The sequence below is a fragment of the Cydia amplana genome, chromosome 10 (assembly GCF_948474715.1).
Source record: "Cydia amplana chromosome 10, ilCydAmpl1.1, whole genome shotgun sequence".
Lineage (NCBI taxonomy): Eukaryota > Metazoa > Arthropoda > Insecta > Lepidoptera > Tortricidae > Cydia > Cydia amplana.
Genome location: NC_086078.1, coordinates 16,209,494 through 16,757,102, shown reverse-complemented (window position 1 = coordinate 16,757,102; position 547,609 = coordinate 16,209,494). Strand labels below are relative to the sequence as shown.

General features: G+C 36.7%; 5 protein-coding genes and 2 long non-coding RNA genes across 7 annotated transcripts; 3 read left to right on the top strand and 4 right to left on the bottom strand.

Annotated features, from left to right (window-relative positions):
• Positions 1–11,198: 11,198 nt before the first annotated feature.
• On the bottom strand, positions 11,199–13,045 carry LOC134651463 (uncharacterized). The gene is made up of 3 exons (XM_063506573.1): positions 12,913–13,045; positions 12,088–12,174; positions 11,199–11,334 (listed from the first exon to the last, which is right to left on the bottom strand). Exons 1-3 carry the CDS (start codon positions 12,994–12,996, stop codon positions 11,227–11,229), a joined length of 279 nt encoding a protein of 92 aa, XP_063362643.1. The 5' UTR covers positions 12,997–13,045; the 3' UTR covers positions 11,199–11,226.
• A 46,267-nt stretch (positions 13,046–59,312) lies between these two features.
• On the top strand, positions 59,313–65,936 carry LOC134651592 (uncharacterized). The gene is made up of 2 exons (XR_010097131.1): positions 59,313–59,409; positions 65,804–65,936. It is a non-coding gene; the product is annotated as an uncharacterized LOC134651592 (long non-coding RNA).
• Positions 65,937–165,812: 99,876 nt separating this feature from the next.
• Positions 165,813–176,688, bottom strand: LOC134651401 (uncharacterized). Its single transcript, XM_063506501.1, has 2 exons — positions 176,620–176,688; positions 165,813–167,720 (listed from the first exon to the last, which is right to left on the bottom strand). The coding sequence occupies exon 2, from the start codon at positions 167,146–167,148 to the stop codon at positions 166,183–166,185; it is 966 nt and encodes a 321-aa protein (XP_063362571.1). The 5' UTR covers positions 167,149–167,720; positions 176,620–176,688; the 3' UTR covers positions 165,813–166,182.
• Positions 168,642–478,846, top strand: LOC134651505 (uncharacterized). The gene is made up of 3 exons (XR_010097111.1): positions 168,642–168,787; positions 331,109–331,370; positions 478,414–478,846. It is a non-coding gene; the product is annotated as an uncharacterized LOC134651505 (long non-coding RNA).
• Positions 183,750–187,605, bottom strand: LOC134651866 (organic cation transporter protein-like). Its single transcript, XM_063506988.1, has 7 exons — positions 187,387–187,605; positions 186,992–187,223; positions 186,706–186,790; positions 186,341–186,511; positions 185,567–186,208; positions 185,089–185,270; positions 183,750–183,908 (listed from the first exon to the last, which is right to left on the bottom strand). Exons 1-7 carry the CDS (start codon positions 187,593–187,595, stop codon positions 183,750–183,752), a joined length of 1,680 nt encoding a protein of 559 aa, XP_063363058.1. The 5' UTR covers positions 187,596–187,605.
• LOC134651591 (organic cation transporter protein-like) lies at positions 189,814–194,869 on the bottom strand. Its single transcript, XM_063506695.1, has 7 exons — positions 194,625–194,869; positions 193,919–194,147; positions 192,877–192,961; positions 192,387–192,557; positions 191,318–191,959; positions 190,688–190,869; positions 189,814–190,002 (listed from the first exon to the last, which is right to left on the bottom strand). Exons 1-7 carry the CDS (start codon positions 194,831–194,833, stop codon positions 189,841–189,843), a joined length of 1,680 nt encoding a protein of 559 aa, XP_063362765.1. The 5' UTR covers positions 194,834–194,869; the 3' UTR covers positions 189,814–189,840.
• Positions 320,593–325,485, top strand: LOC134651865 (toll-like receptor 6). The gene has a single exon (XM_063506985.1). The coding sequence runs from the start codon at positions 320,795–320,797 to the stop codon at positions 324,821–324,823; it is 4,029 nt and encodes a 1,342-aa protein (XP_063363055.1). The 5' UTR covers positions 320,593–320,794; the 3' UTR covers positions 324,824–325,485.
• Positions 478,847–547,609: the final 68,763 nt, after the last annotated feature.

Here is a 547,609-nt window from a genome sequence, read left to right as displayed (position 1 = left end):
ATTAATAAATATTATAGGACATTCTTACACAGATTGACTAAGTCCCGCAGTAAGCTCAAGAAGGCTTGTGTTGCGGGACTCAGACAACGATATATGTATATAGGTAATATATACAAATATGTACCTACATAGAAAACACCCAAGACTCAGGAACAAATATCTCACCTCATCAAACAAATAAATGCCCGTACCGGGATTCGAACCCAGGACCGCGGCTTCACAGGCAGGGTCACTACCCTCTAGGCCAGACCAGTCGTCACAAGTCTTATAATTAATTGCTTTAAATGAAAAATTGTTATTTCTTTTACAAGGGGGCAAAGTTGTTGTTTAACCGCTGTTGCTAATATTGATACCAGAGCAAGCGAAAGATTCCAAAATTGAACCACGAGCGTAGCTACCCTACCGAGCGATCATCGTGACCCAGGCCAAATTTTTTAGTTATAAGTTTTTATTTTAAGTGTTTTTATTAAATAAACTTACTCTAAGATATCAAACAAAAAACCGGCCAAGTGCGAGTCGGACTCGCGCACGGAGGGTTCCGCACCATCAACAAAAAATAAAGCAAAACAAGCAAAAAAACGGTCACCCATCCAAGTACTGACCCCGCCCGACGTTGCTTAACTTCGGTCAAAAATCACGTTTGTTGTATGGGAGCCCCACTTATTTTATTCTGTTTTTAGTATTTGTTGTTATAGCGGCAACAGAAATACATCATCTGTGAAAATTTCAACTGTCTAGCTATCACGGTTCGTGAGATACAGCCTGGTGACAGACGGACGGACGGACGGACGGACGGACGGACGGACAGCGGAGTCTTAGTAATAGGGTCCCGTTTTTACCCTTTGGGTACGGAACCCTAAAAACGAGTCTTTTCACTAGCAATACTATATTTAAAAGCGGGAAATTTAAAACTAAATTTAAGAGGAAAGCGGAAATAACTGGTCTTCATATGTTGGACTCGATAAGCGGTGGGAATGAAGTCCCTGATGCCACCCGAGCGGAAACTTAATGGCCAATATTGAAAAAAATTGGATCTTCTATTATTGGGTAACATGTTTTTTGTTGGGTTTTTTGATCGTTAGTTACCCTTGCTTTTGTTTATAAAAAAGTGGATAATTATACGATCTTAATAAATAATGGTCAGTGGTTCTTCAGTACACCTATTTAACCCTAAATAAAAAAAATATCGGGAGATGGAATGGGACTAGAATTTTTGAACGTTTTCGGGACTAGATCCAACCTAAACGGCGACCTAGAAAAAGGCGGCAAATTTGAAAAATCTCGGGTTAGCAACACTACGTTCGAAAATCGCGCGTCATTTAGAACTGTTTTGTTTACATTTCGTCGTTGTTCGATGTGCATTGCTGCTTTTGGTTCGTTTTAGGAAACCCTAGGGGGATACCATACTTTATTTCGTTTTACATTGCTACTGACATATCCAGTTGCTTGACAGACTATAATAAATATTATTGATAGACATTGTTAGACATTTCTAACATGACATTAAAATCAATAAAATTTATTATAGGTAAAGCCATTGCTTTATCTACACCTAGTTATTAATATAATACCTATGTCAAAATTAAATACAATACGGATTAAATTAGAGGCTATAAAAATTTGATTTATTAGGGATCTCTAAAAAATACCTCGTTAGAAACCGTTTAATTTCACATATTTGACGAGGGAGAAAATTGAGATACATAACTATTCCAAATCGATCAACTCTCTAATTTGTTACTTTTTTTTTACAAGCGATCGACCCGCATGATGGGAAGACACCGTGGCATGCGCTTGCAACTCCAGCGGTCGCATTTTTATCGCCTGTCACCATGTCTGTCACGTTCTAACAAGTATGTAAGTGCGAAAGTGACGGGCATATTGACAGGCGATAAAAATGGAACCATGCTGCGCTCGCAGATATCATCATCATGTAATTCGTGTAGTATACTGTATACCTACTTATAGTATGGCTCTTCTGAGGTGAACTTTTCGCTTCGAACCATAATCTTTCAAACAAAGGCCATTGTCTCTATTATCGCAAACGCGCTAGCTCGAGCGTTAGCACGTGCCAGTACAACATTCATATTGAAAAACAACCGGTATCGTCATAGTATTAAGGTTCAAATTTAATGTCACTGATATTCTAGATATTACGTTTTGGTAGTGTAGGACCATAGACCGCCCCGAAGCGATACGGCACTCATATTATTTTGATACTTAGTGTGGTGTTAAAAATGAAACGTAGTTACATATTTATTATATTGTTTTATTTAAATTATTAGCTTGCGGTGGTAAATGTAATAATTTACAAAGGTGCAGCTGCAAGCATTGTTATTTTTTTCTTATCTTTAAAATAACGATACCTACTGTGAAATTAGCACCTCTGATGTGATGTCGACGCATAGTGACAATAAAAACACTGATAAGGATTTGCGACCTGACCACTATTGTTTTACATAGGTAAATACAATAGGTTTATGAGAAGAGCGGTGTGCAAGATCCGTGTGCATGAGTAGTGGGGCACATTATTTTATCATTTACCGACCCTACATCAGGCTTTAGTCGGTTTCTAATATCCTAACCGTGTGCTTCGTGTTATTTATATAAGTACTCTGCCCGATATTGTTAAAAACTTGACGACCTGCTTACGTAACCCTGGATTTTGATTGCAAGAAATTTATTATATCTGATTTTTTATGACACGATTTTATCTAGTGCTTAGTAAGTAACTGTTTATATACCTACACGGAAAAATGTTGATTATACCTATGTTAAACTTATTAATCTTAAATTTACATTGTTACCTTAGATTTTGTTATATAACAAATATACAACGCTTTATCATAAAATATCTGGGTGACCGAGCTTCGCTCGGAAAACATATAAAAACTCGAAAATGCGCGTTTTCCCAGAGATAAGACCTAGCTAGATCGATTTTTCGCCCCCGAAAACCCCCATATAGCATATTTCATCGAAATCGTTAGAGCCGTTTCCGAGATCCCCGAAATATATATATATATATAAATAAATAAATAAATAAACAAGAATTGCACGTTTAAAGGTATTAGATTAGATAACCACTTTTCATTTTGAACACCACACTAAGTATCAAAATAATATGAGTGCCGTATCGCTTCGGGGCGGTCTATGGTCTTACACTACCAAAACGTAATATCTAGAATATCAGTGACATTAAATTTGAACCTTAATACTATGACGATACCGGTTGTTTTTCAATATGAATGTTGTACTGGCACGTGCTAACGCTCGAGCTAGCGCGTTTGCGATAATAGAGACAATGGCCTTTGTTTGAAAGATTATGGTTCGAAGCGAAAAGTTCACCTCAGAAGAGCCATACTATAATTATAATGTCGACCATGTTAGAATACAAGAAATTGCGCGGCATCACAATGTTTGACGTTGTCAAGCGCGCAGTACAGCTCTAGCTGAGTCGCTCGCGGCACAATTCCCGTGGGGTCATTTTTAGCCACCGTACCCAAAGGGTAAAGGACCCTATTACTAAGACCACACTGTCCGTCTGACTGTCTGTCACCAGGCTGTATCTGATGAACTGTGACAGTTGAAATTTTCACAGATGATGTATTTCCGCTATAACAACAAATACTAAAAACAGAATAAAATAAATATTTAAGCGGGGCTCCCATACTTCAAACGTGATTTTTTTGGCGTTTTTGTGTAATGGTACGGAACCCTTCGTGCGCAAGTCCGACTCGCACATGGCCGGTTTTTGTGTAATGGTACGGAACCCTTCGTGCGCGTGTCCGACTCGCACTTGACCGGTTTTTGAGGTCTAGCCAGACTTATAGTTATTCTTGTTCGTTGTAAATACGTCATTGTCATTTTATTACTATTTCCGTAGATGGCGCTAGCTTTTATCTCCTCAATTTATACGATTGTCATCAATTAAACCTGGGACGAAGCACTAACGTTTGTTTGTTTGTTGACTGTCACTGTCAACGACACGAGTGGGCTGTCGTCAATGACTGGCTGACGGTCGGAAGATAAGTCTTAAGATATTTCGATCGAATTATTTTAACTTTGTCATCACTGATGTGATTTCTTAATATTACTGCCTTTATGTGATCAGCAGACGAGCCGCTTGGAAAGTAGTCACCCTAGCTCATGGACATAAGCAACTTCGGAGGAGCGAGGAGATGAGAGGACCATATTATTACTTATTAATACGAATGACGTCTTCTGAAGAATCTGAAGTACTCTAAATTGATTATTAACTAATTACGTTCACAGGTGACGTTTAGAAATATCACATTCGCCTGATAAGAGATTACAATGTACCCAAAATTATGCGCAACAAAATACTTTAGGTTTGTAGCTCATTAAACATGTTTAGCAAGGCCCTCCAGCGGTTGTAACATGGTCGCATTTTTATCGCCTGTCACTATGCCTGTCACGTTCTAACAAGTGCGAAAGCGACAGGCATAGACTAGTGACAGGCGATAAAAACCCTTCCACCGCCGCAGGTGCCTTTAGTGGATGAAAATTATGTACACTAAATAAGTTACTTCACACCTTTCACACCATAATAGCGCTAGTACTCTTTATTATACTGTGATAATAGTCCAGGCACAGTACAATAAAGAGTACTAGCGTACAATTATGGCCGCTCCCTGCCTCCCGTTGAAAGTGCCGCCCACCCGCTCTCAGTTACCTCACAGTTACCGGTTGGCAAGGACGCGACGACGCGGTGCGCAGAGCGGAGGCCACATAAAATATTAAACAAATATTTACAAATCCTTTTGTAATGGGCGTGTGTTGTGCTGTGTACGGTTGTTTAAGCTCTATAAACGACAAAACTAAAAGAAAGTTCTACAGATTCCCTTTGGATGAATCAAGGCAAGTACATACATACCCAATTTTTTTTTAAGTGTTTTATGTTTTAGTAGAAAACCAACTTACAATAGGTACTTATGTTTAGTATTTATTTTACCCTATCCGTTTTAGACCTAAACCTATCAGACCACACGGAAATCAACACAATATCTATATGAACAAAAAATCATGTTTCCAACTTACACGTAATATTTTGGAGGCCTGAATTTCCTTACAAATTTTTTGTTACTTCGTTTATACTGATTCAAAATAGGAAACTATTGTATAAATCGAGCTTAGATACCCACCTTACAGCATAATATATAATTATGATTCTTATTTCTTCCTAATTCGCGCAACTAGTTTTGAGTTATAGAGGTCATCGAACTTGAACGCGGGCGGCGCGGCGCGCGGCGGTTTCTGCGCGTGGTTATAACCAGGGATGTTGCGAACATCCGCATCCGCAACCGCGGAACTTCCGCATAAAATCGATGCGGAGCTTATGCGGATGCGGATGTCGAACAAGTCGGTACAGGAACGTCTTAGCGGCGGCGTAAGCGGCAAGCGCTAGGTAATTTCGTCATTACCTATAACGAATTCGTCTAGATCCAGAAAAGTCGGCGAAGTTACAGTTTATTAAATATAACGCACCTATATTCTTGCTCAAATACTAAACGTTTCGTTTTTTTAATAAAAAAAATACTAAAAATTTAATATTTGACATTCTCTAAGTACCTAATCTTGACATCCGCATCCGCATCCGCGGATGTCAAAAAATCTGCATTCGCAACATCCCTGGTTATAACCTTGTGCGAACGTTTCATTCGATTTTACTGAAACTTCAAATACAATTTGTTTTTTTATTATAATATATTTCAAGATTATACGGGTGCTAATACTGCTAATTAAACTGACTTCTTTATAACAGCATTAATTGCCTCTAAGAATCTACATTGCCTTATAAATTACTATAATTTCTCATATCTATAGGTATACCTACATAATAAAACAGTAGCGAAGCCGAATTTGTACATTTAATTTTTTTTAATTATTAGTGGGCTGAATGAACATTACTATCGATATAGATGTCAAATGGTTAACGTTTGGATTTTTTGTCTGTCTGTCTCCCTGTCTGCCTGTCTGTGTACGCAACACGTAAAATCTACTGGTCCGATTACATTACAATAAAGTATGAATACAAATAGTTTTTTTTGTTTTCTGCAGAAAATGTTAATGTGTACATTAGGCAATAACCCATTTTATTTGTTTTAGATGTCGACAATGGGTACGTGCAGCTGGTCGAACTGACTTAGAGAGCAAGGACATGAAAACACTTCACAACAGCTATCGCATCTGTGATCTTCATTTTGTTTCATCTGATCATTTAAAAAGAAATTTAAAACATAATGCAGTCCCTTCTTTAAATTTACCACAGCTAGAAAATGATGACAAATTGTCAAAATATACACAGACCGATGTGGAGTCTAAACTTTGCACTTTGGACATCAAAATAAATACTCCTTCAACGTCAAAGGATAATAATGTTGGTACACAGACTGTTCAAGAGTTGTCCTATAATACTCCTAGAAAAAGAAAATTACTTAAGCAACTGACTTACGAACATAAGCGGATAAAAATGTTAGAAGATCAGTTACAAATATCTGAAGACGACGAACCTGAACTTTCACCCATTGTTCAAAAAATTATAAAAAAATTCAAAAATATTGCAGAGGTAGTTTTAGAGGCGATCGATATGATCGAGAATACAAAATGTTCGCAATGAATATATATTTTGCAAGTCCATTAGTGTACAGAATATTGGCTAAAACTTTATATTTACCAAGGGAGAGAACTTTAAGAAGAACAAATATTGATATAGGCACAAGTTTTTCCGAAAATGTTATCCGATGCTTACAATCTAAAGTGAAGAAACTATCAGAATCTGAAAGAATATGTGTACTGTGCGCTGATGAAATGTCTTTGAAGAGACATCTGTATTATTAAATTGGCAAGGACCAAATTATTGGCTTCCATGAAATCGATGGAATACAAAAGAGAGAGCCAGATACTCAAGCATTTGTGGTTATGGCGAGAGGGTTGTTTTCTAAGTGGAAACAACCCTTGGCTTATTGCTTTCTAAGTCAAAGCAAAAAATACCCAGAGTTGAATGCATGGCTAGACAACATAATTATGAAAGTTTTGGATATAGGATTCAATGTTGTTGCATTTACTTCGGATACGGGGTCTAATTTCATTAGTATGGCTAAAGGCAAAAATGTAACAGCAGAAAAACCATTTTTCTATGTTAATGTTAAAAATATAAATAATAATTTTGAGAAAATTAAGGTCAAGTTTGCTGCACAAGTTCTGAGTAGGTGTCTGGCTACCGCGATACAGTGTAGTGTGGAATTAGGTAAACTGCCTAAAAAAGCATTAGGCACTGCAAAATTCATACAATTAATAAACGACATGTTTGATATTTTGAATTCTTCTTCATGCAATGAAACATACAAATACAAAAATTCATTTTCTCAGCAAGGGGATCAAATGGAAGTATTGCAAGAGGTATTACATTTTTTTAAAGATATATGTATTGTCAACAAATCAAACGGTCAATTTTTTACAAATAGTTTGAAATGCCTGAAAAGCCTTGAAATAACCATACAACTGTCAACTGATTTGAGAAGATTAAATTACACATTTATTTTTACTCGAAGACTAGATCAGGATGTTTTGGAAAACTTCTTTGGCACTATTAGACAACAAGGAGGTAACTGCCGTGAGCCAATAGCAGTTCAATTTGCAGCTGCTTTTAGAAAACTTTTTCTAACAAATATCATTAGACACTCGGAATTCGCAAATTGTGCAGAAGATATTGACCAACTGTTAGCCACTGTCGAAGATAGCCGTAAAATGGTTCAGTTACCAGAAAACGAAAGTGAGGACGTGAACGTTTTAGCTGTTGGAACTGTAGATTATCGTTTCGACCTTCCTGAAGAAAATGCATTTAGCTATGTATGTGGCTATTTGCTCAGAAAATGCAAGGAAGTTCACAAAAATTGCAAGCTTATGTATGAGTACGTAAACTACAAAGGCGAAGTCAATGTTACTAATACTTTGATAAATATGAGAGCATTTAATACTGCCCAACCGTTTGACTCATTATTTAATGCCCAAACTGACTTTAAAGATTATGTAAGGCAAATGGACGAAATTATCACGACAATATTTAAAGGAACTGATAAATTACCTCTTCATGTGGGCAATGAGATTTTGAAAAATATTGAGCAAATTACATTATTCAACATACCTTGCGAATGCTTTCCGATTGAATATTTAAAAAAGCTTTTTATTCGTTTTCGCATATTTAATATACTTAAACACAACAATCGAAATTTTAGAGACAAGTCATTTCGCAAAAAGTTTTTTAGTGTCTCTCATTTGTGATAATTTAGCGTTTCAAAATTATCCTATTTTGTTACACATTTTTATAAATTTTGTACGTGAATAATAAACAATAAAATTACAAGCATGAAATTTTATTTTCCTTCGACTATCCCTTTATTTAGTATAAGAGGCTATCGGCAAAGATTCAGTTTTCCGTTGGCTATTATACAACTCATAATACTTCCTGTTATTAAAACTGATTCATTTTTCTTTCTTTCTAGCTACTATTATGATAAGAGAAAGTTAAAGTCAATCTACAGGTTTTTTTTTGGCCACTTTATTAGTCTTTTAATTTTTTAAGCAACGGGAAAATGAGAAAGCCTATAATAAACGAATTCGTCTTTTTCTCACACATCCTCACGTACTCACAAACTTTTACGTTTATAACATTAGTAGGATAATTAGGTAAATAATGCTACCTATTAAAAATAAAATACTTTAATAAGCACCCTTATAACTAGTGGCTCTGTGATCTGTGAGCTGTACACCTCGCGTTAAGTTTATAAAATGTAAAAGTGAAAAATACTTAGTTCATTGAGTCGTTATCACAGTAAACTCACAATGTTCACCTACACGAGCTTAGACTGTGTGCGTAGGAACGCGTATGTTTCATACATTTGATCGCCATTGACCGAGGTGTGGTCCAGGAGTGAATACTATTATTATACTTACGCAACTGTGATTTCTATTTCCTTTGTTTTTTAATATGCCACTAACTTATATAAAGTTAAATCTCTACAGCATTTATATGAGATTTATCTTCAGACGAATCCCAAGACAAGCCTACAAAGTTGTTTCACGCGTATCACCTCAAAACTGCCACATCACGGCGCCTAGATCTTCACAACATTATGGCGGGCGTGGGTGGCGACATGTTGATTCTAAAGATACATCTTAAGCCTATTCAAACTCGATTTGTTTACTTGATTTGATACTGACTTGACATTATTCGCGGTTCATTTTACTCAAACGATATCATATCGCAACTTCGGAAAAATTTTGGCCCATGTTTCATTTGTCAAAACAATTATCTTTTCCAAACTTTTGAAAAAGGCTTCCTTAAATAGGTTAGGTTAAATTTGTTGGAAAATAAGCCGGTTTAAAAAAAAAACTAATTTGGTCCAATGACAGGGGAAAGAAATGTGACGTTGCAATGGGTAACCCAGGCCCCGTAGCCAACATGCCAATCGCTAATGCTACGTAGCGAACGAAACGCAACTGTCACTGTCACCCTAATATGGAAGAGTGATAGAGAGACACAAAGCGATTCGATGGCGAAGCGCAAGCGATCGTCACCTTGGCTAGGCCGCCAGAGAAGTTACAGGAGATCGAAGAGCTGGCACGTAACAGCTTCTTTGCTCAATGGATCAGCTTTAAGGGGCCCACATCAGTGTTAATTATAACAGTCCGCCGGGCGGTATCGGCCTGTCAGTTAGAACAAAAATTTGACAGTTCCGAACAACTGACAGGCCGATACCGTCCGGCGGACTGTTAATCAGTGGGCCCCTTAACAATCCAGCGAACAAATGATGCCATGCCATCATCTGCGCCTGTACCACTATGCCAATTTCGTTTTATTTTATTTTTTTAATCTATATCTCCATATCGAATCAAGTTCGCATTTTAAATGTTCAAATAGGTCCTTTTATCGCTGTTTTATTCTCTACAGCCTTTTGACAAGTCATTTATTCCTATCGACTATTTACATGATATTTATTCCTAGTTCCAAGTAGGTAATTTTGTAGCTTTGGAAATCTTATTCTTTACATAGGTTAGCTATAGTTGGTCAAACCAATTTGTCAGTAAATAAAAACAAAAAAAAAACTATACTCATCCTTTTCTTTTGGGTGCACCTACTATTTAGTTTAAGACAAAGATAGTATGATTCTCTATGTCTATATTTGAAATGAGACAGCCCTTTGACAAACTATAGTTAGTAAGTTTAGTAATATTTGTACGCCAGTCATGGCAAAACATGAAATCCTGTAATGAAATATTGAACACCTATGTATACAGGGTGCTTCCTGTAACAGGAGCAATAAATTAAACTAAATGCTGTACTCCTCAAACTGACCAACATTTGTTCAGCAACTTTAAAAAATTATGAATCCTTTAGACTTCCTCTTTTTTCATACAAAATAAATATTGCCTTCAATGTATGCTGACATCAGTGTGTTTGACGTTGCTTGCTTTAAACATAACAAAATTTGCCATACGTTGCGTCTTAATAAACCATAAAGTGTAATAAAAATCAAAACATGAGTTATTTTCAAAAGTTGCTGAACAAATGTTGGTCAGTTTGAGGAGTACATCCTACAGTTTAATTTATTGCTCCTGTTACAGGAAACATCCTGTATACACGCTTGTTTAATGCAAATGAACGATCATTCATTCATTCATTAAATAGCAAGTGTTTTTTTTGTGATTCAATATTCCTAAATAATAGGGCCACCTTGTACATCACCCCACCTTACTACGTTAGTTTTATTACATCTTGCAATTATCAACTTTGTTCTTCTTCAATTGGGGAGAATAGGGATGGCTGAGGTGAATAGAGACAAAACTTAAAATGTGATTTACCTGACAATTTATTAAAAAAATAGCTACACAGATTGTATCATACAAAATCTATTATTATTTATTTCTTAAAAAATAGCCACACAAATTGTATCATACAAAATATACGAGTATTATTATTTTCAATCGAATGTTATAATTTGTGTGGGTATTTTTTAAGAGTATGCCTGACATACTCTTTAAAAATAGTTACACAAATTATAAATTAAATTTTAATTTTTGTCCCCATTCACCCCAGCCATCCCTATTCACTTACTTATTGTTTGACTTAAATGTATTTTTTTATTATTTGATTGGAATTTAAATATTCAAGGTATTATTTTTATTGCTATGCATTAAACATTATTATTAATTGTTGATAAAGTACAAGAGTTTCGGCGATTTCTTTACAATCCTAGCGAGAAGATCATACAACTTGGTGCCCGGGACTAGCTTCGATGTGAAGGGCTGGATATCCTGCAACAAGAGTATTAGAAAATACATACGAGTAGTTAATAAATATTTTGCCACCTATTATAAAAAGCTCCACCGAGAAAAGATTTTTGGAAATTCAACCCCTAAAGGAGTGCCTTATGGCATTAAGTTCGCCTTACGTACAGTGTGTTTTCTTGCGTACAAAAGAGCTGGCAGCTTCCTCGCTCAACGAATAAGTGTTGCAATTCAGCGAGGAAATGCTGCCAGTATCTTTGGTACTATACCTGGTCAACCAAATCTTGTCAGTAAAAAAAGGCGCGAAATTCAAATTTTCTATGGGACGATATCCCTTCGCGCCTACATTTTTCAAATTTGCCCCCTTTTTCTACTGTCAAGATCTGGTTGACCAAGTATATGTCCCAGGGCACAGATTATATAATCCAGGGGTAGATATAGATTTTTAGTTTCCTTTTTTAAGTAGTAGTTTTAGTTTTGTAGGTAGTTTTAATTTTAGTTAGGTTACTTTTTATTGTTACTTTTATACTTATGTTGTTGATCAAATAGATAATTAAAATTAAATAAATATAGGGTTGGGGGAAAAGACTTGTTTGCGGACACAGTCGCGTGAGAAGATTAGTCTTATATTTACCCTTTGACCGCCAAGGACGTGAATTGTCGCGCGCGGTTTCAGCCCAATATCAACCTTCGTGCATTCTGATAAGGTTCACGATGATACAACGCACACGACAGGCGCAGCGATTTAAGGGTTATGTAAGATAATGTTTGAAAACTTACTAGTGTTTGTTTTTCATGTTTCTTTTTCTTCGTTCTTAGTATAGTATCTGGCTTCACATCTTCTTTCCACACGCCATCCCAATAGTCCTGTTTAATATGTAGGTAATATTGAGAAATGTTATCTTAAGTTAAATGTTAATTAAGATGTAATGTTTTGAAAAAAAATGTCCCGCCGAGTTTATTGCCGGTCCCATATTGGGATACCCTCCTCCAATTGAGGGGGGATTTAAATCTTCTCGAGGCAGAGGTGTAGGGGTTAGAGCCGGTGTAGCTTTATTTGACGTTCAAAGCGCATTGTAATATGCCTACTCGATTAATAAACTCTTTAAATCTTATCTTTAAGAGAATTGACTGGCAAAAAATCGATCCCATACAATCGAAGTTACTTCCTTTTTTTATTTATTTTTTATTCATTTAGAACACAAACAGTCACATAATATAAATGGATTTTTAATGCAATGTCATACCATCCCATCTCATACCATCGGATGTCGTGAGTGTTGTGTGTAGGCAAAGTGACAGTAGACAGTGAATAATCAAGCCCAAGTGCGGGTAGTTCGCAAAACCCGCGCAGCAAGAAGATGTTGATACAATTCCTCGCCAGTCTACTTGTGACCACGAACGTAACGTCACGTTCGAAACGTCAGGCCATAAATAAACGTAAGTCTTACGCGATTAAGTCCCGTGTTAGTTATAAAAGTATGCAATGTAGTAAACGCTTTAATTATAAAACGACATGCTGATATAACATAGCGTGTGGCATAAACATTAAAGTATTTCAGCATGTTGTTTCGAAATGCTGTGTACAATATTATGAGTACTTACACCACTCCTTAGCATATACTGTCTGATGACTTCTTCTGTAGGCTCGCTAGGCTTAGATGAATATTTATTTGTACCGTTTTTCATCACAGCTACGACAATATTAGCTGGTGCCTAAAAGATTACAATATTATTTTCACCACACCAGCTCGTAAGGGCTCTTTCATTAGCACTAGGGAGTTATCCAACACACAACAAAAACAACAAACAAAATATGGATCAAAATCCGAAATAAAGATTTTCGTCGGGTTGAGTTGCACAAATCTCTATTTTGACATTTTGCTGGGACATCAGTTAGCTGCGACCACGACCAGTGAAACCTGAATCGAAACGTCGGTAAATATAGGTAAGTAATATAATAAATTTCGCTATAAACCCGTCTATAAATGTCAGTTAATATACAACAATAATACATTTATTAAAATATGCTCTTTGTTACAATACAAATAACTATTTTTGCAAACCCAAAGGAGTTTTTAAGGAAAAATAACAGTGGTTATATTTAAGCTTGCTTACCATTATTGGCACTATATCTCCATCTTCGTTGTCTCTTAGAACTTTTTTTGACTGTAAAAAAATAAATACCTAAATACACTAAACAGTTACTATAAAATCGTTGTAGGCTTGTCTTGGTCTAACTCTAACAGAATGTTACCTTTGATTTCTTACATGATATACATACCATAATAAACTGAATGATTTGCTCAGGACTCGGTTTTCTATGTTTAACTTTCCTCTGAAAATATAAGTCAATTTATTTTATGTTGGTTCCATTTATTCATTAAATAGTGTACGAGTATTATTAGTATTTATTCATGAAAATATTTATTTTCCATTAGAGTGAGAGTTACTAGGCTATCGGTCCCATCTTCTCATAAATTGAATAAATAGAAAAATCAAAACCGCATTAAAACCGAACCAGTAGATTATATCATCAGATACCATATGAAATTGGAGAGAACCTGTACCTGTAAAAAAGATATTACTAACAGGGCTGATTTACCTCCCTATAAGTGTAGACAGGAACAAACCGGCGGCCGAGGTTCTTATAATACCTTGGTTCGTGATAATGATGATTGCCAAAGAATTCCGTCAAATCACCAGCTTTCAGCTCCCGTTCGTACTGTTTGAGCTCGTCACTGTCAAGTTTTAACTTATTGCCATAACTAGATGATAAAGTTGAAAGCTCATCGATTTCCTTGTTACCCTCATTACTATCATTGATAGCCGTATTTTCGTCATCAACAAACAAGCCTCCAGCTTTTTCTGATGAATGAGCTATCGCGGCGTTTTCGTCATCAAGAAACAAACCTCCAGCTTTTTCTGATGAATCGGCTATCGCGGCGTTTTCATCATCTCCAGCAAACTCATCATCGACTGCATCGTTTTTATCATTATCAGCAGAACCATTATCATCATCATCAACAGCGTCGTTTTCGTCATTGAATTCACTTAACTTCTTGTCTTCATTGCTATCTAGGTCATCGTCGTCAACTCCTTCGTTTCTGTCATTCTCTCCACTTAATGTCACATCCGCAGCATCATCGAAGCCAAGATCGTCGTTAATGGCATCGTCATCATCTCCTCCTGTTCTCTGTAAATTAATGTAATAAAAAATATTTCAATTAGATAATGTATTTGCAATTTGTATTAGTTATTGTATTGCATTTCTGATAGTAATACTAAGAGGAACAGAATCGTGATAGGTAGATAAATTTACTTTGTAGAAGAAAGTTTAATGTATAGAAGTGGCGCAACACTACCCGTCTTTTAATAGCAGTATTAAAGAGAGGGACACCCGTCTATCTCGCGGGCGAGATACTGTCCCGCCACTCCTATGCTAGGCCTAATGTCCGATCTTATACCTATGGCAATCTCTTAAAAAAAAACAAAGAAGAAACAAATAGACATTACAGACAGTGACAATGTGGACATTAAAGTTTTCCACCATGTTGAGTCACTACCATGATTAAAATTCTTAATGGTAATTAAGCACACGGTCTAATTATTCAATATAATCTCACCAAATTCTTAAAACGTAAAGAATATTTACTAGAGACTAAAGAAAAATAACATAAAACACAAAAGAAAACTAAATTAACACAGTGCATGATGGAATTGGTGAGCTGAACTAACTGCGTTTATTGATTGCGTGTTTTCAATTACGGAATTTAATTAAAAGACAATTCTGGTATGCACACGTCTACGTTTCGTATATCTGAACTGATAAGAATTATTGATTGATTTTAACTGTCTCGACGTCCAAATGAATGTTATGTTTTTATTAAAAGAAATGAGAAATAGACACATGTTCGTGAATTTTATCTACTTATCGAGCTAACTTTACCCTTATTAATGTTTTGGTGTCCAGTCTTACCTTGGAGATACAGTCTTGAAAAAAGTCACACATCATTTCACATCACATTTTTTCATGGCATTTGCATTTGATTAAATTTTTATTATTAAACATACCCGTCCCAAATTCTTAAGTGCCCGACAAGAAATTGTAAAAATTAAAAAGTGGCAATATTGTAGCCGTCCCGTTTTCTTAGATTGATTTAAAAGGGATGACACTACAGTGTTGCCACTTTTTAATTTCTACTATTTCTTGTTGGACTGTATGCAAATATGTAATGTATGTAGGTATGTAAATTAAATCTTTGAAAGGCTTTGTTTTTTAGCTTGCTCAAGATCTTTAACCAAAAATATAGGAAAAAAGTACAAAAAGGCTCGATTTTTTTAAACAGGCGTTAAAAAGCCCTTATCACCTAAATCAGTGACGCGCTCTTTTATCGACATTTTATTTCGTATGACTGAATTTAGGAACGCGCCTTCTATTTTTATTGCTGGTCTAATGGATTTCTGTAACACGATCCTCGATTTCTGTACGGTTTTTTACATACGCTCGCTTTTACGGTGTACCGCGAGGTTTACTTATCTTGTGGGGTGCGATAAATCTTTGATGGTTTCATTTGATCTTTGTTTTCGAGTTGCGGAAGTGTATTTTATTGTTTTACGGTTCTCACGTATACTTTATATTACTGTAGAACCACCCAACTATCCAATACAAGTTTAATATGTAATTAAGTATTAATACCAACGTTCTTTTTTTCTAGTTTTTTTCTTTTATTCATGATAATATTTTGCTTCAATGCTAAGCTATTCAAATAGTAACTAATTTACACCTAAAATAAAATATAAATACAAATTCAAGACAAATAGGTTGATGATCAAAAACCAGTTGAAAACCAAATCTTAAGCACCATTCATGAGAATATTTAGCTTCAACACAGAGCCATACAAATATTAGTAACTAATTAAATAATTACACCTAAACTTAATATAATCATTTATTTACAAACAAGATATATACAGTGGTATTACTAAAAGAAATTAAAAACTAGCTTAAATCTAAAATAGGCCCCTGAGGCATTGTACCAAGGATGCTGGCGACATTTCCTCGCTGCATCGCAATGCTGATACGTTGTGCGAGGTAGCTGCCAGCTCTTCGGTCACCAGTTACGTCAACCAGACACTTCGCGATTTCTGCGAACAACTTATGCACGCTAAATAAATATTACAAAATAAAAAAAAAATGTTTCATGATCAAAAACCAGTTGAAAACCAATCTATTCCGGAAATCTAAAAATTGTGGCAATATTTCAATAAAAATTCATTCTGCGTCACATCTGTTAGTAATTACATTAATATTGAGCGCCACAAATCATATTTAAATTCTGGAATCATCTCGCAAATCCAGCGCATAATACGCTCCAACGCCACCCCATATTTGTTTTAAAACAGATAGTGATGACCCCTAATAGAGACCCGTGCACAGAAAATGTAAACGCAGTAGTTTGACTGCCAAGCATCAAACGTGTGGTGTTAGAGACCCCACACTAGCGTCTTTTGAGCGTCGGCGTCTAGTCAGCGCTATGGAAGATGGTCGCTCCGCAGTTGCGCCAACGTTGCGTCGAGCAGCAGCCATAGAGTTGGGTAGTACGCCGCCACTTGGGAGACGCTAGTGTGGTCCTTAGAAACTTTATCTGTGTCATATTATAGTAATTTGCTAATTATTTTATGATTATTATAATATAAAACGTTTACCCAGACATTTGCTGTCGTATTTTATAAATGTTGAATTTATTGCCTCTGTTTTAAGTGGGTTATCGGAAAGCATTTTTGCCTGCAAACTATAAAGGATGGCTCACGTTAGACCGGGCTGTGTCCGAGCCGGAGCTTCCGGAGCTTCGTTTTCTATGGAAAGCATCACGTGATCACCGATCATCTGTCATAGAACAGTAAGCGCCGGAAGCTCCGGCCCGGACACGGCCCGGTCTAATGTGAGTTATCCTTAACGCTGTCGAGTCAGGGTTCTGAAATGACATTCTATATGTTAGCACTATGCAAATCGCAATTAGTCCAATAAAGACCCTGGACCCGGGATAACGACTCTAACAAATTTACTCGACACTCCTTCCTTCCTAACATCAAAATGCCCTATTAACACAATTCTAGGGGCGCTTACGACGTTTTGAAACAAAAGGTCGTTAGGGCCCAGATTTTTATCATTTGGGAAAACTTTTGAATGGGATAGCGGACGAAGGGTAACGGCAAATATATTCACGTTTTTATGAAGATTTCTAGCGATAGTTAAATTTGTGGTGACCCTAAACTATTTTAAACTGCCAACCTAAATTACGACGCGCCGCCATTTTTACTTCGCAGCGTAAATAAAAGAAGGCTGCTTTTTATTTTGCAGTCGATTTTTTTCTATTAGATTTGGATTATATATTGACTTATGAATAACTCCTCATTCTGGGTTCTTATAATGCGTAATCACAACTTGTCCCAAAAAATATTTAAATTTCCGGTGAGGTGCCAAAATATTTACCATAATTGTTTTCCATCGTATTTTCTCGTAATAAACGTTCGTATTTGTCATGCTACTTCAGTCAACCGCAGCACTTTTTTGTTGGTGGTGACGTGGCCCTTCCGGCCACGTCACCAATCTTCTCCCAACAAGAGCAGTCGCTGGTCACAAGGTCGACCAAACTGCATACTAATTAAAAAAAAAAAGCACTTTTTTGTACCAGGACTTACTGAAATGGCACGACACGTTCGTACGTTTCCGTGAAAAAACGATGGAAAAGAATTATGCACTACCTACATCGGCTACATCTGATAGTACCAAACAGGTGGAACTACTTGTTTGATAATACGCTTAAAGAAATTATTTTAGCGTAAAATGTATCTTTTATAAGTTTAACGGCGCGAATGACAGCTAACTGATATAATTCTAATATCGGTTTGATGTCAGTGCACGTTCGAAATGTTCGAATTGGCCTGTTAAACTTGTATAACTTAGATCTCACTTAGATCCATCTCTCTCCTATCGATCGGCATAATATATTCAGCAACAAGCACCCTTGTTAAACTCCGCTATCTGACGCCCCTCTGATGTACCCATTCCGTTCGCCATTTGATCTCGTTGGCCCCATCAAATATTTAGACCATTTAATCCCGAGTGATGTTTACTTCAAACAGTTCAGGTTGAGTGACGTGTAAGGAAAGTTGAAGGAAAATTAGTAGCTCCGTGTTAAATTCGGCATTTTCGGTGCTACCTAATAGGAAAAAGAGTGTGGTTGTGTCAATGACACGATCGATGCTAATATTCGAGTGTGCTCAGAGACCAAAAAAGTCAACGACGGCGTTGCATGAACAAGAGATTTCCTTAGGACCCAAGGACGGATTTAAGAAGTGGAGCCACCCAGATTTTTGATGTACCGTAAAATGGGGTGAGTAGGGTCAAACCTTCTCTCCCCATTCATAACCCACCTCGCCCCGCGAAACCTACTCACCCCGTTTTACGGTAGTAGTTTAGTTCCAAGATTATTGTTAAAATGAATAACCCACTTCTCGCTATTGCCAATAGGAAAAATCATTATACGTAGCCAACTCCGAAAGAGCATTCAATAAAAGCACCAATATCAGGCATCCGAATGCTAGTTAGTAAACAACCAGATATTAATAGTATTTTAATAACCGCCCAAGTGCGATTGGGACTCGCGGCCTTGGGATTCCGTACCTTTTATTTATTTATTTAAACTTTATTGCACAGTAAAAATATACAGTAACAAAAGGCGGACTTAATGTCACACGGCATTCTCTACCAGTCAATCTTTAGGGAAACAGAGAAGGAAAGTTGTAACGTATCGAACTTCAATTTTTCCTTTTTTTTCCCTTAAGTTAAACTCGTGCTTGGCTAGTTTTTATTATTTGCTTGTGAGGAAACCGGACTAATCCCAATACAAGGTCTAGTTTCCCCTCTGGGTCGTAAGGTCAGTTGGCGGTCGCTTTCGTAAAAACCAGAACGCCAATTCTTAGGATTAGTTGCCAAATTGACCTCAGGCTACCTCAAGAAGATGATCCTATTTTCCAATGGAAGAGCGGGGTCCGACGCAAGTATTTTAATACTTAATGAGTGATCACCGCCAATCAGTTTATTATAAAAAAAAAAGATTCCAGCCTCTTTCGTTTTTTAGGGTTAAATCATTAAATCATTTATTCATTTGCAAGAATGTAGTACACAAAACAAGTTCTTACAATAAAAAAATTCCAATACATTCTGCTTAACAAAGCATGCAAAGAATAAGGTTTGCTTAAACCGCGGCGCGCTCTTTCTTTCTTCCGTGGCTTAAACTAAACTTATCTAAATCACAAATATTTTAAAGTAAGGAGATACAAAATTATGTCAATTATCAGAATTCCAGAAACTTCCAAGGTTCCGTACCTCAAAAGGAAAAAACGGAACCCTAATAGGATCACTCGTCCGTCTGTCTGTCTGTCCGTCCGTCGGTCACAGCCTATTTTCTCCGAAACTACTGGACCAATTAAGTTGAAATTTGGTAACACATATGTAAGTTTATGACCCAAAGATGGACGTGTAACGTATATAAATGGATTTTAAATATGGAGGCCATTTTTTGGGGGTAAATGAGAAAATTAAAAAATAAAGTTTTTCTAACTATATTGTGTTACATATCAAATGAAAGAGCTCATTGTAAGAATCTCAAATGTATATTTTTTTATAATTTTAGGATAAATAGTTTAGCGGTTATTCAAGAAAATAGGCAAAAAATGACCATTCCCCCCCCCCCCCTTATCTCCGAAACTACTAGGTCTAAAATTTTGAAAAAAATACACAAAATAGTTCTTTACCTATAGATGACAGGAAAACCTATTAGAAATGTGCAGTCAAGCGTGAGTCGTACTTAATTACTTAGTCTTTAACCCTACCCCTACGGGTTTTTTTTAAATGTTTTCTACGATACTACTGGACCAATTAAGGTGAAAATTGGTACACATATGCAAGTTTGTGACTCAAAGACATGTAACGCAATCAAATGAATTTTAAACATGGGAGCCACTTTTGGGGGGTAAATGGGAAACTTAAAAAATAAAGTTTTTCAAACTATATCTTGTTACATATCAAATGAAAGAGCTCATTGTGAGTAACTCAATGTTTTTTTGGTAATTTTAGGATAAATAGTTAGGACAAAAAAACGACGAAGCGTTTCGACAAAAGGTAGGTAGTGCCCTTGCGCTTCGCTTTGCTTGTCTTGGCGGGGGCACTGCCGTGCCCCCAGATACGAGTATGTAGTGTATGGTATGAAGATGAACCTAACGTAGGGTTGCCATACGTCCCGGTACGCCGGCACATGTCTCGGTTTGAAGCATTTTGTCCTGGCGTCCCGGCCGATAAGAAATTTTGGAATCGACATGGGGTGCACGACCTCAATCATTATGTTAGTATGGATATGCCCCGGGAATCCGGGCTTTATGTTGTTAGAAAAGGCAAAAAAATACAATGTGTTTATTTTATTACACTTTAAAACATCTAAGTAGCTGATAGACGAATACTTAGTCACCGTTCTTTTGTCTAAATCGAACAAATGAGCACAAGTGTTTACACTGGCAGCTCATTTGCTGCCTCCAAAGCGGCACATTTTGTACCGTTTGGATAAAAGTTCGGCGAGTAAGTACGCGTGTCTATCAGCTAATATATGGTTACTACGGGTTAATTGTTTGAATAAATGAATTCGTTATCAAAAAGTGAATTACTTACACTTCTTTCAACTGAGAGGTAGTTTGAGAAAAACAATGTCCACAATGTCAAATGGTTTTATTGCTCACCAAAAATATAAAGCAACAACATTAACATTATAAGCTTAAACTAAAAATAGTACATAAACAGATGGCCTTACTAACATGCGATTTCATAACCACTATAAATCTCTCCAACAATTTAAAAAATGTGAACTCTTTAGCTTTGATATTCTTACAATAAAATTTAGAAAAACAATACCGATAAATTTAATGTTCGGTTTGTATAAAATTAAAATAAATAATCATTATTTTTTTAATATTCGGTTTGTTCGGTATCGCGGGAAACTGTCGTATCTATATTAATTTTTCTACTTGATATCCCGCGAGGGAGAATCCAAATAACCGATCACTCCTAATGTCCAATAATATCAGTTTCCCAGACACACAATCGTTAGATGGTTATGTAAATTATGTTATTTTATAGCTTTTAAAGTCTGTAATGTAGAGCTCGAATTTCAGGCTCCCGAGGGCCTAAAACCTCATCAATGGAACTTCGGCCCTCCGAGTAACTCTTGTACATATGACACATAAGTATTATTGTTGAGTACATTTGACGATTGGTTCGTGTTAGAGCGCTGCTTTCTTACAGCTCGACCTTCGGCGTCGCTTAATTTTTAACAAATATAATCATTTGTTTCAGAAGCTTGGCATTTGCCTCGCATGAAAACTCACCGCGCTGCTTATAAATACGCTTCGGGCTTATTAAGTAATGTGGAGATTTCTGAACTCGACCTTCAGCCTCACTTTTTACCTACATTTTTGGTTTGTCTTCCAAATCTCTTCTTCAGCTTAGCCTTTGACCTCGCTTCGCCAAGCTCGGCCTGCGGTCTCGCTTTTTAATACAATGGACATTGGTTGGCGTCTATGCTCTAGCTGAGCTTATCCTGAAGCACGGCTTCGACCGCGCATGAAAGCTCGCCTCACTAGGGAACTTCGGATTTTTAGGCCCAGCCCGGCCTTTTTAACACGCTTTCACAATTTTTTCACAAAAAATTTCGCGCTCGCTGCGCTGGCGTTTTTTGCTTGTTGACCCTGAATCTACATGGTAGCTTGACTGGTCAATGAATACTCATTTAGAGACATGGAAAATTTATCTCCGAAACTACTGTGCTAAAATATTAAAAAAAACACAAAATAGTTCTTTACCTATCGATGACAGGAAAACCTATTAGAAATGTGCAGTCAAGCGTGAGTCGGACTTAATTACTTAGTTTTTGATGCTACCCCTACGGGTTTTTCACATTTCACTCACGTTTCACATGAAAAAATACATTGTTAAAAATTGTGTAATGTACGGAACCCTTGGAGCGCGAGTCCGACTCGCACTTGGCCGGTTTTTGTATTATAAGTTAATTCAAATAAACTGTTAAATTGTTGCTTATGTCCATGGGCGGCGATGACTGCTTCCCATCAGGTGGCTCGTCTGCTTGTTTGCTTCCTATTACATTAAAAAAAATGTTTTTTTTCTGTGACGGAACCCTAAAAACTTGCGGAAACCAATAGGTTATCAATATTCATAAACCGTGTTGTTTCCGAGGCGAAGCCAAGCAATAAACAAAGACTTCAACTTCGCCAACCGCTTCCAAGAGCTCTTACTTATACACTAAGAGCTGGTCACCGAAAATGGTCTTCTTCCTTGTCGTAACCTCATGGCTGAGGGACGTGACGATTGTGGGCACTCTTCACCAGTGCTCTCCAGGCCGCTCTGTCCTGGGTCACCGAAAATAGTATATGATAATAACTAGCGACCCGCCCCGGCTTCGCACGGGTAGTGCAACGAATTTACAGAAAACCTTCACAAATTATACACCAAAACCTCAAAAATCATTCTATTAATATGTGAAAACCGCATGAAAATCCATACAGCAGTTTTTGAGTTTATCGGGAACATACAGACAGACGCGGAAGGGGACTTTGTTTTATAATATGTATTGATGATATTATGTTTACCGTTTTCCGGCTATATCTCTTAGACTACAAGGTCTCTTACTTAGCGCGCTCATAAATTTCAGTTTGCAACTTGCACTTGCATCGGCAACATTCGATCAATAACTTTTGTACGGCCTCTATATTTGCAAGCTAATATGCTACATTAAAACTTGCTGTATTAGCTACGCCATTTATACCTAAAAGTCGTAAGTCGTTTGATGATTGGATATATTGTACCTTAATGGTTTGGTTTAGGGATGAGTATTGAATGGAAACGTGATTGTTATGTATTGATAAAGGGATATGAAGTGTGGTTAAGTCACAGATTAAACTACTAGGTGGAGCATTTAATTACAAGAACCCGAGAACAGAATTAGTAATAATAGTACTACCGTACAGAAAGGACACTTCCTACAAAACCGAAGTTTGGCAGCGATTCAGGGTCGAATCATGATATCCCTTTCTAATTTATGGCACTATCCCTTTCGGCTATTTAGGGTTGTCAAAATTCAAGTCATTATCTTATCTGTGGCCGTGCACGCAAAGGGACGTCAAGTTGTGTCAACCCTAATAATTTCTCGGAGCAATGCTGACCCGAACGGACCCCAGTTTGCCCGTAGTCAGTGCCCCTAGTGTAAATTTCATTCAGTAGTTCAGATATTTTTGAGCGTCCAGACTGTAGCTTACAGCTAGGTAGCTATGCGTAGAGTAGAAATGTTTTATATTCCATCTAGTATAGGTGATCCATCATGAAGTCACGTGTCTTGTGTTACCGAGTAAGCTCATGTAGCTGTGAAAGCTTACAAACGAGGGAGCTTGATTGAATCTTGATATACAGAAGCCGATTCTGATTTATCAATATGTTACGGTGCTGATAATATACGGGCTGAATTTTTAACCACCGGTCATACTCTGCGTAGTGACTTTATAGGTCATACTGAACGAACTGTATAAACGACCAGTGGAAAAATATGCTGTCTAGGGCGAGACCTGAACCAGGGATGTTGCGTATGCGGATGCGGATGCGGATGCGGATGTCAAGATAGATACATAAAAAACGTCAAATATTACATGTTAGTAATTTTTATTTCAAAAAACCGGCCAAGTGCGAGTCGGACTCGCGTTCCACGGGTTCCATACATTAAGTCCCACTCACGCTTGACTGCTCATTTCTAATAGTTTTTTTTGGCTAATGACTAAATTGCCTAGCAGAGTCTAGCACTTACGCCGATGCTGAGACGTTCCTGTACCGACCTGTTCCACATCCGCATCCGCATTAAACTCCGCATCGATTTTATGCGGATGCGGAAGCAGATGCGGATGTTGAAAATAATGCGAAAGTTCCGCGGTTGCGGATGCGGATATTCGCAATATCCCTGACCTGAACTCGCGACTCTGGTACCTATATCTGCCTGCCGCTTGACCAACCGAGATTCACTCGTTGACAGCGAATATTTCCACAAAATATCTACGTCAAACGGTCTCTGAAAAAAAAAACGCATTTAACTTATTTGCAAGACCGATAGTTTTCCAATATACCATAAGTGTTCTGTGAAGTTTTATACGGAACACTAAAAATTTATAAGTACAAAGAAAATATCCTTGGTACAATGACTCAAGGGCCTATATTAGATTTAAGCTACTTATTAATTTAGTTTTGTAGAACCACGGCCTGTCTGTATTTTATGTACATATATGCTTTACACAAGCTTTAAAAAAGCAAAACTCGACCTAATAAAGCACTAAAAACTATTCGAAAGGATCTCACGAGAATATTGCATTATTATTATTACATTATCATGTTAAACAACAATAATTTTTTTATAGGATTAAAAACATATCATTCACTCTTCTATTTGTGGGCCACCCGCATTTTGATTCATTATGTCCGAACCATCGTGCACGCTAATTGACATAATGTAAACCCTATTTTAAACGGCATAAGATTCACCTATGTTAAGTTAGTGGGCTTGATCTTTGGACAAAATGACCCATAATTTCCTAGTTACGGCTCCAGGGAGATAACTCGAGTTAACGTATTAATCTGGAGTCATAAATATTGCTCAAAAAAGGCCACTTTTTACTAGTGTTGGTACGAACTCAAGTCTTATGAGTCTAAACTCCTTTAAGTCCTGAGACGAGTATTTTAGTGAGTATTTTTTTAGAGCTATACTGAAAAGGACTTGAGTCTCAGAATAAATACTTCGTTAGTAATTTTGTTTTCTATATATCGAAATCCTAGAAGCAATAAAGAAAATAATCCATGAATTTTACTTGAAAACAATCATTATGAATTTTGTTGTAAAAAAAAATAGTTCCCAGAAAAGGAATCTAATTTCTACATAAGACTCGAATAGAGACCCGCGAGTCTTTGTGCAGAGACTTGAAAATTCAGAAGAAGATAATTAAAATACAATAACAAATTGAAAATACCTAACTTACAAAATACTCGAATAAAAAAAGACCCCGAGTCTTTTGTAATTAATTAATTAATCATTCTGAATTATCATTCAGAAGTGAACTTAATACATTAACAAGTTGAAAATAAACTCGAGTTTCCAGTTCATTATACGAGTCTGAAAAACACAGTCGAGTCTTAAAGCAGCGGACTCAAAGGACTCTAGTCTTTACCAACCTGTTACCAACACTACTTTATACTAGCCACACTGACCATAGGAGAACCTTAATATCTTTGTAATAAGGTATATAATTGTCAGTGTGAAAGGTGGTAATAGATGGGTTCTCAAGCGATGTTGAACAAGCTAATTGGAGATGTCAACGATAGAGTTATTTATATTTTGATTAGGTATATAACTTGTGGCAGTTGTGGCCTAAGGGTATGTGAATAGGTTTGCGTTTTACAGAAGTTATAAATAAGGGCTCAAGGTCCATAGGCCTTAGAAGTAATTCTCTGACGACCAAGCAAAAGTTGGTTGACGATGGGGCCCCCTTTGGGGCAATGTCTCTAGAAGTACCTACCTACCTAAGAAATAGTTACCTAGTAGTTGAACATAATACATACATACTTCTCATAGGGACTATTCCGTCTACTAGCGTTTTTCTCGAACAATGAACAAAATTACCGATTGCTTTTAGTTTCAGCAATCAAAAGCACATGTTTTTTTTCCTACGCTCGTGGACGGAATAGTCCCTATGACGGAATTAGCCACATTTACCTTAGCTCATAAAAACTGTTCCTCATACGCTCTCGTTTGTTTTAAATGCCCACTATTTCATTGACCCGAAACGTGCAGTAAATATGCGGAATTCCGGCATTTTTGGGCCCGTCCAATGCTTTTAAAAGTTAATAAAAGGTGCAGCGCCATTCAGTTACCTCATTAAAAATATCACACGAGGAATAAAAATAAGGCAGCTCGGTATAAATAACCACGACCTCCATATAAATCTTGGTTTGCAGTTGCTAGGGCTGGCGATCGGAAATATTTTGAATTTTGGACGGTTCGTTTTTGTAGTAGGGTTATTACCTTTTAGGTAGTTATGTCGATTTTACTGCTTGAAAAAAAATAGTTTTTATACACCTATTCCATCGTACTCTACCGAATTTAGAAATATTTTGTAGCAGAGTAGATCTCTTGTGATTTTCAAAATCGGTAAACAAAGGTAGGTAGAGCGCTGGTGGCCTAGCGGTTAGAGCGTGCGACTTGCAATCCGGAGGACGCGGGTTCAAACCCCGGCTCGTACCAATGACTTTTTCGGAACTTATGTACGAAATATCATTTGATATTTACCAGTCGCTTTTCGGTGAAGGAAAACATCGTGAAGAAACCGGACTAATCCCAATAAGGTCTAGTTTACCCTCTGGGTTGGAAGGTCAGATGGCAGTCGCTTTCGTAAAAACTAATGCCTACGCCAATTCCTGGGATTAGTTGCCAAGCGGACCCCAGGCTCCCATGAGCCGTGGCCAAAATGCCGGGACCATTCCATCTTGATTCGATTAAAAATAAAACCAAAGGAGTTATCCTTTGATATGAACGATAAGGCAAGGCATATGTATTATTTTCTACATAATAATGTAAATAGGTAGGTTACGCAATCGACAAAGCATTGTTTAGGTGTGAGCAGAGAAATGTAATGAAGAAAAATACGACTAAACTGCTGTCGTAAATTCCATAATTTCGTAGCTCAAAACCGCAATTTCTGCCAAAACTGCCGGTCGACACCCCTAGCCAGCCTAGCGGCTACCCGCAATGAATACTCGAGTTTCCCCTCAACTCGGGTGTACGGGAATATGGGAATAAAATCCTGGATTTAATCTCAAAGTCACCGTTTAATCTTGGATATCGCGGTTAATAATAAATGTATGCAATCAGGTTAAATTGCATTGTGAGGGTTAGTTGGGTATAAATGTTATATGTGTTGCAAGTTGCATGGGTTTGTAGTGATGATGGTGTTGTGTTTTGGAATTAACTTAGGGTTAAAAAAATTGTTAGTGGGGTAATATGAAAATGCGGGTAATTGTGTAAAATTGGTCACAGTAATTAGACATTTATATACTTTTACAGCAAATTAAAAATGGGTCTGTGGCTCCGATGCCTAAACTGCCAAAACATGACAATATAGCGGACGAATGTTAGAAATGTCACCAACTTAGCGAATGATTTCGCTTAAAATTTAGTTTTTTCCTCGCAAATGTGATGAAAAACATTGTATGTTACGCCGGAGGTAAGAATTGTGTTACTCAAGTCTTTAATTAATATAATAGACTCTCGTACAACATTTCACTTAAGTATCCCCCATGTTGCACTATTGAAATAACTATGTAACTATAGCTGGTCAAACTAATTTGTCAGTAAGTGTTTTTGCTCTTAAAAAAAAACTACACTCATCCTTTTCTTTTGGGTGCTAGTACTAGTGTAAGACAAAGGTAGTATGATTCTCTCTGTCAATGTTTGATATGAGTCAGTCCTTTGACAAACTATATTAAAATTTCCGGATCGTAAGAAAAATACCAACAACCTTGGCTACCGTGGCTACCACGTAAAGATACAAGCGAAAACAAGAAAAACATCCCGAAAACAATGATTCCACTCCCATTTTTAGGGTTCCGTACCCAAAGGGTAAAAACGGGACCCTATTACTAAGACTCCGCTGTCCGTCCGTCCGTCCGTCCGTCCGTCTGTCACCAGGCTGTATCTCACGAACCGTGATAGCTAGACAGTTGAAATTTTCACAAATGATGTATCTCTGTTGCCGCTATAACAACAAATACTAAAAACAGAATAAAATAAAGATTTAAGTGGGGCTCCCATACAACAAACGTGATTTTTGACCGAAGTTGAGCAACGTCGGGCGGGGTCAGTACTTGGATGGGTGACCGTTTTTTTGCTTGTTTTGCTCTATTTTTTGTTGATGGTGCGGAACCCTCCGTGCGCGAGTTCGACTCGCACTTGGCCGGTTTTTTCCTATTTCTCCCGGAATTCCTTTAACAAACGGACAGAATTAAAGCGTATTTGTCGTTAGATCCGATGTTACTCATTAGGAATTCCTCAGTCGGTATTTGTGTCACTGCGTGACAGGGATCAGGCGATGGGATTTGGGCCATTAATTATCAATTTGTTAGGAGGAAAAATTTCTCATTACAGTACAGATAGACTGTTTGTAAAGCTGATTATAATGTGGTAAGATGTAATTGGTAATGTATTCCAATTAATTAAGTTTGACGTACGACTGACTGACTGAAATCTTCCAGGCAAAGATCTACAATCAAAATTGATTTACTCTCATAGGTATTTACTTTGATTTTATTTATCATTTTAGGTATTTGCTACTTACACTAAAATATTGAGTGAAACGGTACATAATTATGTCTTAAAATTCTCGTCTCGGGCCTGTCTTTACAAAACTCGTCTTCGTCTCGTCTTATAACTTCGGCCCTGAAGTTTAATAACCTGTATTATGTACCTGTTGCACAAAATGCTAAAGCAGCGTGTGTTTAACGTGCAATATGTAAAACAAGTAACGTGTTAACATCTATTTATACGAGCGGCCTGCATCGTCTCCGAGCGACATTACAACAAAATTGACGGAGTAATTAAGATTCACAGCGGGACATCTAATTCTGTACATTATGAGCACGTAGAGCGCTGGTAGCGGTAAGAGCGTTTTTAATCCGGAGGTTGCGGGTTCAAACCCCGGCTCCAATGAGTTTTATTTGACATTTACCATTTCGGCGAAGGAAAACATGGAAACAGGAAAACGGACTAGTCCAATCTTGGTTTCCCTGTGGGTTGAAAGGACAGATGGCAGTCGCTTAGTGCCTACAACGATTCATGAGATCAGGCGCCAAGCGGACCCCAGGCTCCCATGAGCCGTGGAAAAAAGTGACAACGCGAGGTGACGAGCACGTTATTGGAAACGGTATTCACATACATATTTAAAGTGTCACAGCCAGTATCGACAATCTTAATGAATTGCAAAGTGTTCAAATTGAAAGCCACGAGTTGATATCGAGTTTGAGCGATTTTAGAAATGTTTTATACAGTTTTTTTGGGATTTTTTCGCACAAAATCAGTTAGTACCTACTGTCGTTCCAAACAATTGAAAATGCCCGAACTGCCCTCTCTGAAGCTTCATGTTTTATAAGTTTCAGTGCAGATTAAGATGAAAACATCAAATATTTAGATCAGACACAAAAAGTCGTCTGCACAAACATTTTGGAAATCGCTCGTCGGCAGATAGGTAAAATATATGTATGTATGTAGGTATGTAGGTATGTCACTTTATTGCTCATAAAAAAGTTTACACAAAACAGAAACAACAGAGTAAAAGATGTAAGTGTATGTACAACAGCGAACTTATCCCTAATAGAGATCTCTTCCAGCTAACCTTTTAAATAATTATCTACATTAGCTTTAATAAGATACAGGCACAAAGAGATATTATTTATTATGCTAACTACGGTTTTATTAAATAAACCGATGTCTTTCAAAACATTTCATTTCCATCGTCGCTTCGGATACGAGTGTTTATTCAAAACCGCGCCAAGCCCAGGAACTTTCGCCAAGAAAAACACTCCAAAAGGGAAATAATAAAGCCAATTTCTAATTTCTCGCTGGCGGAATCAAATGTTTTTCCAAATCTCGCTTTCTTTGTTCCTTAGCCCTCTTCATATCAGCTTTGCACGTGAGTTAAAACAAACGTGTCTTACTGTCTACAGGAAAACGGACGTAAATATGTGGAGGATCTTAAATATCTGTTTAATGTAATGGAATAAGGTGCAAAATTGTATGCACTTCTTGGTTTTCGCCGAGAGTTAGGTGTATGAGTATTAAAATAACAGTAGACTGTGTAAGGCCTGTGTGGACGCTCGAAGCGGAGCGTTCGGCGGGGCGTGCAGCGTGGCGTCGGGCTCACGCGTGATGTGTGCAGCGTGCACTAAGGCCGCTCCTATACGCTTGCATTTGTTTAACATGCACGCCGCACGCCCCGCCCCGCTGCACGCCCAACTCGAGCGTCCACTCAGGCCTTATACTAACGGTGTAAGGTTTATTTGGAAGTTTTACCGGGGACTCTTATTTTTCAGTAGGAGTAGCAGCGAAAGCGCTATTATTGTTTGTCCTTGTCACAGTCTCACATTTTTTTTTATTCCTCACCATAAATTAGTATCGATTATGGTGGGCAACAAATAAATTCGACCAATCATAGCGTCGCATTGCGTATGTTTTGTCCCTCACGGAGGCAGGCGTAGACCACTTCTATAGGATGCTGCCTTCTATGGCCTGATTCTAACTTCAGATATGTCAAAAATTTGCTATAGGTACTTGCATACGATATTGATTAGATAATTATGTCGTGTCGAAAGTGACGTTTTTGTTTGAAGAATTTTTTTGACTTATCTTAAAGTTCGAATTAGGCCGTGTACTATAATTTTAAAGCAAAGTTAGTTGGTCAAACCAAATGGTCAGAAAATAAGAACAAAAAAAAAACTTTACTACTCATCCTTTTATTTTGGGTGCTAAATACTAGTGTAAGACAACGATAGCATATACCATATGATTCTCTCTGTCTATGTTGAAAATGAGACAGTCCTTTGATAAACTATAACTTACGCGTGTATATATTATTAGTTGTAGAGTTCCCAATTCCCAAAGGAAGGTAAATCCTTAGAAGATATCTAATTCTCTCTATCACACATTCTCAGTAATGGTCTTAGATCATTTTACAAGTACCAAGTACTTACACTTTGTGGAATTAATTGCTATGTTGATTATTCATGTTTTACAGTCTTTAGGTAAAACCTATCCAATAGGAACTATACCTAGTTGGTCAAACCAATTTGTCAGTCAGTAAGAACCAGGCAAACTATACTCATCCTTTTCTTTTGGGTGCTAGTACTAGTGTAAGACAAAGATAGTATCATTCTCTCTGTCTATGTTTGAAATAAGACAGTCTTTTGACAAACTATAGTTTCCTCTGTGAATCGGTTTAGGTTGTGCGAATGTTGCCACATTTTTGTACTTATTTGATAGTTTCCTTGACAAAATGAGTGATTATGTCGTTCATTCCGTCACTCGTTTTAACAAACAAATTGACAGATACAGCGGTGGCAACAACGACGTCGCAACAGTAATGCGGCTGCAGTTGTCATCCGAACGCCGTTTGATAACTTAGCTTTAAATTCAACGGTATATAATACAGATTTTTGCAGATTATTGTTAGCTAGTTAGTTAAGACAGGCTACGGATCCCTTTGTTTGACATAATGATTGAAAATCATAATGTAATGATTGTTAGATTATCATTAATCATAATTCTGAAACCGTTAACTTTTCAGGTTAGGTTTGTTTTATGGCAATCCTGAAAAGTTACGCGTTTCAGAGAAAAACCAAATTATGACTAACGAAAATGCGGACAAACAACACATTATGAGTTTAAACTTTATGGGAAACAATGGAGACCCGACAGGCTATGACTAGTGTAAAGGCCAGCATAAATTTAATACTGTTAATATTTTATTTCCATAATAAAACATTTGTATTTGTTAGCTACCATTCGCGTCACGTCCTATACAGAGTAAATACGAAGGAAGATATTTTAGCGGAATGGCCCCAAGCCCCAACGCAGTTTTTAATCGAATCGCAGCCAATATTTGAACATAAAAAGCAGAACTCCATTTATAATGAAATAAAATAAATAACATTATATTAATTGGCTGTTTATTGTCCGACATGTACAGTCAGCAGCAATAGTTGCTAAGCGGGCGAGGTGTTCACAATTATCTTGACGCGATTTTATTGTTAAGGAAATAAGAGCGCGTCAAGCTAATTTTTAACACCTCGCCCGCTTAGCAACTTCTGCTGCCGACTGTACCGTCGGCATGGTTTTTCGATACAGGTGGAGTATTGGAATGCTCATTTACATACGCGTTTGCGTTGTATGGAGCCGATTTTAATGGATATGAGGACTGGGAGCCATTTTTTAAATATACTATAACAGGTATTATTTTTCAAAATTTCATCGCTAAGTTGAGTATATCAACACACATATCAAAAATATGATGCATAGGGATCACCATTTTGTAAGAACATATTCTGTATTTTTGCATATTTAATAACGTCGATATCGATTTGATAATCACATTCAAATTTCAAACATCGCTGAAAATCTTTCTAGTTAGTATCAATAAGTAGAGATGATTTATTGAGTGTGTGATCAAATGCCGGAATGACGGTCGTAACATGTGGATCCTGAACGCATCATAGAGAGCTTATAATAATTGTGTAGGTAACAGTGGCGGCGCGTCAAACATATCCATAGGCAAGACGCCCAATTTGGCTTACATATTTCCTTTACAACTCTGCTCAAACGTTCAAAAACAAGCAAGCCGGCGGGAATCGGCTTTTATGGACGCGCCGCCACTGGTAGATAAACAGTTTATGTAACTGTAGATAATTAGGCATTAAAACACTCTTGTGGTGTTTAAACCCACACTCTTATTTTCATCTATGTTAGTTATATAAACTACTATTGTGGGAATTGATATACATATATTTAAAAGTATCAGGAATTGTTATTGTAGCAATAATTCTCGAAACAGATATTTTCACTCAACTACCTCCTGGACTACATGAAAAGTAGTACCAGCGTAGTTTCAATACACCTTAAATTATACATAACAGTACCGAGAAATATTTACAGACAGGCTTTTAGGCAATTTGACGTGAATGTTGCCCTTTCAACAAGTTAGTACACTATTCATGGATATGTATTTTTAACGAGAAGTTTTTTAATACTGTTTTCATGACTTTCGGCATTTTGCAGTAGTGAATTTTGGTGTAAACAGCTCCATTTTTAATTGATGAATATATATTTTGATTAAATTCAGGAAAAACATTTGTGACAAATAAAGGATGACTCACGTTTGAATGGCCCGGGTCCATGCCGAGGCGATCGACACTTTTTCTTCTTTTCTTTGATGAAAGCTGCCTTCATATTATTTTCTAAGACGCCCTCAAATCAATAGTGACACTTAAAAAGCAGTTATCCCGTATTTTTACTAAGATATTTCTGTCCCCCGTTGTTGTTCTAGCCCCATCGGCTGACGCCCTCTTAATTTCCAGTAAATCGAGCCACTCTTTAGCGATGGGCCGCATCTGAATAAACATTCCAAGACCGCTGCTTAAGGCCGAGCGCAGATGGTCGGGTTTCTTCACTAAATATTATGCAAAGGCGCGTCAAACATATAGGTGGGCCATTTTATTTAAAGTTGTACTCTACACTTTTTGTTCAAAATTGGGATTATTTATGTTATTTCTACTCAGAATCATGAGCTCTTTTGATCCTAATAGGAGAAAAAAAGTGTTCCGAAATTTCCATAGGTACATTTTTCGATCTTTCCATTCCGTGACCGCCATACAAAGTCTATGAAAAATGGTAACGGAATGGGGAGAAAACCACCGACCGGAAAGTCTTAATGTTGTTGAGCATTAGACTTTCCGGTCGGTGCTACATCTATTGTCAAGTAGCAGTACTGATAATTTCGCTACTCGATGCTACGAGAAGATTTCGACTGTGAAAATAATAGTCTTTTTGGTACCAAAACTTTACTGATGTATGGAGTGAGCAATCTATGTACCTATTTTTTTCTCTATATGCTACAGCAGTATGATAGGTATCACAAATAATAAGATATCGGTTGTCGTGACGATTTTTTACAAGTTCATTGTGTTCAAAAATAATCACCACATATGCGGCGAGCCTTACGGCTGTGTACGAGTATAATCTCATCAATGCACCTAAGTGTCTGTCCGCTCATAATTAACATTTAGCAGACGCGTTTGGCTAATATTTAGTGTTGAGGATGTTACTGCTAATAATTTCATTGTGGACGGCCATGCTGATTCATTTCAGATCTCAATTTATCCAAAATTGGTTATACTTTTTGGTATTTCTTCCAACTGCCTAAAGGATGACTCACGTTAGACCGGGCTGTGTCCGGGCCGGAGCTGCCGGAGCTTCGTTTTCTATGGAAAGCATCACGTGATCACCTGTCATCTGTCATAGAAAAGTAAGCGCCGGAAGCTCCGGCCCGGACACGGCCCGGTCGGCCCGGTCTAACGACTCACGTTATCCTCCTTCCTTCTTCCTTTATTTCTTGATATTATTATTAACTTGAAACATATATTTCAGTATCAAACTGTGGTGTTTTGATTGCCAATCAATGAGTGTTATCCCATCAATGAATTTTATCAAATTGTGATACTTTGTGTGTCTAAATGCCGTGCAGCCAAGTGAAAACAACAGGATTATAGTTTCTCAAAGTACTGTCTCATTTCAAACGTCTACAGAGAGAATCATACCATCTTTGTCTTACACTAGCACCCAAAACAAAACGATGAGTATGGTTTTTTTCGTTCTTATTTACTGACAATTTGGTTTGACCAACATTACATGACAATTGCACAACTTGTATTAGACGCCAAAATCATTGATGTTTAGCTTGGTAGGGTTGGCAACTTCATTCCGAAGACTTCCAAACTTCCGAAGACGAAGTCTAGACTATTCTAGTATGCATTGCGGATGGCTTAGAGATTGCACAATGTCAGTCAGTAATGTGCAAGTGCCTTTAACAATCAATTCCAATTATATATTTCTAATAGGTTATTAACTGAAACATTGATATTGATAACAAAAAATACCTTTTTTTTTGGCTAGAACGCTAGCTAGAACGTAATGAAATTGCTGTAAGTACACCTCAAACCGTTTTATGCTACAAATGAAGACAATGAAAAAAAAAAACATTTCAATCACATACTTTTCCTAACTTGTTTTTAGCCTACAAGTTGTGACTAAGGGTCGATAGTTAATAATAGTTAATAAATCTACAACAATAAACAAATACTAAAACAACCATTACTCTAATCCTTTTATAATGTGGTTTCTTCTAACGGTACAATAATCTAAACTACTGTGCGCTCACATTAGGAGCACCTACACGGATATGTTAGTTCCAAATGACTCACTAAAAGTTCTTGATAAGATGAGACAGCAAGGGTTAACACTTTAACAGAAGGTTTAGGGATAAAATATTTTAAAAGAGTTTGAAAGACTGGATTTTTGAAATGATCTTGCCATTACACAGAATACCAGTTTAGGATCAGTCCAGAGTCAGGAGAAAGCATTTTTCCGCAACTTCTAGAAAGCCAAGATGTTAAAGGTTGTCTGGAAAAGATCGCTTCTGAGCGATAAGACCGCCTGTTGTTACCTAACTTTCAATTGTAAGTATTTAATTTTCTGTGTATTTTGTAACTTGTAACTATAAATAATATTTACTTGATAAATATTTTTGTGGTCAAATAAATACTGGCATTAGGACCATTAGGTACTAGGTATAGCAGAAACTAGGCAAAGAGTATTCACTCTATTCTCTTTGGTATAGGAATATTATAACCAATACTTTTTTGTAAAATTCCTACAAGAATATTTTCTGAGTGGGAACTTCCATGAATTCTCGTGTAAGTTTCCAGAAACTTGCGAGAATGTTCCTACTACTTATGCCTACATTTTTGAGAATTTTCTGCAACTGCAATTATCTCGGCTTGGCCCGGCCCTCAGAAATATAAATTTATAAAACTACGAATATAACAAACTGTATACGTTACTGCTCTCTTTTACGTAAAATATGTACTGTGATGTAACTTATAGGATATTTTTAAGTAAATAAAGAGCCATCCCTAACTCGGAATCTCTACAAAAATGCCCTTCCTATTTTATCCATCGTGATAGCTTACGGGCACTTCACGTAATGACCGATTTCATTAAACGGCCGGTCACACAACTCTGTATGCCTCGATAATGATACCTATTGTAGTCCATGATGCAACTTGTAATAATAATTAACAAAACAATACCTAGAACCAACCAAAACACTTTTTTTTTACAAATAATTTTATAAACTCTTCGTCTACCAAATCGTTATGTTATTTTGGCCACTTGCACCATTCCACTAACCTGGGGTTAACCGGTTAAACCTGGAGTTACCATGGTTACCAGTAAGTGGCGCTTATTGTTTGGAACAACATTGGAAAAACGTCCTTAGGTGGAACGCAGTCGACGAAGATGTTTTATCGTCTGAAAAAATTAAAATCTGCTCAAATTTAAGAAAACATTCTTACGAAATCCGTTTCTAACGGTGAATTTGTATGATAATATTTCGCTGACCATAAAACAGAGTAATGGTGGCCCTTCGGACCCGGAGGCCGATTCTGTCCTTAATCATTTAGATGGCGCGCGAACTCGTATAGGTACGTAATGTAATGAAACTCGCATGCGTGTTTTCGCACCGTCTAAATGAGTCCTAACACTTTGTTCACACATATTTGTTTTATTTCTTTTAAATTATTTATTTATCAGGCCTTTTTTAATGACCTATCTAATTATACAAATATACATGTTGTTTTTTTAAGAAAGGTGGCAAACGAGCAAACGAATCGCATAATGGTAAGCTATTACCAGAGGGGTAGGGTTACATTTGGTTTTGTTTCTAGATTACTTAGAACTTCTGTAGGAAACCCATTCCCAGTGTATGGCAGGTAGCAAGACCACTGCCTCCGATCATAGATGTATGATAGTACCTAGTAGTAATCACTGCATATCCTAGTAGTAATATGTACAGAACACAGGTTTACCACCAATCTGATTGGCACAGCATGCAGCGGCGCAAGTTGTATCAAGGTCGTATCAAAATTATATACCTAACCACATAAAATAATCTAAACAGAATGGGCCCCATAACGGCTTTTTCCCGAGTGACATATTCTCATTAAAGTAAAAATTGCTAATGACTTTATCTCCATATTTTTGCATGAAAACGTCAGCACTTTACTTCTTTAAAAGTGAAATGAATTTGGGTTTTATTTGGGTACGTAGTTGATAATGCTAACTGCAAAAAAGTTGTGAAGGGTTCAGGCGAAAAGACATTCAATAATAGTCGGTCGATCTGAGCTCTGTTTCTTCGAGTATTTTGAAGGGGGGGATTACTGTGGTAGAAACTTTACTTCATGACTGAACTTCGTTTTAACATTACCTCAATTCACCATTTGGATTCTTTTTTTTTGGATTGGCTGTATTAAATGTCCATGTTGATCATGATATCAAAGTTTCATTTATCTAATAATCATCTCGTTACACGATGTTTCTTTCTTCGCCTGACTACGCGACTTTCCCATTAACACTAACGTTTTTAGCTCACAAAAAAAATTAAAAGCATCTTAAAAGTATAAAACTTTGCCCTTTAACATAACTTTGCCCACAGCGTCACGGTTCAATAAAAGCGAAATAACTTTTAAATAGTTACAGACACACTTTCTGACAAAAGAGAATAAAGAGTATAAAGTGTCATTCTATGGAACTTCACTAGTAAATTCATAATTCAGAGACAATTTCAATATGGCGGTTTGTTTACATAGTTACCAAGTTCCATAAAATGGCACTTAATGTAACTACTATTAAGACAAGTTATTTATTTTTACTGGACTGTGACGCGGTGGGCAAAGTTATGTTAAGGGCAAAGATTTATACCTTTACGGTAAGCCTAAGTTTTAAAAACAAAAGAAAATCACGAACTAAGCTCTCATAAACACATTTCCAGAGCAACAAGATAATTAAATCGCACCTGAAATGGCACGAACGACCCAATTTGGTCCAATCCCCTAAAAGTAAGCGGATGGAGCCGCGACGGCTATGTCGCCTTTTACGGGATACATTATGAGTATTATGTTTGTTTTATATGTATAAATAGTCTTAATTTCATTTAATATAGTCGTTATGTTGTATCTTCTTTCTGCGTAACTTTTATTTTAACTATTTGTCACTCTTTGTTATTTCATGTCTGTTACCCTCAGTGATTCTTCTCACTTGATGGTCTCATCGGAAGACCAGCGCTGGAAGCCACCAGCAACATGCTGAGATGCCATTTCGTGGCACTTTAATCTTATTTTGTGTTTTCTTTTATATTATGTATTGTCTCGTTTGTTTGTGCTTACGAAAAATTATATTCTATTCTATTTTATTCACGAATACGTCTGCTATTGTGTTGTCACAATAACTACATTCTAATTGATACAGCAATATCGATGTTTTTGGTTAAAACATTTCCTGCAGTAATGGCGTCGCAATTCGAAACCTTTAATGGGGACTAGACGGCAATTAATTTAATACACGTGGAGGTATATATCAATACTTATTTATACATATACATAGAAAACATCCATAACTCAGGAACAAAAATATCTGTGTTAACGACACAAATAAATGCCCTTACCAGGATTCGAACCCGGGACCCCCTGTTTCGTAGGCAGTTCACTATCGACTAGACCGTTAAAACTGTTAAAAGTGCAAATTCAAATTCAATATCTTTAATGTCAAAAAACACATGTCAAAATAATACAATACAAAATAAAATTAAAAATACATAATACTTCACTAAATTAAAAGTAATAATTATACACAAATGTCAAAATAGTGTAATACAAATGTCTAGAATATAAAAGAATCATTTTATATTAAATTTACATTTACTATCAAATTCTTTTACCGTTTACTTAGAGGTTTCTACCGTAAGTATAGCTGGTCAACCAAATCTTGTCAGGAAAAAAAAAGGCGCGAAATTCAAATTTTCTATGGGACGATATCCCTTCGCGCCTACATTTTTAAATTTGCCGCGTTTTTTCTACTGTCAAGACCTGGTTGACCAAATATAATTTTTACTTTTACACTTTGAATTTATCTAATCGACATCACAGGATCGAATGAAAAAGCATCAGATTCTAAAACACTTCTCTTTTTTACCCTGGACGTAATATTTTACAGCCATCTGCATCTTTTGACACTCTCACCCCATTTGACACTCGAATGGAGTTGTCCGATGTTTGTTTTAGGACTTTTTCACATTTTTACAGTTTGTCGACAGGTTTATTGGTATGGAAACTGTTGAGTAATTAATGATTGGTGAAACGATTTGTTATTACATTATTGCTTTTGACGGAGATTTTCATTTGTAGAGTCCACTGGTTCTATGCCTATTTTTGGAATCTGTGTATCTATCTAATACCTTTAAACGAGCAATTCTTGTTTATTTATTTATTTATATATATATATATATTTCGGAGATCTCGGAAACGGCTCTAACGATTTCGATGAAATTTGGTATATAGGGGCTTTCGGGGGCGAAAAATCGATCTAGCTAGGTCTTATCTCTGGGAAAACGCGCATTTTCGAGTTATTATATTTATGTTTTCCGAGCGAAGCTCGGTCACCCAGATATTTATATCTAACTAGGAAACATCATGTTAATATAGTGGTATCATGTTAATAGGGCTTAATATTAGTACATAGCTGTGGCTTAAGTCAGAAAAATGTAAGTAAGTAGGTCCTAAACATAAGGACTAGGTGTGTATTGACCATGTTGTGATGATAATGTAATGTAACGTGTCTAACGTAATATCTGTCATATTAATTCAACAATTAATTACTACTGGCCAGAAGTCATTTATTCTGGAAAAATCTTAATAGCGCGAAGTAGAATTAGTCACACACGGTACAGCGCCATCTATCGGATAGTTCACTAACTGATATTGATTAATTGCAAATAAAACCAGGAAATACATACAATGAAACGGAAATTTTAAATAGGTACATATAAAGATTTAGTTAGGTCTGTCTATCCAGTTGTATCAATTTAAAAAATAAAAAGAAAATACAAGAATAAACATGTTCTTTTTAAAGAACTAGTTAAAAACTCATCGATACTACGGGACCATAGAGCTGGCAGCTTTCTCTCGCAGCACATAAGTATTGCCATTCAGCGAGGATTCCCTCGCCAGCCAGCATATTTGACACAATGCCGCGGGGGCCGTATTTAGATGTATTTTTATTTAGATTAGTTTAGGCTTTAATTTTAATGTGTTTAATTTATATTGTATTTTTATAATGAATTAACATTTTATATTTTAAAATAAACATTACTATTTTGTGTCGCCCATGTAAAAGACAATTAAACTCACAACGAATGAACGTATCCATTACATTTTTTATTAAACTGTTACTGCAGCGGCGTTAAAAATTAAAATGAGCTCCATCTTCATACAATTTACTACTAGTTAATTTACTGGAACGCGAAATATAAATTAAAACGGAAGCATTCTTAGTAAAATAACCAATAAGCTGTTACTACATTTAAAAGCCGTACTCACTTACTACGTTTTTCTTTGGAGCAGTAGGATACTGTATTACAGCCAAAAGAACCTATATCTGCAGTTCTTCATATCGTCATCTAAAATTCGTATACCTCGTAACTACATTTCAAGCACATTCGATTTGTTACTTTAGCCTACAATACATAAAGTTGCAAACCGCTTATCTCCTTTCCGATTAGATATGAGGTTTACGAAGTTAGCCGGCAATGTGTAGTTACTGCGTTTTTCCATGGAGCGATAAAATTATTACTTTAAAACTAAAAGGACGGATGTAAGTATGATGATTGTGTGTTTTTATGGCACTTTCGTTGTGGTACAAAATGCTTGTGAATACACGAGGGTATCTCGTCTGTTAATTTGTTTACACTTCGCATGTTCCCTTGGAGTTCGGAAAAAATATGATAACAGTAGAACTTCAAATGTACGAGTGTATTTTTTGCAGTTTTTATTATAATTATAAATTACTCCGTCCGTAACTTTGTTTACGTAAATGTCGTCAATAATGTTTTTCTACTCCCATACTTTTATTTGTCATTTAAAGGGTCGTGCACACACCTTTAAAACCCTACCTTATAGTTGTCAAGACAAGTCTTTAGTCTATTCCCCAAAAAAGAATTTGTGCATACACGCAGTATCTTTTTGGCGATTTTACGGTACTTCGTTTAATGACCACTTAAACAATATTGAATGAAATACAGTGTTGCCAACCTTATTTTAAATGTCATCTCTGACAAATAAGTGAATCATAGACTTGTTTTTTTTTAATTTCATTCATTCATTCATTCTTTTCCCGCCCGTACCCTCCATTTTTGCTACTTCTTGAATTAAAAATATGTGTTAAATTTACAATTTTATTTCAAAGTAAGTGCTTGGTCGTAGAAAAAGTATTGTATGCAACGTTGTTTAACTGAGTCAAAAAATACTCGTGGCGTCTTTATTAACAATTTTCGGCTTCGCCTCAAATTGTTACTCACGCCACTCGCCTTTTTTGACATCTCTTAAACAACGGTTGCATAAAATACTATAATTTCATTTTCACTCCCTTTTTTCTATATAATATTATGGCAGGGGCCCCTTTTCTCAAAAGCTTGTGACTTGTAATACAAGCGGATGTCACTTTTTGACAGCTTTTATTAGAAAGGGACTTCCACTTGTATAACAAGCTACAAGCTTTTGATAAACGGCAGTTGTTTAAAATAGGTACTTAGTGTTAATACGTGTCACGGAAGTTTAGTAGGTTAAAATTTAACAAAATATATATCACCACCATCAAATATAATTCCCCTTTTATAGGGCGACCCGTGGAGTAAAAATTTTAACACGCATGCTTAGGCAGCCGATAAAATGTAATAATATGTGCTTAGTTTATTAGCTAGTAACCACCCGTACTAAAATTACGAGTTGAAATTATTGACACAATAACGCACGCTATGACCAAACTCGTAGTAGCTAGGGGCCCTATTTCAAACGTTTGAAATATACCTTGTGATATGGATATTTTGGTCATGTCTATCATGATTGGTAGATGTTTTTTATAGACGACAGACGTCTTTTTCTATACAATTATACAAGTTATGCTTGGAATTACTTGTAAGTATAAATAAATAAATATTATAGGACATTATTAGTTTATTACACAAATTGACTAAGTCCCACGGTAAGCTCATAAAGCTTGTGTTGTGGGTACTTAGACAACGATATTATATACATGGCTTTTAATATGTATATAAATACTTCAATACATAGAATCAGGAACAAATATCCGTGCTCATCACACGAATTAATGCCCTTACCAGGATTTGAACCCAGGACCATCGGCTTCACAGGCAGGGTCACTACCCACTAGGCCAGACAGGTCGACAAAAATAAATAAATACATATTGATATTGAAAGTCATAGTAATGAAATAAATGCATTAGTATTTATTTGTATAAGGCTGGCCGTATTTCCTCGCTGATTGATGATGCTAAACTTATTCGCTGTGCTAAACAGTGGCCAGGGGCCCATTTCTCGAACGGTATTTGTCTAATATTATTAGTGTGTTGCCATGATAACCCATAAGATTTGACAGTTTACGGACTAATAATATTAGTCTAATACCGTTCGAGAAATGGGGCCCTATGCCCTGTTTAATATCAAAAGCTTGTAACTTGTTATACAAGTGGAAGTCCCTTTTTGACAGCTTTTGTTAGAAAAGGACTTCCAGGCGCCTCTATTAGGAGCGCTAACAAATCTTTATACACTTAGCCCCCATGGCCCTAAAGTTTTCCACATCACACGCCGCAAACAAGTTATATTAGGCGTTTTGGTAGGTAATATTTCATTACTATAAAATAAAAGCCATGCTGTTAGCTCTCTTTATATCATGTTAAATTCCACCCAAACCCCCTTAAGCTGCTTAAAATACCACCATCCCTTTTCCCCCCACTAAAACAAGCAGGACATCATTAAATCCCATGCACAAGCATAATACCATTTTATTGCACCATAAACTTGCATTTTATCATGCAAGGCATACAATGTACGAGACATTCATATTAATAAATATTAATATAGGAACATTAATTTTATGAAGCCTAAGAGGTAAACACAAAGCAAAGTGAAAATTTACTGCGGCCAGTACTTCCGAAGTATGTTGTATGATGGACGGCCTGCCGTATGGCGGAAAGAATACTTATTATAAAGGGGGGTGTAAATTTTCATTAAGTTTTATCTTGACATGGGTAATTTAATACGCTTTGAAATAGAAGTTTCTACTTTCCTATACTTAGGTTTGGTACCTATCCACAGTTTGTTCCACACACATGCTAAGAGTGTTACGTCGTCGTTGTAGAAATATGCGATATCTGTGACGAGGAGAGAATCACTTATTTTATATAATAATATAATCTTGGAATTTTTATGTCAGAACTTATTTAAATGTACGGAGTGGGTCTCTATTGTTTCCCAAAAAGTTTTAAGTCATAATGTATAGTTTGCCCGCATTTTCGTTAGTCATAATTTATTTGGTTCAGAAACGCGTGACTTTTCAGGATTGCCATAAATCAAACCTAAGCTAACCTAAATATAGGTTTCAGTTTTAGGACTAATGATAATAATATGACAAACAATATATTATCATTTAAACTTTATGGGAACCAATGGACCCCTACGGAGTTTATTCGTCATCTTAGTTTCGTGGTTCCAATGACCTGCTGAAACTATATATAATGGTTTTGAGTAGGTAGGTATATAATTTAAGAACTCGACTTGCTCAGCGCTTAAAAACTTAAGTCTTTTAAGTCTCGAATCCAGTCCTTTATAAGCGCAACTCGAAAAGACTTTAGTCTCTGAATAAAGAATCCATCAAGAATTTGATAGGTCTTATACCTTAAACGAATAACGCATAGACAGATAGTCCCCATACGGCTGCATGACCTGTCAAAAGTGAAGCCGAAACTCGATCGATGTGTGCGTGCGAAGCTCCTGTTTTACGCTCAGCAACACACACATATATACAAAAACGTGTTGCCAGTATATAGATATTTCTCTCAAAGTGGGGTATTGTTACCACATCCTTAACACTTGGTTATTAATATTTTGTATGTGTGTAGATTTGATTTTGTAGCAAAAGCTTTTTATGTTCCTTTTAAGGATTTTTTGCATTTCTGTACTATGTGAAATAAGTTTACAAACGGATACATTTTGACTATTTTTATTTAAAATGTGCATAAAATAATAATAATAATACATACATTGAAATAAAATAATGCAACACTCAAAAATATATATTTTTTATGCATTTATACAAGGAACTTCAATTAAGCGTATTTATTTTAGAATTAAAACATCATGTCTCATTTTGAGGAAAAAAAATCCCTACACTGGCAACATTTATAAGAAATGGCGGCTGAAGAAACTTAGGATTTTTGTATTTACGATTACGTAAAAATATCACATACTTACCCGTGAAATGTAATGTCAGTCTGTTTGTTTTTATGATATGATGCGTTGTGACACCCATTCACTGCACAAACAACCATCTTTCTTGTGTTTTTGATTTTTAAACGGGAGGTGTACACAAACCAATTTGACCTTGAGAACTGCCAGGGCGGTTCGAATACGGTGACACGAGTGCGACGTGACGTCGCACTTGAAATGGCTTCACATGGTATGTACGAACACTCCATCTGTGCCTTATAAATCTATGTCTTATACGATTTCCAAAATCATGTTTGCAAAAACATGAAATCATCCAAGAAAATCTGTAATTTTTATTTAACATTTTAATCTTTTTATACTTAGGAGATTGGCTGTTTACTTACTAATAAATCATAATTAAATTCTTTACAAAAATCAAACGAATTAATTATAACAAATCTTCACCACGGCCGAGAGATTCACAAAATTAGATTTCCAAAAATCAAAAACGAATTTGTAACATGATAGAGCATCGTTATTTCTGGAACTTTTCTAATTATTACTTTACTCCGTTCAAAGGATTTTAGTTCGTATTATAAAGTGTTTATAGTTCACGGATTTGAGTTGATTATGGAGTTTATGAAGTTATGAACTGTCGGTTCATCCGGCCGGAAGATTGTTCTTTGATATGATTAAAGAGGTGAGGACTGGTTTATGTGGCAATTAAGAACTTTGAGTCTATAACTCTAGGTCTATGGGCCCGATTCGGATTTTGAAATAGACATCTGTTAGATATCTTTTAGACATCGCCAAGATACGATAACGATATGTTTAAGATCTAACCTGTCAAATTTGACATTTCCGCGATTCTGAAGATACTCTTGAACGATTTCCACAAGATATTACTTAGAGATCTAATTCACATCTAATAGATATCTAACACGATCTATCGTAAAAGTGACATTGGTTGCCTGAATTGCGCTGCAAAAGAGAACTAGTTGAAATCTAAACTATAACGTATCTAGAATGGATCTAGTACGTGTCGTCTCTTGTGAATATCTTGAAGTTCGAATACGGCAGTATGGCGTGGACAACATTATTTACGATATAAGTAGTTTCTTTTGTTAGGAATATATTGTGATGATGCTTTCAAAATATGACATAGATAGAAAATAGTTATTTGTTTTACAAGGGGAAAAGTTGTTGTTTAGCTAATATAGCAAGCGAAAGATACGAAAAAGGAAAACGTCGAGCGCAGCGAGTGATTAAAAGAATGGAATCTTGAGCGTTGCGAGGATTTCAACGAAGGAGGGTTAAACAAACTTTGCTACCGAGCGAAACACCTACTGACAAGTTTGAAACATCAAGGTGTGATACAAGACTATTTTTTTAATGTTTGATTTATCTTATTAATATAGCTTTTCTATAGATTTTGCCTATTTTAAATCATAATATCGGAAATGAACGACTTTTTACAAACAGTCGTTCACCCAGACGGTCTGCTATCGAAAAAAAGACCACTGAAAATACATTTGCAAAAAAGTTCCCGAATAAATAGAATTAAATATGGTTTCCACGTCGATGGGTGTTTTTTCGGCACCAACCGGTTAAAAGCGCAAACAGTGCAACTTTTCACTTACTGAGTTTGTTTGTCTGGCCGCCGCGGCGCGGCGCTAGCGGCGTTGTCGCTGGTAGGGCGACCAGACTGTAGAGTATTTTAAGGATATACTTATTTGTAAATAAAATAAATGTAGCCTGGTAAAACCCATTTTTCAGTCTTTGGACTAATGTTTGACAGGAAGATATATATGCTTTTAGTATTGATTCGCACTTTTGTCCATTGCTAAATTTGAAAGATTAAATAAATAAATGGGAATAATTCAGGAAACGTTCATTTATTACTTAGATACTCGTATGATACGGCAAAAATTACCATCTTCGTATTCCTATGCATAATTGTTAGGAATTTAATCGCGTATTTTTTTTGTACCTGCCACGACTGCCTTAGCAGTGTCATACTGACATAACGTCTGCGTAACTTGCTTTCTGTACATCTCGCTCGCACTAATATGCGAGTACAAGCGAGATGCATACAAAGTATGTTACGCACACGCTAGCGAATATGTCAGTGTTAAAGTGGTGGTAGCCGTATTGGCCCCGTAGGCAACATGTCAATCGGCTATTGCTCCGTAGCGACCGAAACGCAACTGTCACTGTCACACAAATAGGTATATATGGAAGAGTGATAGAGAGACACGAAGCGATTCAATAGCGAAGCGCAAGCGATTCTCACCTTGGCTAGGCCATCTGTACGGATATGATGGTCTTCGTGTCTACGAGACGGCGTAATAAATCGGTGTCCATCACTTTTTATCCCGCGGAGTTAAAAAGTGACAGTTGTTTTATTACGTGGATAAAGCCATCCATAATTCGCCCGCTGGACCGTTAAAGGGATAATATATGGTCACCCTCGTTACGAGAAGTCGAAAATTCAGCTCTCAAATGTATGGTGACGTGTTTTGCAGGCATGTTTGTGTTGGCGACTGTTTTAGTTAACGCCATTTTGTTTGTTTGTCTGTATGCGGATTCTGTTTTATTGAATCTAAGTTGAACCATGTGGGTCATTCGGGACATTTGAATTTTGCCTGTTTTTGGAATAAACCTTAGCTATGCATCCAGCGGCAGCACCCCTAGGAGAGATAGACTTCCCGTCTTTTTCTAACCATGTTAATAAAAGAGGGACGGGTATAGTCTATCACGCCGCGAGATACTGTCGCGCCAATCATGTGCTAGCCCGGCAGGTCCCGTTTTTATCGCCTGTCGTGTCATGCGTCACTTTCGCACTTAGGTTTAGGTTTAGACATTTTAAATTTGACGTTTCATGCAGTAATGCAGTCGCTAGCATTACTGCAGCAGTATACAGATTGACATTACTGTTTGTATTGCTGCCGCAAATGTAAATCAGGCAGTGACATCGATTTTGACATTTGCGGCAGCAATACAGTCGGCAGTAACGTCGGGCTGCAATACTGCAGCAGTGTTGGTGTAGTCTGAATCCGAATGGTACCTTAACGCTGCTGCATTCATCATCAGAATATCATCTTTTAAAGTAAATAAATAGGCATAATTCAACTGCAAAAATACACCTGCAGAGCTGAAGTAAGTACTCTTTTTATCAACTTATCAGTACATCTCCATACATTGACCACTCTCACCCCTATTCAAACGAAACTTCAAAACCTCAAAACAGATCTATATTAATGAACATTGAAAAGCCTTTTTTGCCCGCCATTATTTTGTTTTCGCGACAACCGGAAACGGATATAGAGGGAGACAGAATAATGGCCGTCGGAAATGGTCAGACATGGTGGATTCTTACTTTTTTCTCTCATACGCTGGACATTGCTAACTCAATACAGGCTACACACACCAAGCAAATTTCAACCTAGTACAGTAAGAATAGGGTTGGTTTTTGAATGGAAGGGAAGTAGTCTCAAAATTACGACTAGGTATAGATTCAGTGGAGCGTGATGCTAGCGCCATGGAGATATGGCTGATGTACGGAATTTTTGGAGGGGAGTTTGAAAATGCTTTAGATTTAGTTTTAGAAAGTTTGAAAACACGGGTAGAGATTGTGACGTACTTACTTAATATAGCAGTACAAAGATGGGATCGTATTTATAACGTTCCACATCTACCTATGTATTTATTTGCATATTTAATCTTTAGTGTACAAAATACAAAAAAAAAAAACAAATTCTCTACCAGTCAAAGAAACTTAAAAATGGTGCAAAAAGAAAAGTAAAAACATATAATTTGGAATTATGTTGCAAGCAAATGAAAAACATACTTCTGGATGAGATTATCTCAGGACCGGGACAAGTGGCGTACTAGAAGAGAGGCCTATGGAGGATGGTGATGATGATAAATTAAAATATTATAATAAATGTATATCATTAATATAGTACTACATACGTCCCACATACTTATTAGTATATCACGATGGATACTACGTGTATATTTTGCATCAAAATTACCGCATCAGACTATGCTTCAATGTAGCGGCAGCAACAACGACGCTGCAACAGTATTGCAGCTGCAGTCGACATCCGAACGTCTCCTTTATACATCATCATTGACTAGAGCTATATTTTCCACTTTAAAACACTCAAATAAGGTAACTTAATATGACTTAGTTACTAGACAAGCCTATAAAAAACTAGCTCGTAAATTAAATACACCGATGGCCCCGTTCTGTACGTTATCAGACAACACACGAAGGTACACTTAAAAGCAATCAACTCGGGTCTTTAGGTATTAAAATATCCATATAAGGTGACACATTTTCATGACCCTTGATTGTAGTTGACGTAATACTAACGGCTGAAGCAAAGAGGTCATATATCAGTATGCGACGTGCATGACTTGATGGGAAAATTCACGATATAGGCCTTTGGACTGCAAAATTTGAAGTTAGTTTTGGCCGGACATAATTTGTGTTTCAAAGATGAAAAGTGAAGTTAAGAAGAGTTAGGAAATGTCTATGTCTGCGAGTGATATTACAAATTTTAAAATTATTAAAGGTAAATTTAAAAATCACCGCTGCTGGCAACATTCACTAATAAGCCTCTATTTGCGCCAGCTTAAGGCGTGTAAACAAAAAGGAACAGAAAAAATTTCATGTGTCTGGTAAGCTTCAATACCTCAGTACGTTATAGGATTAGCGATCGGACCAGTGTTCCAAAAGGTTGAAGGTTCGAATCTTGCCCGAAGCAAAGAATTTTTTCCATTTTCTATAATTTAAAAATGTTGTGTCAACTTGTGAAAGAGCTCCTTGAATTTTTAAACTTTGGCTGTCATTTTCTAACATGTAAGTAGGTACGTAAGCCACAAAGATGATAAAAGTGCGTCCATTATATACCTTCTGGTATTTATCTGAAGCTCTACCCCCATGTCCTTTCCAACGAACACAACTACCTATACATATATCACTCAACACTGATTTAAACTTTCACGATTTTTACACATTATTAAACCGTCCTCGAAACGTCGGAGGTAAATCTTAAAACTTAGATACGCGATTAAGTCCCGTTGTATAATTTAATAACATATATCACTCACACAAGAAATTGTTCATTAACAATACAGATAACTCATAAGACAAAAGCAACAGGTAAAGATATCTCATGACTTCCCTAAAAGCTTAAGTTCCAAGTTTCTTTATCTAATATAAACTTTGTAGGCATTAAAACTGATAGTGAGGCCGATTCTGTTTTTACATCTTGTTTTGACACGACCTAGAGTAGCGTCATCAGCGCTATCTGTCTCTCTGTCACTCTTAATTAGTGCGATAGAGTGACAGCGTTTCGTTCGTTGGCTAGGCTCCCAGATATCTCACGCGCACAAATAAGTGCGAGACGACTGTCGATTGCGTTTTGTGAGAACCAATTAGAGTTACGGCCTGACCACGACATTGCGCGACTGGCTCCGGCTAAGGCGAAAACCATAGGTGGGAACGAAAGGTCCGATCGCTGTGTCTCGCTCCCAAAAGCTAGCCGAAGCCAGTCGCGCAATGTCGTGGCCAGGCCGTTAAGGTGACGTTCAGATGCCAACTGCAGCTGCATTATTGTTTCTGCGTCGTTGACAGATACTGCGGCGGCAATATCCTTGATAAAATGAGACACCTCACAACAAGCTCCTGTCTCTGTTTTGATGATGACATTCGCCGCCGCATTTCTGCCGCAATTATGACGTTCATTCATTTTATTGAAGACATTTGACAACAACAACGTCGCAACAGTTATGAAGCTGCAATTAACATCTAAACGTCACCTTTAGCCCTCTATATGTAGCACTGAATCACATAAATAATATTCTTCTCTTCGACCCCCAGACATATTCTCACAGAAGGAACCGAGACTTCTAGCCACTGCAACTCTGTAGGTATTTGGAGTCGATCTCGACACCCACGACTATATCGTCATAATTTAGTATTCATAGTCATGTAACATAGTATAGTATTATTTTTATAGTCTATCCGTTTCGTATAGTCTTGTTAAATTAAGTTCAATGTATTACCTATAACTTACATGTTTACCTGTATATACAGCTATAACTGTTAATGTAAGTTTGTTAATAAATAAATGATGATTGATAAAGCTGATGCGCACGCTGATTGAAAGTCGGAACAAAATAAAATCAAAACCATGTCAAAGTTTCAAAACAAAATCGGCTTCCAAGAACAACAGGGAACTGAGTTTCCGTACTTCCTTAGTTGGATTTGAGATGGTGGCTTTCTTTCGGTCTGGTTTAACATGATTTAAACTTTGGTAGTTGATAAATACACTGTTTTAGTTGTAGTTTTGAAATCTGAGGACCAGTGACGTACCTAATAAATACGTCGTGCTACAGATTTATTATTATTGAGAGAAGGGAAAATGACAAGTAAATACCACATATTCAAATTATTCAAGAAGGTAGACTTTTCATCAAAGGATCAAAATGTAACTCGATAGCGGCACCTCACATGACTGAATTTTAATATATAGACACAGGAATCACACATGGCTCAAATCCAATAAACTGTCACATGATGTTCAAAGGCTATGTACAAAGCCTTTTTTTTAACAAATTTCGAGTCCGATTCTGATTTAACAATTTATGACGGTTTTGATCGTATTATGGTACGAATATGACAAACGCTCACGCCTTCCTTGTACGCTCGAAATGTCATTAAACATTAAAGATTTTGCTCGCACCTATTGAGTGTTTAGCCAAGATGACAATTGTTGATAGAAAAGGTCAATCAAAACTCAAAAAATGTATGGTAATAGTCTCCTAGATCCATTTTAATTTTCATTAGACGTACCGTTCGTCAACGTACGCTTGTCATCTTTGCTAGCCTCAGACATCTCAAGATTCTCATGGTGTACGAAAAAGATTACAAATTAAACTATTCTGTCATATATATTATATACGTCATGCTGCATGCCCCATGCTACACATACAGGATGTTGCCTGTAACACGAGCAAATAATTAAAACATATATTATACTCCTCAAACTGTAAAACTTTTGTTAAACAACTATTAAAAATTATGAATCCTTTAGATTTCCTCTTTTCATACAAAATAAATATTGCCGTCAATGTACGCTGACATCAGTGTGTTTGACGTTGCTTGTCACGCTTTAAACATAACAAAATTTACAATACATTGAGTCTTACAATTAGAATAAAATTTAAAGTGTAATAAAAATCAAAATATAAGTTATTTTTAAAAGTTGTTTAACAAATGTTGGTCTGTTTGAGGAATACAGCCAACAGTTTAATTTATTGCTCCTGTTACAGGAAACACCCTGTATATGGTAAAGGGTTAAACTGAAATAATAACCATATACAATTATTAATACAGAATCAGTCCCATGTTGTTAAATAAGAATCGTCCACCATATTTGTTTAACCGGACACCGAAATAAAACGAAAAGCGAAAAGGAGCAATTTCCGGGCATCTTATTGTTCGAGTTAATCGAAATTAAGCGATCCATTACGAGATAGCAGTTGGGAAACTTTACACACGGTTATTTGTTAAGGTTGCATTTGAATTCCGACTGCATATGATGGTTGAAGCGTTAACTAATAGCTTTGACACTGATTTAAACTTTCACGATTTTTACACATTATTAAATTGTACAACGAGACTTAATCGCGTATCCAAGTTTTAAGATTTACCTCCGACGTTTCGAGGACGGCGTTGTCCCCGTGGCCTCGGAGAAGACTGGCTAAAGTTGACAGTTTTTTTTTGTATATCTTTCCCATCATGGAACATTGGTGTGCAGGACATTTGGAAAGCGTGCACGGAGCCAAAGCCAACACGTAGAGCCTTTTTGGTACACCGAGTGGATGCAGTCATTGCCCGTGTCATGGGACGCACGCAGAGGTAGCACCCACCAGTAAGGACTATTGAGAGATGATGGAATCTAAAATGAACTAGGCTATTTGGTGAAAATGATGGACTGAATACCTACTGGGCTATGGGATATAAAACAGGAAGCTAGCCTAATAAAATGCTATACGATTTTATTCTCGGCGGACGGTGACTTGCGCCCGCAAGATAGCCCCCACAAAAAGCGATATCTATGATGGCTCAAGGGCAACATGGGTCTGAGGGCTGAGGGTAGAGGCATCGCCGCTTCAACGTTGCCGCAATAACGTTGCAATATCATCTTTAAAGTAACATTCAGGTGCAGACTGCATTAGCGTTACTGCTGCAGTATTGCACCCGACTGCGTAGCAGCAGGAAATGTCAAAATCAATGTCCATGCCTGGATTTTTGACATTTGCGGCAGCAATGCAGTCGGCAGTGACGCTGATGCCGTCTGAATCCGAAAGTCACCTTTACACATGGCTATTGGTTATTGTATCGATATTGTACGCGTCGTTGGACGTCGATATTGTTTTGTTTTCTGATTCTTTATTACTTTCGCGTTCGGGGAACTTGAGATTGCGTTGATATTTATAAACGAAATTATTTGGTAAAAAAACCGGGCAAGTGCGAGTCGGACTCGCGCACAAGTGTTCCGTACCATTACGCAAAAAACGGCAAATAATCACGTTTGCTGTATGGGACTTAAATATTTATTATAATATATAAACTTGCCTCAAATGTAAAACAACTTGCCCGAAACGGGCTAAATGATCCCCACCAAAATTTAAAAAAAAATTGCTTCTATAAAAAAAAAACTGTTGAGTCGTTAGTAGAAAAGATTATACCAATACAAGGAGAAATAAATATGTCTTCATAATTTCGATATATTATAAATGAAATTCTTCATTTTTATATTAAAACATGTTATTTGAAAATCGGAACTTCTAACCCCGCTCTTCCCTACTTAACTATGCTTAATAACTTTTTTGTTTGTTTTAAGTTTTTTCATTCGTGTTCGTTTTTTGATTCGAAATTTATCAATAGCAATATTAAGACTTGTTTTCAAACAAGTCGAATACAACCGTTTCTATACATAATACATCCCCGTTGCGATGAAGCGCATCAGCATCGTTCAAGCTTGTACCCATTATTTTAACGGCCCATCGATATTGCCTTCCGGCTAATTGATCAATTTTCAGCCTTATTGCTAAGATATCAAGGTCTAACAATTATCAGTTAAAATGTATTGCTATTAGTTACCATCATCGACATCGATACACAGACTACTGACCAATCTACAACCTTAATGCTAAGAAAATAAGGGCGAATAATCGTCAATAATTGTGTGTTGCTTTTACATAACATCGTAGCAGAAGAAACAGATTGTGCTTAGACTTTATTTCAACGACTTAAGACCTATTAATGATCAATTTAGGGCCACCAATGATCAAAGTTTTTAGTTAAACAACGCATTACTCAATTTCCTTACTAATTTGTTTGGATATTTGCTTATGTTCTGTTCCCATGCGTTTTGTTTTGGCTGATTTAATAATAGGGTACTTTACATTCATTTTAAAAGGTAATAAGTATTGTCACTTTAGGTTGACTTAGGTTGTTTTTAGCTTTTTTTGTTTAATGATGTATCAATAACGGATATTAAGTTTTAGTTGAAGCGTGACTGATGTTTGAGTTTGAATATTATCATTAAGTCATTAAAATGCATTTAGGTTTGTCTATGGTGAAATATTATAAGTACGTTAATGTTACTGGTATTCAAAATAGTAGATACCTACACAGTTTTGTGTTTATTTAGGGGGAGACTAGCCGAGGTGGGAGACTTGAACCTTAACTAAAAAAGTGTCAAATTAAAGACTTAAGGTACCGTTTGGATTCAGACTACTGTTCAACTTTGCTGCCGACTGCATTGCTGTCGCCAATGTGAAAAATCCGAAATAAAGGAAAAATTGAAAAGTTCAACGGTACGATCACTCTTAAGCAACTGAGCTACCAATGCTTACCAGAAGCGTGCACATTTTTCCATTCCTTCGTATTTGTTTACACACCTTAGGGAGGTGCATATCGATATCAACCGTAAGAATGTTTTTTCTTAACGGCACTGGAGTCTCAAGTTATATTGAGAATTGACTAGTAGAGTCCGTGCGGAAAGAGAAGAGTCGTGGAATGTATGGGGCCCAATACATTCCACGACTCTTCTTTTTCCGAACATACTCTAACAATGCGGTAGCGTAGCTCGTACTATGATAAACGTAAAAAAATAGTTATGTTAAAACATGTCTCCAAAAAGGTAAGTCATGTACTTAATAAGTACAGTCAGCTGCAGAGAAAAGTTGCTCCCCTTGCAGTGTATACTTATTTTTATTTCGGTCACATTAACTAATTCGGGCTCGAAATTAATTCTATCTATGACAGCATCGCGATACATCCCCTTTATTTCACTTTTCTAATAATATAAATGGAGCCCAGTAATAATATTAGTTTTATCCCCCCGATTGAAATGTCACCCGCTGTCAACTGGCTAACTTTCCCTCTGTTTGTTTTCAACATTCTTATTTGTAAGAAAAATCAATTGGATTAATTTATCATGAGGAAATAATGTTGGAACAATTCTGTGCTTTATATTTCTTACTTACTCGAATATATTTTTTTTTATAAGAAATTTGTAAGCATTTGACCACAATCTCACCTGATGGTAAGTGCCGATGTAGTCTAGGATGGAACATGCTTACCTAAAAGATGTCTATTCACTCTCGATTTAAAAATATCCAAGTTATAGTGGATTGGGAATAGATTTGCAGGAAGTGAATTCCACTCCACACTGTGAATATGATAAAAAGTTATAATAACATTAGCGCTTATATTACTGATTGTAACTTTTGATCAATGAATGGTTACCTATGTCAGGTACTAGTTTTTGTTGCTAAAATTGTTATAGAGTAGAAGTTTCGTACTGTAAAACTATTTCTAGCTCTAATATGTTGTATTACAATTTCCAGCAACGAAAACACAGTACCAGATAAAGATATAATACCTATATCACTTGAATGTCAAATGTCAATCGGATTGTCGTTTTATGTATCGCGGTTCGTGTGACTATTTTTAGGTTCCCAGCACAATCTTATTACCAAAATTATTCACCAAACATTCTTATCGTGCGTGCTACGTAAAACATTGTCATTGGCAAAATCCTTCCTATCTAAACCCTCAAGAGGGGAAAGCCATATTAAAAAAAACTTAAAATACTCACCTTTATTTTAGTTTCAGCAAAGTATATTCAGCGAACACAAAACACAAGACAGTGTCAAACCAAAAGCTATATATTGCACAATTCCTTCGAGACTAATTACAGCGAAACATAACACTTTTTACCCTAAAGTTTAATAGTCCTGTTCTACTCCCAAGACCCTTTGAAGTCGCCATGAGTTAGGGGCAAATTTCTTATTTACACAATTTATTACCCACGCGTTTTGAGGCATGACTCCTATGTTCGTACTAAATCTTGATTTACGCCTCAACCGGCTTGTAGGTGAGACACTACGTTTTCAAATAATTTACGATTTACGATTCACCAATGGTTTAAAGTGGGATTTAAAAAACGGTTACGTACTTGAAACTAAGCGGTATTGATGGCGTTACAAAGGTGATATATGAATGTTAGATGTCTAAATCGAAAAGAAGATTATAATTAAAAAATTTGAAAGTTTGTATTTGGGAGTTTATGAAAACACAAAATAAGCTCTACTTATGTGAAATTTGGCGTTAGGTACCGGAAGCTTGTAATGTGGATTGGTAGAGGCTGAAAACATTCGGGAAAATCGACGTCTTTTTTGTGCATAATATTACACAAATTAACGATTTTGATAATTTTTTCTAAGACTTTCATCATAATAATTTAATATACCGTTTTAACGATCATAAGATTCATCTATCTAATCTAATACCTTTAAACGAGCAATTCTTGTTTATTTATATATTTATTTATATATATATTTCGGGGATCTCGGAAACGGCTCTAACGATTTCGATGAAATTTGCTATATAGGGGTTTTCGGGGGCGAAAAATCGATCTAGCTAGGTCTTATCTCTGGGAAAACGCGCATTTTCGAGTTTTTATGTTTTCCGAGCGAAGCTCGGTCACCCAGATATTAAGGATAAAGTACGAAAATTGGATTTTTAGTCACGTAACTTTAACTCATAATTATAAGTTTTGACTCAATACCTACTTTAATATTATACCTTATCCGTTATAGCGATACATAAGTTCGTCTTTGTACATTGAATACTTTCTATTTAATTATATCATAACCTGACTTATGTACAATAAAGTGTATACATACTTACATAATATAACTATTATAATTATATAATTGAAATTTTAATGAACCCAAAATATATTTCACTCTTTTCGGCAGTTTGAAAACAAATCTCACAACCGTGAAAATTCGAATAAAACCTAAAAAAACGGTTATTCAACTATGAAGCATTCAAACGATTACAGCAACAGGAATATAAAACAAACTGCAAAATACTCGTAGCAGTATTTTTAAAAACAAAATATGAACTGCACACCTAACGCATTTAGGATTCCGTAAAGTCTATTTTTTTATTCGGTAGACTAAAATGACATTTCATAGTATGAAATGACACATGATGTTCATACTATGAAATGTCATTTCAGTCTACCGAATAAAAAAATAGACTTTAGAATGAAATCTTATTAATACTTAAACTATTTATTTTTTAACAAGCAGATACGTCTGCGAACGATGCTATTAAGCTTAGAATAATTTTAAAAGTGGAAAAATTACTGCATTTGGTGAGACTTGAACTCACGGCCTCTGGACCGATACTCCAGCGCTCTGCCAACTGAGCCACCAAGACCTCATCCATAGCCAGCGAATTTTAACCCATGACCCATATGGTGGAAAGATACGATTAAATAAAAAGTTGTCACGCATTGAAACTTGTAAAAACACAATGCTTTACGTATTTATTCTATTATTTGAAAGAAATAGTCACTAATAAACCAGGAGGACTCGAGTCCGACTCACACTTGACGGAATTAATTTAAAACAAAACCCAAACGCGCTAACGCTTTTACCCCCAAAATAAGCCAAAAGTCCCAAACTTCAACTTCGCAGGTTCGAATTTCAAAATTTAAAACTCCTTCGGTTCATCAAAATTCCCCCATCGGAACACCAATTAATGGGGGCTATTGTAAACAGATTGCTTAATTAAGAACGAAATGAATAAGCGTTTAGCGAGTAGGTAACATGAAGTCAAATTAATTTTAATGATGAACGGGCATACAATCTTGAACGGCAAACTTAATTTTCTAGTCTATTATTCATTTGGCAGTGGAAATGGCGAATAGGGGCAAAGTTACAGGGTGTATTGTGTTCGGGAATTGTACAAGAAATTGTATGTAGGAAGTCATTAACATTGGATAGATGTTTTCAGTAGGCAGTGCTGTAATAACTATTGCTTTAATTCATTCAACAAAACAATTTTAATGAAATTGGAAAGAGAATTCATCACCTATAGAAATGTATTTTCAAACAGAATAAAATTGAATTAAAATTATTACATTAATTAGTTAAAATTACATTACAATTAAAATTATACTTAAACTAAATCATAATCGAAATTACAGAATTCAAGTTTATGACTAGACTACAATTATGGACGGACGTTGTCCAAAGTTTGACGACTTTGACTCATTTCTGACTTTTGTATTGCTTTAACATTCTGGGGCCCGTTTTTCAAAAGTTTGTAACTTGTAATACAAGCGGATGTCACTTTTTGACAGCTTTTGTTAGAAAGGTACATCCACTTGTATTACAAGTTACAAGCTTTTGATAAACGGGCCCCTGGTCCCATGCTAATGGGTCCCATATAGACATTTGATCCTCAAAATAAACCTGTAGGGCTAAGATGGCCGGCTCTTTATCATTTGTCACCATGGCTGTCACGTTCTAACAAATACGTAAGTGCGAAAGTGACGCATAGCGTGACAGGTGGTAAAAATGCGACCATGATGACGACCGGTCAGGCCTAGTGGGTAGTGACCCTGCCTGTGAAGCCGCGGTCCTGGGTTCGAATCCCAGTAAGGGCATTTATTTGTGTGATGAGCACAGATATTTGTTCCTGACTCATGGTTGTTTTCTATGTATTTAAGTATTTGTATATTATATCTATCGTTGTCTGAGTACCCACAACACAAGCCTTCTTGAGCTTACCGTGGGGCTTAGTAAATTTGTGTAAAAATGTCCATTAATTCTGTCTCATCGACTGATTCCAATTCTATAAACTTATCATCTAGCCTAGCTTATATATTCACGGTATCCGTCCAATTTTTCCAGCCAGGCTCGCATGCGACACGGCCGTTTATAAAGCACTGTGGCGGCCCTTAATAGTCCGCCGACAGCCAAATGTCACCAGCGCTTGTTTGGACACACTCGCCCTATTTTGTGGCGGTTTTATTTGTTTGGGCTAAGTTATCGCAACGTTTTGGGCGGTTTTTATGGTAATTCTCGAGTAGGCTAGCTTAGGCGGTCTTGTTTTTCAAGTATTACCACAGTTAAAGTACTAAGATGGGAAAGTATGTACCGCTTGTACAATGGGCTGTGCTCTGAAGAAGAAGAAACGGCCGCTTTCTATCACCGCACCGCTCGCCATCGGCAGGGTGTTCATCCACAGTATCACCCTAGAACCTAAATGGTCGCGTACTGTGCGGTTTAAGAGGAATATATTTCCTCCCGCGGACGCTCCTGCTGTGGAATGAGCTCCCTTCCGAGGTTTTCCCGAGGGTCTACAGTATGGGGTTCTTCAAAAAAGGAGTGTACAGGTTTTTAAAAAGGTCGGCAACGCGCATGTAACACCTCTGGAGTTGCAGGCGTCCATAGGCTACGGTGACTGCTTTCCATCAAGCGGCCCGTATGCTTATTTGCCACCGATGTGGAATAAAAAAGTATAGTTGAAGTACTAAGTCGGTTATTCATTACTGTAGAACTTTTCTGTTGACTACTAAGATAGTGTCTTATTTTGTGTCTAAATATGACTTAAAACTTCATGGGAAAAAAAGGGACCCCTAATAAAAGCATCTGCATTACTGCTGCGTCGTAATGTAAGTACTAGCTGTAGTTGACATCTGAATGTCAATATCACCTTTATTAATATATACCAAGATTTATTAATATTCGTTAAACCAACAATCACAACTTTCCACCACAATAAACTCTTAAAAAGGGTTGTAACGTCCATGTAGCTCGCGTGCTCGCCGCCAATCCGGCCAACCCACGCCAATTACGGTGATCTACGGCTTCAGCATTAAGTATTTATAATTTACTCCCTTTAATAAAAACGCCCGAAAGTGTTATTATTAATGAAGTGAAAACGAACGCGGTTAATCATTCACGCTGAGGGTTTGTCGCCGGAACGGTGATGTGTCGTGTGTTTATTGAGACGTCAACGTTTTAGGTGTATTTTTAATTCAAGGTTACAATATATAGGTACTTAACGGCTTATTCATAAACGTCTGCTAAGTTAATCAGCTGATGATCATCGTTTGTCCCACTCTATGGCACATAGACAAACGACGATCATCAAGTGATCATCAACTGATTAAGTTAGCAGCCGTTAATGAATAACTAAAGTAAAGTCTGGTTGTGACTTATTTTATTTAAAAGACATATACATAGAGATAGACATTTACTTGTGACGTTCCATGGAAAAAGGTACCTTATGGCCGCAATAATATTGGAGCGGCGTTAATAATAGCGTAAGCGCCCACCGCCATAGGGTACCTTTTTCCGTGGAACGTCACATATCGTTACTATTTCATATCTAGTGAATGTCTAATTCAGCGGTTCTCAATCTTTTTTTTGACGGAACCCTTTTGGAAAGCGAAATACTTGATGGAACCCTACAATAAAACAATAGTTTTTAGAAGTGTATTTTTTTATTATAAACATAATAATTATGCTTATTTTACTATTCTAAATTATTCTAAATTCTTGCGGAACCCCTGCAGGGGTGTCGCGGAACCCTAGGGTTCCGCGGAACACACTTTGAGAATGGCTGGTCTAATTCATTCCCCGAATCGCGCCGACAGTCCAATTCAGACGTACACTGACATCAAAATGTTATTTAAGTAGTTATCGTGCGTCTCGCCTGCGCTAATACATGCACGGACAAGTACAGGCACCACACGGGATCGTTACGACATGTAGGATCCTAGCTAAATTGGTTGTTCCATACTGACGCTATGGAATGTCCAATTTAGCTAGAACCCTAAATGGCGTAACAATCACGGAATGTGACCGTACCAGCGAAGTACACGATAGGTAATTGAATGACATCAGTTAGATGTCATTCTCATATCAGCGTACGTTCGAATTGGCCTGGTAGTTTAATGGTTTACTGTAAATCTTATTAGGCGTGGTTAGGCTTGAAAAAACAGTAATTATCTACCAAAAAGTTTATAACCAAGTTGCCGCCATACAATGTCAGAATCTCATTTTGAAATGAGAACGTGAAGATTCTAGGGCCCGATTCAGATTTTGAACTAGATATCCATTACATACCTATCTATTAGACATCACCAACATATGTCAGTGTCAAACAAGTGTCAAAAGTGACGTTTTTGTTTGAAGAAACGTCACTTTTGACACTTGTTTGACATTGACATATCTTGGTGATGTCTAATAGATATCTAATATTTGACGTATCTTAAAGTTCGAATATGGCTGTATGGCGGCGGCTAATATGTTTGAATGGCTCTTAATACAAGAACGATAAAACCCTAATGAAAACATAAGCATCCGCGTACGCATGTTAAATAAACAATTAAGACACAAATCAAATCAGGATTCAACAGTTATCCTGATTTATGCAGGATCAGGACTTCCTCAGTTATTTAACGATTGGCGTCAGCCCAACATGAGTGTTTTTCTAAACTGTTATTTTACTGAAGAACGTGTGGTGTAATTTATAGACGTGGGAACTTAAACAATGACAGTTTACGATGCAGTGGTTTAGGTTTTTGGTTTTATGTCTTGTAATGAGACTAATAAAGTGCTAAGAAGGTATGTATGTAGGAGCAAATAGACATTAAGATTTGACCAAATTCGTTCATGTATAGGTATTCGAGTAGTCCAGCGTCCTCAACCTTTTGTGAACCTTTTTTTAATGAATACACGGGAAACCCATACCTGTCTTCAGAACTTCAATATCGTAGGGAGGTACCAAACCAAGTAGCCCGAGGAAAAAAGAAATGAGAGGACCAATAAAGCAAATAATCGGATAAGGCACTCAATGCCAGGTGTTTTATAAGTCTTTGAAAAAGACGTACCCAAGGGGGTAAGTCTTATTAAGGATTTATAACACTTATTAGATGCTCCGTATTCCCTGGACAGCATTTTCGGACTAACGTCTCCATATTGCGAGAACTCAAGATCTCGTCGCGGCTGTCAGAATCTTAATGTCTACGCAGAGTCCTTGAATATTTCGGACATAATATATAGCAAGGAAAGACGGTCGCTAACGCTCGGTCAATGATGATGATTTCATAAACGCAAAAAATAATTGAAGAAAATCCGTCACATAACATTAATAATCATCATCATCATCATTGGCCTTAAAGTCTATTACAGACTATTGAAACAGTGTCAGGTAGGGCGACAACGTTTTTCGTGGCTATGTAAGCCAATACGGGAGCGGCAAACACGACCACAGGCCTGGCAGGTGTAATTTATTAATTTACATTAACAATAAGCTTTTAAAAATCGCCTCACTCGCTAATATCTGTCACTTAACGACATCAAAGTTACCGCTCTCATTAACTCTTACAAATTAATGTCAATCACTTTTATTGGCGGATAAATAAAAACAAGTAACACTTCCCGGTGGCCCCACTTTATATATAACATAACGCCATTCGACTAAATTATCTACCTAACCTTAATTTATAACTTTCGTGCCTCGGTCAGTGGTTTTATTGAAGTATTTTGATCTAATTAAAATATCTTTAAGTTTTTACCCAACTTCGCCTTATTAATGAAGTTTAGAGTCGAGGAAGATATTAATTTTATTAACTATTCGATCAATGTTCGGGGTCTGATACTTGCGAAGGAAATTAAAAAAATGTTTCTATGCCGATTCTGTTTACTATTTTATATGGAGGTTAATTCAAACTTACATTTGACATCAAAATTATATCAAACCGATGTTATTTTGTTCACAATCGCCTGTTCGTCTCACTCGCGCCAATCATGTATGGGTAAATACGAGCGAAATGAACATGTGATATGATAACTAAATTACATTATTTTAATGTCAAAGTGTACGTTCAAATAAGGCCTCATGGTTTTAACATTTTGATACAACCATGAGTCGTTCCATGAGTCTCACGTTTGCCAATATGTGCGAACGGAATGCTTTATGAGACGAGACGACTTCTGATTGCATTTCATCAGATAATTGTCTGGGGGATTAGTCAAGATTACAATCGTTTGCGCTCCCACGACGAGATGCTTTTTGTCTCTCTATCACTCTTGTATATAAGTGCGATAAAGAGACAGATAGCGTTTCGTTGTCGTAGCGAAAACGGACAACGTACGTACATTGCTGGTCAAACAAGTAAACATTGACGCTATGTACCGTTATTACTTACCGATCGAATACTGTACAGAAAATTGACAGTGATAATTATCAAGTTGGCGAAATAGGCGCCAATCAACGTGTTCAAGGTCGTATCAAAACCAGAGAAAAAACCATATCAAATTGATAAAAGCAAATTGGCTTCTATAATATAACTGTTTATAAACGTTTTGAATTCTCGACTTTCTTTTGTTCGTGACTGTTATACTTTTCTCGAAGATTAATAAAGGGTATTTTATGAGTTCAGGATAAATTTAATATTTCTGTAATAAATTTTATTGAAATAACCAGGTCGGAGTTTCATGGTGGGTTAAGTGCCGAGGTTTTCTTAAGAGCAAACGAATTTATTATTAATATATTTTCTTTTGTCCTTTTGATATACTGTCACCATGACAAAATATTAAACCTTGTAGTCTGAAAAGAGATTTTGTCTTCATACTATGTAGATATGTTTTATACCGCTTGTAAAATAGATTGTGCTGATTGTCATAAATCATAAATCATAAATTATTTATTCGCGTGAACAGGGTCAGATTACAGTTGTTATATATACATAAGTTTCTCCTGATTCAACCGTCCACAAACAGCATGCAAATATTTGTTGTATTTCTTAAGCTAAGTATTTATTACATTATGTACTACATTATATTACGAGTTATTCAAATAATCGTAAAGTGAATAAAATATTTTATTTAATAGCCATTCATGTAGGATTTTCTTAAATTTATTAATTGGCAAGCATTTAATGTCAGGTGGCAACTTATTAAATATTTCCACACACATAGCAGGGCAGTTTTTGTTAAAAATTGCAGTTTTTTTTGCATTCCAACTACAAGTCGTTCACCGTTTCTAGTATTTCTAGGGTATATGTCACTAGCTGTAATAAATAATTCAGGGTGTTGTTTTACAAATTTGGCTACTTCAAAAACATACAGGCAAGGAAATGGCAGAACTTTAAGGTTAAGAAACATTGGCTTACATGACTCGAGAGGGCTAATACCACAGATTGCACGAATACATTTTTTTTGGGATCGCAGTACTCTTATAATATCTATCCCATTACCCCAGACTGTGAGTCCATATCTGAGAATTGACTCGACTTGTGTTTAGTAACCAAGCTATTATATTTTACTCTATGATAAAAATCAGTTATTATGTATGAAATGCCTGATATTTTGGACTGTATTTTTAATACATGTGTCTCTGTATAAATATGAAAATGTTTTTAGGATTCCGTACCCAAAGGGTAAAAAACGGAACCCTATTACTAAGACTTCGCTGTCCGTCCGTCCGTCCGTCCGTCCGTCCGTCTGTCACCAGGCTGTATCTCATGAACCGCGATAGCTAGACAGTTAAAATTTTCACAAATGATGTATCTCTGTTGCCGCTATAACAACAAATACTAACTATAAAATAAAAAAAATATTTAAGGGGGGCTCCCATACAACAAACACGATTTTTTTTGCGCTATTTTTTGTTGATGGTGCGGAACCCTCCGTGCGCGAGTCCGACTCGCATTTGGCCGGTTTTTTATATTCAAATCCTAAGCAGATGTGAACACCGCTCATGTTATTTTCCAATTATGCTAAAAACACAGTAAACGGGATTTTACGTGTTTTTCAATGTAATCATGCGTACACTTTGGCGTGGGTATTTTTTTAATAATTTCATTACAGAGTAGGATACGGCAAAAACGCGATATTCTTTTTTACAGCACCATAATAACATTATATGTATTTGTTTAGGTTGCCCGAAACATAAAGGGTACATTTAAAAAGGGTTTCTAAAATATGGTAGCGTTTAGAAAAATGTATTTAATTTGTTATTTAATCCGTTTTTATTCTCATCATTCTACTCATGTGAAAAACATATAACTTGCGGGCCTAACATGTACCCAATGTAATAGTAGGTAAATAACTTAAATACCTTAGGTAAATACCAATAATCCTATAAAAAACATAGGTATTACATAAGAAGGTAACTTAAATGACGTTCTCAAGAAGTCTGTAAAATTAAATTTTATGATAAATTAATTCTTATTTCACAAAAAATTCAAAAACATTAATGATTTTTAGGGTTCCGTACCTCAAAAGGAAAAAGCTGTCTGTCTGTCCGACCATTCCCGTCCCTGTAAAACTTACATGTGTATCGTAGGCCTTACGTTACTATTTTTTAGCCTAGCGGAAACCGGGCTAAAGTTATGACTTTAAGTTAAGTTCGTATTATTACAACTTTACAAAGTAGCTATCACTTCCTGGAAACCATTCCCTGAATTAATTTCCAACATTGCAACCAGAAATAATAAACACAAAAAACGCTCTTTGTATCAAAAAGATGCCAGCATAAAAAAACATTTGCTTCGCAACTTCTATTGGTGTCTGGCGAATGAAAAGGGAATATAAAAAGGCGATGCCCCCGAGCCAACAGGTGTATGGAAGGGCTGTTAAACACATAAAGGAAGAAAGCTTAAAAAGGTTTAAATAAAGTCAGTTTCGGATCGCGAAATAATGTAGCGTTGCGTTTTGATTTGATGGCGAGCAAGGCAAAAGCTGAAGCGGTTTTCTGAAATCAGCCATGTACAGGTTTTTAAAAGGTCGGCAACGCGCATGTAACACCTCTGGAGTTGCAGGCGTCCATAGGCTACGGTGACTGCTTACCATCAGGCGGCCCTAATGGTTGTTTGCCACCGATGTGGTATAAAAAAATAAAATAAAAGTCTATAGGAATAACAATCTGTTGCAACATATTTGGCCCCTTTGGCAGCATATATCTATTTGATGCTGAATTGCTGATTTTACTATTCCCTTTCAGTAAAGGAAAAGCATTGTGATGAAACCGAACTAATAGGTACTCGTACCTACTAGGCCTAGGATTCCTTCTGGGTTAAAAGGTAGGATGGCATTTCGCCCTCGTTATCACTGACACCTGCGTCAATAATAATTATTTCACAAAAAATGGATGGACGGCTTAAGCCAAACCTTTATTCTCTCTATTCTACTTTTTAGGGTTCCGTAGCCAAATGGCAAAAAACGGAACCCTTATAGATTCGTCATGTCTGTCTGTCTGTCCGTCTGTCTGTCCGTCCGTATGTCACAGCCACTTTTCTCCGAAACTATAAGAACTATACTGTTGAAACTTGGTAAGTAGATGTATTCTGTAAACCGCATTAAGATTTTCACACAAAAATAGAAAAAAAAACAATAAATTTTTGGGGTTCCCCATACTTCGAACTGAAACTCAAAAAATTTTTTTTCATCAAACCCATACGTGTGGGGTATCTATGGATAGGTATTCAAAAATGATATTGAGGATTCTAATATAATTTTTTTGTAAACTGAATAGTTTGCGCGAGAGACACTTCCAAAGTGGTAAAATGTGTCCCCCCCCCCCCTGTAACTTCTAAAATAAGAAAATGATAAAACTAAAAAAAATATATGATGTACATTACCATGTAAACTTCCACCTAAAATTGGTTTGAACGAGATCTAGTAAGTAGTTTTTTTTTATACGTCATAAATCGCCTAAATACGGAACCCTTCATGGGCGAGTCCGACTCGCACTTGGCCGCTTTTTATTAATTACTGATGTGCAATCGGAATGTTTTCGAATTCGCGTAATTTGTACATGGAAATTTTTCGCATAAATTTCTTACACTGTTTTATTTTTGTATAAGGATAGAAATTTTCCATTTCCAAAATGAAAGTTTCCTTTATTTCCTGAAAATTTTCCGGTATTTCCAATTTTTTTTAAACTGTCCATTAGTTGCACATGTACTCTTTATGATACAATTTGGAAAGTACCTTCTGAGACAAGAATGACGTTTTGAAATAAACCAGTCGCTCGTGACTTGCGTCCACTAATCCCGCGCACAGAAGACAAACTTCCAGAGGTATAAAAAATTGTATCAAGACTGTTTGCTGCCCGGAGGCTATTGAAAATTAAAATGGCGGCCAAATTTCTTTGTTAAACTCACGGTAGGTTAAGCCCGTTCTGTTAGACAGTTTGTTTTTGTAACGTAACTGGATGAGCAGAAATTGCATTGTTTTTAGCCGTAGGGGTTTTTGGCGAGGTAACACTGTTTCTTGGTTTTAGGTCACTGTTAAATTTTACGAGTTTTATGAAGTTAAATGCGTGTGACGTTGATTTTAGCGCCACTGGCTAGTTTATGTTCTTTATTATTATGTTTATGCTTTGTCTTGATTTTTGTGGAAATGAAATGAAATGAAATGAAATTCTGCTTATTGTCTGTTTGGGCTATGTGTGCCATAAGTATTCTGTAGTTTTTATTTTATTATAATTATTTCATATTAAAGCAGGCATATTACAAATATTCTCTCCCATAAAAAATCACATCCAATGTATCAAATATTTTTTTTGACTATCAAGATTGCTTCTATATTCTATGGGGGTTTTTACACAAAAATGTACGTAAAACAACATTTGCCCCCATCGTCCATTTGCCTTTCTAAATCGATATTACTTTGATAATCTCTCGCTCTCGCCAAATATCCCGATGGCCTCGGTCTCATCAGCATAACTGATTTGGCTATTGTCGAAGGACAGCCCAGGGTCTCACGGGCTTTGGCGAGCGAAAAAATGTTATACTCAACTCTGGGTTAAATTGATATAAACTTCTGGTTTCTGGATTATTATTGGTGTCATGATAAAATTGTTTAGTATGTAATTTATAGTTGTAAAACGCCCACTAAAACACAGAAAAATCAAAATACGCACATTTATTGTTAGAAGAATAGATGAAAGAAGGTATATTCCAAAAAATAAATAAAAAAAGCAAGGAACTAGAAGCACTTTCTTCTGTGCAGTAACAAAGGTGCTTTGGTAAGCGTTGCCCAAAGTATGAAGCGCTTGTGGTTCAGTAGATATTCGTAATTTTCAAAATTAACCCGTTTTCCACTACCACAATGCACCATCCGTAGAACCCCATATTATCAGCCGTAAAACGTCCACTCTGCTGTACTACGTAGGTATAGGTATAGGTACTTGTGAGTGATCTCCGACAGACCTCCATGACAAGTAACTAAGAAGTGCGGCTCGCTACGAAGTAATTTTAGTGTAAGTAAACGAGTTGAAGCGGTGGTGGCCGAGTGGATATTACGTCCGACTTTCAATCCGGAGGTCGCGGGTTCAAACCCCGGCTCGTACCAATGAGTACGAAATATCATTTGATATTTACCACTAGCTTTTCGGTGAAGGAAAACATCGTGAGGAAACCTGCATACATCTGCGAAGAAATTCAAAGTTGTATGTGAAGTCCCCAATCCGCATTGGGCTAGCGTGGGACTTTAGGGGGTAGTTACTTGGGTCAAGGAGGTCGTATCCCCTAAGAAGAGATCTTGATTATGTTGAGTGTCGAGGGTTTATTTATGATAACTAAATAACTAGTTTGGCTAGGGGCCGTGGGGACTATAGCCCAAGCCCTCTCGCGCATGAGAAGAGGCCTGTGCCCAGCAGTGGGACGTATATAGGCTCAAATTATTAAACGAGCGTGTATTCATAAAGACAGTAAATCCCGGGACAATCACACTTGATACTTATGAAACTACGTCCTTTCATATTAATTCTTGCGTAACATTTATACTAATATTCAAATTATCAAACTCATTTCAACCCAATTTCCGTCAATTCATTCGCAAAGTGCGCGAAATAAAAGACCAAATTTCGTGCACCATTTGATTAAGTTGTTGTATTGCGGTGTAATTAGGTATTAATTGCATTTGATGTAAATTACAGCGAATTTACTGTCCAGTGGTTTGTTTAAAATGAAACGTGAATCGGGTATATTCGTGTTATCATTTTTCGACATGATCATAATGATCATACTCGTATTTCTGACCGAATTACTTATATATGACACCGTAAGATTGTGAACCCGTTAGTTTATAATCTAACGTAGGTTAGGTTAGGTTAGATTATAATCTCCCTGCCGTCAGTTTATACTTAATGTAACTAGCGAGATTATAATATGACGAGTGTTTACAATTTTACGGTAACATATACAAACTACAACAAGATTGCACAAGATTATGTTATTTTTATGCTTGTGATGTTACAAAGGCGTTGGGACTGTGTCAGACAGAAGACCCGCTCTTCAAAAAATTTACAAAATAATAAATATACCTACTTTTTTTTGTAGCGGTAAGAGCGTGCGACTTGCAATCCGGAGATCGCGGGTTCAAGTTCGAACCCCGGCTCGTACCAATGAGTTTTTCGGAACTTATGTACCAAATATCATTTAATATTTACCAGTCGCTTTTCGGTGAAGGAAAACATCGTGAGGAAATCGGACTAATCCCAATACATATAGTTTACCCTCTGGGTTGGAAGGTCAGATGGCAGTCGCTTTCGTAAAAACTAGTGCCCACGCCAATTACTGGGATTAGTTGCCAAGCGGACCCCAGGCTCTCATGAGCCGTGGCAAAATGCCGGGACAACGCGAGGAAAATAATGAATAAATATATTTTTTTTATTTTTCACTTTAGTTGTAGGTAAAATAGTTGCAAGTCTATTTTCTGATGATTGACTGAGCGAAGGCAAAGGTCGCCGTTTCAGCTTGGGCAAAAATGTTTTCGTATGTCGGGATGTTCAGCTCATAGCCAGTAGTAATACGTAGTTTAACATAGGTACGTAGTATGATATCAAATTGAATGGAATCCAGCACCGAATTTCAGTAAATGAACCTTTAAACATGAATAGGTTCAATTGCATTATGTTGTGTGATTTATTGGTGCTCATCAATATGGCTTCCGTCATTTCACGTCCGAATTATTGGTTATTAACTAGATTTATTATCTAGAAACCGAAGCGAATATAGCCCATTCAAATGCTACATTTAATCGTAAATACATATTTAAATAAGACCGCGGTATTCGGAAAACAAGATCCGTTCTAGACTAGAGAACGATACTATATTACTAGATACGTTGTAGTTTAGATTTCAACTAGTTCTCTTTTGCAGCTCAATTCGGGCAATAAATGTCACTTTTACGTTAAAATATCGTAATAATCTCTAGTGGAAATCGGTCAAGAGTATCTTCAGAATCGCGGAAATATCAAATTTGACAGGTTAGATCTTAAAAATATCGTTGTTGTATCTTGGTGATGTGTAATAGACATCTAATCGATGTCTAGTTCAAAATCCGAATCGAGCGCAGAGTCGCCTTAGGGTGGAATCACATCTGTCAGCATCGAGCCGCATTTTATATATGAGAAATCGCTCGTTAGTATGAAGATGCGTACGCATGCTTTCAGCTTTCCGATGCGTACCTACGCATCTTCATACTAACGAGCGATTTCTCATATATAAAATGCGGCTCGATGCTGACAGATGTGATTCCACCCTTATTTTTTCTATGCTATTTTTCAACTAAGTTAAAGGATGACTCACGTTAGACCGGGCGGGCCCGGGCCGAGGCGTCTGACATTCTATGACGGCTGATCGGTGATCACGTGGTGCTTTCCATAAAAAACAAAGCGCTGGAAACTCCGGCCCGGCCCCGGCCTGGGCTTTCAAGGTTATTAGCCTGGATATGACAAGTGATCTCTCCGAAAAATGCCGCGCGAGTAACTAAAAATACGAGAGTTAAACCGTAAAATTAGCTAAGTGCTAGTTTGACTCATGACAAATTTAAATACGAGTTCAATGGGCTATCAACCTATCATGTTTGTGGCTTAAGGTGGGATCAGACGGTTCACTCGGATGAATGTTCACTTGAGTGAATGTTTCATTTCACGTTCTCACGGCTGCTGGGAAGCTTATTCATTTTTTATTTTCTTTCACTATGGCGTCGAATGAAGTTGTGCGTCTTGATATAAGTTTAATTTGTGATAATTTAATAAAGTTTTTAACAAACAAGAAGCAAAAAAAGCGTCGTCGGTGGTGGGTGCGATCTTCACAAATTAGAGATTTCATAGAATTTGCCCAAATTGTTCTGTCTTTGTATAGTAGTAAACGATAAGTAAACGATTTATGGAGTAAACGATATGATCTGTTTACAAAAAAATAGATTTCATATCACAATCCTAGTGTACCTACGTAGTCTGTTCCCTAAAATAAGTATCCACTTTTCTATACAATTACTCTATGCCATTCTTCAACCTACTTAAGTTGGGTCACCGACCGTACATGCTACTTATCTTTTTGTATTTATCTAAAAATAAGCTGATTATTTAGGTATAATGCATTTCAAATATTATTTTGATAGTTAGAGCCGTATTTTATCTAACCAAACTAAAGAATTACTGGAAAACCCTTATATTATACCCTTATATTATACCTAAGAACTGATGTAAAAAGTAATGAAATAAATGCATTTGTATTTGTATTTGAAAACTAAGCTGGACTAAAATATGAAGACTAAAACACAAATAAAAGAAACATTTGGTTATAATAACATATAAAATTCACCGAATTTAATATTTAATCAGCTTACCCCATTGTGACAAAATTCTCTTCAAATAATGAATTTAAGTACATTCAAATATGCAGTTTTTGAAAACGTATGCGTTCAACATTGATAGTTAGATTAAACCTAAAAAAAAATATTATCTGTGTTACCTCTATACATACCTATATGAAATAGTTATACCTAGTATTTTTAAGCCAGTGGACGGTATATTTAATCGTGGCAGTCAGGCCGTTAATCAAGGAAATAGACAGATTCCGTGGCGGCATTAATGCCGCAGCAGTCATGTCGCAACAGTAGTGCAGCTGCAGTTGAAAATCGAATGTCATATTTACCTTACAATGTCTACATAGATTTAACTAGGCAAATCTTGTATAGGTATCCCCTTAAAATGTAAATTAGATAGCAGTGGCGGCGTGTCCATAAAAGCCGATTCCCACTGGCTTGCCTGTTTTTGGACGTTTGAGCAGAGTTGTAAAGGAAATGTGTAAGCCAATGCCTTGCCTATGGATATGTTTGACGCGCCGCCACTGTTAGATAGCATATTTCACGAAATTCGTGAATGCTTACTTGGTCACTCAGATAATACGAGGGGCGTTCAATATATAATGAGAATGAGATGCAAACTCTTTAAATATTAGGAAAGTAAATACTGGCCGGTAAAGCTAATCTACCTAGCTGATTGCCATGAAAAAAAAAAACTAACTGTTTTTTGTTTAAAAAAAAAATACGGCGATTTCTTTGCGATGCTGTTGAGTACGTTAGCGAAAATGGACAAAATTGAACTGCGCGCCGTTATTAAATACTTGTGTTTGAAAAATTTTTCTACGGACCAAGTCAATTTAGATTTACGGGACACTTTAAGGTCTAATGCTCCTCCGTATTCGACAGTTGCACGTTGGTGCGCCGAATTTAGACGTGGAAGAACATCGACCATGGATGACCCCCGCTCCGGACGCCCTACTACAGCAGTAACTGAAGAAATTGTGAAAAAAGTCGAAAACTTAGTTTTGGCGGATCGTCGTGTCACGGTTCGTTTTATTGCTGAAAATGTAAAGATTTCAACGGGGAGCGTGCATAATATTTTACATGAACGCTTGGGTATGAAAAAGGTATTAGCGCGTTGGGTACCCAGAATGCTTACTGACACGCAAAAACAAACTAGAGTCGAGATTTGTCAAGAAGCTTTGGACCTGATACAGCAAGACCGGGAACTTTTTTTGGCGCGATTTATAACATACAGCAAGACCGGGAACTTTTTTTGGCGCGATTTATAACAATGGACGAAACATGGCTCCATCATTACGACCCTGAAACGAAACTACAGTCTATGACATGGAAAAGGCCATCATCTCCAACTCCGAAGAAATTCAAGGTGGGCCCATCTGCCGATAAGGTCATGGGCTCTGTTTTTTGGGATGGTAAAGGGGTCGTAGTGATTGAGTATCTCGAGCATGGAGCCACTATTACGGGCTCTTTATATGCAAAACAAATAGCAACATTGCGCAATGAGATCCGTGAAAAACGGCGAGGTAAACTCTCGAAAATTGTGTTGTTCCATCAGGACAATGCACCGGCACACAAGTCCGCCGTTGCAATGGCTGCAATACGTGATGCTGGGTTCGATATCCTTAAGCATCCTCCGTATTCACCAGACCTCGCCCCTAGTGATTTCTACCTATTTCCGAGATTGAAGAAATACCTAAGAGGCAAGAAATTTGAAGACGACGACGCGGTAGTCGCTGCAGTACAAGATTTTTTAAGTACTCAAGATAAAACCTTTTTTAGAAATGGAATATTAAGTTTAGAAAAAAGATATACTAAGTGTATTATGCTAAAAGGTGAGTATGTCGAAAAATAAAATAACATTTAATAAAAGTTGTATATAACATACTCATTCTCACTTTTTATTGAACGCCCTTCGTATTGCTACATTTTAAAATAGAAATCCCTATTTATAAAATTGCCCTTTATCCATTTCAGAATGGTCATTCTTATCTCGATTCCTAAGAAATATAATATTCAAAGGCGAATAAAATTCAAAATTCAATTTGAATAACGAAACATGTCAGAAAGGTCTGAATACAGATCTAATACTTTAAAACCAGAAGGTAATATGTACTTTCAAGATTCATACAAATATCGCATTTTGTATTCTAGTTGAGAGTTCTGCGTCGTTACTTCATTGCTATGGATTCTTTTGTACTAAACCTACAAATGAAAAGGGCTTAAAAAGCGTTGATTTTCAATAGGAATAAGTCGTTTTTGTAGATAGGGAAATAAGCTTTGAGCTATATACCCTTTGCGTATGATACTCAACGCTGTTGAATCAAAATAAGTAAGATCTCTAGGTCAATTCGAAGTTACATTTTGGTGTCAAAAACATTACGATTTTGTTATGGTTTGCGCGTGCATTCACTCGTACTTGTTCGTACATGTATTGGCGCGAGCGAGACGCACGGGCGGATGATAAAATTTTATGACATCAAAATGAAAGTTCGAATTAGCCTTCTAATGAACTCGTGACTTGTAGGTAGTGCAGTGCACTACTGCAATTTATGTGTTATATGTAGTAATGCTTAGTTTTATAGTTGCCCAATATCACACTAGATGTCGCTGTTCTATTGGCTACTTCACGCTATTAAGATCTTTCTACAGCCACTTATAAGGTTTTGGTTTTCTGAATAAAGTTATCAAGTACCTAGGTAAATAAGTTTTGAAGTGTTTCAATACAAATACTTAGTAATGTATGTTGTAGTGAGTGAATATACGCCATTCACTTATTTTGGCTTATCGAGTTAAATACTCTCTAAGATATAGGAATAATAGGGCTGAGATCAAACGTGTATTCGTATCTTATTCACAAAAGATTCTCAAGTAATAATACTAATAATTCACAGACATTTGAAGCGTATCGGGAACAACCCTAAAATAATAGGGGGTGAAAACGGAGCCCTCGGAATTTGCATGCCTGCAACAGAGACAGGTAAATGATAAAGAATGTCATTGACACTGTCAATGTTTGACAATTGGTTGATTTCAGTGATCTTTATATGTGCTATATTAGGTACTCTAAGCGCCACTTGCACCATTCCACTAATCCGGGGTTAAGCGGTTAAACCGTTAACCCAGTGTCAAATTGTAGTGGTAACCATGGCAACTCTAGGTTTAACCGATTAACCCCAGGTTAGTGGGACGGTGCAAGCCCTTAAGGAACTAATCCTGGAGCACGATTCAGATTTAATAATGTGTTACGATATTGAATTGGTTTTGACACGTCCTTGACGACTGTCGTCTATATCACGTACGTACGACTTTCACTTCATTTCCTATTAGTTACCAATCAGCATGAGCGATTTTCAAGCTCGTATCAACATTTTTCAATAACTACAGCCTGTTTTTCAATAGGTAAGTACGGGGTGTTTTTTGTTTCACTTTTATTATATTCGGTTTACAGAGGAAATTTAAAATACCCAAAAATTTCAATATTTTTTTTTCTCAGTTACATAGATATTGGAAACCTTTTACATCGCCACAGAGGATATAAATTTATTTTGAACCTAGGTCAAAATTGTACTTATCCCGCCTGTAAAGGTGCAGCATAAAAAAATTGCTTTAAATTCCCCATCTTTGCGATGTTTGGAGGAAAGACGTGAACGAAATAAGCATACTATAAAACATGTATGACCCAGATATGGATAATTACTGGGTAAACATTAACAGTCCTTATCACTAACTGGTCTTCCTCTGCACCTATAAATTATACATGCCAAATATGTTAAGTGTCCCCCTCGAAGGCTCAAGTGTTATCAGAAGGGAAGATGGCGGTCAAATTGCAAGCTATAATTAGCCTTATAGGCTCAAATTGATTGGCTTAATTTGAGTGAAGTTTAAGCCTTCATTTCTAATTAACAGCCTTTAATTTTAGACACAGCTGATCAACAAATAGTTAATTACCTTTGAAGGTTTAAGGATGACTCACGTTAGACCGGGCCGTGTCCGGGCCGGAGCTTCCGGAGCTTCGCTTTCTATGGAAATCATCACGTGATCACCGGTCATCCGTCATAGAAAAGCTCCGGCCCGGACACGGCCCGGTCTAACGTGAGTCATCCTTTAAGCGGAGCAGGAGATCCCGGAGTAGCAATATGCAAGGCGCAGAAGATTTTCATACTTTTGGAGCATTTTATGAGAAATTTGTAATGTATTTCTGAGGTGTTGTTATTCACTGGCCGAGGTGTGTAGGTATACAATTTTTCTGGTCGCCGGAGCCGGAAAGCGGCAACTTTTTTTAGCCCAGCGGGCCGAAAGCTGACCCTTTTCGGCCTCTCTATTGTTGGTGGCATTGCTTGAGTCTGTTCGGAAAGAGAAGGGTCGTGGAATGTATTGGGCCCCATACATTCCACGACTCTTCTCTTTCCGCCTAGACTCTAACCATTAATATGATGCCGGTTACTGGTTTCAATTTTTTATGTAATATTTCATTATACCGTGCATGGTCTGAAATAATGATTTATGTAATTTAGATATGTTTTGTACTGTTATTTTAAGTCTTCAGATTTTAAGATTAACTTCATATTATACTCTATTCAGGGTCCATGTTGTTCTAATTTAATTTAATGTTTGGTTTTCTAAATAAATGAAAAAAAAAATTACAGCAATATACCTTGGTTTGCAATGAATAAATAAATAATTTCTTTAAAATACAGTCAACATCCCTATTAATTATCAGTTATACTCAATTCATTTATTTCCTTTGTGTTATTAAATGTTATTATCACGTCAACACATGTTCCTACACGATAATTAATATAACACCAGTTATTTCCAGAAACGCTAAGCGCCGATCTAAAGGGGATGTCACACTTGACAACGTTGCGTGGAGGTATTTCAAATTGCCATTAATTTATACCAGAAATCATTATACCTCCATAGACTATCTTTCATAGAATCCTCAAAGACTATCGGTTGATACCGATAGTCTTTTCAAAATTTCAAAATTTGCCGATAATGGGTATCGGCAAATTTTGACAGCCAGACAAATAATGGTGTATTTGACTACTAGTCAAATCAGTTTCTTTATTCGAACTGTCAAAACGATTTTGCTACTATGGAATTTATATGAAACACTAGCATGTGACGTCACAATCAAATAACCTACTCTTTATAGTTTTATACGGGTTTTAAAATCGAAATTGTGTCTATACATAACTGCTGTCTACGTTTCTCTATTAATCTTCTGGTGCTTTATTTCATCCGTGGTGGAAAATTATCTATCTAATACCTTTAAATGAGCAATTCTTGCATATTTATTTATATATTTATATGTATAGGTATATATTTCGGGGATCTCGGACGGGAACGGCTCTAACGATTTCGATGAAATTTGCTATATGGGGATTTTCGGGGCGAAAAATCGATCTAGCTTGGTTTTATCTCTGCGAAAACGCGCATTTTTGAGTTTTTATATACTGTTTTCCGAGCAAAGCTTGGTCTTCCAGATATTTTTATTTTAAATACAGTCAAATACCCTATTGTGGAAGCGCCAGTGTCACGAACCCGAGTCTCCTGGCTCCATCCAGTAGTTAAGTGATCTATGTGACACCTTCAACACATCATCAAAAGCACGTACATCAGGATTAAGATGAAGCGGGAATATTGTACGGCATTCCCTTTGTAGCGCGTGGTGCATGAGATTTGCGAATATTAAGGTAGGTTAGTAGATAGGTCTTTATGTTCATAAATATTATTTACGATTAAATGCCACCCACATTATAACACCTCCTTTTCTGTATTTTAATATCAGGCTTTTTAACATTTTCCACGCCGTGTCAAACACAAACGCTGTCACTCAGACGCCACATCATTGAAGTGTCAAAACTGAAGTTGAACTTTATGTATATACACGTAGGTCGATGTTGCTCTGTGGTCTGTGACCGATTAATCGGTTTTTGGCGTTGAACCTACGGTGCGGATATATCGGTCATTGGCGTCCAAAAGGTTAACCAACTACCTATATAGCCACTAAACGCAAGGAGCAAATATGTACGAACTCGTAATAAACACTGATCAATATTTAAATAGAATTTAATCAGAATTTGATATTCCATCAGCGTATTATGACTGCCAACACTTGGTGTAATTGGTTTACGGGGATCGGATTTAAATTGAAACATACTAGTGAATGTTTTGTAGGTAATGTTTTGTAAAAAACTGGGTTAGTGATTTTCCTCGTGTGACTATTTTACTTGCTACCCTATCGAAGTTCCTACCTCTTCACACGTTAACAGCTGAATTTAGCTGAATAGATTTAAGTGACATTTTGTAGGAGCATACCCTAGTTTCAGGCCCGGGACGCATATGAAGTCGCGGGCAGGATTTAGTACAATAACTATAGTGTGTCAAAGGACTGTTCCATTTCAAACATAGACAGAGAGATTCATACTATCTTTGTCTTACACTAGTACTAGCACCCAAAAGAAAAGGATGAGTATAGTTTTTTCGTTCCTATTTACTGATGACAAGATTTGGTGGTAGATTTGGTAGTGAGGTAGTCACTATACTAGATATATCTAGTATAGTGACTACCTCTCTCTCTCTCTCTCTCTCCTCAGTAGATAGAGACAAACCAAAGAAAGTCTGCAGCGCAATAATTTGACATCGAATTAAAAAACTACATATGGCAATGTTTTTTAAGCAGTCAGTAAACGTCATGCACTATGGTATGTGTTTGTCAAAATCGTTTAAATATTCATTGTGTTTTGTGATGAACGGAATAAACATGGTGAAACCTTACAAAACCGGCGTGCGGGAGTTACTTTTCCGCAGGACGAATAATTTTACACTTGTAAAAAGTCAGCACGAGGCGATTCAAGCTGAAAAACGACAATGTTTACAAAATTTGGAGTTGATGACGGGTAAGTGGAATGAAACATCTTAATACTTCACCATATGTACCTACTTAGATAATATAATATTGGTTTAGACTAAGGTTTCACAGCAAATTGAACACACCTAATAGGTATAGGCATACTTATGAACTTCCTCTAACATTTCGAGAAACTCATTGGTACTAGCCGGGTTTTGAGCTCGAACCCACAACCTCCATGCTTATGCTCACGGCATGGGTACCTACTAGTTAAAGCTAAAATTAATTTTTTATATATGTTTATTGTTTTAATGGTTTATTTCGTTTTTCCGAAAACTTTAGTTCGCAAATTGCGGGCAATTTCTCTGTCAATCTAATTACGCCTTAATGGGAGTAAAAGAGAAAGATGCTCGCATATTGAGAACTTCGGTGTTCGCGGTAGGCCCTCTGTACCTATTTACCGCCGTCGCGGATATTACAAAAGCTTATTAATTTTGATGAAGCCAAATGTCACATTCTCCCAATATTATTTATCAATATTAGTATATGTCTACATATTAATAGTGACATCTATTGTTGGAATGAAATTTATTTTACCATAAAAATTAAGCTGTGCATACAGCTTAATTTTTTCATAGACGTTAAATATGGTAGAAATTTCACAAGTATCAAGACTATTTAATCCATTTTCTGTGGTGTTGTCGCATACTGATTTTTAAAAACTACTTTTAATCTAGCGCTGCAGACTTTCTTTGGTTTGTCTCTAACGCCTCGCTATAGGTAATTATCGTAAAACGAGCATTAGTCAGTATGTGAAGTCCCACGTGGCGCGCTCGGGAACCGTGAAGTGAATGATATGCACATCTCCACGGATATTGAGTGGGTTTAGAACAAGTAGAACTGACATTCATTTAAATAATGAAAAAAACAGTATATTCGCCACTTCGATTGAGATTTAAACATGTAATGAGTTTTTAAAAAGTTGGAAACGTCTTTGGAAATTTCAGGTAAGTGGAAATTACGCATTTTTTTAACTTTTCGATGGTACAAATACAAATACAAATGCATTTATTTCATTACTTTTTTACATCAGTTCTTAGGTATAATATAGGTAAGGGTTAGGTAGGTAATTAGTCCATCTTAGGTATATGAAGTAAGTAGGTAGGTAAGTATTTATCTAAACATTGTGCAACAAATTGTGTAAGTAATGAAAAAGGTGCGGGTACAGCTTGCTGAATTTAAACCCGCCCTTGGTCAGCTAATTGGAGTGGTAGGTATTAAGATTAAATAATTTTTAAATTATTCACAATAAAAAACCAAAACATTAGTATGTAACAATAGTTTCCTTACGGGGTACTTAATACAGGAACAGTATAGCATATGTTTCGTGTGGTTAGTATTTACCTAAAAGTTAACTTTATGAACGCATCCCTCACGGGGCTGGTCACGTGTATATTCTCAAACTCTTTTTGATTATTCATGTACAAATTTTTAAGTCTAGATTTGAACTGTTGGATACTCATGGTATATCAGTAAATGTATGACAATAAAAGATATTTAGGTAGAGCAAGCATTTATTATAACAATCATAATACATAGGCAAAGGGGTAGATAATACATAGGTAGGGTAGAAAAGGGGTTTCAATAGATGTGTGGAAGGACGGCACTGTCGTCGAACCCAAGCCACCTGGCAGTGGACTTAGTGGACTGTTTGTTCATTTTGGTAGAGCTACCCAATGTCTTTGAGGCCACGAGTTTAAAATGTTTAAAGCTCGCCCTGTCGCAGGCGATATCGACAGGCGATCAGTAGTTCCATTTTAACTTTATTAAAAATACCCATGATGGCGGTGTCTCAATAATAAAACACTATTTACGCTATAAAACTCATAATCCGTCCGTCCGTCCGTCGGAAGACTGGCTACACGCTGAGGGTGCACCAGCTACAGTCGCGACACTATGTGCACTTCAGTTCATTTGTGGTGCGCGTGCCGCGGCCGCTGCAGGACACCATCGCAAGCGCGGACTTCTGGCCGAAGGGTGTGGTGGTTCGACGGTTCCGGGGCAACCTGCCGAACCCTACACCAAGTCAGACGACGCAACGAAGCCACGCTGTTATGTCGTCGCCCAAATCTAGCATTTAATTTGTTTTTCTTGTTTTCTTGTTTTTTAGTTTCACAGTGCATTGGTTTTACTGTAATGCTGTGACACTTATTTGAGTAATAAATAAATAAATAAATAATTATGTAAACAATTAAGTTAGTAGAAATTCCTTCGAAACGAAGACCTTCTTACCTTAAATTCATATACGCTTGTCATAACTTGCTACTGAATGAATAACCTTGAAACTCTAAACTAAAATCCAAATTGTCTGGGACGTATACGGGACAAGGCATACGAAAGTTAAGTAAAGTTCAGACAAATTTGCGCTATCCATACAAAATTACGGCAAACTTTGTCACTGTTTATGTGCTGTTTATCCTAGCTAGTGTTTCTACGAGCTAATAAGTCTCACATGGACACTAAAACTCCCGTAACGTCTAGACTCAATTAATTGCCGGGTCGTATTCTACGCAACCCCTTATAAACTGCAAGGGGTTAGGTTCCTTATGACTTGAAAAGCGTTCGACTTTGGCAAACCTACAGGTCTACAATATACGTGATAGCCCGTAATAGTAGTTTGTGTTACAAGGGATCAAAATGATATATTTCCGTCAAGGGCGTACATTGAATCCTGAATGAAGCGATGGATTCTAAAGTAGAATCCTGAGCGTAATGAGGGATTCAAGTGTTAACGCCCAAGACGAAATAATTTTGATACCGTGTGACACATACTGCTTTTCACATCAAATATGAGGAAAATAAAAAAATCTTAGTGTTGACACATGGTTGACACAATCTGATGCTTAAACAGATTATTTAAGCTAAAAAAAAAATAATGTGTACAAAAATGTAAAAATAGTGTGCTAGAACAGAAAAGTGCCACTTTGATCCCTCCTAGCAGGGAGGAAAGGTGCCACTTTGATCCCTCCTAATAGCAGGGAAGAAAAAGCTCTTTTCCGAATAGGTGGTGTGAAAAATAAGTTTTTTGTCAAAAATTTCATTTTGATATTATTGCTTACCTAATTTTCTTTCAACAGGCAATTTGATTATTCTACTGACGGAAATGACTTGACAAACTATATTCATTATCTTGCCCGCGTTGTCCCGGCATTTTGCAACGGCTCATGGGAGCCTGGGGTCCGCTTGGCAACTAATCCCAGGAATTGGCATAGGCACTAGTTTTTACGAAAGCGATTGCCATCTGACCTTTCAACCCGGAGGGTCAACTAGGCCTTATTGGGATTAGTCCGGTTTCCTAACGATGTTTTCGTTCACCGAGAAGCGACTGGTAAATATCAAATAATATTTCGTACATAAGTTCCGAAAAACTCATTGGTACAAGCCGGGGTTTGAAACCGCGACCTCCGGATTGCAAGTCGCACGCTCTTACCGCTAGGCTACCAGCGCTTCACAAACTATACATAAGTATACAATTTAAAACTTGAAATAATGACTTCAAGTTAATCCTGGTTCCTTGAGGCGATCCCTCGGTAGGTTTTTGACATAACAACGAAGGTATCTCATGAATACAGACTACACAACCCTTATTATAGAAAAGGCAAATCATATTAGAGAAATCTGTTTAAGTTAAGACCTTTCTAAAGCGAATAGATGAAAATGGCTTAACTTGTCAGGGTAACTTTGAATTAATCGATGATTATGCATGTAATGAGTGTGATGACTGTCTGTTTTCACCCGACTCATGAAGAAGGGAGGGTGATGTTTTTGGGGGTAAGTAATTAGGTACATATAGACGCTACAGACGTAAATAATCTGTGGAGCGCGCTAGTATCACACGTGTGATAGTAACCCAATTTGGGTCGTAGCGACTCAGTATCAGACGTGTGTTGCTACAGATCGATACGGGTCAAATTGCTTTGCAACAATTTGTTGTATGATGATCGTCTTTATCCAAGACCACGGGGACAACGGCACAGGGCGGACACGCCATACATCAAAAATGATTTGCGTTTATATGTGTGCGCGGCACGTCTGTACACGCGTCATTGTGTATCTGACGGACTTCTGGCATGCTCTCAGTAGAGCGACTTACGCACACATTCATGTCGCGGCCAGTCGCGGGGCGAGGAAATCCGAGTCGGGGCGGGGCGGTGCGTGTCCGTTCTGTATGATAATACTATTACTTATTCTGTGACAACGGGAACAGCAGTTGTCCTCGCAACTCTCTCTCTCCCTATCTCTCTCTCCTTAGCATTATTATTCCCATGTGATTGTGGGGTCTTCTTTTCTTGTCCTTTCTCTGAAACGACGCATGCCCTCATGTCTTTTGATATGGTGTCTGCTCATATAATTTTCAGTCTTCCTCTTCCACTGGACCCAGCAATGTTCAGATCCATAGCAACATTCCTGATGTAATCGGGAGGTCTTCTTTTCACGTTTCCAAACCATCTCAGTCGACTCTCTTCTTCCTTCTTCTTCTTCTTGCTATCTTCTTTATTCTTCGAGTCAGCTGTCCTCGCAACGTCGGAGGTAATTTTAAAGCTGAAGTATATACAATGAAGTCCCATTAGAGTAAATAAAATGTCACTTATATGTGTCATTTACCTAGTAATACGAAGCGTTTCGACCGTCGAGTACAGACGTGATGGTGCATGTTTGACTTCTGTAATGCAATTATTCTCAACTAGACCATCATCAGATCATCATAAAAACAGGCCGGTTTGAGATATTGTTTGATACCTATGTTTTTTTAAAGATGAGAATAATGGCGTCACCATGACAATGTGTGATGATCGCAATTTATCATAATTATGAAACATACATGATGGGTTGATGACAAGGTCTCCGAATGGACTGAACTTTCGGCTGGTGTCCCTCAAGGAGGTGTACTATCTCCTTTACTCTTTTCTATTTTTATTGATAGCATAACCAAAAATTTGCATTCGTCATACCACCTTTATGCAGACGATTTACAGCTTTATTCAGCGTCCAACCTTGATGACATCAGTTCTCTAGTCAGCCAAATTAACTGCGACTTGGAGTCTATCCGTGTATGGGCATCATCCTTCGGTCTGAAAGTTAACACCACAAAGTCGCAGGCAATAATCATTGGTAGTCCTTACTCCATCTCTAGGCTGTCTTACCAGGTCTTACCAGATATTATGTTCGACGGAACTCCTATTCCTTTCTCTTCCACTGTCAAAAACCTCGGTATTACTATGGACCAGACGCTCTCATGGGATTCTCATGTCTCTGAAATCAGCCGAAAGATTTTTGCTTCTCTCCATTCCCTGAGGCGCCTGCAGAAGTTCCTCCCGCTTCCAACTAAAATTATGTTGGCTCAGTCTCTTCTACTTCCACTTCTCGATTACGCCGATATTGCGTTTCTCGATCTGAGACAGGAACTGCTTGACAAGCTTGAACGCCTGCAGAATATGTGCATAAGATTTGTATTTGGTCTAAGGAAATACGATCATGTTTCTCTATTTCGTACTCAACTTCATTGGCTTCCCATCCGCCGTCGCAGGGATCTGCACATTCTTTCTCTTCTTTTTAATGTTCTTTTTATTCCTTCTTCTCCTCTCTATCTCTTACAAAAATTCAAGTTTTTGGCAGATGGTAGTGGCCATCGCCTTCGATCGAGTACCAATCTTGCACTGGCAACACCTCATCACAAATCTCGTGCGTATGGTAAATCTTTTGCGGTACGAGCTGTTCAACTTTGGAATGAGTTGCCTCCCTCCTTAAGGCAATCGCAGTCCGTTGCGTCGCTTAAGGGGCAGTTAAAAAAGCTGTGGCTATCGGACCAGAATTAACTTGTTCGTGACTATAGATATTTTATATATATATATTTTATATTTATTATATATAACGTAGGTATTCTTTATATTTGAAATATTGTTACTTCTAATTTTTATCTTATATTATTTATTTTCGCCCTCTTTTATAATTTTATTGACTTTCCTCTAGTCTATTGTACTCAGTGCTATATTTGTCTACGTTCTTCATCAATTCTCATCTACTCAAAGGTTAACTGGAAGAAATCCCTTAAAGGGATAAGTTCGCCTTTGTACTGCCTATCCTGTGCCATAAATTTGTGTTTTGTGTTTGTACAATAAAGAGTTTATACATACATACATACATACATACATACATCATAATATGAAACCATCTATCATAATACCTACATTAGGACCGAGTAACTAATAACTGATCAATGGATTAAAATACTCTTTGTCCAACAGTTTCCAGAATAATTAATGAAAAACCTTTGTTCTAACTAACCACGGTCTTTCTCTAAAATCCGCACTTTTGACGAACTAAAATGGGTTCCATTTTAGTTACTAACAGGCACTTAAAATGCCACAAAAGGAAAACGTAGTTTCACTAAAACTACGTACGGATGTCATTGAATGTGATGTTACGGCATTTTAACTTTTACCAGGTTTAAGCGGAGGAAATACGCACGCAGAAGTTTTAAGGGTTGATTTTAATGTTACAGGAATTTACCCTTAACTAACCAACTTTGGGAATAAATCAAATTATATTATTAAATATTTTGATTTGTGTGTTTTAAGTAGTCACACTACACACTACTTACTATACATCACTATCACTACACCTTATACAACAAAGTCCTCCGCCGCGTCTGTCGGTTTGTATGTTCGCGATAAACTTCAAAACGCCTGAACGGATCTTCATGTGGTTTTCACCTATCAATAGAGTGATTCTTGAGGAAGTTTTTGGTGTATAATTTGTAAAGTTTTTGTGTACATTCGTTGAACTACCCGTGCAAAGCCGGGGCGGGTCGCTAGTAAATTATATATACATACTAAATGCTCTGCCATAAAAAAAACATATTGGGTTAAATATATAAACAAACCCATGTAAAACATTGAAGCTGATTGTAAACACATTTTCTATACCAAAAACTTAACAATATACACTATTAGGATGACATTATGTTTCATTATATTCAACTAATGGGAAAATAGTACCAAAAATATTCATACAGATTGAAAAAGTTTAATTTTCGATGGAAATGTCCCGCGCTGCAAACGTCAGGATTTAATTTCCGCTACGTTTATTTTGTGCAAGTTTAATCCAAAGTTCGCCGGTGCACGTGCACTTACGTCACTGTTGCTAACTGACGGGGCTGGACGACTTTTAACTTGTGTGTGTAATAAAAATATGATTATATTTCATATACCTAAGCAAAATTAAAAAAATAAACCGATCAAGTGCGTGACTTCGTATAAGTACCTTCATACAATACAAAAAGCCATTCCAGTAAAAGAGCGTATCTTTCCCGGTACTTGCGTCCTTTTGATAAGAACTACAGTACACAGTGCACACACACACACACACACGCACACAATACAGAGTCACATTACTTTGATTTTTCTAGGTATATTATAATTATTAAATCGGGGAGGAGGGTGGGAGTCGTTATTTTGACTTTCGAAGCGATTATTAAAATACCTAACAAATGATATGTCACACGTATTGAAAACTTTTATCCCTTTTGGTTACACGCATGGAGTGTTCCCCTTAAAATAGTTATTTACGATACAAGTGCGGAAAAGAGGAAATTAGAAACGAGTGGGGAGAAATTAAAACACGACCGAAGGGAGTGTTTTAAATCGACACGAGTTGCGAATTACCTATTCGCACGCGTATCGTACAAGTTACAACGTTTTACAGTACATATGCCCCTTTAAATATTTGACATAGCAACGAAAAGCATGCTTTATTTACGCACTAGTGCGGGAAAGTAGCACCATAATGCACTGTAAATATAATTATATTTTTATCATTTTAACCGTGTAAATAAATATTCTGCGTTACCTCTACTTTACTTTACGACAGGCAGGAAACTAACTTCTTTATAGACATACTTGGAATACCTATTCAGAAATGCCTAACAAGATTATTTAATAAAATCCCAGGGCCTAATTACGTTCGCTGCATCCTCTATAAATAATCTTAATTTAAACTTGCTTTGTAACTTAGTAAAGATTAAATTAAGTGTTCCGTCGGCAGATGAACAAAGTTTAACAAGGTGCATGGCGCAGACATGTTTAAATAGACTTCGCTTGCAGCGCGACCCATGTAAAAATGACCAAGAGGACTATCTGCCCGATTCGATCTTTAAGATACGCCAATTAATAGATGCAGCATCCTTGGCTTTTAATTTCTTTTAGTAATACCACTGTATATATCTTGTTTGTAAATAAATGATTCTGAAAAAAAAATTGATCTATAAACGATATTATGGATTAGATGTGTCAGTGTCAAAAGTGACGTTTTTGTTTGAAGGAACGTCACATTTGACACTGACCTATCATTACGTGTGACGTTTTCTTCTTGAAAAATCCGGTTCTTATTAATATAAGAAGTCGGTTGAAAAAAATCCTGGATTAAGTTCATTTTACGTCAGACGTCGTGTCGTCGTCAGCACCACTAGTCGGCACTCGGCAGTGTATCAACCATTGAGCAGATTTTGAGCTTAAATCACACTAATATGTATGCACCGGGTATTTATTATACGGCCGTAATAGAATAATAAATACATAAATAAATATTATGAGACAATCTTACACAAATCGAACTAGCACCATAGCTCAAAAGTTTAATAGGGCTTGTGTTCTGGGTACCTACACAACGACATAATAGGTAGATATAGATAAGTAGGTACATAGAAAACATCCATAATTCAGGAACAAATATCTGTGATGAACAGTACAAATAAATGCCCTTACCAGGGTTCCGGGACTCCTGCTTTGTAGGTAACGACTAGGCTAGAAGGCCGTTAGATGGTAGATGAGTGATCTACTTGTGTATGTGTCCGTGTTTCACGTTAATATTAGAGCGGCGACAGATCCGCGGGTGAGATGGGGTAATTAGCAGAAACAGCTAATTTCGCGACGCGAGTCGAGTCACGTGCTTGCTCGTCATGTATAAGTAGATAACTTGTAAATAGGTCGGGTTGAAGTTAATTCGTATTTAATTTTAAATTATGTACGCTTATGAGGCTCTACGGGTGTAGGAACACTTTTACTTGTTTTTTGGAGGTTTTACGGGATTGGAGAATTAAAATAAATTTTATAGGTTGTCTGATCACATTAGTAAAATTTTACTAGTACTCATTTTGTGACTTTTTTTAGGGTTCCGTACCCAAAGGGTAAAACGGGACCCTATTCAAGTATTCAGTACTAAGACTCCTCTGTCCATCCGTATGTCTGTCTGTCACCAGGCTGTATCTCATGAACCGTGATAGCTAGACAGTTGACAATTTCACAGATGATGTATTGCTGTTGCCGCTATAACAACAAATACTAAAATGTACGGAACCCTCGGTGGGCGAGTCCGACTCGCACTTGTCCGGTTATTTTTTCATTTCATCATCCAAAAGTTAACGTGTGGTGTGGATGCACCTTACCTTTTCAACCCCTTATTCATAAACGTCTGCTAAGTTAATCAGCTGATGATCGTCGTTTGTCCCTATCTATGGCATATCGACAGATAAGGACAAACGACGATCATCAACTGATTAAGTTAGCAACCGTTTATGAAAAACGCCATAAATTTTGTAATAACCCTCCAATGTTCTTACTTAAGTAATTGGTACAGTAAAAATCTGAAATATTTGAGCAACCTGTGTATTTGTACGTACCTACTTCATAGATCTTTGGTATGTAGGTAGATATTTAGTAGGCCTCGTAGGATATATTACACGCGATTTACACTGAAGACAATGGGCGATAGCAGCACTAATTACTCGCCTTCAAGATCTTGAATGCTGACATTCTTCAGCGGTCGCCTACCTGGAGCTGAGAATTATAGGACTTGGCATATAAATGTGGTGTTGGAGGCGTACGGAAGACATACAATGGACGGAGAAGACAACGAACGTAGAGTGAAAGAGAAGAGGATGATAATGATCACCATCAACTACTGACAGGGAAAAATGATTGGACATTTGATACGGTACGACAACTTCTTTAAAACTATCATAGAAGGCAAGATAAAAGGAAAGAGAGGCAGGGGCAGACCAAGACGTAGCTACGTAGACCAAAAAAAAGATAAAGGCTGGTGTCGTGTCGTATCAAGAGGTCAAGGATATGGCATGAGAGAATAGAGAAGGAGAAGAAGGAAGGATAGAGACGGAGAAATGGAAAATACTCCACCGACAAGAGAATAGAAGAAGAATATTGTTGAAGCATCCAGTCATTATATTTAATGTAAGCGGAAATGCATATCATAGTGTTGTGTTCCTGACGGTGAGTATGGTTGATTTGATAGATAGATAGATAGATATATTGATAAACCATTTATTCCTTTGCTTCAATAAACACATATAAACAAAAACACTCATACACATATAATATTGTTAAAGGGATAGTAGAGGGAAAAATCGAAAGGAAAAGGGGCAGAGGGGAAAAAACCACTTGGATGGATAATATTAGGAGTTGGACGGGAATCGACGCTGCCACGCTAGGCAGAAAAACAAAGAGCAACACTAAAATAAAAAAACAAAAAGCATAAAAACATAAATGAAGTGCATAACATAAAAGCATAAATGAAATGTAAATAAAGGTAAGTTTCGTAGCTCTCTGTTTCAGCTCCTTGCGGTCTCTACTGAGCTAGGGTAAAGCAGGGCGCGGTGGGCCCCGAGGTATGTTGATGAAGATGTTTGCCCCCAATTAACTCTTGTTCGGTTTTGAATGCTAATCTCGGAATTCATATTCTGACCCAGGGCGCGGTTTGTGTTAGTTTTGTTGTTATTTAACTTTTGTGAAAGTGGATTTAATACGATATGGTTGAAAGTGATATGATTGTAACATTATGAACGATGAACAATCATGTTATAATAGTCAACCCGGGTATTACTATTACAATTCCTTGAAAATAAGGGTTCCTAAAAATATCTGCTGTAGGGAATCATAACTTCACCGTTGGTGCCCAACTTCGCCCGAGTGAGATATTTATAAACGAATGTTTAACATTGACCAATACCAACTAAGCCGGCATCGAATTAAACTTTAAAATTCCGTGACAGTTTAACATCGTTCGGAATTAGAAAAACGAATTAAATTCCGTCAGCATGTTATGTTAAAAGTTCAGACTCTCGCTGACCGAGCTCGAGCCGATTCCATAATATTGAATGAGTTTTAATTAAAAGTCCCGAGCCGAAGTTTTGACACGATTAGCGGCCGCAATTGGTCCCGGGTCGTACAAATGTGCGATTACTGGATGCCAACTGCATTACTGCATATCCAATTACGGCATAGCCAATATGGATATACTAAATTATTACGTATATTTATTTTCGTAACTCTTTATCATCCAGAAAGAAATGAAGGCGTGATTAGAGTGATAAAGAAAGATGCCCGCAATTTGCGAACTTCCATTTTCGAGGTTATAGCCCTTAACTCCGCGATACAAGCCATGCCTGGTGCGTGGATCACTACAATGTGCTTTGGATCCGACAATTTCCTTGATGAAATGAGTGACGGAATGAAGGTCATAATCACGGCAGTCATTCATCAGCGAACGTCACTCAATCATGGAAATTGACAGGTACAGCGGCGGCAACAACGACGCCGCAACCATAATGCAGCTGCAGTAGCAGATATTTTACCTTAAGCTGCAAACATGACTTCCCTTCCCTTGTCCTACTTACGTAACATTTATTTATGGAAATTCACTAATCCTAATGTGTATAAAAGCAGATAGTAATAACCAATGATACTGTTAATATCTTGACTACTTCTACATAAAAAGGTTTGCTTAAGCCTTATAGCAAGTCTTCAAGCCTCAACCTAAGCCTACTAGCACACTCTAAAAAATGAAGACCAACTAAGAGCAGTTTTCTCTTAGTTGACGTTAAGTTAATTATAACAATAACGATCTTATATAAATCAAAGAAAGCTGATTACTTAAAACAATAAGTGTATCTGTGATTGAACTAATAAAGTAGGTATGTTATTAATCCTAACAATTGTATACTTTGCATCTATTATTAACGTGTTGGCATAATTATGTAACGTAGGTTAATTCAATCCTTAACAAATTAATTAAAACAGATAAATATGTTGATAGTTATGAACATTTTAATAGTTTATGTGATTATTTTGTCTTTGTTGATTTACATAAGACTTGGTATTTTAATCAACTAAACATATAATATTTAGAACAACGAAGATAAAACATTCAATCCCATTATGATCAAGTTATTGTATTAATTACGAAACTAATATTCTATTCTATTAAGAATTATTTGTTAAATCGATTTTCTTCATAATTAAATTAAATAATCAGTTAATCCCTTCAATCAAGAGATAAGTAGGGGGGCGCCGGTGCACCCGCGTTCCTCCCCGCCCGCGCCCCTGCGGCGTCTGAGATCGTGCGAGCAGGACTAGTCTCAACCTCAACATTCAACTACTTAGTCATTCAAGTACGCGTCAACGAAATAAACTTTACTTTTGCCTTTATTTCACGGCAAGCCTGGAACAGTGAAGGTGTTACCTTTGCTTTGTGTACCTAATGTATAATAGTGTATGTGCAAATGGAGGAAGTGCTAATCTAACCTAACCCCTTAACTGATAGCAGTTCAAAAGTTCAAATGCGTTACGCATACCACCCGGCGCGGGGACGGGCCGGGATGGCGATGTGGGAATCCCTGTTGTGGACTAATGAGATCCCAGGTCTACCCAGTAAAACCCCTGTTGGCCGCCTCAAGGCTTTAAGGCGAGGCACGGGAAACGATCGGGACCATGCTTCCGAAACCCCGCCAGCGGCTGTCCGAACTGCGGACTCGACTTCGGAGGAACTGTTTCCCTTTACTTCTCTAAGAGTGCGCCATTTTTTGCGCATTGGCCATCCCAGGGACCCTCGTGTAGGCGACAGACGTCCCCGAGCCTGCCGCCAACGCGTACCCATAAGGGGGAAATCGACGGTTGTACGCCAAACGGTCATTATATTTGTAGCCCGTTTTAAATGTTAATTATAATATAGGTATATGTTAAGGTATGTAAAAGAAAGTTCGTTTTTTAAATGTAAAACGTTTAGTTTTCTAAATGTTTAGATGAATAAATAACATCTTATTATATATATTTTTTGTTTTATTAATTTACCCCCTTTTCATAAAACTTTACTTTGTTAAATTTGAATCTCAATTGTTTAATCAGTTCAACTATGAAGCTTGTCTAGTACAATATACCATTCTTCTTCAATTGTACTATGTCACTTTTTTTCTCATTTACTAAGACATTTCTTTCAGATCTCTACTTTTTATGCGCACCGGGCTGAATAATGCTGGTCCTCGTACTCATATTATACTCAAGGTCTTAAATACTAAGATATACATTTATTTCAGATCTTTTTGAAGATCGGCCTAGACCGGTTTCACGAGCACGCCTCTCCCGTGTTTGTAAAGCTAAACCGGTCTAGGTCGATCGCCAAAAAGATCTGAAATAAATGTACATCTTAGCATTTAAGACCTTGAGTATAATATGAGTACGAGGATCAGCATTATTCAGCACGGTGCGCATAAAAAGTAGAGATCTGAAAGAAATGTCTTAGTAAATGAGACAAAGAGTCATAGTACAATTGAAGAAGAATGGTATATTGTACTAGACAAGTTTCATAGTTGAACTGATTAAACAATTGAGATTCAAATTTATTAATTTCTTAGTTCAGGCTAATAAGATGCATAAGTCGATGCAATCATGTTCTTAGTTGAACGTATTAGGGTCAAATAGTTGATACAGTAATTCTTCATGTTAACATTGATTTACATCTTAGTTGAAATGATTAAACAATTGAGATTCAAATTTAACAATATCTTAGTTCAGGCTAATAAGGTGCATTAGTCGATGTAATCATGTTCTTAGTTGAACTTATTTGTGTCAAATAGTTAATACAGTAATTCTTCATGTTAATATTGACCTACATCTTAGTTAAACTGACTCGTTTGCATTAGTTGGTACAGTAACTTATCATGATAATAATTATCAAGCCCTTAGTTGATCTTACTAGGATCAATTAGTTAGCATAATTGATTTTCGTGTAAATATTGAACAAGATCTTCATTGGTTCAGTTACATAGATATAGTAATAGTAATCAGAATTACCTTATTTGATGTGTCTAAGTTCTTGTTAGGCTCGTATGGAATCAAGATGTTTGATTACGACTATCAAGATATTGATAGGGCCAACCAAATTTTTTTTAGAGTGCACAGCTTCTTCCTGTTCTACTTACGTAACATTCAAATATGGAAATTTTCTAATCCTTATGTGTCTTTATAAAAGCAGATAGTAACTTATGATACTGTTAATATCTCGACTACTTAGACATAAAAAGGCTCGCTTAAGCCTTATAACAAGTCTTCAAGGCTCTACCTAAGCCTACCAACACAGCTTCTGCAGTGCTGTTCTACTTACGTAACATTCAAATATGGAAATTCTGTAAGCCTAATGTGTCTTCATAAAAGCAGAGAGTAACCTATGATAGTGTTAATATCCCGCTCGCAAGAGTTATTGCCCGTTCGCCGTTTCTCGAAAATATATGGGACAGCCACGCAGATCAGAATATTACGTTTCAGGACTGACTATTAACCAGTTAGTTAGCAGGAGGTAAGCTAAAGTATTATCAGAGTTGTAAGAGAGGTCGTTGGGTAGACGACATTCGGAAGATTGCGGGCCACTTTTAGATGAGATTACCCCAGGTTCGATGAGTGGCCTAGACATATGCTTAGCAGTCTTAGAGCATTTTATAACCGGAGTTGGCTTTAAGAGCTTACCTCTCTGCCGAAAACCTTACACAATTTGTGTAAAACTTTTGTATGGACTGACGTTTATCTGACATACATTTTGACATGACCCTCCCCCGCAAAAATCGGCAGACTGTTTTGTACAGGAAATTACAGACAAGGCGTCTCCAGTTACTAAACGCTCTAACTTAGCAGTAAGCGATAGAAGGCTGATATATTATCATGATGATCCTAGAATATTATATACGCAATTCGCTAGCAATTGATACGTTTGAAGTCAGGGTCAAGCCAAATAGTTAACACGTTTAATGATACCCCCAAACAACTTATTTCTTTCTTATCGCACCGCACTAGGGTTTACATTCGGTTCGACAGTGTGTTGACGACTTTCAAATTTGGTTTGGCACCGACTTCAAACCATTTAAAAGGGAGCTAAGACATTGTCCTGTCTAGTTACTCGTATCGTCACGCGCTGATAATATTTTGCTGCCCTGCTTGCTAACCAGCGTAACTTTGCTAATACACTCCCAATAATTTCGCGTCCCGGTCATAAATTGAGCACAGTGTACATCTGCCTTTATTTAACGGGCACCGGCCAAATAGCGAAATGTCCAGCCGATATTAACAGCGACATAGTTTACTGCGCGCGCCGCCTGTTCATTACGGCTGGAGATATCTAAATGATATGGACTGCTAATTTGCTCTGTGCAATATGAATAGCTTTCATATTTGTGTGGTGGTCCAAAGTCATGGTTTTCACACTCGTGGATTTTCTGTATATACAGCACAACTGAGGTTTGAACCTGAAAAAATGTAGGTCGTTTACAAACAAATGCAAAAATATGATTTAATTCTGTCAGAATTTAATTTTATCCCTTTTTGTAGTCGGCTTTTTTTTGTTTTTGCTCCATAAACTCTGTGCCTAATACCTTATCAAAGTAGTTGCTGCAGCTGTGAACCGTGCACTCCCGCGTATTGAGCAATTGTAAGTAAATGAGCTCGATATCACTAGCATTATAAATATTACCTGTCTTTATGTCTCAGTGGCCATCAACTAGTGTCCGACCGAAACATGATTTTTATGTCAAAACCGAAACTTCGGTCGGGCACAAAATCAACTAAAAATAATACACCCATGCCATTGCTGCCTAGTCTTCTAACTTTCTGATCATGTCAACCGTATGGTGATTGCCAGTCTATATTATTCACTGGTCTCCGATTACGGCGCTCAGTTTTATGACATTCGAATTTCGAATCGGAATAATTGACCGGTTTTAAATACGCTTTTAAATACCGGAACCGGCGCTTAATTATTGTTAACTTATAAAATTTATTGCGTTACGAGCGACACGGAGAAGGGAATTAGTCGCGTATTGGATTTATAGGAGCTTAATTGGGGTTTTAGGGTTCCGATGGATGCTAAACTGAACCCTAAATAAGGTGCCTAAGTTGTTTCGACTGACCGATTTAGTACATTGAGTGTTTGAAGTATAGGTAGTATAGTTAAATAATAATATAGTAGTGTGTAATATAATAAATAATAATTGCTATTGCGAAAAAGTTTATAAAATTGCACTTAACACGTAGTTAATCTGAATAAGTATAGTTTAAACAGAAGTTCCATGGGCAATTCGGGCAAGTGCCATTCGGGAAAATGAAGATTTTAGGAAGAAATTAATTTAATATAAGCACTAATGGGATTAATTTGTTTGAACAAAATAAAGACAATGGCATTATGATATTTAGGTGCAACGAAACCAAATCCAAAAAAATATATAACCCAACATTTTCTGTAATTTTACTGAACTCTTATAGTTCAATTCCAACTCGCAACTGACCGAATAATTATTTTGATGGTGCTAAATTAAATTTTACGTTTCCTTAATTTATGTTAAGAAAATGGACTTACTTAAGAAAATATTATTTAGAACTTAATTAATTAAGTCGCTTATAAATTAGGAAATGAGATATGGCCTCACTTTTCCTTATTGTAATCTTGAAATCAAAATTAGATTAAATTTTAACAATTCAATTAAGTAGGCTAGACGTTAATCCTTGTAAGGCCCAATGTGCAGTACACTCCGGTTCATCATAATCATCATCAAAACATCAACATTTATTCAGCAGATAGGCCACAAGGGCACTTTTACACGTCGACATGGAATTTACATACAGCAAAAGAAACATCAACAATTATAAAATACAACTAAGCCGCAAATATCAAATCAAACTAAAGTATTACATAGAGATGTATAAAGTCTCTAAATGTCGAATTACAAAAAAAAAACTATAATAATAGTATTGAAAAAAAAAACCCACAAAGATACAAAAACTATAATCTAACATTATTTAGAGGTGTAAATGTTTCTAAGTGTCATAACTAAAAGATTACAATAATAATAATATCAATCTTTAAGGTCATATATATTATGTAACTCGTTATGCCAGTCAAATTAGATCCAAAAAAAGCGTTTTGAGGAATTAATTCCCAGCAAGCTGGCAATCATTTTTACCTATACATTCATTTGGTCCTAAATGCATATAATCCGAGTTTGTTCCATCCCAGGAGGTATGGATAAATTTTGTGGGCCTTGGGGGATACATTTTTACCTTGGGTTGATAAAGGCACTCGATGTAGAAGGAACTAGGAACTCACCATCAATTACCTAAAAAGGTTGTTGTGGATCAGACACTGGTGAAAACGAATTTACGATTATAACACGATTATAAAAAAAATGCAAAGTGGCGGCCATTTTTTACGGTTTCTTATTATTTAAGTTATATTTCGGATCCTCAGATATACATTTTTATCATGATTAGGGCAAATTTTTCGGCGAACTATTTGTAACTGAAAAAGAGCAAAAGAAATCCACAACTCTTGAAATGGAGCAAACTCAGATTACACTAATTTAGAACCAAATGATGGTATGACGATTTCCAGCTTGCTGGGAATTAATTAACTAACTAACTAACTATTACTGCTCAGCGACCCAAGGAGGATCTTGGCCTCCGAAACGAGAACACACCATTTTTCCCGATCCTGCGCCGTTTCCTGCCAATTATCGGCTTGAAGCTGACGCAGATCCGCTTCCACACTGTGGGAATTAATTACTGGAAAAAATCTAATTTGACTGGTCTATTATTTGAATGCGACAATATGTTGTCACGTCTCCAATATATATCTCTAGACATTGCCTAAACAACTTTATTCAATAAATGGCTATAAAAAGAAAACGCAAGAACGTTAGAGAGGCTCTCGAGGATAACACAAGTTGGCTAGTGATGTGATATTGCACATGCTAGAAATATTGCCACTGGCAACATTGCTGTTGTTGCCAGTATACAAAATCTATATACAAAATCAGAACTTCTAGGTCTACACTATGGATTTAAGAAAAAAATATGACCTCGCGTTGTCCTGGCTTATTACCACGGCTCATGGGAGTCTGAGCTAAGAATTGGCGTAGGCGCTAGTTTTTAAGAAAGCATCGGCCATCTGACTTTCCAATCCAGACGAAACTAGGCCTAATTGGGATTAGCCTGATTTCCTCGAGATGTTTTCCTTCACCGAAAAGCGACTGGTAAATATCAAATTTATATCATAGGCACAGAAGTTCCTAAAAACGTTGGCTTGAACCTGCAACCTCCGGATTGAAAGTCGCATGCTCCTACACCCGCTGCTACACGTTTGCCATCCCATCCCAAAATTATTTTCTATGTAAGTTGTATGTATAATTTTAGCATAGATGGAGTGTATGAAAGTATTAGTACTACCACAAACGCTTGTTAGTCTGTCCGAACGCATTTGATACGGTAGACATGTATTAGAAATGTGGTACAAATGTAAAATGTAAAATTATTTTAATATTGCGGGCAATTTCACCTCAACAAGCGATATATCTCAAGCTTTCACAACACTAAATTCCATCCTTCACGGACCTGACGAATCCTTTGATATCATTGAGTTCAATTTACGTTTTCATATCCAAACGCGTCCTACAAGCGTATCCTATGCCTTTGAGACTCACAACTCATATTGTAGCATATGATATTATTAACTTTGTTATATGTTAACACGTATATCATTACTTTGGCTACATGAAAGGCTAAGGTGTATTTAGGTACCCAGTTGCTGGATTAAATAATAAATAGATATTATAGGACATAATGCTGTAATATGTTATGGGTTTGCGATTTTATTTTAAGCGTTATTGAACTTACTGTGGGACTAGAGCCCGTACCATGAGTCACTGACAGTGTCAAAAATGACATAAACGCCATCGATATGAGATGTATAGAAATTAAATTACGTTCTCGATGGCGTTTATGTCAGTGCCAAACTGATGGTAGCCTTATAGGTCGATCTGTGTAAATTTGTCCTTTTATATTTATTCATTTATCTCGTTCAATTATTTTTAAATAAGGAACATTTTTTAAAGTTTCGTTATCCATATAGGATGTCCCATTATATTTTATATGCGTTTAAGATTTGAAAAAGTGCCCTGATTTTGACGCTATGATTTAAGAGGAAAAAATAATTATATGTTTAAGTTCCCTTTTTTTTCTTAATATGTTTGTACGATGAGCAAGCGACTTTTAAGTCATTATTATTATTATAATCATATAAAAACTCAAAAATGCGCGTTTTCCTAGAGATAGGACCGAGCTAGATCGATTTTTAACCCCCGAAAACCCCCATATAGCAAATTTCATCGAAATCGTTAGAGCAGTTTCCGAGATCCCCGAAATATATAAATAAATATACCTACATGAATTGCTTGTTTAAAGGTGAATATCTGGGAGACCGAGCTTTGCTCGGAAAACATACTGTTCGATGTACTCCTCAATTAAGCTCTTCTGATGAAGAATGAAGGAACTTCAGGATAGTACTAATCTTCTTTTATTTTCTTAACAACTAGATATACATGTAATCGTTTAGGTTTTTTGGAAATCTATGCAAGATATGTGCAGCCGCTTCGGCTGTACGGTGCAGTCTAAATGTAGGTACGCGGAACGGGGAGCCGTGACGTATGTGTGTGACGTCATGTGTCGTCAACTGGTCTTCGGCCGAGTAGGTACTTATGTTGCGCCAACACATACTTATAAAAAAAATTAGCGTTTTCCCAGGGATAAGACCTAGCTGGATCGATTTTTCGGCCCCGAAAACCTCCATCGAAATCGAAATCGTTAGAGCCGTTTCCGAGATCCCCGAAATATATATATATATAAATAAATATACAAGAATTGCTCGTTCAAAGGTTAGAAGGTGAAGATTAGATTAGATAAATATAAAACACTTGACGATTAGCTAAACTTAGCTTTTAATTTATATTCTAGTTTTTATTTATATTCTAGTTTTTAAGCACAAATAATCCCGTGCTATTCTGTGGTAGGTATTTCTTATTTTTCTTTCATACATTGTTTCTATGAAAATGTCCGTATTGCATTATTTTCCGGAATACACCGGATATCCTTGCAAACATAAAGGTGGGAAGGTCCAATGAAGGATTTCGTCAATGATTATTGAAAAGTTGCAGAAAATCCGAAGTCACAGATATATAGTTCCTTGGCAAGACCACGCAAAGGCATTGACTGTTAAATTTAATATATTTACTCGCAAAGAGCATACTCGTACTATGTGATTTATTATGTACGCGTGGTAAAAAAGTTATTTCCAACTGGTGTTGTCATATTAATACTTGTTGCAAATTAGTTACTATCTACGCTCGCGTCACCAATAATCATTCCAACATCGTACCACTGTTAAGGTACCGTTTAAATTGAGACTACACCAGCATTACTGGCAGCAGGTAAACCAACGTGACATTACTGACGACTGAATTGCTGCAAGAAACGCCAAATAAATAATGTTATAGAGAAATTTATGTTGCTGCCTGGATTTTTGACATACGCAGTAGTTATGCAGTTGGTAGTAATTTCTTGCTGCAACACTGCAGCAGAATGCCGGTATGGTCGAGATCCAAACGGTACTCTCAAGCCGACAAGCTCCAGTTTGAAGGTCGCACACCTTTCCGGTTAACATCGCTCAAAGTATAAGGGGAATCCATTTACATATATGTCTGTGGCTTTGCAGATCCGACAAAGCCGGCCAAGTATACGTGAGATATGAGATTGAAATGGAAAAACGAACCTTTTCAAAAACGAACATTAAACAATAGTTACTCTTACAACAATAATAAAATAGAATCAATTAATTCAACGGTATTTTTGGGTATTAACATTGACTCAGCCCTAAACTGGAAAGATCACATAAATAAAATAAGTAACAAATTAAGTAGCTTCATTTACGCATTATATCACCTAAAAATATGTTCCGACATAAATATAGCCACCAATGCATACTACGCCTACGCTCACTCTTGGTTGCAATATGGAATTATACTTTGGGGAAATAGTCCAAGCGTGAACAATCTTTTCTTGCTACAAAAGCACTGTATTAGGATCCTTGTAAATATTCATCAACTGGAAAGCTGCAAACCTTATTTCATAAAGTTAAGAATCCTAACCTTAATCTCCATGTACATATTGGAAGTTTGTCTTTTCGTGAAGAATAATGGAAACCTCTTTCCTCAATACTCGCGACCGGCCCACCTAAGACCTAAAACTAGACTAGCCACACAAAACTCCACTCTACAGATGATCCATAAAGGCCCCTTTGGCATGGCCATAAAAATATATAATAAAATACCAAACGAAATCAAAGAAATAAGTACATATAATAACTTTTTTCTACTCCAGCACTTAAATGTGTCAATTAAATGACTGACAGTGATATCTAAAGCAATGTCATTTGAATGCTTTGTCTATAGGCTCATAAGATGACTGCTAGCAGTCATCTTATGAGTATAATACAACTGCTTTATTTTTTTTAAAGATACAAGTTCCGATCATCTTGATTGAAAGAGGTATGTTTTCATTTACAATAATAACTCTTTTTTTTTTTAAATAATAACTCTTTTTTTTTTAAATAATAACTCAATTTTTTTTAAATAATAACTCTTTTTTTTTAATAATAACTCTTTTTTTTTAATAATAACTCTTTTTTTTAATAATAACTCTTTTTTTTTTTTTTTTTTTTTGCTGCAGCTGTCATAGAAAAAGTAATGTATGCAACAGCTCATAATTGGTTCTTAAAATTCTCGGGTCTTTTTTTACAAAACTCGACTACGTCTCGTTTTGTAACTTCGACCCTTGAATTTTAAGAACCCTTATTATATCACTGTTGCATAAACTACTATAAGAATACATTAAAAACATACCTAGTAAAAAAAGCGTACTACACATTAAATGATTTTTTTAACGAAAATATGGACGAATAACGTTAGGTACCGGCAGTACTGGCACGGATATGGTTGAAAGTTTCAGGAGAGACCATTATTATAAACCATACACTAGCTCTTAGGAATTGGCTTAAGCCTATGATGCATGTTATCTCATAAGTTAGTGTTAAGTATATTGCTATACCCTTACAGGGTTCATGTGGAACTGTACTAAGTAGTTTTTAAGATCTGTATACTAATATGAGTGCAATAAACAATTCTAATGGAAAAGATGGTTTGACTCATAACGGATTTGTTTTGGTCAATGACTGGTTTTGTAGAGGATGAGGTTTGTCTCATAATATGTTGCCGGCTAACAAATGTGTTAGGGTTCGTTTATAGAAGCCTTAATTTGATTGTTATTTTCGATAAAAAACATGGCAACACCGTTTCAACATAGACAATATCGGTCTATATTGAAATGGCGGGTAAATACTTATCGCCTATTGGTCGATAAAGTGCGCGGTACGTCATTTTACCATAGACGGCCGTCTATGGTAAATGGCGCGAAAATACTGATCGGTGATTGGTGGAAATCTGACAGGTGATTAGAATTGGAAGGGAGCGACGATGGGGGACCGGACCAGTTGCGACATTCTAGTGTTGGTCGTTGAAGTAGGAACACACTGGTAATAATACCTAGTTAGATTAATGGAAGAGACATAATAAAAGTATTGAGTCTCTAGTTTGAGTTTCCAATAACCTCCAAATCTACGATACCCGAGTTAGCAGTAGTTCGAGTGAGCCTTCTTTATACTTCAGAAGTTGGAAAACGCAACCAAAACGTAAGTACACACCCACAATTTATATTTTATATGTAGCACGGTTAATTTTGAACGTATTAGTTTTAGAAATACAGTTAAGTAATTAAATTTCGTTACGAATAAATAGGTCTAAAAATGGAATAAGGGTTCAAATTCCGTTAGTGTTTTTGATAGTGCTGTAGTTTTCGAGACATTAACTTAGACGTCTACGTACCTACTTAGGACATAATTACCTAACGCGTTATACAATAGGTACATTACAACCGTCAAAAAAAAAGTGTTCGACTATCCTGTGTATCGATCGTGCTAACGAAACGTTTTGTTCCGTCACCCATATTTTTCATGAACATATTTTACAAATGTGGTTTTGTTAGTTTACCATCCTAATTGTTTTTAATTTTCGGGTAGACGTCACATGCGTTAAACTGGGAAACATGTTGCTGGAAGATTAGTTTTATTGCATAACATACTAATTTATAGTAGTCCGTACTATTGCTATTTACTACTGTACTGTTGGTGGTATACCTACGACGGTCCTGGTACCTACTGTTTCCTTGAGTTCGTTAAATAGTGTTCAATAGAAACGTGACGATGTTTATGAATAATTTATTGGAAACAGATTTATTCTAGTCCTTTCCCTACGCAATACGCATAGCATAGCAAACATTAGTTGGGCTGTTTTACTAATCCGTTTTTAAACAAATTTTGAAACTGAATCCGATACTGCGAGGAGCGTGGGCATTTAGTTCACCCGATGCTTTATGTTATAAAATAGGTACTTGTCACTCCTTAGGATTCAATTATAAGGCAATACAATATAATACAATATTTATGCAAACTATTCATTTTAATTTTAATATAAGCTTGTGATATTGCTACGCCTACTATTAAACACGTTCTTCACAGTTCGAATTTATTTAAATATCAATTGGTAGTATTGGTACTTGTATTCTTTGCATCTTGTTGCACTCTCCTATGGTTGTCTGGTAGTGCAAGCCATAATGCATCACTTCGCCTATTAGTACATTCCTGTGGCTCATTATGCAGCTCCTAATAGCCATATTCTTATATTTATATGTAACAAAATTCATAAATAAATAAAAACAGTTGACATCAACGCTATTAGTAATGGTATTTACTACGAATTTTTCTAATGCCTTCGTTTTGAGTTTCAGGCACCATGTCTTCACCGAAACCTCCTGATCGGGGTTCTAGACCAAGGCTTAAGACCCCTAGTGACGAGGAACCGAATGAATCCAGAGAAGCCACGCGAAGTCGCAGTCACAGTCCTACGTGTCATCCTCGAGAATCTGACAGTATGCGATGTCACATGCTGGAAATGGAGCTGAAGAGAGAAAGAGCAAGACGTCGGGAAGCTGAAGGCCGGCGTCGTTCTTCAAGACGTAACTGCGATAGAAGATCAACAAGTCGAAGCCACCGCAGCCGGTCTCCACCTGGTCGGCACCACACCTTGCCCCACGCTGAGCAACGTGTCACAAGCCAAGCTGAGCAGCAGGTGGAACAGCACGCTGAGCATCGGCCTGAGAGACGGGCCAAGCGACAAGCCGAGCATCGTGACGACGCTGGACGTTATGAAAGGTCACGTAGCCCTTCTTTTTCCAAAAAGGATTTAGTTGATATTATTTTGCAATTAAGGGGTGGTCTTACATCCCAACCACCTGCACAGCCCGCACAACAGCCTTTACAGAAAATAGACCACAAAAACATTTTACCTGGGTTTGACCCTTCCACCAAAAATCAACGTATGGATATTTGGTTGAAGAAGGTTAACGAATGCGCTGCTGTGTATGGTTGGGATGAGAGGACTACCACGCATTTCGCTATGCAGAAATTGCAAGGTCTGGCCAAGACGTGGTACGAAAGCCTAAATACGATTCTTTTTACTTGGCAAGAGTGGCAAGCAAAATTGTTAGACGCGTTTCCTTGTGACCAAAACTATGGCCAGATCTTGGAAGATATGCTCAAAAGAAAAAGCAAGTTTAATGAACCCATAGAAGTATATTATTACGAAAAACTGAGTCTAGTTAACCAGTGTGACATAGTAGGGAAACGCGCCGCGGATTGTATAATACATGGGATCACCGATCGAACGCTTAGGTCAGGTGCTTTAGCGCTGCGCTGTACTCACCCGGATCAATTGCTGCCTTTTCTGATGAGTTACAAAGAATCGAGTCAAATTAGTTCAGATCGTTACCATGTCAGAAATAGAACCACGGGTAATACTTTTGTTGGGGGAAATAGTACAGCTCAACCGAAACCTGGCCCTAAGCCGGGGCAGCAATCAGGTTGCTATAATTGCAAGGAACCTGGCCATAGTTACCTTTATTGTACTAAACCCATTATTAAATGCACAAAATGCAACAGGATAGGCCATACAGCTGATAAGTGTTTTACTAGGAATAGCGTCCCTGGCGATAAGTCGTCTAGTTCTAACACTACCGTACCAAAGGTCATGAAAATTAATCTTGTTGACTCTGATGTTACCTCTAGACCCAGTTCTAAGTATTTCAAGGATGTAGTGGTGCAAGGTAGGACTATTAAGGCATTCATTGATTTTGGTAGCCAACTCACCTTGATTAGGAAGTCTACGGTAAAAGAGTTAGGTATATCGCACGACAATATTCCAACACTCATGAAGGGTTTCGGTAATGGCCTAACTATGTCGTTGGGTAGCGTGACACTTGATCTCTTGGTTGACGGGGTAGGAGCAACTGTTAGTTTCAGGGCTGTTGACGACGAATTGTTGGATAGGCCCATTTTGGTTGGGCAATCCTTCACGGAGCAGGCTCATATAACAGTATACAAGGATGCCAACAAACTGCAGTTTTTCAATATTACCGATGAATTCACCTGCGTTGATATAGCTGAAGACGACGAATCATTATTGCGGTACCATACTTTCAGCGTTGTGCAGCTTCATGGTGCAGCTTCAGTTAGGGTCGGGACAAGAACAGCATTCGATGGCGATGTCCTAGTGAAGCAGTCTATAGTCGGTAGACCTAATGAGCAATACATTATAAGCGGTGGTCTTCATCGTTCTGTTAAGGGTAGCATATATGTATTGGTGATGCCGTGCACAAATTCTTGTCAAATTCTACCAAATGTTGTGTTTTGTCGTGCAGAACGTGTGCATATGGTCAAGCGAGTTGCCCAGGTCCCCGCCGATACAGGTGTCGAGACAGAGTTTGATGTAAAGCAAGTCCGGGTAGGCGAAGGCGTGTCTGCCGATGATAGAGATAAATTGATAGACCTACTGAGGAAATATAGGCATTGTTTTGCTTCGTCTCTTGCTAGTCTAGGTTGCACCAACGCTGCTGAGATGAGTATTGAGTTGAACAGTCAACGTCCGGTCGTGTATCGTCCCTACAGGCTATCTCATCACGAACGAGAAAAGGTGCGCTCAATGGTAGGAGAGATGCTAGAGGCTGGCATAGTCAGAGAGTCTGTGTCGGACTACGCGAGTCCCATTCTTCTTGTTCGAAAGAAAGATGGATCTCTTCGGTTATGTGTCGACTATCGCATGTTGAACTCGGTGACGGTGAAAGAAAGGTACCCTATGCCCATTATCGAGGACGAGATAGCTCGCCTTGCTGGGCAGTCTTGGTTTATCACTCTCGACCTCGCTTTTGGGTATTACCAGGTTCCCATTTCGGAGCATAGCAAGCATTTCACCTCGTTTGTTACCCCGGACGGCCAATACGAATTTAATCGCATGCCGTTCGGGCTAGCAAACGCTCCTGCTGTCTTTCAGCGCATGATCAATTCTATACTAGGGTCGGCCCGATTTGGTAAGGCGACAGCATACATCGACGACATGCTCATTTATGGTAGAAGCCCCGCGGAATGCTTAGAGCGCCTCGAAGACGTGTTGAAGGCTGTCGAAAGCGCGAACCTTACTCTCAATATGTCCAAATGTCACTTTTTGCGTCAGGAGATTGATTATTTTGGGGTATGAGGTTAGTGCTAGAGGAGTTAGGCCAGGTGAAAAGAAAATCTTGAGCGTATCTAAGTTTCCCCGACCTGAAAACGTTCACAACGTACGTCAATTTCTAGGCTTGGCGGGCTATTTTCGGAAGTTCGTTAGGGATTTCGCTCAGATATCCTTGCCGCTCAGCAAGCTGCTGAAGAAGGATTCTAGTTGGGAGTGGGGAGATAGTCAGGAGGAGGCGTTTGAAAATCTGAAGGCAAGGTTAGTCGAAAGGCCCGTACTCTCTATTTACGACCCAGCAGCCGAGACGGAACTACACACGGACGCTAGTAGGCTGGGTGTCGGAGGCATACTCCTGCAACGATCCTCAGATAACGATCCTTTTCACCCCGTTGCTTACTTCAGCCGTCAAACTTCACCAGAAGAGAAGAATTTCCACTCATATGAGTTGGAAACTCTGGCAGTGGTATGCGCTCTTCGTAAATTCAGGGTCTACTTGTTAGGGCGAAAATTCAAGATTGTTACAGACTGTAGTGCCTTGCGTTCGACGTTCTCGAAACGGGATCTCATCCCTAGGATAGCGCGCTGGTGGTTGACACTACAGGAGTTCGACTGTTCCGTCGAATATAGAGCTGGCACGAAAATGGCGCACGTAGACGCTCTATCTCGTAACCCAATTGCGGAACCGTCAGATATTCTTGTTGATCAATTTCCAATCGTAATGTCCATCAGCGAAGCGGACTGGCTACATACTCTTCAGTTAGGTGATTCGGAGTTAAATAGGATAAGGGCAATTTTGAGTGACGGAGTGGACGAAAAGGGTTTGCGATATATAAAGGACAATTATGTCATAAAGGAAAACAAGCTGTACCGTTATTTGGGGGGGTGATAAGGAAGAAGTTAGGTGGGTTGTACCGAAGGGTGCAAGATGGCAACTTTGTCGATTAAACCACGACGAGATTGGTCATTTTGGGGTAGAAAAGACCTTGGAGAGAATCAAAAAAAATTATTGGTTCCCCAAGATGACCAAGTTCGTTAGGAAGTACGTCAACTCTTGCATTGAGTGTGCGTACGGAAGGAACAATGTTAGTGCTCGCGAGGGTTTACTTCACCCTATCGAAAAGGTGGAAGTCCCCTTCCATACGCTACATGTTGACCATCTTGGGCCCTTCGTCAAATCCAATAAGGGCTATACCCATTTGCTTGTCGTTGTAGATGGCTTTACAAAATTCTGTTTTTTGAAGCCTGTTCGAAATACTAACACACAGAATACAATCAAAGCCTTAGAAGATATATTTTGCACGTTTAGGAACCCCGACCGTCTTATTAGCGATCGCGGCAGCTGTTACACCTCTCGCGCTTTTGAACGTTTTTGCCTTGACAAAGGTATTAAGCACGTCCTAAATTCAGTAGCTAGCCCCCGATCAAACGGTCAAGTCGAGCGGTATAACCGCACCGTGCTAGATTCTTTGAGATCGCTGAGTGTAAAGTTTGGCGAAAAGAACTGGGATAGCCACCTGGGGAAAGTTCAATGGGGCCTCAATAACACTATTCAAAAGACTATAGGGCGAGCACCTTCAGAGGTAATGTTTGGACCGGGTATGAATAGTGAGGTGAATCCCGCGTTGAACGTAATCACTCGTGATACCAGAGATGATGGGGATGTATCCGATATTCGCAGCGAGGTAAAAGCTAGGATAGATGCAGAACAGGACAAACAAAAAAAATATTATGACAAAGGTAGGAGACCAGCTCGCTTGTACAAAGTAGGAGACCTTGTCAAAATAACTAAGACATGTTTTAACAACGACGGTCAGAGTAAAAAACTTATGCCATCATTCATAGGGCCTTACCGTATTATTAAGGATTTAGGTATGGATAGATACACGGTCGCGCCCGTGCCAGGGCTCTCATGTACAGAAAATCGACGACCTACGACGGTTGCTGCGGACCGTATAAAACCTTGGATCAGTATTGCTGCCCTGGAGGTAAATATCGATGATTCGGACTCTAATAGCAACAGTGATGATGATGACAATAGTATGCGAGACTAACGTCATAATAAGTCGATTATTATCGATTAGATGTATTATCATTTGTATTTCAACATAATAAAAAGTAGCATTTAACTACAGGGTGTTTTATGTTGTTTCAGACCACGAGATCGACTCGTGTTTCGATGCTTCGAAAGTCCTCCCGCACCTTTACGAGTATTCGATCGGCTCCTAAGGTCAACGGCGAGGCAACTCGATCAAGTCCTTCCGCGCCCGTCACGAGTAATCGATCGGCTTGTGGGGCCAACGGTAAGGCAACCCGATAATCGATCGTTCGGGGTTTTAGCTGGTTTTTCGTTATTCGATCGGACGAGACCCAAGATTTTTAAAGTGGATACCCATAATCGATCGTTGGGAACTCCATTAGTTTTGTAAACTGTTGCTAATCGATCGGCAATGAGTTTAAAGAGATTTTTCGAAAGTTGCTTTTTCTCTTGATCATGAAATTGTATTTACTCGATTTTGCAACATATTTTGATTTGTAAGCTAGTCAATTTATGTCATCGAGACATGTTATTGGCATTTATGGCAATTGACAGATGTATTCGTTATTTAATCTTCAATCAGTTGACTATCAGGCCTCGAAATGTCAGAATGTAATTTAAATTCATTGAATTTGTAACAAAATGTAATTTGTCCAAATTGTTTTATTTCATATGAAAGCTATTTTGCTATTATTGATACGCTTTGATTACTAATTCGAATTCATATGTGCATAAGACTTTAATACTCAAGTTTTCGAGCCTTATAAAACTGTAAAAGTTATTAAAAACTAGCGTTATAACATAGTTACTTATTGGTATTTTACAACTTCGATTGAATACTATGTAATTGATTTTATATATATAAATTGTATGTAAAAGTATAAGACAAAAATAGTCGATACTAGTAGTTGTTAGTGTTGATACTTAACAAGTAGTATACCTAACTAAATTTTATGATGTGAAGTTTGTGCAACTGGTCAAGATCCCGATTGTTAGGGTTTCCACCTGGGGACGTGTTCCGGGACGGAACCGTTATCAGGATGGTCGATTGTTAGGGTTCGTTTATAGAAGCCTTAATTTGATTGTTATTTTCGATAAAAAACATGGCAACACCGTTTCAACATAGACAATATCGGTCTATATTGAAATGGCGGGTAAATACTTATCGCCTATTGGTCGATAAAGTGCGCGGTACGTCATTTTACCATAGACGGCCGTCTATGGTAAATGGCGCGAAAATACTGATCGGTGATTGGTGGAAATCTGACAGGTGATTAGAATTGGAAGGGAGCGACGATGGGGGACCGGACCAGTTGCGACATTCTAGTGTTGGTCGTTGAAGTAGGAACACACTGGTAATAATACCTAGTTAGATTAATGGAAGAGACATAATAAAAGTATTGAGTCTCTAGTTTGAGTTTCCAATAACCTCCAAATCTACGATACCCGAGTTAGCAGTAGTTCGAGTGAGCCTTCTTTATAAATGTATAAGGTAAATGACCTAGTCAACGGGTCTCCTTAGTTTTTTTTATTGTGATTGAGAATGAGAGATAAGCCGGGAAATCGGATAAACCTTTATTTTGGCGTTCTGTAGATTGTCTTAAAAGTCACAGAAAATGTCAAGTACAGTCAGCAGCAGAAGTTGCTAAGCGGGCCAGGTGTTCAAAATTACCTTGACACGCTCTTATTCTCATAACAATAAAGTCGCGTCAAGATCATTTTGAACACCTGGCCCGCTTAGCAACTTCTGCTGTTGACTGTATTTAGGCCAGAGGCCAGATGTTATTTAAGGTCAAAAGTTACAGAAGTGGACTTTCGGCGAATATTATCGCCTATTTTGAAGGTTCGCTCGCCCCAACAACAACAACAACAACAACACGTACGAACAAGTACGAGTGAAATGCACGATGTTCGATATTCTAATTGGCCTGCTACTCGTAGTATCTGATAGTCTATGTCCAATAGTTGTGGTTTAAGATATTTATTTCTCAAAAGATTTACATAAATCACTCACTGAGAAATCAATAATTTTGCTTAAATCTAAATAGGAGAGGGTAGCATGCAAAAACGGTGAACGACTCAAGTACAAAGACACTTGGTAACTACAAGCTCAATGCAATAATGCCATACAGTGCGTCGAGTCCGTTGTCGTAAGTATGTCCAATAGTTGACAGCCCTTTTTGAGGTATCTCAACAAGGCATACACAAAACACCTCTCCCGTCTGTTTACTTACGTACTTATCAGGTACTAACTAACTTAACTTATCCAAACCTGTTTAATTTTGTTCACAAGTATATCAAAATCTAATTTTATTTGCTCTTAAACATAATTCCGATCTCAAAATAAAACTGGAGAGTAATCGCGCATATATATCCACGTCTTATCCAGGAATAGTTTCAGGACTCATACAAATTGCGTATACATGTGAATAATTCATCAAAGAAATGGCGCTGACAAATGAAATCTAATGAATATCATATGAGTTGAGCGGGGATTTGAGATGAGTGTGTGAACGTCTTTATTTTTAGGTTGTTGTGTTTAGGGTTCTTTATAATTTAAAGGAACTTAATAAATAAGTGCTTAGTTAGGGGTAAAATATGTAAGTAAAAGTCTTCTAGAGGCCACTTTATAAACTAACAGGCCAATTCAAATGTACCTACACTGATATCAGAGTGATATTCGAATCATATTACATTTTAGTTGTCGTGCATTTCGCTTTGACAAGTACAATATATATAGGCGCGGGCGAGAGGCGAGATAACTAAATAATATGACTCAAATATCACCATCGATTTTGACATTTATTTATTTATTTATTATACACATATAATGCAATTGGGGTCCCAGCGCGCACTAGTTGATTACAGAAATCGCGAAGCGTCTGGTTGACGTGACTCGTGACCGAAGAGCTGGCGGCTTCCTCGCACAACGTATCAGCATTGCGATACCAGCGAGGAAATGCCGCCAGCATCCTTAGTACAATGCCTCAAGGGCCTATTTTAGATTAAAGCTAGTTATTAATTTAGTTTAGTAGTACCACTGTATATGTATATATTTTATGTAAATAAATGTTTCAATAACGTATAATGCTGAAATCATAACCATTCCGTAATCGAGTATGAAGTTATAGTCAAACGAACCTAAATACAAATCAATTTAACTCTCCAAAGAGTTCTGTCATTCTGCGATTAATGACATGTCTCACGAAGTAACAAAATAATCGGGAGTAAATCCATGAAATTTATACAAGATTCTAGTAAAGATGACATTTAATAGCGTCTTTTTATACACTTTAAGTAAAAAAATCAATCTAGCTAAGTACATAATTATAATTATGAAGATACGATCAGCTAAACAATTACAAAGTTAATTTATTGTCCATCTGAACCACAATGTCAGTCAAAGACTTGGAGGATATAATCAAACGGAGACGCCATGTCTGTAATTTTCTGTACAAAACAGTCTGCCAATTTTTGCGGGGGAGGGGAACGTCAAATGTATGCGTAACGTAAAAATAGCCATGTCAGATAAACGTCAGTCCATACATTGTGTATGACCGTTGGCCGCCTATTTTCGACAGAGGGGAAAGCCTGTTAATGGCTACTCCGTTTAGTTGTATCCTCCAAGGTCAAAGGCGTTATGTACTCCGCTCATTTCAAGTTACGATATCATTAGTTAAGAGGTTGATAAATGATAAGTGGTAATTGATTGTGAAAATACTATTAGAAATCTATGAAGTGGTTTGACGTCATCTGCATGAATTGTTCGAGCCCTGCGTATTATCGTATACAAATCCTAAAAATAACCACTTCAAATATAATTCAATGTCTGTTTTGTAAGCATTTAATGTGGGTGTATGTTCTTTCATAGATTTAATAAATTCGTAAGTAAGATTTTAATTACAATCTCGAGAGACAGCTAAAGCTTTGATGAATGTTTCTAATTGTTAATTATTTCGAGATCTCATAAGAGATAATTAATAAATATGTAAGTACAAAACGTTTGTGCTCAATATAAAGTACAGTCGCCATCAGATATATCGGGGCGGCAGAGGTGCCCAAAATATCTGAACACGCACTCAAACGCCTTGACAATAGAGGCGTGTTCAGATATTTATGAGAACCTTGGCCGCTCCGATATATCTGACGGCGACTGTACCTTGAAATTTAATGTAAATTAGTAAAGCATTTAATCTGGATTTGTCTTTTGCCGGCAAGAGAATTTGAATACCTAAGTAAGAAATTATGTAGGTATGTATGTATGTAAACGCTTTATTGTACATAAGACAGGTTAAGATACAATTAAATAGAAAGTATACAAAGGCGAACTTATCCCTATATTATCCCTAGTTATCAAAATTACAGTTTTTTCATAGCAAATGGCACCGCAATATAATGTATTAGACACTGTCATGTCTATAATTTGTGTGAATTCTGTCTTTTATTACGCTGTTTGGCCACAGTTAAGCTAACACGGCTGTTGTTATTAGGTCGATTTGTGTAAAATTGACCAAAAATTTATTTATTTATTTACTACGAGGAATTCCGTCAAGTAGTTTCATCTCTGTGCCAATTCGTAACATTCTTTACACACAATTGAAGCAGTGTAAGATTAACAAGATTTTTTATAAAACTATTATCACAGTCTATTGTAACACAATTTCAACAATAGCAAGCTTGCAAAGCATCTTTTTTAATAAAAATCCTTAAGCAAACTGCAGAAAACCCGGGACTACTAGGATTATTGTCTCAATATTGAGCCAGAGCCCGAGGCGCGGATCCAATATAATGGAATACTTCAGTTATTTGAACACGGGTACTTACAAACATGCCTCGGCCTTGTATTAACGTACCATACAATGGACACTGTTATTGACTTATTGTAAACTTTAGGGCATGGGAATAAGGTCGATGTCAGGTGAGTAGCCGCACATTTGAGATACTATGGACATAATTACTGACTTATTGGGAATTTTATTTCACGGAAATACGGTTGTTATTACGACATAGAGATACGTTAGTGACGAAACTATATTTCGGGATAGCTCTGACAGTTTTAGGGATTATTTGGGTAATGTTTTCTTTGGTGGATAAGATAATATGTACCTAAAATAAGAGTTTTTTAACTTCATGAGTGGTTAGTTTCTTTGCAATTCTTTTGTAAAGGACTGTTAGTGTAGGTTTTAAGGTCTTGCCTTAGTCCCATGTACAAACGTAAAAGATATCAGTTTCAATACCATGGCTACGTGTGATGTGCATCATGGTATCTGTCAAAATATGTTTACCATATCACTCATTTCTGCCATAAGGGGCCCACTGATGACCAGTCCGCCGGACGTATCGGCTTGTCAGTTGTTCGGAGCTGTCAACTTTTTGTACTAACTGACAGGCCGATATCGTCCGGCGGACTGTTAATCAGTGGGCCCCTTTAGGGAGGCGTCTGGCGTCACCTACCTCGTACCTTCCATTTCCAATAAACTATGACGATTCTGGTGTGATGTACCTAGCCCTAAAACAAATTATTTCATTGCTGTATTGTACGAGTATTATTTCTAACTCATTAAATTGTCTTATTGAGATTAGGCTCAAATATGCGCTTTTGTAAACTGTACATAACTGCATGCAAGAGAGGCTTCAGTACAGTTTTTTTTACTTAGGTACCTATGTAAAATTACTTACAAAACAAGCTCAGTACCTAAGGCTAGAGTTATATCAAGGGATATGTAATGTATTGAAGTTGAGAGAGCCGTAGGCGAAATAATATACAAGTATAGAGGATTGTACATTGTAACAGTTTGCACAAAACGGCTTATATCCATTAGGACATAAAGGCGTTTAAGCCCTTTTAGAATGCCTGGAAGCATTTAATGTAACTTCGTAACAAGGGGTGGTTCCACTCGCCTACCAACTTCGGATAAATTGAAGCATACCAAAATAACATTTACTTTTGAATAAAAAGGAAAAAAAACCGGCCAAGTGCGAGCCGGACTCGCGCACGGAGGGTTCCGCACCATCAACAAAAAATAGAGCAAAACAAGCAAAAAAACGGTCACCCATCCAAGTACTGACCCCGCCCGACGTTGCTTAACTTCGGTCAAAAATCTTGTTTGTTGTATGGGAGCCCCACTTAAATCTTTATTTTATTCTGTTTTTAGTATTTGTTGTTATAGCGGCAACAGAAATACATCATCTGTGAAATTTTCAACTGTCTAGCTATCACGGTTCGTGAGATACAGCCTGGTGACAGACAGACGGACGGGCGGACGGACGGACGGACGGACGGACAGCGGAGTCTTAGTAATAGGGTCCCGTTTTTACCCTTTGGATACGGAACCCTAAAAATGGTTATTTAACAATAATATAATTGGTTATTGGTCAATCTAATTGGTTATAAACTATTAGTTTTATTTCTCCACTACCTAAAGGTTGTCTGTTGTATTTGTATTGTATTGTAATATTTGTAATATAGCCACAGTAGTGGACGATCGATTCTCCATACAAAAGTACCTAGTTTCCCATTTTCCTTCCTGGATATTAAACCATATGGAAAAAATCCAACGAAGGGACAATAGCTGTAAAAATAATTTCTTTAATTTTAAAATCTACAGAGGAAAATGGGGACAACGTTTGTATGGAGAAGCGTTCACGTGACGTTGTCCTCTTTCGTCTAAAGAAGAGTTGATTATAATCTAGAGATCACATTTAATTGGTTCGCTTTTGCACCAACTCGTTTGTCCTGGAAATAGCAGGCAAGGAGCCTACCGCTCTGAGGATGCATAATTTTATTACATACGTTTTCACTGAGGATTTAGATTGTTGGGCAAGTTTGGTAATGTATACCTGCCAAATAAATTAACTAATTTAGCCATAGAGCATTATGGCTAAATTAGTTAATTTATTTGGCAGGTATACAATTATACATACACACACACACGTTTCAAGTGTACATTAATGAAAGTAGACCAATCATCGTACTGTCGCCCAAATATTATTACTAACTACGGTGACGCAACGACCCAAAGTGAGTCCTGGCCTTCAATACCAGAGGGCCTACCGCGAACCACGTTCGACGTGTTGCCTCTCTGTCGCACTTGTAAATTCGTACGTAAGTGTGACATGCAACACGTCGATTGTGGTTTGCGGTAGCGATTGTGGTCGCCATGGCCGAGGTTGACCAGGTCTTGAGCTACTACGCCTAAATATTGTATAGTTTAAATATTAAATAATTGGTCTTGATGCCTAAATCAAAACTTATAAATATAGTCGGGAGTGGAAGCCCTAAACGTCGGCGTTGCATGAACAAGAGATTTCCTTTGGCAGGATTGGTCCTTAGGACCCAAGGATGGATTTAAGAAGTGGAGCCACCGAGATTTTTGATGTAAATTTTTACGTCACAATCAAATTAGCTATTACTCTTTATAGTTTTATACGGGTTTTGAAATAGATATTGTTTCTAAAAATAACTGCTGTCTACGTTTCTCTATTAATCTTCTGGTGCTTTATTTCATGCCTGATGTAAAATAATTTTAAATACAGTCAAATGCCATATTTAACATCTAACGAGACAACTGGACGCGCAAGAATAAAAAACACTCTTAAAATCTTAATTCCTGTAAGCTGTATCCACTTGAGATGTCGATCATCTGGCTATAAGCACGTGTGTTCAACAAGCGAATACACATGTTGTAAAATAGTTCGGTCAGGTGTGAGATCTCGAGTATTGAGGGTTCCGTGCACTAGGACATTTAGTTTTAATTTATCAATGTTATGATTTACTTTCAATCCAGGGTTATAAATCAAGATCAAATCAAAAATACATACCTTACAATACATACAATCGTTAAAATCTAATAATAAAAAAGAAACAAATAATTTTTCCGAGACAACGGTAGGTATTTCCTTCGTTACGTAAAATATTTATTTATCAGCTGTCTGTTACCGTTTTATTTAATAATTCGTATAAATATTTACTAATATTTAGCTACAGGGTTTCGTACAGTACTGTACCCTAAAAGAATTGCCCTGCAAAATGCTTTTTGTCTTTATTTAAATTAGAACCCTACTGTAATACAATAAGGTACATATTTAAAATGTGCTCGTTGACAAGACCAGTCGAACCTTGTTTTTTTTTCACGTAACTTCAAGTGTCCCACAGTTTTGGGTAGAATTTATGTATGTATTTATTTGCTAAGTGTGAATTCGCGTAAATATCCACACCTTTCAAGTGTTTCTTCCGGAGAATTTAGGTATTCCCAGAGGTCAAATTGACACTTTGTATTTTGAACTCTCGAGTTCCAAAGAATTTCATTATAATGACATCCTGACTCATTCAAGGAAGTTGAGGAAGTTAGAGGAAATGGGAATTTCGATTAAGATTACTATAGTTTGTCATTTAAAACATAGACAGAGAGAATCATACTATCTTTGTCTTACACTAGTACTAGCAACCAAAAGAAAAGGATGAGTATAGTTTTTTTTGTTCTTATTTACTGACAATTTGGTTTAACCAACTGTAACTACGAATGGTTAGTTAAATGTGTGGACGGTAATAGTTAAGTAACTTGTGCACTAACGGATAACGATCAACGTTATCCCACTTAACTGTTAAAGTATTAACCTGTCAATTCCCACGATGTGACGTCACCATAAGCGTTGCGGCTCATATATGAGCCGTGGGAGTGGACGGGTAGAAATAGATAAGTATTATAATAGTTGTGACTATCTGAGAATCTTCAACAAGCAGGCTTCCACTCTCGCTAGACCGGGCCGAGCCCGGGCCGAGGAGTCTGACATGTCATTTTCTATGACGGCTGATCGATGATCACGTGGTGCTTTCCATAGAAAACGAAGCTCCGGAAACTCCGGCCCGGCCCTGGCCCGGTCTAGAGTCATCCTTTAAAGAGCCAGAAAAAGCGAGTAGGTATAAATTTTACATACTTACAAATCTTCTACTCGCTCTATTTTATTTTTTATAACAGATTTAGCAACGGAAACTATACCACACATATGTATATATATTTGTTAGGTACGTCAATTTTCAAGCCATATTTCGTGAAATTTAAAAGCGTCGTTTTACAATGAGAGCGTAACTTAGATTGTATGGGAGTGGCATACTAACCGCGGGTTTATGTGACTAAGCTCTTACAAATCAAATGATTGACCGAAGCGTAGCGAAGGTCTACGTTTTGACTCGGGTATTTATGCTTTTGTATGTCCGGATGTTCTCCTCTACAGGTCGCAATTCTTAACCGATTTTCGTGAAATTTTATGACCGAAATCTATGACTAAATATTTTTTTTTGTCGATCCGGTTTTTGAATATTTTTCAAAATGGCGGAGTCGTGATAGCTCGCTCGTGTTAGCCGCCTAAACAAATAGTCGTATCGGTATCATAAGAGTTTTTTCTTTTTGAGATATGTTTATAGATTAAATGACCAAAAATTCTGAAAATTTGTATCGTTGGTTTTGGCGGTATTTAGATATTTAGTTTTTACTTGAGAATGAGTAGCTAAATTTCGTCAGCTTTAGTAAGGACTATAATGGCGTATTTTGCATACGTTCGCTTTTTTTGTTTGCATCGGCAGGTCCCTGGTTCCATCCCCAGTAATTGTATACTGCTACATAACTTTTTGTATTTTTTTTATACTTAAATTTCGTATAGTTGTTTTTTATTTTATTTTTTTTATTTTGAAAAAATTAAAAATTTCGTATTTTTTATTTATCAAGCGCGGGTTAAGCGTATTCGTTTAATTTTTGTTTGTAGCTTTTATGTAGTTTTTAATGTTTTGTTTATATTACATGTACTATACCTATATTTTAATAAATATTTTTGCCATATATTTATTCAGTTTTAAGCTCTGCTCGCGAGGTCTACAGCTCACAGAGCCACCAGTTTAGTTGCCAGTTATAATATGAAAACTCTAAAGCGAACTCGGTAACATCATGAATGGAGTCGAGTAGAGTAATATCCGTACAGTGTTCTGGAGGAAGCGCCCGGAATAACGATTCCGGGAACGTTATTGTGTAATAATTACTTATACCGCACTTAGCTGCGTTCCGGTTAAAAGAATATGGAGACGGACTGTCTATTTTTACACGACTGCCCAAAAAAGGAGTGTATTGTTTTAATATTTGTTAGGTACTTGAACACTTTACAACGAACTGTAAGTATTTATCTATTCAGTTCCGGCGCGACGGAGATTGATTTTCTTTCAGAAGATATATATTTAATGGTTTTTAAGACGATTTAGACTGGTTATCCGTAAATCATGTGACACGGCAGATTTGCCTCATGATTTCAAAATAGTCAACCCAGACCAATCCTATCCTATTGACTACAAACCTCTCTAATGCTTTTAGCGAAAGTTCCGAATCCTGCCGAATCATTCACATGTGTTCAGAAAACAATATATTTTGACACTCTTGGCATCAATTCAAGATCATCATCTTCCTAGCATTGTCCAGGCTTTCCACCGCGGCGAAGGGGAGCCTACGGTCAGCTCGGCAACGAATCCCATTGTCACAAATTCGACATACGATGAAAAGTCCTTGTTCCTGGTGCAATAATCGCTTTACACAATGTTGTGCATCGCACTTAGTTTTTATTTTCTACCCGTTACCAAATTTAATGGGCATTGGGTTACTACTGCATTATTGCTGCGCGACATTGCTGCTGACTGCATTGCTTCAGCAAATGTCAAAATCTATGGTGATGCTGGTATTCTCTACTTGTCAATTTGTATATTAGCCGTTCTAAATACTGTAAAATATATGGATTACTGAAAACAGTGTATGTACTTATACTATAATAATATCATTAATTTACAGAGGGAATTCACGGCCACACTCTGTTTCGACAATTAACCTCATTGTCAGCAATTCCAAATTCGATGAAAAGTCCGTCTCCGCTTTATCGTAACGCAGCAGCGTCGATAGACAGACGTTCCCGGGCCGTTTTAAGACGGCTATAACTCCTTGTTCCTAGCGCAATAATCGCCTAACACACTGTTGTGCATCGCACTTAGTGTTTACGCTGTTGGCCGCAATAGTACTAAAGTACTAGATGTATAAAATGTCTACAGAGATGGCGAGTAGAACCAAATTGTCAACGCGGGTACCTATAGTTTTTTTAGGAGTGTTGTTATTTTCAGAAAAAAAAATAACTTTTATTGTTATGAATATTAGAAAATACAGATTCTCAAAATTAAAAAATATGTAAGTATCCTTATTACCAAAATAGGCGATACCTATATGCTAACAGCGTAATTTGCGGGGCGCATTGACAAATATTAGGACTGGTAAGTTAGGTGGTACCTACCTAGCTGCTGAATCAGAAAGATTTTGAGTGAATGTTAAAACACAGGTAACCTTTGGAAGAGCAGCGGTCTTTGTGGAGTTCCTTCAAAAAGGTAGGTTCGTAAAGGATTATTTTCTGAAGATAGGTAATAAGCGCCAAGGGTTTCGAAAACTTCTTCGCTACTTAAAATTCGTACAAACAAAACACCAGTAGCAATATTTCACTACCTAGCCTGCTTTTGAGACTAATAAGTCATCTTAAAAAAACACATGCATTCTCAAACCCCTTGCGAGCACGGAAGGGTGCGTTCCGAATCATAACACAAAAGAAAAATACGGTTATTTTACACCAATGCGGTAGATTATCTTTTATGCTCAAAATCAACAGGAAGCATTCAAATGGGCCATGTAACCTACACTTATTATTGGCGTACATAGAGGGTGCATAAATTTCTAAAATAAACAGTGAAGGGTTCGAGTCGTGGAAGTAATTTGCTGTTTTTTAGGGTTCCGTACCCAAAGGGTAAAAAACGGGACCTATTACTAAGACTTCGCTGTCCGTCCGTCCGTCCGTCCGTCTGTCTGTCACCAGGCTGTATCTCACGAACCGCGACAGCTAGACAGTTGAAATTTTCACAAATGATGTATCTCTGTTGCCGCTATAACAACAAGTACTAAAAATAAAATAAAATAAATATTTAAGGGGGGCTCCCATACAACAAACACGATTTTTTTGCTCTATTTTGTGTTGATGGTGCGGAACCCTCCGTGCGAGAGTCCGATTCGCACTTTGCCGCTTTTTTTAGTAATTGGGAGCTAGCGCGTGGGTTTTGTTCTGTCGTCTTAGATTCAAAATGTCACAAAAATTAAGCTTATACATAGGTTCATGACGTTATTTGAATTTAGTCAAGTATTCAAGGACGCTTTTTAGATATGAGAATGCTTTGTTGGATTTTGTTAATCTGTAGGTAAATTTATGAGAATTAAAGTAAGTATGCTTTAAAAAGGTGAATAAACTTTATTAGATTGCTACAAGCATTGACTTATAATGTACATCTATAGATCAACAAATCACATTTTTCAATGTGTTATATGAATTATTGCAAAGTGAAATGTTTTTAATGTACATAGGTACCTAACAGTAATTTGTATAGGTATATTAGGAGGTAAAAAGATAAGTATACACAATTATACCTATGTATATTTAAAAAAACGGAGTAATCTTGGCACGTTAATAAAATAAAAACCGAATCGATCAATCCTCATCAATTTTGAAACAATCACAAACAACTCGATCGAAAAATTAAAAAATTAGTCGCAGACACCGATGGCCAGTATAAAAATTGTACTAAAAAATTGGGTAGCACCAGACGGTCATAGAATTAAGAATTTTGTTACTGGTTTTTAAAGTTTAGACGGACTCCATTCGTGTCATTCTTACTGATATTTTTATGATACTTAATGATAACCGATAATGAGGCCATGTCAGTCGCTTTCGTGACAAAAAACTCCCATTCCTGGGCTTAGTTACGAAGCGGACCCCAGGCTCTCATGACCCGTGGCGCAAATGCCGGGACAACGCGAGGACGGTGATGATGAAATAGATTTATGTAGGGTTAGGATTCTTGTGGCATTTAGCACAGGAAATGCAGTGAAGCCGCTATTATATGTATACTTTTTGTAACTGAACGAATGACTGAATGGTAAAATAATATTATGTAAATTTTCTAATATATCATTATATTACATATTTGACCTTTTTGGTTAACCAAAAAGTCCCTGCACTGCAACTGCCTTTTATCTCATTGACGTTTTTAGTCTGTCAGTTCAGACAACTCTCACAATACATAGTTTTATCAATTTGTGGGAAGTAAAGTTACACAATTTTCTATTTGCCTTAGATGTAACTTCCAAGATTTAATAAAATGAATACTCCACAAATGTCAACAATTTTGCGGTGGATTGAACCATATCAAGAACTTACATATATCGAAGAGAGCAATTCTATATATTGTTCGGAATGTAATGTAACGTCTCACGCATGAAAAAATATAATGTTCTGAAACATATTAACAGTACTCAACACCGACTGAACTGCGGCATCCAACATGACTTTATTTATGACTTGTGAATATTTCTGATTGCGTGCAATATTCCGAGGAATAGGGTAAATCATCCGGAGTTTCTCGATAAGTACATTTGCTGCAACTCTTCATAATCTTGACAACCATTTAACATCAGATGAAGATAATAATTATGCAAGATTTTGAATCTTTGATTCCAATTGCAAGTTGTTTAAGCTCTTGAGTACATGAACATTTTAGCAATATAATATGTTTTTATTTCATTCTTATGAATCATTCATTCATTCATTCATCAAAAAATAATTTACAACAACGACTCCACTGCTCTTTGTGTTCACCCCAATGCCACCAAACATCTCAACTCTATTTATGTAATTCAAAATATGTTTTATATCAATATAACAGTGAAATCTATGTAGTCACTTCTACAAGCACTGTGGTCTAGCCTAGCGTTAATTTCGCGCAATACCGCTCGTTTACATAGGGCTGTTTACTTTGTTGTCGACTTGGGACTGTTATGAAAAATCCAGAACAATCATATGGCGGCCATATTTGTGCTAGGTGTAGCTTAAGCCAAGGTGTGTCTAATATTAATAATAGTTGGCTAGAAATGTTGTGGAACCAAATAAAAGTATAAGGTTTTTGTTATTTCTTAGTTATATTTGTCAGTTGTATGTTTGTTTCTACTAACTAATCTAATACACTACATCAGTTTCTTGGAAAATTGTGGTATTATGTTGGTGTGATTTGCCCTAGTTTTCAGTAACATACTATGTAGTAGAATCGCCTTTTTAGGGTTCCACACCAAAAAGGTTCAAAAGAAAACCTTGTGGTGCAACTCTGTCCGTTCGTCCATCTCTCTGTTACATCGCTAAATATCTCGAAATAATTTAAAATTTTGAATAGTCTTGAACAAGGCTTACCCAGATACATTGAAAGTTTATTTTTTTAAGGATTATTTAAATTACTAGTTCAGCACAGATATGATGGTCTCACTTTTATCGCTTGTCATGTTATTCATGCATACACTTACATGTCGCGTACGCGTGTACGCGAAAAACACAATGATGGACGATAAGGCTGCCTTTTCACTGAGGAGGAGATGAACGGATATGAGAGAATTCAACCAATAGAATGCTTTCTAATGCCGGCGAGCAAAAAAGATACTTGGATTACAACCAATGCTATTTGTTCATTCCTCTCATCTCCGCCTCATTGGAAAGGCAGCCTAAAGAGACGGTCATCTTAGCCCCTTTGATCAATAAACATCTGCAGAAACTTAAACAATACCGTCTGAAACATGACGGTTTTCATTAAGAAGTCTGGGGACATTTAGCCAAAGCGGCGATCTGGAAGCATGGAGCAAATTCCCCATGCAAAACTCCCTTGCGTCATGGGGTGTATAGTGACAGTTAGTATACAGAGACTAAGTGAATAATAAAGCCTGGATGGTAAAGTATCATCATCGTTGTTAAAATTAGCGAAGGTAACATTAACCTTACAATATGCCAATCGCTAACGCTCCGTAGCGAACGAAACGCAACTGGCACTGTCACACTAACATTGTCACACCAATAGCGATTGTCACCTTGGCTAGGCCGCAAAATGTGTGGTCAAAAGTTCAAAACACGTGGGTTCTTTCATATACGTATGAAAGGTTAATCGCTAAGTATATTTTTTGTCATTGCTCGAAGGTACCTATGGGGTATGTAAATATAATAGCATTTTGTATAACGCTTTGTGTTTCTAAGTCCGACGCTGTACCTATTCCGATCTCTAGTGCTACATATTCAGAGATACGAGATAAACTGTCAGTAATGAGTAATACTGCGGATGTGAGGAATACTGCGGATAAAATTTTATTTAAGGATTGTCTTATACCTTTAAACGAGCAATTCGGGGGCCAAACGGGGATCTCGGAAACGGCTATAAGGATTTCGATGAAATTTGCTATATGGGGGTTTTCGGGGGCGGAAAATCATTCTAGCTAGTTGTTATCTCTGGGAAAACGTGCATTTTAGAGTTTTTATATTTTTTCTGAGCAAAGTTCGGTCTCCCAGATATTTTTATTTAGTTGTGTCAGGGGGGTGTCACTCCGCAGTTTAGGTACATTTGGCCGGCGCGCCCATCGGACAGGCGTATGGCAGTGGGCTGCCGCTCGGCGTGCACGATAGTTGTGTCACGTGGCGCTCGCGCAAAATTGAAAATACACAATGGCTTCGAAACTTACTTCCGTGAGAATCAGACATACTGTGTAAATGTATGTTTACATAATCAACGTTTGTAATTCCTACATATTTATCTTAAAAATAATAAATCGGTGGGTATAAAGTCTATTTTTTTATTCGGTAGACTAAAATGACATTTCATAGTATGAACATCATGTGTCATTTCATACTATGAAATGTCATTTTAGTCTACCGAATAAAAAAAAAGACTTAAAGTATAAAAACTTGTCAAGTGATAACCCCGTGCCGACACTCACAGCTCGGTCATAAAACTGCGGCGCGCAAAGGAGATTCACGGTTCGTGCGCGGTTATAAGTTTCAATTTTGCTTGCAGGCAGCGATATAGGTGTAATTTTATACCTAAATCTGACTTTTGTGAAGGAGTGAATTTTCTGTACGGTAGTACTATTAGTTATTCTGTGGTTGTGTTGTATATGTGGAGCAGAAAAAATCCTTCTCGAAGAAAAAGTTAAAAGATGACAAAAATTCGGCCAGGATGCTTAAAGGTACACAGTTAAAATATTAACAGTCTAATACTTACTCGTCTCTGGTGTAAGTTAAAGCAAGCAATCCGTATGTAAATGCTGCAACGTTGCTGCATATTAATTTAGCATTTACACCGTCTGAGTGCGAACTGGCTCGTTAACTTTTACTGACGTGTAAACTGTCTGATCATTGTTATGATAAGTGCTGTCGGAATTACAGTCAGCATCAAATTCATAGTTACGGTCGAAGTGGCCAAATATATCGGAACACATCATTATTGTCAAATCATCTCTAAGCTTAATTATTTAATGATTAACTGAATTGATAATTGTAATTGTATTATTAATTTTAGATGATACAACTGGTGACCAGAGAGCTGGCAGATTTCTCTCGCAGCGCATACGTAGGTATTGCCATTCAGCGAGGGAATGCTGCCAGCATCTTTGGCAAAATGTTGTGCCTCCCGTGGAGCCTTTTTTTAGATGTTTTTTAATTTAAATTAGTTTAGTTTTTAATTTTATTATAAGTATTTAGTTAATTTTTAACAGAACTTTAGATTGTAATTTTATCTGTTGTTGAATAAAATAAAGAAAGCTTCAAGTAGGGTACCTATTTTAGGTGATTCTTTTTTATTGCTGGTACCTAACACAAATTGACATGTAAAAGTGACCTTGTGGCCTATTTGTTACATAAAACGTTTAAGTACGTAATAAAAAAATCCTACAAATTATTTGTCAACGTATCCAGCCAGCCTGCAGCAATGTATATCGTAACAGATTTATTTTTCTTAGAAAAAAATGTCCTAAAACCAGCCATTGTATTTCACAAAAATAATAACAGTTTAAACCCAAGGCCACTAATAACACGTATTACCAAAAAATAACGACCTATAAAATAATTTCAAAACACGCGCACACCACTCCACAATATGGCCACTCGAAGGGATCAAAACCCCTATAAAATCAAAACCGGTCCATATTTCATAAATACACACCGAGTGCGTATGTCACACCTTTCTGTAATAACACCACTAGTCAGCTGACCCTTGACGGACCTTAATGTGTGAGCAATAAGGTCGAAGAACTGTCAGATGGTGATACTAATTTTGCTTTTAACACAATGCATCTCATGAATGAACATGGTGAATTAGCCGTATAAAGGGGTGAGAATAAAGAATTGCCGGTTGAGCTTAAATGTGTCCCGTAATGTTTGAAGCGTGCGGACGAAGCTTTATATAATCCAATTATTTTTGAAAGATGCAGAATGTAAAAGTATTTAAAAGCTTTATAAATAGGCAAAACTAGGCCCGCGATGTCATACTCGTAGATGTCGTGAAATATTTCAACGCAATTTTTACCCCGCTAGGACGCTAATATAAAAAAAAAACTTAGTGGAGCTGTACAACATTCCAAAGAATACCTTATGTTTTGAAATTACTATGTGCGTTGTTTCTCGGTTTCTATATTATTTATATTACAACTGTTTTCTACATAGCAAACTCTTCTAAGCTCTGTTCCGGACTGAAGTTATGTTAGCTTTGTCGATATTAAATGTTATCGACCTTTCATACAGGTAAATAACGCATATAATATGTTTAGCATAGGGTATTAGCATGAAACATCTTTGCTTTGATCACCAAATTATGTATTATTTATGAGCATTTACAAAGGTATTTGTCTTTGAGTTCAACGTTCTAAGGAAAACATTAACATACTTAGGAAATACCTTAAATATGAAACAGGAAGAGTAAATGGAACATATAAAACTATAAATCAATAGACATCAAAAAAACTACGACCCTAACAGATGCATAGCACCCTTAGGCACATGTCACACAGCTCTCGACCCGACCACCAGCAAGCAGCGAAATCCTACTTAATCCGGCGCATTGTATATTATGATCGGCGGACTTTATACTAATACTTAACATGTGGCGTGTGTCGCGATAGTCGCAGAGAAGATTTGTGAAGCAGTTGCGATATTGATGTGTTTTAGCAAATGTTATCTGTTTTTTGAATTCGTGCTTTAATAATCACATATGCAGCAAGGATTATAGTGTCGAAATGATACATTTTATCTTACAGTACAATACAATACAACTCCTCTTTATTGCACAACCTCAATAAAACAATGACAGCGGTAACAACAGGCTTAGTATACTTACTAAAAATATATTTTCGGACTGTAAAAAGTCTGTTCCCCTTAGTGTAAAGTTCATTTGATAGCGTGACGTGTCGTACGCGTTTGCGTTAAGTGTCATTTTGTATGGGATTTTGAGTTTCCAAGAGGTCCCGCTTGGCGCGCTGGTCAAAATCCCATACAAGAAATAGACATAACGCAAATGCGAACGCTCGTCACGCCATCTCCCGTAATCTTGACTAGAACAAGATTACAGAGGATGGTCACAAGAAAATAATAAAGATTTGCCGGTCGTTGTGAAGGTTCTACAAGAAGTGGACGTGTTTCGGCTGAGACGATGATGATAATTTCGATGTTTCGGATTAAATCCATTATTTACTTAATTTATTTGGTTTCCAAAGTTTCCTTAATTTATTTTGCGGCCACGACGTTTTTAGAACGTCCCATAGAACACTATTACTTCTCTAACTTCCTTACATTGAAATTCAATCTCACCAACTACAATCAAGAATGTCATCACAAAAACTCTCATGCGCAACATTTGGTGTATTTTTTTGATCTACTCTAAGCCAAGGATGACGTTAGACAAATAAAAAGTTACAAATTGACGTTTCCGCTTCTTGGCTCCCGGTTACCTGGTATCCACTCTTCTAAACCTTATTCCAAAGAGTTAAGGTTCAATGTTGTTCAATTTGTTGTTGCTGTGTTGGTAAACAGAACGGCATGTTTCAAAAGGCAAAAAATCTTTAGTGTAATGTTTCAATTTGGGGACTAATAGATCCGTCATAGACGACAGGAAAGTTTAAAAGGTGCAAGAAGAAACTGCCAGACTAACCCAGGGAGCAAAGTGAGAGGGTCATTATATATATATATTTTTTTTATATATAAATTTTACATTAATGATGACATTGCTAATACTATGCATAGTTAGCTTGGTCCGACTCTAGCATAGTTTTGACAAAAACTGATTTTATACAAGTTTTCATATGTTGACTTGTATTTTTTCGTTTCCGTGCTAACGTGAGAGATTGATAAAATGATAATTATTATATTATGTATTTATTTGTATGATCATCAATTGATCGTCTCGATATTGCCTTTTGTGTAACGTCCGGACATGCTTGGACATGTTCATAGTTGTCTGGTCTTCAAGAAGATATAACATGATCAATTGATCATAACCTTTCCTAATTCATACATGCATCCCACTGGGGATTCTGTACAACCCCGAGTTTACAGAATTTCCTAAGTGTCCACTTCCAAGCAATCTTCTTAATTAAAATCCTGAATGTTTTAGACTGTTTAAGTTACCGCCGATGGGCGATGACCATCGGTCGCTCGTCTCTAAACGGTTAATGAAAATCGGTTTCGTCGCTATGCATATAGAGAGGCAATTTACTGAAACGGTCGACCGACTAATGCCCTCGTCGTTGCCAAGCTAACTTCATCTTTATCCAGTCCAGATAAGAGCGCACTGCTGATGCATTTAATACTTAATGATTATGCAAATACTAAAGCCCTAGGAGTATTTAGGTCCGATATCTTCCGAGTGATAAATTGATAATGCAAACATGTTTGAGCGTTTAGTGACTATTATGATGATCACGACAAAAGAGATAGTTTATCGATTGATATTCAAATTGAGATGGATTATAATAATAATAAATGTTGCTCTTTAAGCGATTTATGTGAAACAGTCAAAGGTTAAATCTTTTAAAGCGTATTTCGCTTTACGTTCCTCAGGTCAAGCAGCTTTTAGTGTTTTCGTTTAGGTATTTTTAGTAATGGCTTTAATAATGTAGTGGTATGTGAATACGTGCATATAAATGAATAATTATGGAGGCTCGAACAATCCTGCTTGCATGAAATTAAGCGGCTTGCACGCCTAGCTCCTCATTAGAGTTTCTGTTAGTAAATTCCTGGCAAATGCATTTTTAGCATGAGACGGTATGGCGGGAATGCGGTTCCGTTAGTGACGTTCGTGTAATTTATACTGGAGTATTTAGTATTTGAATTCTAGATTTGTAATCTAAAATCGATGCTTGACACTCGGAGTAGTACTCTACTGTAACTTACAAGTAACGCAACGTAAGTACTTTCTGCGTCTTGTTTTAAATATATGTATGTACTTATTTGAAAGAAGGTGCAGAAAATTTGCTGAAAGTTGACTGAAGTTTGTTCGCTATGAAGGTTTACTATAGGTACTTTTGTAGTTACGTTTCTTGAGTTGTTCTATTAGTGCAAATAAAAACATTTCATAATATAATTTTTAGAGAACGTATTGATTTGATATTGTATTTTATTTACCGTTGGCAAATTTTGCTTTTCCTATTTTTCTCCAGATAAAAGACACAATACCTACATTCCAATGAGTTCGTAACAAATGTTCTTCGGTAACTCGTATGTATGATACTAATAGTTTCTTGAATCCAATAGACAAAATGATTCTTTTGGATTAGACCAACTTCGATGTAGGTACACTTAATTCATTTGACATCCAACCCCACTTACTCAACTTTGACAGAAACGAAATTATGAATTTATTCAAATTATCGATTCAGGCCCTGACCATATTTGTATTCAATTGACAATATTTTACGATACTTAAATGTCATTTTGGTCGTTCAGTAGCCGCTGCCTGTGGTGAGATAGCTATAAAATTCTACATAAATTGACATGGTCTCATAAAACCACGTACACAATGATTTGATTCTTTTATTAAACAACACCTAGTAAACAGATGTCGTAAAATATTTTCCTTAGATTTGTTTGCATTCTTCGCTTAGTAGCTATTCAAATGTAGGCGTATGGTAAAATCATTTACAGAGTTATTAATTTTGAATTGATGATACGATTGAATTAACATAAGTACAATTGTTATGGCGCTTAGGAGTTTGAACAGTGTTTTGTCATTTATTTTAATTAAGTTTCTTTATATTCTTGCTTGATTACTTGTTATCGAAACAAGAAGTATACTTAAATCTATTTTGTTTCTTTATTTTTATTTGTAGAACTATACCTAACTATCTACTTCAGAATATTGTAAAACGATTGTAGAACAGGTTACATTTTTGAAACATTTAGTTCCTTTGTGACTTGACAAAACTCAAGTGTCACCACTGTCACCAGTCACGCACAATAAGTCTCGACAAATTACCAGACACCGCGGGAACTTCGCCAATTCGCTCGTCAAATGCCATTAAAGTTCCTTGAAAATGTCATCGGTAAACAATCCGAGACGACGTGCTTGTCTTAGTCCACTCAACAAAGAATAAGTCGCTTTTTAAACTAATTTTACGGTTTAAACTTAAATTTTTTTAGTCACTCGCGCGACATGAATTGTTTCGGAAAGCTTAGGTCTCCTTTCTCAAGCACTAACAGTGCCAGCGGCGTTCACGACGGCCGTGCTTCTCGTACCTATACTCACTTTTTCTCATCAGTAATATTCAACTTGAAGATAAGAATCTTTGAGACAACTTTGATAATATATCTTATTGAATTTAGAATAGGTAGGTCTTCGGTTTAAACCGACGGTGGGGCTCATGCTTAATCTCGCCCTCCATATACTCCATGTTTAATTCAAAGTTATTCAACCAAAAACTTTAGCTTGAGGTCTTTTTTTTTTTTGTATTCAATTAAAGACTTGTATCGATTTCTGCATTTTTGCGAGTAAAACACGAAATCCTTCCAATTATACTGTCTCTGTCTCCTTACAAAAAGGATCTCCGTCCGTTGGCGTCCAGACAACGGCGTCAAAATCCATTTACTTTATTTGATAAGGCAAGCTGCACCGGTTTAATCAGAGACGTCCGATGAAAGTAATCCGATACTCGCCGACGAATCGGTCCAGAGCAGCATTCCAACTCCAAACATCTGATCTTCATTTGACATCACTCGCAGTGCTGCTCGCTTGCACGAATATACCAGTACGAGATGTACTGCGAGTGATTACAAATCAAAGATAGATTTGTGAAGTTGGAATGACGCTACGGTTGGCTGCGAGACGACACGTGCGAGGATGAGTTTAGTTGAAAAACTATTTGTAGTTTCACGTGTTTTCTTATTGTTTTTACGTAATGGGTATTATCTTCATCTCTATACTATATTAATTCCCACTACTGAGCATAATTATCATTATACAATTTCCTTATAAAGTTTTCCTTCACTAAAAGCCAACTAGTGAACATCAAAAGTATCGAGAAAGCCATTGGCCGTGGACCGTGGTTTAAACCCACATCCTTGGATTTGGATTTTTAAATATTTTTAAAATTATATCTTTATTTTCTGGTAAACTTACGGATTTAAGCATCTCATCGCCTTTTAGTGTAGTAAATGATAAGCCATTATTTAATGTTTTATAACCATGGCAGAGAATCGATAACAAATTATGTTTTTATTGTGGTATGTTGGTTTTGAGAGCAATAAATGCGACGTTTTCAACTAAAAGGTACCATATTGTCGGTTGTCGCCTTAAGCTGGAAACAAATTATCGGACGCGGCTGATGGACGCAGCTCACAGCCGCGACTTATAGGTATCTAGATAATGAATATACACTGAACTGTGCAAATCGGAGGTAAGCCGTGGACGTAACCTTGAGCCTTCGGACATCCGACAGAAATCTGGCGCGCTGGATGTTCCTGACTGTGCACACTTTTATGTCGCGCGCGTCAGCCGCGTCCGTCAGCCGCGTCCGATAATTTGTTTCCAGCTTTATGTCGGCTGTCGACAATATGTACCTACCCTTTTGGTTGAAAATGGTTCAAATGTATCATTGCGTTTGAGATCTTACATTGAAGTTATATTTGCGTTATCGTATCACTCCTCTGCTGCCTTACCCCTTTGTGACATTCTCAAGACACCTGTCTTCGTCAGTAAAAAACAAAAAAACTTTTTCAACATTTACAAATACACCTCGACCAGAAACAAATTCAGACACTCGACACCGCTCCCGTTCTAAATAAACATTCCTTCATCTGTATCCGAAATAACATTATAAATCATTTAGTTTTTGTACTAGAATTCGTTAGCGTGTTCCGCTATTTGCTTAAGTTTAAATAACATATGGGGAGATCCATCATTCAGAAATATTATTTTGTGAAGTGACAGCAAAGGTGTTGTTGGTTAAGTTTTGCATTCCTGGATGAGGTATGTCGCTGATGATGCATAAAGTTTGAATATGGCGAAGTCAAAATATATTTAGAATTATTATTAATTAATTATATATTTAGGTCGTAGTAACAGACACATCGCTTTAGGCTTTTTTTTTTGCTTCATCACTGCTGCAGCTTTGACGCGGACAGTGTCACTGTCAATCTCCTTGATGAAATGAGCGATGAATTGAAAGTTATAATCGTGCCGTTCTGTGGTAACAACGCAAGGAAATTTACAGGGACATGGCCCGCGATAATGCTACAACAGTAACGCTGCTTGCAGTCGCCATCCAAATGTAACCTTAACGCGTTTCCACGCTGTATAGCTAAATCCTTTGGTCCAGATACAAGATAATGAATCACAGAGAGTGGAGACTCGGTCATGATAATATGACATAAATGGGCATTTTCACTTAACTGTGTACCATTAACGGCCGGTTGGCCAGCATTGCTAACCAGCAATCGTCACAAAACTGACGGCCAATGTCAAATCCCATACATTTTGTCAGGAATGTGACGGTTAGACGTTACTGTAACCCGACTTAAGTCGCGCTTTAAGTACTTGTACAAGTTAAAATGCCCTAATCCATATCTATATATTATAAATGCGAAAGTATGTCTGTCTGTCTGTCTGTTACCTCTTCACGCTTAAACCGCTGAACCGATTTAGTTGTAATGGTATGGAGATAGTTTGAGTCCCGGAGAAGGACATAGGGTAGTTTTTATCCCAGAAATCACCCTTTAAGGGGGTGAGAAGGGGGGTGAAAATTTGTATGGGAAATCGATAAAAACTTCACGCAGACGAAGTCGCGGGCAAAAGCTAGTAATGAAATATTCATACGTACCCATTACCAAAATTTGTGAAATAGTAAACCCATTATTTTTGCAACCCCAAGTTCAATAGCCCGTCTTGCAATCCAATTTAATGCTGACATTTGCTCGCATTCGGGGCATCTCTAAATTACTCATCAGACATTGCAGTCACGAGCTCGACGCTGATTTTTACTTCTTCGTTGCCATTGGCCGTTTCACCTGGTAATTTGTTCATATTTCCCCTAACCTTAGCTGAACCTTGCGATTATCAATTTAGGGCTTTCAGTTGTGGAAATGCTTAGTTAGCTGGTTTAAGGGTGGATTATAAGGGTCGGTTGCACTAAACTGTTTGTCATCTTTAAAAGAGTTCGCTAAATTTTATTATATGGAGAGTTACATAGTAAACCGCCGCGGCGCGCCGGGTGCGTTGATCAGTCTGTCAAGTGCGGATGGTGCAACTGGCCCTAATTGTAATAAACCGTCTGTCACCGTTAAAGCGTCTGCTAAATTTTATTGTCTGATTTGCACAATCAGACAATAAATATATTATAAGGTCAGTTTAAAGTTTTTTTGGTTTGTTTAGTTCAAGATTGACAAGACAAATCTACTATGGCGCCTCTGACGGCAGGAAGTAGAGTTTATGAGTGATTGATCATGTGATGATGATAAGATAATTTTGAAGACAGACAGATAGCTTTCTCTGTAAGGGGCCTTTTTTAAAAAGCTCCATTTATTCTGGATTCATGCACAATTAATACGAAATGTATATATTTTTAGGACTAAATCCAGTGGCGTAACTAGGGGGCGGCTGGGGGGGGGCACGTGCCCCGGGCGCCGTCCAAGGGGGGGCGCCAAAATGGGCAAAAGACAATGCACCAGCATAGAAAATGGACCAGCCAAAATGTAGGAAACAGTAAAATTTTTTTTTCGCGACTTAGGGGTTGGTCTCATAGTAAAAATTGCTCAGTATAATCGCAAAACCTCTCTGGCAACGGAAATGCAGTTATTTTTTAGCCACACTGTATACACGGTGGTCCAAACCTTGACGTCCAAAAAATTTTTTTAGAATCCTCGTCGTTGGTTATCAGAATATACCCCATGTATGTTAGCCGATTTTTCGTAGTTTTCGAGTTTAACTTTTGTTAAGAAATTCCGGGGTGAAGCTTTGCGTTACTTTTATGCCTTCTAATAATTGTTCGTGGTATTTGCACTGATAACATGAAATAGCGATGGGGAAGTGACAGTGACCCCATAAAATAATAGTAGAAATAACAATAGAGGATTTTTGTAATGAATTACTAATTTGGAAGCTTTCCACTTCAGTTCCTTTGACCGGCGACTCTGATAAATTATGACTAAACTCCGAGTCGTCATTAGATTCCAAAAAAGTAAGAGAATGTTGACACTTTTTACTAGCGCGTCTTGTATTTATGTAAAAATAAGTAAATAAAAGTACTTTTTTAAATCGTAGGAGTAAAATTACCAATAAATAAATTATCTTAGCGTGTTTATTTATAAAAAAGAATTTACTATTTTAGAATCAAATTATTGCAGTGGCAACATTCTCTTACTTTTTTTGGAATCTAATTACGACTCGGAGTATAATAAGTATCACTTTTTTGACCTTTTAAAAAAACGTAGGGTCTAGCAGTTTCTAAAATAACCAAAAGTCCTTGAAATCGCTTGTATTTTTTATTTATTTAGGTAAGGGCAACATCTAAGCTTGACATGCTTGAACGTAAAAGTTTGTCTTTTTTTCCCAACTCAGCCAAGTGAGGATGCTGTTTTTTTTTTAGCAACTGCGCCGTTTGTGAAGATTATGTTACAAAAAGAAATATTCAAAAAAGTTCAATAGTATTTTTAATAAATAATTGCTTCACCCCGGAATTTATCAACAAAAGTTAAAAGTAATAAAAATAAAAATCATAATTCGAAAACTACGAAAAGTCGGCTAACATACATATTCTGATAGCCCACAGCGTGAGGAATCTAAAAAAAATTTTTGGACGTTAAGGTTTGGACCAACCTGTATAACACACGCCGTGCCAACATCGCTCGTTCTGTGATACTAGAATGCCGTGAAAAACCTGTGTCAGGTATTCAGAGCATTCTATCCAGAGTTTCGGTGTGGGATCGGGAGAATTTAGTCCAATTCAATCCCACCAAGGCTCAATTTTGCGCGTTTACCGCTAAGAAAACCTCATTTTTTCAAGGCACAACCCTTCCCATGTCAGGGAGTATTGGGTTTGGGAGCCTCGGTGACGTCCAATAATTTCGTATGGGTAGGCTGCGTAGGCTGGGTAGGCTGCGCTCGTATCCAAAAAACTCGGTGTGCTCAATAAAGGGAGGCGATACTTTACTCTGGGGCAGACAGCTGATACAGATCCATAGGAGTACCCACGGTGGGGCAAGGTGGGGCAGTTGTCCCACCCTGGTCTCTGACCATAAGTTAAGAATCTCTGTTTCAACCGTACCCTGTTACAACGTCCCCAGCCTCCCCTACTTCTGCCCCACCCCTTAAAAAATGCTGCGTACGACCATGGACAGATCCCATATAATGAGTACTGCTGTCACCTTTGGGCAGGAGCACCTAGATGCCACCTTGGTCCCTTCAAATCTTACGATCCCAAACTTACAAGCGATATTGAATCTTCAAGTCTAAGGAGATCTCCAAAAAAGAAGTGTATAAGTTTTAAAATGGTCGGCAACGCGCATGTAACGCCCCTGGAGTGTAGACGTCCATAGGAGGCGGTGACCGCTTACCATCAGGTGAGTCGTAAGCTTGTTAGCCACCGATGGACTAAATAAACACTTACATACACTGTCTAAATCAAAAGTAAACTTTAATAAGTAAAAAGTAACCCTTTCGTTAGTTCATTTCGTTTGGGGGGGGGGGCGCAAATTTGGTGCCTGCCCCGGGCGCCATATCCTCTAGCTACGCCACTGACTAAATCAGATACTTAATTAAAATAAAGGAGACAAAGACCAACAAAAACATTAAACAGGCCATAAGTGAAATTTACTGTTTAAAAAAAAGTGATAAGTAACTTTATTCAAACAAAATAAAGATTCCAAGATTTATTTGTTCAACATAGGTACAAGATGTTATATAAATATTTCAGTAGGTATCACTATTTCGTGCCTCTTGGCATAAAAATTAAATAAAAATAACAAAACCGGCCAAGTGCGAGTCGGACTCGCACACGGAGGGTTCCGCACCATCAACAAAAAATAGAGCAAAACAAGCAAAAAAACGGTCACCCATCCAAGTACTGACCCCGCCCGACGTTGCTTAACTTCGGTCAAAAATCACGTTTGTTGTATGGGAGCCCCACTTAAATCTTTATTTTATTCTGTTTTTAGTATTTGTTGTTATAGCGGCAACAGAAATACATTATCTGTGAAAATTTCAACTGTCTAGCTATCACGGTTCGTGAGATACAGCCTGGTGACAGACGGACGGACGGACGGACGGACAGCGGAGTCTTAGTAATAGGGTCCCGTTTTTACCCTTTGGGTACGGAACCCTAAAAATAGGTACACACTCTAATTATGTATAATATAACACAGATAAACAATAATAGTCAAAACAGGGATATCTCATGCAGTGAATCTTAATTAGGAAATTAGAAAAAATAATAATAATAATAGTCAGGATCCATTGTCAATACATTTAAATTTACAAATCAGTCAATAACGTTGACAAAATTCATTTTCCGGTTATGTTCACGGCAAAATTTTGCCCTAGTTATGTTATTTCATAGAAACACTTCCCTTTCGTCACATTCTTAACACCCTCACGCTTATTAACGATATAACGGCGTGAAATGAGCGTTAAAAATTGGCAGAACACAGTTTACTAAATATAGAAAAATAAATAACGTTTTTTACACGTGTAAATGTGTACCAGAAATTAGATGTATAAAAATATCTCTTTGAAATATCTTCTTTTGGATAAAGTTATCTTAGGATATATTTAGATGTTTATAAATGTGTGTAAATTATGTGAACACTGTTCCTTCTTTATGATTCGAAGTAGATATAACTAATAATTATAATATTCATAGATTAATAAGTGAATGTCAGTATTAAAGAAAATTTGCTGTGTCCTAACAGGGTGTCATGTACTGACTATATTTTATTTATTGTGTGGTGTTAACACCTGTATGTACCTAATGAACTTCACATGATTGCAAAAAATAAATGAAATGAAATGAAAAGATAAAAAGAAAGTTTAAGCTTCTTACTTCACTTGCTTGCTTAAGCTGACTTAGCTTGTATATTAATTAGGGTGGTTATTTCGTTGAAGTTATATTTTTCTACGAGGCACCCGCTTAATGTTAAATTTACCACTAGAAACTCCTGTTCAATTGAACATTAATACACCTGACATGAGTCAGGGACGATGACGTCCCACAACGAAAAATCGAAAATAAATAACATTTTGTATGAAGGCAACAAACCGTGATGAGTGGCGGAAGAAAGGGGAGGCCTTTGCCCAACAGTGGAACATGAAATAGGCTATATAAAAAAAATGGAGGCACTAAATTTCAAAAGTGCAGTAGCCACCCCTAAAATGTACTTAAAAATTCTGAAAAAAAAACCGGTAGATTTTACATTAAGCTCTGTCCTGCCCCGTAGCTGGTCCGTAAGCTGGTTCTTAATTCGTCGAAGTTATATTTTTAACTTCGACGAATTAAGGACCACCCTTATATTAATACATGATTATATATTTGTTCTACTTAAAGAAAACAGAAGGTATGAAGACTCATACCTTCTGTTTTAATAGTTTTTCTTTATTCAATCAACATATTTTCGCTCAACATAATTTCCAAGATACGCGCCTAGACAGGCGCGTATCTTGGAAATTCACCAAATGTACTAACAAATAGACATTATATATAACAGACCCAAAAAACATTATCCATTCCATTCATCCAATAACGGCGGCAGTTTTCGGAAAAGTTTCAATCTTGACGTTGGATTGAATTACTCTTGGAAGTTATTTAATAAAACAAAGCAAATACATCAAATTATACGACATAAGATTATTACCTACATTATATATTCATCACCAATAAACTCATATCAGAATCGATGTCAATAATAAATTATTCTACCCAGTCTAGACATACGTATATCAAGTTAAGAAAAAAACTTTCTAAAGCACCCTTGAGACCAAATTTGTTAGGAATGCCGCGTCTTGAGTTCTGAAAGAAAAAGTAAAAAGTCCCGAAACATATTGTTGGCAAACGGCAAAGTGTCCAAGAGCGAAAATATGTTGATTGAATAAAGAAAAACTATTAAAAGTTTCCGCGGAAGTTTCTGGTTCAGTTGCCACAGACAATGAGCTCGATGCGTCGACGGCTTGCTTCCAAGAGTTAAATATAGTTGCTGAAGAAATAGAGAATCGGATGCTAAAGGAATAGGCTTCATGACAAAATTTTATTAATGGTATTAATGGATCAGGTTTGTTTTTGGGATCAAATGTTTGTATGGGACCCACTGCATTAAAAGCAATACAAACGTCAGAAGTGATAGTCAAAGTCCGACAGTCGTACTTCACTCGCGAAACGCTCCTAACAAATTGCTATGTGAACGTGACGTCCTTGTCACGTAGAGCCCATATTGAAGTATGGACAAAACAAGAAATTTGAATTTTTGTCCGTGAAATATTGCGTTTATTAAAAAAAATAGGTTGAGCTTTGTTCAACATGACTCATATCAGAAATTGTACAATTAAAATTAACTGAAAGTTCCAAACTGCTTTCCAACTGCGATGAATCTACGTTAACATCCACCAAAACATTTAAGCCGTAGAGTGTGCCAAAACAACATAAGAAAAATCTGAAAACAAACACGTGTAAAGTAACAAAACACCATCCAACCCGAAAATCACCTAAAACAATGTCCCAAACCCTTAATATCTGCGTCTAGACTTGCCGCAAACTTAATTTCCCCTCATTTTTCTAGTTCCAGCAAACGATGGTTTACCGCCTCATTTCACGACACTTTATCTTTTACGCGAAGCTGTTTTTACTGCGTTGTAAAGTTCTTTTCTTGCTCTAAAGTCTTCAATGTTCTTCGTGACAACTGAGGTTTTAAAAAGGCTTGAAGATTGTGATCTATAATGGTTGCGCTTTGCATAAAAACAATTGACATTTCTTTTTGAGATTTAAGCGTGTGAGTTTTTAGTCGTGTAAGTATATCTTGGGAAGATCAATTGTGTTGGCAAACTCCTTAAATGAAAGGTGTGGTGAAAATGATGCTGTGGTTGTAACCAGTGTTCCGCTGACCACAGAAACACTGATCTAAAGTTATCATAATGGATTAGAGAAATTAAAAATATTCAACTTCGCCCCTAAACTTGAACAACATTTTATTAATAAAGGCCTTGAAACTACGATGGTACCGCCTGTTGTATACCTCTACATTTAATCAATTGTTCTTTTCTTTTGTATCTTTTTACTGAGGTTAGCCAATTAAGAGTATTCTACCTATCTATCTATGGTAATAACTAAATAGAGAACATAAACTCCAGTAAGTTTTTATATTTCTAGATACGACCATAGTATTAAAGCTAGCTGATTTCTGCTCTGAACTAGCTGAAATTGTAGCAAAAGTTAGCAAGGATCATGTCCTCAAGTGTCTCTAAACAAGATAGTGTGTTCCGGAATAATTTCCGCGTCGCCAAAGCAAACACGTGAAACTTATCATTGCCGTAAAACTTCTCGGACGTAATATCAAGACACACATTCCCATTAACTATTGAGTCGAACTTCTGGAAAACTATTATAACTGTGAGCTTGAAATCTGTTGCAAGATTGCGTATTCAAAGAGTGTATTTATAATGGTTGGGTTAAGGGTTAGAAACGCTTGCGGTCGGTGAGGAGTTGGAATACCCTAGAGGCCAAGTAAGTTTGCCCACGCTTAAGATTCCTATAACTTTCTTAATACCTCTACGAGATTACCCACTCGGCCGTATGCTCTCAGATATCCGAATAATAATAAAAACGACAATTCCCTTTTATTTGTTTCGGGAACTACCTAAGTAATATGTATGGATATTAATTCCGCTCAATAAATACGAATTATTGTATCGGTTTTATGAGAAATGTGTTTTCGATATGGGGACGTAAAGTTGTGATTGTCATAAGGTTTTGGGGGCTTACAGTTCTTAAACGATTTCCCCAAGTATTAAAAGAAAATGTTTTTTTTTCCTTTTTGTAAATCCCTTTGAAAATAGCTATATTATTATACGAATATTTACGCCACATACTTATAATCCTTAAAATATGTAATTTAGATCTACGGATTAACTTATAGAGTCACCACTTGTTTTTACATTTCTTTTAAATACAACTGTTTCCAATACTGACTGTCTATACAGCAGTTCGTGGCAATATTTCATGGACAGATCTACCGATTCCCCCCATGACTAAGGTCTATTAATAATCTTTATGGGATCGTGTGAAACTTAACGATACCAATCTCACGACCGAAAAAAAGATAAAACAGTAGCCGTTCTGGGACTTGTAACTGTCAATTTGAATTATTTGCATACCACAACATGGGCCCAGTCCAAATATTTCCCATTCCAGTAGCCTTAAGCCGGCGAAGGACCTTTTTTAATGACCCGGTGTCAATTAAAGTAACGTCGCCTATTTTTTTCGGCAAAAAACTTGACGGCGCTGGCTTTTGAATCTTTTGGTGAGATAGGCGCATTCTACAGGTGCAAAGTCGGGTGGTCACACGTCAACCCAAAACGACCAATGACAAATTCGCTGTTCAGGAATTTAGAATTTTAGAAAATGAAACCTTATCTCTAGGAAATAAAGATTTAATTAATGATGTCGTCGGTTGTGTTTGTGAAGCGTTAAAAAGCGGGAATAGCTTTCCTAATGACCCTTATCTATCTTATCTTATGATGTGTTGGAAGTAAAGTCTTTGATTATTTTTCATTGTTAAGTTTATTAAGTGCCAGTTTTACAGAAATTTAATCTTGGAGTGTAAAAAAGCTAACAGTGCCCCGTTATTAAAACGAGAGGCAACTAAAGGAGGTAATAAAATTAAAAAAGAGGGATAACTTTTATACTCGGTGTTGGATAAAAATATTAATTTCCCTTGGGAACAATGAGTGGTTTGCTTATTAATTTTTAAATACTTAATCGATTATTTTCTTAGACACTAGAGACAGTAGAAACCATTAAATTTATAATGCCATAGAATCCTTTAATACTCAGTACTCTAATTGTTTATAAAGAGGAACACGGGAAAAAACTTAAGGAGTGCTTTCGCTTACTTAATTGTACATATGCCGTAATTCATATCGTAACTAGTGATTAAAGTTTATGTAATTCTTTTTGGTAATTTTGCTATCCAATAGCCTAAAACATCATTCTTTGGGTTTAATATTGAGACAAATAAGCGGGTAGAGTCCGTCTTAGCTAACTTCTATTCAAGAATAGAACAAAGTGAGGGAGTGTCAGAACGTATGTAGAAATTTGACATGAATGATGACATTGCCACATTTTGTCATTGCAAATGCCATTCAGAGTTAGCTGGTTCTAATGCTATTTACTTAAAAGTTGATCCATTTATTAATTAACAGAAATTACTAATCAACTTAACAAAGAGCCGTGTCAAAAAGGGGGAAAGACAAAAACACTAACGAACTAAAACTAATTGACAGCCCAGGATTAAAACTGGTCACATCACATGTCACTGCGCATTCATAATTCAATTAACCGCCATATTGGATTTCACAAGGGTCCACGATTTACATACGCGTATCCCCAAAAACCTATATTTAGATAATATATTATTAATGTTTAATTTGCTTTATTAGGCTTCCCCTCGCGATGCCCGAGGGATTTGCGCGAGAGCGAAATTTAAATTTGAATGACCCCTTCAGCTTGCTATTGTTTCAGCGTACTTACACGTGCTGAATAAAGTATCATGTAACGGATATTCGTGATTATTTGGCTTGTGTGTGAAATATTAAACAAAGTATGAGATGAATCACTTTACGGTAAGATAAATAACGGGAATGTATTTTGTGCCGAGTATTATCACGTTTCAAATGCGAACAAAAGTGTTGATTCTATATTTATTTTTGATTGAATGAGAGGATAACTTTATTTACCGTATACCGTGGGTTAAAAAAGTCTAGGTCCACTTATTGTAGATAGCGTCATTGAAAATTATAATATTTATAGGTAGAAGTTGAAATATTTATAAATGACAAGGTTAAATTATTTTGTTACTACCAAAAAACTGTGCGAATATGAGCTTTTCTTGTTTGTTCCCTATAATATTAATTAACGGTACCTACCTATGGAAGCTGCCTATATTTTTACTTACATATATTTACCAATTTCTTACATTAGCACACCAAAAATTAATTTCATTTAGTCGCTTCATACTTTAGGTAGTTTATGCTATTACATATCAGTTGTTTATTAACACCGAATTTTCGTGCAAATTCGTCCTACAAAGCCGCATTTCACCACTAGGCCTAAATCCCAGTGGTACAGCAAAATGCACGACAAGTAATTAATAGCCAGGCGTATGCAATTCAAAAGAGTCGTGCATCCAACGAGGATTAGACGGCGCTGCCAAAAAGATAGCCGGGAACCGCAGGGTTACCAGGTTTCAGTGCTGGCTTGGTATTTTGAGGGTTGCGGCTTGGTCATGTAAAATACGGGTCTTCATATCAGACCCACGCAATGTTTAGCCGTTTAACCACTTAACACCCTAAACATTAAACCGTCCAAAAGCTCCCAATTATGGTCCAAACTAACTCTGATATTAAATTGTACAACGGGACTTAATCGCGTATCGGGACGAGGGTTTCAAGATCTCATTCACATGGAATCCAGTCATTAGTAAATGTAAGCGTAAACGAATATCGACAGTCGATAAATCGAATATCGTTAGTGTTGTGTGTCGACAGAGTGACATCCCTAGTGCCCAAAACGTTCAAGCGGATAAACAAGACCAAGTGCGTGTAGTTCGAAAAACTCGCGCGGTTAGAAGATGCTGATGTCAACTTAAGCCAGTCTTCTCCGAGACCACGGGGACAACGCCGTCCTCGAAACGTCGGAGGTAAATCTTAAAACTTAGATACGCGATTAAGTCCCGTTGTACAATTTAATAATGTGTAAAAATCGCGAAAGTTTAAATCAGTGTTAACTCTGATATCTTCATAAACTGATATATTCGGGTTTGATTCCCGGCCGTGGATTTGGCCACTTTTTTTTGAGTGTATGATATCTATTCAGTTTATATATTAGTGTGACTGCTTAAAAAAAACAAATCTAAAAAAATAAAATAAAATAATTTTATTTGTTCCTTGAATGATATCTTCGTTCAGGGATGACTATTATTTGAATGTCGTAGTTAAAAGGCAAAATATTGTTATAAATCGCGTCGCCTGAGACAAAAGTGCATACTCACTGCACTAACTTACCCTACTTATAGTGAAAATAATAATAAATTGCTGCCAAAACAAACAGTTTTATAGACGGGATGATGGATACTAAAATTATATTGTACTAAATACAATTTGAAGTCTAGTCACATTTACAACAAAGTCAATAGGTGCCTAAATATTTACCCAAAACTTTACTACGATTGCAAATCAACAATTACAAAATGGTTAAAATCAAAAAGCTACAATGAAATAGAAGACTTACAAAACTAACCAGACACTATAACTAACTAGAGATTCACACATCAACTTTATAAACTAAGTATATGCATACAATCCATCCATACATATACAGCCACAAAGACACACACACACACACACACACACACACACACACACACACACACACACACACACACACACGCACACACACACACTTACTGGCTCCTTTATTTATTACTGCATGTCTGTACAACCCAGATATTTACCTAGTTCTATAAACAATTGTTATATATGATCTAAATTGTATACATATGTTATACTATTACACTTACTTAAACTAGTACTTGAAATTTTCGTGTAACAATCTGTTAATTAAGGAAGAGCGGTGTTGCCCAACACAGGCAAATTTTGCTTACCGGGCAGCACTATCCCCTACTTTATAAACACTTGTATATTTTACGAAAATAAATAATTTTAATTTTAATTTTAATTTTTTTAATTTAATTGTTCGAATGCTTAATTTACAATTTGTCTAGTTTCGTTCTTAAATTACATTTCTATTGGGAAGTAGATTTAGCTTTTGAACTGTTTTAATATCTAGGATCGAGTAAAGTCATACTGGTAACCCTAATTCTGAATGAATAGTCAAACATGCACTTACCAGTAACTGTGGTGAAATGCAGATTCGTTACGGCAACTTTAACACGTACAGTCGTACATTTGGTTTGATAGCGCTCGGGTATGATGTTATTTGAACTATGCAAGTTTTCTTTAATGTTCATAGCCCGGTCTGACGGCGGCCATTTTGGTTATCAAATAAAAAAATATGAATATCGATAAACTTCGATATATCATACCACCGTTATGTCATTCTAAAAGAGTATTAATGAGAGCGTAGGTACCTACATTAATGAAATAAATGAAAAACGCAAAGTCGATCGTGTCGTATTATCCTGTCAAAGAGAAGGCAGAGAACTAACACACATGACAATCGCTCCACCGACAAGAGTCTAACTCTTAAATACCTATAATGATGATGATAATGATGATTAGTGTAAGATAAACTCAAATAATATTTTAACTTTTATGAGGGTAACTCGAACCAATGTCAGATGTTGTTAATTTATGGTTTCAATAAGAATAAATGAAAAAGGATTGCAAGTAGGTAATTAAAGAGCTGATGCTTTTAAATTAATAACGTTTAGTTGACGGAGGAGTCACATTTGTTATCATGATTTATAAATTACTTTATATCGATGTCGATATATAATTATAATTAATCACTAGCACTAGTACATTTTTCAAACCGGGGTATATTAATGTTTCATTAGTTGCCAAGTTTCGGACCGAGTCCCGTGGTAGACTAGGGTATGTATTATGTACAGGCCTCGGAGTATTTTTAGCACGGTAAGACTAAGGAGAGCTATGGAGTCTTTGTTAACATTAAAATTAAATTCATACTCATACTCATCCTCATTAATTAAGTTCGTCCGAATCGTTTTATAAATACTTAGACTACTTATATGTAATTAATTCTGTTTACATATATTTAATTAAATGTTATATTATAAAAAAGTAATAATATGTATATGTGTATGTTAATATTATTATATTACCCATATTGCAGTGTCATCGCTCCAATATTTTATTTAAGTACTTAACGTACCTACATACTATAATTACTGTTAAGATAAGGAACTATACGTTGTCACTGGCCGCTTTAGATAATGCACTTAATGACATCATATGTCATGTATCAACATATTAAGACGTATGATTTGTTACTTCAATATATTCATTTAAGGCAAATTTCGGAATAAATTGCTGATTTCATTATGACGGATCCACAAATATCTGAAATTTTGCACTGGATTGTAATTAAGTACTTTTTTAAGTGATAGGCCACTTATGATTAAACCTCTTTACCTAAATATGTGTATGAGTAAATCAGATGTCACATTATGTCATGAATATATAGTTACGTATTTCGTTATTGTGATGATCGCTGATATTTATTAGGTCTAGAGCTGTACATAATTTACTTGTACTTAATTAATGAGGATGAGTATGAGTATGAACTTAATTTTAATGTTAACAAAGACTCCATAGCTCTCCTTAGTCTTACCGTGCTAAAAAAACTCCGAGGCCTGATTATGTACATGAACTAATGCACTTAGGCTATCTACTGGGTAGTTGTTTAGCAGATTGACTTAGTGCTTATCACTCATGTAATAGTTTGCATTATTGAAATATTTATGCTTCAGTCATGAATCTATTGGATGAGTGAGGGGTGTTTTTTTAATTTATATATAATATTTTTGACTTATATATTTAATCGAATTCTTTTCCACAAAAAAACCATAATCCGCTAAAACAATAGAAAAGGCAACATTAAAAAGCAAAACAAACTCTTTGTACATTTTTGTTGGAATATTGTAATCCGTACACTTCAAAAGGCGACTCATTAAGTGCCGGCTAAAGAAATGTTCGGCGCGTAATCAGCTCGCTGGCGGCGATTAAGACGCACAAACAAAGTTGAGCCGGCCCTGAGACAACCACAACGAGTTCTAGTTTCTGGATATGCTTTCGAATAGGTAAAGCATAATATGCGTCATCGTTCGCCTGCCCTTTTTCCATCACTTGGGGTCGGCGCAACGTGTCTTTTTTCCTCCATACCTGTTGCGAACGCAACCTTTATTTGTATAAAATCTCAATACCTATATTCCTAATGCAGTAGCTAAACGCGGCCGTCGGGCTCGGCTAGTATTCGGAAGCTTTTTCTTAAGCACCAATAGGAGCGCTCCACATACTTTGTATCGCGGCCAATTAGAGGCACCTAAATTAAAACCACCTTTTGTACTAATCAAATATTGCAAATCACTCTCTCATCAGCCTCCATACAATAACTACACGACTTCTACATTTAACCGTTTTGGCAAGAACCCCTTGTAAAAACTGGTTTACAATAAACGTAAAGTAAACTGATGTAATCTTCCAAAGGTACTGACCTTTGGAAGATTACATCAGTTTACTTTAAATCGAAGCTTTTTATTTGAGTCGTCGAGCTCCTGACCTGCACGGCGGCTACAATACCTCTATGTCGTTCGTCAATCATCTCTCAGACAGTACATCCACCTTTTCCTTGATTTTTCTTTCCTCCTATGGTAAAAGTAAAGGGGATCCCTTTGTTCCCCACAGAGTTTTAAGTCATGATGAATTGTTTGTCATATTATCATTAGTCATAAAACAGAAACCGTTAACTTTTCAGGATTTTCGTAAGGTTATCCTATAGATAGGTTAGGTTATGTTGGGTTTGTTTTATGGCAATCCTGAAAAGTGACGCGTTTCTGAACCAAATAAATTATAACCAACTAACGAAAATGCGGGCAAACAGTAGGTATATTATGACTTAAAACTTTATGGGAAACAAAAGAGACCCAAGCTAAAGTTACCTACAAGTTTCAGTATCGAATCACATGGTAACAAAAATCAAATTACAAGAACGTGAAACCTTGAAGTTATTTTTGCTCCAATGAAATGCATGGAACTAGGTACCTTCATAAACACTGCCGTATCCAGTGTTCGTGACTTGATCCGTCATTGTCGTCGTCCCCTCCTATTTACCGAAAACTTTTCCGTCGTACCTAATTTATTTTCCGACTAAATCTTATAAATTCGAGCGCACGACCGTCCGTCCGCACGCGATTTCAGTCAAACGTCGACTTTCTGATAAAGCCATTCGTAGTTTTTTACCATTCCTTCAATTCGTTTTATCCGATTTTTATTCTTGAAATTTTCTTTGGAACTGACGCTCTGTTTATGATTTTATTAGCCTTGAAATTCGTAGAATGTGACTTTCTGCACTTGCATTTGAAAATATTTGTGGGGAAGCCAAATAATGGTTTAGCATTCCTTGTCATAATGAAATTACTGAACAGGATGAAATTTAGACTAGATAGTCCGCTTCACTAGTATTTGCTTAATCTATATTATTAACTTCACCTCAAAATTTACAACCCTCCACCCAACTTGCATTTACCCAAGTCTGGCCAAGATCATCATAAAAATTAATGCCGTTACCTATTCATAATCGTCTGTCAAATCTTTCAAACCGTTGACAATCGTTTGTTTGTCCCTATTCATCATTTTTGACGTTTCTGTTTGTTAAAAAGAGACAAAATGTTACAGAGGTTTGTAAGTTTTATGAAAACAAGGATAAGTCATTAACAATACTTATTATGAACCAGCAATACCCCCAACTCCTTGTGACCCGATTCCGGAGCGGAATGAAAAAATAACAGCAAACTAATTGGTGCTCCTGTTGAACCCTTTCAGTTTGCAAGTTATCGGGCCTAATTTAAATGGTTCGCGAACGGTGGAACTTTTTATTGGATAACAGGAGTTGGCAAAGTTGGTTTTGTTTAGATTTATTAGGTATTGTGCGAGGAGAAATACGTATTGTTGTTTTATAAAGGCACCGTTCGAATTTAGTTTAGACTGCATAGGACATCACTGCTGACTGCATTGCTGCTGCAAATGTCAAAAATCCGCGCAGTATCGTCGACTTTGACATTTGCGGCAGCAATGCAGTCGGCATGAATGTCGTGCTGCCGACGCTGCCGTCCGCTTTACTGCAGGAAATGTCAAAAATGACCGAAACACTACCGAAAATGCATAAAAATTCTACATTTTATTTGCATACTTATTTTTACCGAAACCCAAACCCAAACTTAAGTTGGACACTAGTTTATTACTTTTTAGTACGTAGGTGCGTACTGCGTATTATAAAAGTCGATAATTATAAGTAAATTATGTACCTACCTATATATTTAAACGAATAACTTTATTTTCCTGGGTGCTAAAAAAATCTTTTTAACGTTGATAGTATCACTTTCGTAGACGCATTTTTGTATAATAGTCAGATTTTATGGCCAGGACTAGTGAGTCTGGAGACTTGAAATTCATCAAAAATACCCCCAAAAATTGAGTCGGTTGAAGCTTTCAAATAATAACTCAAACACTTAATTCCGCAGTAGCTCAACCAAGCCAACAAAGGTTTGTAGTAAGAATTCCATCCAAGCACAGTTTGGCAAGCAAACAAAATGGACGGTGTTATGCAAGAAACGATCAAGCGCACTTGAATGCAAACGGAGAAAATTCGTTTCGAAGATTTGATATTTCAATTGGTTGTTGTTAGTTTATTTCTATATTATGTTAAGAGTTTAATTTTTACTCTACCTTTAGAAATATAATGTTCATAAAAATAATATTTTCTGTATTTCATTAAACGGCATTATGCTAATAATAACTTTAAAACTTCATTTCATTGTAAAATTATTCAATGTTAGTATGTCTCACAACAGTTTAAATTCGATTATGGTTTAAAACTTTAATTATATTTTTTATTAGTTGTGACCGTAATTAACAAATAAGTTATATGTAAATAATGTCTTATTTATAATAATTTGTTTGAATAATATGTAAGTTGTGACCTGTAATTTATCATTACCAATAAAGGATGTCTATGTCTATGTATATGTCTTAATATGCAACTTTACGATCCAGTAATATTAAAGTTTTGCAGTTATTAGTATAACTCTGCTTAATTCTCTAATGTATAATGCATTTTTTTTATTATATTTTTATTACTATTGCTTTACCTACGTCAAATTTAAAACGGATTAACAACATTCTGGGCGTTTAAAAATTCGTTGTAGGTATTAGAAATTTCGTATTCAATGTTTTACAAAACTAACTTTAGCGTCCAATTATTTTATACGTTAATAGTTTCTAATAGTTAATAGTTTCTAATAAAGTCTGTTATAGCGCTTAATTCCACCTGTTACAATAGAAAGTCGAAAATATGTTTAGACATAGGTAATAAGTAAGTAAGTAAGTAGGTAAGTGGAGAACATAGTTCACCATGTTTAGAATCGTTCTGCTTTCGAAACTCTTTATTCCGAAATTTATTTTATTTAACGGAAAAATTTAAATTGTGTTTGTGCTTTTTTCGGGGTTTTTTTGTTCATTCCTTTAATACAAAAATTTGTAGATTCATCCAAAAATGTATCTGTTTGATAAAATGTAGCTTAACTCGTTATTGCATAACGCAGTCCAAATGATAGATTAGCCCAGCAGTTATACAAATTTGCTCTGTTGATGGCCATCCTTTGGTTGACCCACTTTCAAGTGATTAATCTATGGGCAATTAATACAAGTGTTTTCTTGTAATTTACAGCGAGCTCTCTGTTTTCATTCATTTTAAGACAAAACCTACATTTTGGAAGCTGTTTAGTTTCGCTGAGTTGACAGCAAGAATGGAAATGATTAAAATTATGGTGGTACTTTTTGCCTGGCACCAATAATTTTCAGTGAAATTTTATACTTTCTTTTTGACTGGACTTTTTATCTATGCAATTGACAGTGACATGCCGCAGTGCTGTCTCAGTAAAGCAGCTGCAGTTGCCAAGGAGTTACATATATTCATAACTTCACTAAAATAATATAATTTACTGAATAATAAACGAAATAGTACCTAATGCATAACTAAGATAAATTTAAGAAATTAATCGAATATATCTATCTATCTATCTATCTAATACCTTTAAACGAGCAATTCTTGTTTATTTATTTATTTATTTATATATATATATATATATTTCGGGGATCTCGGAAACGGCTCTAACGATTTCGATGAAATTTGGTATATAGGGGTTTTCGGGGGCGAAAAATCGATCTAGCTAGGTCTTATCTCTGGGAAAACGCGCATTTCCGAGTTATTATATGTTTTCCGAGCGAAGCTCGGTCACCCAGATATTAGAAGAGTAAAATAGGTAGGTATCCACCCACGCAGAGTAACAAAATAAAAATATACTCCGCACGTATGGTTGACGATAAATATAAAAACCTCTCTAGCGATAGCTTTATCGTATAAATAAGCCGCAGTTTATTTCTTAATTGAGTTACCTTTAGTATGCCACGCACATTCGAAAAAAAGGTTTTAATAAACAAAGCGAAAGTGTTTGTTAATTCTTTGTGACACTAATACGCCACGCAACGGCCTTTTAATACCAAAAGGCAGTATCTCAGAAGAAACCAGTATTTAGATACTACTTTTTAGTTTAATAATAGAATAGATTGATAAGGGCGTGAGGACTTTATCTTTAGTAATTAAATCACCCTTCTATGAATAATTTACACCTTAAAACATTTGCATTTGTGTTAATGAAGCGTGCTCAGTTTTTAATACGTGACAATTGTTTGTTATATGGATTGATTGATGTATTTTTAAGCTCCTTTAAAAAAAATGAAACATAAAAAGTTATATGATAGATGCCCATTTTATACAGTCCGTCTTAGCTGACTTTGTACTGACTTGAACACAACAAAATGAGGAGTGTCATTATTAAAATCATATTTTTATAGAAATTAGACATTAATAAATAATGACATTGTCGTACTTTAACATCGCAAATGTCATGCAGGGCTTGGTCCTGCTCCAACAATACGCCTAAGAAGTTGCATGGTCATTTAACATCATCTTAATTCATATTCTCAAGGTGAATCCAAATATCTTCAGACATGTTTTCATAGGGGTAAATGATGATCAAAAAACTAAAAGCTCTTACTAATAAAACTTTGAAACAAAAGAAACATTGTGAAGTATATTTTTCCTCGTGGATGAACAATAAAGTAATGAGGTAGGTGTGCGGCTGGCGACAGTAGTATGACGCCTTATCTGTTGTTCCTGTTTACTTACCGAATTAATTTATTAAAGCCATTGTAATCTGACCTCAGATTCGCAACAATTATGTGTGATGGTGGTAATATTTTAATTGGTCCTGAGGCGAGTGTCGAGGCGATGAATTTAATAGTTCTTGATGTCATTCCTATAGTGACCGCATGACGTACCTAGTCAAAAGTTTGCTTAAGACCAGAATAACAAGAATTCGTTTAAAAAAATGAACAAATATAGGAAAGTTAGAAACAAATAGTTCTGTTGTGAGTTCGATACCATTCCTCACATTACAATTAGTTCTGACAACTAAGCCAGACATTATCTTTCTTATAATATAATAATATGTACATTAGATACAGCTATTGAAAAACTGCGCTGTTGCCTTCATTAAGTACGAGCCATTTCAAGCACGATCACAATTTCGACGCTCGTTTCTAACTTATAATACTGTTTTGATGTTGTTTGTACTAAAATTTTATCCCCATAGGAATAGAATAGACTGACGCAAAATCTAGTAAACATGAAACGCTGTCCGATATTCTTGTTGTGAATGCCGCATATTGTCAACAAATAATATTGGCAAGGTGCGAAGTCGGTGGAGGGGGAAATGGCGCTGATCGTCACAAACACAGGTAATCTTATGGAATGGCCGCCATTAGTACTAGCGGCAGCCGCTTGAACTAATTTTACTCCATAAGATTTAACGTAGAAAGTCTGCCAAAATGAGGGCAGCACCAGTCGTGCACCTAGCGAATATCCGGCGCTCGCAAAAAGTGGACAGTAAAATTTCGTTTATAAAATACTAGATTGGGTAGCTCATGTTACATATTGACTAGTTCTTTTTGATAGACGTCACGTTGGACTCCGCGCTCGTGCAACCGACGGGAACTCACAGCCTTATCTGCCCCGCACGCGATGTGTTTGCCCGAGTCGACTTATTAGCTAAGCTTTGCAGGTTTTCAGTTTCGGTTCAAATAATTAATGGTACGTAAATATGGAGAATTACAATGACTTATTTGTCCTTGAGACTCTCGAGAGAGTTGAATATATACATATACTCAAAATACTTCATTTCATAAAATACACGTAAAGATATGAATAGAGCCGCCCTGTAAGTAAACAACTAAACAATAGCGTGTGCTGGGAGAAAATTATTTTGTTTTGGTTCACGGAGAATAAGTGTCCCTAAGTTATTACCTTGAGGTACCCCTACAATAATCATAATCATAATCATTTATTTCATATAAAAAGGGTTTTACATACAGGTGTTACAAAGTTACATTTCCAAGCCTTTTTAGCTGTTTTTGACAGCATGCAAATGGGTCCTTATAATACATTAAATAATAAATAATAATATAGCTAATAATAGCATATGTTGAAAATAAATTCGAAATAATCGTGATGTAACGTCATTAGATAATTGTAACTTTTATGAATCCATTGCTTGCGTTGATACATTCCGCAAACTGCAACAAATATACCTAACAGCACATCTTGTAATAGACCTAGTCTACTCGAAAGCCTTGCCAAAATCCATGCCCAAATATTACAAGTATTATCCTTACTTCGTAACTGGTGAATTTCCAATATGACTTGGAACTCCGGTAGCCGTTTAAGAAGTGTAACGCTCTTACGGTAGATGTCGCTAAGGGTCCCCAGACCCATAATATGGTGGAAAGATTTGCTGGCTATGGATGAGGTCTTGGTGGCTCAGATGGCAGAGCGCTGGAATATCGATCCAGAGGCCGTGAGTTCATGTCTCACCCAAGACAGTAATTTTTCCACTTTTAAATTTATTCTAAGCTTAATAGCATCGGTCGCAGACGTTTCTGCTTGTAAAAAATTTAATTAGTAGGTATTATCCTTTTTCAACAATCAAGTAGATTTGTTGAATGAGACCAAATATCCCATTCCCAGGCCCCAGAAAGCTTGAAATGGTAACTTTTATAATCTCTTACAGTGGCAGTTACATTTTAACAAGAAGTGAGTAAGTAAAATGTGAGGCCTAACAAAATAGACGTTAAGAATCCATACAGTCCAATATAAAGTATATTAAGTACAGAATATAGAATATTAAGTGAGTACCATACCAAATAATAAGTACTTACCTACTCCTTCTTATTTTACCTTCTTCAAAATTAGGCATAAGAATATGACAGATACGATTAGTATTCGGGACATCTCAGCAAAAACCTTGGCGAATTTTTATTTACAGCGTACAAAGTGTACAAAGCAGAAACATGCAAATAGAGCTTTTACCAACAGTGATAAAAGTAAAGTTTTTTATAGTGGATATTGTGGCATTACGGGACTCGTCATTTATGAGGGTTACTTTGCACAAAAATGGAGTTTTTGAACTCACCCCTCCATAAACATCGGAGTGGGACTGCTGGTTTGTTGTTTACGGTGGATTTTTCGGTGTGTTTTTGGAAATAAGTGCTTTACAGTACTTTGAAAAGTTATGTTTAATGGCCACCTGATGAGTGGACGCGACTTTAAAAATACGTTGCACATTTTGAAGTGTGTAGTAGTTTTTTTTCCTAGTGCAGTTTTAGTTACATTGCAAACAACGGATTTTAGAACAATTGTTAGCATCCTCCTAAAACTCGTTAATTCAAATTGTAATATTAAAAGGGTAGTAGCTGATTTATTACCACAAAATGGCGGTAGGGTGCGCAGGCGGCCATTAGACGATCGGGGCTGAACTCAAGAGGCGATACGGGGCATATTGAAGGGAAAATCAATGTATCAGAATAATGAAAATACAAAGCACTGCTTTTAAAAGGATGTTGTCTTATTTAACCAAGGACGGTTAATAGTCAGAAGTGGTAAGAACGTTGGAAACCCACAGGTATGATGATTTCTTTTATTTAAATACCGGACACCATTACAAGTGAAAAAGGTTGCATCACTACAATTAATTGAAATGGTAATGTTCAATCTACGTAAAATGCAGGTAGGTACGTGGATAACAAAAGAAAGTTTAGAATAAACAGTAACTTTTATACAAAGGTGGCAAAGTGAAATCAATTTCGGTGGAAAGAAAATACCTAAATGTATATTTGTAAGCACTTATTATCAACTATGAACATTAAAATTACATCAAAGTATGTCACACTGCAAGTCGTACATTATTTAAATTATACCGTTTACTGATAGAACAGTAAAGTCTAGTTTTATAGTCTAGTTTTATATAGTAACAAAATTCCTATTTGATTGATTGTCCATTTACTGAACGGCCAGGTGAATATTTTTAAACTAGGTACGTATTATGTTTAAATTCGATTGCTTATTATGATGACGATTACGAATACTCATTAACCGAGTATCATTAAGGACTGTAGCAGGCGTGTCTCACTCCGCGATTTCGTCGCTTTGCTACAGGTAGCTAAAAGTACATCCATTCGGCCCCAATTTTGGGGAAAGCTATAAGCCGCGCGTGGCGCTGTCGCCACCTAGCGGCCATATCTGTGCTGATCGTTACAGACGCGTTTTGTTAGAGAGTGAGTCTTCTATACTTAGTACTATTATTTATTCTGTGACTGTAGCTGATCTTGGATCTGCTAGTTTTAGTAATAAAGACGCTATTACGAGTGATCGTTATATCGTCGTATTGTGTGATTTGTGTGTCATTGTCGCACTTACATACTTGATAAAATGTGACAATCCCGACGACAGAATGGTAAAATCCTAATCTTTAACGCAGGGGAATAATTTAAAACGAATATCTTCAGATAGCCAATTGGGTAAGTACGGCATTATTTATGTAGCTTGACACCATTAGGGGATATACTGAGCTATATTGTTGCTACCGCATAATTGATGTTTTTCGCAAGTTTTGAAATGCATTGATCACATGATTAATGATTTCAGTTTATAAGTTGGATCATCTGAGGTAGTTTCTTTGTTTATACCAATTTATTCAAGTTAATAGCGACAGTTGTGTTTAATAACATATCGGAATGGGGAAAATTTGCCAAGGGTTCATTTACAGTTTACCATAGTGTTTATTCATACACTGGCATAGTGTATTTATTGTGTATATTTATACATTGTGTAGGAATGAACGTACGTTTTCTACGTTTACTTGATCGACGGTTTACCGGCGTTTAGCTGCAGGTACTAAAGGGTACCTAATACTTACCTATATGGTTAGCATACCTAAGTACTATTACATTCTTATAGTACGACAGACAGTAAAATGATTCATTGATCATACAAAATAGCACAACGAGTGAGCGGGGAGTCAAGTCAAAGTAGTATTCAAATAAAAATAAATTATATTATTATGTTTGCAAATGGAGACATGATTTCTTCTGTATCGAAATAAATAACAAAAAAAATGTATATACAGTGGATGTATAAGTAGGTACTTATATTTATATATTTACAGTTAAGTACTACTCGTTTATGTAGTTTTCACCGAACCGATTTTTATTGACGAATCGACAATCGGTAAAGTTTACTCATTTTGTCCTCGGGTAATGAGACGCGATATACGAGTACTTACGCCTTCGTTCGTATACCGACAGTACAGTCGTACATAGAAGCGATTATAGCACTAGTGGCGAGAGTTCGACCAGTAAAGTATCAACACGACGTACAGATACATACATATTATAAGTACTCTATTGATAAAAGGCATTAATTTTACAAGTCAATAATGTAAATTCTTATGCTTAAATAATTTTGCATGTCATCTAATTGTAACATTAATTATTAGACATATTTATATTATTTGTTAGTATCTCCATTTTGGATTTCACCGGTCTATAAATCCCGGCCTTTTGATAGGCTTGCGTGGGGATATAGATCCAATACGGGAAGGCTCTTTGGAGAACTTTGATGTCATGTAGAACACCTACTGGAACCAGTTCTCAGGTGCACATTAATATTTATCTTTATGACATATTTATTCCATATCATAGTCCAAACTATGGGTCGCGACCCATTTGCGGGCCGCGAGCTACTACTGACTGTGGGCCCTGAAATCGTTAAGAAAATATCTGAGCGTTATCGCAGTTACTATTTTATGCCCCTTTTCAAGACGGCTCAAGGGAGGTGGGTCCCGAATTTGGCAGTTTTTGTTAGGTGTGTCGGAGCCCAGTCAACTTTGGGAACCACCGTTATAATCATTGAATTGAACGTTGCCGCCATACTCGCAGTTCTCGAAGGAGACGTCGTCGTAGTTACTAAACACACCGAATTATCATTATTAATAGTTCAATAACCAAACAACATCAGATATGAACAGTTGACCGAAGTTATGCAGAACATTTTAACGAAATACTGTTTAGAACAACTAAAATTGACAACTCACTGGAAGAGTATTTCCACGACAAAGATGTAACTCTTAAAAGTCGAAATGCCGTTGACTGTTTAATCAGTGGCATTTTATTTATTTAGGTCTACCAACAGTTATTAACCTACATCTAGAATAATACACTATATTATATAATAATATTTACAATTATTACATATAACCATAAAAGGAAACATTCAGTGATGCATAACTAATTATTAGAGGTAAACACAGCATTAAAAAAAAAAAAACAGCAAACTTGTAACTAAAGTTAATGGCTAAATACTAAGCTAAATGGACGACTATCACTAACACCTTATAAAACGGAGTCCCCCGCGGCGTCTGTCTGTTTGTATGGTCAGTTTAAATTTCTCCACTACCTAAAGGTTGTCTGGAAGAGATCGCTCTTTGGCGATAAGGCCGCCTGTTGTTTACCTCTGTCTTCATGTGTTATATGTGTTTCCATGTACATTTATTCTCAGGTTGTGCAATAAAGAGGATTTGTATTGTATTGTATTGTATATTCGCGACTCTTTCAAAAACTACTGAACGGATTCGGATGCGGTTTTCACCTATCGATAGAGTGATTCTTGAGGAAGGTTTGTGTATATTTGTTGATCCGTGCGAGGCCGGGGTGGGTCGCTAGTAAATACTATAGGTAGGTTCAAATTTAATATTTTTTTTGGAACCTGGGCAATGAGTCAAAATGAATATCACAACAGTGGCTGTGATTGTTGCAAAATCTACACAGTCGATGGGAGAGTAAGTAACGCCTAGAAAGATTTTACTGAGTATCGGAGACAGAGGGTCTAGGTATTTTGTTTCTGGGCTATCTCTATGGGACACTAAATCTAATTTTGTTTGGTAGTTAAGTTTGTGTAAGGTTTTTTTGGCATCCGGTTATCACTGATATCAGCGATCATTATTCTATGCTCATACTTTTATGAACACGGCTGAGTGTAATAATTTAAAAATTATATATATAAAAAAAAATATAGCCTTAGTAAGTCTGTTTGTTTATCGAGAGTATTTATTTGGTAGTGTCGTAGTCGCTCTGAATAAGATGTGTAATGGCTAGCTAGTTGTGTGGGGCAAATTTATGTTTCTGATTAAATGTATTTTATTATGTTATTTTATTTTAAATGTGGCGGCGGTTGTGGTGGAATGGACATCTCTGGAGTGGATTGATTTCATCACTCATTCATATGCCAAAGAAATCTCCTCTGCGCTCTCTCTCTCTTTCTTTCTCTTTGCAATGCGATGAACAGTGAGGCTGCCAGGCCGTGCTACAGTATTCTAAGATTGAATAATTTTGCGGTTTAGACTCACTTGTTTTAAGTCACTCGCGCGACATGTTTCGAAGAGCCTAGGTCTCCTTTCTCAAGCACTAACAGTGCGAGCAGCGTTCACGACGGCCGTGTATCAAGCCGTGTAGTATGTAACACAACAGTTTAAATTCGATGAGTTTTCTAAGATGTTACAAACAAAACAGTTATAAGAAAAGGATATAATCCTACTTGCTGTTCGAAATTGTTCACCAGGTCTTATGATAGAATCTAGCAAGCATTATAGAAATATTTTTAATAATTGACTCAATGCATGGTACAAAGGACACCTCTTGTCAAGTATCTCCAAGGTCTTTGATGTGGTCATATTCACTAAAGTACTTCACGTTGTCGTAGAACGAATGTATCCAGTTCAAATTTGTTGTAGATTTCATATGTCAACATTTTATGATATTCTACTGCGTGGCGTTCTCAGCGTACCATTGATTTACTCTGTATAGGCCGGTTTGCAAAAAGTTCCACGTCACCAGGTTTAGGAATTTGTCTAGCAAACTATAATCGTCGGCGTATAGACGCAGGCAGAGATACACAAAACTATTTGGAATATTAATAATAAAATTATTAAATACGATTGCACCAACGTGAGATCCCTGCAGAACTCCGGAATTAATGTCCCGTACTTCACAACTATGGCATTTGACTACAACAAAGAACGCTCCTTGATCTCATATCAATATGATTTTAACCACGAGAGAAGCGACCACAAATATCTTAAAGAGTCAATTTTGTGATAAAGTATGGAATGAGAAACGCGACCAAAAGCCTTGCTATAATCTTTGTTTTTGTTATGTCTAATCATCGATAGCCTCAACGACATATTCGGGAAAAGACATCAGATTATTAACTACATGTGGGCTTGGCTCTGGCAACCTTGTGCTTGTGATCAGTTGTAATTTGCCTAAAGTGTAACTCAATGAATAAACATACCAGAGATTCAAACATTTTGACAGGATTGGAATTGGTCGGTAATTGGAAACTAGTGTATTACCACCAGATTTATGAATTGGAACAACTTTGGAAAAGTTGTCAACTCTTGGAAATTGGTCGGAATTTAATGAGTCATTACTTATAAATAAATAATCTGCAATATGCCGTAATTAAGCTAGATACACATTTGACAATAAAAGTTTCAGGTGTCCCTTTCGATCCAGATCTTTGAATGGATGTCCAAAGCTTTTAAGTATGGAATCACAGTCAATAAATACAGATCCTAAAATCGTTCTGGATTCGTGTCACTTAGGGACTTCACACGTCTCATCCTCTGTAATAAAAACTGCAGCAAATAAATTACATATCTGAGGCTGATTAGATGCAACAGTCATTCCATTTGCCATTGAAGCCGGATATGTCCCTGAGAAACTACGTATATTCGTATCAAAACACCAAATATCTGGAACTGGAACTAACTTGCAATTCGTTTTCAAACATGTTAATAATTATATGAATCATAAAGGAATATGAATCATAACAGAGCACAATCAATTTGTCACTACTTACCTTTAAAAAAATACGCTGGCGGATATTTAATCTAAAGAGTTCTCATAGTTTTTGTAACGAAATCTAACATTGTTTTCCTTTATTTCTTTAAGTATCCCAATCCAATCTTTGGTGAACAATCCTATGATGAGATACTTTCTCTTACTTGATTTATTAAAGACACAATTTGTACTTAATATTGTAGTAATCAGTTGCATAAAAGTGGGGCAAGATTGTTCTTACGAGGATTGAGATGACTCTTCTGTTTGAAATCCGATTTGTAATACCTAATGGGTGGCTAATAGAGATCAATTTTACTTAGTACCTTTACCCTCAGCTGGACTGACTTCAAAGTCTGAAGAAGTGCCTAGTGAGTACTAAATCAAGGATTTTATTTTGGTTATTGGAAACGTAATTATAATTATGTTGCTTGAAGTTGTTAAGGTAAGGATGCTGGCAATTAAGTCCCTGGCAAGTCTAAAGTTATAGACAACTCATCTAAGAACACACTACTGAACACTCCTTCATGTAATCATATCTCTGTATGTATATCTACAATTACGTATGTCATAATAACAATAACTACTTACATTCCTACAAAATGACGTTTTGTGACAACATGTGGTTAGAAATTTGTAAAGATTTTAATGTTAAGTATACAGGAAATAAAATAAGACGTGGAAAATTGTGGAACATAATTTTAAAATGAATTCAGATGATTTCAAGTTTGAGTGTCCCGAGTCCAATTATAGTCCAAATTATAGCCTTTCCTAAAGTACATACATGTTCGCGACGCGTAAGATAAGAAGCGTTCGTTGCGGGTCCAAACGTATTTGTGGTGCAGGTCCTGTAAGTCGGGCTGCAGCGTCAGGTGTTCAAGATTTGCATTTGACAGATGTACGGGTACACAATTATATTGCTGTTTTCTTTATAAATCCAATGTGTGCACGACGCTGTTCAGTTTCTCATAGGAGTGAGATTTATTGAATTTAATGAAGTCCGCCAAATTTCAGGAGCAGTTTGAGCATTGGACTGCGTTACGATGGTGCCGAGCCGCAGGCTGTTGGCGGTGCATGTATTTTAATGTTTTTATTTGCCACTTATCGCCTATGATGATGAGCATATGATCTTTGAAGTTTTCGGGTTTCTTTCTACGACAGCCGTAGCCGGACCAACTTACGGCTTGCTCGTCTTTATGTTATGCTCTTGTTGACTATTATTATTAAGAATTGATTTATGTAAAAATCTGGCATAAGTTTAACAGATGCTCATGCTTATTCTGACAGTTGCAGATACAAGAGACGGTGCGCGGTGGCCGTCCCCGGGAAATCGGAAAGTTCTCGGGACGCACATGGGACCGCGCCCGCGGGTGCAGTCACTGGGTAATCGGAAATTACACAGGACTCGCAAGGAATTGTGGACGTCGCTGGGTAATCGGAAATTATCCAGGACGCACAAGGAACTGTTGACGTTACTGGGGTAATCGGAAATTATCCAGAACGTACAAGAAATCATGGACGTTACTAGGGTAGTCGGAAATTACCCAGGACGTATACGTAAAGCGGAGATGATGAACGAAGTCTGGCTCTCGGGTGGCCTAAAATATAAGTTACTTCTTATTTTTATCATATATTATTTATTTTCGCCCTTTTTTATAATTTTATTGATTTTCCTCTAGTCTATTGTACTCAGTGCTATATTTGTCTATCGTTTTTCATCAATTCTCATCTACTCAAGGGTTAATTGGAAGAAATCCCTTAAAGGGATAAGTTCGCCTTTGTACTGCCTATCCTGTGCCTTAAATTTGTGTTTTATTATTATCATTATTCTATAAGCAGGCAGGCAGTTGTGACAACTGATATTGCCTGTATCCAGTAATCATTGACAGTTGTCATTGACAAGTAGATGTATAGGTGTGCTTGTCTAGTTTATTTTTAAATTGGTTCACATTTTGTGCTGAAACCACATCTTCAGGGAGTTTGTTCCAAGCCCTCACTACTCGGTTGCTCAAAAAAATGCTTATATGGGTTACTGTGGGACTTATGCCTTTGTACAATAAAGAGTTTATACATACATACATACATACATACATACATAAGTAGTCTAGGCTGTCTGAAAGCCAAGTGTAGTGAAGACCGACCTTTGGATGGCCAAACATAACTGAAGATCACCACACGAGCTATTTTTGCTCCAAGTGAAGTCGCATGAGATCATTCAATTGTTACCTACATTTGTAGGTACACCAGAAGACCGGCTACACGCTGAGGGTGTTCCAGCTTCGATCGTGCCACTACGTGCACTTTTGTGGTGCACGTGCCGCGACCGCTGCAGGGGACCATCGAGTGCGCCGACCCGCCGAACGGTCCTGTTTCGGAGGTTCCGGAGCAAACTACCGAATCCGACACAAGATCAGACGATTCAACGGAGCCACGCCGTTTTGTCGCCTGATTAGTGTGTAGTTTTTAAGTTCATAAAGTGCATACACATATAGGTTAGTCTGTAAGGTATTTGTAATATGGGCCTTGTTGCCTGATTAAAATTTCTAAATAAATAGTTGATTAATTAGAACAGTGAGACTAAAATTCCTAGTGATTGAAAAAAAAAAAAAAAATATATATATATATATATATATATATATATATATATATATATATAAGTAAAGAAAAATGTTATGTTGCTATGCTACTTCGAATTTTGAGTAATACTTATAGTGAATATTAATTTATTGTTTTAATGTGTATTTATGGTAAACCGATATCTTGAAAATAATATATTACTAAAACATGAATCAAACAAAGAAGTAATGTTATATACCTACTATAATATTTTTTTTCCTTTCATGCAAGAATGTGTGTCAGTTTTGTTAAAGAGTTTTGTAATGAATGTGATGTGAATTCGATTAAGTTGGGTATGGGGCCATACACTAATTATTTAGAATGGCCGAGACATATCGGAATGAGGACATTCCGATTGCAGAATGGCCGACTGTTAGCATCCTCCTAAAACTCGTTAATTCAAATTGTAATATTAAAAGGGTAGTAGCTGATTTATTACCACAAAATGGCGGTAGGGTGCGCAGGCGGCCATTAGACGATCGGGGCTGAACTCAAGAGGCGATACGGGGCATATTGAAGGGAAAATCAATGTATCAGAATAATGAAAATACAAAGCACTGCTTTTAAAAGGATGTTGTCTTATTTAACCAAGGACGGTTAATACAATGTCAATTTATGACCTGTCTTTTGCCGGCTAATTTATTATATCATGTGGGTTAGGGGTTACCTTAGTCTATGAACGCTAGCACTAACTCTAGAGTCTGTTCGGAAAGAGAAGAGTCGTAGAATGTATTGAGCCCCATACATTCCACGACTCTTCTCTTTCCGCACAGAGTCTATAGGTAATATTCGGGTGTCGACTGCGGCTGCAACTGTTGCGTCATTGCAGGCGGCATCACCGCTGTAAATGTCAATATCATTTATAAAATGAGTGACTTTCGCCGCCGCATTATTGCCAAATATGACGTTCGATCCGTCACTCATTTTATCACCCAGGTAATCAATCGACAGGTACAGTACTGCGTCAAGGTCGCAGCAGTAATGTTGCCACGGTAATGCAGCGGTAGTTGCCATCTGAACGTCATCTTTTGGGTGGCAAAAACGCGTTGCTGACCCTTTTATACCTGAAAACCCTATTTTTGAAGGAATCATTTAATCGCAAGATCAGATACAAATAATTAATGCATTGTGACCGTGATAAATGACAAAATATCACCCATAATTCTCAAAGAATAAGCATTTGAATATTTTATGCACCAACCGAAATGCTTTTAGTAAATGGGCAATGAACGGGTGTAAATTGTATGTTATCTAGATTCAGCACGAAGCTAGATTTCTTAACAAGAAACAAGTCTTGGCACTTTATAAAATGAAATAGGTAAGTATTTAATATTAGTTGACACTTTAGTGATTGTACTCGTTCTCATAGATTTGAACTGCAGATTAAAAACAATTCTGTTCTTGTACCTATTTGCACAATCATAGTTAAGGCAATTCGTTCGTATTTATTGATTTTTTTCATTTTTACTTATGAATAATTATGGTGACCTATAAACAAAAATTGATAGTTGTTATTTTGTTTTCAGTGCTCGAGACCGAACTCGAACGGCATTTTCGAATTCTTCGACATTTTTTGGTGGGATGATGAAGATGATAGATAAAATTTTTTATCCTATGTTGCTTCAAATGGAAAATTAGGTATATAGGTACGTTTTTTGAAGTGAAAACTTCTTTAGCGGCGCTGTGCACTTTTTGTGATGGGGAAAAAATGTTAAACTCGCGAGAGGTGTCACGTGACCGTAAGACGTAAGACGGACACGTGACCTGATCGAAAAACTGTTACTTCAATGTCATTGAGTTTTTCTTTATTGATTTAAATGCCATCTAGTGAGTTTCGCTCTAACTGTTATTAATATAACTCGAGTACTAACAGTGATGTGCTTAGGGGTTTCAAGTAATGCGACTAAATAACGCTATGGCGATGGCGTTAACCTCAATTATACATAATGCTGCTGACATTTTGCAATAGTGATTGAGTTTTCACTTCTGCCAGCACTCCCGGAGTGCAACCTGTTGTTTTTTTTTGTCAAAATCTAACGAAATCTAACGAAATTTTATCAAAATCTAACGAAATAAAATTGCCAGCAAAATAGAGTTTTTTTAGCTTACCAATTAATCTACCCTCCATGGTGCTAACTTATCGGCCCATTTTATAGTTGTCGTGCCACCGGCAAATAATAATAAACTCAGCTGGCATAAACGGACGTTATGCGTTTTTGTGGTCAATTTTCAAGGTCGTAAATTATTTTTTATCTCTATTTGAGGAAAAGCTTTCCAGTAATGGCTTTTTGATACAATATATACTTCCGATTGTAATAAATTTTAGTAAAATGTTACAAAATGGTGACTGCTAAGGTTTTTTCGGAAAGTTACGTTTACATACTCGTACCTCCTTGAATACGGTGTTTTCTATTTCTTTCAGATTTGGCATCTTAATTAGTGATTTCAGCAGGCATATTTTAATTATAATAATACATTTATTTTCTTTCGTTTTTAAGTTAATGAGCAGCGAACACCTACAAAGAGGAATAGAAGTAGGTATTATTTTCTGACAAGATTATACATGATATTATTTTTCGGAGGCTTTATAACACATAGGTATAAAATAATGAAAAATAAAGCATGCAAGCAGCGCATATTTTTTTTATTTTATAATAAGCGATAATGTCACCCTCCTCTACTTTTTTATAACTCAGTAGAACATCCCACTGGTTGGGGTCTCCTGTTGTTCCCCCACATCATAAAACCTCCAATCACCATACTAAGTACCTCATTTATGACCAACTAATTAGGTCGATTTAAAAAAAGTGCATTTTGAATCTGGAAGCTTCAGTGGACTTTTATCCAAAAACGCCGTATGTTACAAACGTATAGACACGGTATTTTAGTTTTCCTGTAAAAAGATGTTATTTTCGACTTTATTTCTATTGTAATAAGGTGGAAAATGCGTACGTTTAAAGTCGACGGTACCAGGAGCACATAAAACTCAGCAGTAGTTTTAATTAAATGTAATGTGAAGAGACACGGAAGGTGAGTTATGGGCGGGGTGATGCAAGGACGAAAAAAAAAAAAATTCCATAGGTACATAAATTACTTATGTTTCGTTCCTTCATTAATCATTATAAATAAAATATAAATAAAAAATTATAATGTCAATGAAAAATTGTAACGGAATGGAAATGAAAATTTTGGGAATCTCTTCGCACTTAAACCGCTGCACTGAACCGATATAATTTAAATAATAACATTTTGTACCTATGGAGATAGTCTGAGGAGTGAGTAGGTATTATATTATTAGGTCAGATGCCCGGAAAACGACATAGGATAGTTTATATTAATCTGTCAGCTCCCAGTGGCTCAAATATGAGCCAGAACGCTTATGGGTGACGCAGTAGCGTAGCTAGGTAGCCAAGGGCCCTGGGGCAAATAAAAAAATGGGGCCCCACTGCTATGTAAACTGATTAAGTTTTATCAAATAAAAATATGAAATATACAAATACTTCAAAAATGCTAAGCTACTTGCCCTGCCTTGCCCTGCCCTGCCCTGCAGTGCACAAAAAAGAGCTTTCTTTTTTGTGCACTGCAGGGCAGGTAATAATAGTATTAAACAGTAACAACATAAATTACAATTAATACTGGGTGTAGGTTTGGTTTGGCTAATAAAACGAAATAGAGAAGATTCAAGGGTTTATTATATAATGGTCGGGCCTAACAACTGACTAAATAACAATTATATTTACAATTTTTTCCTAGCTTTAGTTTTCGCAAAAGTATCAATGACTTCGTTTAAATCCAGGCTTGATGCGGTTTTGTTTTCAATTGCTATTAGCGATAAATGTCGGAGTCGAGTTTGGCCCATATTATTTCTTAAATAATTTTTTATTATTTTTAATTTGCTAAATGACCTTTCAGCTGCTGCAGAAGTGACAGGAATTGTAAAGAATAATAACATTGCTGTAAATACTTCTGTTAGGTCGCATTCTAGCACTCCATATTTGCTCATTATTTCCTTACATAATTGGTGAACAGTCCATGCTTGAGTTAGTTGAGGTAAAACTAGGTGGTAAATATTAATAAATTGAAGTGAAAAACTAGGGCCTATTATATCTGAATATTTTCTTTGGAATTCGTCACACTTTTGTAATAAAGTTGCTTCATCAACATGTAATAAAATAGTTGGTGTTAGAAAATCGAATATATGACAGACTGCACTCATACCAATAAAACGTGTATCTAATTGAGATATTACTGTGTCTAGTACATTATTGAAAATCTCAATTTCAAATATTTTTTCTCGGTTTGGAAATCGGTGATCAGCAGCTAATTCATCAAAATGTTTTTTAACTTTTCTTTGCCTTTTTTCTTGAAAATGGGTATCAATACCATATTTTCTTGCAGTTTCACTGGCTTTGCACTTGAATAATTCGAAATCATTTCTATAAATTTGCAACTTTGCTTTGGTCTCTGCTAAAACTTTACTCGCCTCGCCCAAATTAATGTCGCATTTTTGTAAAGTTTTGGATGCATAATTGATGTCGTTCAATACACTGTGCATGAATTCGCAAAGCAACACGAACTCGAAATTTAGCATTTTTGTTTTAATACTCTCTGCTTCACTACGCTCATCTTTATTAGGGCTCTTTAGAACTATTTCTGATAATGCTTTGATAATATCAAAATAACGAAGTTTTATTGCAGATATCGTATTGACCCTACTGGACCATCTAGTCGGATTTAGTTTTTTTAGAGTGGTGTCCGATTCACCAGTGAATTTTGACAGTAGATCCCAACGTTTGATGCTGTTTCCGAAAAAGTTATACAAATCTTGCAACGTTGCGAAAAAAATCTGTATTCCCACACAACTTCTAACGGCATCATTTATCACCAAATTTAAATTATGAGTGGCACAATGTACGTACTCTGCGTTAGGCTGGATATCCTTAATATGTTTTTGTACACCATTATACACACCACTCATCACACTGGCTCCATCATAGCCTTGCCCCACACATTTTTTTAAATCAATATTTTTGTCGATAAATAATGTTGTCACTTGGTTGACTAAATCTACTGCGCCATGTTTGATGGCTGCATAAAAGCCTAGAAACACTTCTTTTACTTCTATATCAATTGGCTGTCCATTTTCCGATCTGGTTATTACTGCATACCTCACAACAATGCTTAGCTGATCTACCTTCGATACGTCCTGTGTCGTATCCATTATGATGGCAAAAAACGGTGACGCTCTAATTTGTTCTAGTAGATGGGTTTCGAGTTTGGTCCCCAAGGTCTCAATCATTTCATTTTGAATTGTTGCACTCAGATATCTTGTAGATCCTAAAAACATAAAAAAACACAATTTCAAAAAAGTCCTGATAAACAGTTAATTATTATAAACAAAATAAAACGATAAAAAAACTTAGAAATAATTATTATTACCTTTGGGCATATCCAATACTTGCCGCAAAATGTGATCATATCGGGCGACAAGCTCTACAACGGATAGAAAATTTCCGTGGTATCCTTCCTGACTTAAGTCTTCTTGATGTCCTCTCAAAGCCAAAGAACCCTTTGCTAGGGTAAGTATGATATCGAATAACCTTTGAAGAACCATTCTCCAAAATGATGCTTCTTTGCGAATTTCATTTTCAAGTTCCTTGTCGATAGTATTAGTATCATTTTTTTTCCAAAATTCATACACAGCACATGCTTCTGAATGGCCACTCGAACAACTGTGTTGTTTAATTCTTTCTGATAAATGCTTCCAATCTCGAATTCCCGTACACCAAACATTATTCCTTTGTGAAGCAAATAACCAGCAGGGTTGACAATAGGCAGCGTCTAGTATTTTGGAATAACACAACCAAAAACGATTAACTGGCCCATATTTAGAACATGAAACGTAGTACGATTTTGAAAAACACCTATTGTTCTGGTTGATGTCTGTTGGAAAAGGTCCTGAAGGCTGTAAAGGCCCCATATCAATAATTTGACGTTTTTCGTTATCACTTAATATTTTGTTCGTGAAGTTTCCCAAGTCATAAGAAGATTTGTCGTACACATTTTCGAAAAATGTAGAGGTCTGTGGTTCCTCCAAACCCTCCGCTCTTATGTGTGTCATGCAAACATCATCCACGTTCACATGATCGGCGGCGGAGGTATCTCCAACTGCAATAATTGTCGAATTTTCTTCAGTAGGCTTCTCAACCAACACTGCAGTTACCACATTATTTGAGTCACTATCAATAGAAATATTTTGGCCAGATGTACTTGCAGAAGGCTGACTAAAAAACTTGTCAATTTTGGGCAATTTTTGTTTACTATCTTCTCTTTCTTGGCGTTGTTTGCGTTTAAATGCACCACTGGGTTTCTTATTTTTATCCATAATTTTAGTTTTCTAATTTAATTAAACAATACAATGTTAGATTGTGCTCGAGTAGGTAGGTACTCACTGTTCACTGACGACGTTAAAAGTAAAATAAAAGGAAAGAGAAACACAATCATACGCTACAAGTGTCGTTGGGGAATCCCCGGAAAAAAAATTTATCACCGTTAGTGTTACCACATTTAACGGTGAAGACCATGAACGATCTCCTGCCCGCGGACCTGAATCAATGTACCAACTGCAGCCACTGACTGACTTACATTTTTTCACGATATTTCGCGTTATACAATAATACAATGAGCTGTAGCCGAAATCTATAGATTTGACACGATTTATTGACTTAACGGACATCAATATGAGTCTCGGAGTAATTAACAATGGAGCCGCCATTAACAGGCGTACCCCTCTGTCGAAAATAGGCGGCCAATGGTCAACCTCATGTCAACCATATGTATGGACTGACTTTTATCTGACATGACGTAGTACCTATACATTTGATGTGCCCCTCCCCCGCAAAAAACGGCAGACTATTTTGTACCGAAAATTTTAGACATGGCGTCTCCGTTTATATCCTCCAAGATATGAGTGGTAAAATCAAATAAAATTGAACCACTATATTGACCAGTACAAAAAAGTTTATTGACATTAGCTTACTAATGCCGGCTACATACGTAACGATAAATCGTAGCGATAAAACTGTGCAGTCCGAACTGCGCAGTTTTATCTGCCGTGTGTATGACAAATCGTTACGATAATCGACAACGATTTGTCATACACACGGCTGATAAAACTGCGCAGTTAGGACTGCACAGTTTTAAAGCTACCATTTATCGTTACGTGTGTAGCCGGGGTTACTCCTGATACAGAATTAATTTTTTAACCGTTCTCGAAAAAAAAATCTTAATAGTGGTAACAGACTATCGCACCGCACCAAGGTCATTGTGCGACGCACCCATAAGTAAGAGCGAGAAAGCGATATCTCTTTCTCGCTCTTATCGGTGCGTCGCACAATGACCTTGGTGCGGTGCGATAGTGTGTTATGGCCTTAACTCGAATTCACAATAAAACGCACATCGATGGATAATAAAACGCACATATCACTATCCGTCAAATTGACAACACTGCCAACCTACAGAAAGAATTTAGGGGAATTCCCTAGGCATAACTTTTGAATTTCTCTCAACTGAGTTGCCATGATTAAAGTGGGGTTGCAACCTGTCATATTTATTCTGAAAATGGGAGAAATTTCCAAAAGTTCAGTTCGATCGAGATTTCTGGTAATGATTCGAGGGCCCCCTGAGCTTGAGGGCCCCGGGGCACTGCCCCGCCTAGCCCCTAGGTAGCTACGCCGCTGGGTGACGTCATATCGTGGGATTCGACAGGTTCATTATCATCATTTTACAAAGAGGAAGTCGCCGAGTTGAAACATAATTTAAAAAAGCCAAAAGCCCATGGCTTTTTAAAATAAAATCTTAAAAGTTTCGAAATTTTTTGGTCTTTTTTTATGATATAGGAGGCAAATGAGCAGACGGATCACCTGATGGTAAGCGATTACCGCCGCCCATGGACACCCGCAACACCAGAAGGGTTGCAAGCGCGTTGCCGGCCTTTAAGATGGGAGTACGCTCTTTTCTTGAAGGTTTGAAGGTCGTATAGGTCCGGAAATACCGCAGGCGACAGTTCATTCCACAGTTTGGCTGTGCGAGGCAGAAAGTTTCTGGAGAAACGCACAGTTGAGGACTGCCAACCATCTAAGTGGTGAAGATGGTAATGTTGTCGGGTCTTGCTTGGGTATTGAATATTAAACCTGGAATAGGTACCAGAATTTAATGAAAACAAAAAGGAACAAACAAACAACGTAACAATTATAATATAGGTAACATTAACCACTATTTACGCGAAGCGCAATCAAAGAAAACAATGCGCTGGAAAACCGAAGTTTTGTTGGAAAGGAAAACATGTCCAGTGCAACTTTTATCCACGGCTGCTTGCAGTGCTGCGCTGCCGCCGAATGGTAGAACGCCGTAAGGCAGAAAAACTTGGATTGGGAAAATGAACTGAAACATGTTGAATTATCTATCGCGGCAGTAGTCATAAAATGTTTTTGATTTTTAACCCTAAACTTGGCTTTGTATCTTATAATGCCTTTATTTTTATAGGTAGGTACCCTTTTTTGTATTTTGTTGAATATACTTGCTTTTTTTTGCTCTATGTATTAGGCGCAACTGACGAGGCTAGAACGTACGTTTTTTTATTTGACATCTTTAGCGTTTACAGAACATTTGGATTAAGTTTCTACCGTTATGCTCGTTAAAATTTGAACATTATATTCATCCTATATGTATTCGACGTGTTTAATGATAGATATATATTGCAATTGATTTCAACATAGTTAACAAATTAAAACTAAGTATGTACTTTTTTTTGCAATGTGCCCCGATTTTTGTCAATTTTGCGGCCGCAATGCAATCGGCAGCAGTGCTGTGGTACATTATACAGCAGCAATAACGCTGATGTATTCTAAATCCGAACGGTACCCTAAAACTACACAAAACGTTAGTTACAGCACTTACAGCACTTTACCATTCGGCGGCAGAGCTCGCGAAGTTTGCCTTCGGGATATTGTAAAGTTCAATTATGTAACACGTTCCGCGGATAGTAACAATAATTCTGCCGTATCTTAACCAGATAATATGTATTACGGCTGCTGTAACATTAGCGATGAAGCTGATTCTGTAATAATTTACTGAATCAAGCGTTACTTTACGAAAATTCATAAATATTAATTGAATCATTTTTTTCCAATGCATTGAAAGCAAGGCTGCTTGTGGCGAGCTGTTGGGGAAAAGTGACCCCAAGCCCCGCGTACCCGAGTGCTCCTAGGGAGGTTCTGTCACCCGGCAAGTTTCAGGGTCCCCTACCACTGGCTTGCCTTAGCTGGTCGTCCAGAGCGGAGTCACAAGCGCTGAGTTCTTCAGCGATAGCGGCTCACGTTGATTAGCGCTCAAATACAATTATGGGTTTATGTCATGTCTTAAGACATTCAACTTGCACTTATTGCTGCGCGTCGCGAGATGTCTCATAATTACGACTCAAGGTCATATCAAAATAAGATACAAAATATTATATAGTTAAATCAGAACCAGCATCGTTATCTTTATTTCTGTTTATCTCAGTTTAAGCTGAGATTTTCTGCAATTGTTTTGTTTAAACTGCTGTATGCGGTCGTTTTCACTATCATTATCTCTGACAAGTTTATTGTTAAAAGGCTTTAGGTAGGTCTTCATATTAATTTTGTAGTCTCCATTAGATCATGTGACTGTTACATAATGAAAGGCATTAAAATAAGAGTGTAGGCTTAAGAAACGAGCTGAACGCGACCCTATATTTTATTTAAGTAACTGATCAATATGTATGTGTACCCTGTCATTAAAATTTATTGTCATTACTAGTGAGACTCAAGAGCATAACTTAAAACTGAATAAATATAATATATGGCTCAAAAATAATTAAAAACCTGCTCACAAAATTTCACGAGAATCGGTTGAAAATTGTGACCTGTAAAGAAAAACATCCGGACATGCATTCAACATTCATGCATTGGGCATTTTTGCCCAAGCTGAAACGGAGACCTTCGCCATCGCTAGGTCAACGACATGTACATGGTCTGTCTGTATGTCGTTTGACCGATATTGTCTAATGATGTTTACGTCCCTAAAACCCATAAACTGTAGATACAAACAATGTGCCAGTCATAAAACAATCATCAACTCAATTGAGGTTCTCATGAGGCGTAACAGGCTAAATGTGTCGTTACTTACGCAGATGGCTCGAAGAGCAATATCAATTGGGCCTCTAATGAGATCTAGTATAGACTGGGAGTTGTTAGGCAAAAGTGTTATACCGCCGCCAAAAGCCGCTCCCATATACCTAATCGCAGTTACGTTGCTATTTGCTATTGCGTTGTATTTTAAAGCGAAATATCTGGGAGACCGAGGTTTGCTCTGAAAGCATATAAAAACACAAAAAATCGCATTTTCCCAGAGATAAAACCTAGCTAGATCGATTTTTCGCTCCCGAAAACCCCCATATAGCAAATTTCATCAAATCGATCTAGCTAGGTCTTATCTCTGGGAAAACGCTCATTTTTGAGTTTTTATGTTTTCCGAGCAAAGCTCGGTTTCCCAGATATTTGCTCGTTTGAAGCCTTTGAAGGTATAAGATGAAACTTCGTATGAACATTTACGTAACATTATATAATCTAGTTTCGTTGCTAAATTGTTTACAAAGAAAATAGATCAAGTATTAAGCTCTAATTTCTCTGTTTTAATAGTTAATTATAATTCTGCAGGTACCTAGTTAGAAAGACGGCAGAGCCGACCTGGCATAGAACCGCCACATACAGAACAACATGGAAATCCATAATAGGCATATGTTCAGCAGTGGACGCAAATATGCTGAGAAGTAGAAGAAAAAGTACCTAGTAATTTAATTTTACAAAGTTTCTTGTGTGTATAATTTAATTCCGGTAATTATAACACCCTATTGGCTACTAGAAATAACGTTTTCATATCTATTAGAGCAGTGTCAAGCAAAGCAGTTATATTTATAGTTAGTCTGTCTCATTTCAAACATAGACAGAGAGAATCATACTACCTTTGTCTTACACTAGTACTAGCACCCAAAAGAAAAGGAAGAGTATAGTTTTTTTTTGGTTTGACCAACTATACGTGCAATATATTCTGCTGCAAGTGTGCGACCAGCTTAAAAAGAATAACCGCACTAAAGTCATTTGCGAAAAAGAAAAAAAACTAAAAAGGTTTACGGGAGCATAAACCGCGCGTGCGGTGATACACATCCTGATATCTTTAAAGAAAGGGTGGAAAGCTTTTACCTTATCATCCGTGCACGTAAGGCTTAGACTAAGGCCTGAGTGGACGCTCGGAGCGGAGCGTTCGGCGGGGCGTGCAGCGTGGCGTCGGGCTCACGCGTGATGTGAGCAGCGTGCACTAAGGCCGCTCCTATACGCTTGATTTGTTTAATATGCACGCCGCACGCCCCGCCCCGCTGCACGCCCAACTCGAGCGTCTACTCAGGCCTTACACTTAAGGGGAGGTCATGTGAGAGGTTTGTAATTTCTCTATGGTTTTATAAATTACTAGCGACCAGCCGCGGCTTCGCACGGGTTAACAAATTATACATAAACCTTCCTCTTGAATCACTCTTTCTATTAAACAACCATATCAAAATCCGGAGTTTTAAAGATCTAAGCGACTTTGTTTTAAGTATAAAATAGTGTTTAAGTAGGTAAATATACTTACCTAATTTTATAATTTTCCAGACACATGAAATTATAAAAAGATATTGCATAGTATCTATTCCCGCCCTAATAGCGCATTTTTCTTTTTCCATAACGTCCCTGTAAGTTTCTGGGATGAAACTTCGTCACTTTCCCTTCTATAGATGTATAACTTAATCTATGCAAAATATCACGTCTATCCTGATGCTTTGCAGTTTTCTTATCCCAAGGGAAATGTCATTTTTCGGATAAGGAAGATGTCACTTTTCAGCTTTAACAAATGAAAAATCTAAAATTTGACAATGCAATTTAAACCTATACTGTAAGAAATAGAGTTGATTTTGCTTTGTATAAAAATTTAACTAAACAAAACAAGTGCAACTCTGTTCCAATTGGATATGATTTAAATTTCATCAAACTGAATAAGTACCTACTATAGGTAGGACCTTGGGTTTTACGAAGTTAAAATACATGGTCGCTTTTAGTAAGGATCAAACGCACGAATGCCATACCAGTGATAGAGCAGAGCGAACCTTAATTAAGAGCTACCGATTTGACTCCCATGTACAGTCAGCTGCAGATAAAACTGACCCTACTGCATACAATCTCTGCAGCTGACTGTACAGCGAGCTGCAAATGTCCATACCCACTTTATATACTTTTAATATAATTACTTTTACAGCTTGCTGTACTTATGTCCTTATGTGTTTTCTAATGTACAGCCTATATTTGTACTAAGGTAAAAGCCTTTCTGAATGCTTGTCCTATCAGCAGCTATTTCAGTTCACTGTACCTCGCTGTACCTACCTTGTTCCCTGTATCGTAGGCATACCTACCGACTGAAATACAGGAAAGATATAGTTTTTTACCAACTTTGAAGGAGGAGGAAGTTTTTTTGCAAAAAGAACCTGTCGTTGGGCTTATGTTTTCTAAAGGTCTACTTTAAAGATAGTTAGAGTTAGACCAAGAAAATTCTGCAACGATTTTGATAGCACACACACAGTGCAAGTGTTATTTTATACGTCATAATTGTACCTATAGAAGTTTGACGTTTAAAATACCTAACACTTGCACTGCGTGTGCTATCAAATTCGTTGCAGACATCTTGGTAACTCTAGTAACCTTTTTGAAGTGAAATCTTCTTTAGCGGCGCTGTGCACTTTTTGAGGTGGGGAAAAAAATGTTAAACTGGAGATAGCGTAAGACGATCACGTGACCGTAAGACGGACACGTGACCTGATCGAAAAACTGTTACATGTGTCATTGAGTTTTTCTTTATTGATTTAAATGCCATCCAGTGTTTCGCTCTAACTGGTAATATAACTCGAGTACTAACAGTGATATGCTTATGGGTTTCAAGTAATGCGACGAAATAACGCTAGATGGCGTTAACCTCAATTATGCATAGTGCATTTTGCACTAGTCATTGAGTTTTCACTTCTGCCGGCACTCCCTGAGTGCAACCCGTTGTTTTTTTTTTCAAATGATTGTTTTGTGAGTACAGTGCATGCTATCGGCGTCGTGTCGTTCACTTAGCATATCGCCGGCCGCCGGCTTTTTGTGTTCTAGGCGACGGTACACGCTCCGCCACACTGCCGGCTGTTCACGTGTAGACTACTACATGTACCTATCATCATTATAACTTAAGAGCTCTGCTCTTATTGGTGGAGTAACTTAGTGTATCGTCGACCGTCGGCTTTTTGTGTTTTAGGCGTCGGTACACGCACCACCACACTGCTGGCTGTTCACGTGTACCTACCATCATCGTCATCATAACTTAAGAGCTCTGCTCTTATTGGTGGAGTAACTTAGCGTATCGTCGGCCGTCGGCTTTTTGTGTTTTAGGCGACGGTACACGCTCCGCCACACTGCCGGCTGTTCACGTGCAGACTACTGCCTGTACCTACCATCATCATCATCATCATAACTAAAGAGCTCTGCTCTTATTGCTGGAGTAACTTAGCGTATCGTCAGCCGTTGGCTTTTTGTGTTTTAGGCGACGGTACACGCTCCGCCACACTGCCGGCTGTTCACGTGCAGACTACTGCCTGTACCTACCGTCATCATCATAACTTAAGAGCTCTGTTCTTATTGGTGGAGTAACTTAGCGTATCGTCGGCCGTCGGCTTTTTGTGTTTTAGGCGACGGTACATGCTCCACCACATTGCTGGCTGTTCATGTGCAAAATACTACATGTACCTACCATCATCGTCATCATAACTTAAGAGCTCTGCTCTTATTGGTAGAGTAACTTAGCGTATCGTCGGCCGTCGGCTTTTTGTGTTTTAGGCGACGGTACACGCTCCGCCACACTGCCGGCTGTTCACGTGTAGACTACTACATGTACCTACCATCATCATCATAACTTGAGAGCTCTGCTCTTATTGGTAGAGTAACTTAGCGTATCGTCGGCCGTCGGCTTTTTGTGTTTTAGGCGACGGTACACGCTCCACCCAGCATATTCGTTCATTGGCTCCACCACACTGCCGGCTTTTGACGTACCGTTTACCAACTGCCTCAGGTACACTTAAAGTCTCAGACAATTAAATTTTAATACGAGTATTAGACTTATTTAACAAAATTATATTTAATTAAAATTATATTTCATTTGTATAGCTTGCAGTTGCGCTCTCTCTGAAGGGTTTTCACGGAAGGCCAGCGTCGGGGACTTCGAAGGTTCCTTGACATGAAGCTGAGTGGAGACCATTTCACTTTATAAGTAACTAATCTATGTTAGTGTGTATTAGTTAAGTTTAAATTACTTAAGCGTTTTTGAAAAAAGCATCCTCTAGTCTATTCTATTTAACCAATCGTTTCGTGAACAGTTACCATTATTCCCTTTCGTGATTTCTGGCTTTGTTACGTCGGAATGTCGTTTAAAATATTTACGAATATACTTGCAAAATATTTTATTTAATTCCATATTCCGTGAACAACGGCGTCGATAAAGCATTATTATTCGACTTATTTATTTGTTTGGATTCCATCGTGACTGGAAACGGGTTTACCGTTAATTTGTTCTATTATTAGTTTTTCCCATGTTAGGATTTAGACTTGGAAATTTTAGTTCCGTGTTAAACTTGGTAAATTTCGTGTAATATGGTAGATGGCGCTGAAAGCATTTGGTAAGTTGCATGGAGCCAAGTTCAGACTTAAAACTTGTTACGGTTTTGATCTTATTTCGATACAACCTTGAATATCACTCACGCTGATTTGTGCATGCGAAATGAAATGAAAATTATTGTGCGTGCGATCGTCAAGTTTGTATCAAAACTATTACAAATTGTTAAATTAGATTAGAATTGACCGGGTGTGTTTTGGCGAGCTATTTGTTTTATTTTATGGTTTTTTGCATTTTGTTGACAATAAAAATAATACTTAGTTATAATATTGTCAATTTATTATGCACCATACACAGCTACTCGTATAATTATATACCTAAGAGCTGGTGGCCCAGCGGTGAGAGGTAAGAGTGTGCGACTTTCAATCCGGAGGTCGCGGGTTCAAACCCCGGCTCGTACCAATAAGTTTTTCAGAACTTATGTCCGAAATATCATTTGATATTTACCAGACGCTTTTCGGTGAAGGAAAACATCGTGAAGAAACCGGACTAATAAGGCCTAGTTTACCATCTGGGTTGGAATTGGAAGGTCAGATGGCAGCCGCTTTTGTAAAAAACTAGTATCTACGCCAATTCTTGAGAATAGTTGCCAATCGGACCCCAGGCTCCAATGAGCCATGGCAAAATAGAAAACGAGGAAGATGATGACACAACTATAATTTTGACATATTCAACTATATATTATTTATAAACGTCTGCTAAGTTAATCAGCTGATGATCGTCGTTTGTCCCTCTCTCTGGCATAACGACAGACAGGGACAAACGATAATCATCAACTGATTAAGTTAGCAGCCGTTTATGAATAACGCCGTTAGTGTTACCACAATTTCCGTGGCGTTACCACAAGTCCCGCGGCGTTACCACGTCGTAAGCGAAGCGCTGAAACTCGCCCGGCGTGTGAAAAATTATGTGTCGCGTAACGCTTTCACTTTCCGCGTGACGCGAGGCCTGCGAATAAATCAACAGCTAAAATACACAACATGGATTATACTTGTCACAGATCACTAGTTCGGATTAGTACGGATATGATGGTCGTTCTTGTCTACGTGACAGTGTGATAAGATAAAACGGTGTGCGTCACTTTCTATCCCAGGGTGTTAAAAAGTGACAGTTATTTTATCCATCCATAATACGCCTGCAGTACTTAAAACATGTGAAAAACCACGCATAAATCGTTATTAATGCCTTTCCACTGAGGCGGGGATAAGAGGAGATGTGCCGGAATCCCTTCTCCGATCCGCCGCCTGAGCTTAGTCCTCATTTTCCTCTCTGGATATTAGCATAATTTAAAATATTTTGACACAATTTGATGTATGTAGACCAACTGCACCTATGCCCCTTCGTTTGATTTTTTTATTATTATAAGAGCTTTTAAAAATGTGTAATTATAGAACATGTTTTTGGTCCTAACTCTTACAAATATCAAAAAATCTAACGAAGGCGCATAGCTATAGTTAATAAACACCTAATATTTATAAAATATTTACCCAAATGTCAAATGTCCAGAGAGGAAAAAAATTAGGACTACGTTTGTACATAGAATCGGTCGTCCACTTTCCTTTTAACAATGAGGAGTCTACTGTAGACACGTAGTCTTGTAATAAGCCTTGGTGGCTTAGCGGTAAGAGCGTGCGACTTTCAATCTGGACGTCACGGTTTCGAAACCCCGGCTAGTACCAATGAGTTTTTCGGAACTTATGTAGGTACAAAATATCATTTGATTTCGGTGAAGGAAAACATCGTGAGGAAACCGAACTAATCCCAATTAGGCCTAGTTTCCCATCTGGGTTGGAAGGTCAGATGGCAGTCGCTTTCGTAAAAACTAGTGCCTACGTCAATTCTTGGGATAAGTTTCAAGCGGACCCCATACTCCCACGAGCAGTGGCAAAATGCCGGGATAACGCGAGTAAGAAGAAGAATGAGGAGTCTACATGACGAAGTCTATGCCAAAAATACACATTGTGGATAAGCCTAGGGCCCACTCACTTAAAAGTCGTCACAAATGATTAATTTGGGTGATTAAAACGAATTAGGTTAATGTGTGGGTTCAAACGCGAACCCTTTTTTCCTTCGTGCCTTGCCGTTTTATCTGATCGCATTAATCACAATTTCAGCCCCAATTAAAAGCAGTACAATGCTGTACTTTTGAAAAGGCAGTAAGTGTAAACGGGGTTTAAGTGTAGTTACTGCGTTTTGATTTGGGGGAGTATTTTGGGTGGTTTTATGCGGTAAGGAACCAGCCGTTTAATGTGGTATTTTCGCAATTATGAATTTGTTTGTAAGGTTTGAACTCAATCAAGAGTTAATGTAGGAGACTAATGATAAGGTCGAATGTGTCATCTGAAAATTATACTACCTACTAGAAAAGCCTCCCTCAAGGTTCTCCACGATGGTAGGTCGTCTCGTATGCTGGTTACTGCAATCTCAACCTGGCCCCTATTTCAGCACGGTGACAGGTGCGACAATTCGACAAATGTCACTGTTGCTGACGTCACAGGCATCCATGGGCTACGGTTACCGCTTACCATCGGGCGGGCCGTATTTCTGTTTGCCACCATCATTGTATTATTTAAAAAACTTTATTATATCGGCAAAAAACAGGTATTTCTCTTGCGCAGTTTATGAAAAAATGAAAATGAAAATGAAAAAAGTTTATTGTATAAATTTAGACATAATCACGTCCCTGTGTCCTGATCTAGGAAACCCTGTGTTACAGGACCCAGTTTCGTTACTTATACTAGTTTCTTAATCTATATATTGGTAGGTACAAATTGTACAGAGAGTTACACTGTGTGTGTGTGTGTGTGTGTGTGTGTGTGTGTGTGTGTGTGTTAGTGTGTAAAAATGCATACTATAATATTTATGATAAGGAAGTATTATTTCAATGTTATTATTATAAATTTATGATGATGATGATGACAATTGTCACAAGATTTAAAAGAACTTTCGGTAATTCTTGACAAGAAATGAGTTCTGTGTCGGAATTTCGTGACAATTAATTGTCGTTTCTTGTGACAATTGTCATTATAGCTTCGCAAAATAAGTATTTATTTACTGGCGATATAATGGAGTTTTATTTAAATTAAAATGTTGGCGGCAAACAAGCACACCGCCCGTCCAATGGTAAGCGGTTACCGTAGCCTATGGAGGCCTATGACGTCAGTAACAGTGATGTCGACAATTGTCGCACCTGTCACCGTGGTGTCGCACCTGTCAGATTGTTGTTCGACGTTGATGGAAGCTTTCTGGATTTTTTAAAATATCGTTCAATTACTATTTAGACCTCTGTCACAATTACCTTTTTATTAAAGGTTACATTCAGGCTGCGACTGCAAGCGTCGCTGCATCAGCGGAAAAAGGACGAAATTCAAGAAGATCAAATCTTCATCTCACCAGCATTTGACTCACGCTAGACCGGGCCCGGCCCGGGCCGGAGCTTCCGGCGCTCCGTTTTCTATGGAAAGCACGACGTGATCACCGATCAGCCGTCATAGAAAATGACATGTCGGACGCCTCGGCCCGGGCACGGTCCGGTCTAGCGTGAGTCATCCTTTATCATACTCGTAGCTGTACCTACCACCCCACTGTGAATGTTACTTTAAAAGTGACTAACAAAAATCACGTAAACACGTTAGAAAATGTATAGATAAGATACATAGCCCTAAACATAATTACATTTTGTTTGAGGGAGAGTGGTCATAACCTTTGCTCCGGGTCGTTTCTTATGAAAAGGTTGTCCATCGCGGTTCAACGTGGCAACGCGGCGAGCGTGATGGGCTCCTTTGCATCTGGAGGGGGGAGGTGAATTAGTATTATAATGATAAATAAATTTATTGTATTACATTTTTAGGGTTCCGTACCCAAAGGGTAAAAACGGGACCCTATTACTAAGACTCCGCTGTCCGTCAGTCCGTCCGTCCGTCCGTCCGTCAGTCCGTCCGTCCGTCCGTCCGTCCGTCCGTCCTTCCGTCCGTCCGTCTGTCACCAGGCTGTATCTCACGAACCGTGATAGCTAGACAGTCGAAATTTTCACAGATGATGTATTTCTGTTGCCGCTATACCAACAAATACTAAAAACAGAATAAAATAAAGATTTAAGTGGGGCTCCCATACAACAAACGTGATTTTTGACCGAAGTTAAGCAACGTCGGGCGGGGTCAGTACTTGGATGGGTGACCGTTTTTTTGCTTGTTTTGCTCTATTTTTTGTTGATGGTGCGGAACCCTCCGTGCGCGAGTCCGACTCGCACTTGGCCGATTTTTAATTTACACTATGAAATATTGCATAAATTGTGTAAAATAATTTCCCACTTTTTAGTTCGTAAAACAGACATGCCTCCTGCACTAAACCTTCCTTGTGTTTGTAAAACAGACATGCCTCCTGCACTAAACCTTCCTTGTGTTTGTTAAACGTCAAGAAGCGGCGGTCAGGGGTCACAAATCATTCCAACACCTGAGCGCGTTATCGCGTCGCCGCGTGAAAAATTGCCGGTCCCCGTAGCGCGTAATGACCGGCTTACACGAGGCAATATTTAAAAATATTACTATTGTGACAAGTGATTTGAACAAAAAAGTTGGCAAATAAAGTACAATAAGTTAAGTGTAATAAATAATTTTGATCATCTGTCATCTAAAACTTTATCAAGGATAAAGTTAGTTACAAAGTTTCTGTTAGTGCGTAAAAGAGCATTCTTACAGCATACATTAAAACGTAAAGTATAATACATAATTGTGTCTATTTTATTGAAACTTTTAGTTTGTGGTTATATGTTTATAATTTATATACATTTTACGCAGCAAAGCATTCTAACACCATAAATGAAAACTTAAAATATATGGTAATATTATTGAAACTTTTTGTTTCGGTTTGTGATAATGATTTAATCAGAAAATACTTTCTACAAGTTTGAAACCTTTCTATCCACAGCTAATTAAAATGTAAAGAGTGTAGTGTTACTAAAGCCTAGACCAAAACTTTGATACAAGTCACTAATTTACTTCAAGTTAATTACTTTAAAACTTTTGACTGATAAGGTTTTAAGTTAAAATAACTTTTAGCACTAGTTACTACTGACTGTACCTGTATATGCACTGGCTTCGTGTAAACCGGGCAATACAGTTTTTCACAAACGCGGGCACGGGCAGTGGCCGGTCATTAAAATAAATTGTTGACGACAACTGGCGAAACCCCATTGCCTATCAGAATATCGTAAATAAGGAAAATTTTACAATTTTAAACACGAAAAGGCATAAGCTACAAATTTATCGTAGCAATTTACTGTATTTGGATTTGGTGTAAAAGTTTCTAATTGATACGTTTCGTAACTTTGTTGTTTGAGTTTATGTCAAAGAATTCGATTTGATTGGATTACTTGGGTGAAAATGATTTATTAGAGTGAGTTGACAAGTTTTACGACAAAATTGTTGTAATTATGAGTTTATTAAGCAATTTAGAGCGATTTTCAACGTGACTTTACACTTTAGTACTTTACAATTGAGGTTCAGAGTTCAAGGCTCGGTTATACTCGTACCTATCTAATGTTTGACTGTTAATATCAACATGCAATAATATCACATTGGCCATCCAAAAAGGTAACGCTGCCAGCCTTCTGGGCACCATATCGCATGATGAAGGTGACCTGGGGAGCATTTTTTACTTATAAGTTTTGTTTAAGATTTGTTTTATTTTAGTTTTAATTTTAACGTTTAGTTTCTTGTACGATTGTATTTTTTTTGTGCAATAAATACCCTAGATGCATAGGTATTTCGAAGTTATTTATCATAATAAGTTAGTATGAAATAATTTATTTGTGACGTTACCTTCATAGTTTATAATTAATATCATAGTTCAAATGTTAGTCAAACTTTTCAACTCTTGAGTTAATATTATAATAACGAAATCGGAACACCAGCACTGGAAGCCGCCAGCAACATGCTGAGATGAGGCCATTTCGTGGCACTTTAATCTTATTTTGTGTTTTCTTTTATATTATGTATTGTTTGTGCTTACGAATAAATTATATTATATTCTATTCTATTCTAAATATAATGAAATATTTAACTCTATAACATGTTTTTATAAAACTGCGTTCCAAGTAATTCTCATCATCAAAGACAAATCAAAGCACCGTTAAAACCATTAAAGTATTTCAGAGACCGAATATTTAATATCAACCCTTCAAATATTTACCGTAACTTCAAAGTACGAGGAAATCTAAAAATAGTTATATAACCCTGTAATGCCATCGCTTTCAGAGTTACTTATATATAGACATACCAACCAGTGCAAACGTGACCTCTAAATTGTCCGTCCGTCTGTCTGTCACATTGCTAAATATCCTGAGAACTCCTTACGCTATTGATTTGAAATTCGGAATAGATAAGAACCTGGCTCACCCAGACGCATTGAAAGCGTTTTTGACGTGATAACGTCTTATAAATCGATGAACACCGGTAGCATGCACGAAAAAGTGTCACGTTGTGGACAGATCTCCATGGCAAAGTTGTGGACGGATCTCCATGGTAACGTATAAAAGTATGCAATTCTTCATCAATGTTTTCTTATGACGTCATCACGCAAAATTATCGTCCGTCAACCGACTTTACAGACAACCATTTTTTTTTAAATAAGTTGAACATAAAAGAATACCAGTCAACGATTGTCGGACTTTGACTGTCGTTTATGAACTTTATATTGCTTAATGCCATTCCATATAGACATTTGATCCTAAAAACAATCTGGATCGACCATAAAGGGGCCCATAAACCGCTGGACGATATCGGCCTGTCAGTTAGAACAAAAAGTTGACAGTTCTGAAGAAACTAAACTGACAGGCCGATATCGCCCGCCGGACTGTTAATCAGTGGACCTAGCCTATATTGCTTCGTCCGAAGCGAGAGTAAAGAAGGCAATATTAACAACAAACGAGTTCGGAAACACTTCCGCAACATAATTCAAGATGAATTCGCCGTGAGTCCGCTCAAAGAAAGGCAGGGTCAAACGGAAACCGTAATGCTAGGCCGGACCGAAGCCAAATTTGGTACGACTTGAGCCTTTGGTGAATTTTTAGAAGCCTGATTAAGTACTTATAGGGTAAAAAAGTAAATATTCTGTAAGGTCAATACGAGTAAGGGTCGGTTGCACCAAACTGTTTGTCATCGTTAAAGAGTTCGCTAAATGTTATTGTATAGAAAGTTTCATACTAAACCGCCGCGGCGCAGCGGGTGACGTTAATCAGTGTGTCTAGTGTGGATGGGTTCAACGGTTAAAACCTGAAAAGGTAACAGACAGACAAAGATACTATCGCATTTGAAATATAAGTATGGATATTATCAAGGTCATTGCACTACAAATACTAACAAGTACCTAGAAAAGAAGAAACATTATATCACTATACTGATTTAAACTTTCACGATTTTTACACATTATTAAAATGTCACTAAACCACAATAAACTAACAATAAACACAATTGAACGAACCAACTATTACGTCATTGTCCACCGCTACCAGCGATAAATAGTAGATTTTAATTAAGATGACAGCACAGCCCGATTGTACCGCCGTTTTTAACGCCCGCCATATTATCTGTGGCCGTCCTGTGCTCATAAAAGTGTTATGAGTTCATATCCAGACTGGCGCCGTAGACGGGGCCAGAGAAAACTACAGTGGATTTATTTCAAAATATTGTAAATTTCTTGGGAATTCAAATGATAATTTGAATTGAAACGAAAGGACATGATATCACGTGACAGGTTCTACATTAGTCTCCATTTTCCTGTGTCTGCCTCGTTGTCACACGTTTAGTAATTATCTTTCTTAGACAAGAAAGTAAAATATAAAAATAACAGTTGTTTTGAAAAACTTTAAAAATCTCGTTGCTTAAGCCTATTAGATTCACAGATCGGGTGAGAAACACCGTATGAGGAAAGTCATTCTGCGTACCTACCTAAGTATCTTTAAGTTAATACAATTTAAAATCATCATTTAATTTAGTTTTTAATATTTTTAAGTATCTGTTTATTTTCCCGGGAAATGTCCCCCTTGGCCCATAGTTTCTCTTAACTCTTAACACGCCTAACCTTATTAAACTTTTTCGCCATGCCAAATCAATTCTAGTCATTTCCGATTAATTAATTCTGATTCATTAATTCCATCACCCGATTAGCAACTTTCTAGCATATTTATTCAGCATCTCTCTTTTGGCCAATATCCGACGCTTCTTCCATGGTGTCAGGGAACTTGGCTCCAAGTGTTTCAGGTGTGATGAATACAAGGCAGCCTGAGATGAGAGCAAAGCTTCCAAACAGTACAAAAGGTAGTTCCTCGAATGTAGATTGGCCCTGTAAACAAATCATCATCATCATCATAATCATTGGCTTGCTGTTCTTAATAATATTTACATTGATCAAAAGTTATTCAAAATCATATATTATTCGTCAGTAATTCAGACAAATTTAAACATTCATAGTGGTCATTAGCCTACCAAGCCACCTTTTAGGTGATAACCTAATAGGCAAGGAATATTGTACTGCGTATTTTAACCGGAAAACATTTTGCCACAGAAAGCCATGGCATGACCAAAAGAGTCTTAAGCTATTAAGACACATCACTACTTCATTTATGTTTAACTGTCATCCCAAAAAAAGTACCATGGAAAAATATATATCATGCGTTTCAAATAAATTATCTGGAGCTTTTACAAACAGTTCAGAATATTTTGTATAAAATGCAATCAGATTTTACTTTCTTTAAATGGTGCAACCACATAAATGATACTTAATGGACATTAAATTTAGACTTAGATATTTATTATCATAGTATACAATAGGCTACATGACTAATTTTCATTTATGGTATCAATCGATCGGGTTTATTTTTAGGATCAAATGTCTATATGGGACCCATTGCATTAAAGTAACACAAAAGTCAGAAATTGTAGTCAAAGGCCGACAGTCGCACTTCACTCGCGAAACGCCCTATACAAAACGGCCAGAGGCCGTGACGTCAAGGTCTCTGGGATCTTGTAGTATGGACAAAACAAGAAAATTGCATTTTTGTCAGTGAAATATTGCGTTTATGTATATAGTTGCTATACAATATTTTTTTGGATGAAATGTAAGGAATTGAATGGTACCCTTACTTTTATCGTTTTTGGAAGTAAAAAAAACTTAAATTTTGAAACTTTCAGGTCCTTTATTTTTGTAATTTTTCAATATTTTATTTTAATATCCACATTATTGTGATAAATTGCTCGTTTGCTATCTATTTTACTAGATTTTGTTATAAAATTCAACATGTGTCATCATCCCTATTTCAATATAAATTATCCTAAACTAATCTACAGGAATTTATATTATAGATTTAGATTTATTTATTTCACGATAAAAATTACACTATAAATTTAATTTGCATCAATGTCGAAATTATGTTTATAGTTTGGATATAAGTTCCTTTCTGGAGAATTATTATTAATTAAATCGCTCGAAAATATGATCGATTTGACGACTGGGTCATCCTTACCATGGCTGGAGTAAGAGGAGCTAGAACAGAGCCGATTCTCCCAACCATGGAAGAGAAGCCCAAGAGGCTGTGGCGATGCCTGGTCGGGTACAGCTCTGCCGTATACACGTACACCGCTGCCGTTACCATTGCGATAGCAAACTGGCCAATTAGGTACACCGTCAGGGATATTCCGTAATAACCTGAAACCAAATATAGATTTTAAGGATAGGATCAATACACTCAATCCATATCGGTACTTTGATATTGATACTGAAATCAAATATGTGGAATACCTATTACGTTCAAGAATAGGTACTCGAGCGGTGAAAACTTCGACATGTTCTGTCAAACTAAAAACTGCTTGACGGGGATTGACTTACCGGATCATTTGTATTATAATCGCATTGATTTGTATAATTTATTTCTATGACTCAAAATCTTACTTTTAATAAAATTTCAGCAAAAATTACCTAATGTATACCTAAATTAGAATTACCTGGAGGAAGGAAGATGTATGTTGCTTGACAGATGGCGCATATCCAAAACGCACTGATAAGTACAGGCTTTCTCCCAATCCTATCCAACAAAAACATCGAAGTCCAGTATCCAGGAATCTCCACTGCCGACACAGCCACGTAGTTCAGATACCGGTTACCAGATATGTTAACAGCGTTGACCGAGAGGCCAAAATACACAAAAGTGTAAGTCATCCACCAAACGGGTGACACAATACATCGAATCAGGACATATTTATTCCTGATCACTTTATACATTAAGCAGGGCTCGTTTGGTTTTTCAACTGTTTTGAGAGCTTTCTTCCTCTTTTCTTCATTTATTGCTTTACTTAAAGCTTCTAAAGATTTTTCTGACAGGCGTGTTCCATTAAAGCGAGCCGCGGTTTTGAGAACACCCTCGGCGTCTTTGTAGCGACCTTTGCTCATGTGCCAGCGGACTGATTCTGGGACGAGCCAGAGTGAAAAACTGGTTATGAGCATTGGGCCATACAGGACCTGGGTAAGTTGACGCCAATCGTGAACCGCCCAAGCAACTAGACCCGTGTAGACGTTGCCAACAGAGAAGAATGTGTTTATGGATGCACCACCAACAACTCGAATGCGTGGGCCAACGAGTTCCATCACTGCATGTAATAAGAAATGCAAATATAAATCAATAAATGTTTGTAACATCTTTGATCAAGTTGTGTTTTGTTTTTGTTTGACAAATATTTAGTACTTTAGGTTTTAAAGTAAAACAAATATGAAAGTCTTACCCAAAATATAAGCGCTGGTGAAGACGCCAGAGCCAAAAGCGGACTCCAAGAATTGTAAGACAGTGAAGCTCACGTACGTATTAACCCAGGAACGAGTCAATCCTAGGGAGGCGCGTATGAGGGCGTTGACGGCCAGCGCTGTTTGCCTTCCCCAACGGTCCGACGCATATCCTGCAGTCAACATCAGATAATAGAAAAGAAAAAACAACAAGAACAAATTGTAATATCAAACAGCTTTTATCTTCCAATGACAAAATGGGATGATTACACGGTAAAAAAAAAATTCAATAACTGAGTACTGTTCTCAGTTTATAGATTAAGTAGTCAAAGCCTGCACTGCCTGTCAGCGTAAAAAGATAATTTACCTGTGATGGGTAGTGCAATAAGGGTGCCAATTTTACGCACGGACCCAATAAGGGAACGTTCCCACTCCTGGCAAGCCAGCCCAAACTGGAAAACCATGTTAATTATATCAATATATAAACAAGTGTAACAGACTCTCGAGAAAATAACTATCATTTTGACAGGAATTATTGAAGATAAATAAAAATCAACATACTTTTACAAAAAAAAAAATGCTAAAAGCAATTAATCGACGAGGAAGTCGGTCCTAAGACAAAAGTATCAATGTCATCGAAAACACGAACTCACAGTGTAAACTACGGAGTCAGTATTCTCATAAACAAATTCCTCACAGCCGACAATATGGTTAGAGTCGAAGAGTGTAGCGGAGCAAGTGGCGTTAGCAAAGATGTCGGCAGAAACATTAGCAAAGCGCCGGCAATTATTGAATGAGGTGCCAGAAGGCGGAACAGCATTCGTAATCCAAGATGGCGAAAACTCGTTGGTTTGTTCGCCTGATTCACACTCGGGAATAAGACATCTGTAAAGAAACGCTGAGGTTTTTCATTGCTCCTGATGCTATTATAGTCATCTCCCTAATTTTCTAACAATGTTTCGGATTACAATCAGATTTCAATATCTGCTTTTCGAAACTTTGGTTTTCTACTTCTTTTTCCTCAAATTGGATACATATACCTACATACCTGGTGTTTATCCTAGCCGTTGTGAAAACAAATTCTGAGGAAGCGATGCCACTAAATATCACTGCAAGTGCACACAACGCCACTGTCCGAAGCTGAAACCATCCAAACTGTCCAATATCTTCTAGTAAAATTGTGTCCAGATCTATTCCAGTCTTCGCTTCTATTTGTTTCATTTCAGCTTCATCAGGTTTGCTACTTTTCTCCTCCATTTCAACTTCAATATTTTCTTTTTAAGTATCAAGTGTCTGATAATTTTCAAGTACTTAAATTTGCCATAGAGACAAGTACGTACATTAATAGATATGTTATTACGAAATCAACACTTAAATTAAAAGTAGTCAAAATGACTATTGAAATTTATCAATATTATTAATTATGATGCCATTGTGTCTGGTTTTGTAATACTTTGAATATGCAGGTTATTGATTTCACTGTGTATTTATCAGTCAGGTTTGCATCATATACGCGTGTAGTTCAACTGTGTAGTCGATAAGTTGTGCTCTCTCTCATCCTTACAAGATGATAAGGATATCTGAGTCAACAACTCAGACTATTCATATCTATATTATCTATTTGCGACAAAGTATAAGTAGGTACTTATATAAAATCTCTAAATAAATAGCTGCACAGATAAAGATTAGGTACGTAGTAATTACAATGTAACTCAATTAATAAACACTGTATCACTAAGTAACGACATTGTAAGTAATATAAGATTATTATAGCTTTAGTATATACCTAAATGTTAACAGTATCGACGGTAAAAATCATTTCGTACATTCACTCACTGTAGGCAAAATCCACTCTCTGCAAATAATTCAAAGACAGGTAATTCACTGAATGTGTTATGTGACATAACTCAGATAACTAGTGATATCATAAGCAGTGGCTTAGTTAAGTGTGCTTCATTGCACTCTATTGTCTTACGCTACGGCTTACGTAGGCGAACAACGCGCGAACGCGGCGCGGCGGCGGCGCGGCGGCTGCGCGGCGCGGCGCGGCCCGGCGAGGATGAAAGAAACCGTTGATCTTATCTTATCTTATTATTTTCGGGGGCCCTTACGGATACACTTCGACCCATAGGGATCTTTTGTGCAATTACCCCCTGGAGAAGATCCGTCAGCTACTCAAGAGCTTTTCCCACCATATCCATGTGTCGGATGATGGAGCTCATGGGTAGCGTTTTAAAGTCCTTTGGTTCCAGATATCCTGCTCCAAAGTCCTTCATTCTTTGTCTGGCGAGGGCGTGACATTCACACATTAAGTGTTTCACTGTCTCTTCCTCTTCGCCACACATACGACAATCGGTGTTGTCAGAATGTCCCATCTTGGTCAGAATTCCCTTGACCCCGTAATGACCAGTGAACACCCCCGTTATGATTTGGAGTTGTCTTTTGCTAAGTTTCCAAAGCTTTTTGCTCCAGCCGGAGTCTACTCCTTGCATGAAGAGCTTTGCATGCTTTAGACCCGTCAGACTGTTCCATTCTTCCTGATGTTTGGTCTTGGCATGGTCTTTAATAGCCGTTGTGATGGTTCCCTGTGAGAGCCCCACGAATGGTTCCGGACCTATAAAGTTGCTTTCAGATCCGGTTCTGGCAAGTTCATCTGCATTTTCATTGCCTATGAATCCCTCGTGCCCTGGGATCCATACCAGTTGCACTCTGTTTTGCCTTCCAAGCTGGTTCAGAGCTTGGACGCCATTATATACCAGTCTAGAGTCCACTCTGTGCGATTCAAGCGCTTTGAGTGCCGCCTGACTGTCGCTGAGTATATAGATATTCTTCCCTTGGGTTTGCCTAACTATATTCTCATGCACGCAATGAAAATGAATGCAAGAAACCGTTGATACGTATAGGTATGTCCTACTCGTACGTGAGCGATTTAGACGCGAAGCGGCGCGGCGGCCGCGCCGCGTTTGCGCGTTGTTCGCCTACGTAAGACGTAGAGTTAGTAATAAGAGGTAATAAAACTGATAAAGCAAATGAAAAGGTCATCCGCAAACACTTATAATGATATCTTTGTGAATATTATAATAAGGTTGAATGTCAAACAGAATATCTTTCTGTATATTATGTATCGTTTGGTATTCGTATGCTTAGATAATCTTATTGTGTACTTGCAGCAGCGCATGCGCAAAGATAAAACAAAATATGATCTGCGTCATTAGTGATCTGACAATGTTGCTTAGCAATAAGTCTTTACTTGGTCTTATATAGTAGGTTCAAACCTCGATTGTGGTATATAGAGCTGGAAAAATTGTTCTCGAAATAATTGCAAAAAAAAAATCTAAAAATTGTGTCAAGATCCTTATCATCTAATAATTTTAATCAAAAACTCGTAGTCAAGCGATTATTTTCTGTGACTCGGGTGATATAGGCAGAGTTAAAACTTTCTGAAAATGGAGGTTGAGTTAAAGTTGTCAATGAAAAGTCACTCCACTTACAAATCATATTTTTATTTAGCCCCATCTTTCTTCTTGCCAATGTCCGAAGCTTCCTCCATGGTGTCAGGGAACTTGGCACCGAGGGTCTCTGGTGTGATGAATACTAGGCAGCCGGAGAGAAGCGCGAAGCAACCGAATATGACGAACGGCAGTTCGTCAAATGTGGAGTTACCCTGTTACAAATGCAATGGCTTAAAATACTAAAACATGACTGGCCGCTAGACTGGGCCGGGGCCGGGCCGGAGCTTCCGGAGCTTCGTTTTCTATGGAAAGCACCACGTGATCACCTATCAGCTGTCATAGAAAATGACATGTCGGACGCCTCGGCCCTTCCTCCTTTATTCATAAAGGAGGAAGACTTAACAAACTTCTGTTAGGTACATTTTGTACTTTCATCACAAAACTGTTAAACATGATAGACAAAATCGATGAGCAACAGCCAGTTAAATTTGCAAACGTTTAATGAATAACGTGATAAGAACTAAGCAATGCTAACTGCAAGATAATATATGTATGTATCTTCATTGGTGATGCTTGAAGCTTGAACTAACAAATTTAAAAATATCACTATAGTGTTATTTCCTCTATAAAATATTGCCTGCGCTAAAGCAACGGTACATGATATGGAAGGTTCATAGGCTATATATCATAAGGGTTTAGGCTATAGCATTTTTTTTTTTAATTCTTATGACTCCCGATCTTACATAAAAATCTTCTACTACCTACTAAACATAAACATATTTATTTTCTAATATGAACTTCTTCCCTCACCACAGTCACCACATAAACTCTATAAGCTCGTCATTTAAAATAATTGTCTTTCAGTTATATATAATGATGATGATAACTGTTGCTTACCAAGGCTGGAGTGAGAGGGGCTAAAATAGACCCAATTCTTCCGACCATAGACGAGTAACCTAGCAGACTGTGGCGGTTTCTTGTAGGATACAACTCTGCTGTGTACACGTACAGCCCTGCAGACACCATGGCAATGGAGAACTTGCCAATCAGGTACACCGCCAGGGAAAGATCGTAATAACCTTAAAAAATATACATGAAAAGGTTAATTAATAATTTATGAAGCGGTAAAATGAAAAAGTCAAGAGATTTTAACCTACTTCACATAGGTACAAATAACAAGCTATATTATGCTTACGTTTTATCTTTATTAAAAATGCTGTTCAATGTTAATCATTGTCAGGGCTGTAACATATTTTGAACCTAATTTTATTTTGAGGTGTGCAATAAAGAGTATTGTATTGTATTGTCAGAAACACCTAGCAACATTTTAAACAATCTGTAAGGCAACACTCAATGTTTCTATATTCTACTGTCTTGTTTTCCTAAATTTGATCCGATCACCAACTTTACAGCAATGTATTTGGAAGGAAATAATAAAACTAGACACAAATTGAGACTCCATCAGTATTTTTAGGTAAATAAGTAATAGATGTAACAATATAACAAAATAATAGAAGCAAGTATTACCTTCAGGCATGAAGACATATGCCGCTTGGCAGGCGGCGCAGACCCAAAATGCGGCGATGAGCACCGGCTTCCTCCCAATGATGCCCAACAAAAACATCGACGTCCAATAGCCAGGAATCTCCACAGCCGATACCGCCACGTAGTTCAAATAGCGATTTCCTGATATGTTCACAACATTTACAGACAACCCGTAGTAAACAATAGTAAAGGTTATCCACCAGAAAGGCGACACTAAACACCGTATCAAGATCGGTTTATGTCTGAACACTTGAACTATTAACCACGACTCTTTCTTCTTATTCTCTGCTTCCATCTCATTCTTCCTCTTCTCTTCTTCCACTGATTCCCTTAAAGCTTCCAACGACTTGTCTGACAGTTGTCTTCCGTTAATTCTTGCTGCTGTTTTGAGAACAGTCTCAGATTCTTGGTAACGTCCCTTGCTCATGTACCAGCGGACTGATTCTGGGACGAGCCAGAGTGAGAAGCTCATGATGAACATTGGGATATATAGAGCGCGGGTAAAGTCGCGCCAGTCGTTGAAAGCCCAGGCCAGTAGGCCAGCGATGACACAGCCAACCGAGAAAGCGGAGTTCATCGAAGTTCCAAATGCGACTCGCATCCGAGGCCCAACCATCTCCATCACTGTACAAAACAATCGGAAAAGAGATCAATTATTTAAAATTGTATAAATTATTACCATATCTAGTTACAAACTATTCTTTAAATACTTTTGTACAAAACATTAATTTGGAGTTAATAATTAAGTTGATGGTGATGAAGACTTGTCAAAGTGGAAAGATCACCAAATATACGAATGGAGGCAATTACCAGCGAATCACATTTCTGTACCAATATGAAATAAAGGATAGTTCTGTGCAACAAAGATAGGTATACTCATGTTTCAATTACAGTCATAGCCAACTGGTGAAGCACGCTGCTTGGCTTTGTCGGAACTTGTAGTTTTAGGTTTCTACGAATATAATTTGATTCTACGAAAATATTTTCTTTAATCTTATACTCTCCCTCCTTAAATCTACAACAGTAATTGTGTGATGTACGACTAACTTACCTAAAATATAAGCACAGCTAAAGACGCCACCACCTAGGGCGGCTTCAAGGAATTCCAGAAGAGTGAAGCCAACATATGTGTTGGTCCACGAACGGCTCAGGCCAACAGTAGCACGAATGACAGCATTGATGATCAGCGCCGTACGCCGCCCCCATCGGTCTGATACGAATCCTAGAGTAACATTATATTGATATGAATATTATGAATACTACACGATGAAGTCGGGCTAAAAGAAGTCATAGTCAACATCATGATCACCGGAAGAATTCCATTGCAGCTAGGCATAGATTTGGAACTATATAACTTGTTGCATCATGAACTGTATTTTTGAAGTCAAGTGTAAAAATATGGGTGCATACAACTTACTCAAAAATATGTCCCATAGTTCTTAACTCGCTGACATAAGAACTATGGGACATATTTTTTAGTATGATGAGTGCACCCATATTTTGACACTTGACTGTACAATGGATAGAGCAGGAATTTTCACCCGTAATAGGTAAGCACGCTAGCGTCCCAAACGCACTTGCTGTACCAATGAAGGAGCGTTGCCAATCCCGACATGCTAGCCCGAACTGAAATCAGAGGAAAATAGTATCAATAAGCTTAATAAAAGTATCAAGGTTATATTGCGATTCGCACTGCACCATTTGCTGCTGCAGTATTGTAATGGCAATGCTGCAAAAACTTTTTTGTAATTAATTTTATTTTAAAGAAGTATTAAATAGTAGTAAGAATTTAGACAATATAATTTCCTTTCATATTCAGGATTCTTAACCACACCCATCGAGCAACATAAACAGGTCAGTTTGTATCGAGGGTTATATATGACACCGTAAGATTGTGAATCCGTTAGTTTACATTTTCAATGACTGTGAGTGCAAATGCACTCCTCTTGTTTATCTCAATAAGCTTTAAAAATATTTTTTTATTTTTTTATTATTTTATTAAAATATGATTTATTAGCGATGATATATTATCAACAATTATGATTGATTTATAATCGATATTTAATTGCGCACTTATCCAGTTTTATTTTCATTATCCTATTTTTGCGTTAAGTACTTGTAATGTCAAGTATGTGCTGTTGAGGGTTATCTTTTACCTGATGACGCTTATCGTATATCATAATATTTATAATATCCTTACATCATTAAATCATGATAACGAAATTGGTTGTGATTATACATTTTTAACATATGTCGGGACATTATTTTTATCAGTAGGTACCTTTGACGGCATGAACGTGACGGTAGGATATAATATATTGGCCATACGCATGATGATCACTAGAACGTTTGCCTTAATGCTAATATTCCTACCTACTGCAATCTACTTATGTAAGTATTACCAGGCGTGGCTCACTAAAATTGGTGTGGGCCGCATGTACTTGTAGCGACGCGACGAAGATGCAATTTTGAGGTCTAGCAGTAGTAGTTACCGGGCACTGCTACGGAACGGACGCCTGCTTTCGCTCTCGTAATAGATGCCTTTTGTTAGAGGTTGAACCTTCTATTTATGGTATTACTCACAGTGTAGACAACAGTGTCAGTATTCTCATAGACGTACTCCTCACAATCTACGACATTGTTAGAGTCGAACAAACTAGCAGGACAAACGTCATCTAGCTGGTTGATCGAAACGTTGGCGAAACGCTGGCAGCTGTCGAATGAGGAACCAGACGGTGGAACAGCGTTTAAGATCCATGATGGTGCGAAGTCGATGGGCTGGTTTGTAGATTCACACTCCGGGATGAGGCACCTAAGAAGCAACGTTATACATTCAAATAAACACGACAATGCGTAACAACGCGTGACAATGTTCAAATGTTTAGTTATTACGCGACTAGTTACTGCAGCTGCTGTTTTTAAATTGATGTAACAAAAATTTGAAAAATATTTATTGTATGGTTATTTGTGAGATAGGTTTTGTCATTGTGGATGTCAATTAGTAAAATATTATCTATCTATTATCTGAAAAACTACACACTAAAGAAGGCCTCATAAAAGCTACTCCCCGGGGATTAGAGGTGGCAAGATATTGGCAAAATATTATTTAGTTATCATCCCTTCACACAATAAGAAGAAAAAAACGACATAAGGCTATGCAGCTTTCAACTATAAAAAAAAACGATTAGGTAAGCAACAATCATTAGAATAGTCTACAGACTATAGAGTTTTCTAGTTGTATTACACGATGGTTTAAATAATTAAATATCAAATTAGTATTTTGTTAAACCTGGTGTTAATTCTCGCCGTTGTGAACACATATTCAGCGGACGCAAATCCACTAAATATAACAGCAATTGCCGCCAAAGCCCACGTCCGTAGCTGGAACCATCCAAATTGACCGATTTCATCTACTAAGATCTTGTCTAGATCAACACGAGTCTTCACTTCTGCTTGCTCCACCGTAACGTCACCAGGTACATTATTTTTGTCTTCCATTTTGAATGTTTAGATTGTTTACTTATTTACTACTTTTTGTTTATTTACTATTCCACTGGTTTCACATCAACGTTTAATATCATTGAATTACTATTTATCACAGATGCCTTTGCCAAAATTGCAAACGCCAATTTCATAATATCAAAGTTTTACATAAAGACTAAGAGATAACATTTTAAAACTATAGCTTATTCCTGGCTATAAGTATTTCACTAAGTAATTTAATGTTTTGACATTAAATATTGTTGTTATACATTGCTTCACTTGCTAAAATATTTCCAAACAAGGAGCGTATAATGCGACACTTATCGCTTATTTAAAGTAGGTACTTAATCAACGATAAATTAGATAAAATATTGGCTTATCAGGCTAATTCTGATAAAAAAAATACTACTACTGCTAATTTCTTTTGCATAATAACCACTATCCGTGCGTATTAATGAATTCAAATTTTCAATGAAAACGCAAACGTAAATATTAAAAAAAAAAACATTTTATTACCAAACGGTGGTTTCAGTCTACTGAATTTTAATCTTTTGTAGAGACTTCTACTACGTGTTTCCTACTCGAGTAAATGTAGTAAAATTTAAACTGCTTCAAAATTCCACCGCAAAATGTGTGTATAATGTGTATATGTACAGTATTGAAAATATTTCAATAATTCAAAAGGATTGAGTTTTATTAAGAAACTGTGAAAATGTATGACAAAAGTTATTAGGTAAATAGCAGTACACATTAGTAATAATTAAGTATTTTTTGTCAACCAGAACTGGCAAAAAAAAAATTATGTCCCTAGTTTTATTCTGAAAATTCAAACGTTCACTATACTTAAGGCGATTGTGCACTACAATGAATTTTACTGTCCGGCAGTCCGAGTTTTTACGGTCCGATATGGCACGCCATTAAATGTATATAGTAGCTTGTGCACTAGACGTAATTTTACCGTCCGACATTTTACTTTTCCCCATTCCGGACAGTTTTTTTCCGGTCCGAGATGACAGCTATGAAAAACGTGTTTATATGCTTGTGCACTGCGTCTGGAATTAGTATTATTCATGACTTGGCCGCTTGGTTATCTCTCTTTTAGTAAAAAGACGGACAGGTGCACAAGTCAATCATCCGTTTTTTTCATGCCACTGCGCCGCACCTGCGAGTAAAAAGACGGACAAGTGCACAAGCCAATCATCCGTTTTTTTCATGCTATATCGGACCACGAAAACTCAGACTGCCGGACAGTAAAATTCATTGTAGTGCACAATCGCCCTTACACATTTATTACTTACTATTGAAACTGTATGCAAAATATTTTAAAATAATTCCCAAAAAGGTTTTTCACTTTGCAAAAAGTCTTGGCGCAATTTCAGCATGAAATGTTGTTTTAGTTAAAGGGCTTTAAATTTACTAACGATGCATAACACCAAAGATAATTAGTCAAAGATTTTGTATATTATCCTGGTTTATAAACTTGCTAACTAAGTTTAAAAACCTTGTTTCATGCCCCGAAAGATACACGCTTCTCAAACTTCTCTCGCATGTTCATTTATACCTAAACGACAAACTCCCAAAGGTTCTTAACTTGTCTTATGAAAATTACGTAATCAGCGCCAATGTGAGTCCCAACAAATCCCCCGAGTGACGAACTCCAGCTATTGTGAATGTGTCGAGGGGCAGATAAATATATTATGTGCCCCTAAAAGCGTAAGAAATCCGAAGATTTGTAAAGTTTCCCCCTTTATGATGGGCAAAGCGCTCTGCCAATGTTTTCTGCTTGAACGATATGAAAAACTCCTAACACAGTACCCTGAGGAACTCCGACTTTAATCGGAAACTTCTAAGACTCATTATTGAATGGGTCGGTGATTGAGGCAAAATTCATTTGTGATGTTAGTGAGTTTAACATATCTTAGTTTATGACAGTCGGTAAAACAGAGAAGAAAAGTATTTATGGGACGGTAAAAATTCTAGTTCTGACGTTGTTCTTAATTTCTATACGTTTTATGAGCGTGTACAGGCAGACAGTACTTGGTCTTCTTTATTTTTATGAGCAATTTTATATTTCATGCACCATAAAACATGGATATCCATCAGTATCATCTTGGAAAAGTTTGGTGCTGCTTTGAGAAGGTACATCACATTAATTTTACCTATTGCCTATAATTATAATATCTGCGATGCATTTTTCATTTTACCGATTCCGAGTTTTGATCCTATTCAATTCCTAGTTGCCCTCACTGATACACATCCATAGTTAGTTATTCAACTAGAAATTCTACTCAAGCTGATTTTTCACGTGTGTGATACTGATAATCATGTACTGATATCAGTTTTACCACTTCCGATTTTCGATCCTAATAAGCTATCGCTAAAGTAATGACACCATTAAATTCCTTGTTGCTCTCATTGATACACATCCGCACCATTTTCTAGAAATCTATCGAGCCTAGTAGGTGGTCTACCCACGCTGCTTTTTTACGTGTGTGGGATAAATAGTTTTAATCTCCCCGATCTCATTTTAAACCACACAACCACATAATTAACTCTCTAAGCTACTTTAAATGCAGCATAAAGGCTCCATGAAGAGATAATGGCGCGTTTACACGGCCCTATTGGCTATTTACCTCTGTAAATGAGCATCAAACAAGAATGTAGTGTTATGAGAGCGTTAGCGAGCAACACATCGATTTATTAGCGCAAAGTTGTGGAACAAAAAGGCCTAAGAGCAATTGCAAAGTCTATATTCTTAAGCTGTTTTATCCTAGTTTAGAAATTGTGCTACTGTAATAAAAGGGAGTATCTTAGTAGGAAGTATAAGGAACTTATGACTTTATGGTAATGTGTGGTAGTTATTGCAGTCAGGCAATGGAGATACTGGGCTAGAATTGCTTCAAATGGCGCTGGTAATTGTATCTTGACATGTAAGATATTTATGCGGTCTAGTATAATGTCTGAACACATAACCTGTTATATTGGTAATAGATCTAAACCAAGTGTCCGGATCTGCTTATAACTTGTACACACAAAAAAGTGATATGAACAACAGATATATTTTATTTATAAAACTATGTTAATAATTTCTTGATCCTGCTATTTTAGCTCTTGTGTGCTCTGTGATGACGAAGTAGCTAAGTGGACGAGATGTTTAAAATGATCTGCACACGCTTATTTTCTCTCAAAAATAAGTTATGTTCAGATCATTTGTGATACTTCGGCTGCTGACTATACCCAGAAATATGTGAAACAAAGAAAAAGTAAATGATTGACGTCATAACGAAGATAAAAAGCGGGCCAATTCGGCAATCCGCCATTGAGTCGGTTGTTGGGGGCAAACGACGCGTAAACGCGGATAGATTAAACCGGCGGGCTATGTAACTGCTCAGTTTGACTGCATACGGCGCGGTTGGAACGCAGTTTATTTATCATTTCATCACTTATATCTTAAAGTTTTCCAAATTTTCTAAGGAAAAAGGACAATTCAGTCAAGATCACAGAGAACTATTAAATAACATGTCGAGAAAGGTGCTAGAGATTAGTGAGAAGCTAGGGGACGCGGGAAGCCCAAGATAACATGAATAGGTTTTGTAAAAAAGAACCTGAAAGAAGAAATACCACCAGAGACGACCCAGCACAGTCCAGGCGACGCCGTATAAGGAGAGCCGACCCCAAGTAAATGGGATAAGGCTAGGAAGAAGAAGATGAACGTGTCCTGATTAATGTCAGGCGTGTGTCACTCTGCGTTGCGCGGCCGTCACTAGATCTGACGGTCTAACATGAGTTGCGTTCTCGCGCGCGACTCCATACTTGAAGTCGCGCAAGATGTATGGAGTTGCGCGCGAGAACGCAACTCATGCTAGACTGCCTGGTGTCGCAAACAACTATGTCTAAAGCAAATAAACATTGCATCGCAGCTGGTTGCAGGAACAATGACAATAATGCTGACTACACATATGTACTCGTATATATATAATAATAATGTCCAAACGGCAACGTTTAAGCCCGTTTGCTATACCTAAACAGGGGTTTTGTTATGCAGTGAGCCTTCTGTCGTAGTACTATTATTTATTCTGTGCTCATGTAATGAATTACATTATAACATTTATTTTAATAAGCTACACTCAAATCATTTCATTTATTCTGAAAATTCAAACGTTCACTATACTTAGGGCGATTGTGCACTACAATGAATTTTACTGTCCGGCAGTCCGAGTTTTCCGAGTCCGAGCGTTCGGAAGCCATGATGCCACAGAAAGACACACAGAGACACAAGTTAAACTTTTAATGTCTCTCTTATTAGGGGTTAAAACAAGTAGCGTCGTGTTCCGTCACCCTAACTGAATCGCATCGTTACTCGGTGCCACCAAACTGTAATCGGCCGCTCCACTATGTTTGTTTGTTTAAACTTATTTATTGGTGTCATAAAAAAATAACACTACAGTTTTATCGATGTTCTTGTGTTGTTTACCCTAGCCATACTAAGTTATTGCAGGTTATTCTGTTTATGTAAATAATAAAGTAATAAAAGAGGAGTTCTAAAAACCAAGTGATTTCAGAAGAATATTTTTTGATTTGGAGTTGTTTCAGAGGGTATTGAAGTCTGACACTAAAAATATTATGCAGCTCTTATTTTGTCAGCAACGACTCTTTTTTTTGAAATTTCAATAACTAGGTAACACAGAAACAAAACAAAATCCATTTTTAGCAATACTGTGTTAACACAGTCGCCAACTGAAAATATTTACTTTCGAAAACAAATAACAATCGAACAAAACACACGCCAGAAAATCGTTAAAAAAACACATTTCATTCGCCAAACACCGAATATAAAAGGTGAAATTTTAGCAATTGGGAGTACTTTGAAAAGATTTTCTTAGCAATAAGACACCTGCCAGGGAGTATTTGCGCGCCCCTTGAATGTAAGGGACTTCGTCAATCAAGGGATTTACCTTTCCACTCCACGTTGACAATGTTCTTAAGTTACAATCCCGGTTTAGAAATCTGACACGATGGAAATCGCCTGTTAGAGTTGACTTTTTGAAGCTTTGCGGATTCGTTAAAAGTTTAAAGGTCTAACCCAGATCGCAAACATGAAAGGAAGGAGTATTTTTAGACCAAATGACAAACGTTTGAAATCCAAAGTACCTTTAATTGACATGAATACTGTATGTCCACATTTTAACGCATTTAATTAATATTATAATTTTTAAGGTTATCAAATCGTTGTCAAATGATGAAAGAGCTTAGGGTTACCTATTTTTTACCAAGTTTTGTAACCAAAGTCAATTCTGTTTAACATTTCCAACTTTTAAAACTGACTGGCCTATGAATGTCGACTGGCATTTACAATCGATTGATCAAAAATATGTATTTGTGTCTATAGCACCCTTTGGGAACTTTTCAAATCACAATAAAAATAAAAACCCACTAATTACTCTAAATCGACCAATCAAAAATAATGGCGTACTTCAAATTGGGACCAATCCCTCTATCGATCGTGGTCGGTGCCACCATTTTGCTCAGTTAATTATCTGCCTCTGGCTTAATCCGGGAAGTCACGTGACTCGCACGTGCCAGGGGCTTATTCTAAAGTATGATAGAGATTTTGGTTTTGCTGAGATTTGCGTGATTTGGGGAGTCAATTCAGATCTTGTATATGTCAAATGGTTTATGTTGGGGAACCACATGAGATTTGTAACTAAGAAGTTATTCATAATACCTACATATTATGAGTAACTTAATCTTATTGCCGCGAAAAGGGATTAAACAACGTTAGGTTGGTGTTAATGTATGAATTGTATGATATTGTAGTGTTTTATTTTTACTATTTATTGATCATCGTGAATAATTGCAGTAAACGTACTCATTTTTTTTCTAAATATAAAACCAAGAAGGATGTTAATAGGCATTCACTACTGAATTTAATAAATCACTTAGGTATTTAAAAATTAAACGTGTTTCTTTGTTTGCATAATTATTTTGCATTATTAAAAAACAATTTGTCGTAAGTAAAGTACTTATTTCGAAAAAAGTTGGTGATAATTATAAAATCGGTAACTGACCAAATGTTATTTGAATAACTTTTTTATTTTTTCTTAAAATTTAAAAATGTCTACAGTTTTGAGAATGATCTCAAAGTTCAGGTTGACGTAACGATATTAAATTTTCATACAAAATATTTGTAGAGGCAGGTGATGGCTATCGGGAATTCATAAAATACAAGCGATGAATCGATAGGCCTGAAAATTATTAATCATAATTTAAATTTTATACCCAATAAATTTATCCGCGCTGGCGTCTATTGATTTTTAATAAGATTTTCCTATAATCTTTGGAACGAAAAATGAATGTATTTATTAAAACATAAATTTACTAAATATACTTACTTACTGAGTTAATATACTTATAAATTAGATCTGAGCCCATAGTAAAGATGATAAACGTTAGTCGATACAAACGGAAAGTAAAAAAGAGAGATGCGAGCAAAAAGTTACGTGATCATTTCCACACACCATCTAAGGTTCGATTAGGGTTTTCTTTAAACTATTAAGTTAAGCTACTGGTCTGATACAAATAAATCTCTTGTTATATTTTAAGTTTAGAAAAAGTTCAATTAAATATATTTGAAAGCGAATGTAAACAAATAAATAACGCACACAAACTTCCCTCCGGAACTCATTTCCCCCTTCCAGACATTACCGATGTTGATAATGCAATTGGTCCTAAACAAAGATTTAAATAAGGCAAAGTGGGGTCCAAGATTACCCGAGTTGACCCCGAGGCTTGCTTTCATATCTCCCTTAAATCTGGCATAATCTTGAATATAACCACATTAGTTGGGGCATAGAGAAAAAAATACATAGAGTGCTCACTCCATACATCAGTTTTGGTACTAAAAAGACTATCATTTTCATAGTCGAGTAGCGGAATTATCAGTACTGCTACTTGACAATAGATCTTGCATCGACCCAAAAGTCTAATGCTCAACTTTCAGCTAATAATATATGTAACCGGATTAGCGGGAACTCTGTTTTCAATTCCTTCTGCTTTAATATTAGTTGTAAATTGTTAAATACAATTTTCGTGAGTCGCGACTCATTAGACATCTAGTATCAAGGTACTGATAATTCCGTTATTCGATGCTAGATGTCGACTACGAAAAGTAGTCTTTTTGGTACCAAAATTGATGTATGGAGTGAGCACTCTATTCTTACTATATTTCTCTATGGTTGGGGCAATGGAAACATGGAAACGCCTAGGGCAGATTGTTCCAGCTGTTTTACTGAAGTTAGGATTTTACACATAGGTACAAACAATAATACTCTTAACTGTCCATCGGTGGACCTTATGCCTTTTGTAATAAGGTTTACGAACTGTCAGTTAAGTTGGGCGATGGTACATAACGTTTTGGTTTATAAATTGAAGGAGAATTCATATTTTCTTCTCGGAATATGTGTAATGTCCTTCTAAAGTTAGCGTACATTTTTTTAGAATTTACACGATTTTTATTACATAAGCAGAATAAGAAATGATTTTGTGGGTTAAATTATAATAGTAAATAAAAAGGAAATACTCCGATATAGGTAACCGAAAAAATGGTCTACTGTATATTTGTACTGTTTTAATTCCTTTTTTTATAGTTCTAACAAAACTATTTGAAACATTTTTGTTGATTGGTCTAGCAGCCGCTTGACCAGCTGGTCAAGATAATAGATGTATTTAAGAAATAACTATTTTTAACTGTATGTAAGTATCTATGACTAAGATGTTTTAACATCCTAAGTCATGGTTGGTTGAATTATATAGATAGACGATTCATATACGTACATAGTAAACTGCAATTACAAGTCACATTAAAGTGCAAACTAGAATCCTAAAGGAATCTAGAAAATAACGGTTAAAGTCTTAACTTAATAACTTTATCCAAAGCGCCATCTCGCGGGCAATTTCACAACCGCGTAAGACGTTATTTTAACGCATAACTTGCGGATTCCGCAATGGTTATAGTCAGCAGTTAAAATTAGTGATGGGCAGAGCCTGGGAATAGTGGGAATGTTCCTAGACCGGGAATCTGATGAAGTTCCCTGGAAGATTTCAAACTCACGGGCATAATTAATATGTGTCATCCCCAAAAGCAATATTAATACTTCCTGGAAATATTCTGTACATTTTTGGTGATAATCCAGTAAATATTCAATACTCATTACTCAATACTCAATATCTTTATTCCAAATAAGGAAGAGTCCATGCAGTAGTGGATACACAGTATCAGACCAATTTAAACAGAACATGTCAAAAATATGGATAATAAATAACACATAATTAAAATTAAAATTGATTTCGTTGATTGATTGATTGATTGATTGGGATATTGGGATTTTGGATTTAAAAAAAACACATTGTGCGCTCGTCTGGCAGAAGAAATAATGTATAATTAGCTGTAGCAAGATGAATTCAATAAAATGTTTAATATACCTATAAATCTCATGAGAATTACGTTGCTAATGGAGTCTAATAGTACATTATTGCAGAGTATTTCTTAAAAAATGCAAGAAAAAGGGTATCAATTATTAAGCATCAAACATCACTCGAATCGAACCTTCGCATCAAAAATTTACAAGAAAAATTTTCCTCATTAATATTTTTGTTTAAAGTTCAAGGGGCAACTCATTCAGTCAAATAAAAAATAATTATGTAATATTAGCTGTGCACAATGTTTATTATACATCAGATCCGTAAAAACTATAAAAGTGGTCTTTAATTTTACTAAGCAGTATTGACACGATCATGCACAACGGTCTTGTACAAGACATGTAAGGTAATGACCTTGACCAATGGGTCATGATGATATTTGCACCGGATCGTGTAGACGCATCTTTAATAATTGGCTGTTCGCATTGATTTTTCTTAGTCGATACATGTTTTTAAAAGGTAAATATAATACGGTAGGTAATGGATTTTCGTACAACTTGCCGTCCGCGAAAATAAATACAATCATGATTGTGATTTTTTTATTAGTTTGAGTTTGCCCAAAATTAACAAAATCCTGTCCTATTTTTGTTACAATACGGTAAACTTTCCCGAGCATATTGGAGAAAAACTTTCAGAACAATTCAATAACAAGGTTCAAGTATTGTTTTCATGTTGTTACCATATTTAAATTTAATGATTCCCGACAGCGGAAGAACACAACGAAATTATGCGCATTTATTTACAATATTCCCGGTAACAAAAAAATCCACGACACATCACTAGTCAAAATAGAGCTGTGGCTCACCAATTACTTCAATCGCAAGACTGCACTTTCAGCTCCTATAACTTATAGGTAAACCATTCCGATTCACACACCATTGATACCGTTCACGTCTTTTACCGTTATAACTTCCATTGAAAACTGTATCTGCTAGGACAGAATCAATTTGAGTGTGCAATTGAATTCAAATACTTATACGCTACATATATGTATGAGAGCCATTACAAGGTCTTGTGGAGCCGATAGAATGGCATCGCTTGCATTTAGAGCTCCTATTTCGAACTCATCTGGTGGAGTACGCACGGGCCGTTCGGCGCAGGGGGACCGCACGCCCGCTTAAGTATTGTTGATATTCTAAACCTCCCGGTCCGTACTGTCGCAACCGCACTCGCCTGGACCCAGTTGATTGTAAGCATTTGTAATGTGCCGGTTGTATGCGACGAATATCGTGCAGAGAAAACATTTTGATTTTTTATTCGGCCTTTCGGCTTTCAAGTATGCCGTATGGTCCAGTGTGTAAGTATATCCAAGTTTTTCAGTGAATGTTAACCTCACACTCACTATGTTCACATCAACGCCCATTCTAAATGTATATTCTTCCTTCTTGCTTCGGCCTTTAATTCGCCACATTTTGTGTCAAATTTTTAATAAGGATGTTCAAAATTCGTCGTAAATTAGTAAGTAGTTCGTCACTGAATTAAAGTCGTTCTCAGGTCGCAGCAAAGCTGCGAAGACTGAGGGCCCGATTCGGATTTTGTAATAGACATCTATTAGATATCTTGTAGACATCGCCAAGATACGATAACGATATGTTTAAGATCAAACCTGTCAAATTTGACATTTCCGCGAATCTGGAGATACTCTTGAACCATTTCCACAAGATATTACTTAGAGATCTAATTCACATCTAATAGATATCTAACACGATCTATCGTAAAAGTGACATTGGTTGCCCGAATTGCGCTGCAAAAGAGAACTACATAATTGAAATCTAAACCATAACGTATCTAGAATGGATCTAGTACGTGTCGTCTCTTGTGAATATCTTGAAGTTCGAGTACGGCAGTGCAATCTAGTCAAATATTATTAAAACAAAAACAATTTTAGATAGGGGAAGTTAAACTTGTGGGTTATATTATCTTAAGTACCTTCTTAAGATGACGTCACTGGTGAGCTTTCAAATTCAAGCGAGCACCGCACTCGCTGCAAGTCAGCACCCATTCTATACGTTTAATGCCTTGCCTCTCGTGCCTATAACTCGTTTTGTGGTAGGTTTATAATCAGGATTCGTCGCAAATAGTCCACCACTAAATGGAAGTCGTTCTCAGGTCGGCGAGGCGTTAAATGCTACATTTTCTGTGGCCATTTGCAATTCGATATCCAGCAAAGCTGCGCGGATTGAACTCTCAGGATTGCATGTCTCTTCCCATTTCATATTGTAATAATATTCATGCCTTTTAAATATAGAGTGGCTTACGGTACGGACTTTCTAGATTTGTCTAGATTTGTTGTCTGGGAATACTTTAACTAACTAGTGAAACGTGTGAAAAGGTAATTTTTTACCATTTGTAGACGTGCAAAGTAGATAAGTGTTATTATAAGTAACACTAATTAGTTTTATGTGAGAGGGAGGTACTTCATCAATGATTGAATTCCTATAGAATCGAATTATGGTACCGTTTAGGTTCAAACAACACTAGCAATACTGCTGCAAATGTCAAAAATCCGGGCAGCAACATCGAGTTTGACATTTGCGACAGCAATAAAGTCGGCAGCACTGCCACGCTGCAATACTGCTGATGAAAGCAATACTGCAGGAAACGTCAAATTTAATAAAAAAAAATCTCGTAAAAATGCTTATGGCTGATGTAGATAGTCTGAACACGAACGGTAGGTAAGTACATTTACTTATTTTTTTACCAGAAGTCTTGTTAGCCATGTCGTGTTGCATAACATTCTTGTTTCCCAGTAATTCTAAGTTCATTACGTGCTATTTCGTGACCAGCACAACACAACAATGCAATTAAGGGCTAGTGTTATCTAACCCAGTTTGCAGTTTTTGCAGCGTAAGTTTATTGTTGCTTTCAAAGAAATGCGAGAAGTTGGTGGGATTTTTTTATTAAATAGGGAAAAAAATATTGCGGAAATGAAAAGTCTCGTCTTAAGTGGAAGCAGATTTCATGTTGTGTTTTATTTGAACTTGTTAGATGGCACTAGTTAGTAAACAGTGAGCGACCACCCACATCCACAACGGGCGAATATTTAAATGTTGGTTAGCATAGGACCTAAGAAGTATATTGAGATATATTTTGCTTAGAAATGCAACGAAAATTTGAACCATACGAAATAATTCGGCCCGCAATGTAATACACCATACACCATTCAAGTTATGGGATACAAATAAAGTAACACCTAGCTTTATAAAGTACCTAACTGTCAACGCATGTCGGAAGTAAAAATAAAAAGCTCGTATCTCGTAATGGCATGTCATCTCTTTCTTAATTAATGTTTGCAGTACATTGCTGCTCGGTACATGTAAAAAAACTAAACGGGGTCATAATTAAGTGTAACTTAAAATGCATTTACCATTTTAATTTCACTCTAATTTTACATCAGTTGACATTATTTACCAAAATAAAACAAATATGAAAACAAAAATAAACGATAGAATGGTTGATCGACAACAGAATATAGAATAGGTAGAATATTTTTTTTATTCGTAAACATAAACGAAAAAAAAACGTACATACCTAAGAACCATAAGAAAAACGTACAAAGAATGACCACTTAACCCTTAAAACGTTTATGTCCCTTTTTTAGTACAGGCACTAATTGCGGCGCCAAGTTTAAACACTATGTGCGGGCTAGAAAAGGAAGTACGTTGAAGAAAGTGCAAGAATTGTACTTTTTTTTCTAGCTTATGGCAATATCAGGCAACATTCGCTTTATGCGCAAGCGGCAATTGAAATATGCAATTTGATGAATTTGCGACGGACTCTGTTCCTGACGTCATAGAATATAAAGTAACAAGCTAAAGTGCTTTCTTTGTGTTGATATTCTTACTAGATGAGTTAAGCATTGTTATTATATATAAAGTTCATTAAATCATAAATTAATTATAAGTCAAAAATTGTGAAATAAATCTTGTCCCATTTTTGTGACATTGTCGATAGTACTGGTAACCAAGTACCATGCATGCACGTCCTAAAAAACGGACCGTGCCGCCTTGTGCGCAGACACGATTGTGACAGAAAACGGACAATGCCATACTTAGGTTATATACTTTTTTTTCATTTATTGTGATTTTATAGGCTGGCGTTGCGTTGGGATTATGTGATAAATAAGTATATGGATACATTTTATTGTATTTTAGTTTTAGGAGGTTCCACCACCTGACTCAGAAGAGTGAGATAATAAAAAAACGACGATGACAAAATTTTACTTCTAGAGACAGCTTGTGCGTAGCTTGCCCCAATCCGACTCTCTTTCAGCCAAGTCACTTTCTCCGGTGATGTCAGACATGATGGACAAATATAGATCGGTTCATTTACGAAGACGCGTACTATTATTCTTATTGCCATGCTATTAAAGTTTAGTGCACCACAACGTGAATTTGTAGTTATAGATGATTTGGAAGTCAAACGTCCTTGTGTGAAAAACGTTGTTAATAATATAATGACTCGACCTGAACACGACCTGTCCCCTAGTACTCCATCTACAAAATTTAATTCCACGTCAGCAAACGCATAATTCGCTTCAGTATCCAAATGATTGGCACGTCTTGAAATGTGCTACGGTTAAAACCTATTTCAAACCGAGGAAGATGTTCCAATTCCTGAGGCCTGTAAAATGTAATCCCTACAAAATTCAGGAGAGTAAATACCTAAATTTGAATCGAGTTGTATGTGGGGAAGACTTAGTAAAGGATGGGAAGGAGACGAAAGCATTTCTACTTGGGTACAGGATCATATATGTCAAGGACCGCCAACCAAAGTCTGCAGTCTGGGAGAATGACATGCATAAGCCTCTGATTCTTGCCAAGGAGGAGCGATATAATCCCAGAATGTTTCAAGATGCCATTGAGACTGAAAAACATCTAAAGTTTAACAGGAACGACAGCTTTTCTCTACCACCAGCTTAGGTTCCAGATAGTCCGTGTGATAAGGAAACAAGCAAGACATAGAACTGTGAGATCATAGTGTTAAATGGTGTGGTCGTGTGGTCATTTTAGTATAGCAATGTTACTTAAAATAATTGTAATGTGTAACTAGCTTTATGAGCCTTTTTTGCATGTATAAGTAGCCTTGACATTTATAGTTTTGGTTTAATATTTTGGTATGTGGGTCATTCTATACATTAATACTGGAAGTAAATATAGTATTATTATATTTCACATAAGTTTTTTCTATTTGATATTGTAATTAAACGTTGTTTCAAAACATTTACTAGTGTGTTATTTAAAGAATTTACAATGTTCTTGGCCTGTAATACTTTACTTATTTTAATTTTCTGAAATTGTATGACAGCGTTGTCCGTTTTTTAGGACAACCTTGGAAGCAACCAATCTATAAGGTTCATGGCAATGTCCGTTTTAACGGACGTCCTAAAAACCCTACTTTCAGAATTTTTTAATTTTTTTTTCGTAAATTATAGTACTTTTTAACTCATTACTATCCCTAAAAACATTCCATGAGATAGGTGGGTACATTATTTCATGTCTTGCCGTGTTAAGGGTTAACTTTGGCACCAATTTTATATCAAATAAATTATTTGTATTAAAGAATATAGCAAAAGTAAGACGTTTATACATATTTATTATACTTTATTGAATATTGACGTTCCGCCGACATTGTACAAATTATGAGCATACATAAAGACTCCCACATGACATCTGTATCTCGTATCAATTTGTATCTTTAATGGAACTACATTATCGTTTCTACAACTGGTAGTTTAGTGAAATGAATGATACCTAACGACGATACATATACTATGAGATTGCTGTGGGACTAAGTCGATCAGTTTAAAATATTCCTATAATATTCACGTCAGATTAAATGATTCAATACTACAGTAAAAAGCAACTAATAAAAATACATTAAAACTATCTTTAAACTTAACAAAAAACTAAACTAACGTTAAAATAAAACTACTTTAAAATTCAACTAATATTAAAGGTATTTCTGGGTACTTGATATCTTAGACCTTAATATGTTTTCATTGAAGGAGGAAGGAATAGAATTATTAAAATTGTTCAGTATATATCTGATTAATAAAACTATAAATCTGCGGCTCTGTCATATTTTAGATCCAACTCATAATCCAAGGAGCCACCTCGCTTCTAAAGTTACTCATCCGTTTTATTTTTCACACATGCCCCACCAGATGTTAGTTCAATCAATGAGGTACAGTCAGGCCAAGAAGGCATGGCATTGGCAATTACTAAATATGGCAATGTCATCGTTATTGTCAAATTTATATGATAATAAATGACATTTAATAATGAGTAATGACACTTGGTTTTGACGGACTCTATTGTGGGTGTAAAATTATTTATTTCGAAATTATGTTACCTATCACATGTTAGCTACAACAAGCAAGCAAACAATTTGTTTTGATTTGCTGTAATAACTTCATTTTACAAGTGATAATCATTTTAAATTAGTACATATTTTTATTTATTTTTATTGAATTGCTTCTATTCTAATCTTGATTTGGAGCAAATGTTAAATCAAAGAAAGATCATTTTACGGTACCTACCAAGTTTCCACTTTCCACGAAAGATTCCTCAACGACTGGTCTACGCCTAGACAATCAAGTGCAGCGTGGGCGCATCGCCTGTGGCACCTTTTGTTGCCTCGCAACTTATTGCCAGCCATACAAGACCCATACACATGCGTACTACCCATTATGCTCGTACAATAAAATCTTCATCATTCTGTCCGGCGTCGGTGGCAGTAACTAATTGGTCACTGCTCACAACATAAAACGCCTACTTAAAAACCTACGAAGATTTTAAGGGGAATTGAGGTGTACCGCAAGGAGGTGACCTGGAACCCCAATAATTCAATTTTATTTTATTTTTATGAACATCGTGAAAAACAAGTTTAAGGTCAGCATGATGAGAAGCGATTACCGTAGTCTATGGGTACATGAAACTTTACTGGCGTCACATGCGCGGGTCCGCATTTTTTAAAACTACAAAAAATTAGAATTTACTCTACATTATAAAATACAAAGTACCAAGTCTTTTATCAATTTTTTATTCTGTAGTTTTAGACCCTAAATATATCCAATCTACACCGTGAGATGTAGCTCACGTTCTCAAAAATCCGTATTCAAATAAAGAAAAGATCTCGGAATCTGCATCTGCATATGACTCAAACATATCTAAGGCCTCTTAAGTAAGTCCGCGTGCGTTTAAATACCTTATAATGTGCCTACTGAGGATTATGCTTCCAGCCAAGTTGTTGTTCCTATTGCTATCAAGAACAGACGACTTTCGGGTTCAAAAGAACCAGTATACTTAACAGAAATTTAAAATTTAGGGTTGATATAGGTACAGTGAGAATTAAATAAATATTCTGAATATTAATACTCGTAATTATATATGACACAGAGATAGTGACGGGGATGACTCTTGCTTTCACATTATTTATTTGAGTGTTTTTTGAAGGAACTGACTTGGCTTAGGTCACCCAGTTGGCTAAGGTAAGGCACTTTGTCTCTGCAGCGGTACGAGCACTTCCAAAAGTCTTCAGCCCTTTAGTACACCAGAGTACGTCCCCCTATACTCGATCGTCACCTCTTGGAACATATTCATAATTTAATATCTACTTAAAAACATGCGAGAATAGACAAGAGTCGCTGGACAAGACGAGTCTTTGAATGGAGGCTCAGAGCGGAGACCCGAGAGTGCGGTAGGTAGATCACCAAAGCGCTGGGTGGACGACATCCGACGACACGGAGGTTGGGACTGGATGAGTCGGGCACCAGATCGACAGGGGTGGAAGAAGAGAGAAGAGGCCTACATCAAAGATCACCAAAAGGCCACCATGATGATGATGATCTAGTCGCACGCCAATGAGAATAGGTACACAGCCAGTCCTAGGCAAGATAAACTGAAGCATTCTGAGATTAGTGTACAATCCTGGAGCTTGAGAGATCTGCTTTTGTAAATGGCCTAATTTTGTACTGAATGTCTGTTTACGTTGCGATTGCATTGACAATGGGCGTTGCACAATGGGATTAGTTTAGCTAAAGTTGACAGTTTGACCATTTGTATAAATTTTATTGTAATGAGACATTTCGATGGTCACTGCCGCTGCACTACTGTTTCGATACTACCGCTGGGGTGTTGATACCGCTGCTTTATCTGTCAACTTCCTTGATAAAATGAGTGACGTACGCGGCTGCATTACTGCCGTGATTATTACAATCAATCCGTCCTTTTCAGTGTATGTTTGCTCCGTCGTCCCGTACGTGGTCATATATGTATAACATTTATTTATAATTAGTAGGTATATAATTTCTAGCCCAGAATATTTCTGCCTAACTGGCCTCAGGTTTAACTAGCAACCACAACACAAAGATATATTTAAGGTCTACCTAGAGAAAGGTACTTAAAAGCAACTGGTAGAATATATTTTTAAAGTAAAAAATGCCTATGGGAGCCATTTGTGTGCTTTAGAAACCTGCACACGATAGATGGCAACAAAAATAGTTACTTGACTGCCATTTTCCGTTGATGTCACCATTTTAAAGCTACGATTTCATTTGCCAAAGTACGGGTGAGGTAAAGTTGGGTACACATGAGTTCTTTGTTTGCCGAAGAATGGTTAGTTACTGCAGAGGTAATTTACTTGCGTTGCATATAAACTTATACCAAAACGTGTCATCATTTTCATTATTGTTGTTTTTTACAAGCGTGTAAGTGTATGAATAAGGAGCGAAAAGTAGTGGATGAACTATGACTGTAACCCCTCTTGTGTTGCAGGTGTCCTGTCCATAGACGACAGTAATTGCTTACCGTCAGGCGATTCGTCTGCTCCTTTGCCTCTCTTATCGTGAAAAAAGTTTAAGTAGTGTAAAGAAGACAAATTAAGTAGGCCAAGACAGTAAGTTACTATGTGAAGCGAAGGTGCACTAAGCACATAGGTACATACAAGACCACTTTTAAATCGTTCTATCGAGAAATGAATCAGTTAAGCACACAGATCACCCACGATAACCCATCTAGATAGTTGTATTTTTTACCCCAGGGCTTCTAGCACATTTGCGGACCACATAATTTGCATCAGTTCTAAAATATTTCTTACGCATGTGAGGGCCCGGACTTAGAGAAAAGGTCGGCTAAAGAACTCAGTGCTAGTCTTAATCTGGCCCGAGAGCGCGCTCCGTGCACTAATGATATCTCAAGACGCGCTTTAAGGCCCATATATAACACTCCATGAGACGTTTTTAAAATTTAAGCCAACGCTAATGCATTCAGCCCTGTTTACTGTAAATACTTATTCAAAGTAGTTCCACAATGCGGTCCTCCTGCCTTTGTGATCTCCCGATTAGCATAACACGAGGATTCAATGAACAAAGTAACCAGTATAAAATAAAATTTTACGGTTTACCCTTATATTGAAAAAGGGAGGTCGTGTTAGGGCATAATAAAATGACTACGTGTGCCCGCCAAGCATGGGAACGGAATATTTTACATAGCATTGACGAGATTGTAAGACCGGTTCCGACGTTGATGGCACTTGTGGTGTATTATTTTATAATACTTGAATTCTAATCGTGCCCGGCATTGTATCGAGTATGACTATTTTGAATTTCAAAGTCAAATCTTTTTTGTCTTAAGTACATTTTATGACTATGTAGTTGTAGATTTTGCAAGCTCGTTACTAAGAGTTGCATAATTTTTCTGTCGAGAAGAAATATTTTTAGGGATCAACATCCCAAGAGCTACTTAGTCTGCTGCTGAACTTTGTGTATGTATATCAAAGTAAAGAATTTCTGGGTCATACACATTTCAGAAAAAGGTGTCTTCTGTGGACAATACCTTTAATAAAAGTTAACGACCCGGGTACGTACATAATAATATCACGTTTTCCTTATTTTGAATCTCAATTACCGAAATATTTATCCCAAAGCATTGAAATTAGCTTAAGATTTTCTTAACTTTGCGATGTCTACAGAAAAGACAAGTCGGGGGACAATGCAAAATTATGGTACCATCGAGCTGATCTGATGATGGAGGTAGGAGGTGGCCATGTGAACTCTGTGATAAAACAACACAACCTAATTTTGTTTGGTGTTTTTAGAATTGTCGCCATGAGTATTAGTTGCTTATGGAAAAAAAAACCGGCCAAGTGCGAGTCGGACTCGCGCACGGAGGGTTCCGCACCATCAACAAAAAATAGAGCAAAACAAGCAAAAAAACACAAGCAAAAAAACTGTCACCCATCCAAGTACTGACCCCGCCCGACGTTGCTTAACTTCGGTCAAAAATCACGTTTGTTGTATGGGAGCCCCACTTAAATCTTTATTTTATTCTGTTTTTAGTATTTGTTGCCGCTATAGCAACAGAAATACATCATCTGTGAAAATTTCAACTGTCTAGCTATCACGGTACGTGAGATACAGCCTGGTGACAGACGGACGGACGGACGGACGGACGGACAGACGGACAGACGGACAGCGGAGTCTTAGTAATAGGGTCCCGTTTTTACCCTTTGGGTACGGAACCCTAAAAAGTACAGCCAGCGATAAAAGCTTGTACCAAATGTGAATTTGTTGCCAAAAACTTATTAATTGTTTTTTGTTTGCACGAATCCCAAGTTACAAGTAAAAATATAATAAGAAACCGTTAATATGACGAGTAAACACCTCGCCAGATTAAATATATAATCATTTGAACTTCTTTCATGTTTAATTTCTCCAGCTGAACTCAAAAAGTTCAACACCCACGCAAAAGGTAAAAATAATCTTACAATATAAATTAATTTGTTTTCGCAGACTTTTCATCCATTTAATTTAATGTACACGCAGTTTTCTGAATGAACAATCTAAATTCCGAAACTTGGAAAATGTTGCTCGATTTAAGTTCCCCTTCCTTTTCATCCCTTTCAATGCCTAATGCTGTTAATTCAGCAACATATGGAGTTTTATGAAAAGATTTCCTTTAATTACATTACCTTTTGATTTGAACTTTTTGAATCCAAATTCAAAAGTTCCAATCAAAAGGTAATTTCGAATTACAACATGTGCCGGATGATCTTCAAAATCTTTCAACCGGTCGGAATGTGCAAACAATCTTTTTAAGTTAATGGACTTAAGGGTATTGAGAAAAGAATCTTTTCATTATAATTTTACACGATAAACTGGACAAAACCTTTTAAAATTAAGTTCGAAAACATTTTTCAATGAAGGAATAGCGGTATTAAAGGCAGTTTATTATAAGATTTATTAGCTGCTCTAAACTCGGAAAATCAATTACAAGCTAGTACATAAAACTGGCCAAGCCGGCAATTTAGCAAGTTTGATAATAAACTGAAAGTGTCTAGGTTCTTTGGCAATGTGTTTTCTTTACGATAGACTTTGTCGAGAAAATAAATTGGTTTCATAACTTTCCTGTCTATTATCATTGAATTGAGGTCCAGTATCTTAAATAATTTAGTCTTTTGTATTTGTTTAAAAAAAAATACAAATCCTGTTAATAAATCTTTAAATCTTATACCTTTAAACGAGAAAATTTTGTTTATTTATTTATTTATATATATATATATATAAATCGGGGATCTCGGAAACGGCTCTAAAGATTTCGATGAAATTCGCTATATGGGGGTTTTCCGGGGTGAAAAATCGATCTAGCTAGGTCTTATTTCTGGGAAAAAGCAAATTTTTGAGTTTTTATATGCATTCCGAGCAAAGCTCGGTCTCCCAGATATTATTTAGTAAAACAAGTAACCATTATCTGAAATTGTTTGGTTTTTCTAATGTGCGCACTAAAATTAAACGTCAAAGTGTCAACTCCAGAGAACGTAGTTTGTTATTTCACCGCGCTCTTGTTCGATAGAATTTTCTACGAAAGCTTGCATTATTTTAATTTTTCCTACAACCTGTTTACTTAATGGGAACTATTATAAAATGTCAAAATACGTTTACACATATTTTTCACATAATTTTACAGCACGTGACACTTTTATGTTTAGTTTAAAGCAACTACTAGCTTTTGTTAAATTATACATAGAGTGACCAACATACGTATCTGCTTTTACCTGTTGATGATTTTCGTAATAACAAAATATTTGATTAGTGTCGAATCTAAAGTTGATTTTGTGTGGTCAAGTCAAAACACCACTCCTAAAAATATTTTGTTTGTGGATTTCTTTTACATTCAACGTAAACTAGCATGTTTATCCCACTATAATCTAAAACTCTGTTGGTCACTATGGAACTCAACTGGACATACGACTATATAACTCAGCACAGCAGTATAATCAAACGCCGAGCTCATAAAATCAGTGCCTGGAAGTCATTACTGCAAACTGCACAATTACTCTTTAATCCAAAACGGCGTATCTCCACACAAATACGTACACATACTGCTTTTTTAGTTTGAGAGGTGAATACAGCCAAGAATCGCAACTGCATGCGAACGGGAATGACAAAAGTTTGCGAGCCGGTGGCCAGGTTAATTTCAAACTCCTGATACGGTTTGACTATGTTCATGCAAATTGTGCAGTCTGTCGCAAATCTAAAATGCCATTTTGACTAAACAGTAATTGGGTACGGAGATTTGTGCCACGTTGCTAAAAAGTTTTATTAAGTACGTGGTCGGTGTCTGCAAGGCTTTTGCGATGCAAGTAAATATTTTGCCTCTTTTGCAGATATTTCAACTAAACTAAACAGTAATCGTCTTAGTAAAATTATTTGGAGCTTGAGTCTTATTAAGTTCATATTAAGGATTTTAAGAAGTGGCACGCATAGGTACTACCGAAGTTCTTAAAATTGTTTACCTACGTTTTTTATGACTAAAAACATCTTCTTCTTCTTCCAGTGCCATCTCCTACAGGAGGTCGGCTATCATGAGGGCTATACGAACTTTAGACAGCTGCGCGGAATAATGAGCGTGTGCTCTGCTTGAACCATGTTCGGAGATTTTTGAGCCATGAGTTACGTCTTCGTCCGGATGATCTTTTCATTTGGATCTATCCTTGGATAATGAGTTGAAGGAGTTCATACTTCTCGTTTCGCATGATATGACCAAGGTAAAACCTTGACCTCTTTATTTATTAACTGCAGCACTCTTTCTTTAGTTATTCTATCCGTCCATGATATTCCCATGATTCATAAATAAAATGAAATAAAAACATGTATACCAATAAAATGCTCATAAGTTACAAAACAAAGCATTATCTAAAGAGGCCGGCTTTTAGTTTTTACGTATGACATGTTTATAAAGGCGCCTGAAAATGATGTTTTCCTGGAGTGTCTTATTACTTTTGACAAAGGAAAATTGCCTTTTTTCAGGGGACGGCGACCTTTTAACAAGTATTGTATTACGCCTGTAAGGTCACCCGGGGCGAAAGCAACCATGAGGCTAAGGTAACTAATTGAAGTTTCTCTCAATGTAATGGTTTTTATAAAAAGCGCCATGTGTTGGAGGGTAGAAAAATAATTGCTCTATAAAATAAAACACAAATGACGCTCCTAAATCGCTCACTGTTGTACCGACAGAGCAAATTTTATCAACCGCCATTTTGAAGCAACGCTTTGCATTGTGGTGTGTTACGTTTTGTGCCAAAAAAAATATTTCAAACCGTTTTCTGCAAAACGTAACGTTCATCCTAAAGAAAAGATAAAACTTAAGTGCATTTGGTATATTTATTTGAACTGTAGGTCTTGCAATTAATATTTTATTGATATAGTTACATTAACCTCAACTTTTCGTGCACATGGGTTATTGCAACTATTTTGACAGTTGCAATAGCCCCATAGTTTTTGTATGAAAAGTGCCATTTGCTAGTGATGTTCCGTGTCGATATTTCGATAAAGGAATTTCGCATATTTTTGTGACTATTTATAGCCTGACCAGTAATATATGATAATTGTCAAGAGGGCGCTGTTATTCTCATGTATAGGGTGACAATTAAGTGTAGTATGAAAAAATTAGTTCCGCAACATGGCGCACCCTCAATAGATCCTGGTTCACCTATAAGATCTGCAATGGGGGCTATCGCGTGTGAATTTGCCACTAGAGGCGCTAGTGTCGGGTGAGGTCCAATAACATTCACTTTTAGCTGGTTGTGGCGGGTTTCGTGACATAAATTATAATTTCTTTAATATATCTGTTGAAAAGTGATCTCCTTCGTGAAATTATCGCAAATATGGATTATTTGGACTAACAATTTTTTTTACAAAAAATATTTTTAACTATTTTTGCGTACGAAACGGAACTGCACAACATTGCGGCATAGCTACTCGATATGATGATAGTTAATAAACTTAATGAGATTCAAGATTTAAAATTTTGTTTTGGCGCCGATCTTATAAAGTCGCCTTTGACAGCTATACCTCTGGACCTTAGTCAACAGTGGCGCCAACATGTGAGCAAAGAAACGATAGTCCCCATTGGTGCGAAGCATGTAAGACTTTTATAACAAATGACAAATGAGTAGCTTAAATAAGAATTGGATTTTTTTTTTCCAAATTTATATGGGACCATCTTTCGCAAAGATGCAAAGTTTTATTTGGATTGTTTTCGTAAGTAAGTACTTGTTATTTTACTGTTGAATACAGATGTTTCCTTTAGTTTGTAAGAAAAAAATAGAAACTGTTTTTATTATGTTGATTATTTAAATGTCCAATTTAAGAAATAAGTCTGTTTTTTCTTCTTTACCTTAGGTATCAGATTGACGAATGCGTATGTTTCTTAGCATTTCACACAAGGCTTTATAAAAGAGCTCGTACTTAAAACACTGTTTTCTTGTCATCTTTGAGCTATTAACAGTAAACAATTCAAATTACAATAAAAACTCAAGCTGCATAGCTTAATGATTTCAACGAATACTGAAGTCATATGAAGATTTATCGATAAGTAGTATACCAACACTAGCCACTATGGAAGATAGTTGCATTTACCCCATTAAAATGAAAAAATGAATTTGCTGGAGACTGAGCCCTATTCTCTGCGACTAGATACCATTTTCGGATAGGTGTTGCGTGAATAAACGTGTACTCTTACCCTCAACGTTTAGTTACTGATTACAATAATGTTATAAGTAATAGTCACATTAACCTCAAGGTGGGGTCAATGTAACTATTACTGCTCTCGTGGCACAATAAAATAAATTATTGAAAAACCTAAGCTTGTTTGTAGTGTAATTAAAGTTGAAAACGTTCATTGAAATGTGAGCAATTAAGTACATTTATTTGAATAACCCTTCTAATTATATAGCTCATGGTAGAGGGCGGCAAAAATATTATACTATTTTTTTAGTTGCTTTCGCCCCGGGTGACCTTATGTATATATAGTTGTCCTTTTACATTTTTGTTTGTACAGTTAGAATCAAAAGTAGCAGATCCAACAACGCGTCATAAGTAGGTATCTACAGTAAGTCACTATGGAACAGCTTAACAAAAAGTGATGTCTTTATAGAACAATGAAGACTGTAAAATATATAATTTTAAACGTTAGAAATTTATCTATACGTATATATAAAACTTATCTGGGATGTCCGATACTTTTGGCGCGTTGTTTTATCTGTTACTAGTGTTACTACTATTTGATGCTGATTGTATTCTCTAAGGGTAACATTCCATTTCTGACCGCAGCTGCACTACTGGTACTGAACGCGCCGCTGTTACTGTCAATTTCCATAGTAAAATGAACAGTAGTGCAGCTGTGGTTGGAAATGGACTGTCACCTTAAAAATACCTTTAGGCGTCATACTCAGTTTTTTTAATATCCTTAATAGCTGCACCAAATTTTTTGACTACCTATCACAAATAAAAATTAATTGAACATACAGCTAGGCAGACCCAATGCGTACTATTTTTTTACCCAATTTTAGTAAAGGACAATAACAATTTTTAATTCACATAAAAGGGTTCTAGCGTCATCTACAACCAACACTATTCTACTATCAATTAATTAAAAACCCATACGTAAGAGTACGCAAATAAATTACTAACGTCCAGAAAATTCGATCGATAAGTGTTTGTTTTGCCTATACACTTGACAGAGCCCATAAATACCTGTCAACTTTAAAACTCAAACGTAACAAGTCCTATTCAAAAACATGCTAAATTCCACCTTGAACTTGCGTAATTAAAGTCTTAATTTGTAAAGCCTGGATGGCATATCGATATTTCTTTTGTTTTTATGCGGTGGATTCCCGCTAGTTTGCAAAAAGCGCGTTTAAGTAGAATGGTGTTGGCGGTTATGGCCTACATCGTTTTAAGGTTTGGAACAATCGCAAGGGGATGTCTGGTAAATTACATATTGTCCTGTAATATATTAGTGAAATGAAATGCGAGTTGCGGACGATTAGTGGAGCGGGAAATTGCCTAATCGCTCGAGTGTGAAATGCATCGATGATTCGGGTATGGTCGTGTTGAATGATAGGTGTGGGCTCAATTGCCCACACTACGAAATAATAGATGGAGTATTTTTATTTATGACAATACCTAGGTTAGTGACTAACCCTAGTATTGTCATGAGTAAAATGTCTAATACTTAGTCTATTCTGTGCTGCAAATCATAGATACCTAATATGTGTGAGGTCAGTAGACTTTTACACTGCTGTGTTTAACCGTGCCCGACACATCCACGACTCTTCTCTTTCGCACAAACTCTACGTACTATAATATTATACTAGCCAATAATTATAGCAGTCATCCCAAGCACATTATAAAATTGTTTTATTTTATACGTCATATATTATAGGTACATTATAAAAAGCAATTAAACTCACAAGCGGAGGCAGTAAGAAAACCAAAACCGGTGAAAGATGAAATGTTGATGGTCGCAAAAAACGTTTTTAGCATTAAGGCATTTTAATATCAGGGACCGTAAATTTAACAACAAATGACCCTTGACTTTCGCACAGTCAGTGAAATGAAGGGAAACAAAGAGTCCACCATTCCGCAGTAGAAAAGGTCGCAGTAGGTCAGGGGGCCGATTTTTAGGGTTCCGTACCCAAAGGGTAAAAACGGGACCCTATTACTAAGACTTAGCTCCCTCCCTACCTCCTCCTTCGCTTCTATCCCTCTGTCTGTCCGTCTGTCTGTCCGTCTGTCTGTTTGTCTGTCTGTCTGTCACCAGGATGTATCTCATGAACCGTGATAGCTAGCTGGTTGAAATTTTCTATTGCCGCTATAACAACAAATAAATACTAAAAACATAATATAATAAATATTTAAGTGGAGCTCCCATACAACAAACGTGATTTTTTGCCGTTTTTTGCGTAATGGTACGGAACCCTTGGTGTGCGAGTCCGACCCGCTCTTGGCCGGTTTTTTATTGAATTTCGAGGGATCGTTTTCGTGTGGCTCCTTTCAATAATCAATATATCTCAACTACTAGGCATTTAAATTCTAATAATATGTTGAATTGAAAACGAACGGTCAATACCAATAGACTCCCAATTTCGATCGCTCGTATTTCAAAAATAGCATTTTGTCGTTATTTACGTACAGTTTTTTTCTTTCATCAGAATTCGATAAATATCGGTTTCCCTATTTTGTACAATATAAGCGCTCAATCTATTTATCTTATCTTATCTTATTATTTTCGGGGGCCCTTACGGATACACTTCGACCCATAGGGATCTTTTGTGCAATTACCCCCTAGAGAAGATCCGTCAGCTACTCAAGAGCTTTTCCCACCATATCCATGTGTCGGATGATGGAGCTCATGGGTAGCGTTTTAAAATCCTTTGGTTCCAGATATCCTGCTCCAAAGTCCTTCATTCTTTGTCTGGCTAGGGCGTGACATTCACACATTAAGTGTTTCACTGTCTCTTCCTCTTCGCCACACATACGACAATCGGTGTTGTCAGAATGTCCCATCTTGGTCAGAATTCCCTTGACCCCGTAATGGCCAGTGAACACCCCCGTTATGATTTGGAGTTGTCTTTTGCTAAGTTTCCAAAGCTTTTTGCTCCAGCCGGAGTCTACTCCTTGCATGAAGAGCTTTGCATGCTTTAGACCCGTCAGACTGTTCCATTCTTCCTGATGTTTGGTCTTGGCATGGTCTTTAATAGCCGTTGTGATGGTTCCCTGTGAGAGCCCCACGAATGGTTCCGGACCTATAAAGTTACTTTCAGATCCGGTTCTGGCAAGTTCATCTGCATTTTCATTGCCTATGAATCCCTCGTGCCCTGGGATCCATACCAGTTGCACTCTGTTTTGCCTTCCAAGCTGGTTCAGAGCTTGGACGCCATTATATACCAGTCTAGAGTCCACTCAATCTATTTACTATATGATTAAAAAAAGGGGATAAAGACTACCTAACTAGCAGGAAAACTTATAATAAAGGTATTGTGTCACCGAGCTAGGCTACATATTTTTAATCGACTTCCATAAACGAGGTGTTTTATACGAAATAATCCATAGACGGATGAATTTTAACGTCATTTAGAGGTCCTACTGTATTGTCTCCACCCGCGCTTTGGTCAACTGCCCCCAAGTGATATATCACCGACAAAACATGCTGTGTCACGGTGATAACGAATGCCCTTGTTACCAATCCAACCCTTTATGCGCTGTCAAAATATCCTCGACGTATCGATGATTTGTCTATCTGATAAATGGTCTGGGGATCAATTAACCAATTTAGTGTGTGATTGTTTTGTGGAGTGATTGAAATTTTGATAGGGGTGAATTCTGGGTAAATAGACATGTGGGTTTGTTCAATTTGATTTAATACATATTTTATAATTGTATCCTGTGAAAAATTATCAGTTATTTAATGTTGACAAGCCAAGTTCAAAAGAAGATATACCCCATTTCAAATGCCATGGCCCGATACCACTTGAAACTGCACAGAGAGAAACATAATGTTGGTCTATTGTTTAATACCGCTTTTTTTTTATTATATAGGAGGCAAACGAGCAGACGGATCACCTGATGGTAAGCGATTACCGCCGCCCATGGACACCAGAGGGGTTGTAAGTGCGTCGCCGGCCTTTAAGATGGGAGTACGCTCTTACAATCTCTGCTCTTCAAAGTCAGCAATGTCAGCATATGGTGTTATTACCTACAGTGAAGTAAAGTCGGGTATCTTTTGTTTTTGTTTTGTACGCCGCAAAAAAGGTTTTGGCGGGTATATTTTGTTGTCACTACTCGTATTCTTTACGCTTAATGAAGGTCTCAAGTGGAATCGGGCGATAAAAATGGTACTAGGTCAGCGGTGTTACTCACGAATTCGAGCCAATCGTGCAGTCTAAAGCAACTAGTTGCGACCAATAGCCCGCGTTGTAGCGGTGTCACACCGCTGTACTGGCCCCATTTATGCTTTTTGCTATTTATGCTTTAACCCTTAATCAAACGGAACACTTATTATGAGATTTTTGAAAACTAAGAATGGTTTTTAGGTAATTTAGGTGCGTATATTACGATAAAAATTTATATTTAAAAAAAATAAGTGGGGGGAAAGGGGGGGTTTGCGGTGGGAAATAATTTCCCGTTATCCGTTAAGGAATAGCAAAATTTTGAATAAGTGGGAAATAGTTTCCCATTGTCCGATACGGTTACGAACTTTTTACTAGTTAGTAGCTCCCCCGGCTTTGCTTGGAATTCAAGTATGATTTTTAACGTTATCTTTAAAAATCAAAGAAATAAATAAAAGAAAAAAGAAGACTCAGATTTTTTTGTGTAACAGACAAACGGGCATATATTTTTATATATGGAAACAAATTAAAATTTAGGTGTAGAACAAACACTGGGAAATAATTTCCCACTTGATAAAACCTGCCAATTTTTTTGTAAATCGGAAGTTCAGGAACAAACAATGGGAAATAATTTCCCACTTACTCAAACCTTAAAATCTTGGCTAATTCATATCGTTATCACAATTATTTTCAAGTAAAACACAGGAAAGATAAGTCTAGTTTATGATAGTATTCAGTGTATGCTTGCAGTGATTTTTTTACGCACTTAAGCTCAAAACACCAAAAAAATTGTTGTTATTGCAAAAAAAAAATCACAACAACTGACATTGACTTTGACATATGGTTACAAATGGTGGCCATTAGAAAAGTGTTGCCATTTTTCAAATTCAAAAATGTTACTAAGATTTTAAATCTGTATGGTTGGTATCGCTGAGTGCTGCCATTAAAAAGATAAAAAATATTTCGTAAATTAGAACGAAGTGGGAAATAATTTCCCGTTATTTGATTAAGGGTTATGCTATTGCCCGTAAGGACAGTCCTGAGATATACGTCAATTATTGCTGGGCTAACGGTTCTCATGAAACAGGGACCAATCTGGACATATCGATGATTTGTCTGTCTGATAAATGATCTGGTTTGTATCAATTAACCGAATTCACTGTGTGATTGTTTCCTGTAGATTGAAATTTCGAAAGGGGTGTCTGGGAAAGTTAATAGTTATGGGAGATTTTTCATATAATTGTAATACATGGTTTATAACAAAATCCTGCTTTGTTGATATTTATTTAAAATGTTAGGGGTTATTTGGGAATGATCCATGATTAGGATGAGTTTTCAAGATTATTTATATCCAATCAAATCTCTTTGTACCTATATATAGGTAACTATTTTATTTTTATTTTATGACTATACAGTGAGCTGCAGATATGAATGACCCCCCTTCTGAAAACAAACTGCTATGATGGGGGGTCAGCTATATCCGCAGCCGATATTAACTTACTATCATATACCTATCACTATAATATTACAGAAATATTAGTCATACTAAAATACATTAAATTTCATGACACGATTTATTTTAACCTAAGTTTCCTATAACCCAGTAAAAAGTGTAAAAACCTTTGAAATGAATTAGCGATTGAGAATTTTTAAGCATCAAGGAAAATCGTAACATTGTTACCGGAAAAAGCGAGAGAAAAGTGTAGCGTAACTACTTTACCAAACCTCTTATCTTAATTGATCGTAAATTTTAAAAAGCGACCTTATTTTGAGCGGGATAGAGTTGAATTTTTGAAAATGAGTTATTTTTTTAATGATGGTATGAAGGAAATTGTATCGCGTTCAACTACTTTACCAAACCTCTTATCTTAAACGATCGTAAAATTTAAAAAGCGACCTTATGTTGAACTGAAAAGAGTTGATTTTCTTAACTTCTTGATGATGGTATGAAAGTATGGAGTCGACTTTGCATTCAAGTCATTCGTTATTTAAAATTCAGAGCGCGCTGCGTGGAAGTGATTCGAAATAGCGATTTTTCAATTACAAAAACATTCCGCTAAGTGACGAGCTATAAACAAATTAGAGATGTTATTCATTTGACGACCAGTCTGGCCTAGTGAGTAGTGACCCTGCCTGTGAAGCCACGGTCCTGGGTTCAAATCCCGGTAAGGGCATTTATTTGTGTGATGAACACAGATATTTGTTCCTGAGTCATGGTTGTTTTCTATGTACCTATTTAAGTATTAAAGATAAGATAAAAGATAAAAGATAGTTTATTCAAGTAGGCATAATTACAATGCGCTTATGAACGTCAAATAAAGCTAGGTAGACCGGCTCCAACCCTACACCTCTGCCCCGAGAAGATTTAAATTAGTATATTATACGTATATATCGTTGTCTGAGTACCCATAACACAAGCCTTCTTGAGTTTACCGTGGAGCTTGGTCAATTTGTGTAAAAATATCCTATTATACCGTCCAAATGAATACATTTGGACGTGTTTCGAAAAAAATAATAGTGATTGGGATTTGTTATTGATATGAATTCATTTGGGAAACTGGCAAACTAAAGGTTGTTAGGCTGTAAAATGTAAATTTAAAATGCACACATACAATGCAGTTCTGTAAAAAATTGGTGCAATTGAGTGTACAATTAATAGGGTCCAAATTTGTAATGGCTCCTCTACACGATGGGCCAACGCCGGCCACTCCAAGGGACGCATTTATGCGTTAGAGGGAGCAAGTGATATTGCTATCTCATTCTACCGCATGGCTGCGTCCCTTGGAGTGGCCGGCGTTGGCCCATCGTGTAGAGGAGCCATAAAATTAAAACTGTTATTCGTTTTCATTGTTTTTGCTATAGAACACTACTAATTAGTAAGTATATAGTGATCCTAACTACCAACTTAGGTTTAAACCTGACGAAATTGGAATTTTTTGTTACGGATATTTTCTTTAAATGCATTGCATGAAGTAAGTGCCTTCTAATATGGAAAATCATTTATATACATAATAATATCGATCATTTATTAATAATAAATACATCTTCTTCTAGTATCTAAACAGTTTAGAAGACTCATGTGCTAATTAAATAATAAATATTAAAGAACATCCTTACACAAATTGACTAAGCCCCACTGACAGTAAGCTCAAGAAGTCTTGTGGCGTTCTACTCAGCCATAGAATACGATATGTAATATGTAAATGTTTAATTACATAGAAAACACCCATTACAACAAGAACAATTTTTCGATTTCTACATGATTTTCCTATATTACCTATAATATTTATTTATGTACCTAAAGCACCACAAATCTCACGCCTTGGCGTATCACATCACACCCATACAAATTGGTATGCAAATATCGAACTGTATTATTCCCCTGCAAAGTTGAAATAGCTTTTGCGGACTTCAGGAAAAATCAGGAAGAGTTTAATCGTGTACGGAAACTGCAGTCGACTCGATAATGAATGTTTTTTCTGTACAAACTACATTCACGTTCAGGCTGTGGTAAGTTTCGAGAAATACTCGATTATGGAGTGCTACGAGAGTTTCCAGAAATGCTCGATTATGGAGTTTTTCGGAACTTATGTACGAAATATCATTTGATATTTACCAGTCGCTTTTCGGTGAAGGAAAACATCGTGAGGAAACCGGACTAATCCCAATAAGGGCCTAGTTTACCCTCTGGGTTGGAAGGTCAGATGGCAGTCGCTTTCGTAAAAACTAGTGCCCACGCCAATTCCTGGGATTAGTTGCCAAGCGGACCCCAGGCTCCCATGAGTCGTGGCAAAATGCCGGGACAACGCGAGGAAGATGATGATGGAGTGCTACGAGTTTCGAGAAATGCTCGATTATGGAATGCTACGAGAGTTTCGAGAAATATTCGATTATGGAGTGCTACGAGAGTTTCGAGAAATGCTCGATTATGGAGTGCTACGAGAGTTTCGAGAAATGTTCGGTTATGGAGAGTTTCGAGAAATGTTCGATTGAGGTGTGATTGTTAAAAAATGCAGGAAACTGGAGGTAAGATGACTGGATATTGTTGGTAGTAAAATTGAGAAAAATGCATTTAGTTAAGGGAACTACATATTTTATTGACGCATTTTTCTGAGAGTTAGCATTTAAATAACATATAAATAATGGAACTTGAATCAGGAAACCAATACGAACGTAGATGATGTTTATTTGTTCTCATTTCATTCGTACTTATTCGTACATGTAGGTACCTATTTAGGCGAGAGCGATGCACGGGCGACTTATTACAAAAATTTAGGTACTTTCGAATTGGCCTCAAGGTCGTTTAAAAGACTTCAAAAATAATATAGAATAATGGACACCACTCTAGGTGTCTCTCTGAAAATAATTATTGTACATTTATTTGTGTTGTAGATGTAGTGATCATCGATCGATCAAAAGAGAGGTGGTTGTTTTGTTCTTTCATTTAATTTGATTCTAAAACTTTATTTTAATGTCCTGATGGCCTGCAAATGTTTACTAGAAAGCTTTTCGTTTGCATACTCGTAATATTCAAGTACCTAACGTAAACCACATGCAGTCGCCGTAATATAGGGCTATAGTCGTTTTATTACACTTGGAGCGAGTATTTACGCCGCACTAGTATGGAGAAGACTTTTCGTCGAAAACTTCGAGATTTATCTTTAAATACGGTTTTTGTTTAGGTCATCCTGCTATCTCCGTCTGGGCCTGTCGTTAATAAATTCGAAAGTAACTCTGTTTGTCAGTCTGTCTGCCTGTTATCTCTTCACGCTTTGAGGCCCGAGAAAGGACATAGGATAGTTTTTATCAATCCTCATCATCCCACGCAGACGAAGTCGCGGGCAGAAGCTAGTATAATATATTAATGTGATTCTAAAACTTTATTTTTATGTCTTAATGACCTGCAAATGTTTTAAAGAATGCCTTTATTCATTAAATCCACCATTTTTCTTTGTTTGTGCAAAGTTTAAATAAAGAAATAAAATAAATCTTCTATCCATATAAACTTAGCTATTAATTCTTAAACGCTGGTTGACCTAATTCAATTCAATTAATATACCACATAAGTGCTTTGGTGTTATACTGTTAATTTATGTGTAAAGTTAATAAATAAAATTCAATTCAATACCATTTATTTTTCTCATATAAGCTTATAATAGTTTACCAATTCGCGTACACGGTAAATAAGAGATAAGACACATACCTACACATATTAACAAAGTTAATATTAAAATTAAAAATTAAAACACACATGACACAACAGAAGTATAACAAAACACAAATACAGTAAAAATCAAACAAATGTTTGACTCGCAGAGATTGCCTTTAGGCATTAGGTCGGCTATATGTACATCATGGTTCTTTGTTTGTGCAATAGTTTTATTTAGCCTAGCTAAGTTAAGCCTAACTATTTCTGCCTTCTTACAAAAAGGCGTCCCCTAGTTTTAACCACCCGACCGTTTGCCAAGTATAAATACTTAAGTTTAAATAAGTAAATAAAGCCGCTATCCATACCAACGTAGCCCATTCTTAAACGCTCGCATTCCCGCAGTAAATATTCCCTTACGCCGCTGATATGTGACATTACTGGCGGAAATTATATTGAATTTGTCATATTATTCAAATTAATGTGTTCATTATCATTTCACTCTGACTTATGATTCGTAATTTGTACTTTTGCAGATTTGAGTAGCTTTAGGGCGTCCGCTAGGTGGCGCGGTTGCACGGAGCGGGTGAGCGTATTTAACTATTTGGTTTTCTACATTTAAAAGTATTTATATATAACTAGGTACCATCCAGCTACCTATATACATATTATACATGTAGGTATATCATCGCATCGTCTAGTTCCCTCAACCGAAGCCTTATTGAACCTATTTGTGGGACTAGGCCGATCCGTGTACAATTTTCCTATATATATTATGTAATATTTATTTATTTTATACGATTTTCATATGTTGAAATAAGTTTTTAATTACTTCTAGTGACATAACTTTATGATTACACGATGATACAAATCATCATCATCATATGACCAGTATCTAATCGCCATACGCCAAATAATAATCATTATATCAGCTGAAAGAATGATTGCTGACCAGACTTCACCAGGCGTGGCTCACTCTGCGATTTCGTCGCGTCAATACAAGTACATGCGGCCCACACCAGTTTTGGTGTCTAGCCATAGTAGTTGCCGCGCACCGCTACGGAACGCACGCCTCGCGCTTGCGCCACCTAGCGGTCATATCTGTCGTAATAGACGCGTTTTGTTAGAGAGTGAATCTTCTGTACTACTATTATTTATTCTGTGCTAAAAATCGATTAAAATGATCGGTCGTGCACTGTCCTCTGTACCTGTCTATTGCTATATATGTATATAGTAATAGTTTGAAACCTTATTAAGCAGCTTAAAATTATGAACGTCCATAGAATATAGCAGACACCATAATTTGGATGGCCTTTGATCAATCAGCTGGCTAGATAAATTAATTATATTGAAGCCCAAACAAAATGCCCGGGCCTCTATTATGCAAAAGAACGCATAATTTATATTGAATCGGTAAAAATAGTTATTTGTTTTACAAGGGGGCAAAGTTTTTGTTTAACCGCTCGTGTCAATATTGATACCCGAGCAAGCGAAGGATTCCAAAATTGAACCACGAGCGTAGCGAGTGATTTGAAAAATGGAAACTTGAGCGTTGCGAGGGTTTCAAAGCACGAGGGTTAAACAAAATTTGCCCCCAAGTGAATAACAAAAATGTTCACCACACCAACCCGAAGAAAATATTAACTGTAAGACATCAAACAAAATCTAATCCAAACTAATGTTATTAAATATGTATCAATCATCATTTAAAAGTCAATTCTACCAGCAAACATAAGAAAACAACTCAAAATTTGCATTTGATTACTTTGCCTGACATGTGAATAAAATGCAACTTTGCTATCGGTTTTTGAACAATCAATTACAAATCATTTGTAAAAATACAGCTCATTTTTATTGTAGGTATTATGATACCTATAAATATCAACATTCAAAATTCGAAGTAATTAAATCTAAAAATCATTCTGATCGCGGTTTGACAATAGTTATCTACCTGTAAGTCGGAAAGATGGCGTCAATACACCGTGACGATTCAAATTAAATTTAAATTCAATTTCAACGTAGCGATAATCGAGCCAGCCGTCTTTGATGAGAGATAATTAATAAACACGATTATTATTTCGTCACGAGCCGCTCCTTCCAATCACTATTATCCTGCGACCATTTGACAAATAAATTTAAACCCAATCGTTTAACGAATAGAGCTCAATTTCGTTTATCGTAAAGCTTAAATAAAAAAAAAACAAATGCGACTCGGTGAATTTGAAATAGATTGAAAGTCTATTGAAATCAATATGTTGTAATGTCAGGTTTTGTCACGTGACATATGAGCCAATCAACTTTGGGTCCACACTTGTTTGTCTCCCGCGTAACTTTTTTGTTTTTCTAAGCCGGCTGCCAACTTGTTATTTTGTTCTTATACCCAATTTATTTACAAGTCTGCCTGTTTCATCTATGACATTTACAAAAAATAATATACAATGGTCGTAAATAAAGCAAAGCTTTGCTTCAAATTAGCAAACTTATCTCGAGATTTTTATTGTTTTTTAGTATAGAATATTGATAGCTTATTATGCAGTAAAGTAACTTGGACAGGTGCAGCTAAGGTAATCCATCGCGGCTATTTGTAAAACCTTAGTCAAAACAAACACAGTATTTTACAAATTGACACTTAAAATAACCGTATTTCGCACAAAATTCAAACCCAAATTGAACACAGGAATAAAATAAAGACCTCAACCGTTATTTCTGAATTGTCTCAGTAAATTCTCTGCGCTTTATCATCGGCAATAATTAGGACTTGGTAAATGTCCTTTGTGTTGGACAATTTTGTCATGTTTAATTTCATGGTGCCTACCGCGTCTTCACCAATTAAGTTGGCTGTGGAGCGCTGGGTTTAATAAGAGTAGTTACAACTTTATTTCTGGGTTAACAATGCCTATGTTTTTTTTTATTTAAAATTTAAATTCATTTATTTCAAGCTATTTGGCTCATATTTGTACATTATTTACATTTAGATAATAATAAATAAATAATTTTATAATATAGGAGGAAAACGAGCAGACAAATCGCCTGGTGGTAAGCGATTACTGTCGCCCATGGACACACGTAATATCAGAGGAGTTGCAAGTGTGTTGCCGGCTTTTAAGATGGAAGTACGCTCTTTCTTTCAAGGTTGATGTGTTACTTATGTATTTCACTAAATTAAATCTTGCGATTACATATCTCAGGGTGGTATTCAACCTGTCCAATTTCTTTGTCCAATGTGCATTGCCGTCCACGCTCTCATTAAGCAAAATGTGAGACGCAAATACACATTGCACCAAGATATTGGACAGATGGAATACCACCCTCATGGAAAAATAATGGGTTATGAGGAAATCAAAAGTTTGGCGCATGATAGAAAGCATTGGAGATTACTCCACCGATGAGCACTGCTTCTCAATTATGACGATGATGAAATCCCACAAAAAATGAGGGTTGCATCATCTCTACAAATATATTCGTACTTACGTGTAATAAAGCCAGAAATTACCCGCGATAACAGGGCTCCGTCGCTGCGCAAAAAACCGCCGACAAATCAAATAAAGGTAATTACGCTGACACTGCACAGGAGACTGTCTGTCTGTCAGTTTTTGTCTAAGCGTGAAGAGCTGGCACTAAACAGAGACTTTCAGTTGTCAGTTTTGGAGTTTATTGGAGTTTACTCCTTAAGGCTGCTTGCACCATTCACTAACCAGGGATTAACCGGTTAAACCTGGAGTTACCATGGTTACCAGTACAACTAGACACTGCGTTAACGGATTAACTACTTAACCCCGAGTTAGTGGGCCTAAGAATCGATTTTCATGATTAGATACGATTATTTTCCAACCCCAATAATGAACATCAAGAAAAAAAGAATACTCGAAAGAACTATCTAGCAGTAAAGAATCCGGTACGGGCGGGAAAAGACTGAATGAAATAAAAAAAACATGTCTATGGTTCACTCATCTGTCAGAGATAACAATTAAAATTAGGTTGGCAACAATGTATTTCATACAATATTTTTTAAGTGGTGATTACACGAAGTATCGTAAAAGTGCCAAAAAGATACTGCGTGTATGCACAAATACTATTTTGGGGAATAAACTAAAGACTTGTCTTGACAACTAAGAATAAGATAAGATAGAAGTTTAATTAAAGGTGTGTGCACGACCTTTTAAATTACAAATAAAAGTACGGGAGTAGAAAAAATATTCAACTATTTTGCTTGTATAGTAAAAGTAAAATAATTCTGCTTTAAAAGGGATCTCTGTATCTCATTTATAACAAAGATGATAAATATTGTGATCAACCTATTTTGATCAAACTTTGATAATACTCCTACGCTTGGAATTTCATTTCACAAACTATAAAAGTATTTGAATACACTTTAAATAATTGCATTGTTTGGATTCTCAGACAGATATTAAAGCTCATAGGATTACAGTTTCCAAATATATTATTTATAGCACTAAATACAATGTTACATGGACATAGAAATACTAAGACGCGTAAAGTAATATAGTTATTTACAGTACATATGGGGCTACTTTTCCGCACTAGTGCGTAAAATAGCACTTTTCGTGCGTATGTCAAAACTTTAAAGTGCCATATGTACTGTAAAACGTTGTTCGATACACGTGCGAATAGGTAATTCGCAACTCGTGTCGATTTAAAACACTCCCTTCGGTCGTGTTTTAATTTATCGCCACTCGTTTCGAATTTCCTCTTTTTCGCACTTGTATCGAAATAGTTATTTTCGATACAAGTGCGAAAAAGAGGAAATTCGAAACGAGTGGCGATAAATTAAAACACGACCGAAGGGAGTGTTTTAAATCGACACGAGTTGCGAATTACCTATTCGCACGTGTATCGAACAACGTTTTACAGTACATATGGCACTTTAAAGTTTTGACATACGCACGAAAAGTGCTATTTTACGCACTAGTGCGGAAAAGTAGCCCCATATGTACTGTAAAATATATTAGACGTTTATGACAGCTGAAGTTTTGTAATATTAGTTATACCTACATATTTATTTTTGTAATGTTTTAATAAACGCATGCCGCTTCACACTGTGCGAATAGGTACCTAATTCGCAACTCGTCTAGATTTTTCTACTTTTCGCATTTGTATCGTAGTGTACTATTACGCGTCTTACTATTACTTTGTCTATGGCTGTAACGAATAACACCGACCAAGAACAATGCGACTGCATTTGCAAGCATAACGCACGAGTGGACGACAATCTTCTTAAGAGCCAACAGGAGCTAAGATTTAAATATTTTAGGTAAATATACCCGTCTCGCTAACGGAAGCGTCTCCTAAAACTAGTGCGATAAGGACAAGGCGAAAAATCCTGCGTAAAAATATCAAAAATCGAGGTTTCGTACTCGACTGTTTCCTCCTCCAAAACTTAACCAATCGTAACCAAATTTGGAAATCTAAATGATTATGACATTATCTGTGTCGGACCGTTTTGCTTTTTTGACTAATTGATGTCAGTTTTGAATAACACGCCTCTCATTGCGGCATAGTCAATTAGGCCATTTTGGCCATTTTTGAAGGGCTCTAGCGCCTTAAAAAACAAAAATATCAAAAAAAGCAAAACGGTCCGACACAGATATTGACAATATTAATCTGTGTTGAAAAAATCATTGCTCTAGCTTCAAAACCCACGGAGGAAACAGTCGAGTACGTTTGTATGGAGAAATGACCACTCCTGTTGGCTCTTAAAATTAATTCTCTGGTGACAGAGACTGATAAATTAAAATTACTGCCAATCTCCTGTATCGACTATGCTTTTACATGTCTAGTTTAGACAAACATAAATACAAAATACAAATTTATTTATTGTCAGATAACAAATTATCAATTTTTTTGTTAGTGCAGATACAATAATTGATTAATGACAGTCTTAAAAATAAATTTATTAAAACTTAGATCATTATCTCTCAGTATATGTCCACTGCTGGACATATTTCCTCCTCAAGATTTTTTTGACAGATAGGTGTCATATACCTACTTACATCATTTTGTCATCTACCTTGTCATCCACTGTATCGTGCTACTAAATGAGAGGTACAGTTGTTAATTGTCAGTAAATAAGAACAAAAAAAAACTAAATTAAACCTTTTCTTTTGGGTGCTAGTACTAGTGTAAGACAAAGACAGTATGATCCTCTCTGTCTATGTTGAAATGAGACAATCCTATGACAAACTATATGTTTTTAGTGCCTATCGACTTTTAAAATCAACAGTCGATCACACTAGCGATTGACAATAACGCTGTACAAATACGCGCGTCAAATCAGATGTATTATGTGAGAGATGGCGCCATCAACAACAATCCCTACTATCCCAAAAATATTATAAATGCGAAAGTACCTAACTCTGTTTATCTGTCTGTCTGTTATACCTATAAGGAACTCGCCATCAATTGGTTCATTTAAATGTAAATTTAAAAAACACATTTTAACCTTACAAAAAATATAGTTATGGGTATACTCCTGTGCCATATATCCCTACTAGAACGAACGCCTGCTAAATAATTTATTTCACCTTGTAAGCCAGATAAACCACATTAATGACTGTTTAGGTACCGTAGTTTGTTATTTTAGTTTTAATTGAATAATAATTATAGCCTTATTAAATTTACTTGCAACTTTTGCACTTATATAAAATTTGTACCTTAGCGTGTAGTTGCGCTCTCTCGGAAGGGTTTCCACGGAAGACCAGCGTCGAGATCCTTAGATGGTATCTTGACATTACGCTGAGTGGAGACCTTTTCAGTGACGCTTAATAATAAATTAGTTCTGTTGTCTCATGTAATTCCTAAATTTAAGCGTTTTCTGAATAAATTTCTTCTATTCTATTCTATTCTATTCTATTCTATTCTATGTTACGTGTTCACGCTTAAACCGCTGAAACGATTGAGGTGAAATTTGCTATGGAGATGGAGGTAGTTTGAGGCCCAAAAAAGGACACAGGATAGTTTTTGTTGCGGGCGGAAACTAATCAATCAATCAATCGTTTATTGCACCATGGTAAAACAAGAGTTGTTACAGAATTTATACTAGTACCTTATATTTATTATAACATAATGATTTCATATGGACAGTAGCAGTCATTATTATTTACATGTCTTTATTTCAGCACAGAAATGAAAAGGCGATAACTATGCATATCTTAAAAAGATATACTGCCGTTCGGTTTTGAAGTGAACGACAAAAGCGATCTGCGTTTCTGAGGGTCTACCGCGGACACCGAAGTCAGCATCTTTCCCTTTTACTCCAATTAAGGCGTAATTAGAGTGACAGAGACAGATGCCCGCTATTTGCTTGCTTGAAGTATTCGCGGTAGACCCTGTGGACCGCATAAATTGCAAAACAGTTAACTGAATTAATGCAACGGCTGAAGTCTGAGACTGCGTTACAATTAAGATGGATACAATGACGTCTAGCGTATGGTCTAGTAATTCTGACAACCCTAATAGTTTCAACCCCGAGTTGTATAGAGAATAGAAGCACCGCAAAGCGGGGCTTCGTCAACTTTTTGGCGGGTGCCTAGCTGTATTTGTCAACAAAAATTAATGTCGTGACTGTTATACGATTGTTTGTTAATGCCATCCTAGCCAATAGACAATCATAGCCACGACTCACGTCTGCTTCGTTGGTTTCAACTGGGGGCCTAGCGAAGATGAAAATCGCACATTGACAAAGGCCAAACGAAAAATTTAAATGTATCGGGATGACAGATGCGACGAAAAGACATGTGAATATTTCCTCTCGCTCGTACATAAGTACTTGTCGGTACATGTATTGGCGCGAGCGAAACGTATGATAACTAGTAGTGTACTTACGTTCGAATTTCCTATAGGTTTCGATTGGCGTCTTCTATCAATGATTGTTATGTTGGCTAGGCCCCCTGCCGGCCTAGCCAAGGTAATCGCTATCGCTTCGCCATCGAATCGCTTTGTGTCTATCACTCTTCCATATTACTTAGTCCGACGGTGACAGTTGCGTTTCTCGATATGATACGGCCCGTAAGCGATTGGCACGTTGGCTACGTGGCCTGGACAGAAAAAGCTTTGGACAGGGAAGCCTCGCAGCTGCTTGTCGTTACACCACAGTGTAAAAATATTCAAGATTTGATGTTCTACTGTTTGGCTAGTCATTGGCAGCAGACGTTGCGCCAGGCATGCTTAAAGGGAGGTAATTAATAAACAAGGGCTTTCAGGGATGCTGCGGATGGATATAATAGGATAGTTGATTAGTGGATGAATTATTTAGTTATTGGTGATACTATAAGACTTGAATTGGCAAGCATGTAGAGTCTGTGCGGAAAGAGAAGAGTCGTAGAATGTATTGGATCCCATACATTTCACAACTCTTATCTTTCCGCACAAACTCAAGAGATTATAAAAGATAATAATTCGTATAAATGTTTACACGACCTACTTAGGTCTTTTATAGAGCCATTAGGTGGTATTTCAGATAAGTTCTTTACTGCTATAGAACCAGATCCTCTAACTTGCATTCGCGCGCGCGACTCCATACATCTAGCACGATTTGGAGTCGCTCGCGAGAACGCAAGTCACGCTAGAGGGTCAGAAATTGTTACTATATATAGTATCTAGATCGCCACTTAATACTTATAGGTAATTACTATTTTATCTAAAAATCATTGAAAGACCTTGACGATATCTCAATACACAGTAGCTGCCCGATTCGAACTTTAAGATACGGCAATTAATAGATCTAGAAACGTTATGGATTAGATGTGTCAGTGACGTTTTTGTTTGAAGAAACGTCACATTTCACACTGACATACATATCAGATCCATATCGTTTCTAGATCTATTAATTGACGTATCGTAAAGTTCGAATCGGGCCGTAAGAAAAAAAAATTGTAATTGTATCATTAAGATCCGTTGGGACAAACCGCGAACCTAATACCTTACCTATATAATGAAGATCATTACAATCCTGCCTGTGGCCAATTTCAGAACTTTCTTTTTTCAACGTCAATTTTGCGTAAAATTACTTTTTAAACCCGTACTTGGTTTCACTTGCAGTGTTCGCAATATGGCTCATTTTTGCCCTTATAGGAAGAAAGAAATATCTCAATATGGTGCTCAATATGGTAAAACCATTTTGCAACGGAGTAATTTTTCATGTCATGACCTTATTTGAGTAATGTATTCCCCAGAATTCTTAAATTGTCTTATGTTTAGCTATAATTGAAAAGTTGATGTTTGGTTTAAGAAGATAAGTATTTGCAGAGATTTATAGGGACTTATGTTCCTTAGTATTTTCGATATTTGCTAAAGAATGGAAGTTTGTACAGATACTATATTCTTATTATTAATCATTAAACAAGGCAAATAAATATTAGTCTAAAAATGCGACTGTTAACTATTAACTACAGTCTACAGCGTTCAAAAATGTGTTATAATATTAACATGGGAAAAACATTTTAAATCTATTCCAAATTATCTCCTTAAATTTCATTCTAAATCCAAGTTTATTACTAAGAACGGTTTTAACCGTAAACTAGAAAATAAACCACCAATAAAATTGAATACAACGTTAGTTTAAAAATAACCGTTTCAGCATAGGATTAAGAGTCACACGAATCTGGCTGCCAGACATTCTAAAATATCATTAAATTCGACATGAATATCGAAGTACCAGAATATCCATTTAAAATAAAGCAAAAATATAAGCATAACTATGATAAACTATTTCAATATTGTAGAGTACTTAGCATATTTAATAAAGTAAAACTGGCTGTGATTCTTGAATACAAAGACTTATTAGGAAAGCTGGATAGATACAATAGACCGACAAAAACATTTGAGCGATTGGAAGTTTCAGGTACATACATAGAAAACTTCTATTTGCTGTATTTTCTTTGTATAACAATTGTTAACATCTAAAACTAGCACCAGTCATAGATATATACTGTCTGAATGTTCATGCCAAGTTTCATGTAATTTAAGCATGTTGTTTTAAAATGAGAGCGTAAACTCTGTATGGGAGCGGTATTCTAGCGGCAGGCTCGTGTGACTCTTAAAAGATCTTTTCAACACGCGGACGACCCAATTATACTCGATTATTTATACACTAACAACCTAATTTGACAAAGTAACAAAGTATTATTGCTTCCGAGAATCTCGTCTGTGATCAAAACGAATGTGAGTGGAATGTTAACATGGTAGAAATATATGAAGTTTTATTAACATCAAAGTCACTTCATAACGAGGGAAACTCTTCACAAAGGGGGAGTTGTAGTCGAAAAAACAAAGGAAAGTTAATAAATCGAGAGATGTTGATTTAACTAAGGAACAGAATTCGAGTTACCTATTTTTTATTGTGTCGCGCTGTATGAATAGAATAGAATAGAAAGTTCTCATCATTTTTGTTACATACAAATGCCGACTCGTGCTTTGTGGAAACGATAGTGATCGTTTAATTGAATAAAAAATAATATAGTACCTTATTATGTCTTGGCACAGTAATATAAATTGAACACACATACAGAATAGGGAACTCTAAATATATCCTCCAAATTTTACCGTAATCGTGACGAAAAAAACAACGAAAAAGGCCCTTCAGTGATTTTATACTAATGCTGGATTTCCCTTCCCCCCCCCCCCTCCTCTCTCCCAACCAAAGGGCACCTAATTCATTACAGCGCGAAAACAATAAAAGCAAACAAACAAGATTACCAATAAATCTGAAAGGGAATTTTTCGACTTATCTACTTTGCGTCGTTTGGGAATACAGACTTAACTGCGAGGCCGTTACGAAACTTAAGGCCTTATTGTCTGTTAGGATAAAGAAGGGTGGAATGGGGAGAAATGGATCACTGTTGTAGTTTGGAAAATGCAGCGTAGACAGGCTTCCAATAACGCGAACTGACGATCTGGTTTCTGAAAAGCGGTTATATTGTTTTCGGCACACTTGCTCATAAATGGTGCAATTTTACGCAGGTTTACCGAGAGAGAGAAAAAAAATGCTACTGAGTAATATGAACTCAAGTCAAACATTTAGAATTAAGCTATATATGAGTTTTACTTTTAGAACACCTACAGGGGCCCGTTTCTCAAAAGCTTGTCTAACCAAAGCTGTCAAAAAGTGACATCCGCTTGTATTACAAGTTACAGCTTTTGAGAAACGGGCCCCTGATGTTATTATTTTATTCCTTTTCATTATGATTACAAAAGTTAAAGTTGGTTGTGGTGAAGATTATGTAATATTGCTAGAGGAGTTATTGACTATACCTTTCAAAAGGTAAGTAAAAGTATTATAAAATTTTACTTACCTACCTTTTGAAATAAATAAATAAAATGTGTTTATTTCAGATTTTAAAATCCATATTGTGTTAGTCTACTTACATTTTACTTACATTTTTGAACGGCCCAATAATATTACAATTTTAAAAGGCCAACACCCCTCGGACCATCTTGCCCCGTTTTACCCTTACAGAAAACACGGCCCGTCCATCCTGCCCGGTAAGCTCCTTATTTACTACCGAATCTTTTACTGACCTAATCATTTTCCTGAAAACGGTATTATATAAAATAATTGTAAGATTTTCTGTCGTTAAAAATCATGGTTATACTCGTATTTGTTTTATCAGCAAATCTTGTGCATAAGTACCAAAATGGTTACCGAGTGGGACCCACGGAACACCATCTATGGTGCAGGCCGGGGTTCAGGCAGACCGAAAAGGAGATGGCGGGACGACTTGGAAAGATAAAGGGGGTGGGGTGGGGGGGAAATGGTCGGACAGACAGACAGACAGACGCACGAGTGCTCCTATAAGGGTTCCGCTTTTTCCTCTTGAGTTACGGAACCCTAACAACGTAATCAAGCATTACGTTAAAAATAACATTTTGCTGCAGTGCGTCAACATACTCGTTTATTTTATAAATGTAACATCTTATTTTAACGTAAGTATTAATATCGCAGTCAAAAATAAACGAGCACATTACAAACTCGACGCGTTCATTTGTAAACACTTTGTCACTTTGACAGGTTCACGATATCTACAAAACGAGCCGCAGAAGCGAAGTATTAACTTACTGTGTAGATTATATAGTGTGACGGATACTCCACTCTCGATGAAAGCTTGTTTATCCTCCTGACGTAGGCCATAGTCAGGTTTTCACTTTTCACGTTTGACAACTTCATCATCTTCCTCGCGTTGTTCCGGCATTTTGCCACGGCTCATGGAAGCCTGGGGTCCGCTTGGCAACTAATCCCAGTAATTCGCGTGGGCACTAGTTTTTACGAAAGCGACTGCCATCTGACCTTCCAACCCAGAGGGTAAACTAGGCCCGTATTGGGATTAGTCCGGTTTCCTCACGATGTTTTCCTTCCTACGAGCCGGGGTTCGAACCCGCGACCTCCGGATTGCAAGTCGCACGCTCTTACCGCTAGGCCACCAGCGCGTTTTACTGTTTGACAACTTGATAGAGTTTAATTTAAACTAGCAAGTATTTGATACTTAGTCGTCAGGAGGTCGTCACGTAATACCCAGTCGGTGCGCGGGCCGGAATAGAGAATGACTTAGGTAGGTTGGTAGTGCCTTTAAACCAATATTTATGCGGAAATAAAAATACGCAGGGAAATATGTATGGGAGCCCTCAAGACACCAGAAGGGATTTTAAGTGGACTGTATGTTAGGAAATTAAATAAGAAAGTACTTGTTTGACGCCTAGATTTAAGGATTAGGAGAAATGCCTGCGCACGTACCTGGTGATATCGTTGTAGGATTCTTCAGCTGGCCAGCACTTCATAAAACCTTTCCCAAACTTCAGCGTCAGTACACCTGTGTCACTTTCACTCCGTTTTTAACAGTTTTTGCTAATTGCACATTACATTTTGATTTATTTCAATAAGAAGATGCGTTTAGGTCCGCATCGATTCAGGAACTGATTCGCCAAGATGGCGTCTCATAGAACTGCCGTGAAGCGAGACGGCAATACGGCATTGTGCGCGTTGGCAAAGGATAGGTAGCTTGGAAGGGTATAGAACGTTTCACAAGTACCTGCATTTAAAATAATAGGAAAAAACTACCTTAAATAAAAATATCAAATTTGGAACTCAACATAGGTACTCAATGAACTTTAGTTTTTTTAACTTTACTTTAAATATTTTTTAATTTTAACACCTACTTTAAACAAACGGGTCTTCGATCGTGTTTTTAATAAGTATGAGAATGTGTATGCAGTAATGAAATCGGCTCTTAGCATTTAATTAGGTGTTGTTAGTTTACTCACAACTCACAAGGAGAAAGTGGAACAAGGAAATAATTATCGATATAATTCGAGTAATATGAAAACTATGGCGATTACCATATTCTTTTTTGTTTGACAGTTGCATATCTGCTATGGTATTGCATAATCTGTGCTTGCAAAGAGACCAAACCAAACTAAGGTAGAAGCAAATGATTATTTTGTTTTATAAATTCATTGGCTTAATGTATCGAAACGGATTTTATCAAGTGACAAATTTGTTTTATTCGATACTTCGAACGCCTTTAAATGTATTTGATATGTTTGCTGTTAATGATCAACATTATATTTAATGATTTCGATAAACGTTCTCGTATCCCGTATTTATACATATTTATTTACATTAATGAAGCTATTTGGGTGCCTAACTTTATTGGCATACTTTTTGTTTACCTAATTGAATATTTCTCATAGAGTTGTAGAGTCTGTTCGGAAAGAGAAGAGCCGTGAAATGTATGGGGCCCCATACATTTCACGACTCTTTTCTTTCCGAATAGACTCTACCGGTATAAAAGTTATTAGGTCCATAGTATAACAATTTAAAGTGTCCAAAAAAATTAAGTTTGTAAAAAATATTGTGTAGGGTAATTCGCCAGTAACTGGCCACTTTTAGTAACTGGCCGCCCTAAACTAAAAATGAATTCTATTTACCTATAAACAGAATTCATTTTAGTATAAGGCGGCTAGTTATTGAAGGCTGGTCAGTTATGGAAACCGTATACTAAAATGAATTCTATTTATAGGTGAATAGAATTCATTTGGTGGCCAATTACTAACAGTGGCCAGTTACTGGCGAATTACCCTATTATAGTTTTTAACGGACTTCAATTTCATAGAAGGAGGAGAGGTTATGTATTCGGTTTGATGTTTTTTATTATTATTTAAGATTATAATATGTAACATAGGTACAGTATGGTGTACAGTGGATCTCTTAGCGACTACGTTTTTCATACTCGTGCTTGGGCGCGACTGTCCGCGTACCTATTCGTACCATCGTTGACACAATTACTTGACTATTCCTAAACCGTATTACAACGCAATAAGGTCTACCGCTGGTCAGTCAACTGTGTTGCTAGAATTGGGTAGGTACTTAAAATAAATTATTTCTCACTGTGCACGAAATAAGACACCCGATAATTATTAGACAAACATAGACAGCAGTTACTTTTAAACACAATTTATATTTAAAAATAAATATATACATACAAACATGAACGCTGAAAACAATACACTTTTTGTTTGGGCAGTCGTGTAATAAATCAGATTGAAATATAAAAAGTAGGCGAGTTGACCGTGACGTCACTATACATGTTTTCATATAAATTTCATATTAGCAAATCGTTTTGACGGTATTAAATTGTACAACGGGACTTAATCGCGTATCTAAGTTTTAAGATTTATCTCCGACGTTTCGAGGACGGCGTTGTCCCCGTCTTCTCCGAGACCACGAGTTCAACGCCATCCTCGAAACGTCGGAGGTAAATCTTAAAACTTAGATACGCGATTAAGTCCCGTTGTACTACAATTTAATAATGTGTAATCAGCGTTTTGTCAGTTCTAAAAAAGAAGCTGCTAGGACTAGGAGAGAAGCTAGTAGGAAAGTAGCCAAATGCGATTGACACCCCTGAACACGCGGATCCCTATATTTAGAATGTCACTTAATATCGCACATTTAGTCGATTGTGTAGATGCATTCAAAGGAAAATGCTCGACGGGACGGAAAATGCGTGGCCATTACTCGCACTACCGCTTCGAACGATTAAATTCGCGTGTTCATCTGGTTTCCATCGATTGTTATCATTGTTATCAATATGGACAATGTAAGTTATAATTGTTGATAATCTATTTGTCTGTCTGTCAGTCATAAAACTCATAAAAGTATAAAACGAAATAACTTAAAAGTAGTTACAGATACACTTTCTCGTTTTTGTTTCAAAGTGTATTTGTAACTATGTACTATTAAGTTATTTCGCTTTTACTAAACTGTGAAGCAGTGGGCAAAGTTATGTTAAGGGCAAAGTTTTATACTTTTACCTACAGTATGTGGGATAATTAAGTGCATGGCTATTGTTTAATTTAATACATAGTATTCAATCACGGACATTACGGTATGCCGAGATGTAGGTAGGTACTTAATGAAGTCTTTGGAACTAATTTACGAGGGCGCGGAGTGTTAGATCGGCAACGCGCATGGAACACCTCTAGAGTTGCAGGCGTCCATAAGCTACGGAGACTGCTTACCATCAGGCGCGCCGTATGCTTGTCTGCCACCGTAGTATTAAAAAAGTGAAGAAGTAGCATCTATACGGCTTCACATACAAAACGTTCAACTCCCACCCCTAACCACATTAAACCAAAGCTCATTTTCACTTGTCAACAATCTGTCAAGACTTCTTAATAAGTGTTCCACATCTGCCTGACGATTGATTCGTAATGATGATTGCTACTTACGACGGTATATGTTACAGAGACGTTGACACTGATTATAGGGTAGGTAACCGTATCGAGACAACTTATTACTCGAATTATGGGCTGACGGAGTCTGCATTTAAGACTGACATGAGGACAGGTATTGTTATAGCTTGGCGAGACCGCCGTCGCTCAAAGCTAACTTTTATATGCGTTCTATCAGCATGAATTGTTTACAGTAGTCTGTGGACGTGCAACTCTTAGTTGAATTTATCATGCATTGAGGAAATTCCTACTGTAATTCCTTGAGAATCGGCAGGTAGAACCAGGGATCGGATACCGGTATTTTTTGTATGGTAACGGAAACGGTATTTTTTTGTTCTTTGCTAATTACTTCATTTCTAATTGGGCAATCTAATAATACGAAGTCGTAACATAAAAACACAACTGAGTCCTACGTTTCGAGTATAAAATAATTCGAAAAATATGGTTATTTCTAAGTTTTTGCAAAAAACCGGTTCCGATCCCTGGGTAGAACATTCCACAGCCAAACTGTAAACATTGGGAACTACTTTGAAATTTCTTACGCATATTGCAATTATTTAGGTTCCAGGGTGTGATGAGCATTCTGGCAAAGGCGAGCGGTAGGATGGTTTTGCTTTCAACCACCCTATCGCATCGAATCAAACAATTTTTTAATCAAAAGTTATTATCAATAACACGAAAGCGTTTTTAACCTGGAGACGTAACAGACGGCCAGACAATTTCAGCGCTAAACTAATGACTCTATAGCACGTGAAAGTAATATAATTTTCTCCAATATGCTCGGAAATGTTCACCTTATTGTAGCAAAAATAGTACAGGAAGTTTTACGTTATTGTCAAACTCTAATTTAAAAAAAACCAAACTATCGCTGTCCTGTTCTAGCGGACGGGAATGAAAAAAACACTACAGTAATAACTTATTACTGTAGTGTTTTTTACTTTTTAAAAATAAAAAACGCAAACAGCCAATTATTAAAGCCGCGAGCCGCGTCTACACGACCCGATCAGCTATCATTTCAAGCTATAGGATAGAGTGAGATAGTAAGATAAACGACCTTACTTGTCTCGTTCTTACAAGACCGTTGTGCTCGTGTATGATCGTGCGAATACTGCTTAATAAAATCAAAGATTATATTTTTTTAAGGATCTCATCCGTGTACATGAAGTTTATATAGTTTGTCAAAGGACTTTCTCATTTCAAACATAGACAGAGAGAATCATACTATCTTTGTCTTACACTAGTACTAGTACCCAAAAGAAAAGGATAGGTATAATTTTCCTGGTTCTTACTGACTGACAAATTGGTTTGACCAACTATATTGCACAATTATATTGAATGAACGAATATTGAATGGTACTGAATGGCAGAATAACTTTGTGCCCTTAACTTTTAAATATTAATTTTAGAGGGAAATTGTTTTTGACATTTTTGATGTGAAGGTTCGATTTGAGTCATGCTTGATGCTTAAATAATTATTATTTTACCTTATTTCCTCGCATGTTTGGAGAAAAGCACTATATTTGCCTCGGCAGGAATAGCAATTCGTGGATTCGTCTTCTTTGTCGGACTCCGCTTCGCGTCGTCCGACAAAATCGAAACTCATCCACGAATTGCCCTTTCCCGGCCTCTGCAATAATGTACTATAAACCTAATAAATACATTCTAAGGGAATCAAACGCTAGCGCGATGTAGAAAATTCTCCGCACTTGACAGCGACATCTCTCGGTTGATTTAAGTAAATTCGTTTAACTTCTGTTCTTTCTGTCGATATAGTTCTCAAGATCACAGATGATTTCAGAGTCCGACTTGGCAAGCAATCTGAATACAGGGTGAACGAAAAAAGGGCGAGTTAAGCCTTCGGGTTACATAATTGTGTCGAGCCGGTTTATTTCGTTGTTTGCATGTTGATGTTTTAATTTTATTGTGTTAAATTGTATATATTTAGGGTAAGGTAACGTACTAGTACTCGACATGCTAATGCCCAATAGATGACACCCTGCTGTCACCTCTATTGACAAAGACTTAAGTTTCATGACGACATGTACTGGTACCGCGTCGAGCACCAGTACGTTTACCTTACGCAAAATAAGGTCTGTCTTTTTACCATCAAGTTAAAATCAGTGTTTCGTTCAAACAAATGTTTAGGAATTAGAGCCGGACTAAGCTTACTCTGCATGGTATTTGGAATTGAAAAGTGTGGGCATATTAATAATACCTATGACCTTTATTATTAAAATCATACACTTTAAGTCAGTGCAGAGTTATTTAGGTTACGGACTCTATTTATTGTCTTGGAGCGGGGCCCGAGGTTCCTAATTTTTTTGTAGCAGCGGGCTCAGCACGGTTCCATTTTTATCGACTATCACTATGCCCGTCACTTTCGCACTTACATACTTGTTAGAACGTGATAAAAATGCGACCGTGCTACTAGGGCAGGACTTCCTTTATTTGTTCTCGACTCCCTTGTAAACAAAGATATCTGGGCTTGTAATCAATTAATTTTAAATATATGTATGTATTTAGTTAATACTTTTCTCCAAATCCTGAAATCGATTGGCAGCGGTTTACTTTACAAACAAAAGTCTGGTTTTAAACATTATTTTCTATAATATTTTTCTCAAAACATTTCTCTCAAATACAGAAACAGTCACGGTCTAGACATCGACGTACGAACAACAACACTTTTAACTGTCCATCGGTGGACCTTATGCCTTTTGTAATAAGGTTTACGAAGTGTCAGTTAACAGTGTGAGCAATGGTAGTACGAGTAAGCCCTACTTCCCCGTCAGCTTTCATATCCTCTAATTAAAAGCAAACGCTTTGAACGCTCGGTTGCTTAAACGTGGTTCCAATCAGCATCATTCCTATATATATGTAGTACGTATACAGGGTGAGAAATACAAATGGAACGGAAATTTTAAAATTACGAAAAAATATTAACTTTAAATTCAAATTAAGTTATTTCTCATCTCGGCTAAGCTATTAAAACCTGACTATAGCCCATTTAAAATCCCACCCTGTATGTTACAAAGCAATGGCGGTTACAGCTCTTTTCTCCCGCTGAGTGAGTACCATCTTTAACACTATCCATACACAAACCTTATTTTAAAGGAAATAAGATCTACTAACACAGTCCAGTTCTCACGAGTTTATGACTCTCTCTCATGGCGTTCAAAAAGGCCGCCGATTGATAACACATGTTGCTTATATAATAACTTCACTCATAATAAAAATTATAAAGCTTTGGCGGTGAAAAGGCCGGATATGCTCGTATTTTATATCTTAATTTGGATGACAAATTTATTTCGGTCTTTTAAGGATGAAAGTAATTTTTGTGGTATGGAAGCTTGCTTGTGAAAGTGGTATTTGGTTTAAATACAACGCTTTATACCATACTAGTGACCCGCCCCGGCTTCGCACGGGTTAACAAATTATACATAAACCTTCCTCTTGAATCACTCTATCTATTAAATAAACCGTATCAAAATCCGTTGCGTAGTTTTAAAGATCTAAGCATACATAGGGACAGACAGACAACGGGAAGCGACTTTGTTTTATACTATGTAGTGAAGTGATGAATTGATGATGCATTCGTTAACACACAACCACCTATCAATGCAGTAACTGAACCCAGTGCGTAGCCAAATTAAAGGTAACATCCCAATTACAGCAGCATTACCATACAGTGCAGCTTTGCTGCAAGAAATGTTAATCAAACATGTTGTTGACATTGAAATGGCGAGACGTCCATACCTAAAAAAAGTCTTATCGGGCAGCTTAAACTCAAAAGATAAGCAAACTCCGGCTTGCCTAGTAGCTGTTATGTTCTAACCAATAGCTTGGCTGCAGAGAAAAAGTACCCCCCCCCCCTCCTGCATAAAAAATTCTCTACTTATATGCAGGGGGATACATTTTCTCTGCAGCTGACTGTACATTTAAAACTATTAAAAGTTGAACAAACACACCTGCAAATAAATTAGTAAGATCAAGTACCGACATTCGAGAATTTACAAAAGAAAGTGACTGCAGGTAAAACACGGTGCTACAAAAGCTTGCCAAACATTTACCTTAGCCTCAAGTAGCTTAAAACAAATTCCTTCATACTTCCTCACTCAAAAGAAAAAAGTATCAAGTAACTACATAATTGTTATACAGTTACTACGTTTTTGAGATGCGTAAATGTCTTTGCAAAGTTGTTTACACAATTTCGCTACTGGCCCTTGTATTTTTGTGTAGCGGCGCTCGATTCGTGTTTGATTTTCGGGGTTATTCCCACTAGTTACCACCAAGTTGTTACCAGTGGTCACTACTGGGATTTTTTTTCCCACCTTTTACCACTGGGAAAAATAATTCCCAGTAGTTACCACCAACTCGGTTTAGTGGTAACTACTGGGTATTTTTATTCCCAGTATTTACCACCAAAATTTTGTTAGAGTTAAATCTAATCTAATACCTTTAAACGAGCAATTCTTGTATATTTATTCATTTATTTATTTATATGTATATAAATTTCGGGGATCTCAGAAACGGCTCTAACGATTTCGATGAAATTTGCTATATGGGGGTTTTTGGGGGTGAAAAATCGATCTAGCTAGGTGTTGAGTTTTTATGTTTTCCGAGCTTTGCTCGGTCTCCCAGATATTACTAATAAAAACAGTATAAATTGTATAGTATAAATATTGTGTAATTTTGGATTACTTAATAAAATCACTTGAGAAATAATCTGAATGGATTATTACATTTATCCTTACATATATTATAGTTTTTGTACTAGTACCGGTTATTTAAACTGTTTCAATATTTTTGGTCACTTTTAAGGCAGTGTACTAAAACACTAATCGACTTATAATTATTTATTAAATCACTCTATATTTTATACTATACTATTTATACTGTTTTTATTAGTACCTATTTAAGTTACCACTGGTAACAACTTGGTGGTAACTAGTGGGAATAACCCGATTTTCGCTAAACATAAAGCGTTTGCAAACATTTGACTGTGTTGTATCGGGTTACGAGGTTCCATTGTGTTTCTGTTGATTTTGAGATAGAATATTGAGAAGTGAAATGGGATTTGGATGATTTTTGTACAAATGGTATTACATAAGTAGGTGGTAAATGCAGTTTTTATTATATAGATTTATTTTTACAAACAAATCAATGTACTTAGGTATTACAAGTTTAGTAAAGAATAAGATAAGGCAAGATAAGTAGGTATGAAACAAACATAAATAAATAAATATCAGGGGACATCTTAACACAGATCAACCTAGCCCCAAACTAAGCAAAGCTTGTACTATGGCTGCTAGGTGACGATATACATACTTATATAGATGAATACATACTTATATACATAGAAAACACCCATGACTCGGGAACAAATATCTGTGCTCATCACACAAATAAATGCCCTTACCGGGATTCGAACCCAGAACCATCGGCGTCACAGGCAGGGTCACTACCCACTAGGCCAGACCGGTCGTCGCAAATTATGGCCAAAATTTAATCCAGCCAGTTCTTCCTTAGGAATGAATCCTTATTAATTACCGTTACCTACATCTTTAAAATGAAAATGATTTATAAAATAATATGGTAGAAAAACAGAAGACTTAAATGAAGCTATCTAAAAACTAAAATTAAGTCCAACTATAATGTTAAATAATGTTTATCTTTATCATAAAGTGGTTTAATGTTATATTCCTGTATTCCTTTGCCTTTAACAATGGCATGCCTAATAAAGATTCCTGGCCGGGATGCCCACTAAAACGCTTTACGATGCATTAATGTGGCATTTCCCTCTAAATACGGGTAATGTCCTAAAATGCACACATTTAGCTTAGGATAGTGCATTGTTTGAATAACTTTGGTTAGAATAAGATAGACGTTAAATTGGTCATAAACCGATATAATAAAATGTATAATGTAGGTACATAACGTTATAAGTAGGTACATACATTTTATTTGTATAGTTAATAGATTTTTTCTACTCCAGCACTTAAATGTGTCAATTAAATGACTGACAGTGATATCTAAAGCAATGTCATTTGAATGCTTTGTCTATAGGCTCATAAGATGACTGCTAGCAGTCATCTTATGAGTATAATACAACTGCTTTATTTTTTTTAAAGATACAAGTTCCGATCATCTTGATTGAAAGAGGTATGTTTTCATTTACAATAATAACTCTTTTTTTTTTTAAATAATAACTAAATTTTTTTTAAATAATAACTCTTTTTTTTTAATAATAACTCTTTTTTTTAATAATAACTCTTTTTTTTTAATAATAACTCTTTCTTTTTAATAATAACTCTTTTTTTTTTATAATAACTTTTTTTTTTTTTTTTTTTTTTTTTTTTGCTGCAGCTGTCATAGAAAAAGTAATGTATGCAACAGCTCATAATTGGTTCTTAAAATTCTCGGGTCTTTTTTTACAAAACTCGACTACGTCTCGTTTTGTAACTTCGACCCTTGAATTTTAAGAACCCTTATTATATCACTGTTGCATAAACTACTATAAAAGCAGAAGGATATGATTACACTAAAAAAAATATGTTTTAAGCGAATCACCTAGGGTTAACTTATTTAAAAAGTTGCCCATTATAGAATCTCACTGCTGGGCAAAGGCATCTCTCCTCTTGATCTCCAAAACTCATGCTATGAATTTATAATTTTTTTTACCAAAACTCTCTAATTTCCCCCCCGTAAGTAGTTAAAGTAAAAGTAATATAACGCACAGTTTTACTAACACTGCGATCCTTATAAAAATAGCGAACAAAGCGACGATAAAAACGCTTAGCGCAATATTATGTGACGTCACACTTCTACTTAGAACCATTCCGAATTTGAGCAACCCTTTCTCTGAGTAAATAGAGCGAATACTGCTAGTGGTGTACCTGTTCCCGGAATATTCCCGACTATTTCCTTGAATCAGATACTATTCTCCATGCAAAAGTGCTTAGATTAGTTTTATTTTATATTTCATCTGAAAATTGTAGGAAGACCAATTTTGAATGAATGAATTCTATAGTAATTTGTGGTCATTTAAATTGTATTTTTTTTATTTACTTCTCGTAATGCATGTTAATAAAATTATAACATATAATGTTTTGAAAAAAGATGTGTCTCGCCGAGTTTGTTTGCCGGTCCATATTGGGATACCCTCCTCCACTTGAGGGGGGATTTAAATCTTCTCGAAGCAGTGGTGTAGGGTTAGAGCCGGTGTAGCTTTATCATGGAGACTTAACGCACATAGGGTATATAGGGTGTTACTATTGAACTTGAATGCGCATTATTAGCTGTAGGTACCTAATGGTTTTTAAAGTCGTGACACCGGGAGGTATACAATGCATATGATATCTTATACCTATTATTTATGTATATTCTAAAACCATTGCTTTTACCTTTGCCGTATTCGGGTCTAGTGGCCACGTCAACGTAACTATGACAAACCAAAAATCTCCAGTATTCCTTCGAATCAAACCAAAAATCCTCAGTATTCCTTCGAATCAAACCAAAAATCTCCAGTATTCCTTCGAATCAAGAAAATTTCCGGGAATATAAATACACATCACTATCAGTAATGGTGCCAAAGTGGTGACAATGTGGATGCAAACAATGCATATCTTATGCGTATTCCAGTAAATGGATTACGAGATATATTTCGATAGTGCAAAATAATGATAACGTGATAATAATAATATACCTAATATTGAATTAAGTGAGAGATAATATATGATGAGGCATATTTTATAGTGTGGTATTCTATTTAGGCATAGTGACGTAATAAATAGTTATAATTACATTGTAACGTTACGGTTACGGTCTCCTGAGTCACTCTTAAAATTCTTGGTTTTTCATATTTAAATGAACCAAACTTGCATTTTATGGTAGTTAATATTTATAATACCTTTCCATAATGGGACATCTACTGAGCATGTTAGTAGAACATGGTACAGCAGTTCTTCTAACAATTATGCTACTATTGTCTCCTCGCTAATGGGACAGAATAACAACAAGAAATAGTTTATTGACCCAATTGGTATAAGTCGAAGTCGATTTAAATCTTAATTTTTACAATCTTTTTGATTAAAATATTTTAATATTTAGATTTATTTAAGTTATTTTTGTATGATTTTTTATATACCATTAACCTTTTGTATAATACAATAAAGACTATTGACTTATAAAAAAAAAAAAAAAATTACAAGAGGTATACCATCTTAGAACATTATTAGGTAAGGTTACCGAAATATCATTTGTTAAATGGAAAGTTGAGTTCACAAACAGCTTTAAAAGACAACGATAAAAAAATAGCAGTCGCTTTCGTAATAAAAAGTATTTACGACAATTTTAGGATCTGGTTTTTAAACAAACTTCTGCCTTTCTTATTATGATGATTATAATAATGACAGGATATCGTTTTACCTTTCACTGACATAGTTGTGAAAGCTATTCAATTATTTAGCAATTCATCCGCTCTCCATTTTTTCTACCATCCTGCCACCAACATCAGGAATAACTTAAAGCAGTAATTACAAACCGAACTAATTTCCCTACACTTTTTGTGACGTGACGATTTTGACAGCGCCGACTGTTTACATCGTCGCCGGAGTGTCATTAGTCGTCGGCTCGTCGGTTCGGTATTGTAGCCATATTGGTTGCGTGGACGCAGGCTAGTCGACGCTACGTTGGGCGCCAGTGTAACGTGATCCCGAGACAACAAATCTTGACAAGATAGGTCCTATACCAATTGTCTATTTTGATAGATCGTTTGGGCCGATTTTCTTTTAGATTGTTTTCGTTAGATTCGTATACAATTAGGCTGCTTTGAAGAGCTCTTCATTGTGGGTGCAAATAAAACAAAATCCAGAAAAATATATGCAAATTTTTGTACAAAAGAACCATACGTTCTCGTAACTTAGAGGAAGATTTTTAGGACATAATAAGGTGAAATTGGGCTTATATTGTGGTTATTATGGTGGAATAGTAACTCCACCAAATTTTATCGAAATCTGACGATAGAAAAATGGGCAACAACTTTAAATCGACCTGTTTACGTGTGTACATTCATTAATCAAAGTTCCTGTGATTCTAGCTGTGATTGTTAATCGTTTTTATCGGGGTTGTGAACATTTGAAATTATTAACCAATTGAAAATGCGATTGTTGAGCCTCGGGGATTAACAATTATTTGTAAATAGAAAGCGTTTTTTTAATTTAATGGTCCAAAGGTGCGTTGGACTCGCCTATGTTTGGCTAGCGATTGAAATTACTCCGCTGATGTGCAAGCGCATCTGGCAGACGCATACAAATATCGTTCACAAACTTATATTTGCCTTTAAAAACCATCTTAATACAAGCACCATAAGATCGAAAGTGGATTGATTAAACTTTACAACTTTTAAGCAAGATTTACAATTTTATTTCCATTAATAACTCTCTTAATACGATAGTGATAAGATTGAAATTCGCTTGTTCAAGTTTCAAAATTGTTTGTTTCGTGATTGAAAATGATTGAATTTCAAAGCTGTAACTAACGTTTGCTTTGTCTAAAGTTTGAAGTGTATGTATCGAGTGTTATAATAAAGATTCACATGATAAATATTATTGTTAGGCGAGGCTTGATTGATTTCATGTGAAAAGTTATGGGTATACTCGTACTTATTGGAGAAGAATGGAGATGCGTTTGGCGATATTGTCAAGTATAGAATGCTTGTAGTATTGGACTTACGAAGATTACATTTCACTGATTTAAACTTTCACGATTTTTACACAATTAAATTGTACAACGGGACTTAATCGTGTATTTAAGTTTTAAGATTTACCTCCGACGTTTCGAGGACGGCGTTGTCCCTGTGGTCTCGGAGAAGACTGGCTAAAGTTGATATCAACATCTTCTATCCGCACGATTCAGTCCCGTTATAACATTTCGTTTAGATATTATGTACATATTTATACTTACAACAGGAGATATTATTTTAGGAATTTAGTTTGTACGTATGCAAGTGTGCATGTTATTACAATGATAACAGCAACACTATGTCCTATACAGTTCAAATTATTCAAAATGTATTCTGAAAGTATGTCTTATGGGCTTGTTGAAATAAATACTCGTCGAAATTTATTTCAATTGCTTCAAAAGTCAAGTGACATTAATAAAACAAGCCTCTAATTTCTAGTAAAACTATAACGTACAGTTGCTTATTTTTATAACAAAAATACTTATAGTGTTAACAATATGATGTGTATAATGTATGTATTAAATATTTTTGTATATGTATTTAAACTTGCCTAGAATCTCGATGAACATGCAAAAAGTGTCATACCAAGGGATATTCATAATATATTTACACAATAGACAATTGGTATAATAAGCACTGCACCCATGCTTCCTTTATTACTTAATTGTAATAATAAACTATAACATCAACATCATTGTAACTAAGGGCTGATACAGACGGACTGCAACCCGACTGCAATTTGTATGGGAACTGCACGTCGACTGCTCGCCAACTGCAAAGTTGGCATACAAGCTGCAGTCGGGTTCCAATCCGTCTGTACCGGCCCTAAGTGCCCTACTTTTCAAAACGAGACCAGCCCCTGAAAACTGCACACCAAAACAAAAGAAACACGTTAAAACCACGCAAGACAAAGATCTCCAGGAAAGTATCTCGCTCTTAATAAATAATTCTCTCGGCGACAAATGAGGTCATGTGTTTTTTCCCTCGGGATTCTATTTCCGTTTGTATCGGGCGATTTGCTTTAAATTTGGAACATGTTTGCAGTTTGTTGGCGTCTTGGGGATCGTTATAAGGTGTGGCAGATGTATTGGGCGCGATGTATGCGCCCGCGCATCTGGAAAGTTTTAGTTTGTTCATTAGTGCCATATTCGTTGCATAAATAACTCCACCGACTGTGACCTACTACAGCAAGATATTGATGCACTGCTCCACTGGAGTAAGAAAAACAAATTACTCTTTAATCTATCTAAGTGCAGCGTAATGACTTTTAGCCGTGCTCACTCTCCATTTCATAATGATTATTTGCTAGACCATATTCCACTCACTCGGGTTAACACAGTTAAAGATCTTGGCATAATGTTTGACTCTAAACTTACTTTTAACGAGCATATAACATCTCTCGCTAAAGATTGTTATAAAAAACTGGGCTTCATCATCCGTAATTCAAAAAACTTTAATGATCCCAAAGTAGTTCAGCTATTATACATTACATTAGTTAGAACTAAAATTGAATCGGGCTCTTTAATCTGGAACCCGCATGAAAAATCCTACACCTTGCTTTTAGAAAAGGTACAGAAAGCTTTTCTCCGCTTCTTGTATAAAAAAACTTACGGGTATTACCCCTTTTTATACCCAACCAAATTTTTACTCGGTATGCTACGCTTTAACTCCCTCGAGATAAGGCGTAATGTTAATCTAATGTCTGCTATATCTAAAATATTAAGGGGAGAGTCAGACTGCTTAGACTTGGTGGCGAAAACGACTACCTTGTTTGTTCCCGACAACTACCTACGTTGTCGTGGCCATCGCCTCCTAGATAATGGAACCTTTCACACGACTGCACACCAGTACTCTCCAATTGTCCGTTCCCGGACACTCCTTAATAATCTTTTATCTTTTGCACCTGACTGCGACTTGTTTGCCGACCAAAGTCGTAAACTTTTTAAAGATATTTTTCGTTTTTGCGAATTAAACATGCAATAGGTAGCTTATTAATCGCTTTATTATTACTTACTTAATTTTAATACTTAATTTTACAGTGCATTGGTGTTAGCTGTAATGCTGTAAAATTTGTTTTCAATAAATATCAATATCAATATCAATATCAATATTGGGATTGTCGAGTGGTTCTGATTATTGTGAAACTAATTATTATGATATGGTACATTTATGTCATGATTACCTACACGTTAGACTTATACAGGGTATTTCCTGTAACAGGAGCAATAAATTAAACTGTAGGCTGTACTCCTCAAACTGACCAACATTTGTTGAGCAACTTTTGAAAATAACTCATATTTTGATTTTTATAATACTTTAAAGTTTATTATAAGACGCAATAACCGTGAAACATTCAAAAACCTACACGTTGCTAATTTTGTAACATTTTGTGTATCTCTCTGATCTCTCAGTTTTTTTACGCCAGCATGAAATTATTATTTATAGTTCACAATAACATCAAGTCGTTTTCATACATGTCATATGACACAAGAAACTAATTGGTACGACCCGGGGTTCAAACCCCTATCGGGTACAAAACCTGGAAGCTAAGCTGGAAATTCAGTATACATATAAGAATATATTTTTATCTAAATCACAAACAATCTATGCATGAGCTCTTGATGATGATGGTGTGACGCTCTTATTCTTAATGCCAACACATTTATGACCTGTGAGTAAATTTCAACTCCCTTTTGAAATATGGCACTACACTACAGCAATAATAGTTATAGTGCGGAAAAGAGGAAATACGAAACGAGTGGCGATAAATTAAAACACGACCGAAGGGTGTGTTTTAAATCGACACGATTTGCGAATTACCTAATCGCACGTGTATCGTACAACGTTACTGTCTGATAAGTGGGGTTTCACAAAGATAGTACAGTAATACTACAGATGTACAGATATTAGCTAAGCACCTTTACATACAAATTTCTTTTGATTTGTGTACCATTTTGTAACCCTGCAGAAATCAAGTTTTGTATGCCGTATATGGTGCACTTTAGAAACTATTAAAATCATGTTTATTCACGTTCTAATAACTGTGTAAATTCATGAAAATCTAATCTAACGTAACGTAACCTATCCGTCTATCTATCAGTATCTCACAGATCATCATCATCGTTTTGAGTATTTTATGGCTTAAGTTGACTTTATACTTATTCGAAAACCTATTGGTTGGTTTATAAATATCTTATTTTGATTGATCGATCGATCGACTCGTGTATTGTGCTTATTTCAAACATAAACATTTAATGTATAAAGAAACTAGCTTACATATGTACACCTCAGTGAAAATGCGATAAGTAATGTCTAAATTTACTAAGTTACGTACGCATTTCTAACAGCAAATCATATTTGATTTTCTATTTTAGAAAAGTATTAGGTACTGCAATATTTATTCGCATTTTCAACTTAAAACAAGATCCAAGTACTCCACGTTCAAAGCACGTGCGGGCTTCATGTCTTAAACGGTCGTAACTTCCCAGCTTTTGTATTAAAATCCGCTCTTTTATACGCAAGCTTAAACCACATGTTCCGAACTAGTCGTGTGTTTTGAGAAGTATTTATTCCTTGAAACCGAGCTTTTCAATCTCATTCCTTACTTTATACTTAATTGAAATTTAAAGCGTATCTTTTAAGAAATAAAGTCCAATTTTCAAAGCTTAAAACAATGACTTGCGAGATTTTTAAAATCAGTAGAAATAAGATCTGAAAACTCATAAAACGCTCTCAAGGTGAAGTTTTATTGTTCTTAGTGTAAATTCGGTTTTGAGACTTTTGAGGTCGCACTTTGAGTTTCGTTTGTTTAAAGTTTAAAGCACAAAAGGGTTTGTAATTGATGGTTTTGTTTGAACAATGCCAAATTTATATGCGTACGAGTGGCAAGATTAAGAAAATCTGTGGTGTTAAGACAACGTTGGAGTCCTTGATCTATTCTTGTGAGAATTATGTAAAGCTATCTCATTAGTTCCATGTCGGTTTTGCCTCTTATTCCGTTGAAAAGAGCCCTTAGAGTTGGTTAAAGATGCCTAGTATTTCTAAGATTGCATATAATCGAGAAATCGGGATGGGAACATCCCGTATGGAACCCTTGGAAAGCGAGTCCGACTCGCAGTTGACCGGTTTTTCTTCAGTATATGAAGTTAGTTTCAATTTATAATTTATATATTGGAATGACTACTTAAATCACACAAATCAAAATATTTAATAAAATATTTTTATTTGTTCCCAAAGTTGCAGTTGAAAAGAAGTTGTTTCAGATTATTACAGACATAAATAAAGGCATCGCCCAGTTTAACATTAAGACTAATTACGTAAAATACATGCTTGATTCACTAATTAGCTTTCTTTTGAATCTAGCTAAAATTATTACGCGAGTGGACATTTTTACTTTTTCCGCCCCGAAAAGTCTATTAGGTACTGAAGTTGACTGTTTATGTTCTTCAAATGTGACTAAAGTACGAATTTGACATAATATAAGAATTTTCCTGACATAGGTCGAGGTGGAAGCTTTTTCGCGTTTTGACATAGATATGACATACGCACAGAAGATTTCCCGAGGGTACGAAACTCAGTTTTTATAAATCTATTTGAATTGTTTGAGGAACTTAGACTACTTTTACTTAAAGCACCTAAAAGAAACAAAATAACAGGTTCAAAATTCACAAATAATAATAAATAAATCACAAACTTTTTAAAATTATATTTTGAATAGTAAATAAAAACCAAGCCCAATCATAAAGATGAGGACTCCATGATTTGAGGCAATACTAGTTCCTACAGACGTGCAAGTTGCGGAAAATTTCCAAAAAGTTGGAAAAGTTCCCGGAAATTTCACAGAAACCAAAGGAAACAATCATTGTAGAAAAGAAAATTTCAACCCGAGACTAAAATATGATAAGTTTCCGAAATTTGTCCATATAGAAATTTAGCTTTTTTGAAAACCTTCCGAAGGCATATCAGTACTAACTAATACGAATATGTACAAGTTATTATAACATCATTATATTCCAATATAATAATATTGTTGTATTGGTAAACTTTGTAAATATACAAAGTTTACCTACCCATTTCATTTTATTCTTGTAGTAAACACACACATTGAACAAGTATGCGTCAATCACCAAATATTTACGGCTAGTTATTATTAGGAATCATTTGGTACAACACTTAAGACTACGTGCGTGTAGAATCACCTGCTGAGAGATGAGTTTTATGGGCTTAAGACCGTTACATATGTTCCAGTTCTTCATATTTACAACTTTGTTGCGAAGTATCAAATCTATAACAGAAGGGCTAAGATGGCCGGCTGTTTATCATTTGTCACCATGCCTGTCACGTTCTAACACATTAAATATGTATGTGCGAAAGTGACGCATGGCATGACAGGTGATAAAAATGCGACTACGATACCGCTGCAGGCGTTTTAAACGCAACACTACTACTAAATATGACAAAAAGTAATATAGTTGAAATGTGAAAAAAATACGCAGTTTTGCGTCATCTAGGTCAATTTTGGCAAATTAGGACTATAATATTATGTCTTCAAATATGACGTGTAAAAGAGAAAGATTTTGATAACTGTTGGACCCGAAAGTTAATTCTATACATTTTAAGTTTTACACGAAAACTAACAAAGAGGTTACAATAAAAATGTAGGTATACTATGAATTTAGATTAAACTGGATTAGGCATGAGTGGTGGGGATAACTGACAGAACGGGATAGTCTTATGTATCTTTCAATAGGAGTAGCAGCGAAAGCGCTATTATTGTTTGTCCTTGTCACAGTTTCACATATTTTTTGTTCCCCACCGTAAATTTAGTATGCATTATGGTGGGCAACAAATAAATTCGACCAATCATAGTGTCGCATTGCGTATGTTTTGTCCCTCACGGAGGCACGCGTATACCACTTCTATAGGATGCTACCTTCTATGAGGTCTTATTTCTTTAAATAAAATGGGATAGCCGGCCGGAGTCAGGTCAAAAGAGATATTCTGGACAACCTCGAAGCATATTGCGGCAAATGCAAGCACCAAACCGTGATGAGTGGCGGAATTAAGGTGGCCAAAAATAAAATACTAAAAAGAGCCCAAAAAAAAAACAAAGTGTGAAAACGCCTTAACCTCATTGCTCCTTTGGGTGTGATCACTTTAACCGATAACTACAAACAGTACTAGCTATTATATTGATTCAACGAAATTGATGTGACACTGATTTAAACTTTCACGATTTTTACACATTATTAAATTATACAACGGGACATAATCGCGTATCTAACCGAATATCGACAGTCGATAAATCGAATATCGTTAGTGTTGTGTGTCGACAGAGTGACATCCCTAGTGCGCAAAACGTTCAAGCGGATAAACAAGACCAAGTGCGGGTAGTTCGAAAAACTCGCGCGGTTAGACGATGCTGATGTCAACTTAAGCCAGTCTTCTCCGAGACCACGGGGACAACGCCGTCCTCGAAACGTCGGAGGTAAATCTTAAAACTTAGATACGCGATTAAGTCCCGTTGTATAATTTAATAATGAAATTGATGTGTATCGGCTACATCCTATTTTTTATAAGCTATTATTTGACTGCCAATACGTTGATCCTAATGAAAAAACTCTGACCACTTCCTCACAATAGAGAGCATTACTGCAATTTTTGCCGCTAGAGTGCAGCACTAGCGACTGTAGTATACCATAGAGTAACTTATAGATACTGTACTTAAACTGTTTTTGACAAGTTTTCACAGACAATCAAATACATATAACATTGATACGAGTACCTCAAGATCAAGGCGGTTTGTTTACAAAGGGCCTACCGGGAAACGCGAAATCGAAACTCGGCTCTTTATCGCTCGAATATGCAAATGTGATAGAGAGGTTAGATAACAAAATTTCGACTTTCCCGTTTGCGGTAGACCCTTAGATTGTGACTTATTGTGGGAGTGGCGCCCCCTACGCAAAGTTTCGCGTAATATGCCCTATAGATAGGGTTCAAACCCAATGAAGTTGCGTCGTTTTATCACAGAGTTTAACGTACCAATATGGTATTTGATTGTATATAAAATATATGTTTATAAATTACTAGAAAAACATATATAGCAGTTATTTTTAAACACAAGTTCTATTTAATAAATCGGATAGAAATATAAAAAGTATAGGTGAGTTGACCGTGACGTCACTGTGTAATGTTTCATATAAATTCCATATTAGCAAATCGTTTTGACAGTTCTAAAAAAGAAGCTGATTTGACTAGTAGGAAAATACCCTATTCGGCTATCTTTGCTGCTATCGATACTGGATTTACCTCACATGAAGTTTACGTCCATTTTATAGCGAAGTGCATGTAAAACTGAAGTGCCGTGTGCATACGCGAACAGCACAAATTGATTGTTTTTCTCCGGTTTAAAGTTTAGGCAGACGGTGGAGCGTTTTATGAGCATACTTGAGTAGGTTTAATATTGATGTAGTGGTTGCAGAATTCTTAGTGTTGCTGTAGTAAAAAACTTTCTTTTTTCAGTCATGTATACCTATGTAAGTAAATAATATATAGTTTTAAATTATGTTTTGTATGAAGCAAAAACGTCTCTAAACGATACCACATAGTTTAGATAAAATAAAAATGGAAAGATTCACTGTTTAGCTCGAACTCGCGAATCTGGATCACTAGCCCATCGCTCTGCCAACTGAGCTACCGAGACATCACTCGATGTTAGCGAAAATTGCCACCATATCACTCATATGCAGAGGTCGGGCAGTGTGAACTATTTACCTTATAATATGACGTAAGGCATGTCAAATTCTTGCCCGACCTCTGCACATATGTGTCTTAGGGAGGTGCCTAGCGACATCTACCGTAAGAGCAATACACTTTACAAACGCTGCTTGATGATGGGATGGATTGGGTACTATCTAGATCTAGTTAGGTAATACCTACTAGTACTCTAATAACGTACACAAACGACCCGGTGTTTCACAAAATAATTAGCTTCCAGTGAAATTATTGTGTAACCTGCTACTAATTAGCGACAATGTGGGGCGCATGTGCAATAATAGTGTGTCACGTGCATAAGGGGTATTCAGATTTCACAAGTATGATGTTAGTTTGATATGAATAACGTCACTTAACAGTATTTATGGCGTTTTTTCAGACCTTTTGAGGTGAAAATCTAGGTGTATAAAGACGTCGCTACATTACGAATAAACCACTCGAAAAAATGTCTTCCTAAAGTGTCATTCTATGGTACTTGCTAACTATGTAAACAAAGTCAGAAGTAAATTAGAATTCAGAGACAATTTTAATATGGCGGTTTGTTTACATAGTTAGCAAGTTCCATAGAATTACACATAATAGGAACAACAAACACAACATAGTAAATATGGAACAAAACCACGAATAAAATATCACCACCCGAAGGTGTATGATGCAGTTAAGTGTCCGTATCAAACTGCATACTCAGAATAAAATTGTATGCAGTTTGATACGGACGGAAATGTTCACTATTGCCACAATTACAATACCCGTGTAAAACAGTCCTAAACAGTATCCAAATTATAAGTGCATGGCCTCTGTATCACACAACTAATTACCCTACATTCACCCGACAATATGAGGTACCACCTTCCTTACCCACATAAAATATCACATAATAGTTGCAGTATTTAGGGAGATACGCCTTTATAACACGCTAGATATAACGACGTATGCAATCGTAGAGCAGTCGCAGTCAGAAGTACCTATGTAAACAGTTTTCACCTTATTACAATTGAGTAGAGTTTAAAATTGTTAACATATCTTTGATGTCGATCAAACGCTTGGTGGTTAAGCTCTTTTCGACCAGTGCGTTTCATGTCTATGTACTTTGTAATTAACCAGTACAAGCGGTAACTTTGCCTTGTTAGAGTATCGGTAACGACATCGTTACGTCGATTTGAACATTTTGAACATTTAACATGGGCTTTTTGTTTTTAATTGAGGTTGTGAGAAGTTTTGAAGTTGGAAGGTCATGGTGTGGTAATGTTATTAGCGTATATTATTATGGCGGCATAGGGGCATAGGTAAAAAAAAAACATCTACTTATAGGTATATGTTAAGAAATAAGTTAGGGCTAAACACTGACCCTTGTGGGATACCGATATTTGTGTATCCTTCTTTGGTTATCCTTTGTTGTAGTGGTTTGCCATTGGCGAGTTGTTTTGCCATTTGTTTGTAATGAAAAAAAGAGAGGAAAACAGTTTATGTGTTTTGATTGCCATTTATTAAAGTATTAATGTATGAGTAAAGTAGTCAAAAGCCATTAACAAATCATATACTAATTAAATATTAACTTATTATTGAAACCTGCCTGTTGTTCACGTTGTCAGCTTGTATACAAATTGATTGTTCGTTAGCAGTTCCTATGTTAGTCCAATATTAAGCTTTTTCACCGATGTCAGTCAATCTTGTTTGACACTAAACCAATATTAATCTGTCAGCTCCCACGGCTCATATATGAGCCAGAACGCTTATGGTGACGTCATATCGTGGGATTCGACAGGTTAATCGAACATATTTGCAATAAAGCTGTCTGTATGTTAGGCATGTTCTCCAAAGCATTACAAAACCTATGTTGTTGGATTGGGATAGGTACAACAATATTATTAGCCAGCACGGAATGCTCCCAATATTGCCAATCAAAGCTTACTTATTAACGATACCAGCACAAGTTTAATTACAACGTTCCTACCACAGACATATAATTATGCTGTATGTACTAGCAATTTAGACCTGTGATTTGAACATCCCGACAAAATCAGTGACAAAATAATGAAGTCAATAGGAAAAATACAAAGACAGTTTACGTAGGTATATTTTAACCTATTTTCATAATTTAGCATTTATTAACATTTTAGTTTTTTCATTGTTTCTTTTTACATCTTACTTTTGAAAACGATTACAATTTCATTTCAGCATATAATATTTAGAATATTTTCTCTGGAACCTTTGGAACAGGTGATGCTTGTGAGGTCTGCTTAGATATGTCAATGTTCCTGCTCACACATCAACAGGAATTCCACCCTCCGAATATCTGAAGTAAGTGCACTTGAAAACTCATTCAATTATACATCTTTTTCCCACTGAGTAAGACATAATATCGAATGAATTTTCAAATGTCCTTACTGTAAATATTCGTAGTTCCCTAGGAGAATTTGGGTCACTAGCTGATTGCAGTCTTCATATCGAATTCTCTTTTTTCCGTTCGCGAATTCCATATCACCCCCTCAACTCTAAAACGTATTAAGCGCCCACAATTTTCATAGAACTTCAGCTCTTTTTTCCAAGGCCGGGTATGCCGCATTTTGCAAGTAAAATCAGACAACTTTTGACACTTCAATTACTGGCGTAATGGCGTCTAATTTTTAGGCAGCAAAGGAATGTCATGTGCACACGAGAAGTTTGGGTATAAAAGTTGTAGTAAAGTTAATATGGAAGGTAATAAGGGAAAAGTTTCTGCTTTTATATTTTTTTTTAAGTGGGATAATATAAAAAAAATATTATCACATGGCCTGTTTTTATTACAAACACAAATATACAGGGTGCCATTTGAGTCTTGATCGTCGTCGTCGTCGTCGTGAGTAATATGTTTTTCTAACTCCATAAACAACAAGCAATTTAATGTTCCTACTCTTACTAAAATCAGACAAGATTTTTTTTATTTTTTGTTTATATTTTGTCATTTATTTTACTTTTATAAGTGGATTTAGGATTTAAATTAGTAAATTGAATCACCTCTTTGAATCGGAACTGTCATTGACATGAATTTTGTCATTTGTCCCAGTTAAAAATAAAATTTACTTAATTTTTCATTTGAAATATCTTACAAAGCTGTTTAAATACCACATTGCCACTTGTAAAAGTACAATAATAGACAAAAAATAAACAAAAAATAAAAAAAATCTTGTCTGATTTTAGTAAATTGCTCGTTGTTTATGGAGTTAGAAAAACATATTACTGATCGCGACTCAAATGGCACCCTGTATATTTTTTTACTTCCGTATAAATTAAATAGACAATTAGGTCGTCTCTATTTTTAACGGACTACCAGAGAGGACAGTTGTAACTATGTTTCTTACTTTCTAGAACACATCTACGAGTGTATGTATAATTTAAATCCTAAATATCAGAGTGAGGGTTGGGTTTATATCATTTTTGCTAATTTTAAGTAAGTTTATCATTATCATTGTCAATCAGCCAAAATATATCAAGATGGCGATATCGGGACATACCTAATATATCTCTTTTATAAAACTATTAGAGAAAAGCAGGTTATTGAACCTGACTGTACCTACTTAGTTAGGTTATTATCCTATTTAAGAGACGGTTAAAAATGACTCAGTTCCTTGCAGATAAAGAAGACACTAAGCCAATATTGTGTCACTTAGGTACATTACTTCGCAGGAAATTACTCATTATCTCTCTTGCGGACCATCTTTAGGCAAACGAGATAAAGATAAAGTTAAGTAAAATTAGAACAACGGGGTACTCTAGTCTTTGAGATTTAAGTAGGTAACTCTTAGAAATATTAGAAATATACATCATTACTGAAAGGTCTAAAAGGGTCTCAAACTGCAATTTTCCTAAGATTTTTATCATGCAATTTTTAAAAAGAGACGGGTTTTACATGCCTGTAACAACACTGTACGTACGGACGTAAGTACGAAAATTAGGCTTTAAAGTCCGTTGTTTATATTGTCCACAGGAAAGTCGCATAACCTTAACTCATACTAAAAATGTTTTTGACTCAAATAGGTAGTTTACGAAAGCAGTGTTTGATGATCACGCTATTTGACTAAAAAAATGTGCTGAAAAATAACTGTCTCAGTCCACGTCCTCGTTGACTGGCCTTAAATACCTAATTTTCGTGTTGTTACCAATTCCACGGACTATCATATATATCACCTCCATGAATCACTATCCACTGTGGAGTGATGAATTGACTAACAGTTAATACTTGTGTCAGAGCCAAAGACCGTATCTCCATGTTGATATTCATGCAATTTTGAACCATGTACCTATTAGGAGTATAATCGCAGGTAGAGGATAATAAAGTTAAGTCCCCTTGGTTTCCAAATACAAATATCTAAAATCATAGCGAGAAGGGTTTAAATGCTTTATTAATATGAAGGAACTTACAACCTTTTCGAAATAAAGTGGAGCATTAATACTTTGCCATAGCGAAATAGGAGTGAGACATTAATAACGTTAAAACGTTATTTTATTTACGATATAACATCCTAATATATGTCTTCGAGTTAATATCAGTCTATCAATTTCGCTAACAGCTTTAAAAGCTACTGAAATGTTGATATCGCGACTTTAGTTAAGCTTTTGAAATGGTTGTTCATTCCTGGATAGGGCAAATATTTGTATGATGAGCAACAATTTAAATTTAGAACATAATGTCAAACTTTATCAATAATTTTTAGGGTTCCGTACCCAAAGGGTAAAAACGGGACCCTATTACTAAGACTCCGCTGTCCGTCCGTCCGTCCGTCCGTCCGTCCGTCCGTCCGTCCGTCCGTCCGTCCGTCCGTCCGTCCGTCTGTCACCAGGTTGTATCTCACGAACCGTGATAGCTAGACAGTTGAAATTTTCACAGATGATGTATTTCTGTTGCCGCTATAACAACAAATACTAAAAACAGAATAAAATAAAGATTTAAGTGGGGCTCCCATACAACAAACGTGATTTTTGACCGAAGTTAAGCAACGTCGGGCGGGGTCAGTACTTGGATGAGTGACCGTTTTTTTGCTTGTTTTCCTCTATTTTTTGTTGATGGTGCGGAACCCTCCGTGCGCGAGTCCGACTCGCACTTGTTGGAATTCACGGGCCTGTAAATCCCGGTCTTTTGGTAGGCTTGCGTGGGGATATAGATCCAACACGTAGAGACCCTTTGGAGAGTTTTAATGTTATGTAGAACGCCTTCTGGGACCCGTTCACAGGTGCAACAATAGACACCCATGAACCGGTCTCAGCAGACCATTGTTGTTGTGATTGAGACTATTTTAGAAAAAGTGAACAGTATACCGGTCTATGGATTGAAGTTAAGTTCAGTCATTATCATTAACATGTTCAGCGTTCTCTTGGAACGAATACCCGTATTACCCGTACTATTTTTTTAACCCCACTGCGGGTTTTTCCTCTTTATTAAAGAACTTGTAATTTTGATAGCCATTTAAATAGATACGCACTTCTATACGAATTATGTCGCTTCAATGAGAGCAATTATTTAATTCTGAAAGATTTATTATAACTATAATTAAAACGGGATAAAGTTTATTTCTATGCTCAGTATTTCTGTAATATGAACTCTTCGCTCAGCCGTAACCTAAAATTAAATATTGAAGATAATCTCACATTTTATTATATTTCATAACCCAGCAAAGTTTCCAAATACTCGGCTTTTAACGACACAAAACATTCCACAGTAAAATAATATTAATTAGAACAAGTTTACGAGGGAACAGTAAAAATATCATAACACGCGTAAATCTCCTGGTACTTACCGAGTTGTTTAGATGTTTCTTGTCGTCTGTCTTATAAAACTGGAGTCTAAATTTATACTGCGATTTATTTTCTGTTTTATTCTGAGGTATCGAATGCTAGTGTAGGTAGATACCTATTGTTAACACTTACTGCGTTATTCATAAACGTCTGCTAAGTTAATCAGCTGATGATCGTCGTTTGTCCCTCTCTATGGCATAACGAGTGATAAGGACAAACGACGATTATCAACTGATTAAGTTATCAGCCGTTTATGAATAACACCAGATTCCATCTAAGCTGCCTTCTTCTAAGTTTACCTGCTTTGCACCGATTGAATAATTCAAAGTGAGGGAGTGTCATTATAAACGCGATATTTTTATAGATAATTTGATGGATTTTTCTATGGAATTGTGAACAGTACGCCAAGCGGAACGTTTTGGATAGGTGCTCAAAGTCCCATACAAAATGACACTTAACGCAAACGCGTATGTCACGTCACGCTATCGAATGAAATTTATACGAGGGGTACCTTTAGTGTGTTAGACAGACTGTAGTATATCGTGCGAAACAGAAATTAGGGTTCTCAAGGGTCGGCAACGCTTAAGTGGCTCCTGTGATGTTGCTTATATCCGTGGGCATCGACGACCGCTTCTCATCAAGCGGCTAGTTTGCTCGTTTGCTGACTATCTCATAAAAAAAACTAAAAGGCGACAAATTTTTGTCCTGGCTCCATAAATTAAAGTTCATTAAAACTTGAGTCGCGAGCGACATGCAGTTAACTCAAACAAACTCTTAATCCTTGAGCGATAAACTCTACTATTTGATTCATAGACTAACCAAATTAGACTCCTCACTGTTAAAGCTACGCTCGCGATTTCACCCGAATTGAGTTCGGTGTACTCAGGTCATAAGCGTTCACTGCCCCAGGCAACATAATTCGGTTGTTGTTCTAATGTATGGGGAAGACAAACAAATTATTATAGCTAGCATTTTATGAATGTAGTATGATACCTTTAGGTATGATGCTTTATGCACACTAGCTCATTTATAAACTTAACTCACTTCAAACTCATCTAATCCATAAGTGGTCTGTTTTAATTTTATTTCCACGTGAATTCCGCCAGTAGGGATTTCTTTAATGCCGTCGCAGTTATTTTCAACTTCAGACGTATTAACCTCTAGGCGCCCATACGTCAAACCTTGCCAAGCAAAATGAAATTTTATATTGTCTACACAAAGTTCAAATTAGAATGGAACAGGAGACCTTTTTATAGGTCTCTGGGCGGCTAGAGGTTAATAAATAAAAGTATGCTTTCCCTTCTTTATTTAGTTACCGATTTAATGATTTCAGTGTTGTTAATGTCATTTTGTAATGTCGACGTGAGATGATGAATTAATTTGAAGTGACGTATTAAATTTGCTGCTTGTTTTATGATAAAGTATTGCGGATATCCGCTTGAGTGTAGTAAATTGGTCAAAATTAATTAAATGCCTAAAGAAATCTATAAAGACAACATGACATCTAAAATCATCTTGACTGCCATTATTTAGCATAAAAAATATCGTGAAAACATAAATAATCAAGCTAGCAAATACGAGCATGTGACACCTCAGCAGTGAACCCTTCACCCTAGTGTAAATTTCATTTGATAACGTGATGTGATGTACGCGTTCGCGTGAAGCGTCATTTTGTAAGGGTTTTTTTAGTTTCCAGAACGTCCCGCTTGGCGCGCAGTTCAAAATCCCATACAAAAATAGACATAACACAAACGCAAATGCACGTCATATGCTTTCACTGACGTCACGCTATCGCATGAAATTTACACTAGCTAGGGGTTCAGGACTTGCAAGTTTTTATTCATCACGCGTCCAGTTTTGTTTATAACAATATTTATCGCTCTTGGTGGTAAGATATTAATGGCTTGCGTTGTTTTCAGGATAATATGTATTTTTTTTTCTCTTGTCTTAATTGCATGTCTGAGGCAAGACACTTTTACAGTTAATAGTCATTAAAGGAAGATACAAACCAATATATGTATACTTGTACTTAAACATTACCTTAACAAGAATATACAAAAGTTGCGCATCGAAGTGTACTTAAACATATTATTACCCTAACAATTGTGATAGCACGAAATACACAAAATGGGGTAACAGTTAAGAACTCGATTCAGTAACTAGTGTTTGCATTTGTCTCGTTCGAATGGCAGGCCGTTATCTAGCCAATTTTCAGTCCAAATAACAGTTTGCGCTAGTTTCCAAGTTTCCGTTCGATATGTGCTAAATGGTGTGTTGACTTCTTGTTCGACTTATGGTTGTTCATAATACTATTTCTTAAAGATTAAAACCAGCATGTAAAAAATAATAAAAACCCATAAAATAAAAATTATATCAAAAAAAACTAAGCTTAAAAACTAAGCCTAAACTATAGACTATAAATAAAAAAATGCCCTAAATCGCCGTCCATTGGCAGCATACCCAGAAGGCTGGCAGCATTGCCACGTTGTATAGCAATGCTGATCCGCTGTGCTAGATATGACCCAGCCCTCTGGTCACGCGTCAATTCAACTGTATGTGTCACACGGTATCAAAATTATTTCGTCTTGGACGTTAACACTTGAATCCCTCATTACGCTCAGGATTCTACTTTAGAATCCCTCACTACGTTCGGGAGTCTATTGTAGAATCCATCGCTTCATTCAGGATTCAATGTAAGTACGCCCTTGACGGAAATATATCATTTTGATACCTTGTAACACAAAATACTATTTTTTGTATGTTTGTATGTTTTCTAACTCCACACTTTCCCAATCCCTAACCCTGTCATCAAATTTACGCAACTGTCCAGCTGGCGTCGCCCCATCAAACCGCTAATGAAGATTTGTTCGCCGCGGTCTTAATACTAAAGAGTAGGGTGTCCATCATTTAGCGATTTTAAAAATAAAAAAAAATAACTGTCCATCTGTCTGACCGTCTGTCTTTCTGTCACCGGGCTGTATGTCTAGCTATCACGGTCTCGTGGACCGTTTCAATGTAAGTACGCCCTTGACGGAAATATATCATTTTGATACCTTGTAACACAAAATACTATTTTTTGTATGTTTGTATGTTTTCTAACTCCACACTTTCCCAATCCCTAACCCTGTCATCAAATTTACGCAACTGTCCAGCTGGCGTCGCCCCATCAAACCGCTAATGAAGATTTGTTCGCCGCGGTCTTAATACTAAAGAGTAGGGTGTCCATCATTTAGCGATTTTAAAAATAAAAAAAAATAACTGTCCATCTGTCTGACCGTCTGTCTTTCTGTCACCGGGCTGTATGTCTAGCTATCACGGTCCACGAGACCGTGATAGCTAGACAGTTTAAATTTTCACAGATAATGTATTTCTATTGCCGCTATAACAACAAATATTAAAGAGTACGAAACCCTCGGTGGTCGAATACGACTCACACTTTTCCGGTTTTTAAAGGGTGTTTTGTATTAGTATAAATGCCTCTATTATAGATTTGTTGATGTTGTTATAGCGGCAACAGAAATTCATCATGTGTGAAAATTTCAACTATCTAGCTATCACGGTTCATGAGATACAGCCAAGTGACAGACAGACCGACGGACAGACATACGGACAGTGGAGTCTTAGTAACAGTGTCCCGTTCCTACCCTTTGGGTACGGAACCCAAAAAGACCATTTCTGTAACAGAAACCCGTGCAAATATACATCTGAAATTTGGATACAATGTGAATTCTTACTGTGAAGAAATATTTGATAAATCTTGTTTTCAGTTCTCACTGACGTTTGAATGTTTTAAAGTAATATGATAATATATTTAGAGGGGCATTATAGCAAAATTCAATGACTTCTAGAGACATTACTATACTTATTATTTATTTATATGAAGTGTAGATTCTATAACATAGCTAATAAGTAGCTATGAAATATGAGTCTCGAGTTAAGTACTCGAAATAAATGATATTTATTTATTTATTTTATTTTAACATAACATATTAGATACATTTAATTTCTGAAAATCATAAAATAAGGGACACCCTACTAAAGAGAGTTCCTTCTTTATGGTCTGTAAAAAGAGAACGGGAGGAATAATTTATACTTCGCTTTGAACTTGTGTCTTATAATGTACTTGTAGTTGGATAATTTATAAATTTCATGTTTCGAGCTTGAAGTCTATTGGTATCTACTTTTGAATTTAATGAAAACGGTTTATTTTGATCCAATTTAGTGTAAGATTTACCCGTAGATATTTAACAGGGATCAAAAAGTACAATTTTTTTTGTTAATGTACAAAGGTACATTAACAAAAAAAATGTCCTGTGTAATATTGAGCTTTATACCAGAAAATGTTGCTCATTAATTCGATTACTTATTTAACTCGATAAACAAATGGATATATTATATACAGAGGTATTACAGTAACTGTACAAATACTAAACTAAATTAATAAGTAGCTTAAGTGGCTTAAATCTAAAAACAGGCTCTTGAGGCATTGTACCAAATCGCGAAGCGTCTGGTTGACGTAACTGGTGACCGAAGAGCTGGCGGCTTCCTCCCACGTATCAGCATTGCGATACAGCGAGGAAATGCCGCCAGCATCCTTGGTACAATGCCGTTCACTAATTAAAACTTGTAACAAAAGTGTAAAAAAGTGACGAAATGCTCTCCGTTTAATAAAGGAAGACAAAGAGTTATTTGTTGTAAAACAACCCCATTTGGCCAGAAGCGGCTGTATGCATCAGGCCTTTGACTGCTTTAAACGGTGCATCTCCTTTTATTTTATTAGGGTTCCGTGTTAGTAAAGTGTTTGCGTTGCTGAGTTTGACACTGTTTTGTGTAAAGGTGACCGTTGAGATGACATTTTATATTGAGTGTGTGATCAAATGCCGCAATGATCATAGAACTGTAGACAAAACATTGTAGGTAACTGTACCTATAAATTTAGGCATTACTTGTATTTAAAACACTCGTGTGATGTTTTCATGAAACTCGCTTTCAGCTTGTTTGTGCCTTTCATAATGTAGCAGTCAAGAGCAAGAGACAGCATGTCACGCGGTGCTGGAATGCAGCGGGGTGGCCCCAGCATACAGGGTAAAACATCTCGGATCCCCGAGAGACCTCCCCGAGGCCCTACACAACATATAAGGCTTGATAGGATGCCTTGAGGAGCAGGGCTAGCACAGGACTCCCCCCCTCCCCCCTCGCTTATCCCCGTCACGCAAAATAGGCGCAAGTCATCGCGTTGCGAAAAATCGCCCAACTACAATACAATACAAATAAACAGCAGTCATGTAAACTATGTACTAATTATTTATTATTAAATCGCACATTGTCCCATTGAAAACCTTCCGTATGTTATTTATTTTTTCAAAGAACCCTCCAACAGCCAGGACTCTCATCTGATCTATTTTTTATTCACTACGATCGCTGGCAGAGGCAAGCATTCATAAAACTATGCGCCTCCAGTTGTACGCTATTTTTAAATGCAACAGCTATAAAGGAACCAAGGCAGCCCTGCCTGGGTTACAGTGAGGTCAACTTTCAAATAAGAAAATTATAAAGCCTGACCAGAAATATATGATTATTGTCAAGAGGGCGTTGTCATTCTCATGTATAGGGTGACAGTTCAGTATAGTATGAAAAAATTAGTACTAGTAAAATTCCGCAACATGGCTCGTGATCATATTCCTGGTCAGGCGTTTAATAAATAATATGATCAGTATAGAAAACATATGTCACTCGTTATTATAAAATAGGTAAACTTAAGAGATGAATATTTAGAATTTTACATACACTTTCTCTGTAGAATAATCCTGCGAGAACACGTGTCTTTGAATTCTGCGATCTTGCAATTTTACCGTGAAAACTAGTTTCCGTATCGCCTCAGTAAAAACGCGGTGTCACTAGTTAAAACTAGTTTTTGCAAAGTGACTTGTTGAAAACTAGTTTTCACCACTAAATACTTTGACTCGATCTGATGTAACCATAGGCGTATTGTGATTGAAATGGGTAACAGGTTATGAATATGATCTGGATTTATTATGGATGATCTGTCAGTCAAAGGTGACGTACACGTTGCAGAAACACCGGTAGGTAGGTAGATAGACTACCCGTCCCTCTTCTTTAATTGACTTAGTTAGAAAAAGACGGGTAATCTATCTCGCCGCGAGATACTGTCGCGCCAATCATGTGCTAGGTCTACACAAGATCCATATAGCTGGTTCTTAATACACATCAAAACGCATGTTTCATATTCCGTTATCCCACACTCGCAGCAATACCTTCGCCTTTGAATCCCGCGATGCAGTGTCAACAGTCACCTCGCCTTTTAACTGACGGAGGCGCGCGCATTTTTGATGAAGGTTTCTTTGCTTCCCTTGCTTTCTGACAGTTACTGGCTCAAGTACAGAAGATAGTAGTGATAGTATGGTACTGTTAAACTGCCCAACTATAGTCCAGTAACTACCAACCTTTTTTTTAAAAAAAAAAGGGGAATTGCTTTACGTGGGACTCCCTGTTGTGGGCTAATGAAACCCCAGGTGTACCCCCCTCACGGCTATACGGCGAGGTCCCAGGAACGCCGAAGTACTCTTCCGCAACCTCGCCAGCGTCCGTCCGGACTCGGACCCGACTCTTAGGGAAATCACCCCTTCATCTGTTGGCGCGTTGATTACACATCACGCCCGCCCACGCTGGGAGTACCTATGGTACTGGTACGTGTTCTCCTGACCCTCGATTTGGTTTAGGACTAATTTCAGCAGGTGATTTTTGGGCTTCAAAACATACAGATCAGGGGCCCGTTTCTCAAAAGCCTGTAACTTGTAATACAAGTAGAAGTCCCTTTCTAACAAAAGCTGTCAAAAGTGACATCCACTTGTATTACAAGTTACAAGCTTTTGAGAGACGGGCTCCAGTAGTGGTAATATTTAGGCACTATTCCTACATCTGCCTACCCTCTCAACTCCAGTGACTCGACTCATCACTAAACTACTAAACGGGGCAGCAGGGGTAATTCTCACCCCATTGTACGGGACGTTCAGTAATAATGCGCCTGAACAAATATTAGCATAGAGCCAGACCGGCAAGAACGAAAAAAGTATACAAACTTTTCAATACGCCATTTAAATTTTTCCGCTGATGCTATTGCGGAGTTTTTCTTTTGGTTTCATGGTTGGGTTATTCGATATTGGACTTGATTTTATTAAATTGTGGATTGAAAGGTAGAAAAACGGGTTTTCTAGTTTACTTAAAGATTTCCTTTAAGTTTGTTCATTTATCCCCTTACTTAATTATGTTTTATCCCTTTCTTACAAATACATAAGTCAAAATGACAGATAAAGACAAGCGATTCATAGATAATTTAGGCCATAACGCGTTTATGTAAAAACACCCAACTATGTAGTTCAAACTCTCCTTACTATGGTCCAACTCTAGCTCGAATATCTGTAAGAACCAGGAAAACTATACTCATCCTTTTCTTTCGGGTGCTAGTACTAGTGTAAGACAAAGATAGTATGATCCTCTCTGTCTATGTTTGAAATGAGACAGTCCTTTGACAAACTATATTTGAATGATGCAGTTCTTAGACATAATATGTATTGTCAAAAACAACTCATAGAAAACCAAAAGCAACATTGGTGTTGACACTGAATTACGTATTATGGCTGCTCTACACGATGGGCCAGCGCCGGCCACTCCAAGGGACGCATTTATGCGTTAGAGGGAGCAAGTGATATTGCTATCTCATTCTACCGCATGGCTGCGTCCCTTGGAGTGGCCGGCGCTGGCCCATCCTGTAGTGCCATTAAACTTGTGGACCATAGCTATAGTATCGGACTATGTTATTTGGGTGGTACGTTATACGGTAGATATCTGTTTTACCTTACATCTGGTGCCCCATTACGACACCCTGTACTATAATAAGCACATTACGTAACTACATCGAAAATTTAAAGGGCCATATGTAATGTAAAAGTTGTACGATACACCTGCGAATAGGTAAATCGCACTTGAATCATAAATAACTACATATCACCTAATCATCAGTTTAACAAAGCCACAAACATTCGTTGTATAACAGGTTAATGTTATTCTGGGTCACGTGGAACGCATTAATTAAATTTATGTAACGACATGCTCTGATTTAACAGGACCTGTTACAGTGGTTAATTAGGTGAATAATGCATTTAGAATGCGTTTAAGTAGGTTGTCACATTTGCACTAATTAGGGTAATTCGCCAGTAACTGGCCATCTGTTAGTTATTCATATTCATATTCATATTTATTTTCTGCCGTTACTGGGCACCCTAAACTAAAAATTAATTGTATGCACCTATAAACAGAATTCATCTTAGTATTGGCTAGTTATTGAAACCTTGTACTAATATGAATTCTGTTTATAGGTGAATATAATTCATTTATAATTTAGGGTGGCCAGTTATTGGCCGGTGGCCAGTTACTGGCGAATTACCCTATATAGGTCAACTACTATTACTATTTGGACTATTTGAAATTTACCTATTACTACCTATGTAGTAATAGGTAAATAATAGGCTGGTTTTAGTGTTACGCGGACCGTCCGTGCGGATCGCTCCGCTCCGCTCCGCTCCGGACCAATATGTATTAAGTTCAGGAAGCGTTTTAGAGTGGTCCGCGCGGACAGGGTTTGCACGACGGATCCGAAATGTATAGGAAGATCCGCGGATCCGGATCCAGATCCGGATAATTGCATACATTTCGGATCCGGATTGCAAACCCTACGCGCGGACGACGTCGTCCGCGCGGACAGCTTTCCTTTACAATTTGGCGGTGCGGAGCGATCCGTACGGACGGTCCGCATGACACTAAAACCAGCCATAAGGTACCGGCCGTATTTAGACTATACCAGCATTACAGCCGATTGAATTGCTGCAGAAAACGTCAAAAAGGTTATTTTATCGAGAAATGAATATTAAAATTCACATTACCGCAGTACCGGTTGTATGAATCCGAACGGTACGTTTACAATTTTTTTTAGTGATGTTTATTGGAAACAATAATTATGTATTTCCATGTACCTAAAATAAATACCGCCCGGGCCTTAATGAGACGCGGAAAAACGCAGGCAATGTTTAATCTGATGTCATCTCTGGTGCAATCTCCTGCATTGTGCGGGGGCTTAGTTAGGTGTACTTGTTTTTCATCTTTACACACTGGGAATTATTTTTTATAGTAGGTACTTAGCTGAATAGTAGTTGGAAAATTGGAATTTAATTTCTTTCCTTAACGCAGCGAGCGTGATGGGCACCTTTGCGTCAGGGACAGCCCGGGACGGGCTTTAGTAAGTAGTTATTTTTTTATATTTTTAGTTTGTATTTATATTCAAGTTTTTGCGATAAATGTTGTTTATATCATTGTAAAAAAAAAAAAATTCTTGTGGTCCCTAATAACAAATTCAGCTTTTATACTTTCTGCGTTTTTCTTACAGATTTAATATAAAATAAACACTTTATATACAGAGTAATTTTGGAATCGACGCATACCTTTAAGGACCTAATACTACTAGATGTGATTTGCAAGTACATGTCAACAGGCGGTCAACAAATGGTTTCAAACATAAGACGGTTAAAATTGTGTTCTTACCGTCGAAAAGCGAATATTAGCAACAATTACATATTAAACTTGGGTCATCTTACTGTATTTCGACGACCAGTCGAAAAAAAACTTAAAAGCTCATCTATCTTGGAAACTATTTGTTTTTGATTGCAATTTCTTAAACTTATGTATTTCCTTAAAGGAATGTGTACATTTCAAAGTCTCTTTTTAGGGTTCCGTACCCAAAGGGTAAAAACGGGACCCTATTACTAAGACTTCGCTGTCCGTCCGTCCGTCCCTCTGTCACCAGGCTGTATCTCACGAACCGTGATAGCTAGACAGTTGAAATTTTCACAGATGATGTATTTCTGTTGCCGCTATAACAACAAATACTAAAAACAGAATAAAATAAAGATTTAAGTAGGGCTCCCATACAACAAACGTGATTTTTGACCGAAGTTAAGCAACGTCGGGCGGAGTCAGTACTTGGATGGGTGACCGTTTTTTTGCTTGTTTTTTTTGCTTGTTTTGCTCTATTTTTTGTTGATGGTGCGGAACCCTCCGTGCGCGAGTCCGACTCGCACTTGGCCGGTTTTTATAATATGTAGTTGCCGGCAGCAAAGCTGTTTTCTATACGAGAAACTTACTTTAAAATCCTGAATTATTTCCACAAATTTCAGATTGAATACCAATCCAATTCTAACATTTCTGACCCAGAATCTCTGAGATTAATAACAAATCCTTCAGTTACTGCTTGAATTCTGTTTTAGTATGTGGCCAAATCATTGCATACATGTTTACCTTTTATTTCAGAAAAATAACAGGAAAATATCATAGAGAAATATCAGTAAAGAAAGAGTGGTAACTCCATACATCAGTTTTCTTACGAAAACGCGAGTTATTTCGTAGTCGACATCTAACGTAGGTATATCGCTCTTATATTGCTCTATGCATATATCAACACATGAAATAAAGGTAAGTACACTTTCCTGCACTACTGCCTGCACTGCCTACACGGTCGAGAGAGACCTCAAAGAAGCTCAAATCGACACCAACGCCGCACGGAATCGTGCTCAGTGGAGGATGCGGACGAGGAGGGCCGACCCCAAGTAAATGGGACTACCGGTCTAGGGGAAAGAAGAAGAAGAAGTACACTTTCCTGCACAAAAATAAGGAAATTCCACCGCGCATTATCGGGACACATTTTTTCCATTCGTGGAGACATGAACTTACTTAAGGGTTTTATCATGTTTTATGTGCCAAGTTTTCTCCTGCCCTACTTATTCGTTTATTAGGATCCTTAATTGGGTAACTCGTTTGTGTGTCAAATAAATGATAATAAGGAAGGTGAGATTAGAAGACGCCGCTTGGCTCGCTTGTATCAGCGATTTTCTTGGAACTTATTTATCTACATAGTTAGGTATTAAGAGGGAGCGTAAAGCCAAAAAATAAGAAGTAGGTAAATAAAAGGCATGACGCGCTGCTCGAAACCACAGAATAAATACGAGTATATAGTACTAGGTACAGAAGGTTCACTCTCTAACAAAACGCGTCTATTGCGAGAGATATAAGCGCAAGCGCGAGCAGGCGTCCGTTCCTTAGCGGTGCGCGGCAACCTACTGCTAGACACCAAAATTGGTGTGGGCCGCATGTACTTGTAGCGACGCGACGAAATCACGGAGTGAGCCACGCCTGACGAAACTAGCAACAGAATTTTAGGCGCGCTGTATGCTTACACTAACATTCCACTGGTGGTAAAAAACTTAACATTCAAATTTAAATCATGTACCTAATGAATGAAGCTGCAACCCACCGTACTATCAAGAAACAGGTTTCAAATTAAAAATGATTAACAACTAACTATTCCTCCACCTACTTAAAAATCAAACAAAGCCTACGTGTTAACGAGGTCTAATGATTTTAATATTTTAATCATCAATAACCCTTTCAAGTTGCCGCCAAACAAGAGATAACTAACCAGAAAAGCAATTATGCTAATATTTTTAACGAAGACAGGTTATTAATTTAGACTGTTAATCTCCAAAGTGGCCTAATGCATCAATTTTAGAACAATCAGGTATAGAGAAAAAGTAAAACACCATCTAGTAACTGTCGAAGAGTGTTGAAATAGATGATGATAATTATGAACGATTCACATTGTAGGAGTGAAGTATGTTTAGAAGTGTATTTAGTTGTGTAAATATGTAACACAATATGCTATACCTACTTAAGTATACACAATATCCACAGCTTTATTTCACAATTAAAAAAGGGTAAAAATTGTCGACGGCATTTATTTACCACTATTCATTCATCCATTGGGCTGAATAAATATATCGGTTAAGTGCTGGATTTTATGTAAAAGGTAAGTAAATGTCGTCTCATGAGAATCGTAAATCCTAAACTTAAATCATAAACTTTGGGAACAAATCAAATTATTTTATTAAATTATTTTACCTATTTTATCCGGCCTTCATCACTGGAGGGCTTCGTCACTTTTTCTTTAATATAATATGACATCTATTACAGTTTATAATAACAAGACAAGACACGCGACTTCATAGGTAGTTGCTAGGTTCACTCGTACTGTGGCGTACTCGTACTCCTCAGGGATCGGATACCGGTATTTTTTGTATGGGAACGGAAACGGTAGTTTTTCGTTCTTTGCTAATTACTTCATTTCTAATTGGGCAATCTAATAATACGAAGTCGTAACCTAAAAACACAACTGAGTCCAAAATTTCGAGTATAAAATAATTAGAAAAATATGGTTATTTCTAAGTTTTTGCAAAAAATCGGTTCCGATCCCTGGTACTCCTATTAGTAGTCTTTACTTTGTACTTGTCTTTGACGTCTAATCAGTACGTCACTGTCAATAAACGATACGTCAATTTTGACATCTCACAAACGACTACAATTTGACATGACCACAATTTGCCAATGAGCACTTTTTCTACTGTGTATTAAGCGCAAAAACTTTGATTTATCGTCACTTTTATTAGTGAGTGTGAGACTCACTGTTGCGAAGAACGGTGAACAGAAATTAAAATAAAAACAAATATTCTGAGGACAAAAGACATACTTTTTTACAATGTGTAATATTTTTTTACTGTAAAAAAAATATATTACCTACGATTTATAACGTGCAACATAAGCACATTCATATTATAATAATGACTGATGTGTCTAAGGAAACTTTCCAAAATTGCGAAATGTTTCGGAAATTTAACGTAGGAAAAATTCCAAAATTTCTTACATTTTTGTATGAGAATTGAAACTTTCCAATTTTAAATTTAAATTTCCCATATTTCCTAGTGAAAGTTTCATGAAATTTCCGAGAATTTATAGAATTTTATGGAAACTTTCCGCAACTTGCACATCTGTAATAATAATAATATACCTACCTTCCCCACTGGACAGGCTTTGACATTTTAGCAATTACCAATTGATTATAATTTGAGTTTTATTTATCGAATCCTACGTATCACTAAATAGTATAAAACAAAGTCGCTTCCCGCTGTCTGTCTGTCTGTAACTTTGTATGTACGCTTAGATCTTAAAAACTACGCAACGGATTTTGATGCGGTTTTTTTTTTATAGATAGAGTGATTTAAGAGGAAGGTTTATGTTAATTTGTTAACCCGTGCGAAGCCGGGGCGGGTCGCTAGTTCATTTATAATTTCTACTTATAAATAGGGATGATGACACATGTTAAATTTTGTAACAAAATCTAGTAAAATAGATAGCAACTGAGCAATTTATCACAATATTGTAAATATTAAAAAAAAAATTGAAATAATACAAAAATACAGCACCTGAAAGTTTCAAAATTTAAGTTTTTTTTTTTAACTTTCAAAAACGGAATAAGTAAGGATATTCATTCGATTCCTCACATTTTATCCAAAAAAAGATTGTATAGAAACTATATACACAAACGCAATATGTATTTCACCGACAAAAATGCAATTTTCTTGTTTTGTTCATACTTACTTCAAGATGCGATCTCAGTGACCCTGACGTCACGTTCATATAGCATTTTGTTCGGGGCGTTTCGCGAGTGAAGTACATACGACGGTCGGACTTTGACTATCATTTCTGACTTTTGTATCGCTTTAATGCATTGGGTCCCATATAGACATTTGATCCTAAAAACAAACCTGATTGATTACCTAATACCATAAATGAAAATTTGTCATCTAGCCTATTATCCTTACAAAAATGACGATTATTTTCAACGTCAGTATGTCAGCTTCATCCAACACAATAGAGCCTTGTTTAAGTATTAACACTGAAGGCATCTAATCAGCAGGGCCATCAGCTTCTCTATTCCTAAGCTTAAACAACCAGTGTATGTTTGACCTCGATATCATCGACAATCGTACCAAAGTGGAGCTCACAATATAGTGGTCACTCGCCAGGTCACTACAGCGATACTCTAATGGTAGGCCTTATCCCGTTGACTTAAGGTTTATGATCAGTCAGTTATGTGCACAAATACTAATCAAACTCCGTAGAGGCAAGTGGGTACCGACACTGCAACGTGAGTTCCGTTCATTCAGTCACAGATGACCCAGGTACTTGTTACTAGACAGATCATGTAGGACAGAGGGCCTACTGCGAACACTGAAGTTCATGAATTTCGGGCATCTTTTTCTCTTACTTCAATAAAAGCGTATAATTAGTATATACATACTACATAAACATTATAGAAAATAGTTTTACACAATTTATTGTATATTAAGCATGCCCCTTCATAATTATGACTTACTTCGATATTTAGGGTTCCGTACCTCAAAACGTGTGTCAGACTGTCCGTCTGTCACAGCCTATTTTTTGAACTACTTTTCTTTTTGTCTATAAATTCATTTGTATCGTTTCAATTTTGACTTAGGACGGACAAAAATCACGCGCCAAGACACGGTAAATACCAAAAGGTATAACTTAGTACTTCAAACGTATCTCTAAAAAGCCCACTTAGACGTGTTAGCTCTATCAATCATAGCAGTGGGCCTTCGTTACACGGCTGGCGCGCCGCCAGACTCGAGAAGACTCGTTAAATTGGAAAACGGACAGTAGCTATTAAGTCTTGGACGGCATTTTTACGCAATTATCGGCCATTGTACATTAATTTTGGTGGTCGGTTTAGTACTTTAAGCTTGCTAACATTGGCTACTTTCCTACTAGCCAAATCAGCTTCTTTTTTAGTACTGTCAAAACGATTTTCTAATATGGAATTTATATGAAAACGTGTGTAGTGACGTCACGGTCAACTAACCTACTTTTTATATTTCAATCCAATTCATTAAATAGAAATAGTATTTAAAAATAACTGCTTTCTATGTTTTTCTAATAATTATCTGGTGCTTTATTTCGTGCACGTTGTGAAATAATTTATTTTAAGTAGAGGAAAGTACCCAATTGTTATCCGTACGAAGCGGTGCCTAGGGGCACTTATCGATTCAGTTTCTTAATAAACTCTCTAATATTTTGACCAGATCAGGTCAATACGTTAAACAAATCTAGTCACATATTTAAACTAAAGCAATAGACTTTAAATCTGAAATGAAAATCCAATCGAAATCATAGCCTTTACAGCCGTCGCAAATCTCTATAAACATTGAAGCGTTTGGAAAACCAATAAAAATAGAAGTCGGAAATCAATACTAAATAATACCGCTCCAGTTTCGAAAAGTTAGCTTTGGAACTCGGGCGCACGAAGACAGAAGGGCGTATCTGACGTTTATACAGTGTGTAATACTACTAATAACTATTATCTACTAAAGTCTATTTTTTTATTCGGTAGACTAAAATGACATTTCATAATAGGAACATAAAATAACATTTCATAGTATGACATGTCATTTTAGTCTACCGAATAAAAAAATAGACTTTAGAAACCTTACAACAGTTTGTTTTGAACCGAGATTATTCCATAGCAACAACAACAAAACGAATATGGGTTTTAAGGTTTAAGATGTAAGATCATTTAATTTCATTAAGAATTTTACATTTCATTGACACGAGACGAGATAAGTTTTACTTTTTTTATACGAAACCTACACAATTATTGTGTTACAGATGATGAATTCGTAAAGAAGTGTCATGAAAAATAGTCATATTTTATTAATTTGTTTTCAGAGGTCAAGAAGGATGCCTAGATTTTCTTCCTGATTATCTGGGGAACATTTCTCGGGATTAAAACGAACATCACTTACTTTACTAAATAAAGCGATTCAAAGACAGATTTTCTATAGGTAGCATGTAATGACCGAAAGTAGGTATTATTGTTTCATAATCATTTTTGTATCTAATTGATTTTTCGATAGTGTAATGTTACCCTCAACATATAGCTAAAGCAACGAGTCAAGAGTTTTATACATAAAGTAACTGTTGCATCTGAACTTTAATCGTTTAATAGGGCACACTTAAATTATATTATGGCAAAAATGACCATCCTCATCACCTTTTTTAGGGTTCCGTAGCCAAATGGCAAAAAACGGAACCCTTATAGATTCGTCATGTCTGTCTGTCTGTCTGTCCGTCTGTCCGTCTGTCTGTCCGTCCGTATGTCACAGCCACTTTTCTCCGAAACTATAAGAACTATACTGTTGAAACTTGGTAAGTAGATGTATTCTGTAAACCGCATTAAGATTTTCACACAAAAATAGAAAAAAAAACAATAAATTTTTGGGGTTCCCCATACTTCGAACTGAAACTCAAAAAAATTTTTTTCATCAAACCCATACGTGTGGGGTATCTATGGATAGGTCTTCAAAAATGATATTGAGGTTTCTAATATCATTTTTTTCTAAACTGAATAGTTTGCGCGAGAGACACTTCCAAAGTGGTAAAATGTGTGTCCCCCCCCCCCCTGTAACTTCTAAAATAAGACAATGATAAAACTAAAAAAAAATATATGATGTACATTACCATGTAAACTTCCACCGAAAATTAGTTTGAACGAGATCTAGTAAGTAGTTTTTTTTTATACGTCATAAATCGCCTAAATACGGAACCCTTCATGGGCGAGTCCGACTCGCACTTGGCCGCTTTTTTTCTTATGCAGAATTTTAGGCGATGAGGCTTTTAAGTACCTACCGTGTATTGTTTGAAATTTAGACCGTTTTTAGTACTGGGTGTAACACGTTGTATACCACGGACATACAGGTATTTGGCAAAGAGCTTCCTCAAATTACAATTGGTTCCTATGTCCTGTTGGAATTCTGCCTTGGCAAATACGTGTTAAACAATAGGATCTAATATAAGAGCCCTGGTAGAGAGTACCATTTTGTACCATTTGGAGTTGAGACTCTAGGTCCATGGGGTCCCAGCGCGCATTAGTTATTCGCAGAAATCGCGAAGCGTCTGGTTGACGTAACTGGTGACCGAAGAGCTGGCGGCTACCTCGCACAACGTATCCGCATTGCGATACAGCGAGGAAATGTCGCCAGCATCCTTGGTGCAATGCCTCAAAGGCCTATTTTAGATTTAAGCTAGTTTTTAATTTCTTTTAGTAATACCACTGTATATATCATGTTTGTAAATAATAGGATCTTATAATTTTGGATACTCGTTAAAATGTAAAGTACTGGGTACACCTTGTATACCACGGACATACGACGTTTCCCATTCGCTAACCAGAACTGAGCTGCAGCGAGCTTTGTTTGATTGATTGCAACGCAAACACCGACATTTTTTATTCCATCATGCCTGTTTACTCTGACGTCCACTCTGTTACATAACTTCAGGAGTGTTCAGGCTGAACTAGGGTGGATTTGATTTGGTTTGTAAGGATTTCATTTTAAAAGCTTTTTAGTTACCCGATTTTGGTAACTAGTGGTAGTTAGGTCAATAGAGTTCAAAGGAATTCATTATCAACTACTCGTACTAAATATCAAGCAAGATAATAGGTACTTTAACTAAAGTATGTTTATTTAGTTGAATAGCTGTTTTCTTTTTTTTTTCTTTGAGATGTAAATAGATTCTGCCGCTAGAGTGCAGAACCCATCGTAAACCCTAGAGTAACTTATACATAACTGTTTTTTGACAAGTTTTCACAGACAATAAAATATGACATTGATACTTCACGGCGGTTTGTTTACAAAGGGTCTACCGGGAAACGCGAAAATCGAAACAGCTACCTGCCTCGAATATGCAAGAGTATCACAGAGGTTAGATAACAAAATTTGGACTCTCTCGTTTGCGGTAGACCCTCAGATTGTGAGTAATTGTGGTAGTGGCGCCCTCTACACAGAGTTTCGCGTAATATTCCCTTTTATTCCGTCGTTTCTACTCTTTTTACCTGCGATAAGAATCGTAGTCATTCGCGAGTCTAAGATAAGACAATCTGGTCACAATAATCTCCTGCGCAACTTATCTTACGACGTTTACATCATAATAATGTCCACATTGTCAACAAAATTATGCGCAAGGCTTACTTAGATATACATTTTAGGGATCCGTAAAGCTAGGGTGTTGGGACCCTTTATTTAGTATCCGCTGTCCGTTCGTCAACTGTTTGTCATTTAATGGGCCGTACCCAAGTAACACACAAGCAGGATAATAGAGTAAAATTATCATCTTATTCAAATTAAGATTGCATAAATTTTGTGTATAAGCGGTGGAAATTACTAAATTCGGAATAAAAAAATATGTGGGCCTATATACCAATTTATGCTGAATAAATTTTGTATGGTATCGGTTTTGCGTATTAAAGCTGAATAATACTTATTTCTTACACAGTTAGTCAGACATTATTCAGCTTAAAGCATTTGTGGTTACTAAAAGCTGCATAATAGCAGCATTAGCAGCAATTAGCTGTGTATATGCTGTGTTGTGATATATTAAGCAGACAATATTAAGAAAAATGTGATAGTGGCTACTAAATGCTGAAAAGAAGCGTCGGTGGAGACTTTTAACTGTATAAAAGCGGTTGTAGTTTCTGTTTTAAAGCTAGTTTTTGAATAAAGGTTGACGATATTACTGGAAGCTGTAATGAAATCCACTTCTTATTTGTTATTCAGTAGCTGCATATATGGTTTAAATGTGACTTTTATAGACATAACGTCTGAATAATAAATACTAGAACAACACTTAAACTTAAGTTATAGCGATTTTAGTACACATGTACTATCTTTTCTTGCTAAAAGCTGCAAAATGAATGCAATGAGAAGCGCTATTCAAACTACTGCTTAGTATCAACAAGTGCGCGGTGGAGAGGGTCCCGTAGCTTTATACACGGTGCTACTTGAGCCTGATTGCCTTGAGCTTGATAGCTTGTTTTTTTTTTTGAACCCATCTTGCGTATTTATTCTTTAATCCGATAATTATTAAAAAAAATCGAGGTTTAATTTTCTTAACAGTTCTCTTCGACTGGTAATTTTACACAAGATACTTTGTCGTTTTAGTGACGTAGAATAATTGCTAGCTACCATAGTAAAAACTGTTAACAGACCAATGTTTCTCCTCAAACTAGTGGGGATCGATGTGGTTTTTACTATTTGTGTATAGAACCCTAATAGGCTTTAAGATTGAGTAAACAATTACTATTATACTGATGTTATTCAAAACGTCTTGTTCTAAAACCATTATTATCTAAAATCTAGCTTAGTAACGCGACTAATGTGAGTGCTTATTCAGAAATTTTGTACAATAATAGCTGTGGCAGCAGCTTATATTCAGCACAGTCGGGCGCCATTACGGTTGCTCATATTCTAACCTCTACAATTAAATAGGAATTCAAAATGAACTGAAAAACCCATTTATATTCATTTATAAAACTAGTTTTATCGTAGCATAACTTGTTAAAGTTCATTTTCTATCACTAAAACATCTACATATCGCAAAAAAAATACAAATTTAAAAGTGGACTAGTAAAATTTCTATATTTACTTTTTAAACAGTGCATCATTTACGCGGCGCTTTAAAATTTTAAATAAAATGTATATATATATTTACAGTAAAGTCGCATGCGCAATGAAATTGAAGTTATGTAAACATCAAATCAATATCAATATGTCCTCTTTATTTTGTATTCACTTCAGAAACTACACTTTGACACGAGTTCACAAATTAAAATGGAAGACAAATCATTGATTTAACACACATTTTCTGTATTTTAGTGGTAATATCTGAATATATTTTCTGTAAAAATGCACTTTTGAACCAAAAGTTGAATAACGTGTGAATAACTGATTCATTGTGTACAAAGCTGGATAACTTTAGTTTAAAAGCGGAATAGACGCTTTTGACAGCCTCTATACAAGTGTTATTCAGCTGATTCACCACTATGCACACATTATACAGCTATTACATTGCTGTTATTCAGTTGTAAGCTATTTAATTTGTGCCCAAATCTTCTGTATAACGTCTGTAACAACGCTGTTGCAGACATTATTCAGCTACCTTATTCAGCTTACAGTACGGCATGCTCTATTATTCAAACAATATTCAGCTGCCTTGTGTTACTTGGGTATATCATGGACTGTATTTCAAGCAGACATTTGGATCGTTGCGCGAAAAAGTACCGCAAGTTACCATTTTGTTTCGTCGTTGTTGATTGATACAAATTTAAGTGTCAATATAATCTAGGAATCTTAGTTGACATTTCTATCATTATAAAAAAATGACGAAAACATAAACAGTGCTGCAATAAAAAAAAGCGGCCAAGTGCGAGTCGGACTCGCCCATGAAGGGTTCCGTATTTAGGGGATTTATGACGTATTAAAAAAAACTACTTACTAGATCTCGTTCAAACCAATTTCCGGTGGAAGTCTGCATGGTAATGTACATCATATATTTTTTTTAGTTTTATTATTCTCTTATTTTAGAAGTTACAGGGGGGAGGGGACACACATTTTACCACTTTGGCAGTGTCTCCCGCGCAAACTATTCAGTTTAGAAAAAAATTATATGTATTAGAAACCTCAATATCATTTTTGAAGACCTATCCATAGATACCCCACACGTATGAGTTTGATGAAAAAAAAATTTTGAGTTTCAGTTCTATGTATGGGGACATACCCCCAAAATTTATTGTTTTTTTTCTATTTTTGTGTGAAAATCTTAATGCGGTTCACAGATTACATCTACTTACCAAGTTTCAACAGTATAGTTCTTATAGTTTCGCAAAAAAGTGGCTGTGACATACACGGACAGACAGACAGACAGACAGACAGAGAGACAAACAGACATGACGAATCCATAAGGGTTCCGTTTTTTGCCATTTGGCTACGGAACCCTAAAAACTGACATAACGTGTACAAACAAATCTACAAAATCAGTCTTGTGCGATGGCACCACAATGGCACAGAATATCCCGCGCGCAACTACAACTACTATAGTCTGTCAAGCCATTTCCGTCAGTAGAAAAAAGCGGCAAATTTTAAAAATGTAGGCGTGAAAGCCAATCGTCCCATAGAAAATTTGAATCTCCCGCCTTTTTCTACTAACAAAGTTGTTTTACCGGCTATACTTGGCCGGTTTTTTGTCACCACTGCATAATATTCCTAGCTATATCTGTCTAATGAACCATTATAACTATCTTGCTCTTTTTCACGCACTAAATTCGTTATCTTTTCGTGTCTCGTTGACATTCCTTCCTCTGACATCAATTTTGCATCACCAGCCAAGAATTTGACAGGGCAATTAAGAAATGTATTGTAATAGTTCTATTCTCTACATCTAGAGCGCCATTTGCACTAACTATCGCTAATTTGAGCTCGTATATTAAGGCGAGGTGGCCGTAAACCGTGAATCTTTGTTTTTGAGGGCCTAAGTCACAACTCGTTAACTAGTGGCTCTGTGAGCTGTAGACCTCGCGAGCATAGCACCGTGGGACCGTGCACGATGACAGCGCCACACAGCGGTTTGATCAATCAACAATCCAAAGATTTTAATTTATTAAAAAAAATACGAAGTTTAAGTAAAAAAAAAATACAAAAAGTTATGTCTTACTGGGGATCGAACCCAGACTTTCTGTGTGCAAAGAAAAAAAGCGATTGTTTACAAAACGCGCCATGATAGTTCTTAGCTAAGCTGACGAAATTCGGCTACTCATTCTCGAGTACAAACTAAATATCTAAATACCGCCTAAAGCAGAAAATCAATTTTTATGCATTTTTTTCCATTTACTATGTAAATATGTGTCAAAAAGAAAATACTCTTATGATATCGATACGACTATTTGTTTAAGCGCGAGGTATCACAACTCCTCCATTTTTGAAGATTTCCAAAAACGGGATCGACAAAAAAAAAATATTTACTCATAGAATCTGGTCACAAAATTTCACAAGAATCGGTTGAAAATTGTGACCTGTAGAGGAGAACATCCGGACATACAAAAGCAAAATGCCCGAGTCAAAACGTAGACCTTCGCTACGCTTCGGTCAACTAAAATTAATTATAAAAGAATATAGTTTGAAAAGAGTATGGTTTAAGAATAAAATAAATGAAATTAATGACTAGGTAAATAGTAAAAACCTAACACTGTTTACTTAATTTAGGTAACTTTACATTTGGTCTTAAATGCCGTAATTTAAGTTGCTGCCATTAATTAATAAAGCTCAAAAAAAAAAAAAAAACATACCGCATATTGCATATTAAAGATTCCGCTTAGTTATTAATATTATACTGAAACTTCAAAAAGGTATAACTTTTTATTTAAACATATCTATAAAAGACAAATGTTGACAAGCCATTTTTCTTGAATATCATTAGTTATAAATTAAGTATACTTAATAATCAGCAACATTTAAAACATATTTTTTTGTCTAAATGGGCGACAAACTTAATGTTTAAAAAATACAAGGTCATTGACGACCACATGCGCCTTAACAAAATTTAGGAAATACTAACGTCATTACGTTATTAAACGTAATGTAAGATCAACAAGTAATGATGATTGACGACATTAAATGAAATGGCATGATTGGTGTTCACCGTTGCTTTTCACATTCCTTCAAATTTCTATCTGGCGCACTAAAAATAATGCGATTATGAAACCGCTATGTTATATACGTTTTTTTATTGACATTTTCTTTTTATAGTAACTTACCTTTCTAAATAAGTTACATCAAAGTCCCTGTTTACTAAAAAATCTCCATAAATATTTCAATGGCCGCAACCTATTAAGACAATATGAAATGCGAATACCAATGCAGTCCTAGGGCATATCGTAGAAATGGCTAAGCGTGATCGTGTAGAAACTATTAGATCCAGTAGTAAATTGGAAATAAACTTAGTAAAAAATGTAGTATTTGGTAAACCCCTGCCAGTGAAACGCGTAGAAACTGAATTATGATTATTGAAGATGCAAATAAATTGATTAATGTTGCATTTTCCATTCCGTAAAAGATTATCTTCTGTAACCGCGATAGTTACTTACGATAGTCATAAAGTAAAACCTATATATACGGATCGTGTGACGTATAATTAATTTAAAATACATCCCGACGTTTCGAACCCTTTACAGCGTTCGTAATCAACGGAAGAAACTAAGGCTGTTCAAGAACATATTGATTATGATTAGCTCATAAATCTTGACTAAACAAAACCAACATAATTACGAGTATGATTCTTCCATCGACATATTGTGTGAACCAAGTTTCAAGTCTATGTTGCAATCGATTAGCCGTAACAAATTTAGTCCCATTGATCCCTAAACCGTAGAACAATGAAAGAACAGGCTATTAAAATCGATTCCGTACCCAGCCTCCGCATATAAAGATGATTTGTTTAAAATTCCGCAACCGGCCCCACGTGATGAATATCGCGGCCGTATATTCGAATAATGATCATGCCTTGCACTGCATTCAATGGCATTTTGCATACAATATGGTAGATGGATTTATATTAAAATATGGCCAACGTCAGACCCGGTTGCTCAATAAATTATTCATTACACACAGTCAATTTTCCTTCAAGATGAACAATAAGTATATCAAATTCACAGATGCTTCTCATAAATATTCAGGTTGCATTATTGTTCTGGCTTGTCGGTAATTAGATCGCCCACGAAAGGAAGCTGTACCTTAATAAGTTAGTAGCGACAAAGTTGGTAATATATTACCTATGTCTCGCGTCAAATACTACACTTCATTTTGCACCCTATCTCCAAAGGGGATGGTGGGAATTCGCGTGAATACCAATGGGTTTTAGTATGCGCCGGGTCTGGTCTGTTTTAATACGTGTATCTCATTAGGGTCAGTGTAAATGATTACCATTTTTATGGAGTAGGTAGATACGCGTATTCTCCTGTCATAGTCCTGTTTGTTTTTGTGCGGGCATGAATATGGATTGTTATTGTGATGACTATGGATCCTATTAGTAACTAAATATAAGAAGACGAGCACGTAGCTACGGAGGACCTCAGAAAAGAAAGTAATAAGCACTTAGTTGAAACATGAATACATAGGACACTTATAATTGCTTTATGGAAAACAAACACAAACAATTATTAAGGCTCATTTCAATATTAGGTCTAAGATATAACATTGGTGACATAATTTTGCCATGACTAGAAAACAAATGAAAAACTGATCAAGTATTATTAAGCATTTAGTTATCACAGATAATAAAAAATATAGGTTTATAGACAAAGAAAAAACTTAGTAACCAAAAGAGGAAAGAGAGGGACAGATAGTTAAGCGCGAGATAAATGATCGTCTACATTAATTTGTAAATATTTACTAGCGATCAAAATTTGTGCCTGTCAATACAATTGAAGAGGCGCTTGACGAATAGCGAGTTTTACTAGCTGTCCGTGTGACGGATGCCGAACATGACCTTACAATTTATATCTCCGAGAGATAAATCAAGCCACGGCGTACGATCAAAACTGACACGGAGATCTTGAGCTATAACCTCTTGGATGAGGCGTAAGATGTAGGAGGGAGCAAGAGCGGGAGCGATTAAGTCAGCTTATGGGATTTTTTTTTGTAGTGTAAGATATTGCTCTGCAGTACACTGCTGCACGTTTAAATTAGATAGAAGGAGATGTAATTTACGAATAACATTAAAGTATCTAAAATATTATATCAGCAAGACATGCCTAATGAAAAAACTTATCTGAAATAAAATAAAAACTCTATACTATTAAAGAAGGCGCAAAAACGAATCATACACAAAGAAAGATTAAAATATTTTAAGTCCCAATTTTTGAATTCCGAGTAGTCCCAGGGCGAGAAAAATCAGTTCATATTTTTTAACATACTCAAAAGGGTTTGATGAAAACTGATATAAGCCCGCCAAATATTTTTGTAGGTATTTTGTTGGAGAAAGGAAAAATAAAACAGAAGAAAAAAATGATCCAAGAGTCAAATCAAATTCCTACTCCGTAATCCTTGATAAAAATCACATTGAAGTCATGGCCCTAGCTTTTCATTATCATGATTCTCTGAAGATGGTGTTGTGGTGGTGGAGATTGATGGTAGTTAGATGGTGTTTTCAAGTTACGGCACTTATGCAATTAAAACTGAACGAGGCCATGCGCTTGGCGGGGAACAGAACCATATGGAGGAACCTGGTCTTCAACAGAAGAACATGATGTATTGAGGGACCGACTGAAGAATAAGAAGAAGATTCTCTGAATGATAAAATCCCAAGTATCTTTGAACTTGCACCGCACCATGTACATAACGAACTTTTTTTCTCCTGAACTTACGTGTTTGCCACGGATGAATAGCTATAAAAAATCTTTATGATTATAGCTTTCATGGATATAAAGTTGTGTGATCGTAGAAAAAGTGTCGGATTCGAAAAGAAAGTGATTGATCCCATCGATTTTGGGAGAAACGAGATGATGTTCACACTATGTAAGGGTCCAATCAATCGAATGAAGTATTGTTTTGATACTTTCGATTGAGAAGTCTTGATTTGAAAGATTGTCTTTGATTGAGATATTTTTTTTGTATGAAACAAGGACTTAAAGATACATCTACCTCGAAAGATTTATTGTATTTTGAAATTGTGTCATAATACTCATAATCTTACAATAGGTATTGCTTACATTTTTAGTAAGCAAGCTAGTAGCTATCCAGAAATACATTAGTATTTCTGGATAGTTGAATATTTAATACCTTGCTCATAAGATAATATTTGAATGACGGACGGATTAATAATTTAACTTTTATTTTACCAGGCAACTATTGATCTATTAAGAGGAATCTTCAAAAGGCAGTTGGAACTACCTAAATATCAGCACCTAGTTCAAGAATCTTAGTTAAAATGCGACCTCAGATGCTGTATTCAAGGAAAAAGTCTGTTTTCGGAGAACTTAATGATTGAATTTGAACTGTTGTGAGACATACTAACATTGAATAATTTTACGGTTAAATTATTCAAACTTAATGATTCCCTATTATTAACAAGTGTTTTCATTAGGGTATGCAAATCGGTTATTTTTTGTATGGAAATAACCGCGGTTTCGGTTAATAACCGATTATTTCCATACAAAAAATAACCGAAAATAAGCGATTTGCATTCCCTAGTTTTCATTTGACCCATGAAATTAGGAGAATAGTTTACATTTCACTACTACATTCCGTACTACATTTCAAAAGTATCGATGGACTTGGATAACATAGTGTAGGTATCTTGTAAATCAATTTCACAAACTGCTATACGTAAACTTGATTTACGTTCCCGTGATCGTAAGCGATCCCACAAAAAAAAAACAAAGTTTGCAACAAATCGACGAGCATGATCTGATGGATGGACGTCATGTGAATAAAGCTAAGGGCAAGGGTTGCAATACTTGCAATCTCTCTGCCTACTTATTCAAAAAATGCAGATGTTATAGGTATACTTAATATGAAATGGAATGGATATATTTTGTTATTGTGCATTACTGTTGTTCCTTAAGTAATTGTGAATGCATTTTATTTTGACATGTAAAATTGAATGTACATTTTCAATAAGAAATAAATGAATCTAATCTAGTCTAATCATCTTCCTCGCGTTGTCCCGGCATTTTGCCACGGCTTATGGGATCCTGGGGTCCGCTTGGCAACTAATCCCAGTAATTGGCGTGGGCACTAGTTTTTACGAAAGCGACTGCCATCTGACCTTCCAACCCAGAGGGTAAACTAGGCCCGTATTGGGAATGTTGGGATTAGTCCGGTTTCCTCACGATGTTTTCCTTCACCGAAAAGCGACTGGTAAATATCAAATGATATTTCGTACATAAGTTCCGAAAAACTCATTGGTACGAGCCGGGGTTCGAACCCGCGACCGACTCTTACCGCTAGGCCACCAGCGCTTCTAATCTTGTCTAATCATTGTCCATTTTTTTTTTATAAATTAAGGTTCTCGCTAAACGCTTTAAATGTCCCCTTTTTGACCGTTTCAATTATGATTTTAACCATAGTGAGTCGGCAACTTTACTTCAACAGTAATGCTAGTTCAGTAATGCTATGCTGCCGACTTTACAATAATTTTTTGACAAAATATGAGACTTAAATTTCTCTATAGCACTTGCGGTTTTAAATAATATTACGCAGAAATACTGCATTAAAACATGCACAGAAATGCAGACGCCTATAGCGCTTTGCACCATATCAGAGTTATTTTATTAACTCAACTAAAACGAATATCATAATAGTTTTTCAATTAAACATTTTTCACACCCACGAAATTACATTCAAACCAATATATCTGATAGGATATTGAAAGGCAAAGCTTTTTAATCTAGTATTTTTTTCGATACCTAAATTTCAGCTCGACTAGTTTAAAAACTTTAAATTGGTGGAACCATTTTATTTCATTTACAAGCTGAAATGTGCGCTTTGGGAATTTCAATTTGTGTTCACTATTTTCGTTTTGATTGCAGCGTAGATATTTTACCCATTTAAATTGTTAATACTTATATGAAATAATCCATCGCAGTAATGCTGAAAGCTTCATGGGCACTCATCTCATTTGTTTGTATAAATTTAGTTTAAATTCAGTTTAAGTTTAGTTTAAATTCAGTTTAAATGTAGTTTAAATTCAGTTTAAATTTAGTTTAATTTTATATCATGGTGAATATTTAAAAATAACACTAATCATAGGTATCCAATACTTATTGCTCTTTGCTACCGCGTGCCAGCAAAATTCATTCAGCCAATTAGCACCAGTCAATGTTGCATTGCAACCAATCATCGTTTGACACAACTCAAATTGGAGTTAGTGTTGATTGATAGGAATCGAGGTCACTGATTTATCAGTTGCGGTTCGTTTTGACGAAAATTTTATCGGGGCCAATTTAAAAAATAGATCAAATAAATTAACCGAATGTAATATAAGTACTAATATATGTTCAGTAAGAGGCCACGGAAGATATTAGTTAGACAAGCTGAAGCTTATTTGGGTAGCTTTTTTTGATAGGTATACTTAATAGGCACTTTTGAAATATACTCTTTAAAAAAATGACAAAATATGAGAAAGAAATACATAGGTACCTAGCTACTATTAGAAAAGGATAAGGAGGAAGAAATAACCATAGTTGCAACTAGGGTTTGAGATATATTTTAACACTTTGACCACCTTGGCCAGACATATTACACCTTTATTTCATCTTCAAGAGTATCCATAACGACGCACCCAACGCGGTTTTATCTTATTTTAACCATTAAAAGGAATCGAAACCCGCATTGCTGTTTTGCCAATCATCTCATCTGCATCAGTTGTTGACCCCTGACTGACAAAAAGACTGCAAGTGGTAATCCATCAAACCGTCATAATTCCTCCCTAAGAAATCAAAAGGACGTATCTCCCTACTTTTAATTGAGACATACGTCTTTTACGCTTAGCGCGGTTAATATATATTGTTTTTGTATAGAAGGACGTAAGTGAATGTAGTTTTGTAAAAACGTAAGTTGTTTTTATGGGAAGGTATTGTACTGAGATACCAGGTTTTGTATGAAATTGATGAGCAGTTCACATCTGACCTTGACCCGAGAAAGCAACTATTGTGTGACTAATAAGCGAAAAATTTATCTTGGATACGGATGATCTTTTGTGATATTTCATGTTTGTATTTAAAGCAAGAGTGAATAGGTTATTACTGAACCAGTGATCTATCTTAGGCTCTGTCTTATATTTATTATAAAAACAAATGGTTGTGAATTGGTGGATTTTTTGCCTCCATTTGGCTATTTCTGCGTATCCGAGTAATATCGGGGATCAGTATCAGTGTGTAAAATTAAATACTGCGTAACAATGCCAGTAAAATATATAAACTTCGTTTCCGTAAACGCCAGGGCTTTGGAATGAACTCTCTGTCTTGGTTTTATCGAGGAACTAGGTCATTAAGGTCTTCTTTAAAAACGAATGTGTATGGAGTGATTCCTAAAGGGTCGGCAATGGATATGTGACACCTCTGGAGATGCAAACGTCCATAGCTTTACATCAGGTGAGCCATATGCTTAATATGCCATGGTCGGGATGAGGTATTAAAAACTCCCAATTAAATTTTTTGTGGGATATATTAGGGCCACCACCGCTTATGACGGACTGGATATGACGTCCGACTTTCAATCGCAGGTTCAAATCCTGGCTCGTATCAATGAGTTTTTCGGAACTTATGTACGAAATGTCATTTGATATTTACCACTAGTTTTTCGGTGAAGGAAAACATCGTGATAACCTGCATACATCTGCGAATAAATTCAAGGTGTATGTGAAGTCCCTAATCCGCATTGGGCTAGCGTGTGGACTATAGCCCAAACCCTCTCGCGCATGAGAGAAGGCATGTGCCCAGCAATAGGACGTATATAAGTAGGCTGAATTATTTATTTATAGGTATTAGGGCCTCTTTTATGCAAAAGCGGCATATAGCTTGTAAGTCTCTCCTGTCATTAAGAAGGCCGTATATGCGGACTTTGTTTGCTTATTGCATTTTAATAAGACAGTAATGTGTACAAGGAATTTGCGTCAGAGTATATTAATGGACGTCACAAGTCGTAATCAATTTATATCAATATCGCCAATGGCCTGCTCTGGACTTGTTAGCAAGCATTAATATGAATTTCTACGCTAGGGTTGTCAAGTTTTAAAATTGTATAATCGTGGATGGATTGTCGTTTTATACTGCATATTTTATTACTCGTTTGTAGATTGTACATTTAAGTACTTTTTCCTGTGATTTTATTTTGGAATTCTTACCTGCCTGCCTGATTATTTTTTACTTATAATCAAAATGTTATTACCTTTAACGGCTTTAACTTATATTTCACCATTTAAGGAGACGAATTTTCAAGTAGGTAAATAATATCCTAATTCAGATTATAATCTGTATGTAGAGCTTAGTCAAAAGTCTAACTGTTTTTGTGTGAAAAAGAGAATGTTAATGCTGCATAAAATAGTTATTTTCGATACAAGTGCGAAAAAGAGGAAATTCGAAACTAGTGGCGATAAATTAAAACACGACCAAAGGGAGTGTTTTAAATCGACACGAGTTGCGAATTACCTATTCGCACGTGTATCAAACAACGTTTTACAGTACATATGGCACTTTAAAGTTTCGACATACGCACGAAAAGTGCTATTTTACGCACTAGTGCGGAAAAGTAGCCCCATATGTACTGTAAAAGTATTTTCAGTAATGACGCTGCATATAACTTCCAAGTATCTGTTCATCAGTCTCTTATTAAGTCACAAAGAAAAAACACAGCTTTAAAACTTCGCGTTCTGTTCAAAAAAAGTCTTACCTACTTAATATCCTCAGCTCTATTCGAAAAAAGCATAGAACAATCGAATACTTAACTGTGTTCAATTGTTACCCGCTACAACATATAAGGCTTCTGACAATAGACCATTTCACACACATCCGAATCGTCCACACAAATAATTGACTATTCGGGAACCTTAATACAAAGGCATAAAATCTACAATTGGCCAAAGACTTGTCGGTACATTCTCCATATTACACTCAAGAGTAAACATGAATGGGAACCCGTTAACTTTCTAAAACAAATGATTAATTTCAATACAAATTGATTGTTGTATAGATTTATTGGTTGGACAATAACATGTCGGTATCGGTTATATCTCGTCGGGTTTTTATTAAGCTTGACCTCGAAATTCAATGGAGATACCAATCGTATTGCACTTGCATTTGGTGAACAGAAATGAATTGATAATGTGACATGGTGTGATTTGTCACGTTTTTATTAATGCAATCAATGTTTTATATTAAGTTTTTTTTTCGCATATTCTATGCTTGCAAAGTACTAAATATACTTACCTCAATTTATATTCAAAAAGATTTTCGTATCATTTAGCGTTACGGGTCTCCTTTACTGCGAGGCATATTAGGCCATAAGACTACGAATCTAGATAACCACTAAATAAGTCAATTAATTAGAGTACATACATAAATCTTTATACCAACCTATAATGCACCTTTAGACAGCCCTGCGCCTCATCTATTCGAATTAAGGCAGAGCACGTGTGGCATCTCCAACCCGGCCATCCTGACAACGCTTTATGTCCCTGTGTTATCCATGTTCACATACGTCCTTGTTCTTTACGACGGTTGTATGCAGATCGGCTCGTAAATACTCGTATCTGCTTTAACAGGGACATGTGACTATAATGTTTAGTAAAAAAAGCCGTATGTCGCTGTAGGACGCATGAGTAAAAAGCCGTTTCAGTTAAAGATGTATCTATTGCATCATGGGATGTAAAGGCTTATGTAACACTGCATCATTTGCATATACGTCGTTTTGAACGTTGGGGTAGATGTTGACAACGGTTTATTGTATAATTGGAAGACATAGGGTCTTGTTTTTTGGTGCAGTATATTCGGGTTTGTTAAGTGTTTTCTGATTCAAGAACTTTTAATGTGTACTTTGTAACATGAGCTTTGTTAGTTTTTTGGAGTCTTTTGTCACTTTTAGACTTGTTTTATAAACATTTCCATGCTGATTATTTGTCTTGGTTCGTCAAAAAGTTGCCTTGTTTGAAATAATATATAAATTATAATACTTTATTACTGCTTCAAAGTTGTTAGTAAGTATCATTGTTATTATGGCTGTCGTCTTCTGTAGAGTTTCTTGCCTAGTTGATCCGCCCCAGATGTGAGTAGTATGACATTTGGCTGTGCCGTACTTAAGTATTGGTTGCACATAGTTTAAGTATACACCCGTGACTTAAAATAAATAATATCAACAAACATCTTATGTACTCGTAGCACCCCTGAACTATATCGTACATAATTTAATCTGAAACAAATAACTCACACTTAAAACAATGTCAAAAGCAATTACCATTATCATATTAAAGTCGATTCAAATTATTTCCGCGACGATAACTCTAATAATTTCGGACATTACTAGGTTAATGGTCAACTAATATTCGAAGCTCAAACATTGACAAACTGTGGCAATGTCATCATTAGGTAATGTTGAATTGCTATGAAAATACGAGTATAGTATGACGTTTATAATGACACTCTTTCACTTTGCTCTGTTTAAGTTGGTGCCGTTTTCATATGAGTTTTACATTTATGGTGGCATGTGGTGGTGACAGTGACTTGTCAGGTGAAGATCTAGTTTGTTACCGCAATTAATACAACCAAGGCCCCAACGTTGTCCGTTCTCAGTACAAAATTTAATACTCAAACCGTAGCCATTTTGGTGGTGGGCAAGCAGAGCTGTGTAGGTATGTGTGCGTTTAAATGTGTATGTGTGGGTTTATTGCACATTTTTAGGGATGTGGACTTGTCGATTTTAATCATGTTATATATCGATACTCTCTACACAGCGGAACGAAATAGCAATTAATTATTAGCTTCGATATCTTCACTAAAAATAAACACCCTGGAAATGCTAATGGATAATGAATACTTTATTATATAATAATAAACTCAATTATTGCGAAAACATATTTTATTTGGATTTAATGTAACTTTTATATATGTGGCGTTCCATGCCTCCTTTAGACAATAATTCAAATAATTATAACGGATTCATAATTAAGAGTAATTAAAAAAACTTCAAAATTAATGATTACAAGGATAAATTCTATATCTGGTTTAATTTATCGCCCGTATTGGATTTACACACTGTATATAAAGTTGTGTTATAATGGTTATCTGTTCATTTTAAGTAGTTAAAATCCTGTCAAGTAAAATTTAAATTGTAAAAAGGCCGTATAGTTTATCGATATTACTTTATCGCCGTGGCCACATGCCTCTGGTTTCTCATTGTTAATCGTACATAAAATTTGGCTGTGTGTGTGAGGCTACGGTGACAGATGGCTTAGACTTCATCTTTAAAAATATTATATGTATCTATGAATACAACTGAACTTAACATTGCGTCAAAATCGATTTTGCTCTGATCTGATGATTGACATTTGCGACAGAACACCGAATCCATATTGTGCGGTCTGTCGTTGTCGTCCCACTGTCTATCGAATTTTGAATTTAAATGGTCTTTCCAAATACATATGTATGTCAGTCAGTTAGTCTATGTCAAGTCGCCACGGAGGTTGGAAGCCACGACACATATGTACCTAGCTATCAATATCAATAAACATCCGTAATATAGCCCACAAATTGGAATTGATCAAGTTAAGTAACCACAGCAGATTAATGGGCCGGTGACCAGATACATTATCTAGTGCTTCGACCTACCTATCTGCCGTCATTAATCTATTGATGCCTACGTTTAACGCGGTTACCACACTGGTGTAACGCACGCCGCTGCGGGATCAGGGCTATAACCGCGGAAATCGAAGTTTGTCAATTGCAGGCATTTTTATCTGTCACTCTTATTATGTCGTAATGAGAGTAAAAGAGAAAGATTCCCGCAATTTACGAATTTCGGTTTTCGCGGTAGCCCCCAGAGCTAGATGCCAGGCGCGTAAGTATACAGAGTCTGTGCGGAAAGAGAAGAGTCGTGAAATGTATGGGATGCAATACATTCTACGACTCTTCTCTTTCCGCACAGACTCTATATGTGGCACAGTTCTAGTATGGGCAAGATACATGGCTTGTCAACGATCATTAAGCGGTATTAAAATCAGAATGAAGTTGAGTTTCAAGTTAATAAAGTATGTTAATTATTTCCTTTTGTAAAGTATATAGGTAGGTGTATCTTTTGAATGCAGCTTTTCGTATTTTCCAGTCTAATTGTTAAATGTTTTGATACATTCAAGTGGGGCGCTAAAACGCTATAGAAAAACAAACAAGGACCCGTTTCTTAATTTCTTGTCTCGTCTCTTTCGCACTCATGAAATGCTCATATTCGTGATGGTATTAGATCTGTTGGTATGTAGCGATGTCCCGCTCGCACACCGGAGCGGTGCGCTTAGTCCGCATCCAGTGTAAATACTGCTTAAGAGCCAGAGCGACCATTAATTACTGAGGGAACATTCGTCAGTTTCCCAAAATTGGGGCGGCCTTGGGCTGAAGAATTGCCTTTTGAACTTAGATCTTCAGTAGATTTATTAAATTGTTGAACATCTCAAATTGCAATTTTTTTGTAACGCACAACGGTCTTTGTTATAATTTTAAAATAAAGCCTCTTATCATCAACAGAGTCTGTGCGGAAAGAGAAGAGTCGTGGAATGTATTGGGCCCCATACATTCCACGACTCTTATCTTTCCGCACAGACTCTAGCCGACAACATATAGACGAATAGCATTTCGATCGAAACTCTTGTAAAGTGGTTAAGGGCGATGTGTGATGAACCCTCGTAGACGTCAGCTGCCGCTCCGTTGGTGGGTTGAGGACCGGCAGCTACTTAAAAAAAACTCCTAAAGTACTAGTTGTCGCTCGGAATGCGATGACGGACGAAATTATTGCCTGACCCTTGATCTAATGCCTACTGCATATCGCATATCGTTTAGCGATACCCTTCTTTATCACTTTCCATTAAATATTTAGAGGTAGGTTCTGTACAACCTTGATAATAAGATAAATATTATAGTCTGTCAAGCCGGATATGTCAGTAGTACGAGTAGCAATACAAAAAGCTAACTAAAGTAGTAAAATATGGTATCCCTCCCTAGGAAACGATCAAAAAGCAGCAATGTACATCGAACAACGATGAAATGTAAACAAAACAGTTCCACAGATAAGATATAAATGACACGCGATTTTCGGACAATTCAAACGTAGTGTGGCTAACCCGCGATTTTTCAAATTTGCCGCCTTTTTCTACTGACAAGATTTGCTTGACCAAGTATAATATGACCTTGTCAATTCAATTAGGACATCGTAATATTATCATTCTGCAATGACCTTGTAAATTTTAAATACAGACTCAGTTTAGGTACTTTTATATTAATCTTATTAAAGATACAATTATACATCCACGTTGTTAGCCTTGACTAATTGTAGATCGTAACAAGTATGATGTAGCTATTGATAATGAATTAAACTATGGTGCGGTTACATTCTTTGCCACTTGATCGATCGTGAGCGATAATATAAAGCTGGGTATAGACAGGTCAGGAGGCGCCGTCTTTTGTAAGAATTTTATTAGCAATTGATCCTTGTCTGATTATATTATGAGGTATAAAAATGGTGGGGAAATGAGCAATTGTTATAGTAACGGGTATAAACATTTCTTATTTCCCACCGCGGAGGTTTTTGCTGGACTTTCTCTCAGATACCATTAAATTTTTTCGCTAATCGCTTTACCGCCTCGCAAGTTTAGTGTAAAGCTGTCAAGTCCATATAAAAAGCTGATCTTGATAATTACGTACGTACGTTACGTATGGACGTATTGGTCCATGACTCCCCAAGTCGAGAGTAATTTCTTATACTTTATCGAAAACTAATAATAGTTTTCTCACGGTATGTATAAAACTAGCGACCCGCCCCGGCTTCGCACGGGTTAACAAATTATACATAAACCTTCCTCATGAATCACTCTATCTATTAAAAAACCGCATCATTTGGATGCGTTGCGTAGTTTTAATATCTAAGCATACATATGGGCAGAGAGACAGCGGGAAGCGACTTTGTGTTATACTATGTAGTGATTAAAAAGTCACGGGTTTTACAATTTTAATTTCTTCTTGAGACTTTTCTTCTACGAGACCTAAAGCCCATTTTACATGGAATAGGTACAGAAGATGAGCTCGAATTCCACCTAAAAGTAGTTTTTTTTTTAAATCTCTCTCAGCCAGTCTATCCCCAGCTTTATACCTAATGACTTAACATAAACAAATGACGGACGTGTGTTTAGTGCATATTAGCATAATGTTAGGTTTATTACGTTTGATTAATCCGGTCCTGTTCGAGACGATGTTCGGTTGATTTTGGTAACGCCCTCTTGTGAGCTGTGTAAAAAATGTTCGGACATTCCTTATATGCCTTTTGTTACTTGTAGCAAGTCACGTTAATTGAGAAACAAGACAATATCCTGTATATTTTCGAAGTTACTGATAGTACTGAACTATTATTTATTGGGTTTAAAATATAGTTTGCGCGCGAGGTCCGAGGAAGCAAAACAAACTCTTGCGTAATGTTATGGGCGCAGAATACACCCTTCCAGCTTACTAATCCATCAAACCCACGTACTTTGTGCTCAAGTCTGCTCATACCTAAAATGCATTCCTCAAAAAACATTTCTTGATAATGCATTCTCATTATTTGTTGACGATCTTTAACAACTTTTTTTATATAATCTACGAGTAAGTAAGTAAGTACCTAATATAGATAAGCAGTTTCGAAAATGTTACTTGACTTTAGGGATCCCTAGGATTTATTTAGTCGTATGGCATTAGTAAAATTCATAGTCGCTTTCTTTACAAATTAATATCTAGGTTCTTCACCCAATGGGCTGCGTTTCCGCTTAACTTAAGTAAGTCCAGAGGATCTCCTTGGTACTTTCTTTTTGGGCACTCGTGGACAATGTGGGAAATGGACTGTACAGGTGCTCCGCAATCGCACTTCGGAGTATCTCGCCACCCACACTTAAACATAAATTCTCCGCATCGCCCGATTTCAGTGCGGAGTCTATTTAGTTGGCACCATTCCCGTCTCGGAGCCGAAAAACCTTGCGGTTTGTGGGTGGGATCGTATGAATGAATAGGATGGGATGCCCTGGGCGAGTTGGCAGTCCAGTCCTCTCTCCATTTATCCTTGATGTTAAAGCTGCTCTCTTTAAGTTCCTGTGCCGTATTGTAAGGTGGATGCCGGGATTTTAAGCGTAGCCTGGGCGGACAGAAAAATTCCGAGTAGACGGGCAGCTTTGGGTTTGAGGCAATTTTGTTTGCTTCCTTTAGCAGGGCAGGGCAGGTGGAAAATATTTTCCCTCTCTCCCAGTATTATCCCTAGGATAATACTGGGAGAGAGGGAAAATATTTTCCACCTGTATTAGGAACTAATGCTCTAGTATTACGAACAGGAGGATGTTTTCTCATGTTTGAAAGAACATTATCCAGTGCAAGGGCCGAAGTTCTGTAATATCGTTACAAGGCTAAGTAAAAGCAGTAGGTATCGTTCTTATCGCAACTTGGATTTCGACTCTGCTTACCACTGTAAGTATGACCTTAAGAAAAAACTTTCTGCCTAAGGAAATTTCTGGAGATTGCACAGTTGAGGACTGCCAACCATCTAAGTGGTGAAGATGGAAATGTTGTCGCGTAGGGCGATGGCGAAAGGAAGCGGCAGGGATTAATCCGAACAATTCCTCGGAGCACTCCCCGTTATACATGCGGTAGAAAATGCAGAGTGAGGCCACATCTCTACGCAGCGCCGAGGAGTCAAGGCGATCCGAAATACGCTGCCGCTGGCAATTGACAATTCGAGTCGCTCTTCGTTGTTTGGAAGCCGACCCTTCGAGACCTCTCGTTTATCAGTCGAGCGATGGGAACTACGCCCCAGTAATGGGATCGCCCCGATACTCTTTACCTCCTTAACCGAGTTTCCTGTCCATTTGGGTACCTTTGGTCGAAATGAGTGTCTCGTGTCCCAATTAGGTGCCATGTTTATTTTTTATTTGGGCGCAATTTGTGTATTTAGGTAAATGATCGCAAATATAGGTTAATTTATGTTGGGTCAAGAGCTTATTATGCTGCTAGCGGCCTATGAGAAAATTTGGCAGTGAAATTTGAATCACCAGGCTGCGTGTGATACGAGTAAAGTGACCTTTCCACGTGGCTCGCAGTTTGCAAAATAGTATTTAAGGATGCCCAATAGACCGGGCCGTGCCCGGGCCGAGACGTCCGACATGTCATTTTCTGTGGCGGCTAATCGGTGATCACGTGCGTCCATAGAATACAGGTGTAAGTTTGAATTGGCCTCTTACATTTTCCCAATGCCTCTTCACGTCTCAACTTTTTTCAACAAGACCTTAAAGCACCTAACTACGTGCTTGTGGTTATAGTTTTTCGTCTCACCCACGACTAGGGTTGCCAACCGTACTATATTATATAGTATTGTACTATATTTTGGCTCTCTGTACTATATAATTTTGGAAAAATATATAGTACGCTAAAATACTATATTTCCGATTAAACGTATTTTACACTTATGTTTAGTATTTTATCTAAACATACTATACTTTTTTGAAATTACTATATTTTTGATGCCTTATTCTGGAAAATACTATATTCCACCAAAAAATAGTTGGCAACCCTACCCACGACTCACATTGTTCCGAGATATCGGCCGATCTCGTGTTTGTCTAACAAGCGACGTGTCCGAATATAATAACCTGTTTTTTCTGTTGAGACGCGTTGGGATAACGTGGATGTGACTTGTGTATTAACTATTAAATAATACCTAGAGCCCGTACCATGAGTCACTGACAGTGTCAAAATTGACATTTATGCTATCGAGAACGTAATTTACTTTCTATACATCTCGTTTGCACAAATATGCGAGTGCGAGCGAGATGTATAGAAAGTAAATTACGTTCTCGACGGCGTTTATGTCAGTGCCAAACAGATGGTAGCCGTATAGACATAGACGTTATTAGTTGCGTGATTCGCGATCTGGCTTACAAAGTGTCTTAAATTTGGGCAGTAAAAAACATGTGAAAAATGTACGTGTTTAAACACCAATATATTTATTAAAATATATAAAATAATTTATTTCTACACATTTTACTTTTTTTTTTTTGGGAGCCAATCAATTTTTTTTTATGCATGCATCTAATTATTATTGTTCCTTTGCTTAACGCCAAACTTTTGACGTATTTGTATGTACTTATTTCCCCTTGAATAAACTAAATCAAATCCATCTATCTACCAGAAGCCGTTTATTTAATCAGAACACATTAAAGAAAACCACAGAATTATTGATCCCGTTAATTAGGTACTTAATTGCTGTCATTACCAAATTATTTTAATTTGTTACCTAAGTATAATTACTTAAGCCTTAATAGGCTGAAATAATGATGAGCCTTAAACGTATAAAATTCTTGACTGATTTCTAAAAACTCGACAAAATGGCGGTTTACAAACAAAAAAATTTAATGATTAAGTTAGCTCAATCAAAGTTAGGCGATTCCAACTTTAACAATTTAGTAACAATCACAAATACCTATTTATTTTTTTGTTAGCCTGGTTTAGTGTCCCACTGCAGGGCAAAGGTCTTAAATAAATAACAAATACCTATTACGGTATAAAACATATTGAAACAATGCGGGCGTATCCACACAATTCCACATACCAACGAGTATGATTTGAAGCAGATTAAAATAATTGTATACGTCCTGTGAGATTGACCAGCGTGGCGGGTGCTATGGACAAAAACATCGTATCTACTAGATCCTTACGGACGTGAGATTCCAGTGATAATCGTAACTGACAAATTGCTATTTATCTCAAATTGTTTTGGTTGGAGAAAGTGCTTTAACTCCTAAAACTTTAGTTCAAAAGGGGAATTTGGTAAATAAAGTCCCTTTTGACTTAAGTCATAGCCTAATAATAGAGTAGCGGACAGTGGTACTAACTAGTCAAACCTTCGTCTTAAGAAGGAGCGTACCTACCTAAAATATAATTTTGGTGTGAAATTTTACTCATCACGTCCCTCGGCTATATTATTATCACTAGCTAATTTGTACTCAAATTATGCTGCTGTGGTATGCAGGGTAACGATATACTACTGAAAATAAATGAAAAAAAAAATACGAGTATGTGTGCATGATTTTTTTCCATGGAGCCAACTTAAACATTTTAGGACCACTTGAACCATTCACTAATCCGGGGTTATACGGTTAAACCTGGAGTTACCAGGTTACCAGTACTATTTGACACTGGGTTAACGGTTTAACCGGTTAACCCCGAGTTAGTGGGATGGTGTAAGTGGCGCTTAGGGTTTTGGTTGGAGTATGCCCTTGCAATATTTGTCTAGTTTCCGTGTTAATTTTTCTTGGTATTTGCCCTTGAGTAAAACGTGTAAAAATTTAATATATAAATACTTAAATTTTCCGTTAGCCCCCTATTAATTTTCAGCAGTAAAATTTCGCTAATCTTCTGCCTAAATTACGACTACCATTAAATTTTACAGCATGTATCACACCAATAAACTACCAAATTCATAATTGCTTGTAAATTTTTGATTAAAGTGTTAACCTGTTAACTGCATGCAATCATGCGATTAAAACCGTTTAAGCCTTAGTAATTATGTAAATGTTTGTAGAATACGCATGGCAGATAACAGGTTAGGTTTATTCGTCTTGAGGCCGGTAGCTTTGTCTATTTCAAAGGTTGGGCATTGGGCAAAAAACCGGCCAAGTGCGAGTCGGACTCGCGTTCCAAGGGTTCCGTACATTACCCAATTTTTAGGGTTCCGTAGCCAAATGGCAAAAAACGGAACCCTTATAGATTCGTCATGTCTGTCTGTCTGTCTGTCTGTCCGTCTGTCCGTCTGTCCGTCTGTCCGTCTGTCCGTCTGTCTGTCCGTCCGTATGTCACAGCCACTTTTCTCCGAAACTATAAGAACTATACTGTTGAAACTTGGTAAGTAGATGTATTCTGTGAACCGCATTAAGATTTTCACACAAAAATAGAAAAAAAACAATAAATTTTTGGGGTTCCCCATACTTCGAACTGAGACTCAAAATTTTTTTTTTCATTAAACCTATACGTGTGGGGTATCTATGGATAGGTCTTCAAAAATGATATTGAGGTTTCTAATATCATTTTTTTCTAAACTGAATAGTTTGCGCGAGAGACACTTCCAAAGTGGTAAAATGTGTGTGTGTCCCCCCTGTAACTTCTAAAATAAGAGAATGATAAAACTAAAAAAAATATATGATGTACATTACCATGTAAACTTCCACCGAAAATTGGTTTGAACAGATCTAGTAAGTAGTTTTTTTTTATACGTCTTAAATCGCCTAAATACGGAACCCTTCATGGGCGAGTCCGACTCGCACTTGGCCGCTTTTTTAAAGTCAATCTTTTGTTTTTCTTAGCCTGTTATAGTGTCCCACTGCTGGGCAAAGGCCTCTCCCCTTGATCTCCACTACTCCCAATTCCAATTTTTAACTATGTATTTTTTATGTGGAACGTGAATGAAGTGTCTTTAAAAACCCGTAGGGGTCGGATCAAAAACTAAGTAATTAAGTCCGACTCACGCTTGACTGCACATTTCTAATAGGTTTTCCTGTCATATACCTATAGGCAAATAACTATTTTGTCAATTTCTTTCAAAATTTTATACTCAGTAGTTTCGGAGATAAAAAGGGGAGAGGGGTGAATGGTCGGACAGACAGACGCACGACTGATCCTATGAGGGTTCCGTTTTTAGGGTTCCGTACCCAAAGGGTAAAAACGGGACCCTATTACTAAGACTCCGCTGCCCGTCCGTCCGTCCGTCCGTCTGTCACCAGGCTGTATCTCACGAGCCGTGATAGCTAGACAGTTGAAATTTTCACAGATGATGTATTTCTGTTGCCGCTATAACAACAAATACTAAAAACAGAATAAAATAAAGATATAAGTGGGGCTCCCATACAACAAACGTGATTTTTGACCGAAGTTAAGCAACGTCGGGCGGGGTCAGTACTTGGATGGGTGACCGTTTTTTTGCTTGTTTTGCTCTATTTTTTGTTGATGGTGTGGAACCCTCCGTGCGCGAGTCCGACTCGCACTTGGCCGGTTTTTTCCTTTTGAGGTACGGAACCCCAAAAACACTGCGTTCGAGCGCCAAACTATATACCTCTTACAGGAATGAGTGCCTTTCATCCCTTTGTTAAAAATCTACTATTACATAGGTATAACTCTGTTCAAAATTTTACAATTTTTTTACTAAATAAGTTAGCCGACATTTATTAAAACTGTATCTGCATTCCATGTCCCAAAAATATGTAAGAATGTTCTTATACCGTCCGAGGACGCGATTATTATGTTTTTGGGTGGATTTAATAATGCACGCATATTTTTCCCAGTCTGTTGGTACATTACAGCAAGATTCTTAACTGACTACTTGTGGATCTTATGTCTTTGCAACAAGGTATATAATCGGTCAAAGGTACTCGTACTTACTACCTGCAAATCAAACTGACGACCGAGATCATATTACCATCTCTTTCACTCCTGCTACGACTATGCAAGTGTGAATGAGAAGTTTAACGACCCCGGTCGTCAGTTTGGTTTGCCGATACTATTAGTATGGTGACTTGTTCCAGGAAATTAAATTCACGTAAAATTATTGGTTAGCTTTGAAACAACTTGCCAAAATTACTTTAATACAAAAGATTTTCAGGCCATTATAATAGTCATGAAACCGTTAAGACAATAATGGTTTAATGGAATATTGTTTTGTTACGTTGCCTTAGTGAAATATAATGAGCCACGGCGGAACTGGTCCCAATATCTCCGACTATACTATACGCCGTGTTATGCCTGCTCTACACGATGGCCCATCATACTTGCCCACTAAGATGGGCCAGCGTGTAAAGTGGGTAGTGGTGTCGGATGGCTTATGCCGCGGCGGGATCATCCCATCATGTGCGGCACATCATAGTGGGCCAGCGATGGTGCGTACGCATCTACAGTCTACACGTGGCCCATTCCATAGTGCGTGCTCTCAACCATCGCATGCCCATCTCGCTGGTCTAGCGCTGGGCCATCCTGTAGAACCATTGCACGGCCATCTCGCTGGGCCATCGTGTAGAGAGCCGTAGACTAGGGTGTCTTTGACCATCTAAATTCCCAATATCAAATCATTACACCGGCCAAAGTGGAACCAGCCCGTGCCTGGATACAGATTCAGCGGCATGCATAATGCACCCACTAATGCAGTTGTTAATTACACGTCCTTAGGGGTCATTATTGATTGGCAATGTGTGATGTTCGTCTATGCTTTATCGAATTAGTGTGCTTAGTCTTAACGGTGTTAAGTTAATTTCATTAAGGGATTAGGATAAGGTTATAGAGGCGATTGATTTGGGGGCTTAACTGAAATCGGTCACAGGGAAAAAAAGTTGTCAAGTGCCAAGAACGGGAATTGTAGCAGCGTCTTTTACATCTCAGCATCTCTTCTTTATCTGTGTCGACATAGTAATATGACTACTTAAAAACCGGCCAAGTGCGAGTCGGACTCGCGCACGGAGGGTTCCGCACCATCAACAAAAAATAGAGCAAAACAAGCAAAACAACGGTCACCCATCCAAGTACTGACCCCGCCCGACGTTGCTTAATTTTGGTCAAAAATCACCTTAAGCCCCACTTAAATCTTTATTTTATTCTGTTTTTAGTATTTGTTGTTATAGCGGCAACAGAAATACATCATCTGTGAAAATTTCAACTGTCTAGCTATCACGGTTCGTGAGATACAGCCTGGTGACAGACGGACGGACGGACGGACGGACAGCGGAGTCTTAGTAATAGGGTCCCGTTTTTACCCTTTGGGTACGGAACCCTAAAAATGGTTTAGGGAAATAATTTTATTTTCACCATACCAACTGGCAACATACATACTCACAAAGTAATCAAATGCAAATTTGGAGTTGTTTTCTTATGTTTGCTGGTAGAATTGACTTTTAAATGATGATTTTTAACGATAAACATTTAATAATATTCATTTGGATTTGATTTAGTTTGATATCTTCTTATAGTTAATATTTTCTTCGGTTTGGTGTGGTGAAAAAAATTGTATTACACTCGGGGACAAATTTTGTTTAACCCTCGTGCTTTGAAACCCTCGAAACGCTCAAGATTCAATTTTTCGAACCACCTTCACCTCAATAGCAACAAACGCAACCGAAAAAAATGAGAAATAAATAAGAAAATTGTGAGGAAAACATTATCCTTATCCTAGAAAGTATTTTTGATGTGACTAAGCACAAAAATAGTCATATTTTTTTCCTCTAGTTACTTTGCTTAACCCCCTAACCAAAACAAGCATCTCAAGTCAAGGCGAGCCCGGGACACATTTAGTGGGCAACATTTTTATTGTTAACAAGCGAGCGACGATGATATCTGCGCGTATGAATGATGACTTCGTGCCGGGCCGAGGAGCGGCGGAGGGTTAGGAAGGGTTAGACATGGAAGAATAAAATAAATAAATAAATATTATAGAATATTCTTAAACAGATTGACTAAGCCCCGCAGTAAGCTTAAAAAAGGCTAGTGTTGTGGGTACTTAGACAACGATATATATATATATATATATATATATATATGTCGGCGACGGATGGTCCCGATGGCGGTGGGCGCGTGGGGGTAGTACCTAGATGTATTACTTCACAGCCAAAATAGTAGGTATGCTACCAACGCATGAAATAAATATTCGGACTCATTAACCATACTAGTGCCTACTAATATTTCAGTACTAAATGATGAAAAGAACTAATTGCTATTAGAATGTTGACTGGTTAAATTCAAAATAAAAAGATCACATGAAACCGTTCAAATCTTTATTTTACAAAAGTAAGCTTCTAATGGCACATAAGAAATCAAAATAACACTTGGAATAAAACACTTAGATAAACGGTTAAAGAAAGTGAGAATCTATAAACTTTCAGAATAATCCTTCAGGTATAAGCCTTCAGGAACGTAGCGAATTAGGCACGAGCTTGGCTAACGTCCGATCTCTAGCGCGGTCCGATCAAGAAGAAGGAAGCCAGTTCCAGCGGCGGAGCCAATCGCTCCCGCCTCCAATTCAAGTTGGTAAACCTGCCTGACCAGTCTACCAACATAACGACAAAAATGCCCGCTCGTGCCTACGTTCACTCAAGATACTACGTCATCTTGACGTTCCAAAGCCTTCTACCTGTCATTTAGTTCAACAATACGCCAAACATTGCTAATCGATTTTATACAGGCGTCTAACTATGAACTGTAATGCTGCAATACGTCTTTCTGGTGTCTCGCTCCGACACGGCCGTCCTGCGCTACACACGTCCTCGTGTGTGGGTGTACGCATTTGATTCTGTAACAAAACATACAGCACAGTATCTCATCGCTCGGTCATTCCTGACCAACAAATTGGGTCTCACTCAAATTACTATTAAAATCAAACTTTGTTATCAATCAAACCAGAAAAAATAATTGTTCAAAATTACTTTAACAATCCTCAATTCTCAAGTCAAAAATAGTCCATCGAGCAACGACTAAATAAAAATAATCATCAGTAATCATCGCCGCTATATAACGGATACACTCCAATAATCATCGCCTCCATCTGGCGGATATTCTCAAATTTATGTGAAAACAGAACAATCCCAAACATCAAAAACACAAATCACAACAGCTCTAATTCATTGCTCGACAGTATCACTACTATTGTCGTCAATATCAATTTACGGGGAAATTATCTGGCATTAAAAAAAAAAGGTCATATGTGATCTAAATTTTTGTAAGACATCTTAAAATAAATAATATTCTGAATTGATAGTTCCAATTTTACTCATATGAACACAGTACATAAACGGGAATTCATTTTTAACAAAACAACACCAGTCCTTCGGTGCATTGCCAGTCCTTCGGCAGATACCAGACCCTCGTCAGAAGTAACCATCTCAGCCGCGTAAGTGCTACTCCTCGCAAAGAGCATTCTGCACATAAAAAGCAGACCACGTGCACCTCTTACATGCTCCGGCACTTCTGATGCGGTCACTAAACAATACCCAGTCCATCGGGCATACTTTCAGTCCATCAAAAGCAAAACAGTATTGCCCAGTCCATCGGGCGTGCCTTCAGTCCATCGAAAGCATGACAGTATTGTCCAGTCCATCGGGCGTGATTTCAGCCCATACGAAAGTACAAGCTTTCAGTCCGTCGAAAGCAAAACAATGTTAACAGTGAATTCCAAAAAAAAGAAAATAAAAACAGGTCTTTAAATCATGTAACTCAGAACTCGAAACCATTGGTACTATCAGCGTCAACTGATCAACTGAAACTGAACATTACTGATCAAAATCACTAAAAATAGCTTTATTCTTTAGCTTTAACAACAGAAACTCGCTCAAGACTTCTATGCAGAAGTAAAACATCTCAAAATAATCCCAACGAAATGGGAACTGCTCACCAGCTTAATAAAGTATGATGCACGCGACCAAGTCAAAGGTGGTGGTGGTGAGGTCCAACCCAAGCACGGAGGCTGATCCTTTCCGCTTGCCGTTGCCGTTTCTGCGGCAGATTGCGAGAGACACGATGTGGTTCAACATAGCTGGCTGTTACTGAAATCATTTGCACGGTATCAGGTTTATCGTGTATGCAGGCTAAACTCAAAAGGTTTATGAAATGCAAGGTAGCAGACACAAAAAACATGTTTCCAATGTATACGGGACTTCAAAAATCTCAGAATAAAATTTAAACTTCAATGAGTACCTTTTATTTCATTCCATGAACAAACAAACACATGTTCCAAAAATAAGTAACACGGTCAAATGGGCCAATACGAAAAGTGACAGCTTATTAGTTACGTTCGACTGTTGTGCTTCGCCATTACACTCAAAATAAAATTCACTAATAAACAATTAGAACGAAACCTGTCCTTTTATTTCCAAATCTCCAGTACAGAAGATAATGCACAGCTGCTTCTGTGTCACGGGCGTAATGGTGTCTGCAAGTTCGCTCGGCTCTGGCTGCAGGACACTGTAACATTAATTTTCATATGCGTAGCTCATGTTTCCATAGTATGCACTATTTGTGATCTATCACGGCATTACGAGCAATAATTTGTCGCAATTTTATTAATTACTAAACGTTACAGGGTAAAGATTACATAATCCATGCATTGGCAAATCAGCAGGATCAATTTCTAACGGTGCATTGTATTTTCATGAAAAAATATATTTTTTGAGGGTAGATGCACAAGTGAGCGATGAAATAATATCACGTCGCGACAGCCAATATTTGATTTTAATTAACAATATGGATTTCACATCAAAATAACTTAAGATCACTTAGATTTCAACGGATTTAAAAAATTATTTGTATTTTCAAATCAATTATTGAGGGTAGATTCACAAGTGAGCGATGAATAATATCACGTCGTGATAGCTAATACTTGGTTTTAATTAACAGTATGGATTTCAAATCAAAATAACTCAAGATCGCTTCGATTTAAATGGATTACAAAAATTAATTACAAAGAAACATAACGATCCCAGACATGACGTCACGTAACTACCGCTATGCTCGACTGCCTCAATCATAATTCACAATTTCACAATAATTCTCACCAAATAACAATGAATTACACTCGCCATTCAATCAAGGTTAGACACGTGAGCTTACCTTACCACGTGTTCAGATTATGGAATGTAGGTCACCAGAAATACACCACGCTCCCAGGTGGCTGTGTAAGCAATACATGAAACTCCGCATCGATCCCACTTGCTGATGTCGGCGACGGATGGTCCCGATGGCGGTGGGCGCGTGGGGGTAGTACCTAGATGTATTACTTCACAGCCAAAATAGTAGGTATGCTACCAACGCATGAAATAAATATTCGGACTCATTAACCATACTAGTGCCTACTAATATTTCAGTACTAAATGATGAAAAGAACTAATTGCTATTAGAATGTTGACTGGTTAAATTCAAAATAAAAAGATCACATGAAACCGTTCAAATCTTTATTTTACAAAAGTAAGCTTCTAATGGCACATAAGAAATCAAAATAACACTTGGAATAAAACACTTAGATAAACGGTTAAAGAAAGTGAGAATCTATAAACTTTCAGAATAATCCTTCAGGTATAAGCCTTCAGGAACGTAGCGAATTAGGCACGAGCTTGGCTAACGTCCGATCTCTAGCGCGGTCCGATCAAGAAGAAGGAAGCCAGTTCCAGCGGCGGAGCCAATCGCTCCCGCCTCCAATTCAAGTTGGTAAACCTGCCTGACCAGTCTACCAACATAACGACAAAAATGCCCGCTCGTGCCTACGTTCACTCAAGATACTACGTCATCTTGACGTTCCAAAGCCTTCTACCTGTCATTTAGTTCAACAATACGCCAAACATTGCTAATCGATTTTATACAGGCGTCTAACTATGAACTGTAATGCTGCAATACGTCTTTCTGGTGTCTCGCTCCGACATATATATATAATATACAAATACATAAATAGATAGAAAACACCCAAGACTCAGGAACAAATATCTGTGCTCATCACACAAATAAATGCCCTTACCGGGATCAGAACCCAGGATCGCGGCTTCACAGGCAGGATCACTAGGCCAGACCAGTCGTCAAAACCTACCTAGCCTACCTTTCCTTGCCTTGGGCCTATTTTTAAGCTACTTTTTAATTTAGTTTAAAATTATGTACCACTGTATATATCAAGTATGTAAATAAATGGTTATAGCCTACCATATCCATAGTTTGAACGACTATTTACATACATAAAACATGTACGATTATGTCATAAATTACAAAACTAAAAAACAGATATCTTATCAAGGATGTCTGCCTTATTTGAATTATTGCTAACTTTAGTTCATTAAAGTTGTCCAATGACCCCACGATTTTAATCTCAAAATCAAATATTATGTAAAAAGATCATTAAGTTTTGGACTAACTCATTTGCATAATGACATTCAAACTCATATCGATTTGACAAAAACTAATCAAAGTTGTCAATGAACTAAACTGCTAAAATGTGCCTAATGAGGTCGTAATTATGTCATATATTATAATCTATCGATTCGTTTAAAATGAAGGCGGTGTTCTTTATAAGAATAGCTACAACATGTTTATGGAAAAGTTGACAACTTCTTATGATTATGTAGTTGTGTAGCAATAAATATTTTTTAGCAATTAAATCTACGTGATTTTAGTTAGTTGAGTCGAGTAAGTAACTATATAAATGGAACAATTTACCAAAACAGTATGATATTGTAATTGAAAATGCCACGCGTTTCTTATATAAGTAATTACACTACTACTACATACTAGGTATTTTAAGACATTTTGTTTCCGCAACTTAATTTAAGATGAATTTGACTTGTTGGAAGCCTTGAACTTAGGTAATTTGTCGTTCTTGTCAAGTTCTTGTACATAGTTCTTATTTAATAGGCTTTAAATCTAGGATGCGCTACGTCCGTTCAAAGAATACGAAATAAGAAACCATGAGATGAGGGTCAAGACGGCACAAATAAACTAGCTATTTCCTAAAAACAACGAAAATAGTCTATAACTCGATTTAATAATCATAACTTCATAAGACACTTTTTCCATAAAATCATAGTTCGGTATGGAACAAAATAGGAATTCTTTACATTCTTGTGTCTATGGTCGCGACCCGTAAACGGAGATAAGGGGTCGACGTTTTTAGCACAAAGCATTTTCTGTTTTGGACCCTTTCTTACAGGTCCAGAACGTGAGAGCACCTTACTGAGACCACCTTTATCGGGGCTCAAGCAATATTTCGTCCAGATTATCTTAAAACCCCTTTAACGTTCAGCGTTGGATCGACGTCTTATTTTACAAATAATAATCACGTTTTGAGCTAAACAGGGCCTTTAAAGATAAACAGTTTAAGAGTAACGATGGGACATAAATCTGATGCAATCGGTTGTGAATGAGAATGTCTGATTTTAATAAAGTTATTGTCTCCTTTGCAATTTGAATGATAGGTAGTTTCTTCGTGACGTGGCATCGAGTAGAAATTTCTAACGATTTCATGCGATGATATTATTAATACGTATTTGGAATTAGGTTTTTTACTTTAAAGGATTAATGAATTGAATTAATTAATTTCTTAATTTTTGAACTGCACCCTTTCAGGCGGTAAATATTTTTTTAGTATTTGAGACTCAAATAGGAAAAACGTGATAACACATATAGGTACTCTGTACATTATGTACCCGGGTCGTGAACTTTTGTTATTATGTCCACAAAAGAGACCTTTTTTCTGAAATATGTTTGTCCCATGTATGTTCTGATACCGTTATTGCTTATAATTGGTAACTACTTTCACCTTATATGTGGTAGTATCCTTTATTAGGTACTCAAATGACCAAATGGTCTTTAACAAACACAAAAATTGCATGTATCAATCCCATAAAAGGAAATGAATGCCTCTCTTAGTTTTAATGCCTTTATTGTCACAGTTCATGTTTAATTTAATGAGCCATAAACGTCAAATTATGGTAAACACGAAGAACATTAAACAGAACTAGCACGAAGAGAAATGTGAAAGAACTATAGAAACAAGTTCCGTCTAAGGGTATTTAAAACATTTACACATTTAAAGCTTTACCTCATTATTTTGCGGTGTTGACAACCGTACCATAAAAGCAATGAGGTTGTAAAATTTCTGTCCCACTGAATTTATAGAGGCTATATAATTGTGGTAGAACACTTTTGTCTATGCGGGCCGTCCCTAGTTTTATTGTACCCCTAAATAGAGAATGGTTTTTTTGCGGGATGTCCACACAGTGTTAATTTCTCCGAGCGGCAATTGTTTTCAACGGTTTCTTTGTAAAAGAGAAAACGGGACGAGCCATATTGAATGCCGTAAAAGGCTTTTGGTTATGGTTAATAGAATTGGTTGCAATAATACCGAGCAGTTTCATGTTTGGTTTCAATTTGGCTGCAGTTTTCTTTTGTCTTATTTTAAACGTGTCACGCTGGGTTCTTTCAATTACTGTTGAAGCTTCCGTTTTCTGGAATTCCGTTTGACTTCAGTGTAATATACTGGATCTGTCAAGTTGTATTTTGTTTATTCCGGTAGCGTCTTATTTCATCTATATATTTTGCATTTTCTTAGTAATAAAGATCTTAAAGGTCGAAACATTAGCTGCTTACGTATTCTTTTGAATGCATTTCGTCAAAAGCTAGGTATAACTTTTTAAGTTTTTTCCCCGTGCGTGATTTATGAAGTTGTATTGATTGAGATTTAAACATGTACTGTATTGTGAAATTTAGACTTTTCAACTATACCTAAAGGACTAATTGTTTCATAGTCTAAACCTAAAGATAACTTTATAAAAGAAATAAAAGGAACACAAAAAGTCATAGAACCATAGTCCTATTTTCGTAAACACAACGAGATAATGTTCATAAATGTTCACAGTTGTACTCTAAAGAGCCACATGCCACATGGCCAAGTGCTCAGTAAAATCAATCTTTTGTAGATTAAAAGCTCGTAAATATTATTGATAAACGCAGCCATTATTCCACATAAAAGGCATGTGAACTCGGTTCACAGATATCGGACAGTGTCAACACGGTTGTTGGTTATGTAACTTCTCAGACTCTTTAGGGTTGCTAGACCTCGATTTTAGTGGGCATTTCCGAAATTTGATTATTTCTCATGCCTGCGGCTGCTATACGGAGAGGTCCTTCATAAGTATATTGTCCCACTGAAGATAACGACAATAACGACATATCTACTATAGGTACTACTTTTAAGAATAATTTTGCAGATATCACTTTTGACTTTTAGACAAATTGCTTTATTTATTACTTAGGTACTTACTCTTACTTAGGCGCGATGACACAATCTAGACCAAGCCATTATGCTTGAGGGTTTTGAGGACTCGTTAGTCTCATTACGAGTTAAGTTTCGTTGGCTAGTTCAATAAAGTTCATTACGAGATTATAATTTACATTATTAAGATAAAATCGTGACATCCCGTCATCAGAATTTTTTTCAAGATCCAGATTTTTTGTCAGAATTTTGCATAATGGTACCTGGTATCCCTGACTGAGACGGTTTCGGAGTCTGTTACGAGATAAGTGGTAATATTATTGTGTTTGATGTTGCCCGGTAAATATTGGGACCTCTCGTACCTATGCGATATATTGACATTCAATATTGACGGAGAATATCAATATTCTAGTGACCTTGCTATAAAAGACCTCTTTTCTCGGAATGATTCACCTCAAACGATTGGGGTTGGTTTCTTATTAGTTTGTATTTGGTAACTTTCTTCGGTCTAACAGACTATTAAAAGAAGAAAAAAACGATATATTTCAGTCACAGTTATTTTTGTTCATTTATTGTCTAACTTTGACTAGTGTCAACATAACCTTTGTTTGTCTTAGCATAATATAATTTTGCACAAAAAAGCTCTCTGTTTGTCCAGCCAACCCAAACAAAAAACTAAGCCTTATTTATTCAAATTAATAGTCTACTTTTTCGCGAATCAAGAATCTTAACAAAAGATCTTTGTTTATTCGAGAATCAAGAAGCTAAACGAAAGCCAATAATCTACGACAATTTATGTATCAGTTGTCTTATCGGTTTTTAAAGCTTGATAGGAACTAAATTGTCACATTTGTCACTGTTTATTTGAATTTACTAGTTTTAATAAAGAAATTCCTATACCACGATTATCCGGCGTTCTCTACCAGCTTTATTTATTCTTGTATCAATTTCGTAATTTTATCACTGAGGAAGAGTTCGGGACCCAGAGTGTCTCCCACGGTAAACGCAATTTGAAACGCTCGTGTCGAATCATCCGATGGCCCGCGATTAGACTAAGATGACCTTTAACTCCAAAAAGTCGTAAAATCAAATAAAACTTGAAGAATATGCCTACTTTCCTTTTCTGAGAGGATGAGAAGTGACGCACCGTAGCCCTTTGAGTGAATGAACGTGTTTTTGTGTCTAACTACGCATTTTGGATTTAGTTTATTTTTGTGAGAACTATTTTGAGCTAGTTAGCTGCGTTTGAGATGGGAATAAATTCCACTGAGCTTTTTAGTACGGTTGTTTACTTGGGAACCCTCTTAGCAGTACGTGCCTTGTAGTTAAAATTGTGATTACTTCGCAACAGCAAATCGATATTGTTAATGTTCTACGATCTACCTAATATACGGATAACCAAAAATTATACTGAATATGGGGGATAGGTAAACTGTGTATTATCCATTTATTTGATTATGTTATTAATGGAGAACAACCAGAAATTAAGATCGGTTAAATTATAATTTTGGCATAAACTTTAGCAAGCAACATAAAGTATAAACTTAACAGGCAATTACCTATAAATTACTTGTAGCTTTGAATATGACACATTTTGATGTCATAAACAAAATCCTTGTAAATACTAAATACTGTAATATCGCTTAATAATTTAAGTAATTCACATTTGAGAAACTACTTCACAAAAACAATAATTAATGATATAGGACGGGTGATTCGTCCGATCGTTTGCCTCCTATATCATAAAAAATTATAACCACAACCGCCCACTATAGGAAAACGAATAGCCACTATGTGTTTAGGAATTGTTATTTTAAATTAAGTGTTTTGTTAGTTCATGTCATTATTGTCTACAACTTTTATCATTTGCAGCTGCTCAAACGGGATTGTACATTTTGTGCGCAATATTTTTTTCCTCAGTTCCTTTCCTTGTAGCATTTAAAATGTCAATCATTGCATTTTGCATAAAGAAAAATGTCCGCCTACTTGTCAAAATTTTGCATTAACGCATAATGGGAGTAAATCTTTGAATAAAAGGCAATGGGATTCAATTTTAAGGAATTGTAAAAATATTAAAATCATCCAAATATACCTCAGAGTACGAGTAGGACAAGCTACGTGCCACAAAAGTACCTATATAATATTCCACGTTGCTACAGTTTTAGAATAATTATCTAAGCTGAAAAGCAAACAATTAAAGGTATCTAATTGAAAATTATAGATTTTAACTGTCTATCTGGTTATCTAAATAATATTTTATAGAAGATGCCTACTTATTTCAGATAAGATCTCATGTTTTTATTTATTTGACATTTATTAAGTAATGTCCAAACTCATATTGTTTACAGTGGACGGTGTTTTTTGTGAGACGCCGCCGGCTACTGTTTCGAGCGACACACTGCGACCTCCTTTGAGATGAAACCCGAGAAGTTGAAACCAATCACGCACCACATCTTCTACAATGAATGCCCAACTAATATTTTTGAGAGTTTAAACACGCGTGCCATCTGTTGTAAGCCGATGCAGTGCGGTCCCACCCGTTGTCGTAGCCCCCCGCCCCGCGTCCCCACCCTCTCGACACCCATGCGGCTTTCGTTCAAACTTCGTAGGTCAGTTACCGCCCGACCGCAGGGGAGCATGGCTGCGTCAAAAGTTTTACCGCGATCACGCACTCTGTGTTTACACGCGCTATAAAACAAAGTGTAAATAAAAGAAACTTTTAACAAATTGGACTTGAAGTGAGAAAAAGTTTATCGGACTAAGTTAGTGGTTGATAATAGACAAATGTACTGTATTTTAAAGTGAAAATGTTGAGGAACTTACGCGGAATGAGTTCGTTAAAAGTTTGGATGTGTTTTGTCGTGGTGGCGGCTGCGCGCGCACGGTCCGCGCCGCCCGCCCCCGCCGGCTGTCAGTGGGACTATTCGGACGCAAAGTTGAGTGAATCAAACTTTCTCACGTGTAACATCAAAACTATCGGCTCTGCAGACTTCTTGTTTAAAAACATTACGACCGCGCAGGCGTTCAATATCAACAAGTTGAAGCTTACTTGCACCGATCTGCTTTTCTTCGAAAGCTCCCTCCACATGAACACTGGCAGTTTTCTGGCGCAACTTCGGAAATTGGAGGACTTGCGCGTTGAATACTGCAAAATTCGTTACGTACCGGCTACTGTTCTGTCTCCGCTACGTGACTTGACAAGTTTAACTCTACGCTCCTACAATACTGATTGGCCTGCGATGACTATGGAATTCCACGCGGAGAGTTTCCGAGGTCTAATGGAACTGAGGTCCTTAGATTTAGGCGACAATAATATCTACATGCTGCCGTCCGAAGTTTTCTGTCCGCTTTTTAGTTTGGAATCTTTGAATCTGACCAACAATAGAATCCAAGACATATCAGAAATCGGCTTTTCCGACTGGGGCAAGGGACCAATCGCACCTGGCAAATCCTGCAATACTGGACTTAAAATGCTTGACATATCCCACAATAATATCTTAAGGCTGCCCGACAACGGACTTTCTAGTCTGAGATCTTTAGAAGTGTTGAATATTCATAATAACCTAATTAACGAGATAGGCGACCGAGCCTTTGTCGGATTGAATTCATTAAAAATTCTGAACTTGTCCGGGAATAAGTTAGTTGCTGTCCCTCCAGAACTATTCCAGTCGTCGCGCGTTATAAAGGAAATTTCTTTAGCGAACAATTCGCTCGCAGTTTTGGCCCCGGGATTACTCGAAGGCTTGGATCAACTTGAAAAGCTGGATTTATCAAGAAATCGCCTAACAAATGACTGGGTGAATCGTGATACTTTTGCCGGCCTTATACGTTTGGTTATCCTGAATTTATCTCACAATGCTCTTGCGAGACTGGACCCAAAGTCATTTCAAGATTTGAATAACTTACAAGTTTTGAATTTGGATAACAACGCCATTGAAACTATCAGCAACGGCGCATTTGCCGAACTAAAAAATCTACATCATCTCTCGATTTCGGACAATAGAATTAAATCACTGAATGAGCACATATTTTCAAACCTTTTTGTTTTGAATCAACTATACATGGACAATAACAACATTGACACCATTCACGAGCGTTGTTTCGAAAACATCACTTATTTACAAGATCTAGGATTGAATGGCAATAATCTCAACACAATACCAGAAGGCATTAAGAGGCTACGATTTCTGAAATCTCTAGACATCGGCAAAAATAACATCACGAAAATATCTAACACATCATTTGAGGGATTAGAGGAACTTTATGGATTACGCCTCGTGGACAACCAAATTGAAAGCGTCCCTAAGGACACTTTTAGTACTCTGCCCTCGCTGCAAGTTCTTAATCTGGCTTCAAACAAGATTTCGACCATTGAGCAGGATGCGTTTGTGTCAAACCCGACACTAAAAGCAATCCGATTAGATGGGAACAAGCTGACCGACATTCGAGGCGTTTTTAGTAACTTGAATACCCTCGGCTGGCTCAACATATCCGACAACAAACTTATTTACTTTGATTACAGTTACATGCCAGCGGCTCTTGAATGGTTGGATATCCATAGTAATAATATCACGAAACTGGACAATGAACATAATGCGCAACCGAATATCAGAATGCTCGACGTAAGCTACAATGCTATGGAAAACGTCGATGAAAGATCAATACCTGATTCTATTGAGATCCTTTTCTTGAACAACAATAAAATTCACACGATCCATCCAGGTACATTTTTACAAAAAAGAAATTTAGAAAAAGTCGTCGTGACCGAAAATAAATTGAGAACCGTCGAGTTATCTGCGTTCACGCTGCCACATGTAGCGAAGCATAGATCATTGCCGAAATTCTTCATTGGAAATAATCCATTTGTTTGTAACTGTCACATGATTTGGCTTCAGAAGATCAATCTTTGGAATCATATGAGACAGTATCCGAGATTTGTCGATTTAGATTCAGTCACGTGCGAAGTCGTTAATAACAAATATGGCGGGAAGGCTAACCTAATGGATGTTCCCGAGACCCACTTCTTATGCTCGTATGAGACTCATTGCTCGTCGAACTGTTTTTGCTGTGACTTTGAGGCATGCGATTGCAAAATGACTTGCCCAGAAGGCTGTTCCTGTTTCCACGATAGTAATTGGAGTTCCAACGTGATTGACTGCTCTAATGTCGGCTACACTGATATCCCAGAAAAAATACCGATGGATGCCACAGAGCTTTACCTAGATGGTAATGACTTCGGTTCATTGAACAGTCATCTATTCATCGGCAAGAAAAAGTTGCACAAATTATACTTAAACAACAGTAACATCGCTACGATCGATAATGACACTCTAAATGGACTTCATGCTCTGAATATTCTGCATCTCGAAAACAACCATCTAACCGAGTTATCTGGGGGAGAATTTTCGCAAACAAAACATTTGAGAGAGTTATACTTGAATAATAACCTCTTGACAAGTGTAGCGAATAAGACTTTTGAGGGCTTGTCAGCTTTGAGGGTGGCACATTTAGAGGGCAACAAGATCCTTGACCTTGACAAAAAGTTGGCGGCTGTCACGACGCTAGAAAACGTCAACGTTCAAGGAAACATCTTTACTTGCACGTGTGATAATGTGTTTTTACTTCAAAACTGGCTCAAGAAACATAATCAAGACCCACTGGAGATGTTGTGCGTCGACGAAAATGAACTAGTGACCAACCTAACCGTGTTTGACGTGATTGACAGTTGTCGTGATTCAAGTGTTTCGGACAATACGATTCCTACTGAGAATCAACTTTATCGGTACGACGAAGTGAGCACCATAAACTTGAACTTTGTACCCTTATTGGCGGTGGTCTTAATAAGTGTTATTTTGATTCTATTGTTTGGTGCCTTAGCCTTCTCCTTTAGGCAAAACGTGCGCCTGTGGGCACATTCCAAATATGGCGTCAGGCTATTCAAAAGTGCATCTATTCAGGAAAGTGAACTAGATAGAGACACTATGTACGATGGATATGCAGTGTATAGTTTATTAGATGATGATTTTGTATCTAAAGTTGTAGCCCCTGAAATGGAACACTCGGGTTACACAATGTGCTTTCATTACAGGGACTTGCAACTCGCTCCCGAAAATTATTTAATTGAACAAATTACTAATGCGGCTGATTCGGCTAAGAGAATTCTTATTTTTGTATCTTTTAACTTCTTACAAAATGAATGGTCAAAGGCTTCATTCAAAGCTGCCGTCAAACACATTATAACTTCTATTCACCCGTCAATCAGACGTCACCGAGTAGTGTTCATATTGACAACGGATGTGAGTGCACTTAATTTAGATTTAGACTTCCAAAATTATCTGAAGTCATGCAACGTCCTTTTGTGGGGTGAAAAGAAGTTTTGGGAGAAGATAAGATTTGTAATGCCCGATATATCTAACTTGCAATGGAACAAAGACACAATGAATTACAATCACAATGTGTGTCCGAACGGGAGGCGGCATCCCTCTAGATACACGGCGTCGCCGACGGCGCCGGAGCATTGGTATAAATACGACGCGATTCCCCCGACTACCCCTGTAGGCAATGTCGGCATTAACATCGAGGACGACACTTCAATGTTGACCAATACTACGATGACGAGCCAGATTCCTGACGGCGAAAATATCCATCATAGTTACATTTCTATAGATACGCAAACGTACGAGCAGCCGTACGGTGGGCGACCGAGGCCTCCCCATACTCTGCGTAAACACCCCGTGCACAACTCCCCGTCCATGCTCGACGAGCAAGGCTACTTGCAGCCGCGGTCCTCAGTACACGAGTGCCTGCCTCAAACTCACATATCCACCCACAGATGATAAACTTATCTCCTAAAGATAAATCCTAATTGCTTCACATTCCACGTGTTGAGTGCGCCTTTTAAGTTGGCCATGCCTTAAAATCGTGATAAACTTGCAAGTGTTTGGTTTCATTGTTTGACCAAATGTTTGTTGACTTGTTCCTTGATAGATAACATAAACATTAGTTCGTATGTGATGAGACTGTATCGGAATTATAAGTAGTTGGATGCCTTATTTGTCGAAAATTATAAAACTGTAGTAAATAAAGATATAGCGATCATTGTTCACTAAGACTGATCTGTTTAAAATTACAATTTTGCCATTTATAAACGAATACACTTATATGAGTATTTTGGTATATTATATTATCTCATTGTTACCAAATATTTTGTCGATAGATGTGTAAAATGACTTTCTGTATAAATTATTGTATTGTAAATTATTTTAGGTTTACTAGTCATTAGGTAGGAATTGTGTAGTATTAACATTTTGTAAATAGTTTGTAAATTTGGTTAAAGAACTTGAATCTTCTGTGCATGTTCTGCCTTTAAATGTTGTAGTGTCATCGGAGTAGCCTAATAAAGTATGACACGATATTGTAATGTTTAATGTACCTATATTATATTTGTCGACTGTTATAGTACTACTAAAACTGAAAATAAAACAAAATTACAAAATAATTTCCTCTTTCCTTTAAGCATCGTTATTGCCCATTAACTTATTACAAAGTTTGTTTTACGAGCATCATTCCCCATCATTAAGTAGTTTAAGTTCTGCTTATTTATTACTAATAAACTTTGTGGTTTGTTTAAAGAACAAAGATGGTCAGAACCTTTTATTTCACCGACAGCAAAAACTTTATTTACCAGTTAACCGTTAAGTTTTGTTTCTGCATTGAGACTCATTCCTCAAAGTCATAAAAAAGGTTCAAAATAATTTCGAAGCCGACAATCATCCCGGGCCATAATGATGGTCCCTTTTCAGGTAGACGCTCCCAAGTCATATTTCAACCGTCATGGATACACTATGGGAGCTATAAGCGAGATTTACAATACATTCTGTATTCGTAGCTAGTTAGAAGTGACCTTCTGTCGGACACGGTCAGTGTTATTGATTTTTTGTAATCGTTTTTGAAGTGTGTGCAGTCACAGCATATGGTGTGACATGTTCACAATGGCGGTCAGGTTTGAACTTTTTCTACATATTGTCCATAACGTTTCGTAACGCAACTGACGCTGCACGCTGCTGTCCTTTTCTGTTAAAACGATAAGTAAACACTCTGTCGGAGACCTGTCAATTGATCTCACATTATGTTATGTTAAAATATCAGAGCTTTACGCCATATGTGCAGCGGTAATATCAGGTAAGATAGCTACAAAAATATTCTGACAAAGAATCAAGCATTCATTATCTCCAAAAATCTTGATAATTGTAGGCCCAAAGATACCCAAAGTAAAATTAACAAGTTAATCAGATAGATATTGCGCAACCTTTCTAACGAGCTCTATAATTATAGCATAGAAGCAGAACGAAAATGTGCGCCCACGCATTTGGAAGTTTTTTGTGGTCTAATATATACCTAGTAAAAAAATATAGACGTCCAAATTGTAGAAAGAGCTCTTAAGTAACCTATGAATAATCTTAATAAAACAATATAAGTATAAGTACCTATCTAAAATTAAACTTTTACTTGCGGAACTTAGGGCCACTTGCACCATTCACTAACCCGGGGTTAACCGGTTAAACCTGGAGTTACCATGGTTACCAGTACAATTTGACACTCGGTTAACGGTTTAACTGGTTAACCCCGGGTTAGTGGGATGGTGCAATTGGCACTTACTAGGTAGGTATACATATAGAGTTGCGCATGCACGTTAAAGTTTTATCAGTGTTATCTTCGTATTATTATTTTGGTGACTATTTTAATCAAATTGATTTATACCTAGGTAGGTACAGGAGTAGGTAGGTACTACGACTAGGGCCTAGATAGGAGTAGGAGTACTTAAGTACTTCTGAGCAAATCAAGTTTCAATAGGTACCTACCTAATGTGTAATAATCATACTTAGCGCCACTTGCACCATCCAACTAACCCTGGGTTAACCGGTTAAACCGTTAACCCAGTGACAAATTGTACTGGTAACCATGGTAACTGCAGGTTTAACCAGTTAATGTACATGAATGGTGCAAGAGGCCCTTATACTCTTATAGTACCTACCTACCTAAATACGATTACCTACACCATTAAAGCAATACAGTATCAAATACAGATTAATTGAACAGGAGTTTGATAGTTAAGGTCGAGATTTTTTGATTTGATGTTAGTACAGATGTTGTTCATAATTGTTTTCCATCGTATTTTATCGGAAACGTTCGTATTTGTCATGCTACTTCAGTCAACCTCAGTACTTTTTGTACCAAAACTAACTGGAATGAAATAGCAAGACACGTTCGTACGTTTCCGCGAAAATACGATCGAAAATAATTATGCACTACATCTGTATCGCTATTAGTTTCCTTCTCAGTTTCTAATTCAAAATTAAAAATAAGGTGATATTTATAAACATCAGACACATTTAGAGTTTTAAAAATAGCAAAGTGGGTTATCCAGAGTGTCCGAGACAAGTGAGATAATTACTCCCAAGGCTAAAATAATCTAGACTATTAGTGCTGAAGTCGTGTCGAAGAATCTACTGCATGTGTAAGACATGTTATTTTTAAGGCAACATAATTACTGCTATACTATGTCAATATTTACTCAAGAATATTTTTGATCTTATATCCAGTCCACAACTAGAATCCCTAGCCAATCTAAAGGGGCCCACTGATTAACAGTCCGCCGGACGGTATCGGCCTGTCAGTTTCTCGGAACTGTCAACTTTTTGTTCTAACTGACAGGCCGATACCGTGCGGCGGACTGTTAATCAGTGGGTCCCTTTATTCGGATACAAAACCAACCATTCACTTCTATCTTACTCATACTCAGAATAAGAACACAAACAAATTTTTCTCCGACACCGCATTATTCCTGCAAAAAAACTCGAATAAAACGCGTCAATAAAGCGACATAAATTGGGTTATGGGAAACTGACCACGCATTCCAATTTCTTCCAGAAAATCACGATCTTATGTTCCAATGTAAAGTGATCTTTATATCCGTAAAAAATATACACAATCAGAGATCTCACTAAACTGGTTCTGGGAGCTTTTGATTTGCTAGTGGGAGTGATAGGGATAGCACGGATAAATCACGGTGAAAACGTTGTCACGAGCGGGACAAAAAATGTGGGAAACTACGAAACGATTTCATTATCCCGTCCAAGCATGACTTTATCTTTGAATGAGTTCCTGGCGCAGACATTTTTGTTTATAGACACATCATAGGTACAAACAGCCACTGCAATTCACGTCAAAGATATTTAAGGCGGAATTTTTAATACACAGTTTTGGTCTTAATTACAGTATCCGAGTTAATGTGATATCGACTGTACGGTGCTTTGTAAGAAAAATAGGCATGATAATATCCTTAGCGATACAGCTCTTGGTGAAATGATATGCACTAAGGTTCTCTAGAAGAGATACCGTGATGACCACCTGACAAAGTACCTAGTATATTCTCTGTTTGGAAAGAGAAGAGTCGTGGAATGTAATGGGCCCTATACCTAATACATCCCACGATCCTTCTCTTTCCGCAGACTCTACTTAGGTTTAATATGGAAGGTACTTTTGTGACTCATACCTAATCATCGAGTTAAAATAATTTGAAAACAGACATAAAATTATTTGTTTTTCAAACAACTCGAGGCAATAATAACGTAAGTTACGAATAGAAATAAAAACTTTATTATATCATCAACGTTGAAAATAAAGAAAGTTCCGTATTAAATTTGACCACAGAAAAACGTATGGAATATAATTTTATAGTGCGACATAAATTGTGTCTGCGTGATCTTCCTACAAAATATATGTCTGTGGTTCCCGATATGGATAGATGGAAGTACAGATTTGTTCCATTTTATTGACTTTGGAGTTTGGACTAAGGAATGATTTGCAACGTGGAGAGAACGAAAGAAAAACAAAAGGGGATCGCCCCTTGCCCCTTGGGCTGCACCATCAATATCATAAAGCGGGATATATTTTAGGATTTATATTTTTTTTATATGTCCAGTTTTATATTTTGTATATCGTAATCTTACAAGAACACATGAAATGCATGTTTATGACCATCATTTTGGATTTTCAGACACCATTAGGAATAATGTAATTTCCTTAATTAAGCTAGGTAATAGCTTAAACTTAAACGGAATTAATCTCACATAAGTACTTTCTGAAGTATAGTTTATTATATAAAGTCGCGTCAAGATCATTTTGAACACCTCGCCCGCTTAGCAACTATTGCTGCTGACTGTACATCTGCTAGTTTGGAATCTAAACCTACATCTATTATGATAACATGGTAGAGCTTACATCACTATCAATAGACCTGAATAGACTAAGCAAAACATTGATTCAGTAGCAGCTAGGTATCCAGTCATAACATAGGTATCTATTCCGCCTACTGATCTTCAAAGGAGCTCGGGCGATTGCAAAATAGACTAACGGCCAATTCGACCGTACACCGATATTAGAATGGCGTCTATCAGAAGTGCGATATGTAAAAAGTTGCTGCTTGTTTTAAAATGCCTCAAGTATTCAAATTTACATATTTCTATTAGTATTGTATATTAAACTACTCCGCGTTTATTGGTCTATTAGTTTAAAATTATATTTTAGCCCTACTTAATCTTGATGACCAAAAAATATCACTTCAAAACAATAGCTCTGTAGATTTTTGACGTGTTTCTTATTTGAATGCCCTACATTTCTAAGATTACTTACTAAATATGTATATCTTGAGCAACCAATAGCCATTAAATAGTTCGATTATTAAGTTACATTAATAAACCATAGAATGTACCTATTAAATGTGTATTATACAGGATTAGCGATCAAAACATGTGACGGTAAATTGTACCTAAGTACAAACCCGGCAACTGTGGTTGCTTAAAGCATTTCTGCATATCGTAAGGCATGTGGTGTACTAGACGCGTTGCATACTTATAATTTGTATTTACTAATATTTCTTTGCTATTTACATTGAATAAACTAAATAATTATACGTCCCCACCCCATTTTACGGTACCTACCGTAAAATGGGGTGAGTAGGGACAAAACTGACATTCAAAGCTCGATAACATTTTATTTTTACATATGCAAACTCAATGGTGTATATAATAAGTGTTCCGGATGTTTGTATTTTAGTCTTTATTTTATTTTGGGTAGTTCCATTTCATAACTTTGACGATAAACAGGAAATCCCACCTCACCCCGTAGTCCCTCGTAATTGGGGTGAGATGGAATTTCATACAAAGGTGATTTTGGAAGATTGTTGGATCGATTTTTTTTTATTATGAATATTACTCTCCATTTTAAATTGGAATAGGTACATCATTTTTGTAGCAGTAGCCTTAAAATCCCATCTTTCATCCCTTCTCTCCCCATTCATAACCCAACTCTCCCCGCGAACCCTACTCACCCCATTTTACGGTATCGTGCATTTTGCCCGTACTTGTCGGTACGATAACTAAATAACATGATTCAAATTTCATTCTAATATCTTCTGATTTTTATATAATACATCTAGCAGGCCAATTCAAACGTACACTGATATCAGAATGACATCTAAAAAAATATATTCGAATGATGTCATTTATTTAGATACTTATCGTACATATATTGGCGCGAGCGAGACGCACGATAAGTGTAAATGACATGATTCACATATTATTCTGATGTTCGTGTAGGGTCAATGAGGGAATAGTGGCTCGGTAGAAAAAGCCGGGTACAACATTGCAGTGGCTCACTCAACCTAATTTAAAATTTCAACACGAGAGAGGCGATTTTTGGGTCACTGAGCCACTGTTCGAGCTGAGCCACTGTTTCCGCCTTGGCCCTATGTTCGAATTGGCCTGTAGGATTCATTTTGACAGATCTATACAAAATTATAGTGGAGTCAAGCAATTTAATGTCAGCGCTACTTCGTATCTTGTCATGTCAAAATATTATTGTCATTGTGACAAAGTACAAAGCTGTACAGAAATCAGTTTTTTTTTAATGATATAGAAGGCAAACGAGCAGACGGATCGCCTGATGGTAAGCGATTACCGCCGCCCATGGACACCCGCAACACCAGAAGGGTTGCAAGCGCGTTGCCGGCCTTTAAGATCCTTCCTCCTCCTTTAAGATCCTTTAAGATCTTTAAGAAGGTCGTATCGGTCCGGAAATACCGCAGGCGACAGTTCATTCCACAGTTTGGATGTGCGAGGCAGGAAGTTTCTGGAGAAACGCACAGTTGAGGACTGCCAACCATCTAAGTGGTGAAGATGGTAATGTTGTCGCGTAGGGCGATGGCGAAAAGAAGCGGCAGGGACTAATCCGAACAATTCCTCGGAGCACTCCCCGTTATACATGCGATAGAAAATGCAGAGCGAGGCCACATCTCTACTATAATTTCTTAAAAACACACTTGTTTAAAAGCGATAATGAATCTTAGCATAATTAATACAATTAAATACAATTATTTACAGCAAGTGACAGCTACATACTCTTAGAACAACGGATATATGTAATTATCGTAGTACAGTTAAATATATCAAAGAACAAGAAGCTGCTATCAGTTCACAGTAATATTACACAACTTGAAGTATAAACATATCCACTGTTTCATTAACGTATTATAAAACAGTATTCTTTATATTAAGTGTGATAAAGAAATGTAGTCGTCAAAGAATTTGCTTGTAAAGGTTAAATATGAATTGAAATGCACATTAAGTTATCGATGTTGATAAATGATTATTATTCGTAATTGAGGTAATTACATTAGTGATGTGCAGGTAGTTATACAAGAAACTATTGTATCAAAGCACCTAATTAATATACTAATTACAATATTAGATATTATAATAACTCAAGCGGTTATTAATTACAGGTTACTTATCAGTGTTGGCCGAAACGTTAATGCAATTGTCCATTAACCATTACAAATTGAACCGTAAACTGTAACCGTCTGATACGGTTTACGGTTCAATTTGTACTCGTCAATTGCAATTGGGTACTTTCCTCTACTTAAAGTAAATTATTTCACACCGTGCACGAAATAAAGCACCAGATAATTATTAGAAAAACATAGACAGCAGTTATTTTTAAATACTATTTCTATTTAATAAATTGGATTGAAGAATAAAAAGTAGGTGAGATGACCGTGACGTCACTACACACGTTTTCATATAAATTCCATAGTAACAAATCGTTTTGACAGTTCTAAAAAAGAAGCTGATTTGACTAGTAGGAAAGTAGCCAATTAGTTTTTCTTTTCTTGCAACAGACTTAACCACTCTTTATATGATGTTTTACCGGAAAATATTCCGCGGCCTATCAATTGTCAAACGCTTCTGGTTCTCATGGATCCTCCCATCACTGAAATACTTCTTAAACACATACAAGAAAATAATATAAAACTTTAACGGCTCTACTTGCTCTACTTTATAATACTTGTCATCATATATCTATTGTCCATTTCTTATTCTTCTCCTTATGTTGGCATGCTACCTAACTGTCAAAACTATCGCCTTTCCCGCTCTTTTTCTAATAAACTGTACATATGTCATGTGTTGTCTGTGATGTCCATAACAATGTTTTTGTTTTAGGTTCCCAGCACAATTCCTATCACCAAATCAAAATTATTCACCGAACATTCTTATCGTGCGTGGTACGTCATTCAACGTCGTCATTGGCAAAATCCCTCCTGCCATGAGGATAAAGCCATAAAAAAAAAGTTCGGCTAACATCTGCTTATAGGTCGGCAGGAGGATTAAATAGAATAAGCGCACACATAGGTAAATACATAATTATATTATGTATTATGTTACAAAGTGCAAAAAGGTAAAGAAAAAACGAATTAGTGATTGTGATTTAAGTGCACAATATTTAGGCCAAAACTTTGGATAAAAAACTGAAAGGCATTTGTTGGTGTTTATCACGATTATTTGTTTGTGAATTATGGATGTTATTTGCGTATAGATAACATCAATATACCTAATATGATTCTACCTAAATAAGTATGAATGTACCTAGGCATATCGTGGCCTAGCCAGCTATCATGGTCGCATTTTTATCACTTGTCATGCTATGCGTCACTTTCGCACTTACATATTTCTTAGAACGTGACAGCCATGGTGACAAATGATAAAGAGCCGGCCATCATAGCCCTACTAGTGCTCTTAGTATATTATCTTATCTTATCTTATCTTATTGTGTTCGGGGGCCCTTGCGGATACACTTCGACCCATAGGGATTTTTTGTGCAATTACCCCCTCTCAGTGCTCTTAGTAGGTACAAGCTTTTCGTTTGGGTCTAGGTCGATCTGTGTGGCTTACGTACACAGATCGACCATTTTGTCCCAAAATATTGATTTTATTTCGAATGTAACTGTAAACTAAATAAGAACACTGTTTGTTGATTGCATTGACAACCCACCCACAATAGAATGACACAATTCAGCTGGACAAAGGTAATAATATGATATTGATATGAAGGACAAAATTTTGTTCAACATCAGTTGTATGTGTATTCAGGTCAAATTTTGCAAGTCAATTCTCATACTCAGTGCCTCCGCCGCATGCAAAACAACCGTAAGTCACATTCGGTAACTCATTGAAATGTTTACCGTATTATTGCGCAATAAATTCTAAATTTTTAAAAATCCGGTAGGTTCGGTAGTTTTGAGTGGGGGCAACGTTGTGATTGATATGTGAATTTATTTACGTCCAATCTGATTTTAATGTGAAAAATATCATCAGGATCAAACACGTTTAAGTGGTAAAAAAATGTGTTTATATTAAAGATTCAATATAAACATAACTTCGGATAAGTAATATTTAACTAGCGACCCGCCCCGGCTTCCCACGGGTTAACAAATTATACAGTCATAAACGTTACTCTTGAATCACTCTATCTATTAAAAAAAAACCGCATCAAAATCCGTTGCGTAGTTTTAAGGATCTAAGCATACATACAGACAGACAGACAGACAGACAGCGGGAAGAGACTTTGGTTTAAGTATACTATGTAGTGAAGAGGTAGGACCATAACCATTTTATTACAAAAGATGTCAACATCAATTTCTTTTTTTTTAACACTCCAACATGTATTTGCTTGGATTTTAATAATTAAACTCTAGGTTTCCCACTATATTAGTCGAGTCGTATATTCTAAAATGTCTAAGAATTTTCACTAATTCAATACAGAATATAGTCATACTGTCAACATTAAAAATAGTTCCCCTATCGAGTCTATCGTAATATCAAACCTGTATCACAAAATTTCATCCCCATACTTTTTAATCCTTGTCAAATGCAGCTTATCCTGAATCTCCAATACATTTCTAAAACTAACACTAACTTTAGCAATCTCTCTTCAACCACATTAGCGAAATTAAACCTTATGTTAAAGTGTCAAGGATGTTTTTTAATTTGTTAAATAAGATGTTTTAGTATCGGGTATCGGTACCTGTTATCGATAGATTGGTCCTATCTGTGGATTTCACGGTTAGGCGCACCATTGGATGTCCCTCCGTTAGATAAGAAATCGGGGAGACATCAAATTGGGATCCTTTTAGCTCGGTTTGGTTTTAAGAATTGAGAATTGAAATGTTTTAGGGATTATTTGGATGAAATGACATATTAAAACAATTTTAAACGGGTTACTGACAGTTGAATAAACACTGGACTTGTTTCGATCCGATTTGAGGATCTTCGACTGAAGCACCGACTGCACCCTACTGCGCGCGATGTGTACGCGCTGGATTAGTTAACGTGAGTAACACGTTTATAATTATTAACAGACAGATTATTTTCTTATACAATCCTACCAAATAAAGAATTAGTACCTATATTAGACAATAACGAAACAATTAGAAGTAGGTAAGTAATTGTCATTGACACAGCGAAACGAACAATTGTGGGCTCCTATTAAAAACGCAATCAATAACCTTTAATCATGTAATGCGATTGACAATCGCTTCTATTGCGGATGATCGCTTAATACATAATATTTTAATTATTAATGTTAACATATTGAGTTATTCATTTTAAAAGTCAAAGGTCTCTTTTCTTCCCGTCTATGTACTTAAATAAATTAATGTAAAATTGGGCTTTTTCTGAAATAAATATTGAAAACCTGATTCTTTCAAATCTGGACGTTCTTGAGCTCATTCTACTCAGAATCGACAGCATTCTCTATCCCGCCATTAAAAAAAGATGTCCCAAAATGTCCATTCCATTACGTCACGTTTTAGTATGAAAATAATTTTTTACTTGTACCTATGTGCGTGACGTAGTGGAACGTACAATTTTCATACCAAATTTTGGGACCTTTTATTTTATCATCATTGAATTGAATATGCTAGTGATTCTGAGTTGAAAGAACCCAAATACACCAGGATATGTGAGAATCAGGTTTTCGATATTTATTTTAGAAAACGCCCAAAACTGACTTCACCATTTCGAAAGCCTCGTAGAACTTGACTTGTCCAAAAAAACTCAACGTGTTGGTATTGTTGTATAAGTACCTAAATAAGTCCGGAAATACATAGGTATATCAAAAACCTTTTCCTGGTGTATACACCCAATGCCGAAAGATATTAAGTACCTATAAAACTCCTATAACGTTCCTCCATTTTGTCATTACTAATAATGTGTGAAGCCAGGGTCATAGGCGGGATCTAGTTTAGTTGCACTTCATTAGAAAGGCCACATGAAAAACGTTCTACAATAATTCGCTGTCCTTGTAATTTCAATCTTAGTGCAGTTTTAACAAAGTTGATATTCGTTCTAATTTAAACTGCAGTTCATGCCTTATTCAGTTTCTGTGTACCTACCTACGGACACGTTACCTTACATAATGTTTCTAGAGGTTAAAGTTAAGGTCATTTTGAATTATATTAGCTGTCAATGGCATATTCGACACCTTTTGATTGGTACAGTCGACGTCAAAGATATATTTACAATTGAAAGTTACAAAAAAATCTTTACATTAAAATAAGTTGCCATGTAATGTGACAAGTACTTGTTTACGTGATATATTACAGTTTTATATTTTCACACAATGTGCCCAAAATATGTTTACACTATTTAATCCATGTAGTTTGCCCCTTTTTCTGACGTATGTTCATTTACATGACAAGTTACAGAATAATATTTACACCCAATGTGTCAAACGTGATACACGTCAAGAGCAACATTTCTGTTTTTACGTTTCATGATGCATAAAAACTTTTACGCATTCTGCTACAAAAACATATTTACACAATTCACCTGTTTATTTACTAATTTCTTTATAATTCACCTATTTCATTCTGGCCTGCTTTTTATTTATGAAACCTCCTTGCTATAATTTTCTTTACCTTCTTACTTATTTTTATTAATTCATATTAAGAATATTCATATTAGCTTTTGCGTTTGACATGGCGCCGAAAAGGGTTAACTTATAATTCTTCAGTATCTATGCATTTATAAAATAACCGGCCAAGGGCGAGTCGGATTCGTCCATTAAGGGTTCTGTACAATTGGCAAAAAATCACGTTTGTTGTATGGAAGCTCCACTTAAATATTTATTTTATTCTGATTTTAGTATTTGTTATTAAACTTAACGGCACAGAAATACATCGTCTGAAAGTTTTAACTATTTGTGAGATAGATGCAGTCTGGTGACAGACAGACAGACGAACGGACAGTAGAAGTTTAGTAATTGGGTCGGTTTTAACCTTTGGGTACGAAACCCTGAAAATCAAAAATACTGAAAATGGTTTAAATGTAAACATCGGAATTACATACTCGACATAGCATTGACGTCATCTAAACGAACGAGACAAACAGACCATTAGACAGTATGGTACTCTTTTCGACGATTGTCATTATTTGAAATTAGAATGCAGCTTTCAAATGTTTGTAAAGATATTTATTTAGCAGGAGGTATAAAACTGTTTATGTATGGTTGATTGTAAATATTACATTAGATCTTTACATGCAATTTAATTTGGTACATTAAGAGTAAATATTATTCTGTAACTTGTCATGTAAACGAACATACGTCATAAAAAGGGGCAAACTACACGGATTAAATAGTGTAAACATATTTTGGGCACATTGTGTGAAAATATAAAACTGTAATATATCACGTAAACAAGTACTTGTCACATTACATGGCAACTTATTTTAATGTAAAGATTTTTTTGTAACTTTCAATTGTAAATATATCTTTGACGTCGACTGTAGGTACCTATGTTTAATTGAATGTTTTATAAGTCCAATGGTAATGTTTGTTTGATTGAATAAATAATTAAGGTTTAGTCGCCGTTCAGACGGAACAAATTAATTGATATTTTAATAACGTTTAGGTAGTTCAAATACCTAAAACGTAAAAAAGTAATTTTATAGACAGATTTAAATATTAAATTTGACTTTTCCTGCAGTAGCACACAGCCAAACTGTAGCAGTAATGACTAATTGACTCTACTTCCGTGTCTAATTGTCACTGGTGTCACTACATGCTTCAATATTACATTTGATAGAGTAACTAGACTTTATTACTTTCCACTGACCGGCAATATAACCCCACTCTTTCCAAATAGCCCCTTAAATCAAAGATTTCAATAGCTTGTTGACACCTTTTGAACTTAGCAGGATTATTTAAAGTCCAACGGTACACGTGTGCTTATACAAAGAATTGTGGCACTCTCTTACAAAGATTCGAAGCGCTTTGCATTGTACAGACACTTAAGCCCTTTTGATTATACGTCTTCATTTTGGCAGTCTTTTGAAAAAGGCATAAAGCTGAGGACCATTTTGGTCTATTTATTAAAAGACGTTTGTTATTGATAATTGATCGTCACTTGAGTCTTTTAAGAGACGGGTACATCGTACGGGTGTTTATTATGTTTTAATAAACAGTATTGATGTCTTCAATTTATTAAAATCAGATATAGAATTAATTAAAGGTACACTGACGCAAGATAAAATTACAAAATGTCATGAAAATTATAAAATGTTTAAGATCCCGTGAACAAAAATTTGCGAATGGAATATTTAGTGTCAAATTAACACTAAAGAAATCAGGCAGTTGCTAAGAGCACCATGTAATAGATGACCAAAAAAGGGAGACACCGTAGAAACGCATCAAAATGTGTAAATTTGACACTGGCCAAACTCCCGGTGTTTGTCTAGGCGGTTTTGCTACATGACCCAGCGATATAATGCATTCGGGAGATATAGGTACATTAAATGAGAGCGAACTAAAGGACGTCGAACTTATTGTCCTTTTGTTTTGCAGGAAAATTAAAAGAATGGAGAATGGAATGGTCTGGCCAAACAAGTTGGCACAAATTTGCTAATGTCAAGTATAAAATACTGTGATCTGCACCTGAGAACAGAGGACAACACAAATATAATATATCAACGCCCACACAGAATATGAAAGCATTACACGTTTTGTTATAACTAAGTAAAACAAAGATGAGTGATTAGTTCAGATGCAGACGACACACAATTACATTTAACCATACTCTGCTATAATCATTAGCCAACGGCAAACAAAAAAGTACCTCCATTCCAAAACACAAAACTAATAAGCATAACAACATTACAGACTGGTGCAGGGTCAAACCAAATCAGATATTTATTCCGACATGGCATTTGATCGACGTGTGGCATCCGAAATAAACTCCAACATTAACCAAATTTGTTCAAGTTGTTATTCCCATCGTCTCTATAAACCAGTGTAAATAAACCTTCTATTTATAGTCAAGTGTGAGTAAAGAAAAATCACTATTACACTGGTTGTCACTTGCGCGCGCTTAGCGATGAAAAAGTATATTTTCCTTAAATCAAAACGACGTGAGTTACATAGCAAATGGCGTCGCGTAAGACTTTTCAAGTGGACAGGGCCTCCTGCTGGCTGGACAAGACATTTCACACTTACAGACTCACGGAGCAAAGGTCACGTCCTCTCACTTGAGACGTGAGACAGAATAACACCAGAGTGACCACTTCACAATCAAGGGCTATCTGATTTTGTCTGCTGTCTCAATTTTACTAACTTAAATAGGAATTTGAAGAATCATCTGTGATAGATGTCATATACGAAAGGAAAAGTGACGAAAGCCCCGGCAACAGAAAGTATGAAACATACTGTTCTACCTTAGAATGGCCAAATACTCGCATACTGTTCTTTTTTAGAGTTTGCCAAATAATTGTATGAACTGTAATATATATATTCAAGAAAATTTGACCCATACTGCCTTAACTCGGGTGGCCAAGTGGTTGAGGCATTTGTCGCGAATGCAGAGAACTCTGGTCGATCAACCTAAGCACTGGAGGCCTTGTTTAATGATTCTTTCGTGAATGAAATATATTTCAGTTTATAAACACTATTGTATTGAAATTCTGTACACACTAACTTAATTTCATCAGTTTATTTAGCCAGAGAAGGTTCCTAACAGGGTTGAATTGTGCAATAATACGCGGTTATCACACAGATGCGATTTCTTCTCCACATTGACTTAATTGGCGTTATTCATAAACGGCTGTTAACTTAATCAGTTGATGATCGTCGTTTGTCCCTATCTATCGTTATGCCATAGAGAGGGACAAACGAAGATCATCAGCTGATTAACTTAGCAGACGTTTATGAATCCGTATATTTTCAAAGTGTTCATTCTGACGCTACTCTGCGCTCTCGGGAGCATCGGTCGCAATTGGTTCGTGACAACGGGCCGATGGTGAGATACTTATCGTGATTCTGATGCGTCCGCCAATGGGGGCATGGGAACAGCTTAGAATTGTATGGCAAAGGTTGTTTGAAGAGAGGATTGAGTGATAATTTTAAAATAAAGTTTAGACTTTTGGCGATAACCTAAGGTATACCCTTCAGACTCAGAGGGGCTACCGCGAAAACCGAATTTTGCAAATTGCAGGGATCTTTTTCTTTTACTCCAATGAAGGCGTAATTAGAATCAGAGAAAAAATGCCCGCAATTTTAGCCCCTCAGAGTAGTCTCGCTGGTGTAGACCAGCGGTAGCATGGTAGGATTTTTATCGCCTGTCAATATGTCTGTCACTTTCTCACTTACATAGGTACCTTAGGCCAAGTCATTATACGTATTACAAATTAAAGATATATACTTGTTTTAACACCCCCTGGCACTGATTAAAATAACCGACTTGGTTTCACATTACATCTCAAAACTTTTTTGTAGTAGAAGCGTTGCGAGACTTGCACCTTTTTACATGTAATGTTTTTGATGGGATTTATTTATTTTTGATGAAGTCATTAATAAATTATACATTAATATAGATATTGTACTTTTAAAACAAACGGTTAAAGAAGCCTTTTCAAGTATTCAATGCACGAAATGAGAGCATGGGAAGGCGAACTCGTAACCAAATTATTGTAAGTCAAATAAGGCTGTGTTTACACTGTAGATTGGGGTTAGGCTGTTTGTTTAAAGTGTTTAATCTGTCACATGCGGTTAAGATTGAATAGCGCGGGTTGTGGACTTGCGGACCTTGCGGTGCTTCTGGGCTGTTTGATGATAATTAGTATCTTTAAAGTTTGTGGCTTTGGACATTTGTTTTTTGTTCAACCGAAACCGAAATTAGCTGGATAGGCATATTTCAAACGAATAATACAATAGAATTTGGCATTGGGCTAAAAGTAAAGCTTCATTGGGTATAAATATTCTTACTTTTCCAATCAAATTATGCCAAATCAGTTTATAGTGTCCACTAATTTTGAGAGAAGACATTGATAGACTGAACGACAGACAGACACAGGACTGAGGTTTCATTTCAATAAAAAACTGACAAGCCGTTCGCTAAGCGAATATTTCCATTATTTCCTAATTTTCGTAACAAAACCGAACGTATAATTGAAAAGTAACCTTAATGTATAAACCGTAACGTCCACATTTCAAAATAATGTGGTAGCGATATACGAGGTTATAAAAGTAAGCCATATATGCACTAACTATTTTGGTCTCACTCGAAGTAGGGCATTGAGTGTGCAATTACTGAAATGTAATTCCAAATACACATTGATTATATTGAATCAGTCGAACGCTCGAGCGAACCAGTAACACACACACACACACACACACACACACACACACACACACACACACACACACGCACACACAGGTTTTAAAATAAAAATGGTTACTCCTGTAGACAAAAGTTAATAAATTGTTTGATCTTATCACACAAGTGAATATATGACTCACAATAAAACAGTCCTGGTTTGGGTCGAGTCGTCCGTCACCTCGTTTTCTATTGAAAGCATCATGTGATCACTGATCACCCATCATAGAAAATTAACGAAGTGTCGAACTCCTCGGCCCGAACCCTGACCGTTCTAACGTGACAATCTTCCTCTATTAGGAGTACCTACCCCTTGATACGGATAAGGATTCAATCTGAAAATCTACATTTTTGATATAATAATAGTGCACAAGAAGAGACGTGTAAGACTGTAGATGATAAAATATACCTACTAAAGATACTTATACGATAAGTATGCATAAATTCCTCCTACGAATTCTGTGCATTATCGGGCTGAGGAATCGTGGGCGTATCAAATTAAAGTGAACACATCGATCCTTCCATCGCGGATGAGGGCATTCAATAAAAGACCGTACCTATCCAATTCACAGTCTTTACTGGACGAGACTGATTACAAATCATAGCACTCATTATAGTAAGGGAGCCCAAGAGGGGATTTTAGTTTTACGACGCTCTAGTAAAACCAAATTTAGCTTCTCCTCTACGTCATATCCCTGAAGCAGAACTAATCACGAATCAGTAGGTTATAATACAAGAGCCGCCACGATGGTTCACTACAGTTCGACTCATCTGTGCTCAGTTAACACTAGTAATTTACTGAATCGATATCGAATGACAGGCTGTTCTGTTCCAAGCTAAAAGGACGTATGTCATAATGAGACTATGGAGATACGGTATGGTAGAATAGGTAAGAAGTTTATAAATGGCAGGCTTCATATCAAAGCTGTGAAATTTTAGCTATTTCTAAGTGAAAAGTACAATCAGCAAACGTTATTAGGTACTACCAAACTCAATTTAGGGGAACCAAATAAAAATGAAATCTGTCTCACAAGTGAAACGAGTGTGTCAATTATGTAATTTCACTTGTGAAATATCTAGAGCATTAGGTATTAGGTACTTAATTAAATACTTATCCTAAACAAAATAGGCAACTCACTGACTTGACTATTAATCGTAACTGATTGCAAAAACTCATCTAAGGAAAGGATTCTTGAGATAATTTTCTCTTGTTTATTTTAAAGATCCCGTCATTCCAAAAGCAAAAATCTAATGTCACTTAAATCCACCGTAACTTGTATACCATTCTGATAACTAAGGTAATAGAAATAAGGGTTCAAATCGCATGTAAAGCCCAGGGATTTAAGTAATTCTGGGTTGAAGCAATACGTATAATGCTGGGTGCCATTAGCAGGTTTTGTTAAATCAATGGTTCTTTTAAAAAGGGAATACTAATTTCGCTGAGTCACACCTACCCTCAAATTGTTCGGGTGCTGTATCTGGAACCATGTCGGCTGTCAAATAGTTTTGATACTTGAGATTTGTAGAATCATATTTTCAGCGGTACCGCGCGGACGAAGTGCAGAAAGACCTAAGCGAACTCGGCGCCGTCGCGTCGGCTGGACAGAAACGGCTTTGGACAGAGTAGCATGGCGGTCTTTGGTGTCGGAAGCCAAGATCCACTTCGGGTCGTTGCGCCACAGCAGTAAGTAAGTAGGTATATTTGTTTTAATTGTATACAAATGACATTCGGATGTCAACTGCAGCTGCATTACTGTCGCGACTTTACTGCTGCGGTTTTGATGCCGCGGTTCGCCGCCGCATTAGGTACTGCCGCGATTATGTCGTTCAATCCGTCACTCATTTTATCAAGGAAATTGACAGATACAGCGAACCCCTTTGTAAGTTCTATGGTCTAATCTTGAGTTTAGGTATAGCAAGGCCTACCTCTTATAATAGGGTAGGTATTTGACTACTAGTCAAATCAGTTTCTTTTTTCAAACTGTCTAAACGATTTTATATGAAACACTAGCATGTGACGTCACAATCAAATTACCTATTCTTTATAGTTTTATAAGGGTTTTAAAAACTTGTGCCTAAAAATAATTACTGTCTACGTTTCTCTATTAATCTTCTGGTGCTTTATTTTATGCATAGTGTAAAATAATTTATTTTACTTGTTTAAAATGTGTAGAGTCTGTGCGGAAAGAGAAGTCGTGGAATGTATGGGGCACAATACATTCCACGACTCTTCCGAACAGACTCTACTTAATAATTCACATAAAACCGTCGCTTCTAATTTACTCCATACAAACTCCAGTCACTTTGATAATGCAAAAATGAAATTTAAAAACAGAATAGCCCCGGTAAAATGTCAACTTTCGTAGAAAATTAAAAAAGTAATTTCATACCAGGAAAGTATCAAGAAAAGCGTTCCCGTTACAAAGCTTATGAAGACTGACTGAGATGAATGGCTAAGATAATTGAAGTGCACGCTCAACGTTCAAAAATGCTCAAATATTAAAAGACACAAATTGAAATTCACTTCCGAAGTTACGTTCACTTGTTTAAGGTCTTTTGTTAGAAAGAAGCAATGTTAATGTCACTTAACTGTCCGAGTGAAGTAACTTAAGGTCAAACTATGGGTGAAACTCTCTGAGCTGAAGATGGTGAGTTATTCAGGGTCCTAGGTTGCAGGTTGACGGTTGAGGTTGTAGGTCAAAGTGACGGTTTCGTGCAATGTTTCTCCAAAAGGGCGAATTTTATTTTGAATAATTTTAACGGTTAAGACTCACTTGTTTTAACTCACTCGCGCGACATGTTTCTGATTTCTGAGGGCCTAGTTTCCTTTCTCAAGCACTAACAGTGCGAGCAGCGTTCACGACGGCCGTGTATCCGCTCGCGCGTGTGGCCGTGTGTGGACGGGCGTGTGTAGTTCGCGATACGCGAGGCTTTCCGAAATATGTCGCGATAGTGACCTAAAACAAGTGAGTCTAAACCGTAAAATTATTCAATTTTATTATGTCTCACAACAGTTTGAATTTTATTTTGAGCTAATATGGCAGTAACAGCTTAATAACTTGTCGCATATACTTTTTGGTTGAAAACGCCAGTTTAGACGAAAAAAAAATTGCCATGAGTTGCACTAAGCGTGTACGTGGCCAAGCTAATAATTATTATACCTATTAAATTCCGCGCCCTCTTTTGAGTCGTCCGAAAACTATTTCCTTACTCCCTAAGGATAGCAAGTAGGTAGCTCGCGTTCTTTAAGGTACCATATTCCAACTTGCTTAAAAAAACTCATTTTGTTATTTGACTTTTGCATCTAGGTAAATTAGTTAACTTTGCATTAAATTTAGTTAGCTCATTATTTTATAAGTATTTGGAGTCTTAAATGAATGTTTTTTGTAACGATGGCTAAAGAGCTAAGTAAACCTTTGTTTATAATGGTTGTATTGTTTCAATTGTTTCCTAATTACAGCAGTAATAATAGTAACTGAGTTACAAAACAAACCGAACACTGTTCCCGCACTTTAATATCGGGTTAATTATTTTTAAAACACCTGATAGCGGCGAAACAAAGGTTTTCCTTCCCACGTGCGGTATGTTTCAATAACTGGCTTTTACCACCCTAAGCAAAAATGGCGTAAGTCAATATTAACTTATATGGAGATACGTCTGTTTGACTTAGTACTTACGGCACGTTGCAAAGGAGCCCGCCGTTTACGACCATGCCTAATTTAAGCCACACTGCTATCCTAAGTTAATAAGACGTATCTCCACAGTGAGTATTGTCACTTACGTCCTTTTTAATTAGGATGGCAACAGTGCGAATGTGCTTGTGTTATTGTTTTACGATTAGCGCATGCTTTAAGAAATAATTAACGTGCTTTATTAAGATTCTTTAGCATGGATTAGTCACAGAGTACGTTGTTAGCATAGTTTATGTGCAGTATAGGTTTTTTGAGAAATTAATTTTCGGGACAATCTTACACAGAAACAAACTGTAATAAAGTTTGTACACTATATCACGTGCCAAGTGACAAAATATATTAATACAATATTTTTCTACTTATTACAGCTCGGTTACAAATTATGAAAGTTTATTTACCTACGTAGTTATTTAAAAAGTAGGTATCATCATACATATCATCATTATCATTAGTCAAATCAACCTCAATCTCAACCTCAGTCAAATCATGTCACATAACTACTTAACTAGATTCTCCTTTTTACGATTAGTTGAAAAGCAAATATGTAATTAAAAAATCATTTAGTTGGTCGCATAGTTAAACAGTAGCTTATCTCAACTCAAATACCTGAACCAGTAAAACAGCTGAACAGGTAAACAGTTAAGCCAGGTACTTAAGATAAACGAAATACGTGCCAGCCACTTGAATAGCCTCACTCACCAAAATTAATACATATTTCTCATAGTTATATAAAAAAGAGATATACATTAAACATTAAATATGAAATAAAACAAGAAGCCTTGTAATAGTAAATAAAATATTTATTGTAATCTAATCAAAGTTTTAAGAAATAACGTCAAACAAATAATTGACCCTTCCACTTGAATAGCCTCACATGCTAAAAGATACTGTTTAGTTATTAAAACTCTTTCGTTTAATATTTCGTATACCTTCGGAGAAAGGGATAAAAATAATCACGTATAATTATAATACTCAAAATATATAGGTGAGGCTATTCAAGTGGTTGGCACTGTATGTATAAGGATAATAACGAGCGCTTAAACTATTTACATTTCAAATTGGATCATCTAAACGTTTCCATGTTAAACGGACTTCATAAAATACCCATTTAATGGACACACGATAAATTGTCCTTTAATAATAAGAAATATTTTATTAGTTAATAGCCACAACAAAAACTGTCCGCTTTTCAATTTTTACGACATAAGTATTTCGTATAAAAAACGTAGGCCTTTGGTGGCAGCGATCCGATCTAACTTTTGTGTCAGAAAAAGGATAAAGCTGCTATCATCCTAGCGGGTGCTCGTCGGTTTTTTACTTATTAAGAACGCCGCCTTATTTTATAACATTAATAATTCCGGTATGACAGATGGACGAGGCCCTAAATGCGTCACGGGTCGGTCAAATAAAAAGGTTACAAAATAAATACCAAACTCGGACTACTTACCAAAGGCAATTTGTAAAATAAATATGACGAGATACATTTTTATTGGTCCTTTGGAAATTGTAAAGGTTAATTAAACTCTAATTTAAATGATGCTAATTTGAATATTGATATGAAAATTACTACTGGTTGGATTCAAAGATGCTAATATGTAAAATTAATATTTTTAAAGTGTGACCGTGAGAACTATATATTGCAAAATATTCTAAAGTTATTAAATATAAAATCACAAAAACACGTTACGTCCCGTAACTACCTTAATCATCAATAGTGTATTGATAGACATTTTAAAATATATTCTAGTTAATATCACTTCTCTATGTTCTCAAAACAAAATTAAGAACCAACCAAATGTGTAGGTACATTATGCACTAACCACATTCAAAACCTCTATTCAAATCCCATATCTGTCAAGATGCTGAGATTCCCGATTAGAAGATAACCTCCACCCGTTTTTATAGTTTCCTGTCCAATTAAAATCACCTTTGACATGTTCTAACCCTCAAAACTTTTTTACTCTTTCTTTTAGAAACAATAACAGCGGGTGAACTCGCTTCGTGATCTTATGTTCTTTGGAAATTCTCTTAATTCTTATTTCATGACTCAACCTGACCCCAGGGTCGTCGCAACTGTATCAGATCGAGGATCATTGTTGATCTTGCATACACAACGAGATCAAAAATCAATACTTAAATGTGTTGTCAATAAGTCACACCTTTCTCACGATCGTTTTTGATAAGATTTTGACACTTTCTAACAATGTTAGAAAGTACAAGGTCATCTTTTGACTTTGATGTTTTACTTTCTCGAGTTCTATGTACAAGTTCATCTTTTATTGGGTCAAACAAAGTATTGAATTCAAAATATGAAAACACAGCTATTTTTTCGTCAAGAACGAAATTGTTTTAGAAATAGTACTTATGGGTTTTTTATTTATTTAACAGAAGTTAATATTACTCGTAATCTATAACTTTATTAATGACTAGCATTAATGATCACCTGCTTATTCGATATCATTTATCATGTTCCTGACTTTTATTCCCTTTAATTTTTTCCTCTCCTTCCATTGATACTCGAGCAGATGCTGCAAAGAACTTTGTTTATTGATAAAAAACTCCATCTCAAGTTTTATAAACAAACAAGGTGTTAATATTGACGATAAGGATCGAGAATAACTCGCCCCCTTTCTATAAAATATTGATATTTAATAGTCACATCACGGTCCGTGTAATGCAGGCAGCCCCGCAGTATAGTATCGGCATACCAGATTACCCCATCAAAAATTCCCTTTATAAAGAACTTAAAAATAGTACAAACAAAACTGCGCTTTATATTTAGGCTGAAAAAGTTGACATTGCGTTGTGGATGTTTTTAGTCAAATGGTTGCAGGTGGCGTCGAATGCAACGCATCGACTTTATCTTAACTATCAAATCTCCAAATATTTAAACTTTTACTTTTATGTCGGCTTAAAATGCAAGTCGTGTCAACTAACGGACTTCTAAATTCAAAAACAATCTACGTCGTTACATGAAATCTCATTGACATCTAGTCAAGTGTGCTTGAATGGTAAGAATTCTTGGTTTGATTGGAGAATTTGGATTCCGACATGGGTTCAACTGAACCAGAATTACCACTTGTCGAATTCTTTGATTGTGTTTCCATGTACGGCTGTGTCGTTGACATATCTGTCAACGTTTGATACTCATTGGTAATGTCATGAAAATACCTTAGTAATCTAATGCTATCTAATGCTGTGACATGATGAAACTTGTCACTTGACATTCCAACAATTTTGGATAATAAATCACTCAGTAGGTAAATCTATTATTCATAAGAGATACATAGGTACTACTCGATCAAAGTATTGCATAAAGAGATTATATTATGGTGATTTTGTCTACAAGTAACTTATCGATACAGAGAGGGAGCTTTAATGCACAAACGTAATTATAATGAATTTGAAAGGAAATACAACATGTATTTTTTATTGGCACAGTACGTAACAAGTAAATAAATTACTTTAGAGTAGCTGAATCAGAGCAGTAAAGACATAAATATGTGTAATTATTTTAACAAATAATTGCCAGTAATAATTACCAAAACAACCAGTTTTGTTTCAATATTTTATCATGCGCAACAGATACAGAATCTAGTGCGTTGTTACGAAACATAACATTGGTATAAGTAAATGCTATTCGAATTATCGGTTCATTAGGTAAGATAAAAAGACGTATCTCCATACAGACCTTGTTGGCACTTACAACATTTGTGCATAGGACGGCGAATTTAACATTGATACCCCACGGGCAGACATGTCCGCCGACGTATCGGCCTAGTGGCTTACATTGTTTTATCATTGAAAATGAGTGTGTCAAATGAACCGATATATCATTTTGTCATTGTTGTTATTACCTCTAGCGCCTAATTAAGGTTAAGGTACTTAAAGGGAGGTAATAAAACATTACTGAAGGTAAATGTTACTTTCTTATCATTCTAAAAACTTCTGACTAAGCCGATGTCAAAATCACTTTTTTTTTATTAAAAAAAAGAACAAAAAATTCGTTAATTAACAATAAAAAAACGGGAACATGCAGGAGTCTTTAGGAATTGAGGTACTAAAGTCTCTTTAGTTTTTAAGAATCAAAATTTTAGCTATTTATGCTAAAAATAAATTTTATTCCATTATTCTAAAAATAAAGTATAACCCAGATAATCTACCCAGTGTCAGAAACTAGAGGTAAAAGAAATATTAATGTCCATTAAAACTCTCCCAGGCTCATTTAAAATACAAGGACTCCAACCCATTCTTCGAACTGACCTCTTGCTCTCATTTTAATTTTAGAACACAAATTCATTCCATGCATATTTTACCATCGCCCGAAGCAAAATTAACTGACAATGTTCTCCGGAATCTACAGTCATTAGTAGAAGTGTTTAAAAATATTAAAAACACAAAGCAATTAGTGGAGTTCGCGCAGTAATAGAAGGTTATGGGAAGGAAAAAGGAGTAAAAGACAAAAATCCATCGTCCGACGGCCACCTACCATGTGTGGGAGGAGGCCTGTCAATCATCGTTGCTATTCTACCTTCCTAAGCAAAAAGACGTAAGTCCATATAGGTTATAGTCACTTACGTCATTGTGACTTATAATGGCCTTATTGCTTTTCACGTTGCAATCTCCAAAGGTAGGCTTTTACCTGATTGAGTCTGGATTGTAATTTTTGCTTCACTGTTGTTTGAATTTCCAATAAAAACTAGGTCAGTTGTCTCAAAGTTATCCACAGATAATCTTGTTTTAGTTTAGCCACATAATTTTGTATCAGTTTTAGAAATGTAATTCGACAAAATAATTTGTTTGGCACCGCCATAAATCTGAGAAACAAAAATCTGTCCTCAACCATGTCCAAAACTCATCTGCCCATATTTGGCTCCTTACGAAGAGACAAACTGTATCCAAACAAACATCTTGAATGGGTCCTACCCCTACGTCCAACGTTTTTAAAAAGGCGTAACTACATAGGTTAAATATGTCCGTTACGTCCATTTGCAAAGTTGTGTCCGGGGCCCGATGCCCCGCAGTTAAAAGGTTGTAGAACAATTGAGTGGTGCTCGTGAGAACACTCGCTGGCCTCTTCAGTTTAATGCACCGAAGTGATCTGGAAAAGTCGAAGTTTAACAGTAGCCTAATTACATTTTGGGGCTTATGCTAATACATCCCTCTTTGTGGACGAATGAACATGAACAGTCAAATGGATAGTGACAGCCAAAGTGGCCAAACACACATTACCATACTTGGCTTGGGTGTCATTACCTATCAAATTATAGAAGATAGTTTTAATTGAATGTAGATCGTTTTTTAGAATATTGTAATGCCAATCACACATCCAAATAAGACCACGAAAAAATTATTCAGCTTAGTGTTGTTGTTGTAGACTTGCCTGCATAGTGCATACTGCATACGAGCTCCGTTAATTTTTAGTAGGAACTTTAATTTGTGTAGGTATGTGTCAATATGCAACTAAAACAAATCACTAAAACTGAATTAAGTAATGATTTTAAATAAAAAACAGTGCTTTAAGCGTTCTCCCGCAACAGGCACAAAACAGAATATGAAGTTGTCAGCTCCGCTTGAATGGGTGTAAAGAAGCAAAAAGGCTACTGTTTTCAAATTGACTGTTGAAACTGGATGCTTTCAACAAATAGTAAACAGAGCGTTGTCGATGTCCTGCCACCGTTGTCAGCCATATTTGCTGACACACTACAGTTTCAATGGTCCATACTCACAAGCTTAACGTTACTTGAGGTAGCGAGAGGACGGTACGAAACCTAAGAATGTTTGGGGCACAAGAAAATGACGTTTTGCATTGTATGGCACTAAAGACGACGAGACGATTAGACAATTGTGTGTTGATGGCATTACTATGATTTAGTATATACCTTTATACCTTTCGCACCTACCTCTATGAATGATCCTGCTTTATACGAAAGTATTACCTAAGTGAGTGTTTTATAACTATACCCAAGATTCAGAAATTTATTCGAAAAAATAAAATAATGCTGTATTGAGCTTACTCTAAGACTACCTAGGTCGATTCGTTTAAGATTGTATATTTTTTAAATGCAATTATTTGACGAAACAAAAAACTCGTAATTGAAATTTCATCTTGTACAAAATGTGAACCGCGTGTTTCTTTATAGTCTTCATAAAAAATTTGCCATTTATCACTTTGGGACCTGTTTTTTAGGGTTCCGTAGCCAAATGGCAAAAAACGGAACCCTTATAGATTCGTCATGTCTGTCTGTCTGTCTGTCTGTCTGTCCGTCTGTCCGTCTGTCTGTCCGTCCGTATGTCACAGCCACTTTTCTCCGAAACTATAAGAACTATAAAATAAAAATAAAAATAAAATATTTTTTTATTGACAAAAAACAAGTTACTAAGTGGGTTTTGAAGTCCCTGACTTCTGAGCTAGGTAAAGACCTGTGTTACAGAAGTCAGTGTCCTCTCCTAGACAATAGAAACTATATAAGGAACATCTAATCTAGTATGACTTATTTACTACATTTCCCATTTTGTTTTTATTTTATATTTAAAGCAATTAATTATAGGGCCTGTTTTGATATCAGAAAACAATGCCATTCTAATATGAGTGTAACTATACTGTTGAAACTTGGTAAGTAGATGTATTCTGTGAACCGCATTAAGATTTTCACACAAAAAAAAAAAAAAACAATAAATTTTTGGGGTTCCCCATACTTCGAACTGAAACTCAAAAATTTTTTTTTCATCAAACCCATACGTGTGGGGTATCTATGGATAGGTCTGCAAAAATGATATTGAGGTTTCTAATATCATTTTTTTCTAAACTGAACAGTTTGCGCGAGAGACACTTCCAAAGTGGTAAAATGTGTCCCCCCCCCCTGTAACTTCTAAAATAAGAGAATGATAAAACTAAAAAAAATATATGATGTACATTACCATGTAAACTTCCACCGAAAATTGGTTTGATCGAGATCTAGTAAGTAGTTTTTTTTTATACGTCATAAATCGCCTAAATACGGAACCCTTCATGGGCGAGTCCGACTCGCACTTGGCCGCTTTTTTTTAATAAATTTCATACATTATTAAAATAATAGCAAGTTTTTACTCAAAACATTTTATATTTCAAAATCTTCTTCTATAACTTTAAAAAAATACGTGAAATAGCACGAATGCGTCGCCAAAGTGCATTGGCTACACCCATAGAGAGTTCAATGCATTTTGAATGGCTCCCTTTGAAGCGTGCCCAAAAACCGACATCCTGGACACTGGCGGCAAATAAGGCCTACACAAATAACCCGTTCACGTACTTGAACTGGTCGATTGACAGACAAGCTTAAATTGATGTAACTTATAAATCGAAATTGATGTTATACATATACTAAAGATAAAGCAGTACATAGTAGTAATCACTTTTTTGTACACAACAAAGGTTCAAATGATTTTACAAAGGCGAACTTATTCCTCTCTATAGTTTGTTAAAAATATTCATGGTAATGTGTTCTTTTCTCTGACAGATTATTATTTTTCCTACCACTACTAAGAATTGAAAAATTGTATTACATTGCATAAAAACTAGTTCTCTTAAATTAGCAAAGTTAAAATAACCATTAAGACGTTTCAAGTAGTTAATTTTATGTTACGTAAACTATGAGCTCTATAATCATGGTTTTCATTAAAATTCTGTCATCATCAGAAACAAGTTTGTAACTGTGTAGTAGTGAATTTATTGAATGGACAAGCGATACTGTGATTTTCTCACACTTCTGAGCATGTGACTACTTATAGGTACCTTTGAAAAATTACATTAGTGGGAAGTACTAGATAGTGTTACTTACATCATTTTGCAATCGTAAGCAAAATGCCGTAAGTCGCTTTATTATTTATACAGATATGGCTTTGTGGTTCAATGTTCAATACAGCACGATTCTCGGTAGCTTTGTCAATCCGACACTTCTTAGGTCAGCAAAGTCTATATTTCAGTTCCGAATTAGATAACGGCATTATGGTCTTTAGGATTTTAATAATACAACTTAAAGTATGTTATTTAATCTGATAATAATCTGGAATAACACATTTACATTGTTTATTAAAACTGAAGAATATTTCTAAAAAAACAGGTTTTTTTAGTTGAATAGTTTCTTATTCGTTTCTAAGGCAATGTAGGTAGTAGAGTATGTGCGGAAAGAGAAGAGTCGTGGAATGTATGGGGCCCAATACATTCCACGACTCTTCTCTTTCCGAACAGACCTATATGTATACTGTAATATGCACTATTGAGGTGCTTCATTTTTACTTTAAAGTATTACCTAATTGTAATCTAACCAACGAAATGTATAAACTTAAAGGGTCAAAATCCGTATATCAGTGCCTTTTAAAATCAATCATTTACAAATTGTTTATAGAGAAAACCACCATAAATCGTAAGTCTGTGATACCTTGACTCTACGAGGAAGGTATGTATTGAATACACTGCGACCGAACGAGATTCCTTAAAGGCCATACGCCACAAGTTCAGGGTGCAGCGCTGGCTAAAATCCAAACATCGTATCTCCCCATTAGACGTATATGGAGATACGTCTTTTTTGCCTTAACATGGCAGAACGATACCGTTTGAACTTGGCTGCCGGCGCGATTTGATACGACGCGTCACATGTGACGAGAGGCTTCCTTTGTTTGATTATTATTAAATTATCTACACCGTACCGGGAATTCAAAGCAATAGGCCTATTGTTTAGTAAAAATGCCGTAAGTCACTTTAATATAAAATTTGGTAGCGTCGTTTTTGTTTATTGTGCTTTTATTAATACACGCGTTATGCGAGGGGTATACATACAGGAATGTAATAGTTTAGCTGCAGTTAGTATTTTGGTTTTGGTACTTCTGTTCTTTGTTATAATTACAAAATGTTACTGAAAATCTTTTTCACCTTACACCATTACACGCGTGATATTTTTTAATCCGAAAGATTCCTTCAAGGGAAGGCTTTGGGTCGAACGAAATCACAGGTAAAAGACAAACTTTATTACTTTGATACAAAGTCCAATCTCTTTTAATGTCAATATAAAATGAATATAATTTTAATAAGTTAATAATATAGTGACATTGCCACAGTAGGCTTAAACGCCCACAGCACATAAATGCAGTAGCATTAAAATACTTCGCTGCAATAACCATAACGGTAAAACACTAAAATTAACAGCGGGTACACCTAATTATGACTTAAAAACCCTTTTAATGTACTGAGATCCAAGATAACTTTAATGACTTATCAATATAGCCGTTAAAATTACCGACAGACATTCAACTGTCCAAATTTTATTGATGGACGTTGCAAAAAGCCCAGCGGAATTCATCTGTAAGGCACAATGCCTTCAACCTGCAATAAAAATTATTAATACCCATTGAAAACGGAATAACCAAGAGGCTCTAAGACGCCGGTTCTCCAAAATGCACTTACAACCCTTGGAAATACAAGCTAAATTTGTTGGTGCTCATTTTAAATAAAGACTTCGGACGAGTGGAATTTAATATTCGTATTTGAGTCGAGTCCGCGAGCGAGTGGGTGTGGTTTAGTTGTTCATGCTTCGCCGGAAAGATTTATATTACATACATTTTCGTATGCATGTAATCTGAAAATGTCGACGACAACACCGGGCTGCAGTGCCCTCCAATCGAAGAAAAACAAAATTGTTTGAAATTATTATGGACTTACGACCTATTTGCTAAGCAGGGTTGTGCCTACAAGAGTATCACCGACCGCATTCATGGCCCACGCCCCTCTTAACGACTATTCAATACAATTTTGAATGAGCGATTGCTCTTTGATATTAAATTTGAACGGACAACGATAGCCAACGCTGACTCAAAAAACTTGTAAAGCGATCCGTCTGTCTCTTCAATAGAACACAAGGTCGGCGAAATGCTTAAACCAAATGAGCATGGGAATCGCTAATAAAAGTAAATTAAAAAACTTAATGAAACTCGTATTTGCATCTTATAATTAAAGTCAGGCGGGTATGTTAATCTCATTTGACATGATAGTTAGATAAGAAAAATAAAAGAACGTATTTGAATAAGACGATGGAGCGATAGTTTTCATAGTGATCTTCAAAAAAACTAAGCCAACCCTTTCCTTGTCGGGCAGTTGGATCGAGGATAAAAAAAGACATGTGGATCCATTGTGTAATTTAAAGTAAGCCAAGATCTGGGAAGTTTCTGCTTGAACAATAACGCATTTTAATAATTTTCATTAAGATTGACAGAACTGATTAGGACTTCACTTAAACCCTTCCTCTTTTTAAATTGGTTAGATTTCACCGATATTCAAAAACCCGAGCACTTGGTATTATTCGCTGCGTATTCTTCGGGTACCTATTTTGCTTTAATACGCGGTAGCTCATAGGGATTTAATTTCCGAAAAGCGCCTCAATTCTTTTTTTATTCTCATAATTTACATCCAAGTCTTTAGTATCCAAACAAATTTCTTTGTAGCATTGTTTATAAAAGTCCTGAGGGAGATTACTTCACCTCGCTGAATAACAAAGAGTTGCGGTGTTTTAAAAGAGGATTAAACAAGGAGGTAGCAGTATCATCCACGCTAAGAGCTTACTTAAGTTTATGGAAAGTGTGGCGGCGGCTTAAGACGTTTAAACCATGACTTCCCTTCAAAGGGGTTGCGTTTTTGTTATATCACGTTTAAGGACTCTAAAAGCCGATCTGACACGATATTATACTATTTTTTTTGGTTTCGCCTATTGGCGTTACTTCGTGGGGGATCTAAAAAAGGTTTACGTATGGACCCGCTTTTGTTTCTCTCAAGTTTAATTAGTAGCTTATACAAGTTTATGAACAATATTTTATTTAAAAGTCACACAAATATCTCATGCTCGTGGCGTTAGTCATAAAAAAAGGACATGCTGCAACATTGTTGATTCTCGAATCATTTATTTTTAGAAAAAAAAATCAAAAGCTTTAGTTTACTATGGGATTCCGTCCCTGTAGGAGCATTTATCATTTTTGCTATTAAACCGAACAACAATACGTTGAACCCCGAAGGAGCCGATGGGTCCAATACAATAGCAAATGATACCTCGGGGCTGGCCTGAATGTGCCTTAATTAACTCTCGGCCACTTATAAAGGAATAATGAACCTAGTTATTTATCTAACCCTTACAAACAAGTAATTTTTAAGAAAACAAATGCCGCGTTACTTGCTTGCGGCTACACTTCTAATTAAATCATTAATAGTACGTGGCATCAAAAAGGTTATTCTAATTAACTACAAATAAGATTCTTATGCATTATTTATATTTAAAGATCTATTGTTATCATCGGCAGGCAACTAATTTTGTATGTGAAAACTTTTTTAAGGTAAGGCAGGTGGTAGCCGGCACCCATACAGGTGTAATGGTATTTTTTAGTGGTCAAATTTCCGAAAAATAGGGCGCACCGTCATTAGTTATGTGGGTTGCTGTGTAGTTTGTTTTAGCCGTCACGGTCGCCACAAACAACAGAAAAATACTCTGGGCGATTTAAAATTTAGCCACGTCACTACGTCCGATTAGTTTTTTTGGGCCGGCGGCTAAGAAAAACGTCGTATATCCATATAGGGATATACGTCCATTTGTCTTAGTAGAGTTTTGCTTTCGTGAAATTCTTCGTTAATATTATGTTTGGCTTCGCCTTAGGGACGGAAGATGGACTCACAAAGGTTCGGATAAAAGCGATAATTATTTTATCGCAGGGGAGTTGCTTGTTTGTTTCTCTAATAGCTATTTTAATGGATGTCTGAAAGGTCGTGTCGGAATAACAATGGCGAGTGAAACGAATAAATTAAGTATTTTATTTGTTTCGGAACATTTTTATTTTAAAAATTAGTGTGAATTATATAAGTGCTTTTTGACTTTTTAATTAAAAAGAATTTTGATGATTCATTTATTTCTGAATACAAAGGCCAAAGACCACTAACTATAATAATATACGTAGATATTTTTTGCTAGCCGTACCTACCTATTCTTGTATATAATTACTATACGTAACTTGCAAAAAATGTTGTGAAATCTAGCGCGTGTGTATAAAATAAGCAAGCAAGCAAATAATAATAAAATGCCCGTAGTAAATCCCCTAGAAAGCCTACTCGTAGATCATATTTCCCACCAACATCACATTTTGAATGCAGGCTATAAGTATAAAATCCTACTCGTATTATGAATGACACAAATACTCATATTTTAGACACAATCCTAACTTGCACTCAAATTACCTGCAGCTGCATTTTATTCACAACTGCAGGCTTTATGTTATACATACTAGACAGGTTAAGCGTATCCTAGTTTAGGATTTAAATTAGGTAGAAATATTTTCGTTCAGAATTCTAACCCTAAGAGGGTTGCTTTTATTATTCATAGATTCCAAATGAAAAGTTTTAATATGATAAACTCCAATAGTCTGTTCAGTCCATGAAATCAGTGTAGTATCAGCATTATTACCCTATTTATTTATCACAATGATTAGATTTTTGAGGCTCATTCAGCGACTTTGCTGTTTATAAAAGGCATTTGATTTCTAGTTATATCATGACATTGGGCTCGTTTACTCATCATAATTATAAGTCCAAGTTCCTCACAAACATATTTTAAAGTATGCCCTGCATTAAGGCGGTTTCAAACCTAAGACTCAACTAATTACTATTCAAAAATTAACCTTCTAAACAATGTATAATGCCTGACTACTTAAGTAAGGAAGCGACGTGAAGATAGCAGTTCCTACAACGTTTTCATGTTAAAATACCATGACATATAAACTGTTTTGCATTCAAGTACATGTCATCGTTATTGTCCAGCTTTGTACATAAAAACCACTTTCATTTTACAGTTACAAAAGACCCATCTAAACATCGAGCGTTCTTATTACTTTGTAAACAAGAGGGTTTATTGATTGAGCATGGTTTACAGTGGGTGCATGGGAAAGGTTGTTCGCAATAGGCCACTCGCATTGTGTCGCATCGATATTTTGTATGCACATTTAAATGCGGGCATCTATGTCGACGACCGTGCGAGCTGGACATGTTAATACGCTTCTAAAATCTCGCAGCTGTCATGGATGCGATGCAAGTGTTTAATTAATCATCTGTTGAGTCTAGTGTTTTCCTAAAGTTCTTATCGATAAACTCAATTGCTTTCTTCTTCTTTAGTCGTTCCCTCAGTGCTAAGGATCATGATATCATTCATGTCCTTCTGTTGAAGACCAGGCTCTTCCAAGGCTTGTGTTCCTCGCTAAGTTAGGCCTTGTGTAGTTGTAATGTAATTGCATAGGTTTTTTTTTTTGCTTTAAAATCAACATATTTTTTCTCCTAAAAATATCCCTATATATATTGATGCCTTCTGAAAAAAACAGAAGATGCCTTCAAAAATTCTTTATTTCTTTATTATATTGCAGTCATGTTCATGTTACATTAGGTGTTACGATTTGAGGATGGTAGGTACATGACACCCTGTAAGGGCACTCAAAATTTCTTAAGTCTAGGTAAGTATATTGCATGCATCTTATATCAATAGCAATAAAATCTGTATTCATAATTTTATACTTTATCGACCTTTATGCAGTATTAAATGTCACTCCTTTTATGAGAATAGTAAAAAATAATGAATTATCATGCTAATTAATATTCAATTTAGATGTCCAGGTTAATATATAAATATGTAGATTCAAACAATAAGCAATATGGTCACATTAATTAGTTATTATGTCGTTTTTAGAGTGCATAAATGTCGATAAATGTTACAATAATATTTTAATAGAACTTAATTAGTTTAATTTGGGTAAGTACATAGCATAGCATTATTCCAATGATTGGTCATTTAAAAATACTTCTAATAATACTTAGGAATCCTAAAAATAAAAAGGCATAATACTTCCTTACTTAGAAGTTGCTGCAAAAAATTGAATACAGTTTTATCATAAGTAGGTACAGATACCTACAAACCTAGCTATTTATCAGAAATAATCAACATATACCTAAATATATTTGTAGATTTAAGTAGATGTAGGTATTGTCAAAATTTTAACAAACAACGAAAATTTACCATTCAAAAAATCAAAACGGAAGCCTCTACGTTTACTAAAGCGTCCATCCATAGTTATCTATGCACGCAGATTGCGTGTCGCTTTATTAGCTTAGCATGAGGTTATAGCGATCGATGAATGAAGCGTAATTTGTTTTTATGGGCGCTGCAAAAACAAAGTGGATTGACCCGGTCGTATCGCGTGTGAACTGTGGTAGGCAAAAAAGACGTAAGTAGCAAGGGACGGTGTAGAGTGGTCAAGCTTTAGCGATGATATAATTGGTAGTGTGTAAGTGGAATATATGTGCTTTGTAATAAGTTAACGATTTGAAACTCAAAGATGTTAGAAAATATATGTATATTATGTACTTATAGCAGAAAAAATATGGAAAGGAATTAAACTTGTTGGATTATTTTTAAAGTAGTAGTAGAAATAACAATAAAACAGAATTACAACAATGCTTGACAACATTGTTATAATATAAAAGCACAAATGACGGACAATGCGAAAAGGTATTTATTTCACATAGATAACCTAGCTTGTTAATTTGTCCATCTTTATTATTAATTTAAAAAATGCGAGATACGTCCTTTTAACTGTTTATAAGTCTAAGACAAATAATAAATAGTCTAAAACAAATAAAATAACGTCATTGAAACCTACTTTCATAGTTTGTGTCAAACTCATGTTTACCACATGTTGTATTTTAAATCTTGCACAAATCCGGATTTCAACTTATCATTCCAAAATCAAGAATCGGTGCGTTTTTTGACGCCATCGACATTTTTGAAAGCGGCAGCACAGCTTCGCTTCCATCCTCTTATCTCCAAATCAAATAAAACCAGATCGATGTATATAAATCCTTCTTTACCATGTTAAGACAAAAAGACGTATGTCTATATATTATTTCGTATATACGTCATTTTGACTTAAGGTCAGTGTTATCTAAATCGGTTAAATTAACATTTTAGGGAAAGGGGAGATCAAAATAAATGCTGTTTAGGTTGCTGCTGCCTCACGGGCCAATTCGAACATTGCTTAATTTATAAGATATGATACCGATCCGTCAGTGTCAAAAGTGGCGTTTTTGGATGAAGAAATATCTCTTTTGACACCAACAGATCGGTATCGTATCGCTGTGTCATCTTATAAGCATTGCTCGAATTGGGCCGTTAGAAAACGATTTACGGGATTAAACCTTTTGTTATCAATAATCTTAGTGGAATTAGTTTATCTAATACCTGTTTTATCTTTGGAAATAAATTAATGTTTAGAGAAGAGAAACGATACCGGTAGCTTAAAATAGAAGTAAAGTAAGTACGTTCTTAATGGACAATTTCCGTTCAGTTTCTTGAACGGAATGGCTAATAATAATTCCTTAGTAAGTCAGTACTTATACCTGCTATTGCCAAACAAAGTGTTTTTTTTTAATAATACAGTTACATATACTGCTTTATCTACACGCTATATTGTGTTTAGAAACCACAACATGTTACGACCGATATTGCGGCATAGTTGTTCTGCCGCGGATATCAGGATAGCGTCTCCGAAATATCTTTCACTCATTATACTTATATACTGATAAATCGAGCGATAATTGATCGCTTTTTTTAATTTCAAACTTTATTACAAACAAACAGCTAGGCTAGAGAAACTAGAGCCTAGAGCTCCCAACTGCTATAATGTTCGATATCAAGTAATATGCGCGATCGAATTATCAAAATTGTTTGCGATTGAATTTTCTTTACTGACTGATATACATGTCAAATCAAATTTCTTTATTTTTCACAGATATTCGAAATTTTAATGCCTTAAAATCGAATTTGATGTTATTATTAGGTATGTACCTTATTTATTACGCATAATAACATTTTCACAGCTAGGTAATTTGTTAGAAAACAGTTTCTCTTTATGTTTCCGTACTTTGCGGTTTTTGAACGCTAGATGCGTTTATGATACGTGTGTAAGATAAACATACATAAAAACACGGCCACTATGCTCACAGTCTTATTAGCCAGTCGTGTGACGCGCGGTCAGATGGACATGTATAGATTTAGGTAAGCCTAGGGCACACGGGGTGAACGGATGTGATCTATGATGGACTTTATCCTACCTTTATCATTCAGTAAAGTAAAAGTCAAGTCATACCTATTATCAAATCAAATCAAATAGGGAAATGCAACGCACTTACAACACCTCTGGTACTGCCGGTGTCCATGGGTGGCGATAATCACTTACGGTGATCCGTCTGCTCGTTTGCCTCCTTTAAGTACCTAGTGTAGGGACGCCCGACCGGGCTCTCCTGTCTATCGGTTGTTGCATTCACTCATTCAGCCCAATTCCCTAGAGTTGGAGCTGCAGGTACTTGCCCCAGCGGCAATTCCTTAAATCTTCTTTTTCTCCTGCAGAACAGAAGGACATATCTTAGTTCGACTTTCTTTAATTCGCTCATCTAATTTATCTCTACCAAGTACTTTGTCATAAGCCAAAAGGGCCTACTTGGGTCAACCAACTGGACGCCGTCCTGATGGTCATCCTAAATATCGTTGGGCAGAGTGGAGGCAGATCTCCGTGAGATCGGCGTCGGCGAAAGCTGACGTGATACCTGAGTCTGGACCAAGCAAAGTGGCGTGCTCTTGTTGGAGGCCAAGACTCATTTTGGGTCATCTTGGCAGCCAAGTAAGTAAATAAATACTTTGTACCGCGTCGCCGAGTACATAATACATTCTGGTGGTAAGTGTAAGCTGGTCCTCCTTGTCACGTACTGTAGGTACATTGTCCAGTTCAATTGTACCTAAGTATCTGAGAATAAACGAGCCTGAAAAGGAAACTAGTGTTTACCGATCTACGTAGGTAAGAAAGAAATGTTTATGCTTCGATGCGTATTACAAAGTTGCCTGTCACAAAAAGTCTGGTCTGGGCAAGCCTGTTATTAGTGGTTACCATAATTTACTTCAATCTTTCTAAGGCATCAAACTAGAATAACTATAGACGTCTGATTAGAGCTCAAAAACCGGAAAAGTTCGAATCGGACTCGCCCACCGAGGGTTCCGTACTTTTTAGTATTTGTAGTTAGATGTTATAGCGCCACAACAGAAATAGATCATCTGTGAAAATTTGAACTGTCTAGATATTACGGTTCATGAGATACAGCCTGGTGACAGACAGACGGACAGTGGAGTCTTAGTAATAGGGTCGCGTTTTTGCACATTGGGTACGGAACCTTGACCCCACGGAATTGTGCCGCAAGCTACTCAGCTGTACTCCACGCATGTTGACAAAGTTTTGACGTTTGATATTTTAATGACACATAAAAGGTTTGACTTTAAGAATTTTATTTTAGGAAATCTTATTTACCACTAACTTTTATTAACCAACCACAATTATTTTTTTTAATATGTAAAGTATTTTGAATAAGTAGACTATGTATTTTGATGGTCAGCTGGGTATATATCTATATTTTTGTTAAGTAGGTAGCGTTGAGTATAATATTCAGACAGCCAAGTAAAACACTATTTCGATTCAACATTTAAAACTTATAAAAACGCGTTAAAATCGGTATTGATGTATTCTAAATAGATAATATACAAACCGACAAAGGTACCTAGTGTACCTACCCGTTTTTTGCATTAAATGCTAAAAATTACACATTTTATGGCGTCCATTGGACCGGTATTTACTACTATTTACAGAGTCCAGAACGTGCCGGCCCATTTTGAATGCTAAATTAGTCATATAGGTGAGGTATGCCGTATGATTCAGTAGGTGTGGTGTAGCTTGTAGTTTAGTGTTGTTTTTGGTGTAGTGTATTTATTACTCAAATAAGTGACACAGCATTACAGTAAAAACCAAGGCACTGTGAAACTACAAAACAAGAAAACAAATAAAAACCAATGACAAATTAAACATTAGATTTAGGCGACGACATAACAGCGTGGCTCCGTTGCGTAAATAATAGTTGTAAATAGGTATTAGAAACGTTTCTACAGATATATATCTTTATTACCTTTTTAATAAAATGATACAGGCATACTAACATAGACCCCAAAATGAAGGATTATAGCGAGAAAAAGAAACACAAAAAGATTAGGATGTGTGGTTATAACGCAGTGAGGTAATTTTATCAAAATATGTAGACGGATAATAGCTATAGTTAAGAACAGCTGTTCGCAATTAATACCTTTTCATTAAATAAAATACGTATGCAACTCTGTTAAGTTTTAAAACATTAATAAAAAAACAGAAATTCAAACAAGGTGAAGTTTTCAACTGTTTTCTATTTTGATCCTAATTTAAGAATTTGTATAATTTCGCCTTGCATCATGTTACTTCCTGATAATAAAATAAATGAGGCATTGAAATATTAAAACACCACAGAATATTATACTATGAAAGAATTATACAATCAAAAGTCAGCGGTCAAATTTTGTTTTTGAGAAATTAGTCTTAAATTAACTAGTCTATGCTTGGTGTCAAATAATTGGATATTATCTGAGCCACTGGATTGTGACTCATATCTCAAAGGCTTAAGGTATGCATTTCCTTTACTTATATGTACATGAGAATGCTTCTTTTTTTAGTTTTATGTTATACAGGGTGCGAGGAAAGCAATTAGTTGGAGACTCGACGCCGTAGCTCTGATCGTGGCATCTCACCGGACTATACAAGTAATATGACAGATTTATTACTATAATAATAGTGAGTTTCCTAACGCGGAGTTTTTAGAAAGAAGCAGTATTTTTGGACGGACATACCTACCGGATTCCATGAAAGCTCTGGGAAGATGGTCAATAGTAATAAGCAGTGAAAGAGTATGCTCCGCTATCACAAAATACAAGAATAAATTTATCGCTGCTTTTATCGCTGACTGTACTTTTCTTTACACAGGCAACTAATACTCATCGATACAATTCTATAAACCCCAAAAACCCCAAACACAATTTAGGTTAGGTTAGAAAATAAAATTGAATTTGTTTCGTTTTAAAATCGGGCGAATCTGGGGCGAATCAAAACAAAAGCAGCTCTGTTCCATTTAATAACGATTTAAATTTAAATGGAGGTAATTTGTACTAGTATTAGGACCATGGGACGCCAGAGTTTATACCTAGAGTTTATACTTACTACCTAACTTATGCAGTGTAAAATATAAAACTAGACTTTGCCGAGTCGAATAAGACCCCGTGTCTCTTTGACCGATGTTATGAAGTTATGATTTTCATCAGTCGTCGAAATTCTTCATCTAGTTTCTTTTATCAACCACAATTATTGTCATTTCTTATTTCATTTCTTTCCAACTCTCAAACTTATAGCATAAGAATTTGAAATGAAATAATAATAACGAAATAAAATTAGTAGGTAGCCGAAGTAAAAAAATATTTGACATTGATTGATAGAGCAGTTGGTTGCACAATAGCCCGTGATTATACGATTTGGTCCTAAGAAAATATCAATAAAATTCCTAAGGACTTCTGGACTGTCGATTCAAAGTGTGATTCGTATTATTTCTATGCGTATCTAATATAAGTTAAATTGGACGGATGATTTCCAATATTCCCTAGCTAGCTTGTGGGTGTGATCAATGGAGCGTATCCACATAAATCGCTTTGCGATTACAATCCTATTGAGTTTAGAACACTAGCATTGTTGTATTTAAATCGATTTGACCACGACAACCGATGTGTGCCGCCGCCAAAGCGTTTAATAACTGTAGGTGTGGCTCTGCACTTCATCAATGATGTTAACTGTCGTGGAATAACATTTTAAATGTTACATTTTTAACGGTTGCTTTGTGGGACGTTTCACGGTCTCTGCAGCTGTCTATATCTCGGACACATGACAGTCTTTGTTAAGACTTCATATAAATGCAGTTTATGTGAAATCTTGAAAAGGGCCTCTCAAGAATTTTAGTAAAAAATCTATTGTCAACGTTTCACACAATATAAATGTTGGTCGTATCACTGGCGTATTAAAAAGTATTCATGCGGTCCTATTTTGTGTTGAATGGCGATTCTGACACTTTGATATTTGTCATTTTGAATTCTACTCCTCGCCGTTACACAGATCTAGCATGACTCTTACCCTTAAGTATAATTGAAGTGTGCAAAAGGGAAGCCATCAGCCCATCACGTATATGAACATTTAATGAGCGCGAAAGAGGCGGACTATAAAAGAAAAAAACGAGATCACTTTTGAACTTCATACCAAAATAAAAATTTGAATGTAGGTACCAAAACTTAAGGCATATAAGGACTTGAAAACATGAAAATCTGGAGATAGGGTGGGTAATTATATCCTAGAATATACTGTCCAAAAAGCAAATAATTTACGTAGGTGATTACCTAATGGTTTCTGAATTCAGTATTTCACATCATTCCGATTTTGGTTGCACTTTCTTCATTTGACAGTCAATCTTTCACATTGTTACATTGATCTGTGCGCCGTTATTTAAAAAACAACTGAAATTAGAAACGGTCCGATTTACAATTAAAGCGTTGAAACAATTGCGAAGTGCTTAATGAGTTGTTCGCGCTTCTTCACGGTCATTGATGGGGTTCTTGGTCGATGGTACAAGGAAATGGAATCTTTCTTTCAATACCGTGACGGCATTGTTCCAATCAAACGGCAATGAGCATTGGGTACGATGACCGCACTTGCTAAATGATGGGTGACTGCGTTTGGTGTGCTCGGCTTACGGACGAGTGGACGATGCAATAAAACGAGAAGGAATTCCAATTTAGAGAATGTTTTTGAACAGATTTTGTGGTTAACTAGGGTCATTATAGGCACGTATGCCGAATACAGGTAGAACCTTGTTATACTAAGCTTGTTCGTATGTCTTTTCTAACTTTAATGAATTCTACTGGTGTTTGCTAAGGTCGTAGAACGATTTTACATAATTATGTATATGTATTTTATTTTCTGGCTGGTTTTAACACGGTAAATAATAAAGAAATAATTGTGGTTCTAAAAACCTTAAAGAAATCATTCCCTATAAAAAAAAACTCCATGTGAGCATTACTGTTAAAATAATGTTAAATCGAGAACTAAAATCTTTTTATGGAGATTGTGCAATAAAGAGGATTTTTATTGTATTGTATTGTAAAATCTTGTTTAATATACAGGGTGTCCCAAGAAGTAGTCATATACTGAAGCTGGGAGGTAGAGGGCCTAGAGGGCTATCTGAATAACCCCCATGTATGTTCCGCGATTTTTCGTATTTTCGGATTTTTTTTAAGTTTTCACCTATCGCCGAGTACGATGAGATTTTTATTTATTGGTGACGTGAATTATTGCGGTAGATGCTTGATTTTTTTTGTGTGCTAAGCTGATAGATAGGCCAATTCAGTATGGTAACATTTACTATAGTTAGATCTTTGAATGGAATAAAAAAAAAATTTAATGCCAAGAAAGATAAAATTACCCAGTATGTTCACAACTTCAAGGGCGCTTAAAAAAATAAAACATACTGGGTAATTTTACCTTTCTTGGCATTACATTTTTTTTTAATTCCATTCAAAGATCTAACGACAGTAAATGTTACCATACTGAATTGGCCTATCTATCAGCTTAGCACACAAAAAAAAAATCAAGCATCTATCGCAATAATTCACGTCACCATAAATAAAAATCTCATCGTACTCGGCGATAGGTGAAAAATTAAAAAAAATCATAACTCCGAAAATACGAAAAATCGCGGAACATACATGGGGGTGATTCAGATAGCCGTCTAGGTCCTCTACCTCCCAGCTTCAGTATATCACTACTTCTTGGGACACCTTGTATATAAGTATAATAGTTTCTCACGTCAGTCACAATCAGCCTTTTATCATAAGCTCATACCTACACCAGATACCAGACAGCATTAAAATAATTGGATAGATACGAGGTCGATTAAGCGCATAATTAACTATTAAACACACTATAGAATGAAGTAGTTAGCGAGTAAATCGAGAGGAAACCTACATCTGGTACATTAGCGGGATTACCAAGAGATCGGCTCCTCTACAAAGCAGATTAAGCATATACCAAGCTCAGATAATAATCGGTATTCAATGACGGGTGCAATTGTCCACATTTTTTGCCAAACAAACAACAGAAAGGAAACATTCAATTGCGTTTTGGTTGCGATTTCGCTCAGTAATAGATACTAAGTCGCATTTCTGTCCCCACAATGCTAAATTGCGCATTGATATACGATAACCGCTGTTTTTCTGCTGTCGTTTCCTTTGTTATTTGAGGAGGGACAAAGTTTTGGATTTCAGATTAGCCGTGAGATATACTGGCGGCGTTTTTAATGACTATTCCAGGTAAAAGTGCTTTGAAATAGTGTTAGAAATATAGTATTGACAATGACATGTATGTATATTGTATACTGGCCCACTATGAAGATTTAACATCTATAGAAAAGCTCATTCAATTTTTTACCGTATTCTCGGGCAATAGGTTTTAAAATTAAACTGGTTTTCCAATGGTTGTTAATTACTCGGTCATATACGACATAAACATAAGCATACGTACATATTACAGTTATGTGTAAAATTTACACTGTAAATTATCATGAGTTCGAACAGTTGATCTTAATGAGTGAGAAAGTAAATAACATAAATATAAAATAGTTGAACTAGGTGACTTTTTAAACTTAAATAGTGGAACTAGGCGAATTTTTAAACTTATAAGTAACTCTGAGCCATAGGTATTATAATATAATATATATTATAATATCCGTGTGTTGTGAACGATTTTGAACTAGGCGAATTATTAACCTTAAGTAACACTGAGCCATAGGTATTATAATATACCTAATAATATAATATATATTATAATATCTGTGTGTTGTGATCGATTTTCAAAAACGAACTACTTACCTACATTATGTCATCATAAATACTCGTTCCTTCGACAAGAAGTTATAACGGTATGAAATAAAGTTAGCGATTTGAAGTACTTATATTATTAATATAATACGTTAAGGCTCCTAAGTACCCAGTGTATACGAACAGGCGTAGGTAAATAGAAAGTTTATGTCAATACCCTTAGGTATACCTCATGTAGCCACCTACCCATTTTAATTTCGCTAACACATCAATCAGAATCAGTCGTCACACCAAAGTCTACACGTAACAAAGTACAACAAAGGCTTTGAAACAATCGCAACCTTCCTAGAATCTCTGTGGGCACCGATAGTTAGACACAAAGCATAGTCCCTTGTCCGAACGGAAGGACTTCTGCTACCGAAACGCATTGTCCGCCTCATGTTTTTACTATTCCCATTTGTTTTCTTTAACTAAACATAATAGGGTTATAGAATAAAGATAGTTTTTCACCCGACTGATCTGAGAATAAACTCTCGTTCTAGTTTCAATCCTATTCGTTCGAATTACGGTTGTATTTTGAATATAAGTTTGCGATCGGGACTCTAAATATGCCTCATTGTGTCCATCTGTTATAGAACAATTATTGTGAAACGGTAGCAAAATATTGTTTGTTTTCTTGAAAGCGCTTTCAAGAGGTGACATATGGACAACTGTTTAAGTGCAATCTAATTTATGGCCAGTGGCCACGGAGAGAATTTCGTTATTGTTTGGAAATTCCGTTTTAAATCCCACCCAGCGTGTCTAATTTCAATTCCATGTTTATTTCGAGTTTCATTAAGGCTGTAAACTTGTAAATATACCTGTTGAAACAAAGACTGGTCTTCCTTTTAGTACTAAGGGCGCATAGATCTTTATTCTACCAGTATTATTGGTCATTCGAAGGCACGTGATTTTTTCTTATTGCTAAGAGAGTAAAATCCTGAGTCGGGATATCGGGTTACTAGCAGGTGTGATTCTCACTAATGACACTGGATAAGGTGTTTATGAATTTTATTATATATTAAGTTATTATAATCAACTTAACATACTAATGAAGGTACGTTTTGATATTATACAAACATATTATTCTTAAGGGTCACAAAAAAAGCTTTAAACTAAATAATAGAAGAAAAAACAACACGAAAATGATTACACTCTTTTGAAAGAAATTGGTCAAATCCCAAATATCATAAGTTTTGATTTACTAAATAAGGTTTTGCCCTATGTCCCTAATAAGGGGCAACCGGACACCATCAACATCATCATCATCATCATCATCATTATCAAATAAGGTGTTAGGTAATAGTTGAGTCTAAGTAAACGAAATTTTAGGCCCACTGTTTATTCACAGAGAAAAACTATTTTTAGCTTAGAACTTAGAACGTCTTAAAATAAAACGTTTGAAGAGAAGGCGCAAAGAAACTATCCAATTAGTATATTTAATAAAAAAAAACCGTAAAGAAACCTTTACTGCTTTGCCAATATAAATAGATGTATTAGTTAAGTATAATAGCTTAGTACATTGTGCAACATGGGGCGTAAGTTAAATACCTATTGCAAACGAGAGTAAGTTAAATCGCGACAGCTTGCCGGAGCGATTTATAGACTCGAGTTTGCAATATTATTACGCCCCGACACAATGTTTTTCATCACACTTGCGATACAAAAATGAAGTATAAAGGCAAAAAACTGTTAATTATGGTACTAGAAACTTCATTACTCCCTAGGTAAACTAAAATATGACTAAAATTTATACGTACTGTCAGACAATGAATATTTGCACAACCTAAATGATTAAAGGTATTGGGTAGTAGTATGACTTTGAAATTTGGAACATAATAATATTCTTCAAATATACAGCCCCACAGAGAAATGTTTTTAGGGTTCCGTAGCCAAATGGCAAAAAACGGAACCCTTATAGATTCGTCATGTCTGTCTGTCTGTCTGTCCGTCTGTCTGTCCGTCTGTCTGTCCGTCCGTATGTCACAGCCACTTTTCTCCGAAACTATAAGAACTATACTGTTGAAACTTGGTAAGTAGATGTATTCTGTGAACCGCATTAAGATTTTCACACAAAAATAGAAAAAAAACAATAAATTTTTGGGGTTCCCCATACTTCGAACTGAAACTCAAAATTTTTTTTTTCATCAAACCCATACGTGTGGGGTATCTATGGATAGGTCTTCAAAAATGATATTGAGGTTCCTAATATAATTTTTTTCTAAACTGAATAGTTTGCGCGAGAGACACTTCCAAAGTGGTAAAATGTGTGTCCCCCCCCCCGTAACTTCTAAAATAAGAGAATGATAAAACTAAAAAAAATATATGATGTACATTACCATGTAAACTTCCACCGAAAATTGGTTTGAACGAGATCTAGTAAGTAGGTTTTTTTTATACGTCATAAATCGCCTAAATACGGAACCCTTCATGGGCGAGTCCGACTCGCACTTGGCCGCTTTTTTATTTTATAATTCAAACCCTAAAGGGTCCATTCCATAGATGTGTAAAAAAAAGCAAATTCGCGGGTGCTTACACAGACACTTTTATAGTGATTGAATGGAGCCCTCGTAAAAATTGCTAACAATTATAAAATAGACATTACTTACATTCGAACAAATGTGAGCAAGAAAGCGTTTCATTACTTTTCTGTGCTTAAAAAGCGTGAAATAACGCTAAACGTCGATCATTTGCCAACGATTGATAAAAGCAATTACTATTGCAATTACCTACTCATCGTATAAAAAGGCACTTGGTTCCTAAATACTACTTAGGTCTTCGTAATTGTTGGGCTACATTTTTTACCCACGCTTTGATGATAAAGTAAAAATGTAGTAAAAGCGTTTAACATATCAAAATAATTGCATATTTTTGGAAAAGCTTGGGATCCAAAGAATGTTGATAGATTTTTTTTATTTAATAAACACCATTAAAATTAATTCCTCTTGAATCACTCTATTTATTAAAAAAACCGCATCAAAATCCGTTTCGTAGTTTGAAAGATCTAAGCATACCTATACATAGGGACAGACATACAGCGGGAAGTGAGTTTGTTTTATACTATTATGTAGTGATTATATGTAGGTACATAATTTATTTACTATAGGTTTAACTAACATAAGATTACAGGAATGTAAATTGTACACTAACGCTTTGGACATGGTCTGCAAATAAATCTATTGAAATTGAAATTGTTGCATAATAGTCGCAATCGTCAAAAAATCTGGCAGCAACATCGATTTGAACTTTTCTAGCATCAGCAATGCAGACAGTAATCTCGCGCTACAATACTGCTGCGGTAATACTGCCAAATGCATTACCGCAAAAAAATCCAACGACCGCATTACTGCAATTAAATTTAACGTTTGCTGCACAAGTAACGCTGGTGTAGGTAAATAATAGTCTGATTCAGAATTAACGGTACCTTAAGACTTTTTTATATTGGATTGTTCGATTCACAATTAACTCTTTTTAGGGTTCCGTACCCAAAGGGTAAAAAACGGGACCCTATTACTAAGACTCCGCTGTCCGTCCGTCCGTCCGTCCGTCTGTCACCAGGCAGTATCTCACGAACCGTGATAGCTTCGTTAAGCTAACCTTCGCTAACCTAACAGTTCAAATTTTCACAGACGATGTATTTCTGTTGCCGCTATAACAACAAATACTAAAAACAGAATAAAATAAAGATTTAAGTGAGGCTCCCATACAACAAACGTGATTTTTGACCGAAGTTAAGTAACGTCGGGCGGGGTCAGTACTTGGATGGGTGATCGTTTGTTTGCTTGTTTTGCTCTATTTTTTGTTGATGGTGCGGAACCCTCCGTGCGCGAGTCCGACTCGCACTTGGCCGGTTTTTTATAGGTTTTTAGTAGGTATGTATTTTTGTACCCACTTACAAGGCTCATTGCCAAAAACTCACATAGTTACAATTAATAGTTGACTCACATAAAACCAGCGTCCATGTTTGTTTTTATTTGATCAAATTATACACTCGGACGCCGTTTAGACAGCGATTACGCAATTCCCAGTAATCGTTGAACTAATAATGGTACAATTCGGCCGGTAAACATACAAATCAGTGACCATTTAGGCCAACCATGTATGTGGGCAGATGCCTTGTTTGGACGGAGAAAAAATGAAATGAATCATGTGTTAACGAATAGTGACAAAAAATGGGTTGAAAAGTTCGTTGACTTCTGCAATTAGTAACAGACGAATTTGTGTGATAATTGGAAGAGCTTTTTTAACCAACTAACTAATGTTGGTAATGTGTGGTACTGAAAAATAATTTCTAATATACCTAGTTTAAAACGCATGAGCGATTGGGAAATATATTAATTATTCTATGAGATTTTTTTTATGAGAATAGGTTTAGGTATTCATTTAAAAATAATTAATTAAAAATTAAAAAACACGACTGCAGTTTAAAAGCGAACTGAAAAGCTAAAAATAAATTTAGTTATGTTAGTTACTCAACTTAATGAATGTAAATTAGAATATAAGTGTTCAGTCAGGGTCATAAACAGCAAATGCAAAAGTTTAGGCTCATTTAGGATCGTGACTGTACCTGTATATTTTATTTCAATTGCAGTCGGGGACCTTGAGGTATTAAAATTTTCCCATTTAAAAGGTCCCCGACTGCAATCAAAATAAAATATACAGGTACAGTCACGATATATGGCGGCGTATTAAGTCCGCCATATTGATTTTGTAATGACGTCACATAGCCTATGTCACCCGGGATGACGTAAGGATTCTAATGATATATCATACATCTAAATCGGTTCAGGCATTCTGAAGTTATCGAGGAATAAAGAAACTCACATAAAAAAATATATAGGTACATACAAACATGAACGCTGAAAACAATACACTCTTTTTGTTTGGGCAGTCGTGTAAAAAGGCGAGTGGCGTGAGTAACAATTTGAGACGAAGCCGAAACAACGTTGCATACAATACTTTTTCTACGACCAAGCACTTACTTTGAAATAAAGTTGTAAATTTAAGAAATATTTTTCATTCAAGAAGTAGGAAACGAATACGGGCACGGGCGGGAAAAGAATGAATGAAATTAAAAAAAAAACATATCTATGGTTCACTCATCTGTCAGAGATGTCAATTAAAATTAGGTTGGCAACAATGTATTTCATACAATATTTTTTAAGTGGTGATTACACGAAGTATCGTAAAAGTGCCAAAAAGATACTGCGTCAACTGCGTGTATGCACAAATACTTTTTTAGGAAATAGACTAAAGACTTGTCTTGACAACTATAAGATAGGGGTTTAAAGGTGTGTGCACAACCCTTTAAATGACAAATAAAAGTACGGGAGTAGAAAAAATAAGTAACTAATGACAAACGAATTCTAAAAAGAGGTAAAAAATGGTCTATTCTACTTTTTGCCAGTGCGATTATATTATTTTTTTATGAAACTTGAATAAAGTACATTAAATACTTTTTTAGTGTTCCAGATAAGTAAATAAATTATAAAATAATCAAACGAAAAATCCGAAGCAACGGCTTGATTCGAACTACACTAATAAGAAACCATAACGGTACGATACTGATTCGTCAGTGCCAAAAGTGACGTTTTTTGGTTAAAGAAATGTCACTCTTGACACTGACAATCGGTATCGTACCGCTGTAACTTCTTATAATCAGCGTGCGAATCGGGTCTCAAGTCTCGGATCTCCTAATTAGGACTCTACAAACTCTATGAATCACTAGTTTTTGACATCAAGGAGCCAAGTTTCTCGGAAAACTAGCCGACAACTTGTTTGTTTGCTAATTAACTCTTTTAATATAAAATACTCGTTTAAAGTAAGAGCCCGATTCGGATTTTGTAATATACATCTATTAGATTTCTTTTAGACATCGCCAAGATACGATAACGATATGTTTAAGATCTAACCTGTCAAATTTGACATTTCCTCGATTCTGGAGATACTCTTGAACGATTTCCACAAGATATTACTTAGAGATCTAATTCACATCTAATAGATATCTAACACGATCTATCGTAAAAGTGACATTGGTTGCCCGAATTGCGCTGCAAAAGAGAACTAGTTGAAATCTAAACTATAACGTATCTAGAATGGATCCAGTACGTGTCGTCTCTTGTGAATATCTTGAAATTCGAATACGGCAGTAAGTTCAATTATTGCAGAAAACAGATTCTTTTAAAAATATTGAACATCGTACAAAACCACCCAACTGATTAACAGTCCGCCGGACGGTATCGGCCTGTCTGTTCGGAACTGTCAAATTTTTGTTCTAACTGACAGGCCGATACCGTGCGGCGGACTGTTAATCAGTGGGCCCCTTTATTCGGATACAAAACCAACCATTCACTTCTATCTTACTCGTACTCAGAATAAGAACACAACAAATTTTTCTCCGATACCGCATTATTCCTGCAAAAAAACTCGAATAAAACGCGTCAATAAAGCGACATAAATTGGGTTATGGGAAACTGACTACGCATTCCAATTTCTTCCAGAAAATCACGATCTTATGTTCCAATGTAAAGTGATCTTTATATCCGTAGAAAATATACATAATCAGAGATCTCACTAAGTTGGTTGTTGAAGCTTTTGATTCGCTAGTGGGAGTGACAGGCCGATACCGTCCGGCGGACTGTTAATCAGTGGGTCCCTTTAAGCTCCCTACTATGGTCCAAATAACCCGAATATCTTCGTTCTGGTGCGACTATTATTTAACGTATTCACTGCCAACGTTTTTGCAACGCTACGCTCGTAGTCGATCCCAGCGTGCAGCGTTTTCCCGCCTTATAGAGGAAAGCGACTACAAACAGAGAACCCACCGAGTGGGTTCCTGGCACTCAAAGTGTAAGAAACTCAGAGTAAACCAAAAAGAACCTTGGTACTTATTCAGAATACATAACTAAACTTGACTTACCCTTTAATCACGGTTCATATCCCGGTCGATATGAGTCTAGTCAGTCTAGTGAAACTAACCGTGAATCATTCAAAACTGTTAACTAAACTTGTTTAACACGTGGACCTATTAAGTATCAATACAAATTTTCTTTTTGGTTTTGCTAAGGTAGTGATTTTGACTTTTCTTTTAAACGTTAATCACTTATGTAGTTACTTAGCTTATTTATTTATATTGTATGTTTGTATCGAAATATTTGTAATGTTTTCACAGTTATTTCATGTGTTTTATGCTTGATATGTTCTAGTATTTCTCAACTTGTTTGTTATTTTTAGCACCTAGTACGGCATTGCCTTTTAGGTTATCAGTATCTGTCACCCCCGTAGGCCAGATGGCGCTGGCAGCCACCGCAAGTGGTAAACAATATGTAATTATGTATGTCTAACCTTATCATGTTACTTTTGTATGTTAAACTAGTTTATCACGAAAATAAATGATTTATGAATACGTTCCACCTTGGAACTGCGAATAACTAAAGATATTTGGGCATTTTTTTTTTCTTGTCCCCTACACTTTTTTTAAAGGGATTTTTTATGTTATTTCTACTCAGAATCACGAGCTCTTTCTATCCTAATAGGAGAAAAAAAGTGTCCCAAAATTTCCATACATTTTTCGAACTTGCCATTACGCGACCGCCATACAAAGTCTATGAAAAATGGTGACGGAATGGAAATAAAAACCTTAGGACACTTTTTTTCTCCTATTAGGATAGAAAGAGCTCGTGATTCTGAGTAGAAATAACATAAAAATCCCAAATTTGAAAAAAAAGTGTAGGGGACAACAAAAAAAAAACGCCCATTTGAGCTAGTTTTGGCCCATAGTCAATAGTCAAAATATAATTTATTCATGTAGGCCTAGCAACAAGCACTTATGCAAGCACATAGTTGGGAGCGCTATGTCTACAGTTGGGGTTACCCGTCTAACCTTCTAAATATCAGAAACGCCGTACAGCTGCGAAACACTTGATATTGAAGGACTTTTGGCTCCAGTTTCAAGGGTGATCATCGATTTCCCAAGCCCCACGAGCCGGGGGAGGCCGCGGAAATCATATATCTCGGTAAACCAAGCCCTGATACGTGAATTTAGTTACGATTTGATTATTGTACGAAATGTGGCTTGTTGATCAAAACATTAAATTGATTTCGAAGAAATCATTCTTGATTAATAAGATTTCTTACAATATTTAAAATTTGTTAGAATTGTATGTTGAATTGTACGTGTTGTTGTTGTATGTGTAGAATTGCCGTTTGGCAAATGGTACAAAGTTTATTGCTGTTCGGCACATAACTATCTAACTGTCTCATGTAAGGCCTCCTAACTGTCTCATGTAAGGTTCTCCCATCTTAAAGGCCGGCAATATTCGCAATCCCTGTGTTCTTTACCTATAGATGACAGGAACACCTATTAGAAATGCGCAGTCAAGCGTGAGTCCGACTTAATGTATGTAACCCTTGGAACGCGAGTCCGACTCGTACTTGACCGGTTGTTTTTTGCCAAAAGGGAAAAAGCTGTTGCCATTTTCTCAAAATGGCGGGGGTTCGGAAGGTCTACAGCTCACATAGCCACTAGATAGTTTATAATTTGGTTGATTATTTGAGGCATTCGTTTTATTCAACTAGGTAGGTACCAAGTTTAATGTCTTGCCCAACTCCTTGTTACTGGCATATTAATATGAAAACTTAATAACACTGCTACGACTGACATATTCCATTTACTTTTATTCCTTTTCTGTCATAATAGTCATCTTTAAGAAAACAGCAAAAAAGGAAACTGAATTTAATAACCGTTTAGTTAAAATGTTTGTTTTAGTGAAACAACCCACAATTATCTTCTCAGGTGGTTCTTTTCGAAACAATTATAGACTCTGGGAGTTTTTTGACGTTTCACCGCCCATACTTGATTGCATTCTGTTAAGGGCCCATCAACGTGCACACTAGCGCCAATGCTTTAATAATCGTGATTATTTGAATTTAACGAAAGATATTTAAAAAAAGGGGGCCGCTACGTACTGTATCTTGTATTAATGTACCTTTTGAATACATCAAACTAGTTTCTATGTTGCTGGATTCGTCAATCTATGAACTCAAAACAATTACGGCTTTTTAACTTTGGACACATAGATTGACGAATCCAGCAACGTAGCAACTAGTTTGATGTATTCAAAAGGTACTTTAATATAAGATACAGTACGTAGCGGTCCCCTTATTTTAAATTTATTTCGTTAAATTTAAATAATCACGATTATTTAGCAGTGGCGCTAGTGTGCACGTTGATGGGCTCTTAATTATAACATGGAATATCTTGAATGGCGAAAGATTAGAAATAGTTTAGGAAATATAAATTACGTAAATTGCTTTTCAACATTCATACAAACAATTTTCAACAAAGAATAAAATTTATTCAATCAAGAAATATGTACCATCTAAAAACAAACATAATTATAGTGTGACGAAACAAAATTGGCAGTAAATAAGCAGACGAAAAACGATAATTATCCCTTATTTGGGTGCTAGTCAGTGCTAGTGCGTAAGATAAAAACAGTAAACTTAGGTATGATTATTTCTGTCTGTATGAGATAAACCTTTTCCAAACTTTTTCCAACGATTTGTTCTTATTAAATATATGTATAATTCGTTGTAGTACGTTTCGTTGTTTTTCTAGTTATTTTACTATTCTATAGTCATGTTAACCAAAACGTGTCCGACCCATATTCAAGTCCATCGCATTACCATTTGGATTAGCCCAATGACTATTAAAACGGCCCCCCTATACCCACAACTAGAACAAGAGATTAAAATCAAACAAATCAATTCTATTTGTTAACCAAACGCCCGTATATGTAACAGATACACTACAATTCAAAAACGCCGTAAGTGGTACTGACATATAAACAGTTGTATGACTATTTGGAATAGAGGGGGATAGACGTGTTAATAAATTTCTCTCCCCTCATTGACTCTATTGTCTCGGGCAGATAAAGTAATTTACTTAATTAAAGGCACCACGAATACCACGAATTGATATTGGCCGGCGTTTCCCAAACCGTGGACTCTATAGAGTCAGTACTATGAGTCACTGACAGTGTCAAAACTGACATATTTATACGCTATCGAGAACGTAATTTACTTTCTATAAATCTCGCTCGCACTAATATGCGAGTACGAGCGAGATCTATAGAAAGTAAATTACGTTCTCGATGGCGTTTATGTCAGTGCCAAACTGATGGTAGCCGTATAGGACGTTGAATAACCACCGAGCCGTATGTACCAACTTTAATGGTGGTGTTAAAAAAAATATTAATTTTAGGAATACTACTTTTACCAGTTATCAATCATAGATTTGGATTTATAAACTGAAATAGATATCATACATTAAAGAAAAAGTTACCAAGTCCATCAGTGGCCGCGGTAGGTGGTTTTTCTTTAGTGTATAATATACCTATAGTTCAGTTTATAATTTATATATAGGTATATAGTAGTGTGGTTACTTAAAAAACACAAATCAAAAGACTTCATAAAAATAATTTGATTTGTTTGATTAGTTAGCTTTAGATAAAGGTATTTATGGAATCCCCAAGGAAAGAGAAAACGTTGCCGTCCAAAGCAGATTAGCAGACAGTGCGACGGACTATAAGCCATAAATCAAGCCGGAGAAAAATTATAAAAATATTGTTTAAGTTTGGGAAACGCTGGTGTGAACTCTCGTTATTAAGACATTATATTGTTAAGTTTAATTAAAAATGCGAATTAATAGAAAGGGTGTGTCGTTCTAAAGTGCTCGAGTATCTTGTAAAGTATTTAATTGTGGTTCAATCTGAACCATTAATTGGCTTGGTTGTAGAAATCCGTATAGTTGTAGAAAAACTAGTATTTTATTTGATGACGATGACCAGGGGTCGTCAAACCACTTATAGGATGATTTCAAATAGTATTTTTGATTTTCATAAACAATTATCACTTATCATTTATCAACCTCTTTATTAAACGATATCGCCACTTGAAATGAGTAAGTACGTTTTTGACTGACACATTGTCAATCAGATGAACAATAAATTGACTTCGTTATTGTTTAGCTAAATTATCTTCACGATTATATTTAGCTAAAATTTATATTTACTAATGCATAAGAAAACGCTCTAAAATGTCATCTTTACTCGAATATTGTAGCAAATTTCGTGAAATTTATTTTATTCACTACATCACCCTACCACCTGTATTATTAATTCTATGGATTTATTTACGATTATTTTGTTACTTCATTAATACTACTTTGTTACTACATGCCACACGGAAGTTTAAATACAAACTCAAACATCATCCTGTGTGCAAGATTACGTCATTTTTACGTCATCCGCACTTTTTGTCCGACCCCTGACGATGACCTATTAAAATGTATTATTAGTAGTTTTACGATATACTTACGTGACGTTCTCTTATAGAAAAAAGTACCTACACAATTTTATGTTAATGTAAAAACATACACATTAAACTGATCAAGTCATTTGTGAAAGTAAAAAATGTCACGCGTCAGCGGTGATTTGATAGTTCAGTATTGAATATCAAGCGAGGCCTAAATGTCAATATTTATTTTAGTATGCATCAGCAATAATACTGCCGACATAATGGCTTTGAAGACGCTGGTAACAATAACTTCTGTGCGGTGTTGAAATAATAAATAAATAATAAAAATAAATATTGGGGGACATCTTACACAGATCAACCTAGCCCCAAACTAAGCAAAGCTTGTACTATGGGTACTAGGCGACAATATACATACTTATATAGATAAATACATACTTATATACATAGAAAACATCCATGACTCCGGAACAAATATTAGTGTTCATCACACAAATGAATGCCCTTACCGGGATTCGAACCCAGGACCATCGGCTTAGCAGGTCACTAGGCCAGACCGGTCGTCAAAATACATTGTCTATTAAAAATCAAATGTTGTGAACAAACATGCAAAAACAATTCCGAAAATGGACTCAAAATGATGCAATTATGGGTAACTGTCGGTACTACTTGGGTAACTGTCGGTACTACTGGATATTCTGATGTATTTTGAATTAACTATACCTTATACATTTTTCACCAAGAGAGTGTGAAAACTATAATGGCTTAAATCGACCAGAGAAAATCCACCTCACAACGAAACCTATAAAAGTCCATCGAAAAGTCTCAACAAGGTATCAGGGCGTTTTTTTTGCTGTCCCCTACACTTTTTTTTCAAATTTGGGATTTTTTATGTTATTTCTACTCAGAATCACGAGCTCTTTCTATCCTAATAGGAGAAAAAAAGTGTCCCAAAATTTCCATACATTTTTCGATCTTTCCATTCCGCGACCGCCATACAAAGTCTATGAAAAATGGTGACGTAATGGAAATAAAAACCTTAGGACACTTTTTCTCTCCTATTAGGATAGAAAGAGCTCGTGATTCTGAGTAGAAATAACATAAAAAATCCCAAATTTGAAAAAAAAAGTGTAGGGGACAACAAAAAAAAAACGCCCATCAATCACTTTGCTTCACATGTTCGTGCAATTTGAGCTGAAGGCAAAGTGAAATAAGGCAGTGTGACCTGTGTGACATCAAACAAGGGATTCCATTACATTAAATGATCCACTTTATTAACCTTTATTAACTCAATAAAATATCTTTATCTTTATCTTTATCTTTACTTTTGCCTCCTTGCTGAGACTGTAGGTGTAGGTACTTATATGCTACTTACTAGTTTTGTTTTGTTTATTTATTTTTGAATAGGATACAATATTTCGGATATGTACAATATTACTGTATTTATATTTTTTTACATTATCATAAAGTATTTTGGCGAAAAAAACCTGTCATCGTCTTGTAAGTTGTTGGTTTTTTTTTTAGGTTCAAGATAATATAGTTATGATTTCAGTGACATAAAGGTATTACGTCAAACTTTTTTCGTAGGTATAGCATATACTATAAGTAGTCAAACTCTTTTCTTACTATGATGTTAGTAGGTATGTGATATACCTTCTTTTAATTACTTTTTATCAATTAAAATATTCAATATCACTAAATTTCTATAAATTTGATTACGAAACCGCTATGATACAATTTTATTTATCTTAGGAAACCCCTTATTTACAGATGACATTAAATAACATTTCCAATTGTATTATAGCTTAATCATCGACACAAAATATGATAAACTTGTACATCAACAAGACTGTCCACATGACTTACACCACGTTAATAGTTTGTTTACACTTGTATGTTTATGAATATTAACCATGTTTATTGTTTACTCGCTTATCTAATCAAACATAATACACATTATGCGCCGGAACTTTGAATATCGAATTAAGGTGGCACCTGCTAATACTTTAGCGACGTTAGGTATTCATAAACGCTCTACAAGCCTCAATAAGCTATTAATCGTATATCATCTATAGTTTTTATGTACTTAATACCTAATGTTATATATTGACATGTGTGGGTAGATAAGAAGATCTGCGGGTACCCCCAGTTCGGTTCTGGCCAGCAAGCCAGCACACGTACGTAACATTCTGGCGACGGGATTTAATTCGGAAATAGGCTAAAAGTGCATTAAACATAGTGTTTGAATGTTTAAAAGTGTTATTTAGTGTGGTGAATAAAATGGCGGTAAAATTTTGTGAATTTCATATGGACAAAGACAATTGGAAAAATTACGTGAATAGGTTCGACTATTGTTTGCTCGCGAATAGTATTCAGACGGATGAGTTAAAAAAGGCGAATTTCTTTGCAGTTTGTGGTCGTGATTTATATGATCTCGTTGAGTCGTTAATTTCACCGAAAAAGATCACAGACATAACCTATACAACGGTAAAAACCACGTTAGACGATCATTTTAATCCAAAACAAAATGAGATAATGCAATCGTATAAGTTTCATATGAGGTGTCAATCGAGCAGTGAAAATATAAAAGAGTACGTGGCTAGTTTGCGTAAATTGGCTATAGAGTGCAATTTTACCGATTTGGATCGTACGTTGCGCGACCGGTTAGTATGTGGCATTCGTGATAAAGATATACAAAAGCAACTGTTGCAACAGACAACGTTAACTTTTGATCAAGCGGTAAAATTAGCGTTAATGGCTGAAACGGCGGACGCCGGAGTGATAGTCATGGCGACGCCAGCGACGGCAGCGACCTCTAGCGTGGCGCCTACTAGTACAGGCGGTGACGAGCCAATGGAGGTTAATAAAATTAAAGCTAAACCGTGGGAACCGAGCAAGGATTGTTGGCGGTGTGGCAAAAAGCACGGAAATTTCTGTAGGTTCAGATATAGTAGGTGCTATGTGTGTAAAAGAATGGGCCATATTGCAGAGGTATGTTCGGAGACACGAGACAAAAGTAAGTCAAAGGAATCGAGTCGGGTTAATGGATTGTATGAGGATGTCTCGTGTAATTGGGTGTCGAACAAAGTGGCTCCATTCTATGCAAATGTAGAATTAAATGGTCGACTAGTCAATTTGGAAGTCGATTCTGGAGCGGCATTTACCATGTTGAGAGAAAGTACAGCGAGGAAAATTTGGAATGGTTTTTATGTACTTAATGGAGTGCAGATAGCCAATAGTTAGGTAGTTACTAAATAATAACAAAGACTATGAAAGCATGTTAGGGTATTAGTGAACAATATAGTTTAAGTGTATAAACAGTGTAGTGCAAAACTGACTTTAAATATTGAATTCGAAATATAGTGAAGTGTCATCTATCCAGAGGGAAAGGCATGTTATATATTGACATGTGTGGGTAGATAAGAAGATCTGCGGGTACCCCCAGTTCGGTTCTGGCCAGCAAGCCAGCACACGTACGTAACACCTAATTTTCTTATTTGAAAGAAAAGTAAAACATACAGGCGAATTCGAGTTTTATAGAACAGTGAAAAGTGACATTTCTTCATCCAAAACGTCACTTTTGACACTGACAGCGTTTAACCACCATTTTGGAGTCAACGGCCGCTTGTCCACGTGCTTCTTGTAAAGTCCGCTATCGCTTTACAAGAGCGAATAAAATCACCGTACGCTGTCTTGTACTAACCGTACAATTTCAACCGTATTACCTTGCTCTTACGACCTTGATACTGGCGAAATAGCCCCACTGGGCTGAATCCATAATTATAAAAGAATTAATAAATGAAGACCGACTAAAGGACGCTTGTAAAGTTTAATGAATATGTGGGTACTGGGTAGAAATGTATAAAGTGGTGTGGAACTATACGTTTAACCCGAGTGTATTTTTTATTTAACTAACTTTAATAAGAAAACTGAACCTGCAAATTTATTAAATGTAAAATAAGTAATATGAACATATATTATAGAAATAAATACTAAACATTAAGTAATCATGAAATAGTGTAGGTTTTGAGATCAAACAATGCGCGACGTAAGTTAATATTTATAACAACTATTTCACTTTATTCTGATGAACCTATTCTACTTCGCCTTAACCGAAATTGGGTTGTTATTGTAATTGAAATTATCTAGTGTGAAATTGTATACAGTGGTTGATAAACAAGGACTTTAAAACCCGCTTATCAATATAGGGAAGCAAACTTGTTGTTTTTGGTAATTTGTTTTCGGGTTATTCCTAACTAGCGACCCGCCCTGGCTTCGCACGGGTTAAATTTATTTTTACGTATTGTGATATCTAGTTGAATCTCCTGTCTTCTATTATACTCATATCGATATCTTTCTACTTAAAGACTGCCTCATAAACACCTTTGTACGCCGCCCGTATTATGAAGACTCAAATAGCTATACAGCGTAATGTAATAAAGCTAATTTACATAAATTTTCTATAACATTTACATTACGTATAAATGAATTGCGGTTGAATAGAGCTCATTCTTAAGCTAGGTATACACTGTCGCAGCCATGAAGAGAGAAGAAATATTTTTACACGACATATTATTATAACATTTTGTACGATATTAAGGCGTCTGTTTGACCCGGGATTTTGATAATGAGTGATGTGACGTCATTAAATATATGTGATTGATTAGCTCAAAGTATTTAGTAATAGATTCATTTTAATAATAATATAATAATAATATTCTTTATTTGCTTAAAATATGGTACAATGAGTTAGTAAGGATAACATATATCTGTGCTTAAACATATTTTGCTAGTTTAGCATGCAAATGTACACTTAAACTAAATTTAACTAAATAACTATCTAACTTCTACTCAATATTATCTAACATGCAAAACAGGTCATCTGTAGTGTAAAACATCTTAGTTTTTAGCCAACGATAAAGTTGTGCTGAATTAAGAGGGAGATCCTTAACATTATCAGGAAGAGCATTAAATATTCGTATACACATATAATAACTACTTTTCATGAAAAGGGAAGTATTTGGAACAAAATCAATTACAAGTCTGTTTGGGTTCCTTGTGTTTCTATGATATACATCTTTAGCTTTTTTGAACAGATGTGGGTATTTTTTTACAAAAACAGCTGCTTCAAAAATATACATACATGGTAATGTCAAAATTTCATGCTTTGTAAATAATGGCCTACATGATTCCCGTTGGGGCATCCCACACATTGCCCTTAAACATTTCTTTTGTGCTATGAAAGCCCTAGCCGCGTCACTGGAATTGCCCCATACAAGAAGTCCATATCTTAACTGAGACGCAACATATCCGTGATATGCCATCAGTAGTGTGTTCCAACCAGATATGTTGCGAAGTCGTTTCAGAACATATGTAAATTTTAAGAGCTTGTCACACACTGCGTCTGTATGGTTTTTCCAACTACAATTAATGTCTAAGGTGATTCCTAAGAATTTTATAGTATCAACTTCCTTAAATTGTGTATTATTGTATCGGACATCCAATAACTTTCCATTGTTTCTTACACTACGGAATTGGATAAATTGAGTTTTATTAAGATTAATAGATAAATTACTGAATTCAAGCCATTCGATTATAGATTGTATAGTATTATTAATGTCATTATTGTATTGCATTTCATCATTGCATGTCACTAGAATTGATATGTCATCTGCAAAAAGCGTACATTGATGTGTAGTTATATCTGGTAGGTCATTGATATATAGCAGAAAAAGGAGTGGTCCCAGTTTTACATCCAATATGCATCAAATAATTTAAAATAATATGTAGCTTTACTTTTATTTTGTACAAGCAGTGCTTAATTTGGCGAAATGCAGGTAGCAAACAGTAGTGTTTAGTAGTAATAATTGACAGCGCACTATTCGCCCACAAACTGTCTACAGTTTGGCGAAACTTTTGTATACCTAGATATAGGTATTGATGTTTTTAAATAAATAAATTAAATAAACATCCAAATGTACTAAATGTCTCCTTAAATTTATAAAATACTAATAATTAACTTAAAATTTAGTAGGAGTTTTCACGTTAAAACACCAGCGCGTATCCACACGCCGGTCTGTATCCAGCATTACCTTTTCACTCGGGATCACAGGTTCTAGTAATAAAATTGAATTCCGTAGGCGTCGGGATTCGGACAAATAATTCGTGCGGTAAAATAATAAGTGACACCTACGAATGGGAAGTGTTATGGCGCCATAACATCGTAAATGGGTAAGCTTGAACGTTATTTAATATGAGTTTCAACAGGGAGTGTAATAACCACTAATAATATGACGATGTGAAATTTGACAACTCAAGGCTTTTATGGAACATAGTATACCTACTATGAGTTAGAAGTTAGAATATATATTTGAGTGTTTACAACTATAGAGTAAGAATGTTTATTCGTACGATTGTACTAGTGTTCCGTATAGTAGTACTCGCAAGTTCGAGTCTTACCTGAAGCGATGATTTTTTCCATTTATTCATATAGGTAGATCCGCTTAAGGGCATATTTTGTATCGTGTTCCGATTAGGAAAAAGTAGAAGAATTTTGTTTTTTGACGTACTTACCTAAATAAATTTTGGCTTTTGCATGGAGGGTTGGCCGACTTAAACGACGTTACCCCATTCATTTTTCACGTAAAAAAAATAATTCTTCTACTTTTTTGTAACACGATAGGTACCGAATTTGCTCGTAAAGCCTTTTGGCCCCCCACCCCCTCAATATCACAAATATTGTAACTATGTACCTATCTTAAAATACATGATGATTAGTTAGGTATAATTCGTATGACACAATTGTATGCAGTATCCGAACTTGTCAAAGAACGGTACTTAGGATTAATGTCAATGGCGCCGTCGATCTGTCACCGGCCATCTTGTTTAACAGGAAGCTTAAATGTGAGAAGGAAGCTTATTGTGAGAGTTCGTTTGTCAAGCCGATTCCGAGTAATGGAAAAATAGTAGATTTAGTAAAAAAAACCGGCCAAGTGCGAGTCGGACTCGCGTTCCAATGGTTCCGTACATTAAGTCCGACTCACGCTTGACTGCACAGTTCTATTAGGTTTTCCTGTCATTTATAAGTAAGAACAATATTGTGAATTTTTTTTTAAATTTTAGACCCAGAAGTTTCGGAGATAAAGGGGGAAGGGGGGGGGGAATGGTGTAACAGATACACAAACAGACAGACGCACGGGTGATTCTATATGGGTTCCGTTTTTTTCCTTTTGAGGTACCGACGGAATATCGGATACCGGCCTGTCAGTTGTTCGGAACTGTCACCTTTTGCGTTTAACAGACAAGTCGATATCGTCCGGCAGACTAATCATCAGTGGGTCCCTTTAAATACCTAACAAAAAATGTACTCAAAAGTCACGAAATTAATCGCACCATCAATAAATAGGTACAAAATGCCGTAACGAAAATCGCCATGGAAACGCACGATCGTTAATCCACTCAGTCGCCAACCCAAGTACCGACAACCATACATAAATAGTGAGTGTAATTTGCCGATTAATTAAAACTTATACAACCGTAAAGATTTGTGCCGGTGGCCGATTCTGCCTCAATAATTTGATATGGTTTTTGGCCCGATACGACTTTCAACGCTTCAAAAAAATAGCGTCCCATCTTAAGGGATGCATGTGCGTTGCCGGCACTTTGTAACCCCTATGGGTGACGGTAATTGCTTACGATCAGGCGGTTCTTCTGCTTTAAAAATTGGCATCCTAAAAACTGTTAAAATTAAATCGGTATCCAGGAGCACGACCTTGAAGATCGCTCACGCTGATTGGTGCATGCGAATGGAAGTGAATATCGTGCGTGTGATGCGCGCAAATTACCAAGACGATCGTCATGGTCGTATAAAACCGGGAGGCCGATTTTGGTATCGTTTCAATACCAAAATCGGCCTCCCGGTTTTATAACTCGAACTAGGTGAATTACCTCTAACATAAGGGCCGTAAACGTTTTAGTGTTCTTGTAATGGAATTGAAAAATAAAACGATAAGAAAGGTAATTAAAAAGGGCTTGTAATACGAGTCGGCAGTTGTTTAGATTGATTAAGGTTTATTGAGTTGTCGATCATTTACATACACCTAGTAGTTGTATAAGACATAACATAAGCATTATTTATTTCTAATACCTAATAGTTTTCGTTTCTAAAAATTATTTAGCATTTTTGGCATTACATTGTTGTAATTTTTTAGAATAGGTACTTTCATTGTTTTGACCACTTTTATGTATATGTCGGCGGCCGATCGTAAGATCAGGCAGATAGTAATGTTCCTGTGTAATGTTTTGACGATAGTGACATTAAACCAATATATAGGTAGGATAGGTTCGTTAGGTTGCTTTAGATGCCCGAAGGGCAAACTGCCCAGAAATAGGAGCCCGCCAGAAATAGGAGAATAGGAGCTCCGTCGACTCAGGGAACGGGTCAAAGATTTTCACGTTTCACGATATGCCTAGGAATTTCACGATATGCCTGATCTTACGATCGGCCGCCGACATATACACTACAACACTTTAGGTGTAAGCGTTTAATCAACGCTCATTTTTAAGTGTAAAATGTGCTAGGTACTGCTACGCCTGTATCTTACTTTATACCTCCATATTTAATATCTATTAAAATAATAGCAATAATACTGGGCCCTCATAGTCAATTAAATTTACCCAGAATGACATTGTATTAAATTACTGCAAAGCTAAAACGCAGTAACATTGCAGTTGGCTCTCCAATTTCCTGCCTTCTCACTGCATACTTGTAACTGTTATGTTCACGAATTTTGATTAAAATGGAAAGGGGGTGTAGTATAGTTCTAGATAGATATGGAAGCCGTTATCGTAACAGATGTAAGAAGGGTTGTGGTGGTCACAAATGAAAGCCACTTGACATGTCACTTCTGTAAAGGGCTTATTTGCATTTCAAACTTTAATTCAAAATAAACCTTAAGTTTTGATGGGTTAGGATCAAATTTGGTTAACGTCGGAAATGGGATAAAGCGTTTCGCAGCAGAGTTGGTCAAGGCTTGATGTTTACTAAGTAAATAAAAGGGAAGTGGAATAATTTCAATAAATCGCTATTTGGCCAATGATTTATAACTCAAGATAGGTTATAGGCGTTCCAAAATTGAGGCGCTTACCTTGTGACAAATTGGACAAGTTGCCTTTAGACGTGGCTGGACAAGCGAGAAATGTGCACGTGCTAACGAGCTCCCGCACACCGAAAGAGAAAGAGACGACCTTATGTTTAACAACGAGTGTGACAAAGATGGATGGAATGAGAAAATTAATCAAAAATAACAGATTACTTCGTAGGCACAGAAGTAAATATGGAAGTATTTTTTGTGCTTGTGTGTATGAGTATAACCTATCTATGGTTATATAATATCATTGCATTTGGCGAAATATGTAGTTAGATGGACTAAACAAAACCGTTAGAGGGTTAGATAAAATGTGGCTTTCCATTAGATATGCCACAAATAATTAGGTATCTTGTGTAAAAATTAGGCAAAATTTACTCTTATATTTTAACCTCAGAAAGAGTATTAGTAAACTGATTCTGATAGAACGTTTCCATATTGGTAATTCAATTAGATACTACTTCAGGTATGCTTGTTTGTTACCCAATTATTTCATCACTGCTGTAGGTACTCCACAAACGTGAATTACGGCTTTCAAATCCATGACTCACTCAAAATCTCTGCGCCTGATCTACAACTCCATAGAAAATCAAAACAGCGGTATTCAAACCAACTCCGCATGCATTTACTGCTTTTTAGAATGGCTAGCTTGTTAATGAATATACAAACGTCCGGTCAATTGTAGAAGGCAGTAGCTACTGAGGTGGTCTTTGTTCAAAGTTAACACCTACTTGGTGGCAATCAGTCGACGCTGATAAATGTTTTTATTGCCACCACAAGTGCACCAGAGAAAATTACTCGCCGCGTAACGAACTCGCAAACAATGCAAAAGGCTGTATTCGTTTCTGTGACGAATCAGAAGGCGGTAGTCGGCAGAAAAAGGCCAAAATCACAATAAAGCTCCACTGACTGCTGCAAAATATGTCCGCCATTCGCGCCGCTACCCCATAAATTAAAGAGATAAATGGTCGTCCAACAATGGTTAAATAAACCGGCGTTTCTTATGACGCGTTAGCTTTGTTTGGATCACGGTAAAAAGTTGAAATGTCCATTCCTGATGCACAATGCATCTAGATATTAAAGGACTGTTTAATATCACGGGCACTCCAGATCAAAAAAACTGGAGCGTCATATTATGATCCCATTTTATGGTCAAATTCGGACTATTAAAGTTTTTGCTTCGATACATTAAATATGCATTCCATTGATGTTTACAATAGTTTAATGGAGACTTTTATAGGTAACAACTTATTTATAAATGCTATTAAAACATTCGTTAACGCTTATTATTAAATACAACTTGTGATCAAATTTTGCATTAACGATTACAATGTTTTTACCATATTTGGTGTTATAATAATCTAGTAATCAACTCGTTTCGTATAATAATATCATGAAATAAAAAATAAAAGTATTGATAATATGACATGAGACAGGGTAAAATACTCAATCGTAGGTCTTGTCAAAGGCACAGCCCAGAAGTTTTGGCTTTTCTGTAAAAATACTTAAGTGCCAAAAACATACTGAAAATATTACATTAAACTATGTACTACAAATATTCATATATCATTCAAAACTGTTACTACACATAGTTTAAAGCAACATTATTTCATTGGTTTATTTTCCCTGCCATTTCGAGTGGCGTGTGCTAATTTTGAAAACTACGGTATATTGGCAATCTAGGGCATGTGAAGTCACGCTCCGGTGAAGCATAGATCGCTAAATTCGCTAATTCGACGATATCTAAAGTTGTGTTCCCATTTGATACTATGAAAATTCTAGTATTAAAAATATAAAACGTCGAACTTTATAACTGTCTTTAGACAGTTATACATTTTACTTAATAATAAGTAGAGTAAAAGAGTAAAATGTATAACTTAGTATCTATAAGGTTAGTAATTTTATATAATATGCTTTACTTTTTATGAAAAAGTCTGTTGTTACTTACAACATTTGTGTTTTATCGTATTGGGGTTAAAGTTAACATAACATAAGAAACATTATATTTGTTACCTACTGGAAACACCAATAACATGATATAATATTTCACACTTAAGTTGCTTGAACCTAACTGCCGCACCATTCCTATAAAGTGCTCAAACGTCTAGTCTAGCACTTTTATGGCTGACTATACCGATATTGACGTTAACCATCAAAGCATCTCTAGAATTTGTATTCTGTGTCCATTTCCTAGTGCAATGCGAATGTCTGGGAGATGTGCAATAAAGTGCATTTATTTTGTATTGTAATGTTTTTCGTATTCAATCATATTTAACTTGTAGGTAACTATGCTTGAAGTTTATGGCCTTGGCAATCATCGTGTAACTACAAAAATTATGTATATTATGTTGTACAAGATGTCAAATACAAATATGAAAGAAAATAAAACTCATCACTTCATTCTGTATGAAATTTGTCATGAATATTCAAGTAGGTACAATCTAGTTTTCATTGTTAGAAATAGCAATACAAAAATATAAGTGTAAGTAAATAGAAGTGTTACATATACAACTTGTACTCGCTTATTTACAGTTTGTCAAAGGACTGTCTCATTTCAAACATAGACAGAGAGAATCATACTATCTTTGTCTTACACTAGTACTAGCACCCAAAAGAAAAGGATGAGTATAATTTTCCCGGTTCTTACTGCCGGAAAAATTGCTTTGACCAACTATGTATAATGTACATTATGTGGCTATTGTGTATGTAGAGACAATAATGTGCATTTTCTTGTATCTATAGGTACTTACAGTTCAAAGACTTCGTAATAATGCAAAACATCCCACCACGAAGCACCCTGGGCTATAACCGCGAAAATCGAAGTTCGCAAATTGCGGGCATTTTTCTCTGTCACTCTAATTACGCCTTCATTGGAGTAAAAGAGAAAGATCCCCGCAATTTGCGAATTTCGGTTTTCGCGGTAGCCCCTCTGACATCACAAGATGGATCTGTTCGGACCCCCGCAAATTACATAAAGCCCTTACCGTAATCTTGGCAATGACATTACCGCGTCTCACAGTCACCCTGTTTCGTTGTGACTAGGGTTTGCACGACGGATCCGAAATGTATGGGAATATCCGCGGATCCGGATCCAGATCCGGATAATTTCATACATTTCGGATCCGGATTGCAAACCCTAGTTGTGACCTCTAAACACCGTGGAGCTGCGAAGAGAAACAAAAATATTATTGGTCAAGCAAATCTTGTCCGTAGAAAAAGGCGGCAAATTTGAAAAATCGCGGGTTAGCAACACTACGTTTGAATTGTTCGAAAATCGCGTGTCATTTATATCTGTGGCACTGTTTTGTTTACATTTCATCGTTGTTCAATGTTATATTGCTGCTTTTGGTTCATTTCTTAGGGATACCATACATTAGTTTGCTTTACATTGCTACTGACATATCCTGTTTGACAGACTATATTAGGTATTATATATATATATATATAGTTATCCATGCCGTAATCGGCAACGGCTACCCTAGCTAATTACGAGCGTATGAGCTCTGATATGGCTGGCAAAGCCGAACTTACTTTTAAAAATTCTATCGCAGGTGGCTTTGATCTCGACTTTGATGACTGTCTAGAACACAAAATGACTAGTATAGTTAAGTTGACCAGGGCAGTAAAGTTGACCAGAATTATTGTAAGTATATAGGAGGGTTTCGGCCGGGATTTACGTATCTGACGTTTCGCATCAAGATCCGTGAGACGTGCGTCTTCAAAGTTCTTTACGCTCAACTTAACGCGAGAACGCCATTCTGGCCGCTGAGAAGCAAGCTCCTCCCATTTGTCATTAGGTATTACCTACCTACACACACGAAAAATAAAACAATCGTCAGCAACATCAAAAAGCTGAGGGTTCATATTTCAAATCTCATGCCAACTTGGTGCCAAATTAAATTTCCTACGTTCGCGTCTAAAAGAATTTGTCCACGCATCGCATCCCTCCCCAGAACCCCAATGCAATCATTTCCTTTGATTTCTCTTCCGTCCTGTTCAGTTCAATTAGGAGGCGCCTCTAACTGCCGTTTCCAAAATGGCGTCGTGTCAAAAGATCACTTTGTTTTAATTACAAATACTTTGCTCTCGTTTTGCCGGGCTATTGCAGTTTTTAGTGCAATTTCGAAAGGAATTTTCAATGAAAATGTTTAATGAAAATTTGAATATCTATTAAAACTTGAAAGGTATTTTGTTCAAGTAAGTACCTGTCTGTCCTGCCTACGTTGTACATACACGTTTCGAAAATATACATCTTAACTTTATTATTTTTCAAAAGTTTCTTACCTCATTAATCAAGATTATTATTCAAACTTTAATCATTCAAAAATTGATCCAGTAAGTTTTCACGTCGCATATATTTAATATCAAAATCAAGAAAACGTTTCTAAAGGTTGATTACCGCACCTGTTTATTTAGCCTGTTTCTATAATATACAAAACAAAAAAGCTGGCAATTTAACTTGTCGATGATAGATGCTAATTTAATCGTTGGTCAAATTTTATTGAGGCCTACATTTTTGAATTTTGAAGTGAAATATGGTAAACCAACGGGGTAAATTCATTGACCTTATTTCAAACTCTGTTGTCCTAGTACACATATGCATTTGTACGTACGTTTCCCCCACAGGTCGTGAGTCACACGCAGTCTTTGTCTAGTCGACGTGTCACTTAGCCGTTTATTTACAAAGCTTTTAGCACGCGCTCTGTAAACTTACAACAAATAGCATTTTGCGTTGGCTACGTATGCCGACAAAGGCTTAGTTTACGGCTCCTCTACACGATGGGCCAACGCCGGCCACTCCAAGGGACGCAGTCATGCCGTAGAATGAGATAGCAATATCACTTGCTCCCTGTAACGCATAAATGCGTCCTTTGTAGTGGCCGGCGTTGGCCCATCGTGTAGAGGAGCCATGAGTTTGAAAACTCGACCTGCAAGAAGACGTTTTGAAAACGTGCACCTAAAGTCAATTGCCCATGTCATGGTCGCGTTTTTATCACCTGTCATGTCGTGCGTCACTTTCGCACTTACATACTTGTTAGAACGTGACAGGCATGGTGACAAATGATAAAGAGCCGACTATCTTAGCCCTTCTGATGTGATCATTAAATAATTCTTAAATTCTGTAAAAAATATCGAAAACACACCAGGCTGGCCTCTTATGGTTGTGATTACTCGTATTGCACCATACTTTAAGCTTAAATATTATAGCGTTCATTATTATTTTGGATGTATAAAAATACATATGTATATGGTGTGTGGTTTGATTTATCTTGTCTTTAAACATCATGTAAACAAACAATTAACCCTAAAAAATATTTATTTATTATACGAGTACTAAATGTATCCTAAGCTAAGCAGATAATGCGGCTTTCAAAATCAAATGCTGTGGATTCGAAAAACCAATGACATACATTCATAATACCAAAATTAAGCAGCGTCATGCCCTTAATACACCCTATAGGTATTCTACTCCAGTCTGATAAATATCCCACATTATTTTTGTTCAAAAATCCAAAGTCCCCTAAAGTTAACCCTAAACTGTTCATTAAAAGAAACCCTCGCTTCGTTCGCGATTTGTTCCGCGACGCGTGGCGAACCAGCGCCGACGCTCGCTGTCATCAACTCACGCGCAATGTGTTGCCGCTTTTAATTTCTGTAGCAACCAAAATGCACCTTAATGTCTTGAGTCTTAAAGCTGTTTTTTTTTATTAATTAGAAGGCAAGTCAACGCTTATTTTTCCAATTGCCAAGTGCGGCTACAGCAGAGAAAACTATCATTTAAAAACACCATGTGTGTTTATGGCATTACTTTAATATTACGAAATGTTACGATATTTTCATAAGGGTTATTTTAAGGTCAAAAGTATATCAAGTTTATACTTTATATACTTTTCCACTATTATTAGTAGATTGTACAGCAAGGGCATAAAGTGACCCATTTTTACCCGAGGCAATTTTTTGGTCTGAGTGAAGTTCGATTGAAACATTTTTAATTGATGCCTGGTTTTTGGTTCCTAGCTTGTCTTTTCTTTCACTACCCGTTCCTTAATTTCCCATTACTGCAAAAGTGAAGCTAGAAAAAAAATATAACAAGAAGCGATTGTCAATCAAGTAGGTAACTGTGACTCTGATTGACAATTGCTTCAATTGGGGTTGTACCAAAGTCAATCACGATTGTCAATATCGTGTAAGTAATAATAAGTTTTTACCATCATGTTTTAAGCTAATCAAGTGTATACCAACTAGTTTTAACATTGACTCAAATACACCAGCTCGATATGTATGATGTAACTCAACCATAACTCAACTAATTTAACAACTCTCCCCATATTCCATTGACCCCATTCACTACTCATCAGATAAAAACATAAAGAACAGGAAGAGAACATTACAGTACGAATGGTAGGCAAGACCCAAATGCATTGTCTACGCGTAACTAATTGAAAGTTGACTTACTAAAACTCGTATCTTAAATTCTATGTTATTGGAAAAGGAACCGTATTACGTTTCAGTAAAGTTGCGTGTCGAACAGATGTATTTGTGAGAAAGGAGTGATCTCTAATAGCTCAAGAGGAAGTGGTGTGCTGTTCGCGAATTTGTTTTAGCAATAACTGTGATGACGAATGAGTGAAAAATGGCTAAGTTATTATTAGGTTTTTGCTGACAAATATTGCATTTAATTGAATTAGTAATTTTAAACGAATTTATTTGAGGTGCAAGGAAGCTATACTTCATCAAAGTTCTATAGATTTTCATTTATTTTAGCGATATTTTGGCGGTTTTGACTACTCAAAAATAAAAAATAAAAGGAGACTCTACTTAGTAAGTACCTACTTACTATGGCTTAGGTCACGCCCTCACCAGACAAAGAATGATGGACTTTGGAACAGGCTATCTGGAACCAAAGGAACTCAAGATGCTACCCATGAGCTACATCATCTGGCACATCTTCTTCTTCAGTCGCTCAATACTGAGGGTCGTGACATCATGCTTCTGACCCTTCTGTTGAAGACTGTTGAAGATTTCTGGCACATGAAGATGGTCGAAAAAAGCCCTTGGGTAGAGCTGACGGATCTTTCCTGGGGGTTAGTTGCACAAAAGCTCCCTAAGGGTCGAAGTGTATCCGAAAGGGCCCCCGATAATCATAAAGATAAGGGTTGCAATTTTTTTATATTTAATTTTTAGTATAAAATAATTTAAAAATATATTTTTACCTACTTCTACAAAACATGTTGTATTAGAAATATTTTTTACGCATATACCTTGCATCTTGTGCCATTGCCCACACTGTTAACTGTACATCGGTGGACATTATGCCTTTTGTAATAAGGTCCATCGATGTACAGTTAGGAGTGTTGCCGTTTGAAGCTAATATCTATCAATTGACACAAATCTACAGCAGAATTAAGGCTCACTTAGAAGGTGCGAGAACTCGCATGCGAGTTTGATTACATTGCGTCGTTTGATCGGTCGGCCGAATTGATGTAACCTCAATGGTCCGCAATGTAACTAAAATCGTATACGAATTCGCGCGCCGTCTAAATGAGCCCTTACGCAATAAACTTGATACCAGTAACCTTCAAATTATGACATGTCAATTGCGAGAAATATACATTAGATTGAGGCAATAGATAGTTCGATAATTATTGCCTACTATAACGCCTTTACATCACTTTGGCAACATCAAATGCCTCGGGTGACAGCTCAAAGCACTTTGCACCTAACTACTTGAGGCGTATTCTGGTTGTAATAACAGGTTATGAATTTGATCTGGATTTGTTATGGGTCTGATCCGTCAGTGCCAAAAGTGAGAGATGAAATTCATATTTTTTTATTATAGGGCCTCTCCAGATATATCGACGCGCAATCGTCGACAGTTTTTTCGCTCTTATTGCGGGGACATAAAGCTTCTTCCTATTGGCTTTTGCCGATTCTGCGTTGATATCTGGGGAGACCCAAAATCAGAATACCGCGCTTCCTTGTTTCTTGTTTGTTAAGTGAAACCTTGTTTCCAAACTTGAATAGGGTTGTTTCCTATTGGAAATTATTATACATTGTTTCACAACGCTTATGATTATGAAATTACATATGCGAATATACACAGAGAAACCTAGGTCAGACCTAACCTAGACCTAGATCTAGAGAGAGATCGCTTTTTAACGATAAGACCGCCGCGAAGATTGTTTACATCTGCTTGTGTTTCTGTTTTCTTTTATTGAGGTGTGCAAGAAAGAGTGTTTGTATTGTATTATCTTGTATCAATGAATCCTTGAACATTAATTTTAAAAAACCTGTACCTATAATATCTACCGAAATTTTTATCCATACAAAAGAATCGCTTAGCAATAATGTATTATAATGTATAATACCGCACCCTTTCATACATTGATTTAAAAAAATGGCTCCACACAAACTTCAATTTCGAATCATTGAAAATAATCGACGTTAAAAGTATGACGAATCGGCGTGAGAGAAAATGGTTATTAAACCTAGTGGGCCATTCATATAACGATACTCCTTCATGATAAAAAATGTTTATTTTAAACGCCTCATACAAATGACTTTTATTAAAATGAAGTACCCTTATACTATAAAGTCAAGAGGCGAGACTGATCAATGAATGTTCGGATGTTCATAAAAAATATTATAAAATGGCTTCCGTTTCATAAAAAAGTTGTAACTAATGTTGCATGGCTAGGGGGCTATCAACAACAATTGTTATAAAACGTTACTAATTTAAAGAAAGAAGGAATTTTGGATATATTTTATGTATAGTTCAAAAATAGATATATTTTCAGGTAAATCCTATTGAAACAGATTTGAAAAAATGTTGGTTTTTTGCTACAGGATTTGCATTTATACAGTTCCAAGAAAATGCGAACTCTTGATGCATATTCTCATCCGCTAATATGTAATAATAATATATTGATGCATGTGCAACGACTGTACGACTTTTACTGCTTTGGGCCTTATTATTTAATGTTATTATTTATTTATTTATTTATTTGGAATTATTTATATGTATTTCAATTCTCCAATAGGAGAAGAAAAATGTCCTAAAATTTAATAATATATTGATGCATGTGCAACGACTGTACGACTTTTACTGCTTTGGGCCTTATTATTTAATGTTATTATTTATTTATTTATTGGGAATTATTTATATTTCAATTCTCCAATAGGAGAAGAAAAATGTCCTAAAATTTCCATACATTTTTAGCTCCTTCCATTCCGTTACCGTCATACAGTGTCTATGACAAATTGTAACGGAAATAAAAATCTTGACACACTTTTTGTTCGATTCGGACCGAAACAAAATGACATAAAAATTACCAAATCGGAAAAAAGTGTAGAAGTATAAACTTTAAAAAAAGCGGCCCTTATGTATGGAACCCTAAAAACTATGGCATAAACTTAGTTAATTCAATTACCAACCTCCGCAGAAGCCTTTAGCATCACATGTCAAGCCTCAATACAATTAACCGGAAGACTATAGGCCAATTCGAAAATACACTGATATTCGAATGATATTTGAATCATGGTGCTTATAAATAAAGGAAAAGTGGAAAAACTTACGGGCAAGACTCGAACTCGCACCTCTGGTCTGGTCACTAGCCCATCGCTCTGCCAACTGAGCTACCAAGACTTGCCCACTGACAGCAAAAATTACCACCATATCCTTGTGTATGCACCTTTAGGAAGGCGCCTAGCGACATCTACCGTAAGAGCAACACTTCTTAAACGGCTACTGGAGTTTCAAGACACTAAACTAATGAATCATGTTATTTACTTATCGTGCGTGTCGCCCGCGCCAATGACAAGTATGAGTGAAATTCACAATATTTGAATGGCATCACCAGGGGTCGGACAAAAAGTGCGGATGACGTCAAACCACTTATAGGATGATTTCAAATAGTATTTTTGATTTTCATAAACAATTATCACTTATCATTTATCAACCTCTTTATTAAACGATATCGCCACTTGAAATGAGTAAGTACGTTTTTGACTGACACATTGTCAATCAGATGAACAATAAATTGACTTCGTTATTGTTTAGCTATTGTATCTTCACGATTATATTTAGCTAAAATTTATATTTACTAATGTATAAGAAAACGCTCTAAAATGTCATCATTACTCGAATATTGTGGCAAGTTTCGTGAAATTTATTTTATTCACTACATCACCCTACCACCTGTATTATTAATTCCATGGATTTATTTACGATTATTTTGTTACTTCATTAATACTACTTTGTTACTACATGTCACACGGAAGTTTAAATACAAACTCAAACATCATCCTGTGTGCAAGATTACGTCATTTTTACGTCATCCGCACTTTTTGTCCGACCCCTGGGCATCACTAAAACGAACCCTAAACGCAAGATCCATAATATATTGTGATCCGTCAATTATATTGACGGATTACAATATTTATTGACGTGTAAGGTAGTGTATTGACGGATCACAATATTTCGCTGGATTTCTGGAAATGCTTGTGATCTGATCCTAGATCCTGGATCGTGATATTTATCTTGCGTGTAGTGTCGCGTTTGATATTTATCGCGTACCTGCCTCGTACAAAGCACGCTTCGTACTGACGCGATCCGTATTGATGGTGTAGAGTGTGCTGTGATCCGGCCCAAGATACATAATAAATATCATGATAATTATCACAATATTTATTGACGTGTAGGGTTCGCCTATGATGTCATTCTGATATCAGTGTACGTTCGAATTGGCCTGCTATACTGAAACTGGCGGCCATTAGTGATATTTCTTTTTCCGTTATCGCGCCATCTAATTAATTTATACAGGTTTTGTTCGACCAGCCGTAACTCTATCATCTGGGTCTAGCTAGTCCAGTCGATGAGGTGGTTGACCTTTGTAATTTTCGGTCTGAAATTTTGTGGACTGTTATGTAATAATGGTTTAAAAATGGCAGCTATCATCACAGTTATCTTAGATGATATATTATCTGCTGCCTACTGCCTTTCGACTATAGGTACTTTTAAACCCAAGAAAACTAGTACGAGCCGAACGAAATAATCCAAAAATATACCATACTTATATAGTCTGTCCGGAAAGAGAACAGACTCTAAATTATGGTATAATTTCAAATGCCACTAAATCCACTATCTTGTCTGAATACGAGAGTACTTTTTTAAAGGTTTGAATCTCGTATCGGTCTGAAAATATCGCGGTTCATTCCACAGTTTAGCTGTGCGAGACAGAAAGAGTCTGGACAAATGCACAGTTGAGGACTTCCAGAACCACCTAAGTGATCAAGATTAAAACGTTGTCGTGTAGAGCGATAATAGAGAGACGCGCTTGAAGTTGAACCGAACATACCTCTAGATCCATTGCCACCCTGCGCAGCTTTTCTCTCGACTTGCCAGGTAAGGTAAGTATTAATTTACGGACTCTAATCTAACCACGTCAAATACCTCATTGACTAGGGTACCGATTGGCGCTCGTCTGAACATCGGCGCACCCACACGCTCAGTAATTAAGCGGGCAAGTTAACTTAATGCAATCGCTGATAAACAGTTGCTCACATTTACATAAAATCGGAATTCCTGTCTTCATAATCTTCGGCCAATTCTTAATTAGACGACCAAGAGTGTTTACAAGAACCTGATTAACCATACATAAGTTCAGACTATACCACCAGGATTACTGATGTGGTAATGTAGCGCTGCAATACTACTGCAGTTCATTAACTGCATTACTGGAAAAATTCTTATTAAAGACATGTCCTTTTCCCGGTATGGCTTTTTATATCATACTTATGAAAGTACGGAGGCCTCCATTATGCGTGGTCCGACATGCACTTGGCCGGTTTTAAAACTAACCCATATTTTAATCATATATAATGCGTGTACGCAGGTAAAATTCAGGTCATACAAATATTTGTTTCAAATCTTCGAACCCTATAGTACCAAAGTCTTAGTGTCAATAATGAGGTACCTAAGGACTAATTTATTAAGATACGGGCTAATTTGAAATAATTTTATTATGAGAGGCTTTTAGTATAATTAGTATGTCAAAGTGTTTTTGCAACTTCAAAGCAACTTTGAAGATGCACCTTCATTAAAAAGCTGTTAAATGTATTATGTGGACAAATTTTTATTGTAAGTGGGTTGATAAAGTTTGACCTTTTCCACGGTTTTATCCTTCCACTTATTTGAAACAGGTTTTAACGATACCTACACAGTAAATAAGAGAAAAATAATATTTTCAAGAGTTTATAATATGTAATAGCGTCCCCGTCTTGTCCGGGAACCTGGGGTCAGCTTTATAAGAATAAATAAATTCGTTTATTCATGGCAAACTAAAACTAACTAACAAAAATTATAGTTTACCACGAAATGGTCCCGCCTCAGCATAATGCTAACCTGAAAGTCAGCGCTGGTCTTCCGGCGGTTTGACAAACTTATCCAAATAACCTTGCACCATTCACTAACCCGGGGTTAACCGGTTAAACCTGGAGTTACCATAGTTACCAGTACAAGTTGACACTAGGTTAACAGTTTAACCGGTTAACCCCGGGTTAGTGAGATGGTGCAAGTGGGTCTAATTGGTGCAGAGTAAGACAAGCTTATACACTATACTACCTGGATTAACCTAGATTACCTTCGTGATTTAAATGCCGAATCTGATGAGAATTATCAAGATAGATCCTAGTTCTTGTTTCAACACGGTGACAATTTGTCACCTGACAGTGACATTTCGCCGTACATTTCTGGTCCAACAAGTAAAACATATTGACGAGGTGTCATTGTTACTTCTCCACCCGGAAATGGACAAGAAATTGTCAGTGTCGGTGTCATTTTCCAACGTAGTAAAATAGGCCCCTGAACAGCAGAAAAAAGCTTACTCTTAGAACATTTTTTGGAAATTCTGATTAGATGGAAAGAGTCACGTTAGTGATGTCAAAATTTTTGTTATGACTATCCTACGTGGTTCATTTCGTGCACATATATGTTCAATAAGAGCGAGATTCACTGCATCTATTGTCAAATCAATATCAAATCACGAAATACACTCGTAATTAAAGTTCACATCCCGCTCAGTCCTTGTTGTATAAGCACTTTCAAAGCGCTCTCTCCAAAGCTTGAGATACCCTTATGCACCGTGTAGGTGTATGTTGGCTGACGTGGGAACACCGTTACGTAGTCTTTTGTTTCGATATCGGCCGGAATTCGATAAGGATTTCTAGGACCGATTACTGATGCAACGCACGTGTTTTGTTTACTTCACATTCTTGTTCCAAATTTAAATGGACCTATTAGGACCGTTAGCGACGATAGTCCATTAAAGCCAGCATTTTTGTTAGTTTGGCTGTGTGCTGGAAAAAAATAATGTGTTGGCACTGATGGCATTAAATAGATAGCGTCAGTCGAAGTAGCCATATGTGTTACATTTGCCAAATATATTTTCACCTCAGCAGCTCGAACAAGGGTACTTTGCTACTTAAAAACAGTGAGCAAAATCGCATTTTGCTCACTGAGTGAGACAAAATGAGCAAAATGCGATTTTGCTCACTCAGTGAGCAAAATTCGATTTTGCTCACTGTTTTTAAGTAGCAAAGTACCCTTGTTCGAGCTGCTGAGGTGAAAACTTAATTGTTGGTATATCTTAAGAAAACATGAGTGAATAGAGGTAAGTGATGAAGAAGGAATACATTTTTCGGGTTCTCTAATATGTTCTCACTGCTGAGGTGAAAAGTTTTGTGAACTACACGAGATCAAAGTTATTTACATCTCGTGCGCTTTTGAGTCCCTTACTACGCTCAAGATTCTAAATTAGATTCACTCGCTACGCTCGTGAATCTATTATAGAATCTTTCGCTTGCACGGGACTCAAAATAAGCACTCGAAGAAATATCAAACTTTGATCTCTTGTTGTACAAATAACTATTCCTGCATCATTTTCCCTTGGTAACAGGTATATTGCATAACTTTCTTAACTTTTCAAATTTTTCTTCAACTTTAACGAACATAAGACTTCTCGTTTTGATTAGTTTTGCTTGATTCAACCTGTTTTAATTTTGTCGCCTATTCGTAAAGTAAAAAAAAAGATCGACTGCTTCCGATTGACATTTATCTATTCCATTACCAAAATCGGTAGCATCATGGAAGCCATCAAATCAATCGTTATGTTTAAATCGATTAGCGACGCCAAAAACAGACGGATTTCCGGCTCTCGGAGATTATTATTTAACATGTTAATTAATGCCTGTCCTAGACACATTATTTTCGTTTGTAGAAGTATTATAAGAATAATTTTGCCTTATTTTAGTATAAAATTAGGGTCAATGAGGAAATTGTACGTTTTTTTGCAGTTTAAACGTTACATTTTCCTGGATGCTAAACCATTAATCCTGAATAGATTTTTTTAATGATTGACAGTTTATAGTGACACTTTTTAGTCTAATTTCTTCGTACTTATAAAAAAAATTAACAACTAAGACTAGAAGCAGACACAGATATATACGTTAATGTTCATGCCATGTAATTTAAGCATGTCATTTAAAATCAAAACGTACCTACGTACTCGTATCATTCTATGCAACTTGCTAACTATGTAAACAAAAGTCACTGGTAAATTCATATTTTATGACAGTTTCAATATGGCGGTTTGTTTACATAGTTAGCAAGTTCCATATAATGACACTTTAACTTCGATTATATGGCGAGAGCTAGGAGCTAGGACTTATAATGCTTTGACGTTTCATTAATTGGTGTCGATGTCTCCATGTTGCTATTCAAATGTAAAGGACGTGTCTCAACTGCACAAGTCTGAGAGCAGTTTTATAAACTGCCTCATTCGTTTTTTGCGACACATCTATCTTCATTAGTCTCTGACACGTCGAAGATATCGGTTTTTATCCCGACGTATCGCGCGTACTTGTCAATTGGACAATCAATATCCCGATTTTATTAGTTTAAAATATCGCAATCTCATAGGAGTTACAATATTGTTGCATGTTACCTCATCATCAATCATTAACTTAAGAGTTATTCTCTTGTCGGTGGAGTATCTTCCAGCATTCCCTATCTTGCGCCAGCTCTTTGACTTTCTGATACGACACGACCCCCACTTTTTCTTTCACTTGGTCTAGAAAGCTGCGTCTGGGTTTTCCTTTACCCCGCTTGCGTCCTATCCGCCCCTCCAGGATAGTTTTAAAGAAGTGGTCGTGTCGTATTAAGTGTCCAATCATTTTTCCGCGTCTATTTGCAATGGTGTTCACTTACTTACTTTATATATAGATACTTTCCTTTCATTCACTCTTCTTAGCACCTCCTCATTCGTTATCCTGTCTCTCCAGCTAATAAATGCCTTCTAGACGCCTCCAGCACCACATGCATGCATACATGCATGTATGGTTTGGTGTGGTAGCATGTTACCTACTTATATTAAAATATGAGCATATTAAAAACCGCGGACAGACATACAGACATGGCGAAATGGTTCTTAGTTATATGGCCCGTCACTTTTAATGCTTAAACAGAAACATAACTTCATTAATCAGTAAAAAAAATTTTTTTCCTACATGTATATTCATTTTTCTAAAGAATCGTCGATGGAATCTTTGGCATTTTAGCACTTAAATTATTTACATAACCGATAATATAATATGTAAATATTTAAACAACAAATATTACAAATATGTAAATATGACAAATTACTCTACCTACATAATTTCGTACAACTGGTATTTTTAAATATTGATATGGTAGAATATTTTCGTATAAAGTTTGTTGTCCTAAACATTGTTGATTTATCTTAAACATTGTTTTTGTTTTACCAATTGCACTTCTCGGTACGAGTAGGTACTTCAAATAGCGAAATTAAAACGAAAGTGTCATTCAATGATGGAACTTGCTTAACTATGTAAACAAAAGTCACTAGTAAATTGACATTCAGAGACAATTTTAATATGCCGGTTTGTTTACATAGTTAGCAAGTTCCATAGAATGGCACTTTAGTTTATCACCGGTGCATTGATCTAATAACATGACCTACCAATAAACCCTGAATAGCCCCCCTTGTCTTTAAAGCGGCTATTCATGGCTTTAAGTGATCTAATGCGATCATTCGGCGACTCAAAGCGATGGTTGTCGATGTCACTGGTCGTATATTGTCGCGCGAGATGATAGTGATACGGGATAGGTTAGGGATATGGTGAGAGAGTTAGCGAGTATACTATTATTTTTTGATGTTCAGACAGGTATATGTGTGTTACGGCTGCTAAATATAAGTATACATGGAAAAGGGTGCTTGTTTTTATTAAATCCGTGCTAGGCACAAAACTGCTATACTTAATGTTATTCCTGGTTTTAAGAGATCTAATGCAATCATTCGGCGACTCAAAGCGATGGTTGTCGATGTCACTCATAGTATATTGTCGCGCGAGATGATGGTGATACGGGATATGTTAGGGATACAGTGAAGGGCTTAGCGAGTTTACATTTCTATTTTGACGTTCTTTTTTAGAAATGGTATGTGTCACTGGCAGCTAAATTAATGGAAACGGGTGACTGTTTTTATTAAATCTGTGCTAAACACAAGATCGCTACTTAATGCTATTCGTGGCTTTAAGCGATCTAATGCGATCATTCGGCGACTCAAAGCGATGGTCGTCGATGTCATTGATTGTATATTGTCGAGCGAGAATAAAGATGATGGTGAAACGGTGTAGGTTAAGAGCTTAGCGGGTTTACATTCGTTTTTTTCATTTTCATCCCTAGGCAGACGAGGCCGCTACTTAAACAATGAGAACAGAAATAAGTTTTTGGCAAAAATTTCATTTTTGCTGGTACAAGCTTTTATCTTACATAGGTACATCGCAAGTTAAATAAAAGCTTGTAAAAACAAATGATTCAATCAACTGCACGACGGTTTTTAAGAGCTTTTTCAGAACCTATAATAGAAGGGACCAGATGGTAGGATGTTTATTTATCTTATAAAATAATCGAAGACACATGTCATGCTTTAATATTAATTTATCCTCAAGACACCCAGAGGCCTTTAAATAGGTCTCTCATTCAATTCTACTTTGTTTTGTATCTTTATTTTGAATAAAAAACCGGCCAAGTGCGAGTCGGACTCGCGCACGGAGGGTTCCGCACCATCAACAAAAAATAGAGCAAAAAAATCGTTTTTGTTGTATGGGAGCCCCCCTTAAATATTTATTTTATTTTTAGTATTTGTTGTTATAGCGGCAACAGAGATACATCATTTGTGAAAATTTCAACTGTCTAGTCTGTCTATCGCGGTTCATGAGATACAGCCTGGTGACAGACGGACGGACGGACGGACAGCGAAATCTTAGTAATAGGGTCCTGTATTTTACCCTTTGGGTACGGAACCCTAAAAATCAAAATTGCATTAATTGTCTTGGCAACTTCTATCGTATGGATGGAGCATGATGTACCTATACCTAGTTGGAATCTGTAATCTTATACCTTTAAAGGAGCAATTCTTGTATATTTATTTATATATTTCGGGGATCTCGGAAACGGCTCTAACTAACGATTTCGATGAAATTTGGTATATGGGGGTTTTCGGGGGCGAAAAATCGATCTAGGTAGGTCTGGAAAAACGCGCATTTTTGAGTTTTTATATGTTTTCCGAGCATGGCTCGGTCGCCCAGATATTAAAACTTTAATTAATAACAAATCCAACCAACACCATAGTCACAATCTAATCTAACGTCATTTATATGATTATCAAAAGATAAGTCAGATTCGAATAGATGAGTGGTTCACAAAGAATGTTTCGAGAAATCAATGATTGCTTTGTTTTTATGGTAATCACACAACTGGTTTTTGGACTTCCGCCGTTGGCTTGTATTACGACGGCCCAATTCGAACAAAGCTTGTACGTCACAGCGATACGATGCCGATCTGTCAGTGTCAAAACATTTCTTCAACCAAAAACGTCGCTTTGGACACTGATCAGTATCGTATCGCAGTGACTTCTTATAAGCGTTGTTCGAATTGGGCTGCGAAGCACTGTTAATGTAAACGAACTGAGATACCTATCATCATTACAAACAAATTAAGTTATTATATACTTAAACGTTTCATTAGAGCTTGAGGCTTTGAAAGCGTTTAGAAACATCAAGGGCGTTTAAGGGTGGATTAAGGATGACACGTTAGACCGGGCCGTGTCCGGGCCGGAGCTTCCGGCGCTTACGTTTCTATGACAGATATGGTGATGTCTTCCATAGAAAACGAAGCTCCGGATGCTCCGGCCCGGACACGGCTCGGTCTAACGTGAGTCATCCTTTATACTTTCCCACTTGGATACTAAAATTTATTTCCCACTTGATTATTAACAGATCTCAAAATAAACATAAGTATCTACAACTTGTTTGACATTTATCGTTATATCAGTCACATGTTTGATTAATCGCCAAACAATGATTTTTAGGGTAAAAACGGGACTCTATTACTAAGACTCCGCTGTGTCCGTATGTCTGTCTGTCTGTCAGTCTGTCTGTCTCTCTATCACCAGGCTGTAACTCATGAACCGTCATAGCTAGACAGTTGAAATTTTCACATATGATCTAGGTATTTCTGTTGCCGCTTTAAAAACAAATAAATACTAAAAACAAAATAAAAATATTTTAGTGGGGCCCATACAACGAACGTGATTTTTTGCCGTTTTTTGCGTAATGGGACGGAACCCTTTGTGCGCGAGTCCAACTCACACTTGGCCAGTTTTTTTCTTCCACTATTATGTAGTCATTACTAAGACCGTCGGACTATGCGAACTTTTTAACACAAACCGCAACCAACAACAGCACATTTTAAGTATTCTTTATCGATCATCGTTTTTGCTATAATTGTGTCTAATTGTACAACTAACTAACTTTACCTAATTATACAACATATAAAATTATCCTGATAAAATCACTACCATGAAAGTTCACGTCTACATAACCTAAAAAAAAGTATTCACCGGACGCTCACTGATTATACATCACCAACCTCATTTCTTATTTTTGCTTTCAATTTAATTCGATCTTTATTACTAAAAACTTAGGATTTAATTTTGCAATAGAGTCTTACATCAAATGCGACATTTACAAAGTAACTGAGAAACACATCGCTTGTAATGACTGCAAATGCTCTTGCACTAGATAATGATGTATACTTAAAAAGGCCGTATCTTTATAGAAATATTATGTCGCTTTCGACCTTTTGAAAAAGCTCAATGTCGCGTGCTTATGTTTTCTTTTTGCTGAGATAACACTGTCTAGTTTTTCTTTAATAATACCTTAGAATGTGACAGTTCAATAGTTCTGATTGAACTTTTATCCATGTTCGTAAGATATTATCGTAGCTAACATGGTAACATGGTACATAGTTACAATTACTATAAGTACTGATAATTTATTGCATGTAGGTATGTAATGAAAATTGTACCTTCTGAAGAAAATGATCATACCTTTGCGTGGGTCTAAGTTATAAAGAAAATTCTAGTAGGTACTTATGTTACGATTACAACAAAGTATAAAAAAGTCCGAAATAGCAATTAAGGTTTCTGAACCTTAACTTTGCAAACTGCTATTTCGAACCTAATTAGATTTATATTCCAATAGTAACATGGTAATTAAAATTACTGATAATTTATCGTAACAAATAATGTAGGTATGTAATGAAAATTGTACCTTCTGAAGAAAATTATCATCCTGCTATTTCGAACCTACTAAGTACAGAGGTTCCAATGTGAAGAGAGGAGATTCTGGATTATGATAAATATCAGGAACCTATACCTAAACCTAATTAACGATAACGATAAAAATATTTACGTTTGCAAATTGAGTAACAACAATTCTCTCACCTTCTAAGACAGGAAACGACACTAACCCGTAAAATCCATCATTCCCGGTCAACCAGAAAACTAGCTAACCTCAAATTGGGTCCTTAACACCCCGTAAGCTAACCGACAAGCCGGCTACTGACCGCGCGCGTGTCATTTTCCTGGCAACAAACTTGTAAGTGTTAAGGCCTCGTTCTAATTGTGACAGCAATCATAAATAAATCATCACTACATAGTGTAAAACAAAGTCGCTTCCCGCTGTCTGTCTGTGTCTATGTATGATTAGATCTTTAAAACTACGCAACGGATTTTGATGCGGTTTTTTTTAATAGATAGAGTGATTCAAGAGGAAGGTTGATGTATAATTTTATAACCCGTGCGAAGCCCGGGCGGGTCGCTAGTAAATCATAAATTATTTATTTGCAATGCTGCTTGCGGTCGTGGGTGACTGCATTGTGGCAACTGGCTTGCATGGTTTTGTATGAAATAGTTTTCAATCGTCATTGTCATGGCAGCGGTGTCGCGGCGGCAATGCGAGCAATGCCGTATTGCTGCGATCGCAAACCGCAAGAAAAGATGTATGGGGCGCAGTGAATTTACTGACCTTGAAGAAGAAAAGTAGTATCAGGCGTGGCTCACTCTGCGATTTCGTCGCGTCGCTACAAGTACCTACAAATACATGCGGCCCACACCAATTTTGGCGTATAGCCATAGTATGTAGTTGCCGCGCACCGCTCGCTACGAAACGGACGCGTGCTCGCGCTTGCGCCACCTAGCGGTCATATGTGACGTAAATGACGCGTTTTGTTAGAGAGTGAATCTTCTGTACCTAGTACTATAATTTATTCTGAGGTAGTCCCACATTAATGCTGTCATATCTAATGCCTCCAAAACACTAGGGTTTATCATGCGTAGCTCCCAACACTTCATTGAAGCTAAAACTATTAAAATTCTTTACTGTAGGTACATATGTTAGGAGTAAACTTGAGTATGCATCACAAATTTGGAATCCCCGATATCATACTTATATTGATAGATTAGAACGCATCCAGAGGAAATTTATCAAGTTCCTCTGCTTTAAACTTAAATATCCTTATACATCCTCTAACTATGTCAATATTTGTAGGAAGAATCATCTCATTCCGTTGCATACACGCCGTGAAATCTCAGACATAGTTTACATTCTCAATATTATAAACGGAAATATTGATTGCCCTGAATTGTTGGCTGAGCTCTCTTTCAGTATTCCATCCAAATCTACAAGAAATTTTCGACCCCTTGCTGTTTCAAATGCTTCGCGTAACTACAGACAGAACAGTTTTTTGATACGTGCTAGTAAATGTCTAAATAAACTTGGAGCATGACATCAATATTTTCAACAGCAACATCCTAACTGTGCGGCGTATCCTGACAGAGGAGTTCTTTAAATGAGCATGGCTTATTGGAATTTGAAATTTCATTGTGCTGTGTTTTTGCTTTATTTCTTTTGAATCTTCTTTAGTAATACGAATTCTAAATTAGTTACTCTGCCTTTGGCGTTGAAATGAATGTGTAGTGCAATAGTGCTAACCACCAATTGTTTCTGTTAATCTGTGTTTCTTTTGAATCTTCTTTAGTAATACGAATTCAAAATTAACTACTCTGCCTTTGGCGTTGAAATGAATGTGTAGTGCAATAGTGCTAACCACCAATTGTTTTTCATAATCTGTATTTACTGGTGAGAACCTGTAATTGGCTTTTTGTATCACATTTATAAAACCTATTAGCATGTTAACAGCTGTTGGATCTCCGAATAGTAATAAATAGTAATGTTCAGAACGCATCCTATGTGACGTCACGGACGGCCGATTGCCTCCGAAATTCGAAGATCGTCAACGATCGGATGCGTATATAACGTCCGCCGCCAGCAGCCAACGGCAATCTTCCAAAATCTATTGAACGACAAACTGTACTTGTAGTTGTACTGTATTAATTTTATTTTAAAAATAAATCACTGTACATAAGTCAAAATAACAAATCTTCATTGAAGATCCACTTAGGCATCCCTGCACCACTAGAAAGGAGCCTAGGCCTCAACAAGTAATAAATAAATAGTATCTTTAAATTACATATTATAACTAATAAAACTCGTGTTGACAGTTGCAAACAGACTAAATTTATTTTTCAAATATACCGTTATCCGAGATACAAGTTGTTGCTTAGCCATTAACAGATGGCAGCAGTAGTATACAATATATGATGATTTTGTTACAAATTTAACACCACCACCTAACAAAATCAAAAAATAAACTTATATTTATTATACAGCTGTAATGCCTAATAATTTAACAAATTTATGATGTTTGACAGAAGTCAAACTTTTTGTTAGAACATCTGCTGGCATTTCAGCTGTTGGCATATAATTAATTTTGACAAAATTATTTGCCACAGCTTCTCGGACAAAATGACAACGTATATCTATATGCTTTGACCGCCTGTGTAAAATTGGATTTGCAGCCAATTTTTGTGCACTCTGATTATCGTTGTGCAAAACAATGGGATCACAGCTACCAAAAATTTCTGTTATGAGATTTTTTAAATAGATAGCTTCTTTACACGCTTCTGACATGGCTACAAATTCTGATTCAGTACTAGAGAGTGACACAGTTCTCTGTTTTCTACATTCATAGGATATTACACTATTTGACAATGTAAAACAAAACCCAGAATATGACCGTCGGTCATTGACATCTGACCCCCAGTCAGCATCTACAAAACATTCCAGAGATGAATTGTCCTTTTTATACACAAGACCATAATTTTTTGTTTTATGTAAATACTTCAAAATTCTTTTAGCATGTTTCCAATGATTTTCATTGTGACAATTATTAAATTGGCTTAAATAGCTCACACTATATGAAATATCAGGTCGGGTCAAAACTGATAGGTACATTAAACTACCTAACAATTGTTGATATGGATATTTCTTATCTTTACATACATTTTCAGATTTTTCACACTGTAGATTAACTTCCATAGGAGTTTCTGCTAACTTACTGTCAGTCATATTAAATCTATGGAGCAATTCAGTTACATACTGTTCCTGATCTACTGTTATCATACCATTTTTGACCTTGACCCTCATGCCTAAACATTGTTTTAATTGACCTAAGTTTTTGATCTTAAAATTAACACTTAGCTCCTGTACTAATTGATTAGTAGCTGGTTTACTGTTGGAGAAAACAAAAAAGTCATCAACAAACAGAGCTATGATAATTTTAGTATCACCCTCAAACTTAGTAAACAAACATGGCTCAAATTTAGACTTTTTATAGCCAAGACTATGCAAGTACTCCTCTACTCTTTGATACCAAGCCCTAGACGACTGCTTGAGCCCATAGATAGCCCTTTTCAATTTTAAAACTTTATTATTATTATCATCACTGCAGTCAGGAGTAACAGGCTGATTCATATACACTGTCTCATCCAAAAACCCATTTAAAAAAGCAGTAGTTACATCCAAGTGACTTACATCTAAATCAAGTTTTACAGCAAGAGCAAACAAAAGTCTTAATGTAGAGTATCTAAGCACCGGACAAAATGTCTCATGGAAGTCGACACCTTCCTTTTGGGTGAAGCCCTTTGCAACTAACCGCGCACGATATCTCACTTTATTTTCTAAGTCTATTTTCTTTTTGAACACCCACTTACACTGAACCACTGTGCTATTCTCAGGATAGTCCACTAATTCCCACGCACTGTTCTCTTCAAAAGAATTTAATTCTTCTCTCATAGCCTCCTTCCAAAATGAAGATTCAGGGCCATTCAGAGCTTCTTGAAGACTAATACCTCCTTCAACTGAGCTTTGACTTGATTCCACACACATATTTGTGAATCCATATCTCTCTGGTTTCCTTCTTATTCTCTTGGTAGGTGTGTCACTGGATGCATCTTGAACTGGTGCATCTTCAGTCGCTGAAACGCTTACCTCAATGGGGTTAGTCCCATGGTCATCTGGGCCACTTGGAACCTCAAAAAACTCTGCCTCATCAGATTCAACTGAGGCATTCAGTTCTTGTCCGCCATGATCTGAGGCATGGGCATTTTGCTCCATTTCAGCTTGAACCTCTACTTCTGCCGATTCCACCTTCTTTTCAGGACATGAAATATCAATCTGCACGCTGCTCTCTTTCTCGACTCCCTCTTCAATTATAATTACATCTCTACTTGTAATTATATTGTTGCTATTAGGATCATACACTCTATAGCCTTTGACATTATCAGCGTAGCCGACAAGTATACACTGCTTTGCTTTCTTGTCCCACTTCAGACGACGCTCCTTAGGTATATGGACCATAACTTTACTTCCGAAGATACGTAAGTTACTTACATCTGGCTTCTGCCCCGTCCACATCTCATATGGTGTTCTGTTATTCAAACCTGATGCTATAGACCTGTTTTTTAAATACACAGATGTATGAACGGCCTCTGCCCAAAACTTCTTGTCTAGTTCTGCATCAAACACCAAACTTTTAGCCTTCTCTGCGATCGACCGATTCTGCCGTTCAACAAGGCCATTCTGTTCACTCGTATATGGGTTGCTCTTCTGATGTACTATGCCTGAGTCTTGTAGATATTTATCAAAGATTTTATTACAAAATTCTAATCCGTTGTCTGTCCTAATGGACCGAATTTTCTTTGAAGTTTGATTTTCAACCAACAATTTAAACTGCTTGAAGCGTTCAAAAGCTTCATCTTTTGTTTTCAAGAAATAAACAAAAGTCATTCTACTATAATCATCTACTAAAAGCATAAAGTATTTTGAGCCTCCTATAGATTTTGACTCCATAGGCCCACATAAGTCTATATGTACCCTCTGAAGAACCTCCGTGCTCCTGGTACCAATTTGAGAAAATGGTAGCCGAGCTTGCTTAGCCTCACAGCATACCACACAGTTTTCTTTGGTAATATTTATCTTGTCTTTCACTGACATTCCTGTAACTGCACCTTCATTCATTTTATTAAGGTCGTCACTATTAATATGACCATATCTACGATGCCAAATTCTTGCCGTCGTCGATGACAAAAAACAGCTGTTCGATTTAAGTAAATTCAGCTTATATACACCTTCAACTAAGTCCGCTGTAGCCACCAATACGTTATCTTGGTTGAAAATATGACATCCGGTTTTCTCGAATGAAACTGTATTGCCCTTGCGCAAGAGTTCGCTAACTGACAATAAATTCGTTGCTAAACACGGTACATATAACACGTCCTTAACTGGAATCTCGTATTCAATACCCTCAGCCTCTGTGGTGATGCACAAATCGCCACTGCATTCAACTGGTATTACGGTTTTATCTGCAACCACGATCTCATTAACTCGAGGATTGTTTGACACATTTGTCAACCATTCTTTATTCGGACTCATATTTGAACTCGCTCCCGAATCCACGTAGAAATCAGACGCGCTGAATTGCGCACTCAAAAATACTGCACTAAATGCGTTTGATTGCTTCCGTTTTTCAGTTTTGTCGATCATTTTACATTGATTTCTGTAGTGACCCGGCTGGTGACACGAATAACAAACAATATTTTTCTTGTTCGACGACTTGACATTGACATTGACGTTTCTCGCCATAGACTCGTTTTTAGTGTTGCCAGGTTTCTGCTTCTGAAAACCTTTTACTGCAAACGCCCCGCTAGACTGCGGTTCACTCGATTCCATATCAAGCAGTTTCGACTTAATGACATCTGCGTCGATAGAAATGCCTGAGTGCTCGATCGCCATTATCATTGGCGAAAACTTGTCCGGCAATCCTGCCAACAGTAACGATCCAATCCATTGTTCGTTTATGTCAAATCCCGTACCTTTCAACCGCTGAGATGTTTCAACAACTTGGGTTACGTATGACGTCATTGAATCACAATTCTCCAGCCTAATTGATATTAAATTACGAAGAAGGGTAATTTTTCTGGAAAAGCCTCGATCATCAAACATTGATTTTAACTTGTCCCATAATTCCTTCGTGGTCTTCGTACTTTTAATATGGACGTATAAGCTCGGGTCTATTGTTAAAACTAGCTTCGCTCTGGCTTTTGCGTCCAACGTTTCGGCTGCCGCAGTCGCTGCCGCCGTAGCCGGTTTACTTTCGTCTTCTTTTTTGCTTAGGATGACATCAGTCATTCCCTCCAAGACGAGCAAATTCTCAGCCGCAAACGCCCACTCATCGTAATTTTCACGGCCCTTCAATTTTGGCACATTCGCGATGAAATTTGTAGCCATATTTTAACAATTTAACACTGCACAACTGAACAATAATTCTGGACTAATCTGATCGCTTTTACTTTACTTTTTGTGAAAAAATTGCACTGGACACATAACCTAATAAAACTCGTGTTGACAGTTGCAAACAGACTAAATTTATTTTTCAAATATACCGTTATCCGAGATACAAGTTGTTGCTTAGCCATTAACAGATGGCAGCAGTAGTATACAATATATGATGATTTTGTTACAAATTTAACAATAACAGTTAATTCTAAAAGTTTTTTTGGAAGAGGCCGCTTTTTGCCGATATGGCCAGTTGGCCACCAATCTCTATTTCTTATTGTTAGTATAGCTAGGTAGTAAATAAACAGATGTACAAAGAACATAATTGCGTCATAATTTGAACAAAATTAATTTTATTACATACATTAACAGTAGCGTAGCGTTGCAGTCAGAAATAAAACGTAACCTTTATCAAAAACGCAATTCAGAACAGTTACAACTTTTTCAACAATTTGCGGCTATGTTCAACTTAGTAAACGAATGTACCGTGCGTATTGAAAGCTCAAGACAGTTACGCTGTTCTTCTTTTAAACAGTTGTGTTGTTCAATAGGTAGCGGTTACAGTCATTTGTTTTTTTGCCGGATGAGACGCGTGCGGTTACCAGTTACCGGTTATATTGTTTTGGTCCGATTGGACTTGTGGTTAGTGGGCTGTTTACTGGGTGCGGGTTTGAGTCCGGATAAGTCAATTTGGGAAGTGTCATTTTTATTAGCTTGTAAGTCTTGTAACAAAGTAACACCTACGCTGACTGACATTAATATGAATAAGTATGGAATATTTCAATGTGTCTGTACGCACTTACTCTACTACTTTAATCACATTTTTAAAATGAGCGTTTTCAAAAAAAAAAATGATTCTCACATAATCTTGATCGTGTTGGGTTCTTCCAACTGACATTTAAAACTAGCATATTCAATCCTGATGCAAAAAATATCCCAAAAAGGAGTACAGAAATTTTAAGTTTCCACTATGTCACGTACATACAAAAAATTGCCACATTAATGTGACGTAATGGAACGGATATTTTAGGATTTTTTTTATTTATTTTAGGATAGAGAATACTGACGATTCTGAGTAGAATGAGCCCAAGAAAGTCCATATTTGAAAGAATCAGTATAATGCGTCGTATGAGGAAATTAAAAGACTGGCACAAGAAAGAAATGATTGGCGATTACTCCACCGACAAGAGCAAAGCTCTTAAGTTATGATGATGATGATTATTTGACGTACGTCACCTTACATCCTTCAAACTTTTCTTTCCTCCGTCCCTTCCCAATCCCATTCATGCATGACTCGTCAAATCAATTTGCTTGCAAATCACAAAGGTTTTTATGATATGTGAAAGTATCACGTGTCAATCATGTCTGAACCTCCTTCGATTGTTCCGAGCTCTGTCGTATAGGCTATGTTTACATGAGGACGAGAAAACATTCGACAGTTGTTACTAATACTTTTACCATCATCATGCCATATATATAATAATTCAGCTTCAAAAAGAGGAAATAATTTATTTATAAACATAAACATAAAAAACACGACTGCAGTTTAAAAGCGAACTGAAAAGCTAGAAATAATTTTTAGTTATGTTAGGTACTCAACTTAATGAATGTAAAATAGAATATAAGTGTTCAGTCAGGGTAATAAACAGCAGTCGGAAAAGTTTAGGCTCATTTAGGATCGTGACTGTACCTGCATATTTTATTTCGATTGCAGTCGGGGACCTTGATATATTGAAATTTTCCCATTCACAGGTCCCCGACTGCAATCGAAATAAAATATGCTGGTACAGTCACGATCCTAAATGAGCCTAAACTTTTCCGATTGCTGTTTATTACCCTGACTGAACACTTTTATTCTATTTTACATTCATTAAGTTGAGTACCTAACATAACTAAAAATTATTTCTAGCTTTTCAGTTCGCTTTTAAACTGCAGTCGTGTTTTTTAATTTTTAATTAATTTATTTTATTTTATACATTTTAGTGACCATACAAACCAACCACATTTTTTATGATTTAAGACAATTTAGTTTCTTCGAGGAGATTTTATCACGTTGATCTTTGATATGTTAGCATAAAACGTGCTTAAAAACCTAAACTAGGTCTGACCCAAAAACCAGACGTATTGAAAAGTGCTATATGGCTTAATAACTCTGCAACTACATAATTATTTCCTATTAGTTGGCTTTCGGCCTTCGCAATTAAGATACTTGGGGAAGCTGCAGAAAGCGTGCACCTTTCTATCGCTCCGAGCCTTCGGCCCTACGCGAAGTTCGGCCTTCGGCCTTCGCAATTAAAATACTTGGGGAAGCTGCAGAAAGCGTGCATCTTTCTTACGCTCCAGGCCTTCGGCCCTACGCGAAGCTCGGCCTTCGGCCTTCGCAATTAAGGTACTTGGGGAAGCTGCAGAAAGCGTGCACCTTTCTGCGCGAAGTTCGGCCTTCGGCCTTCGCAATTAAGATACTTGGGGAAGCTGCAGAACGCGTGCATCTTTCTTACGCTCCACGCCTTCGGCCCTACACGAAGCTCGGCCTTGGGCCTTCGCAATTAAGATACTTGGGGAAGCTGCAGAAAGCGTGCAGCTTTCTTACGCTCCGGGCTTTCGGCCCTACGCGAAGTTCGGCCTTCGGTCCTCGCAATTAAGGTATTTGGGGAAGCTGCAGAAAGCGTGCACCTTTCTTACGCCCCGGGCCTTCGGCCCTACGCGAAGCTCGGCCTTCGGCCTTCGCAATTAAGAAATTTGGGGAAGCTGCAGAAAGCGTGCACCTTTCTTACGCCCCGGGCCTTCGGCCCTACGCGAAGCTCGGCCTTCGGCCTTCGCAATTAAGAAATTTGGGGAAGCTGCAGAAAGCGTGCACCTTTCTTACGCTCCGGGCCTTCGGCATACGTGAAGCTCGGCCTTCGGCTTTCGTAATTAAGAAACTTGAGGAAGCTGCAGAGAGCGTGCACCTTTCTTACGGTCCGGGCCTTCGGCCCTACGCGAAACTCGGCCTTCGGCCTTCGCAATTAAGATACTTGGGGAACCTGCAGAAAGAATAAATAAATAAATAAATATTATAGGACATTATTACACAAATTGACTAAGCCCCACGGTAAGCTCAAGAAAGCTTGTGTTGTGGGTACTCAGACAACGATATATATAATACAATACAATACAATACAAATACTCTTTATTGCACACCTCATTACAGAAAACAATACGGATAATACAGGAAGAAGAGGTTAAACAACAGGCGGTCTTATCGCTAAAAAGCAAATAATATAATAAATGTATAAGTATTTGTATATAATATACAAATACTTATACATAGAAAACAACCATGACTCAGGAACAAATATCTGTGCTCAACACAAATAAATGCCCTTACTTGGATTCGAACCCAGGACCGCGGCTTCACAGGCAGGGTCACTACCCACTAGGCCAGACCGGTCGTCCTTTGCACCTTTCTTACGCTCCGGGCCTTCGGCCCTACGCGAAGCTCGGCCTTCGACCTTCGCAAATAAAAAAACTTGGGGAAGCTGCAGAATGCGTGCACCTTTCTTACGCTTCGGGCCTTCCGCCCTACGCGAAGCTCGGCCTTCGGCCTTCGCAATTAAGATACTTGGGGAAGCTAAAGAAAGCATGCACCTTTCTTACGCTCCAGGCCTTCGGCCCTACGCGAAGCTCGGCCTTCGGCCTTCGCAATTAAGATACTTGGGGAAGCTGCAGAAAGCGTGCACCTTTCTTACGCTCCGGGCCTTCGGCCCTACGCGAAGCTCGGCCTTCGACTTTCGTAATTAAGAACCTTGAGGATGCTTCAGAGAGCGTGCACCTTTCTTACGGTCCGGGCCTTCGGCCCTACGCGAAGCTCGGCCTTCGGCCTTCGCAATTAAGATACTTGGGGAAGCTGCAGAAAGCGTGCACCTTTCTTACGCTCCGGGCCTTTGGCCCTACGCGAAGCTCGGCCTTTGGCCTTCGCAATTAGGATACTTGGGGAAGTTAAAGGAAGCACGTACCTGCCTTACGCTTCGGACCGTCGGCCCTATGCGGAGTTCGGCCTTCGGCCTTCGTAATTAAAATACTCGGGGAAGTTGCAAGAAGAGCCCATCTGTCTTAAGTTTTACTTACGTACGCACTACGTACGGACACAGCTATACTACAGAATGAGAGATGAATATCATTATCTCATTCTAACAAATAGCTTTGTCCCTACTTACGTAAGTAAAACTTACAAGTGTATCTCGGGCTTCATATAAAAAATACGTATAAAATATACGGTTATAATGACACTTTCACACTTTGTTCTGTCAAAGTCGGTGCAGAGTTGTATCTGAAGACGGACTCTACAATCTCAGACTCTCTACAAACACTTTTCTATTCCCTTAGCGCAATTTAGAACATATTGGCTTGGTTTCAAAACAAGTAAAATATGATTAATATAATACCTATGTATATTTTTTTTTATGATCAGCGGTCAAACCACTTCCTTTTAATATCCCAACAATAGGATAATATTTGGTTTTATGAGATTAGCTTTTCTTAATATATTTTGTAAATTCTTACTTTCTTAAAATTGGACTTAAACCCTCATATTGTATATATATTATTGATCGTCTTTCAAAGCGCTTCATTTTGATGCCCTACTCGATGGGTTTGCAAGATATTTTTTTCTTAAGGTTGCGTAATATGGCGTATTAAGTCCGCCATATTGATTTTGTAATGACGTCACATAGCCTATGTCACCCGGGATGACGTAAGGATTCTAATGATATATCATACATCTAAATCGGTTAAGGCATTCTGAAGTTATCGTGGAATAAAGAAACTCACATACATATATACATACAAACATGAACGCTGAAAACAATACACTCTTTTTTTTGGGCAGTCGTGTAAAAACAGAAATAATATCTACTAAATTAAAATTAACTAAAACGATTTACCTATATAAACTATGTTAATAAATGTGTAAATAGTTTAATTTTAATTTTGTAGGTATTATTTCTGTTTTTATATCTTCCATCTAGCTCAGAGCTAGCTCGGCGCCGGATGGAAGGGTGCCCAGAAGGCTGGTGGCGTTGCCGCGCTGAATGGCGATGCCGATTCATTGGGCAAGGAAGTAACCAGCCCTTATATGCCATTCAGCTTTTATGCGTCTCACCGTTGAGCATAGTCCTACTTCATGCGAGGGAAAGCTTGAGCTACAGTCAGTCACATTTCATTAGACGTTACGAGTACGACGTGGTTTCAAGCGGTCAAATATGTGGATATCAAAGTGTTAGAATAGAAACGATTAAGGTGACAGTCCATTTCCAACGACTAAACTACTTAATTGCGTACTAAAAAACAAACAGCACATCCCGTTTGAGATGTTTTTCCCACTTAATATCACTAACAAGTGACTAAAATGAGTGATAACCAGAGATCAGGCCAAATTTTAAGGTAAATAGCTCACTCCCGCCGACCTCTGGTGATAACCAAAGTAGATCAACATAACTAGACAGCGTGGGTCCGCCTCGAATATATATGTACATTTTTTAATAAAGATAATTCTGTTTCCGTCTCAAAAAACAGACACAATTATAAGGGTAAATTGCCCTAATTATGGCTATCTTCTTGCGCTATCCGTTGCACCAATTTTACTAATTAAGCTGCTTTAACTCTTAGTAACGCTCAAAAACCGTATGTTTAATTGGAGTTAAATTACTAACTTAAAAAGCCGTATGCAATTACATTTCATAATAGAGATACGTCATTTTAGCTTCACACAAATGTAATAAAGGCGCGTGTATTTACATCCCATCGTTTTCACAAAAACCGACTGATTTTAAAAAATGTAATAACCGTCAGCCCTTGACAGGAGCACCAGCTTTAAAAGGATTTACATTCAGTGCAATTGTCAACATTTCCACAAGTGACATCATTCCATATCGTCGCTATACTTACTCAACCTCATATCTGCAACAATCATTTGATGGAAATGTCGCTTTTCTTTCATTCGGAATACGGGTGTTTTTGTCATCAAATTAGTGTTGCAGATACGAGGTTGAGTAAGTATAGCGGCGATATTGCGGTTGGATGAATGAGGAAAGTTGCTGTGGTCACGATCACGCTTGGCATTTATGCGTCCGACGATGTTCGCGGTTTCATTTGTTATAGTACAATCAGACATGTTATAGTAAAGTCTCTGTCGCACCTACCCGCCGTAGGTAAATGTGACAGAGAGAATACTACGTATTCGCATGCAGCGAGTGTTTGATTTAACTATAATTTATTGGTTGTCCGTTTGTTCTACTTGCCAATGATTCACTGCTGAGTAAATTGAGTTCTTGTTAAGCATGTGACATGACATTCTAATTTAAACTGCTTTTGACACTTACTGTAGTTTTAGTTGTAGTTTCGTGATTTAGTATTGAACGCGTCTAGAGCATTTTCTATGAGGAAATCTCATTTAGAGACTTCTATAAAGTGATTGATTGGTTGACGGGTAGACATTACAATGCGGCATTAAATCCGCCTATTATGGGTTAAAATACACACTTAAACTCCTTACCCTTACCACGAGTCACTGACATTGTCAACACTGACATAAATATACGCTAACGTCTACGTAACTTACTTTCTATGCATCTCGCTCGTACTGAAATATTAGTGCGAGCGAGATGGTATATAAATTAAATTACGTAGACGTTAGCATAGGCATATTATGTCAGTGTTGACACTATCAGTGACTCGTGGTACGGGTACTTGTGTGTATAATTATATCTGCGTCGTTCATTATAGTGTAGACAAAATCGAAGTCATTTTTGAGAACTATTTTTCGGCCATACTTATGTACTATCAAATTTGAATGTCACTTTAGCATCTATAATGAAAAATATGGTAACAATAATAAAGAAACATAACCCACAAAAGTATCACCACAAATCAGAACCGAGGAAAACGCAAAACCTGACATTGAAAGTAACGATAGCATCTTTACAAGGAACCTTTTTACGCTCCCACTTATTTCTTTGAAGGCCTGACTCAAACGACGCGAATAAAATCCAGGTGAATCACAACCCATGATTTGCAACATTATTGCCTTAAGCCTCATGAATACTAAGCAAGGTGCTGTCTTGTTAACATAAAAAGACGTAAGTCACTGAAAAATTCTTATGAAGATACGTCTTTTTAATGTAACAACTTTAAAACATAAGTCACTAAAGTGATTCATGAAAGACTAGCGACTCATTCCGGCTCTTTACAAGCTATAATAAACCTACTTGGGCTAATCGAAAAGAGATATCAAGTTAAGGTGGCAAATTGATTGATGTGGTATTTCCGTAGAAATAAAATGAAACGATGATGAAGAAATAGTATAAAATTTATGATAACGGAATTTCATATAATTTTACCTTTATGAGAATCATTAATGTGTATCGATAATGGAAGTAATATAAAATTTGTGTCAAACTTTAGTTTTTTAAAGTCAACGATGAAGAAGGTAATGTTAAACAAAAACTGCTCAAAACAGACTTACTTAATCACATCAAATTTGGCGTAACTTATAAATAAATAATACACATGAAAATGAACCTTATATTGGATGCCACTTGAAAATTTAAAGTAAAAACCGAATTCTGACCTTGGTAAAGTTAAAAGAATCCGTAAGTTGAACGTAATACCCTTATCTAATCCGTCCTTAAACGATTCCATTGCGGCGGCGAATTTATATCCGCCAAGTTTGCCGAAAAACCCGACCCGTGTTAAGCAACTTGGCACTTACTAAACTGTCTTAAGATAATAAGGATCGTAGTGATCGTACCCTCTCAAAGGGTGCGGGCAAGAGTCAATATTTGCAAATATAAGACGTTATTTAGATGCCAGACACGATCGCCTGCCCTCAGAGGCCGCCTTATGCAAATCTCCCCATATCTCAGACTATTCGCTAAGAGTTAGCTGAGATCCTTGGAGAATCCGTCTGGGTTGTGGTATAAATAACATCATAACTGCCAAACATGGACCTAAACCGTCTTTGTTTTCAAGAAGGCTGAGACCTTTTCATATTTTTCTGTTGACTTTTTTATACAAAACACAAAACTCAGAAATCTAAATAACTTGACCATAATAATTTCACATTCAGACTACATTTTACAATACAGACAAATACTTTTATGCAATGAAATATTTGTAGAAATATTCAAAATACTGTTACCACAATATTTAAAAACCATATATCAATTTTACTGTAAAGGCCTGTTGACGCTCATTAAAATCGTATCCGGCGCCATATTGGCATCATAATAAAAATTTAAACGCGTGAAAATCGGATCGGATAAAAGAATATGTGGTTTCCTTTTCAGGATTGGCCGTATTACCTGAAAAACACGTGCGTGGTTACCTTCGTATCTTGTCAGCACCTTTCAATTAATGTAACGGAATGAATTGATGAGAATGAAATTCATATTTGCTGAGGGATCCGGATTTTGGGAATTTTTAAAGCGATCATTTACGCAAAAGTGTGTAGCGAGTCTTTGCAAAGACATTAATTGTGTAAATATGCATGTTCACGTGAACGAAAAAAACTACTTTAGACAGATAATATGACAATAATGAATGCACAGTCAAGTGCACTAAATACATTTACAATTTTTCGATCTTCGTTATGAAGTGTTGGAATACCTGGAAAAGGTAAGAAAATTTAGGAACCTATTTGATACACGATATTGCATTGATACGGCCTACAAACCTTCAAGAAAAGAGCATGCTCTCATATTAAAAGCAGGCAATGCTTGCAACGCCTCTGGTGTAGCAAGTGTCCATGGGTGACTGTAATTGCTCACCATTAAGACTAGTGATGTCTGCTCGTTTGTCTCCTATAACCAACAAATTGTAGGTGATGTTGATGTGTTAAACTACTTTTTGGTAAACAGTAGACATGAAGCTCACAACTCTTACAAGTTATCGTATTTTTACTTCTAAGAATTTTATTAAAGCCTATAATGAAAAATCCGCAAATGTATTGTGATTGTCTGGGATATTAGATAATGTAACGTTAGTTAAGTTCACCAGCTGCTTACGTAAATAACAATTAGGTACCGAAAAAGAGAACATAAACACTTAACTTCCTCTATTATGACAGGACCATTGTAAAATATAACAGAACAAGGATTCTCCTAATCCTCATAATATGTCCTTTACAAAAGAGGCGGAGCTGAGATAAAATCTTTAGCACGTTTTTGTACCGAAACCACATTAAATCATATTTCCGGCACCCCACCTGTTGTGTCCCGAATTGAATTAAAGTATTGCATGTCAGTAGGCAGTAAAGTCTTTCGACCACGAATAATGATATCAAAACATTTCAAAAGGCATTGTTATTGTCAGGGGTGAGAAGATAAGTTAATAATATAATGATGTATTATTATTGCTGTGTCTACTCGACTATTGCTACAGTCTCAGGTCAGATCTATTACAAACTTAATTCTACTACATTAGTGGACTTTAACACAACTGCAGAAGGTTCAATTTCGATCAAATCAGCTTCTGTTCTATTTGCATCAGTATACAAATCGTGTAGTTATGTTTATGGTGTAATGTCAAAATAAAATGTTTTCGTTGCTGTAATGTCGTCATTAATTCGAATTTCATTCACATTAGCTACAACTACAATTTTGGTGTATAAAGTGAAATCGCTTCGATAACGCATCTTAATAGCTTATTTCCATAAAGGCAAGTATCACGCTAGGAAGGTCAAATGGCAGCCGCTTTCGTAAAAATTAGTGCCTACGCCAATTCTTGGGATTAGTTGCCAAGCGAACCCAGTGTAATGTGGTGAATGTCCACTTTTAGTGTTTAGCAGTAACGCTTTGGTTTACTGCGACATATACGCGTATTGCTTGTATCAGCGATAACTTCATATGTATAAAATAGGCAAACCATCAAATAACAGGATCTTACTTGTTGTATATAGTTTCGAGCGGGTGATGGGAGTAGAAGTCAAACACCTTATGTGTGCTAGTATAAGAACATTCTGAACGTTTATTCTCTAAATGCCTATTGTTTTATACACGTTAGGTTGCGCTGACACAAGCAATATGCGTTTATGTCGCAGTAAACCAAAGCGTTACTGCTAAACATTGAAAGTGGACATTTACCACATTACACCAGGATCCCATGAGCCGTGGCTAAAAATGCCGGGATACCGCAAGGAAGATGAATTAACAGATACAGGGGAGACATTACCGCCGCCGCAGTAATATCGCAACAGTAATGCCGCTGCAGTTGCAGTTAAAAATAGCGGCAAAATAAAGGCATAGCTCCAGGCTATGAATGCACTTGCACTGTCATTAACACCTGAACTAATGACAGGTCATGCCCCATTCTTTGGATAATAATAGGGACATTTCGCCGCTATACTTACTCAACCTCGTATCTGCAACACTCATTTGATGACAAAAACACCCGTATTCCGAATGAAAGAAAAGCGACATTTCCATCAAATGATTGTTGCAGATATGAGGTTGAGTAAGTACAGCGACGATTTGCGATTCCGTCCGCGGTTGTATTAAACGTGCCATTGCGGACGAGTGCCGTAATTTTATAGGGATGGGAGTTATTGGTTGTGGAACTTGTGGAAAAATATTCATTTTGTAGAATACTTTCTTTTTAGAGACCTCCTTTAACCTCTTTGTATTTTCTAGTTTTATTTGCAAGGAGTTAATTTCGGTTGCCGAATAACCCGCTAGATGTCGCTGTACCGTGCGCGAAAAATCCTAGTTCACGCTGTTAAAAATTTTCCGGATTGGCCTCTGGCTGGTACTACTTAATATTGTCAAGGCTTAAAAACAGTTGTACCTATTCGATTTATTACATGTGTGTAGTTCTCAAACGATTCATTTCGTCTGCTCGTTTACCTCCAATATCATTAAAAAGCTGGTGAACCGTTTTAGATGCGGATTTTTATTTGGATACAGGTTTTCTAGCAGTGGTTTCTATCAGTTTTATTGCGTTATTTTTTTTATTTTGGTTTATATGAAACCTACGAGTACCAACTGTACTTCAATATGAATATTATTTAATTAATACCCTAGATAGTTTCATGAAACTCGAACTTTAGAATAAATGATGACAAAATATACTAAGTATTTCACTCAATCATGGAAACTCTAGCATTACAGATTACTTCCCTAGTAGACAGAACAAATACGACGACTTAAGGTACCGTTCGAATTCAAACTGCACCAGCATTACTACTATTTTGCAGCGTGACATTACTGCTGATTGCATTGCTGCTTGCTACCGATTATGTCATTAATCCGGATAGCGACATCAATTTTAGGTAGGTAGTGAAGAATTGATAATATGTATTAATTTAACTAATTAGCATACATCGGGGTTTTCGGTGCGGGAATGTTTTACACGAGCCAAATAACAGGTAAAAACTATAATAATTTAAACTGTAAAAAACGATACTATTTTAACATTTCTAAGCATATTTGGACCTTACTACCTACGTTTAATTCATAGTTTGGTAATTATCTTACAATAAACAAAGTTATAAATACACGAAATCATTCTCGCACCGAAAACCACGACGTATGCTAATTAGGATGTGAAAAAAAAAATTAACAATTTTATTTTTATTCAGTACAATTCTACGGAGCTCGGTTAGTGTAATAGTCTATGTCCAGCATTTAACAAGTGCGAGTCATTTCTCCGTACCACACACGTTGCTCTGCACATACAAATGAACCGGGATTCCGCGTGCTTGCGGCTGGTGTGGTGCAGGCTTTATGGTCATAACATGAATAGACGTTTTTAAAGTAGGTACAGGTACCTATGGGATTTGGCCTGCCATATCGATATTGTGAAACTTTAGGAAAAAATATTTATATGAAATACAGCACTACAAAAATACGTGGACAAAAATTTGTTAATAATTTCAAGAAAAGATAATGCACTTTGTTACAGTTAAATTATTTTAGTTTACGTTTTTAATCTCTTTTTTTTAAAGACGTGTTAGCAAGAAACCTATCCATTATTTTCCTAAAGTGTACAGTCATAATTACACAACGAAGGCCGCAAAAATATCTGACACGATCTTATTTGTAGTGCCAAAAGAGCGTGTCACATATTTTTGCGGCCTTCGAAGAGTTACTTATTGCAGGTGACTGTGCCATATTGCTAACTCAATAGTATTTTAATATAAATATTAACGCGTTGGCTCAAAGTTTGCTAAGCTCGTTTTTGAAACCTCTACATTTTTGCATTTGCATTACACTTTAACAGACTGCATATTTCACGAAACAGTAGCTCTAAGCAAACACTCGGAACTTTTCCAGCTCTTGACCATTCAAAAAGGATAGGTTTCATAAAGAAAATTAAAAAAGTTAGTTCAAACAAGGGTGCGGAATAATGTCCCGCAGATTTGCTCCAAGCATTTACTACTTAGAAATCCGAGCGTGAAATCTAACGACCGCATCTGATACGCATCAACTCCATTGCTCGTTTTGCATTGAAGTATCTTGTTGATCAAGACTTTTAGCAAGCAATGATAAGTGAGGAAAGAATTAGTATCAAGCTATAGTATTTTAAACGGTTTAGTACGGTGTTGACACAGTGGTCGAGAGGTTGCCCGCATACATTACTGTTTTCAAAGATAGGACCTGAAAAATGGATTATCGTTTGAACCTGATTGATGAACGGCTAAGTTTGATCTTGTGCAGAAATAAAAAAAGCGGCCAAGTGCGAGTCGGACTCGCCCATGAAGGGTTCCGTATTTAGGCGATTTATGACGTATTAAAAAAAAGCGGCCAAGTGCGAGTCGGACTCGCCCATGAAGGGTTCCGTATTTAGGCGATTTATGACGTATAAAAAAAAACTACTTACTAGATCTCGTTCAAACCAATTTTCGGTGGAAGTTTACATGGTAGTGTACATCATATATTTTTTTTAGTTTTATCATTCTCTTATTTTAGAAGTTACAGGGGGGGGACACACATTTTACCACTTTGGAAGTGTCTCTCGCGCAAACTATTCAGTTTAGAAAAAAATTATATTAGAAACCTCAATATCATTTTTGAAGACCAGACGGACAGACGGACAGACAGACAGACATGACGAATCTATAAGGGTTCCGTTTTTTGCCATTTGGCTACGGAACCCTAAAAATGATGCTGCGTGACACAATTTTTTGCGAAGCTAAAGCAAACACTTCACATTTTTTTCTATGATACCTAAATAAAGGTGACGTTCGGATAGCAACTGCCTGTTGCGACATTACTGCTACAGTCTTGACGCGGGCGCTGTCACTGAATGTTCTAATCGCGGCTACGAAGCTCAGTTGACATCCGAATGCCATCTCTGTACAATTTGTAAAATTGTATGACTTCAACCTATTAACTCAGAAAGCGGTACCTATTTAAAAATAGCGGCGTCAAAACAAAGCGCTCCTCGGGCTATGAATGCACTTGTACTATCATTAACACGTGAACAGTAATGACAGGTCATGTTCTTTGGATAATAATGGGGACATTTGCGATTCTATTTATTTTAGATATCCTGCCTTCGATGCAGATTGCAGTTGTTGAAATCCTGGTAAGAGAAGAATCCATACAATGAAAGGTTAAAGGTCTGCGCAAACCGGCGGAGCGCAGCGCAGATCACCGAGGAGGATTTACGCCGCGCAGCGCACACCGGCGAGGTAAAATCCCCCGCGATACCGCAAGCGCCCGCTGACCCTGGCGCTGGCGGCCGGCGCACCAGAGACCACTTCGGCGCAAGCAGGGGGATGCCGCGGCATGCCGCGGCATGCCGCCGCGTGTACTGTATCACAAGAGATTAGTGACTAGTGTGTACGAGTTCTCCCCCGTCGTCCCGGCGCTACTCCGGCGCACTCGGGAGGCCTCGGCGCATACCGGGGGATGCCGCGGCGTGCCGGCGCCCACCGCCGCGGTATCCTCTAGCGTGCTCCTCGATGCCGCGGAGTAACAATCCTCCGTGATGCTCCGAGGTCGGTCTCAAAGCATTTAAATTTATGCCTGAAGGTACATAATTGAAATAGGGAAGATAATACCTACATTGATAATTTTAAAGTGATCTGCGCTGCGCTCCGCCGGTTTGCGCAGGCCTTAAGTCTCGGTCAAGTGTATAGTCTTCATTTACCGTTTTAATTTTCTAAAAATGTCAATAAAATAAGTTTTGAATGATTCACGGTTAGTTTCACTAGACATATTATAGACTTCAACACTCTCATTTCTATTTTTTCTTCTTTTATTTGATTTGTAAAAAATCACGAATTAAATTGTTAGGTCGCCGTATAGACGACGTGCAAAGAGTTTTACTGTAGATTTAACTGCGTGCGCTATGTTTTCTGCTTTTTGAAGAGTGTATAATTAAAACTATATTTAGCGCTTTGCTATCAAGAAGGGAGTAATTAATGTACATTTTCCACCCTTCATACGCAGGTTGAGGTGATGGCGGAGAATTTTCTATTTATAACGTCAACTAACTTCTGCCCTCGACTCGACGTTCTGTAGAGAACAATGTTCTCTAATAAGTAAGTACTATACCAAAATTTCATCTAAATCGGCTCAGAGGCGCATGAAGAGGTAATGAATAGGTAAACAGAGAGAATCACTTATTTCGGCAATTGGCATTTATAATTTTAGTAAGATTATGACCAGTCAGACGTAAGAGTGACAACATAAAAGCAAATGGCGTCACGCGTCCATAGGCGACGGTGACTGCTTTCCATCAGGCGGGCCGTATGCTTTTTGCCACCGATGTGGTATAAAAAAATGACTATAAAAATTGGAGAGCATGTTTTTCTGAATGTTAATGAATGAATATGGAGATTTTAGAAAACTAGATAAAGTAGTAAATGTGTATCCATGCAATATTCACTGCGTTCCTGCTTAGTACGCTTTCCAAAGCAAATGTTTATTTATCAACCACGCAAGAGACTCGCAAATGGAAACGACGATTTTGCAAAATACGTGTGGAAATTCCCGATATTTCATATTACCGAGTTAAGCTAAAAGGTCGTATGTCATTATGAGAGCAGTTTAGAGATACGTCTTTTTGAAGTAAGATGAAGGTAATGCTGAAATCGAGGCACTAAGAAGCGTGTGTGAAATCACACTTCCCACCGTTTTATTGGTGAGGAAATAGCTTGGACTAAATTTTGAAATTGTTGTGAAAGGGGCTATGTATTTTTTAATCAAAAAAGGCGTAAGACATTTTAACATTTAATTCGCAATAGTAGCAAATTTTATAAGTTATAAAAACTTGTAGGTATACCTATTTTTTGGTTACATTCTAAGGGTGACATTCCATTTCTGACCGCAGCTGTACTACTGGTACTGAACGCGTCGCTGTTACTGTCAATTTCCATAGTAAAATGAACAGTAGTGCAGCTGCGGTTGGAAATGGACTGTCACCTTAATGAAGATTCTAAACGTCCCGGTACCAACTCGTCACTTGTCTCAGTACATTTGTTATCTTCAGGTTTTGTTATAAATCGGTACACTATTTATTTAATCTTTATGGGACAAAAGAAAAACTTATCGTACAAAAGGCGGACTTAATGCCAAAAGTATTCTCTACCAGTCAACATTTACCTTCTTTTATCTAGAAAGATTTAGCAAAAAACTGGTTTAACTAAGGTTTGGTTTAAATTTGGTTTAAAGTAGGTACTTTTTAGGGTTCCGTAGCCAAATGGCAAAAAACGGACTCCTTATAGATTCGTCATGTCTGTCTGTCTGTCTGTCTGTCCGTCTGTCCGTCTGTCTGTCCGTCCGTATGTCACAGCCACTTTTCTCCGAAACTATAAGAACTATACTCTTCAAACTTGGTAAATCGATGTATTCTGTGAACCGCATTAAGATTTTCACACAAAAATAGAAAAAAAACAATAAATTTTTGGGGTTCCCCATACTTCGAAAGTTCGAACTGAAACTCAAAAAAATTTTTTTCATCAAACCCATACGTGTGGGGTATCTATGGATAGGTCTTCAAAAATGATATTGAGGTTTCTAATATCATTTTTTTCTAAACTGAATAGTTTGCGCGAGAGACACTTCCAAAGTGGTAAAATGTGTGTCCCCCCCCCCTGTAACTTCTAAAATAAGAGAATGATAAAACTAAAAAAAATATGATGCACATTACCATGTAAACTTCCACCGAAAATTGGTTTGAACGAGATCTAGTAAGTAGTTTTTTTTATACGTCATAAATCGCCTAAATACGGAACCCTTCATGGGCGAGTCCGACTCGCACTTGGCCGCTTTTTTTATTTTTTAGTAACGTAGATAACATAAATAACAATAGTTTTCTTAAATATGTACGTAAACTCATACAATCATTATTCTTATATTATACCTATAAATTTGAAACTAATTCAAATGGACATACGATTCAGAACCTTATTGGTTATTTGACTCAAGCTCCAGAATTACATGTAGATTATGAAAGGTGGGACTTTGTTTTAGTATCTAATTACTCCAAAAAGGCCAATAAAAGCTACTGGTAGACATTAATTAATTATAATAAAGCAAAGTTAAAGCTTGCCGATGCATGTCGAAAAGTACACTAAGTGGTAATAGCGCTAAGTTAAAAAGTTGTATCTCGATACAAGGTTTGTATTGAAATACGTCTTTTTCAAATTTAACGGCACTAACTTCGAGCTTCTAATCTACACAGTTTACTAAAGTTTTAAAACACTACGTTTTTACAACAAAATACGTCGTTTTAAGCAAGCGAGTTGATAATGTTTGTAGAAACATTAACTCATAAAGATTTAGATTGCTTTACGATCCCTAATTCGGGTCGATATAAAATGGAGGTTTTCGTCCGTTGACCAACTTTTATAAATATAACTTTTTTGACCAGAATCTAGTTAGAAAACATAGATATGTTTATATAGATAATTAGTACCTATATTGAACCCTATTGTAGGAGGTATATTAATTTTTGTAGCATAAAAAGAAAACTAGGTTACAAAGTCTTGAATATCACTTTATGTTCAACTCTCGTTCCGACGAAAAAAAAATGGCTACGAAACTTTAAACGGTTTTTAAACCTCCGGTAAAAGGAGTATCGCTACTTGCCATAATAGTATTCTTTGCTCTGTACTAGACTGTATTGATATTGGCTAAAGCACTTTAGTATACAATACACATTGTTTTCGTGTGATGATACGCAATCCTTTGGAGCGCATGTGCTCGCAATTGGCCAGTTTTGTAGTCGAAATTATATCCTATAATAAATGTTAGATGAGCTTAGAATACATTTAAAAATAGAAAAATTACTCTTGGGTGAGACTTGAACTCACGGCCCCTAGATAAATTACTCCAGCGCTCTGCTATCTGAGCAACCAAGACCTCATCCTCAGCATATCTTTCAACCATATGGGTCAAGGGGACCCTAGCGATATCTACCGTCAAGACAGTAATTTCGTTTCTGCTTGTTAAAAATTAAAATAAATGTTAGATGACAACATCCCATTCCTTAAAAAACACAATGGCGTTCAGAAGTACCTAACTTTAAAGGTGTTTTAAACTCAAGAAAACTCCCGTGTAAAGGAGTATCGCTACTTGCCATAATGTCCATATTCTTTGCTCCACTGGAGTGTATTGATATTGGCTAAAGCACTTACCATACCACGCTTCGAGCCGTTACGGACTTTAACTTACAAATAGTCGAGATGTTTCACTCCGTGTTGAGTTTACCTACACTCGTTTGTTTAAGTATCAATTTAAATGGATAATGGAGAGTTCAAACTTGAAGCGTGTTTGGAGAAAAAATAAGATATACGTTTCTTTGATAAATCGAGATGTAGAATGATATTGATCTCTGTAACAGAACATCATAATGGCAGGATAAAGTGCTAATTCCGTCGTCCCTATGACTTGAAGGAAAAAAAAAATGTTTTGTCGATGAATTTATCAATTTTGTTCGGAATTAGCCACATTGACCTTATAGCAGTGTCAAATATCATGTCGTTATCACGTCACTTACTACTTCTATGATTTTGTGACATTGATTACTCTTACAGTTTTGAATGATTCACGGTTAGTTTCACTAGACTTATATCGACCGGGATCTGAACAGTGATTACCTTTTGTCACCCACCCGCTATCTTCAGTTACCCGTGAACAAGATGCATGTAACTGTGTCGAAATATCGGGAGCTCAAAAACAATACAAAAGGTAATCACGGTTCATATCCCGGTCGATATAAGTCTATTGATTACTCTTGACTATAATATAATATTTATAGTAATGACAACTTAAAAACTATCAGAAAACGTGCCACACTATACCGATATTATTAAAACTTTCCACCTTACCCATAAACGATAGTTACCCGATAAAATTCTCAAAGCGAAATGGCACTATTAAACCACCCAAACACTATTAAGGCTTTGTGCCACGACATGAAAATCTCCTGTAAACGCTGTATAGGAAGCGAAAGGTTTTTCATAAATTTCCTTCACGACACCGATATACATCCTTCAGGGTAGTAATAAAATGTCCCCCATACATATTAGAGTGTCATATAAAGTTAGGGTCATCTCAAGGGAACCATCGATTCTGTTTAGCTATTAATACTATATTAGATGATAGTCACCCTCTTTGAATAGGGTACCTTGTTTTGGTAGAAATACTGGCAGGTAAATCAAAGTAGGTATAGCTGGTCAAGCAAATCTTGTCAGTAAAAACAGGTGCGAAATTCAAATTTTCTATGGGACGATATCCCTTCGCGCCTATATTTTTCAGCCGCCTTTTTCTACTGACAAGATCTGTTTGACCAGCTATAAGTAAATCTAAGCAAGCTTTTGACTTCAGAAAGTTGACCAAGGCTTTTATTAATCCTTTAGGCGCCACTTGCACCATCCCACTGACCCGGGGTTAAGCAGTTAAACCGTTAAACCAGTGTCAAATTGTACTGGTAACCATGGTAACTTCAGGTTTAACCGGTTAACCCCGGGTTAGTGGGATGGTGTAAGTGGCGCTAAGATATAGCAACGATTCCTGGTGGATGGTAAGTGCGTACTAGTACAAAGAAAATAAAGCGAATTTAACCACTGCCTAAATTCTAAGAAACGAAAAGTCTTTATAAGGTGGAGTCCAGACGAGACAATTTTTCGCCAATCTGATGAAATTGTCCGATAGAATCAGGCCGTGCGGACACAAAAATGCCAATTTTCGTAGGTACCTAGTTAATTTCCTGATCACATCGGTCGATTTGCCCAGGTCGTCTGGACACGGCTTAAACTACTAGTAAGGTATAGTGCGTCAAGCAAATCTTGTCAGTAGCAATGTACTGCAAATTAAAGTAGGGTAACACCATGTAACACTTAAAGAGCAGAATTGCGCTAAGAAAAGCAGCAATGTACATCGAACCAAAACGTGTTTATTTTTCCGCCCTTCATACGTCAGTTCGAGTGAATTATCATAACCTCAAATTTTACCGTCAACGAGCATGATTGTACATTGTAGGCACCTAGCTTTGCTCGAGGTCATGCATAATCTTGGTATTTAATGGTGACAGCAGAAATTTCTCTTGAAATAGAAACGATTCAGAATGTAAACAATAAGATGATGGCTGTCATTCACGATCCACATTCCACAGATAACACACAGATGACACGCGATTTTGGAATTATTCGAACACAGTGTTGCTAACCCGCGATTTTTCAAATTTGCCGCCTTTTACTACTGACAAGATTTGGTTGATCCAGTATAGGTATGTTTTCTCTTCTGAGTTTATAAGCAATTGTCATGAGACAAAGAGCAAAATTTTGATAGACTATATTTTTTTATTTGCCTACACTCGTTATTGCACTTATTGATATTTCAGGAGTTGCAGGCGACTGTAACCTACGTTGCCTTTTTATTGCAATTTCAGGATACCAATTCTTGGTAGGAAGTTAATATTACAAAAATAAATAAAGCCAACCTACATAAGTAATTTACTCTTAGGGTAACATTCCATTACTGACCGCAGCTGCACTACTGGTACTGAACGCGTCGCTGTTACTGTCAATTTCCATAGTAAAATGAACAGTAGTTCAGCTGCGGTTGAAAATGAACTGTCACCTTTAAAATAAACAGTTGTTTTTACATCCGTCATTAACATTAAAGCTTCAAATATCATCAAAGAAACATAAAGCGGCAAAAGATAAAAAATTAACATGTTAAAAAGCAGGGGTAGCGAAATTGCATTTAAAAAAAGACAGGTTACAAGATTAAGCGCTCGCCCCCAAGCTATCTTCAACATCAAAAGACGGCGTGTACCAAACAATTTGTAAATTAGCATAAAATGCTTGAAACGAATAACCTTTAATTTAGTTAAGATACTCGTTTTCTATATTTAAAAAGATGATTATACAGATTGTAAAAGAGGAATTCAATTTATACCTTGTGGAATTTTTTTGGTTAGGTATTCGACAAGTGTCATATTAATATTAAAAGTGTATGTTATCTATCAATTAATAAAAATAATAAAACTTTGACATCACCATCCCCCATGATGAGAATCTCGTGAAAGCCGAGAAGGAGAAGTCCAGTAAGTACCTAGACTTGGCACATGAGATAACCGCCATGTCGGATGTTGATTCGACGATCATTGTCCCGATAGTTGTTTCAGCGAACGGTCTAATAGCGAAGAGTCTCGACCAACATCTTGAGAGACTCTCGCTAGGTGGTTGGATCAAGGGCCAGATGCAGAAGGCGGTGATCTTGGACACGGCGCGGATAGTCCGCCGGTTCCTCTCTCTGCGGTCCTGACCACCGGTAGCTTGGGCCCTGCCCCGCTGCCGGCGGCACCCTAGGTAAGGTTTTTTATAATGTGTTTATATGTATTTTTTATTGTTTTGCAAGTGTTTTTTATATTTTACTTTTATATTCATATTATAAAGAACCTAACGTAAGAAGAAAAATAAATAAAGAGGAATAATAAAACTTTAAATTTGAAAGAACATTTAGCGAGAAAAATGCACCGGTAAAATACCTACTTACCTATATATTTTTAATACATCGCTGCTGTACTCGTAAGTATAAAAACAGTATGTTATTTACTCTGAATCTAGTCTAGTGTAAGGGTAAAAACACCAGAGCACCATTTTAAACAATATTTATTAGGGAATCACAATAATAATCAGAGTTTTGGACTTAGGTAATACGCGACGCTGATCACGCGCAAAAACCGATCCCTCTAGATGACAGACGTCAAAGTGCTGTCGCATTCCGGTTATTGTAATGATGTGAAGACCGCTAAATTACGATACCGCCTTTTAGCTCGGCCATCGCCTGACCCGACCGGCGCCCCGAAGGTCACTGTCATCAGCGCAGCCACTGAAGGCTGCCACAGCCAACGCAGTCGCAGCAAGCTGGGTCTTCACCATGACACAAACTTTAGAAAATGTTCATAGCATTTTTTTTTTTAATATGTCATGTAGACATACTTAATCACATTATGTTATGTATCTGAAAGCACATAGATTACAAAAATAACACAACATATAAGTGAGGCAGCATTTACCACTATGGCCCGGAGCACTGTTAGGTGTTGGATCGACAGACTTCTTACCTGAGTTAACTTTTACCTGAGTTACTCTATAATCCCAAGGATTTATTTCATTCATACCAATATCAAAATTCAATTGTACCTAATGGTATCTGTCAGCTTATGTCTTGTGATCTTCTGCTGTGAATATTGTAATACATACATGCCAGCAGCTTTATTGCACTGTCAATATGTTTTATTTTTGACAGTCATGATCATTGGTGTACATAAACTGAAATAGGTATCTGAAATCAAACACAAAACACACAAAACACACGGCAAAGGTACGATACGCCAGCCAATAGCCGGCACAGGTTAGTTTTGAAGGCTATTCTTGTAGGTATGATTTTGACACCAATCTTGGACTTTGTATATTTAAGTCCCTAACTGATGAGTGGTGTTGGTGCATTTACTCATTACAATCAGATTAACGATCAGAACAATGAAACAAGGAAGGACTACGCGCGGTAAATTTCGTAATGTCAATTTCGACAAATTATATCGTAGTAGGCGGGAATCCACTATCGCACTTCTGAAGCTGTAAGGGTAAAAACACCAGAGCACCATTTTAAACAATATTTATTAGGGAATCACAATAATAATCAGAGTTTTGGACTTAGGTAATACGCGACGCTGATCACGCGCAAAAACCGATCCCTCTAGATGACAGACGTCAAAGTGCTGTCGCATTCCGGTTATTGTAATGATGTGAAGACCGCTAAATTACGATACCGCCTTTTACTAGATATACGATCTTATATCACGACAATTTAAATATTTCAAAAACTCTCGTTATATTAATGCAAAGCGACAGATTATCATCGAAACTAATCCTTCCCGACAATTTCATTCAGGAGTCTCCAAGACAATGTACAAAAAGACAAAAACATTGAATATTCCGCATTTCATTTACATTAAGCCCTCGAGCCATCGAGGGAACGCCGTGTCATCGTAGCTAAGAGCTTTGTTTCGCCACGCCCACCTGGATGACTACATAGAAAGGGTTCATAGTAATTTAAAATAAATACCGGCTGGCTTTATCGTGACTGGGACGTCATAATATTTGTTCAATTGAGTGTGATTATGGGTCAATCGGCTTTTGAGAATCATTGGGAACTTTACTGGTGTAATCGTTTTGAAAAATATCTTGCGATGTAAGTACTTAGTAGGTATTCTGCTGAGTTAGATTATTTGAAACACTTACTGATTTTCTTAACCAAAGGCTAGGGGAAAAGGTAGATCGATAGTTTAGATTAATGAGCAAGACCTCAGGGCACAATTGAATGATGGTATCGTCACGTATCGCTCAGCAGATTGTTGCGATAATCTTTGTCATAAAACGTACCTATTCATTAGTAAAAAAGAAATAACGCCCCTTAAATCAATTATTATTTTTACTGTTCGCATCGCCATTTTAGGTATTTTTAATTACTCGCAGAGATGAAGCCTATAATTAAAAGTAAATAAATACTAACAACCCCAGGTAAGAAAAACAAATAACAACGCTCGAAAAAGCAGGTGCGGGCGATCCTGATTTGTTAATAACATTTTTTTATTTGAGTTAGTAACCGTAAAATAGATGTGGGTGATCATTAATTATTACCGTGGAAGCAGTTTGTTTTGCCGGTCACGGCCCACAAATTTATGTATGAGCGAAACCATTAAAGGATTGTCGCTTCGGGTCATTTTTAAAACATCCCTCGCGGGCGCTATATTAACCATTTTTATACTTAAATTAGTCTACTTGTTTACCAACTATAACATATGCTTTGTTTGAACAAGGCTAAGCATATGTTGACGTATCGAGTTTTTAACAGGTGATTTTGCATATCTGGTCAGTGATGTATATAAATCCAGGCATTGTCACCTGTCGTCATACGGCATGTGAAACAACACCTGCCTTAACAAGGACATTACTAAGACTATACTTAAGTAATTATGCTAGAAAAGTTTCATAAATTGTTGCATTCAGCGACATGCCATTTCCCATGGAAATAATAAATGACAATCATATTGTAGTTTTAACATGTCAATTTTTGACACATCACTTTCACTTCCTATAAAATTGATCCCAGTTTACCTGACGTACCATTAATCCGCTATTGTGGTGACGCAACGAAATTGCGTTGCACTTTTGCGTCACATTCACATGCCCACACGTGCTCGGGATTTTCGCACAAAGGGGGCATTGAATTGCGTACCTTTTGTACCCAGTTTGTACCCGAGTGACCTAATGACTTGTTTTGAACGTATCAAGTAACAGCCAGATGCGGAGGATAGTGGGAAAGATGCAAAGTAAGACAGACGTGACTCCGTGGAACTTTCTAGTTGTCATTCGTGGGAACCTAAGTATCACAATAGTAGGTATGAGACAGTGCATCATGATTTTATTTTACCTGCACTATCGGCTGATAGAAATGAGCTTTCTACCCTTGTTAACCCTTGGTTAAAAGAGATATGTATATATAAATAGATTCTAAAATTGTCAAGATCTACCTAACTACGTATATTGCATACCATGAACATAAAATTTATGTTATGTAGTATATTTAATATACTCTGGCTACATGTATTCAAAAGTTATAGTTACTACGAGTAGATCCATAAGAGCTGGCACGGGATTTGTATTGAACTGTCAAAATTGTCACTAAAATGGGCGCCATTTTTGTTTATTGACCCAAAATCTTATAAATAATTACTTAAAATACGTTTGTTGCATAGAAGGTAGCATCCTATAGAAGTAGTCTACACGTGCCTCCGTGAGGAACAAAACATACGCAATGCGACGCTATGATTGGTCGAATTTATTTGTTGCCCACCATAATCCATACCAATTTATGGTGGAGAATAAAAAAATGTGAGACTATGACAAGGACAAACAATAATAGCGCTTTCGCTGCTACTCCTACTGAAAGATAAGACTAAGACTAAGAATAAGACTATCCCGTTCTATCAGTTATCCCCACCACTCATGCCCAATCCAGTTTAATACTAGATTCATGGTTTGTTGCCTCATCAAAAATATTACTTACTTTGTATAAAAACACTACAGTACAATATCAAGGCTATGAATGTGACTAAAATTAACACAGATCTCATCATCCAGTACAAATTTAGATAGATACCGTAAATCCCATTTCTATCTGCCTTACCCATCGAATTTGCGGTTACCTTTAACTTGACATGGCCACGGAATCGTTTACGACGCACCTCAACCCGTTATATGTACGTATAACTGGGTAAGTTTTAGGGCTAATTGAAAATTTACGATTCCAATTATAGTGTACGAGGTTTGCTAAGTTTAGAGGATCTCATTATAGCTGGTATACTTGGGTGTGTTAGGTACATAATATGATATCACGCGTAGGTTCATATCAAACTATACCCTACTAAAATAGACATTTAACAACAAAAGAAAACAAATACTACAAAATTAGAATATGTGAAAAATGGCCAACACAACTTTTAAATTTGTACATTTCACATAAAAATATTGTATTACAAATATGTATAAGTACTTATCAAACAAATAAACTATTCAAATATGAACATTATACCTACCTTTATAATTCATACATAAAACCGGGTCAACCCGCATATGGATAAAGCAATCTGGGGGCACGGCAGTGCCCCCGCCAAGTCGATATTATCTACTGCGAAAATTAGACCAATTCGATTCAAACCTTCAAGTTTATAGACAGAAAGTTGGTTGGTAAGTATCTACCCTAAGGGTAAGGTAAGCTCAAACGAGGTATCTATAAAATTTAAGCTATATTTATCAAATGAGAAAGGTAACGAATCGGACTAATTGACCCTTAACGTATCCTTAGCATAGCACCCCTTTCAAAGTTAATTAGTCAAATTTGAAGCATGCGTACCGGAGTGATTAAAGGAGCACTCATCGTATCCTAATCCCTATTAATCCTGTTCGTGCACTGGACAATCGAACTACGTCGGCCGTTTCGACACGTTCTGTGGGTAATCAGCATCCAATTAGATTGAAATGTGGATTTTAAACTGTGTGGAAACGTTGGTTTAATGTGGTCGGTAATTTTAGCTTTGGTTTGATTATTTGAATTTGGGTTGACTAATGACGCTTGATAATGGCAGTTAACACTCGTTATACAGGTTACTACATGTTAACGAACAGACTATATATATATTTAATATTGTACCTTGGTAGAATTTAACATGATAGCGACAATTTGTTTCGTAGTTACAGTTTACGAAGTGTATTTTCGTAAATGTAACTGCTCCATAGCCCCTGTGTCGAGATTATCGGGTTACTAGGTACCACCAAACTAAAATATAAACAGATTTGTAGTGTCCCGTGTCAAAATAAGCCCACGCAAAGCGTGTTTGTTACCTGTCTGACAAGATACCTGGTATTCTATAATAGAATATTATTTTAAAATAATAATCATTTGGCCGTCATTCCTGAATGACTTACAAGTCAGGGGATGAAATATAAATCTTACTTTGACACTTGTACATAATTATAAACGAAGTCGTAGTAGGTTAGCATGGTATAGGCATGTAATGAGGAGGGATGAATGCCATATAGGCAAAAGAATGTTATTAGGGATGAATGTTGATGGACAGAGAGTAGAGGGAAGACCCAAAAAACGATAGATGGATGGTGTGAAAGAGGATATCAGAAAGAAAGGAGTGAGTGCTGAGGTGACGCAAGATAGAGGAGAATGGAAGAGAAAAAAACCGGCCAAGTGCGAGTCGGACTCGCGCACGGACGGTTCCGCACCATCAACAAAAAATAGAGCAAAACAAGCAAAAAAAACGGTCACCCATCCAAGTACTGACCCCGCCCGACGTTGCTTAACTTCGGTCAAAAATCACGTTTGTTGTATGGGAGCCCCACTTAAATCTTTATTTTATTCTGTTTTTAGTATTTGTTGTTGTAGCGGCAACAGAAATACATCATCTGTGAAAATTTCAACTGTCTAGCTATCACGGTTCGTGAGATACAGCTTGGTGACAGACGGACGGACGGACGGACGGACAGCGGAGTCTTAGTAATAGGGTCCCGTTTTTACCCTTTGGGTACGGAACCCTAAACATGTTGTGCTGACCCCACATAAAGTGGGATAAGGGCAGGAGGAAGAAGATATGATAAACGAAAACTAGAACGAACGCTTTCAAGACGCCTTCAAAGGTTCTTGACGTGGAATATGAAGCTTATTATAACAATGGCACGGGTCCTCATCATTCTCATCAAATTACAAAATCCATACTTATTATACTATAAATGCGAAGTCTGTCTGTCTGTCTGTCTGTTTGTTACCTCTTCACGCTTAAACCGCTGAAACCGATTTAGTTGCAATTTGGCATAGAGATTCTTTAAGTCTCGCGGAAGGACATACGGTAGTTATTATTCCAGAAGTCATCCTTTAAGGGAGTGAAATGGGGGGTGGAAGATTGTACGGGAAATCGATAAAAAGCAGATTGGAAAAAATTAAGCTGTCCAAATTACTAACTCCACGCAGACGAAGTCGCGGGCAAAATCTAGTTTACGATAACTAAGACGTCTCGTTATAACAGTATGATGGCGGCTGACTAATTTGATCAAACAAATTTGACTTCAATTATAGTGAAGTGAACCAGAGGGTACCTTCCACCCTTTCCCTTGCTACAAGCCTCCCGTTCACATCAAGATAAGAATCCATTCTAGTTAGGGTTCTGTATCTGTAGAAAAAAACGCACTTAGTTTTTAATGACTGAGTGCTGGTTACATAGTAAGTATAATAGGTTGGGTCCAGTCGTCATGATACATTCCTTAACTGCATGTTGGCATGACATTTTTTTAACTGATGTAACTTAAGAGAAGCATAAGTAGTCAATTTTAATGAAATTCTTACACTTAACGATGCAATTTTTATAGGATAATCTACAGTTTACTTAAGCCATAATTATGAGAGAGTAAGAATAAAGCTGAATAATTATATACATAACATGTGATTTAGATCTTTTTCTGAAATTGTATTAAGATAATTTTGTTAAAGTGAAAAAGAGATTAACTTAGATCTAAAGATCTAAGTTAATCACTTTCTCACTTTAACCTAGTGAGATAATACCAAAATTATGTTGTATAGTTTTTTTTAAGAGAGTTATCACTTCTTTAAAATAAGTATGTATTTCAAAAACAGATAATAGACACTTTCTCTACAATAAACTTCCTGCAATGTTTTTTTTTTTACCATAAAATGATTTTATTCGGAACCCAAACAAAAGCTGCACGATTACTCACTTAACTATATTTTTTTCTCCCTTCACTATTTTGATTTTAGGGGCCCGCTCATTCCATTTCAATTCAATTGGTAGCAAACGAATTCATCTTTTCTCTGAATGCAGGAAACTGCAGATGAACTTTGCAGATAAGATTAATCTACAATTTGTGATTATGGGATAGGAATATAATACTTTTGGGAATTTTGGGGTTAGTATTGTGGACTAGTTGTGTTTTGATTATTATTTTATTCAAATGTGTATAGGTGCTTCTATTTTGGAGTGTTTATTATTATTCATTGAAATGTCATTGCCAGTTTTCGCATTTAGTTTTTTAAGGGTTCATAATAATTTGCGTTACGTTTTTTAAACACTTGATATATAATAAATTAAGCATTGTATTGTCTTAAGTGCAATAAAGATTAAATGAATAAATATATTAAGTTAGCGATGTAATGTGGATGGGGAAATAACATAGGTATACATATATGTACATGAAATCGTGTAGGGATATAGGATAGGTACAGTTTCATAAAATTGACATGCACATAACTTACTGCTATCATTCGCAAATCTTCTAAATAAGTCTAAAATGACATCATGTTATTACTTATTACTAAGAAATTCAACGTACACCAAACTAACCTAGAACCTTTTCGTTCTAAAATGAAAGCCTGATGTAGCTAACTTGTTCTTATTTAGAGGTAATGTTTAGTAAGACAAGGTACTAAATTAGCCGAGTGTAGTTCGTGACGCGCGTGAGTGTATCTGGTGGCGCCATCTCACGACCGCTTGTCAAAATCAGAAGCGTTCACATAACAATGTAACATAATCCACAAATTGGCTTGGCTGACAAATTAAAACATGTGTGCTACTTGGTATATTTTGACAATTATATCCGTTAGAAAATTTAGTACGTAGTGCTATTGAATGTAAATTTAAATATTTTAGGGTTCCGGTATCGATTAACGTCAAAAATCTATTCAAAATTGGGTTACTTACAAAAACTTTATCTCAGTATGTATTTTTTTGTAAAATAATAATGCGTGAAAACTAAAAATCATGCACGTTTTATGACAAATATCAGTGAAATTTGCCAGCATACCGTAATACAGCTATTTATTGGCCTGTTCTTTTCAACTAGGTAGGTAGGTATAGTTAGGTACCCAATTAGGCTGATTTGATAATACAAGATCATAAAATGAAGATTTACATCAATCTAAATCTTACTAGCACATAATATGACCTTTTTTAAACTGAATTTAAAAATAACCCACTTCTCTTCATAGAGTGGTATTCTGTTAGCGATATTACATGTTCCAAACGACATACTCGGCTTCTGTAGTAGAACAAGCGGCATTCACTATATTGTTTATGTTACTTAGAACCTTCTTAGTTTGAGATAATAAGTATCCCCAGTAGAAAAAGATAGTATATACACAGGAGCATTGTATGTTTTAAAACGTAATTGTAACGCAGCGTACTACGTAGGCGAACCTGGCGAACAACACGCGAACGCGAAGCGAAGCGATGCGGCGCGGGGTGAATCAATCCTTTGATACCTATAGAAGGTGTCCTACGTGGGCGATCTCGTTGCTAACGCGAACGCCATGGGCCCGCCGCGCCGCTTCGCTTCGCGTTCGCGAGATGTTTGCTTAGGGTAACATTCCCTTTCTGACCGCAGCTGCACTACTGGTACTGAACGCGTCGCTGTTACTGTCATTTTCCATAGTAAAATCACAGACATACAATTCCCGCTCGCGCTTGACAGACAGCTTAAGTGTGCGAAAGGGAAGCCATCACGTATTTGAACATCCCATGAGTGCGAAAAAGTCAGACTACCAATGAGAAAACGTAACCACTTTTGACTTTGACGACGGCCGCGGACGGCCAAGAGCGTATCACGGTAATTTTCAAATTGAAAAATATACACGGATTAGGTCGAAAAGTATTAAATAAAGTAATTCAGTGAAGATGGTGTCTTGTAGTGTGCCGGATTTCAGTGTTACAGTGCCAAATAATCCAAGCAAATACTCATTTCAGAGGATTTATGATATTCCGAGCGAAATTTTCATAACGATATTTTGTCAAATTAACAGCGTAAAAAGTGTAAGAAGCCAGTTTATAAAGTTCATTATAAGTTTTTCTTCCTTTGTGTGCTAATATTTTATCATATTAGTCTATAATTTAAAATATTTTGTGTAAAAACATAACCTGTTACTTTACGCTAGGGCTTGACAAAATGTTCATATGACAGTATCGATAACTTGTCGGTATATTAATAGCTATGTAATTATTTCTTCACAAGACATCATTAAGATATTAGCTTTTATAACCGACTTCCAATAATAACGACTGTTATACCTTTTTGAAGGTGCTCATGTTTAGCGGTAAATTTAAACTTCACTTTCCAACACAGTAAGAGTTACATTAAGATAAGTCTGCAACGATTTTGATAGCACACGCAGTGCAAGTGTTATTTATACGTCATAATGTCGTAGAATTTTAACGTTTATAATAACACATTTGAAAAAGTAGTCCATAAAGCAATCAAACATCGACAGATTATTAATATGTTGTAACATGACATCACTATTTTTGATCTCACATAGACAATTTACGCACACACTTGCATTTCATTTTTGGTCGCACTTTTGAAGATTGACAGTTGTTCTAGTCATATTAATTCTATGAGTAAAATGAACAGTAGTGCAGCTGCTGGACTGTCACCTTTACGTAAGACGCAGCGTAAGTCTAAAAACAAATGGGCGCTCTCACGAACCACAATGTTAGTCATCATTTTTAGGTTGTTAGTACGGTATTGTTTGGGAAAATAATTATCACATGTCCAAGAAAGCTATAAAGCATTAATTTTAGTAGTAGATTGTGGCAATAGGAGCTCTGATTGGTGCGTGGGTGATCTACTTGGTTACTGTGTGTGTGTGGTTAGTTTGTAGTTATGCTTGCTTTTAGCCATAAACGGTCTCGTCTTTACGAGTATCAATCTATCAATGGTTAGCGATTAAATCATGATTCTAGTAGTATTTAGTAAAGGAAAAACCTGTTAATTAGGTACTTTACTGTACTGGATCATTAACTGCAATAAAAATATTACAGCCGATTTTTTTTGTATTTTTAGTCGTTTTTTTTTACGGAGTGGGAATTTACGCCCGGTATGTGGGACTCGCCGCTCCTTATCCCTCTTTTGGCAAGAAGTAGGTACCCCTGTTAGATTTAAGCAGCACTATGCAGCGTTGTTCTGGTGTTGTTTGAATCCAGACGGTACCTTAAATCAGTATTTATGATGTTTGATGAAAATAATTGAGGAAAATCTTTTGGAATAATTTAGAAAATAGGAAAAAAGAGAAAAACTAAAATTTTAACTAGCATTTTTTAACATCCAGAACCCCATGTAAATACCCGTATAATGTAAAAGCTTTTAACTGCAGGGCTTTTAAACACATATAACTAATTAAAATTAAATCTTTTAATGATAAAACTTGAAAATCTCTTGAGATGCGTAAGGCTCTTGAATTTAGTTAAAATGGTGACAGTATTCAATTACGAAAATGCCTACTTATAAAGTGTATCTTGTCAGGCCAAGTGCCACTACACCCATCAGTAGAAATAAGTCATTTCATAAATCAAAGAAAGTGCTATGCCTGAACAGACCCATGAACACTGCTCTTAGGAAATGCAATTCCAAATTAAAGATGAAAAGGGCTCACAGATTTCTGCAATAGGCGCTCTTAAGTCCTTTTGGTGTTGGTAACAATATGGCGTCCCCTCTAATAATCTCATAAAGTAAATGCCTAAATGTCGCATCAGCATTGCAATTTTGTATAGGGTCCCGTAGGCGGGTGGCAATAATTCTGATACACCTGTTATAAGGGGGCTATATCTTGCGATTTTACTATTGTGTACTTAAAAGGCATTATGGATTTTTATTACCAAGTGCCTCTTATGCGTTGACTCGTAAAGCGCTTAAGGAAGATGTATCATTTGATTGAGTCCCGAGTACGTCAGCCGCCGCTCCGTTGGTTGAATAAGCAGCTGACGTTCACGAGGTTATATGATAAATCTTCCCCTAAACACTTTATGATTATCCCGGGAAGAAATGATTAACAGATTTATACGTTAAAAGTTTGATAATATAAAAAGTCTTTTGAACTCTTTTGTTCAAAAATGAATCCATTTGTAGAGCACTTAGATTTTCTAGGAACTTAATGTCAGATGATATGTCTTTACCTATTCAGATTTAATATCAGAACCCTCAATCTGCAATAACCATTTCCTAACATCGAACCTCCGTCACCGATCCATTTCCCGACTGTCTCCGAAATGAAATGACATGCCACGATTATGACAAACGCCGAAATGCAATTTGTCAAAAGCGTTTCCGTGTTGCTTTCCGCCTTTACCCTGGCATCTTGGCTGTATAGATAACTTTGCGAGAATTGTTAGATGCACTGTCAGTTCCAACTAACGAAATCTGAAAAGCATTAACTCCCCAACCGAACCTATTGCAATCTAAACCTTTTGGCTCAGTAAACAGAGTTCAAGATTGATTAATATTCAGCGATGTTCTGATGTTTTGCGTGTAATAGGTTAGGTTCCCTAGTGTTGCACCCTAATCGAATCGCACGCATGGTGCGCTTGGGTCGGACCCCTACAGGGGTTCCATTGCGAAATATAAATACGCCTAAATCAAACGGCCCTTTAATTGGACCCTTTTTCCGGACATTTTTGGGATTACCTAATTCACCATTGTTGGCTTGCGGCGTATGAAAGAACGTGCTTTTTGTAATTAATTAGGGTGGTATGTTTGCATTTCATTTTGTAAAGTGATGCACTGTCATGGTTTGCGTTGACCGTGCTTAAATGCAAATTTATGATAGCCGTGTTTGTTGGCCAGAAGCTGGCCAGAAGGTTTTATTTAGTTGCCTTATTATTTGCGTTATTTTTAAATCGTAATTTTGAATTTAAAAACTACATATGAATAGTAAATCTAAAATGCACAAGTTCACTGTCACTTTACAAGTTTCTTGAAAAAAAAAATACTTTAATAGTATTAGTGAAATAAAATAAAGTTTTTCTAATGGGTTTCACATTTCATACTCAAGTCCAAGCTCAAAAAATATGTCCAAAGCAAATCTCACAACAAACGGTCCTTTAGTGTAGACACTAATCCTCATCAAATTGCACTCATTTCCTATTTTCCAAAATCATTATTTCATCATAAATCCTGCACGTCGAACTAATAGGACACTTTCTCGTATCTAATCAGACCTAAGACCCACAAGTCCGTTCCAAACTGTACTTTATGTCTTTGTCATAAAGTTTGTTTTACGATATCAGAAGTGGGATATAAAGTAGGGTACACACGTGTCCAGGATTGACAGCCAGCGTTGTGCTTTCGATATGCTCGGGTGGAACGAATTTGGATCTGTACTTTAGTAAAACAAGCTTTGATATTTGGCTTGAGCAATAGAATGACTCGTATGGACTATGGACCACTTAAACACTATTCATGCAATGACAATCAACTTCATACCTTAATTGTTCTGAAATTTTAAGTCAATGCAATTCAATCTGGTTTTTATTTTTGAAATGTATTTTTAATTGTATAATTTAGTACCTCATTTAAACTAGGGATTAGGGTAAAGGCTCCAGTGGCGTTTTATCGAAATTCCTAAGTACAAGATCGTCTAATTTTCCCAAACAAAAAACCAATTGGAATGCCTACATATAAATATTTGTTCTCGTTAGAAACTTGAGATGATATATTAATTATTAGGTAAGTAAATTAAAAATATGCCGCTAATTATACGAGTGCATTGTTTTTCCGATTAGACAACGAGTTGTAGACAATCAACTTCATACCTTAATTGTTCTGAAATTTTAAGTCAATGCAATTCAATCTAGTTTTTATTTTTTAAATGTGTTTTTAATTGTATAATTTAGTACCTCATTCAAAACTACGGATTAGGGTAAAGGCTCCAGTGGCGTTTTATCGAAATTTCTAAGTACAAGATCGTCTAATTTGCCCAAAAAAATACCAATTGGAATGCCTACATATAAATATTTGTTCTCGTTAGAAACTTGAGTTGATATATTAATTATTAGGTACCTAATAAAATAAAAAATATGCCGCTAATTATACGAGTGCATTGTTTTTCCGATCAGGCAACGAGTTGGAGTTTTAAGCATACTTCCTGCTGTAGGTTTTGTTTCATGAACTTCCCATCTATCTATCGTCGTTAATTAAAATATTTTGCAAATTATACCATGGCTTTTAGAGCCAAATGCTTCCTTTTGACCCTTTCTTTTTGTTGATTAAAATGTACCAAAAAAAATCACTTTTAATTCATAAAAGTGTATGATGCAATCAGTATTTCTGACACCCGTTAAGAGCTAATAATTACCGCCCACGTCATTCTCGAATGCCCAGGGGTGGCAGAATAACGGGCACAACACCTCGGCTCACCGGGGTCTCTCCCAGAAGTCGTCGGTAACGTCAAGGGTCTGCTAAGCCTTAAAGGAAGCCTTCCTGGTAGAGTTGGGTTGGCAAGAATAGTGCCGCCAACCAGGGCCGGATTAACCCTAAGGCAGAGTAGGCAACTGCCTATGGGCCCCGCCTCGAATAGGGGGCCCCGCCTTGGCTAGGGGGCCCCGTCGGTACCCACGCGCGCAAAAAAAAATGTGTTTCATATGGCCAAAATTTATAAATATTTTTTTATGGTACCTACTTATACCTAATGTCCAATATCAGTTTCTCAGACACACAATCATCAAATGATTATGTAAATTATGTTATTTTATAGCTTTTAAAGTCTGTAAATCGAGCTCGAATTTCAGGCTCCCGAGGGTCTAAAACCTCATTAATGAAACTTCGGCCCTCCGAGTAACTCTTGTATGACACGTATATTATTGTTGAGTAACATTTGACGATTGGTTCGTATCAGAGCGCTGCTTTCTTACAGCTCGACCTTCGGCGTAGCTTTTTAACAAATATAAACATTGATTTCAGAAGCTTAGCTTTTTGCCTCGCATGAAAACTCACCTCGCTGGTTATAAGTACGCTTCGGGCTTGTTAAGTATGTGGAGATTGCTGAGCTCGACCTTCAGCCTCACTTTTTACCTCAATTTTTTGTTCGTCTACCAAATCTTTTCTTCAGCTTAGCCTTTGGCCTCGCTGCGCCAAGCTCGGTCTGCGGTCTCGCTTGGACATTGGTTGGCGTCTGTGGTCTAGCTTTATTTCCTGAAGCACGGCTTTGACCTCGCATGAAAGCTCGCCTCACTGGGTAACTTCGGATTTTTAGGCTTTTTTAACACGCTTTCACAATTTTTTCACAAAAAAATTCGCGCTCGCTGCGCTCGCGATTTTTATTGCTTATTGCTTTTCCGAGTGGTTAATGAATAATCATTTAAACACATGTAAAATATTTATTATTAGGTTAATTTTAATCATGTGGCTCGTATGGTCGGACAATCGCTGTTCAGCCTCGCAAAATATTTAACTACTTATTGAGAAAAAAAGAGCTCTCCCCACACTGGACGCAAGGAGGAATCGGCAAAAACTAATATAAAAAACCTTTATGTCCACGCAAGAGCGAAAAAGACTTCGTTCGGCATGTTCGGATCGGCTCAACCGACACCTGAAGGTTCTCATTACGCAACCGCAAACTTACTTCCCTGTACTGAACAACTGAACTTATGTATGCAGAATTAACTGTAAGGGGGCCCCGAGCATTGCACTGCCTAGGGGCCCCGACATGCTTAATCCGGCCCTGCCGCCAACCCATCACGCAAAATAGGCGCAATAATATGACGTCGAGTTGCGGAAACCAAGCCCGCGAATACCTATAACCTATAAGAGATAATTAGATTTGGTGATGTTTCCTAATAGAATAATTATTAATTACCTAGAACAATACATAAAAAAACTAACTTGCAAAACTAACTTGCAAAACGTTTAATGAAAAGTCACGTTTAAGTAAGAAAATGCATATTTTTAGTCAAATACGAAACGAATTTTCTAAAACCACTATTTAAAAAAAACACTAACATAAATCGCAATCATCTATCATCTTATTAGTAAATAATAATATATTACAAAACGTCGTCTTATAAGAAATTAATTCAATAACAGATACCATAAAAATCATCGTACGTCTATTCAAATCCAACGACAAAAATTAATATTTCTACCAAATTTAAACAAAATGGCACATTTTCTAACACAATTTCGAAACACATACGGCTTTTTAGATCAAAGTAGATTTCGAAAGTACAACATTTAGTTTTCCTCCGATCTTCTCAGTGTATAATAAATTGCGATCAACGTCTGCTTACGAAGGCTGGTGAAGTATTTTTTAATAATTTAAATTCCTTTTACTGGAACACGATTTTCTATATATTTGATCCACCTGCTTGCAGCAGCGATCTATTATAGCTTTATAATGTAGATGATGTGGAGTTTAGATTTCGTTCGGTGCATCAACAACTCTGAATTCTTTATATAGGTACTGGGTCAACCAAATCTTGTCAGTAAATAGGAACAAAAAAAAACTATACTCATCCTTTTCTTTTGGGTACTAGTACTAGTGTAAGACAAAGATAGTATGATTCTCTCTGTCTATGTTTGAAATAAAACAGACCTTTGAGACACTATAAAACACATTAGCTTGGTAAAACGTTCATAATGTTTTGTCACCTTGGACAGATCTGTTATTAAAAATTCAAATATTTCATTGTTTTACAGTTATAGTGCTTGTAGTAAATACTAATTAAAATTTCATTTCATAAAGTCTATAGTCCTAACTACCTACTTAATTTGTAAATATTAGATATATTCTGATTAGAATGTCGTATAATTAGATCAACCTATTCAAATTGTTTTTTAATATTTCAAATTGCTTGCCTATAGGTCAACAAGTATTACTTACAAATGAATTTAAATCGAAAACGGCTTGAAGTCAAAAATAAAATAAAAGAAGTACATATGTATGTTTCTTTGTATTACAAATAAATCTTTGGTGTTTCACCTCTATTTTTTGTATCCATTAACGTAAAAATACTTTTTGTTGCATGGAATCTTTACCCTGTCCAATACTTATGAATTTAACATCATAATGTTTTACTTTTAAATTGTTTTGCATTGTGATAAACGCTTGTTTTCTTATTGTCGCGTAAAGCTGCTTGCAACAATTTTCGTAGAGACATTCAAGTAAGCAGACAATTGTAATTTTACGCCCTAGTGCGTCAATCTGGCTGATTCTGTCGTAACATTTTGATATGGTTTTCCTTGTTTTGCTACGGCCTTAAGTCAGCGTGCGCTGCTGCTGCTGCACTGTATTAATTGTAGTTGCATTACTGTTACTGCGTCTTTGTTGCCGCTGCTGTATCTGTCAATTTCCTTGATAAAATTAGTGACGGAATGAACGTCATATTTGCGGCAAGTAATGCGGCGGCGATCGTCACTCCTTGTATCAAGGAAATTGACAGATACAATAGCAACGATGATGACGCCGCAAAAGTAATGCAATTGCAGTTGACTTCGAACCACGACTGATCTCAAAATGCATCTCGCTCGCGCTTTTGATCAAGGTCGTATCAAAACAAAATTAAAATCTTATCAAATTTTGAAATCAGAATAGGCACCCAAACTGTGGTTTCAGGGTTCACTGGGGAGAACCTTGGGACCCTAGGTGTTCAATTTCAACGGCAGCTGCACGCCGTTTTAAAATGAGACCTTAAATTGAGTGTGACGATTTATTTTACGAGTAGTGCCAAGGACACGTCATAAAGTTTGAAGCGTGTATTATATAAGTAATATTATTTCGTATCAAAAAGTTTGTATAAGACTAATACCTTTATCTTTTAACATATACCTACCCTCAGAATGTACCTACAGATGTAGTGCATAATTGTTTTCCGTTGTATTATCTCGGAAACGTTCGTATTTGTCATGCTACTTCTGTCAACGTCAGTACTTTTTGTACCGAGACTGACTGAAAAAGCAAGACAAGTTTGCATGTTTCCGTGAAAGGTGGAAAATAATTATGTACTACATCTGTATCATAAAATTTATAAACTTATCTTATAACGGACACAGTTATAATAATTACATGATAAGATAACAATGATTTGAGATTAAAATGCGTATTTAATATTATTTTTAACCATTATATTATAGAAAAAAAACACGTCAACTCAATTGCGGTTAGCGCTTGACCATTTTTTTGTGACGTCATTACCCGAAGGAAGCGGGAGCCTCAAGTCTGCGGTCAGAACGCTATTTAAACTGTTTATTGCAAATAACGACCATGTTTTTACACATCCTCCGAAGACAAGTATTTTCAACAGAGCTCTTTCAAAATTAGACTCATTGTCAGAAACATAAAGTCTATTATAGATATTGAGTCATGAAAAAGATCGTCTTTTCTAAAATTATACACGTGGGTGACTTGATAAAAAATCAAAGTTTGCATTAATTAAAATAGCAATTAATATAAAGGATGTTGTACAGTGATAAGCAGAATTGTTGTAATTGGCTTTTGACATTATTTATAAACTCAAAAGGAAATCTAACCACTTTTTTTGCGTCTGTTCTGCTCTATTCAAATTCAAATTCAAAAATACTTTTATTATAAATTATCTATAATTCTATACATTCTAGTGGGGAAAAGCTTTGATTTTAAAATAAATAATTTAAATTTTTATCCATTTAGTTGCGATACTTATGAATTATTTTTCTGAGAAAATATTTTAACCTCGAACGAACAAAAAAGGTAAATACATCTACCCAGCCCATTTTTTGCACGCTTCAGGTAAAAAAATTTAAATAGTCGGTTCCTTTACTCACCTGTCTAGAACATATGCATGTGTATCTTAAACTAAAAATATGAATAACTTTACCAAACGCATCACCTGAATTTTAATATTGAAACTTCTTTTTTATGGGCGAATATACCTGTCAATTTTTTTCTATAAAACAGGTGTATGCAAGACACGAGTCACGCGACAAACCACCACATCGACAAAAAACAATCGATAAACGATAAAAATAATCGCATTCTCATTCTTAAACACTTGATCCATCGGCCAATACCACGAACTATCGATCGTTATCTTAAGACAAACTTGAATTTCGCAAAAAACTAAAGGGTATTAAAAATAACACTTCATTTCTGGAAAGAAAACAAAGACGCCACAGGGGGCGCTTGTCACCTGATCCCTTGAGCTACTGTTTGCTGCTTTTAAAATACATCTAAAACGTTCGGATTTAATAGAAACCACCTATCACTTACGATCTTTAGAAACTAGATAACACTCTCGAATAATTCGTCAGAGTTAAAACGTCGTATGAGTGTTATAAAACGAAAAGCATAAGTCGTTATCAGTTTAGTGTCATTCCACGTGCTTACCAAGAGATCGAGGTCCAGTTTGAGCGTGTTTTTGAATAACGATATATGGCCCGCTTCAAACAAAGCTAACAAGAAGTCACAGCGGTACGATACGTGTGGTACGATAAAGTGACATTTCTTCAACCGAAAAACGTCACCTTTGACACTGACAGACTAGTATTGTACTGCTGTGACTTCTTTTAAGCATTGTTGCATGTTTTAGACAGGTTAACTTAACCTGAGGCAAACGCTAGCCTGAGCCCGTACCATGAGTCACTGACAGTGTCAAAACGGACATATACGCTATCGAGAAGGTAATTTACTTTCTATACATCTCGTTCGCACTAATATATGCGAGTACGAGCGAGATGTATAGAAAGTAAATTACGTTCTCGATGGCCTTTATGTCAGTGCCAAACTGATGGTAGCCGTACTGGTCTGAGAAGCGTTGGGAACCCGTGCACTATCGGGTTTCATCTCGATAGATTGAACATGACTTCTGAGTTGCTAACTCAAATTAGATGACAGATCAAGCATAATGATGAGACAATGTGGCCTGACAGCAAATCGGAGCAAAAAGATTCTTCGATATTGAAGTTTTGCATTAAATAAGATAAGATAAAGATAAAAGATTTTTATTCGTGACGATCACAAAACATGTACGGACATGTACAGACAAAAACAACAAACGCACACGCTACAGTTATTTCATTTTTCAGTCATATCTGTAAATAAAACTTTAAATTTTGGGAAAAATATTGATACCTACCTAATTCTTGAATAGAAAAGAATGAAAAATTCGTTTTTTCTAAATACGATTAAAGTTTTAAAATTTACTGGTTCCTGCGAATATTGTATCTGTTACATCCTTGATATCCATGATGCTTAGAGCTTACCGAATACTACCTATAATAACAACCAACATGTTTTATGTTGCATGAAGAATTCTTTTCCAAGAAACACCCGTCTAAAAGCACAAGAAAACGATAAAAGTAATTAAATGTTGAATCTAGACGTGACCATACATCTATTACACGTACCTACTTTAATTGGTACTAAAACCAGAAAACTGTTGATACTTAAACCAGAAAACTGTTACTTTGCACGGCTCGCTATTTATCGGTTTTCTGTTCCCATCAACGGTAGATTAGTCTTCAATGTTTACGAAAACAATAAGGATTATATTAGAGAGTTATTAAGAAATGGCGAAAGAAAATATATTCACATTTGTGGAGTCTGAAAGAATTCTTATTAGACTTTTGTAAAAACAATCACGCCAGTAGTTTAAGAGCAATCTAGTATAATCATGGTCTAGGCTGAGGAATATTCTGAAACTCATTTGCGGTCTACGGTTTTTCAACTTTTTCTTCATCCTCGTTGCAGTGACCACAATGCATGCATAATGCATTTAGATTTATTTCACAGAATTTGTCTTTTAAACTTTGGTGAAGACTAGTTTTTCTTTCTCTTTCTTCTTTACTTTCAATGTAAACTGTGTTCATGTAGAATCATAACGACCAACATAATAATTCCCGAACACGAAGCAAAAAAAAATACTCTAATCTTGACTTTCGCATCAGTTTTTGAAGAATAAAGAGAGCTTTTACGAGCTTGTGTGCTGAAAAGTTTTATTCACTTTTACAAACAACAGTATAGTTGACGTCGTCAAGTCAACATGAAAAGTTACGCTAGTTTGCTATAATGTCTTGTGGCCAAGACTCGTTCGAGCGGCTACTGCGAGTCCTGCGGTTACGAGCAGCCACGCGCCCTTTAACAAGCTTATTAACTAGCCACTGTTTTGTTTTACTCCACTGTGTCAAATGTAATCCGGGAAAATATCAATATTTTTAAGATAATTCTAAATATATATCGGTACATATATATGTGATTATTTTAATCAGAAATAATTCGGAGCTGCGCGATTTTATCGGGCGAAGCGAAGCTGAGAACAAGACATGCTAACTAGGCATGAGTTTGGGATTTTTTAAAGTAGCTTATTGTTGGTATCAACAAAAAGAAAATGTTTTTTTGACTGCCTTTGTTGCCGTTCATACTCATCTTTCATCAGCGTATAGTAAGTATAGTCTCGCAAAAAACATTCCATTTTATTGCAGTTTACAAGCCACAACCTGCCATCGAAGCTTGTCTAATCGAGTACATGTCTTTCTACACTTTTATCAAAGAACTTTACTTTCTTTCTAGACTTGACTAAATGATGTCCAGTATCAAGTGACAACTTTCCAGAGAAAGTACCTTTTGATACACATAAATTTCAATCCAATAATTCACCAGAGAATAGGAGTTTTATTCCGTACAAAGCACGACTTTCTTCGGTCTCCATCTACAAATTCAATTTAAGTCCCTCGGTGACCTACATGATTTTAAAACGCATATTAAACAGCCGTAAGTCCCCCTTTGTGGTATCAATTCGACCGATTCGCCTCGGTCACGTAAGCGAGCTTCAATTGTATCCGATTTAGAATTGGTAGGCTGGGAGGCGATTGCAGTAAAAAACCTTCAAAGATGTCACAGTTAACTAATGCAATTGAGTAAAATTATAACTTTAGCTGTGTAGGTAGGTTGTCGTGTCTGAAAAACACCGGACTTGTGAAAAAGATATAATGTATGTCATAATCGAAGTAAGCCTAGCTACTGCACCTTCTCCATACTATGTATGTATATAATTATAGTGTCCAATGGTTAAGGAAACAATTAATGATGATATTATTGATAATGATAAGATTGATAATGTATGCTCCAACATTTATCATGTTTTATAATTTTTGTTTAAATTTTAGTTTTAGTTTTTTTTAACAAGCACATACGTACGTCTGCGAGCGATACAACACATTTTTATGTTAAAGGAAAAAAATAGTTTTATTTGTTTTGAACCTTCAGTAAGTATTTGTAATTTTATTTGTCGATAGCCTAGCCCAGATGCCTCTAGATGTAACTCAGTATTTTCACAACGCTCTCCCAGCCTAAAAGCTTTGGCTACATGAGACATTGAATTTTTATAGGCCGCTTTATCACGTATAAATGAGACTATTAAAGTTATGGTTCCGAGATTAAGTTTACGAGGCACCGGGCCTATTAAAGGTACCTACGGTTTGCTTTGTGGCGTGCTTCTTAAAAATGTCGTCTTTCATTAATTATGGCATGGTTACGCAAGACGATGAGTCTCAGTTCTAGTCTGTTGTAATCTTTCCATGTTTCACTTGTTTTACACACGTGTGGATATTTAGAAAAAATAAATGCATAAATCAGTTATTACACTTATTACTACTCGTATGATAGAATATATGATGAAACAAAAACAATAGGTATTTACCAATCATTTAGTCACTTAAGTCACTTTCTCTTTTGTATATGACATCTATTTCAGAGTTAACAGGGGCTGCCTACGGAACTCTAATAATGTATGGTCAGCCTCGATAAAACTGACATCGTTATTCGCCATTGACGTAATCATGAATAGTATTCTGATCAGATGTTATCCTTTATATCTATGCCAAGGCTGCAGTCGTGAGTTTCGGTAGTTAAAGATGTGCCTATCATTTCTAACAACCAATATTTTACTATTTATGATACACCGATCAATAAGGATGTGTTAATTTCCTCCCGCAGACGCTTCAGCTGTGGAATGAGCTCATACCGAGGGGTTATCGAGGGGTACAGTATGAGGTTCTTCAAAAAAGCAGAGTACAGGTTTTTAAGGGGTCGGCAACGCGCATGTACCCTGAAGTTGCAGGCTTCCATAGGCCACAGTGATCCTTATGCTTGTTTGCCACACGTGATATAAAAAATGTTACATTTGTCGACATGTTCCTACAGAGAACTGTTATGTTTTCTTTCTAGGCTCTTTAATATACCTAAGCATCATCAGTCCTCTCATTTGTGTCCATTTCAAAAAAACAAAGGGTACATACCTACATTGAAAACTTGGCTGTCACAAAATGCTTCTTTGGTTGTTTGGATACCTACACTTCACGCTTTTTCAGTCAATAAGACAGTTGTAGAATTTTTCTGTAACAGATTAGGCCAACCTCTGGCTTGATTGATCGGAGTATAACATATCATATCAACATACGAGTATGAATATAAATAAATGACCCACTTCGTGTGAAATCGTGACAACTTACAAATAAATTTAACGAAGGCGATAAAAGCGATTGAACGCGAGCGCTGAAGTAGTTTATACAAGCACAAGTAGTATGCACACAAATAAATTTTGAGAGCACGTTATACATATATTTAGAAACATTACTTTTAAAACTCACGCAACTAAACTACGCCAGTTTTTTTTTACAGTATACCGTTAAGGTAAGATTCTTATTATGACTGTAAGGCCAGGTCAAGAGCACCCTAAACCGGCGAGCGGGTATGAGGAATGTTATGATTCTCTCATTTTTCTCAGCGCTTTCCCAGTTTGATCCTCAAGAAAGAACCTAAACGATGACTCACACTAGAAAATTCCGGGTCAGGGCCTATCAGGCTCCCCACTTTAATTTGTTTATAGAAAGCATCAGGTGATCACAGATCAGCCGTCGTAGAAAACGATGTGGAGGAAGCCTCGGTCCGGACCCGGGCCGTTCTAACGGGAATAATCCATACACGACTATATAGTAAAAATGGAGGCTATTTGCACTTTGATGACCACATGATTCTGTACCCCGGCACCTTAGCCCGTGTTACTGTGTTTTCTAAAACTGGAATAAGCAGCTATAAGATCGGAACATTCTGGAAACAATACAAAATAAATATTTTCCGCTTGTGAGCCAGATAACAAGTATCTCTTAAATTCAAGAGCTCCTTCACCGACGTAACACATTTTCGAGTAAACGAGCCCAAGGCTGAACAACAATAGTATTTGTTATCATAACAATTCATAACTGCGAGATGAAAGGGTCGTATGGTACTTATCAGCTTTGCTATTATTACGTTTGAGTTTTAAGTAAATCTTCTTAACACACAAAGACAGGGCAAGAGTGAGCCGTTTTGAAGCACTGAGGGTTCGACTTTGGGTCTAATCATATAATATTTTTTCTTGTAGGTAATAATTGTAATTTTTTATATTATTTATTTGTTGACGGTTTGCATCAAAAACACTATACTCCAGAACTCAAATAGCTGACGTGGCTGAAACAGTCGACAAGCTGTAATTGTACAGTCACCATCAGATATATCGGAGCGGCTAAGGCGCTCCCAAATATCTGAACAAGCCTCTATTTTCAGGGCGTTAGAGTGCTTGTTCAGATATTGTGAACAATTTGGCCGCTCCAACTGTACTAGGCAGGACACATCTGCCATATGCCGGATGACTTGTCAGCTAAAACATAGGGTCCCACAAAATCGAACCCAGGGTCGCGGAAAACCTCGACGCGTTGGTGAGATGATAGGAACTGGTGGGAGATGGGTCAAGACTGGGATACGTGGAAAGGGAGGAGGTAGGCCTTTGCCAAGCAGAGGGACACTCTGGACTCATATATGTTTATATAACTTTATAAAATTGTTGCTTTATGACTAGGTATGGTCAACGAGTCTAAGCACTCATTTCTGGCTTGAACATTTTTATTTTACCTAGACTAGCTGTCATAATATTATGTAATCTTACTCGTACATCCAACCTTCAATAGTAATAAGACCAAAAGTTCAATTTTTTAAGGAACTCCAAAAACGACCTAGAAATTACACAGATTCACCCAGAATCCTTTGGTATTCAGATCGCAAGAAAATCTATTCAAGAGTTGAGATCATGCAATCATGGCTGCCGCAGGAGCGAGATGGAAGATTAGACAGGCAATGGGTGTGAGAGAGAGGGACGTGTCAAACCTGTTAACCCTAGATTCCGGGCACAATCAGCGTGCGAAGTGACGTTGTGTTGTCTGTCATTCATTATGAAATCCAAGCCGTATTTGATTAGCGTCTGTGACTTATACAGTGTGTTTTTTTTTTTGATAGCGCAAATATAAGAGGCAAACGAGCAGACAAATCGGTTGGTGGTAAGCGATCACCGTCGCCCATAGACATCCAAAACACTATTGGGGTTGTTGGTAGTTTCCGGCCTTTAATATGGGGGTACGCTCTTTTCATGGAGGTTTGAATGTCGTATGAATCCGAAAGTACTTACCGTAGGCTACAGTTCATTCGACAGTATACAAGACAAGCCTACAAGACAAGTATGGTCCACGACTTCAATCCCTAATTAAGTATTTTTTGGTGTTGTCTAAGTATTTTCCCATATTTTTAAAATTTTGCCTTCAAATTTCGAAATTCAAATAATAGATGCACCAGAACAAAAATGTTCTTTCCATTCTCATTTATGATTATCATTTATTTTATTTTATTTTAATTTACTTTATTAGGTACACTAAACAGACATCGTACAATATCATGGGAAATACAATTGCACATTATGGCTTAAATCTAGCACGAGATCCAAAACAAGTGTACACCCCAAGTAACACACAAGCAGGATAATAGAGTAAAATTATTTATTTATTTATTTATTTAAACTTTATTGCACAATACACAAAAATAATGTACAAATGGCGGACTTAATGCCTAATGGCATTCTCTACCAGTCAACCATCGGGCCAAACAGAGACATGTAAAATTGGTGCAAGGAAAAAAAGGAATTTAATTATTAGAACTTAGTAAACAACTAAACAATTAATAATTCTGATAAACTACATGTAGAATACACAAATAAAAACACTAGAATATATATAAATAATATACTACTACATATTTCATACATACTCATAATATATAATATAATGATGAACGCTACTCGAACTCTTGTTTCAGCAGATACTTATGTAGCAACCGCTTGAAAGCTAACTTGCTCGGGGCTTGTCTTATATTGAGAGGGAGTGAATTCCAGAGACGACTCGCCTGGACAGCAAAGGAGTTAGTCATAAACCCAGTGCGGTGAGCGGGAATTGATAGTTTGAGAACACGAGATGTACGCAACTCAACTCCAGGGCGAGGGGTATCAAACGGGAACTTATTTCTTAGATATCCAGGAGCAGAAGGCTCAAACAAGATTGAAAATAGGGTACAAAGTATTCGAAGTGATCTACGGCGACGGATGGAGAGCCAATTGAGCTGGCGACGGTAATAGGAAACATGATCGTATTTACGCAAACCAAAGATAAATCTTATGCCGTTGTTGAGGAGACGTTCAAGTTTGTTGAGGGACTCTTGAGTGGCATTCGTTGTACACACATCACCATAATCAATAATTGGCAAAATCAACGCCTGTACCAACATCTTTTTTGTACTTACTGGGAGAAAATTCTTGAATTTATACAGAGTTCTTAGTGTGCCTGAAACCTTACGACTTACATCACCTAGCTGGCCGCTCCAGGAAAGGGTAGAATCAAAAATTAATCCTAAGTTCTTAGCCTTAGTGCACACGGGAATGACAGACTCATCAAACAGGATTGGTGTGATTCATCAAATCATTCATTCATCAAATTATCATCTTATTCAATCATTCATTCATCAAATCATATTCATCAAATTATCATCTTATTCAAATTAAGATTGCATAAATTTTGTGTATAAGCGGTGGAAATTACTAAATTCGGAATAAAAAAATATGTGGGCCTATATACCTATTTATGCTGAATAAATTTTGTATAGTATCGGTTTTGCGTATTAAAGCTGAATAATACTTATTTGTTACACAGTTAGTCAGACATTATTCAGCGTAAAGCATTTGTGGTTACTAAAAGCTGCATAATAGCAGCATTAGCAGCAATTAGCTGTGTATATTCTGTGTTGTGATATATTAAGCAGTCAATATTAAGAAAAATGTGATAGTGGCTACTAAATGCTGAAAAGAAGCGTCGGTGGAGACTTTTAACTGTATAAAAGCGGTTGTAGTTTCTGTTTTAAAGCTAGTTTTTGAATAAAGGTTGACGCTATTACTGGAAGCTGCAATGAAATCCACTTCTTATTTGTTATTCAGTAGCTGCATATATGGTTTAAATGTGGCTTTTATAGACATAACGTCTGAATAATAAATACTAGAACAACACTTATACTTAAGTTATAGCGATTTTAGTACACATGTACTATCTTTTCTTGCTAAAAGCTGCAAAATGAATGCAATGAGAAGCGCTATTCAAACTACTGCTTAGTATCAACAAGTGCGCGGTGGAGAGGGTTCCGTAGCTTTATACACGGTGCTACTTGAGCCTGATTGCCTTGAGCTTGAGCTTGTTTTTTTTATTTTGAACGCATCTTGCGTATTTATTCTTAAATCGGATAATTATTAAAAAAAAACGAGGTTTAATTTTCTTAACAGTTCTCTTCGATTGGTAATTTTACACAAGATACTTTGTCGTTTTAGTGACGTAGAATAATTGCTAGCTACCATAGTAAAAACTGTTAACTGACCAATGTTTCTCATCAAACTAGTGAGGATCGATGTGGTTTTTACTATTTGTGTATAGAACCCTAATAGGCTTTAATATTGAGAAAACAATTACTATTATACTGATGTTATTCAAAACTTGTTGTTTTAAAACCATTATTATCTAAAATGTAGCTTAGTAACGCGACTAATGTGAATGCTTATTCAGAAATTTAGTACAATAATAGCTGTGGCAGCAGCTTATATTCAGCACAGTCGGACGCCATTACGGTTGCTCATATTCTAAGCTCTACAATTAAATAGGAATTCAAAATGAACTGAAAACCCCATTTATATTATCAAACTAGTTTTATCATAGCATAACTTGTTAAAGTACATTTTCTATCACTAAAACATCTACACACCGCAAAAAAAATACAAATTTAAAAGTGGACTAGTAAAATTTCTATATTTACTTTTTAAACAGTGCATCATTTAGGCGGCGCTTTAAAATTTTAAATAAAATGTGTAATATATATTTACAGTAAAGTCGCATGCGCAATGAAATTGAAGTTATGTAAACATCACATCAATATGAATATGTCCTCTTTATTTTATATTCACTTCAGAAACTACACTTTTTTTGAACTCACATTTGTGAACTCGTGTCAAGTTCACAAATGTGAGTTCAAAAAAAATGTGAGTGGAAGACAAATCATTGATTTAACACACATGTTCTGTATTTTAGTGCTAATATCTGAATATATTTTCTGTAAAAATGCACTTTTGAACCAAAAGTTGAATAACGTGTGAATAACTGATTCATTGTGTACAAAGCTGGATAACTTTGGTTTAAAAGCGGAATAGAAGCTTTTGACAGCCTCTATACAAGTGTTATTCAGCTGATTCACCACTATGCACACATTATACAGCTATTAAATTGCTGTTATTCAGTTGTAAGCTGTTTAATTTGTGCCCAAATCTTCTGTATAACGTCTGTAACAGCGCTGTTGCAGACATTATGCAGCTACCTTATTCAGCTTACAGTACGTCATGCTCTATTATTCAAACAATATTCAGCTGCCTTGTGTTACTTGGGACAGCATGTTTTACAATGTAGCGGAAATATTACAAACTAATTAACACCATGTTATAGCTACAGTGAAAAATATCAGAGAAGAAATAACTATCTAAACATTACAATATAACGAGTAACGAACTTTACATTATAAAGACTATTAAACATCACGAATGAAACAAACTTAGAGGATTAAGGCAGATGTCATCAGTTAGTGGGAGAAGAGGAGAAGAGGACGCCAGCCAAGCACTCCTCAAAAATCATTCCAAGGAGAAAAAGTACCAGACAAGACAAGTCGTATTTAGATATCATCCTGTTTACTAAAAGTACTGTCAACGTATCTCTTCACACCAAGCAACACCAAACCTTCTCCCAACGCATCAAGGTCCAAAATGCATCACACCGTAAAAGTACATCATCACCGTAAATAACGCAGCAATTATTGTTGCACGCGTTAACAATTGACGATCGTTAAATCATGGACATTGGCTGGTGGCCTGAATGTGATAATACTGTTTGCTATAGCTGGTCAACCAAATCTTGTCAGTAAAAAAAGGCGCGAAATTCAAATTTTCTATGGGATGATATCCCTTCGCGCCTACATTTTTCAAATTTGCCGCCTTTTTCTACTGTCAAGATCTAGTTGACCAAGTATATTTCTTTTACTGGATGACTAGACTTTTACTACTTAAATTTTTCTCAAAAATGGACGGCAAAGTCGACGTTGCCGGTTAAAAAATAAGTCGCGAAATGCGTAGTTTATGGTCAATCAAAAAATTAAAAAGTTAAAAACATTGCAGTCTCGATTTCGGGACTGCAATGTTGCATACAAATTCCATTATTTAACGAGTACCAAACTTTTACAAGTTGAAATGGCCATATCAAATGAAGGCATAGGTCCATTAAACAGCCAAACAGATGATCAGTATTTATTATTATAATGTTGGTACCTCGACTATTTAGGTGTCTCAAATAGGTTGGCGTATTTTCAGCAGAAAAATAACCTTCTATTTTTTTTAAAGGTGGCAAAGCTAATCTTTTTAATGGTTTTACTTTTTTCTGTGAAAATTAGAACATTGCTTCTGTAAAACATTTCTATTTCTTGCACCATTTTTGAGAAAAGCACTATATATGACTCGGCTTCAATTAAACTCCCAAGGTCGTCCGTTTAAAACGAATTCTCAGCCAGCAAGTAGCTACTTCCGAACCTCGACAATAATGTACTATTAAAAATCTAAGGTATAATTTTCTTTACGGTGACAGTCCATTTCCAACCGCAGTGCTGCACTACTGTTCATTTTACTATGGAAATTGACAGTAACAGCGACGCGTTCAGTACCAGTAGTGCAGCTGCGGTCAGAAATGGAATGTTACCCTTAGTAGTTTTTAAGACGAAAAATATACTCGCGACCGCCCCGTGACCTATTACCATACCTATACATAAATGTGTGTACTACATTTATGTATATATGGATTTTCCTCTCTGCAGATTAACATTATTAAAGATATTTATGACACAATTTGATAAATATCAATCAAAGCTAGGCCCTTTCGTTAGATTGTATTCGAATTTATAATTATTACAGGAGTTTGTATGGAATCGGTTTTTCACTCCTAATTCTTATAATAATCAAAATATCGAAATGAATAACGTACATTATGTACACATATTTTATGTAGAAATATTTTATACAACATATTTCAAACCGGGTCTATCGCGAATAACACCACCACTACGCGACCATGGCCAGTGAAACCTGCGTCGAAACGTCGAAAATAAAGATAACAAAATAATAATAAGTAACTAATTAATAGACCTGCGGGCTCAGCACGGATCCATTTTTATCCACTATCACTAAGCCCGTCACTTTCGCACTTACATACTTGTTAGAACGTGACAGGCATGGTGATAAATGATAAAAATGCGACCGTGCTACTAGGGCTGGTTTTAAGTAATTATTATGTTTAATCTGTCAGCTCCCACGGCTCATATATGAGCCAGAACGCTTATGGTGACGTCATATCGTGGGATTCGACAGGTTATGTGTTCAAAACATGAAAGTTTTAAATGTTCTATTGTATACAATGGACTACTTTTAATGGAAAAGCGGTCGTCCACTATCCTCTTGACAAAGTTTTTTTGTATTAATTACTGATTTTACAACCACTAATCCACCTACATCTCATTATAACCATAACATTCCAACATGAAACGCTAATTAACTTTCAACTGACAAACTTATCAGCACAGATATGAGCAGAAACTTAATAATTAAAGTTCCCTTAATTATTTTGTAACATTAAAGATAACTGGCTGATTTATTAGTCGGCTCCGTTTATAGATAACGTTTACGAGTCCGTGATAATGTAATTGTTTGTTTCGACATTTTAAACGGGAATGGGAATGTATCGTTTTTACTTATATGTATGTAAATAGCACATTCTAGGAGATATTAGTTATTACGTACGCGTGACATGTTTGCTAATTGCTGTAAAGTCTAATACCGTAAACCGGGGTGACTTTCAAATGCAGGGGCGACTTCGATATTTCAGTTTTTCAGCCGTTACATATTTTTATTCGGATTTTTTAGTAGTAGGTAAACAAGTATGTATAATAGAATAGAATAGAATAGAATAGAAAAACGTTTATTGCAAAAACCATCTACATACAGCACCACACATATACATTTAAGAAAGAAGATCTTATACACTAAACAGTTAAAACTATTAGTAGCTTAAACTAACATGCAATAATAATCGTAGTTTTGATGCTGCTATAGAGGCTACAAATGGACACCACTCAGCATATGCTCTAACATAATATATATGCTATAGCGCTGGTCTTCCGTGGAGCCCAGGGCAAGAAGATAGCTCAGAACAGTAAAGGCAGTGTCAAAATGTGATTCAGTACCTAATTAATATTTAACACAAATTACAAACTTATACATGAAGACAAAGAAAAAGAAAAAAAAGTGAAATTTGATATGGAAGTGAGTGGGTTGGGAATATGTAAATATATATAGTCAGGCAAAGCATGCATTTAGTATAATATTAAATATAGTTGAGCATATATACATAAAAAAGGGAACTCGAATAAATAAAGAAATATAATATAAAATAGGTGAGTTGGTAGTTGTAAATAGGTTTACAGAAAAGGCAACGATCGACGGCTTTAACCAACAAAAAAAAAAAAAATTATTTAGCTAAGCTGCATGGAACGCTAAGAATCTAATTTGTTACACGAACAGTTCGAGAAAATAATGAATAATGATAATTTAGTGGCAGTTTTAAAACTATCAAAGTATCCCCAAAATTTCCTAAAGTCACCTCGTTTTACGGTACGAACTTATAAATCTGTCATAGTTGTTATGTCAGATGATTCACTTCAATATCCTTTCATTTTGTCAATTATTTCAACCTAATATTGTAAACTTTGCTTCGTTTTCAATATTGTGATTTAACAAAAAAATCCAAAACTAAATTCAAATCATAATGCCTGTAAACACGCGTCAATTTATGGCTCCCTTCGATGATGATATGTTCGTTTTGACATATTTGACACCAATAATAGGTAACCTAAAAATATAAGAATAAATTAAAAAATAAATTATCGCGTAATGCACAGTAAGACTTGTGTATATCACTAGACGATGATATACCTCCATATAGCAAGCACAATGTTACACCCGGAACTGGTTCACTGGTTGAATTAAATAATATGGAAAGTTATACAAATATACGGAGTGCAACAGTAAAAGCGTGCAAAAACAAATAGGTAATATTCACTTAACAGCGTCCTATGTCCACACACCTAAAGTGCCTAAACATATAAGCGTATGTCAGTAATAAGAAGCTTACGGGTCCAATTTGGGCCCCATTGAGTCCACTCCGGGGCACTTGATCATTCCGGGGTCCCGTTTCAAAGGCTTGGCCACCGGATACTTACTTGTACTTGTGTGAGGTATCTTCGAAATTATGGGCCCTCTATCCTCTAGCCACCCTAAAAAGGCATGTAAAAAGGTCTCCCGTTCCACTCTATTTTGGCAAAATTGCATCGTTATTATGACAAATCAAAATTGCATTTGTTTTGGCAGATTTTCAATTGTGACCTAGATGGTATAATGGCTGTTTAAGGCAGATAAACCTAATTGAAGTGTCATTATAAGAGTTTTATTCACATCTCTATTAAAATGTTAAATACCTAACCTATATTTACAAAGGAGTATCTTTTTTAGTTGTAAACTAAATAACGGCTTACAAAATTCACCTATCAACCATCAAAATATACCTTCAGCATCAGCACGAGACATACCCATATACGTACAAAGAGACGGACCGACAGACGGATATGACGAAAGTAAATTACGTTCTATTTTTTCAATTTAGGCAACTGGATTCTAAAAAGGCTTGAGCTTGTCAATGAAATTAAAGTACTTACCGTAAAACGGGGTGAGTAAGTTTCGCGGGGACAGGTGGGTTATGAATGGGGAGAGTAGGTTTGAGAGGGGGGTGAGAAGGGATTTTAAGGCTACTGCTACAAAAATAATGTATTCCAATTTAAAATGGAGCTATAGTAATACGCATAATAAAAAAAATCGATCCAACAATCTTCCAAAATCACCTTTGTATGAAAACCCCTCTCACCCCAAATACGAGGCACTACGGGGTGAGGTGGGTTTTCCTCTTTATCGTCAAAGTTATGAAATGAAACTACCCAAAATATAATAAAAACTAAAATACAAACGTCCGGAACACTTATTATTTTATTTATTTATTTATTTATTTTTAAATAAATATTATAGGACATTTTTACACAAATTGACTAAGCCCCACAGTAAGCTCAAGAAGGCTTGTGTTGTGGGTACTCAGACAACGATAGATATAATATACAAATACTTAAATACATAGAAAACAACCATGACTCAGGAACAAATATCTGTGCTCATCACACAAATAAATGCCCTTACTGGGATTCGAACCCAGGACCGCGGCTTCACAGGCAGGGTCACTACCGACTAGGCCAGACCGGTCGTTATTATATACACCATTCAGTTTTCATATGTAAAAATAAAATGTTATCGAGGTTTGAATTTCAGTTTTGACCCTACTCACCCCATTTTACGGTACTCAGCCAATATTACAAATGTTTTTACTCAACTTCATTCCGTATAGGTATTTGAAGTCGTAGTAACAAAGCTTTTCAGCGAACTGCCGCAATAAAGGACACATCCATTAAAGTGATTAGTCCACACGTGATGGCGGTAAGTAATCGCAGCGTTTGAATTGCGTTGCGACCTGCGGACATTTGGGTTTGCAATTAGCTACACTGACTATCGGATTTAACACCAAAAATAGAGCAACTAGATAAAATTTTTGGAAATAGCTAGTCGTTGATTTGAACAGTTTGTTTTACAACGACGGGACTTAATCGCGTAAAATTAAGTTTTAAATTAATCAGTAAAATACGTGAATTTTTAAATCAGTTAACACTTTTAAGTTACAAATTGAGGCCCATATTACAAATAACTTATAGACTAACCTGACTAACATACATATTCATATATAGGCAACGGCCGGCAGTTTTCCTCGGAATCTCTGAAACACGACTACTATTGCAGCGTGACATTACAACTGACGCCATTACTGTCGCAAATGTCGAAATCGATGTTGCTGCCTGGATTTTAGACATTTCGACACCAATGCAGTCAGCAGTAACGTCGCGCTGTAATACTGCTGTATTAATCCTAGTGTAGTCTAAAGGATGACTCACGTTAGACCGGGCCGTGATCGGGCCGTGTCCGGGCCGGAGCTTCCGGCGCTTATTTTTCTTTAACAAATGATCACGTGATATTTCCATAGAAAACGAAGCTCCGGAAGCTCCGGCCCGGACACGGTCCGGCCTAACGTGAGTCATCCTTAAATCCGTACCTACCTATATTGCCCTTATTGTTTCTTATTCTGAGCGCCTCAAACATTCCCACCAAAAGATCAGCTGTAGAAATGGCAAATGAGTTCCAAGCAGCACACATCCTGTGTACGCTCTGGATAAATACAAGCTAACGACGTGCTGAAGGAAAGTTAAACGCAGGCGCGAGTGCTGGCCCTTACTATGGACCCGAGCCCGTACCATGAGTCACTGACAGTTTCAAAACTGACATTTACGCTATCGAGAACGTAATTTACTTTCTATACATCTCGTTTGCACTAATATGCGAGTACGAGCGAGATGTATAGAAAGTAAATTACGTTTTCGACGGCGTTTATGTCAGTGACAAACTGATGGTAGCCGTACTGGGTGAGATATTTGTGAGATTATATTATTAGTCCTTCATGTCGTGTCCGACAACAGTAACCTTTAGAAATTCCTCTGATGAGCACGTATATGGCTCGCAAAAAACGAACTTAGTTTTAAATGTCCGATCGCACTGTGCACAATAAAGCTGTCGTGATAAGTGTATGCGTAGGACGGCTTAGGTTGAAACTTCCGTTGAAGGCGCTTTTGGTGTTGGTTTGTGAGATTACATAGCCTACGTAATGCTAATTGATCAACAGACAGATCGACGGAGAGACATATTTGGATTAAGACGAGGCTAACGCAAAATTATAGTTTTTATATTAAAGTTTTCACTTTCACTCGTCTACACATACGAGTTCGAGTACTATTTATCCCTGCAAATATGAGGGACAGCCATAACTGTCGCCTCGAATCAATTCAAAGTGACATTTCGGTGAGAATCCAGAGTAAGAGAGTTGAATTTATTAATGTTAACGAAGCTCTCGCCACTCCATTAAATCATATCTGCCCGAGCGGCTAAAAAGTCGCTGCGACTAATTCTTATTTTTAGTTTCCGTTGCCCCTTTCAGTGTGAATGACCTTTACCTATTAATGCTTGTTATGGTTGTAGTTTTCCTTTGTAAGTTTATTTTCTATTTAGAAAAGTTATGCTTGGAAAAAAGGCAAAAAACTTTCATTTCTTGGAAAAATTTTAGGACAATTAAGCACCAAGGAAGTTTTTCAACGTTAGTGCTCCTCATTATGGAGCGAAACATATCACGCAATCTTCGATTCAAAAATACGTGAGTGACCGTATTACAATTCTATATGTCTATATTATTTGTTCTGAGATTATATTTTTCTTGAAATTAAAACTTAATTAGTCGCTGTCGCTACGTGTAAAATCTATCTATCTAATACCTTTAAACGAGCAATTCTTGTTTATTTATTTATTTATATATATATTTCGGCGATCCCGGAAACGGCTCTAACGATTTCGATGAAATTTGCTATAGGGGGGGTTTTCGGGGGCGAAAAATCGATCCAGCTAGGTCTTATCTCTGGGAAAACGCGCATTTTCGAGTTTTTATATGTTTTCCGAGCGAAGCTCGGTCACCCAGATATTAATATATTATTATACTACTCTTAGTTTTATTTTATCTCTAGCACAGTTAATAAGTTTCACAATAATATCGCGCTTTTAAAAAGGTCCCTAGTCGCAAATTACCATTTTTTGTTAGGATTCCGTGCTCAAAAGGTTTTTTATAGTGCTATAAAATTATATGACACCGGAACTGACTCATCATCATGGCATTCTTGGCTAACCACTCACAAATTGCAATCAAGTCCACCATTAGTACTAGAGCATGTGCGGAAAGAGAAGAGTCGTGGAATGTATTGGGTTCCATACATTCCGCTATCATGATGTATTGTGCAATAAATAAATAATAAATTGACGGAGTCCGTCTATCCTAGTAAGACTCAGGGCAATTTTGGCGCTTTTGAATTTGGAACTTTCTTTTGTTTCTATATGAGTTCAAAACTCGAATTGAATTTGTACTTGTACAAGTACACGGGGACTTACGAGGGATTATTTTATGATTATAATTTTGTTCGTGTGTGAGTAGGCACTCATTGTTTTATTTAAAAAAAAGACTGATACCTAATTTTTTTTCACCTTTAACCTAGGTACAGAACCACAGTCAGAAGAACACAACTCGTTTTTATAACTATCGCTTTATCGCAGGCAAGTTACTAATGTCTTAATGGTGCAAGTTCAGCTCAAACTGCTGTCTAGAGGGCACTACTCTTCATTAAGCTGTAGGACCCTGGTAAATTATTCTTAGGGTCACTTTGGTGCTATTTAAGTTAATTTAATAATAAGTTTGAGTTGCCGACCCCTAGATAATAGGGACGGATTAAGGTGATGTTAAATATTTATTGTGTTTTCGAAAACTCCATCATACTATCAGTTATGTTTAAACCTCTTTTCCCGATTTTTGTAAATCCGAATTTCGTATGGCATATTTTGGAATTTTTCGCCTTTAGTTTTCCTGTTTTTAGAATCGTATCGTTTGGAAAAGCATTTTAGTAATTTGTTTAGCTATCAAATAAGTAAGTTAACAGACTATATTTTTATATAATAAACTAATTTCCATAAAAATAGAGAATAAATATATTTAAAATTAGCCCAAGCATTTTTTTACAAAAATATATCTTCTAGAACGCGTCATGTGCTCCATAACTAAATACATTCTTAATAATTTCGTCTTAAATTTTTTAATTGAACTTTTTAATGCTTACTCCACTTAAAACCCAGCTCCTAGACCAACTTAGTCCAAGTATTCATAGCTCACCACAGTCACCACTGTCCACATGACGTGCACGTAATTCCACACTAATCTGTTAGATGGCAGCACGGGTTCTAAAGCACGCTCCCTTGAGGAAAGTGAAACTACGCACATAAGCTTACGTTCATATAATATTACCAGCGCTTAGTTCCTTTTAAAAGGCAAAACTTTTGGAGGAAGTTTCTTAAACGAGTTTTAAAAACTCTGGATGTTAAATAAGGTCATAGAATCCACCTAAGCTCACTTTGCCCCAACTTGAATAGAACAAAGTGAGGAAATGTCATTACTTAACGTCATATTTTCATATAAATTAATTATGACATTTACCACACTTTGTCAATGGTCTGACTCTACCAAGCTAGGTTGTGTTTTTTTTTAAATAGGCAACTTTCAAACACAGATTTCACAATTTAAAAGTGTTTTCAATGTGATAAGTTTTGGAAAGTATAGATTTTCCTTATTATTATTATTTAGAATTACTTGTTGTCCGTTTCTTGTATGAAAAAACGGGCTGCACCTAAATGAAATAAAACAGATTAATTTACCCACTAATACTATAAAATATAATTATTTAAATGATTTTATTCCATTCTAGTTCAAGCGCTGGTGGCCTAGCAGTAAGAGCGTGCGACTTGCAATCCGGAGGTCTCGGGTTCGAACCCCGGCTCGTACCAATGAGTTTTTCGGAACTTATGTACGAAATATCATTTGATATTTACCAGTCGCTTTTCGGTGAAGGAAAACATCGTGAGGAAACCGGACTAATCCCAATACGGCCTAGTTTCCCCTCTGGGTTGGAAGGTCAGATGGCAATCGCTTTCGTAAAAACTAGTGCCCACGCCAATTACTGGGATTAGTTGCCAAGCGGACCCCAGGCTCCCATGAGCCGTGGCAAAATGCCGGGACAACGCGAGGAAGATGATGATTCCATTCTAGTTCTTAGTACATACGGTGGCTCCATTAGAAACAGATTTAACATTTGCCAATTTCCAATTAGCATGTTCAACTGTTCCAATAAGTTTATAATCCTATTTGCAAACCACAGGCAACCTTATTAGAGGTCTCATAAATAACCAAAAAACCAGGGCCAACGGGAGGTCTCCCCAGGCGAAAATTTTTAGTCCGTAATTATTTTTATAGTCTCCTGTAACGCTAACAAGCCCCAATATTATTTATTACTTAACAAACACAATAAATCGACTTTGAAATATTAATAATACATTCGGTTTTTCAAATTCATCATGAGAGTTGACAGGTATGCGTTATGCGTTCTAAATTTGAATATATAAAATGTGAATAAGGTCGTAAGTGACTGGTACTGTTTTAGAAGGATGCGTCTTTGTGGTGTAAAGTTTGATGATACAATGACGTAAGTACTAAAAAATCATGTTTAGAATACGTTCATTTAGTTTAAGGAGATTAAAAATCGTTTTACATTGAAATATTACGTAATTTATTGACTGAAGTAATGATAAGTGGTTGAAAGGCTTGATTGGTGGTCAATTATGATTATTTGCATTGTATTTTACTATGTTTGCCCCTAAGCTTAAATTTATTAAAACTTGTAGGTACAAACCTATATGTTTTTTTTAAACCCTGATCTTTCGAAGATAACAGAAAGCCATTAAACTCAGAGTATCACCTGGCATTCTCTTCTAGTTTAAGCTTAACATTAATGACCACACTGTTGCCAATCTAATTTTCTGAACTAAAATAATAAACAACACAAGTATTTAAAATAAAACAAACAATGACATCCGCAAACCATGTCTAAAAATATTGCCAACACGCCATTAATAACCCTTTGTAACCCTTGAACTTGAATCCAGATCGCATTCAATATCACAAATCACACCAACTATTTTTAAACGGATGTCCAAACAAAAAATCCATTCGGCGAAATTCGCCACAGAACCAATATAAATTAGCCACGCATATTGCAATAAAATAGGATAAACATGCGTTTTTGAAAAGGGGTATCTGCGCTTACGGCTAAAGTGGAGATACGACCTTTTTGTGAAAAAGGACAACAATAGCGCCCGACAAAGAGCGAGACATGGGTCTCACCGCAAGATATTGAATCAAGAGATCCGTGACTAATGGTCCATGGTACAGTCTGGCATCTAAACTTATTAAAATCCAATCGAAAATCAACCCTATCCGGTTTAAAAACAGTTTAATATCAAACGGCAAAGATCGTGATAAGCGGCTAAGCTGATCGGCTACTATATGATGTAGTCTGACATCTAAACCCAATAAAGTTCATTCAGTATTCAGCTCTGTTGTGATGTAAAAGAGTTTAGAATGCAATGGCAAATTTTGTCCAAGCTAATCGGCTTCTATAGAGATTCTTGTGGTCGCAATATCACCAGACAAGTGAGAAGATTGCCATAAAAACCCTTTCGGTATATTCGTAGTTGTTTTGACATGTTCGAGGTTAAGTGATTTTTTGATGTTAAGAGCCACACGAATTCGCCGCTTAAAAGACGCTCTCATACAATCGAAGTTACGCGCTCAGTTTGAAACAACATACTTAAATTACCTACTTACATAATGAATCTGGGTCTACAAGTTGCAAATTAAGTTAAAATTGATATGTACAACGAAAATAGAGTGAGTTTTGTATGTAAAACTTCTACTCGCTCTAATTTCTTTGTACTAGAATCACTAGAATGTCGTTTTAAAGTAAATATCTGGGAGACCGAGCTTTGCTCGGAAAACATACAAAAACTCGAAAGTTAGCGTTTTCCCAGAGATAAGACCTAGCTAGATCGGTTTATCGCCCCCGAAAACCCCCATATAGCAAATTTAATCGAAATTGTTGGAGCCGTTTCCGAGATCCCCGAAATATATATGTATATAAATAAATAACGAAGAATTGCTCGTTTAAAGGTATTAGATCAGATAGATAGATAGATTAGATTTAGGTTTATTTATTTCAGTAAAGCGTTGCATTATAAATTGATCAATTTACATGAATAAGTACATAATATTATGATCGTCAAACAGAAAAAAAAATACTATAAAAAGCGGCCAAGTGCGAGTCGGACTCGCCCATGAAGGGTTCCGTATTTAGGCGATTTATGACGTATTAAAAAAAACTACTTACTAGATCTCGTTCAAACCAATTTTCGGTGGAAGTACATCATATATTTTTTTTAGTTTTATTATTCTCTTATTTTAGAAGTTACAGGGGGGGGACACACATTTTACCACTTTGGAAGTGTCTCTCGCGCAAACTATTCAGTTGGGTACACGTACCTATGGGTTTGATGAAAAAAAATTTTTGAGTTTCAGTTCTAAGTATGGGGAACCCCCAAAATTTATTGTATTTTTTCTATTTTTGTGTGAAAATCTTAATGCAGTTCACAGAATACATCTACTTACCAAGTTTCAACAGTATAGTTCTTATAGTTTCGGAGAAAAGTGGCTGTGACATACGGACGGACAGACAGACGGACAGACGGACAGATAGACAGACAGACAGACATGACGAATCTATAAGGGTTCCGTTTTTTCCATTTGGCTACGGAACCCTAAAAAGGTGAATCAATACATTGCGATTGCGAAACATTGCGAAAACGTAACTTCTATACTAGTATGGCGGCGGCTAGCTTCTTGTGCCTCTTAATAAACACAAGTATCTGTGGCTAATTTAATTCGTGGTAATTGATTGAATATTTTGTCCTTCTATACAAAGGACAAAATACAAAAGGCCCAGCGTGCAATGGAGAGGAGTATCATGAATATTAGGCTGAAGGACAGACAACGGTCCCAAGATATACGTAAAAAAACCAACGCCATTGATGCTCTTGAGCATATGAAACGCCTGAAGTGGAAGTGGGCTGGTCACGTGGGAAGAATGACAAATGAAAGGTGGACACAACTTGCTACTACGTGGCCGGGCCCAAGGACTAAGAGAGGCAAAGGACGCCCTAGAGATCGCTGGGTTAATGATATTAAAAAAACTGCCGGAGAAAACTGGATACAGAAAGCCCATTCAAGGTCAACTTGGAAACTGTTGGAGGAGGCCTTCACCCGTCAGGGGCCTTAATTACCACTAATATAATTTACAATTAATATTCATTATGTAATAGTTAAGGTAGATTAAGGATAAAAATAAAGGCTTAATTATTATTATTATTATTAATTGATTGAATCATTTCATTGTATTTTAATGTGTTAAGTTTGGGTGCGACATGATTAAGTGACAGGTTTTGTTTCTTTGGAATCAATAAGTTAATTTGAAAGTAATGTTAGCATTCATGATTCAGAGATTCAGACAGAGAAGGCCAGTTTTTGGCCGCAACATTGTTATATATTTGGTCAAACCAATTTGTCAGTAAATAGTAACCAAATAAAATATAAGTACTTACTCATCTTCTTCTTTTTGGTGCTAATACTAGTGTAAGACAAAGATAGTATGATTCTCTCTATCTATGTTTGAAATGAGACAGTCCTTTGACAAACTATATTTGCTAGTTATCAAACGTTGTTTCCACCTCGATACAACCGGCTGACGATTTTTTATTTTTATTCACAATAGCATCTAAACTATCATCTGACACAGTATCAAACGGGAGGCGATGACTAAATTTTTTTATTAGGGTTCCGTACCTCAAAAGGAAAAAAAACGGAACCCTAATAGGATCACTCGCGTGTCTGTCTGTCTGTCCGTCCGTCTGTCACAGCCTATTTTCTACGAAACTACTGGACCAATTAAGTTGAAATTTGGCACACATATGTAAATTTGTGACCCAAAGACGGACATGTAACGTAAACAGATGAATTTTAAATATGGAGGCCACTTTTGGGGGGTAAAAGAGCAAATTAAAAAATAAAGTTTTTCAAACTATATTGTATTACATATCAAATGAAAGAGCTCATTTTGAGAATCTCAAATATATTTTATTTATAATTTTAAGATAAATAGTTTAGCAGTTATTCAAGAAAATAGGCAAAAAATGACCATTCCCCCCCTTTATCTCTGAAACTACTGGGTCTAAAATTTTGAAAAAATACACTAAATAGTTATTTACCTATAGATGACAGGAAAACCTATTAGAAATGTGCAGTCAAGCGTGAGTCGGACTAAAGTACTTAGTTTTTGATCCGACCCCTACGGCTATTTAAAGACATTTTACTCACTTTTCATTAAATAAACATATTGTTAAAAATACATGTAACGTAAAAAAATGAATTTTAAATATGGAGGCCACTTTTGGGGGATAAAAGAGCAAATTAAAAAATAAAGTTTTTCAAACTATGTCGTGTTACCTACATATCAAATGAAAGAGCTCATTTTGAGAATCTCAAATATATTTTTTTTATAATTTTGTACCATTTGGAGTTGAAACTCTAGGTCCATGGGGTCCCAGCGCGCATAAGTTGTTCGCAGAAATCGCGAAGCTTCTGGTTGACGTAACTGGTGACCGAAAACCTGGCGGCTACCTCGCACAACGTATCAGCATTGCGATACAGCGAGGAAATGTCGCCAGCATCCTTGGTACAATGCCTCAAGGGCCTATTTTAGATTTAAGTTAGTTTTTAATTTCTTTTAGTAATACCACTGTACCTATATGTATCTTGTTTGTAAATAAATGATTTTACATTTTAAGACAAATAGTTTAGCAGTTATTCAAGAAAATAATCAAAAATGACCATTCCCCCCTTTTTATCTCTGAAACTACTGGGTCTAAAATTTTGAAAAAAATACACTAATTAGTTCTTTACCTATAGATGACAGGAAAACCTATTAGAAATGTGCAGTCAAGCGTGAGTCGGACTTAAGTACTTAATAGTTTATGATACGACGGGTTTTTTAAAGACATTTTACTCACTTTTCATTAAAAAAAAAAAACATTGTTAAAAATACATGTAACGTAAAAAAATGAATTTTAAATATGGAGGCCACTTGTGGGGGATAAAAGAGCAAATTAAAATATAAAGCATTTCAAACTGTAAGTATCGTGTTACATATCAAATGAAAGAGCTCATTTTGAGAATCTCAAATATATATTTTTTATAATTTTAAGATAAATAGTTTAGCAGTTATTCAAGAAAATAAGCAAAAAATTACCATCCCCCCCCAGATACAAATCTCTGAAACTACTGAGTCTAAAATTTTGTTAAAAAAATACACTAAATAGTTCTTTGCCTAAAGATGACAGGAAAACCTATTAGAAATGTGCAGTTTTTGATGGGTGTTTTAAAGACATTTTACTCACTTTTCATAAAAAAAAACATATTGTTAAAAATTTTGTAATGTACGCGAACCCTTGGAACGCGAGTCCGACTCGCACTTGGCCGGTTTTTTTTTTACGTGTTTCGGTGGCTGCCATTCCTCGACCCACCAACGGAGCGGCAGCTGACGTCCTCGAGGGTTCATAATACATAGCCGTTAACCACTATACGAGTTATCGCCCGGGAGGCGATTGGTTATGGAAATCTGAGGGGCTACCGCGAAAACCGAAATTCGCAAATTGCGGGGATCTTTCTCTTTTACTCCAATGAAAGCGTAATTAGAGTGACAGAGAAAAATGCCCGCAATGTGCGAACTTCGATTTTCGCGGTTATAGCCCTGTTCGTGGCTCGCGGTCTAGTAACATCAGGTAACTGTGGCAAAGTTACTTCGGTTATTGAAAAATAATTAATCTACTGTAAACCTAATTGGATGAGGAATCGTAAAGTCATCATCATCAGCTAAAAGACGTCCACTGCTGAACGAAGGTCTCCCCCAAGAATCTTCACAACGTCCCGCGCTATCGGCATCCAGCGGTTTCCGGCGAACTTCACCAGGATCGTCGGTCCACCACCACAATCGTAAAGTCAGAAAGAAGGATTAAGCTCACATCATTATCGATACTAAGAAAAGCGGCCAAGTGCGAGTCGGACTCGCCCATGAAGAGTTCCGTATTTAGGCGATTTATGACGTATTAAAAAAACTACTTACTAGATCTCGTTTAAACCAATTTTCGGTGGAAGTTTGCATGGTAATGTACATGATATATTTTTTTAGTTTTATCATTCTCTTATTTTAGAAGTTACAGGGGGGGGGGGACACATTTTACCACTTTGGAAGTGTCTCTTGCGCAAACTATTCAGTTTAGAAAAAAATGATATTAGAAACCTCAATATCATTTTTGAAGACCTATCCATACACGTATGGGTTTGATGAAAATAAAATTTTGAGTTTCAGTTTTAAGTATGCGGAACCCCCAAAATTTATTGTTTTTTGTCTATTTTTGTGTGAAAATCTTAATGCGGTTCACAGAATACATCTACTTACCAAGTTTCAACAGTATAGTTCTTATAGTTTCGGAAAAAAGTGGCTGTGACATACGGACGGACAGACGGACAGACAGACAGACAGACAGACAGACAGACAGACAGACAGACAGACAGACAGACAGACAGACAGACATGACGAATCCATAAGGGTTCCGTTTTTTGCCATTTGGCTACGGAACCCTAAAAATGAAACGGCGTTTTTAAATACAGGTATGTCCGTTCACAGATAAACTAATAAGAACTACTTAATGAGTCAGTGAGAAAAGTATCACCTAACGTTTGAACATAAAACTGTATTTTATGATATTTGCGGTTAGTGTCACAATGTTTATCAGTATTAACATATTTTATTGCTTTAAATGTGTTAGTCATCAGTGAAATGTAGAGGTACATTACATAATACATATTAAATTTAGGCATGTAATGCATGTATAAGGAAGCGCTGCTGGTGGCCTAGGTAAGAGCGTGCGACTTGCAATCCGGAGGTCGCGGGTTCAAACCCCGGCTCGTACCAATGAGTTTTTTGGAAGTTATTTACGAAATATCATTTGATATTTACCAGTCGCTTTCGTAAAAACTAGTGCCTACGTCAATTCTTGGGATTAGTTGCCAAGCGGACCCCAGGCTCCCATGAGTCGTGGCAAAATGCCGGGACAACGCGAGGAAGATGATGCACCCAAAGGTGTCGAAGCTATGTAGATATGGTTTGCGATCGCTTACTGCTTACAAGCGATTTGTCCCTTGATGAATCGGAAAGCCTATTCCAGGTTTAACGGCCCAATTCGAACAATGCTTATAAGATTGATATATTTTTAGGGCCCGTAATTAAAACATGTAAGTTCGTTTGTGATTTAGTTTTATTTTACAATGACAATTATCTAATGACACGTCGCGCAGACTTTTTCTTTACCGCGCAGACAATCTTGCACGGAGATGTGCGCAGCAGCTACATATTGATTGATATTTATTCAGGGGTAATTTATATTATATAATTCAGTGTCAAAAGTAACATTTTATGGTTAAAGAAATGTCAGTTTTGACATTTGATAGTTCGGTATGACATCTTATAAGCATTGTAATTGTGCCGTATATAAGTCTGAATTTGGTTTATAATTTAAGCATGTGATATCCAATACCACGGGCCCGTTAGTCAAAAGCTTGTAACTACAAGTTACAAGTGGATGTCACTTTTTGACAGCTTTTGTTAGAAAGGGACTTGTCATGTGCGTACCTATTGTAATAATCTGAGTTTAACAAATATAAAATCGACTAGGCCTTCAGAAAAGTCTCCTTGATGGAATAACGCAGATATTCCTAGCCAGAAGATTTGTGCCATGATTTGTTTATAGTTGGTACAGGAATATAGGTAATTAGCTACTACATATGAGAAAATAAACACCAAAATTCCTTATGTAGATAAATAATAAAAAAAAACATATGAGCCAAGCTTGCTCAAGCAGAGACATACGTAACTAGCTTTACACCAACAATATTTTTAAGTATACTGTTTACGCAATAATATCTAGAGCAAAAATCATAGTAGGCGTAATTTCATTGTCTGCCCGGCCGATAAACATAATAAGCCTCTATTACCACAAAAAAGCTATAATCTGACAGATCTTTATTGTACAAAATGACCGGTAACTTACGGCACTAGAACGGTAAACTAACAAAACTGTACACGTTGACGATAAATATTAAATTAAGCTCTGGGCTATATTAGACACGTACATTATAAAGACAGTCATTTTAAACTTTCACGATTTTACTTGGTTACAAAAACGGTGCTTAATCGTGTATATTTAAGACCCTCCTCTCGTTGAGGACGTCTCCATGGTCTCGAAGAAAGACGTCTCCATGGTCTCGAAGAAAGACTGGCTAAGTTGACATCAACATGCTGTGCGAGTTTTTGGTCTTGTTTATCAACTTCAACAACATAATAGTATATGTCACTCGGTCGGAAACAATGCCGGAGTAAATTTACATCGAAAGTAATTTTAATACAAAATTGTATGTGATTAAGTCGGGTTTATTTAAATCCTAATTCGACTGTCTTTCTCCACAGAAACGCAATTTAAGTTTTATGAATTTTATGATATTACTTAGAAAATATTCTTACTAACGCATTTTTGAGAAGTCACTTGTCACGCGTAGGGTTTGTGCAACGGCTAAGTTCACCAATACAACTGGAGCTTTGCTAATACCAGTCTTTACTATTTACTTATCTCTGCTCTTGGATATATTAAGTCGTCATTAAGATAGTAGTTATCTTTTCTCTCGAATTCACCAAAAGGTAACGGACCACGTATAAATTCTAGTCACGTACACCCTTTTACAAATCCAAAGTCTTTCCTAATGTTTGTTTTAGTAGAAAATATTTACAAAGCGACTCGAAAACGAGGTTTTAGTAAGATAATAGTGAGATAGAGTTAATTCGCCCACATTCGGTAGTATGAATGATTATTTTAATGTAGTATTTTGTCCGGTACATCCGCTATCTAAATGGGCTCTGAGAAATTTATAGGCTAGCTGGGTGGACGGAAAGTGATACTTTCTTTAATGAAAATGCTGTATAAGAATTATGGTGAAACTAGACGTAGAAAGAATATTAATGAGAATGTAGTTTAAAGGAATAATTAAAGTAAGTAACTAGATTACCCAAAAGAAATTGTTGTGTGTAAGAATATTTGGGTGTGTGATGAGAGTAAAAAAAGCGGCCAAGTGCGTGTCGGACTTGCGTTCTAAGGGTTCTTTACATTAAGTCCGACTCACGCTTGACTGCACATTCTTAACAGGTTTTCCCGTCATCTATTGTAAAAACTATTTTGTGTATTTTTTTTCAAAATTTTAGACCCAGTAGTTTCGGAGATAAGGGGGGGGATGGTGGACAGACATACAGATGCATGAGTGATCGTATAAGGGTTCCGTTTGTTCCTTTTGAGGTACGGTTTTCATTTAGAGTTTTAATCGTGTGTCGATAGATGGCTGTAAATTTACTGTGACTACAAAATTTACTATGACAGGATCCATCGCACCGTCTGGCCGAAGGATGAAAACGGGACCCTATTACTAAGACTTCGCTGTCCGTCCGTCCGTCTGTCACCAGGCTGTATCTCATGAACTGTGATAGACAGTTGAAATTTTCACAGATGATGTATTTTTGTTGCCGCTATAACAAAACAGAATAAAATAAATATTTAAGGGGAGCCCATACAACAAACGTGATTTTTTTTTGCCGTTTTTATAGATAATGGTATGGAACCCTTCGTGCGCAAGTCCGACTCGCACTTGGCCGGTTTTTGTAAGACATATCTGAACATACATCAGTCTCACAAAAATGGAATTACGAAAAAAGTATACAAGTATTGCTGTACCGTACCATTTCACTGTACCGTTTTTCAAATAGACTTATAGCAGCAATACTAAGTGGTTCAAGTCCGGATGCGAAGCAGTGATATTTGGAGTGGACATTCAATATTTGCACAGAGAATGTGAGCTCAGTAGTTTGACTTCCTTGATACCTACGCCAAATCTTCGTTTGTCTTTAAGGCGATAGAATTTTCAACGAATTTATTGACCAAAGTATGATATTTCGCTTCGTTGCTCAGTTGCATGATTTCTTGACAGATACTGTCTTCACACAATATGCTGTCATTCTTCTTTTGTAGGTACAGTCAGCAGCAAAAGTAATGGATACAACTACGCATCACAAGTATAATTATACCATTCTCTAATAACGTAACAAAAGGAGATATATTTTTATACATATAACAATAGAAAAGTATTCCAAGATGGCAGATTCTTTTAAAGCGTTGTTTCATCCGCTAGGGTTGATGCTGACTGTACTTGTTTTTTGTAAATTTTGTAAATCTCCTGTCCCAGGTTTTCTACATAATACTTACCGAGACATTCTAACCGTTTTGTAAATTACATGTTTTAGTAACCATGTTTTTTTAATGTTTTCATGTCACTCCTGAGTTAAGCCTCTGCTATGCCTTACTCCCTGTGATATTTGCGAGCCTGCCAAAGGCGTAGGAGGTGTTTTAATGGCCAACTCGAGTATTGCGTTTACATTCATAGCTTCCTCAGTAGTTTCTGTTACGGATCCTTTAATACAAAAACGTCATAAGTACACACCATTTCAGTACACACTTATGACCTTTTTCTGTTATATTTTGAACTTTACTAGGCTGAGAACTGTGACTAATAATTGGTTTTCGCATTTCAAAAATGACGTAAGTCGCTAAGAAACCGATGTAGTTTATTTCGTTTTTGCTATGGATATCATCTTGCGTTGCAATACTAGGTTTAACGATTTGGTTACAAGACAAGATGCAATTCAATATAGTCTTTGGCTATGATGACATTGCAAATCTTGTACTACCTGTGGCCATTATTTCTAATTAAAATTTAAGAAAATACGCCTGCAGGTTTAAAGTAAAGTGTCATGTTTTAACTACGTACATTACCTATATTCGTATTGCTAGTGATGGTGGTCATTATAGATGATCGTTATGTTTATATCGTGAGGAAACCCTCTAAGGTTTCCCCCTGGGTTGGAAAGTCAAATGGCAGTCACATTAGTAAAAACTAGGTAGTGTCTACACCAATTCTTGGGATTAGTTGCTATGCAAGTCTGAGGCTACACACACACACACACACACAAACACACACACATACTACACTTCACAATCACAAAACACAAACATCATAATATCCCTCCCAACTAGAACAATTACACACCCGGAAACAAGATGTATACCGATAGCACCGCGTTTCCAGAAACATAAGACTATAAAAATAAAAAAATCTCAGGCTCCCATGAGCCGTGGCAAAAAGTCGGGACAACGCAAAGATTTCATCGTTATGTTTCTAATATAGTAAAAAACAAGTCGAATTAACTCCCAGGTTATTTATAACATATTAATTGTGACGAAGTGTGTATTGTTTCTTACGTGACTGTTGTGCAAAAGCCGTGGGCATTTATGTGAACATTACTTTTACTGACGTTTATAATTGACCCGTGTTGCGTTGACTTAGTGTAAGGCCTGAGTGGACGCTCGAGTTGGGCGTGCAGCGGGGCGGGGCGTGCAGCGTGCATGTTAAACAAATGCAAACGCAGAGCGGCCTTAGTGCACGCTGCTCAAATCACTCGTGATGAGCCCGACGCCACGCTGCACGCCCCGCCGAACGCTCCGCTTCGAGCGTCCACTCAGGCCTTACACTAAGCGTCGGGCTCACAAGTGATTTGAGCAGCGTGCACTAAGGCCGCTACTATACGTTTGCATTTGTTTAACATGCACGCCGCACACCCCGCTTCGCTGCACGCCCAACTCGAGCGTCCACTCAGGCCTTACACTTACACTTAGGTATACATACTAGTTGCGCACTCGGTAGTCTCGGTACAAAAAGCACTGAGGCGACTGAAGTAGCATGATAAATACGAACGTTTCCGAGAAAATAGCGATGGAAAACAATTATGCACTATATCTATACGTCCGTATTGATTGATATTCAGATCATGCACTTTTGTAGGAAGTTAAAAGCCACCTAGTTGTAGGTCACATTTTATTCGAATACCTATGTTATTATAATTCCTTAGTTTCCTCCTCCTCCTCCTCCTTCCTTCCGGCCGATTTCGGCCATGGCGACCACTACGACTCCTAGTTTGCTCGGCGCTCGTGCGCCCGAAGATGGCTGACGTAGCCGATCTTCGAGGTGAACTCCCGCGCACATTGAGGGCACGTGAGGACACCAGCCACGTAGTGGTAGTTAATGGGAGCAGGCTGGCGCGTTTTCAGCTCGTCGCGCTTAGCGTCGAGGTCAAGTTTACGTTGCTCCTCGAAATCGCGCACTTTGTCCTGCACCAGCCTGCGCCACTCAGGACGCTGTGCTGCCAAACCTTCCCACTGAGAGGGCTCGATGTTGCACCTTTTCATGTGTCACTTCTGAACATCTTTGTATCGGAGGAGTTGTCCGCCAAGTTTCCGCTTACCCTCCTCTAGTTCAGAATAAAAGATGCGCTTCGCCACTCTCTCTTCCGCCATACGTGATACGTGACCGCACCACCGAAGCTGCCGACGCATTAGGTAAGCCTCTATTCCACCGACCTGGGCTCGTCGCAGAACTTCGGTATTTCGCACTCGGTCAGACCATCTGATGTTCATGATCTTACGCAAGCATTTGAGGTGGAACCGGTCTAAAGTACGAATGTGATGACGGTACACGCACCACGTCTCGGAAGAGTATAAGAGGTTTGGCAGCACGATCGCCATGTAAACAGAAATTTTGGTGGCCAGTTTTAGGTCATGCGAGCAGAAAACCTTGGAACACAGTTTCCCAAACGCTGCAGCTGCAGCACCGATCCTGCTGTTGATCTCAGCGTCAAGGTCACACTTCGAAGTTATAGTGCTCCCCAGATACCGGAATTTGTCGACCTGCTTTAGCACGTCCTCACCAAGCTGTACGGCCAGTGTCTCGTGACCATATGAGTCCAAAGACATCACCTCGGTCTTTTTGACACTTATTTTGAGGCCGAACTTGCAGCAGGCTTGGTGAAAAACAGACATCAGCTGTTGCAGGCCATCTGGGGATTCTGAAAGAAAGCATAGGTCGTCAGCATACATGATCTCTGTGATCAATGCATGTGAAACTTTCGTTCGCGCCCTAAATCTGGCCAAGTTAAAAATACTGCCATCGGTACGGAAGCGTATGCGGACACCTTCGGCTACTGTTTGTAAGACTTCCTTGACTATAACTGCAAAGTATAGGGCGAACAGTGTAGGGGCTAGGACACACCCTTGTTTCACCCCACAGGTAACGGAGAAGAAATTTGACTGTTCACCGTCTACGGCGACGCAGCACTGCATGTCGTCATGCAGGAGTCTCAGAAGTCTAACAAACTTCTCCGTGCATCCCAGCTTCATGAGTACCAACCAAAGGGCTTCGCGAGGCACACTGTCAAATGCCTTCCAAAGTTAGAAGTTTACCTAATGACGTACGATGAAAATGTAACTCAAGGAAATAAAAAATCATCAACACCTTTCGCGAAAAACTGCACCGTGAAAACTCAACTCTTATCTTCACACTCTCAACTATAAAAACCCTAAAGAACTGGGTCCCAGCGCGCATAAGTTGTTCGCAGAGATCGCGAAGCGTCTGGTTGACGTAACTGGTGACCGAAGAGCTGGCGGCTACCTCGCACAACGTATCAGCATTGCGATAGAGCGAGGAAATGTCGCCAGCATCCTTGGCACAATGCCTCAAGGGCCTATTTTAGATTTAAGCTAGTTTTTAGGGTTCCGTACCCAAAGGGTAAAAACGGGACCCTATTACTAAGACTCCGCTGTCCGTCCGTCCGTCCGTCCGTCCGTCCGTCTGTCACCAGGCTGTATCTCACGAACCGTGATAGCTAGACAGTTGAAATTTTCACAGATGATGTATTTCTGTTGCCGCTATAACAACAAATACTAAAAAACAGAATAAAATAAAGATTTAAGCGGGGCTCCCATACAACAAACGTGATTTTTGACCGAAGTTAAGCAACGTCGGGCGGGGTCAGTACTTGGATGGGTGACGGTTTTTTTGCATGTTTTTTTGCTTGTTTTGCTCTATTTTTTGTTGATGGTGCGGAACCCTCCGTGCGCGAGTCCGACTCGCACTTGGCCGGTTTTTAATTTCTTTTAGTAATACCACTGTATATATCTTGTTTGTAAATAAATGATTATTAATTTCTAAAGAACTTAGATAACGTAATATCCTAACAAATCGCGCGTTACAGACAAGGTATTCGGGCACACTATCAATCATACTAACGGCGCTTGTATCAATATCGTAGACTTGCAACTCACGCCACTAGGGCTGTGTCAATGAAAATAGTTTTCAAATTTAAACTGTTGTGAGACATACTAACATTGAATAATTTTACGGTTTGGGCTGACTTGTTTTTAGTCACTTGCGCGACATGTTTCGGAGATCCTAGGTCTCCTTTCTCGTGCACTAACAGTGCGAGCAGCGTTCACGACGGCCGCGTGTATCGCGTACGTAACGGTACTCTCAAAAACATGTCGCGCGAGTGACTAAAAACAAGTGAGTTGAAACCGTAAAATTATTCAAAAATAGTTATTTGTACAACAAGAGATCAAAGTTTGATATTTCTTCGAGTGCTTATTTTGAGTCCCGTGCAAGCGAAAGATTCTATACTAGATTCACGAGCGTAGCGAGTGAATCTAATTTAGAATCTTGAGCGTAGTAAGAGACTCAAAAGCGCACGAGATGTAAATAACTTTGATCTCGTGTAGTTCACAAAACTTTTCACCTCAGCAGTGAGAACATATTAGAGAACCCGAAAAATGTATTCCTTCTTCATCACTTACCTCTATTCACTCATGTTTTCTTAAGATATACCAACAATTAAGTTTTCACCTCAGCAGCTCGAACAAGGGTACTTTGCTACTTAAAAACAGTGAGCAAAATCGCATTTTGCTCACTGAGTGAGCAAAATCGCATTTTGCTCATTTTGTCTCACTCAGTGAGCAAAATGCGATTTTGCTTACTGTTTTTAAGTAGCAAAGTACCCTTGTTCAAGCTGCTGAGGTAAAAATAGTTTTTTCACACCACCTATTCGGAAAAGAGCTTTTTCTTCCCTGCTAGGAGGGATCAAAGTGGCACTTGTCCTCTCTGCTAGGAGGGATCAAAGTAACACTTTTCTGTTCTAGCACACTATTTTTACATTTTTTTGCACATTACTTATTTTTTTAGCTTAAATAATCTGTTTAAGCATCAGATTGAGTCAACACTAAGATTTTTTTAGTTTCCTCATAGTTGATGTGAAAAGCAGTATGTGTCACACGGTAACAAAATTATTTCGTCTTAGACTTAACACTTGAATCCCTCATTACGCTCAGGATTCAATGTACGCCCTTGACGGAAATATACCATTTTGATCCCTTGTAACACAAACTCCTATTTTGGCGTTCTTCTTAATTCTTCAACCTAGCGTTTTCCCGGCCTAGCGCCAGGGTTCGCTTTTCTGCTCAGTTTTCTCCACTTTGCCCGGTCTTCGGCATCCTCAGGTGTGAGATCTTTCACTTCTTAGGCCTCAAACTTTACGATCAGTCAAAAACAATACAATAAAATAGCAGATCGTACAACAGGAAAATAAAATATCTTATTTTCATCCAAGGTAAGTAATTAATTTATCTTTCTTTTGGTTGGAGTTGTTATTTGAATTTTATAAGATATCCGAATATTTTCTAAAATCTCTTTTACCATCTGTTGCCATCTCAAAATAGTTCAAATATAACACACTTTACTTTCCGATTAATAATAATGCATGTTTTTAGAATCCTGACAATAAATTATAAAGGATGACCGCATGACCTGAATGTTACTGGTCGGTTTTGTTCTTCACGCATGTCTACACTGCAGGACATCATCGCGTGAGTCGATTTCGAAAAGTTGTAGTGTTTCGAGTCAACCTACAAATCCTACATCGAATGAGAAAGCCCAACAACGGTGCTTGAGAAGACAAGTGTTTTTTTAAAGTAAATAAAAAATACGATGAAGGGTAAGGGTAAGGCTAGGGAACTTTGCTCTCTTGTTATACAAATAACAAATAACTACATATCTGTTTTGAATGAATGAATGAATAACATTTCTTTCAGGACAAGTCCCATATTATGTTAGTAGGTGTGTCGTATGTGTTGTCAAAAATTTCATGTTTGATTCAAACTTTTATCGCTGACTGTACTTTTCTTTCAATATGCAACTAATATTCATCGTGACAATATTAAAAAACCCGGACACAATTAGGTTGCATTGTAATATCACAGAGCTCCTATGGCCACCTCCTCCATCATCAGATCAGCTCGATGTTACCGTAATATTGCATTGTCATCCAACTTAAATAATGTATGTGTAGTTTTGTTTAAATATAATAATGGAAAACGAATCTAATTTAGCTTGCAAAATGTGACCCGAACATACATACATACAAACATTGCCAGTTAAATAATACCTACATAATAAAATTTTGTCAAAAGAAGGGTCAAGATAAAATTGTGTTTATTTTATACGAATGTACAATTTCTACCGGGTCCTACATTGTGGGTTTGTCACAGCCCTAGACACGGCCATTCTTCCAAATATCCTTTAGAGCTCCGCACTAAGGAAATGTCAATCATGTTTTTCTTGGTTAGGAGTTGGAATTCCTTATAAAATCCTCTAAAAGGTTAAAGGAACATTGTATTCTGAAGTAATGTTATTTTATCAATGTCTCTTAAAAATAAAAGTAGGCAATTTTTATTTCTTGTTTACTTAAGAACTACACAGGTAGGTACTCCTTTTATTTCAGTCCCAAAGAAATTTTACTTTTTATATAGACATAAAACATCTTAGATACGTTGAAACTATAGTAGTTATAAATATAGCGAAAATTTGACGTTAGTATTTCACTTAGGTACGAATAGTAGATATCTACCAACTTGCTAAGAAAATATAAATTTGTGAAGTGCCTTCACAAATTTAAGTTTGCAGTTAAGGGAGTTTTTCAAACGGGCATACAGAAAAAAATACATAGAGTGCTCACTCCGTACATCAGTTTTAGTACCAAAAAGACTATTAGCATCTAGCATCGAGTAGCGGAACTATCAGTACTGCTACTTGACAATAGATGTAGCACCGACCGGAAAGCCTTATGCTGTTGAGATAAGACTTTCCGGTCGGTGCTACATCTATTATCAAGTAGCAGTACTGATAGTTCCGCTACTCGATGCTAGATGTAGACACTGAAATTAATAGTCTGAACTGATGTATGGAGTGAGCACTCTTGTCTTACTATATTTCTCTATGACACGGGTTAACAAGTTATGCATAAACCTTCCTCTTGAATCACTCTATCTATTTAAAAAAACCGCATCAAAATCCGTTGCGAAGTTTTAAAGATCTAAGCATACATAGGGACAGACAGCGGGAAGCGACTCAGTTTTATACTATGTAGTGTGGGGATGCGGAACAACTTATCGATTTATGCACATGGTTCTGATTTTACTCCTTATACTTAGAGTCTCCACTGAACGGTGGCACTTTATTATTGTTGTACGAATTATAGGGATCCCTTTGGTTTCCATTATTCTTAATTTTCTTCTGCACACAATTTCGTAGCGAATTTTATTTTACATGTATTACATAACATGTGTCATTTTCCTTTTCATCGCCTTGCCGTGTATATTTGAAAACCCGACAAGGAGGTCAGAATACATAGGAGAATAAAGGTTAGATATTTATACGTGGCGCAAACATAGTGAATGTGATACTTACATTACGTGTAAAAAAAGTCTTGAACAGGAACTTGCGATTATCCTACACTTTAGCAAGCCTCCCGCCTCATCTGTCCAAGACACAGGTCGGCTAGTTTCCGTGGCAGCTTCCGGTACGCAGCCACGCGGTGCTGGAACAACCTCCCGCCACCAATAAGAAATGCCAGTTCACTATACGTGTTCAAATCTAAACTGAAACTACACCTTCTCAAGGAACAAACGATCTCCACCTAGCCGACCTACCCTCACCTGTATTTATACCGACCTCTGTGTTATAGAGTTTATATAGACATATGTATCTATTTATGTATTGTACAAATATTTATAAATAAACATGTCCCGGTTTTATAAACAAATTACAGTGTCAACTGCACATTCTGTTGTATTCTGCTTCGGTTTTGTTTTTATGTTCTGTGTTGTTTTGTGTTTGTTTTAAGTGTCAATGGGTACACTGAAAATCAGCGTCGTAACACAACTCATGTGCTACGACACATGCTGAGTGTTATCCTTTTCTGGAACCCCTCGCAGCACTGTTACTTACCTACTAATTTACCTAGATTTAAGCCTATTTTAGTGTTGTTGTGTATGTGTGTTTCGAATAAATTATCATTCATTCATTCATTCATTCATTCATTCATTCATTCATTCACTTTAAAAATACGTGTTACACATATAAAAAAATAATTAAAATTTAATCTGTTTATTTTCAATCAAGAGGTTAGTTGTACAATCAATCTCAGTTACAATCTCTATATTTGGAGATTATTTAAACTAAGCTTAGCCTCAGGGATGAACAAAGTGGATTCAGAGCGGGACGGTCGTGTACGGATCAGATTAACGTCCTGCGCATGATCTTAGAACAGTGTCACGAGATGAAAAGCGAGCTCCATGTCCTGTTCGTGGACTTCGAGAAAGCTTTTGATAGGGTGAAGTGGAGAAGTATATGGCGAATACTGAAGCAAAGGGGAATACCAGTCAAGGTCATAGAAATAATTAAGTGCCTTTATGAGGGATCCACTTGCCGGATAATGCACAGGGGCCAATTGTCAGATCCGATACCCGTCACTGCTGGGGTTAAACAGGGTTGCTTGCTGTCGCCATTGCTGTTCCTGATTGTCCTGGACGATGTGATGCGCAGAGTTACCAGTCAAGGGGAAAGGGGGCTGCCCTGGGCCAATGGCAAAACCCTTGAAGACATCGACTTCGCTGATGACCTGTGCTTGCTCGCCACGACACAGGACCACCTGCAGTCGAAGACCGATGACCTGGTCGATGCCGCGGCAAGAGAAGGATTGCGTATCAACTGTGCCAAAACAAAAGCTATGCGCCTGCATGCCCCGAACACAACTCCAATTCTAATAAACGGGGAACCGGTTGAACAAGTTACAACATTCACATACCTTGGAAGTGTCATGGACCCCCTGGGAGGTGCAGAAGCGGATGTTGAAGCTCGCATCAATAAAGCCCGCGCCGCATACGCACAGTTGAAACCCGTGTGGACTTCCACAGTAATCACTCGCCGCACCAAGCTAAGGGTTTTCAACTCGAACGTCAAGTCGGTCCTCCTGTATGGATGCGAGACATGGCCCGTCAAGCAAGACATAACCAGTAGACTACAGGTGTTTGTAAACAAGTGTCTGCGGCGAATCGTAGGAGTCTACTGGCCACGGACCATCTCCAATATTAAATTATGGGAGTTGACCGGACAAAACCCTTTAGCTAAGGAGATACTTCTGCGGAAATGGCGCTGGATAGGTCATGTTTTACGAAGGCCAAACAACCACATATCCAAGCAAGGGCTGACTTGGAAAATTCCCGGAAGAAGGGGGCCAGGTCGCCCACGTACCACCTGGAGGCGCACAGTGGAAAAGGAGGCTGCACCAGTCGGCCTCGGCTGGGCGGAGCTGGAGGAGGCCGCGCTGGACCGCGAAAAATGGAAATCCCTTCTGAGAGCCCTATGTCCCTGATGAGGGATAACAGGATACCATCATCATCAAGCTTAGCCTTATATGTGAACTTATATTGTTTTGTTACAGTTAGTTAGTGCTTACATGTTAATACTAGTTATATCTTACATTAATTCATGTTAATCAGTGCTTTCTTAAGTGTACTCTTTGCTTTATCAGGATATTTTTCTAAAGTTTCTACTACTTGTTTGGGTAAGCTGTTCAGGATATTAGGTAGGTATATTGACCAGAGCCTTTTCCCATATTCATTGGTGCTATTAGGTATTTTAAAGTATGGTTCATTGGTTAGGGTCCGGAGGTGGGAGGGTATTTTATACCTGTCCAGCTGCCCCAATAAGTGTTTATATTCTAATATCACAGCAAGTTTTGCTTTATCATATACACTAAATATTCTACAGTATTTAAACAATTTATGATAATTATTTTTATATTGAAGTTTTATTTTTAGAGGAACTATTGTTTTTAGTAATCTTATTTGAATATTGTATATTTTTGTAAGTATGTATTATATGTTCTCCCATAACTAGAGATACCATAGTTAATTACAGAGTCTGTAAGTGCCATGTATAAGAAGCGTAGTATGGAGTATGGCATTTTATGTTTTAATATACTAAGGTTGCTTAATATTGCCCTAAGTTTGTTGCACACATGGTCAACATGTGGACCCTAGTTAAATTTGGTGTCTATTCTAAGGCCTAGGTAGGTATGTTGGTCAACTACTTCTAATTGTTCACAGTTACAGTGTGTTGGCCCTGTGTGCATGCATACATGTTCATGGGCTACAATTCTAGGGGTATATGTAGTTTTGACATAGGGTGAGTGAATATACATTAACTTGGTTTTTTTATAGTTTAAGGATAATCCTGCATCATGCGCCCATTTACATTACATAGAGTATCAAATTCACTCTGCATTTGACTCTCCGCCACTTTGACATCTTTATTGGCCGTTATTAGGCATGTGTCGTCAGCAAACTGGTACACAGAGGCAGTCCTGAAAATATTACACATATCATTCACGTATATTAAATATTCTGTCGGGCCAATTACCGAGCCTTGTGCGGTGCCATAATTGGATTTCCTTAGTTCGCTCAGGTCTCCGGCAATACTGACTGTGTTGTATCTATTTTGGTGATAATCTTAAAACCAGTTTAAAGTTGGCCCCTGTATACCATTTTGCTCAAGTTTTATAAGTATAAAACACTGTTATGTAGGGTTAACACCATTTTAAATGTTCTGTGCAGCCAATTTTGGCACTAATGTTACCCAATATTCCCACTCGTCACAGGCAAAGACAGATGTCCAGCATATGGCGAACATTCAACAATAACTAATTGCTCTCATTATCTGTAACAAATGAAAAGCGTAAATACGTTATTCATGCAAATTGTACCCGTAATAAGCTACAAATTATATGCATTGTGTTTACACTTTTTCAACGCCTTTGTGGTTGTAGTATGAAAGCGAGGTTCCTGTTTAAATGTTTTAAAATGAACACATTCATAATGAGTAAGTTATAGAGTTATAGAGAGTTTAAAAATGTATAATTATCTTATGAAATGGCAAAACCCTACTGATTAAGAAGCACCGTATTTAACACCAGCATAACTAATGTACTTATAAGTTAAGTTAATTTAAATAAACTGAAATGCCAAAACCTAGCTTGGTTTTTATGCAAATATCTTTTTAAATACTAATTAGCAGGTTCCATACATTTGAGTTCATTATTTTTGTATTTTTTCTATTTCACACAAATTTCACACTGTAAACATACTCGAAAGCATTGACTCGCCACCACCTAGGCCAGACCAAAACGGTTTCTGGCTCTACCGTAACACGCAAAGAAAGGATTATTTCCCAAATTCATTAATTTGATTGTGCTATTTACATTGCCACTAATTACGAGTAAATACCTATGCCTTTTAGTACTAATTTATGCCTTTTAAGTATTTGGTTGTCCTACTTATCTATTGCCATGTACTAATGTACTTCTGTCTTTTAGTACACTTAACTGATCACCATACCATAAGATTGAGGCTGGGCGGGAAATTATCCTATGTAGGTGAAGCTCAAGATTCTAGACGTATTAATTACCTTTTCCATTAACTTAAACAAAGGCCTATCTGAATATGCTGCCAAGAGTAAAATGCGCCTTTAATTTGCAAGCATCTATCACACCGCCTCATCTACTTCCCCATAAACAGGCCAGCCTTCGGTATTTATCTTAAATCCTCGATGAAATTGCACAGATCCACTATAATGCAGTTTAATTAAGCTGCACAATCATCAGCCGTTACCAAAGAAACGCCCCAAACGTGAAATAAATTCTTGAGGGGCTGAACTTGGTCTCACAATGTGGTGATCAAAAACCAACTTGTCTTTACAGCTGTGCAAATGAAAAGGAACTCTATGCATATGTCCGAAGAGTCTAAAGATCCGCAGATTATGTTTGTGAAGTGTGGTGCTTGGGGTTGACGGTTAGTCTCTAACGTTTAATTTTCTTTTAATCCCAGACGCCTTCATCGTAATCCTTGGGGGGTTGCTGCGTAACGAATTAAACGGATTGCGTTTGTCTCAAATGAGCCTAGTTTATTTCTCTGGAGACGTTTGACAAAAGGGGAGATTGTTTACGGTCAACTAGAGGTATTTGATTGTGTGTTGCAGATGACATATGATAAACGTATATCTCAGGACGGGCCTTACGGGCACTAAAAATGGTAATAGCAGCGTGTCACTCATGAATTCGGGTCAATCGTGCAGTCTAACGCAACTAGTTGCGACTAATCGCGCGCGTGATGCGAACTCATCAACCAATCGAATTGTAGCGGTGTCACACCGCTGTACTGACCCCATTTATGCCCCGTTCTTATTGCGCGTAAGGCCAGTCCTGAGATATACATACGTACGTCAATGCATATGAGTCAATATGTGACATATGCACGTATTTTTATACGAAACCTGAGGCGGATGAATTCTCTGTAAGGTGCTGAAGCCTCCGTTATCGATCTTAATGTATGCTATTCCTTATAAAATGTTATAATACATTTTTTGTATTTGTTTTCAGTGCCACTTTGTACCTTGTCACAGTGGAGATTTAAGGTGACAGTCCATTTCCAACCGCAACTGCACTACTGTTTATTTTACTATGGAAATTGACAGTAACAGCGACGCGTTCAGTACCAGTAGTGCAGCTGCGGTCAGAAATGGAATGTTACCCTTAATGTCACCGTATGTTGACTACTGAATCGTTACTGCTACTGCCTTACTGCAACGGCATTGGCACGGATGCTGTCACTAAAGAAGAGACGAGTTCCAGATAGATTTTCGTACATTGGTGCCTGTTGCTATCTCTATTGCACGCGCATAATTATATTGCTGTCGCACAGTGACAGTGACATCATGGGCGAGACAGCAATTAATTATGCGCATGCAATAGAGATAGCAACAATCGGGTCAATGTACGAATTCCTTGATGAGCGAAGTTTATTGCCGAATTTCTGTAGTGATGGGAACGTCCAACTTCTTTTAATGAGTATCAAGAAGATGGATAAAGAAATCGCCCGTTTACTTCTACATGCAGAAGACAGCAAAAAAATAATGATTACCGTTTCAAAAACCCGAGATTTTTAACAATTCTAAAGTATAAATCTAATAATATTACCTACATGTGTCACTAACAGTAATATATTACTTCTTACTTGTGCACATTTCTCTTTTTACCACTCAAAATAACGTTCAAAGCATACGAGTATTCCAGGATATTATATCGTCAAGGCGTTTAGCTCTCGGCGCCGGCGTCCCCGCTGAAATATGACTTAATTAATGCAAACAAGCTAATTATGATTCTATTTCAATAACCATCTTAATGCTGAAGATATAAGGTTCAGTTTTGTACTTAAATAAGTGAGAGTATGTGTATATGGTAAGGCGGTGAATCAAATGGGCCGTGGTGAGTGGTAAAGCAATCAAAATTCTCAAATGTCTGACCCTTAACGACACGGACGCCACGCCATCTAGCTTTGCGGGATTCTCGCTTAGCTTAGGGTTATTGGTAAAGATAATAGTCTTGAGCCAAATCAAACAACATGACTACCAAAAAAATACATGTAGGTACAAATAAGTACATGTACCTATATTGTGTGTCTTGAAATATTTCTAAATCTCCTTATAAGTTAAATTTGCTTTCCGAATAAACCTCCGGAACGAAACGGAACGGGAGGTAACGGAAATCACTACATATAGTATAAAACAAAGTCGCTTCCCGCTGTCTGTCTGTCCCTATGTATGCTTAGATCTTTAAAACTAACGCAACGAATTTGATCCGGTTTTTGAAGTAAAAACTTCTTTAGCGGCGCTGGGCACTTTTTGAGGTGGGGAAAAAATGATAAACTCGAGACAGCGTAAGGCGATCACGTGACCGTAAGGGGCGTAAGTCGATCACATGACCGTAGGCCCCGTAAGGTGGCCACCCATAATTTAAATGGCATTTAAATCAATAAAGAAAAACTCAATGTTATTTGACATTTATGTTGCGGACTCCTTTTCAAGACTCTTTACCTATGTTCAAATAATTTGACGCTGTCATGGCAGTATGTAAATAAACATGTCAATGAAAAAGTGTGATCTTATTTGAGAATGATAATAATATATAATAAATAAATAGAATACCTCCGCTAAACGTATGTATCGTGTTACCGGGCGTCGGTAACATAGTGAGATGAGTTTTCACTTCTATCGGCACTCCCGGAGTGCAACCGTTGTTGCTTGTTTTTAATAGATAGAGTGATTCAAGAGGAAGGTTTATGTATAATTTGTTAACCCGTGCGAAGTGAAGCGGGTCGCTAAGTACTTAATAAAATAAGTTTTTGCTATGTTTCTACCGAAAACAGATGAAAGACTCAATTCGGTGAACAGCACATTTCTCCTAAAGAAAATGCACTGGTGTCTTATAAAAACCGTTTTGGCTTTCAAGACAATGGCCATTCAGCTCTGTTTGCAGGCTAAACCACATGAAAAGCGCATCTTGCAGCCTTTGACGACAAACAGCGATAGACAATGGATTGTTCGGTTAGCGAATCGTAAAGTATAGGGTGTCCAGCGGCTGATTTCCGATTTCAAATTCAAATAATTTTCGAACGCGGAGATGTTTTAAGGGGCTCAATGATTATCAGTCCGCCGGACAGTTGTACGGAACTGTCAACTTTTTATTCTAACTGACAGGCCGATATCGTCCGGCGGACTGTTAATCAGTGGGCCCCTTTAGTTTCGTAATTGCGTATTGATTAGTGAAAATGGATTGCTGACCAGCACAGCAGTGAGCATATGCTGTTGACTTTTTTCGTTCTTTGCTAATTACTTCATTTCTAATTGGGCAATCTAATAATACGAAGTCATTACCTAAACATACAACTGAGTCCTACATTTCGAGTATAAATTAATTCGAAAAATATGGTTATTTCGATGTTTTCGCAAAAATCCGGTTCTGATCCCTGGTTGAGGGGTATCGTGTTAAAGGCTTTTCATTTACCTATAGCATTTTTCAACAGCTTGAGTACTGTGTCAGATATCATCTCATACAGTTATAAATTTAAAATGCAAAATCTTGCAAAATGGTATTGAGATGACTTCTGTCACCGTATCTAAGCTGTTTGAAAAATTAATCAATCAATCAATTTCTTTATTTTTCAATTTAGGCATTAACATAATGCACTTATGAATGTCAAAAAAGTACAGTTGTACAGAATTCAAATTAAACATTACAAAAAAAAATCACAACATACATTAAATACATAGCCATTAGGAACACATAACGTATATTATATATAGGTATGTAACTATGTATAAATAATATACATTACATAGTTACATACCTATATTACGTACGGCATAAGGCAAGGAGTAAGTTTTGCATTAATTTCGGAAAATGCGGAAAATATTGGAATGAATGAGTGCGTGCCGTACACAGCGAAGGTCGACATTTAGAAAATGTGATTCACAAAAACTGAAATCCGGATTCATCTTCTTTTCATTTCAACAAGCATACGTCCCGCCTGAAAAAACGGTTTCATAAAAATATTTTGGTTTATCTATTTTAGTTTTTTTAGTCAAATTTTGAATATCGCTGGACACCCTGTAAAATCGAACGCCCAAGGGCGAAAAGATGTAACTTTCTGCACAGCCCGTATAACGAACTGTCTTGTCAAGTTGTAAGTCGCTAGTTCTTTGTGAACGTTTTGTTGCCAGTAAAAAGCACTTCATGGCTGTATCAACTTTGTAATGTAATTCGTTTTTAGCCGTGTTGAATTATGGGGGTATAAATGTGTCAGGATATTGTTTTCTTGTTTATTGCGCTATTTAATGCAAAAAATATTGTGTTTATTTGTGTGTTTATTACGTATATATGTAAAAAATTGAGTTTTAATCTTTCGGAAAAATGTGCAAATATTTAAGTTGAAAATCAACATCAACATATATATTTAAGTTCAGGCAATTACCTACCTATTATATAAGTAGGTATGTTTGCGGAAACATGACTCATTTCACAAGAGTTTCGAGATACATCTGTCAGCCAATAAACTAGTAATCCGTCTGTGTCCTAGCCAATGATTTGTGCAATTTACAAGACGTTTCAAAATGTACTATCAAGGAATTTGATTTCTGTGTCACTTCTTACTCGTGTCAAGTGTAAAAATTTGGGTGCATAAGTATAACTTACTCAAAAATATGTCCAATAGTTCTTAATTCGCTGACAATAAGAGCTATGGGATATATTTTTGATTATGATGTGTGCATCCATATTTTTACATATGACTGTACCTTGTCACAGTGACAATCAATATGAAAGCAAAATTATCAAACAAAAGGAAATATTGAAACATTCTCTGCTTCGGGCAAAACTCGAATTTGCGACCTTTTGTAACACCGGTTCAATCGCTCTTAACCAACTAAGCTACCGATACTTATCATAAGCGTGTGAATTTTTCCATTCCTTCCTTTTTGTTTTACACACTCATTACGGAAATTGGAATTTACGCTGTATTCCCATTTGTCCCTGCCTCACGTAACTAGTCATATCATACATGAGGCAGGAATGAGAATGATTCATATGAATCCACCTATTCCCATCTGTGCCCGGTGGGGACCAATGGGAATACTTATATCCTGCGCAGCAATGTATTTATAACCTGAATATAACTTTTACGGGTAGTTTGTAGTTTGATTCGGGTGAAAATGTAACATGATTCTGTGAAACACAGTCGTAACTGAAAAGCGCTCAACAAAATGGCGCTGAGAAAACGTAAGGAATCTCTTACATCGTCCATTATCTGATCACGACTGTCAGCGGCAGCACACCCGTGTCAATCGAGTCACAATACACATAGATATAGCAGATTTGCTCTGAAAAATACAAAAATAGTTGCTGAAAAAACAAGTGATAAAAAAACCGGACAAGTGCGAGTCGGAGTCGGAATTGGCTGTAAGTACGTAAAAATTCAGTGGCAACTCTATTTCCAGACCTTCTACACCGATGTTAGTCCTTAAACCATCATTGATGTATATGTAGAATTTTGTTATTTCCTCCCGGATTCGTAATAAGAGGGAGTTACGAGAACATTCAACTGACGCTCCGTGTTGGCCGTTCCTCAACCATAAAAAAGTTTTTGGCAAAAATTTCATTTTTTGTACAAGCTTTTATCGCTGGCTGTACTTTTCTTACGACAGACAACTAATACTCATCGAGACAATTCTAAAAACCCCTAACAATTAGGTTGCGTTGTTTAATCACAGAGTTCCTATGGCCACCTTCCAGCTCCATCATCAGATCAGCTCGATTGTACCATAATATTGCATTGTCACCCGACTTACATGTGTATGCAAAATTTCAGCTCAATCGGAAACCGGGAAGTGGATCAAATTTAACTTGCAAGATTTGATTACAGACCGACAAACAGACTCAACGGTCAGGTGAAAGTAAATAAAAGCTTGTAATAAAAAATAGCAATTTCAGTAAATTAATCCAAGATTAGAAGAAGGAATAAAGGCAGTTAATTATAAAGTAGTGTATTTATGCGTCAGCTCTTGATTTTACATACACTAAGTCACAATTCTTTTTTTAAGGCGTACTGTTCTTTTGTTTCACTGGGCTCCCAAAAGTGCGTACGCATCATTTGTCATGATGCGTGTTTGACTCGACACCCGAATGTGAAACCTCGTAACATTCGCAACTCAATTTGCCACATTTATGTTCTCATTTGTTTACTGGCTAGTCAACATTTAGGCAGTTCTTTCGAGACCTAGAATAGGCTAGAACTGAATCCTAAAAGAATATTTGTGTAGACTTGTAGAGTTTGTTTATCACTGGTTATGTACTTACCTTTTAAATAAATGTTTACTCACATATTGGATTTGTTTAAAGCTTTTATGATTAGGTAGAGTGACATAGGAATTGGCCGCTGTTAACAATAAGGTTTCAATTGCCTTGTTTCTTTCTGATTAGTTAGGAAAGGCCAATTACTATGTAGTGGCTACTAACTATAGCAGTGCAGTCACCCTACATATTGATACCTACACCAAATTATAGGTAAGTATACAATGTTATTTTGATAGTAAAATACGATGTGTGGAAGTCAAATATGCAATAAATTTTGGTAAAGTACATGCCCCATTGCCGTGTATCACTATTGTCATGGTAAGTACAATAGTGATACACGGTCAAAGAGGGGAGCTTTAAATGAAGTGTGGTACATCGTGCTATCTACTCCCTGTTGACTGCTGAGTTTAGGCCTCTATTTTATCACGCCGTTCTCCTGGGTCCGGCGCTTACTTTTAAAGAATGCCTCACGTTAGACGGGGCCGTGTCCGGGCCGGAGCTTCCGGCGCTTACTTTTCTATGACAGATGATCACGTGATGCTTTCCATAGAATACGAAGCTCCGGCCCGGACACGGCCCGGTCTAACGTGAGTCATCCTTTACACTTCATACTTGGGCAGATTGTTAATTTGTTGTCGGTTGTTTTCGTCATATTTTTAACAATTTTGTTAGTTAATTTAAGAGCTCCTTATTCTGGGCGGAATTAACACAAAATCCCGTTCGGGAGAAAAAATGTACCTACCTGTGACGTTTATATAGAACTTTATTTTTCTCAAAGATTTTCCGTCGAGTTACGTAAATACCATACGTAATTCGTAGGTAAAACCTAAGAGGATTTATAGATTATTTTGTAGAGAATAGGGAACTCTATCTATTTACCAAATTTTATCAAAATCTGACGAACAAACGACAACAAAATTAAAATCTGCCCACTTTACCTTCGGCAGATAGATTATCTGTCCATCTGCTCGATGGTCCGCAAATCTATCTTTTGGACCACCTTAGTATTTCAGTTACCTGAAAGAAAAAGCTTGTTAGCAATAATAGATCACTGCCGGACGAAAAAACTTCAAAACGAATGCATGTGTTCTATCATCGAACTTTAAAAAAAAAGTGTTTCATCATTGCACCACAAACGTCTATTTATACGTGTCAACATTTTAGAACACTACTTTATTACAAGACCGCCTTAAGAGAAAGACATTTACATGAACCGATGGATTTACTGACGTACCACGATGATAACGACGAGTCGACGACGGGTGCATCGTCATGACAAAATGTCACAATGTTTTAGCAAATCTACGGTGTTTCGTTTTGCCTTGCGTTGTTCTTTTGCACTTAACTTTTTAATAGCAGTAGGACGAGGATTACCCTCGTTTCAGATATTTAAATAAATTACGGTGTTTTTATCTGGAGTACGGTACCTATGTATATGCAATGTGTGTGTGTGTGTGTGTGTGTGTGTGTGTGTGTGTGTGTTTGATCCAGGTCTCTCAGCGCATTTTTGAAAGTTCTAGCAATCTATAAAGTAGTCATGTTGTAACGTATCGTGTAATCGTTACAGCCCTCACATGCGATAAGCTGTCAGCTTACGCAGAATGAGTCTGCCACTAGACTAATTCGTATCGTGTCGTATCGTGTCGTGTAGTGTCGTGTCGTGTCGTGTCGTAACGTGTAAATGTTCCAGCCCTCACATGCGGTACTCCGTCAGCTCACGCAGAATGCGTCTGTCACTATACTAATTCGGTCCATTTATCACCGCACCTACACTGGAAATGTCGAGAGCGGTTTATAGTAGAGACGAGATACAATGAAGACTGCATGTTCATACAGAGTTAGTGCTTTAAACCAGGTTCAAATAACAAGGATTCATAATACATACAGGATTCATTCTTCGCCGTTTGTGACTGGACTTTAATTACTGCAGTCCTTCCGTAATTAAAGTCTGCTGAATCGTACGAAATGGTGGAATGTTTATCATTATTTGTTGATGCTTTTCTTAGCATTGTGTGGTGACAGTTGCCGGCCCGGTATGAGAATAAGCGCTGTCTTATATATTAGGACTGTCGTGACTTCGCTAAGACTGGATAGTAAGTCTCTATAAATTCCTGGTTTCTGATACGTAGAATACGTAAATAACTTCAGCTATGCGCCTGTAAATGTATGGGTAAGTATAGCAAGATGTAATTGTGTGCGTATTTCCAGTAGGTGTATCCAATACAATTAAGAGCATTGACAGTGGGTAATATTGCTGTAGAATGTATAAAATATATATTACATAATATTGGACTAGGGACCCGCCCCGGCTTCGCACGGGTTAACAAATTGTACACATAAACCTTCCTCAAGAATCACTATATTCATAGATGAAAACCGCAAGAAAATCCGTTTCAGTAGTTTTTGAGTTTATCACGAACATACAAACAAACACACAAATAGACAGACTCGTCGGAGGACTTCGGTTTATAGGGTGTAGTGATAGGATAGAAAAAAAACAACGGGTTGCACTCCGGGAGTGCCGACCGAAGTGAAAACTCAATGACATCTTACGTCTTACGGTCATGTGATCGTCTCACGCTGTCTCGAGTTTAACATTTTTTCCCCCCTTCAAAAAGTGCACAGCGCCGCTAAAGAAGCTTTCACTTCAAAAACCACGTTGCGAAGTATTGCTCTTAAAATCTAACTACGAGTATGTAACTATGTACCTACCTACATATAAAAGACGTTGAAGATACGAGTATCAGTCGCCTTAACAGATTCACAAAGGTGTTCCTTTGAGATGTGTTTCTTAAGTCATTACATTGTAAGTAACGTTTCACGGCGCTATTTTTATGTTTCCCTGTTATTTATAGAGTGCTGTTTACGAGAACACGGTACTAAAGTTTTTGGAAAAAGGACGACACGTCAGTTCACCTTTTACGGACATGAGTGTTATTTTGAAATTGTTTAAGACAGTTTTGGCTTTTTAACCAGAAATAAAAATGATAATATAAAGCTTCGCCTTACTTAACTTATAAAGGGATGTGTAATGTGTATGTGTATGTAAAACTCAGGAACATTGGAAAATAAAATTCCGAACATGAGTGAAAAAAGTCTTTCTTACACAACGTTTTTTTGTTTATAAACGTACTAACAACGATTATTTAAGGAATAAAAAGTTAATGTATAAAGAACCTATAACAAGTAAAAAAGCTTTTTTCAATTCTTTCACAATTAAAAGGTTGAAAACTTCTCTGTCACTTGAAGGATAGATCTGATGATGGGTTGGTGCAGGTTGCCTTTTGATATCAAATGTTCGTTTCAAATAGGTAACTACATGACTGTATGTAGTTACATTTTGTGATAAATCGTTAAGTCTAAACTTCTAAAGTGTCATTCAATAGAACTTGCTAACTATGTAAACAAACCGCCATAATAAAATTGACACTGAATGTCAGTTTACTAGTAACTTTTGTTTACATAGTTAGCAAGTTCTATTGAATGGCACTTTAGGTAGGCGCTTTGAGTTTGCAATCTTCCTCATTCAAGGCTATTAAGTTATTGATTGAAACTTAATGGTATCCCCACGCGTCTAATGGGTCGTAATGTATAACTTGTAATCATTATTTTTTACCTTTTGGCAGAAATAAAGCCTAAAAGTCCTACAAAGCCGGACCTACCCTACGCAGACCTTATCCCCATCAGGCTGAAAAATCGCCATTCCTAATTGCGACCGAATGAATGAATGATTCGAGTCCGTTCATTGTCTGCGGCATACGGGCTCTGTGTGTTATTGTCGTGCTGAGCGAATGCATAGCGTCCAGTTCATTCAAACGGGGTGGGAGAAAATTAGAAAACTAAAAATAAGATAAAGATAAAATGTATTTCATTTTAAAATATCCAAAAATTAAAACAATCACACGCTTAAATTGATACTTAAATATTATAAATGTCCAATCATGGTTTAGGTAAACATAAAAAATAAGATCTTGTGTCCTAAAAGTGATAGTCTTATCCATAGGGAATACTTACGTGTTATTTTGGGACTATGTGGGAAAGAGAAAAATAATGAAAACGAAAGAGAAGTTGTGTAAATAAGGATACATTTTATTAATAAGGACATTTTGCAAGTGGGACATAAAATGAAAAGGGACATTATAAATTACTACATAAGGGATTCCTGTTATATTGTATTTATTCTAGTTTGTATACACATTTACACTGGTTTTCTGTCTCAATTTCCTCGTGAGGCCGCAACAACAGTTGCAAGCTGTCGGCCGGCGCCATTAGTCAGCCGACATCGTTTGTCGCGCGTCGTACATAACTAATTGTCGCTGTAAATCGTGTCCACGCGAGACGTGTCGCGCGACAAAAACGATTGACGCGATTGGGTGCTTGATGAAGTCGGAGATGGGATTATAATGTATATTTTGGTTTTGAAGAGATGTTAAATTATCTTAAGAGTGGGGTAACGTAAAATTGTATTGTTTATATAAAATTGTTACATGTTTCAGTCAAGGAAAAATGTCATACGGAAACTAAAAGACTAATATTTGCAAGGACGGACTTAGAGGCTGCTTACAAATTAATAGGTACCCTATAGGAGTCTAGTTTTCATGTCAATATTTTCATAGCAATTGCCTAAAACGTCGCTTCCCGCTGTCTGTCCCTATAATATACCTATGCTTAGATCTTTAAAACTACGCAACGGATTTTGATGCGGTTTTCAATAGATAGAGGGATTCAAGAGGAAGGTTTATGTATAATTTGTTAACCCGTACGAAGTGGGGGCGGGTCGCTAGGTAAATATAAAAACTACTATTTTGTTAGCTCTCTCCGTACTATGGTTCGCCTCTGAGGCACCAATACACACCGAACGCAGGCTAAGCCAGCCTAAACAGCCAAAAGCCTCACCAACGTGCCCTAAGCGCCTATGACGGGATCAAAAGGAGCCGCGGATTACAATGTAGGCTTCAGCCTATAGTACGGCGTCTGTTTGACAAGCACAAAGTAACTGACATAGGCCTTGTGTAGATGGGACGTCGACGTTAGCAAATCGCGACACATCACTTTGAGAACGTGCACACTGTATGTCCAGCTTATATTATATTCATATTCGGAATTATTATATTATGTCTTAAGTCTTAGGCCCGAGATACACTTGTAAGATTTACTTACGTAAGTAGGGACAAAGTTTTGTTAGAATGAGATAACGATATTTTTCTCTCATTCTGTAAAAGTAAAACTTACAAGTGGATCTTGAGCCTTATGCATACTGTGAACTGTGAAAGTAGAATAAATGTATGTCATACTGAACATACCATAAGAAATACTGTTTTAGGCCATTTAATATTCATCTTGATTTTTGTCTTAAAATAATTTACTCGTATAAAGATAATAATGTCAAAATTGGTTTTTTGCCCAATGTTTTCTCATATCCTCTTAAATGCAAAAAAACACATAATTTCAGTAACAAAATGCCTTTGTTATATCGAAAAAATATAGTAAGAACTTATATTAAATTCTACAATATTTTTTATGGGAACTTGTACCTTATTAAACAGTAAGATTTTTTGTTGTTGATTAAACAACACAAGATAATTGATGTCTTCTAAACAACATTTACAGATTAACACACTTACTAAACCCACTCGAACTTATTTAACATCCTGATAATAATCTAGATTCTAGAGCTGGTCGGAAATACCTAACAACGTCAAGTGTAGTAGTTGTAACCTTATTAGCTCAGGTCAATGAGATTACAGCGAGGTGCCTAGAAGGCTTAAACTTTACATTAGTGAAGCTAGACTTAGTCTAAAGTATAGCAGATAGAGTTAAAACAGTATTTTGAATGAGATAATTATCAGGTACTTAATAAAACTATGGGAAAGCATTGAGTTGGTTTAGCTTATTTTAGGACAAATATCGTATTTCTAATGACAAGACTAAGGTAACATGTCTCATAATTTCGAGGGAGAAAAGTAGAACGAATGACAACTGATAGAAATGACATATATATATATATATGCTCTAGGTAAAAATAGTGGTTATAGAGAACAAAATCAATTGATTACCACAGTGCACACCTCAGTTAACATCTTTCTTTGAATAAAATCTAAATACTTATTGACTAGAAATATAGAATACGCAGCCTTATCGCTATAAATAATGAGTAAAATATTTCCGACAGCTCAGTACAACAAATTTTAATGGGATTTTGGTAACCTTATTCGAGGTAAAAGAGTACAAAATTTAAAATAGTGCTGAATGATTCATATATGTTCGTGATAAACCTTAAGCAATTTTTTTCGTACAAAATGATGTACTTCCTGATATTAAAACCATATGATTATTAAAACACATCAGCCGTTGAAACTGTACTGACATACTGTTAATATTTGTCGACTGCTTCCAGATTGGCCGCTAGGCTTATCCTTTGAGCAAGATGTAAGCTTGGCCATCGTCGACGAAGGTAAGTATGTCTTGTTTGACCTACATTTATTCCCACAAAATAATAAGGTTAATTATACGTAGGTAGATAATTAAAAATATTGAATTACCTATAAACAGAAGTACAATACAATCCTCTTTATCGCACAACCTCAATAAAACATTAACGGCGAAACACATAATACATGAAGACAGAGGTAACAGCAGGCGGACTTATCACTAAAGAGCGATCTCTTCCAGACAAATGTGGGTAGTGGAGAAATGATAATATTAATTAAATTATTCAGGAGGTACAAACAACTAAATTGGAAAATACATAGCTGTAAAGAAAATACCTAAGAATATTAAATCTACAACAACATTAATACTTACACATATGTACATGCATACTACTACTCAAAACAATCAAAAATTATTTATTTTTGGGCAACTAAGGCACATAGATACATACCTAACAGATTATAACATACATACTTATAAATAAATCCTGACCCGCTGTTGGCCGGTGTAACACATAATATAGATGTTTCGCAAGTCCCAATTTATGTGTAGGTAAGTAGTAATGATCCTAGTTTTTAATCAATGACCTATCGATCGGATAAATTGGGGAAGTTAAACTGTCAAATTTTATCTAGGATATAAAAAAGGATTAGTGCGACGTAGTAATTAACATGTAAAAGAGCCTTAACATGTCATGCCCTCACAAACTTTTTAAAGACTTCAAGTATGTAGCGTGGGTGGTAGTCTATTATGCTTCAAGCCGACTATGCTAATAACAACTCATACAAAGTTGAACAGACTTTCAAAAAGCAAAAAAGTTTACCTACTTCCTCCGATCACGACTTTTAAAAATGTGTTCGAAATAAAAATAAACTCCGCATTATGCGAACCGGATCGTATAATGAACGAGTCGAATATATTATGTAAGTCTTTTCATTGTATAAATTCGAAATGAATCTCGTTAGTACAAAATACAGCAAAATCGTTTCAAAACCAGCTCTTATTAATATCGGACGTTTTTAATGCTTAATTAGGTTACGTTGGTTTCATTTAAAATTTAAATAATGTGTACCATTTATCAGGACACGGTTGGTTGGGAAATTAACAGGATCGCATTCGGATTTTTACTGTAAATTGTTGAGCGAAAATAACGAATTGTGAAATACTGTATCCCGATATTTTATTTACGTGAGTATCCACTTAGTAAATGTAGACTAACATGTTCGTATTATTTACACGTTTGTACTCATATTAAATTAAATTAAAATAAGATTTTATTTTGGACTATATATACATAGTCATCGAAAGTAAGTTACGTGCTCGATAGCGTTTATGTTAGTGCCAAACTGGTGGTAGTCACACTTGTCTTATCTTTATTTACCCAATTTTTATACCTCATTAAAAAAGGTAAGTATATTCGTTTATTTAGCATTAGAAAGAAGGTGAACAATCTTGACGTCTCTTTTTAATAAAAATCATTGTAAATTGATATTAAACTTTCGTGAGACATATTTTAAACTGTTTATACGACAACGGAAAAATTCAAGTGAGTGAAACCGTTGTCATTGTTAATTGCTATATAATAAATAGTTTAATATATTACTTATGAAAGCAAAAGAATTTAAAAGATCGTATACGATTTATAATTCTAACATTATTGCTGTGACTTATTACAATGGTTTTTTTTTTGGTTTGTAATAGGATTATGTTTTTTTTTTATTAAAATAATATGTCAAGATCGCTTACCTTCTTTCTATTGCTAAAAAAACGAACTATAAAGTCCATCAATATCATGAATCTAGTATTTTAATGGATCAGGCATGGAGGGAATGACCGAGCGAAAGTATTATTGTTTGTCCTTGTCAGTCTCACATTTTTTTATTCCTTACCTACCATATATTAGTATGGATTACGGTGGGCAACAAATAAATTCGACCAATAATAGTGTCGCATTGCCTTAGTTTTGTCCCTCACGGACGCACGCGTATACCACATCTATTAGGTTCTATGGTCAATATTCAGTTTGCTGTTAATATCATTCGCGAATGGAACTTTGTATAAAGACAAATTATGATTCCGTGCGCTTCGAAGCAATAAAGTTATCAACCATCAACCTGTTGTCATTCCTTGATATGAATTAATTTAGTGCATACAAATGTTGACAGTTTTTAAGTAGTCATTATATGCAAATTACGGAGTCGTGACTATGACTGGGGAGATAGATACACGGGACGTGTTCGATTGACTTAGAGATATACGGACAGGTTGTTCGGTTAATATTTCTCCGCTTAGGAGCTTGATTTCCAAATCAATTTTCGACTAAAGGAAAATTTAAAATTTTAAAGGAAAATTTATATTTTTTTTAGTTATTTATTTTTAAATACATCGCAAAATATCGCTTTTGTGTCACATTTTTCTTGAATTTCAATTTTTTTAACGAAATATCGTTAGCCCCTGGCAGGTTTATCTTTCTAGGTACAAAAACTTGGTAGTAACCAGAAAAAAGCAAGCGAAATATTGTAGCCGCATATATGCTATTAAATCAGTATAATTATGTATTGTGGAAATTCTTAAATACGAGACGGTATAACGTGTACTAGGTACTTCACCAGTCAATACCAGGGCTATAATATACAGGGTGATTCAGGAGACGTGAGCAGGATCAAGCCTACACATAGGTACAGTAAGTTATAAACAACTGTTTCGTACTAGTATTTGTGAGATTAACTTTAATTTATTTTATCGTGTTCAAAAAAAAAAGTTATAATTTATTTACGACATTTATGGTCACCCTCTTTGTTTTATCCATAACAAGTGCTAAATTGAATGTTATCGAAGTCTGGTTACTTTCGAAAAATCGTATCTCACTCAAGTGTGACATTTTATTTTCTTCATACTCAAAGGGCTGTCATAACGGTTAAAAAGGTTTTATCTTTGGTAATTAAATGTTGTAGGGTATCCATGATTGTAGATTACCTATTAAATTTGTCCTTACAAAAAAGTATAAAAACAGAAAAAAGCGTGATTGTTTTACTTAAATATTGTGGTGAACGATTCTGCTACATTTACTGATTGTGTAGGCTTAGTCCTACTCACGTCTCATGAATCACCCTGTATAGCACCAGCTTCTTCCCGCGACTTCGCCTGCGCGGAATTATGATGATGTAAAAATTATCCTACGTTCTTTCCCGTCCCTTAAACTATCTCCATACCAAATTTCATCCAAATCGGTTGAACGTTTTAACCGTGAAGAGGTAACAAACAGACAGATTTACTATCGCAATAATTACTAGTATGGATTCTGCGTCTACTAATTCCTTCGAGAATAGCGCTATGCAATGCATCCTCATTCTCACAGTGATGTTTTGATAGTTGTCTGACACTAGTGAAGATTTCAGGACATTCAGATAGTTTGCACAAAGTTTGGATGTGTGAAGAATTTACCAAGTTTAATCCTCGAAGCTGTGCTGTTTAGCAGTTTGATGTAACCTGTAGGTAATGTAAACAGAGGTAAATACCATAATGAAATATTATTTCAAGCTTATATTTCTGTGAATTATTTTATCGTTGAAATATGAAACTTTAGAACTATGTCTTGCCCCCCCCCCCCCCTTCTACATCCTCTAGGAGGGGGGGCTTCCTTCTCCATCCTCCTAATATAACTCTTCCTAAAGTTTTCGGAAGAAACTTACTTAATACATTATTATTTATTTATTCATGCCACAGACGATATTTTATAGTTTACCTACTTATTTAGAGAATGAGGGAATTTGTTTTTCATTGTGCAACAAAGTGTTTTAGAACTAGTAGTAAAAGCTCAAAACTTACGTACGAAATATTATTTGTTATTTACCAGTTGCTCTTCTAGTTCAAATTAGATCTAAATGCACCTTATCCACTTAAGGATACAGTCTATCCTCTCCCCGCATCTAGACTGCTAGGTATCAAAAGTAATATCACTGAGTTCCCTGGAGTACAGGGCTGGATTCTGAAAGTTTAATATACGTTTGTGACATAGCCGTAGTTATATTGACCGACTAATATTGACCTTATTATTAGAATGAGTCAAAATCTATACGCCTTCGCTGGCTTGGTCACCTGGAGAGGATGGGAGAGAATCGAGCTGTGAGAAGAGCGTCTGTGGTCTACTGAACGTCTAGCGACCTTCACCAAGGAGGAGTTTGGCCGAAGGGTGTCAAGTTTCGGCGGTTCTGCGGCCGGCTCCCTGACACAGCGGGGTTTCGAAATGCATCGCAACCATAATAGTGTGTTTTTAATTTTAAAGATGATATATAATATGTACATATGTATGCTAGTTTTAAGGTATTTTTCTATGGGCCAATATTTGCCTGAACATTTCTGTTCAGGCAAATATTGGCTTTTCATTTCAAAAGCGGCCCTACAGCTGGAGTGACGCAGGCCTGGAAAAGACCTGGCCGCCTTCAGAGTACCCAACTGGCGTGAAGTGGCGAAGAATAGGGCAGAGTGGCGTTCTCTTGTATCAGAGCCATCAGATGCCATGATCCTTTTTGGGTCTTTGAGCCAGTGATGTAGTGAGTAATTAGTGTTAGGAGTAACCAGACTAAGTAGATTGTTCATATTCTTTTAACCGAATGGAGCGAATAGATTCTAGAGGGGACTGAAAATGCCCACAAGGTTGACTAACGGGAGGTCGATTCTAATTTAACAGTTTGTTATGGTTTTGATATAAATAAATATATAATAATAAATCAATATTATAGGACATGTTTACACAAATTGACTAAGCCCCACAGTAAGCTCAAGAAGGCTTGTGTTGTGGGTACTCAGACAACCATATAATATACAAATACATACTTAAATACAAAGAAAACAACCATGACTCAGGAACAAATATCTGTCATCTGCTCATCACACAAATAAATGCCCTTACTGGGATTCGAACCCAGGACCGCGGCTTCACAGGCAGGGTCACTACCCACTAGGCCAGACCGGTCGTCATTATGTCATTGTCGATCGACTTCGTGATTGATGTGCATCTCATGCACCACTTCATTTCGCATGCACATCAGCGTGAGCGATCTTCAAGATCGAATCAAAATAAGATCAAAACCGTTAATATTTAAGTCATTAAATTTGCTCGCGATCAATAGCGATGTCATGAATCCTTAAAAATCATCCAGAATACCGCCCTAAGTCAATATTAGCGTATATAAAAAGCAATTCACATGCCCGACGAGACGCGGGGCTTTCATCCTTGGCCATTTCAACTTCTTATGCAGATTATGTAATGTTCTTTACGACATCAAATGGCGAACGTTACTTAAGCAAATATTTATGGGGTTGGTGCTAAAGTGTTTTCTTTTTAGAGCACTTAGGCTCATACTGCGGCATATTGTTGTAGATGATTTTGTGATTTATAAAGTTATGTGGGTAATTTTTCTAGCATGTGGTAGATTTATTTTCCTTGGATACATTTTTGTGCAAGTAAGTAGGTACTGCGTCTTTAAAAAAATAGATTTAGTAAACAATTTAAGTGCGACCATTAAGAATGACTCATGTTAGAACGGTCCGGGTATGGGCCGAGGCGTCCGATACTTTGACGTCCAGTTTCTATGATGGGTGATCAGTGATGATCACGTCATCCTTTCTATAGAAAACAAAATGGCGGACGCCTAGGCCCGGACTCGCACCGTTCTAGCGTTAGTCATAATTTATAATTATATCTTTCAGATACCTACAGCGGATAATTAGGCCAAGAGCATGTTGTACACGCGCGATGAGGTTTCCATACTTAATATATCATCCATGCAATGTCTGAGTATCAACAGAAATTCTTGTAAGCCGAGCTCATTCTCATCGGCTTTCAGCTTATTAGTACGGCTGAAAACTAGGAAGGAATATTTTTGACGCGCCACCATTGATACCATCACAACTTCTGGTAACGTATCGATAAAATTATACAACCCTATCCACCAATGTACATTCAAAACTACCCAAAATACGAGCACGCAGCCCAGGTTGATAGTGTGACATCTGGCGCTGTCGGCCATCTTGCCAAATCCGAGAGCCACTTGGAGACAGGCCAATTTGGCAGTAGGACCCCGCGGCGTGTTAATAAACGAGCCTGATATGCTGGTTCATTTGCATTGATCTATGCGGTGATATCAGGCCCCTATTTCACCAAGCTGACAGGTACGACAATTGTCAAAAAAATGACAGACCTTTGTTTCACCACGCCGACATTTGTCAGTGACATATGTCGAGTGACAATTGTCAAGTGACAGGTGACAGATGACAATTTCGTAAATTGTTTTGTATAGAACTTCATATAAACATGACAGGTAGTTTAGTACAATTGTCCATCTTAAATTTAATGACAATTATTTTGTGAAACAAGGGTAATGTTTACTAGTCGACATATTTGTCAATTCTTCACAAGAGATCGTTAATTGCTTTCGATGTGCCGTGTTGTCATCACTAACATGATATTGATTGAGATCCCATCTGTGTCCCGACCCCATTTAATGCAGCGTATACCTACATTATATGATGAGAGAAACCTTGGATAAGTGGACAAGAGACCTTGTAGAGTGGTGCCCTAGATATAATAAAAGAAAGAGTGGCCCACAAAAGTTTAGATGGTCGAATGATTTAACAAGAATAGGAGGTAAATGGATGCAAACAGCAAAAGAAAGAAACAAATGGAAAGCTATGGAGGAGGCCTACGTCAAAGGACGAGTTGAAGCTAAAGTTGATAAATCAAATTAATATATGTTATGTACCAGCTTCAATAATAAAGACTAATTACAATTACAATACCTACATTATTTGTTGACAAGGCGTCAAAGCATTATTTTTTTGTTCGTTTTAAGTATTTTTTTCTGCAAATGCAAAGTCAGTGACGTCAAAGTAGGAATCTATTCGTACTTTATATATTCCCTTGTATAAGAATATCACCTCTATTGCTTTCGCGGAGATTCATTTTCTAACTAACCAAAACCCTAACTTTACTGTTAGTGCCCAACTTCGCCCAAGTAAATTATTAAAAAAACAATAAGATAAGATAAGATAGTTTATTCCATAACAATTTTACAATCATGTCGGAAATTTAACTTACAATACCTATCTAAACATACCTAATTTCGCTACCGGTCCCCAACTTCGCATTATATATATTTTTTTATTATGAAAACTATACTGAGACTTATTCCAAATCCTAAATGTTGAATTACTAAACGCCTTCATAGGCAACAATTACAATTTATAATGGAATTATGATTTAATGCTAGTTAAGAAGAATTTAAAAGCGATTTAAAGCGATTTTTATTTGTACCCTAAAGGCGAATTTAGGGTACACAGTTTTGCGAACGTTTATTTTCAATGAACTGCAACGATGATAACGGGGTTTGCTAACAACGAAAACACTACAATTGTCACCCAAGCCTGACACAGCTCCGATCTCATGTCAAGAATTACCGACAAATTGACAAATATGTCGACTTATAAAAACTACTCTTGTTTCACCAAATCATTGTCAATTGGACAATTGTAACTAAATGCCTGTCATGTTTATAAGCACTTCTATACAAAAACAGTTTACGAAGTTGTCACTTGTCACCTGTCACTTGACAATTGTCACCCGACATATGTCACTGACAAATGTCGGCGTGGTGAAATTGGGGCCAGGAGGCATATCGTCCTTGTTTATCGCGCGGGCTTTTGTTGTTATCGCGTGATAAACGCAACCTGTAAACCAGTAGGCGCAGAATGGTTTCATTTTTATCGTCTGTCACTATGCCTGTCACTTTCACACTTACATACTTGTTAGAACGTGACAGGTATCGTGACAGGTGATAAAAATGCGACCGTGCTACGGCCGCAGGAAAACTAGTTTACGATACAGTGCGGGGTGAGATATAATTGTCATTATAATACATACATGAGAATAAAATTGACAATTGAAAGTAATTTTTGGGTTTCCCCTTGCTATCAAGACTTTATTCACCCCATTATTACATTTTCCTTTCCGAATTATTGCATTTTCGAGTAAAATATATGCTCATACTCATTCGTAAGTATTTTCCTTAAATATAATTTCAAATAATTTTACACTCCTCTGACTTACCTATCAAACTTTTCCCTCACATTGAAAAGCCCAAATTATATCGCAATAACGTCAATAAATACAATAATAAAGTCCCTCATCGTATCAAGGGATGCATTGATTTTGCACTCCCCCTTACCAATTGCACCAATCTGCCCAAGATTTTGGACAAAATCTCTCATCAGGGGGATATTTATTGAATCTTTCAATTTCCCCTATTGTAGGAATCTGTTATAACCTTCATATTAGCTAATGGCATATTTAATATTCATTGGCTTATTAATCAAATGCCAAAAATGGCATATGGGGATATTGCGTTGGTCATTTTGTCAATAAAAGTGTACAAGAACATAGTAATATCGTTTAATACATTTGGCAAACTATTGATTTATAAGTCCTTAATCCTTATCCTTAGTGCCTTAGTGAAGCGGTGGTAGCCGAGTGGATATGACGCCCGACTTTCAATCCGAAGGTCGCGGGTTCAAATCCTGGCTCATACCAATGATATTTTCGAAACTTATATACGAAATATCATATTTGATATTTACCACTTGCTTTTCGGTGAAGAAAAGCATCGTGAGGAAACCTGCATGTCATCTGCGAAGAAATTCAAATGTGTATGTGAAGTCCTCAATCCGCATTGGGCTAGCTTGGGGACTATAGCCCAAGCCTCTCGTCCCACTGCTGGGCACAGGCCTCTGAGAGGAGGCCTGTGCCCAGCAGTGGGACGTGTATAGGCTCAAATTATTATTATTATCCTTAGTTGGTAAGAGCAGTAGACGCAAATGGGCGCACTTGTCCCTTCTTCTTATTTAAGAGCTGTGCTCTTGTTGGTGGAGCTATCTCCAACTCATCCGGTCCTCTGCCAACTCCTTAACCTTCGCGTATGACACGACCTGAACCTTTTCTTTTATTTGGTTGAAATAATTTTTCCTCGGTCTTCCTATTCTTCTCTTTCCCTTTATTTTTCCTTCTATGATGCTCTTACGGAACAGGCGGCCTAGCCAAGGTGACGATCGCTATCGCTTCGCCATCGAATCGCTTTGCGTCTCTCTATCACTCTTCCATATTAGTGCGACAGTGACAGTTGCGTTTCGATCGCTACGGAGCGTAAGCGATTGGCACGTTGGCTACGCGGCCAGGTCGTGTCTTAGCAGATGTCCAATTAGTACTCCTCTTCTATTTTCTATTGTTTTTAATATATTATATTTCTTTTTCTCTTTAATCCACTTGCCCCAGCGGACGTTAATTGTTACTCAATTTGCATATAAATAGCTTACGTATAACCTGGATTAAAAAATATCATTATTTTTGTCTCTGGAATCATTGTAACGGAAAATAAATTGAGGGTATAATTACGAGACTAAAGAGAGTTCAGTTCAGTTAAACGAAATTTAAATAAAGTCGCGGGTAAAGACATGCTTGATATAAATATCTATTTTTTAAAAACAGGATCACATCATAACTAACAAGAAATCATCAACCAGTGATCATTTACCGTCATTATTAATGACGTCGTTAAAAAATACTCCATTAAAATAGCTCAAAGAAAATGACACATTATAAATTAGTTAATTAACGTTCCATAATAGCACTTACGCGACTTATGTCCCGTTTCCTCGCCTTTTAAATTGGGATACTGAGGGCCTACCGTGAACCACGTTCGTCGTGTTGCCTCTCTGTCGCCCTTGTGAATTCGTACGTAAGTGTGACAGGGAGGCAACTACGACGTTCGCGGAAGGCCCTCTGGGGCTGGAGAACGTTTTAAGATGGCGTGTGGATTAATTAGCCTTGACGAAGTTGGTCTGGGGGTGTTTTAACTCTATGGATGTATTTGTATTGTAGCTAGGTATTTATTGACCGAGAGTTAGCGAAGGTCTCCGTTTCATGTTGGGAAAAAATTCTTTCGTATGTCCGGATTCCTCTACAGGTCGCATTTCTCAATCGATTTTTGTGTTTTGTGTGCCGGTTCCATGACATTTTGTCGAGTCTGTTTTTGGAAATTACTCAAAATGGCTGAGTCATGGGGGATCGGGAAGTCTACAGCAACCTATATAAGTAATATTTACTGACAATTACAAAGTATTTGGTAAACTTAGTATGTTATATATGCAGGTAATATGATTTATTGGAAGATTCGTCACATCAATGCATTAATTTTAAAATCTTGGATGCTTGACATACCTACGTAGAGAAAGATGTTGTAAGTACCTATTAATAAACCTTGTTTACATAACCTTTAGGGACATCTAATGCCTAATGCATATTAAGGTAATGAATTTTTAGTCGCTATTGGCGACATGTTCCCTATGCTATTTTTTGTTGCGCATTCCCTATATATTTTTCGAAATAAACATTTAATGCTAGCTAGAAAAGAGAAAGCTGCTTTCGAAAATATACCTACTTTGGATATTGACAAAATACATGTTTTAAAGCGCTGTCAGGCACTAGTAACTTGATGAAAGACAAAGGAAACTTGCCTTAAAGAGCTAATTAATCTTAGAGTGCACGAAAATGGGCGGTTACAAAATGAAATTCATCATTCGTACAGTAGGTGTAAATCATTTTTAAAGCAGTAGCAATATAGACACCCTTTTTAAGATTTGTAAGAAAATATAGACAGGATAAGTACTTATGTGAAATAAAAAAAAATGGGACTATCTTACACAAATCGACCAAGCCCCCCAGAAAGCACAGTAAGGTTGTGGTGTGAGTACTAGACGACGATAGATATAGATAAATACTTAAAATACATAGAAAACATCCATATCTCAGGAACAAAATAAATTATTGTGATGAACACGCAAATAAATGCCCTTACCATGATTTGATAATATTTTTGTTTGTTTTCTAAGCATAATAACCAACGATACAAGATAGAGTTTCAGGACAGCCCAAAATACTCAAAATACCTACCAGAAAACGCAACGCAAGACTCGGAAACAGCACGGAAGAAAAAGCCTTTGTCCATTTCCAACAGTATAAACCTTTCAGCTGATATTATTTAAACTGAAATATCCGTACATCAATAATAGGTACCTATATATTTCGCTTGAAATCAAAATACGTATCCGCACATCACGTGGCATCACCGCAACGCAATTACGAACACACTCCAGATAATTGGCGACAAATTAATAGAGACTCAACCGCTAACTACTAATCACCACTCGCCGAATGGCGGGAAAATTCAGGCGTTAATGCGAACGTATTAGCGGACGATTACTGATAGAAGTGACGCGCTTTGTCGTGAATTTGGAATTAATGCGAATATTGGAGATGAAATTGGAATTAGAAATGTGCAGTGGATTAGAAAATTGTTAGACTGGATATGGAGGCAATCACAGAGGCTCAGTTTTACTGTGTTGTTTCACATCATAATATATTTAAAAAATAACCTTTTTATCTCCACTTATATGGAAAATTCAGGCGTTAATCCGTGCGTATTAGCGGACGATTACTAATAGAAGTGACGCGCTTTGTCGTGAATTTGGAATTAATGCGAATATTGGAGATGAAATTGGAATCAGCAATGTGCAGTGGATTAGAAAGTAGGGAGTATTATTGCAATGTATAGCACTATTGCACCAGAGTGCAGCACTAGCGCCTTTCGTAAACCATAGAGTAACTTATCAAACAATAAAATATGACATTGATACATAAAACCGGTTTGTTTACAAAGGGCCTACCGGAAAATGCGACATCAAAACTCAGCTATCTGCCTCTTTATCGCTCGAATACACTATGCGGTAGACCTTTAGAAGGTGACTGATTGTGGAAGTGGCGCCCCCTGCGCAGAGATTCGCGTAATATTGCCTATTATTTGACTGGATATGGATAGGTAAATTAGGCAATAACAGAGGCTCAGTTTTATTGTGTTGTTTGACATCATGTTTTAAAAAAAAATATTTTTATTTCCACTTGTTTATTAGGCAAGAAAATTCAGGCGTCAATGCGTGCGTATTAGCGAATGGTTACTTATAGGAAGTGACGCGCTTTGTCGTGAATTTGGAATTAATGCGAATATTAGTGACAAAATTGGAATTGGGAAATTGGAATTAGACAGCTGGATAGATAGACAGTGCAGTTGATTTTGATTTGGAAACTATTGAACATGAAATAAATGTGGAGTAATTTATCTTCGCACTTACGTGGGAGAGTGATAGAGAGACATTACCGATTCGTTTGCTACGGCGCAAACTATGATGGGCACCTTGGCTAGGCCCTCTTGGCTAGGCGCGAGTGGAGCGAATACCTAAACTTGTTCACCTACCTTGGTATCTACTTGACTGTGTGTGGTCTCAACAATTCATACACACACAACATCACAAACAACCATTAACATCAATATCAAACGCATGTCTATCCACAGCACTTTACAACACAATTCTCGATTCATACAATCTGGGTGCACAAATCTAAACGTCTTACTCGAGCTCTACATAATATCCTCCCGTATTAAATCTTCAAGTCTTCTACAAACCAACTTATCCGTTCTACATTTTGCATCCTGTTTCGACTTAAAGATTTTGAGATAAGTAAGAAAGGGTACGATGCCGTTGTCGAGTAAAACTGATGCGAAATGCATTGCTACTGAGATTTACATAGCATTGCGCAGTTTATAGACAATCCTAGTTTATGGAGGCATAACACCTACACAACTACATCAAGTTAAAACGCTGTATCGTCATACGACAATACAGTAACATACGGCCTTTTTACTTCAAGGTAAACAAGATACAAAAGACCGGACAGGAATAGAGAATTACACTAAGGAACTGGATTACTCGTAGATTGTCTGGAGGCGAATGATATATTTATTTGGCCTCTCGGATCTCATATTGTTGCAGCTTTGCTAAGTCTTAAATAAAACGGCATTCATTATTATGTCCGCATTGCATTTTTGTGACAAACCTATTTGGATATTTCCATACGACAAACATCGACATATATATTGTGCACGATGGATTAGGTTAGGTCTTTTAAGACAAATATTTATTTTATATATTTCGTGGCGTAACTTCTAGGAAAATAAATATGTGTTAGGTAATCGGTTAATAGTTTGCTCATTTTATACTACCCGTAGCTTCAATACCCATATGTATGACTATGTATACCTATCCGCAAAATTGCATGGACACTTTATGATTGAATTTATCCATAATTACATATGCCCATGCAATTATTTTCGCAGTTCACGTCTTTGAGTATATTCAAAATCTTAAATATTTAAAGGTAGTAAGAATTTTCCCTTGAACTAATCCGCACAAAGAAGCTGCGTGATACTATAAAACTTGTTTGTATACGTTGATAATAAACTTTAAAGGCACTTCCAGAGCAGGCCTAGTCTAGCAAACTTAAAGTTGTAATTTGAACTTTATTCCCTCCACACAAGGTGTAAGTCTTCGTCATTTGTTGAAAGTGCATAAACGTTTACCGCCACCTCGGATGCAATGGGAAATCATTTTGTATAATGGTAGATTCACTTTGAATTGAAAACCAGGGATATTGAAAATATTAAAGGTTCAGAAATTTCAAATCATTTTGTCTCAAACTAACTTTGCCCATTAACATAACTTTGCCCACCGTAATCACCGCATCAGTTCAGTAAAAGCGAAATAACTTAAAAGATACAGATACACTTCCTTCACTTTCTTTAGAAACTGAACTGTGAGGCGGTGGGCAAACTTATGTTACAGGGCAAAGTTTTATACTTTTACGCTACCGTTCGAAACAGGAAACGTTAAATTTAATATAAATAAGTGGCTTGATAAAACCATCGAGCTTTTTAACGTATCCCGCTGCAATACTGTAGCAGTCATGCTAGTGCAGTTTGAATCCTTACGTTGCCTTGAAGGATGACTCACGTTAGACCGGGCCGTGTTGGGGCCGGAGCTTCCGGAGCTTCGTTTTCTATAGAAAGCATCACGTTACCACCGGTCATCTGTCAGAGAAAAGTAAGCGCCGGAAGCTCCGGCCCGGACACGGCCCGGTCTAACGTGACATCCTTTAAGCTTCGTCTAGCAGTAAAAGGTATGTTGGGCTATATTGGCAAACTAAGTTACGTATCAGATTGGCATTCGACCAAATGTGGAGTAATAAAGACAAGCCTGTGTCCGGTTACTGGCCACTGCTCTCAATTGATGAAAGAAACATTTTACTCGATTATTTGACAATAATGCTGTCCGCCGGTTAAAGTCAAGTTTGTAATTTTTCATAAAATACTCGTCTCTGCGGAGACTGCAGGACCCTGGGGTAATGTGGCTCTGGAACTTTTTAGGGAGTTGGGCAGGCGTTTACGGGAGAAGGCTAATGATCCCAGCTCTGGGTCTTGGTTGTCTAACAAGTTTCCATCGCCATAGAGCGTGGGAATGCTGCAAGCATAATGCGTGACTTTTGGGTCGGGCAGGGTGGTGATGGGCATTAGTTAATAGACGTCTTTGACGAAGCTTGTTGCAGAAATTATGGTTTGTTTTAGTATTAATGTAAAATATGTTTGTGGCGATGCTTGTGCGAAATACATTTGTGTTTTTACGAAGCATGTGGCGGATTACCCTTTCATAAAACATTGCTGACACAAAATTAATAACAACAGCAGCTAAATTTCTAGACTCCGACCACGGTAAGTCGCCTGTCAAGTTTCAAGTGAGCAGCAGTCATGGGTATTTATGAAGTTGAGAACCTGTTTAAAGTTAAGTATATTCTATCGCCATCATTTATGCATCATTTATGCATTCATTATTTATTTATTTATTCATCGTAAAATGAACCCTAAAACTGAAAATCCCAAGCGGAATCGCATCGCCTCTAACATACATGTTAAATTCAATAAAACTGCAGCGTTGTAGCTCGTAGTGGATTTATAACATACGCGTCCCCGCGGAGCTGAAGCGTTGTAGCAGGACTCGTTAAACTGATCGAGTGTAGCACGAACAATGTTTGTCTGTAAGTAGATTACTGTTTAGAAGTAAATACCTACCTAGGATACGGTAAGTGCTGGTAGCAAGGTGCTTTGAGATAACTTCGAAAACGGGGTAAATTTTAAAATGGCAAAAATCTACTAAACAGTAAGCAACAAGCCCAGGCTGTGCCCAGGCATTAATGTAGTGTGTACTTATTTTTGGAGTTTGTACGTGTCAATATTAATACCTTGACTGTACCTAAGTATATAAAAGTTATATTTACCCAAGTGCTGGTAGTAACATTAACAGAACTTGGTAAGGCTTGCGGATTCCAAACTTACGGCCGGCAACGAATCAGATTTAAACTATACGGATCATCGTGGGGATCCATAGAGACAAAAACACTTGGCTAAATGAATTACTGCCTACCTGCCTGCATACGTTGCACTTGTGATGCAAAAGCTGACATTAATACTACTGAATGATCCAGACTCTCCAGAGGAGTCACGCGCGCGTTGCCATCCCTTAACGAAGCTGCCGGCCTAGCCAAGGTGACAATCGCTATCGCTTCGCCATCGAATCGCTTTATGTCTCTATCACTCTTCTATATGAGTGTAACAGTGACATTTGCGTTTCGTTCGCTACGGAGCGTTAGCGATTAGCATGTTGTTTACGGGGCCGGTATTCGTTTTTAGGGTTCCATACCGAAAGGGTAAAAAACGGGACCCTATTACTAAGACTTCGCTGTCCGTCCGTCTGTCACCAGGCTGTATCTCATGAACCGCGATAGCTAGACAGTTGAAATTTTCACAAATGATGCCGCTATAACAACAAATACTAAAAATAAAATAAATATTTAAGGGGGGCTCCCATACAACAAACACGATTTTTTTGCTCTATTTTTTTGTTGATGGTGCGGAACCCTGCGTGCGCGAGTCCGACTCGTACTTGGCCGGTTTTTTTTTATAAGAACCTCTTACTCACTGTAGTCTCGGGAGGAACTAACTTCATCTAAAATAATAAATATCACCGGATTATTGCTAACAATATTATTGCGCGTCAGTCGAATAGAATCCCAGTTGAGTCACAGCAATATCGCAACCAGTCAGTAAGCGAATGCCGAACAGTAAACGTTGATTTATTATCCATTATGAGGCTCAGCTTTGCGGCTTCATACTTTACGGAGACCAGTTAATAATGTAGACTATATTCACAAGCTTGGGCAAAAGCGTTCTTGAATGGCATTCGGAAGAAGTGTCGTGGCTTTCAACCTCCGTAGCGACCTAACATACATAGACAAACTGACTGACTGGCTGACTGACATACATATTTGGAACAACGGACATTTTAATTCAAAATTAGACTTAACAACGACACGATAAAATAAGATCAGATCACGACGGACCGCCACCAAGACCAGACAGACTGTTCAAGAAGCAACGGCTCAGCTAAGAGGCCAATTCGAACGAAGGTTTACATTGTGGGAATAGGTTAATTTGAGTGAGATTGACGCATAATAGTTTGTTTATTTATCTTGTACAGTCTTTATTATTTGTTCGTCATTCCAGAAGATAACGGGAACTTATTAAAACGACGTAACTACTTATACAGTTAAATAACACATACGTCGTTCTTAATTTCACAGCTTTGTAGGACTTTTGATGCAATGCAAGATGGTTATTCTTGTTATTCATGGAATTTATGAATTGAATATTATGCGATTTTTATGGATAGTATATTTTTTGGTACTTTTCTTACACGCTGTGAAACAATTCATCTGTTACGGTTTTGTTTGAAAATTTAAAAACCAAATAATTCTTTAATACTTAATTTGATTTATTTTCGTTTGTGTTAGATAAGAGTATTGTAATAAATATTGTATTATTCATATTTACAAACGATGCCGTTGTTCAATAAAATCAAGAAAACACAAAATTGTACCAGGTTTTTATGCAACAGCAAGATACTTATAGTTTTCAAGTTAAAAATATCGTAAAACGGCAAGTTTTATAAAAGCTTCTTTATTTGTTAGCTGTAACGCCTAGCGCCATCTATGCAGCGGTGGAAGAGTTAATATGGGTCACACATTCTCTACGGGATGGCGCTAGCTACCTCATCGCTGCGTAGACGCAAAGTATCAAATCATTTTTAATTTATTTCATATATTAATAGAAATAAATTATTATACTCAAAAAATAATAAATGTGCCACTAAACTAAATACATTGGCTGAAGAGGAAGTTTTCCGTTTCTTTCCTATAAGTGTATAATAATTGTTGTTATCATTAAATTGGTTACTGTTATGTATGCTTTAAGCTTTCCGATGCGTACGCATCTTCATACTAACGAGCGATTTCTCATATATAAAATGCGGCTCGATGCTGACAGATGTGATTCCACCCTTATTGCGAAACGTATTGATCGATTTGAATTTAAGAAAAATATGTTTATTTTAATACAATTTTGGCTACAAAACGCAGATTCTCTATTTTGCAAAAAATGCTTCTTTTTTAAAACTAAAACTGTTTTACAAACACCACACTTACTTAAGTACCTCTGGAGTTGCAGCCCTTAGGCTACGGTGACCGCATATCATTAGGCGGGCTGTATGCTTGTTTGCCACCAATGTAGTATAAAAAAAAACAATCATCTCGTTTAACTTTCCATTTTCTAATTCCGTAGTGCAATGCACCTAACTAATAGGTATTTTAACTTTCAATTCTCACATTTATCTTGCAGGGGCATCTCCCATATTACATTTAATAGTGACCATGACATTTCAATCCGTTGTTTATAGATCAATTCCATAGATAAGTCAGTCTGATGAGCTTCGAGATTGTTTGACTTCGTTTATTTTGTTTGATAACCGGTAGTAGCTTAATTAAAATCTAGTCCCGTATTTTAATAATAAGAGTATGACTTACTCACAGACAAGACATCCTCCAGACTGAGCATAGTAGCGCTACCCCCTCTGCCACAAATATACGGTAGTTTTACTCCATTTTCGAGTCAAAGTGTCTTTGTGTGACGTCCGTGTCTTTGAACAGACCAATCACGGCACGGGACTCGCTCACCTCGTCCCCCGTACCCCAGTATTTTTGGCAGTATCGGTTTCATGAAATAATTGCTCTAAACTCCGTCTAAAGGATTCCTAGTCTATGGTCTTACCTGTCCTTAATGTCGTATTGTACATGTGTGACTTCCAACATTTTGGCTCAAAAAAAAAAACTAACGCGTTTTCCAACAAATATGTACGTACCTACTTGAATTATTAACCCAGTGGCGCATATTATTGTAGGTACCGTAAACCCAACCGGCTATCTACAGTTCAAATCAAAATCGTTCAAGATTGGTGTTAAATTAACTAGAATATAATAAAATTGTTTCGGCGTGAACATATGATTACATCAATGACGCAGTTCTAAGGAGAGAAAAACTTAGACTTAACAAAAACAAAACTTATTACCTAGGTACTTAAATATATACTAAGATACTATCAAACGGGCGTCGCAGTCACATAGCCAAATCTTTGCAAACAAACATTCGTAACAGGTCTACACAAAATTCATGAATGCTCCAAAAATCCACATCTCAAACCCGGCCTGCCAACTAGCAAAATCTCTCTTCAACTCCGTACAAATACCAATACCTTCCGTAAAACCTGAGTCCTTCAGCTTTTAATCCGAGCAGCCTTTGTCCGGGATCCGGGCAAATTAACGGACAGCTGAACGGGATTACTGGGCCAGTGGGTACTTACAACTACGTGAAACGACGTATCTCCATATAATACATGAGGTGATACCGCCTTTTGAGTGGGCACGGAAAAATCGCACTAATGAATGAGCCACGCAATCATGCCTACGTTTTGACGTGCTAAGACTAAAAGCCGTATGACTTTGTCAATATCTGTGCACTTACGACATTTTGGAGCTGTTGTTCTGAGCTAAAATGAATCGATTTTACGTATATGAAACTTGCGAACACTTACGTCTTTTTGTCGCATAGTTGAAAAGGCGTATCTTTATGGGAATACAGGGTGACTTCAAATTGGTAATACAAAATCAATGTTTTACACACATGTTCCCTAAACTAAGCCCCTCAATTAAGTTTCACGCTTTTAAAATGGTCAAAAGTATTTTATTTTTAAGTTTTAATTTATCCCATTTTTTTAGGCTTCACATGGTTATCCTAAAATAATGATTAAACAAGAAGTTTAAATAATTTCAAATGAGCACTTTCCTCTTTGGTCATCAATCACCTGCCACAGTATTTTTGAAGTAACGTGTTTTGATTAGTAATTGTCACTTGTCAAAGAAGATAAGATTTTCCGTAAGATTTTGCTTTTACAAAAAATTATTGATTTTTATTACTACTCGTGTGTTAATAAACAGTACCATCCAAAATTATCGAGACTATGGTCAGTGTGTGGTTCCATTGCATGCTCAAGCTCAAGGCCGGCGGTCGCGGTATTCTCAAGCGTTGCGAAGACGAGTTCTCGAGTATTTTAGTAGCAACCCAAAGGCCAGCACAAGGGACGCTGCTGCAAGATTCGGCACGAGCCAATTACTTATTTGGCGGCTTTTGAAAGACGAAGCATTCCGTTTTAATTTCCAAGGGTACTGGATAGCATGTCCTGAGATACGTGATACCGATTTTGCTACAAGAGGTGCCGGAGTAGAATTTGGAGAATCTCAATTTCTAGCAAGATGGTGTATAGTGATAGTGCTTACGGCGATATTTGGGTCGAAAGCTGCAGTTAATGCAGAAAGCAAGCCGCTTTGCTCAGTGATACTAGGGACCAATCTGAATGATTTCATCCGAGGAAACACAAATTTCATCCACCAGAATTCAAGATGGCGGACCTTTTCCAAAATGTCGGCTGCATAATTTAAAAAAATTGTAGACACAAAACGGCTGCACCGATTTTAGTGATTGATACATCAATCAATTTGTATTAACACCTGTAATTGTAAAACAAATATACCATTTAAGAAATTAAAGATGGCGGCCAAATATTAAGAAAATTGTGATTTTTTATTTTCATTTTTTTCCTTTTAATGAAAATAACAACTAAATATTCTATGATATGGTCACATATTCTTTTATTTAAATGAAATCTGATAATATTATCTACAAAATAAAGTAAAATGCTTGACAATCAGTCGAGTAGTTTTTGAACTATACGCATTACAAAAAGCGCGTAACAGCCGCCCAAAACGGCCCGCTCGCGCCAAAACTGACAAATTTGATGATATTTCTTTATTTCCAAAGGTAAAAAAACAACAGAAAATATATTTACTTTATTTAATGGGCTATAAATAAATATTTTTTTATATTTTCGCTTGATAAATTAAAGATGGCGGCCGAATATTAAGAAAATTATAACATTTTCTAGTTATTTTTTCCTTCTATTAAAAATATGGTCACATTCTATAATGGTCACATTATTCTACTTTAAAAGAAACCTGATTCATATTATCTACAAAATAAAAAATATGCTTGACCATCCGTCGAGTAGTTTTTGAACTATACGCATTACAAAAAACGTCCGAAAAGACCACCCGCTCGCACCAAAACTGACTACTTTGATCATTTTCTCATTTTCAAACGTAAAAAAGACAGAAAATATATTTACTTACTTTAATAAATGAGATGAGAGAGATAAATAAAAATGTATTTCCACTAATTATTTACTCCACTTTATCATTTTCATCCTATGTTGTTGAACTTACAGAAAAGAAAATGCGTATGAAATCAGAACAAAATAATCCATATATACTTAATTAAATAAAATATATAGAGATGAAATACGCCAAACTGTCCCGCCCTCCATTACTATTTCAATGTGTGTAGTATTAAAATAGTAATGGAGGGGCGAGACAGTTTGGCGTAGTTCATCTACTTGATACTTGATTTATATTTTTTTTTACTGAGGTGTGCCAATAAAGAGTATTCTGTCTATCTATCTATCTATTATACCTTTCGTTTTTGCAGCTGCCTTTGCATAATTATGCTGCATTGCACTGTGCAGGGTAGACCCATCCTCCGACACGCGCGGCGCATTGTTTCGCAGCCTTTTTAGGGTTCCGTACCCAAAGGGTAAAAACGGGACCCTATTACTAAGACTCCGCTGTCCGTCCGTCCGTCTGTCACCAGGCTGTATCTCACGAACCGTGACAGTTGAAATTTTTCACAGATGATGTATTTCTGTTGCCGCTATAACAACAAATACTAAAAACAGAATAAAATAAAGATTTAAGTGGGGCTCCCATACAACAAACGTGATTTTTGACCGAAATTAAGCAACGTCGGGCGGGGTCAGTACTTGGATGGGTGACCGTTTTATTGCTTGTTTTTTTGCTTGTTTTGCTCTATTTTTTGTTGATGGTGCGGAACCCTCCGTGCGCGAGTCCGACTCGCACTTGGCCGGTTTTTTATTTACAGCCGCAATGGTCCAGGTATGATTATTTACGCCATATATCCCTGGTTTCAGACCATTGCGGTGTCCAATTGTCATTGGCTGACTTCCAACCCCAAGAAAATGGCAATGGCACAGAAGCATCATCAAAAATAAGGGCATTGCCCCATAAGTGGCCCATTTGATGTGACACAAAGCGCGTGTTTGTGTAATGCTGACGATGTTAGTGGGATGCTGGTTACCAATTTATTTTGAGTAGCAAATAGTTGCGTACCAGGTTGACCTACAAATGTGCTGTTTGTGTGTCAGATAGATAGCAGGTGTCATTTTCCAGTATATCCATGAATTATTCAGGAAGACTTTCTAATGACTGCGATATTTCTTTCAAAGCTGGCGTAACTTCAGGGTGTGATAACCATGTTTTGAAGCAAGACTTCTTTCCTTTTGTACGGAAATAAGGAGTAGTGTCACAACCTGTAAAGGTGTGAACACCTCGAAGAGCAGGACCCAAAGTATTAGCTATTTTATGAACTTCAACATAACGGCGTTTATTTGCAATCCCGATACAGCCATATTTTTTCAAGAGTACCAGCAGATCTCAGGCCTCATATCTACAACTGGTACAAAAAGTAAATGCGAAGAGAATAGACCTTGTATGGGATCTTTATCTGCCAAATAGCCGAGTTAGACAAGAACGAGAAGGAAGAGGGGCAGGCATTCGACGAGCCGCTGACCGGGCTGGCCTGCAAGAGTGGCCTGCTCTTGACCGGGACTGCAAATAAACGTCGTTATGCCGAAGTTCCTAAAATAGCTAATACTTTGAGTCCTGACAGATCGACCTCTTCGTGGCTTTCAAGCCTTTACATGGTGTGACACTACCTACTTCTTATTTCCATACAAAAGGAAAGAAGTCTTGCTTCAAAACGTGGCTGTCAAGGTTGTGACACCCTGAAGTTACACCAGCTTTGAAAGAAATATCGCAGTAAATAAAAATGGCTGCGAAACAATGAGCTGCACGTGTCAGAGGATGGGTCTACCCTGCACAGTGCAATGCAGCACATGCAAAGGCAGCTGCATAAACTAAAGGTACCTATAGATGATCTACGCCACACTGGGCGGGACAGTTTGACGTAGTTCGTCTCTATATATTTAATTTAATTATATGTATTAGGTATATTTTGTTCAGATTTCATATGAATTTTCTTTTCTTTTTACAGACTGTATTTACATAAAATATATATACAGTGGTACTACTGAAATAAATTCATAACTAGCTTAAATCTAAAATAGGCTCTTGAGGCATTGTACCAAGGATGCTGGCGGCATTTCCTCGTTGTATCGCAATGCTGATACGTTGTGCGAGGAAGCCGCCAGCTCTTCGGTCACCTCTTTTCTGTAAGTTCAACCGAAGTAAAAGAACTAGTAAAAGACGAAAATGATAAAGAGGAGTAAATAATTAGCGGAAATATATTTTTTATTTATTTCTAGCTCATTAATTAAAGTAAGTAAATATATTTTGTCCTTTTTTACCTTTGAAAATAAAGAAAATTATCAAAGTTGTCAGTTTTGGCGCGAGCGGGCCGTTTCGGACGTTTTTTTGTAATGCATATATAGTTCAAAAACTACTCAATGGATTGCCAAGCATTTTTTTTTATTTTGTAGATAATATTATCAGGTTTCCTTTAAAGTAAAAAATATGTGATTATAAAATATTTAGTTGTTATTTTTAATAGAAAAAACTAGAAAATGTCATAATTTTCTAAATATTCTGTCGCCATCTTTAATTTATCAAGCGGAAATATCAAAAAATGTTTATTTATAGCCCATTAAATAAAGTAAATTTTCTGTTGTTTTTTTACCTTTCAAAATAAAGAAATTCTCAAATTTGTCAGTTTTGGCACGAGCGGGCCGTTTCGGGCGGCTGTTACGCGCTTTTTGTAATGCATATATTTCAAAAAGTACTCGACGGATTGTCAAGCATTGTATTTTATTTTGTAGATAATATTATCAGGTTTCATTTAAATAAAATAATATGTGACCATATCATAGAATATTTAGTTGTTATTTTCGTTAGAAGGCAAAAAATAAAATAAAAAATCACAATTTTCTTAATATTTGGCCGCCATCTTTAATTTCTTAAATGGTATATTTTTTTTACAATTATGGGTGTTAATACGAATTGATTGATATATCAATTACTAAAATCGGTGCAGCCGTTCTGTGTCTACAATTTTTTTAAATTTTGCAGCCGCCATTTTGGAAAAGGTCCACCATCTTGAATTCTGGTGGATGAAATTTGTGTTTCCTCGGATGAAATCATTCAGATTGGTCCCTAGTATCACTGAGCAAAGCGGCTTGCTTTCTGCATAAAATGCAGTTTCATTTTGCTAAGCCCTATCACTAGTACCAGCACAGTTTGCTCTAAGTGTGTTAAATCATTTAGACCGAGAGTTCCCTGACATATGGATTGGACGCAGCGGTCCATTCGCACATTCGGTAGATTTGCGTACATTTAATAAATGTTTTCACTTGAATTAATTCGCGTATTATTACCATAAAGGTATCAGGGTACTTAAGTTAAGACTAAATAGCTTAGTTACATGAGTGCATGGTGATATTGATAATTATTAACTGACATTGATAACATCGAGTGACAGGGTGTCTAGCCAAGATGACAATCGCTTGCGCTACGACAACGAAAGGGTTTGTGTCACTCTATCACTCCATATTAGTGACAATTGCGTTTCGTTCGCTACGGAGCGCAAACGATTGGCATGTTGGCTACGTACTCTGGCATGACAGTTAGGTGTTTAATGTGGGGCAACCACACTTCGGGACCTTAATTATTTGTTTTATTAGAAGATTAACGATAATAAAATACAGCTAATTTTAACAACGGGGTTAATGTAGTATTATACTATTTGGCATTAACTGAGCCACAATCAAATGTTTTGTATTACCAATTTGAAGTCACCCTGTTATAATTGTGACTTTTAGTTAAGCATAGCCTAGGATAGAATATGGGAATCAAACAAAGCTTAAATTAAATTAAATTTATTTAAGACCAACAAAGAATCAATTTTTTCGTTAGTGACACATTTTAATCTTACAACTAATGTTAGTAGGTACCTACACACACACACACACACACACACACACACACACACACACACACACACACGCACACACACACACACACGCGCACACACACACACACACACACACACACACACACACACACACACACACACACACACACACACACACACACACACACACTTATTAACTAACTACATATTTACATATTTCTTTATTTATTTAAGCACATGTGGAGTGCACCACAGTGGTTCAGGTAGGTCCCATCTAACCTTAAGTAAATCTTAAGGTAATCGAAATTGCTGTTTAAAGGGGAAATAAATATGTTTGCTCCAAATATTCATCTTTTAGTATTTCTGTTAATATCTCGCTTAACAAAACTTCCGTGAGATACAGACATATTAAATATATTAAAAACGGGTCACTCACGTATTTTAAGTCGAAAAACGCTCGACATGTTTCACTCCGTACCGAGAAGTGTCATCAGGAGCTTGCGTTTACGGTGACGGACCGGCGCAGACTGCGGGCCGCAGCTCTCCGCGCCCGATGACTCGGCGCAGGCGCCGGTGGCGGCAGGGGGGGGCGAGAAACTACCCTCATTTATGGCATTATGACACTCCTCGGTACGGAGTGAAACATGTCGAGCGTTTTTCGACTTAAAATACGTGAGTGACCCGTTTTTAATATATTTAATATTTCGCTTATATTTACGGAGTCTAAGAAAATTACAATTTACTTTCCCTAATTTTTAGCACTCCTAATTTGCTTTGTCATACTGGAGATATTTTTAATTTGTTTTTCAATTAAGTGATCGTCATATCGGGAGGTCTAAATAAAACTCAAATCGTCAAAATCAGCTCAAATTTCCCTTTTTAATAGTCACCCAAGCCTAGACATCGCCGTACACTTGAAGGTATGCTCTCATTTCAAAACGACATTCTGTAAGTATTTTTTTCAGTCAATCACAATTAGACATGTATCAGTACTGATGAGTGCAAAAACACTTTCACATAGCTAATAAAGTAATACCTACACCATCGTTTAATAAACCCATAGCCGCATTAAGTTTTTCCGAGACAATCGTCAATTAGTACGAGTGGCATTCCTGAGAGTTGTTGGTTCGATTCCCTAGTGATGTACCTACGGATATTAGAAGGAATATCGCAGGCAATATTGGCAAGTTTGGCAATATAAAGGGGCTTTTAAGAAAATTATAAATCAAATATAATTGTTACCTACGCGTGGAGCACACTTATAAGTTTCTTTATTTTTTTAATTCAGAAGAATTAATTGTCAGTGGTAACCAAAACGCGATAAAGTAAACCGAAATGAAAATGAAAAACCATAACAAGAAAACTATTCAGAAAGTGAAAAATTTGCGCCATAATCTCATGTTAATAAATACACGCCCGCGAATGTTACTTTACTCTATTTAATTTGTAAACCCACTGTATAATAAAGTTAAATAAAAACTTCGTAAAAATATATTTGGCATATTTGAATCTCACAGCATTACTCTTTTTGGCTCAATTATCCATTGTATTTTCTACTATTTTTTTTTTTTAATAAATATTAATAAAACATACGATCAATTATGTTGTAATATACTTCAAAGAGAGCATTGGGTTTCACTGTAATGTGCCTGTTAAACTTTTATTGTCAATAAAAATATTCTTATAATGTAATATTGTCATTGTTGTCAATGACAATATAAGGGTTTAAAGTTTACTGACAATGTCACAACGCTATCTCTGTCGCAAAACACACGTAATGTGATTGAATTGTTAAATATTTATGAAACCGCAAAGCAAGTTTTTGCTTAAACATCGATCTGAGGCTGAATATCATCAATTCTGCACAATAAAACCAAAAGGCTCTACGTCCATGAGAACATTTGGGCCATTCTATACTTTAATTTGTTGTAAATAATGAGTATAATTGCATGTAGAAGAAATTGTTCTTTTGGTCATTGGGGTTATATTTTCAAAATGTTTAGTAGAGTAGGTAGTCGCATTCCGTCTGGTACCTTGGGAACATGGAATTCACATTGATAACTGATTTTGAGCTGTACCCCTAGTGTGAATTTCATTCGATAGCGTGACGTGACGTACGCCTTTGCGTTACTTAAGTGTCATTTTGTATAGGATTTTGTGTTTCCAAAACGTCCCGCTTGGCCCGCTGTTCAAAATCCCATACAAAAATATACTCGTACGTAACGCAAACGCGAACGCTAGTTACGCAATCGAATGAAATTTACATTTAGGGGTACAGAGCCTGTACCATGAGTCATTGACAGTGTCAAAACTGACATAGACGCTTTCGAGAACGTAATTTACTTTCTATACATCTCGCTTGCCCTAATATGCGAGTACGAGATGCATAGAAAGTAAATTTACGTTCTCGATGGCGTTTATGTCAGTTTCAAACTGGTGGTAGTGGGGTCGTCACTTACCATCATTTTAGAACAGAAATAATAAGTAGATAGTTTGGAATAAAAAGTGTATTCAGTGTATTATAATATATCTGTGTATTATTTATCAGTAAGTTAGATACCCGCAAAACACATTCCAATCCGTTGTCCAAACTAAAATGCGAAAGTGTGTCTGTCTGTCTGTTACCTCTTCACGCTTAAACCGCTGAACCGATTTAGTTGAAATTTGGTATAGAAATTGTTTGAGTCCCGGGGAAGGACATAGGGTAGTTTTTATCCCAGAAGTCATCCTTCAAGGGGGTGAAAAGAGGGGTGAATATTTGTACGGGAAATCGATAAAAAGCAGATTGGATAAAACAAGCAACAACGGTTGCACTCCGGGAGTGCCGATAGAAGTGAAAACTCACCTCACTATGTTAACGACGCCCGGTAACACGATACATACGTTTAGCGGAGGTATTCTATTTATTTATTATATATTATTATCATTCTCAAATAAGATCACACTTTTTCATTGACATGTTTATTTACATACTGCCATGACAACGTCAAATTATTTGAACATAGGTAAAGAGTCTTGAAAAGGAGTCCGCAATATAAATGTCAAATAACATTGAGTTTTTCTTTATTGATTTAAATGCCATTTAAATTATGAGTGGCCACCTTACGGGGCTTACGGTCACGTGATCGCCTTACGCCCCTTACGGTCACGTGATTGCCTAAAAATATAGATAGCGTACTATCTCGAGTTTATCATTTTTTCCCCACCTCAAAAAGTGCCCAGCGCCGCTAAAGAAGTTTTCACTTCAAAATAAGCTAAGTACCCAAATTACTAACTATACACAGACGAAGTCGCAGGCAAAAGCTAGTAATATTATATATGCATTTTCATCTTTATTCCTTCGACATACGTCGTATTATGTACACATACCTATATATTATTGGAACTGAGCCTTTATTTATGAAGATTGTTATCGTGACCAATAATTCACTTTGACGTTCAGATGGACTCAAGATTTGTTATTAAACCAATTGCGTTTATTTCCATTTGAGTAGAATTTATTTATGACGTTACAAATATTCACCTAGAGTGAGATCGCCTGGGGCCTATTCAAGACGTTTTAATAACAGCTCGTGATATGACCGGTTTCGATCTGACAGTACATAATGTCACCCTGTCTGTCAGCTATGTGGTTATTAAGACCATGACGGTCAATTTCAATTTCAATTTCAATTCTTTATTGATAAAAATATAATTTTACACGTCAGGTACATACAGTGCTTAATGCTAAGTCTTATAATTATTTATTATATTTAAAACATAGTTGGGCAGGCAAGGCTGAGCCAGCGAACTAGAAGTTGTTTATTAATATGTAGGTATATAGTTTTATTTACTTGGTACAGTGTTGGGTCTCGAAAAAGGCATCAATTGAGTAGTATGCGTCAGACACCAGTTTAGATTTATGTTTTTTATTGAAACATTGTGGTCGGGTATTTAATTTAATAAGGAGACCTAAAGCCTATTTTTTTATTCGGTAGACTGAAATGACATTACATAGTATGAACATAAAATGTCTTTTCATACTATCAAAATGTCATTTTAGTCTACCGAATAAAAAAATAGACTTTAAATGGCCGGCAAATAATCAAAGAAAACTGTAAATAACCTTTTTATCGGAGCGCACGTATGTTGACAGACAGACAGAGTTACTTTAGCACTTATTTTATTATTATTGATAAGTATTTATCTTATTATATAATGAGATGCATGGGCGAATCATCACACGACAAAATTACCTCAATTGACATCAATTTATACGTTTACAAAGTGTAATCTATTTATCACTCTATCAATTAAACATTTAAAAAGAAAGCATAAAGTGACAGCACTAAATTGCGTTTTCAAAGAAAGGTTAAAGGAGTATTTTCAGTTAATTCTTACATACGGCCATATTCGAACTTTAAAATACGTCAAATACTAGAGATTGAAACGATATGGAATGGATATGTCAGTGTCAAACAAGTGTCAAAAGTGACGTTTCTTCAAACAAATGCGTCACTTTTGACACTTGGTTGACACTGACATATCCAATCCATATCGTTTCAATCTCTAGTATTTGACGTATCTGAAAGTTCAAATTTGGCTGATAGACAATTTTTACTACTATAGATTCCGAGATATAAGTGACTTTCTGAAAAAGCCGTTATATATTCATTTTATACGTTTGAAATCTCGCAATTTGTCCTCAACCATTTTCAGTAAAATACGAAGTGCCCACCATGTTAAATGGGCTGTTACTGCACACTATGTTTTTAAACGCTGGTTTAAATTATATGTTAAACTATGAAGAAGATAAAAGTTTGCTGTAGATATTGAATGAATAAAAAATCATTCAACATAATTATGTAGATGTAGTGCATAATTATTTTCCATCGTATTTTCACGGCAACGTACGAACGTGTCTTGCTATTTCAGTCAGTCTCGGTACAAAAAGTACAGGTTGACTGACGTAGCATGACAAATACGAGCGTTTCCGAGAAAATACGATGGAAAACAATTATGACTAAGAATTATGCAAACTATCTCGATCTGAAATGTCAAATCTCTCATCGGCCGCCGCGAAGCAACATAATTGATATTTAATTGTCGTGCTATCTTGCTTCGCCTGGAGCATGCATCTGGCAGCTTGTAATCTGCTTGTAAAATTAAAAGAAAACGGTCAAGTTCGAAACTATTTGACTTTAGGAAGGTCTGTTAAAACAACAAATAATTATCATTGTATACATAAAACACTAATAAATAGTTACCAAAAATATCAAACAATAGTTATAGTTAACCAAAACCTAGTACAGCCAAATCTGATACTATAGGGGCCGTAGGTAAGTACTTATAAATTAAAATCTTACTTACTAATCAAAACCTAGTTCAGCAAATGATTGAGCTTTTCACATAAACTACACAGAAATGAGCAGCATTATGCCAATTCTTGTAGTAATTTCCAAAGTATTAACAGTTCAATGTCCAAAGTATTAACAGTTCAATGTCCAAAGTACGAGGGGTGTTCAAAATATTCTCGGTATGAGAATGAAAACAAACAAGTACGAAAAGTTTGATATTTTTATTTTTCAATATACTCCCCCCCTATGTTCATACACTTAAAAGATCGATCAATTATTTTTTTTAATCCCTCGTAAAAATATTTTTTATCTTTCGTGTAAAAATGCTCCTCCACTGCCGCCTTCAATGCTTCATCGTCAGAAAATTTATTTCCACGCAGATCCTTTTTAAGATTGGGGAGCAAAAAGAAGTCGCTGGGGGCTAAGTCCGGACTATACGGTGGGTGAGTAACAGTTTTAAACCCACATTCAACAATAGCTGCCTTGGCAATATGAGCAGTATGGACGGGGGCGTTGTCATGCAGAAGCAGAATACCTTTGGTTAACTTTCCTCGCCTCTTTTCTTTAATTACATCCTTTAATTGACGTAGAATGTTAGCGTAGTACTGTCCTGTGACATTTACACCTTTTTCTTTATAATCGATTAGTAATACTCCTTCACAATCCCAAAATATCGTGGCCATGACCTTGCCAGCTGAAGGGATGACCTTGAACTTCTTGGGATGAGCTGAACCCTTAATGTGCCACTGCATGGACTCTTGTTTACTCTCTGGGTCATAATGATGAACCCAGGTTTCATCTCCAGTAACTATTCTTTGCAGCACCTCATCAGGATTTTCACCGCACAGGTCAATAAAATCGGAACAACAAGCTACACGCATGTCTTTTTGAAGCCGAGTCAGCATTCGCGGAACCCATCTTGCACTTACTTTTGACATATTAAGATGGTCATGTATAATATCATGTACGGTACCAATAGAGAGATTGGTTACTTGTGCTATAGATTTTACCTTCACTCGACCATCTTCCAATATAAGTTTTTCCACTTTATCAATATTTTCTTGTGAAGTAGCTACTACAGGCCGGCCAGGTCTAGGGTCATCTTCAATACTCTCCCTTCCGCGTTTAAACTCGCTTGACCACTTTTGAATGGTAGATAAAGAAGGAGCAGACTCACGGTAAACACAATCCATTTCCTCTTTTATGGTTTTTTGATTTTTACCCTGTTTTGTCAAGAATTTTATCACGCATCGATGTTCTAATTTAGTTAACATTGTCAATTCGCACATGATGTTCATGTTTGTTCAGCAATTGCAGAAAAACAAAAGACTATCTCGGTTCGAATTATACTTTTTTTTAATGTCAATGAATAAACCTTAGCGGCCAGTAACGAAAGAAATTTTAGAAGAGGTCGTAAGATATCAATACCGAGAATATTTTGAACGCCCCTCGTATTAACAGTTCAATGTCCAAAGTATTAACATTTTGATTGATTGATTAAATTGGTAATTTGTGTTTTGAAGGTAATATTTTTGAATATTGAATGGTGACGACTCCATTTCCAATAACGAAATCGGAACTATTTACTAGAAACATAATAATTATGATTCATAATCCTATGCATAGCTGAGCACATTAATTTGTGAGCCACATTGGTCCTTGTTACCTATTTAATTTAAATTCATAGCGATTTTAATGTATCTGTTCACAGTGGCCCATAATTTAATTTGTTTAGTGATGCGCAGCGCATCATGCGCTAAATAGTACAACATAGAAACTCTATCATTGATTGTTAACTTAGTTATCATTATCACAACTTTCATTCAAGTTTCTAGGTAATTTGCTACAAATATTACAACCATTTTTATCTATTTTCGTATATTTAGTAACTTTTAACTTTAAGCTTACTTCCAGACAGACAGCGACAGACTAACAGCGTATTCCTATATTTAGTAATAAATAAGTAACTAGACTAGAGTACCTAAGTCTTGCCCAAGGAACCCTAACAACCACAATCAAGACGCACGTTGGGCGGACAACTTGTTACTACAACTCAAAACCACAGTCATTATTAAACCTTAACCGCTTTATTATAAAGGATATTATCGCTTGATTAAAGCCTCGTTTTTTACACATTTATCCTATGCTCATGCAACAACCTTATTAGGGTTATTTTAAGGACTATTGTTGCTTGTTTTAGTAGGTTTACTTGGTTTTCTTGAACTGATAATGCTGAAGCGAGAGGACCATTATAGTTCTGTTTGTTTTATAGCTCGGAAACCGGCGATTAAAGATACGTAGAATTAAGAAAACTGTAGACATTGAAGGGTAGGCTTACCTAAGGACAGAACTAACTATTTTCAACCGTGTAATCAATTTTCATACATTTCCATTCCCATATTTCTCGAAACATCTCGTGCTTAGAACACTGACTTAATATAAAAGAAATAGACACACAAAGCAGAACAAAAACGTCAACAAATGTGGATCCCAATGACGTTTCGTACCATTTGCATTGATGATAAAAACGCTTACGTAAATTTTGAGTCAAGATAAATGTTTCGTACAGAAAAGAGCTTAATGTCGTAAGCATTAAGTGTCAAATTTGCAAACATAAGTACCAACACTGTTAAAAAATTTAGTCCGATGGCACTAAACGTAACGTATTTACGTCAAAGAACGTCAAACGAGAATAATGAACGAATGGAGTCACTTTGGTACACTTTAATATGTATTACTGTACAGGAAAACCAATTGAAGTAATAAATAAAACAAATTTAATTTAATCGGGAGCTCAAATAAAATTAATTCGTGGTTCAAATTCAAATAAATTAAATTTTTAATTCGTATACGTCTTTAAATACTAATTTCCTTGAAATAAATTCTACTAATAAGTAGTACCAAATAACTGTGTATTTAAGATCTACATTTACTCATAGCACGGGTGCACGGGGACATTTAGGTACTGATTGTATTTTTTTTGTAAAGTCTACCTATACTTTATAAAAAAATCCTGTGGTTGTCACTGTGTTCAGACAGGTTTAGCATTTACAGTTAGTAGCCCTTATTGGTGGTGTATATGTCGGAAACAGGGAAATGGGCCGAACACACAAGTGCCGTTTTGCCTTGTTTAAAACTGCATCACTCCTATCTCTTGCTATAATTAAATAGCAGTCCACTTTGCACGTCGCATAGGTTTTCTTGAAAATCTTGAATTTAAACATAATATTATTCCTTATGAATTCCATATAAAAATATAAAAAAATATTGACCTCACATCGACTCATTAGATTTTTGTTCCTTGACATCCCTTCTTTGGTACTAACAAATTAATTTATTCAAAACCATAAAATTACCACCAGATTACATAAATTATGTAATGCTATCCAAAGAACTAACCGAAAGAAATACATTCCATCCTTTTTCCTTGTTTTATCATTGTTATTTTTACATATTTTAACGGCACATTTCGTAATTGTTGACAACTTCACATTTGAGCGTTTCAAACAAGACTAAACGAAAAAGTGATGCGTGATCTGTTTTGACATTACTTTTGTGGGGCCATTTTTGGCGGCTGATTGGGTATCCAGTTCTTTATACTATATCAATGGCTTAGAAGAATTCAAAAAACGATTTGCGTTGTTGTAGGTCAGACTCTAAGGTAATAGGGGCTAGTAGCGGCACAAGGAACCAGTATAAATTAGTATGAATATAATTTTAACGTTGATATTGAACAATATTTACAACTGTAATTAATCTTCTATAATTTTTAGAGATGCCCCGAATAGTAGTTTTGGCCGAATACCGAATACCGAATATTCGGCCCCTCTCTCGGCCAAATACCGAATATTCGGCGACCGAATATTCGGCATGACAAGCGAACATTTTGAGGCAAAATTATTATGAAAACTAATCGCGAACAAAGCTCAACGTTAGATGACGTTAGCTAAGATATATTTTTGTTGAACAGAATTAATGAATAGAGTCAAACAAATCAGACTCATGATAAAAATAAAATGTTTTTTAGCCAACAAATGTTCAAAAAATGGTCTTCGTATATAACAACTTTCGAAGAACACATTCTAAATATACCTACATAGGCTACATAGTTTTTGGTTATTTTTATTGTGCAATTTTTCATTTTAAGTAGGTGCAACAGATATTCGGTATTCGGCCGAATAGTAGGCAAAATTCGGCCGAATACCGAATATTCGGCAAAGTGGCCGAATAGGCCGAATACCGAATAGTTGCCGAATATTCGTGGCATCTCTAATAATTTTCATTGAATGGTAGGTATAATTATTAACTTACTTTTGAATCTAAGTTCAATCTTAGTTAATTCGTCTAATGTGGTCGAAAAACTTACTAAGTAAAATAATTTTTATATTGTGATTGAAAACCTATCTATTTTTATCAATCGCAATTTTTTTATTATTGTAAGTTGTAAGTGACACTGACAAATAATTTAATTTAACGGTTTAGATGCTGACTAAATCCAATAAAAATACTTACCAAAGATATTTTCTTACTTTCAGTTGCCAGTTCTCCACATTCACAGAGCTACGTCTCAAAGGAAAGGAGATAACAAACATAAACGCCCAAGTTGAAGACTCGCTACTGTATTATACTTATTACATCAACAGTCTGGGAGCCTCAGGCTTGACGCTTTGATTTTTCGTGTTTGAATCATTTTGAAAGTACTTTGGGTTGTTAAAAACGTGTTTAAGGGTCACGCCACACTAGCGTCCGCGAGCATCGGCGTCTAGTCAACTCTATCGGCTAGGCCACGACATTCGCCTTTGCCACGACATTGCGCGACTGGCTTCGGCTGACGACGACAGAAGACGACAACCATAGGTTGGAGCGAGACACAGCGATCGGACCTTTTGTTCCCACCGATGGTTGTCGCCTTAGCCGAAGCCAGTCGCACAATGTCGTGGCCAGGCCGATTGAGCAACTTACGACGGCGGCAGCGATAACCATAGGTTGGAGCGAGACATAGCGATCGGACCTTTCGTTCCTACCTATGGTTGTCGCTGCCGCCGTCGCCAGTCGCGTAATGTCATATGGCCAGGCCGATTAAGCGACTTGCGACGGCGGCAACGGTAACCATAGGTTGGATCGACACAGCGATCGGACCTTTCGTTCCCACCTATGGTTGTCTACCGCCGTCGCAAGACGCTCAACTGGCTGAGCCATATATGGCTGCTGCTCAACGCAACGTAGGCGCAACTGCGCAGCGACGCCATTTTCCATAGCGCTGACTAGATGCCGATGCTCACAAGACGCTAGTGTGGGGTGCCTAATGCCTATAAGTGACGTTCACTGACTTGAGCAAGAGGTTTTATTTCTCTATCGACACGAAAGGATTAAATGACGCCTCTGGTGTTACGGGTGTCCATGAGCGACGGTAATTGCCTACCATCAGGCGATTCATCTGCTTGTTTGCCTCCTATATGATTAAAAAAATGTCTACGAACGTCCAGTCGTAACTAAAGTTAGAAATATTACCATGATGAAAAAGAAAAGAGCCACTCTGTCACTTATATCATCATCTTGCATAAATCAATTCATGAATCTCATCAATTTGCGTTGTCCCAGCATTTTTCCACGGCTCATGAGCCTGGGGTCCGCTTGGCAACTAATCCCAGTAATTGGCGTGAGCACTAGTTTTTACGAAAGCGACTGCCATCTGACCTTCCAACCCAGAGGGTAAACTCGGGCCTAGTTTAGGGATTAGTCCGGTTTCCTCATGTTCTGTCACTTATATATTCTAGTGAATAGAATAGTATAGAATAGTAAATTATCTTATTATTTGCGTTTTTAAATAAGTTAATATACAGGGTGTCCCAAGAAGTAGTGATATACGGAAGCTGGGAGGTAGAGGACCTAGAGGGCTATCTGAATCACCCCCATGTATGTTCCGCGATTTTTCGTATTTTCGGAGTTATGATTTTTTTTAATTTTTCACCTATCGCCGAGTACGATGAGATTTTTATTTATGGTGACGTGAATTATTGCGGTAGATGCTTGATTTTTTTTGTGTGCTACGCTGATAGATAGGCCAATTCAGTATTAGTTATCTTTCTTGGCATTAAATTTTTTTTTAATTCCATTCAGAGATCTAACGATAGTAAATGTTACCATACTGAATTGGCCTATCTATCAGCTTAGCACACAAAAAAAATCAAGCATCTACCGCAATAATTCACATCACCATAAATAAAAATCTCATCGTACTCGGCGATAGGTGAAAAATTAAAAAAATCATAACTCCGAAAATACGAAAAATCGCGGAACATACATGGGGGTGATTCAGATAGCCCTCTAGGTCCTCTACCTCCCAACTTCAGTATATCACTACTTCTTGGGACACCCTGTATAATGATACCATGTTTGATCGATTCATTAATATTCGATTAGTGTATAAACATTCAAACCACGTATTTATGCTTTGACACGCTATGCCTTCTGTAAATATGTATTAAATACTGCTGTTGACCAATAATTTGATGTTTTATTTATGATCATAATTCGCATATATGCGAGATAGTAATAAACTCTAAAAATATGCACCAGCCGCGTAATTGTATAAATACGAGAAAAAATAAATCAAAACAATAAGTCAACTTTGTCGTTCCGCCAATTATACCAAGATAGTCGTCTTATAGGTATTATCAAATCAAATCAAATCCAAACTCGTTTATTATCAGGCAACAAAGGCCATTATAATTATATACATACCTTACAAACGAACATAGGCACATTATAAATGCCACAAAACTATACTATACCACTAAACACTAATTTTGGCGACAAAACGGCATGGCTCCGTTGAATAGAATAGAATAGAATAGAAAAACGTTTATTGCAAAAACCATCTACATACAGCACCACACATATACATTTAAGAAAGAAGATCTTATACACTAAACAGTTAAAACTATTAGTAGCTTAAACTAACATGCAATAATAATCGTAGTATTGATGCTGCTATAGAGGCTACAAATGGACACCACTCAGCATATGCTGTAACATAATATATATGCTATAGCGCTGGTCTTCCGTGGAGCCCAGGGCAAGAAGATAGCTCAGAACAGTAAAGGCAGTGTCAAAATGTGATTCAGTACCTAATTAATATTTAACACAAATTACAAACTTATACATGAAGACAAAGAAAAAGAAACAAAGTGAAATTTGATATGGAAGTGAGTGGGTTGGGAATATGTAAATATATATAGTCAGGCAAAGCATGTATTTAGTATAATATTAAATATAGTGGAGCATATATACATAAAAAAGGGAACTCGAATAAATAAAGAATTATAATATAAAATAGGTGAGTTGGTAGTTGTAAATAGGTTTACAGAAAAGGCAACGATTGACGGCTTTAACCAACAAAAGAAAAAAAAAAAAAAAAATCTTTTATGCACCGTATTACGCCGGAAGTAAGTAAAATATACCTACCAATAAATTATATAGCTAAGCTGCATGGAACGCTAAGAACACGGCAGTTGCAAGCTGAAAAGATATTGTTTAAATTTAAGTTTAAAAGTATGTAATGTTTTTAAGTTACGTATTGGAGGGGGTATGTTGTTCCAGCATTTCGTGGCAGAATAGCGAAAACTGCCACGAAACGCTGCGCAACCGCCGCGTCTCGGACAGAGAAGTCGAATGGCATCTCTCATTGGGCGGGAGGAGAACGACAACTTGTTAAAAAGGTATTGGGGCTGTTGGAATTTTACTACACCGAAAAGTAGGGTCGCAAAATGCAACGAACGACGTGCTTCCATTTTCAACATCTTACCACTGTTAAGATAAGGGGTGACATGAGTACGTGGAGGGATGGGGAAACAGAAACGGGCACAAGCATTCTGGATGCGTTGAAGGAGTGCCTTCGAACGCGCCAGTAAGCAACCATTAATCACAGTGTCGACATAGTTGAGTTTGGATAATATTAAAGTGTCGCATAATTTTATTCTAAGGTCGACACTGAGATATTGGCGAACCTGATATAGTACTTTCAATCTATAGTAGCAGTTTTTAGCGACATCGAGTACATTTTGTTCAAAACGCAAGCCCTCGTCTAAGAGTAGGCCGAGGTTACGGGCTGCAGAGACTCGTTCGAGGCGTTCCCTCCCGAGCATAACATTAATATCAAACCTGGTGACTTTGTCAACTTGGCCTTTAGTGCCAAGCACTAGAAACTTTGACTTGTTGGGGTTAAGGACTAAGTCACACTGTCCAGACCAAACGTCGATACGATCAAGATCCTGATTCAACAGCTCCACAGCAGTTTGTGTCTCCCGAGGATGGAACGTTTTATAAATTTGTAGGTCATCTGCATACATGTGATAGTGACAGTTCTTTATACAACTAGCAATGTCTGCCACGTACAAAATAAACAAAACGGGACCCAAAATCGACCCCTGAGGGACTCCGCAATTTACAGATACATTTAAAGAGTAATCTGTTAGTCCAGAATAATTACGAAGCCCAACTTTCTGCGAACGGCCAGAGAGATAGCTATCAAACCATTTTATGGTTCCGACGTCGAAACCATAGTAAGCAAGTTTAGACAGCAATAGTGAAATATTTATAGTGTCGAAGGCACGGGAAAAGTCTAGGAGGACTAGGATAGATGCCTCTCCTTTATCCTGCGCTGTTAGTATGTCATCGATCACGTCCAGGAGTGCCGTGGCTGTGCTGCGCCCTTTCCGAAATCCAGACTGCTTATTTGGTAATATGTTATTTGCTTCTAAAAAATCTGTTACTTGCCGACATACCACTTTTTCTAGAATTTTCGACACGAAACACAGAATGCTAATAGGCCTGAGGTCCTTTAAGTCAGTAGGTTGAGGTGTTTTGGGTATAGGCCTAACTATCGCCGATTTCCAGTCATCTGGAAAAACACCAGTGCAGATGGATTGGTTGATGATACTTGTGATGATAAATAGGGTTCTAGGCAAGGTAAGTTCAACCATATCCAACGTGATGTTGTCAGTGCCTACTGCATTGCTTGAAAAGGATTTAATGATCCTCAAAACAGTGCTTTCATCTACTGGTTTTAACATGAACTTCGCAGAACCAAATCTATGGAACTCATAATACATTAAACTGGTTAGGGTGACACCTCTTCTAGTAGGTAAATTAAGAAAGTGGCTGTTAATCTGATCTGGATTATTAAAGTTAGGAGGCAATTCATTACGCTTTTTAAAATCGGCTATGTTACTTTTAATATTTTGCCACAGAACTTTGGGATTATTTTGATTGCTTGTAATATATGTCTGATAAAAGGCTGATTTTTCGGTAAAAATAGCTGCGTTAACTATGTTTTTTAAATCCTTATAATATTTTTTATGAGAGTCAAGCCCAGTTCGGCGAAATCTTGCGTGCGCTACATCACGGAGCCGCATCATCTCCCGAAATCGCCGAATCGTCTGGTCTTGTGTCGGATTTGGCAGTTTGCCCCGGAACCTCCTAAACACGATACCAACCATCAACCTCTGTACACGCCCATAGGCTACGGCAATTGCCTTCACACAGGCAGGCTGTATGCTTCGTTACCGTAAAACGGTCCTACTTTGCTCCAAAATTGGCTCCACTTTAAGGAAATTTTGAATATTTTTTAAACTATTCCTCATTTAAATATTAAGACAAATTGAATATGAAGAAGAACATCTCATGTGACATATTTCATCGGTAAGTCAACTTTATGAAATGTTGTTTTATAGAAAACGAAGCTTTGAATACGGGGCACAATATACCTACTCATTGTTGGGGGTATTTTTGCTCTGACCTATAGTTCACTTAGAGGTGTATAGTCACCCCATTGTGCGCCAAATTAATAGACCCCGCCAAGAAAAGAGACTATAGTAGCAATTCAAAAAATATATACAATTTCGTTTATCTGAGTACTTATATAAATAATAATATAGAAATATCATGGTTGGATATAATAAACGTTAAGTCATTTTTTAATTGGAGCATAGTTACCCACCAAGGAGCAAATTAGGCACATTTTACGGTACTGTCGTATTATAAAAAATCGCCTTATTATGCATGTGCATTACAAAAAGGTACATCAAGATTAATTGGTGCTAAAACTCCACGACCGATTCAATACGAGTACCCAATCACTGAGGTTAACAAATAGCTATAATTACATATTCGTTAAGCACATTCAAGAGCTGATTGGCAGCTCTTTGTAATGCGATGCTACGGGTCATAGCTACCGGCCAAATCGCAAGGCATAGTCCCGTCAATGAGTACTTGACCTTTGGTTTACTTTCGCAAAAAAAATTGGTTTTTAACATTAATTTTACGATTCAACTCACGTATTTTCAGTCACTCGTGCGACTAACTTAATGTTAGTATGATTCACGACAGTTTCAATTCGATTACCTAGGTATATTTTTACTTTAAAAGTGTTTTTAAATTATAGCGTGAGTTTTACTTTTTGAGTACCTATTTTTGTATTAGTAGGTTAAACTTTACTTGTGATATATTATGTAGTGCTATGTTATCTGTAGCTATTATATTTATTTTGTCTACCTATTTACGCAAAAACTTTTGTCAGCACTTAAAGTATTAATATGACTATAGTTTTACATTTATTATTTGAAATTAATTGAAGTTTTGTTACTTAGACGATACGGTACATTATTAATAACACGGTGAATATTTTCGTCTTTATTCCGTCTTACATGTTACACGATACCCCAATGTGTAAAACAACGTAATTATAATAAATAAACAAAAAAAAGTAATAAGGGTAAAATAACAATCAATTTAATAGTAGCGAGTTAAACTGTAATTTTTGGTTTCACAAAAAAGACCTCACCGATTAGGGTAAAAGTTAATTACACTTTTGTTCAGTTTTTTTGGACAAATAACAGTTAGTGCTTCC

Coding starts and splice junctions, on each gene's coding strand:
- LOC134651463 (XM_063506573.1), bottom strand. CDS start 12,996: ATGAAAAACGGTACAAATAAATATTCATCTAAGCCTAGCGAGCCTACA. Junction 12,175..12,912: donor AGTATATGCTAAGGAGTGGT/GTAAGTACTCAT, acceptor CATATTAAACAG/GACTATTGGGATGGCGTGTG. Junction 11,335..12,087: donor AACATGAAAAACAAACACTA/GTAAGTTTTCAA, acceptor CTCTTGTTGCAG/GATATCCAGCCCTTCACATC.
- LOC134651401 (XM_063506501.1), bottom strand. CDS start 167,148: ATGGATAAAAATAAGAAACCCAGTGGTGCATTTAAACGCAAACAACGC.
- LOC134651866 (XM_063506988.1), bottom strand. CDS start 187,595: ATGGAGGAGAAAAGTAGCAAACCTGATGAAGCTGAAATGAAACAAATA. Junction 185,271..185,566: donor ATACATCTTCCTTCCTCCAG/GTAATTCTAATT, acceptor ATTTGGTTTCAG/GTTATTACGGAATATCCCTG. Junction 183,909..185,088: donor CTCCTCTTACTCCAGCCATG/GTAAGGATGACC, acceptor ATTTGTTTACAG/GGCCAATCTACATTCGAGGA.
- LOC134651591 (XM_063506695.1), bottom strand. CDS start 194,833: ATGGAAGACAAAAATAATGTACCTGGTGACGTTACGGTGGAGCAAGCA. Junction 192,962..193,918: donor CTGACACTGTTGTCTACACT/GTGAGTAATACC, acceptor CTCTGATTTCAG/TTCGGGCTAGCATGTCGGGA. Junction 192,558..192,876: donor AGCGTGCTTACCTATTACGG/GTGAAAATTCCT, acceptor ATGTTACTCTAG/GATTCGTATCAGACCGATGG.
- LOC134651865 (XM_063506985.1), top strand. CDS start 320,795: ATGTTGAGGAACTTACGCGGAATGAGTTCGTTAAAAGTTTGGATGTGT.